General features: G+C 40.6%; 2 protein-coding genes and 2 long non-coding RNA genes across 9 annotated transcripts in view; 3 read left to right on the top strand and 1 right to left on the bottom strand.

The window, feature by feature from the left end:
* ASTN2 (astrotactin 2) overlaps nucleotides 1-20,289 on the top strand; it is a 1,008,266-nt gene extending 987,977 nt beyond the window's left edge. For all 6 annotated transcript variants that reach the window (XM_032164975.2, XM_032164974.2, XM_032164972.2 and 3 more), the window contains 3 exons: nucleotides 3,750-3,850; nucleotides 5,517-5,700; nucleotides 19,426-20,289. In XM_032164975.2, the coding sequence (XP_032020866.1) occupies nucleotides 3,750-3,850; nucleotides 5,517-5,700; nucleotides 19,426-19,663 (523 nt within the window). In that variant the 3' untranslated portion in view covers nucleotides 19,664-20,289. The remainder of the gene's footprint in view (nucleotides 1-3,749; nucleotides 3,851-5,516; nucleotides 5,701-19,425) is intronic.
* Nucleotides 20,290-51,607: 31,318 nt separating this feature from the next.
* On the bottom strand, nucleotides 51,608-298,009 carry PAPPA (pappalysin 1). Its single transcript, XM_032164971.2, is given in 23 exon segments — nucleotides 51,608-55,516; nucleotides 69,412-69,510; nucleotides 74,249-74,320; nucleotides 84,127-84,236; nucleotides 89,148-89,295; nucleotides 98,163-98,334; nucleotides 99,040-99,250; nucleotides 104,663-104,846; nucleotides 107,120-107,288; nucleotides 116,777-116,990; nucleotides 119,408-119,543; nucleotides 120,524-120,637; nucleotides 149,019-149,212; nucleotides 180,317-180,408; nucleotides 185,741-185,869; nucleotides 216,584-217,082; nucleotides 224,641-224,762; nucleotides 232,009-232,201; nucleotides 240,192-240,485; nucleotides 244,635-244,780; nucleotides 264,031-265,093; nucleotides 297,659-297,799; nucleotides 297,802-298,009. Coding segments are annotated over 23 exon segments (4,818 nt in total). The 3' UTR covers nucleotides 51,608-55,408.
* LOC116475589 (uncharacterized) lies at nucleotides 81,037-166,478 on the top strand. Its single transcript, XR_004249929.2, has 8 exons — nucleotides 81,037-81,306; nucleotides 87,957-88,290; nucleotides 132,102-132,279; nucleotides 133,153-133,293; nucleotides 133,519-133,652; nucleotides 162,848-163,064; nucleotides 163,750-164,216; nucleotides 164,523-166,478. It is a non-coding gene; the product is annotated as an uncharacterized LOC116475589 (long non-coding RNA).
* On the top strand, nucleotides 174,731-179,085 carry LOC131384407 (uncharacterized). The gene is made up of 3 exons (XR_009215222.1): nucleotides 174,731-174,761; nucleotides 177,231-177,332; nucleotides 178,966-179,085. It is a non-coding gene; the product is annotated as an uncharacterized LOC131384407 (long non-coding RNA).
* Nucleotides 298,010-517,482: the final 219,473 nt, after the last annotated feature.

The following is a 517,482-nucleotide window of genomic DNA, read 5'->3' as shown; positions in this document are numbered from 1 at the left end:
CTCCCTCCCTCTCCCTCCCTCCCTCTCCCTCCCTCCCTCTCTCTCCCTCTCCCCTCTGTCTCTGTCTCTCTCTGTCCCTGGCTCTCCCTCTTTCACCCTTCTGTTGTATGGATTTGCTTGCGGTATATATTTGTATCTGTTTCTTGGTATCTGTCCCCCCTACTCCTCACTCTCTCTGTCTCTTTCTCCCTCTCTCCTTCATATCAGGGACTGCCACTTTCTCCCCTTCACAAGTAACCCCTCCAGGCCCTGCCTGGTCCCCTAACAGCTTTCAGATGTGCCTCTGGAACAGTTCTACAATTACACTGAGACAGGCAGAAAGCGCATGGCCTTGTGACTTTTGACCTAGCACTGTGAGGTTGACATCTTCCTCCTTCTCCACCCCCCAGCAGGGTTGCCTGAGGCCTCCTCCATCCCGAGGCCCCCACTGGCATGTTTGGTTACTATAATAACAAAAATAGAAGCTACCTTTTAGGGAGCAAAGATTGAACTGGGCCTATTATTATCATTGGATTACTGAGTCTTGACCCCCAACTTTTGGGATATGGATAATTTCACCCTATTTTACAGGTGAGGAGACTGAGGCTCAAAGAAGGTGAAGTGACTTCCCAAAGAATGTTCAGCCAGCAGTTGGAGAAAGCAAGGATTCTACCCAGTTTTTATGACATGAATACCTTAGACCACTTCTTCCCCAGCATGCTGGGGGCTCTCTTATTCATGCTGCTTGGCTAAGCAGCGAGATGACCCTGGGCCCTCTTGGGTGGAGGAAATGGATTGCAGAAGCACCACAGGAGCATAAGTGGCCTATGAAAAAGCTGTATTAAAACATATTCCTACTTTTCGTATTTTGAACTTTCATTCATATATTCTATTCACTACAAGCCTTCCATGTTTCCCTTGGTTGAAATACATCTTCTAACTCCAAGAAAGCGTTTTTTAAAATGTGTTGTCTTGCACAAATAAGTGCTGTATGTATGGTCTTTATAAAAATCCTCCTCTTACAAGCCACTTTCTCATGCATCACTCCATGTAATCCTTGAGACAGCCATGCACTGTCTGAAACTAACCTCATTTTATTGATGGAGAAACTAAAATTAAGAAATGAGAGGTGGTATGCTTTGATTCATTCATTTATATCAGTATTTATCAAGTGCCTACTATGTGCCTAGTACTGTGTTAAATGACATGTTGTCATTTAACATATAGCTGTACCCAAACTGAAGTGTATGCACTGTGAATCATGCATGCTAGCATTTGCATCTTGCCTCTGCCACTTTCTAGATGGGTCCATATGTGGACGATAAGTGCTTACATAATGTTACCTAATGCTGTTCTCACTTCCCACCTTGACACTTGCTTACTCTCACCTCCTCGAATTTATTTATGATCTTGTTCTCAACCCTTCTGCATGGCTTTCCAATGATAACTTACCTCACAGTGCACTTACATTTCACATCTATCCATACTGCACTTGTGAGGTGGGTGGCAGTCTCTCTATCACAGATGTTGGGTGCAGAGAGGTGCAGTGAGCTCAGAGAGGTGAAGCGACTTGCCCAAGTTCACAATGCTAGACAGTAAAACTGGAATATGAACCCACATCTGGCCATCTCCAAGACCGGGCCCCTTCCTCTGTCACCCCCTGCTTCCTTTGTACCAAGAAGTTTTGACTCATGGTACCCTTTATTAAAACAACCTTTGAGGCCTCAGGTCATGGGAAGTCAAAGCTGGAAGGGCCCATGTAGGTAACCCAGATCTGATCCTCTGAGCCTGCAAGTGGGAGCAATAAAATGGCAGCTGAGAGCAAAGAGCGTGGGTTTCAGAGTAAGACAGATGATAGTCTTGGCTCCTTAATTTTCTGAACCTGTGACTTTGGACACATTGCTTAATTTTTTAAATCTTCAGTTTTATCTTCTGAAAGGTATAGATAATGAGGGTGATTATTTTAGCACGTTTTCATAAGATCAGAGAAACTTATGAGATGGCACTGCTTCAACATAGTTAGGGTTCAGCAAGTGTGCCTAATGGAATCACATTTTTACAGAGTTGATTTCTACAGAACTGTGATCAGAAGACAACAGCTTACAGTGGTTGCATGTATGAACTTTAGAATCAGAGAAACCAAGGTTTAAATTGCCAGTCCTAGTAATTACCATGTGGTTCTGGGCAAGCTGCTTCCCCTCTCTGAGCCTCACAAATAAAGAGAGTAATAGTACCTGTCTTTTAGGATTGTGGGGGGGAATTAATTGTATTAATGTAGGTAATTCTTAGTTCAGTGCTTAACACATATTAGGGTCTTAGCACATAATAATTACTTTGTATAACCAACTTATATTTATTAAGTGCAACTATGTATGGCCAATCAGGGCTCACCATTCTGAAACTTGGTAATCATAGTGTTTTTCCTATTTTATAACATGGGATAATTTGAGATGCAGGGCAGGAGGGAACAAAATAGGGCCATTATGACCCCAGTCTCTTCTCCTTAACACAGGGAACCCTCTACCCACTTCACACTACTGCCTCTACCCTTAAAAGCTGGTGAAAAAGGATGACATGATGCAGACAGAACACTCAGATGCTTAACCCTTCTATCAGACTGTTCTTGGCCTCTAAGGCTCACATCATCTAGAAAGTTGTTTCTGCTCCCTTCTTAGACTTTGCTTAACTGCAGAACTTGGAGATCTGGGAATACAAGGGTCACAGAGCTTCCCCAAGATAGGACAGAGGACAGAGGCTGCTCTAGAAAGAATTACGTGCTCTGGATTAGACTTGAATCTACCAGGTCTGTGTTTTACCAGTTCTTCCCTTCTAAGGCCACACAGGCTGTGTCTGCTCCCACCAATATAGCATGGAGCTTCAGATGACATCACAGAAAGGTGGGGGTATGCCTTAATGCCTTATAGCCAGATTAAACCCTAGTCTCCCTGACATGGCCTACAAGGTTCCCACTGACCTTCTACCTCATCTCCCTTTGTTCCAGCCACACTGGCTGCCCATTTCTTCAACTGTCTGGGCTCCTTCTCTCCTCAGGACCTTTGTACTTACTGAGCATTCTACCTAGAATGCTCTTTCCCCAGGTCTTCCTTCCATAAACTGGTTCTTCCTCACTATTCAGGTCTTAGGTCCTGAAGTTTCTTCTTCAGGAAGGCTTTCATGGGCTACATTCCAAAGCCTATACTCCCCATGCTCCTGCATTAGTCTTTTTCGCATTATTCTGGTATATTTTCTTTCACACCTAACCATTATCTGATTTTTTTTTAGTTTTTGATTTTTACTTATTTTTTTGATCTGTGACCTTGACTCTCTTGTTCATCTTTATAACCTTAGCACTTAAAGTACTTCCTGGTGTAGAGTAAATGCTCAATAAATATTTCTTAAATGGTAAATTAATGAATATATAAATGGATATATCCAGCCATAAAGGGTAGCATTGGGGCTCAGACTGCTTGAGTTCAATACCCCCGTTCTGTCCCTCAGTAACTGAGACAGTGGAAAGATACACAATCTAAGTCTCAGTGTCCTCATTGACAAGATGTGGGTGACAATAAATCCCTCCCTTTTAGGCTGAGATGAAGTGCAACGTGCTGAGTAGGCAGTTAGTGCTCAATAAATGCTTTATAATTATCATTCTTTTTTAAAAATCATTTTTCCTGTAGCCTAATGTGCCATGACTCTGTGTTCTTCCCTGCAACTCCCAGGGCCTTCTGTGAAGTCACAGCCTGGTGCTCTGTTTTCTTGCTGTGCTGCAGGTTCACTCTGTATGCTGTGGATACACGAGGGAGGCACTCAGAGCTAAGCACAGTGACCCTGAGGACGGCCTGTCCACTGGTGGATGACAACAAGGCAGAAGGTAGGTAACCCAGTTTTTCAACTCCAAGGTAACTCCCATATTTCTCCTAAGTTCTGCACCCAACAGTCACTAATCATTAAACACACACATGCACACCCCGACACCCTGGCACAGGGAGAAGAAATTGAAGGCACTAAGGGAACAGGAGGAACATGGAGCTAAATTAATCAAAGTCATGAAGGGAAAAATTAAGATTGACTAGCAATATCTTTGGCAATGGAAAGACTTGCCCCCTCTTTTAGAGAGTTGATCTGTGTTCTGACTCACAGGCCAGGAATGGTAGGGGGTCAGAGCCCCATGGCTGTATCTTGTCCCTTGGCCTAGATTTCTCAGGGACCAATCATTTTCTCCCACTTGTCGTTGCTAGAGTAGCAAAGAGATGGCACCTAGAAGACTATTTCATCTTGTGGTGTCCATAGCAGACATCATTAGCAGATCACAGCATGCTGTTCCATCCAGTCCCATGGTGGTCTCAGAATCCTTAGCATAGAGCTACCATCAGTGATTATCAGTCAGTTAGCATGCAAGATTAAACGTTTTTGCCGCTCCTGGTTCATGACATAAACAGCAGGCAAAAAAAAAAAACCTGAAAAAATATAATCAGTCAATCAGATCCATCATATACTTAGTTCTTGAGCATTGTGTAGGTGCAGTTTCTACATCAAGTCTAGCAAAATGTGACAGTGGCTCATAAGTCCTGGTGGTCTACTTAAAGTTGAACAATTACTTCTCAAAAGTCCAAGCAATGCAGTAGAGACATGGTCTCTACGTTTTAGGAATTCACATTATGGGTGGTGAGACAGACATTTCTGCAGATGGCTCAATAATAAACTCAATTATAAATGTTTTATGTGCTACCAAAGGGGAGGGGATTTGAAATATTTTCCTGATAAATTTTTTAAATTATTATTTTAAAATAACACGTCGACTGTAAAAAAAAAAAAAATACAAATAAAAATCATAGTAGAAAATAGTGTAACACAATGGGAGGAGCATAGTGTTCCTCCCATTTTTACTCTAAGTTTCCAGATTCTCCTAGCGTCGACTGTTGTTGGTAATGATTGAGGGCCACATACAGATTTTGACAGGGTTTTTGAAGCTGAAAGAATATGCCTTCTACTCATGATGAATTGAAGTTACTTCGATTAGTAGGACTAACTGAAGCAGTAGGAATAGCCATGAGCAGCAAGCAGAAGAGTTTGGATTATCTTTGAAAGGTGTTTCAAATGGGGACCTATCGGACCTGATCACAGAAATGTGTTGGAAATACAACAAAGGCGAAATAGAAGGAGGGTGTTGAGATTATCCGAGACAGTTTATTTAAGCCAATTGTATGTAAAATCACAGGTACAATAATTATATTGATAATTAAGCTTGTAATTATGAGCACTAACTTTGTGCCAGACCCTGTGTTGAGTGCTTTGTATCCACTCTTTAATTTAGTTTTCCCAATGCACCTCCAGAATAGACATCATTACCTCCAGATGATAGAAAATCAAACACAACCCGTCAATAACATATTCAAGATGAAATTAAGGTTTGTCTGCTCCCAGAGCTTATGCAAGCAAACTGTCTCACCACTGTGCCTTTCTTATTGAAGCCCATGCTTATATCCTTACTTTTTTTCACCACCCAGTGATCTGTTTCTGCCCTTCTGCCCTCTCAGAAATAGCTGACAAGATCTACAATCTGTACAATGGGTACACAAGTGGAAAGGAGCAGCAGATGGCCTACAACACACTGATGGAGGTCTCAGCCTCGATGCTGTTCCGAGTCCAGCACCACTACAACTCTCACTATGAAAAATTTGGCGACTTCGTCTGGAGAAGTGAGGATGAGCTGGGGCCCAGGTATGGGCATATTTGTGTGATCGGAGGGGCATATTCTTTTTGCCTCCAGTTGACTTTTCTGGACCCTTTCCCCATAGGCTGAGACTAGGCTTTATCAAGTAAATAAGGGTGATTATCACCTTAGTCCTGTCAAGGCTAAAGATGGAAAATGGGCAGAGATAATGAAAGAATCTTGGAACTTTAGATTCCTGCACTCCTGGAATGTTGAATGGGGAAAGGGCATTGATGCTCTTTGCATTAATCATTCTCCTTGCTCATCTCCCACCTCGTTTTACAGATAGGAAACTTAGGCTCTTTGAAGGCCTGTGTCCTAACCAAGATCACAGAGGGGAACAGCAGCGGGGCCATGACCCATAATCCAGGGCCTTTCTCAGTCTTCCATAAGAAGTCTGAGTTTTTCTACAGTAAATAGCTATGATTTTGACTAAAGTCCATTAGTGAACGTGACTATATAAATTGATGAATTCAACATGTATGAAGGCTTTATTTTTGTCCTGCATGCCAGTCACTATGCTAGGAACCAGGAATGATTCAAACAGAACTAAGGCACAGTCACTATTTTCTAAAGCTTCATAAAGCAGTGTATGCAATGGTGGCTGCATTTTATGTCTTGCATCTAGCAACATTCATCCATTCAGCATATACTTAACAGCACTTCTTATGTGGTGGCTGCTGACAATGCAATGATAAAAAGGTGGAAATGGTTGCTACCTATACATAGCTTCCTGTTGCATAAACAGGCAGTTATGTAGAGCAGGAATAATAAGTGTCATGATAGCAGAAGAACAGAACTCTTTGGGAACATACATGAGACATAGGCATCTGGTCTAGGTCACCCAATGAAGCTGCACTGGGGCTGAGAGCCTGAGGCCTAAGGTTTGAGTTGGGGTAAGGTAAGTGAGGGTTGTGGGGAGAAAGGATAGCTATTTGGAGCAGAGAGACTACCCGACGGAATGCTCAGAAGACAAAATGTTACATGACAGTGGAAGTTTTCATCTCAACTTTCATTTGCCTACCACTTTTATGACATGCCATCTCACCACCATATATACTTTATTTGGTATTTCTTTCTTAGATTCACTTCTTATTAAAAATGTATTTGAATAGAAAACACAACATCATCTTGTAAAGGGAAAACAAACATCATCTACCCTTAATAGAAAATTAAACCTAACCCTTCAATACAATGAACAAAAGCAACAAAAGTGGAACGAGACAAAAACCAGAAAACAATGTTGTTCAATTCTAGCAGAGCCTGAAGCTGTCCCTTCAAAAGGGAAATTAGTTAGAGAACTGTTACAGACACAGCCCCAAACCAAGATTTTCTTTTCTTTTTTTGACATGGAGTTTCGCTCTTATTGTCCAGGCTGGAGAGCAATGGTGCTATCTCGGCTCACTGCAACCTCTGCCTCCCGACTTCAAGTGATTCTCCTGCCTCAGCCTCCCAAGTGGCTGGGATTATAGACACCCACCACCATGCCCAGCTAATTTTTAAAAAATATTTTTAGTAGAGAGAGCGTTTCACCAAGTTGGCCAGTCTGGTTTCAAACTCCTGACCTCAAGTGATCTGCCCATCTCAGCCTCCCAAAGTGCTAGGATTACAGGTGTGAGCCACCGCCCGGCCCAAGATTTTCTTTTTGAAGTAACCTGAAAGAGGGGAAGAGAATGAAAGAGCTAATCTAACCACTTTTGCAAACGTAATTCATTTTTGTTTAATATTGGGTCTGTGATCGTCTTGAGTACCACCTAAAATCCTTTCTCTACCCTAGAGGAACTTGGCCTACACTTTGGTAAACACTGTGTTTAGAGCAACTGAAGAATTTCTGTGTAGTTGCAGCAAAGTGTGTGACAGCAGGAGTGGTAACAGATAAGAAGGGAGAGGTCAGTGGGAGGCAGATCCTGAATGCCCTTTAAATTAGGTTAAGAAGTTGGGATTATCTCCTTAGGGTAATGGTAAGCTTTTGAAGTGTGTTTCACAAAAAGGAGTAATATTACCAGACCATCAAAGGAGAAAGATCCCTCTGGCTTGAGTATAGGGGTCAAGGTAAGAAAGCGGCAGTGAGGCTCTAGAGGCTGTTGTGATAATAGTCCCAGAAAGACAGCATAGCATTCTAGGCCAGGGTGGCATTGGTGCATTGGAGAGAATCACATGACTTCTTGAAATACTTAGTGGGCAGCACTTCATGCTTTAAAAACTTCGAAATGACCATGTAGGGTATTCATGCCATTTTTTTGGATGATAAGGAAATTGAGGTCGCATGGGGCAAAACGAGCTGCCCAGAGTTGTGCAGAGTTTGACATGGAGGCCAGTTCTGCCTTAAGCTCTTACCTTGAGCCCTTAGAACATTTGCAATGGCCCTCCAAGAATTTGAGGCTCTCGGGGACAGAGATGAGAGCTTGGTCCAGGGATAAAAGGGATCTCTCCCCAGTGCAAGCCAGGCCTTATCAGTTATGTTGGGTCCTGGACTTTAACTGTCTCCCTTGCACATGAAAGGAAGGTTCTTTAGATAAAACCTAAAAGAGGGCCAGACTGGCAGGCAGAAGTGAAGAGCCCCAGATGAAAGCTGCTGTGTGAGTCATCTTGGCTGCCATCTTGCCTGTGGACAGAGGAAGGCATTCCAGTTTTTTGGACTTTCCCACAGGGCTCAGGGAGTTTGTGTGGAAGCTAAACCAGAGCTCCACTTCTGGCTTTGTCTTTACAGCCTCCTGGAATCCTTTATAAGCCTCCAGGACATAAATCTTCTGGAAAGGCTGCCGGGCCTCCCACAGAGGCCAGGCAATCCACTCAGTAATGGTTTGTGATAACCCACTAACCCCTAGTCAGGCAGTCACCAGCCACTGTCTGCGAACCTCCCCACCCTGTCACCCAGCTTCCTCCTCCTCTAGTCTTTCTAGTCTCCTGGAGGATATCTGAGATTGCTCCAACATCCCACACTGATATGTCAGCTGGAATCAAGGAAACTGCCTCCTAATCTATCCTGGTGCTGCTAATAAGCTCACTGTGCAACCCTGGGCTCTGCCGCTTTCTGGCCTTCAGTCTCCTCACCTATATCATGATAAGGATGAACTAGAACAGTGGTATTTTTTTTTTAACCAGTGGCTTTTTTTTTTTCTAAATAAATCTTACATGGAATCACAGCCCACCTCCACAGAGAATTCTCTAAAACTTCCACCCATTTGCTCTGTCGCACCCTCATGGTTTAACTATCTTTCCTGCACTTACTAGATTTAGAATCTTATATTGCTTTCATGTTTACTTACATATTATCTGTCTTCCCTACTACAATGTAAACTATGTATAGTTAGTGATCCCTTATGTCGTATTCACATTTGTAAGTAGGTGCTAAATAATTAATTATTGAGTAATTGAGTAATGAGATGATTAAATGTGTGGACCAGATGACTAAAGATTTGTTCTGGTAGAAACTGGAGTGGGTGGCCTGGAGTCCCACCTGCTGGGTCTCCTCTTCTATGACCCTCCACCCCACCCAATCCCAAGCATCCCTTATGTCTCTCTGAGCCCTCAAGAATCTTTAGCTCACAGTTGGAAACAATTGAATTCCATGAACTCTGAGGTCTTCTAACATTCCAAAAAATGCAATGTCCTTGCAAATATTAAAAGACTTGAAGAGATCTCACTTCATTGATTGATTGATTCACTGATTCATTAATGTGCTGACTATGTGTCAGGCCATGTGCTGGGGGCTAAAAATACAGAGTGAAGATGACAGAGATCCTGCCTTTACAAGGTTCAGCATCTAGTGAGGAAAAGAGTGGTCAGCCAGCAATTGCAGTGGCATTTGGCATGTGAATGGACAAGCGTTTTAGAGCAGTGTTTCTCAAACTTTAACGTGCCTGAGAATCACCTGAGGACTTGTTACATTCCAAATTGACTCAGTAGTCTGGGTTGGGTCTGAGATTCTACATTTACTAAATTCCATGAACTCTGAGGTCTTCTAACATTCCAAAAAATCCAATGTAACAAGCTCTCATAGTGATGTTAATGTTGTTGGCCCCAAAAGCACACTTGGAGTGACAAGGTTCCACATGCAGAAAGCTGGAGCAGCTAATCCAGATCTGGAGCTGAAGGAAGAATCCTTGTGGAAGAAAGAATGTTTCTAAGTTTAGAAACAGAATGAAGGGTCCTCCAGGTGGAAGGCAGAGAGTCTTCTCTTCAGAAGGAATTACCAATGCAAAGATGAGAGAAAGTTGGGTAAGAGAATATACTTCAGTTAAAAATATAAATCTTACTGGAGAAGAGAGTTCGAAGTGAAAGAGGAGAGTTAAAAGTGAAAAGGAAAAGCAAACAAACAAAAACAACAAAGCTGGATTGTTTAGCAAAGGACAGATCATGATGGCTCTTGTGAGTTCTGTTCACAAGTTTGTTCTTTCTCCCAGAAGCCATATAAATGTTTTAAACAGAGGAGCAATTTCGATACATTTGCTCTGCCTTTCAAGGATTAGCAAGTGTGCAGAACATCACAGTGTAAATAAAAGAGGGTAAGATGCTTCTCCAAAGCTAGGAGCCCAGGGGTTCTGTCCTAGCCTTGTCACCTACTTGTTATGTGACCTTGGACACAAGCCATCCCCCTTCTGGACCTTGTTTGTAACATGAAAGGGCTGAACTCCAAAGTCTCTTCCAGCTGGGAAGCCAAGGAACCAGAAAACCCTGAAGGTCATAGAGACCAGAGAACAGACACATTGTTAGTATCATTTCACCTCCAGCCCTGCACGTCTTATTTCTCAGGGACCCAGGTTGACTAGAGGGATAAGAGTTTTTTCCACAAGTACTTTGAGGACTGATCTCATAAGATGAGTTCTATTAGGATTCTCTTGGACTGTGTAATCACTAAACCCCAAAATGTTTTCAAATCTTTCCTAAATCTGTGGTCATATATCCCCATAAGATTTAGTGACAAAAGGACATCTCTTACCTCTGCCTAATAAATCTATCAGACCAGTATCCCCCAGAACCTGGTTCTTATGACCATAGGTTACCGCAAACAGCTGCTTGAAGAAGACGCACTGACACCCAGCTGTCCCCAGCCATAAGGTTCCTATTAGGAGACTTGAAAAACTGAGCTCATAGGTGGCCAGGGACCAGAATTTTCTCGGGTCAGAACATCTTTGACCACTCTTGGGCTTCTCTACACTTTCAGTTATGTTTGAGCATATTGATAGAGAGGACACAGCAAGCTCTTGAGGACATTTTGCTTCAGTGAAATTGATCTATCTGGACCAGGAATGGTGTATTTATGATGTCGGCTCCTCTTGCCTCCATGGCAGACATTATGAATAGATCGCAGAAATCATCACAGGACCTTTCTCAACGTGCCATGGGATTTGAAAAGAGTTACATATCCACCGCTGTGTTCTTAGTGAAAACAAACAAACCTGGGATGTCACTGTACATTCCTCCAAGATCGTGTTAGCTGCTGCTTTGGATATATTGAATTAACTCTCAGAATTTTTAAGATATTGGGAACAAGAGCAGACTTAGGCTTCTAGGGTCATATTCCTATAATCTCAGAGGTACTTTAGGCCTCTAGGGTCATATTCCTATAATCTCAGAGGTACTTTTAACCTTTTTCTGTATATTTTGGCATTTCTAAAATCAGGACGGATTGTGCACAGTGAATGTGTACATTAAGCATTGTATTCCTCTTTTCTTGAATGGCTGTTATTAAAGCATTGGCATATCTTATAAATGAAGGTATCTTCAATTATACCTTCAATTAACAAATAAATACTCATACTAATACCAACTAACTAATACTAACAAAACACACTGACTTTGGACTTTGAATAAGTGTCCCATGGATCTGTTTTCCCCACTGACAGTATATAGCAAGGTTAGTTATTGTCTTGAAGTTCCTATCAGTTCCAACTGAAATAGCTTTGGATTAGTTGAGACTCAGTCATTTCTGCCATCAAAATACACATTTTTGAAAAAGTCTTATGATTTCTTCTGAGTGGATGAAAAGAAAAAGCAAATGCAAACATTTTCAGTGGTCACCTTACAAATCACATTTCAAACCTGGCATTAAAGGTATATAACCAGGGGCAGTATCTGAGCTTCTGACTTTCTGTTGGATAGGAGCAAGCTGAGGCTAAATTTGATGTAGGTTTGTTTTGAAAGTAACACTGATGAACTACTGGAAAGTCATAAAACCATGGCTTCATTGCACAAGTTCATCACACCAGCTTAAAAATATATGTGTATATATCCATAGTTTAAAATGAAAATATCTTTATTTTGTTTTGAAATAATTATTGTTCATTATATAAAATCCAAATGATACAGAAATATATAAAATAATGAAAATTGTGCACCTCTGGGCCACATAATCCCAACCCTACCCCAGACATTACATTGTTAACAGTGTACACATGTATTTCCGTATACAGATATGGATATGCATGGAGATGGGGAAACAGATACAGGCTTAAGAATACGTTCACGTCTACAACCACAGCTCTATCATCTCTACTATGTTTAACAAATACATAAATTATGTTCTGTTATCTGCCTGTTTCTGTTTAACAATATGCTGTACAAGTTTTTACCCACAGATACATATGTAAATGTTTTATCTTTTTGAAGGGCCCTTTAGTCATGCAAATATGTGAATGTATCACACATTAATCTGGTTGTGTGTTAAAAACCAACTAGATTTCTTACAGTTTCTTTGTTTATTATAAACAAATCCACATAAACCTTTTGCCCACTTGCCTGATTTTCTTTAGGTCCACATGATGCTTTTATGCCATTTCATTCCCTTTATTGACCCCATTTCCTTCCTTCCTTCCTCCCTCCCTCCCTCTCTTCCCTCTCTCCCTCCCTTCCTTCCTTCCTTCCTTCCCCAAGATGGAGTCTTGCTCTGCCACCCAGGCTGGAGTGCAGTGGTGCAATCTCAGCTCACTGCAACCTCTGCCTCCCAGATTCAAGCAATTCTTCTGCCTCAGCCCCCCAAGTACCTGGGATTACAGGTGCCCACCACCACACCTGGCCAATTTTTGTATTTTTAGTAGAGATGGGGCTTCACCGTGTTGGCCAGGCTGGTGTCGAACTCCCGACCACGAGTGATCCGCCCACCTCAGCCTCCCAAAGTGCATGATTACAGGCATGAGACACCGCGCCCCACAGTTTGCATTTATTAATTCATTATTCTTGCACAGTAAAGAGCTGGACACCAGAGGAGACCTACACTGTCCAAGAAGCAGGTGGGAAATATTAGTTGAGCACCTATTATTGGCCCAGTTATTTATATTTCATTTAATATCCTGAACAATAGATTTTGAAGATTAAGCAACAGAGAATCATGTGGAGTTATATAAACTGTCCATAGTTGCAAGGTCTAAACACTAAGTGTTGGAGTCCGAATTTAGAATACTATCTTCTGATATTCAACTGGTGTCCTGTAAAACCACATTACATCCCAAGATATGTGCACAACTAAGAAAAAATGTGATATGGATCTCCACAGATAAATAAATGCTTCAGCAGCAAATGGGAAAACATGACTTATGATAGCTGGGAAGATCTGGAAGACTTCCTGAAGATGAAATTTCAGTGTGACTTTGAGTCATGAATAGAACCTCAGCAAAAGTGGTCCTCTCAGCTCAGGAATTCAGTGCTTGACAATTGCGTCACAGCAAATTTTGTTGTGAAGTGAGTGGTCATCAGATGATATTTCTCTGTGGATCAAGGCTCTCATGGCTTTTAGATTAAAAACAAACAACAATGACAAACACCTGCTACAACTCCCACTGTAGTGCACCCCTTTCTAAAACATACTTGATTTAATCACCTGCAGTGATGAGGAACCCGCTGCCACATAGAATAACCCATTCTAAATTTAGAGGACTTTAGCTTTACATTTTTTATTATTTTGAGCCAAATGTGTCTTCTGATAATTTTAGGGTGGCTGTGTCATAATGCTTTGGTGCCTTACAGCAGAGGATTGAAACCCCACCGTATTCTCCTGTCACCCTGGTCAAATCAATGACTGGCTGGAAGCTCATTTTTATCACCTGTAGACTGTAAAATTGGGTTGAGGATTAGAAGTAAAATAATGTTGCATAGGTACAGTTTCTGGCACATAGTGGGTGCTCAATAAATTATAATCATCTCTGACCCTCAGATTGTTGCCCACTTGTCTTTTGTTGCTACAACAATGTAACTACTGGCCTAAATCTTCTCTTCCATGGGCACTCTCCATTCCTGCTTTCAGCTCAGCAGGCTTGCTTTTGAGACACCCCTCAGCATCATGATCTGGCTGCAGTTTACATATGTCCCTCTTACCAGAAGTGTCGGGGGTTCTCCAGATGGAGCCTGACGAGGACACCATGAATGAAGCCATTACTTCCCTTAACCTCTGCCCTCTCCATTTCTGACGCTTATGTTCCCATTTTTTTGCAACCACATCATGTCCTCAATTCTCATTAAGCTTCGGATCAGCTAACACAGAGGCACTTAAGCTCAACTCTGTAAAGCAGGGAGGAGGGAGGGAGGCAAATGGGAATGTTTTCTTCCTGCCTGTCTTATTTTTCTCCATTTCAGGGTCCCCTTAGAAATTGGGTCTCTGTCCTGTCTGATAAGTGAGTCAACAGTTGATTGGGAAATGGTGCTGGGAATAGAATGGTTCTACAGTCCCGGAAAAGTGGCATCTGGGCCCAGCCCCTGACTCTTTCACAAGTGATTCCTGTCTCAGTCTCGCCTGCTGATAAAACAATAAATTAGTATGTGGTGGCCCTCCCTCACCTCTTGCTTCCTATCCCAGTGGGTCTGAGTTCTATCTCCATGAGGAAGATTTCATTTCCGGTATTTGAGAAAAGTGGTCACTCTGACCTATGATTTCCCCTCCAGGGAAAGCTTGAAGCATGCCTGGCCTTTTGATTTATGGATCTCCATTGCCTACAATTTATTAGCCAGCATTTTTGCCTTTGGTCTCTCTTACTCCGACTCTTCCATCTCCTCCCCAGCCTTTGAGCACCGCCAACCCTTCTCTCCATGGCTTCACTTTCTGAATTCTTCTTTGTTTTCTAAATGCAAACACTGGTTCAGTGCTTGTTATGTACAAAGTCTTGTGTCGGTTGCTTGTAGCCATCATTTCGTTTCAACCTAACAACAGCCCTACAAAATAAATCTTTCTATTTTCATTTACACAGGAGAAAACTGAGGCTTAGGGAGGTGAAGTGACTTGCCCTTATGGGCTCTAAATCCTATGTCCTTTTCACGATAATACTCTGCTTTGAATCATTGCTGACATTTACTTAGAGCTAAGCAAATTGTCCATATTATCTCATCCTCCCAACAAAACTGTTATTCTCATTTTATGGATGCTACAACTAAGAGTCAGTGGCATTGAAGAATTTGCTCATGAACCACATAGCTGTAAGTTATAGAGCTGGGATTTAAATCTGAGATTCTAGAGCTGACACTTCATCTTGACTCTGGAATCAGGAACCCTGGTTCTAGCTTTGCCTTTGTTACTAACTCAAGGTGTTCCTTAAAGGCAAAATCATTTTCTCACTCCAAATATGTTTTCCTAATCCATGCAAAAGGAGGCTTTGTCTGTTCCTTTGGAAGAAGGGCATTTGGGCATATTGGAAGAATTGTCTTTTCCAACTTCCTTTTGTATTTATATTTATTGCTTACTTCTGTGACTATCTAATCAGAAAATGTCTCTCCATTGCCCAGAATAAAATCCAAATACTACATCATGGCTTGGAAGAGTCTGCCTGGTCTGATCTCTGCCAAGCTCACTGGTCTCCCACCTATTCTTTGCACTGGTTATTTCAAACAACTAGTAGTTTATGTTCTCTCCAGTCTAACTTGGGATGGGCTATTTCCTCTGCCTTCTCATCTACCTGAAAATGCTGTTTCATTGTTGAAGAACTAGCTCAGGTGTGGTGTCCTCTTGAGAGACTACTCTGAGTCTCCAAACTGATGACTGGTGTCCATCTTTTATATTCCCAGAACAGCATGGGTAGTGTTCCTCAACCCAGTGCTCTGCCCCCGAATTAGAGGCTGTTAATATTTCTGTCTGCCTGTCTCTTGTCACTGACTTATAAAGATACCCAAGGCTTAAACTAGTTCATATCTGTCCTAGTGCCTGGTACACAAAATACACCTAATGATATAATAATGATGATGACAATGAGAGTGATGGTGGTGGTAGTAATGATAATGGTGATAATACTTTCTAGCATGCATCAGGTGCTTACTTTGTGCCAAGTAATTTTCTAAGAGTTTGACATGTACTGACTTAACCCTCACTATAACTTTATGAGGTGAGCCATCTGCTCTTCCCTTTGCATAGATAAGCAAACCAAGAATAAGAAGCTTTTTACCAGTGTAGAGAAAAATCAGACCAACACCTGTAAGTATAACAGTGGGAAACAGTTAACACCTGAGTGTGCACTCCACTTGGTTACTTTTTTTTTTTTTTTTTTTTTTTTTCAGATAGAGTTTCGCTATTGTTGCCCAGGCTGGAGTGCAATGGCACGATCTTGGCTCACTGCAACCTCCACCTCCTGGGTTCAAGCAGTTCTCCAGCTTCAGCCTCCCGAGTAGCTGGGATTACAGGCATATACCACAAGGCTTGGCTAATTTTTGTGTTTTTAGTAGACACAGGATTTCACCATGTTGGCCAGGCTGGTCTCAAATTCCTGACCTCAGGTGATCTGCCCACCTCAGCCTCCCAAAGTTCTGACATTACGGGTGTGAGCCACCGCTCCTGGCCTTCACTTGGTTTAATTCTGTGTTTTGCCTCCTTCCACTCAGTTCTCCTCAAACAAACAGAAATATTTTTAAACAGTTTAGCTCCAAACCTTTTACTTTGCTTCTTGAAATCTTTCAATAATTCTCCCACTTACTCTCAAGACAATAATCATAGATAACATTTATTGACAGTTTATTATGTGTTTGTTAATTTTTTTATTTTAAAAATAACACTTTGTGGTAGATACAGTTATTATTTTCATTTTGTGGGTAAAGTAGGAAAACTGAGGGACAAGTGGTAAAGCACTTCACTCAGTATCGCACAAAGTGAGTGGCTGAGCTGGGATTTGAACCTGAGCAGTCGGTGTTCTGGAGCCTGTGAATGTATCATTATTCCATACAACCACTGCCCTAGCTCCTAGGCTCCAACAGGCTGGCTCTGGCTCCTTCCAGTTTTCACTGTGTTCCCACTTGTACACTGTATTGCAGCTATAAATTCTCAGAACATCTACGCATCTCTTATCTCTATGCTTTTACCTTTACTTTTTTATTTTATTTTATTTTTTTTTTTGAGGTGGAGTTTTGCTCTTGTTGCCCAGGCTGGAGTGCAGTGGCACAACCTTCGTTCACTGTAACCTCTGCCTTACAGTTTCAAATGATTCTCCTGCCTCAACCTCCTGAGTAGCTGGGATTACAGGTGCCCACTACCACGCCCAGCTAATTTTTGTATTTTTAATAGAGACAGGGTTTCACCATGTTGGCCAGGCTGCTGTCGAACTTCTGACCTTGTGATCCACCCGCCTTGGCCTCCTAAAGTGCTGGGATTACAGGCCTGAGCCGCTGTGCCCGACCACCTTTTCCTCTTCATCTAACTCCTATTCATTTAGGAGACTCAACACATGTTTCCCTTCTACTATAATAGGAAGCCTTCTTGGACATCCTTGATCCTACTTAAGTACCTTCCTCTGTCTTCACACAGCTCTCGTGACTTCTTTTATAATTGCTTTTGTCACTCGTATTGTCATCTCCATTTGTCTGTCTTTTCTACCAGAAGTTCTTCCACATAATAAATGCTCAATAAATCAGCAAGAAATGACCTTATCTCCTTCAACTTCACAACAGCCTCATTTTTCAAATGAAGAAACAGATTTAGAGATGTTAAGTAAATGTCCCCAGGACACAGAATTATTAAAGAATGAAGCCAGAACTCAAATGAGAAGGAATGGAAAAGAAACTCCTCAGGCTCCTCTTGGGGGGGCACTTGCCCAAGGGGAAAGAGGACTGTGGATAGAGTGTGGTTATGAAGTGATGAATTCTTGGCACCTCAGGAAATATTCCACCCAAGTGGTGAACTATACAAAGAGGACTTTTTGAAAGGCACCTCATAAATTGTGCCCACAAAATGTATACGCATAAGCTCGGTCCTTTTTCAGCTGCTATGCAGGTGCCTAACACAGTCTCCCATTTGTGGGGTCTGTTGTTGTAAAACTCCTTCCCTCCTGTGGTATCAGAGGGGCGCGGAGAGGACAGCAGGAGAGAGAACCTCTCATGTAGCCTCCTAGGGTGCCTGGGCATCTTGAAGATGCTGGAATGTAGAGAAAAGTGGTTTCCACATGGAGACAGGCACCTTGACACTGAAGCTGACTTGTAATGTGACCTGGGATAAAGACATTCTGTTCCTTCTCTAAGCCTCAGTTTCCAAATTTTTAATGAAAGTGGGTCAGACTAGGTCAGTGGTTCTCAACTTGGGTGATTTTGTCCCCAGAAGATATTTGGCAATGTCTAAAGACAGTTTCACTGGGGCAAGGGTGCTATTGAAAATTCTTCAATGTCTAAAGAATTTTCACAATTCACAACTGGGGAAAGGGTGCTACTGGCAGTAGGTGGGGCCCTGGGATGCTGCTAAAAGTCCTATAGGATTGTTCCCACAACAAAAAAATATACAGCCCAGAATGTTGATAGTGCCACCTTTGAAAAACCCTGGACTAGGGGATTGCAACAATCCTTCCTGGCTTTATTTGTCTATGCAGCCATCAGATCTCTCCCAGCTCCCCTCTCTGGTGATGGATATAGGGCTCTAGATAAGTTCTTAATGACATCCTCCATAGTACAGAATGATTTTTGGTAACGCTAGTCTTCAGCATAACCTTGATCCTGAGGGCACATTCCAGCAATCCTTTATAAGAGTAGCTATCATTTATTGGAAGCTTACTCTGAGCTCTATACCAGGCATTAGGCGTTTCTCTTACTTAACTTGAGAATAAGACCATCATCACTTTTTTAAAGGTGGGAAAAAATGAGACACAGAAAAGTTCTGATGTGGGGACATAAATATATATTTGATGAAAGGGAATCACAAAGGGCAAGATTTCAAAGTTTCCAGACTGGGAGAAAAGAGTGTGAAAGAGTTCATGAAGTGAGAACACAGACAGAAAGGGACTGTGGGTGGTCAGGCCTAGATTTAGATTCTTCCCAACTCCAATGGCCAACTTGATGTTTGCCTTAGTCAAGTAGTGTCACTATTCTGAGCCTTGCTTGAGCTTCTCACCCATTAAAAGGGGGTAGACAATACATTCAGGATAGTTATAAAGGCTAAATAAAAAATTTAAAATATATGTAAAGTATATACCCAGTGTCTAGCATATGGTGTCAATAACTTTTGGTTGTTCTTGTTGCTTTTTAATCATTATAATAATATCTATTTGATTAGAGTCCAAGGCTGGTCACCTTTGAACTCCTAGGGCTCCCATATCCTAGAAGTGAAAATACTAGGTTAAAGGCTATGCCTCTTGTTCATTTTTTAACACATTGCACAATTGAAGAAGATAGGTTCTAGGGTAGTTTTTGAATAAGTGTTTGAAGTACCACACTCCGATCTGGAATAGATAGGAAATGGTTGGGAGAAGAAGTTACCATTTGTTTGTTGACATTTACTACCTCAAAGGCCTAACTCTTGATCTGGGCTTCTTTAATCATGGCTGTCTCATCCTACCTTTCAGGAAGGCCCACCTGATTCTACGGCGACTGGAGAGGGTGAGTAGCCACTGCTCCAGCCTCCTGCGGAGTGCCTACATCCAGAGCCGTGTGGAAACAGTGCCCTATCTTTTCTGCCGCAGCGAGGAGGTCCGGCCTGCAGGCATGGTGTGGTACAGCATCCTCAAGGACACCAAAATCACGTGCGAGGAGAAGATGGTGTCAATGGCCCGGAACACGTACGGGGAGTCCAAGGGCCGGTGAGGGAGGGTATCGCCCTCCGTGAGCACAGAGACTCTCCATGGGAGGGGGAGCAGTATTCTCCTGGATCCTGGGGCCTGGGTGGGCTGGGGGACAGCTGAGGATGGGCCTAGCAGATGAAGCTTGCCAGCAAGGCCAAAGCAAATGGTTTCTCCTGTGGATAGTGGACAGAGACCTTTGTAACCAATGGAATTATTCATTTTTCTCTATCTTTTATTTTTTCAAAGATATTATTTGACTCTATCAAAAGTCTCTCCTTTTTAAACCTTTTCTTATGGATGGCTGTCAATCCCGAGGCAGAAGTTTTCAGGTGGAGACCAAGCGGCCTTTGCTCTTCTTCCTCCTTCCTGCCACACTCTGCTTTCTTCCTGCCATGGACCCCTGGAGGAGACCTATGGAGGGACAGTTTTGACCTGACCCCTAGAGGAGACAGTTTTGACCTCTTCAGCACCAGGAAGGAAGCTCTGGGGATGGTTGCAGTGAGGAAGCATGGGTCTTTAAGGACTTCTCTCTCTTTTTTGCTGGACGTTATTGAGGTTGTGGGACCCTGCCTCTTCCTGCTACCTGTGGATCTGCCCAGAGTCCTTGCAGGCCTGTCCATGCATTAAAAATTCCTATTGTCTCTCTTTCTGCTTGGGTGGTATTTCTTACCAAAGGAATGTGCTTGAGAGACCTCTGTTTATTCACTTATTGAGTATCTACCCTGTGCCAGTCACAGAGCATATGCAACTAAAGATAGAGAAGCTTCCTTCCCTCAGGGAACTTATGGCCCAGTGGAAATTATAGAGAAGGAGTCTGGTCATTTCAAGTTGTGCTAGAGGAAGAATGGAGGTTCTCTGCACTCACTCTTAGAGCATGAGACATACTAGAGGGGTCCTGAAATGCTTCCTTGAAAAACTGATACCTAAACCCAAAGGATGAGGAGAAATAAGCCAGACAGAGAGGTGAAAAAGATGGGATTTGCTTGCCAGGCACGGTGGCTCATGCCTGTAATCCCAGCACTTTGGGAGCCCAGGGCAGGTGGATCACTTGAGGCCAGAAGTTTGAGACCAGCCTGGCCAATATGGTGAAACCCCATCTCTATTAACAATAAAAAAAAAAAAAAAAAAAATAGCAGGGCATGGTGGCACATGCCTGTAATCAATCCCAGCTACTTGGGAGGCCGAGGCACGAGAATTACTTGAACCTGGTAGGCAGAGGTTGCAGTGGACCGACCTGGAGCCACTGGACTCCAGCCTAGGTGACAACTTAAAAAAAAAAAAAAAAAAAAAAAAAGATGGAATTTGCTCCAGGAAGAAGGGATATGAACAAAAGCCCAGAGACAAGAGACAAAATACCTCTTTCAAGGACTGAGAAGTTTCCTTAAGAGTAGGGATCAAAATAGGAAGTGTTAAAAGGTGAGGCTGGGAGCTTGGCAAGGCATTAGAAGCTTTGGGCAAGAAGCTTGACACTGTCTTGAAGCATCCATGACTATTTATGTGACTAAATAGTCAACTAGCTCTTTAAGAAAATCATTCTCACTACAGGGTGAAGGATGGATTGGAGAAGGCCCCAAAGAGAGGGGTGCCATTGTCATTTCCCATGAAGGAGGTGATGGTAGCTTAGGGGGAGACATTCCAACACTGGAATCTCCCTTTATGTATTTTGAAAACAGCTTTATTGAGGTATAATTGAAATCTCCTTTTAAATGGTAATTGCACTGCTTCCAGTGTACCCTTCCCTGGGAGGGTAATGAGTACAAAGAGATGTTATAAATTCTTAACACCCTCATATTAGCTCAAATAAGCTACCTAGCTTGAGCAGATGGGATGCAGGTCAGGTATATCATAATGCAAAGATGACACCTGTTAAGAGAAGAGAGTATAGCACTGTGGGGTTTCAGAAGAGGAAAAGATACTGAATATCAGTAAAACATAAGACATTCAAGATATGCCTATCCTCATTTGTCTAGTGGTGAGGAAAAAAGAAAAAACAATGCCTACTTCTCAATTTGGCGAATGTTGATGAGATTGACAATCCCCTTCCTGATAACCTACATATTGAGGGCATTTTTTTTCCCCAGGACTCCGATCCATTTGGGGAAAATGGGTAACACAAAAGAAAACAAAGCAGAAAGGGATTCTTTCAACCTTGGTGCCTGGGATGCTTCTCAACCTCTCACAATCTAAGCTCTAAGGCACTAGATTACTATTATTGGGTTTATGTTTCTCTAAGTATACAGGTGGAGCTTCTAAATGCCTCTCATGTATACCACTTCCTGGGTATACATGAGCTTTCAGAGAGCTATCAGTTTGCTGGGCCTGGGTCCCAAGTTTTCAGAGAGCTATCAGGTTGCTGTTGCTTTCCATTGTCTTGACCCAACCTGAGGAACAATTTAGCTCAACAGTTGCAGAAAATTACAACCCTCAATGTGCTGGTGTGGTGGTCTGAGCCTGATTAAGTTTGAGTCTGACAACACTGCTATTCACCAGCTATTGCCCTTAAGGGAGTAACTTGACATCAGGTTTCTTATCAACAAAGTGGAGTCAATGCTGGTCCCACCTCAAGGGGTTGTTTCCCAGCTTGAATGATAAAGGAGTTAACATGCATCCAATGCAATGTATAGTGTTTTTATTTTATTTTTTATTTTTTCTCCTCATAGAGATAATATGCATAATACTGTGAGTCTTGGGCAGACATCCAGGAAAATCTGGGTGGGAAAGACCTAGAGAATTCTGATTAAAAGAAAGAATGAATGATTTTCAGCTCTGTCAGCTATGTGAATTGTAACTAGTGTTAAAAACTTAAAGAGAAGTAGTCACCATGGTGGAATTTAATGCAATAACAAGACCCCCAAAGAGAAGTGTGTCATTAAAAAAATGAAACATTCTTGATGTGTAAATGAAGCTACTGGGTATGGTGCCCTGGCCACTGTATGACCAGATTGGTCCATGCACTGCCACAGAACTTGCCAGGGAAGCTCATGTCACAGTATGCTGGCAAGGATGAGACTTCTTATGTAGTCTTCACCACCATATAAAGAAGTTGTGAACACACAGAGGTGTGTGTTAGGGGTGCATAGGAAATCACCCCTAAATGACTTCCTCCTTCTGGATGGTCAAGAATTATCTTCTCTCAGCAGGCTTCATGATAAAGTGTGCACTACAGACAAATGCTGGTAACTACCATTTAAGGGATCCTTATCATACCGATGGCTCCACATACTTATCCCATTTAACCATGGGCAAAACAGTCATGTGCTATTGTGGCGATCATTTTACAATTCAAGAAACTCAGGTTTAGGCAGACTGAATAACCTGCCCCAAATCCTGTAGATAGTAAGTGATGGTATTGAGATACTGAGATCTAAACTTGAGCAGACAAAGTAATTCCAAATGATGAGCACTGTGTATGCACACTACCTGCTAGGGCTACTAAGTGCAGTGCCTCCCTTCTCCATCTTAAGTCAAAAACTAAGTCTAACTTCCAACCAATACCTGAGTACTGATTTCCAGGTTTGGGGTACTAACATGAACAGGATCCAGCTCCTGTCCTTAAGGAACTGCCAGAATTTAGCTAACCAAATACAGTGTGATAAAATCAGACACTCTGGAGTCAAGCCAATCTGGGTTTAAATATTGGCTGTGCAATTTACAGTGAGGCAGGGCTAACCTTTAAGAGAAATTTAGGAGGCAAACTCAACAGATATTGTTAACTAATAAGCTCAGGTTAGCTGGCATTAACTTAACCTTTCTAAGCCTCACTTTTCTCATCTGTGAAAGGGATAAATATACTACTTCAAAGACTGTTGGGGAGATTAAATTAGATGATGTATATAAAGCCATTGGGTACTTGAAAACAAAAGTTCTTAGTAAATAGTTATTATAATGACTTTTTTTTTAAGGGACAGGGTCTCACTCTGTCACCCTAGCTAGAGTGCAGTGCAGTGGTACTAACACAGCTCATTGCAGCCTCAACCTCCCAGGCTCAAGCAATCCTCCCACCTTAGTCCCCCAAGTAGCTGAGACTATAGGCATGCACCACCACACCCAGCTAATTTTTGTAATTTTTTGGTAGTGTAATTTTTCTTCATGTTGCCCAGCCTTGTCTCGAACTCCTGAGCTCAGGCAATTCTCCCACTTCAGCCTCCCAAAGTGCTGGGATTATAGGCGCGAGCCACTGTGCCAGGCCTATAATGACTTCTTTACGTGAGAAAGTGTGGGTGCAATGGACTCTGCCATTGGAAGACAAGTCATCATCAGGAAAGCCTTCATAGTCAAAGGATTTCTAAGAGTTCAGTAAGTAGAGTAGTGGAAAAAGGGCATGAGGGACAGAGAGACTAGCATATTGATGAAAAAGTGTGCCATATTTGAGGGATAGTGAGCAACTGGTGTGGTCAGGGAGATGGAGGATGTGTTTGGAGAAGTTGTCAGAGCCAGACCACATTGACCATTGGAAGGCACTGGACTGAAAGTAGAGGTGTGACATGGGCAGATAAGCATTTTCAAAATCCCCTTCTGGGTGCAGAGTAGGAAAGTGGGGAGGAGACAGTTAGTGGGAAGGAGACTAGATAGGAGACTATAGGTATTGTTTAGGAGGAAGATGAGGAAGCTTGAGCTAGGGCCATTGCAATGATGAGGCTTGATCTGAGAGGTGTCAGGGAAGTTGACTCAATAGTATTTGATAACCAAAGCCTGATGACTTGGGTTTTATCTTTCCCCACTGCTGACTGAGTGTTAGACTGGGCAGAACTAGCTGGGGCATGAAGTGAATGATGAACCACATGGGTTCAACGGACAGTGTGCATGGATGAGGCGTGATTTGCATCATGCAGAAACAGTCATTGGGCCATCAGAGAGCCAAGAATAGAATTTAGCTTTATGTGAAAACCATTCATGGCCCTGAGTGTAATTATGCACAAATGTGCTATGATTTTCAAATGCAGGTGTGGGAACCATAGCAGGGGGCTTACGTAAGTAGTGTAGAATTTTGTGGAAGTGTAAAATACTGGACTTATAGAAATAGTGCTGAGTTCCCTCCTTCTCCTATCCCTCCTCTTCCTCCTCCTCCTCCTCATCCTCCTCCTCCTCCTCATCATCACTATCCTCATCCTCATCACCATCATCATTTAATTGATTGCTTACCATAAGACATATTCTTTACATAAACATCATTTCATATACTTTATAAATTACCATTTCTTTCAAAGGTATGAGAAATGAACCTAAAGGAACTTAAGAAACTCTCTGGTCTCAGGCAGCTAGTATGTGGCAGAACCAAATTTCAATCCAGATCTCACTGGACTCCAGAATTTTAACTACTATACTCTATTGTCTCCTCAGGTAGAGACCTCTGGTCTAGTCTTGCTCCTGAAGTAGAGCTGCTATGTGACCTTGAGCAAGCCGTTCACCCTCTGTAGGACCTGGGTTCTCCATGTGCCCCCACCACACTGGGGGAGATCTATGTGTCATGGATGTGAAAGATTATATCAGATGATGACTCAGGTACAAAGAGCACTTTTAATCTCTCTTTTATCTTTGCTGCCTCCCTTTGAGATTGACGACAGCATGATGACTGTCTCTGGCCAGTCTAGAGAGGGTCACAGCCTCAGCCAGGTTGCGGCAGAGTATGGAGACCTGGAGTTCCCTAACTCTCAGCTTCTTCTGCAACACCACATTCCCAGCCAACTGTACTGCCCTAGAGTCAACCCTAGTCCCTGTCCTGGCCACACAAACCATGGGTTGCTGATGGTTCAGTAGCCCTGGGCAGGTGACGGCCTGTTCATGCCTTAGTTTTTCTCTCTGCTACTTAAAGGAAATAGTCCTCCATAAGGTTTTTCTCAGGATTAAATGGTTCAGTTTACATTAGATACTTATAACAGCACCTGGCGTGTGACATGCAGTTTACAGATGTTAATTGTTGTCATTCTTGTACTCAACTCCCTACTCTCCAGACACACAAAAGTCTCAGAAATGCCTTTCGCTCATCCCTTCTCATCACTTGCATGTGTTCTCCCTCTGGTGGAAGTGGAGTTCCAGCTTGGGCAGATCCACCCTAAATGTCATCCACTGGCTTCTTAAGGCCTTTTGCCTTCTCCCAGAGGAGTTGATAACTCTTCTCTGAGGTCTCACAGTGGGGACTCCCTGCTTTCATTTTAGCCCTGTCCTCACTCAATGCCATTCTTCCCCAAAAGACTATGAGAAACACAAGGGCATGGTCTGGTTAGAATTTCTTCTGAACCCTGGAGCCTTGCCCTGGACCTAGCCCACAGCTAGCACCCATTGAAATTGAGCATGAGGCCTCAAATGAGGAAATCCTGAAGGAAGATCCCCCAGCAGCACTGTGAATGTCCGGGATCCCTTAGGAACAGTGGTCCTTCCAATTTGCGCTGTCAATGCAGCCTACAAGGGGCCCGGAGAGAAGGCCACAGCCAAACAAAACCCACGGGCTTTGTGTGGGGGTATGCTTTTTAATTGGCCTCTGCCCATAAAACTGTCAGACCCTGAAAGGCGTTCACTGTCTGTCTCCCTTTGGAAACTTTGCTCCAAGTGTTTGTACATGTTATAGCCAAAGCCAAGCTGTTCTGTTTTCCTGTTTTACAAGAGTTGGCAGCAGGGGAGGGCAAGGGGCCACAGGTGTGCTCTGCTGGACAGGGAGGTATGTATGCCTGTGTGTGTGTGTGTGTGTGTGTGTGTGTGTGTGTGTGTGTGTGTGTGTGAGAAACAGGGAGACTTGGGAGGTTGTCAGTTTAGGTAGTCACAAGCACCCCAAATGGTAATTCAGAATTCAGATTCTGGACCCAGTCCTGACACTAACAGGCTGCTGGACTCTAGTTTATCCGTAGTCTTGCCCTCGGTGTCTCTTCATAAACAGGTTAGCTGGACAACAACTTCACTGAAGAATCCTTCAGCTTTACTAATTGTTTTTTCAATCTCTCAGGGACTGCAACTGGAAAAGAAGAGGGTAAACAATTATATATATTTGTGGAGGAGGAGGATGTTTACAGAGCAAACTCCTGTAGGAGAAGTGTTACTTATTCTAGAAAAGCTGCTCTGACCATAGCTCCAAATTCAGGACAAGAGTTCCTCCTTTCAGTTCTCACAATCCCCACATATCTGTGATGTTCCTACTTAACCCATTGGGTTTTAATTGTGCCTTTGGATATTTGTTTTCCCCTAATATATGTGAGCTCTTGGATAGGGCTATGTTTTATGTCTCCAGGGCCCATAGGTTAAACCATACAGTAGATACTCAAAAAATGTGTGCTCGTACTACTCCATGCAGTTCCAAAGTCATTTTTGCTCAAGTCTTCTGGAATGGGGCTCATGATCTACACTTTGTAGTTGAGGAAATAGAGGCTGAGATATGGGTTTGTATTCATGCAGGATCTCCAAGCCTGAGTAGACTGTGGGCTTCTTTCTTCTGAGTCCCAGACCAACTCACTTTGGAGTCTACCAAAAGGCTCATTCATGAATTTGCTAAGGAGCCACTGAAGGACTAAAGAGATGGTGGGTATAGGAACTAGAAAAGTCCAATCAAATGTAAGGCCTTAGCACACTCCTCCTTGGTCAGAGAGGCTGATCTCAGGCCGGGCGCGGTGGCTCACGCTTGTAATCCCAGCACTTTGGGAGGCCGAGGCGGGAGGATCACGAGGTCAGGAGATCGAGACCACGGTGAAACCCCGTCTCTACTAAAAATACAAAAAATTAGCGAGGCGTGGTGGCAGGCGCCTGTAGTCCCAGCTACTCGGAGAGGCTGAGGCAGCAGAATGGCGTGAACCCAGGAGGCGGAGGTTGCAGTGAGCCGAGATTGCGCCACTGCACTCCAGCCTGGGTGACAGAGCGAGACTCTGTCTCAAAAAAAAAAAAAAAAAAAAAAAAAGAGAGGCTGATCTCTTGGGGATTCAGATTAGAAGGACAAATTTCAATAACAACCAGAGCAGCAATTGCCCTTTGTTGAACACTTTCCATGGCCAGGGTCTGTGCTAAGCATGTTGGTTGGAGTATCTCATTTACTTGTCACACATACACCATATTATAGCTGTCAACACTCCCATTTTACAGAACAAGTTTTGAGGCTCAGGGAATTTAGGTGATTTGCCTGGAGTCATGCCATTAGGAGAAAACCAGGATGCAGTTCTCGCCTAAAACATGGTCACTCTACAGCAACATTCTCATAACTCCTCCAGAGGCCAATGCTCCCATGTTATAAATATGGAGACTGAGGGTCAGAAAAGGAAAAGTACCCATCCAAGATCATAAACGTGCCAGAACCAAGAGTAGAGTGTTTTTTAATTTTATTTCCAGTGCATTCCTGACCCCGTGGTAACCCCTGGTCCATCTGCTTTTCTGACCTCTGGGCAGTTAGAGAATAATAGGGGGAAAACCTTACCTCTTCTCAGAAATCAAGGCAAGTGCCAAGTTGTGTTAGCCTCCCCAGGCAGTTTTGTAGCACAAATACCAGCCTGGTTGCTGCAGTTCACTAGGTTTTATGATCAGGGATGACGTAGTTTCTTCACTCTCTTGCAAGCTATTCAACTCCACAGTCAACGAACAGCCTTCCTGGGGCAGAACAAGAGGCAAGTCTTAGAGGAGCTGTCTGCAAAGATCATCAAGGCTGGCCTTTTTTATCAGAAAATAAAAGCATGACTCATTGACTGTGTAGCCCTAGGCAAATTTCTTTCCTTCTTTGGATCTTGATCTTCCATGCAATATAATTTGGGGAACTGGGTTCAAACATCCAAATGACCTGGGAGCTTGGGGAAAAATACAGATTCCTGGGCCACACTCATTGAGATTCCAGTTACATCTTGGGACTCTGTGTTTTTGTAACTTTCCCAGGGTGGCTTTGATGCATGCCATATTTGGGAATCACAAATATGGATGATTCCCAAGAGCCTTTCCAGCCAGAGCACACAGAGTCTGTCCATTTACATGGAGAATACACCAAGGCCCAGTCCCCATCTTCAGATGTTGCAATAGTAGGTATGCAGCTGAAGGAATGCACCCCTTTGTTGGAGTCAAGAGAATAGAGTTAAGACAAAAGGAGGTTTGCTTAGGGAGTGTTCATACAAAGGGCTGCTTTTTTGAGAGGGGTGGATAATATGATGAGCTTTCAATCACTGGAGAGTTACAAGTTGACAGGCAACCAAGATGAGATGCAGGTCCCTGTTACAGGGAACAAAACACCTTCAGAAGGAGTTGTTAAGGGAGGAAGAAATTCTGAAGAATAAATATTAATCTTTGGAGTCAGACAAATTGATTTCGACTCTCAGCCTCCTCAAACATGGAAACTTAGCAGACTTGGAGCTCCATTTGTTCACCGAAAAAAAAAAAAAAAGGAATCACTAGATGTATGATGTATCCACCTCACTCAGACATTGTAAGGAAGACACTATAAATAAATCAGAAAGGGCCTGGCATAGAGTGTGACACACAGTAAGTGCTCCATAAAGGTTTGTGGTTTGCTTTTCTTTTTTTTTTTCTTTTGTTCATTCCATTGGCATCACTATTAGTTCCCACAAAACCTAAATCTAAATTTAGGGAGAAAGAGCTTCTCACCCAACCTTATTTTCTGTTACGTAAGATGCTGGGGGTTGCACTGAAAACAAAATCAACAAACAAAAACAGAACAGAGGATGACTATTGGGCAGCAGAGGTTTCTGTGGTTGGCTGAGGACATGGTGCATTGGGTGTGGATGAGAATTTTCTGCCCCTGTTTCTTTTAAGTTTCCAAGTGAAACTTCCAGTTGGGGATCAGCCAAGTTTAGAACCCACTCAGCACATCTGTAATTGGATTAATAGTATTTGGACTTGTTTGATCTAGTCACCTGACGTCAGCATAAAGAGAAGTTCTATGACAGTGACATCCCCCAGTTGGGGATCAGCCAAGTTCAGCCAAGTTCAGAACCCACTCAGCTCTCTGTAATTGGGTTAATAGTATTTGGACTTGTTTAATCTATTCACCTGACATCAGGGGGATGTCACAGTCATAGAACTTCTCTTTATGCTGAGCTAAAATAACACAATATTTTCATGCAGCAGTGACACAGGCAACAGTGGCACTGGCTTCCATAGCCTCCTGCCTTATCACAGTGCAGAATGGAGATTAAGCATTGTCATGCTCTGCCCTATTCATACCCTGTTCATAAGACCTTTTTGTTTTATGCCCTGTACCTAAGCTGCTTCAAGTTCCCTGCCCGTCCCTTGTTTTTTCGGACCTCCATACCTTTTCCCATTCTGCTTCCATAGGTATGTATATCCTTGCCAGCTTTTTTCCTTCTGCCCAACTCTTGCTTTAGTGGACAGTAGCAATTTCTCTGTTGGCTGCTCAGAAACAGTTATTTCTTCTGATCAATGCCTGGTTCTTTTTGGAGGAAAGGAGTAGAGAACCACCTTGGCTTCATTGGGTATGATCTTGGTGGAACTTATATCAAAGTGTAATGTTCTTCCACCGCAGGCTACCTAGGCATAAGACCTGCATGTGGCCAACTAGATTCTTAACTCCCAACACTCTGAATTTTGAGTAGAGTGATAAAGGAACAGCTGGAGTGTGTTTAACTGTAGAGTCTGGGTGATATTTTTTATCTCTTTTTGCTACTAAGACCCTGGAATGGTCTGGCTTCTTCAAGTCTCTTTCTCCAGCCTTCCCTCACAGGTTGAAACCTATGAGCAAAGCCCTCTCAAACACTTGTAGTAACTTTCCTTTGGGCCAAACTATAGCTGCCTCTTGCAGCCTATGAACCATGACATACATATTCAACCATGATCTAATACTGTTTTCTTTGGGACGCCTTCCTTGAACCCTCAGAGGTGGAGCTCATTTAGTTATTCATGACATCGCTATGGAGGACCTAATATATACTTGGTTCTGTACTGGGTTCAGGTAATATGAAGTCTTGGTACCTGCCCTCTCCTCTGAAATTCCCAAGCACCAGGGATTACCTCTGTGTTAGTCCTAACTTAGCATGTTGGAAAGCCTTGTGTTTTGTGACTTATCTCCCCCAGAGTCTGTGGAGTCCGCAATTACAGTGCAATGCTCCATTCACCTCCAGACCTCTACTGCCAAGCATAGTGCCTAGAAAAAAAGTTGATGCAAAATAAATGTGTGTTAAACTCAGTTGACTTACTTTTGGGGACACCCTACAAAGCAGTCTCAGCCTTAAATTCAAAACTGCTTTGAGAACTAACCCAGACACTGTTGTATTTGGGAAAGCAAAGGGGAAAAAATGGTTGGAAAAAAAATTGCAATGGATGTGTACTTTGATTCAATGAGGCATTCTTTTGCTGTTAGCCTGTTTTTAAAAAATCACCTCCTAGCAGTAGCCATGACCCAATAAGCGCTTTGGTGACTGGATGGAAAGATTTCATCTAGGGGTACTAGTAAAAACCCCAGTAAAAGGGATTCCCATTCCCTCTCTCTCTCCACACCCTCCTCCCTTCCCATAAGGAGACTTAATGGACCCTCAGTGCACCTCTGACATGATGGAAACTGCAAAGGGATGGAATTTCCACACTGGACAGAGAACAGAAGAATGTTATTTTTCTCACTGCAACCTTGGAATTGGCACGCTGCCCCTGGGTGGGAAAAGGGGTGTGTGGAGAAAGGAGCTAGAGTAGGGGGGAAGGGCAGCAGTGGCTGAGATGATGGCATGCCAGGCCTCCAGATGTTTGCTCCTTGCAGATGTGTCAGTGACGATTTGACCCACACATCTGGGAGATATCACCACATTTCACATCTGGAGAGTACTTCACAGGTTACAAAGTCCTCTCACTGATGTCTCTAATCAGATTCCCATGGCAGAACAGATACTGTTGTCCCCATTTTATCAATGAGGTTCCTATAACTGTCACGTGGCCTTGCTTAGGCGGTGATAACAATAACAATGATAATGATTGCCAACACTAATAAAGCACTTAGTAGGTACCAGGCACTGGTCAAGCACTCTATAACCCTAGCTCATTTAATCTACATGGCATGTCTTTAAGATGGACATTTTTATCCCCACACAACAATCTAATAATTTGCTTCAGATCACACAGAGAGCCAGTGGCAAAGGTGGAGGATTCAAGCCTAGGCAGTTTTCCTTCAAACTCTATGACCTTAAGCATTATTTACTGCCTGTCTGCCTGTCTGTCAAAGCTGGGAATAGAATCAAGTCTGACCCTTAATTTCATCTTGCTGCTTATAGCGTTAAATAATGATAAAAGTGTGATTCTAGTTAAAAAACATTTATTCATTCATTCACACATGTGCTAGGTGACTACAACATGCCTAGCACTGGTTTGGTCAGTGGAAACACAGAATTGAGAGAGAATAGTCTTCTATTTGGTTCTAAGTGTTACAAGCACAGTGGCCATTCTATCTCCAGCCCCTGAAATTGGGCATGGCACATCTTGGGCACTCAATAAATATGTGTTGAATGAATGGGTTGTACCTGCTTTTGAGAATAAAGACTTATAAGTGGATATATATTCATTTTCTTATATATTATGTAAAATAGTTAGATAATATAGAGTGTTGAGACCTACAGTGTGGTCTGGAGACGGAATAGATGAGCACGAGAATGTAGGAGATTTCCTGGCACTTCCAATAGTTCAGTACACTTAAAATGGAGAGGTATTGTAGGTGGAGTAACTATCCGACAAGTCCAAACAGATAAGCAGGGTTATGTTCTGAAAAGTTGGGCATTATATTTTAGGACAGGGATCAACAAACTTATGTGTTTGTTTGTTTTGTTTGTTTTTTGTTTTGTGTGTGTGTGTTTAGAAATGGGGTTTATCTCTTGCCCAGGCTTGAGCATAAAGTCACAATCACTGCAGCCTCAAACTCCTGGGCTCAGTTGATCCTCCTGCCTCAGCCTTCCAAGTACCTGGGACTAGAGTTGCAAGTAGCTGGGAGTACACTACCATACCTAGCTTAAACTTTGTTCTTTAAAAAGCCATATAATAAATACTTTAGGCTTCGTGGGCCATACTGTTTCTGTCGCAGCTACAGACTTCTGCTTCACAAAAGCAGCCATAGATAGTATATAAATAAATGAGCATAGCTGTGGTCCATCAAAACTTTATTTATGAAAATAGGCAGAGGGCCAGATTTGGTCTGTAGTGCATGGCACCATTGATGCAGCGTGATCAGATTAGGTTTCCTTTCTTCATTCATAAGTATTTACTGAATACCTACTATGTACCATGTATAGTAGCAATTGCTTTATTTTTGTTGTTTACAATCCTGCGAGGCAGAAAAAATCAGTTACAGCGGCCTGGCAAGTACTGTGATGAATGGAAACAAAGGGAGTCATGAGGTCACAGAGAGGGGCCCCTACCTTAAAATTTTGAAGGATGAACACATCTCACCCTTCTTCAAGGAAGAAATATTTGAACTCCAGCCCAAAGGACGAATAAGGCTAGATGATGAAAATGAAAGAATGAAAGAATGTACCAGATATATAAATGCTGAGAAGTGATAGAGAACTTGCAAGGTTAGTGAGCCTGGAAGAAATTCAGCATACCTAGAGCACAGATTGTGAAAGGAAGAATGGCAGGAATGGAGGCTGAATATTATCAGTCATATCAGTGCTATCCAATAAAAACAAAGTGTGAGCTACATGTGTAGTTTAAAATTTTCTGATAGCCACATTTATTTTTTGTTTATTTTCTTCTTCTTTTTTTTTTTTTTTTTTTTTTTTTAAACAGAGTCTTGCTCTGTTGCCCACGCTAGAGTACAATGGCACGATCTTGGCTCACTGTCTCTGGCTCCCTGGTTCAAGTTATTCTTGTGCCTCAGCCTCCCAAGTAGCTGGGACTACAGGCATGCACCACCACACCGGCTAATTTTTGTATTTTTAGTGGGGATGGGGTTTCACCATGTTGCCCAGGCTGGTCTCAAACTCCTGGCCTCAAGTAATCTGCCCATCTTGGCCTCCCAAAGTGCTGGGATTACAGGCATGAGCCACTGCGCTTGGCCCACTAATAGCCACATTAAAACATTTTTTTAATAAACAGGTGAAATTAAAATTAATAATGTATTTTGTTTGATCTAAAATTTTGACATCTTAATGTGATTAATATCAATAATGATTATGAGAAAAACCTCATTACTTTTGAAATCCGTGGTGCATTTTTGACTTGCAACACATGTAAATACAGACCAACCAGTGCTGAATTTCAAGTGCTCAGTAGACACATGTGGCTACTGGATTAAACAGGGCCAGGCCAGATCACATAGGACCAGTAGCCCAGCAACAACATCTGGACTTTAGCATCAGTGCAATGGGATTTTTAGGTATCCTTCTGGTAGCAGGGTAGACCGTAATCTTTCAGCTTGTAGTTTCCTTCTGGCTAATTGCAACGAGGTAGGAAGCTCAAAGAAGAAAAGCAAAATTCAGAATAAAAGATGAAAAGAGAATGACCAGCTTTGGAGGGAAAAGAGAAGGATACTGTTGCTTTACCAGAAAAATTGTGAACGTTGATAATAACGGAACCAAATTCCTAACTGACCAAGATCGATGACAATCGAGAAGTCAGATGTCTTAGTGAGTCTGGTCACACAATGAAGTCTATCTAAACCTGTAAGTCTGGCTAATCATCAGCTCTGTGAATTAACTAGTGACCAGAAACCCTCTCATTCAGAACCTGAGGCTGTCAAAAGAAGAGGACCAGGTCAATCCAGGAAGCCACCTCATTTTCCTTGCTGCCAGTTGCAGATTCAGGTTGTAGAACCCATCTCAGCCTGAGGGGAAGGAGTTTGGCAACCCCTCACCTCTGAGCCTATGAAAGCTGAGACCCATTTCCCAATTGAAGGCTGAGACCCATGTTCTGGGTGGTGGGATTAGTGTTGGTTATACCTACCACATCTCAGGTGCCTAATTGTCCTTCTGTCTGTTCCAATTCCGCACTTCGCCTCAAGGCTTTAAACCTTAGCTTTCTACTTGATTAACCAAACTCTCCTCCATATCTGACTCCATTATCCAAACACATGCAATTTGGATGTGCTAAGAGTTGGAATTACTGATTTTTTTAAAAGTCAAATTTGCTATCTCTAGACACATACTCATCTTGGAAAGCTTTAGCAGTTGGAGGTCTTTGGAGGGCAGCTTCTTTCATGAAAGATGAGAAAGATTGGTAATTGATGTATGATTTTTATGTTAGCAGGCATTTCTAAAGTGCTGAAAAACTTTGTTCTCTTAATTGGTTTAGTTTCAGCCTGGAGTTTATATCACTAATTTGATTAGCATGTGTTTTCTTCATGGATGGTACTTGACTCAGGCTCTGTTCAAATTTATTCATATCTCCCTCAAATAATCACAGAAGACCTACTGTATGTCAGGGGATACAGGCTGAATGAGAGGCAGCTTCTGTGTGTTTCTAAGGAATGAAATAAGTAAACAGACAATTATCATAGTGTGGTTAAGACAATTGTGGAGGAAATAAGAGCTGATGTGGGCCCACAGGGTTTCCAGGCTTGGTCAGGCTCAGAGAAGCCATCTAGGAGTATCATTAGGCATTGTTATGTTTTTGTGTTCATGAACAGATTGCCTCAGTTCAAATTCAGATTTCATCTGTTTACTAGTCATACTACATTAAGAAATTTATTTAAAATTTCTTGCCCCAATTTCCTCATTTTTAAAATGAGAATACTGATATTTATACTGATCTCAATGGGTTTTTACATATATTAAGTAAATGATTATGTGTGAAGTACTGAATTTAACGCCAGGCATATAGTGAGTCTGCAATTAATGTAAGCTATAATAATGATCATTAATGAGCTTATCTAAACTCCAAAATGAAGAACAAAGAGGAGTGAGGTGTGTGTGTATGTATAGATAAAGGCAGATGTTCCAGAACTTAGAACTAAGAGAACATTGCAAGCTAAGGTAACTAAAGGAAGTTTGGTTTGGCTGCAAAAAATGAGGAGTGGGCAGGGAGTGGATGGGGATGGTAGTAAAAGATAAGCCTAGCAAGGCAGGTAGAATCTACCGTGAAGGGTTTAGGTAGGCTAAAACTTTGGGCAACAGTATTTTTGAAGAAGTGAACATGTACCAATTTCAGGCTCTGAAGACAAATTTACAGGTGAATGGGATCCCAACAACTGATGCCTTGTATGTGTTAACATGAGTTCCAGGAGAACTGCAGATGTTTGAGATGAAAGCATTTGGCAGGGAGCTTTGTGGAAAATATTTTTAAATATCAACACAGAGAAATATTTGTAATAACCTGAGGGAAAACCATTCTGCTAGTGGAAGAGAAATATCAAGGTTTGGGTTTAGGTCTTGGATGGCGCATAAAATGTCTGGAAACTAAGTTCTGTCTTTGGTTCCTTGGAAAGAGGTTTTGAAATTGAAATTTGTCCTTGCAAATTTCACCTCCTTGGTCTGTGCTGGTATGGTATGCATGCATGTGTGTGTGTGCGTGCGTGTGTGTGTCTGTGTCTGTACAGATGAATGGGTGAATAGACGCACTATGTCACTGTTTTAAGGATTGAAGAAAATGAGATGTCTGGTCACCTCCCTTTTTACTGTGATCTGTGTTACCTTGACACGTTTTTTATCCTGGAAAGGAATGTGTTCGATATGATCCAAGGGTATGCAGGAGAATGAGCTACTCCTTTCTATGCAAAGCTCAAACAAGCCTCTGGAAAGAACCATAGAGCACCACCCCAGCTCTTAGACAAACTCTTGTGAAAGGACACCACTTCTATGCTCTCTCATACATTTGGAGGAGGAATATAGAGACAATGAGGAGACAATATGGAATCCTGAAATCAAGTGTGCCTGAGGTCTTTTCAGCCAGACTACCCTTCTTTTATTTTTCTAAAATCCCATTTGTTCTTTAAGACTCAGCTCAAGTGCTACCTCCTCTAAGTCTCCTGGGCTCTTCTCCAGCCCCATCTCCTGTGATTATCCACATTTAGACAATGTTCTGACCACACCTAATGGCTTGCAGTTCTCTAAGTGCATTCCTGTGCATCCTCCCACCCAAACTTTTGTCCAGGCTGCCCCCTCTGCCTGGAGAACCCATCTCTCCTTTCTTGATCTGAGTGGCTCCTACTCGTGTTCAAAACTCCACATCAGCAACACATTCTTATCCTCAAGCATGAAGGTCTTTGACATTGGAATTTAAAAATGTATTTACTCATATCTGCACCAACAGACAGATAATTCTCTGAGGGAAGGAGCCATGAGATTTTTTTTATTATTATTCATTTGGGAATCCCTATCGCCTAGGATCGTAGGTATGTGAGTATGTGGATTGTTGAAGGGACTGGCATCTGTGGTTCTCAAAGCGTGGCCCTCTTGATCAGCAGCAATCACATCATATGGAAAGTTTTTAGAAATGCAAATTATTGAGCCCTACACCAGAACTGTTAAATCAGAAACTCTGGAGTGGGACCCAGAAATCTGTGTTTTAACAAGCCTTCTAGAGGACTTTGATGCATGCTAACATTTGAGAACTGCTGGTCTAGAAGAAGGGGTTGACCACTGTGATGAGAAGTCCATAGCTCTGAGAGGTTCTATTGACTTTAGCTTCAACAGAACTGAAAAGTGTCATGAGCTATGGACAAACAGTTCTTAACTTTATTCGGAGGTTAATCCAGGGAATTCTCTGGACAGTCTTCTGTGGATTTAAACCGTGAGAAAGACTCATCCAACTACCCGGGTCTGTCATGGCCTATATCTCCTGCACTCAATTCTCCTATTCCGTGAAAAATATGGTATGGATTTGACTCCTCATGGCTACTTTTTTGGCCCCTAAACACCCTGGGATGTATGTGCATTTTACCTAAATCATATCATCTCTTTTTTTTTCTCAGTCCTTTATATAAACCCTATACTTATGCTATCCTACTACTTCGTATAACTCTATTGATCCCAACTTCCTTTTCTCATTGCCTCGGCACTACCAGATCATTTCTCACCTCCACCACTACTCCTGCTTCCCATTTGGTCCTAGTGAATCCTGTCTCTCCCTTGCAATCTTTATTTCACACAAAGGGATCCACCTCAAAAATGAAAATTGTTCCTAAAACTCTTTTATTAGAAGCTTCCGTGTTTGCTAATCTCCCTTGCAATAGTGTCCAACCACTTTAGCGCTGTAACAGATCCCACTGAAGCTCTGCCCATATTTGTTGCCACTGTAACATCTTCTAGTGTGACTTCCCATAGTCACTGTTCATTTTTCTTTGCCTGAGAGCTTTCTCTGGTGGCCTGAGCCCCCTCTGCCCACCAGCAGGTAAGACAGATGTGCTGGAGGATTAATGCCCCAGGGAAATCCCTCAACCACTGATGGGCATGATTGGATTAAATACCCCAGCTTCCTAACATCTCAGGTGGGATAATTCTGAGGAGTGTGTCTTCTGGCTCACAGAATTCGTCCCCAGGGTGATTAAGCTGCAGCTGATCACAGTAGTAATGTGTTTGATAATACTACCTCTTTTCATGACCTTACCATCTTTGCCCTCTTCTCTTCTGGTACTCATTGGAATCATCATCCAGATAATCTACCTGTACTTGAACCTTTGCCTCAGAGTTGGTGATAGGGTTTAAATCTCACCTTGAATTGTAATAATCCCCATGTGTCAAGGGCTGGGCCAGGTGGAGGTAACTGAATCATGGGGGCAGTTTCCCCCATACTGTTCTCGTGGTAGTGAATAAGTCTCATGAGATCTGATGGTTTTATAAATGGGAGTTCCCCTGCACAAGCTCTCATGCCTGCCACCATCTAAGACATGCCGTTGCTCTTCCTTCACTTTCCACCATGATTGTGAGACCTCCCCAGCCATGAGGGAGTCCATTAAACCTCTTTCCTTTATAAATTACTCAGTCTTGGGTATGTCTTTATTAGTAGCATGAAAACGAACTAATACTGTTGGCTTCTAAAGGAACCGAAACCAAGACATGCATTTACAAAGCTCTTGGCAACTGGTCTCTTTCTAACTCTCTGATATCACCTGGCATCTTTCTTCCCCAGTGTGGTTTCTTGGTTCCCCTTCTTCCAAACTGAGATCCTTGTGGCCTGAACACTTACTATTCCCCAAACAAGCCATGCCCTAATTCACCTGTTTGGTCTTTGCACATGCTGTTTTCTCTGCCTGCAATATTGGCCATTTTATTCTGCAATGGGTTTCCCCATTTGCAACACCTCACACGTTGCACTCCAATGAGCTAGTTGCTTGTCTTTGTATTTGGAAGATTTGGATACTCTGTAAGGAAAATGGCTGTGGATGTCTATCTTGGCCACCACTCTTATCAGTGTTTAGTCCAATGAATTGTGCATAATAATGCTCAATAAACAATTGTTCAAAAATATTTGAGTAAATGAATACTTTCATAAGTTAACAAATGTGTTTTTTGTGGTATAAAGTAGTATATATATGGAAATAACTATTTCTAATATGATTTTAATAAGCTGACACCCAGACGTTGTCTAAGAAACTTGGTCACCATCTCCGCAGCCTCTGGGAAAAATTCTGTTTGGAGTGCCAAAGATTAAAGAGGGAAATAAAAACATTCAGCTAAGCATGTAGCCCAGGCTGGAATATACATGTTCCAGCCTCAGAAAAATATGGAGATAACAAACTTCCCACTCCCAGGGTAGTCTATGGCTCGGCTGCATGTCAAGAAGAAAGAAAACAGAGCATCTCAAAAACTGTGGTCCTTCACTGCCTTCAAATCCCCCTCATTTTGTACCTAGGCATGAAGCCCAGATTTCTAAGACTCCACAGATCTCTGCATTTCATCAAGACCCCTGTGGGGAGAGCCCAGGTACCAGGTAGCAGCAGGGACAAGTTAGGCAGTGATGTCACTCTGTTTTCTACTCAGGGGCTCTGGGCAAGTGGGAAGTTCAAATTCTGAATGAAACCTCTGTTAATTTCCCCATCCGTAAAACAGAGTAGATTAGACCAATTCCTTTTACATCATGCTCTTTGGAACCCCAAAGCTCTGAAGAAAATAGAATCGAGCTACTAGGAATTGGGCTACCCCATCCCCTCTTTGATTAGAGAAGCTCTTTTGAATTGGCATTTCAAATAAATTTTGCACTTGAAGAATGGATTCTGTGGCCCAAATTTCTGAGAATGTTTGACTGATTCAATTACATCTGAGACAGCCTCTCAAGGATATAAAACTCAGTGAAGGAGAAAGTAGATATCAAAATTGGATATAGGGACTGGGCACGGTGGCTCACCCCTGTAATCCCAGCACCTTGAGGGGCCGAGGCAAGTGGACTGCTGAAGGTCAGGAGTTTGAGACCAGCCTGGCCAACATGGCAAAACCTTGTCTCTACTAAAAATACAAAAATTAGCCAGCCATGGTGGCGGGTACCTGTAATCCCAGCTACTCAGGAGGCTGAGGCAGGATAATTGCTTGAACCTGGGAGGCAGAGGTTGTAGTGAGCCAAAATTGTGCCACAGCACAGTGTGGGCAGCAGAGCGAGTCTCTGTCTCAAAAAAAAAAAACAAAAAACATATATATATATATATGGTGGCAGGGGTTCATTGTCAGTACATGGAATATCTTTAGGTAAAGCAAATTAAAAACTAGCCTAGCTCTGTTTGGGGTGGGATGGAGTTCCTCAGGGGATAAATTCCATTGTTTTGGCTGCTTCTTCACTGGCTTCTCCATAGCATCTCTTAGTGTTCCATCATATTGCTCAGTTAGCAACAGGCTCAGACAGCTCATCTCATCTTCATCTTGGTAATCATTATCCCCATTGCTCAAATGAGGAGTCATGAGGCTTAAAGGTTAAGTGGCTTGTCAGTGATCACAGGGCTATAAAGCAGAATAGCAGAACTGGAAACTAGGACTCCTACCTACTCATACTTCCACAATGCCAACACACATCGCTTCCCTGCTCTACCTTTTGTGTTATAAAACTGTTGTATTTTAAGGAATCTTTGCTAACATTTCCCCTGTATACCAGTTTTATAGTACAAAAGGTATTATAGTGGGGCAACTTTTGTGGCTGAACTTCAATGGTGTCTTATTCTCCTTCCACCAATTGCTCTGGAAAAATGTCTTCTTTCTATGGAGAAATTTTGCGGATGACTCTTTTAAAACTTCTTTATATCGAGATATAATATACATACAGAAAAGCATGTGAACTTTTAAGTGCTTGATAATTTTCATAAGTTGAACAGACTTGTGTAAACAGCACCGAAATCAAGAAACAGAACATTACCAGCACCGCATGGTAACACAGTATGTAAGAGGCTATCATCCCAGATCTCACCTAATTCCATTCTGACCCCTTTCCCAAAGCCTTCCTCTCTCATCTTGAGACCTTATGACAAAATCAATGAGGAGTTATCAAGGACGTTGTTAGAATTTCCAAGCCTACAAACCTGATCGCATTAGCTAGATTTCTCTGTTCCAATATTTTATTGTTTAAAACTGAAATATAATGTGAATTTTACTTCCTGCTCAATTTTTCTATAAACTAAAAACTTATGTAAGAAATAGGTTTTTAATTAAATACACAGTCTATTAATTAAAAGAAGGAAAAAAAACATCTAAAATTAATCAGTCAGTCAACTCCTTCACACTGCCACCCAAGGGAACTTTCTCAACCACAAATCTGACCATGTAAATCTCTAAATATCGTTCAGCAGTTCTGCATTGCTGTTAAGATAGAGCCCCAAATCCTTTGTATGGCTTTTAGTGACTTCTCCATCCTCTAGTTGGGCCACTGATACCCTTTCTACTGTCTAAACACATTGGCTTTTTTTTTCAGTTCTTTGAAAGTGTCACACTTTTTCTTACTAAGAAGGATGCACCTGCTGGTTCCATTTGCTTAAACACACTACCTGCTTTTTCTCATTGCCAATTCCTTCTGTCTCTGAAAAGGTCAGTGCCTTGCCAAGTCACAGGGCGGAGAGTACTTGAACTTGGTTTCCCCCATTGCTAACTCATGCTTCTGTACAGCACCGCTATTTCTCACCTTAAACATCATTCCTTTAGAGTTTAAAGCATTTACTCAAAGAAGCAAAGGTTCTTATGGGTTGAAGGTTAGAGAATCTGTGCTTTTGTCCAAACTTTTTATTTCTGGTGTTAAAAGTTAAGAACTGAATAGATTTACTAATACCAGTGCAGCATAATAGAGTGCCCCCTCAAAATTTTTTAAACTGAAACATTATTTTTTTTGGATAGACAAACTCCAAAACTTGCATTATAAATATAAATGAATCAAAATACTGAATATTTCTGCCTACTTTGAAGTGAGAAAGAAATAATTTCCCATTTGACAGATTAATAAAGTCCAGTGAACTCTCCATTATTCTGTGTGTGTGCGTGTGTGTGTGTGTGTGTGTGTGTGTGTGTGTGTGTTTAGTGCTGGAGAAAGGTGGAAGAAGATACTGGGTAAAGATCTTTCATCTTGCAGTAGGAAGCTCTTTTTCTTATTATTATTATACTTTAGGTTTTAGGGTACATGTGCACAATGTGCAGGTTTGTTACATATGTATCCATGTGCCATGTTGTTTTGCTGCACCCATTAACTCGTCATTTAGCATTAGGTATATCTCCTAATGCTGTCCCTCCCCCCTCCCCCCACCCCACAACAGTCCCCGGAGTGTGATGTTCCCCTTCCTGTGTCCATGAGTTCTCACTGTTCAATTCCCACCTATGATTGAGAACATGCGGTGTTTGGTTTTTTATCCTTGCAACAGGTTACTGAGAATGATGGTTTCCAGTTTCATCCATGTCCCTACAAAGGACATGAACTCATCATTTTTTATGGCTGCATAGTATTCTATGGTGTATATGTGCCACATTTTCTTAATCCAGTCTACCGTTGTTGGACATTTGGGTTGGTTCCAAGTCTTTGCTATTGTGAATAGTGCTGCAATAAACATACGTGTGCATCTGTCTTTATAGCAGCATGATTTATAGTCCTTTGGGTATATACCCAGTAATGGGATGGCTGGGTCAAATGATATTTCTCGTTCTAGATCCCTGAGGAATTGCCACACTGACTTCCACAATGGTTGAACTAGTTTACAGTCCCACCAACAGTGTAAAAGTGTTCCTATTTCTCCACATCGTCTCCAACACCTGTTGTTTCCTGACTTTTTAATGATGGCCATTCTAACTGGTGTGAGATGGTATCTCATTGTGGTTTTGATTTGCATTTCTCTGATGGCCAGTGATGATGAGCATTTTTTCATGTGTTTTTTGGCTGCATAAATGTCTTCTTTTGAGACGTGTCTGTTCATGTCCTTTGCCCACTTTTTGATGGGGTTGTTTGTTTTTTTCTTGTAAATTTGTTTGAGTTCATTGTAGATTCTGGATATTAGCCCTTTGTCAGATGAGTAGGTTGCGAAAATTTCCTCCCATTCTGTAGGTTGCCTGTTCACTCTGATGGTAGTTTCTTTTGCTGTGCAGAGGCTCTTTAGTTTAATCAGATCCCATTTGTCAATTTTGGCTTCTGTTGCCATTGCTTTTGGTGTTTTAGACATGAAGTCCTTGCCCATGTCTATGTCCTGAATGGTATTGCCTAGGTTTTCTTCTAGGGTTTTTATGGTTTTAGGTCTAACATGTAAGTCTTTAATCCATCTTGAATTAATTTTCGTATAAGGTGTAAGGAAGGGATCCAGTTTCAGCTTTCTACATATGGCTAGCCAGTTTTCCCGGCACCATTTATTAAATAGGGAATCCTTTCCCCATTTCTTGTTTTTGTCAGATTTGTCAAAGATCAGATAGTTGTAGATATGCAGCATTATTTCTGAGGGCTCTGTTCTGTTCCATTGATCTATGTCTCTGTTGTGGTACCAGTACCATGCTGTTTTGGTTACTGTAGCCTTGTAGTATAGTTTGAAGTCAGGTAGTGTGAGGCCTCCAGCTTTGTTCTTTTGGCTTAGGATTGACTTGGTGATGCGGGCTCTTTTTTGGTTCCATATGAACTTTAAAGTAGTTTTTTTCCAATTCTGAGAAGAAAGTCATTGGTAGCTTGATGGGGATGGCATTGAATCTATAAATTACCTTGGGCAGTATGGCCATTTTCACGATATTGATTCTTCCAACCCATGAGCATGGAATGTTCTTCCATTTGTTTGTATCCTCTTTTATTTCATTGAGCAGTGGTTTGTAGTTCTCCTTGAAGAGGTCCTTCACATCCCTTGTAAGTTGGATTCCTAGGTATTTTATTCTCTTTGAAGCAATTGTTAATGGGAGTTCACTCATGATTTGGCTCTCTGTTTGTCTGTGATTGGAGTACAAGAATGCTTGTGATTTTTGTACATTGATTTTGTATCCTGAGACTTTGCTGAAGTTGCTAATCAGCTTAAGGAGATTTTGGGCTGAGACAATGGGGTTTTCTAGATATACAATCATGTCATCTGCAAACAGGGACAATTTGACTTCCTCTTTTCCTAAATGAATACCCTCTATTTCCTTCTCCTGCCTGATTGCCCTGGCCAGAACTTCCAGCACTATGTTGAATAGGAGTGGTGAGAGAGGGCATCCCTGTCTTGTGCCAGTTTTCAAAGGGAACGCTTCCAGTTTTTGCCCATTCAGTATGGTATTGGCTGTGGGTTTGTCATAGATAGCTCTGATTATTTTGAGATACGTCCCATCAATACCTAGTTTATTGAGAGTTTTTAGCATGAATGGTTGTTGAATTTTGTCAAAGGCCTTTTCTGCATCTATTGAGATAATCATGTGGTTTTTGTCTTTGGTTCTGTTTATATGCCAGATTACATTTATTGATTTGCATATGTTGAACCAGCCTTGCATCCCAGGGATGAAGCCCACTGTATCATGGTGGATAAGCTTTTTGATGTGCTGCTGGATTTGGTTTGCCAGTATTTTATTGAGGATTTTTGCATCAATGTTCATCAAGGATATTGGTCTGAAATTCTCTTTTTTGGTTGTGTCTCTGCCAGGCTTTGGTATCAGGACGATGCTGGCCTCATAAAATGTGTTAGGGAGGATTCCCTCTTTTTCTATCGATTGGAATAGTTTCAGAAGGAATGATACCAGTTGCTCCTTGTACCTCTGGTAGAATTCGGCTGTGAATCCATCAGGTCCTGGACTCTTTTTGGTTGGTAAGGTATTGATTATTGCCACAATTTCAGAGCCTGTTATTGGTCTATTCAGAGATTCAACTTCTTCCTGGTTTAGTCTTGGGAGGGTGTATGTGTTGAGGAATTTATCCATTTCTTCTAGATTTTCTAATTTATTTGCGTAGAGGTGTTTGTAGTATTCTCTGATGGTAGATTGTATTTCTGTGGGATCGGTGGTGATATCCCCTTTATCATTTTTTATTGCATCTATTTGATTCTTCTCTCTTTTCTTCTTTATTAGTCTTGCTAGCGGTCCATCAATTTTGTTGATCTTTTCAAAAAACCAGCTCCTGGATTCATTAATTTTTTGAAGGGTTTTTTGTGACTCTATTTCCTTCAGTTCTGCTCTGATTTTAGTTATTTCTTGCCTTCTGCTAGCTTTCGAATGTGTTTGCTCTTGCTTTTCTAGTTCTTTTAATTGTGATGTTAGGGTGTCAATTTTGGATCTTTCCTGCTTTCTCTTATGGGCATTTAGTGCTATAAATTTCCCTCTACACACTGCTTTGAATATGTCCCAGAGATTCTGATATGTTGTGTCTTTGTTCTCAGTGGTTTCAAAGAACATCTTTATTTCTGCCTTCATTTCATTATGTACCCGGTAGTCATTCAGGAGCAGGTTGCTCAGTTTCCAGGTAGTTTAGTGGTTTTGAGTGAGTTTCTTAATCCTGAGTTCTAGTTTGATTGCACTGTGGTCTGAGAGACAATTTGTTATAATTTCTGTTCTTCTACATTTGCTGAGGAGAGCTTTACTTCCAACTATGTGGTCAATTTTGGAATAGGTGTGGTGTGGTGCTGAAAAAAATGTATATTCTGTTGATTTGGGGTGGAGAGTTCTGTAGATGTCTATTAGGTCCACTTTGTGTAGAGCTGAGTTCAATTCCTGGATATCCTTGTTAACTTTCTGTCTCGTTGATCTGTCTAATGTTGACAGTGGGGTGTTAAAATCTCCCATTATTATTGTGTGGGAGTTTAAGTCCCTTTGTAGGTCACTCAGGACTTGCTTTATGAATCTGGGTGCTCCTGTGTTGGGTGCATATATATTTAGGATAGTTAGCTCTTCTTGTTGAATTGATCCCTTTACCATTATGTAATGGCCTTCTTTGTCTCTTTTGATCTTTGTTGGTTTAAAGTCTATTTTATCAGAGACTAGGATTGCAACCCCTGCCTTTTTTTTGTCTTCCATTTGCTTGATAGATCTTCCTCCATCCCTTTATTTTGAGTCTATGTGTGTCTCTGCACATGAGATGGGTTTCCTGAATACAGCACACTGATGGGTCTTGACTCCTTATCCAGTTTGCCAGTCTATCTTTTAATTGGAGCATTTAGCCCATTTACATTTAAAGTTAATACTGTTATGTGTGAATTTGATCTTGTCATTATGATGTTAGTTGGTTATTTTGCTCGTTAGTTGATGCAGTTTCTTCCTAGCCTCGATGGTCTTTACAATTTGGCATGTTTTTGCAGTGGCTGGTAATGGTTGTTCCTTTCCATGTTTAGTTTTTCCTTCAGGAGCTCTTTTAGGGCAGGCCTGGTGCTGACAAAATCACTCAGCATTTGCTTGTCTGTAAAGTATTTCTCCTTCACTTATGAAGCTTAGTTTGGTTGGATATGAAATTCTAGGTTGAAAATTCTTTTATTTAAGAATGTTGAATATCGGCCCTCACTCTCTTCTGGCTTGTAGAGTTTCTGCCAAGAGATCAGCTGTTAGTCTGATGGCTTCCCTTTGTGGGTAACTTGACCTTTCTCTCTGGCTGCCGTTAACATTTTTTCCTTCATTTCAACTTTGGTGAATCTGACAATTATGTGTCTTGGAGTTGCTCTTCTCAAGGAGTATCTTTGTGGCGTTCTCTGTATGTCCTGAATCGGAACGTTGGCCTGCCTTGCTAGATTGGGAAAGTTCTCCTGGATAATATCTTGCAGAGTGTTTTCCAACTTGGTTCCATTCTCCCCGTCACTTTCAGGTACACCAATCAGACGTAGGTTTGGTCTTTTCACATAGTCTCATATTTCTTGGAGGCTTTGTTCATTTCTTTTTATTCTTTTTTCTCTAAACTTCCCTTCTCGCTTCATTTCATTCATTTCATTTTCCATCACTGATACCCTTTCTTCCAGTTGATCGCATCAGCTACCGAGGCTTCTGCATCTTCACGTAGTTCTCGAAACTTGGCTTTCAGCTCCATCGGCTCCTTTAACCCCTTCTCTGCATTGGTTATTCTAGTTATCCATTCATCTAATTTTTTTTCAAAGTTTTTAACTTCTTTGCCATTGTTTTGAATTTCCTCCCGTAGCTCGGAGTAGTTTGATCATCTGAAGACTTCTTCTCTCAACTTGTCAAAGTCATTCTCCATCCAGCTTTGTTCCGTTGCTGGTGAAGAACTGCGTTCCTTTGGAGGAGGAGAGGTGCTCTGCTTTTTAGAGTTTTCAGTTTTTCTGCTCTATTTTTTCCCCATCTTTGTGGTTTTATCTACTTTTGGTCTTTGATGATGGTGATGTACAGATGGGTTTTTGGTGTGGATGTCCTTTCTGTTTGTTAGTTTTCCTTCTACCAGACAGGACCCTCAGCTGCAGGTCTGTTGGAGTTTGCTAGAGGTCCACTCCAGACCCTGTTTGGCTGGGTGTCAGCAGCGGTGGCTGCAGAACAGCGGATTTTCGTGAGACCACAAATTCAGCTGTCTAATAGTTCCTCTGGAAGTTTTGTCTCAGAGGAGTACCTGGCCGAGTGAGGTGTCAGTCTGTCCCTACTGGGGGGGTGCCTCCCAGTTAGGCTGCTCGGGGGTCAGGGACCCACTTTAGGAGGCAGTCTGCCTGTTCTCAGATCTCCATCTGTGTGCTGGGAGAACCACTACTCTCTTGAAAGCTGTCAGACAGGGACATTTAAGTCTGCAGAGGTTCCTGCTGACTTTTTGTCTGTCTGTGCCCCGCCCCCAGTGGTGGAGCCTACAGAGGCAGGCAGGCCTCCTTGAGCTGTGGTCGGCTACACCCAGTTCAAGCTTCCTGGCTGCTTTGTTTACCTAAGCAAGCCTGGGCAATGGTGGGCGCCCCTCCCCCAGCCTCACTGCAGCCTTGCAGTTTGATCTCAGACTGCTGTGCTAGCAATCAGTGAGACTCCGTGGGCATAGGACCCTCCGAGCCAGGTGCGGGACACAATGTCCTGGTGTGCCATTTTCCAAGCCCGCTGGAAAAGCGCAGTATTAGGGTGGGACTGACCTGATTTTCCAGGTGCTGTCTGTTACCCCTTTCTTTGACTAGGAAAGGGAACTCCCTGACCCCTTCTGCTTCCCGAGTGAGGCAATGCCTCGCCCTGGTTCGGTTTGTGCACAGTGCGCTGCACCGACTGTCCTGCACCCACTGTTTGGCACTCCATAGTGAGATGAACCCCGTACCTCAAATGGAAATGCAGAAATCACCCGTCTTCTGTGTCACTCACACTGGGAGCTGTAGACCGGAGCTGTTCCTATTCGGCCATCTTGGCTTCATCCCAGTAGGAAGCTCTTTACCCCATGACTTTTTGTCTCTTCAGACAAAACCAAGGAATATAAAAAGCCACATTAAAACTCTCATCTTTTAATCTTTCTGTTTGAGAAATATTTGCCTCTTTTCAGGAGCCTATTGTCTAAATGTTGTTTCAGTCTTCACATTGAATAAAACTGTGTAAAATATTTTTCTTTCATCAATTATTTTACTTTGAAAATAACCAGTTATCTGGAAGAATTTAGCAATTACTCTTTTTTCTTTTTTAGTAGTCTACCTCATGTTTCTCCATGAGTTATATTTTTAGAGTGCAAAAAAAGCCACCCCACTATGAGTAGTTCTTGACTTCCCTATCCCTGCCCTTATATATAATTCACATTGATGTTCCCACACAGCCTTTTTGTGAAAAATTCAAAATGTAGTTATCAGCCGATAAACACGTATTTTGACCTGCCTTATGGTAGTACTGCCAGCTAGCAGCTCAGTGGACAGTGCTAATAAATTTACTCCATAAAATGCCTGTGCAAGCTCTTGAATGATTTATGCATTTTGTTTTTATTATCTTATAAAATAAGTAGATATCAGAAAAATTAGTGTATTATTACTCGTCATAAGTAATTCTGGTCTCATACTACTCATAACGAGATAATATAATGTGTTCAGCACTGTTCTAAACACTTGGCATATTTATCTCATTTAATTCTAGCAAAACCTTATGAAATACTTTTATTATTTCCATATCACATATGGGAGAACTAAATCTTAAAGCCATTAAATAATTTTCTAAAAATCTCATAGCTACTACCTGGTGATGATGAATAATGAGATACACGAAACAGATTGAAAGCAGCAACATTTCAGTTTCAGCTGCAGGCTCATTTTCACATATATAAAATTATGTATATATGTGTGTGTGTGTGTGTGTGGAGATATATATGTATATATATATATATGTATATATATATATTATATATATATATGTATATATATATATGCCTGCATATGCATATGTGTGTGGAGATATATATATATGTGTGTGTGTATATATATATATGTATATATGTATATATACATATATATAATGACATTTTAATACCAGAAGAGTAAGAAAGAGTTAATCTTAAAAGATAGAACTCCACAAGAATGAACAATTGACCCCACATTTTGCCTTTGACAAATGAAAACTTAGTTATGAACTAGCTCTGATCCACAGCTTAGCACTTGGGAACCACTGCACTGGTTTGTGTCTTTGGACCATACAAGCGTTTACATCTGGAAGTATACTATTAAAGGCTGTGTGCAAAAGGCAATATATAACCAAGAGTGACATATGCTTTAGCTCCCCAGAACTTTCTTATAACATGTAAGAAAGTTTTTCAGTTTTTGCATATGCAAAATTAGATACTTTCAGGAATTAATTTTTTAGAGGAATAGATATATATTGGATAAAATCTTATGCTATCATTGATTGTCTAATTCCAGGCCCCAGGGCTCTCTCCATGTTAGTGTATATATATGACAGCCCTTTATCATTCCGCAACAGACAAAAACCACACAACAACACACTGAAGCATACAAGCTATTATATATTTTCATAATATAGAACTTTAAAGTATAGTAATCAACAGTGGCAAAATATTTCTGTCTCTGACATTATTATTTGTGAGATCCAACCTGTAATTGAGATCAGAGAAAACAGTATGGGAAAACAAATCCATGAGAACAGGATAAAAATATCATGAACAGCAAAATATGTCTGAGTATTTAAAACTGTATAGAAAAAATAAATTAGATGAACAATTGTGTAAATATAAATTAAAAAGATGACATTCTTAATAAATAAAGTTTACTATTTACATTTTTATATATTGCCAAAAGATTTAACTTAGATCCATAAAAACACATAAACAGAAAAAAAAATAGGAGCAGCAAATTTATGCGCGTGAGGTACAGAAAAGGGATTGGAATTGTGTTTAGTTTTTGGTGTTTAGATTGTTTTCTTTGTGTCTTTTTTCTTTTTCTTTTTTTTTTTCTTTTTTACAATAGGCCAGTAGAATTCTTATGAGAACAGCTTTTAAGCACTTCAATGGAGTGTCATTTTTTTGGTAGCTTCCAGAAGGTGCCAAACAGATTTCAACATCATATTAATTAGAAATACCCATAATAATTATAACAATAATAAAAAGGTATAATATGATACATAAATATGGAAGAGCAGTTTGTAATATGAATACATTTTCTCTAGACGAGATCACAGTTTTATTTTGTAAATATTACATTTAAGTATATATATACACACATATATGTACAACTATATATACATGTGCATATATATGTAAATTTATATTTATATATAATATCTTTATATAGATAGATATCTGCAGACAGGTTATTGATTATAGAGACCCAAGAAAGCAACTCAATAATTGTTCAAAGTTTTCCTCACTGACTGCTGGTGTGTAGTTTAAGAAGCCCCCATTTGTTTGCACTCAGAATGCCTTATCTTCTTTTAATGGAACACTTGATGTGGAATTTTAAGTCTGAGAAGTGAGGTGCCTTCTGAAGAAGAGATTTTAGAGACTCCCTTCCTCTATAAGTTGGAAATGACCGGAAGTCTTAAGTAGACGACAGTTAGCTGACTTTGACATTGTAGGACGTAATCAGCTTTTAACCAAATTGTAGAACTGGTAAAGGGTAAGATCAAGTTTGCCAAAAAAATAAAATATTCTCCAATACAGGTCTCTCTTTTAAGGTGGACTACAATTTAGGAGCTCTGGCTTTATTCCTTGAAATATCAAACAAGCACTCCCTGTCTTTCTGAAAAGGCCGATGGGCCTGTGCGTTCTTGAATAATAACCCATGGACTTTGTGTCAAGCGTTGGCCCTCACAGCCCACCTAAAACCTCAGGGCCTCAAAATCTCCTGCCCTCCCACTGTGAGGTAGGTATATAGTATTATCCCCATTTTGCAGCTAGAGAAACTGATGCAAATGTAGAGGCAATTGAATAACTTGTTCAAGATCACTGAGCAAACTGCTGCCTGGAGTCAAAAATTTTAAGTTCTGTACAATAGGGACATACTTTCTGTTTTGGCTATTATACATTTCTTTTAAAAAGCAAGTGATTGGTAGGAATTTGGCAAAAGTTGAATACAAGAACAGGCTTTTATTCATTTGCTATTTGGTTTTTATGTTTGTTGTTTACTTGGTTTGATTTGTTTCTCAAAACTCACTGGGATTGCCTGTCTGTCATGTAGCAGCTTTTAAAAAAAACTGGACTGTGCAGTGTGGTTCTGAGTGCAGTCTTTATAAAGCCCAGTGCTGTACTGGTAAATATAAACATTTTATAACGTGAAAAGCACAATGACACAATATGTCCCCTTAATATCTGGAAAAACCAGTATAAGCCCTCCCACTCCCTACTACCACTGATTGCCACCAAACAAATAAACAAAATGCCCACCCCACCCAACAACAACACATCAAGGGGGAAAATGTCATATTTCCTGGACCTACCACAATGTACAGAAAATAACAGACAGTGTTATCAAAGCCCACTCTATGTCTTCTAGGGAAATGTTTATGTTTGTGTCTACCTACTGAGTCTGTAGAATAAACAATTTCCTTTAGGAAACATAAAAATAGGTTTTTTATTCTTAGTTTTTAATCATGCATTTTTATTTCCTTTTAATCTCTTTGTCTTCTATTAATCTCTATCTGTACAGCTTTGTCACCATTTTTTTTTTTATTTTCTCACTTGAAGTAGTTCCAGAAAAAAAACACAAAACCTCAAAACTGTTAACTTGACCTTATAATTTCCTTCCTTTCTTCCTTTTTTTTCTTTCTTTCACACAGGTAAGACCTATAACAAATTGACAATTAGAACCAAGTTAAATTGAACCTGGAAGGGAGGTAGCTGAACTCTGTCTCAAAGAATTATTTTCAACAAATAGTATTTAAGCATTGGCCAAGATGGGAATAAGACCAAGAGAACTGTCTAGGCAGTGACTCAATGTGTTGAAGCCAGGAGTGGCAGCTGATACCCTGCATTTTCAAAGCCCTACCATCTATGACCATTAATTTTTCCCTTAACACCCCAATTCACGATCAAAACTCATTTCCCAAGGACTGTATTTCCTTAAAAGGTTGTTGGCACAGAATCTGGGGGTAATGCAAATCCTTTGGGTAGGTAGTTAAGATTGTGGCTTAGAAAAATTTACCTAAATAGGGCTTAGAGAACTGTCCACCTCATCTTTTATATTTTGCTGCTAACAATCTAATATTTCAGATGCAGAACCTTCAGCGTTTTAGGGCCTTTGAGCTGCTGACACACAATAGTGCATCAGAGCTGCCTCTCAGTGCTCCGGTCACCTAAACAGAAGATGACTGAAGGAATGAAATGACGAGTTAATTCCCAGGAAGAAAATGAAACTGGGAACAAATGCATTGCCCAAATTGAGCTGACCTCCTCCACTAAGGTTTGAAAAGACCCTATTAAAGATACTTTCCATGTGGGCACGAGGTTGGCCACCAATCAAGTAGCCTCTTTTGCCTAATATCCTTGGCAAATAGAAATTATTTGTTAGCAACAGGTCTGAATGAAAGAGACTGAGTGGGTCTTGATTCAGAAGAGCTGAATTCACTCTGTGAGTCTGAAGATACAAGTCAGCCTCCAGGAATCTTTGCTTAGCTGGATAGTGTGAGAATAGATGATGATGGGAGTGAAGATAGAAAGAGGATAAGGACTGATTTGAGGGAAGCTGGTAAGGTTCTTTTGTGGCTCCTGAAATTACATCATTAGTAATGTCATCTTTGGGTCTTCAGAGCTTTTTGTATTACCTATGGGTGTAATTAAGCAACTAGGAGGGTTGATACTGTTGTTTCTTAGCTTGTACCTTCTAAGTTAACACCACACAGGCTGATAACTCAGGGCAAGAGAGAGGCCTGGAGAGTTGGCAAGAGTGGGAAGATACTGGAGAGGCATTCAAAATAGGATAGATTCTTCTAATACTATTCTTATTTCTTGCTAATAATTGGTCCTTGTAATTATAGTGAAGTAATGGTCTGGATATAAATGAGATATGGTTTTGTGAGGAAGAAACATAGAGGATTATTCTTAACAACTGTGGCAGCCTTGCCAATATGGAACCCAATTTCAGAGTTTGTGAAATGGTACAAGTCTCATAAACTATCTATCTCAGCACTGCATCCGTATTTGTGGGCACCTGTGCCAAAAGCACCGTGTTATGTTTCTTAATATAATTGGCCAGAGATGGCCAATAGATTCTTCTCAAGTGTTTTTGATCACCAGGTCAGTGCTATTGGGAGTGATATAATATGGTGGTTCCTAAAGTTATTTTTGGTCTTTTTTTTTTTTTTAATAAAAGGGCTATGGTAGATTAACAACACCTGCCTTGGATGCAGGAATTAGGTGGGGCTGCACATGTGCATGATATTTTCTATCCCTACGCTCGGTTTTGTTTCTGTTGGTTGTCTTCACTAGACTTGAGATGACTTGATTTACAGTAATCTCTATGTGATATAACTAGTCTAGACCTTCCCTTCTCCTCAATTCCCAGCTCCAGGTTTCAGAAAGTATGTCACACTCAACCCTTCTCCCCAGTTCATCCTGTATTAATTTCTTCCCATATTAATTCAAAGGGAGTGGACAGGTACCTGGCTGAAAAGAAACAAAGAGATCTCCAAAGTGGTGGGGGCTTCCACGTGCAATTGACTAATTTTCACTTAACTTTTGGAGGCTAGACATGGGAGAGAGAGAAGCACTGCCCAGCCACAGGTATGGAAGGGAGTACTGGTAGCTGGAAAAACCATATAGAAAACACGATGACCATGTTGAGTTGTTGGTGCTGAGGCTGTGAACTCTTTGGCTTCCTTCTGATGGCCCTCTCGAGAATAATCTGTACTGTTCTTATAAAAGATTCTTTCTCCTAGAATATCTCCTCAGAGCAACAGCGAGGTTCTCAGGATCAAAGCCTACTCTAGCCTGAAGGGCTAGGAAGATTAGGATAAGGATAATAATCCAAGAGTCTCGACAATTCCAATAGTCTCTGGATGGCTCCAACATCATAGAAATTTAACACTGTTCCACTTGCTTACAAAATCTAACACTGGCTTAGACATTCTGGACTTTCAGTGAGGGTTCCAGCATCTGATGTCCCTCAACTCCTTTCCAGGGTGAGTGGCCCACTTACTTACATGAAACTTAACTTCTCACCATGTGGACCCATGAGGGTTTTTCTCTTGCAGAAGGGCTAAAAAGTGAGGAGCTATGGAAAAATGTGGGTCACTTTAAGGCAGACTGTTTGGTTGTGTGGAATTTTTCCTAACCTAGTTCTACCATCTTGGATTATTCAATGTATAGGATAGAGCAGCAGGAAAAGTAGCAGCAAATGTGGTCCCAAGGCAAGATTTGGAGGAACAGGTAAGTCCTAGAGGGATATTATGACCTCAAGCCTCAAGCAAGGGGCTGATATAATACCTTGACATTGCAATCCTAAGCCATTCTCGGATTGGCCTCGAACCCTGGAGTTGGGGTAAAATCCCCCATGGCAGCAGAAGAATTGGGGCACGTTGCATACCTTATAATCTTTACCTCTTCCTAGGTCCTAGTTCCCTAGAAGGTAGGTGATCACAGACTATTTTATTTCCAATCCCAAAGGACTGCACAATTGTGCATGTCCTACATACTCTGAGCCTCAGGGTGTGAACTATCTTGACATCTCCACACTTCGTCTTAGCAGTTTCTGCAAATTTCTTTCTCCCAAGGATAGTGTTGGCTAGGAGCTTGGGAAAGAAAAGATTGAGTTTATTCCAGTCTCTCTCTGCTCATCTCCAGAAATGCCCTCACACAGATGTTTGTATGGGTGTGTATGCATGCATGTGTACTAACCACAGATGGGCACACTCTAGATATAGAACATGTTTCTTGCTGTGGTTGTGTGACAAATGGCTAGAATTTTAGGAGGCTCTGGGACTGCACACTGTATATGCAATCCATCTCAGACTTTGGAATGGGAATCCATTTCATCATCCAGCATGGCGAAACTTGGTTCATTCGCCCCACTGTGAGTCCTTCCTGGGTAAAATTAAAGGCAGACCGGTTGGGTGCTAAGGATCCCTGGTGTGGAGAGGCCATTCCGTTGAGCAGCTGACTGTGAAATCAATACCAAAGGGATGCGGGTCCTGGCGTTGGGAATTCTTTGACAAGTCCTTGTCCTTCCTTAGCCATGGCTGTATCCCCGGAGGTCTTTCCGGCTGTGTTCTTGGGCCTGGGGGTCCCGACAAGCACAGTCACCTTGTAGGTCACAGGACATAGGGAATGGGGTGACCTGCAGAAAGAAGAAGTGAATCAGGTGATTTGGTCTGAAGCAGTAATGATCAGAAAGGCAGTGCAGGGCAGGGATACAGTCACTGGATTTGAGGAGCAGAAGGTTCAAGTTCAAGTTATGGCTCTGCTTCTTGCTATCCTGGTGATAACTTTTATCGAGCGCACTACGATCATAATCACAGCAGTTTTCATTTGCAGAGGCACTAGGCATTTGCTATGGGGTAAGGCAATGTACTCAGTGATTTCCAAACAAGAAAACACTTTTGACAACTCTGTAAGACAGATGCTGCAACAATTACCCTTTTATTGATAAGGAAACTGAAGCTCAGAAAGGAATAAGAATTTGCCAAAAGTAATAGTAAGTGTCAAGTCTGGTATTTAAAGTAAAGCTACTTATCTCTGAGCCTCAGGTCCCTATGTAGAGCTGATATAATAAGACCCACTTTGTATTTTGAACTATAGGAGCTGAGTAAAATCATGGGTGGAAAATTGTAGTGCACTATAGCAAAGTTGATTAATAGAACTGTGTAATGGAATATCTGATGTATAAGTGATCAAGTGAAAGGAAGGATGTGGAAGTGTCTTTTGAGAAACATAAGTCTCTGCACATATTGGTCACTTTGATTTTAGTAGGCAATGATGAAAACAAAAAGCATGTCTCAGGGAAGCTAGACCACCTTCTGGGAGGTTTGGAATCCTGAGTAAGGAATAGATCGCATGGAGGTTTTGCACAAAATTTGAAGGACCTGGGAAGCAGATTTTAGCATACGAACAAGTGAGAGGACTGAGTTCAATCCAGTTGCCAGTTCGTTCCTTCATGTGCTCTGTGACCTTGGCCAGCTTTCCTTTCTGCAAACTGATAGGAAGAGCCCAACAGAGCGAGTGTCTTCCCCATCCAGCAGATAATCTATCTTTCCAAAGAGCACAGTGCAGTCCCTGCTTGAGTCCCCGCCTGAACTAACGCAAGTAGATTTCACCTCATTGCATCATGACATTTGCATATAACTTTCCCCAGAGAGTCTCCCATCTGCGCAGATGGATTTAATGACCTCATTTGGCTTCTGCCTGGGCAGGGTCTCCAAGTGGTCACGTAGTCTCAGAGAGAATCTTTGTTTCTATCCCTCTCTCTCCTGTACTTGTGGACTCATTCTCAATGTCTACCTCTTCTTTTTTCTCTGCCACTTTGACCTCTTTCCCTCTCTCCATCCTGAAATTTTGCAATAATTTAAAATGTAGAATGGAACATCAGAAAGATTTAAGTATACGCCCCAGCTCTCTCATCTACTTGAGATGTGACCTTGAACATGTGACAATTTCTCTGAGTCTCAATGAACTCATTCATTTAATGGGAAAAATAAAAGTGTAGACCTCCTGAGGTTGTGATAAGGAATACATGAAATAACTCATGAAAACACCTCACACAGTGCTTGACATATGCTAAGTGCTCAATTATTCTGTCTCTTTCTCTCTCCCGCTCCCTCTCCTTTATTTTTTTGGTCTATCCTCCCACCAATTCTGTGGCCCATAAGGCAGGGACCAGGTCAATCTTGTTTATTCCTGTTTTCACAGGACCTAAGCCACAGAATGAATAAATTTGTATTCATTGCTCCACCTCTCTCTGACTCTTTGTACTTATGGCTACCACAAGTCTTTGTTTCTCTTTTCAATTTAAATTCATAAGTGCCTGATGCTGTGGTAAGCATTTCCACAGTCCCTTTTTCCAAGCAGCACCTCTCTTCTTGCTCACAGCTACTTGCTGTTTTCTGTTTAGGACATTTACTTTCCATCCTCTGTGACTTTGTGAAATACATCTAGGATATTCCATCTAGAATCTAGAATATTTGTCCCTATTCATTTTACCTTGAAGAGAAGCACAGAATATTAGAACTGGAAGTGACAGGGAAACTGAGGGCAAAGCCAAGTAAAAATCCAGCCACTGGGGTAGAGTGTGGACAGTACTATCATGACAGCCAAAAGGTTCAGGTTGAAATCCTTGTTTGCTTCATACTCGCTGAATGATTTTGGGAAAAATCCCTCCACTGTCAGGATCTTAGGTTCTACATCTATGAAAGGAGGATTTTTAAAATACCATATTTCATATTGCATTTTTTGTGAGGATCAAGCAAGAAGAAACATGCAAAAGCCCCAGCACATGGCCTGACACCTTTGAGATGCTCAGTGCCGAATACATATATGCTGAATCAAATTTCTCCCTCACTCATATTTCACCATCTTTCCTGCCTATTGTCCCCCACCTCCCACCTTCCACACTTGAACAATCTCCTTGTCCTTAACTCCCCCATGCTTTATCCATCCCCATCTCCTGCCCTTGCTCTTATTCTGTCATTAGCACGATCCAGTTACCTCTAACGTCTTCTCTAAAATTCTCTCTGTAACACTTTCCCATTGAGCTCAAACACCCATTAGGGATGGTTTCATGTCTGCTTTATCTTTTGTGCTTTCTGCTGCACCTCACTCAAGGGAAACATTCAAAAAATTTTATGTCTTAGAATAAAATCCAAAGTCCTTACCACAAGTTCAAGGCCTTGCATGATCTGATTTCTACATAATTCTCAGATCTTACGTGGTTTCCTTCTCCTCCTCACTCTCAGTGGCTTCTTTATTTATTGGTTCCCCATATACTCTGTTTTCCTACTTTTGTGTCGTTAGCCACTAATGGTCCTCCACTCTGACTGCTCTTCCCTGGCCAGCTCTTTTTCATTGTCCAGGTCTTTTCTCAGGTATCACTACCTCCCTCAGTAGTCTGACCAAAGATATTAGGTTAGTGCAAAAATAATTGTGGTTTTTGCCATTGAAAGTAATGGTAAAAATGGCAATTACTTTTGCACCAAACTAATAGCACCATCGCCTTCATACCGTATCACAGCATCTTATTTTTACACCCTTCTGATACTGAATTACTTCTTTACTTCGAGGTCAGCTCACTCTGGGCAGGGACCATGACTGCTATTGAACTCAGTCTTTATGCATTCGATGAACCATGAATGAATGAACAAATGAATGCATGAATATGCAGGCAGAATACAAGTCAGGGAGTCTCCACTTTTACAGTCAGTTGCTGGGTGACTTTAGACAAGTTACTTCCCTTCTGAGCTTCAGTTTCCCTACCTATAATAAGAGTTGATTTTCATAGCTTCTAACTTCTCATCTGGCTGAAAATCCTTCTCAGTCTGAGAAAGGTAGAAGGCAAAGACCTGGCCAGAAAGGAACTTGAAACATAGAATTTCTTCACAAACCCTGTCTTGAATGCTCCCCTTCCTGCCCTCCCCAGTTGAGTCAGCTTCTCCAAAATTGTTGGCTGGCAAGGCCTTGCCACCAGTTAGCTTCTCAGGCCAGTCTTGGCACTGTGGCTATGCTGGGGTGGTGTCACTTTTTCTTCCTTCCCCAGGCCAGTCTGGGCAGTTTCAGCACTTCCGAAATAAACACTGAAGGAAACTCAATCAGAATATGACAAAGCCTAGGAGGGTTGGTCTCAGGAGGCCTATCCAGAGCCACCTTGTCTCCACTACATGCTTATAAGTAATATGTTGTAGACTTTACACAGAAACTGTATGACTTTCAGCAAGTCCCTGGCATCTTGTGGACTTCAGCCTCCTCATCTATAAGACAAGAGTCTTTATCAAGACCTCGAAGGGCTCTAGTGAGGAGTCAATAAAGTCATGTCAGGTCCAGTCCAGCTCTCAGAGCGCCCAATGTAGAGGAGACACATGGTGTTTTCTTCCCTCCTCTTGCCTCTTTGTGAACTGCCTGCTCAGAGCCTCCTCTGTTACAAGCTTCCTCACTGATTACAGATATAAAGCTGAGAAGAAAAGGGTGGAGATTTTCAGGCATTCCTAGGTCTAACCTGGAAAGGACTTGGGGACACCTGTTCATGCAGGCTCAAGTGGTGAATACCACTGTACACATGCCAATGATTCCAAAGGGCCTTCCACATGCCAGATGATTTCTCTATGCTAGCTCTCTGACTCTGCACCACCTTGGGAGACTATCATTATTAGCTACCCATCTTGCAGATGAGAAAATGGAGGCTTCAGAATGTGTAAAGCAAAACTAACCAGTCTCAGGCCTCAGTACCAGTCAGTGAGTTGATGGTGCAGGATTCCAAACCCCACTTCAAACACTTGAGAGCTTTTCAGCAAGTGAGAGTAAAAAGAAGGCAGGAAAAAAAAGGTATTTTCTTCACAACCTGAAAAGGCTGACTGCTGCTTTGTCTTTTTAATCACCAATAACCTTTATCCTTATTATGTGCCTGGCGCTGAGCTAAACTCAATGTGCATCATTATCTTACTCACTCTGCCCAGCAATGCTAAGAGGTAACTATTCTTACTATCCCCATTTTACATCTTAAAAGAAACTAAGATGTGAAGAGATGAGTCAGTGGGCTGGCAGGTGGCCTGGCACTCCTCAGCACCATGCCCCAGGAGGATGGCAGAGCAGGAGTCAGGGTCCTCTCTTCACAGACAAAGAAACTGAGGCATGGAGAGAAGAATCACATCATGATAAAATCAGAGCTCTGAGCCCAACTGCCAGATTCCCTGACTCCCCAAGCAGCTCCCCACCTTTTCCCCCAGGCGGTCTCCCAAGAAAACCTACCACCCACAGCATGAACACCATGGTGGCCAGTTTACATTTGGGGATTCTCAGCACCGTGTGGCTAGGCTGTCCCATAAATGGCTTGGCCACCCACTCTGGGATTCTGTTAGCAAGTCAGGTCCATGACTAAGGGCCAGGATTCTCTCCTTTTTTTACTTGGGGCTAGAGTTGGTGCTCCGGCACATGGGTTCTCCCTCTGGGTGAGCTGCTGAGGCTAACACCTCCATCTGTGAGTGTGAGTGGCTCAGGAATGCAGCTCAGGCAACTGTACCACAAGGCCCTGGCTGCAGATCCTGTCTAGAGCTGAGAGACATGCAGGGGCTGGATTCTGACTCAGACTCCACAGGGAGGTAACTAGCAGAGCATAGTGGGGGTGCTGGTTGGGGAGGGACAAGAGTCATGTTGTGCTGATGGTCAGAGAGCTTTGACTGTGTCTCCTGCTGGCTGTGGGGAGCCACATCACTGGCAGGTCACTTCACCTGGTTGAGTCTTAGGGTCTTCACAGTGCTGATGGAAAGATTTCATGAGGACCAAGTAGATAAAGGCATGATGCCAAGGATGAGGATTCCCCTGTAAGTTTCTTAAAGGTAGGATGGATACAGTACCTGGCATAAAACATGGAACAATTAATGTAGATGAAGCTTGTTTAAATGAAGATAAAGTGGTCATGTGGATAAATGGAGGATAAAGTGGAAAAATATGGGTAAATTGGAGGAAAACACCGGCCTAGAGGAGAAAAAGACATGTTTGAGTCTTTGCCCTGTTGCTGACTTTCGTGTATGCTATCAGGCAAGTTACTTCCCTTTTCTGGGCTTCAGTTTCTCTATCTGTAAAAAGGAGGTGCTAACAGTCCTACCACACAGAAGTATGAAATGCAAGTAAAGCATTTAGCATAATGCATGGCATAAAATATGGGTTCAATAAATGATGATGCTAGTGGTGATGGTTTTGACAGTGAGGTAATGATGGTGATGGTAATAACGTTGATAATGATGCTGATAAGTTTTTGGGATAGAAGGGCTGGATTCCGTCATAGGACCAAGCTAAAATGAGTGTCTACTTCATCCATAAGGAAAAAGTCAGGGCTACATTCCAAAGCCGGGGGCAAGGGGAGGCAGAGGGTTTAATAACATTCCAGAAGCCAGTAATTTTTGAACATGGAAGAGTTAGTCTAGTGTGCTTAGCCATCTGCTTGTTGTCTCTTACTAATCCTCCAAGTTAAGCATATCTACTCCCTCTTCCAAAAGGCCTTCTGGGATTCCCCAGACTGGCTCAGTGCTTCAAATCCTCCTGAATACCCCCACTGACCTCTGGATAAAGTTCAGTCTCCCTGGCTTGGGTGATAAAAGCCTTGCTTATCCATCTAGGCTCATCTTTTATCCCTTTTCCCCTTGCACCATGCTGTAGGCATACTCAGGGAATTATAATTTCCTTAACACTTTCCCTGGTGTCTGGGCCTTTGCACAGACTGTTCCTCTGGCCAAAGATACCCTTTTCCCTCCCACCCCTATCTCTGGTCCTCCCTTACTCCTTTCATCTGGGAAATACCTTCTGGACCTTTCATGTATTGCCTTTGGTGTTGCCTTCTCTAGGAAACTTCGCTGACCTCCTGACTTGCTGTGTCTCCATGAGTACTTGCTATACTCTAAATGTCTGGCTACTCATCCGTAAGACATGAACTCAGTGCAGCTGTGACCAGGTTCTTGCTCATGGCCTAGTACAGTATCTATCACACAGCAGGTACTACCCTAAATTATTTGTGGGTGTTGAGTACCTACTATTGGGCAGGAAACAATGAGGTACACTGGAAATTTGAATATATCAATAAACAAACAAGAAGCACATTCTTATCCTCATTAATTCTACATTCTAGCATCAAGAGGGGTGGGGGTCATCTGATCATAAATAATAAATATATTTTATAGTGTGTGCCAGAGTGATAAGTATTAGGGAAGAAAGAAAGAAAAAAAACAGAAGGCAAAGCAAATGAGTGTGGGATTGCCAGGGGTGATGTGGGGTGGGTGGTCAGGGTTGGACTCACTGAGAACATGGCACTTGGGCAAAGACTTGAAAGAGGTGAAGGAGTGAGTCATGAGGATGAATAGAAGAGGGTTCTCAGCCAAAGAAATTGCCAGTGCCACAGTGACAAAGGCTGTAAAGTAGAAGGATGCCTGAGCTGAACTAAGGACAGCAAGGGGTCCAGAATGCCAGAGGTGACTAAGAAAAGGCATAGACATTGGGAAGGGGGCAAAGTCAGAGAAGCAATGTGGATGGGCAAAGCACCCACATTTTCCCAAGAGCTTTGTAGGCATTGGGAAAACTTTGGTTTTCACTCCAAGTAAAATGCGAAGGAACTGTATGTCTTTGCACTGAGGTGTGATATGATCGGACTTGATTTAAAAGGACTATTCTGCGAAGTTAGGAGTTCAAGACAAACCCCGTCTCTACTAAAAATACAAAAATTAGCCAGGTGTAGTGTTGTGTGCCTGTAATCCCAGCTACTCAGGAGGCTGAGGGAGGAGAATTGCTTGAACATGGGAGGCAGAGGTTGCAGTGAGCCAAGATTATGCCACTGCACTCCAGCCTGGGCAATAGAGCGAGACTCTGTTTCAAAAAGAAAAGATTATTCTGGCTGCTGGGTCAAGAAGAGACATTGATGTACATCCCCAAGTCAGCTACCCAACACCCAGCCCTTTGTCAATATAGGTTATCACCCACTCTGCTAAGAAGGCTGCTCTCCATGTAATGATATTGATTATGTTTCCATATCTTATAGAACCACTAGCCTTCTTAGACCAATGACCAATGTGCTGCATATTGGGTATTATGTCCTTTCTTAAGAAACCATGTTCTCATTTAGGTAGGGTTTAAGATTTAGCAAATCTGTCATTTATCAAATATTGCAGCCAGCCCTACACATAGTTGCATGAGTTGGGTGCACTATCCTGTGCTGAGATGTGTTTCTGGGATTAACCTCTTCTTATTCCCTGTAGGTCTCAGTCTTAACTAGCCTTCAACTTCCTGCTCAATGACCAACTCATCCAGGAAGCCATGTGAAGAGTCCTTAGACACATTTTTAGAAAGCCTTGTTGAGTTATTAGACAGGAATCTAATTCAAATATCAAAACATAAAAACCCAAAGTGAGTCTGGCCTACCCAAGGTCACAGAGTTAATAAGTCACAGAACCGGGACTATACCCCAACTCCCCAGACATCTATAAGAATCAATCTCTTAGCAGCCATCTGAAACATGACCACAACTACTGTTCCAGGCCACCACACCTTAGAAAGCTTTGGTATGTTGAAAATGTTAAGGTTGTTTCCCTTTACTCCCTCACACCCCAACACATGCTTACTTAGAATGATTCCAATTATAAATTGAATTTTTTTTATCTTGAAGGGAAACCATTGGAGCAACCATTCTGGAAATCTGCTTTGTATTTGAGGCTCCTCAAGGCTCCAACAGGAAAATAATAAACTGACATCCTGAGAGGCTGAGTCCTGCCCCTTCCTGTCTGCCTCACACTGCAGGCAGGTGTCTGGGTGGGAAATTGGACACCCCTGTCAGACAGAGTTTCCTGCACTGTCTTGCTCTTGTCTGCCAGCCGGGCCCAGATCACCCCATAAGGCGGATGTGGGGAACAGCTGGTGTCTGTACAGACAAATAAGGGAGGGAGAATGAAGGGAGCAGACAGTCATCATGCTGGGCCAAGGCATCACGGAGGCCCTAGCCCTGGGAACCAGGAAGAAGTTTAGGTGGAAAACTGGCAAGAAGGAAGTCTGGGAGAAGATGCTGAGTGCTTAACTCTGGGCCTGGAGTTCATACCAAGAACTCCATTCCTGGAGGTCTATGAAGCAAGAATATCACCCACAAGGGGCAGGACAAGATGCTTGGGCAAGACACAAGCCCATTGCAAAAGGATGTTCTAAGGGGTTAGAGGCAGGTGCTGTGCAGCTTGAATTCTCTTGGTTTGCATCTTAGCTTTACCACTTGCTAACTGTGTGAATTTAACCCTTCTAAGCCCCAGTTTTATCATCTACAAAATGAGGATTAAAAAGATAATGCCTAGGGCCGGCCATGGTGGCTCACATCTGTGATTCCAGCACTTTGGGAGGCTGAGGCTGGAGGATCACTGGAGCCCAGGAGTTCAAGACCAGTCTGGGCAATACAGAGACACCGCTTTCTCTACAAAAAATATGAAAATTAGCATGGTGTGGTGGTGTGTGTCTATAGTCCCAGCTATTTGGAAGGCTGAGGTGGAAAGGTCATTTGAGCTTATTAGGAGGTTGAGGCTGAAGTGAGCCACTCCAGACTAGGTGACAGAGTGAGGCTTCATCTCAAAAAGAAAAAAGAACAACATCTACAACAGGGTTATTGTGCTGATGAAATGAAATGACATGTAAAGCAAAGCAATAACTCTTAGCTATTACCATTTGTTCAGATTAGGAAATCCTAAATCCCAAACATAGCTCTGTCACCTTGTACAAATTATTCCATTTCCCTCAACCTCAATGTTCTACTTGGCTGAATTATTCTGGAGTTTAAGTGAGATGACATGCAGAGATCCAGGCCACAGCAAAGCACATATTAAGTGCTCAGTTAACTGAATTCCTGTGATTTAGGAAGGTGCTTGCAACTCACCCAGGGGTGAGTTTCTCTGAGCACTAGCCTGGGTGTGTAAGGGAAGGGATTGTCTCTTGATATGGGACTGGGGCTGAGGGGATAAGTGGGACCTAAACAGGTCCAGCAGGTAAGGGCAGAGGCATGAAAGGAAAGTAACCTCTCTCCTTCCCCGAGAGGCTTCCTACGGTGGAAGATGGAAACAAAAACCAGAACTTTCTTCTGTCCCGTAGATGCCCAGGGGAAACTCCTGTCTGGGCTGCCGGGGATGTCAGGGGTGATGGGAACGCTGGGAGACTTATCTTCCCCGGACCGCATCTCTGCTGCTACTGGGAAAAGCTGCTCTCCTCTTTGCCAAGGTTCTCTGGCAGTCTGGGCTCATGGTGAAATGTCTCCAGCCAGAATGGGGAGGGTCATGCCAAAGTGTGCCAAGGACACAGGCACCCTGCATGCTTTCTTCTTCTGAAACTCAGCACCATGCAGGAGAAAAAGCATAACTTGTGAGTCAGACAGAACTGGGTTCAAACTTGGGCTTCCCCACTCATTTGCCAAGTGAACTTGGGCAAGTCCCATATGTACTCTAAGCCCAGACTGGTTCATCTGTGTGACGGGAATAAGAATAGTGACCTCTCTGTGTTGACAAGAGGATTCAAGAGGATAACAGAGGCCAAGTGTCTGGCAGAGTGTCTGAAATATGCAGTAGTTCACTTAGGGAAGTCTTGTGTTCTTATTTATTTTCTCCATCTATCACCACCTTTAAGCCAGTCTACTGCAGGGAATAGTTAGGGGTGTTCAAGAAAGAGGAGAAAAGTTTCAAGAAGTTGGAGTTCCCTTAAAAGTCAAACTAGGAAATCTAAATTGTAGGAAGTGTGACTATAATTTGAGACACTTTTCTTCTCCAGAAGTCAGACTTCTAGGAATCTTGCATCAGAAAAGCCCCAAACACCTGTCCACACCTGAAATAATGATGGTGAAGTCTTATCTGCCATAAAGAAGGCCCTTAGTCTCTCTAATCCATACTTCATGTACACTTTTAAGAGACCTTTCCCCTTCTACCCCCAACCATTATTCACCTCCACCAGGAAGACTCCTGTTCCCTCTTCAGATCTCCATGTAAATGTCCCTTTCTCAGAGAAGCTTTCTCGGACCTTCATGCTGTTCTCCATAAAATCTCACACTTTCTCATCATTGCCTCTTCCACAAAAGTAATTAAATGCAATAGTTGTGTGGCTCCATGCTTAACAGGCTCCTCTTACAGACTACAAGTTTCACAAGGGCAGAAATACTGTCTGTCCACAACCTGGTCTGGTGCTGAGCACACAGAGATCCTCAATGGAGATTCACCTCACTGGATGAAGGCAGCTTGGCCATCTGCATTCTGCACCCTCAGCCAACAAGAAGAAACAAGAATTTAAAGTGGAAGAAGAGGATTTCTTAACACAAAAAGCCCGACTACATTTATAATTTGGGTAGACAGACAAGGAGGAAAAAAGAGTATGAAATGCATTCAGAGCTAGCAAAGAACTGGTTCTGAGGTTCCTTAGTGAAGAGTCTGTGCTTATCTTGGGGCCTGGGAGTCTGAAATTGCTGCACTGGAACTGAGTATGGGAACAGAGAGCCAAAATGGTGGCTTGGTGTTCAAATATATGTATATGGTAAAGTTACTATAATAATTTGGAATCTGGTCAGGTGCGGTGGCTCATGCCTGTAATCTCAGCACTTTGGGAGGCCGAGGTGGGTGGATCATGAGGTCAGAGAACTTTCCAAAATGGATTCCTCTCTCTACAGAGTGCATTGTGGGAATATGAAGTCATGAGATTGAGGTTCAGGTGCAGATTCCAAATTATTATGTATGTATGTATGTATGTATGTATGTATGTATGTATGTATTTATTTATTTATTTATTTTGAGATGGAGTCTCGTTTTGTCACCCAGGCTGGAGTACAGTGGCACGATATCAGCTCACCGCAACCTCTGCCTCCCAGGTTCAAGTGATTCTCCTGCCTCAGCCTCCCAAGTAGCTGGGATTACAGGTGCCCACCACCACACCTGGCTAATTTTTGTATTTTTAGTAGAGACGGGGTTTCACCATCTTGGCCAGGCTGATCTCATGACTTCATATTCCCACAATGCACTCTGTAGAGAGAGGAATCCATTTTGGAAAGTTCTCTGTCAAAAAATCAGCTTCATATTTTATATTTTAGTACCTAAATTACAATAGATAGGAACGTTATTTTAAACAGAGCTGCTGCTCCTCCAACCGTTGGTGTCAGATGGAGCCATAATTCTGTACAAACTTCTATTTCAAATACAAACTTCACCGTCCATTCACGTTCAAAGGTGGCTGACTCCAATGAAAGAAAATAGATAATATTGTTCACTGTATTCATGTGGAAACAGGTATCGAGAGCCTTAAATATGCTTATATCCCTCCCTTGGCATTCCAATTGTAAGAATCAACTATAAAGGAATAATTAGAGCTATAAAAGTATTTTATGTGCAAAGACGCTCATGAGCATCATTTTAGTTAAAATTACAAGAAAAAAGAAATAATCCAAAAGTTAACAATAAAAGTTGAAGTAAATGGTTATGTAAATTATCATACATCACAACCATATAATAAACAATAATGCAGCAAAAAATACAGCTGAGAAGTTTATACTACTATCATATTTTTTTTTAATTTTGAGACAGGGTCTCACCCTATTGCCTAGGCTGGAGTGCAGTGGTATGATCATGGCTCACTGCAGCCTCTACCTCTCTGAGCTCAAGTGGTCCTTCTGCTTCAGCTTCCCAAGTAGCTAGGACTACAGACCTGTGCCTCCATACCTGGCTACATTATTATTATTATTATTATTATTATTATTATTATTATTATTATTATTATTATTATTTTATTATGTGTAGAGACAAGGGTCTGCCTGTGTTGCTCTGGCTGGTCTCCAACTCCTGGTCCCAAGTGATTCACCCATCTTGGCCTCCCAAAGTGCTGGAATTACAAGCGTGAGCCACTGTGCTCAGTGCAAATAATTCTTGTGTCTAAGATTTCCTGTGCTAAGTAAACAAAACTAAGCAAAACAAGATTGCAAGCTAGAAAGGCAGTGATATATACACAGACAAAAATACCCTCACACTTACTTAACAAAATACACAGAATAAAATACACCAAAATAAAAAGCAGTGGTTTTCTTTGGGTTTTAAGATAAGTGAATTATTTTGTTTTCTTCTTTCTGAATATTCCAATATGCATTATTTCATAATTAGAAAAAAATGATAAAATTGCTTAACAGAAAATGAATTTTATTTTCCTCTACTTAAGCAAAAATTGTACGCCTTCAGTGTCCTATCAAAAATCAAAACCAAACCGAAACCAAAGAAGGGTAGGCATGCTGAAAACTGTTGCCCACATGGGACTGACTGATCCTGGACAATCCCAGAATTTTTATGCCTCAACCAAAAGATTCAGTAAGAGCCATCCGATTAGAATGTGTTCCTTGGGTCTTGTCCCATTTATTCCTGTATTTTGGGTCAGAGATTCTTTCTTGAAGAAACCAACTCTCCTAAGGATGTTGCAAAATAAAGGGACTGGGACTGGAATCCAGGAACCTTGCTCTTTCTATCACTCACTTTGTCACCTGGGACAAATCATTCCTCTTTTATGGGCCTTAGTGCCCCTATTAATAAAATGAAACATTTGGGCCAAGATAGTCATACAGGGCTCTTTAGGCATGACTGACTATGATTCTTTGCTTTTCCTGTCTCAGAAACTCAGTTCCCCCTTTTTTAAAATGACACAGATGAAATGATCTTTCAGCTCAGATTGCAGATGAATATAAAAATAGAAATAGTTTTCCATTAACTCATTCATCACAAGAACACTTCTCAGCCTAGGCTGTCTGGGTTACCACCTCCCTCCCAACCCTTGGCTAGGGATCCTCACTCTGGTCTAAGCGGCAGTCGGAGAAAAATGGAAGTGGCCACTTTTCTGTGAGGGGTTAATGTGCATCTATCGAATGTTTTTCTTTGGTTTACTGTAAACACTTGAATCACTCCTGGGTGTGTCCTGATACAAAGAAAAAAACCATGACCATGACCATCTTCCTCTAATTCTACAGGTATGACAAATAATAAGATAGATGATAAAATGCTCAAAGACTGTAAATGACCTCATCAGGGATGTACTATTTTCTCTTTCCTAGACTTCAGCCCTCCCCCCTAAAAATGTATGTTCTTGCGGGGATTTTACATGCCAGTCTCCTGCTCCAGACACCGTTCTTTTGACCACCTCCTCACGCCTTCCTCTTATCCCTTGAGTTTCAGCGCAGATGCCTCTTGCTCTGCAGTGCCTTCACTGACCCCTTGCCTATTCCCCCAAACACTTCGTCCTTCCTGTCTGAAAGTACATATTGCAGTTTTATTATCTGCTTCCGTACCCGATTCTAAGCTTTGAGAACCACATCTGCAAAAATCAACCAGGGCCCAGCCCCTGATATTAGTTCAACTACTGACCAAAAGAATAAAAAAATAAAATGAAATGAAGTATGTGGACAGTGTTGGCACAGTTAGGACAAGGGTTGTCCAGCCATGTAGGAGTGATCCTGGCCCCACAAGCTGGAGAAGCGGGCAGGAGGCAGCTGCCAAGGAGTGCACACTGGCCTACCTTTTTGGTCTTCACTGTGGAGGTGCAGCAATCCCCGCCGTCATAGTTGCAAAAGGCTCGGTTGTTGATGGCATCACAATAATTGTCTCCCATGAAGGGCTGGAAAGGGAGAGAGAAGCAGGAAATGAGGCCTTGTTAGCATCCTGGAGTGAGTGGGAGCTGATGTCTGCAGTCCTTCAGGTGTCTGTCATCTTTTCACAGCCCTCCACGATTAGCTGGCCAGGCTTCACATCCCCAACACCCCCTTGGATAAGTTATCACCTCTACCATTCATAAAGACTCTTATCTTTCTTTCTACCATTCATAAAGACTCTTACCCAGTTTTTTTCCAACTGGAGTATGGTTATGCTGATGAGACATACTCTTGTGTGCTTGGGTGTGCAAAACCACAAAATAGATGGCTTACATCTTCCTGAAAGAGGACTCATTTTACTCAAAGAAATGACCAGGAAATGTGAGCCTCCTTCTCCCACTTTTTTCAGCAGTATGTAATTAAAAACATAATTTATAATAAAATATATGCAAATATGTTAGGAAGCTGAATGTAAACTGCCCAAGAAGTATTAAGATAAAATATAAGAACTCATAGGAATTTGGCACCATGGTCTGTGTGTGATGGTGGGCTCCCTCTCACAAGGAGGGCAGATGTACTTGAATGTCACACATTTTACATGTTTGTTTTCTTCTTTTGCTCTCCAAACAATAAGTGAGGTAGGTATTGGTTTTCTCACTCTACAGATGAAGATGCGGAAACTCAAAGACAGGGACTTGCCCAAAATCACACTGGCACAGTCAGAGTAAGTGATTTAAATCTAAGTTGGCTCTATGGTTTTTTACTTCATCACTCTCGGCTGTTCTGGCATATACTGATTTATTTCTTTTATTCTATGTGTTTCTCCACCCCAGGACACTCCCAAGATGAAGAAAAGATAATAGAGTCAAGCCATTATTTATCTGAACCCAGAGCCTTTTTAGGGGAAAGTCCAGGAGTCGCTTGGATTACCCAGTCACTTGTATTTCCTCATCCCAACCGCTAGCACATTGTATTCTGTGGTCTGTTTATGTTTCTGTAGCTGGTGCAAGACTGTGAGCTCTTCATGGACGTGGGCAATGTCTAGTTTGTCTTTGCCTCCCAATCACCTCATTTAAGGCTGCACACAACTTTGGCTCTTAGTAATGTTTCTGAAGTGGAATGTAATTGTACTGGCATAGTGGCAAGGGCAGTTGGCAGGGATTGAGAAAACCTGGGTTCTAGTCCTCCCAACCTCAGCCAATGGGGTGGTTACTTCATGGTTTTGGTTAAGTGACCTTATCTCCTCTAGGCCTCAGGACTCCCACTAATGAAATAAAGAGGCCAGATTAGTCCATTGATTTCTCAAAACAGTGAACCTACCCCTCTCCTCACCATCAAATGCAATATTGTATGACACTTCAATATAGAAAGCAGATGAAAGTGAAACCACTCTGATTAAAGTGCTGGTTGGGGTCTCTAAAAGCTCAGTGACTCATTCATGGGAAAGAGACATCATTTGTTTAAGACCTTTGCATCTAAGCATGCCATCTGTGATCCAGTGGTCTCCCCTTCCCATCCTCACTGCTCCAGAAAGAACCAAGCTCCATCCCTTGTGGCATTCCTGGCTTTTGCCTGTCTGTTCCAAATTCTCACTCACAGAAACTTTTCACCCTGAACTCATGATGCCAGATTTCATTTCATCACTCCACTATTAGAGTCTAAAAGATCAGAGCTAGACAGAGCTCTGAGAGCAAGGAAGACCTGAGCTCAGTTGTGTGGGTGTGCATGCATATGGCTGTGGGTTCAGGTGTGACTCTGCTGTGTGACCACCAAAATGAACACATCACATCCACATTAGAGCAGCAGGGTATAAACAACAAACGATAAACCCTTTCTTTTCCTTCCTGCCTCAGGAGATCTGCCTGTGGGCTATGTTCTTTTTTATGTAATAAATGAACAGAATAATGATGGAGACTAACTGTCCCTTCCTTAGAATAAAAGGAACTGGCTTGGTAAAGAAGTAGCTAGGGAAAAAGAGAAAAATTAAATGAAGGTGATACTTTTTTATTTGGGCCCTGAAATAATTCTCCAGTCCCATCACTGGTAACTCTACCCTATATGTTCTTTCCTGCAACCATATCCTTTCATCCACCTATCCATCCATCCATCCATCCATCCATCCATCCATCCATCCATCCATTTATCTTTATTCCCTCCTATGTATTTAATTCCTACAATGTGTTACACATTATGCTAAGGAAAAGGATGCAATAGTGAATCAATGTAGATATAGTTCCTACCCCTCCAGACCTTATACTCTGGTGAAGAGACAGACTTTAATCACATAATCACACATCTAATTAACCAATTTCAACTCTGATAAGAGCTATGGAGAAGAGGGATGTGATTCTATTAAAGAGTAGAAAGATTTGATCTAGACAGGGAGCTCAGTGAAGGTGTCCCTGAGGAAATGACGCTTCAGCTGAGATCATAAAGATGAGTAGGAGTTAATTAGGTGGGGGTGGAGAAGAGAGAATTTCTAGAGACAAGGAACAATATGAAAAAAGCTCTCGTACTTAGAGATTTCCCCTGTCTCTAGTGTATCTCATGTTGCTACTTCTACTAGTAACGCATTCAGACAAACAAACCATCCTTCAAGATCTAGCTCAAATGTTACCTCTCCAAAATGCCACCCCCTAATAGCCTCAGGATGCTCTGTGCTGCCATAGCCTCTTGTATTTGATTTTGTGATAGCTCTTCAGGATTTTAAAATTCTCTCTTTAATTGTGTATCTCCTTCACTATACTGTGAGCATCATCCATTTCTGTATCCTAGATTGCTAGCAAAATGTCTGGTATTTGTGCAAAACTTTGTCAAATATAGATTCCATAAATGTTTATTTAGTGGATGGATGGATGGATGGATGGACGGATGACAGGCAAGAAGATATCACAGATGACTCAAGGAGAGCATAGTTACTATTTTCACTGGACTCACACCAATGTATTCCCAGAACTGGAACAGTATCTGGCATATAAGAGGTTCTCAATGAAGCCTTGGTGAACAATTGAGTGAATGATCACTTTGGACCCAGCATGGTGCAGAAAACAGGGGCTCAGGGGTCCCCAAACCCTTTCTTTATCTTGGATACCTCTGGATACTCAAGGTTAATAGTCCCAGAGTTTGTATGTCTTCTAAGCATAATTTTCAGCTCCAGACAAGGCACTATTAGAACAAAGCTAAAGAGGACAGGAGATGAGGGGCACCTGCAAGGGCAAAGGCGATAAACATCACTGGCAGGGCTCAGAGTCTGACAGGTGAGGGTCTCTTGGGTCTCACTGCTGAGTCCAAGGAGGGATTGAATTCTGCTGTCACACTGGTTGCCCAGACCACCAACTCAGCAGAATGAGTGCCCAGGTAACTCAAGCTTTCTTTTCCCAAAATGTTGGATTGATCCAAAGAGATAGAAGTAAGCAACAGCCACAGGGCCTTGGCTTTGATTTTGGCATTCCTAATTGAAGCCTGGGAGAATGGGGTTCCTAAAGTCAAGTACAATGTCAAGTGCCCTCAGGAAATCCCTCAACAATGCAGGGAAAAAAAGGTGTAACCTAGGGATTGTCTTGTGACACAGATCAGGGAATGGATCATAGGCAGGCAGTAGGAGAAAAGCACCAGCCTGGACGTTAGAAGAGCTGGGCTCATGTTTTGTCTTTGTGGTTATCATGCTGTGCAAACTTGGACATTCCATCCCCTCTCTGGCCCTCATTTTCTACTCTATACACCAAGAAAATAGAGCTAGATCAAATTAAGAGCCTTCCCAGTTTTGGCATTCCATCAAATTTTAGATCCAGCCACTGCCTGGGTCTCTGTTTACCCATTTTAAAAATAAAAGGTTAGTTGAGATTAGGTAAAAGAGTCTTTCTGGTTCTGGCATTCTAAGAGTTTCATCAAATACAACTTTTTCTAGGGCATGGTCTGATCCTTTTCACCTGCGTTTTCCTCAGTGGGCTCTGGATGAACCACAGAGATTTGGCCATCCATCTGGAAGGGATTTGGGGCCGCTTTTTCACTGTCAGCTGGGAAGAGCCACAAGGGGCAGAGTGATGTGCAGAAATGTCTGAGTTCCATGGACAGCCCTCCCTTCAGGACACAGCTGATGTTCCAAGAACCATGCTCCTTGAGTCCTCCCAAGCTTGTCACTGACCCACAGAGCCAGATCTCTATAATTCCAAGCTGTAAGGAATGGCTCAACTGTGAAGTCATTGAATTTAAGGGTTATAAAGGCTCTTTCACTTCAGCTCAATGGTTAGGTCTAAGGCATTCATATTCCTTCTGGGGTTGAGGCATGAGTAAATGACTAAGATGTGGGGCAGAAGCAATAGGTCTGCAAGTAAAGGTCATCAGTAAAATGGAAATTAAAAATAAAACCACCTCACATTACTCTGTAAAAGTTAAATGTAACAATGTTGGTAAATTTCCAACGTTAGCATATTCTAGACGGTAAATCATTATAGCCTCCTGCCCTTCCTTTCTTACACATCCCATATTTTGTAGACCACAGGCTCTGGAGCCACAAAAGCCTGGCTTGGAACCCAGCTCTGTTACCCATTCCCTATGCTTTTTAGTATGTTTCCTTATATCTCTGTGCCTCGATTCCATCATCTGTAAAATGAGCCTGCTAATCCCCGTCCAAGAAGTCTGCTAAATGGATATTTTCAACACTCAGTAGGTATGGCAAAGGATAGCCAACATTAACATAACAATAATAATAACAACAGCAGGATTATTTACAGGGAACTGAAGAGTGCCTTCCCTGTGACTCACCTCACAGCCTTTGACACAGTGAATCAGAGCAGGGTGAGGATACCACTTGAGACCAGCAGTGCAGACAACTCTCTGTGGGAAGAGGGAGAGAGAGGTCAGATGGGCTTGGGATTGGGAGGGACCCACCTCCGTGTTGACATCACATTTAAACACCCCACCTCTTCTGGGACCTTCCAATTCCTGACCTCACCCTGGCTTTTACATGGAGAACTTGCCTGGGTACTTGCAATAACAAGAGCCATAAGATTAAAATAATATTTGTGTTCACCATATGTGTCGTGGTTCTGTATTTCCCTGGCAGGAACAAGGGTTGAGGAGAAGCAGAACTGGGCGGTGAAGACACGATCAGAAAAGCCCTTCAGAAAATTATCGACTAATATTCGACCCATTCATGGAGTTGGGCTAACGTGGGGGGAGGAGGGGTGTGTGTATGTGTGTGTGTGTGCGCGTGCGTGTATGTGTGTATGTGTGCATACATGTGTGTGGCTGCAGCAGGAGGATGGGAGAAAACTGTGGAGCAGCATTTCTCAAAGCATGAGCTGAAGACCACTTTCATCAGCATTGCCATGGGAGTGTGTTAAATTAATGGCAGATTCCTCAGACCTGCTTTGGATATAATGAATTGGACTCTCTGAGACCAGGCCCTGAGACTCTGCATTTTAGCAAGCCTTGCAGATGATTCCAATGCACACTATAGTCTGAGAGCAAATGGGCTATTATGAACCAACCTATGGTTCAAATCCCTGGAAAGGCAGAGAACCCCTCCTGCTGTCACCTGCTGCCATGTCATACGGGTCTGCCCACAGTTCCCTGAGGTTGCCCACAGTGAATTTGTTCTTGCTCTTCACCTTCCCTGAATGCCCTTCCCCATTTTGTCACTTTGAGAATCTTTGAAATGTCTGCTCAAAACTTATGTCTTCTTTGGCACTTTTCCTAGCCCCATCAGGCAGAGCTTATAGGCACTTATTTATAGCTTCCTCTTTAAAAATAATAATTATGATGATAATAATGACGACTAACATATATTGAGTATATTTGTTGTGCTAATTACTGTATGCATTATCTTATTATTTCTTGCCATGATGCTGTGAGGTGGGCATTAATCTTGTGTCATAAGAGAGTAAATTCCCCATGCTCCATAGCTGTTAGGTAGAGAAACCAGGATTTGAAAATAACCAGTTGTTTCAGAAATGATTTAATAAAGCTCATAACATAAAATCCAACATGATGATATTTTTAAAAGTGGGTGAAAGAAGAAAGCTAAATAAGACTAGAAAGATAACATAGTATCAGGAATACAGTTACCATAAAAATTCTAGAAGCTTGGCCAGGCGTGGTGGCTCACGCCTGTAATCCCAGCACTTTGGGAGGCTGAGGCGGGCGGATCACGAGGTCAAAAGATCGAGACTATCCTGGCCAACATGGAGAAACCCCATCTCTACTAAAAATACAGAAATTAGCTGGGTGTGGTGGCATATGCCTGTAGTCCCAGCTACTTGGGAGGCTGAGGCAGGAGAATCGCTTGAACCTGGGAGGCAGAGGTTGCAGTGAGCTGAGATCATACCACTGCGCTCCACCCTGGTGACAGGGCAAGACTCCGTCTCAAAAAAAAAAAAAGAAAAATCCTAGAAGCTCCCTTTTCTATTCTCCATAGATGCCCCAGTTTTCATGCCAGATTACAATTATTTCTATAAAGAATAAAATGAAATAAAATAAAATGGTACATGCTTAGATGTGGAGTGACAGGTAACTATGAACAACCAGCTGTGGAAGTCCACATGATCAGAGGTTGTTCGACTGACTGAGAGGCCAATTGATTAATTTTAATTAAAAAATGAAAAGTCACCTGGGCCAAAATGTGGAAAATCCATGTAAACAGCCTATTCTCTCCCTGAGGGCAGACCTATGTGGTAGCCAAATTGTAATTAGGTTTCTTGGCGAGGTTGTGACAAAGGGAATCAGGTGACCCCAAGACTAGATTGGGTGCCTTTCTTCTCTGCTCCATAGAAGCTCAGGTTCACATTAGATATGCCATGCCTTCAGCAATGCGTGACACAGAAGGGATGCTAAATATTTATTTTATAAAGGAACAGATTCTTCTCAAAATAGAGATGATTTTACCAATGGACAATAATTTCTTTACTTGTCTTCCTGTCTTCTAGAGCATCAGAAGATCATCTAAGGTCAAGCACTAGACTTGTCCTCTAAACAAGTCTAGTTTAGAGGATCAGTTTAGTATATAGGCTGAATGTAGCCACTGTCATCCTTCAAGTAAATCAAAGACCTTGGAGAAAGAGCTTAACTTGGTGATCTTCCAATCAGTCTTGCAATGTGAAATCTACTATCTTGCCTCTTACTGCTTCTATTGAAATTGTCTACCCGTCCCCAATACACGCATAAAGTGGTATATGGGAAAAGTCATGGGATATGATATAGGACAGGTGTGGTTGCAATTCTGATTTGGAATTGCTCTGTATATTTCTACTATGAGGTTTGGTTCTCTCATCCATAAGATGGGTACTGAAAACATCATAGACTTGTTGAGATGGTGCATTCATATAAATGATGTGAAAATGGTAAACCTAGTACCAATTTCTTAAGTTTCTTGAGGGCAGGTCCTGAATTATAGACACTTCTGCATCCTTCCAGGGTGAAGCATGGAGCACAGTGAAGAAATACATGAAGGAATGTGATACAAATACAAATGAGGGAATTTGGGTTGTTTCAGTATTCCTTTCTTCCAGTTAAGCTACATTCTTCCCCCTCTGCCTCCCAGCTATGGGGCTGGGTGAAGAGGAGCACCTGCTTTCATTCCTAACCAGATTTTCCTGTCTCAGTATGAGAGTCTGTTCCCAGTCAAAATTCAGAGATGTTGGAGGGCATTTGGTAAAGGTTCAAGAAGTGGAAAACAGCAGAGTTAGAATCCACTAGGGATTTGGTGCCCATGCCTTCCCCTGTTTATTTGAGAGCTAATTTAATCCATCTGTAGGAGTGTCTTGGTGTGGTTGTACAAGTTTCTGTCAGTTGAGGTTTACCTGACGTGAGTTTGGAAAAAGGACTTTTATACTATCTGCATAAGCCTATTTATCTTTCCAAGGCTTTTGGATTTTCCACTATTACTCAGGGCTGCACGCCCCACCTGTCTCACTACAGGGCCCCTCTGTGTGCTAGAACTGAGAAAGGGGACAGGCAGTGGGAGCTGAAGGATTGGCTAGGATGTTTACAGGAGAAGTTGGGAGATCTCAGATGGGGCCCCTCAAATGTCAGCCTTTTTCCTCTTGATACCAGTGAGACATCTAGCCCAGCCAGAGCTTTTTCAGATAAGGTTTTGTAAGAGGGCTTTCATTTCCTGACTTGTTGGTAGGAAGAATAGACTATCTTTTCTTCCTGGTTGCAATTACCATCATCATCATTGTCATCATCATCAACACCATTGGCACCACCATCATCATCACCACCACCATCATCATCATCATCACCACCACCACCAACGCTACCACCATCATCTGCACCATCTTCTCTTTATCATCATCATCATAGCACCACCACTACCACCAACATCATCACCAGCATGAAAACACCATCACTAACATCACCACCTCCACCAACATCAATACCATCATCACCGTCAGTATCCTCATCCTCATCAGCACAAAATTCTCTATTTAATGAATATTATGCTCTAAGCCCTGGGCTCAGAGCTTTCATCTCATTTAATTCTCACCATAACTATGAGATAGGTACTATTTTTGACTCTGGTTTACACAAGAGAAAACTGGGGCACAGAGAAGTTAAATGACCTGCCCCAAATCGTACACATAGGTAGTGACAGTCAGCAATTAAACCCACATTTATCTGGTTTTAAGGTCTAGGCTTTGAACACCATAATCTCCTTCAAAGTATACCATCCCCTGAAGCTGTAAGTATAAAATAGCTTACTTTTTTGACCGATGGGAAGACCAAAGTTCAGAAAGGTGGAGAGGCCCTTTGAGACAAATGTTGGAGTGGGTAGAGCATCTAAAAGATGAAGGCCCAAGAAGACAGGCCCCAAGCAGAGCCAAAGACATGTGAGAAGGCATCTAAGAGAGCCCCCTCATCCAGAGGCTCAGATCTGACACCCCTCCTGGATGTCTTCTAAGATGAGCCCTTTTTCCCTTAGCTTTTTCCTTGATTTCTGGGAACTGCTATGAGTGAATCATATCAGTTATTATTATTATTATTTGCTTTTTGTTATCAACCACTGAGTTTCTGGCTTCTTTCCAGGGTAAGCTTTTTAAAAGCCGAGGCATTTCCCACTCATATTCCTAGTGTTTGAAGAGTATCTGCTTGGAGGTGCATACTCGATGTTTATTGAATAAGTAAATGAACAAATGGACAATCAAATGAACGAATGTATAAGCATGTCCATAAATGAATGAAAAAAAATCAGTAGATTCTGGCTGCATCTCTTTGTCTATGGGCTTCCCCTCCAGTGCACTTAGTTCTCCATCTCTAGGTCAGTTAGACTGGACTTAACAGTCACTGAGAACCATTCGACCTCTGACCTTTAGACACTCGGCAGGGCTTTCCACAAAGCTACCTTCTTTTCACAAATGGATTTTGCATTTTCTGTCTGCATGTGTTGCATATTTTTAAAAGACATGTATGAGGGTTGCCCTTGCAGGATGGAATGCAGTGCAATTAGCTAGCTAATTCTGTCACAGTCGTTATGTGAATTGGGCAATGACAACCTCTTTGAACCTCAGCTTCTTCATCTGTAACGTGATAATCCTTACCTCACTGGGGAGTGATGAAGACAAAATGAAATGGCATATATAGAATTGCCTAGCAAACCATGTCTACATATTAGAGATAGTCAATAAATGGCAATTTACCTCTCCTTTCCTTAAGTCATTCCCTCCCTCTCTTTCTGCCTCCCATTTTTTTTTTTTTCCAGAAGCTATTATAAAAGCCAAGGTCTCAGCACCTAAAGGAATTATAAGGTTCTGAGGATAGGGAGATGCACTTTCTATTGTGAAACACTCTCAGCATCCCTGGGCAAGGGACGACGTGCAAGCAAATTGGATCTATTTCTTAGGAACTGATGGGAGACAGGCTGCCACCCCAGAATTCTAGATCTCCAGACTGGAATAGTCTATCTCATCCAAAGGTTGCAAGCCAACAGCTTCCAGGCTACACAAACCACAGAAATGTTTGGTTTGGCATACAAGTGTTTAAAAAATTGGAAATTAGTTGCCAAAATTTTAAAAAAAGATATTTCACATTTTAAGAACTCCAGATTTCTTGTACCCAAGAAAAAATGAAAAATGTGGCCACAGGAGGCCCACATTTCCACATTGCTGCACTTGGCTAATGCTGTCCCCCTTTGGAAGCAGAAAAACAACGACTGTGTTTTCCATAGTTTGCCATAGTCCCCACCATTCCCTGCAGTCTCTCTAGCATTGAACCTGAGGGGCATTTCCACCTATTATTGAGTTTGTATCATTTTGTTTATTAGATTAGAGGAAGAGTTCTCTGTACCTCTAATCACTTTCAAAAGTGCATGTACAGGGAAGGGGACTGAGAAAAAGAAGGCTTAGGACACAGAAAAGAAGGTACATTGTGTTTCTCTTTATAGAAGTTGAAAACACACTTCTTATGAAAATGGCTCATGATTTCTAATTATATGAAGTTTATGAATAAGCAAAACCAATTCATAGTGATAGGGACCAAGTCTACAAATAAATTTACAAATAAGCAAAACCAATCCATAGTGATAGAGAACAAAACAGTGGTTACCTTGGTGCTGGAGAAATTGCCTGGCCTGGGGAGGGAGGACTCCCTGAAGATTTGGACAGGCCCACATCCTAATATGAGTAGTGGTTTCATGAGTGTACACAAAACAATTTATAATGCCTTACACTTAAGATAAAGAAGTAAGTTATAGCTCAATAAAAAAGAAGGAGGCTGAGGCAGAAGGATCACTTGAGGACAGGAGTTCAAAACCAGCCTGGGCAACACAGTGAGCCCTCATCTCCACTAAAAAAAAATAAAAATAAAAAATTGAAAAAAAGAAAAATAGAAAAGAACTTCAACAGTATCTGTAAAGTTTTTATTTATTAAGTTGGGTAGTATGTGTATTGGTGTTATATTTTTCTGCAAGTCTTTCTTTCCAAAATATTTACAGTAAATACTACTACTACTAATATGCTTCAGTGTTTATTTTTAATTATTATTATTATTTGAGACGGAGTCTCACTCTGTTGCCCAGGCTGGAATGCAGTGGCATAATCTCAGCTCATTGAAACCTCTGCCTCCCGGGTTCAAGCAATTCTCCTGTCTCAGCTTCCCGAGTAACTGGGATTACAGGTGTGCGCCACCATGCTCAGCTAATTTTTGTATTTTTAGTAGAGACGGGGTTTCACCATCTTGGCCAGGCTGGTCTCGAACTCCTGACCTCAGGTGATTCACCTGCCTTGGCCTCACAAAGTGCTGGGATTACAGGCGTGAGCCACTGCACCCGGCTGCCTCAGTATTTAATATACAAAAGAGTATGGCCTGCTTCACTCATTTCTCCACCTGCCTGGTTCAGGTGGCATTTCAGTTTGTGACTCCTGAGTGAAGCCCAGCTCTCACTTCACAACTGGGTAAACTGTGGCCTAGAGAGGTGACAGGATTTGCTCCAGGACATACAGCAGGAAGGCACCAGAGCTTACACTAGAACCTTGGTCATCTGACTCAGCAATCATAAATATTTAGCAAGTACCTGCTGTGTGCTAGGCACCGAGGGAGGTACTATGGTAACTAATATGACCATGGTCCTGCCTTCACAAAGCTCACTGTCCTGGTGTCCTCATCATGACCTGTGATCTCAATGTTGACATTCCACTCATCTAAGTAGTCATCTTTCTCTTCATTCACGTCAATATATGCAAAGGACTTAAAATAGAGTCTGTCTTGGCTAAGTGTCAGTGGTGGACCACAGCTGGCTGGCATAGGCTCGCAAGAGCCAACAGTGCCTGGATCTTCCCAACTTTGTGCTCAGTGACAGCAACCTGGAAACCTTGAAGTCTGCCACGGTAGGAATATTTATATCTCAGAAATTGGGAAATGCTACAAATCAGAGTCTAATGTTTGTGGAGAGCCAGTTGTTAACTATTTGCCAGCACATCCCTGGTAAGCCATCAGTAAATGTATTGCCTTAATTACTCTACATTTCATAGAAGCTGCAGGGATAGCTGAAGTAAACTATCAGACTGGCCTGGGTCTCTCTTCAACTTCTCTTAGGCAAGTGGCTTCCACATCTGAGATTCCATTACTTCCACTGGAAGCAGGAAGAGACTAATACCCACCTGATAGGGACATATGTGTGTAGTTGTGCGTGTGTGGTAGAGGGTGGAGGTGGAAATAAAGGATAGGAAGTGCCTGACCCAGTGCCCGATCACAGCAAGTGCCCAATAAATGCCAGTTCTTGCCTCTCACTCTCTTACCCCGGGGATAAAAGTGGCAGCAGCTGGAGCAGAGCCTCACCCCCAGCTATCTAAATTGCACTGGTGCTCACAGGCAGACCCTCAGAAAGCAGAGGAGCTATCCAGGGCCTCCTCTGGCCTGGAAATGCCGGCACCAGCAGCTCTATTTCTGTAGCTCTCACTGCACAAGGGGCAAGGGTGCAGCAGAGGCCAGCTTTTCTGCCTTATTCCTGGAAATCATCAATCTCTGCCCTTCGCCCTCCTCCCTTTTTCTACCACATTTTTTTCCTCCTGGATAATGAGGCCTCCAGAGACCAGTGGAGGTCTGAACCTCGTTATGGTTCTCTCGGTAGGCCAGCATCAATAAAGGCAGGCAGACCAGGGAACTGGGTGGGGGATGGGGCAGGCAGGCAGCGGGTGGGCAATGGTGGGGGTGGGGGCAGCTTGCAGGCTTTCAAATCCCTAGATTTATTTCACAGTGAATTATAACTAAACTCTTTAGTGCCCAGGGCTCACAGAGGGAAGGGTGGGAATTTGCCCAGGGGGTAGGAAAAAGGTCTTAAGTGGGAGGCTGGGCCAGGCCAAGAAGATCTCTGATACTGGGGTGAGAGGGAGGTCTCCTGTGTCTGTTCTGTGTGTGAGTCAAACTCACCTGCTTTCAGGTATGTGGGAGTTAGGGTGGGAAAAGGAAGGAGAGCTGGTAGTATTGGAAGAGCTGCCAATCACAAGTCCAGCTTGTCGTTCCAGTTTTGTGCTGCTTGTGTGGACCAGCTGCCTTCCTCTATAGGCCTCAGTTTCCCTATCTGTACAATGAGGAGCCTGTCGTTGATTATCTCTAGCTGCCTTGAGATTCTGACATGTGGGCTCCCTGCATGCCTGGGTATATGAGCATATCAGGGTGCACTGGGGCATTCAGGGGAATGTGTCAGGAATTCTGGTTCAGGAATGGTGGAGGAAACAGATGAAAGAGCTTGAGGTTTGGGAAATAGGGCTGTCTTATGGATATGCAGAGAGTCAGACGCAGAGAGAGAGAGAGAAACAGAGGGGATGATGCAAAGGAGAGTATGGGAGGGAGGAAGACAGAACAAGAGGAAAGGTATATCAGAAGAGGGAGGAAAGAAAAACAGAGTGGAAAAACAGAGATAGGAAAAAAATTAGAGAGAGTAAGATGGAGACAGAAAAAGACAGCAGAAGAGAAAGAGGAAGCAGAAAGGAGGGGAGTAGCATGCCGGGGCGCACAGAAGAGTGGAGGATGTCTGGCCAGGTCTATACGCCCGGAGTGCTGAGTAAGCCCTGGCAATCGTGCCCTCAGTGCATTTGAGAAACAGTACACCCAGTATCGGGTTCTGCCCGGCTATCCAGAGTGTGATCTACAGCAGGCAGGCAGGCAGCAGCTCCCTGGGCTCCATGGCCTCTCAGCACCCCAGGCAGTAGGCTGGTGGAGAGACACAGAGCTGAACCTCGCCCACCCCGCAACCCCGGCCTCCTTCTTTCCGTTTCTCCAGGGTGAAGAGCCAGTGCCCACAGTGACACATAAGGCCTGGGACCTGTGATGTCCTGGGGGAGAAAAGCAGGGCCCACATCTGCTCCAGGGGCCCCAGTTGATTGGGTGACACAAAGGCGAGTGGGAACAGCCAACCTTAAAGTCAAACTGACACTGCCCCGAGGTGGGGGCCTCTGTAGTCATCTGGCTGGAGGCATGCTGGCCTGGCACTGGGGGAAGCACACAGGGCTCAGACTCAGGTTTGGGTTCAAGCCTTGGTTCAGGGCCCATCACCTCACTTCTGAGATTTCAGTGTCCACAACTGGAAAATGCAGACAATGACCCCTCTCTCATACAACTGTACTGAGGCTGAAATGGAGTCTTCGTGCTAAGCACCAGACACATGAACGTGGCAGGTTCTCCACAAACAACCGATGTTACTAGTTTGCTAGACACCTATTAATTGCTTTCCTCAAAACAGGTAAAGCTTGGAGAAAGATACCAGAAACCCAGGCTATGTAAAGTGGAAGGCTACATAGGAGGGCACCAGAGAAGCCACACAACACCATCTTTATGAGTATGGCCTTTCCAGCCAGACAGACTCGGGTCTGAAACCTGGCTCTCTGCTCCCTACCTCTGTTATTGGTGCCTCAGTTTATTCCTAGGCTGACATCAGCATTTAGTAGGACAGTAAATAAAAGGCCCTTCATGTAGGACCTGACAGAGAGAAAGTGTTAAATAGTTAAGGACTAGAGAAATGATTGTGAATAAGTCTTCTCCCCACTCTACCCTACATCCCCACAACACACGGCCACAGGGCAGGTGTGATGATTAGATGAGATAATATGTGTGAAAGAATGAACTCAGGACCGGGACATAGCAAGTGCCCAACAATATCATTTCCCTCCCCCTTAGCTGCAGGTGGGTAGATGTCCCTGGTCACTCACCTCCACCCGTGTGGGGTTCAGCCAGTGGGGGATGTCACGCACGGTCACGTTCATTGGCAGGATGATGGACTCGCTGTTGTGGTCCAGGCACGAGATGGCACACTCTGACCCTGAGGGAAGCACAGCATGAGGCAGCAGCTCAGGCCCCAGACCCTTGACATCTGCAAACTGCCCTCCTGCAGAGTGGGCCCTCCCACTCCCTGGTCCCCACTGGACTCAGCTACCCAACCTGAAGGCAGTGGGAAGGAGAAGGCAAGCCAGGCAGGGCCACCTCTGGTCTCCCTGACTCCATTCACATGCCTCCCATCTGGCTGGTTCCTGCTGCCACCCTCACTGGCTCTGACCCTAGTTTGATCAAGCTCCTCCTCTGCTCAAACACCTTTCCAAGGCTTCCCACATCCAGAACAAAATACGGCCCCCTTTGCTGGGCACTCAATGCCTCCTGCAGTCTGGTCAATCTCCTCTCTCACTAACCACCTTCACTCTTTGGTTGGTTCAACCGGACTGAACTCCACTTGGTTTTCATCGGAGTCCCACAGTTCTCATCTTCTGTGCTTCTTCTCTTGTTCATCCCATCTCCTGAAATGTCCCCCAATCTGCCTTCCCATAACCGAATTCTATCCATTATTCAAGGGCCAGTTCAATTCTTCTAAGAAGTTTGCCCTGATTTCCACAACTGAGAGAGAGTACTCTATCATCAGATGTGCTTGATTCATCTCGGAGTTTAACCCAGTGTCTGACACCCAGGGAGAGCTCAGTGAGCACTGGCCAAGTGAATGATGAGCACATAAATGCAATACCAGCTTCTCTTTCCCCAGGGTTTCATCCCTGTCTTTCCCTGTACCTTAAAGACCCTTCCCACTCCAACGAGTACATTTTTAATGATCTTACAGACCTCAATCCCATGCCACTTGCTCAGAGAAGACCTTCGTGGTTTCCTGACAAGCCAAGCCCCTCCTAGGTGCCCATGACAGAATTGTCACATGACCATTTCCTGTTTGCTTGGTGAGTGTGATATCAATAGCTCTCTTCCCTGCTGGACTGTAACTCTATAGGGCCAGCACTACCCATACTCCCCATTCTATGTCCAGAGCTTGGCACTATGCATGGCAGATTATAGGCACTCAATAAGTATTTGTAAAATGAGTGTAAGAGACAGTGAGTGAATAAGTACATCAATGGATCAGGAAACGAGTGAACTAATGGATAAATGAATGGCATGATGACTGACTGATGAATATGCGTTTAGGTATCTTATGAAGGAAGAAGTAAGTACATAAATGGATAAGTGAATGAGTAAGTTATGGATTAAATGGATAAAGGAATAAAAAAAATCGGGTAATGAGTCAAAGAAGGGGTAAATGACTAACAGAGATAGGGCTACTACATAGAAGCCCTTGGTCCAGGAACTTTTGGGTGAAGACAGTTGACTTCCAGGCTATGGGTTGGCAAGTTGACTGTAATTCAGCTCATTCATTCTCTACCCTGACCTCACACATCCTGAGGTCATCTGAAAAATCAAGCCTAGTCCATGGAAAGTACTCAGTACCCCAAAGAGGCATTTATTCATGTGGGCAAAGAAACAACCTGTCAGAATCTGACTAGGCCTGAAAGAGGCCATTTCTCTGTCTTAGTATCAAAACCACCCTCCAAACACTAGGAGCAAGTCCACTCTTTTCTTTAAATATCCTATTCTATTAGCTATTTTAAAGCTCCCCCTTCCAAATATACATATGTACGTATTAGCTATTTTAGAGGCCCCCTTCCAAATATACATATGTACATGACACCTGTTTCACAGGCTGAAGAGCCAAAAGGCACAAAGCTCAGGGCACAAAGCTGGTGAGAAGAGAGCCACATCTCTAATTCCAGGCCCCACAATCGATACAGTGCAGCCACATGGAGAGAGGAGAGAAGGAGGCAGCCATCGAAACAGGAGAGATGGTGAGAGGCCAGAGGAGAGACAAGAAATGGGGACAACACAAACAGACAAAAACGATAAGTGATGAAAATAAGGAGCAAAAATCCCTAAGCAGTCAGAGAAACTGCTTATGGAGTGTGCTTTATCATGAGACCAGTTCTAAAGGAGTTTTTAGGGAGCAAAGATGAGACAAGGCTGTGATAATAAAATTCTTTTGGAAAAAAAAATGCAGCCTCTGAGAAATAGACAAAGGCTATCTTATCCCAAGAGAGGAAAAAAAAAAAAAAAAAAAAAAAACGGTGGTCAAAACAGGAGACGCTTGCTGTCCTATGCAGTGGTCATGTCTTAATTTCTCTTTCTCCACGTCTCCCCCAGGCTCCCCTCCCCTACGCCAGCTCTGGGGCTTTAAGACCAGGCTACTGTGTTGTGATATATGAGCCGTAATTGGCATCCTTACAGAGTGGTGATCTCACCAGGCCCCCGCGTCTCCTTCCTGGGAGGCGCGGGGAGGGTGGCAGCCCTAGTGGCAGCAGCAGCAACTTTCTGAGGGCTCATAACTGCCACAGAAGCCTCCCCAGGTGGCCTGGGGGAGGCACGCAGCGGGAGCTGGTCTGGGTGACTCCAGAATGTGCCCTCCAGCCCCCAAGCCCGACACATATCTCACCCCTGCTTATAAGGCCAGTGATCAAATCCCTCTCCTTGGCAAAGTGGATCTCCCCAGGGAAGGGCTCAGCCTGGGAGGTGGAAGTCAGGGGCATTTGGTGGAAAGCGAGGATACAGCTGGGGCTGAGGAGTGGATGAGCAAAAACTGCTCTCCTGCCTTGCTTCTCACTCTGACCCTCAGTCTTCCTGTCTCCCTATGTGGCTTTTTCTCTCTGCTCTCCTCCAGTGTCCGTATGCACTCATCATCTGCCCTGGATTATCATATTCATAAGATGGACATCTGGGTGCCAGCCATGGGGACTTGGGGTACAGGAAAGGGGAGTTAATTCAGGTTGCAATATCATATAGATTTCTTTCCCTTTCTGCTTTGACCATGAAAACACTCAGTGGGTAAAGAAATATCACCCTCCCACCCCTTCCCCTCTTTCTCCACTGTTCTGATGGAGAAGACAGACAGGTATTGTACTCATTTGCATACAGTTGAGACATGTGAATAAAATGTGTAAACGCATCTATGAGATTTGTTTGCCTTTTCTGCATCTTTCTGTGTGTCTGATATGTTTTGGGACATAAAATGTGTTTGTGTTTGTTGAAGTATGAGATTTGTATGTACTGCATGTGAGTGCAGTGTATAGGTTTATGTGCTACCTGAGTGTGTATGTGTTTGTGTGAGGCATTTGTGTGGTATTTGGCTGCTGTGTAGATGTTAGGCATGAGCTTACTATATGATGTATGTGTTTGGGGCTGTTTGGTTATGAAGCATTTCAGCATGTGGCATGCATTTATGTATGCACGTGTGAATGTATTTGAATGTGTCAGTGGGTATAGATATGCAGCAAATTTGTTTCTGTAGGTTTTCCCTAAAGGTCACTTAATTAGGCTTTTTCTCACAGAGCCACTCAATGCCAGTTAAGAGTATGAAAGAATATTCACTTGCATATTCTGATTGAGCTGGAGGTTGGGAACCCATCACAGACATACTTGTTCAGGACCACACACACCTATCAGGAATGATGGAAAGGACAAAGTGTTGGCCTTGGGATGGTGCAGCCCAGGCTGCTCACCATGGCAATACTTGTTGCCCAACCTTCTAGAATGCCTGTATTAGCAGGTCCTATAAGATCCCATCTCTCTGCAACCCTCCTGGTCAGCACCTCATGAATTGGTGGCTGTATAAGATCTTAAAGTACCTTCCAAACCATCAGCGAGAGCAGTCATGTACTTTGGTGTTTTCTGACCCACGCAGGAGCCGGTGTCCTGGGCTAAACACAAGAGTGCTGATTCCCACTGTAAGTTACAGTGAAGAACTTCTGCTATCTGAGGGCATGTGTTTTCGTCTTCAAAAAAGGATGGACAGTCCCCATGAACCTTCCCTCTCCAACCACACAGGCCTTGCTTGTGGACATGCAGTGATAACTCTCTGTTTGCTGGATGAAGATCATGTTGGCTCTCTGCACATTCAGATAACCTTCTACACCAGACACCCCTGGTGATTGCTCCATAAATCATATTGGCCAGGAGAAAAGACGTTCAATTCCCTAGGCTTTTCATCATGGCCAATTAGGGAATCAGCCCAAAAGGTCAGCATCACTGCCCTTAAATGAGGTCACACTCCATGCACTCTGAGTACCCCAGAAAGCTGTGGTGCTGGTGATTAACGCATCTGTCCAGACACCTGGTTTCAACAAGGCAAATCCCTGGCATACAATCCCAGCTTGTCTCTTGTCACTGTGTGTATTTCTCGAGCTGGCCTGTCACCATACAAAGAGTATTTTGAAAATGCAGTTTATGCTCATCTTGGATGCAGCTGAGATGCCACGGAAAGAAGTCAGACTTTGGAATAGGATGGGTCTCAGGATTTGGGAGCATGTTCCATTATCCACTCAAGTTTTGATTCCCTCATCTATTAAAGGTTATTGCGAGGATAAGATATAATGCCTTTCAAGTGCTTGATGAAGGGCCTGAACTATATCAGGTACTCATGAATGTTTAGTGTGATGCAAATTTTAAGATTAATAATAAAGGCAGCTGCACCAGACTGCTGTTGCTTCCCTAAATGTGATGTGTGCTTTCATAACTCCTGCTCCTCAGTCACAGAGTTTCTTCTGCCTGCAATAGCACTTCTTCCCTGACAAGCTTTTTCAAATCCCCATGTAAGCATCCCTCCCTTTGGGAGTCTTCTGTGTCCCCCCCAGGCACCTGACAGCTTTTCTGTGTTCTGGTGTTAACTGTGCACACTCACCCACCATTGTGTCACCATATCCCTGTCCCTGACTCTCTTTCTGGGAGGACATGGTCTACACTCATTCATCTCTCTTTCTGTAGTGCCTACGCACGAACTCATGTGACCAGGGTGTTCAATGACCCACCCAGGCATTAGCCCTGCATTGCTGGAAGGAATTGCCCCTCCTACTGCTCCCCTCTCGGGCCATCGTACCTATGGCATAGCCATCAGGGCACTGCAGTTTGAGGTTGCTGTTGAGCTGGTTTGGGACCGAGCACTGGCCTTGCATCTCCTGGCAGACATGGAAGGAGCCGCTCCAGGTGCCATCTTTCCGGCAATGAATGACATTGCTCCCAAGTCCCTGAACAACAGAGAAACAGAGTCAGGACCAAGAGAGACACCAGCCCCAATTGAATAAGCTATTCGGAATAAAACAGAAAATAATTTTTCATCTCTCCAGAGCTCTGAAGTGTTCCAAAACAATTTCTTAACAATGGTTGAAACTCAACCACCCTGAAAGAGAAGTATTGTTAGTGTCTCCATTTTACATATGGGGAAACTGAGGACTCAGACCAGGAAGAAACTTGTTCAAGGCTTTCCAGAATGCCAAACTCCCACGTCTGAGCTTAGTAGTCTTTCAGAAATTTCAATCAGAGCCAATTATAGTTTTGATTTGTGTGTGGGAGATTTTTTTTAAATTGAGAGGGTAGGAGCCCATCAGCTCCTTGACTGACACAGAGAGTAGCAGCATAGGTTAATGAGGAGCACTAGAGTTTGCTTCCTCTTAAATAGTGAGAAAGTATCCTATGTCAGGGCTCTGTCATAAATAATAATCTGGGTCTGGCTGAGAAGTTTTTCTTCCAAGACATTTCTTTTCCTTTTCTTATCTTCCCTTTCTTTCATTCCATTCCATTCTATTCCATTTCATTCCATTCCAACAATAATGGCATGAAGAGGGTGATATGGGGATACTTATATATCTGTGCTTTCCTCCCAATTCTTTAAAATAGGGAATTATAGTTTCTCAATCTTCTGCAAAGCATTAGGCAAATGCAGCTTGAAGACATAATCCCTTCTTGAAGTCCCCTTCCAACCTCCGAATTTCAGAAAGCTAATTCAAGTAAGATTCATTAGTGTCCAATCTGTGCCCCGCTCTGTGGGGTGCAGAAGTGAAGAGAGCCAGTGCCTGCCTCTGCAATCTAGTGGGAATGGCAATCATGTGATCCACCAGCCATGCCAGTGTGACTGTGTTCAGTGAGGCAGGGTAAATATCACACCAGTGCTGTGAGTACACAAGGAAGAGTAACTGATTATGAGGGGACAATCAGGGAAGGCCTCTTAGAGGAGATGATATATGGAAAAGGGTTTTCAAGGATGCGTGGAATTGCAGGCAGAAAAGGAACAGAAGATATTCCTGGAAGATGGAAGGGCGTGTGCAAATGATGAAAAATATAGTGTGTGCTGGAGAGCCTGTTGTGGTTGTAATTCTATGACTCAAGGCATGAAGCAGGGGAAGATGAGCTGGTAACACAGATAAAGCGTGGAGCCTTAAATGCCAACTTAAGTAGTTTAGACTTTACCGAAAAGAAATGGAGAATCACAGGTGGTTTCTGTGCAGGGGGCCCGTATTCTGAAGGATCTAAGAACAAGCTATATATTCTCTACCCCTTTCAGGCTTATAATAAGATGAGAAACTTGACATGAGGCCAGAGGAGCTGGCTGTGCTCCACCAATGCAAAAGTTTATGCAATGGCTTCCTGTGACCTTCAGCTTCCATGCAAACTCCTGTGCTGGCTCCAGAGCCCTCCTAGCCTTAATTCTGCCTAATTCTCCAGTTTCTTCCTCTCCAGAGCACCACCACCAACCTTGAACTTCAGTTTAAATTGCCTGCATTTGTGAAGGCATCGTATGCTGTGCTTTCATGCTCACTGCTCCTTCCGTCTGCTATTGTTTCCTACCCACCCTTGTCTACCTTGCAAACACCTTATCTGGCACAACCCATCCTGCTCTCCTGCCATCTCAATTCTGCATGGGGCCCTACCTGAATGTCTCTGACAGGACATTACCTATTTGTTTATCATCTGTTTTGCAACCAGACAATGAGCTCCTCAAGGCCCAGGCTGGTGCCCTAGTCAACCTTGTAACCTCAGGCTCTTCCACAATGCCTAACAGGTCCAGGCCACTCAGTACATTCATTCATCACTTAATAGATATTTCTGTTCATTCAAAAATTGTTTGTTTACCAAAAGATGGGGTGAATTGGTGGAGAATGATAGAATGTATTTCTTTAAGAAATAAGAAAATAAATGAACACACAGATGAGGAAATAAATGCACAAGTGAGTAAATGAAGAAATGAATGAATGAGGGAATAAATTATGAATGAATGTATGAGAAAATGAATGAACTCCTTAAAAGAACTGATGTAGGCTGAGGCTCCCCATGTGAGAAAACAGCTGCAGAGAGACAGGATTCGGAAGAGAAAGGGGCCCCTTTCCAGGCCTCTCCTGTGCTGGCAGAAGGAGGGTGCAATTGCAATGGAAACCTCTCTGGCTTTGGGAGAAGGGTGGCCCATCCTGAGCATGCAGCTGCAAGGCGGCTTGCAGAGTTCACTCCCAGAGGTTCTGTAGGGGCTCATGGCAAACTTATGCAGCTTCATGTGGCTTCAAAGAGCCCAGACTCTCCCTCTCAGAGCCCCAGGCTCTAGGCCCCATGATTCTCCTGGGCCCTCTGGGGAGTAGGAAATTGACCCCAATTTCCTGGAGCCTTGGCCTGGGCCTGTGATGCATTTGGCTTCCAGCCCCTGAAGGGCTGCAGACCTCAGCACTACTTGGGCCAGGACTGGCTGGAGAGCTTGGTTTGTAACAGAGAATGTATTAGAAGTAGCCAGAGTCTGCTCATGGAGTTTCACACTGGGGAGGCCCCACTGTGAATGAAAGGTGGGAGCATAAAGCACTGGTTTTGTTACCATTGGTTTATCTCTCTCCTGCCCAGTTCATCTGGCACTTTGTGTTGCGAAATTTGCTTTTAAAAATATATAGCATCCTTTTGCTAAGACACCTTAGCCTTCAGAACAAGGCATACTGGTAGGTTGGCACTTCAGGGCTTCTACAATGGTATCCAGATGACATTTCTAGCTCCATCTCTTGCTATGTACGTATCCTTCCTTCTAGACAAGTGAATCACTTTGTTTCTCCTGCAAACTTTTCTTGCTTTCCCACCTCCACATCTTTGCCCTTGCTGTGCCCTCTGCACAGCAAGCAGACTTTCTGGAGCCTCTTTGGATTTTTAAATCCTTCTTTAAGACTAGATGCTAGTGTATTCAGAAATTGCCTGCCACCTGGTGCAGAACTTCATAGTCGATTATTGCTAGTTTGACCAGAGAAGATCTGGCATCATTGAAGTTCCAACCTGGGAAGACCAGAGGGTACTTTCTCTGGGTGTTGTCAGGGAACTGACTGGGTATGTTTGACTCCAAATGTACAATTCTTCATGCTAAGGTGAAATCTCTTATAAGAGGGCTGAACATCTCTCAGCAAAACAGTTTGCCACTCTGTGCTTGTGCATCTGTTTTCACAAGAGCATATTGAGCTCTAACTCCCCTGCTGCTTTAGCTACACAGATCCACAGAGAGCTGAAGGCATATAATAATATTATCAAACACCTATAACATGCCCAGTGCTTTAAAAATCACTTGAACAATACAGTAGAGTAGAAATTATATTATTTTTGCAGACTTGGAAACTGACTGTTAGAAAGCGAAAAAGCGAGTTTTCAAATGATGCTAGTGTCATGGTTAGGAGCCTGGGTGTAAGTCAAACTGCCTGAATTCAAATGCAAGCTTGGCAACTTCCCAGCTGGGTAGATTTGGGGACGTTCTTTAACTTCTCTATGCCTCAAGTTCCCTGACTGCTAAATGGGCATGGAGTCTACTACCTGAGAGAGTGATCATGAGGATCATGTGAGTCCAATTATATAAAGCATTTAAAGCCTAACACACATACTGAGCTCTGTAATTGTCAGATGAGGTTCTTACTCACTTTGCTGTACTGTCTCTAAGAGAAGTTCAGAATCAACCCAACCAACAGTACATTTTAGAAATGACAGCAGCCAGAAAGCGGAGGCAATGTGCCCAAGTCACAAAGGTTGCCAATGTCAGAACCATGTCTCTTGACTCTAAGCTGTTGTACCCTAGTGGGATGAAGGAAAAGAAGAGAAGAGGAAGGAAGAGGGAGAAGCAGTAGACTTCTTCTCCTTAGAAGACATGAAAATAAACAAAATAATAGCAAGAAGAAATGTAGTGGCATCTGAGCAAAACAAAACCAGGCAGCGAGTGCAGGAGCTAGATGGCTAAGCTTTGGAGGCATGCTGACTTAATAACAAGAGTGTCAGTTCCACCATGTCTGGTTGTATAAGACAGGGCAAACCAGTTTACACCAGCTTCCTCATCGTAAAATGGGGCAGTAATGCCAGATGCCATGGGGCTTAAATGAAGCAATCAGTCTAACGTGCTCATCTCAGTGACTGGCATGTAGTAAGTGCTCATTATATTTCAACTGCTGTGAATCATTTGTCTCTGTTCCCAGTCAATGCCCTCACATGCATTTTGTGTCCTCCAAGGTAGGTAAAGGGGTGACATGTTGCCCCACGAGGGAGGATGAGTGGAAAGTGTGAATTGTAAAGTGATGTAGTTTAAGACCTGGCTTTGCTTGTATGATTCAGGGTAAGTTTCTTTCCCTTTCTGGGCTTTAGGTCTCCCATCAGTAAAACAAGCGAGCTACAGTGGGGGTCTCTGAGGTCCTGCCTAGCTCTAACATCACATGGGTCTGTGACTCTTCTGAATTCCTCTAGGACATCCTGGGTGCTTGGCCAAACATTTAACAACCCGGAAATGAAAACCTAGCTGAGGCACTGCACATATGTGAGCTGTACCTCGTCCACGGCAGGGCTCACAAATGGAGAGTGCAGCTTTACACTCCTTGTGGCAGAAAGGCTTTCACAGCCACCTTCCGTGATCTGTGCAATGAGCTGGGTGTGTTGTAGATTCCACTGCACCCTTTCTCTCTTGCTCCTGCTGAGTTGCTGAAATCCATCATTAGGTGCATCACTTTGCCCACAAAGCACCTCTAGCTTTTGTCCTCCCCTGCTGATGCATCTTCCAAAGACCCCGTCCCCATCCCAAGACTGGCCACTCCCTGAATCACCTATAAAGCCCCCACAGGCCTATGTTATCTCATCAACCAGCTAAGGGCCATCTGAGCTGGATTAAATCCTGAGATGAGTAGCTCCTCACCCCCTGGGGATAAAATCTCTGCCCTTCGCTACTGGTCTGGCCTGAAAATGTTTGGGAGCAGTGGAAAGAGCAGAGCTAGAGATCAGAAAGAACATCACCTGCTCTCTTGTCACCATAGGCAAGAACTTACCCTCCCTGGGCCTTCTTTCTGCATCTGTAAAATGGGGATTTTGTTTCTTTTCCAACTGTATGTTGTGAGCTGTCAAAACAGAGCAAGTCTGCAGCAGCAGCTTGGCACACATTTGACACTCAAAAACAAAGACAAAGAAAGCTGTTATTATTAAGGTTCTCTGTCTTGGTTTAAAGAGACGAGAATATCAGAAGTGCTAGAGCTGGACTATCTGATATGGTAGCCACTGTATAAGTATGGCTATTTACCTTCAACTTTGAATTACTTTAACTTAAATAAAAGTTTTTTGTTGCTCATTCACTGCCACCATGTTTCAAGTGCTCCATAGCTACATGCGGCTAGTGGTCATCATTTGCCTGGCACAGATATGGAACATGTTTATCACAGCAGAAAGTTCTACTGGAAAGCACTGGTCTACAGGAACTAGAGGACTATTTATTCTACAGGTTTATTTGAGCAAGGGACCAGGTTTGACTAAAGCTCATGCTGGTCTCTCTACTCCACACCCTGGCCTCATGCAGGATGGGTGCCTCCTTCTCAGTTTTTTTTTTTTGCTGTGTTTTACTTTTAAGTACTGGGATACATGTGCAGAATGTGCAGGTTTGTTACATGGGTATACAGGTGCCATGGTGGTTTGCTGCACCTATCAAACTGTCATCTAGGTTTTAAGCCAAAAAGAGACCATATAGCCAAGACAATCTTAAGCAAAAAGAACACAGCTGGAGGCATTCTGCTACCTGACTTAAAACTACACTACAAGGCTACAGAAACCAAAACAGCATAGTACTGGTACCAAAACAGATATATAGACCAATGGAATAGAACAGAGGCCTCAGATATAACACCACACATGTACAACCATCTGATCTTTGACAAACCTGACAAAAACAAGAAATGGGGAAAGAATTCCCTATTTAATAAATGGTGCTGGGAAAACTGGCTAGCCATATGCAGAAAACAGAAAACTTCTCAGTTTTTAGAGCTAGCCAGCAGAGGGCTAGGTTGCAATCTGTTGTGTTTCTAGGCCCTCCAGGAGCTCACACAGAGCATAAGGGATTCTCGCCACTGGAGTGATCTTAAAGCAGGCTAGTTCATTTATATATTCCCCAGGGTTACCACATACAATTGCATAGGTTGTGCACTGCACAAGGCCAGTGGGTACCCATAGACATGCTCTATTTTCATTACCTCATTTAATCTTCACAAACAAACTATGAGGTACGTAGTATTCTTTCTCCTCATTTTATACACAAGGAAAGTGAAGCTTAAAGAGTTAAGTAACTTGGCCTCTAGTGACTAGGTAATGAAGCTGGGATTTGAACTCAAGCTACTGATCCAGTGTCATACTGGCTCCCAAGGAATGAATAAAGTGAGGTTTTTATTTGCTTTTAGTGGCAGTGGAAGAGAGTGTGTGACTCTCCCCTACAATAGCCCCTGTCCAGTCCCGCCAGGATCTGAAACTTGTTTGGAAAGCAAAGAATCCCTGCTCCATACAAGCTGATTCAAGATGCTCTGGGCCATGCATTTCTGCTGTTTATAGGCAGCAAGAGGGAATCTGAGGTGAATACTAGATTTGGCTCTCAGGCCCTGATCTGTGGGTAGAGGAAATTCATTTTCAGTACAAAGTAGAAATGTCAATTGTATTAGGAGTCCATTTGGCATGCACACCCTCATTCTTTGAGCAGACAAGCAATACCCTGCTCCTTTGCGACTAGCCTCTCCGTTAGTTGCCAAACAGAGCTGCTTGAGTCGTCTGATACATTTACATTTTCCTCTCCTTTAAATACAAACTGGCCATGAAAGTTACTTGGAAGGCCCCAGGCAGGCTGAGTTTCAGTTTGATAACATGACCGCAGCCAGAATATTATTTGGCTCAGCAGTTTGGGTAACTGTTAGCAACAGTTTTATGTAAGGGAGTGAGGGGGAAGCTGATCAGCCTGCAAGAGGCCATGGTAATCTCTAGCCTTTGTTTGTTCCAGTGCTGGCTTCTGCCTCCCTGGCAGTCAAGGGTGGGAATGACTCCCATGAATGCACACAGACACCGAGAGTGTATGAGAGCAGGATTCTCAGGTGGTGCCTACTGGACTCAGCCCATTTACAGTTGGAGACAGGGAAACCTGGATTCTGACTGTGACTTGGCTGATACCAGCTGTGTCACCGTGGGGGGTTGAGTAACCTCTTTGAGTCTTGGTTTTCTCATCTGTAAAAGGAGGAACCTGCCTTTGATGTTCATTGCAGTCCTTCCTCCTGCCCTTAGTTCTTGTGACATTTCCTGAGTACCTACTAGGTGCCCAGGCACTGTCCTAAGTGCTGAAGGCACAGGGAAGGGTGCAGATGCAGTGAAGGACTGTTTCACAGCCTAGTGTGGGGATGTGGAATGAAAGCAGGCAGTGACAATGCAGTGTAGCCAATGTTGTGAAGGGGGAACCTGAGGAGGGGCACGGAGCCCGGCAGTGGAAGGGACATTGAGGAAGGGCTCCTGCAGGAAAGGGTGCCTGGGCTAAATTGTGAAGGAAGATGAGGTGTCAGACAGCTGAAAATGGTACAAGGATAACTCTTTTTAAGGTAGAGAATGCAGAGGTGTGGGGGGAAAATCCATCTTATTGGCATGGGGGAAGGGTCCTAAATGTCACCCTAAGGAGTTGGGACTTTATCCTAAGGGACGGGGGCTCCTGGTTCAGACAGATTGACATAATTGCTCAAATCACTCTGGCTGAAATGTGAAGAATGTACTGGAAAGAGGCACAGGAATGAAAACAGGAAAATGATCAAGAAGCTGCATGGTGGCTCATCAAAGAGCTGATGTTGGCCTGAGTGAGGGTAGTGGAATTGGGGACAAAAGAGGACAGCTTTCAGGAGACGCTGTGGTGGGAGAATGGGTATGACTCAGTAATTGCTTGGATGTGGAGGGAGTGAGGGGGATTCAGAATGGTGATTTGGCAGTGCCTGGTATTTGGAGGCTGATAATAAAGACCAATAAATACTGATTGAAGATGATGCCTGCACTGAAATCTATCCCCACCTGGCTGATGATCCTTGCACACCTGTGAAACACAGAACTTGGGTTATCAACTCTACATGGTTGCTTTGATGGAGATGGAGCTCCTTGTGGACTTAAGGTTTTTTCAGCCTTTTGTTTCTTTTTCCTATTCTTGATTCCCCTACCATCCTTTTGGGCATGTGTAGGATTTGAGGAAAATTCCTTCAGCAGAGGCAGGCAGGAGTGTTGGACTTGTTCTCAGTTACATGTGGATTGAGATAAAATTCAAACCTTGCTCCTTCTGCTCTTCCTTTCTTCCATGGTGTTCTCAAAACTGTACTTCTCATCTAAATATGGTCCCCTTTTTCCTTATGCTTCAGGAGCCAATTGATGTCTAAATATAGTGGCAGTCTTGTGATTTTAAATACTTCAAGGACCAACATGGGTGGTAATGGAGGTAGCAAACTGGCAAAAGAGCCCTGGTCATTCCTGTTTGAGGAACTTAACTTTTATCAACTTCATACATTGGGATTCCATGTATGATTTCCTTCATAAAAGTTCCGATGCTTAAAAAAAATTCAAAGCTAAGAATCTCTGAGCAAATCAAATACGGTATTGCAGGTAGGAAAATGAGGATCAGAGAGATTACAAAAGTAGATAATTAGAGCCCAGTTTCTTAACTTCTGCATTGGTGACACTGCCATTATACAATTTGAGCCTAGTTAGACAGTATCTTGCAGAAAGTGGTTCCTGAAGTACAGGCTAGTTTTTGGGAAGCAGAAAGGAAAGGGACCATGGTATCAATCTCAAGTTCCAGGAGGCTTACCTGGGAGTCATCGCTGTCTTCACACTTGATCCTACACTCACTGTTGAACTGGAAGCCATTAGTGCACTGGTAGAGCCCGTGGAATTTTGGTGGAGGTGGGTCACAGGTCACAGGAACACAAGCTCCCTCTTGCCAGCTGCCATCTTGGGTACACTGAGTCTTGAAGGCCCGTCTTCAAGGAAAGGATCAAACAGGAGACATCTCAAGGACCAAATGGCTAGATTCATGCCCTGCATGCACACCACCAGCTGGGCCCCCATTTCATATTTCGTAGTTTTGATTCCCCACCTGACCTACTGGGTGGTGGTGGGACCCGTGTAGGGATTAAGGATAATTCATCCACAGAACTCCTTTAGCAAGAGCAGGCAGAAATGTTATGCTTCCAGCTACATGTCGATTGAGACAAAACTCATGCCCTGCAGCCCCAGGTTCTCTCCCCTTTTTTTGCAGAGTGTTCTGATGTGTGTTGGAACCATGATGCTATGATTACCCACCATTTACTGAACAACTACTATGTGTAAAGCATTTTGTGAGCACTTTACGTGCACATCTTCATTTGTTCTTCATAACAACCTTATGTGGTAACTGTTATTATCATACCCCTCTTATTACTTAAAAAAAAAGAAAGTGCACAGAAGTAAAGTCATTTGTCTGAGATCACATTGCCATTAGGCAGCCAAGCTGAAACTTAAAGTTTGTTCTGTTTGACCCAAAGCTAATATTATTAACAAATCCTTCTAGCTTCTCACAGAACAGAATGGAATGAACCGCAGGCATTACCTCCAGTGAAGAAATGAGTGCTTCCATCCAGTCAGGCGTTTGAACCTAACTCTTGTCCTCCCAGAGCCCATAAGTTTGCATTTCCAACCCCACTTACTTCTTTGACTTCCGAGAGGATCCAGGCACATGGTATCCAGGCTTGCACTTGTATTTGCAGAAGGAGCCCACCTTGTGCTTATTCTCTCGGCACCGGGCGGTCTGGAGGTCTGCATTGGGCACGGGGGGTGGAGCGAGGCACATGAGCTCACACAGGGCCTCTGGGAAGGACCATAGCCCATCCTCCATGCAGGTCAGGAGGCTGTTGTTGCCTGGAAGACATAGGCAAGCAGGGTTAGAGGAGAGAGGAGTCTCTGATAGCCAAGCTAATGTATAGCCACTTGGATTTTAGCTGACTTGAAGAACCAGGAGATCCCTTATGTGGAATTCCAACCCCTTCTACTTCCAACTGAGGAGCCTAGGGAGATCAAGAGAGCTGCCACAAAGAAGAGGAGATCTAAATGGGGGGAGTGAATTACCCCCATGTCTACAGTGAATTAAAATCCAAGGCTTCTGACTTCTGATCCTGAGCCTCTTCTGCTGCATAGAAAAGACACATTCATAATCGTTGAATCCATCTTTCTTACTTTATAAGTGGGCATCTGAGCACAGAGATGGAGGCACTTGCCTTCTAATACTTGGCAGCAAAAACTCCCACCAGAAACTACAGCAAACTCTGATATCAGTGAGTGTATGACCTCAAGCTGCCACTCTCCCCCTGGGCCCAGCACCCCTGTATCTGTTCTGCCTACCACCTCCCTCAGCTCCCACCACCAACACCTGGAAGTGACAGCATTGTGTTATCAGGAGGCTTGATTTTCTGTTCAGGTCCTGGTGCTCAGTGCAGCTTTGCCAAAGCAATTGAAAGAGCAGCACTTCCCCCGTAGCCCATGCCAGCTCTGACAGAGTGCTGACTGCCGTCGGGAAGCTAGTCTGATGGGGAACGTTGCAAATAAAAGTAAAACACGGGAGTTAGGCTTTTCACTGCCAGCTCGTATATTATCGAGGCACAGCCTGCCTAAAACCTTCCCAAGACAACTAGAGGAGGACCTGAAACTTGTGTTTCCCCACCAAACTCACCTCTTCCTGGTTATTACTGAATGGTGTTGACAACCAGGGCTGGAAACATGTGGGGGGCTCGGAGACTTGCAAGTTGGAGGGGTGCAGTGATAGGGAGAAAACTGACATCTACTGAGCAGTTACTATGTACCGAGTGCTTCTGATATGCAATCTCATTTATTCTCACTATAAACAGTGAATTTAGTATGACAGTCTGTATTTGGAAATGAAGACTCAGAAAGAGGTGACTTGACCAAGTTATCATAGTTGGCAAAAGACAAAACTGAGGTTCAAAACAAATTCTGTCTAACTACAGAGATGATTGTTTTTAATGGGAAGTTGGCTACTACATATGATGAGCAGGGCCCTTATTCACTCTGGAAGAATCAAATCTCAATTTTCCTATCTGTGGAAAGCAAACAATTGCTTCTGCCCTTCAGGGTGCTGAGAAGATGAAATAAAACAACATTTATGAAAAGTGCCCATAAACGTGTTGTCAATGTCTTCGTTTGCTTCTTAACTTCTTTCCTTCTTCCCTCCCTTCCTTTCTTCACTTCCCCACTTCCTCCCACTTTCCTTCTTCTTTTCGTCTTCATTAGTAGCTCTGAAAGAATCTTCACAGAAGTCTTCATTCATTCAACAAACATCTATTTAGTGCTTATTCTGCACCAGATACTTTAATATGTTGAAGGCAAAGCAGTGAACAAAATAAAATAAAATAGAAATAGCTCTGCTCTCTTGATGCTTATAATCTAGTGGGACAGGTAGGAGTACAATAAGTTATCCTAAAAAGTATATTATTTAGTGTGCCAGAAGGTGCCAAGTACTATGAAGAAAAAGCAGGAAAAGGAAGAAAGGGGAGAAAGTACTTTGCAATTTTATGTACGCTTCTCCACTTATCTTATTCCTTCTCATTTTTTTCATTTTTCTTCTTTGTCACTGTGATTCATCTGGTTAGCACAAGGCAGATTGCTGTCTGTAAACCCCATAGGGGATTCCACATTGATAAACTGTAAGACTGACAACTCTACATATTTTAACATCAAGTAAAAAGAGTACAGTGTGCGGAAAGGTGATTCGTTTGGTTTCCATAGACGCATAGAAGCGTCCAGAATACCAGTGTCTACAAACTTCTTTTTGCATTGCCCTTGTAATCGGTGTAGTCATTGCTTTGGGGTGCCCAGCAAAAGCACAAGGTTAGTGGGAAGGGGAGCTGTATAAAAAGTACAGGAAGCACACCCTCTCCAAATTGCCCAAGAGAGATAACATATCTGTGGAAAAGGTGTTGGGACTCTAAAAAAGTACATTGTATTAGCTATGTATATTGTAAATTATGAAGTGAAAGTCATGGTTTTCTGTGACAAGAGAACATAAAGATTCCAAAATGTTGATCAAGAGAGAAAATGCAAACCAGAAATCTGCTTTCTGGAAGAGGGTGAATAGGAGTTAGCAGTGCACCACAGCTAAAGCAGGCACTGGTGATTCAGGACCATGGATATGTCCCCCCACCCCTGCAACAAACTCCAAGAGAGTTTTCAACTTGGCAGTATTTCTGTGCACCAGTTGTAGCCACTACCCTGCATCTACAATGTGACTTTGAAGAAAGTAGGGTATGATACATGATGTGCCCTTCCTTTGTCTTCTTGGCACTGGCCTGTATACTGTGAAAGATGCTTACTGCACTGCCAACTCTGCCTGAGGCTTATTATACTGGTCATGGATGCTTACTCTGTCCATACGCAGGGCGAGTTTAAGGTACCAAGGAGTTAATGCCCCTGGAAGCACCACTAAACTAATGGTGGAGTTGTTGGATTCATGTGCCAGTTTCCAGAGTTGAAATAACTCTGAGGCATGTTCTGCACCGTCTCCCAGAGTTTCCCAGAGGGACTGAGCTCTAGTTGCCCACAGTGGCAACTGGCTTTAGAAGAGAGCCTGTTGACTTTTGGCAGTTCCATGTCTCCTGTCCTCATTCCCCCACCGTATTTCCTGGAGGAACATGACTCAAGACATGAAGTGAAGGCATGTCTGAGCCTGAAGTTCCTGGTAGAGGTTAACATCTCTTCATAGAGGTGTTGATATTAGAGATTAGGTTCCATCAAGTTTTGGGACCCTGTAAGTTCACTTGTTCATCTTTTAATGCAGAAAAATACATCCTGCCCAGCCTGTCTACAAATGTGGCTAAGGAAATTCCAATCTCCAATGAGCATTAAAATAATTGTCAACTTGTAGCAGTGTCAAAGGAGAGGTACTTATTTTTATTACTTCATTTAAAAGATTACCCAGGAGATCAAGTCTCCTTGGGAGTGCCATAAAGATTAAAATTAACATAGAACAGAACTCAAGGAGAGAAATACCAGACCTTCAGTCTGGTATTCTAAGCACTTGCCTCATGGTGTTGGCACTATCTAGATCCTAAGGCAAGGGCTGTATCTTGTATATTCTTTACTCCCAGAGCCTAGCCTACTGCTGAGCACATAGTAGGTCCTCGGTATCCATTTGTTGAATGCATAAAGTATGAATTTACCCATAACCTTGAACAAATCACCTAACTTCTTTGTCCCTAAACCAAAGTTGTCTCTGAGTTCTTGTCCATCTCTAGCATGTTAGAATGTGAAAGAATATTGGCCACTATATTGTTTGGAGGAAACAAAAATGCACTAGCTGGACTGGAATAAGGACAATCACTCAGTCAACTGGCTGCATTAGCCAAGGGCTGGTATGGGGGGATTGCAAGGAGCAGTGGGGTAGACTTGGTAAGGGGTAGACTTTAACAGAAGTTAAGGAGGAAGAAGACAGATTAAGAAGGACAAGAGGTACAAATAGAGGAGAGGGCCAGGTGGGGCAAAAACTGAGGGCAGAAAGGATTTCTAGCTGGTCATTATCATTATTATTTATTGACTGTTTAAAATTAGTGCTTTTACTATTTACAATAGCAAAGACATAGAATCAACCTAAATGCCTATCAATGATAGACTGAATAAAGGAAATGTGGTACATATACACCATGAAATACTATGTGGCCATAAAAAAGAATGAGATCATATCCTTTGCAGGAACATGGATAGAGCTAGAGCCCATCATCCTTAGCAAACTAATGCAGGAACAAAAAAACAAATACCGCATCTTCTCACTTATAAGTGAGAGCTAAATAATGAGAACACATGGACACATACAGGAGAACAACCAACACTGGGGCCTATCACAGGGAAGAGGGGTGGGAGGAGGTACGAGATCAGGAAAAATGGCTAAAGGGTATTAAGGCAGGCTTCATACCTGGGTGATAAAATAATCTGTACAATGAACCTCCATGACACAAATTTACCTATATAACAAACCCGCACATGTACTCCTGAACTTAAAATAAAAGTTTTTTTTTTTTTAAACTATTGTTCTTTTTGCTTAAACTATGTTATGATCAAAGGAAAAACAAAAGGTAGAAAGGAGGAAAGGGAAGCAAGTAAAAGAAGGAAAGTTGAAATTGATCACCTCTTTACCCCCTGGCTTGAGATGAGGGTGAGAGGGCAAATTAGGTGGCAATATCAAGTTCAAGAGAAAGGCAGCAGGACCTTTGCCCAGTCCTTGCTGCCAGTAGATCCAAGCAGAAGCCTCAGCACAGGACTCTGAACACTAGATGACGCTGACAACCAAGTTGCATGAAGTGGCAATTGGTCCTAGTTGATCAATATGGAAATAGAGAGAGATTTCCCTGTATGGTCAAAGGAAAAGCAAAGTCGGAATCACCAACTGTCAAAAGGATGGTCCTCCTAAGGCCTTGTCTCCCCAGACAGCTCACACTTCCCCAACAACAGTTGGCAGTGGAAGGATCTGCATAATTTTGATTAAGTATTATTATTAGCCACAATGAGGGCTGTAATACTCAATGCTAATTTATACACCTCCCTTTCCCAAAAGCCTCTGATTGACAGAAGTGTGATTTCCTAGTCTGGAGTTATTAACACATTCCACATCTAGTCCCAGCATTCTAGGACACCCAGGCCAGCTACTCACTTTTTTCTAAAATTTGACCTCTTCTCTTATTCCCCTCAACATCCCTGGTGCCTAGCTCAGGAAGATGCCAGATGCTTCCTGTCCATATCTGCTCTTCTCTGCCCAGCTGGCCCCTCTTAATGAGTGGCAGCCAGCATTGGAGAATGACAGACCTGGGTTTCAATATGGTCCCCACCACTGATGGTGCAGCCTTGGGCAAGTTCTTTAAACCCTCTGAGGCTTGGTTTCCTCATCTGTGAAATGGGAATAGTAACGCTTACCTCATAAGGCTTACTGGCCCTAATCATACAGAGTGAATTAGTTTCATCAGTCCCAAATGTAACTCTTTTTTCTTTTTCTCTCTTCCTTCTTCCCTCCCTCCTTCACTTTTATCCTCTCTTTTCTTTTTTGCCAGATTTCCAAGGTCTTGGTCACTGTCATAAATCCATACACTCTTTTTTCTTTCTTATCTGCACAGCAGGGCAGTTTACATAAATACAATTGGTAGGAAGAAGTCAGGAGCATAGATAAAACCCATCCCACCCTTAGTGTTTGAGAGCCAGAAAGAGGACCTGGATGCAGCTTCTAGGTTTCCCATAGACAAAGGAAGGCTGAGCTGGGGAAGGCGTTCTTAATACCTTTCAATTGTGCAGGGTGACGGCACTGGAAGGAACATTGACTGCCAAAGGTGGTGCCCTCAGGGCAGGAGAAGGAGGCGGCGTAGACTTGATGGTGGTCTGGGATGCTGCAGTCCACTGGCTCACAGGCCACCTGCTTATTCCACTTGCCCTCTGTACAGGTCACTGTGACGCTGGGTCCCGTCTGAAAGGCAGAGGCGTGCATAGTAAGGAGTGGCAGACTGAGCTCTAGATGTGGAGAAATACCCTTCTTCCCAAGGTGACGGCTCAGAGTCTCACCCAGGCACTATGAGACCAATGCTTAGTGTTTAACGTTAGCTCACTTTTAATGATCCCAATAACTGCATGAATCAGATATTTCAGATCTCAAAGACACAGAGACCGAGACTCAGAGACATTACATGATCAGCCTTAAGTTAACCAGCTGGAAAAAGGAAAAGTCGGACTTGAGTCCAAAGGCTATGCTCTTAACTGCTGTCTATAGTGTCTCCCAGATCACGATTTCCATTTTATTGTTGAGAATCTTGAGGTTTTGAGACCTCACAGGGCATGATGACTTCTTTCACAAAACAGACTGTGAAATACAGTTCAATGGTAGGACATCAAGTGTTGATTTGTGTGTCTTTTATTAGCTCTAGAGGAGTTACTAGGAACCTGTTGTAGTGCTTGGCACACAGTAGGCACTCTCCATGGCTATAGGAGACTTGCATGTTTTTCCTCCATGTTATGAGACCACAGGCAAGTCCCTTTCCTTATATGAGTTCTCCCTTTGGCAAAATGGATGGACTGAACTCACGAATTGCTCAAAGATCCACTCCCTACTCTGAGATTTGGCAGCTCAATAGTCAAGAAAGAAAGGTACAAAGACAAAAAAAGCCTAGAAAAAATTAAAGAGTAAATGGAGATTTGAACCAAACTACAAGATGATGGAGCTGGGTGGAGGGCAAGACCATGCTAAAGAGTCAAGGGATGGACAATCATTGCAGCCTGGTGGCTTTCATTCAAGGAGGAAGCCGCTAAATCCTAGGGACTGGAAATGCCAAATGTTGATCTGGGATTTTAAAAGCAAAGGACATTTTCCCTCTTAAGCACACATCAAAGGGATGTGTGCTTCAGTGAGGTCCCTCACTGCCAAAACAGTCTAATTGTTTCTACAGGAGTTCAGGCCTGCCAAGTCTGACACATGGAAGTAAGTGTCTAAGAAGAGCAAGTCCAGAAGTTCTGTACAAATAGGCATTCCCAGCAATAAGGAATGTGCCCTGTGTGCTTGCAGTTTGAAGGCAAAGTCCACTGGCCAGCCCTGGAAAATGCTGCATTTAGTGACAGAAATCCTCAAATCCCAGGACAACCTGTCCTACTCCCCTAAGCCCCACCTGGGACATTACAGCACCATCTTGCTGAAGCAACATTCTGTCACATCACTCCAAATCATTCACTACCACTAATCTCACACAGGACATGTCCTATCTTCTATGACTCCTTTGATGACTGTCTGAGGGAGGGGGTCTCCCTGCTACCAGTCTTACTGCTGGACTCCAAGCTACACCCACATGGAGTATCTAGAAGAGACTTTGTCAATCAGGATCTGACCATGTCATTTCCTGCAACAGCTCCCTGTTGTCCTAAAGATCAACCCCACACTTCTTGACTAAACCAACAGGCCCTGCACCAGTGGATTCAGCTGACCCTTCCAGCCTCATTGCTTGGGTGAGTACAGAAAAAGAAAACAAACAAACAAAAAAATCTGTGGCATTTTTTTTTTCTCATCAATGTGCTTCCACATACTACCCATGCCTGTGCCTACTGCATATATTTCTTCCTTCTCCCCAACACACACCCCTTTGCTGATCTGTCTAGTTACGTGTTTCCATGTCACTTTTTCCAAGGCACCTTCCTTGAATCTCCCTGTGCCTCCACAACACCCTACACTTCCCTTGACAGCATTTATCACACAGTGGGGTCATCATTAATGAGTTGTCTGACTCTTCCTCCACCACTAGGCACTAAGCTCCTTCAGAGGAAGGACTCGATTTGTCTTAATGGTTTCTTTTTCTTTAGCACTTACTATAGCATCCAATTTCCAGTAAACAGATGCTTTGCAATGAATTAGTGAATGAATGAGCATCTCATTGACAGAGGGCTCACCTCGTCCTAAAGCAGCCCATTCAATTATGTTCTGACTGTAAGATATTCATTCCAAAATACTCAGCCCCATAGTCTTGGAGATTTGCAACCTATACAAAAACATTGGTAAGTATTGTGTGGAACACTACTCTGCACAGGAACCCTTTTTCTTAGAGATTCTAGACTGCTTGTTTGGTTAATTGATTCATTCATGCATTCATTTAATCAATAAATATTTATTGAGCACCTGGGTATTTAGCAGAGAACATGGTCAACACCCAGTAAGCCTTCCGTGGGCTGCAGAGAGGCTCTGAGCTCAGCACCTGCACATACCTGGCTCTTGATCAGCTCATCATCCCGCCGTATCTGGAGCACGTAGCCTGTCTGGCAGCTCACAGTACACTGGGCGCCGTGGTAGCGGTCGCTGCTGGAGCAATTGAGAGAAGCATTCTCCACAGCCAGCTCTGGGCAGTCAGTGTTCTCACATGCGAAGTGCACGCAGCTAGGGAGAAAAGAAAGAAGAGGGGAAGAAGGAGTCTCCTCACAAGACAGCTATGCTCAGTTGGAAGATAAAGGCTAAGAGCCTCTTTCTCCAAGATTTCAGGGGGCTTGAGGCTGAGGACAGAAAGGGGTGCTGGCTAGGGTGAAGATGACTCTAGAGGCAGCAATTAAAGTTTCTCATTAAGAGCACAAGTTATGCAACAGACAAACCAGAGTTCAAATCTTGCCACTTGAAAGCTTTGTATGTTATCAAGATTTAAACCTTGAATAGTCTCAGTTTTTCCATTTGTGAGAAGGGGATCATCATGATTACAGTGAATATTTATTGCATTTTTCTACCAGGCACCAGGTTGAGCAAAAGCCTTTTTGTATTTTATGAGTACCCACTTACAAGGATCATTTTGAGAATTAAATCAGTTTAGAAAAAAATGCATAGCAGAACTCCTGGCATATACTAAGCACTCAGTAAATGGTAGCTAGGCCGGGCGCAGTGGCTCATGCCTGTAATCCCAGCACTTTGGGAGGCTGAGATGGGAGGATCACGAGGTCAAGAGTTTGAGACCAGGCTGACCAACATGGTAAAACCCCATCTCTGCTAAAAAAGAAAATACAAAAATTAGCTGGGCGTGGTGGCAGGCGCCTGTAGTCCCAGCTACTCGGGAGGTTGAGGCAGGAAAATAGCTTGAACCTGGGAGGTGGAGGTTGCAGTGAGCTGAGATTGCACCATTGCACTCCAGCCTGGGCAGCGAGAGTGAAACTCCATCTCTAAATAAATAAATAAATTAATTAATAAAAATAAGTGGTAGCTGATGTTATAAATACACCTATGCTCTATTACCTAGTTGGCAAGGTACATCACATCTCTGAGCTTCAGTATACTCTCAGATTTGGTCAACCTCATATAGCCATGCGACTCAACTGAGGTGATGGAGGTAGAAGTCTTTTATAAACCGTAAGGTAACTTACACATCATTAGTGGAGTCATACAGAGACTATGCCTTGCATCTTGCTGCAACTCTTAATTCTACCTTTCTGCCAGTCTGAATTCCACCCGTTCTTTAGGTCTAAGCATCATGCAAATTTCTATAGGAAGCTTTCTCTTGTGTCCCTCGGCAAGCACCCTCATGGATATTCTACCCTTCTTTCTCTAATGCTGTTGCCTCATGTTTGATGTATTGAAAACTCAGTTCCTCAGTGCCGGTGGAACATATCAGATTGCAGGCTAATCTTTAAGGATGCAAACAGAAACAGCATGAAATCCTCATTCTTGGATGATCATTCCCCTTGTATTATAGTTAGGCAAGCACTCAATAACATTAGTTACTATTTGCTGATTGCTTATACACATGAGCTCACTCCATCCTTACAACAACCCTGTCAGCTAAGTGTTACTCATTTTACAGTTGGATACATTGGGGACTGGCAAGATTAAGTTACTTGTTTAAGTGCCCATCCAGAGGAGTGACTCCAAAGGCCTTGTTGTTAACCTCGTCCCATGTTTCTGGACTAGAACATCCGTGAGGGCAGAGAAAATGCCTATTTCATCTTGGTGTACTTTGCAGTGCCAATAAAAATTCCTTGCAGATGTTTCCTAAATGGCAGGAAACCAATGGTGATGGTGCCTTGCAATAGCTCTTAAACACTTTAAAGAGGTTGATTCTGCCAACACTAAAAGCTTCTAGGGGGCAGTTTTCTCTGACTTTTGCCTCTCTGACTGTGTCTACCCCCAACACCTGGCCTATCATATGCACCGATGGGTAGATTTACATCCAGAACCTCAAGGCTTTTATGTTCTCGTTTTTATCTAGGAGACAGGGAGACATTTTGGCCAAACCAGTGTCAGAAAAGTTTTGCACATTTTTTTGTCGTTGTTTTTATGTTTTTTGTTTTCTCTCAGTTTCACGATACCCAACTGAGGGTTTTAATGGGACCTATTCCTATTCTCTACCCTCTGCTCAAAAGTATAGTGAGAAATAAAGTCTGGAGGCAGGGGGAGCTAAAAGCTTCCAAAGCATATCACAAACCAATTTACTTTTTTAAAGACCCAGAAAGGACAAGCATTTAATTTAGGTCTCCGACCCTCACTGATGGGAGCTTTGCAGTTCTCCAATACTCTCCTTCTGAAATGCAGGGCAACTGGCATTAAGGAACACTTGTTGAGACAACTCCAATTTTCTGCCCTTTTTCTTACTCCTGACAGCCTCAGCATTGTACCATGTGGAGACCTCAAAGAGACTGTAACTGTGGAGTCAACACAAGGGCTTTGACACCAAACAATGCATCTGTTCACATTGTGTAAGCACCAGGGGAAGGAACCACATGGTTCCAATTTAAATATATTTACTCTGTAAGCAGCTAGCTCCCAAGCTGTTCTTCTGACCTGTGCCTAACAGTTTGGGCATTCTTACTCTGCACTCCCACAAGGTACCTGGGCTCTTATGAAGACCTAGAGGGAAAGATGATTTTCTTCAAGTTGCAGAGCCATTAAAGTATAAACAGTGTCTTCCCCAATTATTTTGTGAACATTAAGTTCTTCTTCACAGGAAAATGAAAATCTGAAGTGCTTCATTTTCTGGGGTAGAAGGAGCACAAGGTTTACCAATCAGGGAAATCTGGGCTGCAGCCCCCACTCTGCCATTTATCAGTTGTTTGACTTTGGAAGTTTATATAACATCCTGAAGCTCAGTTTCCTTATCTGTAAAGTGGAAGTAATAAAATAATTTATTTCTTAGGATTGTCAACAGGGTGAAACATCATCCACTGATTCATCTACTCAACAGACCTTCACTGGGGGCTTTACTGAGCACCAGACATTGTTCTATACATTGGGAATATAGTGGACAGAGGGGATAAACAAGATCCTGTGTATTTCAGGAGGGAGGGTGTGTGCCAAAGAAAAGTAATAAACGAGATCATTTCAGATAATGATGCATGCAGTTAGGGCGTTAAACCAAGGTGAAATTATAAAGAGTGACAGTTGGTGGAGAGGGGCAAGTCACTTTGTATAGAGGGATCCATGAGGAAGGGACATCTGAACTACTACCTGGATAAAATGAAGGGATAAGCCATACACAGGTTTGGGGCAGAGGCAGAACCAGGTAGAGGGAAGAGCAGGTACAAATTTCCAGCACAGCATGGAGCTTGGCGTGTTTGTAGACTAGTAAGGCCAATGTATGAGAAATGCTTTGAGGTCGGGTGTGGTGGCTCACACCTGTAATCTCAGCACTTTGGGAGCTGAGGCAGATGGATCACTTGAGGTCAGGAGTTCGAGACCAGCCTGGCCACCATGGTGAATCCCTGTCTCTAGTAAAAATAAAAAAATTAGTTGGCAGTGGTGGTGCACACTTATAATCCCAGCTACTTGGGAGGCTGAGGCACAAGAATCACTTGTACCTGGAGGGCAGAGGTTGCAGTGAGACAAGATTACACCACTGTACTCCAGCCTGGGAAACAGAGTGAGACTGTGTATCAAAATAAATAAATAAATAAATAAATAAATAAATAAATAAATAAATAAATAAATAAATATTCTTTAAAAAATTTAAAAATAGAGAGCGAGAGAGAGAGAGATGCTTTTGGAACTATGAGGCTCCTTGAGAAGATGAGTCTCTCTACTCTGTCTCTTTTTGCTACAAAAGAAAAAATAGTCCTTGGTCCCATGAATCACCTGACCAAAAGATTTCATGGTCAGATCAGTAGGGTTGGCATTGAGTTAATGAAACCAGTTAGTTTTCTTAGTTGCAAGACTTCTCAATAATTTGGATAGCCCATTGAAAATTTCCAGAAGGGGCTAAGGTACACATTATTTTTTAAACTCTGATAACATTTTTTTTTCATGGGACATTTCTTAGGACCACTGCCTTCCAGAATACACTTCAGGGATTGAGGCATCCTGCTTTTTCAGCACATCTGTCTGCACCTGGCCTGCAGGCTTGAAAACAGGAAGAAAAGGGATAAGGGAGGTAACATGTGTCAGGCATTGGCCACTCTGTTTCACCTACATCACCTTATTTGCATTCCACACAGCAACTCCTTGAGGTAGTGATATTATTCCCATTTTCAAGAACAGGAAACTAGGACTAAGAGTTTTAAATTGCTTGCCCAAGGGCACTCAGCTTGGACAGAATTCCAATAGAGATCTGCCAGTCTGTCCCCTAAGTCCCTGCTCTTTTTTCTTTGCTATCCTGTTGGTTAGACAAGGTCGTGTGAACACACTGTCCAAAAATGATAAACATTACCCTAACTGACCCTCTCAAGTAACTCTGTGATACAGCCCTGTCATTTCTGAAACACAAAAACAAAAAAACAAAACAAGGAGAACAAAGAAAAGGCTCTGCTACTTCATTCAAAAAAAGAGGGAAGGATTTAATAATCGTGATGGGCAGTCAATAAAAATAACAAAAGAAGGAAAAAATGAAGACACTTCTCTGAAGGGAGAAAGGTGGCTGATTGGATGGATGAGTGGGAAAGGATGCAGGTAATTCTATAGATCAAATTCTCACATCTGGGCAAAAGTGGAGGTCCCTGGAGTGCAGAGCTAATCACATACTTAAATAACTTTTTTCTTTCCTTCTTATCTATATGTTTAATATATTTACCTTTGGACTCAAGTTCCATATAGAGGTAAAACCTTATCTGATCCAATAGCTAATCCCCCCACTGCTGTCTCCATTGTCAATAAGAATGGACTCCAGTCACGCATAACAGAGGATAGCTGGAGAGTGCTGGAACCCGGATAAAGCCAGAAGTTAAAGGGCTGACAAGGGTTCCTCTCCTGGTTCTGTTCCTTGACTCACAGTGTAACTGCTGTGCCCTGCCACTTAGCTGCAATTATGCCACAGGGAAGCAGAGATAATAACAGAAAGGCTGTTTATAAATCATTCTGGGTTGCTCAGATGGGGACAACAGAAAAGACAAGTGCTCCACACTAGAAAATGGAGGGAAAACTGTTCTTGGCATCAATTCTGCAAGTTCACTTGGGAAGTGAAACAGTGAAAGAGCTACTATACTAGAAACTCATTTTTCTACCCAGAAATGAGGCAACTGGGGGAATGATCCTAAAATGTTCTTTACCCTGGATTTCTAGGAGCCAGTATTGTGGTGTGGTATGGAGGCAAGTTTTGAAGATTAGTTGATGCAAGCTCAGTAGCCTGCAGGGTTCAAGCGAGCTGAGTGGGGTGTGCCGAGGAGAGGGTATGTGCCTGGCCAAAGAGCAGAGCGCTTTGCTCTAGTCCAAGGTTGCCTAGTGGGATGGAGGACCTGATGTTTTCAAAGCTTCTCATTTCTTTAAAGAGTTCCAAGAAGAATTCTGTTTTTTAATATGAACTCTCCTGATATTTAAATGTTGGCAATTAATTAAAGAAGATAACTAATAAAGGCCAAAGAGAGATTGTTTAATGGACTAATGTGGTCTATGGAACACCAGCCTTGAAACTTCTGATGGAGAGGAAAGATAACTGGATTCCTGAGAACTAGATTCCAGTGCTGGTTTTGCCCCCAACTTGTTAGGTGATTTTAGGTGAGTCACTTCTCTTGCTTAGACCTTAGATTTCCCATCTTCAAATGAGCGCACAGAACCAGGAAATCTTTGAGAGCCTTCCCCGCTTTCAGGCTTCATGATTTTATGAGAACAAAACAACAGAGGTCTATAATTTCAGAGCCCTTTGAAATGAGAAAAATAGGAAAAAGTAGTCTTTGGTAATCTCAAGCATTGCCAAGGATATGGAGCAACTGGAACTCTGGTAGATCACTGATGGGGCTGTGAATTGGACAATATTTTGGAGAAGAGTCAGGCAGTATTCGGCATAGTCAAAGACACACACATGCTTAGGCACAGTAGTTCCATTTGTAGTTATATTCCCCAGACTAGTGATTCCCAATCAATGTTCTGAGAGGCACTAATTCCTTTGCGGGTTGAGGAAGTTGAATGAGGTTATGGCAGCGATCTGAGCAATCTGTGGTTTCTGGCCAAGAGCAGCTTCATTCTGTGTTCCAAATCCTACCTATGAATCCCTGTATCATTACCTAATGGGATATTCCACACATGGGGTCTCATCAGGGCACAGACTCTAGAAATACTTGGCTCAGTCTTTGGGCACACCCACCCCCAACCAACAAACAACAGTTTAAGTTTTCCCTGGCTGAAAGAGTTAATCTAGCCATGTGAAGAACTTGTTGCCCCCCAAAGTTGGCCTTCTAAAATTTAGCTCTCAATCAGAACTGCCTCTCTCTGAATGGACCAGCTTGTAGAAATGGGGAACAGTTTGAGATAAAGGAAGAAAGAGAATGTGAAAAAGAGGTGAGAGGAAGAAAGGAAGCATGAAAGGAAAGAAGAAGAATAAATGGAGGGAGGAGAGAAGAAAGTTACTTTTCTAAATACATGGTCCATTCAATTTTATAATAAATTGTTCAATTTCTGTTAAGAACCACAAGGTGGATGAACATGATGTATGTGCATGTGTGTGTGTGTGTGACAAATACTGCAGCCTCAATATCACCACTGAAATTTTTCTCATTAAAGAAGCCTATTAATCACCCCACGCCCCACCACTATCCTCCCCTCCCCACCTTTTCTCCTTTCCACAACTTGGTGTGGGGCTGAGATTTGGCTAGAATTGCACAACTGGACTTCTCCTTTGAAACCTGATCCTGTTTTCTTGGGTCTCTGAATTTATAACAAGTACTGCAAAGAGACTGGAGACCCCTGAAGCTAGAGTAGAACACATTGCCCAAAACTGGTTTTGCTATAGGACTCTTCCCAAGGCAGCACAGTAGTCATCACACTGCTCTCAGGAGGAGAGACAGAAAATGAGGAGGAGAAAGGAGGTAAGAGAAGGAGAGAGAGAGAGAGAGAGAGAGAGAGAGAGGAGAAGGAGAGGTGGGAGAAAAGGGAGAGGAGAGAGAGGGAGAGATGCAGGGAGAAGAGGAAAGGTTGTGGGAGGGAGGAGAGAAAGGGAGGGGAGAAACAGTACTTTTCACTACCTGGGAAACGGCTGAGAGTAAAGTGGGATGTTTCTCCTACAACCAGTTGAAATTTGTGTTATAAAAAGTGATGCTATTTATTTTGGTGTTTTGAGAATGAAGGAAAACATCCCATGGTTCTTTACAGTTGTTGCTTATTTTTCTTTCCTTTTCTCCCTTGTTTGTTTGTTTTAATGCATTTGCATGTTTGCAGAGTCCTGCTTGTTTTGGTAAATGCCTCTTTAGCTCCCCATGAACAGCTGCTGTCCTTTCCCCACTGGGCCACTCAGGAGGAGGTGCTCCTGCCCTGCAGCCTCAGCGCTCAAGACTCAGCCTGTCATAGCCTGATCCAAGCTCAGGGATAAGTCAGCCAAAGACCTCAGAGCTGCAGCTCCATCCCCTTACTCAGAGTTCCTCTGAATAAGTGATCACATGGGTCCAGTTGTGAAAAGTCCTCTTCTCTGCTACTTGTGCCTTCCTGTGGTAGGCAGAGCACGGCTTTCAGGGACAGAGGAAGCAGGATTTTGCCTCTTACTGCCTGGACGGTCATGACTCACTCACTCTGTTTCTCTGAGCCATACCTCGCAGAAGAGGTGCGATAATAAAATAAGATACTGTTTCTATCTATTCAAGAGGTGCAATAATAAAATAAGATAATGTTCCTATCTATTAGGGGCTCAACAAATGTTTGTCCCTTCCTGTCCTCTATCATCTTTCCTAGCTGTTGGGAAACACAGACTTAGAACTGGAAAGAACCTCAGAGAATCCATACAATCCACCGTCATCATTTTAAAGATGGGGAAACTGAGGCCCAGAGAAGGGGAATGACTAATCCAAGGTCACATAATTAGTCAGACATAGGGCAGCATTTTGCCCTCATTCAATGTTCCTCCTACAACCAAAGAACTAACAAATACATATCGATCGATCCTTTTCGGTGGTTAAATATTTCCTACTGTTTACTTAGGGCACAGACACCATTCGTTGAGAATTCAAACAAGTCAGTCTGGGCCTCGGTCAACTTATGAGTGGTCAGAAAAGCTGGTTAAAAATGGGAAAGTGTTGTGGAAAAGGTCTAATGGACTTCCATTGACATGGTTTCCCCAGGCTCTGAGAATTAACTTATTTTTATAGGGTCTGGAGAACAAGAGATAAAAACATCCTCTTAGAGTGAAATAAGACAATGAGTTATATTTAAGAAGCTCTTGCCTCTGAAAGATTGCGACAGACTTTGCACAACAGAAGCTAGAGACAGTGGGTCCTAAACAATGTGGATTTTGCAGCCACCTTTTGTGTCCTCTGTGGTAACAGGGGTGTGGGAAAGGCTGGTGTCCCCCTCTTCTCTTTTTTTTTTTCTTACTCCCAGGTATACAGGGCAAGGCTGAATCAACTTTCAGAGAGCCTCACTCTTGGGTAGCCTACAAAAATCACAACTTTCTCTTCTGGACCTCATGAAACAAATCTGAGAGATGCTGTGCAACTCTGCACACGTTCTTCCCTTTCTGGACCCTGTGATTCTACATGGTAACACAGAAGTTTGGACATGTCAGATGCATGAGATAATCTCTGAAGCTTTTTCCAGCTCTAACTTTAAGAACTTTACACAAAATTCTGTGCAGAGAAGCAGCACCATCATCATCAAAAGATGGTTATAAATATTCTTTTTTAATATGTTATGTTTGCATAATGCCTAACAGTCTGCAGGAAACACTTTTATCTATAGTGCCACATTTAACCCTCACAACCACCCTGTGGAGTAGATTTCATCTGCTTATTCCAAAATAGAAAACTATGACTCAGAAAACTGAAGTGACTTGGCCAAGAACACACATTCAAGAAGTGGTAATGTGGAGGTTCAAACCGAAGTAAGAGTATTCCCAAAGATCGCATTCTTTTCAGGAAACTCCACTCCCTTGTAGCTCCAAACTAGGTGCATTAACAGATGCCAGCCCAAAAGCACTGAGGGAGTGATGTTATGCAGTTGAAAGACGGGCTCTTAGACCACTTGTGAGGTCATAGGAGCTAGGCTTGTGGAAGGCATAGAGATTTCACCTATCCCTGAAACACACGGTGAACTAGGATGATGCAAATACCAGTCTCACTCTATCCCTGTTGGTTAAGAAGGTTATGCCTCCTGCCTGTGCCACGGGAAGCAGAATATTCCAGTATTTCAGAGATAAAAGAGAGCTAATCCTGTTTTTGTTCAGATGAGGACACTGAGGCTCAGAGAAGGGAACTGATGTTTCCAGGGTCACCCTGCAAGCTATTGTGAATTCTGCTGCTGCAAGCCAGGTGAAGGAGGTTCTTTTGTCACCACACAACCCTGTTTCCCTTAATTGCCCCAGGAATTCAGAGACTCATGGGCCTCTCAAGCCCAAAGGCAGAGCCGGCCAGAGGCCAGAGGATGGATGGAGAAGGGAGAAATGCACAGACTTTTTACATCCACACAAATGGCTACCCAGCTTCAAAATCACACTGTCTCCACTCGGCTACAAGTGGCCTAGGGCGAGTCTGCCGCGGGTCCCTTACCTCTGCTCGGCAGGGCTGTAGGTCTCCCCTCTCTGGCAGCTGCTCAGGGTGACAGGGTCAAAGTTGTCGAAGGAGCGGAGGGCCACCCCCGAGATGGCGACCAGGGGCGAACTGAAGCTCACACGTACCGCCTGGCTGTGGTAGAAGGGCTGGCTGAGGTCATGGACCACAGGGATAATCAGGGGATTGTTCCTGCAGCTCAGGACATGGAGGCCTGTCAGGGGAGACAGAGGGGCCGAGGGGCCAGGCTCATTACTCAAGGCCAGTCACGCCCTCCCCAACGGGCCCTTCCCGAAGCCCCCAGACCCTTTCATGTCACTGCACAAAAGCACCATTGGGCGGCCAGTGAGGATTTTGAGTCTGATTGAAAGTTTCTTTGTCTGCCTTTTTTTCTTGGTTCCAAATCTTTCCAATCCCCCTGCCTCCCTGCCCCCTAAGCTTCCCCTTCACCTACTGCCCAAAGTCCCTCTCCCTCCCCCAAATGGCCACCCCTCAGCCAAGCATCCCAGGCCCTCACCTCCCTCCCACATTGCTGTAGGGCTTGTTGGTCTGAGTTGCTGAGTTTCAGGCTGCTTGCCTGGTCAGTTGGAAAAGTGATGGAAATAATTCATAGCAACAGGCACTTCCCAGGGTAAAAAGCCCACTCTCATAAGTAATCTGTGAACCTGGGAGCAGCCCTGAGAAGGAAGGACCTCTTGCTTAGTCTGCAGAAGAGGTTTAGAATCGTGGGCAGGGGTGGTTTTCCAGAGGACCACAGCCCAGGCATGGCTAAAACTGTAGGGAGAATTCAAGCTTGCCTCACTCAAGAGTCCTCAGTTTTTTTTTTTTTTTTTTTTAATGCAGCCAGCAGGTTCCCATTCTCCAAGAAGGAAGGGAGATGGCCAGGGAGAAAAGATACACAAGGGACAGAAGGAAAGGAAGGCTGTGGCAAGATGGAGTTGGCAAAACGGAAGCTGGCTTTTGTGTTGGGTGGACCTGAGTTTAAATGCTGGTGTAGCCCCTTCCTAATAATGGGACTCCAGAAAGCCCCTAAAACTCGGCTTTCACATCCAAAAAGTGGTATAATCCTAACCATGTCCTGGCAGGCTTGCTATGTAAGGAGAAATCTCCCACGTGGAAGACTGAAGCAGGTGCCCTTCTCAGTTCCAGAGGTGAAGCTGCCTCGGAGAATGCTGGGATGCCGTAGACTGAGGAAGATGGTGATGGTGGGGGTGGAGGGGAAAAACAGAAAAGCCTCAGGCATCAGTATGAGGATCCAAAGAGCTCCTGTGGAACCAGACTTTTCCCTACTCTGCTGAAAAATCCTCTCCTCAGAGCCCTGGGCTGTGCAACGACAACTATGAAAATATTTGTTTCTCACTTAGGGAAATTTCCCAGGAATCCTGCTAAGTCCAGAGGGGTTTTCCTTCTCTTCCTTATTCATAGGTTCCCCTTGCCTTTAAAAGGAACTAAATAAATAAGCATAAAAACAAAACAAGAAAACCTTCCCTGCTCCCTTGGCTTTTATCTGACCCTGAAATGACCCCTTGCCTGCTTGCTTCATACAGGTCTTTGAAAGGCGTTCTCTGCAGAATGGTATGGGCACAACTTTGAAGTCCAGGCTTCAGTACTGGCCAAGAATTCCAAACGCTTGGAGTATCCAGGCTGCCCAGAGCTCTCCAGGGTAGACTGGAAGTGTGAAGGTGTCATAGGAAATTCTTGGCGACAACAGGAATTCTTAGGGTCCAATCTTGTGCTAGGCATGGTTACAACAGTGTCAAATAATAGCGCACTCTGACTCTAAGGTGGATATCATTGTCCTTGCTGTGTATATGAAGCAAGTGAGCCTCTAAGTGATGTGCTGTGAGGACAGGAAGATTGCTCACCTTCTCAAGGTGAGTGAGTGGTGGGGACAGGATCCAAACCTCAGCTGTCAGCTCTGGATTCAGGCTCTCTCCTCTGGACCACGGTGCATGTGGGTATTCAAAGGGGTGGTACAAGTGGCAAGTCCAGCCCTTGTCCTCCCCCTTGGCCCTGCACTCAGGGAAGTCCTCCAATGGTAGAACCTGACTCCTCAACTTCCTCCCTACTCCTACAATATTCCTATTCCTATTATCATTGGAAACTTCTCCAGAGGTTGTACTCGGGGTGGAGGGTCATCAACTTGGGGTGGAGGGTCCCCACTTGGGGTGGAGGGTCATCAACACTCCTGGTTATAGGGTAAAAAGCAATAGGCTATGACACTCAAAATCTAACTAGTAATTCCTGACCCGCCATGTGACTTCGGGTCTCTCAGTGCCTCTCTTTGGGTCTCAGATGGTGACATGTACAATGGGGAAATGGCTCTTACTCAGTCTCTCTCCTTCTTGGGGTCTGTGGGGAATAATATGGGATGTCTGAGTTAAATAAAGGTGGCTGGCAGAAGGGAGTGCTTGGCCATTGGCCCCTTATCCCTGTATCTGCCAGATCTAGATTTCTCTGGATGCATAACCACATCTTGATTTGAGGGTAACCAGAATGCCAAATAGAAAAGAAGCAAGAAAGGGGAAAAAGGAAGGAAGAGCTCATTCTAAGCTGATCCTCACAACTAGTTATGGGGCAGACGTGGAAGCAGGTACTGAAAGCAAGCCAAGCCCAAGAGAGCATGCTTACCTAGATCGTGGCTCTGATCTTTGGTATCAAGCAGCTGCACACTGATGGTCTCCTGCTTTTGGTCCCCATAATATGTCCCATCTGTCACCAGGTGGACAATGACAGCTGCGGCAACCATTGGTTGAGAAAAATACGCCTGAAATTGCGAAGACATAGGAGGGTCACATGGGCACTCGGTCGTGTGGTGGGGAGGCAGCCACATTGGGGTGCATTTGAGGAGAAACTTCCTTTTTAAGAACTGGGCTACTACTCATCAGGGGTCCAAGATGGGAAGGAGGAAGCAATGAAACCTAACAGTGAAGAGCACAGGCTCTGAGATCAGAAACCCAATTTTAATCTTTCTCTGCTCCTACTTAGCTGTGTGACACTGGGTGAATGGCTGGGCCACTCTGGGTCTAAGTTCCATTATTTCTAAATGGTGGATTTAAAAAAAATCAAAAAATCAACAGGTACATCATAGGACTGTTGTGAGGTTCTAGTAAGATAATGAGAGTAAAGTGTGTAGCAAAGGTCCCGGTCCACACTAAAACCCACACACACACACACAAAAATGGTACATACTATTATCTTTCACTTCTCCATGTCAACCTCTGCACTCAGTTTTGAGGAGAGAAAGCTAAATAAGATATGGCCCTTGCATTTTTGGGAATTCAAAGTAGGTCAGTGACACACAAGCCAAAATGCAGTAATATCCACAATCCTTAGCCAGAAAGAAAGACCATAGACAGCTCTGTAATACCATGTGACAAGTGCCATCCAACAAGCGACCAAACATGCAGGACAAGAAGGGAGATAATGGTCACTTCTTTTTCTGGTGATCAGTAAAAGGTTCAAGGAGGAAAAGATAATTTTAAAAGATCTTGAACAATGAATAGGAGGTTCCAGGCAGACAAGATGTATCCAAACTCTTTGCTAAAACAAGAGCTCAGTGGGGGCATTCCATGAGCAATTAGGATTCCATTTCAGGAAGCATCACACTGCTAAGTGTTTTGTTCCCTGTTCTTACAATTAACACCCTCAGCAGGTAGACAACCCATCTTCAGAAAGGGTCATGGGAGTCAGTGTTTTCTGTGGCTCGCTGCTGGAGATTCCAAAGCTCTCAGAGCTTCAGCTTACCCGGAGCCAAAAAGTGGTCTGAGCCAGCTGGGAATACGGGTAGCTGATGGTGCAAGGGTACCAGGCGTGCTGGGAAATGCCTTCACTGAGATCTATCACCTTGGTTCGACACACCTGGAAAAATATAAAGAAAAAATAATCATGTTTTAGAGAGTGTCAGAAGTTCAACTAAATTCAATTTTACAAACCTTTACTGTTCACCTATTTTGCTCTTGGCACCACAGGAAAAAACAGGGATGAAAAGACCAGAATCTGGTCCAGGAGCTCATGTTCTAATGTAGAAGAGGTAATCCTCAACACTTTTAAGGATATAATAGATAACATATTTTGATGGTAGAGATGACAGAGATATTCTCACGGAGACAAATCCTGGAGGAGTTGGTATTTGAGTTGGGCCTGGCAGAGTAGGGCAGTGATAAGAGGAAGGGCATTGCAGGCAGAGGGAACAGAAGCAAGGCTCAGAGGAAAGGAGACGCCCAGAATGCTTAGGTTGTGATCAAATGCCTGTTACTACTGAGGCTGAGGGACAGTGGCAGAAAAGGTGGGTTGAACAATTAGATCTCATAGAATCTTGAATGTCAAGTAGACGATTTTAGAACAAATCTGTAAATTGTGCTCCCAGTGATATTATAACAGAGAAAAGACTGAAAACATTAGTATTTGCTTCTCCATCAACAAAGATAATCAGTTCCATCACTTTATACACACACACACACACACACACACACACCCCTACACACACACACACACAAATTCATTCTCAATGATAGACAATACCAAACAGTATTAAAAGAAACAGGAAACATTTTTAGACAAGCAGCATTCGTCAAACTAGGGGTTTCTTGCATATTCAAATGTCACTTCATTTACTGGTTCATTCATTCATTCAAACGATATTTATTGAGTAACTATTGCTTGTCAAACACTCTGGGACAAAATGATAAAAAAGACAGATGCTGAGGAGCTTAGAGCAGGCAATGTGTGCAGATGTTAGTCAAGTAATTACAAATGCATATATAAATATAAACAGAAAACAGTGCAATGAGGGAAAGAGGATAGGAACAGCTGAGCTGTCCTTGAAATTGGTGAGGTCTTTGGTAGAAGGTCATCCCAAATTGGTACTTCTCCTCTGGTCTCTAATGTGGCTCCTCTCTCAAAACTTCCCTGTGAATTTGGGCCTGTCATTTCATGTCTTGTCAGTGCATTCTACTCATCCGAAAAGTACAGCTGACCTGGAGAGCCCTGAGGATCTCATATACTATTGAAAAAAAAGTGATATATCCTCAACAAGATCAAACAAACATAAACACCTAAAACAAGCAAAAACAAAAGTAAAATGGAAAAGTATATACAAGGATTAAGAATATCCATTTCTACAATAAACGTAGTAGAAAAAGATTGGAAATAGTCTATATGTTCTCCTGTTGGTGGAGAATTGTATAAAATATGAAATATTCACATGACAGAATTCTACTATGGCAAAGTAACAGTAAGAGAAATAAACTGGATTCATATACAAGGATGATATAAAAATATTTTAACGCTTGGCTCAGTATGGTCTCTAGCCAAATAAAAAGGAAGCCCTAATGGTAAGCTCATAGACATCAACATGGAGAGATCGCAAAACATAACATTGAGAGGAAAAAAGAAACAAGGTGCAAATGGATAAGTACATCATGACGTCATTTATAAAAATAACACAAAGCTAAACTATATATTGCCCAGCGATTCATGCGAATTAAAAATAGAGTAGAGAACTATACATCAAATTCAGGGTGGTAGTTGCCTCTGTGTATCAAGGAAGGGAAATGACACCGGGAGTCAGGAAAGAAAGGGACCTCAATCTTATTTGTGGTGTGTTATTTTTCTTACAGAAAGAGACATGAAGCAAATATGAAAAAACTTGTACAGCTGTCAATTTCATGTAGTGCATACACCTGTTATACATAGGTGGTTTTGGTTTACATCATTCTATGTAATTTTATAAATTAAAAAAAATCCAAACTGTTAGCTTAGAAAGCCATTGAAAATAGATATAAAACCATCAACATCAGTTTTCGTAACAATGTGTTCAGTACAGTGGGCTCCAATGAACTGGACCAGGTCTGAATTTTCTATGACAGCCCATCCTTCTTACTCTTGGCACCAGAACCATCTTGCTGAGAATCCCATCTATATTCTATGCTATATTCCATCCTGGGAATCCCATCTATAAATTTGTGCAAATTCATATGTCTCTCTTTCCATTACTTCTTGCAATGGTTCTGGCTTCAAGGAGGTCTTGGAAAATGCCAAGTCTCAATTCTCTTTATAATAATGAGACACTAGTCAAAGCACATGGTTGCATTATAATCTGCAGTTGCAAGCATTAATACTTTTATTTTTAAATAAACTTTTTGTTGAAGTAATTTCATGTTTATAGTAAAGTTGCAAATACAATATGGATACTACAGATAACCAAAATGTGGTGTGCAATTGTGAACAAGTTGTCTTGTCTTTTGGCCCTTAGTTTACCTTACACATCTGAATGTTGGGTTAGACAACAGGTTTTCACATGTCTTCCATGGATTCCTTGGATTCCATGAAGAAGTTGGCCAGGGGATCATGATGTAGGGAAGATCTGCTTAGTTTCCACTCTACTATTTCAAACAGAGCATCTGCACTCACCTGTTATATATATCAAGCTGGCTTATAATATTTCATTTAAGAAAAGAGTTTCATTGCTTTAAAAACATCAGAAAGTATTGAAATGTGTTAGCTGCCAAAGTTCCCCTCACTCCAGCCCTAGGAATTGATGGGTTCTAAGAGCACAATATTAATTCTCTGAATATCACTGGTAACTTCTTGAGAAGAAACATGCCATGAATCAACTATCCCATTGCTGATGAATTAGGTGATGGCTTCAGTTATTCAAATCTCTAGAAGCCTCACACTGAGGAGGCTAAGGGTAGAACATAGCCACTTAAATGGGCTGGAAGACGCTTTTAAGTTTATTTATTTTTCTCAAAAACAACTGGGACCGGGTTTAGGTAGATCTGCCAGTGGATTGTGTTACACTTTACAGCAGCGCAAGACTTTGCATAAACTATCTATGGAATTTGAAATCCAGGCCAGCAATTCGACATGTATCATTGCAGAATTCTTTCCCCTTGTGTTCTTAGCTGCCTGTCTCCCAGCAGAGCTTGGTGAAGCACATCTCTGAAGGCTGGATTGGGGGTCTTACCTCTGCATCTGAAGCATTCACGGCTACAGGATTCTCTGACGTGAACAAAGCCCTCTTACTGCTTAAATACTATTTCTTCTTGTCAGTTCTATTAGCACTAGACAAGGTTTTAGAGGAATATACTGGTGTTATTTTATTCTTCTGTTTTTCTATGTCGTTTTGTGTTTGTTTCAAGTTGGCTGCAACCCTGACCAAGGACAGTCAAAGCAGATCAGAGGAGAATGAACAAATCCAGCTGAAACTTTGCCCAAAGCCCTAGTTGATCTGCAAAATCATCTATGTTCCTGGGGAAGTGGAGGGAAGCTGGAGAGGAAGAGAGAGGCAAACCCTTAAAAGCCTCCTGCTTTCATAGACATTGAGTGAATTTGCTCATTCAGCAGCCATTTACTGAGGGCATATGGCATGCCAGGCTTCAGAGAACTGCAAACAAAAGAGCCTTGCCCATGACACAAAGTTGGTCCCTAAGGACACAAGTGTGATCCCCAAGGTGACTGATTTTATGGGCATGCTCTGTTTTCATCCACCTGTGTTTTTTTTTTTTTTTTCACCTTCCAAAAAGATAAAGCCAACTCCATAAAGCATTGCTGAGCAATGTTGACTTTACTGAACGTTTTGGGAGGGGACATGCAGGAGAGTTACATCACACATTCTAGGGGCCTCTTTAGCTCTCCCTACCATCACCCCTAAGCTCTTCTTTGCTCATCATCTCCCCTCCTCCAGTTTCTTCAGTGGCACTGGCTCCAGTGACATTCTCAATCTTTCTCAACCTTTCCCCCCTTCCCAATCTGCACATTTCTTATACCCCATGCAGAGCCATACTGTCTTCCATCCTTCCAGTGATGCCAAGGTTCCTCCCAGCCTTCCAACACTAGAGATGTCAGGAAGTAACACAGTAACCCTTTTTCCCCTCTCTGCCATGCTGGTGTGAACAAGACCTGCTCCCTCCTTTCACATTGCTCCCTGTCTTGTGGAACACCTCAAGAGTGCTCTAGAAACACAAGCAACCTCTAGGCCTTGGGTTTCCCAAGGAAAATGGAAAAGGAGATAAGGAGAGATTCCGTGGAGCTGAAACCTGTTTTTCTGTCCTGCCCAGTCCCATGTTTATTGCAGTATTATTCATGATAGCCAAGATGTGGTAACAACCAACATGTCCATCAACAGAAGAATGGATAAAGAATATGTGATATAGACACACAATGGAATATTACTTGACCTTAAAAAAGGAAATTCTGCAATCTGCAATAAGAGGAATTAACTTTGAGAACATTATGCTAAGTTAAATAAGCCAGACATGGAAAACAAATACTGCATTAGCTCACTTAATATGAAGTATCTAAAATAATCAAATTAATAGAACCAAAGACAAAATGAATGGTGGTTGCTAGGGGATGGGGAAGGGAAAAGTGATCAGTGACTAATCAATAGGCATAAGGTTTCAGTTAAGCAAGATGAATAAGTTCTAGGACTCTGCGGTAAAACATTGTTCCTATAGTGAACAATACTGTACCATACACTTAAAAATTTGTTAAGAGGGTAGATCTCACGGTGTGCTCTTCCCACAATAAAAAAATAAAGAATTCTTACTTTGAATGACTAAAATGTTGACATTCAATGTTGATCCACTAGCCTGAAAGTATTTGACTCTTTGAACCCCTGGTACAGATTTAATGGCGTCCACATTGGCAGAAAACCTGCTTACTTCTTTTCCCATCCTGGGCAATCTAGCAGGACCCTCCAAGCAGCTTCCCCAGCCCTTATTCCAAGAAAACAGTTGGTCCCCGGGGTGGCTTCAGGTCACAGTTTTGTTGTCCTGGGACAACAATAAATAATTACAGTTATTAATGTATAAATACATTAAATATTTTTTACATAAAATAATCAAGTGAAGGGAAAAATAAATTGATATAGCAGTGCTAGGCAAAGAGCAGATGTGGTTGGGCTGACAAGCACCCTCACTTAGGTCCTCTCAGGTTGAAGTAGGGATGACATAGCCTCTTGATTACTTCAAGGACATACAACTCATTTCCATTTATAGAAAGCCTATGTACCATTGGACAGTCCTCTCCAACAGTCAGAGAGAGAGAGAGACTCCTGGATCCGTTTTCTCCTACTGTTTCTTCTAAGTAGCAATGCCTATAAGCTTTCTTATTTTAAAGTTAGATGGGACTAGAATAGGTTATCTGCTGAGACCATTCCCCTTCACAGTGGTCAAGGGAGGGGAGATATCTTGCACAGTAACATACAGCCAATAAGGAGCAACACATTTATGAAAAAGCAAAATTTTCTGTCTCCCAGAAATAGTGCACTTTTCTCACTTATGTTCTGTACCTTATTGATCCTATTTTTGCTGTGTAGAACCATCTCCAGTGACATTTATATCTCTTCCCCCAAGAAATCATGGCAGAAATGACAGACAGCAATTCTAGTGCCTAACGCCATTCTCTTCTCCAAGATACCCAGCTCTGTGTCTTTTATGGAAGATGGGCAGATGACTGCTTCTTATCCTCATCCTAGCACCTGGAGGAATTGAAAAGCAAGTGGCCTCTTTTCCACTTGGCCTTGAGTAGGGGCCGCTCGTTTTAGCAGAATCCCTTAGACTATCCATTATCTGCAGAGAAAATCTGTGTTTCCTTCAAATACCATCCATGGACAGTAGACGACCTGGCTTAATTCCAGCTCTGTCAGCAATTAACTGGACATTTCTCTGACTCTCCGATTCCCCCTCTGCAGTTGTACTGAATGGTTGCACTGAATGACCTTTAAGGGCCCCAGGAGCTTAAGGACACCCACAGTCATAATATCCACCAGGGGTTTCATAGTCACAATATCATTTAACCCTGATAGTCTGGGAGATTAGAGCCACTGCATTTTCTCTGGTGAGAAAATGAGGCTCAAAGGCTTTGAAAAACCCTTTCAAGATCCTAAATCCAGTTGTATATCACAACTAGGAGTTGACTGATCTCTAGAATTCCATGTTCTGCGTACTTAATTACAAAGCAACACAATTGCTACTTGGACTCAACTGAAACCTCTGCTTCCTCTGGTGGAGAAAGGGCACCAACGACCAGTCTTTTTGCTTCTGGTCCTGCCACATTCATTCATAAAAATGCTCCCCATAATTAACTTTCCAAAGGGGAAAAACTAACCATACCACCCTGCTACTTATCCACCCACCATGCTGCCCATGATCCACAGGATGGAATCTTCCCTTGACACAGCTTACAAAGGCTTTCAGGAGCTGGTTTCAGCAGCTTCCACCAATGTCACGGCTCTCTGTGCTCCCTTCCCTGGCATCTATACAGTGGTGCTTCCTTCATGCTGGACAACTCTTTCTCCCACATGTTGTGGACTCCCCCTCCATGATGCTGGAGCCCAGAACCCCCACTCCCACGCCCACCACCGCTGCACTGCCCATTTTGTGAAATACTACACGCATTTCAAAGCCACTCTCAAATATCATCCCTCCTCTGAAAGCCTTTACTCACTCCCCAGGCAGAATTAATTGCTCTTTCTTATGTGTCCGTATAGTTCCTTATTTATACCTCAGTTACAGCACTTGTCAAGTTAGATTACAGTTGTTTAGAGTCCAGCCTCATCTCTTTAAACTCTGAAGATTTCCAAGGTGAGAAGCATGTTTTATTTATACTCAAATAAATCCCAGCAGATTTCCCAGCACACAGGAAATAAAAGGGGCCCAGCAGGCAACAGCAGCAGTAGCAGCAGCAGCAACATGTATCGAGTGCCTATTCTATGCTGGGCACTGTTTTAAGGACTCCGTACGTACTAACTAAATCATGCAGTGCTCACAATGGCTCTGTGAGGTGGGTATTACAATGATACGCATTTTACAGATAACAAAATTGAGGCCTAGTAATTTACCTAGGGTCATACAACTAGTTAGCGGTAGAACCAAACCTGAAATCCAGGCACAAGTTTAGCCCACATTCTTAACCATAGATGTTAACTTCAAGAGAGCCTGCCCACATGTCTCTCAGGGCTGCGATGAGATTTTTAAACAAGAGAATAGATACATTTGTGCTAGCGGGGTCTTAATCCCAGCCACATGGAAGATGGACTTGGGACTTCTTGTTATCTTTCCCTGGGGCTCCTGAAATAGAAGCTGCTTCAACAGACCAAAACAGGCCTTTTCAGGTCTGCCCTGGAGTGGAGTGATACGGTAGAAAGAGCCTGCAATTGCCAGGCAAGGGACCTGCCTCCTAGAACTGACTCAATTGCTCACTTTTTCTGACCTTCACTCTTCCTATTTATGGAAAGACAGAGTAAGATGAATTCATCTCCAAAAGGCTTTTCAGTCCTGACATTCTGCCAGCTTTTGATTTCCAGCTTCTCAGGTGAATGCTGCAGAAAAGAATGTTGACTCTAAAATTAAGTGTAAAACAAGCAAAGAAACAAACAAACAAACAAAACCACACTGTGCAGCAGGTGAACATCCTGTTGACTTCTGAGACTTATGGGTCCCTTTCTCTGAAGCTGAAGGCTAATTTCCAAAACACTTTTTTGGGCAAAGACAATCAGAACAGTAACACAAAAGTTTACTGCAGCCTTTCCAGCAATGCATTTTTTTTTCTCTCTCTCTCTCTCTTTCTTTTCATGTCTGCAATTGCATGCTGCAAAATAGCTGGTGAAATCCTTTGCCCAGAGCTTTGGGATCACTGGATGTCTGAGCTAGGAGGGTCCTCAGAAATTCTTACTCCAACTCTCACATTTGATGGATGGAGAAACATAGCCCGGTGGAGGGAGAAGAGACCGGCTTGAACATATACAGTAAGCTCCTCTGTGACGGGCCAGGATGTCTGGTGGTGACTAGGCATTTCAGGTCTGCAGAAACAGAGGACTCTGTGGCTCCAGGGCCCGGGGACTCTTGTCCACTCAGTGCACTGCCAGCGGCTACATCCAGCACCCTCCTCCAAATCCCCCTCCTTTGCAGAAGACTGCTTTCAATTAGAGGAGTTAACGATGTCTTGCTTTCAAAGGGTTTTTTTAAATCCAGTTTATCTTCCACCCACACACGATGTACACAAAGGCAGGGAGACGGAGGGAGAAGAGGGGGAGTGGGGGCTCTGGTATTTTCCCACACAGGGGACATGCCATGAGGTTTCCATTGAATTTCGATTTTACAGATTTACATGCCCTTTTGTCAATCATGGGAGGGAGGAAGTGCTCATCAAGCCTCTAGCCCAACCTCTCCAATTTCCTTTTTCCACCCAAAGGGACCTGCGAACGAGCCTTATAGAAGAAAATAGGAAAAGGAATGGGGAGGAGGAGTGCGGGGATGGATACTGACAATAACAATACCCATAAATGCACAAGTGTGCAACACACACAGACACACACACACACAGCCAGGCAGTGTTTCTCAATATTTCTCCTTAGGCCACATTTTAACCTCAGGCTTGCAGTTCCAATGCCAGGTTATTTCTCAAGAATTCCAAGGGTGCAAGAAGGACAGAAGTTGGTTTCCTGATATAAACCCCCAAGATCCTTAAGGGTCCTGAGAACTACAGGAGGGAAAGCCTGCTGGGAGACGGCCTATAAGACTACAGCTGTAAAGGGCCTCAGGGAACCTGGACAGAGAATGGCCCAGGTGAAATAAAACCTCCTCCATAAACCAGGCTTTGCTGTTTTTATCAGATGGTGTTCTCCCTCCTCAGCACTCTCCTGGGAGAGTGAGAGAGGGCACCAGCTCTTTTTTTTTTTTTTTTTTTTTTTTTTTTTGAGATGAAGTCTTCCTCTTGTCCCCCGAATATGATGGCATGATCTCAGCTCATTGCAACCTCCGCCTACCAGGTTCAAGTGATTCTCCTGCCTCCGCCCCCCGAGTAGCTGGGATTATAGGCTCCTGCCACCACACCCAGCTAATTTTTGTATTTTTAGTAGAGATGGGGTTTTTACCATGTTGGCCAGGCCTCAGGTGATCCACCCACCTTGGCCTCCCAAAGTGCTGGGATTACAGGCATGAGCCACCGCTCCTGGCCAGCACCAGCTCTTAAAGATGGTCTGCCCAGTATGGGTGTATTATCTGTGTATTATCTCATTTTACCTTCCTAATAATCTTGTGAAATAAGCATCTTTATCCCCAATTGAGATATAAGGACTCTGAGGTTTGGGTAAGCATTGATCAGCCTGCCATGGCTTAGCAGTCAAACTCATGCTCGTCTGACGCAGTCTGTTCTCTTCTTACTCCATGGCTTGACCTCCCAATAACTCTTGGTCCATACCCTTGGTGTAATACACTTGCATTGTTGTTTGTTTGTCCATCTGAATCTCCATGTATGAGCTTCGCAGAATCACAGTGCCTATGCCTGACTTCTCTCTCCTTTTCATCAGTATCTAATGCAGGTTACTGGGCAGGGCTCACCAAATGTCCCCTATGTTAAACTAATATGGCTTTCCCAAGGCTTTATAGGATTGGTGATGCATTAGATCAAGAAATCAAAGTCTATAGGGCCTAGACCAATGTTTAGAAATAATAATAACCATGTAGTGCAGGAAAGGGACCAGGAGAACCAGGACTCATTCCCAGGTGACATCAGTGCTACCATTCTCTCATCCATTGCACAGGACAGGCACCATTAATTACATAATGCATCCCTGAAGGTAGGCCTCTAAATCCATCTCAACAAAACACCACGGGGAGTCACTCTCAATTGCTCAGAACCAGCCTAGAAGATGAACCCTATTTGCAATTCTTGAACTTGGTCATTAGCTCACTGAGGGGAAGAATGAGCTCTTGTCTTTTCTATCTTCAGTATTAAGAGCAGAGGAAGGTCCAGCTTAGATACTAAGTGAATGTATGGCCAGGCGCAGTGGCTCACGCCTGTAATCCCAGCACTTTGGGAGGCCGAGGAGGGTGGATCACGAGGTCAGGAGATCGAGACCATCTTGGCTAACACAGTGAAACCCCGTCTCTACTAAAAATACAAAAAATTAGCTGGGCACGGTGGCAGGGGCCTGTAGTCCCAGCTACTTGGGAGGCTGAGGCAGGAGAATGGAGTGAACCCGGGAGGTGGAGCTTGCAGTGAGCCAAGATAGCGCCACCGCAGTCCGGCCTGGGTGAAAGAGTGAGACTCCGTCTCAAAAAAAAAAAAAAAAAAAAAAAAAAAAAAAAAAAAAAGAATGTATAACAACAATAACACTTTACGTGTCTCATCTCAGTTAATGCATATAATGAACAAACAACTCAAATCTTCCAACTTCAGGTTCAGGGCCTCTCCCACCACCTGCAGAGCACTATAGACCTCTCCTACCTGAGATCTTCTCTTCATTCCTACTCTTATCCCTGCTTCCCTCTTATGCCTCTAATTCCAAACTGACCCAATGAACACAGAAAACTTTAAGGGAAACCGAGGGTTAACAGATACACAACACAGCACACAGGCACACACACACACACACACACCTCCTTTTTACACACTTAATAGCAATGGCAGAAAAAAGAGAGGGGCGAGCCAGGCTTTCTTTTACCGACCATTAGAAACAATTATCACTTTCCCCAGGCCTCCAGAGCAGCTTTCCCCTTTGATGCCTGCCTTAAAGAGATAGAGGGGAAAGGGAGGGGTGGTTTGCCTTTCTTTCAATATGAGGATTTATTATTCGGCATAGACAGACAATCAAGGAAAGAAGCATTTCCTGTGTGCAGGGCCAGAGTGTGAAACAGAGAGATGGCTTCTTCTTCCCTCCCAGAGTTCTAGAAATAGCAGCAGATCTCAGGGCCTCTACCCAGGAGACGCTTTCTGATAAGATAACTTGGCATTGGATGCCCTCCAGCCTTGGGGCTCAGCTCTGGGCTGATTAGCACCTCGTTGCTCCAGGGATCTGTCCCTAACACATTAGGCATTTCACACTCCTTAGGGGTCTCATACCCTTCAGGCCGGCACCTCCCCACAAGTCTGAAACCCTGGGATTTAGGGTGCAAACTCCTGGCCAGACCAAATGATCCTGGAGGAAAAGCCAGGCTTTCAATGGAAAGGGAATATAGAAATCATATAAGACATCATTGCCCTACAGCATACTAACATTTTTACAGATAGGGAAACTAAGTTTCTTAGAAATGATATGGTTCAGAATCATAGAACTGATTCTTAGAGACTACTCATTAAATCGCTCAATTTCATACACACAGGTTCAGGATTTCTGGGGGACAACAGATAGATGTCTCAAGCTTCTTCTAAGGGAAAAGCTTATGTTAGAGGCCTAAGACACCATTCATTAAAGTGGTAAAGCTAACATGTTTTCTTCGCCATCATTTACTGTCCAGCACCTATGTTCCAAACATAGATTCCCCACATTCCCGGGAAGCCAATATTACTATCCTCCTCCTTGTTTGTCCTACAGATAAACAGCCTGGGCTCAGAGGTAATAAATAAGGCGCCAAGGCCACACCTGTCCGAAGTGGATGTTGAAGTCTGTGTTACTTCAAGTCTATCTCCTGTTCCCAGTCCATTCTACAGATGAGAAAACTGAGACCCACACAGTGTACATGCTGATCTTAATGAGAATGATGACAATAACAGTGAGGATGATAAATATCCAAATGCTTCCACCTCCATGGACCCCATCCTTATGTCATTGTGATGGGGAGATTCATCGCCCACCCCACCCCCTTTTTCAAACGGAGAAAGAAAATTTACAATAGCAGTGGAAGTACTTATTAATATAATGACACTACTCACTCATTTATATTGCATGAAATGTTAGTTCTCACACCTCTACCCCATGGGGTTGGCATCAGCTCCCCGTTCCGCAGACAGTACAGCCAGGCATTGGGCCGAGTCCCTTCCCGGATGCCCGTTTTGAGGAGGAGATGGGCAGGGGGCTCGAGCTCCTCCAGCTAGTAAATCCTCTAACAAGGGAGAGTGATTAGTGTCGGATGTGGCGGCCGCCTTTTGTGCTGCTGACAACTGCTGCCATTAAAGGCCTGGCTGGGCTCATTTCACACGGGCCCTCCGCAGGCCTGCTCCCTGTCTCCCTAATTATGCCATTCACTAGTCGCCCAGGCCCGCCTATGAACTCCTGACCCAGCAGTGAAAGACTTGGGATCTCATTACTAATCTCTTAAGCCACCTAGTCCTCCAAAATACATCCATTTAAGTTGGAGGCCAAGGCTTTGGGGTGGGAGGCGGGGAGAGGGAAAGTCTGGCACAGAGACTTCTCATGACATGGCCATTTCCCCTTTCGGGAGACTGTGGCCTGAGCCACAGGGCAGCTGGCATGACTGTCCGGCTCAGCCCAGGGCAGGCCCTGCTGAGGGTCAGCGGCTGGGACTCTAGGAGGCTCTTGGACGGGAAGGGGGAAGACATCTGGGCCCACCTGTTTGTAATTTCAGGGGTGCGGGTGGGGGATGAGGCCTGTGTTTGTTTTAATTATTATTATTGTTGTTGAAAAGGGAGGAAAAAAATGAGCAGAAACTGCTAACATCTGGAGGCTGCTGTCCAGTTTACGTAATCCCTTGCAGCAGAGGAGGAACACGGGATCCCCAGCCAGATGGTCTGTGGGTGACTTCACAGCACATGTGCTACCTCCAAGAGTAAGATGCTGACAGGGTTAAAAGAGTGGGATGCAAAACCTTCCTTGTATTCTTACAGAGTGAGAGGCAGTGGTTTGGGTGCTCCCAGGGATCTGTTTTCTTTTGAAAGAATCTTTTTTTTTTTTTTTTTTTTTGTCCAGCCTAGGCGCAAATGTTTCTATGTCTCTCTCATTCAGTCATTCACTCATTCAACAAACATTTATTTAGCACTTATTTATGTGTTAGGTTCTTCATTCCCATGGTCCACATGAAGAAAATGGACCCCGAAGGAACAAAAGCAATAAAGATAAAAATTCCTTCTCCTCCCATGGGGACGGGAGGTGAAGAACGAAGGAAGCAAACACTCATAGAGAAATGTGGTAGGTTCTGTATTCAAGCTCTGTGAAGGCTGAGGGAGGGGCTTGGAGAAGGGAATTGATGAGGCAATCGATATCTGAAGGCCAGGTCTGAAATGCAAGATCTTAATATCAAATGGGCCCTGGAGAGCAGGAACTGGAGAAAAAAAAAAAATGGCCAGAGAAGGAGAAAAACTCGGCCACAGCTAAGCCATGACAAACCCAGTTTCCCAAATGATGTCAACAGCGGAGGCGTGAAGGATAAGTTTGAGATGCTGAATATTGCTGTGAACACAGTTCTGAGCACGTTATTTAAAAAAATACATTGCTAACTTTCTGTAATTTAAACTTTATTTTTGCATTTGTGCTGAAAGAAATTAATGAAATGTCATGAATTCTAGATCAGAATATAAAACCAGTGTAGACTCTGGATCAGATCAAGAGAGCACTGTTAACTTCAGTCAGGATAAACACTCAAATCTAGACAGGAGCACAGAGCTATTGCCAGCAGTAGAAAATTCTGAGGCATTTCCAGCTCCAGATAAGAATCCTGAAAAATCATGAATTTTATTTCAGAGCCCAGAGGCAATATCAGTTCTAGAGCAGTATGTTGAGCACTGAAACACTTCTACTTTCTGGACCGGACTACGAAAACACCATAATCCTAGAACAGGGCTGGGTAATGCCTTCTGCTCTATAGCCCCAAACCTGAAACTGACTGAGATTTAGACACTGAAGATTAAAAAACAAAAATCTACTTAGCTTTAATCCAAATGCTTTCTCTGCTGGCTCTAGAGTGAAATTCAGAAACACAGCCAACCCTGGAGTAAGGCACTAAAATATGGAAATCTCCATCACTCAGCTCAGAGCTACTAAGACTAAAGGGGGATGTCTTAGGACGCTTCTACACCTCTCCTTGTCCTTTGATTTTAAATCAAAGCCGCTGGGCATTCATGGGTTAATCAGGAAAGCGATGATCACATCCAAGTTCGGTGCCTGGTCACCGAAACCCTTGGTTACGAATAGTTGAACAGTGGTTAATGGCAGTCTTGACCACATTAGCCTATTCAAGAAAGGTCAGAGGAGTGATTTTTTACTTAAAAACATCTGTCTTGAAAGAACAAGACTTTCTCAAGTTCATAAAACTAGAAGTTTCCAGGTTGTTGTTTTTGTTTCCTCCCCTCTTCCCCCTTTCTCCTGTTATCCAGCTTTCCAAATTAAGATCTGTGTGTTCCAGATTGTGTTGAAAATGAAGTACAAGTCACATTACCTGCAGGGAACCCCACTAGATGCCAAGATGATCATGCAGAGTGCATTGTCTCTGAGTCCTGCTTCTCACTGCAGACCTCAGGGTCCTCCCATCCCCTCCTATAGCCTCAATGAGTAAGGGCTGGGAATCACTACATGATTCGCTCTCTTCTTTTTGCTTTTGAAGAGGAGGCAGTACTCTTGTCTAGGTTGCCTCGAGCTTGATTTTTCCTAGGAAGAGTCTCCAAAGGATGCAATGCAGTGATGTATGCAAGGAACAGGTGGACAGCAGTCACTTATGTTTTTAACAGCATCCTGCAGACCTTCTAACTCAAACAAGAACTCCCATTTTTAAAGACAAAAGTGGCATTTCTCCCCGGCCTGCCCCTCCAGGCTTCAGAGGTAGAAACAGTGACTGTAATGTACAAATTGGGGAGCTTTGTCCACCACGGGTGCAATGGACACTGTTGACTTATGTGTCCACCACTCTATCAGCAGAGTTCTCTGAGAAACAAGAACCTTCCAGAGTGATGCTTTTCCCTAGTGGCAGCCTTGGCCAGGGCAACAGACATCTGCACAAATGCAGGGTGTTGAAGCAGCTGTTCTGAGATGCAGTGCCTGGGAATCTGGGATCCACAATGTGAACTTCTCAACAACCCCTGCACCTGCCACTTCCCTGAATCTTCCACTAAGCACCAGAAGACACATGCATTTTAAATCAAAGGAATGTGAGTTGGAATTTCAGCTTCTGCCATTCACTGACAACATGGCCTTGAACCCTTCATAAACTCTAATATCTTCCACTGCAGAATGAGATGATGGTACCTATGTTGTAGGGTTGTGAGGATTCAAAGAGCTCTTGCACATGCAAATATTTAGATACACCCTACTCACTAAAAATAAAAAATTGACATTTTCCTCCTTCATCACTTGCTGCTTCTTTCTTCCTGGCTGTAGAGGGACATGGTTCTGGGTTCAAATTCTAGACTTCCCTGTTCTACCACTGGGCTACCTGTAGATCTTGGGTAAGTGACCTAACCTTTGTGAGTCTTAATTTACACCTCTGTAAATCAGTGAAAATTACAGTACTTACCTCATAGGGTGGTTGACAGGTTTAAATGTACAAAAAACAGTGTAGAGTTCTCTACATAATGTAATCACTCTGACAGCCAAGCCATTCCCATTACTCTACTCATCATTATCAATTTCTGTGATTACTATTATATTATGGTTTTTACTGGTATTTGTTGTTATTGTGTAGTCCTTCCTTTTTCTCTGTCTCTTAATTCTATATTCCTTCTTTCCTTTTACCTCCACCTCTTCTTCCGCCCTTCTTTCTTCCTCTTACTCCTTCACACCCTCCTGTGCTGGGCCTTGTATTGGGAGATCTCTCTGAAGGTGAATCACATTCTCAAGTCAGAAAGGAAGACCCTTAGATTTCCATCCATCTCTGTAGGAAGCCAATCACAGGAAAATTGCTTAGACCCCAATCTTTCCTGCAATAACAAGAAGCAAAGCGTAGAGCTTCCCTTCTGGGGCTCAGCCTCCAGAAGCTGTTTCCTACTTTTTGCCCAAAGCTGTTAGCAGAGGAAAAAAAAAAAAAAACCCATTTATTTATCAGTATTTATCATGAAACTCTATATGCCATGCCCTGTTCTTGATGCTGGAACACACAGCAGTAAGCACACAAAAACAGTTACCAAACAACCCTTCTCATTGTGCAGTGAACATTCCGGGGGTGAGGATGGATTATGGAGGCACAGAGTAGCAGAAAGAACATGAGGTCTGGGTTCAGGATGGGTTTTCAGGACCTCTTCCTCCCCCAATTCACACAGTAGCACTTATCTCCTTTGTAATGTGAAGGGATGAACCAGGGGATTTCAGAAGGCCCTGCCTGCTTTGATCACCTACGGTATTAACAGTAGGCTGTAACCTGGAAACATAAGGGAATCACTTGTAGACACTGATTTATAAATTTAATCCAATCATAAAAGAGGTTACACCCAGCAGCTATTGTTCCCAACAACATCATTTAATGAGTCCATTTTCTGAGTATTGTCCACACAGCAGGCCCTGTGCTGGGCACAGGAAATACCTAAAGGCATAAGATGAGAGCCAAATCCTTAGCTGCTAACTGGTCATTTGGTATGAAAAGCTGTGGACACAAGCAATGCACACTGAAAGTCAGCTTGTGCTCAAGCCTGTCTGATAATTCTAGAATTATTCTGTACATAGAAGAGGGAGGCTGCTCATGGGCTGAGGTTGTCAGGGGAGGGATATGGAAGAGGAGCCACTTGAGCTAAACTTTGTAGGATAATTAAGCCCTAAAAAGGTCGAGGAGCAAATGACGGTGTTTCCAGGCAGGAGAAAAGGAAACCCCAAGACATATCTGGAAATTGCAAGTTCGTCCATACTGCCTGGAACGTGCCCCTTAGGCAATAGGCTGTAAAGCAAAGGTAGAGATTGTGCGTGGCCTTGTCTGCTAAGACTTTTGGAGTTTATAGGCCATGGGGAACAAAATAGAAAGCTTCACAAGTGAGAAATCACAGGTGAGAACAATATTTCTTGTGAATTATGGAGAATATGCTCCAAAAGAAAAAGTCCTCCAGTGAGAATTTATGCAGACTTAAAAAATTTAAGACATTGAATTACAAAAAGATGAGAAAGTCATATCTCACTCCGGGAAAGAGAAATGTCATTTAAAAAATCTTTGGAGAGACCGAGTGTGGTGGCTCACACCTGTAATCCCAGCACTTTGGGAGGCCGAGGCGGGTGGATCACGAGATCAGGGGATCGAGACCATCCTGGCCAACGTAGTGAAACCCTGTCTCTACTAAAAATACAAAAATTAGTTGGATGTGGTGGTGTGTGCCTGTAGTCCCAGCTACTTGGGAGGTTGAGGCAGGACACTTGAAAAACCTGGGAGGTGGAGGTTGCAGTGAGCTGAGATTGCACCACTATACCCCAGCCTGGTGAAAGAGCAAGACTCCATCTCAAAAAAAAAAAAAAAAAAAAAGATTTGATGCAATGACAGAACTGAATGTATTTAGGTAGTACTTACTCTATTCCAAGCACTGTCCTAAGTGCTTTAACTGTGCTATCCCATGGAATTCTCACCATCTCCCCTTAATTATTTAATTTTACAGATGAGAGGACTAAGGCACAGAGAGGCTAATTAATTTGCTCGAGATCTCAATGCAAGTAGCAGCCCTGGCATGTGAAGTACTCTAGACCTGCTCTGTCCAGTAGGGGAGCCCAATGCCCACATAATAGGCTATTTAAATTTAATGAATTAAAATTAAACCAATTAGTTCCTCAGATTCGTGAACCACATTCCTAGGGTTTAATATCATAGGTGGCTAGAGGCTACTGAACAGGACATTCATATGTAGAACATTTTCATCATCATGGAAGGTTCTATTGGACAGATAGTCTGGAGCCTGGCCTGTGAACACTGATACAATTTTGCTCTCTCTGAAACATAAACCCCTGAACGTAGCTCCCTGGTGCATGTCAGTTTATCTCCTCCTTCCCATTGCTTTACATTGATATTCTCTTCCTGGAGCCCTTGCCACCAGTCAGTTGCACTGCAGACATGGGCATTACCCAGGTGGCATCTGCATCTCTGAAAGCAGTATCTCGCCAGTAGACCAGATCTCTCCCAAACCTGTGACTTCCCCAGGGGCCACTCTTCCAGGAAGGAGGGAAATGTAGACATCACCGAAGTGGCCCCTTCCATCAGCTGCACATATGAGTCATGTTCGGAAAAGGATTCTGGGGTGGGCAGCAGCCCCAGGGACAACTTTCTTGGACTGCCCTTTCACAAGGAACCTCTCAGCAGGGACATCTCTCATGGCCTCTCTGGGCCGATTTCTCCCTGGAAAACAAACATGTACAAACGTACCCAGGGTATCCTGGTGCTTGGATCTGGCTGAAGAATTAATCAGGGTTTAAGAAAATCATGGTTGGAGTTTCTTTCTTTTTTTTTTTTTTTCTTTTTGAGACTGAGTCTCACTCTGTCACCTAGGCTGGAGTGCAGTGGCGCGATCTCCGCTCGCTGCAAGCTCCGCCTCCTGGGTTCCCACCATTCTTCTGCCTCAGCCTCCTGAGTAGCTGGGACTACAGGTGCCCGCCACCACACCCAGCTAATTTTTTGTGTTTTTAGTACAGATGAGGTTTTACCGTGTTAGCCAGGATGGTCTCCATCTCCTGACCTCATGATCTGCCCGCCTCCGCCTCCCAAAGTGCTGGGATTACAGGCGTGAGCCACCCCACCTGGCCTGGTTGGAGTTTCTTAAGAGGAGGCAGAAGGCCCTTTCTGGTCTCATTCTACAGGTAACATACCCAGTCTAATTTATCAAAGTAAGGATGGGAAGGAATAGAGAGTGGGGAGGAACAGAGAGTAGGGACGAGGGGACTTGAAAGACAAACAGAAACAAATGAACACACACAGAAATAAAAACAAAATCTTGTGCACAGCCAAACTCTAACTCCCCTCGAAACCCCATCCTTTGGGCCTGGCTTGAGAAAGTTTACTTTCAGACTTAGAGAAATGAGTATGTGGTTTTAGGGACAAAATTCAATACCGCCAAAGCAGCAGGCTCAGCAAGCTGAACTGGCTATTGCTTCCTCAGTGTATTACAGCCCAGGAGAGTGAACGCTGTTTACATTTTTTACATGTTTCTTGGGTACAGAACATGAAACTAAATTACACAGCAAAGGCCATGCTGGCTGAATGCCAGTGACCCCACTTAAAACAAAACAATAACAAAAAAAAAAAAAAGAAAGAAAGAAAAAAGAAAATGAAAGACAAGAACAGAGAAGGGTTTTAAGGGAGCCAGAACAAATGACAGGGATAAAAGAAAGGTTTCTGGTCCTGAAGCTAAAGAGGATGTGGAGAATGAAGGCGATAAGATAGGGGTAGGCCAGGTTTGGAAGACAAAGGAAGACAGAGGCCAAGGAATCTTCCTAGATGGGCCATGGAAGGGGTTGGCAGGGTTTTGTCTAGTCTACATGGAGAACCAATAGAAGCAGCCCCAAACCACAAAGGCTTGCTTATTCTTGGGCTTCAAGTCAAGAGTCAAGTGTCAACTGAAAAATGAAGACTCGCTATTCAAACCAGGATCTCACTGTTCCATGTGGCACCTTTCCTGATCAATCAATACGTGTTGTTTTATTCCTACAAATGCCAAGCCCATCCCTTCATTGCTTTCCTCTCTTACACATTTTCATTCCTTCTCCAGATTCAATTTGCTCAGTGATAACGTGGTTTAGTAGGGATGTGAACTGACAAGAATTAGATGCCTCGCAAGATGTAGCCATGTATTGTACACTTTATATATGTTAGCTCATTGGATCCTCATACCATCTCACAGAATGACAGCAGGATCATGTGAAGATGACAATTGAGGCTCAGAAAACTGAAGTCATTTGCCAGGCATCAGACAGCTGGTAACAAACAGTACCCAAGTCAGGTCTTTCTGGCTTTAAAGCTTATGCTTCCTCTGTGAAACAATATGGCTACACTACAATGTTTTTTAAAGCTTCCCCCAAATGCCCAAGTGGAAAGAAAAATTACTTTCTAGATAACCTGTCACTTTATTCAGGTTCACTCTTCCTCCTCAAAGGTTAACCTCTAAGGTTAACTCCATTTGTCCACATATCACAGCACTTTGCAAGCTTTGTCTTTTCTTATCAAAAGAAGCTATTTTGGTGTCTTCCTTCCTCCATGGCACATAACTTACTGCCTGAGAGCAGTGGTTGCTTTGCTCAACCTCATGTTGAAAATGATGCTTTGGACACAGAAGATTCACAAGATTCTGTTGATTTTGAATCCAAATACCAGAATCATTTTATAACGGATGGGATTGAGAGGTTCAGGGAAGTTGTTTAATCAAAATCAAGTCTTAATGAAGTGAAGAGAGAGACCAAGAGACTCTCAAAGTCTCTCTCTGGTTAAATTTCTATGCCCCAAATACTATTCTGTTCGAAAAAAAAAAAAAAAAAAAAAAGTCCACATGTTGTTCCTAATTGGATTTCTCAGTTGCCAAAACTTCACAGGCAGACAGAAGTGTTTCTTTAAAACTTTGTCGGTTGCTACCAGAAGGAAAACTGCATTTCTAGATCAACTGTCTCATCCTTGACAAGCACCTCCCATGGAGACATTATTACTCCTATTTTACAGATGAAAAACTGGAGTGGGGGCAAAGAGAACTGACTTGCTTAAAGTCTCACAGCTAGTAAGTTGTGGACTCTATAACTGAAAATCAGGTTGAAGTGATCCTAGACCTCATTTTTTATAAAGCTCCAGTCACTCAGAGTTTTTCAGTCCGAATCCTAGGGCCAGTCAGAGTGCCTAGATTTTTGTAGATTTGAACAGATATTGAAAGGGTAAATGACCAAAGGATGAATAGAAGAGAGAGCCAGGAGCAGAATCTAATAGATCTCTTTTCTGGGGCCCCATAAGATTCAGTAGATTTAAAGTCTCCCACAGTCCAAGGTTTCCATGAAAGTTTTGGGGGTGGTTATAGTGACCAACTCAGTGGGCTCCTTTCTGAGGCAGGCTCTGATTTTTACTTTCCTGTAGGGATTTTTGGGTGCCCCACACCATGGGACAGGCTGAACTAGACCATGGTACTTTCTGTTCTGTCTCCTTAGATGACTTGCACACGTGCTCTTGAAAAATTATTCAGAAACCACCAGGAGAAAGCAGATCCCTTGGGTATTTGGGAAAACTGCTTGGAATTGTCTCTGAAATTTCAGCATGTTCCCTTTGCCTTTCCTCCTTCCACCACCATTGGCAAAGGCTCTCTCATTTCACTAATGAGAGGAGATGAGTGCTTTGGTGAAGGCCATAGCAGGCAGGGCAGGCAAGGAAGGGACAGAGAGCCCCTTAGAAGTGACTTCAGCATTGGGTATAGAGTACAGGATTTCTTCCTGCCCTTTACAAATAGCACACTCTAATTAGCATTGCGGAATTGCTTATCAATGCAGAATTTCCAAGTGAGGCTGTTTTAATGCAATACCAGTATCCTGGTATAAGAAAAGAAAATGGAAGAAAGAGTGCCATGGGTGGAGTGATTCATCTCCCTGAGACTCAGTTTCTTCATTTCGAGAGAGGAATATTAAGAATTCTCAGCAGGGTTGCTCTGAAATCTATGCAAAATTATACAGGGCCTGGCATGTAAGAAGTGTTCAACAGTTGCCAATGTTCTTCTTTCAATGATCCAACCATGTTAGCCCCCTGCTGAAAAACTCAGAAAAACTCGCCATTGCCCTCAGGATAACGTCAAGTTCCAAGCATTGGCAGGATTTTCCTAACCATGTTTCCTAGCTCATCTCTCTTGACTTCCCCTTCATTTATTATTTACCTTTTTTTTTTGATATACCCCTCGCAGCCCCCATCATGCGATTCTTTCCTCCCTCTCCTGTCCTCCAGCTTATCCTCTTAGTTGAAACTCAGCAATCACTTCTCCCTGTCCTCCTCTCAGTCCGCCTCTCTGAGCACTTCCTACACTGCATCATAAGTGTATGTGGAAAGATTTCTTATCCTTGTATCCATACAATACCCTAGTTGGTATCTAGTCCCTTGCTGTGGAGACAAGGATGAAGAAGACACAGATGAATGGCTTCTCCCCTCCTGCCTCAGACTTGGCAGCCATCAGAAAATATGCACATCTGGCTGGGCGCAGTGGCTCACACCTGTAATCCCAGCACTTTGGGGGGCCAAGGAAGACGGATCACTTAAGGTTAGAAGTTTGAGACCAGCCTGACCAACATGATGAAACCCCATCTCTACTAATAATACAAAAATTAGCCGGGCGTAACAGCATAGGCTTGTAATCCCAGCTACTTGGGAGGCTTAGGCAGGAGGATCACTTGAACCTGGGAGGTGGAGGCTGCAGTGAGCCGAGATTGTGCCACTGCACTTCTGCCTGGAGGACAGAGTGAGACTTTGCCAAAAAAAAAAAAAAAAGAAGAAAAAAGAAAGAAAATATGCACATCTTACAATTCCCTCTCACTGACATTTTAAGGTTTCCTATGTATAGCACATAGCTTGTGACAAAAGTGTAAATTGAGCAAAGTTTCTTCTTCCTATTTGTGCATTTATTTTTTTCTCCCCATATCCCTGCTATAATTAGGCAGACATTCCAAAATTTAAGAAATAATTTTTACATGCAAGGGTTGGCAGTTTACAACACTTACGTGTCTCTCTTATTTCCATACAAACATTTTAGAAAACTCTCTGGAAAGGGCAATGGGCGAAAGAATGGGGGCCAAAAGATGGAGATCTAAGCAGCAGGCAAAAATTGTAGGGCAGTATTTTGGGTATTAGAGAGAGGGAATGCCCACTTTCCCGGTATTCCTTAAATGCATACCACATATTAAAAGATGCAAAAGACACTAGCTCTTCTAGCTTGTTCTCACGTGTCAGTCATTGGAGCAGGCTTGAGCTGCCTGGTCCTGTAGCTGTATTTCTATTATGAACACAGTGGCCTGCATCTTAGTTCTGCCCCTTATAGAGATGAGCTCTGAGGCAAGTTACTCTGCTCTCTGAGCCTTTGTGTCCTAATCTGTAAAGTGAAAACAGTGATTCCTATTTTTGTAGTAGCTTTAGTAGGATTCAGGAAATTTGGTGGAAAGCGTGGAAGAAGTTGATAAATGCTATTTTTATAATTTGTCCAGGATCTTCTGAAAGTGGGCAAAGGACTTTTCTATCTTACACACTGGCTCTCATCCCTACTGGCTGAGTAAGCTGATAGCAGTGTGGTTTCTTTCTCGGGGAAACTCCCTCTAGATCTTACACTCTCACTCTTGGGTCTTTGGCTACTATTTCTAGTTGAAAACACCCTTCTGATGATATGGTAAGCTTTATGAAGGCAGAAAAAGAACCAGTACTTCTTTGAAGCTTCTCAAAGTGCCTGCTGCAGTTCTGAGTATGCAGCAAACATTTGCTGACGCAACTATGTTTAATTCAACAAAATGTTGACTGAGCTTCTGTTCTGTGTGGGTCCCTAGAGCCAGCTTTGGGGGGAGTGCAAAGAAGGAAACCTGACATGAACAAGACAGGGAATTAACATTTGAACTACCCATCAAGTTAACAAACCAAGCACAGAGTGTTTTCTCTGCATCCTTCATTTCTACCAGGTAGATACCATTCATCTTAATTTCTACCAGGTAGATGTTATCATTCTCATTTTCTACAGGACACTAAGATTCCCAGAAGAGTAACTTACTCAAGGTTTCCATGTCAGAATGGAATTTAAGAGAGCAGAGCCAGATCTGCATGATTTCTACTTCACCTCATTAACAGCCATGCTCTCTCTCTCTCACATTCCTCAGTGCAGGACTCAAATATATTTCTGTTCAATCAAGTGAATAAATAATGTATAAATTGTTATATTACAAGGTATAGTATGGTTTGTATTTTATTTTTATATTTCTTGAGATGGAGTTTCCCTCTCATCACCTAGGCTGGAATGCAATGGCACTGTCTCGGCTCACTGCAACCTCCACCTCCTGGGTTCAAGCGATTCTCCTGCCTCAGCCTCCCAAGTAGCTGGGATTACAGGTGCATGCCACCACAACCGACTAAATTTTGTATTTTTAGTAGAGACGGGGTTTCACCATGTTGGTCAGGCTGGCCTCGAACTCCTGACCTCAGGTGATCCCCCCGCCTCAGCCTCCCAAAGCGCTGGGATTACAGGCGTGAGCCACCGTGCCCAGCCTGGTTTGTATTCTAGTAGAGGCATGAAGTATTATGGATGGGCCAAGGAATAATAATAGCAACTCAAAATGAAGCGGCCAAGGACTAATATACCCAATCGTGGGTTAATGGGACATAAAGTCAGAGAATCAATTACAAAGAAAAGAGGCATACCTAGGTCTCACCTGCCTTCTAGTGCAGGAATCTTCTGTTCAGTCAGCTACCCAGACTGAATGCCTTATGATGGGGAACTTCTTATATCACAAGGCACTCCATCCCACTGTGGATAGTTCTCATTCTTTGAAAAGTTTTCTTTACTTTGGCCCTCAAACTACTGCCCTCGAAATGCTTAGTCTAAGTTTTACCCTCAAAGGACTAACGAAATAAATTGGTTGGTTGACTGAAGGTCTGTAATCCCTTAGGAGAGCACTGTAAATTCCAGATAGTCTTAGTATTTCCATTTCCTCCTCAGGCCACTGCAAAGGAGGGAGGTGCCTGTTTGGATAGGAGGAAACAGACTTTGGTAGAAATGCTGGGGGTCGGGGTAAAAGGAAGGAATATCAACATCTCATTTTGGCATCCTTTTGTGTAAAGCATTAGAGAAATGTGAAACATGGAGACAAAATAGGAACAATACAAGATCTTTGCAAGCACTTAAACCAAACCAGGTTCTGAGGTTCCCAGAAGAGAGATAACTTGATTTTTTTGGTTAATTTGCATTTTCTTCTGTCTCAGGAACTTCTTGATTCCAGCTGGGCCAGGAAGGTGCATGGCCAAAATATCCAAAGAATGTCTCCTATTATAGGATGTTCAACCCAATTTGCACAACCAGGAAGTTTTGATACTTCTGATAAGGTTTGGATATGAGACTCAATGTTCAGGGTTAGCTTTGCCCTAACCAAATTTGGCAATCATGTTTGAAAAGAATGAACGAGAAACACTGGAAACCATTAGATATGGCAGGCTTTTACAATATCAAAACTGAAGTTTTAATCAATATTCTCAAGCCATATAGCACAATGCATGTTGTTTCTTTGCAGTAGTCATAGAGATCCTGCAGACTTATTGTGATAAGAATGTGCCTTTGATAGAATTCTCACTCCTAACTCTTGTACAGTGACTAGGTCAGAGGCTAGGTATTTTAGTTCTTTGGTTTCTTCCACAGGCTCTAGCACAGAACTAGGCACATAACTCCAATAAACATCTGCACGTTTATCATTTTTATTGCATCAGGGAAAGACAGAAAGTGAGACCAAACTGAATTGTAAAGAGGAAACGGGAATGACTAGGTTATTTCATCATTCCCTAAGTTAATGGAGTGTCCTAGGGAACCCCAGGGCATCATGGAACAGGGCCACCTTGTCAGGGAATGGAAACAGCCTGAATTTGAAGGTATGGGCAGTGACTATAAGTTTGCTCAAGGAGAACTGAAGTACCTCATGAGATCTGCAGAGTGATACTCAATGTTGAGATCTATCCATCTAGGAGTCTTTCTGCTTGTTTTGCAGTGAAGTTTTCCAGGAATCCAGCCACTTCCAACTTTTGAATGTGACTGCATGTTCCCAAGGGCCCACTGTCATTCATCTGCCATGAGATTCTTCTAATCCTAGATTCTTCCCTTATGGACTATGTAACTTATAGTGAAGCCACTGTGTTCCTCAGTTTCTCCAAGGTAGACAACAATTCCTACCTTGAAGAATGACAAGGGGATTGGCTGTAATGTGCATACACGTGTCCAGTGCCTGGTGGACCTTGACAACTACTATTTCCTTCCTGCTGTTCTCTTCTGTCTGCTTTGGTACTCCCATGCTCCTACAGAGCCTTTTCATGTGTAAATTTGTGTATGTATGTCTGTGTGTGTATGTGTATGTGTGTGTGTGAGAGAGAGAGAGACAGAGAGAGAGAGAGAGAGAGAGAGAGAAGAGGGAGAGTATGAGCATCTGGGGGGAAAGTGAGAAGCACATGATACAATTCCCATCTTCTACCTAAGCCCAACTTCTAAGAGCCTCCCAGCTCCTCCTCTCAAGCTATCAACATCTTCACTGGAAACCCTGACAGGGTGAAAATTAACAACCAATCTCTTCTAATCACTGTACAAGGTAATGAAGGGCACAATTATACTTCCTCCCCATTCTCTGTTGTTGGAAGGAAGGTACGTTTACACTTCAGGAATAGCCTTTACCTCTAATTATGCTGGCTCCGTGTGTGTGCGTGTGTGTGTCTGTGTGTGTGTGTGAGTGTGTGCCCATGTACATGTATATGCATGTGCCTGTGCCCTTGTGTGTGGTGGTGGTAGGTTGTGTGTGTGTGTGTTTGTGAATGACTTCTAGGTACTTGCTTTCAGATGAGGAATTCAGGAGACTTTTGTTCTGCTGCCCTCTTCCTGGCCCTGCACCCAGCCTGCACACATATTCCCTCCCCTGACCCTGTATTCTCCAGTGAGCTGATCTCATTATGGCAAATTTAGTTACAGCTGAAATCTCCTTGTAACAAAGATTATGTCCAAGCCCAGAGTAATGGAACCTAGTCGATTTCATTAAAATAAAATTGGTTACAATGAATAATTCAATAGGATGATTTTGTTTCCTCATCTCCTCTTTGTAGATCGAAGAGCTAGTATTTATAATGATTTTTTAAATTGGATTTTTGTTTAGGAAGAGATAATCACCAGTAATTCCTGACAGCCCCCCCTTACAAGATTGGAATAATTGCCCCATGAAGCTTCTTTTCAAATGCTAAGACTGGAAATTTCTTTCTCTCCTTTTCTCACATTAGTCGCAATAACATTTGGGTGATTTTTAAGCACAGCTGCTACCTCAACTCTTGCTCATGGGAGGTTCTGAGTGTGTTAATAATTCTCTTGTTTGAAGGTTGTTTTTAAAACATTTCTAAGAACTGGATGCTAGTGTTGAATTTGGAATTCCTGCTTCTCTTGCTGGCCCCAGCCCTGTTGTTTCTGAAGCAGGACATTCTACGTGATAGAGAGGCAATGCGTGAGTGTTTTCTGTCAGTGTCGTTCATTTGCATGTGGCAATGGGATGTGTGTGTGTGTGCGTGTGTATCTACAGTCAATTAAACACACATTTGCTGGGCACCTATCTAGCCTGTGCTTGAACATGAGAGGACAAAGATGAATAAACTGAAACTTGCTCTCAAAGAACCAGCAGCCTAATGGGGGAGCCAGACAGACAAAGAGATACTTCAGAGTTCAATATGATAAATGCAACCACACAGATGATTCCACCAAGTACAGATGTGGCACAGGGGGAGGATGAACCCTAGCCATTCATCTATCCATGCACTCATTCATTCATTCATTCATTCATTCATTCATTCATTCAGCAGGCTGGCACTATACATTGTTAAGCATCAGGAAATGCCATGTTACCATTTGTTTCCACTCTCCTGAGGGCATTCAAAAATAAATGCAAATGAATAAAGCCTTTAGTGATGTAAACATAAACAAAAAGTGAATGAAGAAATCATCAAATACGGGCAACAACTAAAAATGAGGTAGTCCTATTCTGTACCTCACCCAGTGATTCTTCACTGGACCCCAAAGGAAGGTCATATCTTTCTTTCATCTAGAAGCCCGGCCTACCCCACTAAACCTAAATCAAGAAAGCAATATTAGAAAGGAATGCCTGGGAATAGCAGCTCATCTGCAAGGCCAGGAGGCAGGCTGGTCTCTGAAAGGCCACCAGGCCAGGCAGCCAGAAGCACTGAGTCGTGTCTCTGGGAAATTTGAATCTCGGGGAAGGCAGGTGCTTCCTTGGTAGGATAATTGGAAAGGGGGCTCTCGGGACAGTATGGCCATCTCTAGAATCATACAATCACTGGTGGCCCCAAAACTCTCACTCCCTGGACTAAGCTGTCAGTCCCCTGGGAAAGAACTGTGGCACATAAATAGTGCATTAGGGGACTGAGGCATGAGTCACAGCTTCTTAGAATTGGGAAGGCCCTTGGAGATCAACAAGCTCAACTACTCTTTATTTTAAGGATGAGGGAGAAAAATAGGGCCCAGAGAGGTGGGGGAACTAGTCTAAAGCCACATAGCAAATTACTGTAGAATTACTGTTAATTCAGGGAGTACACAGCTTGGCGCCCCCTAAAAAGTGGGACTTCCAACATAAATTCATTCTTACCTCATTGAAATACATGATATATGCAAAATGGAGTTCTTTCTCCAAATATTAGTTATTACAGGCAAGGAAATAGGAGGACAGTCACTACCCTATCATACAGTGTTCCCTGCCCTAACAATTCCAGATCTAATCCTTTACAAATGGTATTCATGAAGGCCTAACAGTACATTTAATAAAAATATACTCAAGTGGCCACAGCCAATGACACTGCCTTAGAGGTGAGTAGCCTTGTGGGGCATAGTGGAGACTTTGAATGTCTGCAAGAAATGTCACACATGCTTAGGATCTTACCTGGGATGCTGCTGGCTGTCCGATGATGACCCAGCCTGGGCATTGCTGGTCTTGATGAGATACTGAAGCATTGGATGCCCATTGATCCAGGAATCCCTGGGGCGTGTAGACACCACAGTCCTTAATGCTGGTTTTTTGTTCAAACTCCTCACATACCCCATCACCATCATGGAAATAGCACCGGCTGGGTTCATCTGCAAAAGATTGACATAGAAAGGGAGAGAATAAATAAATATTTGTTCTTTGGCCTCAGCAATCAGCAGCAGCTGCAGAATCAGACCACCAAAACCATTGGTACTGTCAAGCCCATCATTGTTAGTCACAATGGACTATTACTCAGTCTTTAAAAAAAGAGGGAAATTCTGTCATCTGCAACAACATGGATGAACCATGTTCATGGAGACCACCATGTTATGGGAAACATGGAGGCCACCATGTTAAGGGAAATAATCCAGTCACAGAAGGACAAATGCTGCATGATTCCACTTATAGATGGCATGTAAAGTAGGGAAGCTCATAGAAGTAGAAAGTAAAATGGTGGTTTCCAGGGTCTTGGGGGAGGAGGAAATGGAGAGTTGCTTTTCAGTGAGTATGTGGTTTCAATTTGCAACATGAAAAAGTTACAGGAATCTGCTGTAAAATAGTGTGCCTATAGTTAACAATATTGTACTGTACATTTAAAATATGTAAAGAAGGTAGACCTCGTGTTGTGTGTCTATGCTGTAATAAAAAGTTCACAAACACTTTCACCTTCATTATTCGAAATATTCCTCATAAAAACTTCGTGTGGAAGATATTCTTCTTCCAGATGAGGAAACTGAGATTCCATACATCTTTAATAACTTGCCCAAGATCACACAGTGTGTTAATACCTGATCTGGGTCTCCAACTCAGGCATTCACTTTCCAAGTTCTGAGTGCAATATTTGACACAAAAGAATTTCACAGATGCAAACTGGGGGTTGTTTAACTGCAAAGAGGATTTCAATTTTGCATTAAAACATGAACTGATTTACAAGGGACACTGGCTTCAATTCCAGCTCTGAAACCAAATTGCTCTGTTATTTGAACAAGTCTCCTTGCCGCACTGGGCTCAACCATCAGAGCAGAGAAAGAGGTTACGCTATTGAGACACCAAGAACCCTTCCTGTCTAATGCTATAGGCTTCTAAGGGCTTGTCGGATACCCTAGGAGTTTTAGTTAAAGACCAAGTGAATTCTCAAGCTCCCATGTCATCTAAACCACAGCAAGTGCTTCTGTTTGGAATGATTTAAAGCTGCAGCCGGCTGCAATGATTCTCACTTAGCTGCAAGGACAAGGATAACAGAAGCACAAAGCTAGCAGTAGGATGCCTTCTAAGTAGGTATGACCTATGCATGTTTCTTGATATTTCAACACAGAACAATACAAGGAAAAACCTCAATGTGGCCATCCAAAAGAGATCACCTTGTCCACCTTTTTACTAATTCTAGCATCAGCTCTTCTGTGCTATTTTCCCAACTTTTCTAGGCAAAGCTAAATACCACCTCCTGTGTGGGTGCCTATTTTATAAAGATTTCTATCTTAACACTTATCACACTGTGCTGCTATTAAGTCTACATGTTGCAGGACTTTTGGAAGATTCTGAGCTCCTTGAAATATAGTTGCTAGCCAGTGTCTTAGGGTTACTATATAATTTATCATCCAAACTAGAGCACTTTGAAAATGACAGTGGTGCTATTAAAAATTATGTCTAGACAAAAGGAACATATCCTGGGAAAATCTGAATTTCTCAGGCAAATCAGGATATATGGTCACCCTAAGGCTTCTGCTTGATTTAGAACATTCTTCCACAAAATAATAGAGTGGAGCTCTGGAGAGGGCACTGAATTTAGGGCCAAAGACAAGGGTTTGGTTTCTGTCCCTTACATTAGCTATGTATCTTTGCACAACTGGCTTCACTTACTTCTTGGCCTCTTCCCCCTGTCCCCAATCTGTAATGTAGAAATTATAGTCCCAACCAGGATAACCTCAGGATAAGCATAGAACTCTAATAGGAAATGAACATAAATGTGCTTTGTACATCCTAGAATAATCATTGAGAGAAAAAAAAATACTCTTCTTTTAATGGGTCAATTTGCTTCTAAATGGAGGAATTAAATCAGCTTGTGAAATCAGTGCTCACTTGAAACACATTCAAGCAAATTTCCCCTAGCTAGAAAGAGCCCCTGCCAAGGAGAAACAAGACAGATTTCTACGATGCTACATATCTGAAAAGAAGAGTCATTGGATTCAGGGGCAGCAGAATGCTGAACTTCTTCCAAGCTCCAAAATCCCTTGTTTATTTCTGCCAACAGTTTACCTAGTGAAATACTATCAAAGGACCCCAAATAGGGCCGGGCACAGTGGCTCATGCCTGTAATCCCAGCACTTTGGGGAGAGCCAAGGCAGGCAGATTGCTTGAGCAATCAGATGAGCCTGAGCAACATGAGACCCTGTCTCTCCAACACATACAAAAGTTAGCTGGTCACAGTGGTGCACATCTAGTCCTAGCTACTCAGGAGGCTGAGGTGGGAGGATTTATTGAGCCCAGTAGGTCAGGGCTGCAGTGAGTAGTGATCACACCACTGCACTCCAGCCTGGGTGACAGAGCAAGACCCTGTCTGAAAAAAAAAACAAGCAAAAAAACAAAAAGAAAAAAGAAAAAAGAGAGAAAAAGAAAGAATGAGCAAAAGAAACAGAATAAATCAATTCATTATAAGTGACCAGCAGCATTCACGGCAGTTCAACCATAGAAAGAATACAGGCTCAGTACTTCTCAGTAGCTCCAAGCTCTTATGAATGTGGCCACTCCACATATCGTATAACCTAGGCCCAATCCAAGAGTGACCAGCCATAAATCCAGAGTTTACTCTTCAGAAACCCAATACAGAGAACTGAAAAGAGCAAGGGTTTTGACATCAGGCAGAAGTAGGTACAAATTTGAATTCTGCTTCCTATAAGCACTACAAAGAGGACAAAAATAAAATAACCTAACCTCTCTGAACTTCATTTCCCTCATCTGAAAAAAAAAAAAAAAAAAATGGAGGTAATGATATTTACCCAGCATGGTTGCAGTGATTTCAGATGATTGTGGGTATAATACTGGCCCCTTCATCCATTTTATCTAATGGAAAACTAAGCTCGAGGAGGAAGCCATCTGCTTCCAGGTCACAGAGACAGGTGGTAGCAGAGCAAGAAGTAGAAGACTGGCCTTTTTACACCTAGCAGAGAAATCTTCCCCCTACATGCCATAGCTACAGAATGATGAAAACAACCTCTTGGAAATAAGATCATAGGGGTGCCTAACTCTTGGTATCACTTTCTTCTCCTCCAATATAAAGAAAAATAGGGTAAGATTATGTTCTCTGTAAGGGTAAGATCTAGTCTCTAAAATAACTTAATTTCCTTAACAAAAAACCTCTCACAATGACAGAAATTGGGGTTATATTTTAGTTCTTCTAAACGATAATTTCTTCCTGATTATGTTTAAGACCACAATAAATTTGTCTGCTAGGAATCAGCAGAACCTGAGAATGGAGGAAAGGTAGAAATAGACATAGGTAGGTAAACAGGTATGCAGGCAGGTCGATAAGTAATAGATGATATATAGATAGGTAGAGGAAGAGTTAAAAGACAGAAAAAAAAGATGGAGTTAAAAAGAAAAGGGAGAGAGAGAGAAAAAAAGAGAGAAGATGCAGTTTCTTCCCCAAGATTCTGCTGACAAAGCTATTGTGAATCTCTTTTTAAAATAACATCCTTGGACACAGCTATTCAGTTTCTGTTGCTACTAGTGTCCCGGGGGCCCTTCAGCTACATCTGCCAGCCCGTGTCTAGGGAATTCTCTCTCCCTCTCTACTCCCTCTGCCCCAAGCACAGAAGAGAACAGAGTGAGGAATGGAATACAAATGTGCGGCCGGAAAAAACAAAGACAGCAACAACAAAACACTAAAACAAACTGGTCTTGTTTTCATTACATCAGTTTACTTGGTGCTCCCTAAATACTTTCTGCTAGATGCTGAGCAGGTTTTAGTGAAAAAGAGTCTGAAGTCAATACCAAGGTCAAATAACTTCCATGTAGTAGCCAGGTGGCATTGATAATAATACAGTACGTTTCATTGTGAGGGGTACTATGAAAATTATACACAGACATACACACGCATGTGCACACACACACACTTTTATACACATACACATCCTGAAAACATAATACACTTTCAATAAATATTTGTTGAACGAATGAATGACCAAAATCTGGCATCCCCGATGTATATACTCTCAACCAAATATAGTTTAAAGTCTGTACCCTTTGACTATTTTCTTTAGGCTACATCTTAGGGAGAAGGAAATGGAGCTGTAAGCCAGGTGGTGACTAGCTGATAGTGGGATTGCACTGGGCATTCTGATTTCTCCATCCCACGCCATCTTCCCCTCATATCAGGGAATTCCTCACTTCAGATTCATTCCCTTTCATGTGATGACACATTTAGAAATCTGCTCTATCCAGCTAGGAGACTTGACGTGGGTAGGTGCCATTAGCAAAGTCTGTCTTCCTCAGTTGAGATTTCATATGCCAGAAACTTTCTTTTCCTTTTGGAAGAAATGAGTTCAGCTTCTAGAGCCCGAGGCAGATTGACTTTGTGTAAGTGGACAGACATAGTTGATATTGCCACCAGCTGACTTATTTTCATTTGTCTGGAGCATCAAGGTGAAATGCCATGTCCCTGAGTTCCTGAGGCATGTCTGCAGGACACTACTTAAGATGCACAGAGATCGTTATTCCCATTTGAAAGCTTGGAAAACCAAATCTTAGGAAAATGATATTAGCTTACCTTGAAGCAAAGGCTCAGGTTAGAGCTATTGTTGAGTTCTTATCCTTGAAGTCAGAAACCCTGGATTCAAGCTCTTGATCTATCTCTGATTATTGGTTAATCTTGGACATGGTATTTCACCTCCCTATGCCTCAGTTTCCTCATATATAAAATGAAAACAAAATTACATTTTAGACTTTCTCAACAAGGTTCTGAGGATGATCAAATAGCATAACAGACTGAGATGGGAAAATAATACTGGTCTTAAAGACACAGGGTCTATTCTTAACAGTGATGATAATGAGGTTGGAGTTGGAGAAGAAGTCTTCTTAATTAGAGATTCTACTTTTCTCTACCCAGCCCTAGACCCTAAGGTATCTTGAAGGATAGACATGATCAAAGAGGATGCATGAGCTATTTTCAATATAAATGCCAAGGAAGCAAGTAAACAAACAAAAGAAAAAAGAAACAACCTAAAGAAAAGAATATATTGATTTACATTGGAATGATTTCAACACAATTGGTGGACAATAATTAACTTAGCTGGATTAGAAACTTTGGGAATTTATGATGTCACTAGAATCGCTCAGGTGAATAAGTGACAGAAATAGCTAAAGAAGTTAAAGAAGTCAGAGCTGGAGAAGGGAGGAAGAAATTAAATCATTCGTGTCTTCTCAGTACAAGATATTAGGGATAATTTTCACAAGGAAACTTGCCTTCACATTGACTCTTATCAGTTTCAAAACGTTGAACAGATAGTCATAAGTTATTGGTTACTGTAAAAGCTAACTGAAGTCAATGTGCTCTTCAAACATGGCCTGAGATAATGTGTATTCTCCAGGATACTGGGATAATTTAAGGTATTTTGGCTATAAGTCTTCTACCTGACATACAAATCTTACCATACCCCTCCTTTGATAGATCTCCACTACTTATAGAAGGTCATTTCCTGTCAGACATGGTGGCTCATGCCTGTAATCCCAGCACTTTGGGAGGTTGAGGTAGGTGGATCATCCGAGGTCAGGAGTTCAAGACCAGCCTGGCTAACATGGTGAAACCCTGTGTCTACAAAAAATACAAAAATTAGCCAGGCGTGGTGGTGTGTGCCTGTAATCCCAGCTACACAGGAGGCTGAGGCAGGAGAATCGGTTGAACACGGGAGGAGGTTGCAGTGAGCTGAGATCACACCACTGCACTCCAGCCTGGGCGACAGAGCGAGACTCTGTCTCAAAAAAAAAAAATGAATAAATACATAAAAATAATTTTTAAAAACATCATTTTCCTTAGCTTGGCATACAAGACCATCCAAAAACTGTCTTCTTCATGCACATTCCACACCAACAATTCCGTTTCATTTCTCCATGCCCTTACAAAGCTTGTTTTTCTCTGCCTGAAATGTGCTTTCCATTTTTCACTTCGCTAACTCCCACTGGTTCTTCAAGGTTCATCGAGAGCATCTCCTTTGCAAGTCTTCTCTATTCCTCATCCTTTTTTCCTGACTCCCACCCTAGCTGAGTGTCATTCCTGTGTTCTCACAGTTCCTAGATTTCTTCCAACACAGTTTCCTCACTGTCTATCTGCGGGTCTGTTTCCTTATCAGGCAGACAAGATCTCTGCGAACAGAACTGTGAGTCCTTCACAGTAGTATTTCCAACCCATAACAGTGCTCAGAGTAAAGGGGACACCAAACCAGTGATTGAGGAATATATGACTAGATGAACAACAAATGAAAGGTAACAACGGATTTATCTTTGAGTTCATTTATTACAAGATTATACATAGTCTAAACTAACTAGGTGCTTGTGTACTTTTTCATAATGCTATTACTGACCATATCATGATAGTACTACAAACCAGATTTCATCAAAACAGAGGCACCTTCTTATAGGGTATGTCATACTTTTTCTAAAAGATTTATCAGCTTCACTATAAAATTTCCTCAAACCTTGGGATTGCAGTTTTCAAAATTAAACCCCAAGGGATTGCTTCTCAAACATTTCTGAGATGCCCAGCTAACACAAAGAACCCAGTAATTCATTTTTGATTATTTCAGCAATGAATGAGCAACACATAAGAGCTACCAAAGCTTTCTGGAGATTTTAGGAGTGAGGGCTATTGCAATCCCCAGCTAAAATATCTCCTAATCAGCAGATGAGAACTGGAGAAGTCTATAAATTCATTTAATCAATATACTAACATTTGCTTGTTGTGCTGGTGCTGGAAATACATTTATGAATCAGGACAGGCCCTCCTCCAATCAATACTTCTTGGGAAAATGAGAGAAGGCTTCCTTGACAAAATGATTTGGGGGAAATATCTTAGAGGGTATAAATAATTTGAGCATGCAAAGAGAGGTGTCTGAGTAAAGGATAAACTTTGACCAATACTTGAGCAAGGGAATGCAGTAAATCCTGGAACTAATACAGTGAGAAACTGATCTGAAGATAGATTTAAAAAAAGATTGCAATACTATGTTAAATAAATTGAAATTATCCCTTAGGAATGAGGAGACTGAAAATTTTATTTTTTATTTTTTATTTTTTATTTATTTATTTTTTGAGACCGAGACTTGCTCTGTCGCCCAGGCTGGAATGCAATGGCACGATCTTGGCTCACTGCAACCTCTTCCTCTTGGGTTCTAGCAATTATCCTGCCTCAGCCTCCTGAGTAGCCGGGATTACAGGCACCCGCCACCACATCCAGCTATTTTTTGTAATTTTAGTAGAAACAGGGTTTCACCAGGTTGGTCAGGCTGGTCTGGAACTCCTGACCTCAGGTGATCTACCGCCCCCCACCAGCCTCCCAAAGTGCTGGGATTACAGGTGTGAGCCACCATGCCTGGCCCAGTTTTCAATATATACTTCCGGGAGCAAAATAGTTGGTTACCCTTAAGTAAGTCTCAAAATTACTTTTGGAAATCTCTGATTTCACTTTTTGTAACATTCACTGGTATTGGCTAAATATAACTAGTCTGGGAAGTTACTGAGGTTACTAATCTTCCAGCTCATTGATGAGCCAAAAAGAAAGCCAAACATACACAAAACTACCTGTAGATGAGAAGATGAGAGTTCTTAGTCACTAATTTAGAGCTCAAGGAGAAAGCAAAGATTTTGAATGTGCACTCTTCTGAAATGAACCTTTTTCCAAACAATGAGTGGATTCACCTGTCTAAATTTCTTGCAAATAAAGATAGGACAGCTTTTGAGAAATTAGCATCTATTTCTATTTCTAGCTAATAAAACAGTGATTGGCATTATGATATTCTCTTTTAGTCCAATGATTACTTTTCAAAAAGATCTTTAAAGGCCAGAAAAAAAGTAGAATATTTTAAGTTTAGCTGTTTATTTAGAGATGAGTTCAATAACAACAGTCTTTATGCCACATCAAAATTCTTCCAAACAGCAACAAAAAGAAAAACCCACACACACAACAAAGCGCGATCTTTGTACTTAAACATTAGTTTCTTGGAACAAGGGGAGCAGGAGTGCTTACCCGCTGAAGGTTTACAAAGAGGAAGCTTGGGTGGGGCCGGGAGGTGGCTATATATTGGCATATGTTTCCTCTGGGACAGAAATATCTTGACTTTATATAGCCTATCTTTCAAAGGCTTCGTGTCAAACCCACATTGCTGACCTCATTTAATTCTATTCAAACCAGGGTTTCTTCTTAACCTCCTCAACCAGATCAGCCTGCCCAGAGTACAAAAGACAGGGTAGTGAGGGCTCCTAAGGAACCAAGAATCTGCTAACAAGCTTCAGATGCTGATTAGGTCTACTGAATCTGAGGAGCTTAAGTTGGTTTCTGGTTCCTTCAAAGGTTGGCCACATACCCACATTGGCCAGAAATTCCTCCCTGTGTTTCACTGTGAGAATCAAGCATCCTCCAACAAACTGAAGGCACTGGAAAAGAAGAGCGTCCCTGGAAGTAGTCACATTATCACACTAACTCTACACTCAGGCCCATCAAGGAAGGCACCTGTAGCACAGCCTCATATTCTATCTACTTAGCCCTTACACACTCAAAACTGGCTTTGCATCTTCCTCACCTCAATCCCTTCTCACAAAGCAGCCTATGAATCTATGAATGATTTATCTAAAATATGAATATTTTCATGTTTGAAATACTTTATTTATTTATTTATTTATTTATTTATTTATTTATTTATTTATTTTGAGAGAGAGTTTTGCTCTTGTTGCCCAGGCTGAAGTGCAATGGTGCAATCTTGGCTCACTGCAACCTCCGCAGGTTCAAGTGATTCGCCTGCCTCAGCCTCCTGAGTAGCTGGGATTACAGGAATGCACCAACAAGCCGGCGAATTTTTTGTATTTTGAATAGAGATGGAGATTCTCCACATTGGTCAGGCTGGTCTCGAACTCCCGACCTCAGGTGATCTGCCTGCCTTGGCCTCCCAAAGTGCTGGGATTACAGGCGTGAGCCACTGTGTCTGGCCTGTTTGAAATACTTCATAGACTCCTACAAAATTTTAACTTCCCCAACTAGCTTTCAAGTCTTTTTGTAATCTAGCTGCAACTTTCCTATTTATTCTTAGTTCCAACCACACCTCCACCGTCAAATGCATCCAGTTCTTTCCCAGAACTCACATCTCAGAGCATCTGCCCTTACTTCGTTAGCCTGAAAGGCTGGTCCTGCCTTTGAGTCTTCCATTAAGATTTAATTCTAGCAACTTCAGCTCCATGACATCTCTCACTTTTCCGCATCACTACTTGTTTGGTACAAACCATTTCCCTCTATGTCCTACATCATTAGTGTCCCAAATCAGCAAAATAGAATATAGCCCATCTAAAGATTTAAAAATGTAAAAACTCTTGAGAAATACAAAGTTTTTAAATTAATAAAAACGTAAACCTCCTTTCATTCTGTTATACGTCTCCTAAATACTATTTCTCCTACCCCACATTTCTCTTTCTATGATTCACAGTAAAATTTATTGCGTTATCTAAACTAGTGTTACTCACTTTGTCTCCTACACTTCACCCATCGGTTCTCTCCAGTCTAGCTTCTATACTCACCACTCCACCAAAATCAATCTCATTAACGTCATCATCAACCTCAAAGTTGCTAAAGCTGAGCATAATGTCAAAATCCCCATCTTGCTAGACTGCCTTGAAGCATATAAAGAAGTAGCCCCCTCCTGCTTCTTGCAGGCCTCCCTCTCTTGACTTCCATGACATTATGTCATCCTAGTCGTCTGGGCTTCTCCCCCACAGACTCATTTGAGGGCTTCTCCTTCCCTAACTCTACATGGAATGCTGCCAGACTTCAGGGTTAGATGGGGACCCCTTTTTCTTTTTTATCTACAGTTTCTTATCCTGTCTCAGTTTCTAAATAAAAATTTTAAAACCTCTATGTGCCAATGACTGAAACATTTATAGTCCTAGATATGACCTCTTCTCTGAGTCCCAACTGCCTAAAATTATATCTCTACCAAATATCTACCTATTTAAAGGCATCACAAAATCATCAAAAGACATCAAAAAACATATCTAAAACAAAAATACTGATTTCTCCCTACATTCCCTTTTTCTCCACCTTAGTAAATGACAACACGATCGCTTAACAATGGCCAAACCAAAACCTTCCCGGTCATCTGTCCTACTTTTTTTCAGCTCACCCTTTAACACCACAGAAAGTCCATCAGTATACCTTATAGGATCCTTTTCCCTGGGAAATTTCAAATAGATCTACTTTGTTCTATCATTACCACCCTAGTTCAAGCCAACATCACTACTGCTGCAATTCTCACTTAACCAGCCTATCTGCTTCTCTTTTCTCAACCATTTGTTTCCCAACTATCCCTCCTTCAGAACATAGCTATAGTGCTCTTCTAAAAACATAAACTACGCCATGCCATGCCCCTCATCTAAAACTCCTCAATGGCTTAACATCTCATGTGGAAGAGTTCAAAGTCTGTATCCAGGCCCACAAGCCCCTGATTTATCCCTCCATCTTCTGTTACTCTCCTCCTTGCTCACTACCTTCCATTCATTCATGCATTCATTCATTCATCCAGACAGACATCTATCGACACAACAAGTGTCTATTCCTTAAGTAAGCATCCAAGAACCTGAACTTGATGTTCACATTTTCTGGAATATCTCTTTCTTGGCTTTTCTGATGATCTCTTCATTATTTAGCAGTCATTTCAAATATTCAAATAACAAGCAGTGAATTCACATTCTAATCCTCCATCCCCACTGCAAAGTAGCATACCATATTGTTTTATTTCCTTTACTGTAGTATTCACTATTTTAAATAAATTTTTATTTTATTTAAGGTAAATAAAATAAAAAATAAAAAAAATATTTATTTATTATTGTTCCCTGCTCCCATACAACCAACACAAGTTTAATAGAAGCATGTTTCAAAGTGCATCTTTTCCATCGGGGTCAAGAAAACTACCTGGCTATATTATGTCATGTTTAAAAATGCATGAATAAGTGAATAAATGAATGAATGATTTTGTACAGCTCTTGAATTTTCAGATATTTCTGGCCCTTGTCTTATTGTAATTAATATCCCGAATACTTAGGATAGTGTCAATCTCATAGCAGGTACTCAGTAAATGATGAATTAACAAAGTTATTTTGGAGTTTTAGAATCTCTGTTATCAATGATTCTGAAGATGTCTCAAACCTGATTTCAATCTGCTTTAGCAGAGAGTATTATGTAAAAATTTTTATGAAAATATTAATTATAAAGAGGTCAGAGCATGAATCCAAGCACATATTAGGGGGAAAATCCAATTCTATACAAATTGTCCCACAATATATTTTTTTTCCTATGAGACATCATGCCTCAACATATGTCTTATATATTGTTTTATTTTGTATCCTAACTGAATTTGAAAAGAAATGGAATATCTGGATAGGAAAGGTAGCACATATTAGACTAAAATTTAATAAAGAGATTTGACAGTCTTATGAATTGGAACTTGAAGATGCATTTACATCACCTTAAATTTAGTATAGTAATTTGAATGGCTTAAAAAGATTGTAAGCAAAGATAGTAATCCTTATAAATGACAATGCAGCCAACAGAGCAGAATGTTCAAAGCCCTAAATGACTTTCAGCCAGTTCTCTTTTGGGTTTCAATGATATCTCAAGATATGAAAGAGGGGGTAAAATCCAGTGTCACGTGAATTATATAGCAGCCAAGAGATAGGCCGGCATTCAAACCACAAACAGAAGGAAGAGCAATACCTAAGACCCAAAGGTCTATAAAAGTATGGGCAGGAAATAATGAAATGAAATTTGGCCTGGATAATATAAGCTAATAAACGGAAAAATAATCCAAAACATTGATATGCAGACAGCGTGCAAAAAGTGGCAAAGAAAGAGGGTAATAAAAGATGGCAAACTACAAAGGGAGTTTCAGCAGTTTTAGTGTGATTGTATCTCCATATTAAAAAGAGAGAGAGAGAGAAGGAAGGAAGAAAGAAAGGGAGAGAGAGAAAGAAAAGAGAGAAAATATGAGACAATTTCTCAAACTCTGCAGCCTGCTACAGTAATGGGCAGGGAGTCAAGGGAACTGGAGATTAGAATAGATGCCCTGATCAACCCTATGACTTTGGACAAGTCACTTTCCCTCTCTGGGCTGCAGTTTCCCCTTGTATAGAATAAGAATTAAATCAAGTAGCTTTGTGATCCCTTTTAGCTGTGTCACTCTAAGATATATTTGGTTCTTGACATTTTGCCCTTTGATCACTAAATCAGTTATTCAATTAAGAGGGAAAACATGAAAAAAAAAAAGATGGAGAAACATGATCAGCAAAATGAAGATCAAGAAGGGTGTGGATGATGAACCCATTCTGAAAAACATGCATAGAACTGTAACGAAAAGCAGATGGAATAAGGGGCCAGAAGTTAAAGTGTGTACCTCAACTCTGTTGCTAACTTACTTTCATGGTACCAGTAACATATATCATCATTCTGCATCTGACTCTTTTTGCTTATTAAAAAAATGACAGTACTACTTTTCCTACCCATTTCCAAAGTGGGTGTAAAGATAAAGTAAAATAATGCTATGAAAACTAAAAACTACTCAAACATAAAAACTATAAGCAGTGTTGTTTTCACATTTTACTTTTGCAGATACAATCCAGACCTCATCTCCCCAATTATCAAATGACTTTTCTAATTTTTTGTTTAGGTCTTAGCTCAACCATTACCTTCTCAGTGAGGACTTTTCTAAACACACTATCAAAAAATAGTTTTCACCTTCACTAGAGTGTCTATACCACTAGTCTATTTTATTCCCTTCATAGCATGATCTCACTTCTTCAAATGTTTGCTTGATAATTGTATTCTCTCTAAAACAGAATGGCAACTCCGTGAGAGCAGAAACATGGGCTGTTGTGTGCATTGTTGCAGTCAGATACTAGTACATAGAAGATAATCAGAAATATTTGTTGAACGAATGAACGGTTTAACACTGTAAGGTTCTCTAGACATTCTATATGATTCTAGTTCCTATGCTTCTCTGTATAAAAGTGGCAACTGAAACTTAGAAATATTAAGTAACTCACTGAATGCCGCATAATTGTTAGAGGTCAAGGGTTCTGACTGGCTGATTAAGGCTTATTATACAAATATTGGGAATATTCAATGTGAAATAAAAATTGCTCTGTGAGAAATGCATGTTTGTAAGCATTAAGTAAAGCAATGCATGCAAATGAAAGTCTATATATATATGGCTATATATCTATAGATATATATATGCTATATATATAGCTATATATATTCTATATATATATATATGCATATCTATTCTGCAATCCAGTAAAACAAGCAGCCCGTCATTCTGATAGGGCATGCATAAGATTCCAGCAAAGAAAGAAGCTTGGACAAGTGGATGCTATGTCTACCAATGGGCCAAGGACTCGAGGATGAGTTAGGCACCACATGAAAACCAAGCCAGTTACCCCAATCTGGCATAGCTGGTTGTGACTAAGGTGACCGCAGCATGCTATGTTCTTGGTAGGGCTCCCCTGCAGAAACCAGAGTGTTAAAATGGATCCCTCCCACCCTGAACTCTGACTGGTTTGGTTCACCTCAAAGACCATCCTCCTGCTATATGGTTTAGATAAGTCTAAAAAGATGAGCCATTCAAGCCACAGTGTCTTCTATCTTCAAGCTGGTGAGACACACTGCAGTCCTCTACAGAACAGAAGAGAGACGGTGCACAAGATTGCTCTTGGGTAAGTTTTCTTTCTCTTATGTAATGAATGGGTTATTCTTCAGCCCTTAGAATAAAATACTATAACAACTTAAATCTATATGCTCTGATTTGTATTGCTTAACTAATTTTCTTCTTTAACAAGGTGTGTATATGTCTTTCTCATCTCTCAATAAGAAGAGGGAAAGCAGGGAGAGAAGGAAGAAAGAGGGAGGGAGGGAGGCAGGAAGGAAGGAAGGGAGGGAGGGAGGGAGGGAGGGAGACAGAAATAAATTGGTCCTAAATCTTTTCTCTTTTTCTTTTTTTGACACGGAGTCTTGCTCTGTCACCTGGGCTTGGGTGCAGTGGCGCAATCTCGGCTCACTGCAACCTCCGCCTCTCAAAAGCATGAGACTGCAGATTGAGTCACTGGCTATAGATTCCAAGCTAGAGGCCAGAGAAGTTGTCTCCAGTCCTAGCTGGACCAGTCATGGCTGAAGAGACCAATTCTGGGCCACTGATGTGGTAGGATATGGTCAAAGAATAGGACCCTGGATAGGCACCAATCACTGAGCAATAATCATGTAGGCATGAAGATGCTTAATCTGAAGAAAAGAAGGCTCAGGGAGGACACAGTGGAAAACTCTTCTAACAAAGCACAGTTGGTCTAAAATTGAAAGTGGTTGCCTTAGAAGATACTGAGTTATTCATTCAACTTTTCCCGACAGGAACTTGATGATGATTGATAAGGTGTACTCTGGTCCCTGCCTTCCTCTGCAGGCTTCTCTCTTCTCCAACGCACTCTAGTCTAAGCTCCAAACACAAATTGTCGTTGCCCCAAGTGGACCATGTTCCCTCTCACCTCCCCACCTTTGCAGAAGCTTTCTTGAAATCCCCAGTTCTGCCTTTTCTATGACTAGTCCCCATTTGTCCTTTATTTATAGTTTAACCTCTCGAAAACCTGTCTGGAAACCCACCCCCAGAAGGGCTAATGGCTCCTCACTAGGTCTTCCTATACCATCATCCGCTTCCCCAGTTAAAATTGTACTTAGCGTATTTGTGAAATGAATAACTGGATGACTTTCTCCATGCTGGGCATTGTGCTAAATGTTTCAAATACGTAATGCATTCAATTCTAGAAGAGCTCCGTGTTTGGTACTATTATTATCTCCATTTTACAGACAATGAAATTGAGGTTTCGGCCGGGCGCGGTGGCTCACGCTTGTAATCCCAGCACTTTGGGAGGCCGAGGTGGGCGGATCACGAGGTCAGGAAATCGAGACCACGGTGAAACCCCGTCTCTACTAAAAATACAAAAAATTAGCCGGGCGTGGTCGCGGGCGCCTGTAGTCCCAGCTACTCGGGAGAGGCTGAGGCAGGAGAATGGCGTGAACCCGGTAGGCGGAGCTTGCAGTGAGTCCAGATCACTCCACTGCACTCCAGCCTGGGCGACAGAGCGAGACTCCGTCTCAAAAAAAAAAAAAAAAAAAGAGAAATTGAGGTTTCAAGAGGGTAAGTCATTCCCATGCTGTCCAGTTAATCTATTTTGTATGGATGTGGATATTCCGGAGAATCTGATGAGATGGGCGGATCTGATTCTCTCTGGGATGCCCTACGATTTGGCACTACTTGGGGGCTCAGGGGCCTGATGGAGCTGTGATCACAACCTGGCTCTTCACTAATTAGCTGGTGTCAATGACCAGCACACTTTAGCCCTGAGTCCCAGTTTCCTCTTTGGCAAATTGGCAAAATAATCGCTATCTTCCCAACTGTTATGAGGACAAAAAAATGAGAAGCTGTTGAGAAAGCACATAGCACCACATCCAGCATTTAAAAAACAAATTTTTTAAAGTAAAAGATGAGGAGTTTCCCTTTCCTTAAAGGAAGTAATCTGTCTCTGCTACCTTGTGCCACAGTTAAACTGCACAGGCTCAATAACTTATGTTTTGGTTAAACGTTTTTAATTTTTTTAGAGTGAAATCCGAGTTTTTGTTGGCAAGTGATTGAACACGCTGGGCCCAGCCTCCAGGCCCACAGTCCATTAGGAAATTTACGAGGCGAGATGGGGACCTTCAGCTCAAGTACTCCCTTCAGACGCAGTACTTACAAAGCCATCAATTTCCTTAACAAAGAGCATTGGCTTAAATGCCCCTTAAAGCAGTGTTATTTACACAGCTATCCACTTCCTTTTGAATTCTCTGCCTGGGGGGTGGCAGACCTGCAGTTCTTTCCAGCTACGAGTTAATTAGGCTCTCTCCCCAAATGGAAGCAAGCCGCAGACTGAGATTTGGTATTAAAAAGCAGCTCAATTTGGGGCCATCCGAGAGTCTTATGGGGTGATCCAAATACCACCAAAATCACTGGTTCCACCCACCCATTCTTCTAAAATTCTAAAGCCTTTGGACCTTACCAAAGAGTAATGACCTCTGTCAGTATAGAGCTAGAGAAGGAAAGGCAGCGTTTGAGCCTGTCTCTACTTAGTAAAAGAAGCCTCAAAAAAGTACTGCTGGCTAAGATAGCGCACTTTCTACCTCTTGGTGTATCAGTATAGTAACATTAACATTTTAAAGAAACCCCCACCCCTTTTGTGGAGGAACTAGGATTTGGATACAAGCAGCCCGGTTCTGGGGTCTAAGCATGAAACCACCACCCCAGGCCACCTGACCCAAGATAACCTGCCTGAGATGACAGCTAAGGAGGAAAGTCTCCGATTCAAACAGGGTTGTCTGACTCTAAAGACCAGCAAAGCTCAACTACACTTTCTTGCCTGAAAAATAAAACTGTCCCTTAAGAAATACATCCTTCTTTTACTCATTTATTCTATATTTACTGAACTAAAAATTATTTGTCAGTCCCTGGACTAACTCTTGGGAAACCAGATAAATTAAAGCAGGTCTCAGTGCTCCAAGAACTCAGGTCCTAGTGAGAGGGGAGATATGTAAATGATGACGGCACAGGATTCTGACCTGAGGTACAAGTTACTCTGGGAGCACAGAGAAGGGACCCCCAATGCAATCTTACCCAGATTTAAGAAGGTTTCCCTTAGGAGGCAACACCTGGGCTGTATCTCTCAGAGGAGGAAAGGGTGGTGGAGAGCACATTTCAGCACGGGGACACTGTGAGCAAATGAGATGAGGCCAGCAATAAAGTAGGAGGTATAAAGCACAAGATGGTATTGGAGTATAAAATGCAAATCCCGGCCGAGGCGGGCAGGACACAGGGTCAAGAGATTGAGACCATCCTAGCCAACATGGTGAGACCCCATCTCTACAAAAATACAAAAATTAGCTGGGTGTGGTGGTATGTGCCTGTAGTCCCAGCTACTCGGAAGGTTGAGGCAGGAGAATCACCTGAACCCAGGAGGTGGAGGTTGCAGTGAGCCCAGATAGTGCCACTGCACTCTAGCCTGGCAACAAAGTGAGAATCTGTCAAAAAAAAAAAAAAAAAAGAAAGAAAGAAAGAAAGAAAGAAAGAAAAAGAAAAGAAAAGAAAAGAAAATCCTGGGCTCAGATCATGCAAGGTCTTAAATGCCACAGCAAGGAATTTAAATTTATCTCAAGGGCAGCATGGAGCCATCTGACACTCTCAATTGGAGGGCAACAAAAGGTGTCTGCACTTTAGAAAGCTTGCTCTCACCTATGGGCAGGTAGATTGGGGCAAGCAAAAAAACGAATAAGCAATATGTTCATTTTACAAGCGTCCTCTTATAAAAGCCTAATCAGGAGCTGAAGGGGGCCTCAGGTAGAGTAATGATCATAGGGCGAGAGAGACTGATTTGGACACAGACAAGATAACGTTTTCAAAGTAAAATGGGAAGAATGGCAATTATTTGGATGTGGGAAATGGCAGAGAGGGAAGAGTTATGGATGTTTCCCAAGCTTCTGTTTAAATGTCTGGTTGGCTACTGGCGCCACCAGTTGAGATTAGGAAAAACACTTGCAGCAGGTCTGGAAAGAAAGATGGCAAGCTTTGTGTAAGATGTGTCGAATGTGAGTTCCCGTGGGTCGTCAAAGTAGAGCAATTAGATATACAAGTTCATGGGAAAAAAAAAAAAAAAAAAAAAAAAAAAGTCCCAGACTAAAGATAGAGATTTTGGAGTCATACAAGGAAAGAATGGAGAATGAGAAGTGTGCCTATTATGGAACATTGGAGACTGCTGATACTTAAGGAGTAGGTGAAAGAAGGTCTGTGGAGGGATGGTCAGAAAAGTTAAGAAAAACAGAAGAGGCTAACGCTTCACAGGTACCAGGAGTTCTGAATTTCAAGAAAGAGCCAGATAAGACAAAAGAGAAAAATACTAAAATATCTCTGTTTGAACATGCTATTTAATAGAATCTCATGCATGGCTTCCCTAAAGAATGATTCTCACATTTCTGCTCAATCTCTTCCGGGGACAGGTCACTCTCTACTTGTAAGAACTAGATTATTATTTTTGTTAGCCATAATAATCAATATTTGTTGATCACTTTCTGGAAGACAGGAACTGTCACAAACACAGGCATCCTTGGCCTAGCATGAACCTGGCACATAAGAGGTGCTCAATAAATAAAAGCCTATGTGATGAATGAATAAGTTTATAAATTAATAAAACAATATATCATAACACTCCTATGAAGTCAGGAAAATCACTTCTATTTCTCAGGTGGAAAAAGGTATTTGGGGGAAGAAGCCTGAGGCAGACAAGTGGTCCTTGTGCTTCGGGGCAGGTCAATCAGCTTTTCCTCCCTCCCTGTCCCTTTAGAAGTTCTCTTGGCAAAAAGCACACGGACAAATGGAAAAGGGATTTCAGACTCTCGTGGAGACCATTCCTTGGTAATGAGGCTGAACTCAAATTATACACGTGGTTTTGGACTCCTAAACTGAGGAACCAGCTCCAGCCAGGACCTTTCAGAGTCCTGCCAACGGCGGCTGATAGTTTAATTTAAACTTATGGATAATTTGGGCTGGGTTTCTGACTGCTGTTGAAAGCTAAAATCACCCTGATTTCTCTTTGGGTCAGTTCGCCAAGAGTATTTTGTTGGCCATTGAAGAGCATCCCATTCAGGGAGGTTGATCTTTTTTAAAATACTGCTCTCATCATGCTATGCCTCTGCCCAGAAACTACTGCTTGCTATGGGATGAGAACTGCCCACTCACCCCCTGTGACTTCCCTGGAGTAGCTTCCTTTAGGACTGGTGCACTCACTGTACAGAGAAAAACCCTCTGTCTGGATCTTTATAGTGGCAGAGTGTCAAACCTGGTCTTATCTGAGTCCCACTGTCCAGAAATCTTTCCCAGGCTCACCAACCCCCCAACCAGGGGCTTTCCACTGCTCCCAGGGGGCCTCTAATGCCAATCCCTTCATATCTTTAATGACCACTGTCTTCCGCAGCCCTCCAACAAAGGTTTCTGCTGCTTAACCCTGCATTGCACAGAGCTTTGTATGCAGCAGGTGCTTAATATAGACAAAAACCAGTGTGAGCCTGGTCACATGCATTTTAGGCTGATTGCAGGACCACCATGGCTGCTGCTTGGAGGAGAGAGAAAAGCAACCGTGTGCTTGAGGGCAGAGCGACAGGCACTGGACCTAGGCTATTTTATCTTTCTGTCCAGTAAGTTAAAATGAAAAAAACTCAGTCCTTTAATAATATTATAATTTCTTATTTGCTTTATGTTAACATATCTTTGGTACTTAATCAGTATTGGCCTAGAGAAAGTCGGTGGTTTTTAGTTTCTTCCTCTGTTAAGTATTTAATGATCTGTAAACAAACACTTCAGACAGTGTTTCTTAAAAAGACCCTGGGATCCTTTTGTTATGTGAAGATTTCTTTAGCTCCGTGCATTGTTTCCCCTTCTCATTATCTGTTTGCTGCTAGGCTGTTCAGCCCTTGAGAGTACACACTTTATTAGATAACCTTAATGATGGAGATGTAGCATAAATTAGTAGTTAAGCCTGAGGGCTTAAGAGCCAGAGACTTCCAGGGCTAGAATCCCTTACTGGGAACGTAACATCTCTGCGCCTCCCTTTCCTTACTTATAATGCCTGTATAATGTTAAAACTACCTCATAGCATTAATATGATTAACCAGTGGAATTAATAGAGAAAAAGCTTGAGTGAATTTTATCCAATTAATTTAATTAAATTAATAATTTGAGTCATGTGTACTATTATGACTTTTGTCTGAGATGGTGAGATGGAAAAAGGGTGGAAATATATGCAGTCTATACAGTTGGCCCTCCATATTCATGGGTTCTCCATCTGTGAATTCAAGAGATGCAAAATAAAATTCTATCTGTGCTAAACATGTGTAGACATTTTTTCTTGTCCTTATTCCCTAAACATTACAGTATAGCAACTATTTATGTAGCATTTACATCGTATTAGGTATTAGAAGTAATCTAGAGATGATTTGAAAGTATACAGGAAGGTGTGCGTAGCTTACATGCAAATACTACTCCATTTTATATCAGGGAATTGAGCAGCCACAGATTTTGGTGTTCACAGAGGTCCTGGCAGAAATTGCCCAAGGATAGTGAGGGACGACTGTGTACTTCTCACTGGCTCCTTCTTGTTCTAAAGGTTTCATATTTTGGAGGAGGTCACCTGGTGACTTTAGTTTTGAAGTTGGGCAGATCTTGGTTCAAATCTCAACTCTGTCACTTAATAAGCACCCGCTTTGAATAAGCCATTTCGTCTTCTTGAGCCTCAACTTCTCATGTAAAGTGGGGGATAACGGCCCCTACCTTCCTGTAGCCCTGGGAAAATCAAGAGGATAGTTAAGTGGGGTGTGAGGCAGCTGGCCTGGCATAAGATGTAGCACTCAGGAAGATTTGCTTGTCTGGTGGGTGGTTTCCCAGCTCAGTAAATATTTATTGAATAGAGACCACATTCTTAAAAGTCACTTAAACATTTGGGGGCTCTGTTGTGTCACCCGGAACGTGGTGTTAACAATGCCTGGCAGCCAGGGGTGCTGTGGGTTTGAAATGAGCTACTGCAGCAGGTTCTCCATAAATATCAACACAGTCCCTTCTACTGGTCAGGGGAGGATCCTGGATGCTGCCTGAACCTTTTGGAAGGTCATCTGTTTGGGTTCCTCTGGCCACCCTTTTTAGCCTCAAAGTGTCATTTGCTTCAGTGTCTCAATGATTGGCTCGAGCTGGATGTTGGGACACTAGGGTAGATGGCACGGCTTCTTCCCTTAAGGGTAAGGGACACAGATGTGGAAGTAAAATACATGAGGAGTCAGTGAAATTATAGCTATGCCGGTATAGGCTCAGGAGGGAGATGGATGAAATGATTGTCTAACTCCTCGCTCTCTTTCTCTCTCATCTGGCTTATTCTGCCCAACTGGCTATACTTTTTTACACAGTCATCTCTAGGTATCTTCGAAGCATTGGTCTCAGGACCCCCTCGGATACAAAAATCTGAAGATATTCAAGAACCTTATATAAAGTCCCTTAGTATTTGCATATGACCTATGCACACCCTACTATGTACTTTAAATCAGCTCTAAATTACTCATAAAACTTAATACATTGGAAATACTTTATTGTTTTTCTATTTGCGCTGTTTTTAAATTGTTGTAGTGTTATTTATTTAGTCAGTTAGTTTCAAATATTTTGTATCTGAGATTGATTGAATCTGAGGATGTAGGATCCAAGGATATGACAGTTCAACTGTATACTCATCCACCTCTGCCAGCAGTCAACAACTTTTCAGTAAAGGACCAGAGGGTAAATATTTTGGCTTTGTGGGCCATACAAGATTTCTGTTGGAATGACTCAACTCTGCCTTTGTACTGGCAAATATGTAAACAAAGGAGCATAGTTATGTTTCAGTAAAACTTTGTCTATGAAAACAGGCAGCAGGTTGGGTTGGCCATGGGTGGTGGTTTACTCACACCTGGTCTGTGCAAGCATGCACATGGCTATTATGCCCAGGGCAGGGCTTGGTGGAGAGTGTAGAAGGCACACGCTTGAGTCACCTTCTCCTTCCTTTATGCCATATATAGCAGCCTCACCATAGTCCTCAAGGGCCTGAGAAATCAGAGCCTGCTAGACTTCAGCCTCATCCCTCCTTTGTTCACTACAGTCCAGCCATGCTGACTTCCTTTTCCCTCTTCAAAAGTTCTTCTCTGCCTTGGGAATTGAATAGTCTTAACTTCTTGCAATCCTTGCTCAGTTACCTGTTCCATATCTCCCTAATGAGTCCACATCCTACTCAACCCTCAAGTCTCAGCTTAAATGTCAAATCTTCAAGGAGATCTCCTTGACCCCCTCAATGTAAAGGATGCGTTTTGGTTATATACTTCCAAGTATTTCCATGTAGTGCCATTTTCAACAATGACACTTAAATAATTATTTGTATCATTTTCCTAACCTTCCTGGCCTTGCTTTTTCACTGCTGTTTTCTTTGAAACAAGCACAGTGCCTGGCATACAGCAGGAATAAAAAAATATGAACTAAACAAATGAATGACATCATCCAGCAGCCAATTTGCAGAATCTTCTGCCTGGGTCTGACTGCACATGTTGGGGCAAGCAGCCGATTTTTTCCTGCAGGCTCTAGCAGTGAGGTTTTCACACAATCCTTACTGCCCATCCATCATTTTATTTTAGGCACATTACTTTTCTGTCCAAAAAGAAAAGGAGGATACAATTAGGTCTACATCCCTCACTTGCTTAATATTTCAATTTCCCTCAGGGCACTCCCTTCAAGTAGAGATCACAGCTCATGAATATTAAATGTCTCTTCCAACCCAACATGGACTCCAAGAAACAACTGAGAGCCAGGAGCTAAGAAAAGGCCCTGATACCCAGCCCAGAGCCCTCTACCCTCTCCCAGGCCACCTCAGTCATAACTGCACAGATGTACATCAAGGCACATGTATGTGCAGATGAATTTCTGGTCACTTTAAATATCACAATGAAGTCCTTGTTCTTGGCTACCCAGATTCACCTGCCTTGGACTCTGGCTGCCTTTCAAAGGCACACATCAAAGTTTGGTCTCGATTCCTCACATTCAAGCAAGCACCAAGTCGGTTCCCTGAGCCTGACCCCTTCCTGAGAGTCAGGAAGCTGACCTGGGCTGCGGGCTAGAATTCCTCCTTTCTGGCGTCAGAGGCCGTTCTGTTTCTTTTCATTCCAGCCCTGCCTCTCTGTGGGGTAGGCCTCCCGGGTTTCCAAAGGAGGTGGTAAGCCTTGGTCTGAGGCAGGATGGCAAGCTTGATCCTAACCGGTGCTGACTCAAGGGTGTTTGAATGCATCCATCAGACCTCCCTGTTGAGTACTTCAGATCTTTGGTGCTGCCCGCACGTCAGCCTTCCGCCCCATCACCTCCTTTTCCTGCTCTTTTGTCCCCTCAGTGACCCCCTTTGACCCTTTGGGTGAAAGGAATTCCTTTCTCTTCCCCAAGCCCTGATTTCTTTTAAAATGCACCAGTTTTAAAACAATAACAACCTGGGATTTAATTCCTAAAAATCGGAGCTGAAAGCTCCCTGGGAGCTCATCAAATTCCCTCATTATTTTACAGTGGGGAAACTGAGAACTAGGAGGTTTGGTCATTTTGCAAATGGCACCACTGTAATTTAGCATCAGGATTTGGTTCAGGACCATTTTTGCTGATGATGGGTTGGCTGCCTTTGCATCACTCACAACCGAGATTGGGCAATGAGGAAGGGGAAGAAGAGGTGGCATTAACTGACATCCTTGATTGTCCACTAACTGCTGTGCATTGTGCTAAACACTCTATAGATGTTATCTCATTCTTTTTCTAAACAAAACTATAGGTGTTATAATTACGTCCATTTTTCAGAAGAGGAAACCGAGACTCAGAGGGATTGAGAGATGCCTAAAATGATCCATGTAGTAATTGCAACCAATAGACATTTGAACTCAAGCTCCTCTGTCTCCAACATTGCTATGACAACTTTATTAAGTGCCAAACACATTCTATGCTTAAAAAAAAAACAAAAAAAAAAAAACAAAAACGATTTGGCTACTGTCAATGGAGGGCGATCTGTTAAAAAAATAAAAATACAGCCTAAAATACAGAATGACCCTCCATTGGGGGTATGAGCTTTATGCCATGGAACATTTGTAGGGTGATAATAACTGAAAATTGTTGTTTCATGACTCATGAAAATGGCACAAGGACATGTGCATTCACTTTTGTTTCCTGCTGTGATTCAATGGCACCAAACAGAAACAGTGAAAAAGAGAAACACTCTCTGGCTGTTTCAAGAGTTAGTCTGGAATTGGACATAGGCTTTAGCGCAGACAGACAAACTCTGAAGTCTCCTTCTCTGACCTACCTGGCTATATGATTTTGGATATTCACTTAACCTCTCAACACCTCAATTTTCTGACCAGCAAAATGGTGTAATTATTTTGACTCTACAGAGTTGCTGGGAGGGTGAATGAAAACATTTTTACAAAGAGTTCTTAGCAGAAAAACTGGCACAGTTGGGTATCTAATAAATGGAATAACTTCATGGTTAAAATGTGTAGACTCTGCCTAGATGCTGTGAATCTCAAGTCTGCTATTTCTCTGTGTAACTGTAGGCAAGTTACTAAATCTCTCTGAACCACAGTTTTTTCCTCTACAAAATGGGGATAACATTATTTATCTCATAGGGTTTCTGGGAAGATGGATACAACTTCTGAATTAATCATATTATTCGGTCAGGTGCGGTGGCTCATGCTGGTAATCCCAGCACTTTGGGAGGCCAAGGTGGGCAGATCACCTGAGGTCAGGAGTTTGAGACCAGCCTGTCCAACATGGTGAAACTCTGTCTCTACAAAAAGTAGCTGGGTGTGGTGGCACGTGCCTGTAATCCCAGCTACTCGGGAGGCTGATGCAGGAGAATCACTTGAACCCGGGAGGTGGAGGTTGCAGTGAGTCCAGATCATGCTACTGCACCCCAGCTGGGTGACAGAGTGAGATTCTGTCTCAAAAAATAAAAAATTAAAAGAAAAAATAAAATATTAATTATGACAATAATAGCATCAGTAGCAAACACATCTATAACACTTGTCAGGCAGGTGTCACCATTTTAAATGCTTTACAAATATAAACTTGTTTTTCCTCGCAATAATTCTAAGTAGGAACATACTAACCCATTTTATGAATGAGAAAACTGTGACACAAGCTAAGTGTCAGGGACAGGCTTTCCACCCAGAATCCGTGTTCTTAACAATGATACCCTATGTCATTACTCCAGTGTTAAGAATGCCACCAACCTAGCTGACATATTATCACCTTAATCACTACCACCATGTCGTCGCCTTAATCACTACCACCATGACCCCCACCTATATTCCTCTTTCTTTTTCCTCTTTCATAGGCCTGCCTTCAAGCCAAGGGAAGCTTTATTTCAAAAATGTGTTCTGGGGAAAGTTACTACATTTTCCACTGAGGGAGGTCTGATTGAATACATGCAGTCTGGAGAAGTTTTATTTTGTTTTCTTAATTTTAATTTTTTTAAGGTGAGAGGTGGATCATCTATTATGATTTCACGTTGTTAGAAAGAAAAATAATACTAAATGCAACTCCCAGCAGAGCCCATTCTTCCCCCTCTCCTCCAGCAGATGCTGTTTTCCTTTTCAGTCACTGTTGTTCTAAAGTCTCATCGGAACCTCCACCAAGAAGACGTGGCGATTCATCTTCTTGTTTTCCTTTCTCGCCTTGGCTCAGAGCAGGCCAGAGCAGCCTGACAGAGGGGCCACAAGGCTCGGTGAACCCCTGCCCCTCCCAGCAACTGGTAGGGAGGCAGACTGATTCTTCTCCCCCGCTTGATGTACCTCACAGAGGAGGGGAGGGAGCTGGGGCTGGGGGTTGCTAATTGAGTTACTGGCCCTGGCTCTAGGACAGGGCTGGGGATGCTGTGTCAGGGATCACAAAGTGATGCTAATGGCAGGAGTAGGGGAGAGAAGAGGAGTGGGGAGGGAGGGAGAAAAAGAGACACACAGGGAATGCCTCCACGTCTGGGAAAGACGACGTGGGGGTCCCTTTCACTTTGTTTTCTTAACTATATATCAGTGTCAAGCAGGATTTGAAACCTAAATCCTTTAAATAGCTGTTTGACAAATCGGAGATTCCTCAGTATCAGATGAGGGAAGAAGCTTTAGAGTCCTCAGTCCAGTCTCCCTGATTTCACAAAGGAAGAAACTGAGGCTCTGAGGTGCTAAGCTGCAACCAGGAGGCCTCTAGATCTAAACTGGGACCTGGACCCAACTATGCTGAAGAATACAGGGTGGAAAGTCAAAACGGAGCATGAGGGCTTCTCCACAGCTGCATCTCCTGTAATGCACTAGATTCCATCTCAGAAGGTAGCACATTTCCAGCACCAGCTAAAGATATATTACAAAGTATAACCCCTTTTGGGGACCCTTCACATTTTGTCTGACTAATTTGACTGTTACCTCACCTCCTTCAGTTTTTATCAGCAGCCTGACTGTAGTTTATGACTCAGTGCTTTAGAGACAGAATTCCCAATGCTGTGAACAATGCCTGCAGCCAGTGCCTGTTGGGGAGAGTTATCATTTTACTGATACCACATTTTTTCACTGAAACCTCAGGCCTGGTGTATGTTATATTTTTAAAAGAGGGGAAAAAAAGACAAGATAACTTCCACTTTGCAAGGGGATGAAGCCTGCCTTGCCTGAGAGGTCATGTGGGTGGTGTTCATTTTAACAAGCAACTTATTATGTGCTGGGGGATGAGGGCACCAGGGGTGGGAAATTGAGGATGGGAAGTCCCCAGGGTGTTGCATAATAACACATTGGCACCTTGGGAATATTTCCGGATGTGTGGGCTTCTGAAAAGTGAATGGGAATGTCACCATAAATCTGTCACCCACCCTAATGCTGGTGTTACTAAGCCAGAGAAAAAAAACATCAGCCCTCCTAAATGGAAGTAGGAGAAGGAGAAGAAGGTAGAAGAGGTGGAGGAAGAGAAGGGGAAAAAGGAGAAGAATAAGAGGCAGAAGAAGGAGTGAAGGAAGAAGAGGAAGAGGAGAGGAAAAAGGGGGAAGAGGAAGAGGTGAAGAGAAAAGAAGAACAAAGAATGGTGGAAGGAAGAAAGTCATTCAAATGGACAGGCAGAGTGGCAGAGTAGAAAGAGCCGGGTTCTCTACTCAGACTGGAGACAGGATCACACCTCTGTGTGCTGTGTGACCTGGTGCAAGTTAAGATGTCATAAGAGACCTCGGATCTCACATATGGAAACAAGAGACCACCCGTAGTTCACAGAAAACAAAGATGCGTATGAAGAACCTATCACCTAGTGGGTATCCATAAATGGTGGTTGTTGCTGGTATCCTGTGCCCCCAACATTCCACACAAACACACATAGAGAAAAGTAATAGCTAATGTGCATCAAGCACATCCAACTTTCTAGAAATGGGGTTAAATCTCACATTATCTTATGGCAATAATTTTCAATCAAGATTCTGAGTGACAGTCAACAAAAACCAACTTTGGATAACTTAAGCAAAACAAACAAGCAAAATTTGCTCAAAGAATATTGGATACGTATGGAACACTCTCTGGAGAGCCAGGCTTGCATGCTCTGAAGCTCAATTCCAAGCCCAAGATTAGGTCCCAGAACTAGTTTAGTGAGGGGATCCAGAGCTGGTGCTGTGCGTAGCTATCTCAGCTTTGATACTAGATGCCTTCCCTGGTACTTAGGAGGTTGGTATGGATGTGGCTACTCCCACCATCCTCAGCAAAATGGTGTCTACAGTATCTCTAAGTCTAATCACTACTAGCTTCCAATTCAAAGTCCTGGGTTGGTGTGTCTGACTGGAGGGCAGAGGGAAAGCCTAGGTTGTATATACCCACACTCAAGCTACCCGGAAGATGGGGAGAAGGAGAAGCTTGGATAATCAACTTCTATACTAAGCGTTGGGCTCTTCCTTATTAGAATAATTATCTCCTAAGTCTAGGAAGGAAATTCTGATAGAAAGCATCCAAAAATATTGGTAAATATCTTCTACTGTTAGGTTCTAGGGCTTTTACCATCTTCTACATGAGAACACTGAGGCTTAGCCAAAGTTACACCTCTAAGTCATGGTATGCCTGATCTCCTGGCTGCTATCTTGACCACTGTCTTAACAAATGCAATCATGGGAACAATGTCAACCTCAGCACAGCCTCCCACATTTGTCTCTCTTCTCTGACTCATTAAAGATTGGTCTGCTGGGAGTAAAGATTCACTGTCTATTTTTCAGCTGTTCCTTTCAGAGGAAGATAGTTTTCTAGACTTCAGCTACACGATTTGTCCTTGGAATGTAGTCCCTGGGAGCTGAGATCTCTGGAATGCCTGTATCTCTGTGAGTATCTATAATGAGATTTTAAGTGGCCAGTGAAGGGCATAGCTGAAGGCTTTCCTGTAACACAAACTCCACTCAACATACAGGGGTAACAGAGAGCATTCCCTGGACACTGTCCACACCACTGATGGTTTTGTATTCCATTCCATTAATTTGTGACATGACTTGTTTTGCAATATTTTTTTCATTCACCCTGAAAGCCTGCAAGACCAGGAGCTATCTTTTTTTTTGCAGGTAGCTTACCATCGTGAGCTCTGGAGTCAGGCTCTCTGGGTTTAAATTCCAGCTCCACCACTTAACTGTGTATCCTTAGATCATCACCCCATACCCCAACTTCCTCTTTTGAAAGAGCAGTTCAGTAAAAGAGTTGTTGCGAGAATAAGAGTTTATAAATGTGCTTGGTATATAAGAAGTATTCAGCAAATATCACCATCAGCAGCAGAACACAGAATCTGGTAGAGAATAACAGTCTACAAAATGAATCTAGGAGGATCTCAGTCTCATCCTCTTGGAAACTCCCTCATCTTTTTTATTTTATTTTGAGACAGGATCTCGCTCTGCCACCCAGGCGGGAATGCAATGGCACGATCTCGGCTCACTGAAACCTCCGTCTCCTGGGTTCAAGTGATTCTCCTGCCTCAGCCTCCAGAGTAGCTGGGATTATGGGTGCCCGCCACCACTCCCAGCTACACTGTATATTTAAAATGCAGTTTTTTGTTAATAAGAAATGGTGAACCACATTATAATTTTCACCTACTCTCTGCACCTGGCTCCAGTAAACAAGCATATAAAATATCCCAAATCCATGGAACAAGGGTTGATAAACTTCATAGGTAAAATACCATATGTATTTTACCTATTTTTTATAAATAATATATAAATTTTATAAATTTATTATTTTATAAATAAGGTAAATACACCTTATTTATAAAATAATAAATATTTTAGTTTCTTTGGGTAATAGAATCCCTGCTGTCATCACTCAACTCTTTCATTGTAGCATGAAAGCAGCCATAGTCAATATGCAAATGAGTGTGTGCCTTTGTTCCAATAAATCTTTATTTACAATTCCAGGGAGCAGGCTGGCTATGGCCTATGGACCATAGTTTGCAGACCCCTTCCATGGATGAGGAGCTTCTACCTATTAGAGATGTCCTTATTTTTCCTGATCATTGCATAGCTCTAAATCAACACAGCAGATGAATGTTAAGCCTCAAGCATCTCTTTCAGGGTACCATATCCTACCTTCACCCCACCCTACTTTCTTTCCAGAAGCACATAAGTTACATGCCACATTAGCGCAAGTAAAATAAGCAGATATTTTCAGCATGGTCTGGGACTAGTGTTGGTTGCCATAAGGATGACGACAAAGGTAAGTTTGGCTCAGGTAGAGTTCACAATTAGAAGGAATTCAGTCACCCACCTCAAAAAATCACACAACAGAAGTGCAGGTAAGGCTCTTAAGTTAAGAGTTAAGGCGACTTAACCCAATCATTTAAAAATTTACAGTAGGTAAACTGAGGCCAAGACTAGGGAAGCCACTTGGCCAGCTTTATGTAAGTTCTCAGCACAGCTGGTATTAGAACCTGGTTTTCCTAATTTTAATCCAAAGTTCCTTCCACCACACCACTAGGTTAATATCAAGCTTTTACTACGGACCGGACCATATTCAAATCAACAGAGGAGAGAAAATTTTTTTGGCAATTTGAAACCCAAGGCCCTGCCTAGAAACTCCCACGTCTTTCCTCCTGGGGCATCTTACCATCTTCCAACCATAAATATTTACAGAGCACTTCTATTGTGTTGCTCAACCCCTACTGGGTGCCAAGAAGACAGTAGGTGCTCAACAAATGTGTGCTGAGAACTGAATAAGAGACATGTGGTATATGGTCTTCACCGTCACGGAGCTCACAATCTACTGGGAGAAAGAATGTCTAAATGCATCCCTGTCATGCACTGCAGATGCGAGGATGCAATGCTATCTTTTCCTCTTTAGTCCTAGAAAATTGCCTGTCAGTGAGAAATCTTCCCACGAAGGTTTTCATCCCCTTGTAACTGCCCCTTCTCTCTTCAGATAGAGCACCTCTGTCTTTTGTACTTGCAAATGAATTGTGATTAGTTTTCACCTCCAGCCCAGGGGATTAGCTGGGGGACCTTTGATCTTCAGGTATCGATTTGCATCTTAAAGGAAGTATGATCTCATCTGGGCCAGCTCAAAATTCCACCCCTGCCCCCCCCCAACCCCTGTCTGTTTACCAGCCCGGGGCTGACCAGGGCCTCCCAAGTGGGGCTGAAACAACAAGATCAGCCAGACTCCAAGAGAAGGCAGAGGAAAACAAATTTCCCAAATGACTCGGTGAAGGTGGGAAAAGGACATTTGCTTTCTAAACACAGGCTGGTCTGCTATTCCTCCTTCCTCAGATCAGAGAGACTGCCCAAGAATCTGAGTCTGCAGACGGGACCCTGGTGGTTCCTGGATCACGGCTGGAGGTTGCAAAGCAAAATGAGTTGAGCACGTGCTTGAGAATCAGACAAAATCAGGTTCAAGTCCTGATTCTGTCTTTAATCACTTTTGACCTGTATAACTCTGGACAACTTTTGAAATTTTTCTGGCGTTTGATTTTTTCTTATCTCTGAAGAAGGAATAAAAGCCTTAAAATATCTCCAGTAATACCCATCCTGGACAGTTAGTGTGAAGAAAAGCAGGGATGTTTGTAAGGTAAAGCTTGATCAAAAGAAGTTCCCCGTCATTGGCATCATCTATGAGAGCTTAAGCTCTTGAGGGATTGCTTTGTTTGTTTTTTCACTGCTGTATTTCCTGATATTGAAAACAGTGCCTGGCACGTAGGAGGCACTCAATAAACAGGTGTAATACAAAGGAGTGAATCATCATTTAGTCATAACTATTGTTGGCATTATAACTGACCAACCATTCTGCACCGTTCATTTCTTCATGAAGGCCACAAGAAATGAAAAAGACGTACCAATACAATTGAAGGAAACTTCTTGTCGGCAGAAAAGGGAGCAGCCATCACCATTGATCTTATTCATGTCGTCGCATTGTTCACCTTGGTCTCTGCAGAGCAGATATGGAAGAGAAATTTGCCAATTTAGTCTTAAAACCATGGCTGGACATGGAAAAGTCCCTCCCTGGGCCATGAACCTTCAGTGAGACCTTGCACAAATCCTTTTCTCTGTCTGAGTCTCTGTTTCTTCATCTTCAAAGTGAGATTTCTAAAAGGTATGGGTTTATAAGATACTTTCACATTTGCCTTGCTTTGTGTTTCTGATGACAAAGTAGAATTCCTGATTCCAACTCATTCTCTGAGATCTCAAGTCAGTTAACAAGTCAGATGGGAGTAAGACATGGAAGAACTAATGAACAAATAAATGGTCTTGCTCCCACAGTGTCTAGGAAGTCTCACGGACATTTCCTTGTCTCTGATCTTAAAAAAAAGCATATTTGAAGGAAAATGTAGAGATTCTGTTCCTTCACCACTCCCTGCCTTGATATCCTTCTTATTCCCCCAATATACTTAAAGATAACATTTTTTTTTTTCATTCATGCATTCAAGTTTAGTCATCCTTCCATTGGAAAGTTTTGCTTTCTCCATCAGGTGTGTCATTTCTTGGTGTCAAGAACTCCAAGGGCTGTGAGACTACACTGTTATGAAATACTAATGCCCCCTTTGTTTTTGTTGGAATTATTTCCACTACCTAAGGATGATTTTGCAAAGGTTGGGTTGGGCAGAAAATGAGCAATGATCTTTGAATTGGGCTTAGGTGATGAGAGGGAGGAGCAAAACCTGAACGTCTGGATGGGTTATTGCTTTCTGGAAAACCGTCATCCTTTAAAAAACAAAACACTTGGGTTTAGAACCCCACATCTCAAACTAACTGTATAATCTTGACTAAGTCACTTGACCTCTTGATCTGATATTTCTGTGACGATTTAAATTTAAACTAATTGAAATGAATTATAATTAAAATTCCAATCCTCAGTCATAGTAGCTGCATTTCAAGTATTCAGGAACCACATGTGGCTAGTGGCTACTGTAATGGACAGCACAGAATACATTTCCATCATTGCCGAAATATCCATTTAACAGTGCTCCTGTGGATGCTGGACTTCAGTTTTCTCTGTGCTAAAATGGAGATAATTAGTCCTACGCCTCTGAGTAGTTTAAAGTGGTTGGCACAGTGGGTGACACATAGAAGATGCTCAAGGAATCACAGTACCCATTCCCACTCTGCCTTGGGAGGTCTCTGCAGAGTGTGTGACAGCTGTCCCTCCCTCCCCAGAGACCAGCTGGGACCTGTCACAGCAAGGAAGAGGCCTTAGTCTTTTCCTTTCACCCAGGCAATTAACACTGGGCAATGTTTGTTGCTTTTAAGAGGTGTCAGAGTAGCAGGATAATGCCTTGCAATCAATCCTTAAGATGGCTAGGGCATTGAATTGATCTCCAAGGAGCCACCCAAGTCCTCTCCTGTCTGCACACCTATGAGCAAAGAAAAAGTTTGTATTTCTAGCTGGTCTCAGCATTGTCTGGCAGTGGATCTTGCTTGCTGGAAATTGCTGATGACCTTGTGCTTCTAAGCTAATGCATGGGTTGTTTTGGAAAAAGACTTAAAAAAAAAAAATACCTGGGCTGGTTCCCCAAGCCACAAAGCTTACTTTCAACTTCCCTTCCATCGCCACTCAAACAGTGTTCTACTGGTCTAAACAAAACATTCGGGTCACTACAAATATCTTCTAGGCATGACAGATCTATCATTAGATAAAGAGGTTCTGCGAAACCTTATTTGACCTCTGGGGCTTGAGCGGGTGGCCGTCTTTCTCTGTGTCCATAGACATCTTGCTCCATCTATCACAGCACTTGTCAAACTGACTGCCTTTGCCTGTTACTTGAGAGCCCCTTATAAGAGGCTGTAATTTGCCAAAGGAAGTGACAGAGTCTTCATCATCCTAGCACCCCAGTTTCTGGCACAGTGCCTAGGATATAACAGACAGCATGCAGCCACTCCTTCACTTGTTAGTTTTGCAGAGTTGTCACATCACACAACAATGCAATGGGGAATCCAGACGAGAATCTGGGCCCTCTGTTCACGTATTGGTTCTACATCTTACCAGATGTGGAAGCTTGAGAAAACCTCTGTAATCTCTTTGTGCATTCATTGTTTATCTGTAAAGTATTATAATAAGACCTTTCTCACATGGCTGTTGGGTGGGAGAACTCAAGGAGATAATAATGTAGCACAGTGCTTCGTGCACAGTAGAGACTCAAGAAGTGTGTATAAATATTATTGTCATTATCAAAACGTTCATCCATTGCTTTCACCTTTACCCGATCTATGAAATGTAGAACCTGCTGCTATGGATCATTTAAGACAGCACTCATCCATTAAGGGCCTCACTGATGCTGAGTCTATGCATATTTTTTCGTAAATTATTTTACAGACAGAGCAAATTAACTTGCATCATTCCATGAAAAATCCTATTAGCTAAGATGATATCCCTCCTTTTCCCCAAAGTTTTCCTCCCCCCCCCACCCCCTCCCGCCCCTACTTAGGGAAACATCCATAAGCTAAATTTAGTTTTTTACGAAGTATATAAACAAATATTTGATATCTACAGGTAACTGAACATGTGTTTGATGTTTATGCAAGATACTAATTCTAGGTAAAAATACTAAAAAAAAGAAATGTATTAAATTAAGTATACGATTTAAAATTAATAATAATTATGATACTAATAGTTTTAGATCAGCAAGAATGATATCATTTGCAGTGTTTAACCAATTCATCTATATCTGTTTCCACCATGAGCTCAGATGAGCTGTAGATGAGGCTCCAAATCTGGTGACTTAAAAAAAAAAAAATTGGGCTAAATTAGAAATTCTCAAATCACAATTATGAGTTATCAGCAATGACTGCAAATGTTTTCTAGATAGTCTAGATATGAAGTTCAATCTTGGACCCACAAATGATGGGGTACTTTCTCCATGGAGAGCCCTCTGCTTAGTTGTTCAATGTTCCATCAGACAGCAACTGTATCAAAAGCTGGAATTTGATGCATTAATGTGGGAAAGAACAGTGAGAAGTTTCCCTTTCCCAAATTATACTGCATTGGAAACTGTATCTTCTTGTTCTGTTGCTACATATGAATGTGGATCTTAAATACACACAGCATTGTATGTTAAATAGCTCAAACAAGTAAGGAGCTTTCTATTCTGAGCTTGAGGAGTCAAATTCTTGGCAATCAGCTGATTTGCAACATAATGCAACACTTAAAAACCCTTACACTAATCTCTTCAATCTTAAACATTTTGACAATTCAGATATTAAATTTTAGGTGTAGGACATTTAAGAAATAAATACATGATCCGAAAATATATATATAATATAAATATATGTTCCTGCTTCAGAAAGCCACTTGAGATTATGCAAATAATTACTTGCCTTATCAGTGCCAATATTTTTTTAATGCCATTTCTTATTTTAAAAACTTGAGTTAGTTTCTTTTTTTTTTTTTTTTTTTTTTGAGACAGAGTCTGGCTCTGTCGCCCAGGCTGGAGTGCAGTGGCACCATCTCGGCTCACTGCAAGCTCCGCCTCCTGGGTTCACGTCATTCTCCTGCCTTAGCCTCCCTAGTAGCTGGGACTACAGGCGCCCGCCACCACGCCCTGCTAATTTTTTTGTATTTTTAGTAGAGACAGGGTTTCACTGTGTTGGCCAGGATGGTCTCGAATTCCTGACCTCGTGATCCGCCCACCTCAGCCTCCCAAAGTGCTAGGATAACAGGCTTGAGCCACCGCACCCGGCCGAGTTAGTACCTTTTCGTTAACAGTTAGCAAACTTTAGTTGTGGAGTGGGGAGCAAAGAGGAACAGAATCTGGTACATATTACTATCTTGTTACACAGCAAGTTTAAAAGATAAAATTTACCAATCATCTGATCATGTTTGCAATATTTCTATTGCCTTTAATGGTAAGTCATGTTCAGAAAGAACACTGCTGGAAAATAACTGATGTCTATGTGGATGAGTATTTATATGCCAGCTCTTTTCACTTGCATTACTGCATCATCCTTGCTGTATTCCTAGCTGGTCCTTTCATCCTAAAGCAGAGGTTTCCAGTTTACATTCCATGCCACAGAATCATCAGAAACAAATTAAATTGTTCTTCCCCTCTAGCTTAGTGTCAGTGATGAACAGAAAGAAAGAGTCATCTAGTGTGTCTCTTTCATATATGTACTACTCCTACGAGTTGATTCATGTTCTACACATCAATGGTTTCATCCAACTGTGAAGCAAATTCTTTTTTCATACCACCCCTCCCCTTATAGAAATAGTAATTGCAATTCCATATTGCACAGATATTATGTGACACCCAACAGTGCTATTTAATGAAGGAATTTTGCCAATAGCTTGTTTTGCCTTCTCCACATGTAATGTTTATCATTAAATCTGTCAATAGTTTAAAAAGTCTCTTAGCAATAGTGTGACTTGCAAATAAACACTTTAGCAATGAGGAACATAATTTTAGCAATAAGAGATTTAATTTTGAATGATTATTGGTCTCTTCTCCACCTCTAGAGAAAAAACTCTCTATTTTGTACTAGAAAACTTTTTTTCTTATTCTGGAGGAAAAGCACTTAAAAGTTTATTTACTGAGTTTTAAACAATGCAAAAGTCTTGGTGGCTCCTCACCCCTGTTTGCCAGTTGCGTAGCATCTTGTCCTGAGAACAAGAAAATGAATGGATTGATAATCTGATAAAATCCACACTTACTGATTGGACCCACAAATGATGCTTCATTTGCCTCAGTGTACTCATATTCACATTCAATATTCACTCCAGCGTACTGTTTATTATTTATGGTTTAAACATTGTAGCGAGTTAAAATACTTCGCTGTTTTTATGAGCCTTTGACCCATTTTGTAAATTGTTGTATAATATGATACAATAGAGATAACAAATAAATATGCAGTTTTCATAAATGTGAATGGTAACCAGCAAAGAACGTAAAAGTGTTTTAACCTAGATGAACTGTGTCCTGTTAACTGAATGTGCACTGTGACTGTGACGGAAAAATCTAACGGAATCCTTGTAGCACACATAAAGCAACTGAGAGCAAGAGCAAATGGTAGTAGGTACATAAAGGTAGTTCTGTCTAAATCATATATTGTATTACATAGTTGCAAAATGTATGTGTTCAAAAAAAGAGTCATTGCTTTTCTTCTGAGTTCAGCAAATTGTTTGGAGACCAATCCAGAGACTGCTGGGGACCACTAGTAGCTCACAGCTCATGCACTGAAGAATATGTCATAAGCTCTTCTGTTCAGCACCCTAACCATCTCTTGACCTAACCAGCATCCCTCCTCTTCTTTCTTTAATTAGATCTACTTACTTTTGTATAATGCCATCGCCACAGTACCCACTTCCATGGATGTATGTGACAGCAGGTGACGGCTCACTCTCTTCAGTTCCTGAAATAGTTATGACCCAATACTGGTACACACTGCCAAGATTTAGATCCCTGGAAAATACAAAGAAGACACAATTATACAATTACAATACTGGGCAGACAAGGAGAGAATGGAAAATTGATCCCCTGGAGTACGTTCTATCAGTCTTGCTCATTTTTGAAATCAAATGCACATTTAGTTATCCAATACTTTCTATTCTTCACTATGGTTACCTCAGTTAGCTAAGTATAACGGACTACACTAAAATGTACCGTAATAACTAGCATCAATTGACTGATAACTGTGTACTTACTAGGTGTTGTTTTTTTCTTTAATTTAACCTATACAGCAACCCTGTTGGAAAAGTATCAGATGGCAAATGACTAAAAATGAAGATGTTTGTGAGGAAGCCATCCAGGAAAAATAAATATAAACAAAAGCACAGAGGTGGGAAAGAACCACATCTGATTCTTAGGGCATTATCTGATCATGCTTCCTCATTTTAAGACCTGAGCAGAAACTCTATTACACGTGAGCAAATGCTTTTCTGATGCTGCGTGTACAGTGGCTCTCCGCCTCCCTGCCACTTGCTTCTCCCTATTTCTTTCACTCTCGACAAAATAATAATAATAATAGCAGCATCCATTAATAGAATATAGGGCCTTAGGCTAAACACTTTTCATGAATTTCTTATTTGAGAAACAAAACATCCCTACATGGCTGCTAGTATTTACATGTTGATTTTACAGATGGTGAATCTGAGGCATAGGAAGGTAAAGCAACTTGCTTACAATCATATGCTATTAAGTGATATCCTATATTCTGCCTATCTTATCCCTATTTTAGGTCTGTTTTAATAACCTCACCCCTTGCAAAGTCGGGTCACGTCCTGGGAATCGCCAATTCCAAGGACTGCTTCCTGCCAGATTTCCAACTTGCCTAGACTGCATGTCTCCTCTGACCTAAAGACCTCCTAGTACCTGCTCGGACTTCCTCACAAACACACCACCAAATGAACACGGCTACTGCCAATTATCCTCCAAGGCAAATATATGTTTATGTCAGTTCCACATGACCACATGCCCCTCCCTATTGCCTTTTTGACCATTTTCAAATGAAGATGTTATTCCTGTCTTTCATCTACCTCTGCATCAATTATTTTTAATAATAATTTTTTAATAATAAAAAAGTACCATGGGAAAAAACACAAAACGATAATGAAGAGAATTCCTATCAGATTCCAGCATTGGGGGGGATTTCATAAACAAAAGGATGATGTCAAAAAATCTCAAATTCTCCTGCCCATCTGTTATTTCAGCTGCTGTTAGGACTTGGGCTGTTTGGTTAAGGCCAACAAGATAACAGGTGCAGGGGCGATGGACAGAGAATGTCTTCAGACTCTCAACACAATAATGAACTGGAGTTTATGAGCATTGAAAGACTCTGGGAAAGAACACAACTTTCCTGAGAATGTTGGATGTATTACCCCAAAGGGAGTTTGTTTTAGTAGCACTGGGACTACTAATATTGTGTGTAGACCAAAAATCCCTGGAGATTTAGTGCTCTGCCAATGAAGATGAAATAGGTGGACATACAAATATCTTGAGAGATTTTTATGCATGAATGATGGTTGTTTTGTAAACCTCGAATCCTAATTTGTTGATACAATTATAGGGTTTATGATTTCATTTAGCTTATTGGCTACTTTATCCACATCTAGACTAATGAGCATACACTTCATCTGGTGATAATTCTAAAACTGGAGTGGGGTGGAGAAAAAAGTAACAATCCCAGGGGATACACAAAGGTACATGATAAATATGACATGCATTGTATTATGCGTTCATTTTTTTCTAAAATGCGGAGGCATGTTTTATATTTTTTAAATGGCCACATTGTGATATAAAATAAGAAATTTTCTTCAGACTACATCCCAGTCCACTGGGGCTATCCGGTCATTGTCTAAGCAGATGGAGGTAGTTCTCTGGAAAAGGGTGAATATGAAAAGTACTCCTCTACATTGCATTTTTCACTTCTGGCATGTGTCACGAGTGATTTGTTGCTGATGATATTTAAGGTGGTTGGCTAATATTTGCGAATGTTTTCCTCCTCTCTCCACTTTGTCCTCTCCTCTTATCTCTTCCTCCTCCTTTTCTTCAATAAACATCAACATAGAGACAAGAAAACATGTGTTTCTGTCCTGGCTGCCTCACTTATTAGCCAGGAAGTCATGGGCCGGTATTTTACCTTTCTGAGCCTGTTTCAAATCAGTCATAAACCTGGCTTCACAGCATTTATCTGCAGATGAAGCGTGAGAACATTTATAAAGCACATATGTGCCCAGCCTATGACAAACATTTAATAAATGTTAATCCATTACAATTAACGGTTAATTATCAACATTCTTGTCCACTGAATTTATGCTATGGTCCCCTCACTAGAAGAGATGGAGAGACAAATAAGTAATGTAACCTTGGTGAGGCAAACCCGTGAAGATGGAGCCATCATCTACCATATGTGCCATGGCTTCAATGAAAAGTATCTTTTCTACTACTTCACTTGGCTGGAACACCCCCAGTGCCTGGCAGGTTGCTCTCTTTCCAGGTGACCCATTTCAGCTTCTGAAAATTCTGGATCCCAGAAGGTTTCTCTTTACCCTGGGGCGAAATCTGTGTCCCGTAACTTCTACCCACCGACCTCCTTCTTATCCACTAACATCGTATTTGATTAGTACAGAAACCTTAATAACCTTTCTTCTTCTAGCTGTGTGTGTGTGGTTCATACTTCATTGTTTTCCAGAAGCTTAAGCAGCTCTTTGAGGAAGGTGTTGTTATCCCAAGTTTTCAGATTGAAATATAAAAACCCAAGTCACTCCCTTAAGTTAAAAGGTGGGGACAGTGGGATGGGTACAACAGTTACTAAAAAGATTATGTTTTCCAAGGAGAAATTCCTATGATAAAACTATATTTTACCCAAGTTAAAGTCAGAGTTAATGTTAAATGAGGGCTCTTTTCTCAAGAACCTAGGTAGAATAGATTTCTTTCAGAAGGATAAGCTAGTGGCTTCTGAAGGCTTTGCTGGAGGTTAGAACCTATTTCATTGTTGGTCTAAAAGTAGGACATTTTTGTCAAGTTGTTCCTTTCAGCTGCTCCTAAAACCATCTGGAAAGCCTTATGCTATCACTTGAACTCCTTCCCCTCCTGTGCCTCCTACATTCAGATGGACCCTAAGCCCTCTCAATTCTCCCCACCCAGGAGTTTCCACGTCATCCTTTCTTCAACTCTCCTGAGGCCCATATGTCAATCTTGACGGCCGAAGCAGCCTCTGGCTTAATGTCCTGCTTCGAGCATATCCCGTTTCCAGTCTTGCCAACATCGTCAGAATATTCTTAAAACTAGAGTCACTCTCCAGCTCAAAATCTTTTCATTTAGTGCAGCGACAGGAGCTTGCTACCAAGCTGAAACTTCCAATTTACTCTTTCTTTGGAACTAAAATTTTAGCAGGTCATCTGAGATGTGATTATTTTGGCTACTTCTGATTTCTGTCATCAAATTTTGAATGCCATTTTAAGTTTTTTTCTTTTTAAACTTCAACCATCAGTAGTAGTACATCATAAAGTTTGCATCTGAATATTTTATGTTTGTAGCTAATATATTTAAATGTGATGAAGTTTTCTATTTTGAAGGGTTGTTCTGTAGAATCTGCAATTTTTTTTTAAGGCAGTCTTGCTCTGTCACCCAGGCAGAAGTCACAGCTCTCACTGTAGCCTCAAACTCCCTGGCTCAACCAATCCTCCCACCTCAGCCTCCTGAGTAGCTGAGACTACAGGCATGCACCACCACAGTGGCTAATTTTTAAAATACATTTTGTAGAGATGGGGTCTAATTGGGTTGCCCAGGCTGGTTTAGAACACCTGGGATCCAGTGATCCTCCCCACTCGGCCTCCCAAAGTGTTGGGATTACAGGCATGAGCCACTGTGCCTGGCCCTCATGCATTTTTTTTTTTTAAACAAAACAAAACAAAACACTTTTTTCTACATTTAACCATTATTCTTTAACACATATCACAAATGGCATATGTGCCATAGGGTTGTATTTCTGATAATTAGAAACAAAAATGCTGGCATTTCTGGTTGATATAATCTCAGTATTCTGCCTCAGAAAGTCATACTTATGGTAAGTGTATATTGAATTCAGAGTACAACTTACACTAACATGTAATTACAGGTTGTGAAATCATTATCTAAAATATTAATATATACATTTGGAGGGTAAGCACCTTATGACTTAAGCTTAAATATGCATTTAAAATGCATACATTAAAGTATATTGGTATGTAGTTAATATGATAGGTCAATTAAAACCTATCTGAAATCTGTAGACAAGTCATGTGATTTTGCGGGGGTCTGTTTTCCTGTCTTTTAATTAGGATGTTTGATTCTTGTCCCATACCACTGTGAAGGTCAAATAAGAAACACAAAAGTCATATAGGAGGAAGGGGAGAGAGAGCCTCATTACCCTATGGAAACATCACATTTTGCTTCTTCCAGAAAACTCTCTCTGAGCTCATTAAATACTCAGTATTGATCCTATTGTTTCTATATCATAGCATTCATTTATCATTGTCTATCTCTTCAAATAGTCTCTATAACTAAACTGTGTTATATTTCTTTAAAACTCCATCCTCTGGAATAAAAACAGTAATCACAGAGTTTCTATGTGTTGCCTACTTATTATATGCTAGGCACTACATATCATATTTTGTATGTATAGTCTCAACCAAAAGAACAATCCCTTGAATAATTATCCTCCTTGTGAGATGAGGAAACTAACACTTAGGAAGATTAAGCTACTTGCCGGTAGTCACAATATTTTTGTCATGGAATAGGGATTTGAACCAGTTCTGTCTAACTCCATTCCAAGGCAGTGCTTTCCAAAGACAGAAGCCCCAAGCTTTCTCAAAGTACAGCAGAATAGAAATCAAAAGACTTTGTTTTGGATCACAAAGAGCTTACATACAAAGACCAGTTGAAAGATTTGGAATTTGTGTCTCATGACTTCCAAATCTTTGTTTTTCTATTTTAATTTCATAGTATTTCCCTATGAAAAACTACCGCTGACTCATTGACCATGGACAAGCCATTTCCTCTTTCTGTCCATCCATTTTTTTTTATCTATGAAAGAAGAATCTGGGAAGGATGTGATGATTAGTTCTGCAATCCATGGGTCTAATTTAATGAGGAGTGTTGTGTAGTATCCTTATGTCTTGAGCTTTTCTATAGGCTAAAAACTGCTTCAGCATTTAAAATTCTGCACTGAGAACGTGTGTAGGTCTGGACCTACCACCCAGATTGTCTGAGTTAGAAGACATAAGATGGGACCACCTAGGATGCCTTTGGCTCAGGAAGAGTCCAAGTATTCCAGTCTAGCCTTGAGCTAAGAACTAGAGGGTAATGTCTGGGCACTTTGTATATAACCCTCCAGCCAAGAATGGGAAGGGCAGGAAACAATTCACTTTTTGAGCCTGAGATGATGTGCCAGAGACTATACTTGATATTATTATTGTTTTAATTAGAAAATACTTCACTTATATAGAAAAGTACAGACTATACTATAACAAATGTTCATAGGCTTACTATACAGCTTTGTCAAATTATAACATTGTGCCATATTTTCTTCATATCTTTTGTTTTTGGTGTGAAAGGAATAAATACTGATCAAGTTTAAACCCACCTGTATGCTCCTCCTGTATCTCATTTCCTTCCCATGCACATTTTTATACTTTTTGCATGTATATATTGTTTTACATATTTTAAATTTCATAGATGTTTTAATACTATACTTATTTTGTAGCTGGCTGTTTTTCTTTTTTCCTTAGTATTGTTTGAGATCACACATATTGCTACAAGTAGATCTGGTGTATTTATTTTCACTAACATAAATATTTTACTGTATGAATATATCATACTTTATTTGGCCATTCTTTTCTTGATAGATACCTAGGTTGGTTCTTTTATCATTGCTATTATTGTTATTTAATCACTGTGTTTATTATTTACAATGTTACTTTAAATATTTGTGTTCTTTTCCTCTGTGCACATAGCAAGAGTTTTCTGAGGGAAAAAAAAAGGCTAAAATGGTATCATTAGGTTAAGGTAATTGCATCTTCAACTATTAAATATTGCCAAAGTATTTACCAAAATGATTGTATCAATTAACACATCTACCCAAAGGCTTGCCATTCCCAAAGTGCTGGTCCTTGCCAGCACTTGATTCTGTCAAATATGTAATTTTTTTTGTCAATCTGATGGTTACTAAATGATACTTAATTATTGTTTTATTTTGCCTTTCCCTGATTACTAACAAGCCTGAGTATCTTTTCACATGTTTGTGGATCAAGTAGGTTTCCAGTCATGCATATTGTTTGTTCATCTTTTTGCCTATTTTAAATTAAGTTCTGTTTTTCTATATTAATATATAAGTATATTTACATATACTGGATATTAATTCTTTATAATTAAAGCCATTGTAAATACCATTTCATAGTATATGACTCCTAATTTTTCATTATGTTTATGCTGCTTTGTTGATAAGAGAATTTTGTATCCTTCATGATTTGTGTTTTTCATATGTTGTTGAATAAACATTCCTTTAATCTAAGATCATAAAATAGTCTCTTTTATTTCCTTTCAATAATTTTAAGGTTTTGTTTGTTACCTATATGGTTTCAAGCACCTACAATATAGGTTTTTGTTATTATTATTATTATTATTTTAGATGGAGTTTCATTATTGTTGTCCAGGCTGGAGTGCAGTGGCGCGATCTTGGCTCACTGCAACCTCTGCCTCCCATGTTCAAGCGATTCTTCTGCCTCAGCCTCCCAAGTAGCTGAGATTACAGGCATGTGCCACCATGCCTGGCGAATTTTGTATTTTTAGTAGAGACGGGGTTTTACGACGTTGGCCAGGCTGGTTTCGAACCCCTGACCTCAGGTGATCCACCTGCCTTGGCCTCCCAAAGTATTGGGATTACAGGCGTAAGCCACCATGCCTGGCTCACAGTATAGTTTTTTAAATGATGTGAAATAAGGATTGTTTTCCCCCTAAATATGTATTAAAATTATTTGTCCAGCACTAGTTAATCTCTTTAAGGTAACAGTTAATCCTTTCACTACTGAATTTTAATACTGCCTTTGCCATATATAATTTCAGTACTTTCATAATTTTTTTTTCTGGGTTATCTTGTTTCATTGGTCTATTTTTGCTCTTGTTGCCCAGGCTGGAGTGCAATGGTGCGATCTCGGCTCACCTCAACCTCCACCTCCCGGGTTCAAGCGATTCTCCTGCCTCAGCCTCCCCAGTAGCTGGGATTACAGGCATGTGCCACCACGCCTGGTTAATTTTGTATTTTTAGTAGAGACAGGGTTTCTCCATGTTGGTCAGGCTGGTCTCAAACTCCCGACCTCAGGTGATCTGCCTGCCTTGGCCTCTCAAAGTGCTGGGATTACAGGCATGAGCCATGCCACTCGGCCTCATTGGTCTATTTTTTATCTACTGTTTTATCGGTAGCAGTCTATAGTGATTTCCATAGCAACACAAAAGTCTTGATTTACATTATAAGTTCATTCTATAGTTTTCGTTTTCAAAAGAGCCCCTTGCTCTTCCATGTGAACTTCCATGTGAAGCTTCATCCTTACAAATGCCTGTTGGGATTTTGATTCCAATTTCATTGAATGTATCAGTGTATTTGAGGAGAAAGGACATTTTTATGATACTGTGTCTTCCCCCATTTATGCACACAGTTTATCTTTTTATTTATTTAGGTCTTCTTTTATAGTTTCAGTAAAGTTTTAAAGCTTTCTTCATAAAAATTGTGACGATTTTTTTATTAGCAATGTATGCCTTACTCTAAGCATTTTATAGGTGTCAGTGCTATAGTAAATAGTAGCTTTTTATCTAGCTATTTACACACACACACACACACACACACACACATCCACATAATTATATGTAGGTTTATTTGTATTCTAATAGTTTGGGGATAATAAAAATAATTGAGTTTTATATAAATTTATATTATATTTAGAAGTCCTCATAGACTGCTTTATTCAACCTAGTAATTGTTGATTCCTAGTAATTTTTCTATATTGTTTCCAGTAGATGAAGAATAATGATAGTTTTGTTGTTTCCTTTTTAATCCTCAGACTTTTTTTGTTTTTTGTTTTTTGAGACGGAGTATCACTCTGTCGCCCAGGCTGGAGTGCAGTGGTGCGATCTCGGCTCACTGCAAGTTCCGCCTCCAGTGTTCACACCATTCTCCTGCCTCAGCCTCTCGAGTAGCTGGGACTACAGGTGCCCACCACCATGCCCGGCTAATTTTTTTGTATTTTTAATAGAGACAGGATTTCACTGTCTCTAGCCAGGATGGTCTCGATCTCCTGACCTCATGATCTGCCCGCCTCGGCCTCCCAAAGTGCTGGGATTACAGGCTTGAGCCACCGTGCCCAGTCTTTTGTTTCTATTTTTCGTCTAGCTGCGCTAGGTAGGAGACCAATGGCAAAACTGGGCATTCTGAAGATGACCCTGTAATCAAAAAGATACTTTTTACATTTTACTTATTCCCAGTTTACTATAATTTTTTCATCATGAAGGAATCTGATTTTACAGGGTTTTAAAAACTACATCTAGTAAAAATTCCTGTTTTAAAAATTAATCCACAAATACTGTGAATTACATTAATAGACCACCTAATGTTAAAGTCACCTCTTTAACATTGTATGTGGTTGTTTTTAATACATTGCTGAATTCTGTTGGCAAATATATAAGATTTTTGCTTATTTGTTAGAAATTCCATTGATTGAAAAGTTTTACCTTTTTCATTTGTTTATTTGTTAATGTGCTGCATTGTGGACAGAGCTTATGTTCTATATGATACTGATACTTTGATATTTGTTTAAATTTGTTTTGTGGCCTAGTACATGGTAAAAAAAAACTTTAAAAAATAGTCTACATCTCTATTCTAGAAGGAAATATTCATAATTTAGTTCTGTATCAGGGTTCTATAAATTTTTAGCAGCTCAAATTTTTTTGTGTTGTTCAAAATCTTCTAGATTATTACTATATTTTAGTTTGCTTAATCTATAAATTATTGAGAAAAATGTGTTAAAATATCACAATGTCATGCATTTATCTTTTTTTAGGTAAAAGTCATTGATTTATATATTTTCAGGTCATATTACTTGGTAAATTCAGGTTTTAAATCATAATATCTTCCTTTTATCATTATGTGGTGACTTTTTTTTTTTTTAAATCACAGTAACATATTTGCCAAATGTTTCCTTAGTCTGAAAACAATACTAATTTGTTTGGTTAACATTTACCTGGTAAATATTGTCCCCACCTTTACCTTTAACTTTTCAGCAAAACTTTCTTGAGTTAAATCTGACTAGAGAATCTCTATCTTCATCCAATTGACTTTAATCTGATTAGTATAATGACTTATGTTTCCATTTTTTCCTTGCTTATTTATTCCTTTCCTCCTTTCTTCCCTTCACTTGGATTTATGAAATTTTAAAATTTCCATTATTTGTCTCTTCTTTGTTCATCTTAACTTTGAAAATTGTACTTTCTAATTTTATTTATTTTTTGTTGTTATTGTATTCTGTTTATTCTAAAATACTAATTTGTATACTTCTCACCAAAGTCAAAATTTAGTAAAAAGCCCCTAGGTTGTTTACTGACCCTTATTTTGATACCTTTTTTACTTTTTTCATGTTTTTAATTTTCAGATTCAGTGGGTTTTAATCTGTGGGAATCATGTGCTCCCTGGGTCAAGTCCATGTCCTCCCTCAGAGCAATTTTACGTTAATTTCTAGGTACCCCTGCAACATCACTAACCTGGAATCTTTTTTTTTTTTTTTTTCACTTAATTTTTCAGCTCAGACATTTTCACACCATACTGAGCAGTATAAATTCAAACATCAAGTCTTTGTGAGGTATAAGACAATGGTTATAAATTTCCACTTAGATCCTAGGCAAAGATAGTAAGTCTTAATGACAGTTAAGTCAAATCATGTTGATTGTCATGGTATTAAGGTAGGTAGCTAGACATATCCATACATATATTTTTTCCCTAGTACACCCTTTCACTAAACATGTAGCTTTTCAGGGGTCATTTCAGGGGTCCTGCAAATCTCATTTAAAATCCTTATTTTAAAAGCGTTAGTCCCAATACACTACCTTGCAGAGTTGCAAAGCCACATCTCCTCTCCTGGGGTGAACAAGAATATGCAAGCCACTCAATTGCCAAAACTGATGGCTCTCCCTTATCCAAACTATACCAACAACAAATTTAGATCCAGGGTTTACCTGTTTAGTTCCCAGTTCTATTTTATTTCTTGCATGTCTTGCCCCTGGAAATATCCTTTTCTGTTTTTCTGATCTCAGTCATGCATTTTAAAGGATGCTAGTTATATCTGTAATATTTTATCTAGAATATCCAATGGATGCTTATATTGCAAATGTTTTTGGTTTAGTTACTTTACCAAATTTTCCATACTATTTCTAATATAAACCTGAAAGGCAGAAATTATTTTTTCAGTTGAGATTTAGTGTAGTTCAGTCATCTGCTCAATGTCAGAGATGTAATAATTATAAAGCAAGATTTAAACCATGCTGTTTGACTCTAGAACCCTTTATCTTTCCAAGACATTGAGCTGACTTTTTGGATGAGCACACCCTAGTGAGCCATATAGTAATATCCAGTAAAATACAGACCACAAAAACTATTTGAAGACAAAACAAGCTTCCCTTTATGGTTCTAAAGTATTTTAGGAAGGTGAAACTCAGATTATATTATATAATATATTTTTTAAATGTAGAAAGGTAGAGAACAATAGTTTCAACTCTAACATATCTTTAGAATGGAAGCTGACTTAAAAAAAACTGGGAAGTGACAGTATATAATCTCAATTGCTTTTTTCCCCCCAAAATAAAAATCATCCATGCTTATTATAGCAAATTAGAAGGCTATATGAAAGAATTAAAGTAGACTAATCTCAAATTCCATTACCCTGAGACAGCTACCAGGAACATTTTGGTCAGGATCCTTTCAGTGTCTTTCTCTTTTTTTTTTTTTTTTTTTTTTTTTTGAGACAGAGTCTTGCTCTGTCACACAGGCTGGAGTGCAGTGGTGAAATCTTGGCTGCAAGCTCCACCTCCCAGGTTCACGCCATTCTCCTGCCTCAGCTTCCTGAGTAGCTGGGACTACAGGCGCCCACCACCATGCCCGGCTAATTTTTTGTATTTTTAGTAGAGACGGGGTTTCACTGTATTAGCCAGGATGGTCTCGATCTCCTGACCTTGTGATCCGCCCACCCCAGCCTCCCAAAGTGCTGGGATTACAGGAGTGAGCCACCATGCCTGGCCCTTTCAGTATTTTTCTATGTATAAACACACATACACACATTATTTTGTATAAATATAAGATCACAAATTTGTAATATCACTTCATATTTAGTGTTCATGAAGAAAGACTGACAAGTAAATCCAGATAGTAGCTTAATGCTAGCTGATTGTATTTATGGCTTTGATTATTTTTTAAAATTTCTGAATAAATATATTTGTTTTAGATATGCTTACACTTATCCATCCAAATAGCCTTCACTGGTTTCTGGGATGCAAAGATGAACACAATATGGTCCTGCTTTTAGGATGTTCATTGGATGGCAGGGAAGAGACAACATTAAAATTGAGGCTTTAAAACAGCCTAAAAAAATGTAGAGGCTGTAGGAGCACAGAGGGTTGGTTTCTTACCCTGGATGACGGGGAGGGAGTGTGAGAAAATTTCCCAAGGAGGTACACTGGCTTGACTGGAGAAAGTCAGAAGAAGTCATCAGGAGAAAGAGGAAAGGACTGGCTTTTCCAGCAAATGACATCATCATACTTGTTTGGTGGAAGACCATTTAGGTAGTAGTATAGATAATGAGTTTGGAAGGAAAGTTGAAAAGGCAGTACCTGAAGGCAAAGAGACCAAATATTCCCTATAGGATGGAATAAATTGAGTACCTAGAAAATTTTGGTAGTATGCTAGATATTCTTATATTCTATTTTATTTAACAAGAACTAAAACTTACAAAATGTCTTTCTTTACTGAATGGCCTTGGAGCTGCGATTAGTATTCTCAAAAGAATTTATTTCTTAATATTCACATATTAAAGTTATATACACAGTTTTTTCCACTGAGTGATGACTATGTATGCCTTAATTCCAATTTTGTCTGAGTATTACTCTGAATTTTTAACGAATCCTTTTATTTCTGTTGACTGAGAGGTACTTTGGTCTCACTTTTTATTGGTGGTCGGGGGTGGTTGGTAAGGATCTGAGACAGAAAGTATTGTATGCCCTTGGGAAGAAATATTCTGAAAGATAGTTTAACATACTGACTGTGGATCAAGTATCAGAAAAAAATGGCTACTGTTTTATTAGTTTTTGTTGTGATTGTGACCCAATCAGCTATTTTTCTCTGGACATTACCTTTATTGTTCAATTTTTTTAAAAATGTATGAAGTTCAGTCAAAATGGAAGACCCAAAGATGAAGAAGATGCTGACATTGGTTTCAAACAGTTCAAAGGGCAAAAGAGAGGATAAACCAAGTAGGGTGTGATTGTAACACAAAGTAGAGTTTGGAGAGTGCTAGCAGAGGAAGACCAAATAGTGGTTTAAAGAATGAAAAAGGCTTAGGGAGGCTTCTTTTTGGTAGCTGGGTTATGTTGGTTTCCTTCCACAGGTGTTCTTAGTGTCCCATACTTTATTACAAAAGTGAACACACATTTTGCAATCACATGTTGAACGCCTGACTACCTTGGTGTATGTTAAGTGCTTCAAGGACAGAGAACGTTAGCCCTTCCTTGCTGTATCTCTGTGCCCGGTGCAGTGCCTAGCACAGAATAAGTTCTCAGCAATATCTGTTGAATGAATTAATAGTTTGAGAAAGCACACATATCAAAAAATGTGAATGATAAGTATAGTGCTCTGAGCAGTAGAAAGAGCATAAAAGAAGACAGAGGTAAACTTTTTCTAGATTAAGAACAGTTCATTTAGACTGAAATTCAGAGTAAACCAAAGGAAGTGGAAATGTTTTGCTAAAATGGTTGGGTGGAGTGTGCAGTAGATGGCAGGAGGCTCTGAGGTGAGATGTTGGGGCTTGAACCATCAAGTGACAGAGAATCACTGTTGTAAACGCAAGGAACTGAATGCAATAATTCTCCAAGCCTCCAGCCTATCTCCAGCTGTAGAAGTCAGAACTTAGATGCGCTAACGGTAGTTGAGATACTGAATCTGCATCCAGTCTTTGTATAGCCTGGGATCCCACCACACCCATCTTCCCTCTTTCTGGACCCAGCTACTCAGTAGACTGCAGCCTTTCCACTTCAGGTGCCCCCTTATTAAAGCAAAGCTGTCATGCTGAGGACTCAGTGCCAAGAAAAAAATCTTTGGGAAAATGGCCTTTTGCCTTGTAACATCCATTTTCTTATTTCTCCTGGTGGTCACTGTGAGCTCCAACCCATTGTCTGGATTAAATAAATGAAAAATGAGATGACAGAGATCTGAGACTCCATTGGGCATTTGGATTCCTTCTCAATGGGGCTAGGGTCCATCCCTCTCACACAGGTAATGCAAAACTCTTTCTTTTCCTACTGGCAACGCCATCCTTACTCTGTATAAGGCTCTGAAAGGAGCAATTGTGTACATGTGACTGATTAATTCCAGCAGTCTTTGATATAATTGTCCAAAGATTTGCCCTGGTACTAATTTAAAACACAGTAGCCAATTTAATAAAACTAACAGTTTGCAGCCAAGGCCTTTGTTATTTTGTTTTAATCATCTTTTACCACCAATTGAAATGATTTTCTACTTTCTTGGTGCAATAAAACAAAATAGAAGGGAAAGAATGGAGGGACAATGTGGAAATTATAAAAGATCCAGAGCTTCAAATCCCAGGATAAGGTAACAGCAGTCCTGAGATTTAACTGGTAATTTGTGTCAGACTGAGATTCGAAGGGAAGACATTTAACAGTTTGGAGGAAACTCCACACCTGGATAGCATTAAAGAAGGGAGAGAGGAAAAGATCTACAAAGAACTCTTGTTTTTTCCTGAATGCAACCAAAGGTGATGTGTGACAGCTTCCCCAAACATTCTACTGGTGATGGACATGTCACTTGATTACAGAGCAGGGGCTTGTGACAAGCTGACCAGTCGCCAAGGACTCTGGGAGCCAAAACACCAGATACAGTTGGAGGTAAACAAGGCACGCTACAGAGTGTGAAAATCGAGGCCAAGTCAGGGCCAGGGAGTCCAGCGGAGGGCCCCAGTGACAGCTGGTGATTGAGCGGCACTAACCGAACACAGTTGTGGAGGACCAGGGGCCAGTAAAGAAAGCCATCTCCTTTCTCCTCCCTGTGGCCTCTCTGGGTGGCCAGCAATTTTATTACTGGCAGAGGGCAAACCCAACAGCATTTTCGAATTTGGCACCACATCTAAAACCATTTGGGGACTGGGCTTCTCTTTCTTCTCTCCCCTTACTCTTCCCAGGAGTGGCTTGAGTTCCATGAAAGCCAGCGTGCAGTTAGCAAACTACATTTCCCCTCAATTCTGAAACCCATGTGCACTTGGGGAAAATGTAATCCTTATGTTTCTGATTCATTTACACTTAACTCATCAAAATGCTATTTTGTAAGAGCTATTTGATGTCCACAAAGTCTTCTGAGCCCTTTTGTAAGCCTTGCTTCTTAGAAGCAGGAAGTCACATTTCTGATGGGAGAGAGAACTTGAACCTAAAAAGTTGAGTTTGTTTTGAAATGAAGCCTCTTGGAGGGTCACATGAACCCTGAGCTTAGCCAAATGCGTTCTCTCATTTCCTATACCAACCCCATCACTGGCACCAGCTGCCATGACGTTACTATGTCAGCTCTCTAAGATTTCATTCCCAGCAAACAAGGGAGACTTCTCTATGATCAGAGGGAGCTGAGTTCAAATGTGACTCCCAAGGTCTGGGCAATGTCCAGCACTCTGTTACATAGGGGAAGAAACACCTGGACTGGGAATTAGGAGCGCTAAGTTCAATTCTCTGTTCTGCCATTGAATGGCTGTGTGACTCTGAAGAAATGGCTTCCTCTCTTTCAGCTCAATTCTCTCCTATGTCAAGTGTCAGTCCTGGCATAGATGATCTTCAATGCTCTTTCCAGGTCTGAGAGTTTTTCAGTCTAATTCCTAGACAGTAAGAAGTTCAAGCATCTCAAAATGCTCTGCTTAAAATTTTTGGAGACTGACTTCGTATACACAGAGCTTAGCTCAAGAAGGAAACACAAATATGTAGAAATCAGAGCTGGATGACTTTGAATATCACTTACTCCAAGTTTCTTATTGTGGGATGGATACTAAAGCCCAGATATGGGAAATAAATGGCCGCAAGTCATATGGCAAATAAATGGCAGAGTCCAGCTGTCCTGGCATTTTTGACTAACATCCTTGGATGGAAGTTTCTAAACTTTTCACTTCATAGGATTCTGAAACTGCGGCAAAAACCTAGTTCCCACTCTGACAACAAGAATGTAAAAGCCAGCATCAGAATGGAAGGGGAGCTGGCATTGCTTTGCACAGTGAGGTGGTGTCTGGCTTGTATTAAAGCCCATGAGTGAATGATTAATCCTGGGTAGAAAACAAAGCCTGAGTCTTGTAATGTTATAGGTATTAGTTCTATGGAAGATTAACCCCCGATCCCCCATGGGACCTCTTTAGAACATTGGACTACACTTTGAGAATCAGTGGATGATGAAAACAGGTGGTCTCACAGGTCTTTGTTTGCCTGCTCCCAACACACACACACACGCGCGTGCGTGCAAGTACTCATGCATGCGTGTACATGCACACACACACATGCATGCAAACATGCACATGTATGCCTCAATTGCTCCTGCATCTCTACATAGGAAAGAAATGTTGTGGCTGAAGGTGAACTGCCTGTATGCCTGCCTCTGATTCACAGGCCAGCAACTGGAAGGCACTTTTGAACTCCTCCTTGTTTCATCCCAACCCAAATATGCCTCTATAGCTGCATTCATTGTGTGTTTCAGTGACACCAGTAACACATGCATCTTTCATAACACACTCAACTGCCTCCTCCTTTTGATTAGTTATCCAAGTATTTTATCCTGTTAATATCCCTCAGCCCCATCTGGTGCTCTCCATTTCCACTTGACCACCATAGACAAGTGCCATCATCTATTTCCGTTTTGGCAACATTGCTTTTCCTCCTTTACCATTTATGGTCTATGCCTCCATCCTTACTTCTATCCAGACATACACACACAGCCAAAGAGATGTCCTAAAACCAAATCTAATGAAGAGCTTCTCTTACGTTACAGACACTCAATGGCTCATCACCACTCTCAGGATGAAGTCCAGACCTTACAGCAATGAACTCTGGGACCATCGTGATCTAACCCCTGTCAACCTCTCTGGCCTCTTTGCTCAAACTCTCTTTTTGAAATTTTACCGTCAGCCACCACCCTGAGCAAGCAGTCTTACCTTCCTTCCCTGGCTAAATTTTCTTGCCTTGGCTTAGTTGCTACCTCTTTCAGGAGATTCTCACTGACCTGTGAAGCTGAGTGAGGAGCTCTTAGCCCATGTGCTTCCCTTTACATAACAGCTTTGGCACTGTTAGATATCACTTGTTTATGTGTTTACTTTCACATTAAGTAGACTAAGCTCCTGAAAGGCTAGTATGTCCGTTACTGACTGCTTTATCTTCACTGCCCACCATAGGACCTGTTACACAGACAGTGCTAAATAATTGCCTGTTGAATAAATGAAACACAGAATTACACCTTCTGGCCCAATGCCTTTGCTTTAAGGATAAGAAAGCTGAGGCCCCAAGAGGAGCAGTGACCATGCTGTAAGATTCTCATTTGTCCTTTCAATCCTCTAGTAACTAATCCACCTTAGACGTTAAAAGAAAGACCTTCAATATACCAGATATGATGTGTATTATCATGATTTTCTGACCACTTATTGATGTACCACAGGGTTTACTGATCCATTTATTCATGCATGCATGCATTCATTTATCTGCATTTATTGACCATCTACATGATGTCTGGCCTTGCACAAGAAGCTAAGGATAGAGAATAACATGGCAGATACTGCACAGCCTCCAACTCTAGTATCTCAGTGTCAAGTTAAAATGCCATCCAGGAAAAATGCACCAAAACATTTTGAAATTGTCTCAAAGGAAGAGCTTTGTAAGTCCTAAGTGAGAGGCTGGGTCTAGGTGGAGTCCTGAGAGTCCCACTGTGCCTGGAGGCTTTCTTTAGATCTAGATGGCCAGCCCCCAAACTCAAAGTTCAGACTTACTAACAACGTGACATGTAACCTGCTGCCTCCGTCTTTACTTAATTAGATGCACTGAGTGCAGGTGAGAGCTAAAGGATAATCTGAAGAGAATGTCAGAGCTATGACCTACCCCTTTATTTTATAGACGGGGGTCTTGGGCCCACAGTTGGGGACCCACCTGATCAAGGACACAACAAAATTTCAGGATACCAGTACTAGAATCCAGGTCTCCTGATCCAGGGCCAGCACATGGTGTGTCTTCTCTCTTATTTTTTCTTTAGCTCAGTTACAAAGGTTAAAGTACAATTTATCTTTTCCTTCTTCTAACCCAACACTGAAGCATAGCAACTCCTGGTAGAGTTTACGGGAAACTGCTTGATGTGTGTGTGTCTGTGTGTGTCAGAGTGTTTGCCTTTTACACATACTCTCTATCATGGCCCTGGCCAAGAACAAGTGTAGTGAAAAATCAAACAATAGAAAGAATCATGAACATTTAAATCTTTACAGTTCGCTAGATTGCATCATGTTCTTGCAAGTCTATTATCTTATCAGTTTTTCCCACCACTCCTTGTTAGACTATATGGACAGTCACCCACTTTGTCCAAGGGAAGGAACTTAAGCTTAAACAATGCAAGAAAGCTGTTCCACAGCAAGGCTGGTGCTGTTGTGGGAGTCAGATCTCCTGATTCCAAATTCAGCATCTCTAAAGTGGTGTCTGAGGTTGTGTTTTAACAGACACAACATAAACCCACCAAGACCTGCCCTCATGATTCTCAGCGTCTCCAAGCACAGACTGAATAGATTTTGTCCACTCTTGCCAATGCCCAGTGTGAGATAAATTCCTCCATTCTTCTCACATCTGTAATTGCTCTGACAGCTGTTATTTTCCTTCTCTTTCCTCTTCATTTATTTGTTTTCTTAAAAATCAGGAATTGGAGCAGCACAACCAAGTCTAGTCCATCCTACCTACCCCCAGGGTGAACGGAAAATAACAAAGTAGTAGGTGACACCAGGACACGCATTGCAACCTGATTTCACTAACTCATCATTTTCCAAAGGAGCTTCCTCAGTAATGCTAGTCCTATGATATGTGATAAGAAAACAGGGTACCTTTTTCAAACAATGTCAGAATAGACTACATAAAGCATTCCAGCAACCTCTGGGAGACTCACAATGAAAAGTAGCATGTTCTGTGAAGTTCTGCAGAACAAGACCTCTTGAACAGAGTTGAAACTAGCATTCCTTGCATACACACAGACCTCTTTTTCCCTCTCAGAATTGATATTAATATGTCATGAAACTATTAATCCATAGACATCTATAGAAATATTTGGACATAAAACAATTGCTCTATTTGTTTTTCTGCTGACAGATATAGACACATTTCCTCTAGCAATGTGGTGCAGCTGGATGATTAAGACCCATCATCCCCTTCCCCAAGGTAACAACATTTATTTTCTCTCTCTCTCTTTCTGTATTCTTGGAGACAGGGTCTCACTCTGTTGCCTAAGCTGGAGTGCAGTGGTATGATCATGGCTCACCACTGCAGCCTTGACCTCTCAGGCTCAAGTGATCCTCCTCCCTCACCCTCCTGAGTCACTGGAACCACAGGTACACACCACTACACCTGGCTAAATTATTATTATTATTATTATTATTATTATTATTTTGTCAAGATGGGGTCTTTCTATGCTGTCCAGGCTGGTCTTGAACTCCTTGGCTCAAGCAGTCCTCCCACCTCAGCCTCCCAAATTGTTGGGATTACAGGCATGAGCCACTGCATTTGGCCTTCATTTTCTTTTCTATCTATAACCTTGCTTTTTAAAAAACTTGACTTCAATGTCTAGGCTCTGATCATTTCTGAGGAGAATCATCTCAATTCTAACCAACAGTCTTGCATGCCAGGAAGTTTCTTTCCACTCAAGTTTATTCATGCATGTTTATAAGAGGCACAAGGTTGAAGTGGCTAAGAATCTCACCTCTAACTCTTCCAGAGAGAAGTTTCTTAACGTCCTTAAACATTAGTTTTCTCAGCTGTAAAGTGGAACTAATAATAAAAGCTCAAAGAATTTTTTAAAAGGATTAAATAAGAAAAACTTTTTAAAGCACTTAGCACAATGCCTGGTACATAGCCAATAAATGATGGATATAATTATTACACTTGTATTACACTTGTATAATAACACAAATAGTCCTAGCTTAGAGTCATCAAATCCATTATTTTACCAGCTGGGTGTATGTGGGCCTGTTACATAGTTTATCTGAGAATCTTTTATAGAAGGGGGTAAAAATCTGCTGAGGACATTAAGATATCTGTTTGAGATTATATATTAATGAGAAGTGTGTCAGGTCCATTGTAAAGACCTATTACATTTTTCCTATCATTATATGGAGAACAGGCCTAATGCATTTTGGATAATTCATTCAAATATACATTTAAAACACCTTCTCAAAGCCTTTTAAAATCATTCTAAACCAGGAAGGGTTATGTTAACTACACACAATTTTCCATATAGAGTATTGCTTTCTTTCTATTTGGATGGCATCAGGATTGAGCAGATTACTTTATCTTTAATGATTCATTGAAAGATAAGTGGGATAGAAAATATGGTGGATGAGATAGTAGTAATTTTACGGTTATGGAAAAAGATTCTGTTACTTTGCGGAGAGGTTTCTTACCATGTTGTAAGTAGACATGGGTTGTGTGGCAATAGTTCCGGCTCAGCCATGAGCAATTTCAGTCCTACATGTTTAACAGCCTTCTTAGCATTTCTTCTCTTACGACTCATGGGCATCTCAAACACAATATGTCTAAGACTGAACTCTTGATCTATCCCATGCCCAACAAAACAATAAATTAAAATATATTCCTCTATCTCAGGAAATAACGTTTCCCTCATTCCAGATACTCAAACCAGAAATTGGAGAGTCATTAAACAGCTACTTCTTATTAAACTGCTTGAATCCAATCTATCACCAAGTCCCGTTGGTTCTACCTTTAAAACATACCTCCAATTCATTCACTTTTCTATGCAAATAATCATCATCTTTGGTTTGGACTTCAACAGTCAACCCTGAATGGATTCACTCACCCTTCCTCAATCCTTTCTTCACAGAGTACCAGGGCAGTATTATAAAATCTCAGACCTGATTGCTTTAGTCCCTCTATTTCATAATGAATAAATCTAAACTCAACATGAGCCACAAACTCTTCATAATCTGGCCCCTTCTTTTTTTATTTGTATAAATTAATGGGGTACAAATATAATTTTATTACATGCATAGATGGCAGAGTGAAGTCAGGGTTTGGGGGCTATCTATGGTCTGAATAATGTACATTGTGCCCCTTAAGTAATTTCCCATCATCCACCCCCTTCCATTCCCCCACCCTTCTGAGTGTCCATATTGTCTCACTCCACACTCTATGTCTATGTGTACACATTATTTAGCTCCCACTTCTAAGTGAGAATATGAGGTATTTGTCTCTCTATGTCTGAGATGTTTTACTTAAGATAATAGCCTCCAGTGCCACTCATGCTGCTTCAAACGACAAGATTCCATTCCTTTTAATGGCTGAGTAATATTCCATTGTGTACATGTACCTCGTTTTCTTTATCCCATCATCCATTGATGGATGCTTAGGTTGATTCCATATCTTTGCAATTGTGAACAGTGCTGTGATAAACATATGGGTGCAGGTATCTTTCTGATATAATGATTTATCTTCCTTTGGGTAGATACACAGGAGTGGGATTGCTGGATCAAATAGTAGTTCTATTTGTAGTTCTTTGAAAAATCTCCATGCTCTTTTCCATAGAGGTTATACTAATTTACATTTTCACCAGAAGTGTATAAGAGTTCCCTTTTCTCCACATCCTTGCCAACATCTGTTATTTTTTGTCTTTTTATAATAGTCTGGCCCCTTCTTATATCTTTACTCATCTTCTACAGACTCTCTCTTAATTTAAGGGGGATGTATACTCTATTATAACCTCTTATAATAATACTCTTCAGTTGGTAATTATAATTTTATGTGTGCTATTATTCAGCTCTCCTACCAGATTATAAGATTCAGAGTTACACTCCCAGTACAAAGATTGACATGGAGTAGGCACTCCTATTAAATGCACGAGTGAATAAATGTAGAAACAAACAAATGAATAAATTTATCAATGGAGCTATCTGTTCAATTCTTAACTTCTATGGGTCTCAGTTTGCCCATCTGTAGAAGAGAACCTATAATGGTTCACTTACTACAAAGTTTAGTAGTGCATTAGAGTACTCTATAAAAGTTTATATAAGCAATTTTGGTGGTATTAGCACCAAACAGGAGCCCTTCACCCTTTCAAAATTGAGAAGGCACTTGGAGATAGCACTTCTATGGCTGTTGCTGACCCTGGAGATCAGTTGATTTTGTTAAGCCCTTTTGCTTATCCTCATATTCCCAGAACCCATATTTCATTCTGAGAAATACTTGGCCAAGATTGATGAGAGGGAGTCATAGGTGGATAATGCCTGGTTTCCAGAACCAGAGTGAGATTGTGCTGACTATGTGCTCCCCTGGCCTGAGCTAAAAGCAGTGGTATTCATTCTGGGCTTGGAAAAACAACTCTCTCTACTGATGCTGCTCATCTCTTCTGGTGGGTGGGACATCAGAATGTAGGCAAAACCATGCTGGGCAGGCGTGGGAGAAGGCCCTGCTCAGGAAGGGGTCCAGCCTGAATCATGCATTTCAGCAACAGGTTACTGGAAATCATGCTGGTTTGGCCATATCCACAGTTCCTAAGCCTCCTCCTCCTCCTCGTCTGCTTAAATGTTCAAAAAAACAATAAAAAAATTTTGCTTTCTCCTCTTTTTGGTGTTTATTCTATTGCTTTTGGAAATAAGAAGATCTAATTTTAGTATTCATTTTCTCCATCCATCAAGATACCATCTTGTCCTTTGTTAGTCATTATGACAATGACTGTGCTCTGTATCTTGCCAGGCACACCCTTTGGGGTCAGGCAAAGGGATATAAAACTTGGCTTTAGCCATCTATTAACTGGGGGACCTTAAATCAATGACCTTATCTCTTATAGTCTGAGCTTCTCCATCTAAGAAGTCAGGCATGCTAATACCTAAACATCATTGGTAGACTTATAAAAAAGTACTGAGCATATATGAGGTTTTCACTACATGGTAGTTATTGTTGGCAGTAATGTTAGTGCTACCAGTAGTAAATGCTACAAGTAATACTAGCAATGTGAAGATGGTTAACACAGTAACTAAATTTAAGCCCTGTTGAGAGCAGAAACTGGGCTGATTTTTGCTACCTATTGTATCTTCAGAATATGTCATGGTTCTCTTTTTTTTTTTTTTTTTTTTTTCTCTTCTGATTTTTTTTTTTATGCTTTAGGTTTTAGGGTACATGTGCACAATGTGCAGGTTTGTTACATATGTATCCATGTGCCATGTTGATTTCCTGCACCCATTAGCTCGTCATTTAGCATTAGGTATATCTCCTAATGCTGTCCCCGCCCCCCCCACCCCCCACCCCACAACAGTACCCGGAATGTGATATTCCCCTTCCTGTGTCCATGAGTTCTCATTGTTCAATTCCCACCTATGAGTGAGAACATGCGGTGTTTGGTTTTTTGTCCTTGCGATAGTTTACTGAGAATGATGTTTTCCAGTTTCATCCATGTCCCTACAAAGGACACGAACTCATCATTTTTTATGGCTGCATAGTATTCCATGGTGTATATGTGCCACATTTTCTTAATCCAGTCTATTGTTGTTGGACATTTGGGTTGGTTCCAAGTCTTTGGTTCTCAGCACAGGGATTGTACTAAATCAGCATTTGATAAATATATCAATACATAAAAGAAGAATCAGAGTAACTTCTGCATAAATGCTATTTCCCTCTTAACTTCCTGTTTCACCCTGGATTCTGATAACATTAATGGATATGCAATAGGGCTGACATTGAAATCCCAATTTAACGAATGAGAAATTGAGGTGTGAAGGAGACTAAAGATGAGGCCCATATTGAGGATATGAATAGACAGGTCATAGAACAGGAAATGCAATTATCCAGTAAATGTACTTGAGTAGATGCTTACTTAAGAGCACATAACAGAAATGTCAATGAGAAGTCATATTTTTCCCATCAAAGTGGGCAAAAAAGTGCAAAGAAAAAACACTTTCATTATGCCAAATAATAAGCAGTCGTGATACAAAATAGCAGGTCTTGGCACACACTGCTTGTGGGGTGGAAGCTAGTTCACCTGCCCAGAATGTCATAGTTGTGTCCATTAAAATGAAAAAGGCCCATAGCTTATCACCAGCAATTTCTCAGTATTGACCCTAGCGAAATGCTTGCATGCATGTGCCTGCAAGGTTGTTTGTACGAGAATGCTCACTGCAACATTTGCTTGCAGCAGAAAAATGTATGAAGTGACCTAAATGCCCAGGGGGTATGGCTAAATTACCTGTAGCACATTCATACTATGGGATACTGTACAGCAGCTAAAAAGATTGAAGTTTACCTAAGAATTGAAGTAGATAGATATCCCAAATTAATACAATTTCCATCTCAAAGCTGTACATTTGATCTGTGGTTGAGCATGCCCTTCTGACATGCAGTATGCTTGTTCCTTCCTCCCTTCATTTATTCATTCATTCATTTATCAATCTTGGCTGAACATCCGCTTAGTTTTGACCATTTGAACTGTGGTGAACCTCTTCAATGATCAACCGTTATGCATCCTTCAAGTCTCAGTTTACATGTCATTTCTTCCAAGAAGCCCTCCTTACCTATTCAAGCTGGGTTAGACACCCTTCCCATGTTTTCTCACAGCCCCCCTGCCCCCCGTGCTCCTCACACCATAACATTTTTCATGCTGCAGTATAATATTTTTCATTTAGAACCGTGTGCTCATAAGGCCAGAGATCATGTCTGTATTAATCAGGGCTGTATTCCTAGCACAGAACAGACATTTAATAAATATTTGTTAAATGGGACAAGTATTACTTAACATGGATTATATTAGATTTTCACTAGTTGATGGATGAATGAATAAATTAATACATACAAGAACAAAGGATGGATGACAGGGTGAGAAACGGAAAGAGCTATAAAAAGAAATGAGGCTTAGGAAAAAAAAAGAAAGAAAGAAAGTGGTGACTCAGCTCAAGAGCCATAGAAACAGCATGTAAGAGCTACCTGTGCCTTCACCTGACCCTGATTTGGGCTAAACTTTCCAAATCCTCTGAGGCTTAATATGGCATCATATATCAATGTTATAACTAAGATCTGAAAGCAAGAGACACATCTTCTGAGAGCCCACTTTGTGTTACTGCTGACTTATTCTTCACATGCTCAACAAGTATCTATGGAGTCCCTATTGTGTCATTTAAGTGTCATAAATTTTGTACTTAAGAATATGAACCAGGTGAAGGAAAAACCACAAGCACTGTTAAATATAATACAACACAAACTGTGATCAAGGACGAAGGATCATGTTATAAGAAATTCATATTCCAAACAGGCTGGGATCCCAGGGATGGCAGCTCAGCTAGCTTTCATTATAAGTTACTGGGGGACACTTCTGGTCTCTGTTCAAATGTCATCTCATCAGAGAGTACTTTCCTGACCACCTATCTAAAAATCACTAAATCTTTTCCAACTGGGATATTATATAATAACATGCTTCTTTTTTCTCTCCCAACTACATTGTAATAATCAATGAAAGCAAAAACTTTTTCTTGCTATATTCATTATCACATCCCTAGAGGTTAGAAAGTAGTTAAGCTCATGTTGGGAGTCAACAAATATTTGCTGAGCAAGTGAATTGATGAATGAACTAAAGTTTCTAATTGATGGGTATTCAAAGGATTTGGAGTTCAGAGGCAAAAATTTGGATCTGATTTGTAAAATCTGGGCTCACAAGAATGTCCACCTGGATCATATAAACATCTCCTTTCCTTATGTCTATTCATTTCCCCAAAGAATTATACTGAGAATGCCAAGGAGGTGAGATAAAATAGATATAGATTGTGTTGGAAGCTTTACAGGTCTGAATGTGAGAGAAGAATAGATGACTAAATTGGGATACACAAATAGGCCAGTTGAGAGAGATGACTTTTAAGAATATTTCTAGCTCTAAATTGAGGATCTAAGAAGACAGAGGCATAAACAAACATACTTGTTCAACCAGAGAAGGAATGATCAAGAGCACTAGCTTTGGAGTTGACAGATCTACTTACAGACCACAGCTTTGCCCCTTGATAGCTGTAAACTATAATCCACATTCCTTCTCTGAGTTTCCAGTCCCTATCTATAATCTGGGGATAGGACCACCTACATTGTGGGGTTGTTGGGATGATTAAATCAAATGAGATTATCTATGTAAAGTCCCTAGTTAGTGCTTGACACATAGTACAAGCTTAGTACATTTTGGCTTCTCCATTTCTCTTCAAATGCTAAACTCCTTCTCACTCTTCATTCCAGAACCATTTAAAGAACATTTTCTCAGTGCTTACCTTGTGTCTATAATTGTTCTAGGTGCTTGGAATGCACCAGGAGAAAAACAGGAAAAAAATCTAGCCCTCGGGGAGTTGATATTCTAGTTCTAAGTTTAGACTTCAATTCCTCCAAGTTTGGGTTAGAAACCTCTGACTCTGTGTTTCTGTTTCTTCCATCAGAATATTATTTTACTGCAATGACACTGCTTGCCTGTCCCTCTCTTTTCCCATAGACTGTGAGCACCTTGAGCTTTCAGCACCACTGGATCACCATTTCTTAAAATAGTGCATAGTGCCTAATAGATACCCAGTGAGTATTTGTTGCATGAAGTGATGGATGAAGGAGACAGACCAATAAGTAGAGGGATAACGAGAGTGAGCTGCTGTTCACTGTTCCTGGTTTGCTTTATACTTTGCTTTCTTAGTTTTGTCCAGAGTATTTACTTCTTGGAGAAATCTGAAGATTCCATATAGGCCAAGGAGCACAGTGCTCAGTGTAGAAGCACTTGACAGCCAAGTGGAGAAAAAGATACTTCCCTGCTATTTCTTCCCAGCCAGAAGCATAAAGAACCGCCTGTGTAATTTGTGTTATTGGACACCAAGACATCAAGGGTGGGCCACAGGGACTGATTGTGGACTAGTGGCCTCTGACTTGTAAGGCTGTCTTCCGCTTGCTCTATTTAGAGCTTTGGCCAGATTGGATGCATTTCTCAGCTCTAAAATTCTGCCTTTACATTATTGTAGTAGGAAGTAGTATGGGTAGTGGTTAGGAAGGCGGAATTAGGAATTAGACTTAGGTTTGAGGCCTGTCTATGTCATTACTAGCTGTATGAGGTTAGTTTAACTACTCTCTGAATGTAAGCTTTTTCACCTATCCTCAGAAGTGTTTGTAAGGCGCTTAAAGCAGAGGAAATACTTACTAAATGGTTGTCATTATTATTATGGTCCACATTTCAGTAGGGCATACAGAGCCAGTGAGGTTTCCTCTGGGTACTGATTCTTACAGACAATCCCTATTGAATTCCTTTTCCTACAAAAAAGTATGTGAATCACCTGTTACCCCAGACACCTTCTCTGTGTCTACCCATAGAGAAAGGCTTAATGTGTTGGCCTCTCATTGTACAGATATGGAAACTGAGGTCCAAATAGGTGATGCAGTGTGTCTTTGTGTCATATGATGAGTTTGTAGCAGAGTTGGCACTGCTCCTCTTTCTTCTGATAGTGTCATTTCTCATTGGATAGAGGGGTTTCCACTTAAGGGAGATTGAGATGTTCCACATTTCTTTCTGGTCCTGGCCAAAAGTAATCAGTCTACTAGAAGTTTCCATGGGGTAAGCACAGAAGGCTCTCTCTTCATCACTGTCATACCTTGGGAAACTATCTCCAGTGTAGATAACAGAAAGAATAAATATTTTTGTTGAGAGAAAAAAAATGAAGACAAAGGTCAAAGGGAATCATGTAATGGGTTGAGTCAGGAAAGAAAAAGAAAGCATTTTTTCCCTCTCCTCTTTTTCTCCAAAACAGTCTTTATATAGAACTTGTACAAGAGCCAATTTATTTGATATGGAAAAAATGTGAAAGCGGCAAAATACACATACACACACATACACACACAAAGAGGTATTTGTGGTGGGGTTCAGAACTCAAATTACCAAGAGATAAAGGAGTTGAAATGGTAGGTTGATTTGGAAGGATGTGTTTCTCTTTTTTCAGTCTCAGAGAACATTCAGGTCAGGAAGCCCAGCCCATCCCAGCCCAGATCTCCAATAAACTCCTTGAAACACAAAAGATTCGAAGAGGAAGGCCGATGAAAGCCTCAGTCTAGCCCTTGTGCCTGTCACATAGTAGGGACTAAAGAAATATTTGGAGAGCAAATGAAAGAACAAATTGTGCGTAAGAGTGTCGACCTCAGTACTGATGATTTGGCACAGTACGTGGCACTTCTACAAAGTGGGTAGGAGCTCAGCACTTAAGTTTGAGTGCCTTCAGGAAAGGGACTGGTCTGAGTCATCCTAATACTGTTTCCAGTACAGAATCTGGCATATAGAATGTTCTCAGTATATATTTGTGAATTAAGCAAATAGTTGCATGAGAGAAAGAGAATTTGGAGATTCCTGGGCCTCGGAGATAATTTAGAGCAGTGGCTATTAAACTTTAACTAGCATCCAAATTACCTGAAGAGGCCCTGCACTCAGAGTTTCTGATTCACTAGGCTGGACTGGGGCCTGAGAGCCTGGCCTTTCTCAGTTCCCAGGTGATACTGATGCCATTGGTCTGGGGCCACACTTTGAGAACTTGTTTAAGTGCACTAGTTTTTAAACTTGTTTAAACTTGTTGCAAATTATAATCACCCTATGAGATTTTAAAAGTTCTAATGGTCAGGCCTTATTCTTAACCATTAAATAAATATCTGGGGGGAGAGTGGAGATGGGATACAAGTGAGACCCAGGCAATTTTTAAATGTCCCAGTTTTTAAATGTGCAATCCAAATTGAGAAGAACTGGCCAGGCATGGTGGCTCACGCCTGTAATCCCAGCACTTTGGGAGGCTGAGGCAGGCAGATCACGAGGTCAGGAGTTTTCAGACCAGCCTGGCCAACCTGGTGAGACCCTGCCTCTACTAAAAACACAAAAATTAGCCCAGCATGGTGGTGCGTGCCTGTAATCCCAGCTACTCGGGAGGCTGAGGCAGGAGAATTGCTTATACCTGGGGGGTGGAGGTTGCAGTGAGCCAAGAACGCACCACTGCACTCCAACCTGGGTGAGAGTGCAAGACTCTGTCTTGGAAAGAAAAAAAAAGAGAGAGAGAGAGAAAAGAATTAATCTAGTGCAACCTCCTGCATGCAAAGTTGAGGCATCGGAAGACTAGAAAGGACAAGTGACTCACCTAAGAGGGTAGAGCCAGTTAGTGATTTAGCTGAGATTTTGCTGATTATAGAACTAAGCTAAATCACTAAGGGTTCTTTCATTTCTTCAGATTAGTCTTCACCATTTCACACTTCAACCCATGGCAGCTCTCATAGGCTCATAACTCGAGGCAAAAAAATGAAAGTGGAGTTTAAACTGAGATTTTAAAATATCTATTATTTCTTCCCTCCATTGTTTTATAAAGAAAGTTTAAGTGGAATTATATTTATAGAACTCTACCACTCTAGACAAGTGAGGAGATGGAAGAGACAGGGTTATGGAATATTTTTAAGGCAAGACTATCCTTTAAATTTTAAGTACATTCTCAAACACAAACCAAGTGCTCTTTCTGAGTCCTTAAACAGCTGTTCCTCATCTCTGATTCAAAGAATTAGCAAGAGTTTGCCTGTGATGTGCACATTAATTGCTAGTATGTAAAAGGAAGTGCTGGTAAAGTGTTTGAAAGTGGTTCTGCCCTTTAAAAAGATTAAAAGTTTCCTCTAGAACTTGGTTTCCATTAATGATTGGCTTAGTGAATATTTTCAAGTAGACAGAGTGGAGATTGTCTTATATCATTTTAGAACCAAATAAAGAGCCACAAAAGGCCTATAGAAACCATTGACACCCAAATTAGATGGCGAAGACTCTATCCTTTTTGTAGATTAAAACAGAAGTTGGAATCACATCTTTAATTGAGCACCAGTTGAGTGCACTGGCTTAGGAGTCAGAACGAAATTCCAATCCTTACCTTCACCACTTCCTAACTGTGTGATCTTGGACAAGTGACTTCACATCTCTAAGCCCCAGTTTTCTTCTTTGTAAAATAAGAATAATAGGGCTATGGTTGTGGAGAGGATGGAATGAGTAAAAGATGCAAAGACCTTAGCCCATTTTCTAGTACACAGGAAAAGCACTAATGGCTTCATTATAAGATGGTCTTCCTCCGAAGACAGAAATTCTGAGGATGTTTGGGGAAGAAGTAATAGAGAGGTGGCTTGAGAAGTGAGTGATTTTTTTTTTTTTTTTTTTTTTTTTTTGAGATAGAGTTCACTCTTGTGGCCCAGGCTGGAGTGCAATGGTGTGATCTCAGTTCACTGCAACCTCCGCCTCCTGGATTCAAGCGATTCTCCTGCCTCAGCCTCCCGAGTAGCTGGGATTACAGGCGTACATCACCACACCCAGCTAATTTTTTTGTATTATTAGTAGAGACGGGGTTTCACCATGTTAGCCAGGCTGGTCTTAAACTCCTGACCTCGGGTGACCCGCCTGCCTCGGCCTCCCAAAGTGCTGAGATTACAGGCGCGCGCCACCTCCCTGGCCAAGAAGTGAGTATGAAAGACAAGTACTACTTCACATAAGAGCAGTGAGCATCCAAAAAGAGTTACAGAAACCTAAAGCTGCAAAGGCCCTAAGGATCAAATGGGTTTGAACCACTGTTCTGCCTCAGGAAATAAGACAAAAATAAGCGCTGTTAAAATTGATATTCACTTTCCAGCACAATTTTTGTGCAAATACCTAGGATTTTGCCCAACCCCCAGCCAATCTACTATAACTTCACCCCCAATTCACCCACTGAAAAAGCAATCAAAATGCATAAATTGTCTTCAATTTAATATAAAAAGAAAATCCTTAGCAAATTTCGGTTCTTCTACGTTCATTAGTAATAAATGATTTTCTCACTGCTACTCTCATCCACTCTCCTTCATTTACTATTGGAATGACTAAGATTAAGAAAGGCTTATGAGGCTTAAGGTCACACATCAGATTTGTCACTAAATCCAGGTCTAATTGTTCCTTTCCTATTGCTCTTCCCATGATATCAACTCTGCCATGTTAAGACAAATCTACACCCAATGATGGGTTACAATCCATAGAATGAGTCTTGGCTGTGATGAACCACCTGTCCAGGCCTCTCTGACCCACCTCACGTTCCTCCACAACCCACCCACTTAATAAACTCCCTATTCAGAGAGTGCACTTACATGTCTATGAATTTCCTATTGAGATGTAGGATGGAGGCCGCATCCACCTGGAGAGGAGGGTCCCGGACCACCTTATACTTCAGAGGCTTACACTGTAGACAGAGTGGGGTGTCTGCAGTGGAGGTCAACATGGCAGCATCGATCTCCAGGTGCTCATCCAGCGTGTAGATTTGGATGCCATACACCTCCTCGCCCACGTCCCGGAGTCTGATGGTCAGTGGGACATCACAGAAGACATTCTGAGGACCCAGGGAGATGTTCTTCCCACTGACAGTCAATAGTTTGATGTCATTGACAGCTCCACGAGAGTCCCAGTCAGTGGAGACAAAGGTCACCCAAATGGTCAGAGACTCAGGGACCAAGGGGTAGAGGAATTCCAGCTCGAGGTAGCAGCCTTGAGGCTCAGGGCAGGCTGGAGGAACCGTGTGTGGGTTGACAGCTGAATTTGGGCTCCAGGTGCGGACACTGGACTTACAGGGCTGTTCAACATCAGGATGACCTACGCAGAAGAGATGAGGGAATGAGTTCTTGAGGAAAGAGCTTTATTCTGATCCTTAGAGTTTCCTGTGGACCCCAGGAGAAATTGGCCTGACTAGAACTTAGACAGAGGGGAAAAGGAGAGGAAGGTTCTTGGTGCCTTGGTGAATCTGCTATACACACAGCATCCATCTCATCCCCACCCCTGCAATACAGATTTCAGAGTAATCACCAGACATTCAGTCAAACTGCTTTCATCTCACTACCCAGTCAATGTTCAAACTTTCCTTCCTCATCTTCCACTTAGGAGGCTGTGCCGCCTAAGATGAAAAGAAGTAAAGGGTACATAATGGCTAAACACCCGCTGTGTCGCCTGAACTTCTTTAATTCTTGCAAGGACTTATTTAGGAGGTGAGAAAACTAAGGCTCCCAAATATAGAGTGAATCGATCAGGTTCATACAACTTGAAGTGTAAAAGTCAGCATTGGAACTGAGTTTTGTTTCATTTTGGAATCTGTATTCTTTGTTCTTCTCCCTGTTGGATGCAGGGGACAGTAGAATAAATTAGAATCCTTGTGGTATTACTGCCATTGGTAAAACCTACTTGGACTGACAGAAATCCTAACCCCATCCCAGACCAGCAAAGAATAGGTGAGCATAAATAGCATCCACCCTGCAGACTGAGGACCTGGGAGGAAACTGTCTAGAACCATGAACAACAGAGCTGAAAGGCAGCCTTGGAGCCCTCTTATCTCTGCTCCTCCCCTTCTCTACATGCGGTCATTCCATACCACTGAGCTTCTCCACACTCTGTCTCACTCAGGAAGGGGAGGGTTGGGTGAGGAGCAGGGAGAAGGAAGGAGGGATTCTTCTCCTCTTTCCCTAGGGAGATGATGCCTCATCCCCACTGATCTCAGCCTGCAGCGACTTCTGAATTTTTCTCTGCTGAGATCACATCTAGACTCCCAGAGAGCTCTTCCTTGCACTACTGAGAAAAAGAACCAGGACTCAATGTAGTGATTGGCTCTAATTTGTTTAAGGGAGCCTCATGAGAGAGACAGACCAGATGGTAAGACGAAGGACCTCAAGTTGTCCAACTAGACACCTTAAAAAAAAATTAAGAGACAGAGTCCTGCTCTATTGCCCAGGCTGCAGTGGAATGGTCTGATTATAGCTCATTGCAGGCTCAAATCCCCTTGCCTCAGCCTCCTGAGTAGCTGAATATAGGCATGCGTCCCCATGCCCACCTAGCCACATTCTTTTTTTCTTCAGCATCAGTGGTTGGTTGGGAGGGTAGTGGTGACCCTAGACCTTTCTGAAGCAAATAAGAAAAAAAAAAAAAAAACCTTGCTTAAAAATGCTTGGGTAATGTTACAGGGTAACAGGAATCACTATAATGTCAATACTAGAAAGTTATTTGGAGTGAAAAAACTATGCCAGTGAAGGCTATAAATACCTCTAACCTCCTTGCCTCTGCTTAGCCAAGGAAAGAGAGAAGCCACCAAGTGGAGATGGAGAAGAGAAGAGGAAAAGAGAAGGAGGGGTGAGAAAATACACAGAGGTTTCTTAGATATAATGCATCAGAGCAAGAAAAGATGGATTTAATTACAAGATTTCCTCTATCTCTTCTTGGCTAGTTTCATTCATTATTTGCAGCAACTGCTGGCTCAAAGCAACCTGTAGTTTAGGGGAAGAACACAAGTAGGACTCCCCACCTAGCTGAAGCCTTTCTTCTTGTCTGCTTTCCAACACACTGAGTTCCTGACTCTCTTAACTTTGTGGGATGTTGACACACATGTATCACTTACTCATTCAGTCAACTTCATTGAAGGCAGCACTTTACGGTATATGAAACACATCTCCTAGTTATTAGTTAACTCATCTGACTGTCATCAAAATCCTGTAAGATCGTTGTCATTTTGTCTCTATTAAAGAGCACTGCTTCACTCAATGCCATGTAGCCTTTGCTTAATACAGTGTGCCTAGTCCATAGAATATTCACATAGCGGATGCTAAATAAATATTTGTTAAAGGAAGGACCTTCTATCCTGTTAACATCGAGTTAAAAGTTACAGCATGGAACATTAAGGCATGCTTCCTGATGGTGGGTGCCAGATGAACATTCCACCATGGGCTTTCTCCTGCAACTAGCAAGGGATGAAGTAATCTTCCTCCCTTCCTTGGAGAAAATGACTGTCAGTGGTGGGAAGCCACAGGAGAGCAAAGATGACAAATCTGCCTGGCTCATCCTTCCTCCCTAGTTTCTTGTTAATCAACAGAGGGACCAAATGCTTCCAAAGGACAGGAAGGTGAGTCTGGTCATTATGCTCAAGCAAGTAAACAGGAGTAGAAATCTTAGCAAAGCTTGTGGTTGTCTGGTTATTAGAGACAAACCCTTAGATGTAAAAAAGAGTCCCTAGAGGCACTGAGTGTAACCATAACCAAAACAGCAACCTCATTAATAATGCCAGCCTTCATGAGTTGACCATCCTCAATGTGCAGGCACTGTGCCAAGCACATTACACGCCTCAGGTCTTTTTACGCTGGCACTAAGTCTGTGACGCAGGTCTTATGAAATTCATTTTACAGAAGAGGAAACTGAGACTCAGATGGTTCAGAAATTCCCTGGCAGGGAGTAGAGTATGATATTGTTGGTCCAGGCAGTGTGCCAGGCTTTGAAGGAATGAAATTTGTGTTAAAATATCAGTTATAGGGTTTCTCATTGTGTTACCTACTGTAATGTTACCTACCTCGGGGTTGCTGTAAACCTCAAATAGGATGAGATCATTAATAGATTCCCATAAATATATTAGCTCTGTCCTGGAAAGTAGGGAGGTATTAACAAGGAAAATATTGGTAAGAGGAGGTATTCCAAGCATGAGAACAGTTGGGAGACAGTGTAAGTTAAGGTTACTATGATTTTGAGTGCAATTGTAGAGCAACAAATGCTGAGGCTGGTAAGCTAAGTAGAACCAAGATTGTGAAGTGGCTTGTATACCACATTAAGGAGGAAACTGAGCTTTACACTGAAATAGATGAAAAGCTACTGAGAAATTTTAAGCAAATGAGTGATATCAGAGTCGCCTTTTAGAAAAACCACTGTTGGCCAGGTGAGGTGGCTCACGCCTGTAATCGCAGCACTTTGGGAGGTCGAGGCAGGCAGATCACTTGAGGTCAGGAGTTCGAGACCAGCCTGACCAACATGGTGAAACCCCATCTCTATTAAAAATACAAAATTACCTGGGTGTGGTGGCACATGCCTGTAACCCCAGCTGCTGAGGAGGCTGAGGCAGGAGAATTGCTTGAACCCGTGAGGCTGAGGTTGCAGTGAGCCAAGATTACGCCACTGCACTCCAGCCTGGGGAACAGGAGGAAAAAAAAAAAAAAAAAGAAAGAAAGAAAAGAAAAGAAAAGAAAAACCACTGTTTAGAGACACGGACACTATCCATCTATCCATCCGTCCATCCATCCATCTATCTATCCACCCATTCATTCCATGCATTCAAAGAGTAACTATTCAGTGCCAGGTGTGTGTCCAGTGGTAGGCTAGGCTCCAAGAGAATAAGTTTGCCAACATGATCTCTGTTCTCAGGGAGCTTTTAGTCTTGTGAGACTAGTTAGGAGAGTATCGGACTAATGCAGACAATATATGAACTGCAAGAAAGCATGCAAGGAGATGGCAAGTCAGAATTCCTAAGGAGGAAAAGTGAACACAGCTGGGAGATTGATTGGACATGTAGTTGCAAGGTAAGGACAGGAGCTGAAGAAAAGAAACAAAGAGAGAAGGGAAGGAAGAAGATAAGGAAGGGGGAGGAGGAAGGGTGGAAGGGGAGAAAAGAATAAACAAAGAAGAAAAGAGAACTAAGCGTAAAAGCCCTGTTACTTCATTATTAATAGATATCCTTTTGTATATATGGTGATTAAATGAAAAATTACATGTTTATATAAACTGTCCACTAGAAATAAGGTCATACATGTGTATAGACGTATATATTTATACATAATCATGCTGATCTACATTTACATTTGTGAAGCGCTATACAGGCACCCGTTATGTATCTATGTATATATACACTGCAGCTGTTGACACAAATATAGTTATAAAAACTTGGTGCCAAGCTTTTTTCCAGGTGAATAGTTAAGCACACCTGAAATATTCTGGGCAGAACAATAGAGAAAACACACAAATGAGAAAAAATAAAAACAGTGCTTAAAATAAAAAATGTGCTAATCTCTCATGGAAAACCCAACACTTGCGATCTATTTTATACTTGCATAAGTGATCTTAACTGGGATTTGAGTCAGTCAGATCAAGAAATATATATTTATCTAATTTATAGGCTACAGATAAAACATGGTGTCAAATATCTCAAAAATATTCATGTATGAAATACAGTTTTTGCTCAAGAAGTAGGAGTGCAACCACTGTCTATGAACGAAGGCAAGCCGTTCTATGACTGTATTTACCTTCTTTGAAATGAAACTAATGAAATGCAGTAGATTTCCAATAAAGATTTGTTAAATGAAGAATCTTCTGCTAGTTAATATGGGATTATATGAAAAGAAGTTACAGCTCCATGGAATACTAGAGCTGGAAAGGATATTGTAGTTCAACTTTTCATTCTGTGGATACAATGCCATTTTCAGAGAAGCCATGTGACTCACTCAAGGGCACAGAGTACATCAATAGTAGGGCTGAGACCATGGTCCAATCCTCCTCCTTTCCCTCTCCTGCACTCCCCATGTTTTTTCCCCAACCCTACAGATATGCCTGGCATTGCTCATGAATTTGGGAGTTTTAAGTTAGTTTGGGAAGTCCAAAACCTTAAACATGCAAAGATAAATAGGATGAGAATGAGTTGAGAAATAAATTGCAGAGTTTGGCTCATGGAAAAGTTTATTTCTTCAAGGATATTAAAAGGGTCTGAGCCAAAAGGATCACAGAGACTGTAATAGGATGCTCTAAAAAAAGAACTGTGTCTTTTCCTGGCCCACATGTACTAAATTTACATAGGAGGAAAACCCAGGGCTGCTGGGTTTCCTTGGAGCTCCGAATTGGTTCAGGGAACCAGAGACCTCAGTGCCTCCAGTTGAACTCCATTCTGCATATCGTGCTTTAAGAAGGTCAGGAACAAACTAGGAGCAAACTTCACCAACTAATAGTTGCATTGGATGTAGGTGTGGGGAGATGTCTGGAAATAATTTTATTCAAACAAGTGGTAGAACAAAGCAAGATAATTTTAGCCAGAGACATCTCAGGGGAGAATCTTGCTAATTCTACCTTCCAAGTACCTCTCAACCCCATAAACTTCTCTCCATTCTCACAGCCACCGACCTCACCAGCCCACCATCATTCCTCAGCTGGATTTTGGCAACAGTCACCTTGCTGCTTCCCTTCCTCTAGCAACCAAATCCTCTTGATCTCTTCTTCACACAGCAGTCTGAGCAATCTTTATGACACGCAGGTCTTACCATATATCATGCCCTCATAAGGCACATGGTTTTCTCACTGCCCTTGGTGTGAATCCAAACCCGTCCTCACCTGGCCATTATCCATCTCATCTGTCTTACCTCTGCCACCTCTACCTTGTTTTACATGTTCTGAACCTACTTAAACTCTTATAGCCTTACTGAACTTTTGCTTATGCAGGTTATATCTATTAGTAGCTTCCGTATTATAAACTAAAGCTAAGAAATTTAAAAAATTCAAGAATACATAAGAGTGTGTTCCATTAGCTATCAGAGGACAAATGACATCATATGTCATGTGTCTATCAGATAGCTTCACTGGACTCTTTGGAGAGAATGAGAGTGGAAAAAGCAAATGATGTCTTATGTAATTTTATGAAAATACTTTTGACTTTGAGGATACCCTATAAATGTCTCCAGGAACCCCATAAGTCTCTGAACTAGATTTAGAATACAGCCACTCTGTGAACATATGAAACTTTTTCACATTCTCAGATGCACCTTGTTCACAGTGTTGTGATATTTCATGGGAAGACTGAGTCTCCAGTTCTGCATGAGGTCCCCTTCTTACGGGCCCCCAGCACCACTTGGTACATCTACTACCATAAGCCTGTTCACACTGAATGGCAATTGGCCATTTACTTATCTGACTTCCCTAGCAGACACTCAGCACTGCCTTGCCCATGTGCTCAAGACAGTGCCCAGCATATAGTGCCTGTGTTGGTCACTAGTGAGACAGGCTTACTAGATACAAGCATGCAAAATGTTGTCACATTCTCTGTGACAACCCAAAGTGGGTTTAGTTTGGGTGGAAAAATTACAATTGTAGATTTCAAGAACTTTCTAAAAAACTGGAGCTTGAACAGGCGCCAGGGAATCTCAGTGAGGACGCACATAGAGGGGATTCCTGCACTTGGGGGGAGCCCGGGCCGGATGACCCCAGGCATCCCTCTCAGGTCTGACAGCCTGTGATTCTGTGAGGCTGAACTGAGGGCTTTTCCCAGACATCCCTCTTGCTTTACATTCCAGATGGATTTGTTTAGACTTCCCAAGTTTGACTCTCATTTTTATTTTAAGCTACTTTAAAAAATAAAGTGCAGTGCTGTCGTTTTTCAACTTCACTTTCCTCTCTGATCCTTCCCCCTTGCTTTATTCTATCTCTGGCTTTTTCTTTTCAACCTTCTTTCTAAAAATATAGAGGATAGCGGAGGAGTTCTCACTGGTGTTCAGTGAGAAGACTGATTCCGCTCCCTCTGATGCACTGGTGTAATAGTGTCCTCACCCAGTGACTGCTGGCATGAGCTAACCTGCAGAGGAGCAAGAAGGACTGGGTGGGGGCAGGGTCTATGTGTACATCCCTGAGTACCAGGGAGGGGGAGATGAAAGACTAAGAGGAAAGTATGGAGCCTCTGCCAGCCTGGTTCTGAGGCCAAGTGAAAAAGTGTGACAACAAGCATTTGGCAAAAGGTATTCTTCTCTTAATTTCAATGATGATGTAAGAAAGCACAGAGATCATTGGTTCCTTGGTAAGCCTGAGAGACACCCCTGAGCAGGGAAGAGTCTGATAGTGGGTGGAACCCATAATAGTGGGAATCATAAGGCACTTCCTTTACGTGTCTTACAGGTAAATAGATCCCAAAAAGAGGGTATATAGAAGAAATTAAAAGGAATAGTTGCAACGCATGTGAAAGTGCTCTGTGTAGTCTAAGAAATAACAGAAGAATCAAAGACCACTGATGCCTTGAAGCCCCAAAATATATGTATTGACTCTAAAGTGACTTTGTTTGTAACTACAAGCAGTTGGGGTCTGAAGGATGTATAAATACCCTCAAGACACTGTGTTTGTATCAGGTGTGTGGCCTTGGGCACTTCTTTAATATCTTAGTGTCTTTGTTTCCTCATTTGTAATATGAGAATAACATGTTAGGATAGTGCAGGTGCTCAAAAAGTATTTGTCAAATGGATGAGTGCTTGACTACTAACCTTGCAGGATGATGTTAATCAAATGATACATGAGAAAGACCCATAAAAATCATAAAACTCTGTATACATTGAAAGAGCTGTTCTTTGCACACTCCACCTGTCGATGAGCTTCCAGAAGCCTGGCTTACCTTCTGCTTCACGAGGGCTCCAGTGTCCTGATGGGCCGCAGGGCATTGGGGATGAGGCGTTGGAAGCATACTGCACCAGGATTCTCCCTTCCAGGCAAAGATCACATGCTGATCCCAATTCTCTAGGAGGCCAAGGAAAGAGGGAAAATGCACCGACTTAGGAACAGTTGAATGAGCAACTGATGGGACTAGGCCAGAGTCAATGGGGCAGAGGACACAGCAAATCTGTGTTTCCCCCTTTCCTGCCTACATATGCCAAGGCTTCTGGAAATAACTGTAAGTGAAATGCCTCCCCATTGCCCAGCAAGAACCTCGTTTGAGCCTAAGCGGCTTCTGTTCTGATGATGTATACATTTCTCTGATTTTTAGCAGCACAAAGTCAACAGTCTGAAGACTCACCACCTGCAATAATTTTAATTTTATCAGGCATGTGAAGCTCCACTGAGGATTTGCAATGTAGTTATGAGAAAATCTTTTGCTTCATTTTGTTCTCAAAGTTTACTCCTTTTACAATATTTATCAGGTACCTACTATGTGCCAGATATTATCTTGTGTTTTAGGCATTAAATATGAAGATGGCATGGTTCTTTCATCTGAAAATAAGAGGGCTGGATTAAAAGATGCCTAAAGAACCGTCCAGCCTTGACATTCTGTGGATGGATGAGTCACTCCTCGATTTTACAGTCAAAAGCAGTTTCTCTACCATGCCATCTAATTCATTTTAGCGGCTTTCCAAGGGGCTAGCCAATCCCTCAATGGGACCAGTCCCAGAAGTGGAATATTATGATGGCTTCCCCTACCAACTTGTGTCTTGTGTATCTGGATTCAATCTTCCTTTGGCTATAGAGTCTCTGGGATCCTACTCATTTTCCAGATTTGGCATCTGTTTATGAGGCAGTTGTGGAGAAGGGAGAGGAATGAGCCCTCTTCTCCTGTCTTATTGTGAACCGAAAACTGCAAATGTGAGTGACCTCTGCAGAGGGACTGGAAACAAAATCTTGGGAAGATGTCGAGAAATGTCCCAGCACAACCCATTATTTCTCAAAGCGCAATGGTCCTGATGACATTGATAACTCTTTCATCATTCCTGGAAAAACTTCTGTGCTTTGGCTACCTGAAAGGATGCAATGGAGAAGCCAGGTCTGAAGCCTTATGGCTTTCCCCTCGCAGGGACATTCACTATGCCTCTGGGCTCACACAGTCAGGAACCGTGTGCTTGTGAGCATCACAGTGTGCTGTTTCTCCCCGTTCCTCCTCCACACAGCCGACAGGAGATCATCCCCAAACCTCAAGATAAATAAGTCATGCCCCTGCTTACCTCTTTCAGTGATTTTATCCCCTAATGCCCTATAACGTGGTATTCAATGCTCCTTCATACTATCCTCCGCTTCACTCTAGCTTTGTTCCTCTCCACGATAAGCTCTGTCTACCTATCATGCTGTGTCGTGTTACCCACATCCCCTCTGCAGACTTTTTTCACTTGGCTAATGTTTCTCCTCCAAGTTCACCTTGGACATAATTTCCTCTGTGAAGACATTTTTTTGACATGCAGGAGAGTTTCTCCCAATAGATTTTAAGGTCCTTGAGGACAAAGTCAATATCTAATAACTATCTTTTTATTTCACACGGCACAGCACGCAACTTATTTTATAATGTTGGTCAGTATAAGCAGTTGAATGGATGGATGGCTGGATGGATGGATACCAGTCACTTAGGCATGTGCTAATACTCATGGTTAACCTAGTGCAGACCTTCAAGTTGTAGGTTTTGCATTCTCAGCCTTATCATCGTAAATATGAAACCATATGTAGGTGGAAATTTTGCAAGCACACTAATATTAATATTCAGCGATAAGAGAATCATTAAATAGCCCATGGTTAATATGCTTAATGGAATGGCAAGCAGTTATTGCAGAAATATTTATAAAGATTATGCAACTTCATGGAAAGTGTGTAAGCTATAATATTACATGAAAAAGTCATATCCAAAGCTAAATCTATAGCAATATCTCAATGTTCAAATAACCTTATGAAACAAAATATTATCAGCAGAAATTTCTGGGCAATGGAATATAGGATGATTGATCCCACCCCCTATTATTACTCTTTCTGGTTTTCTAAATTTTCTACATATTTTAAATACATGAGTTACTCTTGGAGTAGCAATAATAACAATTATACAAATATACTCAAATGCAGAAAAGTAGGAGTGGAGAGAGAGACTTCCTTAGCACTGCTAATGAAGGCAGAGTTCCCTTAGGATGACCACAATCCCCGCATAGAGGCTCTGAGTTACATGACTGGCTTTAGACTGACACTGGGGTTACAAATGTTCTGGGATGAATTCGGGAACCATGCTGACCTTGATGGTCATTCATTCTTTCTTTCTATATCCTTTAGATGTTTTATTGTGGGTGATACACATAAAGCCACCTGAGTTTCAGTGAATTCTTGATACATCCCAGGATCCCCAAAATACTTGGATGACTGAACAAATCATCATCCAGCTGAAGCAAATGTATGATGTCCTGTCCTACACATCTAGGAATTGTATGTGTTTCCTACCTTTCACATTCATTTTGTCTTCATGGATACCTATATCTACACATAAACATACACAAACATAGACAATGAAATCATAGACATGCAGGATACCAAAGCTGCGAGAGCTCATCTTTCTTACTTGGGTTTCATGAAAATCAAAGCTTAAAGCTCTAAGTATGTGCTGTCCAATATGGCAGCTATTAGCCATATGTGGCTATTTAAACTTAATTTAATTAAAAATAAATAAAATTTGAAATTTGATTCTTCAGTCACACCAGTCACATTTCAAGCCCCAGTTGGCTAATGGCTATAATCTTAGTGCTGATATAGAATATTTCCATTATTGCAGCAAATCCTGTTGGACAATGTTTCTCCAAGGCATCCATTGTATATAATGAATTAACTTGTCTCCTCTGAAACTAAAATAGTACTTATTATATACCATCTTTGGGAGAAATGAGGAAATAGTTACTCAAATCATTTTCCATGTCTTAAAATTTAGAAGAGGAACCTTGGTTGAGAAAGCCTAGAACATCTTTGGCTTACAGATAAGAAAACTGAGGCCAAAGGCAGAGGGAATGGATAAGGTCACAAAGACTTCAGACCCAGGTTTCTTGGTTTTCTGTCCAGTACTATTTCCAATATACCAGGGCCAATTGTCAGATAACTGAAACAACCCAGTCAACACGTGTTTGCAAGACAGATAAAAATAAAGGAGTTAGGAAAACCAGGGGTGGCCTTGAATTATTTATTCAGTTGCCCATGTGTGAGGACACAGGCTGTGGGAGGATCTGAATATGTTTTTTTAAGGGAAACCCTTGTATTCTCTTAGACCACAGATGTGAGAACAGCAGGAGGACATGAGGATGGCCAGGGGCTAGAGGTTGGCATTGATGGATGTAGTGGAAAACACCAGAGGCTTTGCAGGGAAAGGGAATTTTCAAGTAGCTAAACAGCTCTGGAAAATGTTGCACAAAATGGGAGCTGATATTTCTTGAACATGGAGTGTGTGTGCTTGGCATTTCATAGTTATCTTGCTGAATTCTACACAAAAGCTAGGTGACATGAGCATGATTAGCACATTCTGATGGAAGAAGACCCAGAAGAACAGAGGTGAGATGGCTTTGCTCAAGGTCCCATTGACTGGGAATGATAAAGCTGAGGATGGGAAATGGATGACCTGACATTAAATCTTGTACACTTTCTACTAAGCCAGTTTTCATGAGTATAAATTCCATCTGTGTGGGAGAGCGATATACATTAAAGACAGTTCCATTTCTTTACAACAATTTATTGAACTTGTGGACTGACTTCTTTTAGCCATAGACTATGGTCAACGTAGCTGCTAAACCTAATTAGATATGTTTTGGAAATGTCACTTTTAATTTAACGTATGATAACTATGTTATGAAATCTCAAACTGAACAGAATGGCTATTATATGAGCCTCAAGAACCAACTGACTATAGGTTATTAAAAACATATTGATTGAAGCTGAGGACGCTGTGTAATAGAGACATATCTCATTACACAACAATTAACCCTCCAACAGGTTTCCAACAATCAGGTGGTATTTATTTAATGAACAATAACTGCTTTATGAAATATAAATTAAATACATACACAGGAAGCTTCATTTACGAAACTTCCATTTTTAAGTGGAATGGAGGCCAAGGCTTGACCAAAAGTCTGATACTTCTCATCACCACAGAAAAAGTAAATAAATCTATGGGCTGCTGGAAACCTCTGAAGTGTCACACAAGGTTTCCCAAACCCAGCTCTGTGCTCCCAGTGAGGATGGCTGGGGCAGGGCAAGGGGAATTTCTACAGAGCGTAGGAAGTACATTTCCTTCCCTGATGATCACATTCGCCAGCTGCCAAAGAAGGTTCTAGACTCAGGTACTGATGGTAATGTGAAAAATTAGTGCCCACATTTTATGTGGTACTGTGATCAAATAGGTTTCAAAAATTTTTTCAATTTTATTTTTAATTGACATATAATGATTGTGTATATATTTATGGAGTACAGTGAGATGTTTTGATATATGTTTACAATATGGAGTGATTCAATTGGGCGAATTAACAAATCCATCATCTCTCACACTTTTTTTTGGCAAAAACATTTGAAATATATTCTTTTCACAAGTTTGAAATATACAATGCATTATCATTTATTAGAGTCACCATTCTGTGCAACAGATCACTAAAGCTTATTCCTCCCATCTACCTGAAACTTTATGCCCTTTGATCAACATCCTCCCTCTCCCTACTCACCCCACCTGCCTCTGGTGGTCATCATTCTACTTTCTACCTCTATGAATTCAATTTTTTTAGATTCCACATATATGTGAGATCATGCAGTTATTTGTCTTTCTGTGCCTGGCTTATTTCACTTAGCATAATGTCTTCCAGGTTCATTATTTTGTCGAAAATGACAGAATTTTCCCGCTTTTAAGGCTGAATAGTATTCCATTGTGTCTATACAGATGCTCCTTGACTTACAATGGGGTTAGGACTCACCCAATAAACCTATCTTAAGTTGAAAATACGGTAAGTTGAAAATGCACTTTTGACTTACGATATTTTCAACTTACAATAGGTTTATACCATCTTAATACTCAAAGCAATGCTGAATACATATTACTTTTTTGCCATTGTGAAGACAAAAAAGTGGAAGTCAAATTATCATAAATTGGAGACCATCTGTGTACCACATTTTCTTTACCTGTTCATCTGATGATGGACTCCTAGGTTGCTTCTATATTTTAGCTATTGTGAACAATGTACAGTGAACATGGGAGTGTAGCAATCTCTTTGGCATACTAATTTCAATTTCTTTAAATATATACACAGAATTGGGATTGCTGGATTATATGGCAGTTCTATTTTGAATGTTCTGAGGAACCCCCATACTATTTTCCGTGATGGCTATATTAACCTACATTCCCACCGCCAGTGCACAGGTGTTCCCTTTTCTCCACACCCTGGCTAACACTTCTTATCTTTCCTCTTTTTGGTAATAGCCATTCTAACAGGGGTGTGGTGACACCTTCTTGAGGTTTTAATTTGCTTTTTCCTGATGATTAGTGAGGTTGAGCATTTCTTCCACATAGCTGTCAGCCATTTGTGTGTCTTGAAGTGTCTATTTAGGTCCTTTGCCTAATATGCCTTTGACACACACACAAATGCAGACAAATATACTTGTAAATGAGAATTTCTTGCTTCTTTTTGTGGCTTTTTTTTTTTTCCTTGCGGGGGGCAGTGTAATGCCTTTTCTCCAATTCTAGTTTTGAAACACCTTAATGAAAGCACATACGAGTCTGAGATAACACAATACAAAACAGGAGCTGAAGCCCAGTCCCTGCCACTTTCTATGACCCTCTGGTCACCTTTCAGCCTCTTTCAGCTCCAGTTCTCTTTTTATCTAGCAAATGAGGAAGATGATTTGTTTTGTACAAGGTTACCAGAAAGATTAAAGGAGATTCTGCATGTAAAGTATTTAGTATAGAATCCATCACATAGTAAGCACTTGATAGATCCCAGCAACTACAATAAAGTAATATCGATTAATTATTAGCATGGTTATTATTTTTACCATCATTAATATATCACCATTACTAGATGAAGCATCCCAAAGAAGGACTGAGAGTAGAGGTAATACACTAATCTTCCCTGAATTATGGCAAAATTCCAAAATAGATGCAAATACCTTGGTCTATTTTCATGACCCTTTTAAATCTGGTCCCTAGAGCTTGAGCTCCTCAAGGAGTTTATATGGGGAAAGATTACAGGAGACCATTTGATTCAGGTCTCCACTTTCAAGCCACTGTAGTATCATTAGACCCAGTTTTCAGGGAAGGGAGAATCAGGCTCAGAGACAGAAAGTGACTTGCTCAAGGCCATGTGGTTAATTAATGAACAGTCAGGGCAGCAGAATAGAGATACCTTGTGCCTCAGTTTATCATTCCCTGGTCTTATAAAAATGCTACCTTTAGTTCTACAAAATAAAAAAAAAAAAAACATGTGGCGCAAAAATTGTGTTTATATGTCATATATGTATATGCATTTTTTTTTTTTTTTTGAGACAAAGTCTTGCTCTGTTGCCCAGGCTGGGATGCGGTGGTGCCATCTCGGCTCACCGCAACCTCCGCCTTCCGGGTTCAAGCATTCTCCTGCCTCAGCCTTCCAAGTAGCTGGGATTACAGGCACGCGCCACCACACCTGGCTAATTTTTGTGCTTTAGTAGAGACGGGATTTCACCGTGTTGGTCAGGCTGGTCTCGAACTCCTGACCTCGTGATCTGCCCGCCTTGGCCTCCCAAAGTGCTGGAATTACAGGAGTGAGCCACCGTGCCCGGCCTTGTATATGTATTCTTATATGTAAATATGTACTTATATACACACATGTGACACACACATAAATATATATATCCATATATAAGCATATATAATATGACATAATAAATATAATATATAATATAATATAAATGTTTTTGCCCAGGCAATCACAACTCCTGAGCTCATGGAGACAAGACTAGTACCTCCATCCCAGAGGAGGTCTGTAGCAAAAGAGGTTTCCAAGTTTCTAAAAACAAAGTGAATCTAAGTGCCCATTCACTTAAAAATATTTATTGTTATTTATTGGTTTCTATTAACAATCATTTATTTATTCCCTGATCCCAAATTTACAACACTCTAGGTGGTGGAGATACCTTTTGAACAAGAATAAGAAATGCAGTAAAATCCCTCTCCAAGTCTGCTTCCCTTCCAAGTTTCCTTCTTCTTGGCAGGAGAGAGAGGGATCAACACTACACAGGGCACACTCACCTTTCAAAGAAATGGCCATCTATAGGTGGGAACCACTCCAGTGTCACAGAGTCCGTTGTGTGGCCCACAACTTGGGGGGCGAGGGCAACAGGCACTGGTTTCCTGGAGGGCTGCCAGCCCTGGTAGACCAGGTCCAGGTAACAGTGCATTCTGGCGACTTGATTGGGCGTGAAGGAGTCCGTACAGTCGTCATCTGCAAGCAGGCAGAGGGAGAGATAAGCACCAAGCCGCAAGGCAGGCAGGCATATGAGAGAGTTATGACGGCTCCTGGCGGCCCAAGAGCCAGCACCCAAGTCGTTCCTTGCCAACTCAGGGCTGGCCTCTTCCAGCTCTCAAGAGTTAATGGCCTGTGAACAAATTAGTGTAGTCATCACTTCTGGAGACAGGTGAGAGGAAACAGGAGGGAGGGAAGGGTGGATGGAACTGAAAAAGTATGGCTGAGACTGGGAAGAGAGCAGCCCAGAGGTCACGGCAAAGGACACAGGCAAGATGAGCTATTTCCCCTATTTCCCACGGCCCGCAAATCCACTGGGCACTAAGTCAACAATTCCATTACTCCCTCCCTCCCTCACCCCCTACTCAGTATCTCTCATTCATTCATTCATTCACTTGTTTATCCACTCGTTCATTGATGCACTCACTGGTTCCAACTCATTCCTTCACATTCTTTCATCCACTCATTCATTAGTTTCACTATTAACCACTGTGCTGATATTGCCCTTCAAACAAACCTTCTGAGTGTCTACTACATTTCTTCTCTGTGCCCAAGGGCATGGAAAGATGAAACTTTAAAAGTTCCTGCCCATGATGACGTAGTCTAGTTATGGAGTCAAGACCAGTCCAATGTATGAGTCAAGGTTGTTACAAGGCTACTAAAGTCTGTGATGTCAGCCACTGATAAAGGGAGGAAAACGGCATGGGTGGGGGCAGGGACAGGCAGGTGACCAGGAAGGCTTCTAAAGAAGGAGATAGTTGAGGTTGATCAGATTGCATGGCTAAGATTGGAAAAGAAAGGAGAGGGATTGCAGGAGAAAGAGCTGCATGACTACAGAGGCATGGTGCCCTAGGCAGAGAGCACAGGCCAGGGAGTCAGGCAGACCTGGAAACAAGCCAGGGTAGTGTGCATGCTGAAAATATGAGTAGTAACCTCTCCCACTCCATGCTGCCATTGGTGCACTGTACTTTAGACACGGTAAACCCCTTCCCTTCTCTGGAGTTTTGGAGTGCGCACTACTATTTTCCTTATCGTACAGAAGAGGATATTAAAGCTGACAGAGGGTAAACAACTATTTCAAAATCACAAAGCTAGGGATACATCTGGGATTTGAACCCAGGCAGTCCTGACTTCAAGGCTGTGCTTCTGATCAATATGAGAACTTCTTTTCAAGCATAAATGAGACATTGTATGGCTATAAAACCCTGCAGGTGGTTGATAAATGGGAGTTGAGTCTGAGGCTAAGGGAGCTTGGAACACAATCTCTCAGGTGTCTTTAGATCTAACGACCTTTGATCCTAATCTCTCTTTTCCAGGGTGTGACCTAAGACCTGGTCCTGAGGGAGAATGCTTGCATTTCTCCCTCCAACAGTTGTATTTAACTGCCCTAGGGGCAGGGCAATGCACTGTTTTGGCTTAATTTCCAAAAACACCACTTCCCAGAGGTGTCCACCTGGTCAGGGAGCCTGCAGCTGGGCCCCAGACAGAGGAGTACAGGGCTCTTCCAATCTTAAAATAAACTTGCTACTGGGAACCCTGCAGCATATACTGGTTTCTTCTTATCAAACAAACATTAAATACATTTGGGCAGGTGCTGGACAGTTAGACATGGCTTTGAGAATCCTGCTTAGGGAAGGGGCAGAGGTGTGAGGGAGGTTCTACACAGAAGCTGCCTTAAATCCCCTTAGCAATTTTTGCCAATCTCCTTTCCAGCACCGTAGAGAAGTCTTTAACACATTTGGAGAAGCAGAGGAGCCCAATGTCTCTTAACAAACACAGTATAGTGAATAACCGAGTAAATCTCTCTCAAACCCAGATCCCACCATGTAATTCCTGAATACCAAACATTCTATGGCTCCATATTGCAAGGAAAAAGTCCTCAGTCCGAAAAGTGCCAGATAATTGGACACTTTTTTCTTTGTTGCCATAAACTTTGTACTTCATCTTGAAAACTTTGGAAAAGCCACTGAATAGGTTACATGCAGGAGAAGGGCATGATGGCTAAGGGAAGAAGTATGGCCATGCGACTAGATTAGTGCACACAGAATCTGGAGTCAAATGGACAAGTGATTTTCTGCCCCCAGTGCCTAAGTTACCCCATCTGTGAAGTGAAGACAGTGATGATAACACGATTGCTCATCTCAAAACACAGCAAAGGTGCAGAGATGTGGGGCACTAAAAGCAATGCCTGCCCCATGATAAATGTTAGTAAATGGGAATTGGAAATAGTGTGTGTGTGTGGTGTGTGTGTATGCTTGTGTGTGCTCATGTATGTGTGAGTGTTAGAAAACTGGAAGCAGGAAAAAAATTCAGGATATAAAATACGCATTCTCTTTGATCTAACAATAAGGAATTTATGGATTCAAAAGATAGATACTCTTGGATAAACATGGGTAAAATAGACATATAAAGATGTTTCTTGAAGCATAATTTATAATAGCAAAAATATTAGAAATAGCACATCTGTTCATTCATAGGGAAATGGCTGTGTACTTTAAGGCACAGACATAGAACAGAATACTAATCAGGCATGACCAAAAAATGAGACAACTTTAAGACTCAGTTCCCTCGTGCATAAATTGGGGGCATTTAAATAAACTCCAAACCATGAAGCTGTGAGAATTCAATGAGCAAGGGCACAAAAAGCATTTATCAAGATGAATGGTGCTGAAAAACAGTAGGTTTTTTCCTGTATAAACATCTACTTTACTTGCTTCCTCCCCAACAAAAAAGTGTATTTTTTCTTTTATAACTTAAAAAGGAACCATTTGCACATTTGTTGATAAAAATAAGTTTGAAAAAATGGATAGGTGATGGAACACAGTAGGGAGACAGGAATGTATTTGAACTCTAAAGCTGAACTTGAGGCTGGGTGCAGTGGCTCTCTCCTGTAATCCTTGAACTTTGGGAGGCCAAGGTGGGCAGATCATGAGGTCAGGAGTTCGAGACCAGCCTGACCAACATGGTGAAACCCTGTCTCCACTAAAAATACAAACATTAGCTGGGCATGGTGGTGCACGCCTGTAATCCCAGCTACTCAGGAGGCTGAGGCAGGCAAATCGCTTCAACCTGGGAGGCGGAGGTTGCAGTGAGCTGAGATCACGCCACTGCACTCCAGCCTGGGCGACCGAGTAAGACTCCACCTCAAAAAAAAAAAAAAAAAAAAAAGCTGAAGTCAAAATCTATTCCAAGGTACATTACTTGGAGACTTAGCAGCTATCCAAATCTTGGGAGAGGTACCAAAGGGTTTTCATTTACCACAAAAGATCTGTCTCAATTAGCTAATGTCTAGAGTCAGCCCCACTTGGCTTCCTTCCCCCCAGTGCCTCCCCTCTCGATATCTGTGGCCACTTCCTCTGGTCTCCAGGAGTGGCCAGCTCATCTTGTTCTTCTGTCTGTATCTTGTCCCAAAGCAGAAAGAACTTTGGGACTTCAGCACTGGGAAGCCTATGCCAGTCCCCATACTGTTGATACAGTACCCTGGATTTGCTAACTGAACCTTGCTCACAAGAACCAATGTCCATCTGTGGCCAAAAGGCCACACTGCATGGAGGTTCAGGGCATGAACACCATGCCTTCACTCCACTTAGGACTTTGGGCACAATGCTGACCCCCCGTTAGCCACATTTTCACCCACCATAAAATGAGGAATAAGATGTTACCTGTCTCATAAAGCTGATGAGAGCATTTAACAAGCTAACTAATGTCTAGTGAATGGATAACTAAGTTGCCTTGTGTAAAACTCCCTGTCTTTTTGATGTTTTTAAAAAAATGATAGTAATAATAGTCATAGTAAATGTAGATAATAAATTTATAATAAAAACTTCACTGTAGAGTATCTGGAATATGTCAAAAATGTTACTAAAAATAAACATTACCCTGAACTCATTACCTATAGATAATAAAGTTGATGTCTATGTGTGTATATGTATGTATATATATGTATTTGTATATGGATGTAAATATCTACAGTAAATTTCTGTAATTCTTATCACATACATATGTACAGGTCTTACACTATATATATATATATATATATATATATATATGGCTTTCTGACCCTTTTCACATTAAATAGTCAATGAATAATCCTACCAATCATCATTTATTGAGCACTAATTATGATAGCAAGGACAGTTCTTTTTTGTTTGTTTTTTAACTTTCATTTTAAGTGCAGGAGTACATGTGCAGATTTCTTACATAGGTAAACTTGTATCATGGGAGTTTGTTTTATAGATTACTTCATCATCCAAGTATTAAGGCCAGTACCCGTTAGCAATTTTTCCTGATCCTCTCCCTCCTCCCACTCTCCACACTTCAGTGGACTCCACTGTGTGTTGTTCCCCTCTGTGTCCATGTGTTCTCATCATTTAGCCCCCACTTATAAGAGAGAACATGTGGTGTTTGGTTTTCTATTGTTGTGTTAGTTTGCTAAGGACAATGGCTTCCAGCTCCATCCATGTCCCTGAAAAAGACATAATCTCATTCTTTTTTATGGCTGCGTAGTATTCCATGGTATATATGTACCACATTTTCTTTATCCAGTCTATTATTAATGGGCATTTAAAACAACAACAGTTCTAAGTGCTTCACTTGTACCATTACACCTACAATCAGGCAAGGCAAGCATCCTTATCATCAATGGTATTAATGAAATAACTGAGGCTCAGAGAGGAGAAGTAAACTGCCGAAGATCAAAGCTGGGCACGGAACATTCGACTTTGGTCTCCTCACTCCAAATTTCATGTTCTGAACCACTATGTTACTCCACTTCTGTTCATGTCCTTCAACCGTCTTCTCTGTCATCTTTAGTGGCCCTATAATGTCCTATCACATGAATACCTTGCAGTTCACTTCAGCAATCCATTATCTTTGGGCTTGTAAGCAGTTTCTAATTATTCACACATTTTATTTTCTACACCTGGCATATAGTGAATGCCTAATAAATATTTAGGAAACAAATATCATTAAGAACATTCTTATGGTTAAATCTTTAAGCATACCAATTGACTTATTTGCTTTGGATATATTCCTTAGAAGTGGAATTGCTGGGTCAATCTATGTATGCATATTAAGAAGCCATGACACACAGAAAGATGGGGACAGGACACTTGCTCCTGTAGGCTAGAGAAAGCCTGGCTTCCTGCAGTTTTGAGGACTAGAGTGTCCTCCTCCAGGAACTCTTGTAGCCTATTATCTCCAGAAAGTGGAACTGGGTCTGCTGCTCTTTTATCTGCTGAGTTTTCCAACAGTTACCCAAGAGTTCAACATAACTGTACTCCTCTGGACCTCTGTCCAGCCTGCCTACTGAATTAGGCTTCCTCCAATCACCTGCCTGGTGCCTGCTTGATCTGAGCATTTGGGGCCCTCTCAACCTTCCCCAGAACCAGAAAATGAGGCAGATACTTACTAGTTAGTAACACAGGCTCTGCAGTAAGAAACACTTGAGTTTAGGTTTCACCTTTGCCTTGTTTTATCTTTGTGATGCTGGGCAAGATACTTAAGCTACCTGATCCACATTTTCTGCATCTGTAAAACTTGTGCACCACCTTGGGCTACTTTGGGGATTCAATGAGACAAGCCTATGAAAAGTTTCATACAGTGTCTGGCATATCACACATACTCAAGAATTGCTGCAGGCCTGAGCTAACCAATATGGTAGCCACCAGCCACGTGTGGCTATTCTGATTTAAATTAGTTAAAATAAGATTGATAATTCAGGTTATTAGTCACACTAGTTGTATTTCAATTGTTCAGTTACCACACAGGTAGTAGAGGTAGTGGCTACCATACTGGCCAGCACAGATACAAACTATGAGTGCTGCACCACAAACCTTTACCCTACTAGTGATCAGGCCTGAGGAAGAAGCACCCAGGAAGATAAAGCAACGAGAAGAAGTTGACCCAGCAATGTCTTCACCCAATTGTCTTGATGGAGAGAGCTCCCATGCATGGCTCTCCATAGCCCTGAGAACCCAGTCCTGTTCTGCATTTTGAATTTCATCCAGCTGCTTTTGTCACCTCATCTATCAGAAATCCTAAGGAAAACAAACATTTCAAAGCTCTTGGTCGCCTTGAATATGCTTTTGTGGGTGTAAGTTTGTTATCGTAGCTCAGTGAATTAGTTCTGCTGTTAATGGGTCACTGAGCTGAGGGGTTCCTTTAAAAAAAAAAAAAAAAAACAGTAAATCAATCACCCTTTAGATCTGTACAAAGGGGAACAAAAAAAGACTTCGTTTATGGGGGTCTGGTAGCTAGTGGCAGCTCCTAGCCCCTAAGAGGCCGGCAAACTTCCAAACTTACGTTATTGTTTATTTTCCATGTGCGTTGAGCTGGCCAAGAAAAGGTGCTACAGAGATGGAACGTAAGCAGTGTTGTATGAGGGGATGGGGCACCGGATGTGGGGTGTCAGCTTGGCTGGGAATGGGAGCCCAGTGGGAATCTGCTTTTCAGGAAATACCCAGCACCCTGGTCTTTTTTGAGCACTCAAATCTAAGGCTCTTTATGGTACCAGAGGTGGGTTATTGACACTTCAATTCAGATTTGGACTGCATGAACCTTATACTGGAGAGGCCCCTAGGGGTCATCAGCCCAAATGGACAAGCAGAAAGAACCACTGGGGATCACAGAACCCTTTGGGTTCCAGCAGCAAATTCCTCTCTTCAAATGCAATGAGGCAAAACCTCAACAGAAATGTAAAATAGTCAGAAAGGGGGTGTGTTTTCCCTGGCTCCAGCAGGAATGAGAGCCTAAAGCCCTAATCATATAGCCACCAGAGCAGTTGCCCTGAAGCATCTCTGTGGAATAGAGTGTAAAAGCCACCCAGGTTGCTCAATTTCCCCACTCAACCATCAGCTAGCTCTCTTTAGAAGAAATACAAGAGTAAAAGAGAAAAATACTTGGAGTCAGATATGTGACTTGGTGCAAATGACTTCAGTAAGCTTCAATGCTGTCGTCTGTAGAGTGGGGATAGTTCTGACTCTACATATTTGTCGTGAGAATTAAATGAGAGAGAGCATATTAAAGGCCTTTCTGGACAATATTTTGTTACATGAGTAGAAATATTGCTTTTGATAAGAATAAATTTTATATACCTGTTATAAGAGAATTTATTCATTTTCCTCCTTCCTTCCCTCCAACCCTCCCTCTCTCCTCCCTTTCTTTCTTTACTTCTTCCTTTCCTAACAAACATTTATTAAGCACTGGCCCCTGTGCTGACTTCTGAGAATAGAGTGATGTATTAGATGCAATCTTTGTCTTGATAGAATTTGCTTGTTCTAGTGGGGAAAGAGACACCAAGTTGAGTATGATAACAGAATTTGATGCTGGCCTGCCATGTGCAATTGTGTGCATTGTGACTAACATAAAAACTCTTAGCTGAAGGTGCAGTGGTAAGGGCTATGACAGCCCTGAGGATGGGGTGCCTTGCTCTAATTTGCCAAAGGTGCTAAAAGGGCTCCAAGGCCTTGATGTATCTCGTGCTAAAGGGAAGTGCAGGGCATCCCCTAATGCTCCTAACACTGTTACTAGTGGTACGCAAAAGTATTATGATAAGACATATGCACTTAGGAAAAAAAAATCATATTCAATCTCATGTCATAATTTTCTCTTTGCAAAATCCAAAGCACTCTTACTGTTCTTGCAAAACATAATAACAGAGAATGTGAGAGTTTTACGCTTATCTAAGGGACACATGGGTTAAATAAAAAAGGTTCAACAACCACCAGCTTAGAAAAATGTGCTGCACATTTAGGAAGGATCATGGAGATGCAAGTCCAACAATTCCATTTTCTTGAGAAAAGTGAAACCCGGAAAGAGAATGACTGAAAGACATTAGGTGGATGAGTGGCAGAGCTAGGCCTTCCATCCTTAGAAAAGGTAAGTAGCTTGTTCAAGGCTCCCCTGAGCCAGGATTGGATCCCACATCTGACATCCAGTCCTGTTCACCCTACAGAGTGTAGGGCCCTACCTGCATAGCTCATGAAGTTGTTGTAAGGAGTGTTGAAGAAGCTATGAAAGCCACAGGTGTCATTTCCTGGCCCTGGGTCACCGCAGGACTTGTGTTTAGGGGCTGGGTTGGTATCATTGCAGAGGTCTCCAGTCTCGAAGGAGGGCTCTGTCTCCATGCAGGGGTCACTGCAGGACTGGATTTCTGAGATGCCTCGGAAGACGTGATAGAGGCCCAGGCTGTGACCGATCTCATGGATCATGGTGTGGGTGTGCCCAGGCATGCCATAGAAAGATGGGTTCAAGACAATGCCACCTGTAAGGGGAAATCCAGAGAATCAGGCAAACTAGGTACTGTGCTTCTTGGTGCAAGAACCCCCAAGTCCACCAAGGATAAAGAGATGCTGCCCAAAATAGACACAAGCTTCTCCACCCTAGGACTCCATTGCCCTGAGAGCTGTTACAACCTGTGACATGAATCATGACTTATCCGAGCAGGAACGAATCTCAAAAGTCATTTTGTACAATTCCTTTATTTTTCGTATGAAAACGCTGATGCCTAAAGAGGTGAAGGGACTTACCCAAGGTGATTGCAAATTATCTCAATGGAGAGCAATTCAGAAACTCTGATTTCTGGGCCAGTAAACCTTTCTGCTGCAACCTTTCCCTTACAAAGTAAGGCCTACTCTTATTTCCAAATATTCTACATATTCTTGTCTAGACAAAGCCCTCAGGCTCAGAGATCTTGGTTCTGGTTCTCATTTTGCCTTCACTAACTCTGTGACATCGAGTGGAGTAATTAGCATCTCTGAATCTCGTATCTTCATCCCTGATACTGTAAGAGCATGAACGCTAATGAAGGTTAGCACCATGCCGTATTCGCCATTGTAACAGTTTTCATACTAGCTAATGTCACTTGAGCAGGACTTTTGATCAATGTTCTATGATTAATGACTATCACAGGACTATCACAGAGTATCTCATTAAATGTGTGTTGAATATTTGCTGAATGTTAACTCATCTAAAGAAGTTTGTGAGGTTTAACTAATCTAGTGTGAGCAACTAGAATAGCACCTCCATACATCAAGTACGTCACTTGAGGACAAGCAGCATGATCATCACCTGAGAGCTTAGTAGAAATGCAGAATCTCAGGCCTCACCCCAGACCTACAGAAGCACAATCTGTATTTTAAAATGAGCCTTGAATGACTTCTCTGTATATTCTGGTTTGAGAAGCAATGGTCTATACCACATGCCTCAGAAGACTGAGAATTGCTTGGCTTGGGCAGATAGACAGAACAGATCTCAGCAGAATTTATGGGTAGTATTTGTGCTGTTTCATTTTAGGCATTGGAACGATGCATACAGGCTGGCAGAGAGATAATTAAACTTTAAAATCCGGGAGGTGGAGCTTTCAGTGAGCCAAGCTTGTGCCACTGCACTCCAGCCTGGGTGACAGAGCGAGACTCCGTCTCAAAAAAAAAAAAAAAAAAAAAAATTAAAAATGTTTCAGGGAAGGTTAAAACTAAGGTCTGTGAACCTTGAAAGTAGGTACTTTAGGTGTAGAGCAGCATCTTATAAAAGAACGGTGAGGAGGTAGGGTCTTGTTGATTTGAGCTGGCAAGCCCCACATGGGCATGGGGGGTTTTATCTTAGACTGGACCTCTAGAATGGTGTGCCTGCTCAGTCAAGGGACTCACAGAGTCTATGCAGAGGTCTCTGATTTTGAAGAAGGACTCTGTCTCCATGTTAGGGTCACTGGAGGACTTGATTTCTGAGATCGAATTTCTGAGCAATTTTGAATTGCTTAGAGCTTTCTAACACAAAGACAAAGATGTGTGAGAGGGCATGTGAGTGTGCGGGTGTGCACATGCACTTGGGTATGAGAAGGAGGCAGGCAGAGGCAGGGAGGAAGAGAAATTGAGACAGGAAATCTTTCTCAATTATTTTCTGTCAATCATAACATGAAACATAATCCGCTTCCCACCCAAGGCTTTTTCCAGGGATCATGGTGTAATAGCAGAAAAAGAGGGGAAAAATATGGTTGTAATAAATTGGGTTTGATTGGGGCTACTGCAGAGGAATTACTCATGAGCAGCATCTCTCGGGATGGGGAGAGGGCAGCCTGGAGTCCAGCTGGAGTTAGCTGACATAGGTTGCAATCCTTCTTCTGCTTCACACTGGCCTTGTGACTGTGGAAAATGGACTTTGCATCTCTGGTGAGCTCTAAAATAAGCAGCTACAATAATGCCAATGATTCTCTGTCTCTCCATGAAGCTTCATTATTGAGGTAATGAGAGGACAGGACCATTCCAGGGATGATGATTGGATTGCAGACTTAATGTCTAGGCTAGCCCTATTTGCTTTACCTCATCCCCTCCCAACTCACGCCTTTTCACAGAGTGACAGCACTTGGGCCCCAGTCCTGTTTCATTGCTTCTCTTAAAAGGTGAAATAGCTTGAGCCTGACATCATCCTGAAATACTATAACATGCTATGGATTTATAGCCTCCCTTATTCCTGGCCCTGAGCCAGTCTCTGAAATTTATGGAATTATCAGGAGTAGTTTTTTCTAATAGTAGAAGCCTGCTACTCAATCCTTCTCAGACTCTGATCATGGCCCTTTCAGTTGCTTTTCTAATAGGACAGAATTTCAGAACTGAGAAGGACCCTTAGGGTCTTCCGGCCTCCTAGGACCTCCTTATTTAATATTGAAGGACATTGAGACCTGAGGAAGGAAAGAGAATTGCCTAAGGCCATACTGCTAAGTAAAGTCACAGCTGAGAACAAACACTAATTTTGGCTCTAGTCTAGCATTACTCCCATACATCATACTAGGTATGTGATATAAGCTGATCATCTTCAAGTTTGCCTAAGCTGCATGCTCTCTTCTGCCCAACCCTGATTGTCTGTGTCTGTCTGTCTATCTGCCTATCTATCTACCCATACATCATATGTCTCAGGATTTCTCAACCTCAGCACTATTGACTTTTTAGTCTGCATAATTCTTTGTAGTGGACATTGTGGACATTCAGCAGCATCACTGGCTTCTACCCACTAGATGCCAGTAGCATTCCCCCATTTGTAAGAAGCAAAAATGTCTCTAGATATTGCCAAATGTCTCCTGGGGCATAAAATCCTCCCAGTTGAGAACAAGTAGATATTTATCTTTGTATCTATCTTTATTTATACAACCACACACATGCGCGCGCGTGCGCGCGCACACACACACACAGAGATTAGTCTCATTCTCTAAAAAACAATTGAGAAATGAGAGTCGTCTGGAGGGAACTAAGTCTATGGTTTCATTGAGCAAAACTCCCATTATTTGAATCGCTCATTTCCAAGACAGAATAGCAATGGAGCAGCTGCTGGACTCTGTTTCACCAGGAGATCAGGCAGGCCTGAGGATACATCCAGCACTGTCACTGCTGAGCCCGAACATTCTCAGATAAAGATGTTCACTGAGTCATCACGATTCATTCTTGTAAATAATGGGAACATTCTACCAAAGGGAAAATGATTAAATAAATGGCAGTGCCCTTGTTCAAGGGAATATTATGTGGCTATTACAAATCTTGGCTTTTGAGAGGGAGAAATAACCCACAAGGGTGCTTTTCTTTTATCATTTTAAGTGAAAAAAAAAAAAAATGAGTGGGAAGTTAAGGATAAGACTTCTGCAACATGGAAAAAAAAGTAGATAGCATAATATTAAGTGAAAAAAGAACACAGAATTTCATCTGTGCTATGATTTTAAAAATGTACAGTTAAAAAAAATGCATGTTTACATATAGATGTGTCCTGGAAGAGAGCATGGAAAAAATAAAATTAAAGAACTACAAAGTTTGCTTACAGGGCCTGGTTCAGAAACTGTTGTCATGTCTAACTTTTGGTGATTGGTTTGTACAAACTTAGGTCTTGTTTATGGATATGTATAATTTGAATGTAAGAAGAGTTCCTGTTGGTGTTGGTGGGTGGAACATGGAGGAACACGGAGTTCTTGCAAACTCACTTTTTCTTGCCTCTTTGGTGTCTTTCAAGCCAACCCATGACTGGCTGTGCCAGTACAGTGTGGTTACCAGACTGACAAGATATTTGCAGGAACTAGGAGACAGAGGGTATAAGGAAAAAGCAAACAATGCACAGTGTTGGAAACTTAGATTCCAATTGTGACTGTCACTGTCTTGTGTGTGATGTTGGATAAGCCCCATTTCTTCTCTGGGTCTCATTTCCCCATTGATAAAACATGGTTAATAATATGGTGCTATTTCCTTCAGAAAATTGCTTGGTGGTCAAAATGAGATAAAGGATGCTAAAGAGTTTTGTAAATTAAAAAGTGATAAATAAATCGGTTGTTCACCCTCACGACTACCACCACCACCATCATGATCATAATAATGATCATCGCACTAAATGTATTACTGTCCTACTCTAGTTGCCTCCTGAAGGAGTTTCTAAGACTCACCTAAGTGCATCAGGGCCTCCTTGTCCCATGGCCAAGTTGCTACTCCTGCCAACTCCTCCTCTGAGGATTTTGCAAAGAAAATATTGAGATGTGTTGATCCATCCAATTTAAGAATGTTCTTCAGCTCATTAACATCCAAGTAGGCTCTGAAACAGAAAAAGAACCTTGGCTGTTATCATGCCCCCAAAAAGATACTATTTAAATAATAGGCGCTCTCCAAATAATTTAGAGCTACTATGTGTGCCAGGCATTTTGCTAAGCACTTTATAAATACTACCTTATTGAATTCCCCCAATAATATTATAAGTAAGATGATTCCATTTTACAGATCATAAAATTAAGTCCTCGAGAGTTTAAGAGACTTGCCAAAGTTGTTAGGCTTCTTATGAACACAGAGGTAGGTAGTATCATTATCTCCAGAGGCTTAGAGAACCTTCTTCGTACCTTACTAAGTTCAAGTTGCAACTTAGCAGTGTTTTCCTTTTTCTTAATGCTGTCTCTCCCAAGGAGTTCTCACAGAGCCCAGCCAGTGGCACACATTAATGATGGCTTCCTACTTTTCCCCTCTTAGAATAATAGAAGGGCCTCCCCATGTATGAAAGAGAAAGTCCAAGTTCCCAGGATGGCCTCCAAGACACAACTTACTCCTTAGCCTCATCTCTCTCTCCAACCTGTCTTGAGCACCCCACTGCATACAGATAACATCTCTGCACGCTGTGTGGTGCATTATCCCATTGGCAACTTTATTCATGCTGTTTCCTCTGCTGGGACTCTGATCAGCATTTTGTTCTCTGATGAACAAATCCAAAGTCTGTTCTGGTATCCCTCCTCCAGGAAGACTTCCCTGATGCTCTCCTCACCTGCACCCCTTTTAACATCTCCATACTCATCCACCTCCTACTAGCAGTGCACTTTCTTTCATTTGCTATTTCAATAAATTGCTTCCTCTATTACATAATACACATTTGTGGCCACCTGGGGGAAGGGGAGGTGCCTTATTAATCTCTGTTTACTCAGTTCTCAGCACAAAGCTTGATACCTGGCGAGACCTCAGTAGATTTTGATGGAATTGAATTAAATTGGGGAAAGCCAGAGTAAAAATATTTAGCTCTCAGTCTCAAATTCAATAATTCCTGACCAATGGGGCCTTGGTTTCCTTATCAATACATTGAAATTAGTAACAGCTGCCTGATGCTCCACAGAGCATTTCTGTGGGTGGAAAACCACACATCTACCCTACTGTGAGTAGGATACATCTGAGACCTAGCGTGTCAAGGCCACCCATGTCACAGAAAGCCCCAAGCTCACGAAACCAAACATTCCTGTGACCATAATTTGTACATCTTTTCACAAAAAACATGAGTTGGAGATAGGTGGGCCCAGGAGAGCTTACATCTATGTCTAGGTTGAGCTGACTAATTCCAAGAATAGCCACACAAACTCAGATATTGACCCGAAATCTCGCTGCTGAGCCCTTCTCTTCCCCAAGAACCCACATTCAACTTCTTAGGCTGGAAGCCTCGTGAGGAATTCTAATCAGTCTGCTCTGTCATCAGGGAAGAGAACAAGGAAGGAGACAGCCAACATTTATGAAGCATTTGCTGTATGCCAGACCCTGTGCTAGGTACACATGTCTCATCCCTGTTTGGTAGTTGAAGCAATGCAACAGAGTGGGTGAGATGGCTCATTTTTAAGCTACAGCCCTAGGTTTTGAATCCAGCTTTTCCACTTTATGTCTGGGCCACCCTAGGCAATGTACTTAACTTCCTGCAGCTCAGTTTCTTTATATAAAGAACGAGGGTGATAATAGTACCTACCCCATACAGCTGTTCGGAGGATTAAGGTAGTTAATAAAGAGAGTGTAAGGGGCTTAGAATAATGCCTGGCACATAGAAAGTTTCAGCGCATGTTTAGCTATTCTTATCACTTATCCCCATCATACAGATGAAGGAACAGGGGTTCAGAGATCACACAACTGGCGACAAGGCCAAGTACAAATCCAGATGTGTCCAACTCTTCCCACAACCTCGCCCTCATTTCCAAGCTCACTCAGGCCCAAAGTGAAAAGGGAAACAATGCATGGGAGGAGAATGAAAACACAGAGGAGCCGAGATTTTCTTGGATCAGCCCTTTCCACATAATTTATTATTTTCTAATTGATTTGTTCATTTCCATCAAATGTTCTCTCAGGCAGAGAACACAAATGTTATTAGAGAAAGCCACCTCTGCCCCATAGCTCTGAGATGAGAAAGCTTCAAGAGAAAAAAAGGGTGGGGTAGGGGCAGGGGAGACATTTTAATTGGTTGTTTATTCAGTGGTAATTGCAGAAGCCAATCTTTTCAAGAAGTGGTATTCATCCTAGCCCAAAGCAGAGAAGTGGGATGTGGGAGCCTCTCCCTGGCTTGTACGTGATTTTTTTTTTTTTTCGTACTTTGGGAAGCCTCTATTTCCCTAAGGGGGAAGAATCCACAGAAGCAATCCAGGTCCCTAGCCCCACTGGCCTCTCTCTTCCCCACCTCTCCTAGGGGAACCCACCCAAAGTGGGGGGAAAAAAAAAGCAACAACACAGCCCTGTGGATGAAAGTTTTCCTTTTGCTGCCCGAGGTATTCCCACCAATACAGAGCCAGGCTGAGTGTCTCTCAAATATATCAAGGGGAAAATCTTTGCGACGGGAGTCCATGTGGGTATTTACCTCCCTACCCCTATGCCTTGAAAGGATATTTTTTTCCCTTTTGTCAACAAGATAGAAGAGAAAGCACAGGAGGTCAAACTCAGAAGGAACATTACTGTCTAGGGATAGTGAAGGTGAGAGAAGGAAAATGGCCATGTGACTTCCATTTTGCAATTGTTGGGAAGGCTGGCCCTGTGTATACAATGTAAATTGGTCAAATGTACTTTAAAATGTCAGGATTGGGCATGGTGGCCCATGCTTGTAATCCCAGCACTTTGGGCAGCCAAGGCAGCAGGAATGCTTGAGGCCAGGAGTTTGAGATCAGCTTGGGCAACACAGGGAGATCCCATCTTTACAAAAAATTCAAAAAAGTTAGCTGGGCATGGTGGCACATGCCTGTAGTCCCAGCTACTTCGGAGGCCGAAACAGGAGGATTGCTTGGGCCCAGGAGTTCAAGGCTGCAGTGAGCTATGATTGTACCACTGTACTCCCACTTGCGCAATAGAGCAATAGGCCATCTCTTAAAACAAACCCAAAAACAAATATTACTCACTTCCCAGAAAAATCAATCAAAATCCCAAACTCACTCAGAGTTGGACAGATAGACCTGTATCTATGGGCAAGTTGTCTGTCCAACTCTGTGCATGTATTAATCTGTAGATTAAGCTGTATGTGTATTAATCTATAGCTTAATCTGTGTGACTTAATCTGTGTAGAAGCTTTGCTACTCAGAATTGGACAGATAGACCTATATCTGTGGACAAGTAGGTTTAAGTCTCTGAGTATCAATTAGCTCATGTGGATCCCAACAGGATTAAATAAGACAGCTCAGCACAGTCCCAGCACATAACTAGAAAATGTGAGCCCTCCGTATCCTGGTCTTCTATTTTCTCCTGCTGGGAAAGAACCTAAATTGACAGTCTGCCTCTGGGTGGCTCTCCCAGTCTTAGCTTTCAGTATCTCTTCCTCATTACCCAACATTCTTCCTCCTACAACCTCAACCACTCAAGTTCTCTTGGGTGTTTTATTCTGAGAACCTCTAGTTTTCCCCAATTATGCCCAACCCCTAAGAATGTCCATTAGTTTCCCTTCTCTGCCTTGCAATCTTTCTTCCTGATGATTGGCCCTTTTAAATCTTATGAATCCCGCAAAGTCCAGCTTACATGTGATGCACTCCATGTATCCTCTTATGACCACCCTCATCTGTAGAGTAGGGATGATGATGACCACCTGTCAGGGGCATCATAAGGATTAGAGGCAACACAGGTTAAGTGCCTAGCATGGTGACTGGCACAGAGAAGGCATCACTGATTAGGATAGGCTCCTTTTACTGCATTCTTGTTAGCAAAACGAAAATTATTAACACCACTCAAATCATCATCATCACCTCTATCTGAAAATGAGTCCTCCTTCCTCTGTGCCCCCTACTTTTAATTCCAGTACTTATCAATCTGCTTTGGGTTATATTCACTGTGTGAGCATCTGTCTTTTCCATCAGGTAATGAGCTTCTGGCAGTTGGGATTGGGACCAAATCTTTATTATCTCCGTATCACTTAAAAGTATCCTTCAAGAGAGAACCACCACCGATGGGCAGCTACTGAGCACCTCTCTCTCAAATTGCATAGTTTCAAACAGGATGAGAGAGCCCAGAGCTCAATGAAGGGGAATTACTTGCCCAAGGTCATATATCTAATACAGGGCATAGAAAAGCCTACCAACAAACCTCTCTGCTCTAACCTGTGTATATGTCACTTGTGTATAGCAGCAATTTTGTATCATAAGTTACTTCTTCCTTCAGGTGGACACAGTTCCCTGCATAGTTTAGAGAACAAATCATGGGAAGGATGGCAGCCTCCATTCTCTCCCTCAGCTGGACACCTGGGTGTGGGAACCTGCATTGCCTGAATATCTGACCACTTCTCGCTATACTCTGCTGGTTGTTCTGCAGCTCGGGGTCCGTACATGTTCAGTGAGGTTGTGAAATAGATCAGTGTCTTCCAGATCATGGTCTACAGAAGGCTAAATTTGTAAGAAAATGATGAATATTTAAAGAAAAACATTGCTGAGTCAAATGGGTTTGGGACATGGTCTGTTAAACAAGGTTAAATACATATGTTTTTTAATTGCAAGAATTTTCGGAGCCTCAAATATGCAAAATAAGAGTAAGACAGATAGTGCAGGAAGTGTATCCAAAAATATGTGACCATAATTCCTCCTCCACACCCCTCCCCCTTACACACTTCCACCTTTGCCAAAAACCAAACAACAGTACAAACAACAAAGTTTGGAAAATGTTGGCTAGATTGAAATGTCCCTCCTGATTTAGATACTTTCCCCTGAGCCACCTCTCAAGAGTGGTGTCTCAGTGTCTCTTTTCTTCCTACACAACCCATGCACCTGGATCCCACTGTTGAGATTGCGGGTCCCCTGGAATGTCTGTTTCAGGGGGCCCAGCCCTGATTGCCAAGGCGCCCAGACTTTACCCCTTTGCCAGAACTGCATTTCAAAGCCATGAGTGCAGTTCTGGAGGGAGATCAAAGCTCTCTCAACTCAACTGTCATTAGAATATTTTCTTTATGCATCTCACTCGTTGGTGAGTGCCAACAACATATTTCCTAAATGCACTGGCCTGAGATGGCACAACTCTGTAATAATCTGAATAAGAGGGCTGTCAGGGCCTGTTTTATTGAGAGAGAAGCAAAAGGGAACCACATTCAAAATGCAAAACAACAACAGCAACAACAACAAATCCTTTAAATAAAATCATGGGAAAAAAGTGTGAGAAGGCCTGAGTTTTTTCACCTCTAGAAGCATAATACACTGGCCTTCCTGTTTCAATGGTACAGCTTACAGTGAGCCCAGGTCAAGACTGAGAACTCTCAATTTCTATTCCCACTCAAAGCAGGTCACTCTTCATTGGACCTCCCCTATGCAGAAGTGATAGCTGAGGAGATCTTTAAGCAATGTCACTCCAGAGTCATGCTTCCTGGGCCCTTGATGGGTGCGGCTGGTCACAGAGATGGTACTGGCCATGCATAGATACCCTCAACTGGAGGAGGGTTTGTGTGAGCTGAACACTGGCCGAGAGTGGGCCACTTTTAAGCTAGCTAGAGACTGGGAACAGTTCTTTCAGGTTAGAATAAAAGGCAGCAGAGGGTCATTTTAAGAGAGAGACAGACTGGCATTCAAATCCTCCTTCTTCCACAAAGTGGCTCTGTGATCTTGGACAACTGACCCTGTCACTTTGTATCTCAATTTCCTCACCTATGAAATGGAAATTAGAAAATTCAACCAAGAAAGGAGGATACAAAAATTCAAGGAGGTAATGCACAAGGAAATGCCTAGAAGAGTACCCAACTCATGAAAAACCTTCGAGATGCAGAATTCTCTTTTAAGCTAGTTCATGGATCGAGAGAAAACTGGCCTTAGCTCCCAATGCCTGTTGAGTTCCCGCTCCACCAGCCAACCCTGGTTCCCAACACTGGATTAATGTGTTTACCTTCTTCACAGGAGGTTGTCCTGTTTCTCCATCTCATAGAGCAAATTCTGTAACATTGCCCATTTCCAAATTCTGATCGTAGCTTGTCATTCCCAAGGAGGTTCTCAAGTCCATGAACCACTACTTAATTTTCAGAACACACCAGCCCATTTGAAAATAATTATCAAATATAAAGATCAAAGCCACTCAAGGCAAGTCATTAAAGCAAGATAAACCTCAGAATGTTTATTGCATCCATATCCTTGTTCCAAATAACAAGCTTTCTCCAAGCTGCGACCAGTACAAAAACCTGAATTTTGTTCTTTATCCCAAAGGCCCTAACAATCTGGACTTGATCCTCCTGCTTAGTTTCATTGTCAAAAATGCCTAAATCTGCCTCTCCAGTCTATAAAAAGAGACACAGAAATAAAATGCTGGGAGAGTTTATTAAATTCTTGGAATCTTGAATGATTAGTTTCCAAAATAACAGATTTTGTATGGAAGCTTGACACATAACGTAATAGCATCAATCAAAGACTAATTGAAAATTGATCATTCCTTTATTTAGTTATTGAATGAGTCATTCTTTCCTTACCTCCATTTTTTCCTTTCTTTTTCCCTGCTTTCATTCTTTCCTTCCTTTCTTCCTTCCTAAATTCCTTCCTTTCCATATATCATGTATTCATTCTTTTCTGCTTTCATTCATCAACAACACTTACTGAGATTCTATTCAATACCATGTTTAAGCTAGAAACTTTGCCTACAGATAATGAAAAAAAGCACAATTTTCATTATCAAGGTATTAGAAGTTTTATGAAGAAAGTGAGACGGATAAATGAATGATCACAACATAGTATGATAACATTAATAACACTACCATTTGGAAAAGTTTACTACACACTGGAACTGTTGAAGTATTTTTGTTATATTATATTTTTGAAGCTTTTCAAAAGCCCTAGAGTATCCCCAACTTATAGGTGATGGAACCAAGGCTAAGTGGGCTGACACCACTTTTCCAAGGTCCCTCCACTTGGAAAAGTGTCAGAGGGGGGACACAACCCCTAGTCTGTTGGATGCTACCGACCATATCCTTAGCCATTAGTCTCTTACTTCCTGTTATCATACGTGTTATGATACAGTGGGTGGGTGTTAAATATAATGAGAGCATACAGCAATGACACCCAGCTGAAGGAGGGTCAGAAGCCACTGAGGTTTTCACATAAAGAATAAAACTTGATATTGAACCAAGTGTGGGAAATAGAGAAAATGGCAGAAGCTCCAGAAAGCCCAGAAGCATAGAAGCATGAGAAGAGACACTACAAGCCCTCACTTGCAAGGTTGAGAAAGATGAAGCTGGAGGGGACAGCAATGGCTACATCTGTGCTATAGTTTGGGTATTTGTCCCCTCCAAATATCACGTTGAAATGTGATCCCCAATGTTGGGGGTGGAGCCTAGTGGAAGGTGTTTGGGTCATGGGGGCAGATCCCTTAAGAATGGCTTGGTGTCATTCTCATGGTAGTGAGTTCTTACTCTGCTAATTCTGGTGAGAGTCAGTGGTTAAAAAGACTATCATCTCCCCACTCTCTCTCTTGCTTCTTCTCTTGCCATGTGATCTCTGCATATGCAGGCTCCTCTTCACCTTCCAAGCATGAGGGGAAGCAGTTTGAGTCCCTCACCAGAAGCAGACACTGGTACCAGGCTTCTTGTACTGCCTGTAGAACCAGGAGCCAAATAAATCTCTTTCCTTTGTGAATTACTCAGCCTCAGGGATTCCTTTGAAGCAATACACAACAAACTAAGATAATCAGGAAGGGTCTTGTATACCAGGCAATGGAGAATTGAAGGTGTCCTGGGAGTCCCAAACAGACCCTGGCAGATTATATGTAAGAGGATAAAATGATCTGGTTTACATTTTCTAGGGAGAGTTCTGAAGGAATTTGGGAGATGGAGTAGAGGTGGTGAAAGTGGAGAAGGAGGCGTTGGCAGTGTCTCACAGCAATAGGAGTGTATATAAGAAGTAGTGGTATTCTTACATGGGGAAAAATTTGATGCTGAGTTAGGGTGGGAGTGAGGGAAGCTGAAATGTTGGTCTGGTTTCTGATTTTGTCTCCTGTAGTATTTTTCTTATATCAGTCACAGACACTACACATCAAAGTCCCCTGTATTGCCACTCCAAATGCAGAGATTTATCTGCCAATGGCATGTCCTTTGCTGAGTCTCTTGGAAGGCCAACCCATAGGAAAATCACTGGCCTTCAGCTCCTTATGGATTGGATCATGATGGGACCAGGTAATGGGTGGGATGGAGAATCCTGAGAATTTGGTTCAGAGGAAACCAGGTGCTGTTTCCGAGAGGCAGAGTGTGCCAGTGGCGAGGTGCTTAGACTTTTGGGATATTATTAGACTGATGCACAAGTAATTGTGGTTTTCAACATTACTTTTAAATGGCAAAAACCACAATTACTTCTGCAGCAAACTAATAATAAACACTGAGATGGAAATCAGCAGTTTGTGTAATTTTGATGAATAAATAAAGCATTCAAAAGGGGAAAAAAATCACTCCACCATGTATGAGGTCCCTCATATCATAAAATAAAAGGTACTTGAGTAGCACTCCAAAAGAAAAAATAATATCAGAATAAAGGGCACTACTTTACAATGAATGCATTTTACTAGGAACTACACAGCGGCTATTTTTCTCATTTACCTTTTGGAAAATAATTTTAGAGATTGTTAGGACAGAAAGCAAAGTGTCAGAATACCTGGTTCCTGGCAAGCTCAGCTACACTCACTCGGTTAACATGAATCATCCTCTAGGACACAGCCTAAAAGCTACTCTGACCCCCTATGTCTGAGTCAGGTAGCCATTCTGTGTTCGCTCAGCACCTTGGACTTCTCCATAACAGCAATTATGCAGCTAGCTATTTATCTTGCTGCAGGAAATTCCAAAAGGGCAGAATTACAGGTGTCTTGTGCAATGTTCAATGCTGTACTTCTAGCACCTAGCACTGTGCTTGGCACATAGAAGGCAGACACACACAATCATGCACAAACTATTGGATGAACAGTCACTTCCCTAAGATCTTCTCTTGGGGTACGCCAATCTCTGTTTTGACAGCCTCAGAAACTCTGAGTTCATTTATTTTCAGAGCAGCCATTAAGGCATGAGGAATCTCTTGCTAAGTAAGGAGGTGCACAATTGAATTGTGATGCTGTGTTCAAAAGCAACACAGTAGTAATACAATTATCTCATGTCAGACAATCATTTTTGCAACTGAACTCTACAGTTCAAGGGCCCACAGCTCTCTTCCCACCACCTCACTTCCTTCTTGGAGCATCAAACCAAATTGATAAATAACACAACTGACCACACTGAGCGAATATGCACAACTTACTGACAGCCTTGTGATTTGTCTTATGCTTAAATCACAACTAAGCAAAGAATCACATCTCCTTCACGAGCTGCAGCAGTCACAATGTTTTAGGAACAAGGGTTATTTCAGAAGATTGCATAGTTTGGCTCTAGACTTTAGCCATGTAGGCATATAACTGACGTGAAGACTAACTAAAATATATTAAGTTTGGAAAGGATAAATCAAGAATTATATAATCACCAATATGTGTTAAAATGGCAATGTCTAAATTTCAATCTGGACCATAGCCCCATACAAATCACCTAACCTTAGGCAAAAAACAAATTTATTTAAAATTAAAACAATACAGTCCATACAGTAGATGTAGGTCCCTCTGGATGACCTTGAATAAGTCTAGTAACTTCTCCAAACTTGGGTCTCCCTTGGGGTTAAACAGAGACAACTCTTAGAAAGTCATGTGATGATCAAGGAGTTCAAGTATGGAGAAATGATGCTAGAAAGCATGACATTATATGCCAGGCTGTCAAAAGTAGAAATAAATTCAAATTGATTTTTGGAAAGAGGATGCCACATTTGGAGCCTGGGGAAAATAAAATAGCAGACATGTAGACTGCCCCATTATGGGGTACCATCACAAGGCCACTGTTGGAACTTGAGAAATATGAGTAGGATTTTTTTTTTCAACTTGTCATAGAGCATAATTGCTCCTCATTACCACACTGAACACTTTGTACTCAAGTAGATACAAGGGCTGGTCAATCCTCTGAAGGCAAAGACTTTCTCTTATATTCCTTGGCATCTCCAGTGCCAGTGCATGGCTTTATTTGTACCTTTTAAATATTAAGCCCATCCTCTGTACTCTAGTTCTACTTCCCACAATCCTGGAAACAGGATTCCAATGTCTGATTTGAGAATATCTGTGCATGAACAAATCTCAAATCCTCCCATTTTACAGATGAAGAATTTGAAATAAGAGAAGAAATGTGTCTTACTTCATGCTGGCCACTAAGTTCCTGGAAGAATCTAGTCACTTCCTTCCTCACGCTTGGCCAAACCACTGGCAAACTGTGTTTTTCTACCATGGATTCTCATGGGAAAGAAACCTCCTTTGTATCTCTCTTACTTCATGATTTTGTGGAGTTATAATCACCATTGCTCTCTGTGGCCATAAAAATAGTTCAGTAGTTGGAAGTCAAGTTCAAGGCTAAGAGCAGCAGTTGGCTGTCTAAATTCACACAAGTTTTGAATCAAACACATCAGAAGCTTGATGTGGAGACAGTGCTCCTCCACCCTTCACCACCAGGCCACTAAAACAACCTAAAACATGGAAAAGAGAATGAGAAGGAGAAAGGAGGAAGACAGAAAATGCTCCTCTGAAAAATGGGAAAACACGAGCATATTCTAGTTATGCAGACAAGCCCGTGAGCAAAATACACTGCTATTCACACACTAGTTTTGTGTTTTCAGAAAGTGAGAGTGGAGGTGTGGAGGTTCCCTCTCAGGAGGTGGAAAACTGCCCAGCAGTGAGTTTGAAGGAACAAGCTGAGCTGTAACCAACTTAGGAAAATGTATTTCAATAAAACAAAATGTGCTGCTGTCTGTCAGTTCAACCCTCTCTCGCACGCCCAACAGCTTTGTTTCCTAACCTGGAAGGGCATCTGACCAAGTGCAGAGGCTGTCATGAGTGGTCAGTGTCATCAGTGGATGCAGAAAAGAAAATGAGAGTGCTGAGCATGCCAAACCCAGGGTGGGAAAAAACCAACTGCCTCCTGCTGAGGCCCTTGAAAGGGCACCAGTACTGCCATCCATCCAGGCAGCTGGGAATGGGACAGGGAACACATTTGAGAAAGGGATGAGAGAAGGAGCACCTCAGATCCTGGCATGTTCCTGACTTCTCCCCCCCACCAAAAAAAAAGAGTTCCAACTTTTGTCTGTAAACTTTGAGAATATAGAGTATGCTGGGGCAAGAGTCCCAGGCCAGGAGAGAGCCTTGGTTGGTGTAGTCCTGAGCACATTACGGGTACCCTCCTGGCTTCCCAGCTTCCAGTTCCTTCCCTACTCACTATTCAATGAGCCCCAACTTGGAATCCCAGACGTGCCTTTGCTTTTTTGCTGGAAATGCTTAAACTTAGTGTGGCATGCTGCTTATCTCTTGGGAAAATCAATATATTAGCATTCAGTTTATACAGGACTTTTGGAATTAAAAAAATATTTTAAAAATGAAACCTGTGGGTGATAAAATAAAAGGGCTTTTGGTAGTACAGAGTGGTTGATTAGGTTACTTCTGTCTCTTACTCCCGCACTGAGATTGTAGTGAGGGGGCTCAGGATTGCAAAGGGGCTACGAATTTCGGGATATGCACAATAAGAAGCGAGAAGATCTATCAGAGGAGGGAAATTCCCAAACAACAGCAGCAATAACAACTGCTATTTTCAGACCTCACTATGTGCCAGGTGCTGTCCTAAAAGTTTGACTATGTATTATTTCATCCAATCCTCTAAACCACCCAATGCAGTAGACTGTTACTTTCATTCCTGACTTTACGGAGGAGGTGACTGAGTCTCTGACAAAGGAAGAGACCTGTGCAAGGTTACAGAACTGTTAAATGACTTGACTGTAGTATGTTCTGTCTCCAAAACTTGTATTCTTATTTATTTGCTAGACTGTATTGATCTTCTACTGTTCCTCATAGGTCACTGTTTTGAGCTCCTTATTAACCTCATCTTTAGGGACCTTGAGCCGTTCTTCTTTTAATTCAGTTCACCCCTCTATTCTGCTCTTAAGACCAAAGTTATATGTGTGCAAGTCTCACAGATGGAACTTGTTGAGTAAAGGTGGACTTTGTTCAGAAGAAAAGCATGAAGAAAACCCAGACTGAAACAGAGAAAATCGAACCATATGTGCGAGTATGCCTGAATCTGTATGTCTGTGTATCAACCCTCAAGCAGGCATGAGGGCTGGAGATGGTGGAAACATATACTAACTTCACAAGTCTGGCAGATCTCTCATTATGATCCATCCCAACATTGCCTGGAATGGTTTTGTACAGAAATATGTCCTTTAACACTGCCAGACATTTGGGTCATTTTAAAAATAAGCCAGTGTGTAAATTCAATAACTCAATGAGTTTGATAGAAGTTATAGGGTCTTTATTTAAAAATACCAATTCTGCGGCTAGTCCTTTAAAAAAAAAGTTAATATTTTGAGAATGAAAATAATCTCAGCAAATGCTCTCAATTTGTATATGGCAGTTTCATCCAGGCCTTTTTTTATGAGCCTGTAGGAACACAGTCTCTGTAAAACAATGCTGAAAGGGAGGAGATGGTGTCCACATGTGCACCCAAGAAGGGAGGAGACTTTTCTCCAGCACCTACTATGTGCCAGGCACTGTACCATACCAGGTGTCTCACACAGATGACTCCATTTGAGTGCCATGACATGCCACAGGATAGCTGTTATCACCCAATTATTACAGATGAGAAACCAGAGACTCTTATTGAGCAACGTGCCAACGTCAGACAGCTAGTGCAGAGCGGAGCCAAGATTCAAACCCTGGTCAGTCTCTAGCACGCATAATTTTTCCACTACACCAGACCTGACTCCTGTTATTGCTTTAATGAATATTAGTCACGTTAAATAAACCCTGATATTCTGATTATAAAATTCCAAGCAATTTCTTTTACATGATTACTGGAAAAGAATGAACAGAGTGACTGAAAAAATAACAGTGCCCCCTTTCATCTGTATGCTGGTTAACTCTTCCCAGAACTCTTTCTGGGATATTATTTTATGAGACCCTCATGGCAATTGTGTGATCCAGGCAGTCAGATACTATTATTCCTTCCAAATAGATGTCGAATTGGAGGCTTAGAGAGATTAAGAGGCTTGCCCAAGATTGCATAGCTAACAAACTGCCCAGCCCAGGCTAGAATCTGTTTCACCTGAATTCTTTCATTCTAAACCAGCCTGAGTCTTCAGTATCTCCAGTCTGAAGAAAAAACTGTGGCATCTACCTGCATGAAGCCCCAACCAGACTCATGTCTTTCTTGCATCTTCCCACTTCAATTTATTTACCCCATTATCACTACATGTCTGGCCAGCCCACCAGCTCTTTTCTATTATTACAAAGCCTGCTCATGCTAAAAGTCTATTGCATCCCTTCTCCATCATTAAACCTTTCCTAACCTTTCCAAACCACAGTGATCCTGGCCTTTCTCAGAGCTCATGGGAGCCTTATAGGCTATGTGGTTTACAGGGAAATTAGTCATCTGCCCTCTTGCCTTCTCTTGAATGACTTAACAAAATGTCATTAAACCACAGGATACAAGCACCTTGAAGACAGAGATTATATCTTGGACCCCTACAGCATTTATCACAGTTCTCTGGATACTAAGGTGTCTTAATAGAATATGGATGATGGGTAAGAACATAAACATACTAAACATAACCTTTCCAGGTTTTAAGCTGGTGTCTAAGGTGTCTATAGGAGGCAGTTGAAATAGCATGGGAGTAGGAAGTGAGACCCTGGGTCTCCATTGCAGCTCAGCCCCACTCTCACTGGATGGTTTGTGTCAGTGTCTGCCCCTCCTTGAGGGCTTAGTCTCCCCACCTGCAGCAAGAAAGTACTGGACCCATCTACTCTTCCATTAAGCTCTGAGAGTCCTTCATTCAGATTGAAAAGGAAGAGGAAAGTACGAAGTTTATGCTCCATGAGATCAAATCAGAAATGAAGTAGGAAACCCCACCCAGAGAGGACAAATCATTCAGTGGGCCCTGATTAGAGCAGGGGAAGAGGCTGACGGGGGTTATAGCTGCCAGCAGAGGGGTCGGGGGTGACCTCAAGACTTATCACAGCCCCTTTTGTGAGACTTCCAACAACATTAACTGGAGTCCAAAAGCAACAACAAGAAAAACCTGGCCGCAGGGGATTGTCCTTGTTACATTAAAAAAAAATTATAATAATAAAGAGAAGACAAAGGAAATAATTCCCAAATAATAATAAAGAGAAGACAAAGGAAATGTTTCCTTATGAGACAACAGCGTATAGGGAAAGTGTCTTTTTTTCCACCCATCCCATTTTGTATGAGTAGATATTCATGAACAAAGGTGAGTTCACTTGAGGATGCCAGGGCTTGTGGTTTGGAAGGGTCCAAACAGGAACTTGGTTGGTTTGCTGCAATATCCTCTCTCAGTGAGGTAGCTACAGTCTTCAGTGTCAAATGCCCCTGGATTTCCTGACACTGGAATTTTCTATTAATATCCAGGTTTTCCATTTCATTTATAAAAGGGTGTGTGAAGTGCATTCTACCTGCGTGTAGACATCTCTAATGGCTGCAGATGAAGTCCTGCCTCCCTGGCTATTCTCCACCACTGTAGAGAATGGCCACAGTTCACCTGGAATGTCTTTTTTCTTACTGGCTAGTCTCATAAAAAGGCATTTACTGCTCACATAGACTGCTCCTCCTGGCTGGTACTGTGGACCCTTCATTCACACCAGTGATTGCAGTGGGGTGTTTACTTCTCTGTCTTACCCACTAGGTGGTAAGTTCTGGGAGGGCAGTGATTGGGCTGGCACAGAGAGAGCATTCAACAAATATTTATTGAGAGAAGAAAAAGACAGAAGGAAGGGAAGGTAGGAAGAATGTAGGGAGGAAGGAACAGAGGATTAAGCCTAACATTAAAGTTTTCCATGAGATAAACTGAACTTTTCTCTGCTCATGGTCTGGATCTCAGCCATAATAACCCCTTAAACTCCATGCTCTCTTCTATACATCACTCCTTGCCCTCTCCACTGCCTGGCTTATGCCCTACCCTCTGCATGGGCTGGCTGTCTCTAGGCTCTGGACATTCTCTGCCTGCTCATGCAGATCCACTCTCCACCCTGCTCTGTGTCCTTGGGAGGCTGGCTATCTACGGATTGCATCAACAGGTTCCTTTGTTTTGTGACTTCAGTTGGATCCACCAAATGGGAAGCACTGGCAAGAGACTAGCAGGCAGAGAGAATGACAACATGGAATTTATTCTCCTGGTTCCCTTCTGGTCAGGTGGCTATAGCCTGACTGCTTCCCTTGTTGAGAGCCACAGCTGCTGCCAGGAAACCCCTTCCATACAGTCCCTCTCTCTGGGTCCCACTTTCTCCTCTTGCCCTTACCGGCCAAGGGGGTAAATGGCTCTCCATGGTTGCCCACCCTAGAGTATAGCACAAGGCCTTGTTGGTCGTCCTTAATCCTGCCTACAACATCGTAAACAGCTTCTCCTTGAAAATAGCCCCTCCTTCAATTCTCCTTAATTGTTCTGTTTGAATGTGCCATCTGTTTCCTGCTAGGACCCTGACTGATGCAGTCTGCATCTTTACCTCTCAGCAGGCTGCCTATTCTCAAATGCCTACTCAAATCTTGCCCCCTCCAGCTGATTTGCCTTGTTTTTCCAGTCAAATAAATCTCTGCTTTTTCGGTCTCCTGTCCTACTGTGTGTCTCTAAATTTACAAATCAGAGTTTCTTATGTTTCTATATGACTTTCCCGCTAAAGTGGAAGCCCCTCAATGGTGAGGAACATGTCCAACTCATTGCAACACCCCCAGTGAAGAGCAGAAAGGCTGGTGGGATAGACATGCCCAATAAATGCCTGTTAAAGAGAAGAGAAGCAGTCAATATTTGGTTTTCTGATATGAAATGGAATAAGATATTACTGTGCAGTGCTCAACCCCACGACCACAAGGCCACCGTCTCCACCAGAACTATAATCCCACCTATGGCCTCATTATACATGGTTATCAGTACTGACTTGCATGCTTCTGGTGAAGGGTAGCTCACTCACCCACAGACAAAGCCCTCCCCAAAAAGGACCATTCTGACTGGAGGTGATATCATCTACTACTCAGCTCAAAGCTGCCTCCTGTAATTGCAACACTTTAGTCCCAGCCATGGCTTAGAAGCCATATAGAATAATTCTGCGACTTTCCCACAGGATAGGCCTTCAGAGCTTGAAATGTATGTGTCATGACCATGTAATCATGACCCTCTCTCCCTCCCTATCTCCCTCTCTCTCTCCCTATCTTCCTCCCTCCCTCCTTCCCTTTTTTGTTTAAATTCACAAAGCAAAAATTTATCTGCAACCTTCCACAGGTTTCTGTCTGCACATAGGAGAGCTGATTCGGCCAGAACCCAGAAAACCCCAGCCTCACCAAGAGATGACACGTGACCTGGTGGGCCTCACCCAGGGCACACAGCTTTCCAAGCCAGCAAACAAACAAGCCCTGGTCACAGCGGTCATAGCTGGCACATGGTCGCTCACAGACACTCTGGGCATGCATTCCCGTGACTTAGAAAAGAGGAGGCCTTTGGAACCTGCCAGTGTGGTCTGCTGATTGTGAAGTGTCTGGAACCTGGGGCCCCATGGCCACTCCACACCAGCATGGTGCTCTGCAAAGGCCAGCTGCTCTTCATCCTGTCTCAATGATACACATTTTTTTTTTTTTCCTAGAACTTTAGTAGCACCACTCTCCCTATCCTGTCTTTTAATTTTGCCTCTTATTGTTCCTTAGATTAAAAAATATCCTCCTTCCATGGGAGGTTTGGACCTAGTAGTCTTGAGTTTGAATCCAAGCTATCCATTTATTAGCAGAGTGAGCTTAGGTAAGTCCCTTCATCTTTCTGAATCTTGAAATTTTCAAAGCAAAACAGGGCTAAGCGTACCCACTTTCCTGGCACTTGGCAGGTGCTGCATAAACATTTGTTGCATGAATGAATGAGTGAATGAATGAGCAAATAAATTGATGTAAAAATGAATGAATGACTTCCAATTATGCCCATTCTACCCCACACCCACTCTGAGCAGGAACAGAGGTACCTCTTGGGAGTCTAGTTTAGTGGAGCACACTGATCATAGACTTGCACTTGTGATTTAGCCTAATGATTTTCTTGACCCATGAACTTAGCTAAGTCACTCCACTCTCTAAGTTTCCTCCATTTCCCATCAGTCAAATGTGAATGTTAACCTCTGTGTTGACTCCCTTGCCAAGTTTTGGAAAGGCCCAAGTGAAAGCAGAGATGACAATGCACTGTGACCTAGAAGAGACTGGTCACACACCAAGGCTTCTCCTCACATGAGCTGCTCATGTCTTGGAGCCAAGGTGAGAGTCCAGGGGCCCTCCTGGTGCCGAGAAGCTGAGCTGAGGTGCTTTCTGACTTGCTGCCAGACAGGGCATTCTCCTGCCAGCATCCTCATTCCTTTGCACATAGGTATTTTGTTCATGCACGGGAGGCCCTTGCTCTTTTGAGAGAGACATAAAGAGTCAGCAGAAAACCTGCAGAGGTCGGCAAATGTGCTCGAGCCATCAGCAAGTCCAGGGTCCTGTGTGTTGGACAGAATAGAAAATTTCAGTGTGAATCTGGGAAAAACAAGAAAGTGGATATTGATGGTCTCTCCGGCTTGAATCTAGTTCCTCCAGGTCCCACATTTAATACAGGTTACCCTTGAGTTCACCTTTGGGCTCTACTTTTGGATTACTGGTTATAATTGATAGCAATAGCAGAGGCTAAGTGAGGCATTAGACCGAAGGCCCCCTTTTCTGTCCTCTTTTTAGCAGTAGATGAGAAATTCCCTCTGCCTGGAGTGTCTTCCCTTCTTCCTCCACCCAATTTCTGATGTCAAAATTATACCTATTCTTTTTTCAGGTAAATTTTATTGTGTAAATTTAAGGTAGACATGATGTTACGGGAAACATATAGATAGCAAACAGTTTACTATAGTGAAATAAATTAACATATCCATTATCTTAAGTCACCCATTTTCTTTTGGTTTTGTGCCAAAAGTACTTAAAATCTGGTTATTTAGCATGAATCCCAAATACAGTTCAATCTTATTTCCTATAGTCCTCATGCTATACATTAGCCCTCTAGATTTGCTCTATTATAACAAATGTATTGATCTTGTTGTTTATTAGATCTCTAGATTTGTTCTAACATCCTTCAAATTAGAGCTATTCTTGAAGACCTTGCTCAAATGTCACCTCTCTCAAGAAGGCTTCCCTGATATAGTCAAGCTGCAAATCAACTTTTTCTCTTTGATCATCTAGGGCACTCCCTAAACACAGCACACTACCTTTCATTAGACAAGTAATGACACACATACTATTGAGAATTAATGATGTGCTGTAAGAGAGTGTACTTTATATGTCTTCTCTCTATCAATCCTCAGAGCAACTTGACAAAATAGGTACCATTATTTTCCCCATTTTACAGATGAAGAAACAGCTTCTAAGAAGTTACAAAATGAAGAAGTCACAGAAAGCTGAGACCATGGGGCCAGGTTGTCTAGCCCCATGTGACTCCAGCTCTTTGAGCCTGTCCACCAGAACTTTCTGTGATGACTGAAGTGTTTCATCTTGCTTTGTCAGTATGGTAGCCACTAGTCCCATGTGGCTAGGGTACTTGAAATGTGGCTAATGCAACTCAGGAATTGGATTTTGAGTTTTATTTAACTTCGACTGATTTAAATTTAAGTAGGCACATGTTGCTAGGAACTACCACATTGGATTGTGCAACTCTCACCCACTCTATGTGATACAATACAACAGACATTTGTACTCAGCTCATATCACTCAATTTGAACTCTGGGCTCTTTGAGAAAACAGGGCTCTCAGGCTTCCCTCATGGCTCATTGTAGGCACTCAATAAATATTTTTATAGTAAACTGTATTTGCCTATGGTCTCCACGATGACCCGAGTAAAAGACTTGCCTCAATCGTGAAACTGCTGGTTGAACCAGAAAATCCCCATATCACCCATGGGCCTCAGATGCCTTATCTATAATATGGAGGACATCAAGTTCAACTTTCAACTGGGCATCTTTACCCCAGTAAAGTCTTACCTGTGTGGAGAGTCAGGGTCAAAGCAAGTCTGAGTGACATTGGTGATTTCAGGGTCACAGCACTCTCCACCATCAAAGTTGAACCGTTCATAGTTGCAGTCCATGTCACACACCCCATTCTGCTGCTTCTTCATGAAGGCAGGGTGGCGCAGGTGGCGGCAATCCCCACCGTCATGGCCGGTCAGTGTGTGGTTGCACTCAGGGTCACAGTTCTCATCCCCAATCTTGCTGATGTCACAGTTGGCCAGGATGAGGCGGCGGCGAAGGGAGGAGTTGCTCACCTCCAGCACGTCCAGCTCCCAGGAGATGTTGTAGTCCTTGAAGGCCTCAGCCAGCTGACGGTGCTGGAAGTCCACCTGCTCGCGGGTCACTGTTGGGTTCTTATGATCATCTTCATAGAGGTTGACCACGCGGTAGCGCACCACCTTGGGCTGGCGGAAACTTGGGAGCTGATTGTAGCTGGCGATGACCTCTGTGTTGTCACACAATGTCTGTCCACACAGAGGAGGTTCCAGACTCGTGTCCAGCAGAAAGCCGTGGGCATTGCTGAATTCCACTTTGGGGCTGCTGCCATCCTTCATGGGGGACCAGGCATGCTTCACATTGTCCCAGTTCTCCTGGAGGAGGAGCTGAGGTAGAGCAGTGTGGGCGCCATGGGTTTCCATGTCAGACAGTATCTCCCGCTGAGTCCTGGCCACCTTCCACAGACTGAAGTGCTCGATGTAGCCCCGGTAGTTGTGATTCAGGGCACTGCCCCCTAACATGAGCACTTTGCACTTCTGGGTCAGTGGGCTGAATATGCCACCCACTTGTTCCCCAGAGGTGGCCACCTGGGCACCATTCACATAGAGCTTCATGAACTGCCCATCATAGGTGGCAGCTAGGTATACCCACTGGCCTGGGAGGTAGCTGTGGTGGGCATTGATGGTGGTCACTTGCCGGGCTCGGTCTGTCTTCAAGGAGAAAAAGTAGCGTGGGTCTCTGTTTTCTTGGTCACTGATGGTGTGAATGCCCACGACCCATCCTCGGTCACGTGAGGTATAAGAACATTTGTCATACAGCCCTATGTGGCCCCAAAAGAGAAAGATGAATAAATAAAGGATGGAAAAGGAGGGGGGGTTAAGTTATTTTTCTCTGATAAAATTTGTATCAGGTTATCCTAGACTCATCGCTTTCCAGCTGCTCTGTGGGATCCTAGCAGTTGCTAATGGTGCCTCTGGGACCACCTCAAGGGCAATGCAAGGGCTGGAGGAGCTGAGAGAATGAGTAAGTTGGGTTTGGGGCATTCTCATCACAACTTTAACCCGTGAAGTTTAACTTTTATTGGTTTTGAATATGAAGCATACAAGAAAGATTTTTGTTTGAAGAAAGGGTACTTCATCTAATGAAGATGTTGCAACAACAGCAGCAATAATAATAAAAATCTGAAAACCATTTTCCAAAGCTGTTGGATGGGGAAGAGGACTTTGTAATTAAGAGGGTATTTTAAGTGTAAGATAATATACGAGGTGAAAGGAGAAACAGAGAGAGATGATAATGAACAGAAGATGCTCATTTAGAAGGGAGGTCCCTACCATAGTTACCAGAACTTTGAGTGTATATCTGCATTAGCAGTCATTAAATGATCAGTGGCATTAAATTGTCAGGAAAGTTGGGGTATAAAAGTGAGGGTCAGGAGCTGAAAAGCTGGAACTTCATTCTCTAACAGGAATCTTGCTATTTATCCCCAAAGAAAGAAAACACACTTCAGAGCTAAACTAGAAAGGTTTTCAAAGATCATCACCTCCAAACCCTTTGTTTGACAGGTGAGAGAGCTGAGTCCCAGAGAATGGAAGGCATTTGTTAAGTCACAGAGTCATTGACAGTTCCCCTGCGTCCTGATTTAGCTTTCTTCTTACACTGATGCCTCTCTCTCTCTCTATATATATATACATACATATATGTATATCGATAGATAGATAGATAGATAGATATAGATATACACACACACATATATAATGAGTGCCTTCTTAACATAAATTGGGTATGCCTACATAATAGTTAAAAATAATGAGCAAAATCTCCCAAGCCTCCATGGCAGGCCAGGCATTGTGCTAAGGTCTGTATATGCATTAACTTAATCTATGTAATATCCCTAAGGTGGTGACATTAAGTTTCTCATTTAACTGATGAGAATATGGAAGTTAAAGGAGATAGACAGGTTGAAGGTCAACTGCTTGGTAAGTGGATCCTAGATCCATCAGACCCTTGGATTCACTGTCCTAGGCACTAATTCTATAGCAACTCCCCCTGCCTCACCAAAATCATCAGGCATCTGGGCTATGCCACCTACCTGCGGCATGTCACAAATTTGAGTTCGATATTTGAGGAAGTTCCAAGCCAAGAATCTCTATAGTTACTCTGAGAACCCCAGGAAGTAGGTTAGCAGATTCTCTCTGGATCTAATTATCTTTATGCTCACCAACCCCCATTTCCTAGCCTTTCTGGAATATACCCAGTGTCCTTGGCACAGACAAAGCTGTTGGATGGGGAAGAGGACTTTCTAATTAAGAGTGTATTTTAAGTGTCAGATGATGTATGAGGCCAGGTGGGAGAAGAAAGAGAGGGAGAGGAGAGTGAATAAAAGATGCTCATTTAGAAGGACAGTGACTAGTCTTAGCTGGAGAATTGTTGCGGTCACCATAACTCTGGGAATTCACCTGCCATAAGTGCTCATCAAATGAGCAAGGAGAGCTTCTAGCAAAATCAATAGAGGAGGCTCACAGTCTTCACTCCTCTGTGGGCAGTGGGAGCTTAGAATTGGTGTAAATCTCTTTGTTAGCAGCTGACATGGCCAGCAGTCTTGGCCCAGCATCTATGCCAATCTACACCTCTCCTCCCACTTCCTGCTCAACCGCTTTTCAGGAAATGGCCAGAGTCTCCTTACAAAGTCATCCTGCTCTTACCATCAGGACAACCTTAGTGAAGCACCAAATGCCTCCTCTGGTGTCCTCTGGGTCCTGATTCTCTATCTGGTAAAGGAGAGGGTTAAGTGAGGTTCTGTGTCACATACTAGGTCCAAGTCTGATTTTCTTTATTCTAGATTTCCCAATGACTAGCATGCAAGGTACCTCTTTCAAGAAGTTCTTCCTGACTGCCCTGTGAATAGTGATTATGCTCTTCTTTGAACTCTTTTTATTTTTAGGAAACTTGACACGTACTCTTTGGTTTTGGAGTTGCCTGTGTTCTCACCATTATCCCTTCTCTGCCAAACTGTATTCTTCTCGAGAGCAATGGTTGTGTCTGTGTCATTCCAGTAACCTGTCCAGCACCTTGCTACAGCAGGCATGGGAATGATTCTAAATAGAGCAGGAGACGAGAAAGGGTAGGGATTTTAAGGACAAACAGAATCAAAGGCATTAATTTATGTCTCTGTGACTAAAGTAGAGGGAGAATCAGAGAATAAAGTGTATTCTTGGTAAAGTAGAAAGATCAGGATCTTTGCACTCAGGGTAATTTACTTTGAATTTTGATGACAGCAGTTACTACTTGTACATATGGGGCAAAATCACTTCACCTCTAAGCCTTAATTCCTTCATCTGTATCTCTAAATATATTGTCATACTTGAAAGACATAGTGAATATGACATCCTCCGCATACAACGGCTGTCCAAATGAGAGTTCATTGTTAAGATGCTGGAGGGTTCAGGGGTGATGCAGAGGATGAAAAGGAGGGAGGAAATGATGGGAAACAAAATAGAAAGGCCAGAAAGAGAGGGTACCCTGAAGGCATCTTGCCCGATATATCAAGAAGGAAGGCTCAAAAAAGCCCCGGTCCTCCTCAAACCCACTGGCAAACCCTTCTTAGAAATCATAGATCCCGTCAGCTTAGATGATATCATGAGACTACATATTAAAAGCTGCCTCCCCACTGACTCCTTCAAAAGCCTAAGATCCAACTCCAGATTTGAAGTGAGTTGCCCCAGATCTATCTGTTGCTGCCCGTTATGGAACCAGTTGAGAGCAGAGGTTCCTGGAGCCACGACATTCATGTCCTTCCCCACCTCTTAGCTCACCTTCTCTCTCTCTCCCAGCTAACCCTATCCCTCATGAAAAAAAATGAATGGCCTTCTAATGAGAAAATTAAAATCTAAAACAAGATCCTTTTTCCCTTTCTCTTTCTCTGTCTCTCTCTCTCGGCAGGTTTTTATTTTGCCAGGGGCTCCCAGTCCCTGGTTTTCCTGTTGCCTTTGGAAGGCAGCTAGCCTGGTTAGCAAGGTAAAATGTTTACACATCTGTAGGGTGCTCTCAGTTCAGAACCTTGCTGGGGCTTGGGACCCAGGCTCAGGCCACCTCCGTTTGCAGTTGAGAGAAGGGGGAAGAAGTGAGAAAAGGCAGATTCTGCAAAAGAGCTAAGAAATAAGGGGTGGCTTAGCCATGGGAGGCAGAGAGGAAGGGCAAAGAGAGGTTTTCAGTGGAACCAAAAAAAACACATTAAGGGAAATGAGAACCTTGAAGCAGCGGCTTCACAAGTTCAGAGGGAAATATTTACCTGGAGTATAAGTAGTGAAAGAAAATCACCGAGCTTCAATAAGGTTGGGGGTGTATGGTGGCAATGGGGTTTTATTTCTATATGAAAATAACTTAATCAACAGTAGTCTTATTTTAGGGTCTGAAAGGGAAGCATCGCTGTACCACCAGCTCAGAACCAAAAGTTTGGCACCAGAGATCGGAGCTTGACTTGCCAGGTAACCTTCCCTGGGACAAGTCATACCACCTCCTTTATGCTGAACCTAATTTCCCTTCTCTGTAGAAGGAGGGGTCTGGATAAAAATGATCCCTTGCTAGAATTTAAGAGCTCTTTTGTTCACTGTTAGAATGGTTCCTTGTAAGGAGAAGGTGCTCAAAAATATGTGTTGATTTGAATTAGATGCCTTATGTCATTCCCAACTCTTGCATGCTTAGGTTCTGTCTCCTCTGAGGATCTCTATACAAGACACAAAATGCTGTTCTCTGGAGGACACAAAAGAACCCCCACATCTCCACATTGCCCTTCCTCACAGTTCTCCATAAAGATAGAGGCATAGTACAAAAAAAAAAGGGTGCAAATTTGTCTGAAGTCAGCACCATCTGTGTGGGACTGGAGGATGATCCCGGGGATATAGACCCATGTGGCAAGATGGAAGGCCACACGCAATTCTGCACACAATCTACATATAATTAGCGTATGTCCATCTCAATGCTATAAGCACATAGAACTAGACAATGAAAGCATACAAGAGCCCTTTTACAGTATACTGTCTGGGTACACTGCACAGAGGAAGAGGTTGAGGTGCAGCAGGAAAGGAGCCTGCCATGGTCGTCCTGTTAAGGAATCATTCCTGGAACCCTGGCCAGCTGACCTTTCTAATGCGCCCTATCTTCCTGCAGCTAGGCTGGATGTGAAAAGGGTTCCATAGGCCCCCAGAAGCTTGATGTCTATTTTTTTCATTGCCTCTTTTTCTTCTCATCTACTCATTCAATCTCATCCCAGAAAGGAAGAACATCCACAAAGGAGAAAAGCTCAAAGGCATGGAAAGAGTCTCTCAGAACCTTGGCTAAGGCTGTACAGAGTGTGGGAGAACACTCTGGGCATTAGGGGTATTCTCTAAAGATCATCATGGTAAATACTTCCCCAAGACAAGTCTGTCTGACGACCCCATACCACCCAGGCACCAACAAATCTTCCTCGTGTATATTCATCATACTTCTCCCCATCCTAAAACTGCCTCATCACTGAGTAATTACTCATTCAAGATCTGTGCTTCCCACATATGTGGCTGTTTGCTTCATTTATAAATGCCCAACATCCAACCCGAAATCTGGTATGTTGTAAGTGCTCTGTAGAGTTTGTTATTGAAAGTTAAAAATAAAGAAAGAAAGGGAGCAGGGGGATACTTCCCTATTTCTGCCTTCTCTATAAGAGTATCTTACTCTTTATTGAGAACTTACTATCATTTACTCTACGTTAATTATCTTGCTTCATCTTCACAACAAGTCTATCAGCATTGCTCCCTCTTCAGGGTAGACTGAGGCTCAGAGTAGGGAAATGGTTGCCCAAAGCAACACAGCTCAGAATCCAGGTCTATAGAGTTCCCACACCCAGGCTCTTAGTCATGGTCACTACATTAAGTGCCAAAGGCCAACTGTTTTGTTGTAGGCTATTTAAAGGTATGGCCTCCTCTGGAAATACTTCGGTAAGTTCTGCAGCACCCACACAAGCAAGGTGAATTGAATTGAAAGCCAGGAGACTGCTGTCTTTATCATTCTTCTGTAGGGACCTAAACAATTAACTAAGAATCGATGGTTCTTTATTACCAAAGAGTAATCTATTCCACTGGGCTCACCCCACTTGGCTAGAACCCAAAGTTTGTCCAGGCATAGTTGTCCATCTGGAGTGCTTCCTTGAGCTTGTCCTTCGACATCTGGATTTCCGTTACCAGCCTACCTGCCTGATGGTTTCTGACTCAGGTTTCCTCTAACTTCCAATGTCTATACTGATTTTTCTTCCCAAGCTTGCTGCCATGCTCTTGGCTGCCTCCCATTTTCCTTTTCATTGTGATGGACGAAATTGTGTTCCACCAAATTTCATATGTTAAAGATGTAACCCCCAGTACCTTGGAATTTAACTGTATTTGGAGATACAGTCTTTGAAAAGATAATTAAATTAAAGTGAGGGGATATGGCAGATCCTAATCCAATTTGACTGGTGTTCTTATGAGAGGAGAAAATTAGGACACAAGTAGTACAGAGAAAAGACTATGTGAAGATACAAGGAAAAGATGACCATCTAGAAACCAGCGAGAGAGAGAGAGAGAGAGAGAGAGAGAAAGAGAGAGAGAGAGGTCTTGGAAGAAACAAACCTGGCTGACACCTTGATCTTGGACTTTTGATCTCCAGAATTTTAAGAAAATAAATTTCTGTCATTTAAGCCAGCCAGGCTGGGGTCCTTTGTTATGACTGCCCTAGCAAACCATCATTCAACAAGTTTTCTAGACTCTCCCACTGAAATTTTTCTAAAATCTATCTTATCTCCTAATGCCTGTTCCCAGTTCAGAATTTTTCTCTTGTTACGATGCAATGTCTCAATTTACTCAATTGCTGTTTTGAGTAGAGCAAGGTGTATTAGAAAGATAGCAAAATTGGTGGTGTGTTCATCACATACAGGAAACATTCCTCACTGGGGAGGGGGGTTTTGCGTTTCTGAATCACCTGCTGTGTGTTGGGCATGTGGGCAGCAACTTCCCTCTCAAGGTGTCTCCTAGAATCCTTACAGCGATCTGCTACAATAGGTACTATTTACAGATCAGAAAACTGGAAAGTCAGAGAGGCGAGGTCCCCTGCCTAAAGTCCCACAGCACTAAGGGGTAGGAAAAACTGGAATTCGAGTCTCCTGATTTCAAATTCGAAAGCTCCCCCACAGCTGAGGGGGACTCTAGCTATGCTTTCTTTCTGTGGTCTTGCCTAGGATGTTTTCCTGGGAAGCTTTAAGTCAACATAAAATTATCTCTGATAACATTTGACTTTCTGCCATCACTGTCTGGGGGCAGTGGGGCGGAGATAATTAGCAAAGGATGACAATTTATATGCAATTCGTATTATTGTTTGTTCTCTCATTGGGAGAGTAGATATAGAAGGAGAAAAAACTCTACCAGGACATTTCTGCTGTGAAAAAGTGGTATTTTTAAATAAATAATGATAATAACAAACACTTTCTGAAAGCCTATATTTAGTAGTCTCTTTACTAAGCACAGACTAAGTGGGATTTATTAGTATTCTTTTGACAGATACGGAAACTAAGATGTAGAGAGGTTAATTGATTTTCCCTCCAAGGATCCCAGCGAGGGATTGGGAGAATCACCATTCTAACTCTCATCTCTGTCGCTACAGAGCCAAAGCTCCCCACCAAGATGCTTTCCATGGTGGATTGGTGCTCTCAATCCACCATGAAGGCTCTAATGTCTAGGTCTGCCATGCTGTGCTGGGGTCCCTGGGTGAATAACTCCCTACTCTGGGCTTCCTCACTTCCTTTCCTTAGGATATGAGAGTGTTAGACCACATGGTCACAGAGGTCCCTTCCATCCACATTCTGTGACTCCAAGATCCCAGCGATTCCAGGTATCCCAGCCTTGGTTCCCCCTGTGGGAGATGTAAGGTCATTGCGGGGCAGGGTAAAAGGCAGTTTCAGACCCTTCAATTAAAGGATGCCCACTAGCTGTGGGGTATCTGCCAGGAGAATACAAGCAGAGGTGAGAGGATGAGGGGATGAAAGGGGGAATTTAGGTCAACAATCTGGTTTCTTTCATGAGGCTAAAAAAATTAAAAGCTAAAGGTTGGAGCTGGTCCCTTTTTTGTTTTGTTTTGTTTTGCTTTCCCTTCCATGATTTAATCGCTAGTATCAAAGCCACAGAGGAATGCTTGAGAGAGCAATCCTATGGAAAGCTTTTATGTGTCCAGAGGACAGTGATTAAAACAGACAGATTTGGGTTAAGTATACCCATGGTCCCTGCACTTGGTTCAGTCGGGGGGAAACCCACCAAAATGACCTGGAGGACTCAGCACCATCAGGCATTCAGAGGAAGGCTGGGATGTCACCGAGGAAGGTACCTGGGGGACTGCTCCTCAGCATCCTCATCCCTCCGGGTCCACCCTAGGTCAAAAGATTTGCCTTAGGCTCAGTGGAAGGAGGAGGCTTAAAGGGAGACATACAGGACTGGAGGATTATACCAAGTTATACTGGGTTCTGGCCATCTCTGTGTCTTGTTCAAGAGAGGCAGGAGCATTGAAAGTAACCACATGGAACAATTCTCAAGGTCAGGGTTAGCTCAGGTGTTTCCCATGTGTTGGCCATGCAAGTGTAGGAGGAGGACCAGATTTCCCTTTGCAGGACGGCATGGAGCAGTAGAATGAACACCCTTGATGGCACCTGTGTCTGCTCTCCTGCCTATATTCTTCTTGCTTGCCAGGAACTGTTATCTGAAAGCACCCTGACTAAATGGGTCTGTTCATCTTTTTCAGTAGCTGTGTGACATCAGACAAGTTAATTCACCTCTCTGAACCTTAGTTTTCCCACATGTACACTAGGATGAAGAATCTTATCCTGTATACTTCGCAGATGTCTTCTGAGAGAGAAAAGAGATAAATGTATGCATATTTCCTTGTAAACTATTTAAGGCTATCCAGATGTGAGGCAAGCTTGAGAGTAGTATGCCTGAGGGTTCCTGAAACCCATAAATTTTAATAATACACAGACTTATGTGGTGCATTTGGGATGGCAAACTGCTCTTGAGGGCTCAAGGTGCACCTGTAATTCCCTCTGGCTCTTGTGTCTCCAGCCTTCCTCCTTTGCTCATGTGTAAGCACTCTGCATGGACGTAGAAAGGTTGGGGGATTACAGGCCAGTAAATCTGAGTTCAAATGCTGGCTTTGCCATTTACCAGCTACAGATGGGAAAGTCAGGGCTCCTTTCCCAGTATTAGTCTCCCCATCTGTAAAATGGGGATGATACATCTTTCTCTGACAGTTGTAGTGGGGGGAGCTAATGAGAAAACAAATGTGACAGCACTTGGCACATGGCCACTGGCAACAAAACAAGTGTTACAACACATGGACAGTGGCGTGAGGCTGATCTGTGTATCTCAGCTCTGCTCCCTGTTAGCTGTGTAGCCTTGGGCAAAATCTCTTTATCTCCTTGATAGTTTCCTCATATGTAAACTGATAATAACAAGTACTTAATAAATAGTGCCATTTTGAGGATTTAGTAAGAAAATCCAAGGGCTCATTTGCATAGAATGGGATTGTTGTAGCTACACTTTTTAAAAATGTGTGTTAATAATAAATACCTTTCCGGCCAGGCAAGGTGGCTCACGCCTGTAATCCCTGCACTTTGGGAGGCTGAGGTGGGCGGATCACCTGAGGTCAGGAGTTCAAGACCAGCCTGGCCACATGATGAAACCCTGTTTCTACTAAAAATACAAAAAATTAGCTGGGCATGGTGATGTATGCCTGTAATCCCAGCTACTCAGGAGGCTAAAGCAGAAGAATCACTTGAACCCGGGAGGCAGAGATTGCAGTGAGCCGAGATCGCGCCACTGCATTCCAGCCTGGGCAACAAGAGCGAAACTCTGTCTCAAACAAACAAAAAATAATAAATATCTTTCCTTCTTTTTTTATTTCCCCCACTTTTTGTGCTGTTAAACACACACATAAAGTTTCCTTTCTGACACTGTTCTCTGAAATGAAGATGCATGTTTATTGCTCTTTTTTCACATATTGTTGATGAAATCAGTGCATACAAAATTGGTGCACATCAACGTAAGAAAGGAAGTGGGGAAGGATAAGAAAGAAAGACTAAGGAGAAAGAAGAGGTGGGGGATGGGGTTAAAGAAGTACACTATAACAATATGAACTATTGTTCATCCTTGAAAGTTGCACAGCACAAACCAGATCCTGGTGGACTAAGCAGGGCTGATGTTGGGGCTGTCTTGGAAGAGAGATCTTTCCTTCGGTCATTTTAATGACTTGAAAATCTACAAGCTCCTCTCTCCACTCACTCATCAAGCCTTGGAGACAATGATACCACTTGCCAGAAAATGGTCAAGGACCAGTATATCCTGCTGTCATACCCTGCATGGCAGCCCCAAGACTGACCCTTCACCATTCACTGAATTAGGCAGAGTCAGGGCTGGAAGTTCTCTTACTGGTTATTTAATCATCCCCTTTCACACCTAACCTCATATTTGAATCATCTGTACAACATTTTAACAAATGACTGACCACTCATATTTCCAGGCCAGTACAATGATTGGCAAGTAGAAAGCACCAACTAAGTTGACAAAATGCTTATATGTATGCATGCATTTAAGGGGAAATAAAGAAATGCATGTGAGGGTGTTTGCATGAGTGAAAGCACAGCGGACAGTCTGGTAGTGAAGAGCACAATTTGGGAGTGAATATGGTTGTTTTAAGTTCTGGCTCTGTGATGACCTTGAGGCAGCTCTGGTTGGAAGGATGTAATAAGACACTGTTCATAGAACACTTTTCAAAGTGTGTGGTGTACAATAAGCATCCAAGAAATGGGCATCATGAAGGATGTATGTGAGGAAAGAAAAACCAAATGTACATGGGAAGTATCAGAGAAATGAGACAAAATTGAAGGAGAGAACTGTTTCTAATAAGCTCAGAAACATATTTTACATGTCCCTGCAAAGCCACACGGACATGTCAATTTAATGTCACTAATAAACATATTGGGGAGGGGTCTTTCCTCTCAGTACTCCAGAGATCAAGACATTAATAGCCATTTATACTGTTGGAGAAGTAAAGGAAGCTTCCCTGATATGGTAACTTTCTCCCGGTTTTGCTATAATCAGACCTTGGCTCATCTTGTCAACTCCATTTCTCCAAGTTTTGCTATAATCAGACCTTGGCTCATCTTGTCAACTCCATTTTTATCTCTCTGTGTAACTTTGCTTGTGTGTATGTTCATGCACATATGTTTAAAGTTTAAAAGAATATATCACATATTGCCTAGCATAATGGTGGCACTTAGTAGGTGCTCAACAGACTCTACTGAATGAATGCTCTACGTGTAGTTATGTGGATACTACAGCATTCTATCCACAAGTTCACAGATTAACAGGAGAGAGGGATATTTATCTTTCCAAGCTGAGGCGTGAGATATGATTTCAAATATCAACTCTGCTACCATGGAGCAGAGATTAGAGCAAGTCATAATTTTGGTCTGAGCTTTTCTTCTGTTACTTGGTAAAATGAGCATCCTATTATGCACCAAAAAGGGTATGAAAAAACAAAGCTGGTGCTTAATGCATCATAATTACCATTATTGGAACACTCTTCTAACTGGCCCATGGTCCAGAAGTCTCATCGCTCCCTTATACAGCCTGTGAAGCATCACCAGATTCATCTTCCTAAAATCCTATTTTTCACTATTACCCCAAACAGACAAACCTCTTTCTCTGATGCTCTCAGAATAAAGACCAACATCAATTTTGCATTTCAGAAATTGGTCTCAACCTATCTCTGAATGTGTAGACAGACTCTGGTAAGATTTCCTCAGTTTGGCCCACACTATTTCCTACAGGTGGAAATGTCTCCCTATTGTCCTTGTCCTTTCTCTTTTCTGATCTTCAAGGCAATACCAGTATTATTTCTTCCAGCAGACCTTCAGTCTTCATGAGTCTCCACCATCAGTGTATAAGTGTTGATGAGCACCTGCTATCTGGCACAGATGTAGTCAGTCTTTGACCCAGGCATCTTTCTGTACCAGCCCCAGGACACTTGGGCTGTTTCTTGATAGTTCACACACGTAGTTGTTGAGGGCACAGCCTCTCTTTTCTCCTGACTCTTTCTGAGGTCCTAATACTGTTTTTGGTTGTTTAGTTGTTGATCTAATTTTTTTCATGGCAATGATCACTGTTGACAGTATGACTCATTTCTGAGGTCAACCTCCAATGGTTCTCTGCCCTACTCGACTGTAAGCCCCATGAGAGCAGACAGTACATGTCTATCGCCACCCTGTAGCACTATATAGAGTCTGTATCACCACCCTGTATCACTATATAGAACCCTCCATATAGTGGCTAGGACATAAATCCTCAATAAACACTCGCTGAGTGGATAAATAAATGAAAGATTTAGGTGCCCAAGGCTTGTGAGGAAACCTGATTTGGGTGGAGTTTTGGTTTCAAACAAGCTTTTCTTCTTCTTTTAAATTTGTATTATTTGTATTTGTATTTAATTGACAAAAATTATGTATATTAATACTGTACAACATGATATTATGAAATAAGTATACATTATGGAATGGCTGAACCAAGTTAATTAAGTATGCATTATCTTACATGCTTATTAGAATTTTTGTTGTGAGAACACTTAAAATCTATTCTCTTAGCAATTTTCAAGTGTGCAATAGTAACTATAGTCATCATGTTGTATAATAGATCTCTTGAAGTGATTCCTGCTGTCTAACTAAAATTGTGTATCCAGTTTTCAAATGCTCCTCTTGGTACTGGAGGACGCCCCGATTTAGAGGCAAGAGTGGGGGTTCTTGTTACATCATATAAGCCCCTTCAACGTCCTGGCCCTCGATTTTTCCATCTATATAATGGGAGGTTGACATCAGTGGTCATTAGGTTTGAATGTATAAATAGTGAAAGGAGTAACAGGGAGTTAGGAAAACAACTTAGTTGTGTGTTGGCGAGACTTTAGGCAAGTCACACTCTCTCAGGTGTCCATTTTCTTATTTGTGAAAGAAGATGACTGTGGTAAAATAAATTCTACCAGTTTTCTTGAAAATGCAGAGAAAAAAATTTCCACGTGGGGGGTAATAAGACACGAACTTGTGCTTTAATTTGCCACTATTAATCTTGGGCAAATTTCTTTTCATCCATGGTCACTTCATGACTTTCATAGGCTCCTTCCTCCAAAATTATGCTTTATGATTGCATTGTTATAAAAATAAATGTAATTGAGAGGCTGGATTCCTTACTTTAGATGTATTATTATTATATTATTTTTTCTTCTGATTCTAAAAGAAATTAATCTAAAAGAAATTAATTAATTCTAAAGGAAAGAATTAATCCATTTTTGTAGTTTAACAAAAGTACTGTAGACCTCAGGCACTGTGCCAACTGTGTCTAACAGATGAGTCATCAGCCTTGTTTTCATCTTTGGATCTCGGTTCCTCATCTGCTGAAGAGCATTGGGAGGAGGAGGCACTGAACACCTGTACCCATTCTAAGGAGCCAAGAGGAATGGGGAAGATTCCCACCTGGGCAAGTCAAATGATATAAATTTCATACCTGATGCAGGCCTACAGCAAGTTGTATAAAAACACAGCCCACACGGTGTGGGCTGAGCTCTGAAGAAAAAGCTCCTCTCTCGGATGAGCCTGCCATCACCTCATCTTGGCCCACACAGCCTAGGGTAAGCCTTTCAGGAGAGAGATGGCAAAGGGAGATTAGAAAGGGACAAGGCCAGACAGGCAGATCTCCACTTTGCAGGCCTGGTGACTTCCGGCATTACCCTTCTAGGCAGGGAGAGCAATGACAGCTGATGCTTACCAAGTGATTACTGTGTGCCAGGTATTGTGTGAAACTCTTTGCATAGATAACTCAGGTAACTCTCACAATAATGCAAGCAGGGAAATGTTACTATTATCACCATTTTACAGATGAGAAAACAGACTCAGAGAGTCCAAATAACTCACCTAAGCCTGAGTAACCTGTTGGCCAGGTGACAAAGATGGGGTTCAACCCCAAGCAATCAGACTCCAGAATTCACATTTTAACTTCTAAATATTTCTGCGTAGTCAGGGGAAAGCTGACTACACCAGGACAAGGGGCTGCTTTTAATGATAAATAAAGAGTAATAAAGCGAGTTCTATAGGAGAGGTACAAGCAAATAGAGCTCAGCAGAAAGACTGCTTGATTCTGACAAGAAGGTACAGGGAAGTTTTCCTGGATGAGTCTCAAAAGAGCCGAGCCTTGCATGAGGTACAGGATTTGGGGAAGGAGAAGCTGGGCAAAGACTTTCTAGCACAAGGTGAATCATCAGCAATGGCAAGAGCTCTGAAGTCCACCTAAAGGTCACTCTCGAGATGAGAAAGATATTTGCTTTTGATGGGATTGAGGGTGCACAGAGTAACTGAGGGAAATGAAGTACAATGGCTGTCTGAGGCTAGATCACAAAGGGTTGTGAATGACATGCCAAAAGATCTAAAGTTTCTTCCATAGAAAAGAATGAATCTTTGGTGTTTTTTGAGGCAGTCCATGGGGGTGGGTGGGGATCATTAGCTGGGGATTATATGGTCTTCCTTTTGACAGTCACAGAGCTAACAGAGCCAGGACTAAAGTCTCAGGACTCCTGTCCAGTGCTCATGTGGCAATCTGGAGTCATTTAGCCTTAAGACTCATTAATGAAGAGGGTGAAATGTGAGCACAATTTCAAAGAGAGAGGTCTGATTACTAAATTTCTATTGTTTTGACATCTGTTAGAAAATCACAAATTATAAATAACTCAACTCAAAAAACCCTTTAAAGCTCTAACTGGATAAATATTGTTTAGATGCTCTTTGGGGCTTCATAATTTAAATTTTGTTCCACTAGGTAGAAGGTGATTAGTTCAGCCTTGATCCTGGTCTCTAGCTGACCTTGAGCAAATGTCATCTACCTTCTGTCTCTTGGTTTCCCCATCTATTCAACTGAAGGAGGATGGAGAGTTGATCATCAGATCCCTTTATTTCCCTGAGAGTCTATCTCATAAACTCCTTGAAAGAAAGGGATTTTATCTCCTTTGACTTCATATCCTCAGTGATTAGCTTGAGATCTGATACATGGTAGACTCTGTAAAATATCGTGGAATTCATGGTACAAACTAAATTTTAAACTCAAGACTCCAGGGATCTTTAAGGGACTTTAAATCAAAAGTTTGGAAGTGGTGACCATTTTTTAAACAAAAAAGGCATAAAAACAAGCAGATCAGTAACCAGACAGGTTAGTACTTCCTCTGGCTGTAAAAGATGCTGAGGAACTGAAAGACTATCAAACAGAGAAGATTGATGAGGAGGAGGCCAAGAACACTGTAAGGTCAAGGGGGAAAACAAATGTGAAAAACATAGAGGGAGAAATACGTGTTTTAGGTAATTCAGTTTAATCAGAAGAATCCATGTAAGTCAGTGGTCCTCCATCAGTAGATTTTGCTCACAGGGAACATTTGGCAATGTCTACAGATATTTTTGATCATCACACTGGGGAGGAGGGTGTGGCTACTGTGTCTAGTACATAGAGGCCAGGGATGCTGTCAAACTCCACAACAAGGAATTATGCATTCCAAAATGTTAATAGTGCTGAGGTTGAGCATCCCTGCTGGAAGCAATGAGGGAAAGTTATGGTAGTAAACAATGCTTAGGGAGGAAGGTGAATGTGAGGCTACAGAATTTAGAACCAATCTAGAGAATCTAGGGAGGTTTATGGTGGAGGGGTTAGAATATGCACTCTGAAGATTGCTTCTACCACTGACTTGTGTGGACCTTGGGAAATTCACTTAACATTCCTCATCTTTCATCTGGAAAATTGCAATAATAATAGTACCCGCCTCAGAGGGTCATGGTGAGGATTAAAGAGTTAATGTATGTAAAATTTTATGAACAATGCCCGACACATATTATGCATTAAATATATTAGCTGTTATGCATAGGTAATAGGGAGCTACAGTAGACTCAAGTTCAAGAGAACAGCAATAGCGGCTCCTCAGTCAATGATAACCTTAGAAACAGGCTTAGAGCTGCATGATTATCATGTGACTATTATATCCACCCAATTAATAATCCTTCTTCAATCAGCTTCTGCTTCAGATGACACTGCAGGCGGATGTGTTTGGGTTTGTCTTGCTGTCTGCAAGCAACTCCCTGTCTGGGCTTTGTCTCCTAGATATCCATAATGCCCAGGCCAGCATCTGACTGCCTCTCCAGTTCAAGCTCCCCATGGTTTCAATGAATAAGGGGAAGGAGATAGAGAAAGTCAGACATGAGGACAGACGGAAAGATGGAAAGGCAGGAAACCTTCCGTGAAAGCTGCTGCCAGTGATACACACTGTTCATAGGGATTCCAAGTATAGAATCAGAGGCATGTTTCAGAGGCTTGTTTGAGCTACTGATACTGTTCTTTTGGAACCCTTGTTTGTAAACAGACATTTCTGCTAACACTGGGCTTTGTAAGTGTGGACAGAGTGGTGGGGGCGTTGAAAGTGGGGGTTGGAGAAAAAGGCAGGTTGTGTCCTAGAGCCTTAGACCATGTGTTTGTTGTTGAGAATACAAAGACCTCACTGTATTAAATGAAAATGCTTGTTTTACAAGGGGAGTGGGAATATGATAGGTACATGTCGAAAATGCTTTGGAAACTGAAACAACCCCATACCACAAGGGCGTTCTGCTACATCATACATCCAGAGGCATACACAGAACGTGAAGGCTCAGCATCACTAAACAAGGGCTTTGGGAGGCTGTGGGAAAAGAGAGTCCCAGAAGCTAAGTGACTGGCAGCTCCCTTCTCTGGTCTCACCTAAGCCTGCCTTTTCCCAAAGAAAGGCTTCCATTTCAAACTTTCTGTTGTTTTTCCAGTACCTGCTAACCTAAGGGTAGAAACTGTTATTGATCTAAAATACTACTGTTGATAAAGGAGCCTCTGGTAGTCTAGATCCAGACTCAGAGCACTACCAGGAATATTTATGTGATAGAACTATGCAGGCAGAACACTTTAACTTTTCAAATTACTTTTCAATGAGTGGTCTTCACACTCTACTCTGTGGAAGCATACGGGTCAGTGAAGATGTCTCAGGGGATTTTTTTTTTTTTTTTTTTAAGAACTCAGAGCAGCATAAAAGCAAGAATTGGAACCCCCTAACTCTTCCTTCAGTCCTAGCACAAAGCCTGGTAAATGGAAGATTACATTTGTCGAAGAATGGAAAGATGGATGAACAGATGAATGGATGGATGGATAGATGGATGGATAGCAGAAAAGAAGAAAGAAAAGAAGGGTGGATGAATTAGGGAATGAATGGGGATGAAAAGGGATGGATTGATGGAAGGGTGGATGGAAGGAAAAAAGGAAGAGAGGGAGGGAGTGGGGGGAGGTAAGGGGGTAGGGAGGAAGGAAGAAAGGGAGGGAAGGAGAGTTAATAGATGGGTAATGGATGGAAGAGTAGATTGATGGAAGGGTGGATAGGTGGCTGGATTTGTGGATTCATGGTCAAAGTCCATAGTGAATACTTATGGGCAGGACCACTTCAGGCCACATTTGAAGTGAACTTGCCTATTTAAAAACTCAGAGAAACTCAGAAAGCAGAGTTTGAATAAACAAAGTTGTAGATTATATTTCTAAGAAATAAACTAATTCTTCCTCAGAGGAAAAAAAGGTCCAAATTCTATTTACTCCAACAAGGGTACAGATGAAGGAAAGTGCAATTGCTCAGTCTGATATGACAACTCAACATCAACATTCTCATTTTCACAGATCCCCTACAGTGTTCATATTTTAGAGCTGGGAACAAGCTTCAGGAAATGACCTGGTATGCCCCCTGTTTTTCAGCATGTAAGTCACCATTTCAGGGACATAGATCCCTTTAAGAAACTAAGAAGAACTTTGACTCCAGAAAAATGTGCACAACCTCAAATTTTTACAGAAAATGTCTTCGGGTTTACAAATCAAGTACTTCTGAACCCAAGTGCAAAAACTCCCCTATCCTCTGTTCATCTAAAATAGGAGTGCTATTCTGGTATTTCACTTGGTACTCGTATTCATAAGGAAATAAACGATAATTATATTAACCAAAATACTAAGTCATAACATCAGCAATCGATCATGATGCTGTTGTAACTGAGACCTCACTCTTGGCCTCACGCAATCCATTCTCCACATAGTAGTCAGAGTGATCTTTGGAAACCATAAGCCAGATCCAGTAACTCCATTGTTTGAAGCTCTCTGATAACTTCCTGGCACGCTAGATTAAAAAAAAAAAAAAAAAAAAATCTAGTGCGCCATCTTCCTCCTCTTATATTCTAGGTGAAGATTGCAAGAGGAGCATGGACACATCCCTTACAATTCCACTTAGCTCTTAGCAGCTCTAAGAATAGTTTGGAGAGGTTAGGTGCGGTGGCTCACGCCTGTAATCCCAGCACTTTGGGAGGCCAAGGCGGGCGGATCACCTGAGGTCAGGAGTTCGAGACCAGCCTGGCCAACATGATGAAGCCCCGCCTCTAATAAAAATACAAAAATTAGCTTGGCGTGGTGGCAGGTGCCTGTAACGCCAGCTACTTGGGAGGCTGAGGCAGGAGAATTGCTTGACCTCGGGAGGTGGAGGTTGCAGTGAGCCAAGATTGCGCCACTGCACTCCAGCCTGAGTGACAGAGTGAGACTCCATCTCAAAAAAAAGAATGGGTTTGGAGAGGCTGAAGGACAGCCACAGGGAAGGGACTTAAAGCTAGCATAGATGGTATACTGGTTCACTGGAAAGAAAGAGAGGCAGAGAGATAGGGAAAGATGATAAGCATATACATTTCAATAGGTAACTGGTTAGCTCAGAGAGATCAGGGCCATATCTTACAGTCAATGCCACTCACAATGTGTCTGCCTTTACTGTTTGGTCTTTCTAAGGCCTATGCTATTAATTCTCAAAGCACCTTTTCTTCACAGCACTCACATTCAATCACCTTATCTTATTCCTTATTTGGAGCCACCTCTAATCTGTTCATTCATTTAACATTGTTTACCCAGCCCTCACCGACATGCCTAGTATTGTGCGAAGTAATAGGAATAATGCAGAGGTGAAGACCAAAATGGTCTCTGCTCCAAGCTCAGAGATAATTGGGGAGAAACAGACAGATACCAAGGAAATCACAATAGAGTGTGATAAACGCTATGAGGCGGGAAGATAAGGAGTTGTACTGGCTTGATGCAGATGGTGATGGATATTGAATTGTCCAATAATTTCCTAACACCATGCTCCTAAAAGATACTCTGGGTAAGTATCTACAGCTGAGGCATGAATCCAGAAGTGTTGATTGTTCTCATTTGATTTATGGCTATATGTTTAAAATTACATACATGGCTATACCCCCACACAAGGCAGAGCACACACTCTATATACATACACATTCATTTCATGAACAAGTCCCCAATCCTCCAGGTGGAAAAGATCACTTATGCCTTTGAAATTTCAGAGCGGTTTTTCGCTCTCATGATAAACATGGGTGTTTCATAACATAGTGTTTCTGCTCTGTGCTTCCCCAGGACTCTGTTAATTGCTTAGTTATAGCAGTTACCATGATGTCATCTATCTGTTTACCAGTCTGCTTCCACCACTAGGACTGGGAGTTCCTCAAGGCATGGAAATATGCCTTGTTCTTCTTTTTAATTCTCATCTCCTAACTCAATGTATAATATATAAAAATTGCTTAATAACTACATATGAAATAGCAGGGTGAATGGTTAGAAAGAAGGAAGAAATGAAGGAACATTTACCTTTCCTAATAAACTTTCACTTCCCATTGAATATTAAAGAATGTCTAGGACAGCGGATTGGCACATGAGTTCTTTAAAAAAGTTATTAAACAGCTGTATGATGTTTTCTAATAATCTTACTAATATAAACCCATAGTTATAACTATCACCCCACACTGTAAAGGAAAATAAAGTGACCCAGTGGAAAGAGCATTGATGTGGAAGTCAACAGATCTAAATTTTAGTTTCAATTTTGCTGCCAATTTGCTGCTTAACCTTACTCACTTAGCTTAGCTTAATTTAACAGCTAAACATCCATGGATCTCAGTTTCTCAGTCTGTAAACTGAGCAAATTTGATAAAGCAGTTTCTGTTACTCCAGCTTTAGAATTTGGGAAAGGGAAGGTCAAGATATTGCATTTGTTTTTAGCAGATTTAATCAGCCTCTTGGGGGGCTGTTCTGTAAAGGGGTCATCCTGAGAGCTTAATACTGGCTCTATCAAGGCTTAATCAGCTCTGATGACAGTCACCTAAAAATCAGCCTTGTTATTCCAGAGTCACTGTTCTATTCAAAACCCCATATTCACTCAGCATGGTCACCCCCATAATTCCAAGATTTGCCTGAGAATGCATCAGGACCCTCATCAGAGGATGACAAGGAGGCTCCATTGAGCATATCTGGGGAAGCATGTCCCAGGCACTGATTCTCAAAACAAGAATCCAAAAAAATTTTTGGCAGAGTATCTTTGAAATAAGTATAAAATTGGTCCTCCTTATCTATAGCCTCTGCATCTGTGGAGTCAACCAAATTCAGATTGAAAATATTGCAGAATAAATTAAAATATAATACTTAATAAAAATAATACAAATAATACCACATAACAACTATTTATATAGCATTAACATTGGATTATGTACTATAAATAACCAAGAAATGATTCAAAGTATATGGGAGGATGTGTGTGGGTTATTCACAAACACTATGCCATTTTACATTGGGGACTTGAGCATCTTCAGATTTTGGCATTGAGGGAGTTGGTCCTGGAACCGATCCCCCGTGGACACTGAGGGACAACTGTATATCTCCTAAAGGACTAGTTAAAGGTGGGAAATGCTCTAATGGATGTAAAATGTCTTTCTGTTTGAAAATCACTTGCAAATAAAATATACTTTGCATATCTGAGATTTCTTAGCCAATCTTTTTGAAATCTTATAATGTTCATTCAGATTTTTCCTCTATTTCTTCCTCTATCCCTCCCTCTCTTCCTTCTTTACCTTTCCATTCTACATTCTTCAAATGTTTGCATTAGCCACTGGGGGGCACCACCATTCATTCATTCAGTCATTCATATATTCACTCTCTCATGGAACATTTACTGAGTAATTGCGGTGTTCCAAGCAATGTGTCAGGCCTTGAGGATGAAGAGAGATAAAATTAAACTGGTGTGGATTAGAATTCCAGTTTCACCACCCATTAGCCATGGGTACTTCAGGGAGTCATGCAACTTTATAACCCAGTTTCAGAGTGTTCAAAGTGTAGCATTCAGCATAGTGCCAGCACATAGTAAGTGCTTATTATAAGCTAGCTGCTTTCATTACTGTTATTACTGCTGAGAATGTGTCTTCTCTCCTAGGGGTATATAAACAGTGGATAGAGAATTCCAGATCCTGAGGTCATCACAAGGTCTCACAAGATCAAGGAAAATCAAGGAAAGCAGATAGAAAGCCCCACTAACAGAAAGGAGGGAAATGGGTGAAGACTCAAGCAACAGATATGACTGCCAGGACACTTGCAGCTCAGAAGGACACTGATAAGGGGGAGAGAGGGAAATATGAGAGGCAAGCAAAGCTTAAGATTATGTACTGCCGTGCACACACAAAACAAATGTTTTGCAAACAGGCACAGGGCTGAGAGGCGAAGACCAAGGCCAAAATGTGGCTTGGATTAGAAAGCCCGATGTGAGAGCTGAGAAGGCCCTTAAATACACTATTCCCCTCCCCCTTCTGTTTTGGAAGGCCAGATTTCTTTTCCCTTCTGACTTCTTTGCTCAGGGGTAAATGGAATTAACCACTGTGTAATGTTTCTGACGGTGACGCACATGCTAGGTCATGTGCTTTGGTTACGTAATGCAACATGCCTAAGGTTCCTGAGCTCTTTCTCCCAGAATTATTAGATATTCAACTGGTTCTCTTATCCAGTCATCCATTTATTAAACAAAAATACATATAGCCCTTTTATAGGTCAGATACTGAGCGAGGCAATAGAGAACTTGAGATGGATAAGATCTCAAATATGTACACAATTAAATGTCATAATTCCAGGTATTTTGATAAAAGTGTGCAGAAAGCATAGTGGGAACAGATGAATAAGGTAGGGAACAAGTTACACTTTGGGGAAGTTATGAAGGGCTTCTCAGAAGAGAGAAAACTCTGGCAAAATCCTGTAAAGGCATAAAAATTCTGCAAAATAGTGCACTGGAAATAGAAGATAAGCCAAGTAAAAAAAGTGATAATTAAAAAGCCAGGTGCATTTGGGGGAACTTCAAATAATTCAGATTTTATTGAAGATCTTTTAGCTACAAGTGACAGAGTCAGATTTGCATTCTGGACAGATGTGACTGTTGGATGTTGGTGAGCAGGTTGAAGGGAGTGCAGGGATTGAACTTCAGAGAAGTGGGCATTATAATACTAGGGAAATAGTCACAGAGAGAAAAAGAGGATTTAAGGTACAGAGAAGAGAGGTTGGCTATAAACATTATAAGGAAGCAGGAGAGTCAGGAATTGATGACTGATTGAATATGGTGGATGATGTAATATAGAGTGGGTGACACCAATCAAGATGAGGATGCAAGGAATTTTGGAGTGAAGATGATTGTTTCAGAAGTGTGGAGTTCGTAGAAAGTGCTAACATTTCCAGTAGACAGGTGGATCTGTGAGTCTGGAGCCCAGTGGAGTCTGGACAAATAATGACCATTAGTAGACAGATGGGTAATTAATCTATGGGAAAGGGTGTAAAGTCAGGAGACAAGTGGAGCCAGACCTGGCTTAAGACTTTAAAGTATCTACCAATGGAGGATCTACCAATGTAGAAGTAACATTCTAAGTTTTCTGCTTTGTGACACAAAGCTTTTGGGCAGCCATGCAAGAGTATTTACCAATGGAAGAGTAACATTTTAAGTTGTTATCAGTCAATGGTACTCGTCTTTACCCAGTTTGGTCACTGACTTGGACAAGCCACTTTCCTCATCACCCCTCAGTCCCTCATCTATGAAATAAATGGCTTGGATGAGTCCTTTGGACTTTGACACACCTTGTTTCTTTGGACTTAAATGAAGATTACTTCACAAAACTGAGCATCACATTTATCAACGTTTTATGTTTTCTGCCTGGGTGCCTTGCATCTTAAGATTAGCCTATTAACACAGCCTTCTCTCTTCCTTCATCAGCCTCTGAGCTGAAAGATCTGCAGTCACACTGGGGAAAATAACCCCCTCCACACAAATGCATTTGGCCATATTCTGCCGAGCCACCTTTCATGTTCACAGAGCAACAGGAATGGATATGGGACAGGCATAGGAATAACTTCTTGATTACAAGGATAATAGGTACGGGTTGGACCACTGGCTTCCTAAACACACAAGACTATATCAGGGCTCAGCAACCAGTGGTACGCTGCCCCTACTCACATACTTCGATATCCCAAGTTGTTACTGACCAGCTTTTATATCTTAGTTTCCTCCAAGTGGGTTGGAATCTGAGACCAGACCAGGGTTCTCTACAATCTAAAGTAGAACAGGGGAACCTCTTATATTTTTCCAGGTTCTGTGGACCCTGGGTTTGTGGCAAATAATACTGAAAAACAAACATATTTTCTTTATCTTGTTTGGAGAAAACTCCAAGTGGTCAAAGCAAATAAGCTGGGTATGAGGAGCAGGAAGAGAGAGAAGGGGGAGGGAGTTGAGAGGAAGCAGAATATACTTCAGAGATGACAGTTCCAGGGATCCTCTGAAGGAAAATAGTCTGGAAAATGATGACAGACTCCAGAGTGTTGGTATTTTAATTCACTGAGTTGTCTGATTAAAATGATAAGCAATACTAAAAGGCCAGTGGTCTTTTCCAAAGTCCAGGAATTTGTCTGGAATGGCCTTTATATCCTAAGAAATTACAAAATATGAATATGCTAGCATTCACCCAGTAAGTGATGACTGGGAGTCACTCAGCGTGTTTTCTGGATATTTGTGGGGGCTAGAACTAGTTATATTATTAATAGGATGGATTCCAGCTATCAGGAAGTACCAATATTCCCCAAATAATGTCTTCAGTCAGTCTTAGAAATTCTACCACTGGTACATTGCTTTGTGATACAAAGCTTTCTGGGCAGTCCTAAAAGAGTATCCACCAATGGAGCAGTAACATTCCAAGTTGTTACCAGTCAATGGTACTTAGCAGGAAGGTGTACCATCTTCTTTTTTCCCCAGTGTTGCTGAGGTGTGGAAGCCGAAAATACGTCCACACTTGGCCCCTGAGGGTGACAGGCACAGGCACCACCTAGTGGAGGAAAATACACCAGAAAAGGAAGAAAACTGGAACAATTGCCAACTTCATAGTTTTGTCTGAGGACAGCCTTGATGAGGATTATAGAATCCTAGGAAGTGTCCGTGGAAGTGTCTTTAGTGCAAATCATCCCTACAGTACCACAAAGTTCAGACGTGAAAATTGGTTCTGAGAGGGAGAGTGACTTGTCTAAAGTCACACAGCAAGCTAGTGCTAGAACTGACATCTCCTAGCTCAAAGCGCATTGCTCCTCCTTTTGCGATACACTGTGGCCTTCTCCAGAGAGCCTCAGGCCTGCTCATAGGTCTCTTCTTCAATGCTACTCTCATGATGGCCTCCCTTGACCACTCTTTTCAAATCTCACTCCCCACTCCTCCTGCATCCCCACTCCCACACAGCATTCCTAGACTTACTTCTCAACTTTTTCTTTACAAACATTCACCTGACATTATGGGATATATATGCTTATTCATTTATAGTCTGTCTCTACCTTCTCCCCAACACCCACTGCCCAGAATATAAACTCCCTGAGGGCGGAGATGTTTCTCTCTTTTGTTGACTGCTCTGTCCTCAAGGCCTAAAACTGTACCCAGCACAGAGCAGAAACTCAAAAAATACTTGTTGCATGCTTGGGCAGGAAATAGACAAATTTTACCTGGTCTCTTGTTGTTTGTAAAAAAATCTCAGAAATACAATGAGCATGCACTATTTTTTTTTTAAATGACACAATAATGTGTTTATATTGTTTGCCTTTCAATTTAGTTGTTTAAATTTTTATTTTTTTTATGTTAAGATGACAGCAATAACTCTTTCCTGAGTTGTAAGGGAGGAAAAGGCAATTCCTGGCTTTGCCAAAAGAGATAAGTATGTCTAACTCCTAGAGTTATTGAGATTATTAGAAATAATGCATGGCAATGGCTGGCACACATAATACTGATATGAGTTAACATTTGCTGGGTTACTGCATGGTCTAGATTCCATTACTAAGCATTTTCCACATGGAGGCCCAGTTAATCTTCAAAACAACCCTATGAAGTAACAGCTAGTATTATCTGCACTTTACAGAGGGGAAAAATGAAGCTTGGAGATACTAAGTAACTTGGCCAAGGTCACACAACCAGCAGGTGCAATAGTCAGGGTTTGACCAGGCAGTTTGATTCCTGAGTCCTGTGATCAACCATTGCAAAATACTTCCTCAGTAAACATATGCTCCTGTAGGTCACTGCCCCAGGGCTCTAGAAGGCTCTAGAATTGCTCTCCAGGTAGTTAGGGATGGACAGAAATAAGGAACCAGAAAAACGAGAACTAAGGGTATGTGGACCTGTGAGTATATGAGTATGTGTGTGTGTATTGTCACAATACTTCTGGGCCTGTCACAATCACTAGCAGATCCCATAAAATTCTCATGAACAGGGCCAAAGATGCTAAACGTTTCACAATATGTAGGGCAGTCCCATACAGCAAATAATTTTCTCACTCAAAAGCTTCTTATTGCAGAGCAAGCCTCCACTTGCCCCTTCTCCATGCTCCTCCTAACGCTCCCCTCATCACTTTTATTCCACTCAGGTTCTCCCTGGATAATAATTTTCACTTGAGTTTGCAAGTGTATAGAGAGGAGGGGATGGGGAGCTCCTCAGATCTGAAGCCTGGGCTGTGTCATGACTTTCAGCTCATCTTTGTGCGACCTTGGGGGAGTCCCTAACCCTCTCTAAGCGGTGGTCTCCGTATTTGCAAACCTTTCAGGTCACAGAACACGCAGGGAACTGAGACTTCACTTCCTCCTGTGGCTCTCAAACACTTTTAGTATTTTTAACTTTTTATTATGGAAATCTTCAATCACACACCACAGCATGAACAAAAATGTATTAAAGCTCCAAGGTTTAATCACTTGGTTTCAACAATTGTTATGAGTTTGCTAATCTCTCACCTACCACTAATCCCGGAACCTTTTTTTTTTTTTTTTTTCTGGAGCTTTTTAAACAAACAAACAAAATAGACAAAACATAATTTTACCCACAAGTACTTCAGTATGCATTTCTAACAAATTAGGATCTTTAAAAAAAATCATAAGAACAATATATATCACACCTATCAAGATTAATAACTCCTCAATATCAGTCCGTGTCCATTTAATCTCTTTGTAATGGAGGAACATATTCCTTTAAACATAAGTTTGTAGAATCACACAATTTAAGAGGAATAAGGTGAAGGGAAGGAGAGAGGCAGAGTCCTCCCTTTTACCCTTGTCCCAGAAGTGCCCTACGATTGCGGGGCACAGTTTGAAAGTCCCTATTTCACCCCTGACCCTCCTTTTGCATCCTGAGAACACTGAGGTCCAGAGAGAAGCAGTAAATGGTCAAGGTCATAAAGCAGTAAGTGGCAGGATTTGGCAGACTTATGAAGTCCCAACATCAAAGAACTCCAGTGAGGTCACAGGCATGAAAAGGTTTGCTAACTCCATCACTGTTTATCATCTACAGTGTGAATGATGATAATAAAAGCACCTTTCCAGGAATGATCCTGATTGCACTAATCCCTCACATCTTCTTACCTTCTAGCTCCTCCTAACCATGCTGACCCGTGCACTGTGGTCTGACCTCAGCCAACAGCTTCTCCCGGCATTGTCTCACCTGGTCCCATGACAGCCCATGAGATGGGGACATTGAGAGTAACCATCCCCAAAACCCTCTCCCCTGAGGCCCCAGTGGTTAAGTCAGAGACCACAGGTCACACAGCTTAGAGGAAGCCAAACCAGGACCTGAACTCTGACCTCCTAATTCCCACTTACAGATCTTCAAACAAGCCAAGGAACTTACAAGTCAGTTCTCAGCTGCTGGTGTCAGAATCACAGTTGAGCATTTCCAGTAACTGCATCAAGGCAAGAAGCAGAGCTCTTACTGCAGTAAGAAGAAAGTTAGAAGAACCTTAGGGAAAGGGAACTAAGTTCTAGAGAAGGGGCAACTAGTGAGGAGAGAAACAAATGCCTACCGGATTCCCCAGGCCTCAGCCACAGGTAGCTAAGAGACAAGCTTATATAGAGGGAGTCCTCCTACCTCTAGCACCTGGAGATTTTCTCATTTCCTCATTGGAGACACCTGCAGCCAGTGCTGGTTTTAGAGGGATCTCAAGGTGAGGGGTTTTGAAGTAATAGGAACACACATCTTTCTAAAGGACTAGCCCAGGGCAAAGTGAATGGTGAATGCCTCACAGCTGAGCTTCCCTTTCTTATAATCCTTCCTGTTCAAAGAGCCTTCTCTCTCCAAAACTCTGAGAGCTTCATTTGACATCAGGTGCATCCTGTAAAGGTGGGGACCATCATGGTTCCACACAGGAATGGCACTGGAAAAAATGAAATGTCAGGACCTGTGGCACCCAGGGATTTGGAGAGAACAGAGGAATTCAGGATGGAAGAGGGGTCCTTCAGAGCTGGGGCACCGGAACTTCCCTAAATGCTTAGCTACTACCCAGCTCAGTAAGCAGGGAACATCACTTCCCCTTTGGGCCTCTGCAGAACAAGGGGATGTCAGAATACATCAGTAATTATTTTCACTAGTGGCCCTTCAACATTACCTGAGAAGGCCTTTGGAAACACGTGTTCCCAGGCCAATCTCAGACCCACAACATCAGAATCCTTGGGGTGCAGCCTGGGCAGAAGGATGTTTTAAAAGCTGGTTATTCCAGGTGCATCCAGGAATGGAAAGTGCTGGACTGAAAGATCTCTCAGACCATTTAGAGGGGATCATCTGTGAATACAGTTTAATTTTGTGTGACCCTGGTCCTCAACTTTCCTGTTGCACAGTGAGCTGTGTGACTCAGATGATCACCGAGTTCATGTCCAGGCTGGCCATACACAACCCACACTCCCGAGTTCCGTATCTCTGGACCTCAATTTTGCCTTTCTCTGTGCAGGGAAAAATGGGAGGTGCTTTCCCAGGTTTCATAGCCTTTATCACTTCTATTTGTTCACTGAGTGGCAGCTCAAGGGAAGGTGAGAGTTTGGGGAGCACCTGGGGAAGGAGCAAGAGGCCGACAGGAGATCTGTGTGGCTTCCTTTTCTGGAGGTGCTTGCTCTCTCTGAATGCTAACTTGTTTTCCTGTTTACAGGTCCCAGTGGTTCTGGGCCTCCTTTGGCTCTTATTACTGAGGGGTCATCCTAGCATGTCAAAGAGGAGAAGATCAAAGTGAAAGAAAGGTATTTGAAGGAGTCTAATTGTTCCCCAAGATGTGTTATCTACTCTAGAGAGACACCCCAGCAACTCAAGAGGGGAAGCCTTACAAACAGGCCCCACTTTTTGAAAGCCAAAGTCGGAAACTGGAAAAAGAGATGCAGCTACTTCCTAGATTCAGCTACCCTTGACTGAGTCCCTAATTCAAGTTGACACTGCACTGTGTACTTCTTGCATGTTTATTTCATTGAAGTATCCTGATGTCATTATGCCCATTTTATAGATAAGTAAACCAAGGGATAGATGGATGAAGTGACTTGACTCAAATTACACAGCATGTAAGAGAAATTCCAAGCCTGTCTGTCTGATAATTTGATGTGAAAAGAAAAACAGATCTGCCAGGTTTCGTCCAGGGCTTCAGTTGAGATTTATACCCATTTCTCACCCTCTTCAATCTGTAGGTATATGGTTGACACATAGAGATGCAGAAAGGAATGGAAACGTTCCACAGAAAGATTAAGGAAGAGCATGTGAATCATTTCGTCTCTCTCCAAAAAGACTGCTGACAGAGGAAACAAGGACTTGGGTTCACATCTAAGCTCTGTCCACTGAGAACCTGTGGGACTTTAGACCAAGTCATTTCAACTCTCTGAAACTCAGATTCCTCTTTTGTGAAGTACATGCGATGATACACACTTCTCAGGGTAGTTGTGAGGGCAAAACATGCTGGCACAAGGAAAGTGCCCAGCATCGTCAAGGAAGCACCCAGGTAGAGTTGGATTTCTTCATACCTTCGAGTATTCCCCAGTCCAGAAAGCCAAGACTGAGATATTTGGAAAATCATGTCTAATAAGAATGAAGTTTGTTGAGCACTTACTACATACCAAGTCCAGTTTTAAGTACCTTCCACGTCCAAGTTCTCTTAGCATTTACACAACTCTATGAGATAAGTACTTATGCCATCATCACTCCATACATGAGGAAGGTGAATGAAGTCCAGAGAAGTCAACTAGCTTTCCTGCCCAAGGTCACACAGTTAGTTAGGGGCAGAGATTCCACTTAGGTAACCTGGCTACTAAAACTGAGTTCTAACTATTACAGTATTCTAGATCCTAGGTAGGACTACAGATATTGGAGAAAAGCCTTGTTAATATATGGACTCCTAGCCATATACTTAAACCCAAACTTCATTGTTACAGCAATGCTGAAGTGGAGAAAATGTGGGTACTCTTTTTTGAGGGTTGGGTGGATACTAGGAAGTGGGGGCTGCAGAAGGGAAGGAAAAAAAGATTCTTGGGAATAACCAGCACACTTAATCCAGTTCAACCATTAGAACAAAAGAAAAAAGGCCGGCAAGCAGAGGTGCTGGATGGGATTCAGGTAAATCCTTTTCTCCTTCTGAGCAGGAATTCCGAATCACTAAGGAAAGGGGAGTGGGACAGGGGTGGGAGGAGGGCAGTACTTGTGGGGTCCACATTTCACTTATCTAACAGGTCAGGAGAAACTTTAACAAGATTAACTGCTGCTCAAGGCCTCTGCTCGATGGAGCAAATTGAGTCTTTTGTTTTCCTTTTTCTTTCAAACTGGAGGGGTGTTGAGGGGGCAGTTGGGGATGAGGAACAGGGGTCTGGTTCCTCCTGCCTGGTGTGGTACAAAAGCAAAGGGATGTGTCAGAAACAACCCCTCATCCCCTGACTTGAAAGGGAGCCCAAATTGCTATGCATGAAGGCTGAAGGCTGTGTGTGGGTGGTGGGTCCGTGTGGGGTGAGAGGTGATGGTGTTTATGGGACACATTCTCTCAGCGGTGCAGGGGGCAAGGCCTGGAAGTCAGATGCCAGGGATTAAATCCTAGTTCCTGCCGCTGAGGAGCTGTGTCATCCAGCACACACCCCTCCCCTCTCTGTGTGTCTCTCTCCCCATTCGGCCAAAAGGGAAACTGCCTTGGGTAAACTCTGAGGACCCTTCTCACAGTAGCCTTAAAGGATTCTTCAATCCTAAAGACCATCCACTGGTGGACCCTCCAGAGAATCCTACACATAGGCACTTTCTAACTTTGGCTTTGTTTTCGCCTGCATAAGCCTTTCCTTTTTTTATGTATTAACATATATATTTTTCTCCTTTCCTTTCAGAAAAATAAAAGGCATGTTTTCTGAGCTTCAGAAGCAAACTGCTCCTTCACTCCTTCCCCCTCTCTCCGAGCGCCTGTCTGAACTGGTGTCAGTGAAGTTTGAACCGGGGCAGAAATAGCATCCCGGGCGGATCTGGGAGCATAGCCCGCCTACCAGGAGCGGCAAGGCCTGCCTCTGCCAGACGACAGACCCGGTTAACAGCACCGTAAAATTAGACCTTTACGAAACCCAATTGAATCCTGCAGCAAAGAGTGATGTAAGGCAGCCTGGCCTGACAGCAAGACAGCAACTCTCTGCCTGAAATAGCAGCGCGGTCCCTGCTGAGCGATGACTGCTCTCTCAAGATAGGTGACCAGGGATTCCTAGGAAAGTGGCAACGCCCAGCCAGAGAAAGCCAGCAGAGGTCAGGCAGCAAACTGGGCACCTGAGGTCGCAGCGAGAGGGTGAGCCTTAGCACCGGATCCTTGCTGCCCACCTCGTTCCTGGCTCTCCCAGCCCAAACTTACACGAAGGAGGGAGCTGAAAAAGTACTTCTGCAAAGAACCTCTGTTTGTTTGCTTTTTAATTCAAGGAGAAGCAGGTTCTTTTTAGTCCAACAGCCTGTACCATGTGGAGGATATGCAGAATGAGTCTTTTCTGGCTCAGAGCCAGGTGTTTACACACCGCCAAATCTGGCTCCAACTCAACTAGGGGAGGGAAAAGAAATCCACCAGAATCCTCAGGAGAAAAGCTCCTGGCTTTCTGGTGCTACACGACAGCAGTGCTTACTTATTTATTTATTTTTTTCGTTTTGAGAGGAATGTTATTTCTACACATAAAATGGACCAGGCATTTTATACAAGCAATAGTAACCTAATGCCCCCCATCCAATTAAAGTATTTTACTGCAACAATCTTTGTGTGAGAGAGTGAATGAGTGCTCAAGAGAATGCGTGTGAAGAGAGGCTCCTTGTCTGAATTATAGACATTTATAAAGCAGTCTCCTGTGGAATCCCAGGTGTTATATATATGTATGTATGTGTGTGTATATATATATATATATATAATATATACACATGTATTTATGTAGACACCCTTACATAGTTAAAATGCATTCACTACCCTTTCACTGATGATGTCTGCATAACCCTGTGCTCTCCTCTCTCCAGGGAATGCCTTCCAAATCACTGGTACGACAGGTAAAGACTAGGAAAAACCAGACTTACAGATTAAAAAAAAAATCACCTCCAAGCAGCAGTCTCTTTGCTTTTTCACATGTTTGGAAAGAGAAGTCAACATACTACAGCCCTAAATTATCACCATCGTCATTATTATTATGGATAACGTCCCCTCTGTTCCAAATTAGACCCTCCTCTGGGCAAATAGGGCTTGCGAGTTAAAAGTGAATGAGTTCAGTTTCCTTCTTCTTCCCGGGAAAGAAAAAAAAAAAAAGGAAAAATAGCATGCGATGACGTCAGTTGTGGGTTGTTGGGGGGAATCACTGTATCGCTCTCCTTTGATAGCTGGAAAGCGGGGGCTTTGGGAGACGTATTCTTGGGATAGCAGCAGAGTGTGGGTCTCCTAAAGGGGTCTTCATGTCAACTGGATAGTCAGTGCTACATCTGTGAAAGTCCAAGCCATGGAAAGACAGGAAGAAGCAGAACTGCCCGAAGAGCTCAGAGCTTTCCCTTCTAAGAAAGTGTGTGTGAGGGGGTGGGATCGCAAAACGCCTTCACACGTTTCCTGGCTGCAGTGAAGGGGGAACCCCTACTCTCACTTTAAGACGTCCCAGGACATGGCAAGATTGTTTGTGCAGAAAGGGAATCTCCCAGACAGAAAAGGCAAAACTTTCCTCCTCTCTCCAGCGCCGCCCCCACCTCCGCTCCCCAGTTTTATTAAAGGCATTTCCACAGATTCATTTAGAGGGGGGAAAATGGATGCTGGAGCATTTCTAAGGTTTGCAATCCTCGCAAAGTGTCCCGTTTCACTATAGGCTTTGCCGTGGAACAGCGAAGGGGAGAGAGAGGGAGGCTGAGGAGGGAGAACTCAAATTCATTACGGGCTCTTGAAGTCCCAAATGAGAAAAGCGCCCCGTTTCGCAGCCGCTTCTGGGGAACACTGGCGGGGTATGCGTTAGGAAGGTCTCGTCCCAGCCCCGAGTGACAGGCAATGGTCTTTAAAAGCTAGGACATGGGATGGCGTGGAGGGGGTGAGGGTGAGTCCCAGAGGCAGGCTTCAATCAGTGAGCAACTTTGGGGCACTTCGAGGACTTCTAAGTCCTGGCGATTACAACAACCTTGCCCTTGCCGGCTTTCAGGGGAATGGGGCCTAATGAAGGGGAGCTACCCCCATTAAAACGTCAAAGAAATCAACGGTCCCCAAGTCTCCTTTCACATGCATCTCAATTGGGTCATCCTCCCTTTCATCCCAAACGGAGAGAGTGCATCTGACCATTCGGAGCACGGGTTACGTGCCCTAGGCTCTCCGGGAACCAGCCCTCACTGGCCAAGGGTCCGCGGGGCCGTCAGGAGGGCTCCCCAGGTTCCTTCCAGGCATCGGGCAGCTACGCCTTCCGAGTGTGCCCATTCCACCGATGGGGCAAAGTGAGGCTCTCAGCTCGCCCGGATGTCTCTGCGCCGCTCGCGGGGCAGCGCCAGCACAGACACGCCCGCAAGCCCCCGACCCGCCCGCCACCCGCGCCCAGACACCCGCGCGCCTCTGGGGCCGCAGGGACGGTGCAGCGCCCGCCGGGGCGCCCACACTTACCTGTGATCACTGCCGGAGACCTCTGGCCCCCCTCCGCTCGCAGCCACACTTGCAGCGTGAACGCGTCCCGGGGCAGCTCGAGGTCGGCCCGGAGGCGCAGCTGCTCGCCTCGCCCGCTGAAATAGAGCGCCCGGGGTGGCCCCCTACCTCCTCTGCTGCCCCCGGGGACCCATCGGCTTCCAGGTACCCCCGGCACGGCGGCGGCGGCGGCGAGGCGGCCCGGGCCCCCGGTGGCCAGGTGGCCGGGCCGGCGGCGGGGCCGGGGGTCTTCCGGCCCCGGGTCTCGGCCAGCCCGCAGCCCAGCGCGGCGCTCAGCAGCCCCAGGTGCAGCACCCAACTCCAGAGCCGCATGTCCGACGGTTCCCCCCGCCCCCCCCTCGCCCCTGCCCCGCCGCCCGGAGCTGCCAGCTTTGGGAGCCTCGGCGCCTCGACTTTCTTCGCTTCTTCACCCTTCTTGGGCGAGCCCCCCCTTCCACTTGCTTTTTTCTTTTCTTTCTCGCTTTCCTCCTCAAGGTGTGTGCTCCACTCTCCCCACCTTTGAAAAATACAGCCCAACTCCTCCTGGTTGGCAATTAATTTCTCTCCCCGCTCCTTTATCTGCCTTATTTCCCCCCCTAACAGCTGGTTGCCTTCCTCCTTGTTTTATTTCATTTTATTTTATATGATTTCTCGCTCCAAAAAAAAGCTCCTCTAAGACTGATCCGCTGAATTCCCTCCCCCCAAAAGATGCTCTAATTTATTTATTTTTTGCGTCCTTTATAACACAAGCCACAGCCCCCTTCTCCCCCCCCAGTCCCCCCTCCCCTCCCTCCTTCTTCTCAAAATGAAAGGAAAGAGGGGGAAAAAATCCCTCAGAAGATGAGTAAACAAGCGTATGCTAATCTGCTCCCCAGCGCTCCACCTTCCCAATTGAATGAGTCCCTGTTAAAACTGCGGGGATCATGACTAATCAATCAGTTTGGAGAGGCCGAGCTATCCAGCTTTCCTTCACTTTGCCGTTTGCCTCCTTTCCTTCGCTCCCGCTTCTCCACCCCCTCCTTTTCTCTCTCTCTCTCTCTTTTTTTTTTAAGAAGACAATCTTAAAGTAACAATTTAATGAAATTCTGTACACACCCCCTTACGGTCCTCCCAGCTCTCCTCATTCCTGCTCAAAACACACATTCCTGTTTTTGTTTTGTTTTGCTTGCTTTTTTCCCCTCCCTCACTCCCCCCACTTATTATTATTATTTCTGATGGCAGGAGAAAAATCAGTCTCTTCTCTCAGGATTCCCTTTGCACTTTGCTGGTAAACCTCATCCTTTTCTATAGCACATAAAGAGTCTTGAAACTTGATTCTTAGATTTTTTTTTTTAATTCTCTCTCTCTCTCGCTGTCTCTCCCTCCTTCCCTCTCCCTCTCTTTCTCTTTTTCTCACTCTCTCCCTCACTCTTCTTCCCGCTTCCTCTCTCCTCTCCCTTTACCTCTTTCCCTCTTTTTTTTTTTTTGCTTCCCCTGTCCTTTTCCCTCTCAGAATTTCCTTAAAGTTGTACAATGATGAACCATTCCCCTCTTTTCTGAGCCCCCAGATAAGGCTGGCTTCAGCTAACCCAAATCTTTCCAAAGTTCTTATGGAATCATCAGAAGAAAATAGAAGAAAGGCACTGTCCAGGACATCTGCCTTTCAGAAGCCGTAGTCCTAGTACAACTGGGTCTCTGAATTCCTCCAAATACTCTTTAAAATACTCTATTGGTCATTAGAAATTATTTTAATTTTATAGGAAGAAAATGAGAGAAAAATATTAATTTGCCTAATTTTTTCAAGTTAAGCAATTCAGGTCTTCTGAAATTGTTTAAGTCACAGGTAAGGATCTGACCATTTGCTGCTTTGTAGGTCTGTTTTTGAACTGGGACATACATGTAATATATTTTTTTTCTTATTTTTTCCCCCTCTTTATAGAACTCAAAAGCTCCCCCTTATGGCAAAACAGATCTTCTTTTATTTTGTCCAAGTGTTTAATAAGTCAAAACGTGTTAGCAGTGGTGGATTACAAACTATTAATTACCAATCTATTCCAATAAGGTAGTGATAAAAATATTCTGTGTGAAGTTTGCATGTGAATAGCATGCTGAAAGCCTGCGATGAAATTAACTCCACTAAATTGTAACTTTCTTCTCCAATTGCTCTTATCTTCCGAGCTGCTCCAGATCTTTCTTGAGAGCTGGGAACATTGCTACATGCTTCAGGAAGAGAGAAAACCAGGGAAGAATGTTTGTTGGTGAAAGTATGACGATTTGTCGGATGAGCAAATGACTCAGACATCCCCTCTATGAAAGCTGGAATGCGATACATGCAAAGATTATGGAAGCTTTCTGAAAATGGGAGATCTCAGATTCATACCTTCCTAGTTTAGAAAGAAGTTGCTGTATAGTCTTAGACTAAGAACATTTGAACTCTGTTTCTGTAGTCATAAAATGAAAATAGCACAATAACCTAAATGTGTTTCCAGGGACTGGCTGGAGGAAAGAAAATCTTGGGTGCACAATGTCATGAATAAAGAATTTGCCTAAGCAAATCTTTGAGTTTTTGCAACTCCAAGTCATCTGTAAAAGGTTGCCGTTGGATAAAAAGAGAGCGATGTTGAACAACATAAATTGTATCATTCAAACTCCCCCTTCCTCTCCAGTAGAGGTTGGACCATGACTACTGATTTACTTCAGTTGTGGCAATTAGGCATTTAGAAACTGCATGTCTTCCAGGGGGATTTTAAGTAATTGTATACAATAATTTTGAATATTCCTAGACAACTGGGAATTATTCAATTCTCAGACCAGCAGTGGGAGCACAAGATTTTTACTTCTCATTTCCTACTCGCTCCAACACATATCAGTTCTCTGGCCTTGAGTAAGTCACTTCATTTCTCTTCCCTTCCACTTCCTTACCTTTGAAATGGGAATATCTACTTGGCAAATTTATTTTGAGGACAAGATATGCTCTGGGGTATAATCTTTTGTAAACAATAAAAATGATATATGAATACCATTTGTTCTATTGTTGTCAAAGACAAAGTACTCCTCAGGTTCTTAAAGACAAACAAGAATTGAGGAGGCCAAGTTATTTCTCTCCTCTAGGAGGCAGGAAAACGAAGAGACAACGAAGTTCATGTCTTATGGGTCCTTGAACTCCTTGATCTCAGTCTCCAAATGAATTGGGATCATTTGGCAAGACATTTCACTCATCCACTCATTGAACATACATTTACTATTTGTTTCCATCTGTCTTGGAAGCCATTCTAATTCTTTATGCATATATGTATGTATGTATTTGCTTGTTTTTAATTGAGTGCATAAAATTAGATGAAATTTAATTATTGGTTCATGACCCACCCTAACCCTTGATCTACGACTGACATTCATATATATATGTATATATATAAGACCTTCATATATATACACACACACACACATATGTGTATATATATATATATATATAATGTATCATGTGCTTCTATCCCTTTTTTACTACAACACTTGATCTTTTATGGATGTGTTCCCTCTCTTTTAATCATTTTTGGTAGAAGAGCAATCATTTGAATGTCAGGTGACTCAGGATCTTATTCTGCTTTGTGTAGGATCTTTAGATCTCATTCTGTTCTCGTGTAACATGAAAAAACTGGAATCAAATATTCCTAAGATCACTTCCAGATTTGAAATATAATGTAACCTCTAATTATCGAGTAAGGCAACAATTCCCATCTAGTCATCCAATATTCAGTTAGTTTCCTTCCTTCCAGCCCTCCTCCCCAGGGACTCCCTTAAATTCCTGGGGATTTTTTCCTAAAAGGTACTTTGACTCTGTTTCTTCACTCTTATGATATACTCCTTCAGTGTTCATTTTGCTTGGTAATTACTAAAAGCATTTTTCCAGAAAGGACATAAGATTCTACTGGAAGTTAGAAAAGTAACATCAAAGTAGAGCCCTAAAGATTGAGACTGATTTGAATGTGGGTGAGAGTGGTTAAAAGTACGTTTCAGAGTCACCCTGACCTGGGTTCCTATGACTCTCAGCAAGTTGCTTAATTTCTCTGAGTCTCTGTGACCTTACCATGGAGTTGTCATGAGGATTAGATTAGTGTGTTGCATGACATAGTAGGTGCTCAATAAATAAGTACCCTCTTTTCATTTCCACAGATCTAATTTGTAATGGCCCTTTGAGCTTTTTTTCTCAGCTTTTCTCTGGAGCCAGAGCCCTATGTACTTCTTATATCAAGCCAGATGGATAATTCTCATCTTAGAATTCCTAAAGCAAGCATCGTCTGTCTCACAGAATCTGGAACTCACTGAGATAGGATCTCCCATTGTTCTTAGTGTAGTGTCCTGCTTATATCTTTCCTCCAAGATTAGAACCCTTCAAGGGCGAGGACCTTTAAAGGCAAGAATCTTCAAGGACCAGTTCTGTCACCTGCTCAGAGAATCTTCAACTAACTGCACCGCTCCCCAAGCAGCCTGAAGGGCTCCCTCCTCTGGGCCCTTGTAGAACTTCCTCTGAATTTCTGTCAGCACACCCTCAAAGCAAATTCTCAGGCATAATTATATATTGGCATGCTTCTTTTTTCCATTTGGGTCAGAGACTGTTGCATTCATATTTGTTCTTTCCCAACTGCCTAGCTCAGCGCTGTGCATAAAGATGTTTGTCCACAACCTCTGTTGAATTTAAGTATATATATTTATATATGTTGTATAGCTTCTTTTTTTTCTCCTGTGGTGCCAATAATGGTGCTATGAGTCTATTAGTTTCTTAATAAACAATTAATTTAATTTCTTTGTTTTCTCTGCCTCAGTTTTCCCAGATGATGCATCTGTGAACACCCTGACAGATATAGTTCATCAGTTGCTCAAGTGAAGGTCACTAAAAAGAATGTAGGCTTTGGAGTAGAATAAATTGGGTTCAAATCCTATCTTTGCTAAATAACAATTATAATAACAGCTTATGTTGATTGAGTATGCACTGTGTTCCAAGCAATATGTAAGTGCTTTTTATTGGAACGATCCCATCTAATCCTTATAACAAACTTACAGAAGAGATCTAATAATCATCCCATTTTACAGGAGAAAAAAAACAACACTGAACTGGAGAGACTAAATAAATAATGGAGAGCTCAGCCAATCCAAATCTAGCACTCTGTGTACTAGCTCAAAGTGATAGGAAAAATCACTTAAACTTTTGAATCTCATTTTTCATTTTTATGGATTTCATGGGGTTATCTGGAAGATTAAATAAGACGTGGATATCATGTTGCACAGTGATGAGTACATATGTCAGTGGGTGTTGGATAAACATTAACTTCTTTACTTCCCCCCAACAGTGGTTTAGTTGTTTTAATTTAACATATATACTAGAGTTGACAATTATAATAATCACACCAGCAGTCATAATGACTCCCTCATATTAAGCACCCACTATGTGTTGGACCCTGCACTAAGTTTTTAACTTCACAAGACTAGGAGGTAAGTCTGAACACAATTTATCTGAATTGCCCAGCAGTTTCTGTCTGTCCTTCAGTCTTCTTAAGTCATATGAAAAATAAATTTACCCACAGCCCAGAGTAGTTTTGAGAATCTCCAAGATCCTTCGGAAACAAAAATTAATACAGTGATTTACTAATTGCTGTTCTGAGTTTAGAGCTGCACAGAAAGAGAGCTGGTGATCAGATTGTTTGCCTGAGCTGGAGATAGGGGGTTGGGAGTCAGGGACCTCTGAGGCTAGAAGTGACCTCAGGATGTTTTCCTCTGTATGTTTTTGAAATGTTTGTGTCCAATAGTGGTTGGCTTAGAATCAACTAGAGTTCTCTCTTAACCTTCCTGCAGGTTTAAGACTAGGAAACTAAAATAGAAACGTCTGCATTGCAACCCCGTTCCTTAGACTCATGCCACGGCGCCCTATTTTGTTAGTCTCAGGTGCCCAAGGCATTTTTTATGCATAGAATTTTAATTAAAGATGAGGTCCACTCATTTATATTGCATGCTTTAAAAAAATTGTAGAAAGGCATATTATTTTATAAATTTCATTTATTATTCCTTTAGTAATAATAATTAGCTATGATTTAGTATGACAGACACTATTCTGATTGGTTACATATATTTAATTTTACATTAATTTAATCCTCAAATTATAATCTGTAATGTTTCTTATTTTCCTCAATTTTTCAGATTAAATAAAATGAAGCTGAAAATAATGAGATTTTTAAAAAGTTGGTGAGATTCCATGATACATTTGAACCAAGGCTATCTCTCTCCAAAGTTCACATTCTTGACTGTTTGGCTGGCCTGCCTCTAATCCACCTTTAATCTTGCTATTGTTTTAAATTTTAATCAGGTAAGTATCTCGATAATCTCCTGGAAGAGGAAGCTTTGAGAGAAATCAGAAATGGGCTATGGTGGGCATTCTCTTCATTCAGTACATGTTGCAGTGTTTTGTTGAGCGGAAAATGAAATGTTTGATAACCCCTTCTGCTTAATTCCAGGACAAATGTATCTTGTGGTTTATTTGAGAGGAGGCCTTGAGTCATATAATGGACAATGCTTTCAGATCTGTTTTTTTTTTTTATTTTTTTCCAGAAATTGCAGAATCTCTGTCTAATTGATCACTTTTATATCAACTGAGATTGAAGGCGTGCAATTAATTTTTCTTCAGTGAAGACTTTCTCATGGGAAACTAATTCAGCAATGCTTTGTGATGAGCTCAATCTATAGCAATTGGGAATAACATGACTTGCTGAGCCCCTTCTCTGTGCCATGCATGGACCTAACCTACATCCTCACAGCAACTCAAATAGTAGGTTTTGTTGTCTGTTCGAAAAGATAGGAAACTCAGGTTCAGAAAGAGGCAGCAATTTACCTGGAATCACCTAGCTAGAAGATGTATGTCCAAAGCAGAACTCTAACCTATGTGCTTTGACTTCAGTGGAGTGCAGATATCTTCATAACATTGTTCTTGATGAAACATTAAAACAAATCATTCCTAGAGGATTAGTTTTTATCCCTCTCTCCTGTATTTTAGATTTATGCTCCGGTATTCCTTTCTATGCCACACTTCAAGCTTCTGGAAAATGAGACCTGAGTCTTTTGCCTTTTGCAACCCCTCATGGGGTTTACCCTCTGTGTTTTTTTGTTTTTTGTTTTGTTTATTTGTTTTTTAAGACGGAGTCTTGCTCTTGTCACCCAGGCTGGAATACAGTGGCACGCTCTCAGCTCACTGCAACCTCCGTCTCCCGGGTTCAGGCGATTCTTCTGCCTCGGCCTCCTGAGTTGCTGGGATTACAGGTGACTGCCACCATGCGTGGCTAACTTTTTGTATTTTTAGTACAGACAGGGTTTCACCATGTTGGCCAGGCTGGTCTCGATCTCCTGACCTTAGATGATCCACCCGCCTCGGCCTCCCAAGTGCTATGATTACAGGCGTAAGCCACCGCGCTCGGCCTACCGTCTGTGTTTCATACTGAATAGCAGTTGAGTGAACATTTGGTGAACTCTGTGAAACCTCCATAACCCTTAGCTATGTCTGACTTCCAGAATTTTGCCATGCTTCTCCCACACCTTAGCTTGAGTCCTACAAATTCTTAAAATTCATTTGAAGAAAGTCCTGACTCTTTCAGGAAAGTTTCCTTATGCCTTCCACCCATTGGAATTAATCTCTCCCTCTTCTGAAACTCTCATACCTAATCCCCAAGCCATTGAGCCAGCACTGTCATGCACAGCCTTATGTTGCTACTTAGCTTGTCACGTGGACATAACCATGGCTAGATGGTATATAAGGATGGATGATGTTAGCCATTAGTATCTGACACACCAGCTCATTGTAGTTTTGTGTGTGTGTATGTGTGTGCTTTTTTTTGTTGTTGTTTTGTTTTTTTTTTTAACAGAAAGTCCTTTACAATTTGTTAAATCTAACGCTCTCAATTCACAAATAAAGATCCACAGAGGGGAAAGGACTCTCCCAAAGTCACACATCCAAATCATCCCAAAGTGAGAATTTCCTAACCAATATGCTTTCTACTAAAATGCTGCTTCTGTTATTGCAGATGATGATAATTCATTTGTTCATCAATAATTATTTATTTATCTATTGTCAATTATGCGCCCAACAATATGTTAATGCCTGGCTAGCTGACTAGCATGATTTTTTATTCTTAAAATTATTATTAGTATTGTTACGAACAATGGACATTTATTGGTGTTTTATGGGGTGTTTATACATTACATTATTTAGTCTTTATAAGAACACTAGGAGGCAGGTAATATAATTATCTTCATTTTATACAGAAGAAAAACATCTTTAGACCACTGCATAAATTTGCAACAATCAAAAACCGAGTACAATTGGCTCCAAAGTCCATATTCTTAACCTTTAAGATGAACTATAGCAATGAGAAATTTGAAAGTTCCTTCATGATAACTGGAGATTTACTGTGCAGTGCCTCAAGTCAGTCCTTAACTTCACTGATAAAGGGAACCAACAGTGGCCAGCCCTCCAAACTTAGGTCCATAGGCAACACTATTACAATGAACGCTGAGAGAAAGCATCACATAATCCTGGGAGCATACAGACCCTGGACTGACTTGGACCATGCATAAAAACACTAATTTTATTTTATTATTTTTTCCTTTTTTATTTTTGTAATTTTATAACTTTTATATTCAAAGATAGACGTGCAGGTTTGTTATATAAGTAAATTGTGTGTTGTGGGGTTCGATGTATACATTATTTTGTCACCCAGGTAATAAACCATAGTATCCAATATTTTTGATCCTCACCCTCCTCCCACCATGCACCCTCCAGTAGGCCCTATCGTCTGTGGTTCCTTTCTTTGTGTTCACATGTACTCAATGTTTTTAGCTCCCACTTATAAGTGAGAATTTGCAGTATCTGGTTTTCTATTCCTGTATTAGTTTGCTTAAAATAATGGCCTCCAGCCCCATCTGTGCTGCTACAAAAGACATGACCTCATTTTTTTTTTTTAATGGTAGCATAGTACTCTATGGTGTATATGAACCACATTTTTAAAATTCAGTCTACCATTGATGGGCATTTACATTGATTCCATATCTTTGCTATTGTGAATAGTGAAACCACTCATTTCAAAGAGTAAATAAATAATAATAACTTTAGACAGTGGCCCTAGTTTATGGAGAGTACATTGTGCTCCTCAGAAGAAAGGGAAACTTAAACTTATTTTACACTGTCATGTTGAGAAATGATGAGATCACACTTGGATCTGCTCTTGCAGTGTTCAGTAAGGGCCATGGGAGAGACTAGACTGATTGAAGAACTGTAGTGGGACTCAAGAGTCCAGGCTCTGGTCTCACTTCTGCCACTAAATTCCTGTGTTGCTTTAGACAGATCTTTTATTTTTCTCTTTGAGAACCTGTCAGAACTTTGGAAATGGAAACTGACCTGGTTCCTGGTCTTATGGGCAACAGATAAGCCCTAGTATAGCTGTTCTCTGGGACCACTGTCCTTTCTGTTCTATAGAATCAAAATCCTTTCTGATTGGTTGGTTTTCTATGAACTACACAGTATTAAATGACTCTAAACATTACCCAATTTCCTATACATTATTAAATGACTCTGAATATTACCCCATGTTTATACACAATTTCACATCTTATTTTACAGACTTGGTAATTTCCTTCCTGATTCCAATGATAATCCTGTTAAGACTCCTGGATGATGTGCCCACTAAGAGTCCTTCCCATTCAGTTCTTCCCTGATTCTCATCAGCACTCGAGTCATTCTGTATCACTTCTGAACACAGTTCAGGATGGTAAGCTAGGTCTTGAAGTTCAATGGGCTCTAAGTATAGACGTGGTTCTCTGGACAGCAGCCTTACCCAACCCATCAGGCTTCAACCTACCAAATTATCTCAACACCTTTCTCAGACTGTCTGGTCACTGTCATGCATAAGTTCTCAAAGGCAATATTAACTGATTTTTGTGTCCTGCATCATGATATTCATCATTTAGAGGTGAGAGAGTGAATACTATCAACCCACATAGACAAGTGGAGAAACTATTGCATGGTTATTACCAGCCAAGTTACTCAGCATCTTCATGAGAAGTCGGTTAACAAACTTTTATGGGTAGAAAAGCAGGATTGGAGAGAAATGAAAAGTTCCTATCCCAGGAACAAAAGTTTCTCCCTGCCACACACTGGCCAGGTTTGGATTCTGGCTATATGACCATGTGCAAGAGATTTAACCTGTGAGTCAGTTCACTCACTGATAAAATGAGAGCAGTAATAAGAAGATCTAGTGTTTAGGGTTTCTGTGAGTGTTAAATGAGTTAGTATTTACTAAGTATTCGGGGCTTGTCTGGTACAGAGTTTTCACTCAAGTAATGTAGGCTATTTTCATTTTAATAGTCTTTCTACTGAGCTTTCCCCACTCCTTAGTGGCATGTTCAGATAAAAATGAATGTAGCATTCTTCTACCAACTGAATAAACGTTTATCAATCACCCACTGGGCACCTGGCAACAGGCTAAGTGTCAAGGATTCAAGTATGACCCATGTCTTCATTAACTTACCTGTCCAATAATAACACTATTAACATATACTAAGAATCACTAAGTGTTGGGTGCTGCATTAACATAGTCAATCCTCACAACAAAGTCCTGAGTTCGTGCACTCACTTTACAGAGAAGAAAATTGACCGGAGAGGAAAAACAACTTATCCACATTGTTAAAATATGATAGAACTACAATTCAAACTCAGGCAGTTTGAGTCCTGAACCCACCACTTAACCACCTTGCCATATATTTCATTAGAAAAGCAAAATATTAAATAACAACAACAACAAACTGAGTATGATAGAAACAGGGATTGTGATGGTACGTACTGGGGGACCTCTGAAGAAGAGATTGGGAGAACCCAGGGTAAGCATATAAAAATGAGTCCAGAGGACTTTCGTTTTGTCTATATTTTTGTCTTTTATATCCACAATAAAAGTATATTTATGCATGAATGTTAGTTATTTAAAAAATAGAAAAATACTTAAAGATGAATTAGCAACACAGGCTCTTTATATACCCAGTCCGCTTTAGAGTTTGCAAAAAGACTTTCTCTTTCATTACCTCACTGAAAAATTAGGACCTCCCTGCAAAGGGGTGAAACAGCAGGAATCTTTATTAGCCCCACTTTAGAGATGAGAATTTTGAAGCCCAAAGAGGGGAAGGAGTGTCACATGACTGACCTAGGGTAAAACAGAAAAGAGGTGGTGAGCCTAGGAATTTTTCATGTGCACATTAATTCATGAATTGACTCCATCTTGGCTGGCTAATTCAAGTTCCCATTGCTGCTAGACAGTAAAATTGATGATGATGATGGCGATGATGATGTGCTAATTAAAATTTCTATGGTGCTTGCTAAGACAATGCACACTGCTAAAGTTTAAAGCATCAAATCTTCTCATCACCCATTTGAAATAAGCACAATTCTTAGCCATGCTTTCCTAATGGAGAGCCTGGGGCTTACCAGCAGAAGCTGACTGATTCCTTGGAGGTTATGGTAGGGTTTCAGCCAAAGTCATTTGACTACCGAGACTTTGCTTTTACTACCTTGCACTAACACCTTTCTTGCCAGTCATCAGAAAGGAGAAAATAAACCCACACTACCTCAACCTCAAGGCTAACTCCTGAGAAAACATTTCCAGAGCACCTGAGCAGTTGTCCTGCCCTCAGCTTCCTGCCAGCCACTCTACCCATCTGCACCTCAGTTTCACCATCTGAGAAATGGAAATGACAATGCCTCCTTCACTTCACAGAACTCAATTATAAAAATGATATGATCCAATATACAAAGGAGTCTCTCCACAGAGGCAGCTCCTTCGCTTTGCCTCTTATGTAAATGTCCTCTCTGGCCAAGCAGGATGTGAAGACTAGAGAAGAAGCTCTGTGACTTAGAAACAGACTTGGGAGTACAAAAAGTGTGGATTTAAATTCTGGCTCGGTCACTTAAAAGATACATGTCCCTGGGCAAATTACTTAAGTGCTTACTTGGTCTCTGTTTCCTCATCTGTAAATAGGCTTAAAATTATCCACTTTTCAACACCATTGTGAGACACAAATGGGATAGTGCACTAAAGCCCTTGGCATGGTGCCTGGCACAGAGTACGTGCTTAAAGATGAAGCTGTCTGCGATAGGTGTCTGTATCTCACACCACACCCAGCCCATTTCAAATGCTCAAAACCCACTGAATGATAAACAGAGTTACACAACTTTTACAGGAGCCATTCCAACCACAAATACTTGTTCCAAGAAATTCCATTCTATCCAAATGGATTCATTCATTCTCAGTCTATATTTCTTGAGGGAAAAAGAGAGATGATATTCTATATTTTCATTAGACTTTTTTTTATTATACAATTTTCTTTTTCTTTCCTTCCCCTTTCCCTTCCTGTTTCCCTCCTCTTCCCTTCTTTTCCCTTCCTTTCCCTTCCCTTCCCTTCCTTTCCCTTCCCTTCCCTTCCCCTGCACCTTGTTCCTTCCTTCCCCCTCCCCGTCTCTTACCCTCTATCCCTCCCTCCTTTCCTCCCCTCTCCTCCCCTCCACTCCCCTCTCTTCTCCTCTCCTCTCCTCTCCTCTCCTTCCTTCCTTCCTTCCTTCCTTCCTTCCTTCCTTCCTTCCTTCCTTCCTTCCTTCCTTCCTTCCTTCCTTCCTTCCTTCCTTCCTTCCCTCCAACATACTGTTATAGAAACAGTACATAGGCTCAGAAATAAGGAGAATTGGGTTCTAAAGGAGATCTGGTAAATGGGGCACTTGGAAAATTGATCTAACTATTTCTCCTCCTGCCTACCTGTCTCATGAAAATGACAATTGATCCAGCTTTTACCAAGCACTCACTTTATGCTAGACACAATGCTGTAAACTTTATAACCATTGTACCTTGGCATCACACAACTAATATCTGTCAGATGATAACTCACCTCTGAGTAGCTTGCCCTCTTTACTCACTGAGAAATACCATGTTTGGATTTAAAAATGTTCTGAATGTACTATAAAGCTATATAGAAATTATTATTATTATCATTACTAACAATCTCAATACTCATCAAGGTTATAATGACAACTGGTCCACTCAAGTACAATTAATGCATTTGATTTGATACCTTATGGTCACCATAGTGGTGTAATGCATATATTCTGTGGCCTGCTTGACATGGCTATCATTATTTTTAGAAATGTTACCAATATTTCAATGAACATTCGATTTCACAGATGTTGATTATAAGGCCTTCTTTATAAGTGTCACAGAACTCAGAGCTATGTGTTCCTGATCAACACAATGGAAATTTTGATGTTCTAGTGAACTTTCTCTGATGATTTCCTTATAATATTCTATTATAGTATCATTGTTAAGAGAGATATAGCTGAGATAATAAAACTCGTGGAAATATAGATGCCAAGAAAGGCAGAACTAGAAAGAAATTTGTCTTGTCCAATATATCCCATCCCAGTATTAGAGATGGGAAAAATGCAGGACAGAGTGGGATGTCAATTCACTCTGAGCTTTGCTGGGACAAAATCCAGGTTTCTTGAGTCCTATTATATACGTGCCCAATCTATTCTTTCACAATTTCTGTGGAGAGCACAAGTTCAGCTAAATCTTTTTGATGAAGTATGCTAATGAAACACATTTTAGGCCTAGAAATTTCATTAGGAATTGAATAAGCCGAATAATAATAATAATAATAATAATAATAATAATAATAAATAATGTCATAATCAGGGAATGCCATGACTCCCACAAGTCATGTTCTCCTATTCTGGGTGACTTCAATCCAAGGAACTGTACATCTTTACAATGAAGAAGAAAGGTTGCTACAAAGATTAACATGCCATTTTAAGGTGCTCGTTATTATTGGTTTTCAGTGTCCTTGAGGAGTAACTATTCTGCCCTTCACATTTCCTAAAAACAATTGTCACATTCCCTCAAAAGTTAAGCACTCATATGCCATCTCCCATCCCAGCCAGGTAAATTCTCCATGTAGTTATATACTTTTTGCTGTTGTTATTCTGGATTAATAAGTTCCAAACAACACCTTTATTGCCTGGGGGAAAGAAATGTGACAGCTCCAGATGGTGGCCCATCAAAAGCTGAATATGCTCCTGAATCCTCCTCCTTGATGGCAATAGGGTCCCTGGTGGAAAGGACTGCCACTGGCCAGCAGCTTCCACAGAGGAGAATGCAAGGGCTGGCTACTGCTCCCTGCCCACCAACTGAGACTCTATGGGGACAGTCAAGATTTTAAGGATGAACAGCTCATTCTTACTCTGTGCCTTTGTCCCACAGAAACATAAATGGGACTATCTCTTGCTTGAATAAATGTTTTGTTCATGATATGACATCGGAAAGTTATGCTTTCGATGTCCCCAGATGGCACAGGAAAATGAAAAATCTCACCTCACTTGATTATTCTTCAGATCTCCATGATGACACTAATTATATAGTCTAATTAGCAGGCTCCTGTATGGAGATCATGAGCTAGTTGAAGAAAGGGAGTAAATCTTGAAATTTGCCAAATTTCTTCTTTTGCTCAACGCTAAGTGCTTGGGACCTCTTATAATAAGAAAAAGCCCAAGAATGAATATATGAATTTGCCGATTTTTTTTCCACCATGTGGTCCTGTGGGCAGCTTAATTTCTTAATTTAACAAACACTATACAGAGGTACACATGCAGCCATTTGCAGCCTCAAGGGATAAGTGGTTAATTCTAACACAGATGAGAATTGAGGAGGGCAAAAGTTTGGGAAGATTTCAAAAATGAAGAAGAACAGATTCACTCAGACTAGGAGAAGGATGATGTTTTCAAGCACAGGGAACAGCATGTGCAAAGGCCTTGTGGAACAGTCCAGATAGATAATTTGAGAAGTGCAGTTGCTTTTGCTGGCCAGAGCATAATGTGCACATTGTTCAAAAAAGTTGGACTGGATCCTGAGGCCAGTGATAGGCAATGAATGGTTTTCTATAAGCAACTAATATGATGAGATTTTCATCTATAAAGGATCACTCTGGCTATTGTTTAAAGAAGGGATTATACTGGACGCTGGAAGTGAGAAAACAGGACTAGAGGCTAGATGACAGATGGTGAAGGCTGCGCAAAGAAAATGCCTGAAGATGAATAAAAATCGGTTTAGAAAGTAAAATCAACAGGACTTGGTGATGGTGGAGGCATGAGACAGAAGGACAGGTTGCAAACCTATAATCCCAGCACTTTGGGAGGCTGAGGCTGGCAGATCACCTGAGGTCAGGAGTTCAAGACCAGCCTGGGCAACATGGTGAAACCCCATCTCTACTAAAAATACAAAAATTAGCTGGGCGTGGTGGTGCATGCCTGTAATCCTAGCTACTGTGGGGACTGAGGCAGGAGAATCACTTGAACCTAGGAGATGGAGGTTGCAGTGAGCAGAGATTATGTCACTGCACTCTAGCCTGGGCAATAGAGTGAGACTCCATCAGAAAAAAGAAAGAAAGGAAGGAAGGAAGGAAGGAAGGAAAGAAAGAGAGCGTGAAAGAAAGAAAGAAAGAAAGAAAGAAAGAAAGAAAGAAAGAAAGAAAGAAGAAAGAAAGAAAGAAAGAAAGAAAGGTGGCAAAATCTTGGAAAATAAATTCTGAAACTAGATTGAGTGTCACTGGAGAATGAGAAGGGGACACTCACCACTTATGCTTGCTAGTGATCTAAGTCGAAATATTCTTAATCAGGCAGGGTTGATGGGTAGCCATCTCAATTCCATTGTTGGGGTGAATTATTTTTAGTGCCACTTGGCTTCTAGCTTAACTTCAACACATTCTGTGTTTCTTGGAACAAATTCACTAATCTTATTTAAAACAAGGCACTGTAAAGAAGATGTTCTCAATATATACAAGCCTCTCCCCAGTGTAGAAATTTCCCTTTAAACATCCCTTATCTAGGAAGGTACTGGCTTCCTTAAATTCTTCCTGAGACCAGAATGTCAATACCTTTCAAGATAGTCCTGTGTGAATTTGGGAAAGATTAATGGTGGACATGAACACTGTTAAGTCCATTTTTAGTTTACAAAATGTTGCTTGTATGAAATCCTTTTGGTTCCAGTATCATCTTACCAGGTAAGTTAAGAGATTTTCTCAAGACCATGTCACCAGTAGCCGGTAGTACCAGGTTTGAAAACCCTAAATTGTGCTCTGCTCCTCTGCTCCCACAAGGCTTATGTATCACTGCACTTCAACATTGCATGATCAAATTTTCCTGTTTCAGTGTTGGTTTCCCTCATTTGACTGCAGTCTCCTTGAGAGCAAGAACTCTGTTTGATAACTGTTCATTTCATGCCTGGTTCGTGAAGTGGCTCAAAATACAGGAATTTTACAAATGTTTATTAAAAAACAACAAGAGTATCTTATAATTTGGTCCTTTTTGTTGAAAGAATAAAGTCTAAAGTTTTCTTCCTTGAAACTTCTAATCATAGTTTCATCCTCTAAAGTCATGGAAAAGAAATCTTCATCTTTCACCTGAAAATCCTTCAGTCATGGCATGTTAATCCAGTATTCATCACCCACAGCTTTTACATATGGCTTCCAATTTTCCCTTCCAGTCATAAACTTTGCTCTTCTTGTTCTGCTTTCTAAAATGTTACTAATTAATAGTGGGCACAACAAATAGATTCCCCTACCACAACCAGCTGTTCCCTGATTTAAAAAGCCTTACCCATGTATACAAGCCCTTGATGATTTCAAGAGACCAAAGAAAAATTGTCACGGCATCAGGGATTCAGCACCCGACCTTCAGGCAGTGCCTAAGTAGTGCCAAGCCATGTGCATGAAGAGAAAACCAAGATGAGTCAGTTGCCCAGATGTTTTGTCAGGTCACCAAAGATCTTGTTGGTTGGAGGCCGAGAGGCCAGGGTTTGTGTGGCCATGTGTAGCCACGGCTTCAAAGGGAACGAAAGCCTAATAAAGCAAAGACTGATTCCAGAATTAAAACATGTGGCTGGCAGGAGAAATGAAGAGAGGCAGGAAGATCTGGGCACATGGAGAGGTCCCTTGTAGAGGGTAACTGAGAGGATCTTAGGAGGCCAGGGGTAGGGGACAGTACGGGATCTATCAGAGGTTGGTATTGAGGAACTCTCATGGTCTTGGTTTGCCATTCTTGGAAGGAGGGATACTGTACTATTTAGTGAACACCAACTCTGTGCTACAGATTGTTCAATGTGCTGAGAGTAAGTTGTGCACAAGATAGCCATGGTATATTCTCCTGTGTAGCTCAGAAGTTAGTAGAGACAAGGGACATTAGAATGCCTGTGAGACGTGTTTCAGTAGGGAAGCGCAAGGCACTGAGAGGTCTCAGAGGAGGTTTATCTGATACAGATCTGTGAGTGTGTGCATGCCAGAAAGCTTCCTGGAAGAAGTAGAATCTAAGCTGAATCTTGAAGAGTGAGTAAGTTTAGCCAGGCTTTGTCAGGAGAAGCCTGTTCTCATCAAAGGGAGAGTATTATGAAAGTCTGAAGGTGAAAAATTGAAAGGTTCAACAAATGGAAGTGAGTTCAGTAATAAGGGCAAGGACTTCTGCTTTGCTCCCTATAGAGTCCCCAGTGCTTAGGACAGTGTCAGCAGATTGCATTTATTAAACAAAAATGTGTTGAGTCAATGAAATTTTGAGAAAGGTATCATATTTTCCACCTCAGGGTTACCCCTGTTTTTACTCCCTCATTCTAAGTGCATTTCATCCTCTCTCTTTCCTCTTCTTCTCCAATGGGATGAAAGAATCACTGAGGCCATGCAGTTGGAGGTATACTGGACAGACTGTGGATCAGCTTTGGATCTGAGCTCTCATTCCAGTCGTCCAGGATTGTTTGATGCGACTTTGGGCAGCATATGTCTATGTCCCAGATCTCTGCAAAACATAGGGTTTGGACAAGTCAGAAATTGCCAACTGGTGGTCCAGAGCTGTGCCAATATGCTTATTTGGCTTACATATTATCTTTAAAACACTTGTATTTAGTGCCAACATTGATATTTTTAAGGATATTAATTGCCAACACATAAATATTTGGGTGCATTAGAGCTCCTACAGTCACAGAGGGCATCAATCTTGGCAAACCTCTGTAGCAGCTTCGCCTTTAGATAAAGCCCCAGCCTTTCCAGTTCACTCTCCTGACTGACATCACTCATTTACCTTCCCTGCTTGGCCCTGGTGGGCGTTGAAGTTTGCCACCTCTGCATCAAATGATCTCAAAGGTCCTCTCCGTGTTTAAAATCCTTGGAGGCCAGCCCCTAGTTATGTGACAAAATGAAGAGCAAATATCATCTACTGATTTTTTTTTCCCAGTAGAGCAAACACTTTTCAAATATGCATTTAAAAAGTGATTATCTGGAGACAGTACTCAAGGTGGAGTTGGAATCATGTGGAGAAATTAAATTGTTGTTTGGTTTGACTGTTAAGGCCCTGACTATTCTCCCATTTCACATGACCCCTCAGCAGATAGTTGAGAGTAGTGGGTAGCATGGAAACTGAAGCACAAACACACTTAGGTAGGGGCAAGGAAAGAAAGAGCTCCAAAAGTCCCAGAAGAATCATTCTGTGTCACGTAGCCCTAGCCAGGCATCTAACAACAATCCTACCCCAAACGTGGTCTGAAACCTGCAAGACAATATGGACTTAAAAGAAGTAAGAGGAAAGTAGCAAAAGCAATTCAAGCATCAGAAGTAAAGGCTAGAACGAGAGCTGAGATGAACAATCACAATGCACACAGTAGGCATTTAATAGGATGATGACATATTTGGGGAAAACTGGGTGGTGCCGTCTTTTGCAACAGAGATACACAGATGTCTGTTAAGGGGAGACCAGTATATCATTTAGAACTGGGCTGCCTCTTGATATGATGCCAGGATGAGAGGAACTAATATTTGTGGGCACCTATAGAATACCATACACAATATTTTGTCATCCCTTTATGCATTATAACTCTATAGAATAAAGTGTTCATTTTATAAGTTAAGTTTCCTGTGGCTCAGAGAGGTAAGAGAGTTTCCCAAAATCATGGAGCAGAATTTGCACCCAGGCGACTTGGGCTACCCTTCCTTGTCTTTATTATGTTTGTTTCTGCTGGCATCTCCCATTTTTCAGGTGTTTTGTATTCTGGTGCCATCTCAGCAGGCACCAGGTTTCTGGAGTCCTACTCTACAGCAAGCATCCTCTCTGGTTTATGACTAAAAATGGTCAACTCAGGCCTCTGGCCTGGCTCAATTTGCAGGTCATCCCTTTCCTTCTCTTTAAAAATATCTGGGTTCCTGGTGTCATGCCAAATACAAGGGAGAAGGCCAGAGACACAGAGACGTCTGGCAGATTGTCCCCCTACCTGAGGCCCCATTAGTGTGACCACATACTACAAGAGAGATGGAATTTCCCTGATTCAGCAGAACAAAATGAACAAGAGTTGGCCCAGGCTTGTCTCTTGGTACAGATAAAGATGTGGGATGTATGAAACGATCTCACAAGCTCCCTTGTCATTTTAGTTTTGCCGAGCAATGGAACTTGTCTCTGTTTTATACAGGCCAGAAGAGGAAAAGTCTATCACATTTTAAGCAGGGATATGCAGCTGGGAAGAATCCAGAGAAAGAAGGAATTGAAGACAGTGGCTGCATAATCACTGACAGGCTGGATAGTATCAAGTATACTCCAGGACTCTGAAAAAACTGGATTTCAAATTTGCCTCTTGTTTGTAATTATATACGTAGTTTTACACTTTTTAAAAATTCTTTTTCTTTTTGTGGAGAACGGGGTCTTGCTACATTGCCCAGGCAGGTCTTGAACTCCTGGGCTCAAGCTATCCCCCTGCCTCTGCCTCCCTAAGAGCTGGGATTACAGACGTGAGCCACTGCACCCAGCCAGTGATTTATATATGTATTTTTTATTGTCATAAAATATAAACAACCGGGGCTGGGCACAGTGGCTCACTCCTATAATCCCAGCACTTTGGGAGGTTGAGGCGTGCGGATCACCTGAGGTCGGGAGTTCGAGACAAGACAGACCAACGTGGAGAAACCCCATCTCTACTAAAAATACAAAATTAGCTGGGCATGGTGGCGCATGCCTGTAATCCCAGCTACTCAGGAGGCTGAGGCAGGAGAATCGCTTGAACCTGGAGGTGGAGGTTGAGGTGAGCTGAGACTGCGCCATTGCACTCCAACCTGGGAAACAAGAGTGAAACTCTGTCTCAAAACAAACAAACAAACAAAAAAACCTAGAACTTGACATTTTAATCACTTTTAAGTGTGCAGTACTGTGGCATTAAATATATTGTCATTGTTATGCAACCATTACCACTACCCATCTCCATCTTTTTAATCTTTCCCAACTGAAATTGTATACTCATTAAACGCTAACCTCCCCTTCCCCTGCCCCATAGACCTTGATAACCACCATTCTACTGTCTGCTTCTATGAGTTTGGCTACTCTACGTGTCTCGTATAAATAGAATCGTGCAGTATTTGTTCTTCTGTGACTGGCTTATTTCACTTAGTGTAATATCCTCAAGGTTTATCCATGGTATAGTATGCATCAGAATGTCCTTCCTTTTTAAGGCTAAATAATATTCCATTGTATGTATATACCACATTTTTAAAATCCATTTATCCACCAATGGATACTTGTGTTGCTTCTACATTTTGCAGTTGTGAATAATGCTGTTATAAATATGGGTGCACAGGTACTATAGAAATATTTTAAAAATCATGGCTAATATATATTATTTGAAATCAATGACTAGTAGCTAACATTACATAAACAACTGAGGAGCCTCACTGGATGTATTGTAATGAGGAGAATAATTTCTAGTACAACAACAAAAAAATGGCTGTTGCTAAGGGAATTATGGGAAATTGGTCTTCCCCACTGTGCCAGAATTATTTTCTTAAAAACAAAATATCGCCATGTCACCTCTCTTCTTTAAGTATATCCTCTAATGTACATTAGTTTCAGAATAAAATACAAATTCCTTAACATGGCATTCATGACCTTAGCCAAGCTTCCCAGCCTCATCTGTTATCTGTCCATTTATCCCCAAGCTCCCTGTGAAGCAATCATTCTGTACAAGGAGCCTACCTTGTTCTTTTATGCCTCAGCCTCTGCACTCTCTATTCCTTTCATCTTCATCTTGGAGAGCCCTTCACTGTAGTACTGATGACATGGTATGGTATAGCAGCAATCTCTTCCCATGTTATTTGCCTATGAGCTAGAGGGTGGGGATTTTATGTTACTCATTTCTATAATACTTCTATTAATCATGGAAGGACTTGATGCTTTTTATGTGATTGAATGAGGGAAAGTGCAAATATTGCTCATTAGATAAAACAGGACTCGAACATCTTGATTGAAACCTTATTTGGCTATATAAATCCCTTTTCAAGTGACAAGGAAGGATAAGCCACAAGCACATCTGAAATCTGAAAGATTTTCATTTGAAGACTCAGATGAGAACTGCAGTTCCTACAGGTTTTTTTTCAGCACATGGACAGCAAGAGTACATACTGTAAATCCAGAGTTCAAATTAGAGAGAAACAGGACCAGAGTATGAATTAGAAATGGGATAAATAAGGTTTTGCAGTTACTGAAAAGCTGCAACATAATCTCTTTAGATAGTCTTTCCCATGGGCCTTTTAAAATTTCATACGGCAGGAATCATTTATTTATTATTATTTATTTATTTTATTGAATTAATACTTTTAATTGACAAAATTGTATAAATTTATAATGTACGACATGTTGCTTTGAAATATGTATACATTGTGGAATGGCTAAATTGAGCTAATTAATATATGCTTTACCCCATATAGTTATCAATTTTGTTGTGATAATACTTTAAACCTACTCTCTTAGCAATTTACAAGTGTACAATGCATTGTTATTAACTATAGCGACCATGTCTTACAATAGATCTCTTGAACATATTCTTTCAAACTGAATTTTTGTATCCTTTAACCAACATCTCCCTCAGACCACCTCACTCCAGTCCTTAATAACCATCATTCTACTATTACTTCTATGAGTTCACCTTTTATGATTCCACATTCAAGTGAGATTATGCAGTATTTATGTTTCTTTTTTCTTTTTTTTTTTTTTTTTTTTGAGACGGAGTCTCGCTCTGTCGCCCAGGCTGGAGTGCAGTGGCGCAATCTCGGCTCACTGCAAGCTCCGCCTCCCGGGTTCACGCCATTCTCCTGCTTTAGCCTCTCCGAGTAGCTGGGACTACAGGCGCCCGCCACCACACCTGGCTAATTTTTTGTATTTTTAGTAGAGACGGGGTTTCACCATGGTCTCAATCTCCTGAGCTCGTGATCCGCCCGCCTCGGCCTCCCAAAGTGCTGGGATTACAAGCGTGAGCCACCGCGCCGGCTGCAGTATTTATTTTTCTGTGCCTGATTTATTTCACTTATCATAATGTCCTTCAGATTCATCCATGTTGTTGAAAATAAGCCTGTAAAAAAAAAAATCATTTCGTTTGCAACAACATAGTATGTTATTTTTTATATATACACCACATTTTCTTTATCCGTTCATCCATTGATGGATACTGAAGTTGATTCCACCTCTTGGCAATTGTGAATAATTCTGTAATGAACATGTTAATGTAGTTATCTCTTCGATATACCAATATGATTTCCTTTGGATATGTATCCAGAAGTGGGATAGTTGGATCATATGGTAACTATAGATTTAATTTTCAGAGGAAATGCCATATTTTCTGTAATGACTCTACTGATATACATTTCTACCAACACTGTGCAAGGGGCCCCTAGTCTCCATATCCTCTCTAAGACATGTTATCTTTCCTCTTTTTTATTATGGCCATTCTAATAGGTATGAGGTGACATCTCACTGTGGCTTTAATTTGCATTTCTCTGATGATTAGTGATGTTAAGTTTTTTTTATTGGGTATGTGTATGTCTTTGTTTGAAGAGTGTCTCTTCAAGTGCGTAGCCCATTTTTTATTTGGGTGATGTGTTTTCTTACTACTGAGTTGTTTGAGTTCCTTACATATTTTTGGATATTAACCCCTTATCAAATGTCTGGTTTGCAAATATTTTCTCCCACTCCATAGGTTACTCTGCTGATTGTTTCCTTGTTTGTGAAGATTTTTCAGTTTGGAGCAATCCCATTTTTCTATTTTTGCTTTTGTTGCCTGTGCCTTGGGTTTATATCTAAAAAATCATTGCCCAGACCAATGTCATGGAGCTATTCCCGTTTTCCTCTAGGAATTTCACAGCTTCACGTCTTACATTTAAGTCTTTAACCCATTGTAAGTTGATATTTGTATATGGTGTGAGAAATTCAGTGTTCTGCATTTAAATATCCAGTTGTCCCAATACTATTTATTGAAGAAATCATCCTTTCCCCATTGTGTATTCCTGTCACCTTCGTTGAAAATCAATTGACTGTAAATGCATGTATTTATTTCTGGGGCTGTATTTGGTTCCACTGGTCTGTGTGTCTCTTTTTATGCCAGTACCATGCTGTTTTTATTACTATAGCTTTGTAGTATATTTTGAATTCAGGTAGTATGACGTTTTCAGCTGTGTTCTTTTTGCTCAAGATTGCTTTAGCTATTTATGTTCTCTTGTGGTTCAATATGAATTTTAGAATTTTTTCCTATTTTTGTGAAAAATGTCTTTGGTATTTTGATAATAACTACATTAAATCAATAGAGTTTTTTTGGTAGGATGGACATTTTAATGTTCCTCTGTTCTTCCAATCTATAAACATGAAGTATCTTTTCATTTATTTGTCTTTTTCCATTTCTTTCATCAATATGTTACAGTTTTTAGTGTATAGGTCTTCACTTCCTTTGTTAAATTTATTCCTACGTTTTTTGTTTATTTACTTTTTGCAGTTATTATAAATAAAATTGTTTTCTTGATTTCATTTTTGGATAGTTTACTGTTAGTGTGTAGAAATACTACTGATTTTTGTCTGTTGATTTTACATCCTGCAACTTTACTAAACCAACTTATTAGTTCTAACAATTGTGTGCGTGTGTGTGTGTGTGTATGTAGTTTAGAGTTTTCAATACGTAAGGTCATGTTGCCTGTAAACAGGGACAATTTAACTTCTTTCTTTCCAAACTGGATGCCTTTTATTTCTTCTTCTTTTTTTTTTAGACTTCCGCCTCTTCCACTACTTCTCCTCCTCCGCCTCCTCCTCCCCCTCCTCCTCCTCCTCCACCTTCTTCCTCTTCCTCTTCCTCTTCTTTTTTTCTTGAGACAAGGTCTTGTTCTGTTGCCCAGGCTGGAGTACAGTGGCATGAAATGGGCTCACTGCAACCTCTGCCTCCTAGGTTCAAATGGTTCTCATGCCCTAATAGCTGGGATTACAGACACACTCCACCATGCCTGGCTAATTGTTTTGTATTTTTAGTAGAGATGGGGTTTCACCATGTTGGCCAGCCTGGTCTCGAACTCCTAACCTCAAGTGATCCACACACCTCAGCCTCTCAATGTGCTGGGATTACAGGCATGAGACACCTCAACTTGCATAGATGCCTTTTATTTCTTTCTTTTGCCTAATTGTTCTGACTGGGACTTCCAGTACTGTGTTGAAGAGAAGTGGAGAGAGTAGACATCCTTGTCATATTTCTGATCTTATTGAACATTTTTTGACTTTTTCCGATTGAGTATAATTTTAGCTTTGTATTTTTTACACGTGACCTTTACTGTGTTGAGGTACTTTCCTTCTGTACCTAATTTGTTAGGAGTTTTTATCATGAAAGGATGTTAAATTTCATACAGCAGGAATCATTTATTATTATTTATTTATTTTATTGAATTAGTATTTTTTTACATCAATTGAGATGGTCATATGGTTTTGGTCCAACAGGAATAATTTAAATTAAATTTTGTGATAGCAAACAACTTTAAAGATCATGAAGCAAGTCTTGCTCTCTGGGCCTTGGTTTACTCATTGACAAAATGAGAATGTTGGACCAGAGATTCTGAAATGCTTCAAATTTCTGTCAATTTGGTCATGCTCTCCAAATACAATATCCCAAATCTAAGTACCTCCAAAAGTAATCCTGAACACCTTTTATGGTTAGCATTTTTTTCCCTAGATACAACTTATCTATGATCATACCTATGCATTTAATTTATATTCTCTGGTACTAAAAGAACTCTGTTTTCTCACCACTTTGAGGCCCTGCAGATATTTCTCTCCTGTGAGCTCCCTTCTCGTTGCAAAATATCACCTAGTTTTTTCTATTTTATAATTTACAGGGTCTTTTCTATGTTGGACATGCCCTACTCTATCCTTACCATCTTCAACAGTGGGAAAATGAATGAATTCTGAGACTTCAGTGGAATGAACCTGCTACATCTAAAGCCCAGGTTTCATGTTCCAATGAATGAGGACAGGTCAGGAATATCAGCTGAGATTTCATCCAGGACTAGGAGTAATTTGAATTTTAGGATTTGTTTGGCATAAAAGTAGGATTAAAAGTTCTAAGAGAGAAGAAGCAGTTATAAGAGGTGGAAGGAGATTTGGGACCGCTTTCCTCATGGGATCTTTACAGATAAGTCCTGTCATTTGTTGGTTAATTTTCTGTTACTGTTGTAAAAAAAGTTATTACCCTATTAGTGGCTTTAAATAAACACAAATTTATTATCTCAGAGTCCTGTAGATTATAAGTTTTGTTTGGCTTGGATGGATCTCACACAAAGTCCGGTAGACTCTGAGTAAGGTCTCACAATATCAAGATTTAGGTGTCATCACGACTGTGTTTCTTATTGAGTTTCTTGGGTGAGAATCAACTTCCAGGCTCATTCAGATTGCAGGATATATCCAATTCCGTGTGATTCTAAGACTGGAGTTTCTATTTCTTTGCTGGTTATTAGCCTGGGAGAGTGGCAGGAGATGAGATTGGTAATGGAGGTTACGGCCAGTTTGAGTTTAGCTGGTATTTGGATTCTGTTGTAAGGTCAATGAAAAACAATTAGAGTGCTTATGCAAAGGAGATACATGATTTGATTTGTGTTGATAGACATTACTTGATAATTCTTGTGGAGAATTAATTCTAGTAATACAAAAGTGGAAACAGGAAAACAAAATAGAAATCTATTGAAGCACATCAGGCCAAAGATCACAGTGTCCTGACCAGGGGCATAATAATAGAGTCTAAGATCTAGACCCTTAAGCAGTGCAGCTTCAAGCCTTCTGACTTAATTGGAGAACCTCAGGATCAACTCATACAGTCTTTGAAATTAGATGAAGTCTTAAAGAACATTTCACAAAAGCGCTGCATTTCAAAAAAATAAGACAAAAATCCAGCCTGAAATAACTTGTCCACGCTCACAAAGTAAGTTGATGACAGAGCTGTGATTAGAACTGTGCCTCTTGACACCCGGTACAGTGCTTCTTTTACTGCATTCATATGCTTATAGTTGGTCCTTATCAAGCATTTCACAAGCAAAATACTGCTCACAAAATGCAGAGACCATTTTGACTAAGAAAAGAAGGAAGATATGTTGTTCTTGATGTTGGGGGTTATCTTAGGTAAAATAAGAGCATGGATCAAAGGAAAAGGGGACCTGTTTGCAGGTATCTGAGAGATGAGGCAAAAGGGAAAAGCTTCTTAGAAATAAGAGCATGACTGATTTTCTCTGATGCCACCAGGATGGCCTGGCAAGGCTGGGCCTGGTCTCCCACCAGGTAAAAGTGATGGGTTCCAGGAAAGTCAAAGCTTTTCATGTATTCTTGGCAAAATCACAAGTTAGGATGAGGGCATGAACACACTGTTACCTTACACTCTGCTAATTTAGCATCTACTACAGTTAAGAAAGGGTATATGTGATGCTCATGTATAATAGAAGCCAAAATAAGTAATAAGATCTGCCTTTAGTGGTAACAATGTATTATAACATGATTCAATCTTCTCTGACTTCACTCTTCATCATCTCCTCTATTATTCATATTGATTTAATCTTATGGTATCTGTGTAATGCATATAAGTCACATCTAAGTGTATGTGTGTCCATGATATACTTGTGTACAGTCATTCCTCATTATCCTTGGAGGATTGTTTTCAGCACTTCCCACAGATACCAAAATTTTAAGATACTCAAGTGCCTTATATAAAATGGAGTCGCACTCTCATATAACCTAAGTACATCCTCCTGTATACTTTAAATAATCTCTAAATTACTTATAATAACTAATGAAATGTAAATGCTATGTAAATGATTTTCTCATTTGTGTTTTAAAAATTGTTCCATTTTTCTTAAGCAAAAAGAACAAAGGTGGAGGCATCACATATCTGACTATAAACTATGCTATAAGGCTACAGTAACCAAAACAGCATGGTAGTGATACAAAAATAAACATATACACCAACTGAACAGAATAGAGAAATCAGAAATGAAGCCACACACCTACAGCCATCTGATCTTTGACAAAATTGATGAAAACAAGCAATGGGGAAAGGACTCCCTATTCAATAAATAGTGCTGAAACAGCTGGTTAGCCACAGGCAGAAGAATGAAATTGGGCCCCTACCTTTCACCATAAGAAAAAATAAATACTAACTCAAGATGAATGAAATATTTAAATGTGAGACCTTGAACTGTAAGAATCCTGGAAGAAAACTTAGGAAACACCATTCTGGACATTGGCCTTGAGAAAGGATTTATGACTAAGTCCCCAAAAGCAATTTAAAAAAAGGAAAAAAAAAACAAAAAATTGACAAGTGGGACCTAATTAAAGAGCTTCTGCATAGCAAAAGAAACTATCAACACTATCAATAGAGTAAAAGGAAAACCTACAGAATGATAGAAAATATTTACAAATTAAGCATCTGACAAAGGTTCAATATCCAGAATCTATGAGAAATTTAAACAATTCAACAAGCAAAAATAAATAACCCATTAAAAATAGGTGAAAGACATGAACAGATACTTTTGAAAACAAGACTTATAAGTGTGTAATAAACATATGGAAAAGTGCTACATATCACAATTCATCAGAGAACTGCAAATTAAAACCACAATGCAATTCTATTCAGAATGGCTATTATTGAAAAGCCAAAGAACAATAGATGCTGGTGAGGCTGCAGAGAAAAGGGAAGACTGACATACTGTTGGTGGGAATGTAAATTAGCTCAGCAAGTGTGGAAAGCAATTTGGGAATTTCTCAAAGAACTTAAAACAAACTACCATTGAATCCAGCAAACCCATCACTGGGTGTGTGTGTGTGTATATATATATATATACACACACACACATATATATCATATGATATATCATATATATCATAATTATATGATATATATGATATATCTATCATATCATATGATATATATGATATATCATATATATATATCATAATTCTACCAAAAAGACACATGAATTTATATGTTTATTGCAGCATGTGTCATAATGGCAAAGACATGGAATCAACCTAGGTGCTCATCAATGGTCACTTGGAGAAATAAAATATGGTACATATACACCATGGAATACTACTTAGCCATAAAAATGAATGAAATCATGTCCTTTGCAGCAACATGAATAGAGCTGAAGGCCATTATCGTAAGTGAATTAATGCAGGAGCAGAAAACCACATACAGAAGATTCTCACTTATAACTGGATGCTAAATATTGGGCATTCATGGATATAAAGATGGCAAAAATAGACACTGGAGACTACTAGATAGAGGAGGGAAGGAAGAGGGCAAGATGTGAAAAACTGCTAGGTACTATGCTTACTGTCTGGATGATGGTATTATTCATGTCCCAAACCTCAACATCATGTTACCCATGTAACTAACCTGTACCTATACCTTCTTAGTGTAAAATAACCGTTGAAATTATATATATTTTAAAAGCCTATAAAATAAAATAAAAATGAAGAGACCAGTGTTAGGAGAATAAAATATAAATTATTGTACTTTTTTATTGTTTTGTTTTCCAATATTTTCAACCCATGGTTGGTTGAGTCTGCATATGCAGAACCCTTGTATAAAAAGGGCAGACTGTATATAAATTATGTTTATATGAATTTCTTTTTTCTGTTGTGAGATCCTTGCTTAGTGTGAAGATAATTTAGTCTTATTTATGTCTACCTAATAAAATGAAAGATTTAGCAGATCCATAGACATCTATTTGCATGTATTAACTTATATGAGACGCTTGTGTTTACTTTTTTCTCTTACTGAAGGAGAAGAGAATATGCTGATATCTTAGTGAATGCAGAGGTGGGGACTGGGAGAAGTGTTGGGGATTAAGAACAGGAGAATATAGTGGACAATAGATCACGTGCGTCTGCTTTTTGACAGCACCATAGCTGAATTTTTAAGCAGATTTGTAGGGGGAAAGCTGGAAAGGAAAGGGGTGATACAGGAGAATGGAAACAGGAGGATCACTCTCTGGAGAGAAATGTTGGTAGCAGGAGCTAAATAATCTGTTTCAATGAGATAATTTGTGATACAACTCATAATATATCAGTTAACTACAGCTGTATAATAAATTACACTAAAAAATAGTGGTGTTTTTAACGGAGATAGATAGTAGGAGTAGAAGGATGGTTATGAGAGGCTGGGAAGGGTATTAGGGGGGTTGCGGGTGGTGGGAATGGTTAATGGACACAAAAAAATGGTTAAAATAAATGAATAAGACCTAGCATTCAATAGCCCAACAGGTGACTATTGTCAATAATAGTTTAGTTGTATATTTTTAAATAACTAAAAGAGTATAATTTTAAATAACTAAAATAGTATAATTGGATTGTAACACAAAGGATAAATGCTTGAAGGGATGTATACCCCTTCTATGATATGATTATCACACATTAAATGCCTGTATCAAAACACCTCATGTACTCCATAAATATATATGCCTACTATGTACCCACAAAAATTAAAAATATATATATTTAAAAATATAGTGGTTTGAAAAATTTTAAGTTATTTTTCACAAGTCTATGACTTGAATGGGCAGTTCTGCTAAATCAGGCTGGTTTTGGTTGGGCAGTTATTCCGGTCTTTCTGGGACTCAGGTGATCAGCTGAGTATTGGCAAATCTAAAATTGCCTTGGCTGGGACAACTACATCTGTTTCACATCTCATCCTCTAGCAGTCCTGTCTAGGCGTGTTTTTGAAAGTCCTTTTTCAAGCCTCTGCTTACATCAAGTTTGTTATTACCTCATTGGATAAATCACATGGGCCAAACTCAGATTCAGGGAGTTTACTATCAATGGATATGGATTTAGAGAGGAGTGAGAAATTTTGCAATCAATCTACTACATATAAGCACATTTTCTTCAGGCCATGTCATAAAGATCATGCGGAGTTGAGGAGTGGAGCATTCTCCTCCTTTAGGCCTGGAAAGTAACTTGGGTCTGATGCAATGTGTACTGTAGAAAATACAGCAGGGGTTGGCAACTCTAGGAGCTCTCGACTCACTGTTGAGGTGGGAGTGGGAGCATGTGATGAGTGAGTTACTCCATGAACAAATTCTTTTTGACAAATTGCTTTGGACACGTAGTTGTAATGATAAACAAATCTTTGGAGGTATATTTTGGGGTACCTTGGCATGAATCTTCCTCAGCAGGAGCACAGAATTATCATTCAGCATCTTGAGTGCCATGTTAATGGTTACAACCACCCCAAGTGACTTTCTACAGGAGATGTCAACAAAGAGACCAAAATAGAAGAATAAGAGATAAGTTACTACTGAGTATATGTGGCTGGCAACAATAATTGGAAAGAGATTTTAGCTAGATGGTGCTAAGATCCTATAATCTTGCAGGTGGGAGCCCTTGAAATAACAAAATTTGGGTATTCATGCTATAGACACTTCAGGCTAGTATGAATGACATAGAGGACATGCCAGTTATATTTACATATTTATTTGTTGTTTCCTGCCATGAAAAATAGACTACAACCCAAATTTCTGCCCATTAGGAACATTGTTTCTCTCTTAAATTAGAAAGGTCTCATCAACTTTAAATAAAAAATACCTAATAGTTTTTTATTTACATATTTTTGAAAAAAAGGCACGGAAAAGTAGGAAAATAATGTGCACTGGCATCAGGCAGACCTGAATTACCATTTTAAAATTTTATCTCTTAATGACGTTTAAGATTGACAAATTGCCTAACCTTTCTGTATCTCTTTTCCTCCTCTATGAAATGGGATTGACCACATCTTTGTCACAAGGTTGGGAAACGGATTAACAATAAAACATGTAAAATACCTGACACATCAGAGGTGTTCTAATAAATGTAGTTGTTTCATCATTTATTGCATATCAACTGGAGTTCAGGCATGGTCCTGCATGTTAAAGATGGAAAAGAGCCAATAGTCCCAGCATCCTACCCAGAGATTCAATGATTAAACAAATGAGTAATATGTCTGTCTCCCCTTACAGAGCAATGGATTTCTTGAGATCACAATCAGTGATGAGTTCGTCATCGTAGACCCAGCATCTCGAGCATCTAGCAGAGGGCTTGATGAGGCAATGCTTTTGAAATGAATTTTATTATATATTAGAAGTCTGGTTTTTCTTATCATGATTAATATGAAGTCTCTCTTAGAATAGCTGTTTAGTACATTTTGAAAGTGAATGACTGAGTGATCAAGAGAGAGAATGTAATAAGGAAATGAGAGAGGAAGGAAGGAAGGAAAGAAGGAAGGAAATGATAAAGAAAAGCCTCATCATTCAGTCTTTTCTAACAGAATCCTTGAATAATTGCTCTTGAGAAATATTGCTGCTCACCTCGGATGGAGCTACTTCTGCAGAAGTAAATGGACAGGCAACAAAACATAATTATGGCTTCAGGCAACCCAAGGCAGAATGGGAGCAGGGGAGTGGGGGAGACATCTAATACCCTAGTCCTCTATCTTCTTGGAATAAGATTGCCTTTTGTTAAATAAAAATTATTCCAATAGCTTTAGTGCTAGTAATAACTTTTGGTTACATGGGTGAATTATATAATGATGAAGTCTTGGATTTTAGTGTACTTGTCACCCGAAAAGTGTACATTGTACCCAATAGGTAATTTTTCATCTCTCACTCCCCTCCCATACTCCTCCCTTCTGAGTTTCAGTGTGTATCATACCACTCTGTACATCTTTGAGTACCCTTAGCTTAGCTCCCATTTATAAGTGATAACACATGGTATTTGGCTTTCCATTCCTGAGTTACCTCACTTAGGTAATGGCTTTCCTCAAAACTATACAAACGCATGAAAATTAAATACTCCTGAATGATTTTTGAGTCAATAATGAAGTCAAGATGGAAATTCAAAAAATTTTCAAAATGAATGATTATCAGTGGCACAGGTTATCAAAACCTCTGCGATACAGAAAAAGCAGCACTAAGTGGAAAGTTTATAACACTAAACACCTACATCAAAAAGACAAAAAGTCCTAGGGAAGCTCAGGGACTGAAATAAAAAGATAGAAAGGTCACAAACTGACAACCTAATGTTACACCTCAAGGAACTGGAGAAACAAGAACAAACCAAACCCAAAGCGAGCAGAGGAAGAGAAATAACAAAGATCAGAGCAGAACTAAACTAAATGGAAACCAAGAAAACAATACCAAGGAACAATGAAATTAAAAGTTGATTATTTGAAAAGATAAATGAAATTGATAGACCACTAGCTAGATTAACCAAGAAAAGAAAAGATTGAAATAAGCTTAATCGGGAATGAAAATGCAGACATTACAATTGATACCATAGAAATACAAAATATTATTTGAGACTAGTAAGAAAACTTCTATGCGCACAACTAGGAAAACTAAAGGATGCCGGGCTCAGTGGCTCATGTCTGTAATCCCAGCACACTGGGAAGCCGAGGCAGGTGGATCATGAGGTCAGGAGATCGAGACCATCCTGGCCAACATGGTGAAACACTGTCTCTACTAAAAATACAAAAATTAGCTGGGCATGGTCATGTGGTCCTGTAGTCTCAGCTACTCAGGAGGCTGAGTCAGGAGAATTGCTTGAACCAGGGAGTCGGAGGTTGCAGTGAGCCAAGATCGTGCCTCTGCACTCCATCCTGGGGACAGAGTGAGACTTCATTTCAAACAACAACAACAACAACAACAACAACAAAAACTAGAGGAAATAGATAAATTCCTGGAAACATACAACCCACTAAGCTTGAATCAGGGAGATATAGAAATCCTGAACAGTCCAGGTTTAGTCTTGGGAGGGTGTATGTGTACAGGAATTTATCCACTTCTTCTAGATTTTCTAGTTTATTTGCATAGAGGTGTTTATAGTATTCTCTGATGGTAGTTTGCATTCCTGTGGGATCAGTGGTGATATCCCTTTTATCATTTTTTTATTGTGTCTATTTGATTCTTCTTTTTCTTATCAGTCTGGCTATCTACTTTGTTAATCTTTTTGAAAAACCAGCTCCTGGATTCATTGATTTTTTGAAGGGTTTTTTCATGTCTCTATCTCCTTTAATTCTGCTCTGATCTTATTTATGTCTTGTCTTCTGCTAGTTTTTGAGTTTGTTTGCTCTTGCTTCTCTAGTTCTTGTAATTGTGATGTTAAGGTGTCGATTTTAGATCTTTCCCGCTTTCTCCTGTGGGCATTTAGTACTATAAATTTCCCTCTAAACACTGTTTCAGCTATGTCCCAGAGATTCTGGTACATTGTGTCTTTGTTCTTATTGGTTTCAAAGAACTTATTTATTTGTGCCTTAACTTTGTTATTTACCAAGTAGTCATTCATGAGCAGGTTGTTCAGTTTCCATGTAGTTGTGCAATTTTGAGTGAGTTTCTTAATCCTGAGTTCTAATTTGGTTGCACTGTGGTCTGAGAGACTATTTGTTATAATTTCGGTTCTTTTGCATTTGCTGAGAGGTGTTTTACTTCCAATTAGGTGGTCAGTTTTAGAATAAGTGTGATGTGGTGCTGAGAAGAATGTATATTCTGTTGATTTGGGGTGGAGAGTTCTGTAGATGTCTATTAGGTCTGCTTGGTCCAGAGCTGAGTTCAAGTCCTGAATATCCCTGCTAATTTTCTGTCTTGTTGATCTGTCTAATACTGACAGTGGGGTGTTAAAGTCTCCCACTATTACTGTGTGTGAGTCTAAGTCTCTTTGCATGTCTCTAAGAACTTTCTTTATGAATCTGGGTGCTCTTTCATTGGGTGCATATATATTTAGGATAGTTAGCTCTTCTTGTTGCATTGATCCCTTTATAATTATGTAATGCCCTTCTTTGTCTTTTTTGATCTTTTTTGGTTTAAAGTCTGTTTTGTCAGAGACTAGGATTGCCCTTAGTCATCCAGGACATCAAATCTTTCTGGCCTGTTTTTAATCTTTTCCCCAATATTCACATCTGAACTACTTTTTTGAGGTCAGCATCTTCCTGATACCAAAAACTGGCAGAGACACAACAAAAAAAAAGAAAATTTCAGGCCAATATCCCTGATGATCATTGATGCAAAAATCCTCAGTAAAATACTGGCAAACCGAATCCAGCAGCACATCAAAAAGCTTATCCACCATGATCAAGTCAGCTTCATTCCTGGGATGCAAAGCTGGTTCAACATACCCAAATCAATAAACGTAATCCAACACATAAACAGAACCAATGCCAAAAAAATGATTATCTCAATAGATGCAGAAAAGGCCTTCAATAGAATTCAACACCCCTTCATGCTAAAAGCTCTCAATAAAATAGGTATTGATGGAACATATCTCAAAATAATAAGAGCTATTTATGACAAACCCACAGCCAATATCATACCGCATGGGCAAAAGCTGGAAGCATTCCCTTTGAAAACTGGCACAGGACAAGGATGCCCTCTCTCAACACTCCTATTGGACATAACATTGGAAGTTCTGGCCAGGGCAATCAGACAAAACAAAGAAATAGAGTATTCAAACAGGAAGAGAGGAAGTCAAATTGTCTCTGTTTGCAGATGACATGATTGTATATTTAGAAAATCCCATTGTCTCAGCCCCAAATCTCCTTAAGCTGATAAGCAACTTTAGCAAAGTCTCAGGATACAAACTCAATGTGCATAAATCACAAGCATTCCTATACACCAATAATAAACAAAGAGCCAAATCATGAGTAAACTCCCACTCACAATTGCTACAAAGAGAATAAAATACCTAGGAATACAACTTACAAGGGATGTGAAGAACCTCTTCATGGAGAACTACAAACCACTGCTCAAGGAAATAAGAGAGGATACAAACAAATGGAAAAACATTCCATGCTCATGGATAGGAAGAATCAATATCATGAAAATGGCCATACTGCCCAAAGAAATTTATAGATTCAATGCTATCCCCATCAAGCTACCATTGATTTTCTTCACAGAATTAGAAAAAAATCTACTTTAAATTTCATATGGAACCAAAAAAGGCCCCATATAGCCAACACAATCCTAAGCAAATGAACAAAGCTGGAGGCATCATGCTACCTAACTTCAAATTATACTACAAGGCTGCAGTAACCAAAACAGCATGATACTGGTACCAAAACAGATATATAGACCAATGGAACAGAACAAAGGCCTCAGAAATAATGCCACACCACATATACACCATGGAATACTATGCAGCCATAAAAAAGGATGAGTTCATGTCCTTCACAGTGTCATGGATGAAGCTGGAAATCATCATTCTCAGCAAACTATTACAAGAACAGAAAACCAAACACCGCATGTTCTCATTCGTAAGTGGGAGTTGACTAATGAGAACACATGGACACAGGGAGGGGAACATCATACACCAGGGCCTGTCTGGGAAAGTGGGGCTAGGGGAGGGATAGCATTAGGAGAAATACCTAGTGCAGGTGACAGGTTGATGAGTGCAGCAAACCACCATGGCATGTGTATACCTATGTAACAAAGCTGCACATTCTGCATGTGTACCCCAGAACTTACAGTAAAAAAAAAAAAAAGAAGAAGAAAAGAAAAGAAATAACGCCACACATCTACAACCATCCAATCTTTGACAAATGTGACAAAAACAAGCAATGGGGAAAGGATTCCCTATGTAATAAATGGTGTTGGGAAAACTGGCTAGCCATATGCAGAAAACTGAAACTGGACCCCTTCCTTACACTTTATACAAAAATTAACTCAAGATGGATTAAAGACTTAAAAATAAAACCTAAAACCATAAAAACTCTAGAAGAAAACCTAGGCAATACCATTCAGGACATAGGCATGAGCAAAGACTTCATGACTAAAACACCAAAAGCAATGGCAACAAAAGCCAAAATTGACAAATGGGATCTAATTAAACTAAAGAGCTTCTGCACAGCAAAAGAAAATATCATCAGAGTGAACAGGCAACTTACAGAATGGGGGAAAAATTTTGCAATCTACCCATCTGACAAAGGGCTGATAATCAGAATCTACAAGGAACTTAAACAAATTTACAAGAAAAAAACAATCTATCTCATCAAAAAGTGGGCTAAGGATATGAACAGACACTTCTCAGAAGAAGACAGTTATGTGGCCAACAAACATATGAAAAAAAGCTCATCATCATTGGTCATTAGAGAAATGCAAATCAAAACCACAATGAGATACCATCTCACGCCATTTAGAATGGCAATCATTGGCCGGGCGCAGTGGCTCACGTTTGTAATCCCAGCACTTTGGGAGGCTGAGGTGGGCGGATCACGAGGTCAGGAGATTGAGACCACGGTGAAACCCCGTCTCTACTAAAAATACAAAAAAATTAGCCGGGCGTGGTGGCGGGTGCCTGTAGTCCCAGCTACTCGGAGAGGCTGAGGCAGGAGAATAGCGTGAACCCGGGAGGCAGAGCTTGCAGTGAGCCGAGATTGCGCCACTGCACTCCAGCCTGGGCGACAGAGCGAGACTCTGTCTCAAAAAAAAAAAAAAAAAAAAAAGAATGGCAATCATTAAAAAGTCAGGAAAGAACAGATGCTGGAGAGGATGTGGAGAAATAGGAATGCTTTTACACTGTTGGTGGGAGTGCAAATTAGTTCAACCATTGTGGAAGACAGTGTAGCAATTCCTAAGGGATCTAGAACCAGAAATACCATCTGACCCAGCAATCCCATTACTGGGTATATACCCCAAGGATTAGAAATCATTCTACTATAAAGATGCATACACATGTATGCTTATTGCAGCACTGTTCACAATAGCAAAGAATTGGAAACAACCCAAATGCCCATCAATGATAAACTGGATAAGGAAAATGTGGCACATGTACACCATGGAATACTATGCAGCCATGAAAAAGGATGAGTTCATGTCCTTTGCAGGGACATGAATGAAGCTGGAAATCATTCTCAGCAAACTTACACAGGAACAAAAAATCAAACACCACATGTTCTCACTCATAAGTGGGAGTTGAACAATGAGAACACATGGACACAGGGAGGGGAACATCACCCACCAGGGCCTGTCTGCAGTGGGGGGCTAGGAGAGGGACAGCGTTAGGAGAAATACCTAATGTAGATGACGGGTTGATGGGTGCAGCAAACCACCATGGCACGTGTATACCTATGTAACCAACCTGCATGTTCCGCACATGTATCCCGGAACTTATAGTATAATATAATAATAATAATAATAAAATAAACTCCAAAGCTGACAAAAAAGAAATCCTGAACAGTCCACTAACAAGCAGTGAGATTGAATCAATAATAAAAATGAATCCTCCAACAAATAAGAGCCCAGGAACAGACAGATTTACAGCTGAATTCTACCAGACATTCAAAGAAAAATAAATACCAATCCTACTAAAACTATTCCAAAAGAGGGAGAAGGAGAGAATCCTTCCTAACTCATTCTATGAAGCCAGTATCACCCTGGTACCAAAGCCAGGAAAGGACATAACAAAAAAAGAAAATGAAACACTAATCTACTTGATAAACATGCACACACAAATCCTCAACAAAATACTAGCAAACCAAATCCAATAGCACATTTGAAAGAAAATACACCATGATTGAGTGGATTTCATCCCAGGGATGCAGGGATGGTTCAACATATTCAAGTTAATAAATGTGACTTACCACATAAGCAATTAAAAAAAACCCATATGATAATCTCAACAGATGCAGAAAAAAATTCAATAAAATCTAGCATGCTTCATAATAAAAATCTGAACAAACTAGGCATAGAATGAAACATATCTCAAAATGATATAAAACAGATATCACAAACCCATAGCCAATATCATACTGCACAGGGAAAAGTTGAAAGCATTCTCCACAAGAAGTGGAAAAAGACAAGGATGCCCACTTTCACCACTTCTATTCAACATAGTACTGGAAGTCCTAGCCAGAACAATCAGGCAGAAGAAAGAAATAAAGGGCATCCAAATTGGGAAAAAAAGAGGCAGTCAAACTATCCCTGTTTGCTGTCGATACCATATTGTACCTAGAAAACCCTAAAGTCTCTTCCAAAATACTGCAAGAATTGATAAATTAACTCAGTAAAGTCTCGCGTTACAAAACCGGTGTACACAAATCAGTAGCCCTGCTATACACCAACAACAACCAAGCTGAGAATCAAATCAAGAACTTAATCTCATGTATAATAGCCCTTTCCTTTTCTATTTTTTAACCTTCTGAATGACAGGGAGTACTCCCTCCCCCAATGCTCATGTGTGCTCATCTCATATACCAGACTCTCCCCTAGTCATTTTCTCTCAACAGCAAACACAAGGGTAATTTATCTTCCCCTGTCTGAAGTCCTCCAGAGAGTTCCATCACCCATTCTCCTCACCCCCTGCTACATCCTAACCTCTCACCACCCAACCATTGCTCTCCCTCAGCCCTTGCCCCAACCCCTCAGTTGTCAGACTATGCAGAAATTAATTGATTCAGAGGGGCTATAGTAGATTAAAACATTCCAGTTATACTGCCTCAGTTTTCGAGAAAAACAGGGAGTCTTTAAAAAAATAAAAGAGAGGGAACTAGCATCGAGTGAAGTGGGGTTGGGGAAGAAAAATTAGAGGAAAAGGGGATGATCTGAAAAATTGGATATAGGGTTAATGTATTAGAAATTTGACCTGCATTCTTCTTGGGACAATGTTGCTGCATGAAATAAATACCATCTTGAACTTTCAAAATGATTGCCATATGTTTTGGGGTTGGAAGGTTGCCTATCCCTTCTCTACACTTCTAGCTTCCCTCCTACCCCTACTCTTGTTGATTCACTTAAGGCTTGATTAAGCTTGGTGAAATCCATATCTTTGCCATCACTTTGCTATAGGCTATAGATAAACTGGAGAGGGAAGCCTTGTTGCTGGCCACTGGAGAAGCGGGATTTTCTTCTTGTTGGGTGCCAAAAGGCAAAGAGATTCAAACACTTGCAGCAGTTCTTGCCTGATTGAGGGAGAACACTGGGAAACCACATCAAAGTCCCAAAGCTGCCTCGAAAGAGTAAGGAGAAAAAAATCTCTGGATTGACGACTGGAAGTTGCAGGGAGGCATATTTTAGCAAAATAGGGGTAAAAACAGAAATATTCATAGGAATTAGAAATATCCTAAAATAAAGGAGACTTCCCCAGAAGGTAGAAACTTTCTTTAACTGGGTATGTTTAAGCACACATGTCAAGATACTGTTGAAAGACATTATGAATTGGATGAAGGCTTTACATAAATCTATGGTTTACAAGATTTTATGGCTATGAAAAATTTTCTCTTTGTTTATGTCTGATCAAACTATAGAGGAACCCCGTGTGTACATATAAGGATAAAAGCAGTGATATACATTTTTGGGGAAATTATTTAATATTTTTAGTGTCTTGATTAATATAAAATAAGAGATCTAGAGTCACAGTATCATGACACGGTATTGATAAAGTCCTGAGTGACATAGATTTGTGACTGGATATAACAACATAAAAAAAACTTGCCTGAGAGACTTTGGATACTTTCAAATTAACAGAGATAATTGGAGAAATGGTGAAAAGAGTTGTGCACCAAAAGCCATGAACTTGGCAATCCAAGTTAGCCCACTTGAAATGTCTTGATATTTTATGTACAACTAATTTATTTCTTATATTGCACAATTTAAACATGTGCAGGGTCTCTGAAACATTAGGGGTCCATGGCACATCATTTTCAAACAACTACTCTAGAGATCCATAAGCTCCCATTTATTTCTGATGTTGTACAGTTTTAAGTATCTTGAGTACAGTGAAGATTGAGGGATTTCTTATCCATGCAATAGGCTGCATGAATCCTGTATTTATTTAGGAATGTGGGTTGTGCTCATGGAATTAATTAGTAAATTATTGACTCTGTACTGCATGTGGAAGGAGATAACCTTTCAGCAAACTGAGGCTGAAAAGCAACTCAGTCTAACATAACTGATCAAGGTACATGTTGTTAACAATCGCTATAAGGGATACAGAATAATCTTAAATATGTGTCTTAGTTCAAGATTCCCTGGAGCATATCTTGAGGTAAGAGTTCTAGTGTAGGTAGTTTTTATTGGGAGATAATACAAGAAAACAGCAGTAATGAATTGGAGAAGTATGACAAGGAAAGAAAGGAAACCAATAAAACAAGTTATTAAGTAAATCACTGGTATAGGCATCTAGAGCTCTCATCCTACTGCGGAAGTCTGGGAGCCAGTGTTAAATATGCACTTAAAGTGATCCTACGGGACCCATCATACCCACATTGGGAGGGCTACTTAAAAATAAGAGTAAAAAACATAAAATGACAAGTGTTGGCAAGAAGGTGGCAAAATCAGAACCCTTGTGCACTGTTAGTTGTAACGTAAACATGGTGCAGCTTCCATATAAAGCAGTATGGCTGTTGCTCAGACAATTAAAAACAAAATCACCATATGATCCAGTAATTCTACTTCTAGGCATATACCCCAAAATAATTGAAACAAGGAACTAAAAAAATAATTGTACACTTAATGTTCAGGGTGGCATTATTTACCATAGTCAAAAGGTGGAAGCAACTCATGTGTTCAGTAGCAGATGATTGTATAAACAAAATGGTATATACATAAGACGGAATATTATTCAGCTTTAAAAACAGGAAATTCTGACGCATGCTACCATATGGATGAACCTTGAGGACATTAGGCTAAGTGAAATAAGCCAGTTACAGGAAGACAAACACTGCATGGTTTCACTTACAGGAGGTACCTAGAGTAGTCAAAATTGCGGACAAAAATTAGAATGGTGATTGCCAAGGGCTGGCAGGAGTGGGAAACGGGCAGTTAGTGTTTAATGTACATAGAGTTTAGTTTCAGTTTTGTAAGATGAAAAAGTTCTGGAGTGTGGTTGCGCAACAATGAATATACTAAACACTACTGAACTGTACACTTAAAAATGGTTAAGAGCGTAAATTTTATATTATGTGTATTTTACCACATTAAAAAAAAAAAAAACACCTATGGGAGGAGCAAGGAAGCTGGGTTATTAACACACCAACATCTGTCACTGGTTGAGGGATGCACCCAAAATGTTGATTCTCCCACTTTACTTCTGGTCTGTCTCAGACACAAGTCAAGTGGGCTTTTTGGCCTGAGGAAGCCCACACACAAAGAATTGAGAGAGGGGAAGTCCTGGGAGTTGGAAAATCAGGCTAGTGTGTATGGAAATGGTAAAAATAAAATAAGAAGCACCACATCAGAGAGAAAAAAAACTGGTGTGAAAATCATAGTGGAAAGACCTTGGGCTTTGTGTTCAGACCCAGTTACAGTCTAAAATCTAGAATCATTAAAACTAACTATGCAACCTTGGGACATTTTTCTTTTCACTTCTCTCCACCTTGAAGCCTGCATCTGTAAAATTGGGATGATAGTACCTACAGTAGGCAATTGTCACTTTGGTTTGCCATGCATATGGACTTGTTCCCCATTTGGGAGGCTTCATCGTGTGTCTGGGAGGAAAGCAGAAAAGTCAATATGAGATTTGCATCTTTTCATGTGTCCTGGAAAGAATGGTATAACTCCGAAGTGGCTCATTGGATGCCCCTGCCTTGGACTTTCTAGGTCAAGTGAATGGGTCAGATAAAGATGGAATGAGGGAGAGGGGATTCTCAGTTGGAGCGGAGGTGTCTCAGTGTCAGCATTCATAGTGGGGAGGCCTACAGATGCCTCTTTTTCCTCTGCCCAACAACAACCTGTTGTTTAAGAGAGGCAGAGGTGAATTCTGTTATTGCTGATACAAGTCCCACCTCCTAGGGGTGTTTGGAGATTAAGTGAAATTAGATATGTAGGGCATTTTGCACAGCTTCTGGCAGGGAATGGTATGGAGCCTTTCCTTCCTTGACAACACAGAAACTTTGTAACAGGACTGCGTACTCTCTTATGAATGCAGGCTTCTGGCTTTTCCCCTTTCTTGTCTATCCATCATGCTCACTCCCCCATGTAAACTTCATGCATTCTTCCAGGAAAAACAAAAAGGTAAGCATTCATAGAAATCTGTTCCATGACAATTCTATCCAGAAGAAGGCACAGAATGACGGATGTTTAAAGTTTGGTTGCAGTTCATTGACATCATCTATCATAGTGTTTTTTTGGCTTTTTTTTCTATTTCTTATTGTTGACACTTTCCTCCTGGTGAAATTATAGATAGAGCCCCAATACGTGAATTAAAAGTTAAGTTGTTTCTTTGTTTCCAATTTGCAATATATTCTTTTCCTTTGCCAAGAATGGCCTTCTGCTTTGAATTGCAATAATTTATGTTCTTATCCCACTTTCTTGGTTTTCTTTAACTGAGTAACCATCTTCCCATTCTCACCATTACACATACTGTTAAATTAGGCACATAAAGAACATTCAATGAACATTTATCAAAGGAAATAATCCACTACTGGTAGGGGGCAGTGTTTTCACCTTTAGCTTAATTACCTAGTGATTTTATGTTGTTGAAAGTGTCTACGACAGCAAAAGGAGAAAAGAACTGTTGAGATTATGAGGACACAGTAGCTCTTGGTCTCATAGGAGCAGATAAATAAGAAAAAATATCAGTAAGACTTGAATGATAATGAATAGGATATTCAAGTTAGTTTTGTTCTTTCATTTTAGGAATTGCAAAAATAGCATAGAGAGTTCCAAGGTACCATTTACCTAGTTTCGCTTGATAATAACATTTGATACATAATGATAGTACACAATGATAGTACATTTAACAATTAGAAAATTGATATTGGCAAAACACTCCTAAACTACTGACTTTATTAATATTTCACCAGTTTTTTCTATACACTTTTTTTTTGATGTATGGTTCTATGACATTTTAACACATATATACATTTGTACAGCCACTACTACAATCAGGATATAGAAATGTTCCAACACCCTCAAAAAACTCCCTGATGCTAACTTTTAGTAGCCACACCCTCCCCAAGCCTGACTCTGACAACCATTGACCTGATTAAGGGATGTTCTATCACTAGAATTTTTTCACTGCAAGAATTTTATATGAATGAAAGCATACAATATGTAATCTTTTAAGATTATAAAGACACAGCCTAATGTCTTTAATATTTGTCTAAGCTTTTGGTTGTATCAGTAGTTTGTTCCTTTTTAATGCTAAGTGGTATTATGTTGTATGGATATACTAGTTTGTTTATCCATGTAGTTGAAGGATATTTCAGTTATTTTCAATTTTTTGAACTTGCAAATAAAAGTATGTCTTTGTCAGTTTCAGGTTGCTATAACAAAGTACCAAAGACTAGGTGGCCTAAAAAACAAAAACAAAAAATGGTTTTCACAGTTTTGGACACTGAAGTTTCAAGTAACGGTGCCATCATGACTGGGTTCTAGTGAGGGTCCTCTTCCTAGTTGCAGATTTCCAACTTCTCTGTTTACCTTCACAAGGGAGAAACAGAAAGCTTTGGTGTCATAATTCCCTCATAAGGGCACTAATCCTATTCACAAGGATTCTACCGTCATGACTTAATTACCTCTCAAGGTCCCCACCAGCTAATACCATCACATTAGTGGTTAGGACTTCAGTAAATGAATTTTGGGGGGTGATAAGCATTCAGTCTATAACAGGGTGCTATAAACATTCACGTACAAGTTGTTGTGTTATATCATCATGGCATTTCTCTAGGACAAATGCCCAAAAGTGCTATTTTTGTGTCACATTGTAAGTATATTTTCAAGTTCATAAGAAAGTGCTAAGCTGTTTTCCAGTATGACTTAATATTTTACATTCTCTCCAGCAATATATGAGATAACGATTTGCTTTGCATCAGCACTTGCAATTGCTAGAAATTCTTCCGCCCATATCTTTGCCTTCTTTTAAATATTTTTTTCAGCTTTTAACTTAGATTTGGGGGTACATGTGCAGGTTTGTTACCTGGGTATATTGTGTGATGTTGAGGTTTGGGGTACAAATGATCCCATCACCCAAGTATTGAGCATAGTAACTAAAAGTTTGTTTTTCAACTCTTGCTCCCTTCTCTCCTTCCATCCTCTAGTGGTCCCCAGTGCCCGTTGCCATCTTTACATCCATGAGTACCCAATGTACAGTTCCCACTTATAAGTGGGAGAATATGTGGTATTTTGTTTTTCCGTTCTTACATTAATTCGCTTACAACAATGGCCTCCAGCTGTATCCATGTTGCTGCAAAGGACATGGTTTTTCTTCTTTTTATAGTTGCATAGTATTCCATGGTTTACATGTACCACATTTTCTTTATCTAGTCCTCCATTGGTGGACAGCTAGGATGATTCAATGTCTTTGCTATTGTTAATAGTGCTTATTGCCAGAAAATTTTTGTTTTAGCCATTTTATCAAGTGTGTACTGGTATCTTATTGTGGCTTTAATTTGCATTTTACTAATGGTAAATGAAGTTGAACATATTTTATGTATATATCGTCCCTCTATATACCTTGTATGATAAAGTGTCATTTTTTTTGTTTTTTGTTTGAGATGGAGTCTCGCTCTGTCACCCTGGCTGGAGTGCAGTGGCGCGATCTCAGCTCACTGCAAGCTCTGCCTTCTGGGTTCACGCCATTCTCCTGCCTCAGCCTCCCTAGTAGCTGGGACTACAGGCGCCCACCACCACGCCCAGCTAATTTTTTGTATTTTTAGTAGAGACGGGGTTTCACCATGTTAGCCATGATGGTCTCAATCTCCTGACCTCATGATCCACCTGCCTCGGCCTCCCAAAGTGCTGGGATTACAGGCGTGAACCACCACGCCCAGCCAAGTGCCATTTTTTTTTTAACAGGGTTGATTGTTTACTTACTGTTGAGCTCAGAGCATTCTTTACATGTTCTGGTTACAAATCTTTTACCAGACAAATGATTTGCTTATTTTCTCCTAGTCTGTGGTTGTGTTTTCATTCTCTTAACGATGACTTTAACAGAGCAAAACTTATTACTTTTTTAAGGTCAACTTTAACTTTTTTAATTTTATGGATTATGGTTTTGGTATCATTTCTAAGAATTCTTCACTTTACCTTAGGTCACAAGGAATGTCACCTATGTGTTCTTATAAATGTTCTTATAGTTGCAAAATTTATATTTAACTCCATAATCCATTCTGAGTAAATTTTTGTATCAGGTATAATATTTAGTTCAAAGTTCATTGTTTTTGGTCTATGGATGTCCAGTTGTTCCAAAACAATTTGTTGAAAAGTCTATCTTTTCTTTACTGAAACACTGTGAACTTTTATCTAAAATAAGTTGGGCATATTTGTGTGCGTCTATTTCTGGGTTCTCTGTTCTGTTCTCCTGATATATGCGTCTATCCCTTTATCAGTGCTACACTGTATAGTTTACTGTAATGATATAATAAGTTTTAAAATAAGGTAGCATAATTTATTCAATTATATTCTTTTTCCAAATTATTTTAGCTTTTCTAATACCTCAGCTTTCCATAAAAATTTTAGAATCAATTTGTCTATATACAAAAGTTCCTTCTGGGATTCAATAAGAAATTTATTAAACCAATAGGTCAAAATGGGGAAAACTGACTTTATTAGTCTGTTTTCACACTGCTCATAAAGACATATCCAAAACTGGGCAATTTATAAAAGAAAGAGTTTTATTGAACTTACAGTTCCAGGTGTCTTGGGAGGCCTCACAATCATGGCAGAAAGTGAAAGGTACATCTCACATGGTGGTAGACAAGAGAAGAGAGCTTGTGCAGGGAAACTCCCGTTTTTTAAAACCATCAGATCTTGTGAGACTTATTCACTATCACGGGAACAGCATGGGAAAAATCCACACTCATGATTCAATTATCTTCCACCATGTTCCTGCCACAACACGTGGGAATTATGGGAGTTCTAAGATGATATTTGGGTGGGGACACAGAGCCAAACCATATCACTGACATTTTACTTTGTTGAGATTTCCAATTCATGAACATAGTATGTCTCACTATTGAAGTATTTATTTTTTTCATAAATTTTGTGTAGTTTTCAGGTACTAATAAAGATCCTTTGCATGCTTTATTAGATTTTTTTTTTTTTTTTTTTGAGTAGGAGTCTTGCTCTGTTGCCAGGCTGGAGTGTAGTGGCATGATCTTGGCTCACTGCAACCTCTGACTCCCTGGTTCAAGCGATTCTCCTGCCTCAGCCTCCTGAGTAGCTGGGATTACAGCCATGTGCCAACACACCCAGCTAATTTTTGTATTTTTAGTAGAGACGGAGTTTCACCATGTTGGCCAGGATTGTCTCTATCTCCTGACCTCGTGATCTGCCCACCTCAGCCTCCCAGAGTGCTGAGATTACAGGTGTGAGCCACTGTGCTGGGCTGTTTTATTAGATTTATACCAGAGACTTAAACCTAAAACTTCAGGTTTTTTTTTTTTTTTTGAACTATAATAGGTAGAATTTTGTTTTAAACTTGAGTTTCTAATTGTTCATTTCTAGAAGATAGAAATATTATTGACTTTCTTTTCTTTTTACTTTGTATCCTATAATCTGGCTAAACTTACCTAACAGTCTGGGAGTACTTTTGTAGAGTCATTGGGGCTTCCCATCTAGACTATCTTTAAAATTCTTTTCTTAATGTCCCACTTAGTTAATTTCTTAGAGAAGTGAGAGTTAAGTAGGAACTGATGTCATCACTGTACATATTTTCTTTAAGAAATGAACAACTGAGATTCAGAGTCTTAGGACTGATATAGCAGAAGAAGACAATATCTAAGATTGGAAGAAACATCTAACTATTAGAATACTTTTTATTCATAGTGAATATGAGAAAAAGATGGATAAATTCAGTAATGCCTGGATTCATTAAAAAATGAATAGAAGCAATAAAGTAATCTTTCTAGCTCTTGTGAATTGCCTATTTGTTGGTTTCCGGATTGGGCCATATGAGATGAGCAACTACCACACTACACTTACATATTACGACCTAAAGCCATTGAGGCTTATTGCCCTTAGACAGAATACATTGTATGGCATTGAGTTGTGGTTAACTTTTGACTGTAACTTTACACTTAAAAAGTATGTCTTCTTAGTGTATTATAGAAATTCAGTACACAGCAAATGAGTTCAAAAAGACTTGATTTTAGTCCTTGATTAATGAATTTAAGTAAGTTACTTGATCCCTAAATCTTAGTTTCCTAAGCTGGAAACTTAGAATGGTACAATATGTTTTATTTTATATGTATATTTCATAGATGCTCATAATGTGATGAGATAGGCATCATTGTTTCAGTGTTACAACTTAGGACCCCCTGGCCTAGGGGGTTTACCTTACTCAAGACTATACTACTAATAAGCCCAGTGAGGATGTGTATCTAATGGCTGTTGGACTCTAAAGCCCATGCATTTAACTACTAAACTATAGAAAGTCCAAACTGGCAGAATAGAGAAGTTATTAAAGTACAGCAGGACCACAAAGGAGAGATAAGAGGGACCATGTACTACAAGGCCATATTCTAGCCTTGAAAGAAAGTAGAATTACTTGCCAGGAGTAGCTTATTGATTTTCTGCAATCATATTGTAAACATAATCATTAACAGTGGGACCATATGGAGACACCTTAATGCATTTAAAAAACAGGTATTGTCAATGTATTGTAATTTAATTTTAGTGGTCATAGACAGAACTGGGTTTTTAATTAGCAAGATAGTTTTCTCCAACTATTTACAGAAATTCCCACTGAAGAGAAATGATGAAAGACACATACAAGTATTCAGGGGAACTAGAAAAATGGAAATTTTATTTCCTATCTCAAAGAAGTAGACTTAGGGCTAAATTAAGAGAAATTTCAGCCACAGTTTTGTTTTTTTTCTTCTACCATATTGCAAAAATTAGTAGGAACAAAAAGGAAACATTGAGTGAATAATAGATGCTGCCAACAATCCTCTAAAGTAGACGTTCATTTTGTCTTGATGATAATGCTCAAAGAGCATTGAACTTATTTATGGTTGCACAGCCAGTAAACTAAAGCCTTGGTATCCAAGGCCAGTCTCCCTTGATTGCAAATATTTGCTCCAACCAATACGTCATGCTGCTTTTCAAAGAATAAAAAAAGCTTGTCCTGATTTTGATTCTGAGGAGTGTTTACCAGTATGTTAAAGGAACTATATAGTTTATAAATTGTGTGGCATTATTACCACTGACAAGTCCAATGAGTCATTAGCATCCTTAACTGGGTAGTGTAACTGTTTCTGCCATGGTTGTCTTGTTTGCCTTCCATCCAGTGTTTTGGATTAAATATTCATTCACCATTAAAATATTAATGCAACCCCACTGTTTCTGTAACAAATATTAATTTCTTATGGCATTTCCAGGCAATGCATAAGTTATACATTTTATATTCCACAGGAAACTGCTCATTCTCTGCTACTTTTGTTCCCAGTTCTGGTCACTCCTCTTGGGTGCAGGAGTCTGGAAAAGAGCAAGAGAGGGGAGGTGTTTGATTTGTATATCAAGCCCCTGACCAGTCATGGCTTTCCCACCATTTTGCTGCTGTGTTGTTTCTGGTCCAGGAAATCCTCCCACCAGCAATTCAGGAAGCCTGTGGGATAAAGCCAAGGAAGACCACTGTGATTAAAACCCACTCAGTAGGTTAAACTTTTAGAAATCACTGAGTGTTAGGATTTCAGGATGGATCGTTTCATCCTCTTTCATTATCCCAGCCTCACTCACTTTTCTTCTCTCCAGACAGGAATGCAGTTCTTTTTTTCAGCCTTGATGCTTTTCAGTTATTTCCTTATTAGAAGAACATCATATTCATGTTTTGGGGGAAGGGAAAGCTGACAATTCATAGTTAGAGGGGTTTCCTCTTATAGCCTCAGAAAATTGTCTTTGCAAAATCGATGCTCAGAATTATCCAGTGGTGCTTGTCAAAATGTAGATTCAAAATGCAGATTGGTCCATTGCAAAACTCACTAAATCAGAATCAGGATTTGGGGTGTATTTAAGACCTAGGAGATTACAACACATCCAAAATCTGAAATGCCTCAGGGTATGTATTGAATTAACTAGGCTTTGGTTCGGACAAATTTGGATTCAAATTTTAGCACCACTCCTTATTCACTGTGTGACTCTGGGAAAGTTAACTTTGTAGCTTCCCTATTGATAAATAGGAATAATAATAATACTTCAAAATATGATTGCTACAACTGGATGAGATGCTATATATGAAACATTTAACATAGTACATGATATGTAATAGATGTATAAGAATGGTATTTATTAATGGTATTGATAATATCAAATTCATAGGTAAATAACTTGGCAAATCCCAACCTCCACACAGGAAAATATCATCTAGCCCTGTGTAGCTCCTTCTCCATCAGTGGAGCAGTATCCCTGGGATGTGAGGAACTTACAAGAAGCAATAAGATAATTTCAAAGGGAGAAAAGATACATAGGCCAAATCACTAGAGTCCAAGGCAGCCTAATAGAAGAACCCCAATATGTTGTCTACAAGGCTTATGGTTTTCAGAATTAATTCATATTGTGGCAGCTAAAAGAGTTCCTTCTTGAGAGGCCTTGAAGGAGGCTGATTAATTGGGCAATTTCCCATGACTATTTCAGGTCTTTGAAAGTTGTTTCTTGCCCAGTACCCACCCTTGGCACATCTCAGAAGTGCAGCTCACTGGACTTTGCTGATCTGTCCCAGCACTACTGGGGTTCATCTAGGGGTTTTGAGGGAAAGTCTTGTAATTCTAGAATTTTAGGGCTTTGAGGTCAAATATAACTAGGCAGAAAACTTGATTCTATATTTTACCAGCTGGATATATGGGCAAGTCATTTAACCTTTCAAATTCTTAGTTTCTGAACTTTAAAAATAGTTCATGATATGAGAATTAAGAGAGAAGACGTATGAAAAATGCCAGGTCATACTAGTTATGCTCTCTTCTTACTTTGGCTTGTAATTCTTTTTCTTTGGTCTGTACTTTCAATATTTTTACCTTTCTTGCAAATTTTGCCAAATAATTACTATACTTCATCTTTTACTGTTTCCCTTCACCTCTCCTACCTTAATTTATCAACTTATCTGAGTATAGAGAGAACTCTTTAAGCCAGGAGACCACAAAGCTAAATATTACTTTTAGGTCAGAGCTGTACTGAACAAAACTTTGTAATCACCTGTATGTCTGCTTTATTCAATAGTTGCTACAATCAACACCCCCTCCCTTTCAAATGAATAGATATTAAGAGATTGAACTGCTTTTACGTTCACTCGGAGTTTCCAGTGTGCTGTGGCTGTAAAACCAAACTATTCCAAACTAGGACATGTTAATAGAAATGGAATGCTTAGAGCAAGAGAATCTGGTTTTATCCTGATTCAGGCTGGTCAACCCATGGTGAGAACAGAGTATCCAGTTCTGGGAATTATACTTTGCTACCAGTACAGACAAAGAGTAGTGTGTTAAAGAGGGAATCATGTTGACAGTAAAGTGATGACAAAAACAAGCCAGATAAGAACAAGCAAGAAATTTGAGCTATGAAGGGATAAGATGATGAGGAATGGACTAAGATGTGCTCATGGGTAACAAAAATCTGAAAAGTGGGATTCAGTGTATTCTATGAAACTGCAAATGAATAGAATTAGATCCAATGATTACATTTCACAAAGATGTGTAGGTTTGACTTTGTGAGAAACAACTTTCTTTTTTTTTTTATTATTTTATTTTATTTTTTTAATTATACTTTAGGTTTTAGGGTACATGTGCACAATGTGCAGGTTTGTTACATATGTATCCATGTGCCATGTTGATTTCCTGCACCCATTAGCTCATCATTTAGCATTAGGTATATCTCCTAATGCTGTCCCCCCCCCCCCCCCCCCCCCCCCCCCCACAACAGTACCCGGAATGTGATGTTCCCCTTCCTGTGTCCATGAGTTCTCATTGTTCAATTCCCACCTATGAGTGAGAACATGCGGTGTTTGGTTTTTTGTCCTTGCGATAGTTTACTGAGAAACAACTTTCTAACAACAAAGGAATCCTAAGATGGAATTCACTGGTCTATAAGGTAGTAAGCTCCCATTTCTGCAAATGTTGCTGGGAAGAATGTTATCCATGTCCATATTTTCTTGGAAATGACATTAAACAACTTAAAAAATTTCTGAGGTTCTATGGATGAATCATAGAGATACTGTACAAGCAGGAAAACATTTCTCAAACTGTGTTCCTCAGAACAGGCATGTTTTAATGTAAGGGTTTTACAATCAAGTAAGTTTGAAAAATGCTTATTTGGCTTGGTTAAACACCTTCCTAGAGCACTTATTTAGTTAATGAGTAGTGTGAATCTCCAAAATTGTACAGGCTATATAAAAAGTTTCCAAAAATTGTTTGGTCACAGAACCCTTTCATTTACTATGCAGTTTTTCCTAGCGGAACATCTCATAATACTAGTGTATGGTAAGCACTTGTGTACTCTTGCAGTGGTAGAGTAGGCTTTAGAGTCATAAAGAAACAGGCTTAAATCATGGCTCTTCCATTTACTAGCTATCTATTTTTGGACAAGTTACTTTTATTTCTCTGTTTCCTTTATCTCATGTGCAATACTTACAAGGTCTGAATGATGCATAGCATAATACTTCTACATTGTAAGATTATTACAAATGTTGACCATGACCATCATTATCATCATCATCATCATCATCATCATCAATATTCTGGACAAGATCTGATAGAGGCTCTGCTTCTACAGTAGTCTTTAGAGTCATTTGAGATTTAATGGAATAAAATGTTCATGGCATTAGTTTTTGGGAAGTGAACTTGGCAATATCAATTTAATTTTAAAATATGCATGTGCCCTGACTTCTCCAATCCTTTTCAAGAAAGCTACCTTTGAAAGTTATTTGCATAAACACACTAATGTGCAAGTACACTAGAAAATTGTATATAATATCAAAAGACTAAAAAACTTAATGTCTATCACTAAAGGCTTTTTACCAAAACAAAACAGCAACACAAAACAAGACTTTCCACTGTGGTATTCAATGTGGTCATTAAAAAGAATGATATAGATCTGTTGGTGTTGACATGAAAAAATTTAGTAAGTGATTGAGAACTGTAACATTTTGGAACTTGAAGGGTGCTCAGAGATAGAAGCCTAGCTCTCTTGTTTTACAGATGGGAAGATAACATCCATAATGGTAACTGATATCATGACATCAGAGATGTGATCTAGCTATAGAGTGGCCAGGAAACTCTGTCTGGTATATCTCCACTGCCCTGGTGTATAACAATAGGTCCAAAAGGAGAGAAGCCCTCAAGATTCTTACCACCTCATTTAGCCCTACCAACATCTGTGTAAATCAGCACACAGCAAATCAACAGCCGTATAAATCAGCACATAGAAAGGGGGAAGACAATTTTTCTCACAAGTCCAGGAGCCGCCACCTACTAGAAAGCACTCCTTATTTGTCTCTAGGCTGCCCAAAAGAATCAGACAGGAAGAATGCTGGCTCAGTGACCATCTGGTTTGGGAATGGGAACGGACGGCTCTCATGTTCTGAGAAGCCCATTAACGTTCACTGAATTATTCAGTTTCTTCCTTGCTCCTTCACAGAGTGATCTGTCTTTTATGGATCCATTCAGTGCTTTCCAACTTTCCACTCTTCAAGAAGGAAGTCATGCTTTGCAAACTTTCCTGTATAGCAGAGTGTGGAAGAAAATTCAATGCTCAGACAATCTTTGGTCCCATTTTATCCTATTCCAATACAGCCATTGATTTTGAAAGGTGGCTAGGCTGGGGTGGGAAAGCACTGTTGCTAGAGAATATGCATTCAAGTTCCAACTCTCCCATCATTAACACCACAAACTTGGACATGCTGCTTCACCTCCTGAGTCCAATTTCTCCTTCTCCAATTTTACAGATGAACTGTAATATTACTTTAACTAACATGGGTCTTTAGATAACTAAGTAGAAAGAAATATATGCAAACCTGCTTGTAAACAAAGAAGCACAAAACAAATTTTATATACACAGTACTTATTATTACAACATCGAGGTATTGGAATGAAATCTTTATCATTTGTCTAAATTTGTCTTTAACTTTAGTGAGTTCTGATACATCTAAATAAAATTTGAAAAGCAACAACACATGTAAAATTGACTTCAAAGAATTTTAGATTTGAACAGACTACTGCCCTTAGCATCATGGTCCCGGCAGCTGTATTTACTATCAGAAGTCGAGTTCTGTAGTGGTCTAGAGACAAGAACTCAGTATTGTATCTCTACTGATTTTTTTGGATATCAATGTTTTCCCAAGCTACTGTTCCCTCAATCTCCTGTTCACCTTTGCCTAAGGGAAAAAAAGACACTTAATGGAATGAATATGTCACTTATCACTTATGTTTCAAAATACCCCTCTGAGCTAGAGGGTCATCTGGGAATTTGGCATGTAAGACAAAAAAATGGTTTATATCTTTGGCAGACAAACATGGAATGAATAACAGGGACATAAATGTGATGAAGATTGAAGAGGGAACAGTTGAGCAATTGAGTAACATGACTCATTCTTACCTCATTCATATTTATTAACAATAATAATAGTCTGCAGAAGGGCTCCAATGTGTCATAGCTTTATTTGCATCATCTCATTTAATCTTCCTAATAAACCTATGGTGTGAAGGTTAATTCTTACTTCTAAAGAAGGAGGAAACTGAGGATCAAACATATTGTGCAATTTGCCCAAGAATTCAAGATGAGCAAGAGACAGAGGCTTAACCAGGATTGCCTAAATATGAAGAACTTTTGTATACAACACACAAGTGTTTCTCCTTGGATGGACAGACTTCACATGCCTTCCATGATGGAATTGTGCTTAGCATATAATCAATGTCCACTAGATGTCCTTTGTTTATGTTGAGTTAGCATTGCTGCATATTGGACAAAAAAAGCTGGAGAAAAGTAAGAAACTTCCAAATAAATCACATTGAACGATAAGAGGGTAGAACCATTGCTGGTCTATACATTATAAATCCCTAGTTTTCCTCTTGTCTTGAACATCAATATATTGTGTGACTTTGGGCAAGCACTAAACCTTTCAATGCCTCAGTTTTCCTGCCTGTAAACAGGGACTGTTGTACTTGCCTCACGTATCTATCTGGGTGGTTCCAGAAATCAAATGAGATGTCAGGACAAGCACTTGGCAATAGAAAGACATTGATGCTATCATTGTTCTTTATGACTAAGCATAGGGTTTATGGTATCTCTCTCTGAAAGATAACTGTGATAAACTCACATAAGCAAAGGGCTGGGAGGATTGTATGCAAAGACATGAATGGAGGGGAGTAGGAGGTGTGTGGGTGAGCAAGATGAGTAATATGGGTACTGTGAGGCATGAGAAGTATTACAAGAGTTCATGGGAGGCTGAATTCAATCCAGGATAACAAGTCTGTAGGGTGAACTGGAGGTGAGACAGGTGATACACAGAAGTGGATTTTGGAAGAAGTCAAAGACGGGATTGATTGACTCACTGATTCACTTCTGGCCCTGTCTCCTGGAACCACAAAGCAAGTGTTAACCCCATGGAATATCTTGAGGCAGAAAAAAAGTGCCTTTAGTAGATTTATACTGGGAACTTTTTAAGTATATGGGAATGGGAAGACAGTCAAGAGTAGTAATTACAAAGAGAATTGTCATAAGGACAAAGTGATGTATTAAAAAGTGATGAAAACAGAGCATTGAATATAGCTAGCACTTAATGAATGGTAGTGACGATAGTGATAATGTTCATTAGATGCTTAGGAAATATAAAAAATAGAAATGTATATAACGTAGCCCCTGACTTCAAGAAACTCACAATCAGCAAGACCATTCAGGAAAGACTTGAGAGAGGAAGAAACAAAATGGAACTCTGACAGATTGCTTACAAAATGGTTCTAATACCTCCACTTATTCCTGTATCCACATCTTTTGAAATGCTACTTAACAGCTTCCCCCATTAAGTGGAGTCTTTCTCTCTAACCCTCAAATCTGGGCTAGCCTTGGATTTTGCTTTGCCAGTAGAATGTGCCAGAAGTGACTATGCTAGTTTTGAATGTAGGTCCATGAGGTCTTACATACATTTGCTTTGTTTCCTAGATCCTTGCCAGCTGCCATGAAGACAAGCCCAGGCTAGCTAGATAACGTAAGACACATGGTTGGTCAAGTGACCCATCTCCCAAGTTGACAGCCAATTGCCAAGCAATGAATGAGGCCATCCTAGACTAGCCAGCCCCAATTGACCCACCAGAAGACTACAAACACATGTGTGAGAACAGCTGATGTCTTCACAGCCTGGACAGATAAGAGCTTCCCAGAAAACCTAAAGACTTATGGGCAGTAAGAAATTGTTTTGTTTTAAGCCACAAAGTGTTTGAGTGGTTTGGTATTTAGTCATAGATAACTGATACTGGAATTGTATTTGGTTCCTATATACCATCTTCTCCTATCGTCATCACAGCTGCTCTGTGAGATTTTGCATCATGGACCCCATTTTTCAGATGAGGAAAGACAGATTTAGTGAAGTGAAAAGTAATGTACCCAAGGTCAGGGGACTAGAAGTGGTACAGTCAGGGCTTTACTCAGTCTGCCTGTTCCAAATTCTATGTAGTTTATACTACGTCACACTACCTTGAGTAAGGTGAAAAAAATGACTTGTGGGTTGATCAGGGTGTTTGGCTTTGGGAAAAGGGTTGAATGTAGTGGAGACAGGAGAACAGGCCATCCACGGGTGGGGCTCCATGAAGGCTTGCACTAAAGTCTGAGCAAGAGAACACCAAGAGTGAAAGCAATAAAGGTCAAGCGGGATGATTCTTGTCTAACCTTCTTAAATCATTAAAGAAAGGAAAAGTTGATCACCAAGTAAAAACAGGTCAGGAAACAAGGAGGGATTTCAGGAAGAAAGAATGTCACAGGTGAGGGCTGGAAACATGGTGAATCAACATTCCCATCCAAAAAAGGTGTGACCTTAAGTGGGAAAGAAGAGAAATGGTTTAAAATTGGAATATCATAGCCAAATTTGGGACAGCACAGAATTTCCAGTAGTTTCCCAGCAGCACAACTAACCCCTTGCAAGGAGAATTAAATTTGGAAGAGAAGTCTGGAAAGAGCATTTTATCAGAGCCTAGGAAAATCTGTGTCTTGAACTATACTAGAAATCTTCATGCACCTCTTTCATTGCTCCTTTGTTCAAGATCCTTTCTCCTGCTCTGTAAGTAAGAGAATTCTTCCCAGCTTTCTCCTTGGAATTGATGCTACTGCTGCTCACCTAATAATTATAACCACATGGTAGGATAAACTTTCTTTGCATATAGTAGAATCACACTTCTAATCTCTCTGGGGTCCAGTGGAACATGAGACTAGTCCTGACCAATAAGTTGTAAAGATTAGTATTATGTGTCTTTTCTATGCCAGAATATTTAAGGGATAAACTGAAGATCCACCCACTAGAGGTCTTTTTCCCTCTGGTGCAGAGACAACATTCAAGATAGTGGTTCCATCAACTTGGTTTCCTAAGTCACAGCGCATAGGAGAGTTTCCCTGTCAACCAGTGATGAAAACAACAAATAAACCTTTGTTATTTTAAACCACTGAGAGATGGATGTTGGTTGTTACTGAAACAGACCCTACTTTCTTCTGAATAAGGAACCTTCTTCTCTTTGCTGGTCAGATGAAAATGCATTAAAGTGTGTTCTTTGTAACATAAGTCCTGAGAGGTTATCTATTAAAAGGATTCTATTGTCAATAAACTCTGGGCAGCACTGCCTACCCTAGCCTCATCTTAGAAAATGTAAACACTTTGGAGCAAATTGGAGTATGCTATTCTAGACTCTGTCTTTAGCAAACCTATCTATTCTTTAGGTTTCAAACACCACATGTATGCAGCTTATTTCTAAATACATAACTCCCCACTCTTAGAAGTCCCCACATAGAATGTTATTCTGACATTTCCAGTTCAATATGGAAGATCTCATGATCTTCCTATAACTCAATCTGCTCCCTATTTATTTACCATACTTCTGTAAAGACACTAAGGCATTTTCTATTTTCTTATATGTATATACAGTTCCAAGCTCCCTAAAGTCATAAAATTAGTCCATCACTAGGTATGCCTAAACCAAGCACAAAAAGTGATCCATAATATGTGTTAATAATGATTATTGAAAGGACTGGCACCTGGGAAGCACCTTATAACTGTAAGGATGTTTATTCTATCCTTTGAAATATGACACTCAAGAAAATACACAGGTTTTAGAGTTCAGGAAAGTTTGGTATGCATTTCAGCTCCCCCTTCATATCTTGCAAACTTGGCCTGTTAATTTACCTGAGTTTTTTTTTTTTTTTTTTTTTTTGTAAAATAGAGATAAGAATATTAACACATAACTTTGTAGTGAATATTAAAGTATACTTTACAGTTTCACCAAACATGTGAAAAGTGCTTAAAATTTTAAGTTATCTTGTCTTTCCTTCTGAACAAATAATGATCTTTGCCAACATATAAGTATTGTTGGTACAATTTGAGTTATTAATTTTCTGGAAAGAAAGTACAAGCTCTAGGAAGCTTATCTTTAATGTATCTTAGAAAATCTCACTGTGATCAGGTCTTGACTGTGATTTTGTTTTCTTACTACCTTCTGGTTCTAGCCACATCTTTCTCTCTCTCCTCAATGTGTTGCCTTGTTCTTGGGCATCATTATCAATCATTCAGCTCCACGACCATTCTGGCTATTCCTTAACTGCTGTTGGTCTTTTCACTAACCCATTCTCCACATTGCTCCCAGAGTCATCTTCTAAAATGGCAATTAACTCTCCTCCTGAGAACTTTTGAATGGGACCCCATTGCTCTTAGAATAAAGACCAAGCTCCCTTCATGGCTTGAATTACCAGAAAGGCACTTCAGGATGTGCCTCTCTGACTACTTTAGCCTTATCTCCTATCAGTCTCCGCTTTAAATTCAACATTTCAACTATATCGAACAGATTTGATTATGCAAACAGGCTGTATTTACTTGCATTTGCCAATACTGAGTCCTTTACCAGGCACACAATATTCTAGCCCTTCATCTAGTCAACCTCAATTCATCCCTCAAGGTTTGGCTGAGAAACCTTGAGGAAGGCTTCCCTGTCTAAGAAACCTTCCCTGGCCTCATTCCCATGGCACTCAGCGACACTCCAATATATTGTCTGTGCCCCTGATTAGAACATGTATCAGGTTACTAGTCTGCTTCTCCCACTCGGAATTCCCTGAGGGCAGGCACCATGCTTGAGTAAGAACTCAGTAGAGAGATGTGTTTTGAGTGAATGAATAAATGTGTTCTTTCAGGAGCAGCAGCAGTCACTGGTTCTATTCATTGAATTCGTCACTTAATGCTTTTTGATCATGTGGAAGAATGCACATTCTTGCCCCCTTGTAGATGGGTTAGCTAAGTAATTAGTTCCAGCCAACGAGACATAAGTATTATTTGTGGGTTGAGCATTTAATCGTCACTGTAAGTCCCTCCAGAACTCTTTATTCTTTGACACAGAGACAAGCAACATTAAAGTTGGTGGCTGTTCCATCAGCCTACATCTCATTAGGGACACATTAGTAAGAAATTAATCCTTGCTATTTTAAACAATTGAGCTTCCACGGTTGTCTGTAACTACAACATAACCCATCCTGACCCATACAGAAGGGATGCAGAAAATGTGACTTGGTAGAGTGAAGGAAGTGTAGAAGGAGGGGAAAGTGATGGTGGAAATAAGGTCCCTCTTGTTGTTAAGGCTGAGAACTCTCCTGAGAGGTTAAGCAGCAGCTTCCTCTGGCTCAAGGTGAGCAGCACTTGTGAGGACTCAAGTGCTTGGCAGGTGTTCAGAGGCACATTTATAGGGTGGCTGACATTTATGATCAACATCAGGTTATGGCTGGGTAAAGAAAAAGAGTTTTAAGGTCATGATGTCACCGGAATAAAACTCCCTGCACATAATATGAGTAATCTCTGTGGCTCCCCTCTTTGTGGACCAGTTTGGGGTACAATTTTTATCCCAAGGTTTTGTTCAAAATTTCCGTGTAGCCAGGAAGCAGAGTCAGGCCATGCTGACTATTACTAGTGAGTATACCTGACATATGTACTTAAGAATGCATTCTCTCTTGAGTAGACTGCACTACTGGGAAGTCTTCATAGTTTATTGGGATGTTCTCTTGAGTTCATTCTTGTTGGTGGCATGCAAGCATTGCATGGATCATGGCTTTTATGAGGGAGATATTACTTGCAATCCGTTTTGCAGAGATAAAGTGTGGAGCTCAGAACTTATCTAAATAATTCCAGAAAGAAAATAGAAAATATAAGATTAAAATCAGTATAATATTAAAGATAATCCTTGAAGAGTGCTATCTCTGGGATAGGCACAATGCTAAATGTTTCCCATGAATTTTGTGATTTATTCCTTCCAGTGACCTTATAATGTAAATATTATTTTTTATCCACTTTTACAGATAAAATATCTAAGGCTCAGAAAGATTTAGTGACTTTCCAAAGGTCACACAGTAAAGAAGTGGTTGAGTCAAAATAAAAATTGAGCAATCTGACTTCAGAGCTGTGCTCTAGACTAGTTCATTACACTATGTCCCAAAGGAATAAAGTATGTTAAATCTCTCCTTTATGTTAAGCACAAAGAAGGGAAATGTGCTTAGTCATAAGAAAACTTGTTTTTGGACAGAATCATTAACTCGCTAAAGATTTACAGGTGGTAGAGATTCTTCTCAGGTTCCCCCACCCCCACTGGGTTGCTTCCTTTGGAGTCTCCTAAACTTCATCTCTCGCCTATTAATCTGGAAGGTAGTTAGCCTAATCCTTCTCTTCTAGCCAGTTCCAGATGATTTTTCCAAACTCCAAAAATTATGCCTCTTTGGAAATCCATTCATCATTCATTCATTCAATAAGCATATTGAGATTCTTTGCCACATCAGGGGGATAGAACTAGTTAGATAATGTCATGAGAGAGATGAAGAGGAAATAGAGTAGAATTTTCTGAGGTCCTCCTAAAAACTTACTATCACACACTTTACATATATTGTCTTATTTAATCTTCAGCAATCCAATAAGGTAGGTATTTTTTTTCCATTTTATAGATTAGATAAGCAAGGCTTAGAAAAACTGAATAAGAAGATTTGAAACTCAAGTTTTGCTGGCTTCAAAGTCAATAGTCAATCTACCCTTCTAGTCTAGAAGAGGCTGCTTTCCTTCTGATGTGTCATAGGTAGAACAGTTCCAAATGATGAGACACTGAGCGCCTGATACTGCATCAGAGTCATCTGGGGTTTAGGTGAACAGTGCAATTTCTGGGCCTCACACAAGACTTGATGATTTGGGGTCTATGGGGTTGAGTCCCAGAGATCCGCATTGCAATGAGATTTTTGGATGATGCCCATGAACATCATCATAGGCATCTGATCATGTTTACGTCTTATAAGCACTTTATGAAAGAAAGAGTGTAAAACCTCCTCGGGAAAGAAACAGTGAGTGTAGAGCTGGTGACGTCAGGCTGTGAAGGCAGAAGTGATCAAGACTGATGGCTTGGGCCAGAGAAGGAAGGCAGGATGTGTTTGTGTGTGTACGTATATATGCATGCTTTAATGTGTATGTGTTTACGTGAACACATGCATGTGTGTGTGTGTGTGTGTGTGTGTGTGTGGTGCTGAAAGACACTAGAGAGAAGAAAGAAAAGAGACTCCCATATCTCATTTGATTCAAGTGTTCGCACCCCTTTAAATTTTCCAAGAGGCTATTTGAACCATTCTATTCCCAAACTCTTCTTCATTATTTTTCGTCTCTTCATACTGGTTTATTTTTTTCTCTAGCCTTCATTTTATCTCACTTTACTTATATTACTCCACAGTGCATCTACTATTGTCTCTTCCTTGTATAATGTGAGCTCCATTTGGAGTTATGCTTCTCTGATTTCTCAAGAAAAATTGCGTCCAGAGGATGTTCTATTTAGAGGTAGTGAGTATGTAGGTTAGGTTTCTTAAATCAGATTGCCTGGGTCAAAATTCTGTTTCTATCATCTAGTTATTTAATTGCTTATGGCCTTGAGCCAGTATATATTGTGATATCTATAAACATACACACACACACACACACGCACACACACACACACACACAGGCTTTGTGACTGCCACCCAGGTCGACATATATATTTTAGTACCCATATTTAGTGTTATATATTTTGGGAGATGTTAAGCAATAAGCAGTATAGTCTGGAAATTGTCACCACAGTCATCTAGTTTCAAATCCCACTTCCACTATTCACTAGTTCTATGACCTTGAACAAGCCTTGTAAACTTCCTGAGCCGCCAGTTTTTTCCATAGTTAAAATGGTGACCATAATATCTGAATCTTAAGTCTTGTATATGTGTTAAAATAGATAATGCATGTTTAACATATAACTTAGTATCTTGTATATAGTAGCTATTTAGTAATATTTGACATCTCTGTATAGTACATCTCTATCAGAGATGTTTGAAAGAACATAAGGCCATCTGGGATAACTCTTTGCCAGTGAATGAGTTACCTAAACAACAGCCCTGATAAGAAGGTGACTGATTATTTCATAAATTCCAGAAACAGAAAACTCAATTCCTTGCTAAGCAGTACCTGGTAGCAATTTAACTTTTTCCATGTAGAAATGCAAATCCCTGCCTTAGAAGAGAAAGCTTAGTTTTATTCTACAAGGTCTGTATCTTTTTTTTACTGGGCAATGCTTTCTCATACAGTGTCTGCTTTTCATTTGATGACAAATATTTTAGATTCTTGTTGACTATACTGTGAATCTGCACCTGGGCACTGGAGCATCACCTGCATCATGAACTGAAATATTTAAATCTGCCGTCTAGCCCTAATGCCTGACTTATGTCTTGTTTGAAACTGTTTCATAGTCAAAAGGGCGCTATTATAAAAACCTGTCTCTAATAAGCAGAGGTGCCATTTGAGGTTTTTCTGTGTAGGAACATTATTTTAGGCATTTTACATTTAATTATTTTTCACATATCATCTTATTTAATCCTCCCAAAAAACTTTGAAAAAGATGTTACTATGCCCTTTTAAGTTTAAATTTAAATGTCTTCATTTAAATATGAGGAAACTAAGTCTTGGGGTGAAGAAGGTAGTAACAAATTGTAGAACTAATACATACTCTGAATTTAGGCATGTGTGACTCCAAATTTCATGGGAGGAAATGTTTTCTTACCTCACTTTTTAAAAATCATTGTTTTCTATATCGAGGAACACTCTCCTTTATTGAGTTCAATATGTGGTTAAGATGAATATTCAATTTACTAACTAGAGTCTTAGCTGCTTAATTGGGTATTTTATTGTTTCATTTATAAAATATAATGGAGATACAAAAAAGCACACAGAACAAAGAAAATGAGTTATTGTAAATATAGCAGCTTTGTGACTGCCACTTGGCTTAAGAAATAGAATCTTGCCACTACTCCAATAGCACTACCTTGTGTCCTGTCTCAAATCAACCCCGTATCCCAACCTCTCCTCTAGAAAACTGACATATTTCCTGACTTATTGCTAGTCATCTCCTTCTGTATGAGTCCTTTCTCATGATGCTAATAAAGACATACCTGAAACTAAGTAATTTATAAAGGAAAGAGGTTTAATGGACTCACAATTCCACATGGCTGAGGAGGCCTCACAGTCAAGCAGAAGGCAAAGGGAGAGCAAAGGCACATCTTACATGGCAGCAGACAAAAAAGCTTGTGCAGGGAAACTGCCCTTTTATAAAACCATCAGATCTTGTGAGACTTATTCGCTATCACGAGAACAGCATGAAGTAAAAAACAAAACAAAAACCATTCCCGTGATTCAGTTACTTCCCACCAGGACCCTTCCATGACATGTGGGATTATTTCAACTCAAAGTGAAATGTGGGTGGGGACACAGAGCCAAACCACATCATTCTGCCCCTGGTAACTCCCAAATCTTATGTCTCTTTCACATTTTAAAACACAATCATGCCTTCCCAACAGTCCCCCAAAGTCTTAACTCATTTCAGCATTAACTCAAAAATTCGCAGTCCAAAGTGTCATCTGAGACAAGGCAAGTCCCCTCTGCCTATGAGCCTGTAAAATTGAAAGCAAGTTAGTTACTTCCCAGATAAAATGTGGGTACAAGCATTGGATAAATACATTCGTTTCATTCCAAATGAGAAAAACTGGACAAAATGAAGGGACCACAGGTGCCATGCAAGTCAAAATCCAGTGAGTCAGTAAAATCTTAAAGCTCTGAAATAATCTCCTTTGATTCCATGTTTCACATCCAGGTCATACTGTTGCAAGAGTTGGGCTCCCATGGCCTTGGGTAGCTCTGTCCCTGTGGCTTTGCAGGATACAGCCCCTGGCTGCCTTCACAGGCTGGCATTGAGTGTCTGCAGCTTTTCCAGGTGCATAGTGCAAGCTATCAGTGGACCTACCATTCTGGGGTCTAGAGGATGGTGGCCCTCTTCTCACAGCTCCACAAGGCAGTGCCCCAGTGGGGACTCTGTGTGGGAGCTCCAACACCACATTTTCCTTCCACACTGCCCTAGCAAAGGTTCTCCATGAAGGCCCCACCCCTGCAGCAAACTTCTGCCTCAACATCCAGGCATTTCCATATATCATCTGAAATCTAGGTGGAAGTTCCCAAACCTCAATTCTTGCCTTTTGTGCACCTGCAGGCTCAGCACCATGTGGGAGTTGCCAAGGTTTGGGGTTTGCACCCTCTGAAACCACAGGCTGAGCTGTACCTTGAACCCTTTAGCCATAGCTGGAGGAGCTGGGATTCAGGGCACCAAGTCTCTAGGCTGTACGTAGCAGAGGGCCCTGGGCCCAGCCCAGGATACATTTTTTCCTCCTAGGCCTCTGGGCCTATTATGACAGGCGCTGCTGCTAAGGTCTCTGACATGCCCTGGAAACATTTTCCCCTTTGTCTTGGCAATTAGCATTCAACTCCTCATTATTTATGCAAATTTATGCAGCAGGCTTGAATTTCTCCCCAGAAAATGGGTTTTTCTTTTCTACTGCATCAACAGGCTGCAAATTTTCCAAACTTTTATGCTCTGCTTCCCTTTTAAATGTAAGTTCCAACTTCAGATCATATCTCTCAAGTTCAAAATTCCACAGATCTCTAGGTCGGGGCAAAATGCCACCAGTCTCTGAATAGCAAGAGTGACCTTTATTCCAGTTCCCAAAACGTTCCCCATCTCCATCTGAGACCACCTCAGCCTGGACCTTGTTGTCCATATCATTATCAACATTTTGGTCCAAGTCATTCAGCTAGTTTCTAGGAAGTTCCAAACTTTCCCACATCTTCCTGTCTTCTGAGCTCTCCAAGTCTCTAGGAAGTTTCAAACTTTCCCACGTTTTCCTATCTTCATCTGAGTCCTCTGAACTGCTCTAACCTCTGCCTGTTACCCCATTCCAAAGTCACTTCCACACTTTCAGGTAGTTTTATAGCAGCACTCCACTCTACCAGTACCAATTTACTGTATTAGTTTGTTCTAATGCTGCTAATAAAGACATATCTGAGACTGGGTAATTTATAAAGGAAAGAGGTTTAATGGACTCACAGTTCCACATATCTGGGGAAGCCTCACAATTATGGAAGAAGGTGAAGAAAGAGCAAAGGCACGTCTTACATGGCAGCAGGCAACAGCTTGTTAGGGAAACTGCCCTTTTATAAAACCATTAGATCTCATGAGACTTACTCACTATCACAAGAGCAGCATGGGAAAAACCCAATCCTATGATTCACTTGCCTCCCACTGGCTCCCTCCCACAACACTTAGGGATTATTACAATTCAGGGTGAGATTTGGTTGGGAACACAAAGCCAAGCCACATCACCTTCTGTTTCTTTATAGATTTGTCACCTAAGTATCCATCCCTAGAGACCATGATTTAGGCTTGCTCATTTTTTTTTTTAATGCTGAGTCTGTTAATCTATAGGTTCACCCTCTAACCCTCACTTTTCCTTACTCTTCATCTACAAGAGTACCTAGGACATCTGGGAAGTCTCCCACAGTCTGGATTGTGTTTGTTGCACATTTATAGTACAGGACGTGTTCCCCTGTCCTATTTCTTGCAAAGTGGCAGCTGGATCCAAGGCCTGATGAGACTCAGTTCAATCCCTTTGGTAACATTGGAAGTGGTGATGAGTTCTTCCATCAACAACTGCATTACGACTGCTGGTTTTTCTTGTGATGTTCAGAGCTGTTGATGATCAGTCATTGGATCTATCAATTCACTGGGGAGAGGGAGTTCAAAATACTCTAATTTTATTTTATTTTTTGCATTTATCTACTGGGATATTTTTATAAAAAGTCACATTCCATTACCTACTATTTAGTTAACCAGTGGTACAGTTGCTACAGGAAGGGTAGGATAAATGCTTGAGTCTTTCCCTTTATTCACCAATTTTCAAGGTAATGAATTGGTTTTAATCTCTTATTATGAAGTTGAGTTCTACTTACATTAATTTAAATGTACTTGATGGATTTAATCAGATTTTAATTTTTTTCATTTTTAATTTTTTTTTTGACACAGGGTTTTGCTTTGTTGCTCAGATTGGAGTGCACTGGTGCAATCATGGCTCATTGTAGCCTTAACTTCCCTAGCTCAAGCAATCCTCCCACTTCAGCCTCCAGAGTAACTGAGACTACAGGTGTGTGTCAACACATCCAGCTAATTAAATTTTTATTTTTATTTTTATTTTTGTAGAGATGGTGTCTCACTATGTTCCCCAGGCTGGTCTTGAACTTTTGGGAGAAATTCTCCCACCTCAGCCATCCTAAGTGCTGGGATTTATAGGCATGAGCCAGGCCCAGATTTTTAAATCTTTGAGAAAATAAAGGTCCTTGACAAAATATAGAACTTTCAGGGAGAATTTCAACACCACTCTTATATAGAGCTCTGGCACAAAGTAATTATTTAAAAGTCACACATCTATTTATTGGGAACTTAATGTGCACATGAAACACTTTTTTCTTTAGAAAAATATTCCCTCTTCCCAAAGGAGGTCACCTTCACACTATTAATGAAAAAGCACTTAAGGTAAGAAGAAACAGAATGGGACAGTGCATTATAGAAAAATTAGTAATAGTGTACACTTTTTCTTCTCCATATTTTTCTTTTTCTCCTCTTTCTTCTCTTTTTTCCTTTTGAGTATGGAGTGTTGAAAATGTACTTGAGTTTAACGTAATACAGACTCCAAATTAAAAGACAGAGCAAGAATATCTTCAAAGTCTTCTATGCAACATTAGATTAATGAAGCTCTCCAGTTTTGTGGTTCAAATCAGGGAAGGCAATGAGGAAGTTGATGGGATGGTTGGCTTGTCAAGCAGGCTCTGATATGTCATGCAGGCACAGTGTAGAATCCAAGTCTCCATGAAACCAAGGAAGGATAATGTGGTTCGTATAGAAAGGTTAAATATGGATGTTTCTTTTTTCTTTGGCAATCCTTTCAGTATTTATGCTTTTGGTTTACTCAGTGAAAGAAGCTGAATATAGCAATGTTCTGGGAATTATAAGGGAGTTAAAAGTGAAAGAGATTGTGCTCTGCATCGTACACTCTACCACTTATTTTATGGCTGGATAATTTTTGGGAAATTCCTTAAACACTTTGAGCCCAACGTTTCTTAATTGTTAAATAGAGAAGAAGCATGTCAATCTACTTTGCGAGGTCATTGTGAGCATTCAACAAAGTAATTTCTGTGAGGTGCATGGCACAACACTGAGCACAGACCAAGCACTCCAAATATATTGGTTTCTTTTTTTTTTTTTTTTTTTTGCCTCCTGGCTTTCAACAAATCTTAGAAATGTATTTTTTTTTTTAATGTGAAAAACTTATGGAATTGGAAAAACTCAGGTAAATGAGTACTTATGGCAATTTTCTGGTAATGAGTTATTATACAAAAAACAAACAATTTTTTTTAAAAGAAACCAAAAGGGAAGATGGGAGGATTTTTGTAGAGGGATATAAAAGCGAGAAAAACAGAAGGAAGGGAACAGAGACACAGATACAGAGATGAAATGCTGCAAGCCATACACAGGGATCAGTTTACAACTGGGTGAGCTGTAGTTGAAGGTGGACATAAAGATGTAGGGGTAATTGAAACTGAAAAGCTAGACTCGTGGATGGGTGGAGGCACTGATGTGACCCTGAGAAAGGATGACTAAGCTCTCAGTGGGTAATGACACGTCTGTATCTAAACATAAAACATTAAAAAAATCAAAATAGGTGTTTGGTGACTCAAACCTAGGGAGAGATTCCTCAAACACTGGTGAGAACAAAAACACCAAGGAAGGAAGAATATTTTGGGGAAGATTAATTATGTTTGAATAAAGTTGTTTATTTTCATTGCTATAAAACAGCCTCACGATTCAGCTTTCTTCTGGCAAATGACATCTCCACCAGGAAACACCCATGGATTTCTGTGCCTCACGCTGAGTTCCATCTGTTGCTGTGTTACTCAATGGCAAAAGGCACCCATATTTTCCCTTGCAGAAGATATATTTATTTCTTGGTATGCACAAAGTCAGAAGCATATTTCTTTTGGTTTATTTGATTTCATAAGGGGCCAACCACAGTAAATTCTAAATGTTTAAAATCTGATTAATTCACTCAAAAACTGCTATGCTACAATATTGCCGTTGAGAAGTGATGCAGATGGAAAAGATTCTTATCTTCCTCCTGATAACTGAGAAACCAGTTACAAGAGGATAGATCATTTGTATCTAGAGGAAGGCAATGTCAGGTAGTGAAAGGGGAACTAGGCTAGGAGTTAACACTTTTGTAGTCTTCTATGAGCTCAGTAGCAGCCTGCTTGTGTAATCGTGGCAGTCTCCTGACTGCCTGTGTATTCAAAGGGTCACAGGTTTTAGAGACACATTGGCTCAAGTTAAATTTCTATTTTTATCACTTACTAGGTATACAGCCTTGGGCTGTGCTCTGAGTACCAGTGTGCTCACATGAAGTATTTTAATAGTCATTAACTACCTGTATTGCCAGATATGAGACACTAAATAAAGCACTTATTTGTTGATCAGGCCCACAGATAATGTTCATACAAAATAAGTTTTCCTCTCCCTATAATTTTACTGAGTCTCTTTAATTGCAAATGAAGGCAATACATTCATGCCAGTTCTAGGGAGTTGCATGATTCAAATAAATACATATATTTTTGTATAGATATATATATTTTGTATGAGAAGCTTTATAAATTGTAATAGTATTGCTATTTGAAAATGTTCTTATTTTGGCATCTTGTGCCAAAAATAAAGAAATTATGAGCGGAAAAATAAGGGTGCAAACAATGATAAAGTATTATGTGGCAGATACCATGCTAGGTACATTTATTTATTAGCTGTGTAAGCCAGGGCAATCCCCTGTAATAAGCAATCCCCAAATAAACACTTATGTACAGTGAACACAGTCCAATGTGGCTGGAGCAGCTTTTCTCTACCTGAGTGACATCTTTCATCTCAGACCTCTTCCAGGACCTTAGAGTCCTTCCCTGGATTTTTTTAAACATCCAACTGATAACTAGGGAAGAATTAGTGGATAGAAAGTTCTGAGGTCCAGGGGAGGAAATGGCCTATGTCACAACTGCCCCATTCTTTTGGCTAGATTTAGGTACCAATGCCCTTACTTAGATATAAAGAGCCTGGGCAATAAAAAGTACTTGTGTGCCCAGAAGGAAAATAAAAAAATTTGCAGAGCACAGTTTTACCTCTCTTGTATTATCTCATTTAATCTTCATAAAATTATTACGAGACAGCATATAATAAATACTTTACAAACGAGATAACTGGAGTTTACAGCTGTTAAATAACTTGCCCAAATTCACATAATTAGCAACAGGCAAGCTGGCATCCCTAAAATTACCTTTAATTGCTCAGGTTTTGAATTGGCAGCACAGACAGATGAACTTGGAGGAAGGTGTATCTGCATACTCGGATTGGGTTGACAGAGTGAGAATGACCCTCAAAATATTAAAATAGTTACGGTTTGGAGAATATGCTTTCAATGCTTAGTAACTAACGGCCCCCCAAAAAATTATAAGAAATTATCTTCTCTAGAAAGAAATTTGCAGCCAAATTACAGTTTGTGAGAAATGTTAAGACCCTTTAGGCATTTAAGGACTTACTTAGAGACACAGAATACAAACAGAATATGGAAAAAGTCCTCGTCCCGCAAAGGTTCTGGCTTAGTGGAGAAAACAGGACAAATGCTTGTGCAACACTTAATGAAAATGATGTTATTAGGATAAGAAAGCATACTTGTAGAGTGCTATATAGGCTGATTTATTAAGAAATTGGGTTCTGGGTTAGAATATCAGGGTTTGAATTTTTTGTCTACCGCTTCCTATATGTGTGTCTTTGGGTGAACTGTTTCTGTTCTCTGAGTCCCAGTTTTCTCATTTGCAAAAGGAGAGTTTGTAAACAGGAAAAGAAGTTTATATATGTATATAAGCCAAACCATATATATATGGTTTGGCTTAAAGCAGATGTTGGGAAATGCTTTCTTTCTCCTTTCTTTTTCCTTTCATGTAATAATACTAACAGAAATACTTTTTTTTAAATTACCATTTATTGGCCAGGCACAATGGCTCACGCCTGTAATCCCAGCACTTTGGGAGGCCAAGGTGGGCTGATCACAAGGTCAGGAGATAGAGACCATCCTGGCTAACACGGTGAAACCCCGTCTCTATTAAAAATACAGAAAAAAAAAAAATTAGCCGGGCGTGGTGGCGGGCACCTGTAGTCCCAGCTACTCAGGAGGCTGAGGCAGGAGAATGGCGTGAACCTGGGAGGTGGAGCTTGGAGTGGGCTGAGATCACGCCACTGTACTCCAGCTTGGGTGACAGAGTGAGAGTATGTCTCAAAACAAAACAAAACAAAACAAAAAAACCTACCATTTATTACAAGTCTACTCTGTTCCTACTTGATATACTAGATAGTTATACACATGATGCTATTTAATTCTCAGGAGTCTCTTATTGAAGAGACAAAGTCATGTGCCTAACATCATGTCAAAGTGGTAGAGATGTAGTTGGAACCCTGGTCCTCTAGCCTCAAATCCACAAATACCACGTAGCTTTGTACTTTAGCAGCATGGGCCATCTTTTCCAATCATTAGTTGTATTTTGATTGTCTTTACCATATGTATTTAGGCACTGAGACTCTTTTCTTGCATACTTTCGGTGTTTGAGGATGCATGCCTCCTTTAAACCTTACAGTATTTAGCAAGCAACTTCTTGCTTATAAATTTTTTTCTGTTGGGCCAAAATTTCTCCTCATATAACTTTCATTTATCAGTCATAGTTCTGCAATCTGGGGTTTACAGAGAGCAAGTCTACTTCTGCCTTGAGGCTACCACTTGAACATTTGAATACATTTGTGATGAGCCTTAGGACTTTTCTTCTATGGAAAAATAATCCTGAGGCTTTCAACTTCTCTATAACATCTAGGCCCTTCACCTACCCGTATAGTGACTTCTGGAAAGCTTACACTTTGTCATTTTCTTTCTTAAAGTACTGTGCCCAGAAGCAGAGGTGTTTTCCAGTTAGAGGCCAGAACACTGTGCAGCAGACACTGTCCTGGACTCAGCATCCTCATTCATAAGAGCCTGAGATCCCATTAGCTTTCTTGGCAGCCTTATCCCATCATTGGCTCATGCTTTCCTTCCAGTCATTGTATATGCCTCAGCTGGTGAACTACAGAATGTCAGGGCTAAGAGAAACCTCAAAGATCATTTTTTGACAAAGAGCGAATTGAAGCATAGCCATCCAGTTCAGTGGCTAGAAGAACGATTCATGAATCCTTCTTCCCATCTATCCACCCATCCAACAACTATGTTTTAAGTTCCCTTTGTGTGTCAGTCTCTGTGCTGACTGCTGAGTGTACAGTGGCATACAGAATGGAAATGTTCCCTGCCCTCTTGGAGCTAACAGTCCAGAGAAGAAAACAGACTCTAATCAAGTAATGTCAAATGGAACATATTAAACATCCAGTGATGAAGACTGTAGAAGATCAGAGTGCTGTGAGAAAATATAACGAGGGACTTGATATAGCCCAGAGAGAAGCCCTATGGACCCTCAATTCAAAGGTCTTTTCTTACTGCACAACTCTCCTTTGTCATTTAATTCACCATAAGTAGTAAAATAAAGATAGCTACAAATTCTTTGACACTGTTTCATCTGAGATGCATGTCAATTTTCCTCTTTTGGCTAGATTTAGGTACCAATGCCCTTACCTAGAAACAAGTGATGCTGTGCCCATTCCAAGTCTAGCCTTGAAGAAGTCTGATAGATTTCACCTTGAGTCTTCAACTGCCAAGTAGAAAATATGATTATCCTGCAGGAGAGACCACATAGAAGCACTTGAGACTTAATGGAAAGAGAAAGAGAGGGATCTGAATGAACCCAGTCTTTCAGACTTCCCCACCAAGGTGTCCTCCAGCCCAGCCCAGCCATCAGCTGAATACCACTGAGTGACCCCAAGTGGTGCTACATGGAGTAGAGGAGTTGCCTAGCCAAACTGCTCAAATTTCTGACCTGCAAAATTATGAGCTGTAGTAGAAGTGCTGTTTTTTAAGACTTGAGGGTAGTTTCACATGCGACAATATATAATCAGAACATTGTATTTCCCCCTTTCTCCCTTCCATTTAGAAAGGTAATTTTTTTCTTTTTCTCTTTTTTCTTTTAAATTTCAGCACCCAAAAGCTCACATGATTTGATTCCTAAATATGCATTTTATACCATGGTAGAGGCAGTAGGGGAATAGATATTATTTCGCTATATATATATATATATATATAATTACATATATATGTATATAACATTATTAAGAATACAAGTTTTGGAGACAGACCTTGATTTGGATCCCAGCTCTGCCAGTTATCAACTGAATCATCTTGAGAAAGTTTCTTGACCTCTGAGCCTCCTTTTCATCATTTTTAATGCAGAGATAAAAATGTGTGACTTTGTAAGTTTGTTGTAGGTTATGAAAGATAAAATATATGTGAAAAACTTACTGCAGCTTTCTGGCATATAGTGAGTGTCCAATATTATGACTATTTTAAAAAGCATTATTTTAAACAATGTAATCTTTGTCCTTAAGAATTTTACTGAATCGTGGGAGAGATAGAAAGCATCAGTGCCGTAATGAACTCCATGATGGAGAAAAGTGTAGGATACCATGGGGACATTGAGGAAAGATATTCATTCCAGTCTTGAGGAAAGTGAAGAGGGAAGACTGTCCAGAAGAAATGACATTGAGAATTAGACCTGAAGAACTAGCAGCAGTTAACCATGTTAACGCGAAGGGCTAACTTCACTTTATGAATGTAGGAAATCCGTTATTGTACCGTCTGATCTATTTATTTTTAAAAAGTGAAGGGGTAGACCATGAAGGTAACTATGTGCCAAATGCCAAGGGGAGAAAGGAAGTTGGCCAGTTCAGTAAATGGTAGGTGGCTTTTTATCACTGGAACATGGTATCCGATTTTCCCATGTCTTGTTAAACTCGACCCATTGAATCTTCTGGGACCCTGACTCTAGTCCAGGGTATTAACTATGCTTGCTATACAATCTTCATTTCAGAACAGGTAAGTGTTATTAATTATCCCTCTCTAAATAATTGCTGGAAATTTTGAGCAGAACTAGGCTTGGCCCCTATACTCAGAGCTCAACTGTTAGAATTTCCCCCCTGCCTGGACACACACAGAAAACCTCCGTATAGAATGAGGTCAACAAAAATATTAAAAATCAAGTGTGGAAATAACCCACTATAAAGGACAGCAAACAGAACAGGTAACAACCCCAAGTATATGAGATAACAAAACAGTTTAAATTAAATACGTATAAATTTATAATGTATACATTATTATATGCTATATTATATAATACATACTCTATTTATATACATTATATATATTATATAAACATATATGCTCATATATAAGATTTATACGTTCCAAGAAATAGAGATAGAAACAATTATGAAAATCTACTATAAAAGCAAAATAAATTTTCTAAAAAGAGAGTAAAGTCTGAAAATTAACTTTACGATCTGAAATATATGAAGTCAGTAGACAGTTTTAAACACAACTTAAGAAAGGACTGGTAAAACATAAAATAAAATAGAATACATTTTAGAAAATTGCTCAGAGTAGCACAGCAACCTAAAGATTTTCAAAACAAAGTTATAAGATAAGGAGCCTGCATGATTTGATCCTTCCAAGGGCATAGCTTCTTGACCCAACAAATATGTCCTACTTTTTGCCATTCTTCTCATCTCAAATTGCATTTACTCTCCTCCTAATTCATTCCGTTCTTCCTGCCAAAATGTGGCAGGCTCACCAGCGCTGAGGCGGTGATTCCAGTGCTAGGAAAGACAGGGGAGATTCCAAGAACTACTTGAACAACTCGAGTTATAATGCATGTCCTAAGAAAGCATGCCAGCACGTTTCTGGAATATTCTGAACTGCATAGAGCTATAAATCTTCAACTTCACAATGTTCCCTATTCTGTTCTTATACTTTTAAAAAAGCGGGTTTTTCTTTTTTGGTTCGATTTTTAGCATAGTTAGTAGTTATCTAAGTTGAATATGATCTCAGTAAAGAGTTCTTTCTCTTCCAACCTTCCAGAATCCACAGACAACCTCCACCAGTGAATTAAATATTTGATCATCCTTCAGTTAGTTATTTCTGGAGTCGTTATAAGTCATTTTTACAGGAATTTATGGGCACTTAAACCTAGGTACCGTCTGTAACTGTGTTTTATGGGCAACATAAATGATTCTGGGCCTTTCTCCCCTTTTCTTGTCTGTTTGCATCACAAATAATCATATATCATAATCAGAGATGTCTAGCTCATACTAAATTTTCTTTTCCTGATGCTGTAGGTAGGATATGGACATGCAAATGGGTGATGGCCTGGCGGAAGGGTGGATGACAAGAAGAGGGATTTTGTTATCTCTTGTGGGGGCAAGTACTATTGAGTTGCATAAAAGTCCACATTAACTGGCTTTTTACGGACACTGCTAATGGTTTTATTACAACTGCAAATGTCCCAAGGTAGAAACCATCTCAAAGAGATCAAAACAAGTTGTTAGCTATGGTGCTTGGTGGGGCGGGGGAGGGCACTGTTATGCCCTGAATTTGATCCCTCACCCCCAAATTTATGTATTGAAGTCCTACACTCTCCCCATCCCAGTACTTCAGAATGGAGCTATATATTTGGAAATATGGCCTTTAATGAGGTCACTAAAGTCAATTGTTGGAGGTTTCTAATTCTACATGACTGGTGTTTTTATAAGAAGAGGAGTTGAGGGCACAGACAGCATGAAAACCGAGGAATGACCACCTGAAGACACAGAGAGAAGGGGAACAAGTTCCCGCACACTGTGATCTTGGATTTTTAGCCTCCTGATTTGTGAGAAAATAAATTTCCAGTGTTCAAGCCACCTAGTCAGTGGTGTTTTGTTATGCTGCCTAACAAAAAAAGGCAGAGGCCAGCAACAAACCTCAGGCGGGCTGGGATGGGGCCATAGGGCAAGTGAGGTACTCCCTCTCATGACCACAAGGGCGGCCGCAGGGTCTCGCAACCCAGGACTGACGGCCTTCAGAGGCGCCTCAACCTGGTCCCAGCTCCACCCCAGACAACTGTCAAGAGACCACCTGGCACCAAACACCCACTCAAACTTCACAATGGGGGCATCTGAACTGAGATTATAACTCTCTGGAAGTTCCCTGGAGTTTTTCAAAAAAGGATCTGTGTTTAGCCTGACAATGGCTGCGTTTTCCTATTCATTCATTCAGAAAATTCTAGTGAGTGCCTAGCACATCCAGGGAATTGTGTTAGGTTCTAAAAGGGAGTAGCAATCAAAAGATATAATTAAGCACCCACTATGTGCCAGTTCTATATAAGGCCCTTAAAAAGCAGGTGCTTCTGTAGGTATTTTAAAGTAACTTCTTCAGATAAGGTGCTGAGCTCATGTCTGTGGAAGGGAGGCAGAGTTGAATAGCACATGGGTGTGCCCACCATTGGCTCACAATCTTTCTGTGGAAACAGGTAAGTCAAAAATAACTCTTCTACAAGGCTCTAGTTATAACAGAAAGGCAGATATACCTTGTAGGAGTACGGGAAAGGAAAAAAAACATTTTCACTGAGGGGATTTGAGGAGGACTTATAAAAGATGTGGGTTACCAATTGTCAGAAAACAAAATTAAAACAAGTTTCATTTAAAGATTTGAACTGGCTTTTATTCACAATTCTAGAACTGGGCAGCAATTTTAAAAAATTTAGGGGCTGCAACATAGATCACTATGGACATTCAATGAAAGTGAAGTACAGAGACAGGTAAATTGGTTACAACTTGGCATTTTGCTTTGTTTGAATTTGCTGACCACCTGTCATTGACTAAGGCTTGGCTACTGGGATTGACAGAGACTCAGCCACTTGTGGCAAGTCAGGCTTTGAGCTACTCCTAAGTCAGCTACTCCTAAGTCAGTAGGAGCTTTTGGCTACTTCTAAACCAGCTACCCTTAAGTCAGGCTTTGAGCACCTCCTAAGTCAGCTACTCCTAAATCACGCTTTCAGCTATTCTTAAATCAGCTACTCCTATGTCAGTTTTTCAGCTAGTCAACATTTTGCACATAAAGACTCAAATACACAGAGATATCCTCAAGCCAACATTTAGTTTAATTCAACACAGTACAATTTTGAACCTTCAAGCAGGGCTTCACAGGAGGAGATGAAGAAGGAACCTGGTCTATAAGTACTGAAAAAGCATCTGCCACACCTGCTCAAGTGACGTCAACTGGCAAGGGCTCCTATCCTTAAGGAGATGGCATACAGGAGATAAATATCCTTTTTTTTTTTTTTTTTTCGAGACTGCATCTCGCTTTGTCACCCAGGTTGGAGTGCAGTGGCACAATCTTGCCTCACTGCAGTCTCAACCTTCCAGGGGCAAGTGAATCTCCCACCCCAGCCTCCTGGGTAGCTGGGAGTACAGGTGTATGCCACCACACCTGGCTAATTTTGTATTTTTAGTAGAAACGGGGTTTTGCTGTGTTACCCAGGCTTGTCTTGAACTCCTGACCTCAAGTGATCATCCTGCCTTGGGCTCCCAAAGTACTGGGAATACAGGCGTGAGCCACTGTGCCTGACCCAGAAGGTAAATATTCTTTTTTTAAAAAAAATTTTATTACTATACTTTAGGTTTTAGGGTACATGTGCACAATGTGCAGGTTTGTTACAAGGTAAATATTCTTGAAGATGCTGAGATCTGTGAAAAGCAAGATGCCTCACACAGGAGGTGAGTGCTCCTGGACTTGATGCTTGGCTCATCCAATGAACATCTTTGGATCTTTGTCGTTTCTTCCATAAAACAGGGGGGTTGTGCTAAACCACTGGTTTCCAGACTTCTGGATTTCATAGACTACAACAATTTTTAAAAATTAAGAGTGGGTGCAATATGCTTCTAATTTTCCCAGGTCAGCACATTTAAATATCTACAATATTCTCTGTCATGTTGCTAGTCAGTGGCCTACACCTAGGAGCCACCACTGAGTCTCAGGGTCACCCAGCTCTGAGATTCTCCCCACTGTGAAAGGCGATATGAACTATTTTTGAAGATTCTAAAATTTAAATCATAGCTTGTAAACTGGTGGTCCAGGGGCTAAGTTCAGCCTGTGGCTGTTTTGTTTGGACTGCAATGTGCTTTAAAAGAATTTCAATCAGAAGCCAACATTGGAAAGTGATAAGATTCACATAAAAATCCAGATTTCTCATTTTAAAAAAATGAGTATCTGGCAACATGGCCTGCCAGTGACTGACAGCAACCACTTGTCTTCAAATGTGGGTCCTCTGATCCCACCTTCCTTCCCACCTACACACCATCATCCGGAACACTACTTTCACCTAAGCACCTGCCTGGTCCTCCAAGGCATTTAGGTTTAAGATTCCTAGTTTAAATCATTTGCAATGAGACTTCATATGGGCGCTTTAGTTTCATCAGTGCATTTCAGTTCCTTTATTGACAAAATGGGCATAATGTGAGGATTAAGTGAGTGTTTGGAAGCTATAAAGTGTTGGGCAAGTGCACAGGCATAGCAGTTTATAATTACTGGTGAGTTTGGGTAACTCACACTCCCTGTCACAAGTTTATCGAGCCAAACACTTGGAGTATTGGAACAAATAGGGTGGTTTCTGCCTTCAGGAATTCAGGGTCTACTCAGAGGTAAGAAGCATTGGGCAGTAAGGAGAGGCAAGGTAATACAGTAAAAAAGGGAGAAGTTCAGGTAGCGTTTGCCTCTGAGAAGGTAACTAAGGTAGAAAAGTTGAGAACTTCAAGAGAAAAGGAAGCCATCATCGTGAACATAAGTTATCGTTAACCTTTATTATTATTGACTGAGATTTTTATAATGCTAAGTTATTCTGTACCACTGACATCAAGCAATGTAACAATAACAGGAAGATCCACTTACTGGCCTTTTCTGTACCAGGCATGTGTTAAAGGCTTTATTCAATGTTCACTCCAAACATATTTATTGAGGCCCAAACTTGTGCCTGAAACTGGGAGTACACTGATGAACAAAGCAGGCGAGATCCCTGTCTTCATAAGGTTTAGTGGGAAAGACAGACATTAAACAATTATATACATGAAAAAACGTCTTATTATCAGTGTAGTAAGTACCAGAAGGTAAAGTTCATGGTGTTATCAGGGTATATAGCTGAAGGATTTACCTTAGTCTGGGAAGGTCAAAGAAAACTTCCGGAGGAAGAGGCATTTAGAAGAAAACCTCAGAGGTGTATAGAAGTTAACAAGGCTGCAGAAATATGGAGAGCTGTATAGATAGAAAGAGAAGATTTGTGTACATATATATTAGTTATTTGGGGACTTGAAGGGCCATCTCAGAGATCAGAAAACTGAAGTTCAGGGAGATTGAATTAAGCTATAAATGACAATAATAGGATGGGCTTCCAGGTCATACATCAGAGCTACACTCCCTTCCTAACTCATAACTACTCCTCCTTAGTTTGTCAACCTTTCATTATCTATAATTTATAGCATTTCTTATGAGTAAGGAAGAGAATAGATTAGCTTATGTTACTGTGTCGAAAACATTCTTCCCTCTCTCTTCACCTATTTAAGCCCTACTTGTGCTTCTCGTTCTAGCTCCAGTCATGTATTTAAATGAGTGTTTGATTTATATTTATCCCACTACCAATCTCCCTGAGCCATAAGCTTTGCAAAGACAACGATTAGGTATGCTTCTGCTCAGTGTTTTATTTCTTATGACTAGACCCATGCCTGACATACAGTAGTTGTTCAATAAACATTTGTGGGAGGAAAAAATTCACAGATATGAAGCAGGAAGCATTTGCCAGAATTTTCAAGCAAGGATTTGGACTTGAATTTTCCCCCAGCACAGACAAGAACAAACTGCGTATAATTTCCCACAAACAGAAGATCAATTTTTGCTGTGACAGCACAAGTCCATCCTGGTGGAAGAAAATTAAGTCACATGTTTGCCCCTGGCATAAAGTTGTAGATTTTTGGCAGATGCATTCCACCATTTTGGCTGTCAAAATTGTGTGTGTGTGTGTGTGTGTGTGTGTGTGTCTGTGTGTGTGTGTGTGTGTGTGTATGTATTTCTTTTCCAACAGTCTCCTTCTGTTTCCATGGAAAAATGCCAAAGGAGTGTGGGGGAGGGGAGAATCAAAGAAAGATATTCAATTTTCATTAGAAGTAATCAACAGAATTTCTTTATTCAAGGAAAATGACTTTAGACACAGCAACTGTAATAGTAGCAGTGGAAATAGTGATAATATAATTGCAATAACATAGTCATCATTTAATCCTGTTAACAGACGTTAAAGTCACAAGGAATTTATTGAGCACCTACTGTATGCCAGACCCTATACTAGGCATTTCTTTCTAATAAAATTATCCTATTTAATTCTAATGATTGACTTGTGAAGTATAAAATATCTCAATTTTATAGATGAAATAACTGAGTTAAGTGGGAAAACAAAATATAATGTGATCAAGTTCACTCAGCTTGAAAATGAAAGAGATATAATTTAAACTCAGGACAATATGACACTTTTTCTCTTTATCACACTTTTTCAAAAGATTAGGTGGATCATTCTTAGGCTAGGGGTATAGAGGCATGGGGTATGATTGATTTCCCTGTTGAGTGAATCTCCTAATGATATTTCTGTTTTACGTGGTTGAGCTACAGAGTAAGGTCTAAAATTCTGCTTCCACAATTAGAATAATATTAAAGTATTGAAATCAGACTAATCAAATTATAGGGTCTACTTCTGATTAACCAACCACAAAAATATACTTCATTCACTTATGTGGTAAGTTCAGAAACGAGGGGTTAGGAGTCTAACAGACCTGAGTTCAAATCCCACTTGCATTATTTAACAGCTGCATGTTTTTTTGACTAACAATTCAATTCATTTGAATGTTTTTTTTCCCATAAGGGAGCTTAACGATACTTCTCTCACAATATTACTATGAGGAATAAGAAAATCAATGTATATGTACAATCCTCATCTTCAGGCAGACAATGCTTCTTAGCTCCTCATTATTTTCTCTGTGAATTCTATCTCCAATCACCTGTACCACTTTCCTCAACATCACCCTAGGGCTGTCCCCCAAATCTGCAAACTTTCCTGTTGCTTTCTTTAACACTTTGTCCAACTATGCACTGCATAGTTTCTTTAACCTTTCTTTTCCCATAAATTAATCACAACAGCCTTTTTTTCTCTAAAGTGATTTACTATATTTCTTCCCCTATTGGAGGCAAAGCAGGATGTAAAACTTTGCCACACTCACAGCAGTTAGGGGAGAAGAAAGACATCAGCTCACCAGAAGATATGGATTGCTTAACTGTCCCAACAGAGTGAGAAGGGGTTGAGGTAGAGGCTTTCTGTGACTCATGATGATCTTTCCTTATAGTCCAGCATCAGAAGGAATTCCAGCAGGCCAGTTTCTGGATCAGCATTGGATATCGTAATGCAGAGGAAGGCACCTAATCGTTCATGTCCCTTCTGACATGCTGCCATCAAGTACAGGGTATTTTCTTCCTTACGCTTTGTCAAATGTGGTTTTAATCAGTTGTAACCACAAAAAAATCACAAACTTTAGGATTTTTTTTTTCAGTTTCTATGCCTGAATAGCTTTGCAGGGACCTACAGGAGACTAGTTAGGACCCCTAAGGTATGAAGGAGCAGATAGAAAACAAATGGCCACACGTGCCAGTTCTCAAACAGACAATGTGCCCATCAATGGCAAAAGAGACAGTGTACACATGCCTGCCCAGCTCTTCACTGGGGTTCTAGCCCTTGGATCTCCATTGCCAAACCAGGGCCCAAGGTGCTGCTAGAGTGAGCTTCTGAATATGCAGCTATCAGCTCTCCCCAAATAAACTCCTTTGCTGGTTTCCTGTTGCCTAATGTAAATCTGAGCATTACTGCACTACCCAGAAGTCTCTTAAATATATCAAATTCTTGATTCTTCATGTCTTGATCACTCCTTTCTTGCTTTGTCCAAGTGACTAAGTCCTACCCATTCTTCTAAATCCCACTCTGAATCACCCCTGCTAGGAAACCTTCTCTGATCCTCTAAACCGGATTAACTGCCTTTCCTCAGTATTTTCATAGCCTCCCAAGATTTGCATAGGACATTATTCATAAGCTAATGTATCGTAATTATTTACTTATTTGTCTATGTTATTAGACTATGAAAAGGTTGAGAATAGAAACATTATTTTATTTATTTCTATGTCCCCATAATTAACATGGGGCCTGACTCATATGTGAGGACTTTGTATTACATACATAGCATAAAAACATACAGGCTTGGAGTTGGTTAGATCTTTTTTCATCTTCTTCTTTTTTTTTTCTTTCCCAGGCCTTTTCTCTGAAAAGGAGTTGTTTAGATTTGGATTTAAATCTACTCACTGTCATTTATTCTACAGGTAACTATTGAAAAATGACTTCACTTTGCTGAGCCTTAGTTTGCTCATCTGTAGAACAGGAGTAATAATAAGACCTACCTCACAGCTTTATTTTGAGGACTAAATGAAATAATGTCAGCAAAGTGCTTAGCACAGTTCTTAGCACATGGTGATCCCTGGTATACTTACTATAAATACTCATTTTAGTGTTCTGCAAATATTTCACAGATGAGTGGATAGCATGAACCATGATGGCAAACGGTTCTAACAAATGGACTGATGCCAGAATTTTGCCTTAAACTCCATTGACCTAGGAATAACTCTGAGGCTTTGGGCTGTTCATTAAGACTTTATTAAAATTATTTTAACCTTTGGTGGTTGCCAGAGCCAGACATGCCGGGGAGCTGAGGTTTGCCACAATGAGCTGTGTCCTCCCACGCATCCCAACTCTGGCAGAGCCATAGAGGGGCCTGGGATGATGGCCAAGGGAACATACTCCTCACTCAAACCTGTACACTGACGTGTCTTCTGGAAACTAGAAGAAAGGCTAGCTGTTTGGTTCTTTTGGTGACACTGAGTCTTGTAGCTTAAAAATATCTACACACACCCACCTGACTCCAAAAACCTGGTCTGAACTCAAGTATAAGCCAGTCTGACCTTGTGTTGCCCTACAGAGAAGGCTTCCCTGACATACATTCCCTGCCATGTATGGGGGAGTATCATCAGAGCCACTACAGATGCTATAATCTGGAAAAAGGGATGTCCCAGGTGCTTCTTCTGGAAGCAAGAGCCTAATCTCTCTGCATATTCACTCTTGCAGTGAGAGTAGTGATGTCCTGGACCCATAGTGATAACTCTCAGAGCCAACCTGAGGGTCTAGATTTATTTACTTTTCCACTAAGGGCATCAGATGCTTCTACTTTTTCAAATGGTTTCTTCCTGTCTTTCAATGTCTGTGCCTGCCTCGAAGTAATGTCTCTTTCTGCTTCCCCATCCACAGTTCTGGTGGTCTTCTCTTCATTCATTGTGGGGCACAAAGTCAGTGTTATATGTTCATTAAGATTTAGTAAAATTTGAGTCTCAGGAATAGGTTCTGTGAAGACCCATGGTATTAACATTTGCATGGGCTTCTGACATCCCTTTTTATATTCTAAAGTCTTTTTTCTTCCAGACTCCCAGAAGAGTAGCCGTATTTAGACTCATTTTCAAGGTAAATTTATAGGGTTTAAAGTCTGTGAGGCACGGATCACACTATAAGAAAAGTAAACAGAGACAATAACTGTTGATGGGAGTTGGAAGGGACAATGTGGTGACACAAATTGGGAGGGTTTCCTAGCTCAAGTACCAGTGTCTACGTCTGCTATCCTCCTCTCTTCTTTGAGCAACCATTCAACCATTCCTGCTCTGCTTCAACTCCCACCTTCCCTTCTCTTGATAGTAAGTGCTCTAGAGGAAATGTTATGGAACACAGAGACTCCTCCAAAGTTGGGTTCTCAAAACAATTTGGACTAAAACCAGAATCTCACTCATCAAGCAATGGGTTTAGAGGGTGAATATGTAACTTAAGCTGAACCAACCAGGACTCTTAATTGTACCTTAAAAACGACAACAAACAAACAAACAAAAAAATGAAAGTAGGAGGAAAAGAAATTCTCTTTTCTTTCTTTGGTGTTAAATCAGAGAAGATTTAATCCTGAGAGCTGATAGGGGCTTCATGGAAAAACGATTTTTCCAGTTTTCCCAGTTCAACTACTATCCTTCTCAGTTACATAAGATAAAAACAAACAACTTCCTTTTTGCCTAAGTTAATTCAAGTTGGTTTTCTGTCCTGGCAACAATTACTTGTTTTTTTCATTAATGGTGGAGAGGGACTGGACTGTAAATCGAACGAGGAGAATCTGTGTTCACATAGAGAGCATAGAGAGTTCATGAACAAAAAGAGTAGAATGGGTGGGACTGACAAGGCAAAATACTTAGAAGTTTCACAGGAATCCAAGAACTGGATCAGATAGTGAAAGTTGTCAGAACATCTCAGATAGTGGGGTAGACTGTGAGAAATCTATCCCCTTTTTGTGTCTTACTACAATCCACCTCTGACTGTGTCCTCTTTTCATAGGCACCTGCTTGAATTCATCATGCTGCGGAATTCATCGTGCCGCTTCAATTTTTTCTGCCTTTGCTCATGTAGTGTCTATTTTCAGGGGTCATCTTTATTGGAGAGCATTGTTGGATTCCTCCTGACCCTTCTCTGTTCCTCCTTGGTACCACATGTATGTCTTTTGTTGCGTTTATTTCTTCCATTCTTGTCTTCCATCCTAGACCCTGAAATCTTTCAAGCCAGTGATAGTGCTTTCTTCTTCACGACTTGGGAATTCAGCAGATAACTAAGAATGGAGAAGGAAGTGAGATGGCTCATAAGAGCTACCTTAAGGAGGGAAATCTCATCACAGGTCCTGGTTCCAGTGAGCCTTGTTCATATGCAGCCTCTACTCTAAATCTTGTTAGAATCCAGTCACTGGATTAGTGAAGAAATGGACAGAAGTGAGAGAGGTAAATGAGAGGACAAAGAAAGAAATGCAAGAGGTTTCTGGTACTGTTTTAGTTTCTTAGTTAAAATTTGGGTTTTAACTTATTTTGGACTTTTTGATATACTCTTTCTGGGGAAAAATCAATTTTATTTTGTTTATCTGACTTTTAGGTGTGTTATTATTCTAATTTAAAGAGTTCTTAAAATACTTTGTGTCCAATGATCTCATTTTCTTGAAAAGGAAAATCAGACCCTAAAATGTAAAAGTGACTAATTCCAAGTGACTTTCGTATCCAGTCTGCTTACAAATGCCCCTATGTATTTACTCCATAATAACACATGAGGTGCTTACTCCGTGACCATGACTATTTCAGGCACTGGAAATGGAGCACTGACTATCATAGGGTCAGCACTTATGAGGCAGTCATGTTCTAATGCAGGCAAGTGAACACGGCAAAACAATAAACAAGAAACATCAAGTAGTGAAAAGTGTGACCACAGAAATCAAGGACTGATGTGATAAGGTGTGACAAGCGGGACATCTTGAGATTGGTGACTAATTTCATTCTGTTAAAAAGTTGTTATTAATATGATCCTCATTAACAGTAGTTAACTGCATTCTCAAACCAGACTTTTTCTTTGAACAATGCTAACAGTTTAGTTTTGTATCAATTGTACCGTCTCACTGCTGGGATAATATTTCCCAGTTTAGAAAGTAGTTTTATGGACAGCATCTCACTAAATCCTACCAACCACCCTGAGAAATGTGGGTCAGATAACAATTCTCATTTTCTAGGTGTGTAAATAAAGACTTACAGTGTTTCATTGTCATGCCGACCTTCTGTCACCCACTAAGGACTGAGCTGGGATCAAATCCAGGAGTTTATTATTATTATTATTATTTTATCGTTATCACAATGTAGTGTGAATTCCACATCAGCACTCTAAGTAAGGAGGAAAAAAATATTCTGGAAAGGTTCCATACAGTTATTTGTTTGGTGTGGATGCTGTTTGCATCTGTTTTGAGGTGTTGGGCGGAAAGATACTCCGTTTCACTGAAAGAACAGCAAGTTCTCTCAAGCCAATACTCTGTCCAATCGCCCACTAATAAGGAGCAGGACAGGACTACAGCCTGTTTGACTCTATGTTGTTTGCCAAGTTTGAGTCACTGCCTGCCTCTTTGTGATGTGGTCCTTGGAACTCAGATTTAGATTCTTCACTACGACATCTTGGTCTTTATAACACAATTTTTTTCTCACCACAGTAATAGCAACATGCCCTCCTTAGGATGAGATGATATTTTACTGGCCTTTGTATTTACTGTTTTTACAACCCTTATTACATGTGTTTTGGGGGCCTGTTGACTTGCCCTTCTTCCTCAGGAGACTGTGAGCTCCTTAAGGGAGGAAACTCCCCACATTAATATCTCTACTCCCAATTTCAGCACACAGCAGACACGCAATCCTAGGACAAAGAGTGAGTTTGGTGAAATCCAGCTACACATTAAGTAAGAACATTACTGTAAAGGGTACACAATTCCAAATTGTGTTGCCAAAGGCATCCGTGGAAATTTGTGAGTTTTTTCTTGAAAGAGATTATTAACTAAACATATAGAGTTCTCTTTCTGTAATGATTTAATTTTAGTTCTTGCCAGAATCTAGGGTTAGAATACATTGTGTGAGAAGGTGACAGAAACCAGAATAGGGGGAAATCACAAAATGATCCTTTTTGTGCAGTCATATTCAGTGCCAATGCTGCATTTGACTGGTTAAATATTTATTTTGTCCACCAGTATGTTTCTTCTTTTTTTTTTTTTTTTCCCTACTGAAGACATCACAGGAATCTATAGAAATCATAGCTCTCTGGGATTTTTTTAAGAGTTGAGAATTTGGGGGTGAAAAGTGTACATTATTTCTTTCAGTGAAAAATGCTTTTCTCTGCATCCTTGACAGGCAATTTTCGCATTCAGTGTCAGCCTGTGGAGACTCCCTGGATGACTGTTCCACAGCCTCAATAGCTGGAAGAGCTTCCCATATTGAACAGCAATGCTTCTCCTATAGCTTTCCATTTGTCTTTTCCTGAGTTCTTTATTCCCATGGCAATTCTTCTGAGGTTGAAAGACAAAGCTTATGTCTGTCCTGAATCTTCTCTTCTTCAGTCTAGATAGTCCTGATTCTTGCAGTCATTCCTGTTGTAGATTCTATCAAGAGGAAATATAACAAAGAGACAGAAGCTGGTGTTTTGAGTCAGAATTCCTGAATTAGAATACTGACTTAACTTTATTAATCATGTGAACTTTGGCAAATTATTCCTCTTCTCTGGCCTGTTTCCTTATCCTCAGTTATAAAATAGAATTAGTAATGGCATCTAGATCCTAATATCAAAAGGCTATTGGAGGAGCACATGTACTGCCTATATACGTACATAAAGATTCTTAAAACAGTATCTTGCACATGGCAGGTTCATAAAATGTTAGCTGTCTTTTAAACCTTTATACTTTGAGGCTTTTCTGTTTAGGTAAAATCTGTCTTGTTTTGGGTCCTTTCAAATACATGTTTGGCCTTTGCTTTGTTTGCTAGAACATATCAGAAGCACCAAATCCCAAATGGAATTCTAGAGACAGCTCCATTCTTCATGATTATAGATCATGATGCCTTTTCTGTGAGTCCTGGCACTGATAAAAATCCCTCTGGTCTATTTCTCTTTCTGAGGCCTAAGTCATCTGAATACAATGGACAATCTTACAGGAAAGTCTGAGAATTTCATTGCATCCAGAGGAAAATTCTGTCTCCAAAAGGTTTACAGAGTAGGGTTGGTCATTCTCTTGACTGGGTTGATAAACCTATAAAAGAGAAATTATTTCACAGAACAAACAACAAAAATTCCCAACCTATCTTTGTCTCCATATCACAGAGCAGTTAGTTTTTTCCAACGAATGTCTCTTTCCTCTTTTCTTCTACTCCACATCTTTATCCTTCAGCAGTCCTTTCTACGTCTTCCTTCTGGGTTTTGACCCATGCTTCCTCCTGCTGTAAAGATCTCAGTATATACAGTCTCCTTTTTTCCTTAAGTGCTTTTCTTGCAAAGACCATTCTCCTCTGGCTTTTTTTCCCCAACACATTTGAAATTCTAGTATAATAACATTACCCGTCTTGTTACCTATAAATCCCTTCTTCAACATCCCCTATAAATAGGATGACAATATAACTTATCCAAACTGGGATGCTTTTGACAGTGAAAGAGGAAGTGTTAATACTTAAATCAGTATAACAGATAAACTAGAACTGTATCAGCAAGCTTGGATGGGTGGTTGCTCTATCTAAAAGAGACCTCCTAGTCTCTGTTTGATTAACCTAAAAGTGGCAGTTTTAGCTCAAATCTCAAGACCCTCTTGTGCAGTAAATATCCCATTTGCAAATGAAGAGATAGATGGCAGAGTGGAGAGAGAGAAGGAGAGAACAAGGCAGGAAAGGGGGTGGTCATTCATCTATTAAGCAGAAATTGAACTTAGGTTAATTTTGCAAATCTCATGTCCTTGTCCTATCTTATAGCCTTTCCTTGAAAAAGTGTATCTTTTACAACAATTTTTTATTGTATCCTAATAATGATTTCGACATACTTTTGTGTGTGTGTGTGTGTGTGTGTGTGTGTGAGCAATAAAGCTGTTTATTTCACCTGGGTGCAGGTGGGCTGAGTCCGAAAAGAGAGTCAACGAAGGGAGATAAGGGGGGGGCCATTTTATAGGATTTGGGTAGGTAAAGGAAAATTACAGTCAAAGGGGGTTTGTTCTCTGGCGGGCAGGAGTAGGGGTCACAAGGTGTTCAGTGGGGGTGCTTTTTGAGCCAGGATGAGCCAGGAAAAGGACTTTCACAAGGTAATGTCATCACTTAAAGCAAGGACCAGCCATTTACACTTCTTTTGTGGTGGAATGTCATCAGTTAAGGTTGGGCAGGGCATATTCACTTCTTTTGTGATTCTTCAGTTACTTCAGGCCATCTGGGCATATACGTGCAAGTCACAGGGGATGTGATGGCTTGGCTTGGGCTCAGAGGCCTGACATTCCTGCCTACTTATATTAGTAAGAAAAATAAAATAGTGTTGAAGTCTTGGGGTGGTGAAAATTTTTTGGGGGTGGTATGGAGAGAGGATGGGCGATGTTTCTCAGGGCTGCTTCAAGCAGGATTGGGGCGGCATGGGAACTAGAGTGGGAGAGATTAAGCTGAAGGAAGATTTTGTGGTAAGGGGTGATATTGTGGGGATGTTAGAAGAAACATTTGTCGTATAGAATGATTGGTGATGGCCTGGATACGGTTTTGGATAAATTGAGAAACTAAATGGAATAAGAGAAGGAGAAAAACAGGTATTGAAGGTCTAAGAATTGGGAGGACCTAGGACATCTGATTAGAGAGTGCTTAGGGAGATTCAGCATAGTCCTTCCAGCAAAGATTATTTATTTACTTCAAGAGCTAAGAATAGCAGTTTGGGGATAGCACGAGGAGATATCAGCTGTGATGGCTTGGAGAAACAGTGTAAACCAGCAGTGTAAACAAGAGCAGGGCATGTATGAGTAGTTGAGAACAGTGAATAGGAGTAAGACTTGACAGAAAATAGTAGGGATGACAAGTTTTTTGGGGGCACATTCTAAGTTGGTCTGGTGTCTGGAATGACACTGGGGCCTAATAAAAAGGAGTGTCTATACAGGAGCTTAAATGGGCTGTATCTTGTAGCATTCCGAGGACAGGCCTGAATTCTGAGAAGTGGTAAAAGTATTGTCCAGTCCTTTTTAAGTTGGTGGCTGAGCTTGGTGAGGTGTTTTTAATAGACCATTAGTCTGTCACTGAATACTAAGAGCCTGAAAAAATGCTTGGCTGATTTGACTAATAAAGGCTGGTCTGTTATCAGACTGTATAGAGGTGGGAAGGCTAAAGTGAGGAATTATGTCTGACAGAAGGGAATGACAAGGCTAAACTGAAGAATTATGTCTGATAGAAGGGAAGAAATGACTGCGGTGGCCTTCTCAGACCCTGTAGGAAAGGCCTCTACTTATCCAGTGAAAGTGTCTACCTAGACTAAGAGGTATTTTAGTTATCTGACTCGGGGCATGTTGAGTAAAGCTAATTTGCCAGTCCTGGGTGGGGGCAAATCCTTGAGCTTGATGTGTAGGGAAGGGAGGGGGCCTGAATAATCCATGAGTAGTAGTAGAATAGCAGCTGGAACACTGAGAAGTTATTTCCTTGAGGATAGATTTCCACACTGGAAAGGAAATGAGAGGTTCTAAGAGGCGGGCTAGTGGCTTGTACTATAGCATAGCCTGCCTTTGCTGGCATGTGGCGATTAGGCCTGGTGGAACTGCCATCAATAAACTAAGTGTGATCAGCGTGAGGAACAGGGAAGAAGGAAATGTGGGGAAATGGGGTGAATGTCAGGTGGATCAGAGAGATGTAGTCATGAGGGTCAGGTGTGGTATCTGGAATAATGTGGGAGGCCAGATTGAAGTCCCGGGCAGGAACAATGGTAATTGTGGAGACTTAACAAAGAGTGAGTATAGCTGAAGGAGCCGGGGAGCAGAAAGTATATGCATCAGGTGTGAGTAAGAAAATAGATTTTGAAAATTATGAGAGCTGTAGAGAGTGAGGTGAGCATAGTTTGTGATTTTTAGGGCCTCTAAAAGTATTAAAGCAGTGGCAGCCACTGCATGGAGACATGAGGGCTAGGCTAAAACAGTAAGGTCAAGTTGTTTGGACAGAAAGGCTACAGGGTGCGGTCCTGGCTTTTGTGTAAGAATCCTGACCGCACTAACCATGCCTAGGAAGGAAAGGAGTTGTTGTTTTGTAAGGGATTGAGGTTTGGGAGATTAATTGGACACAATCAGCAGGGAGAGCACGTGTGTCTTTATGAGAATTATGCTGAGATAGGTAACAGATGAGGATGAAATTTGGGCTTGACTGAAGTAATGCGGGCTGTCTGTGAAACCTTGCAGCAGTACAGCCCAGGTAATTTGCGGAGCCTAATGGGTGTCAGGGTCAGTCTAAGTGAAAGCAAAGAGGCTAGGATGAGGGGTGCAGGGGAATAGTGAAAAAAGCATCTTTAAGATCGAGAATGGAATAGTGAGTTGTGGAGGAAGGTATTGAGGACAAAAGAGTGTATGGGTTGGGCACCACAGGATGGATAGGCAAAACAATTTGGTTGATAAGGCGCAGATCCTGAACTAATCTGTAAGACTTGTCCGGTTTTTGGACAGGTAAAATGGGGAAATTGTAAGAAGAGTTATAGGTTTTAGAAACCCATGCTGTAGCAGGCGAGTGATAACAGGCTTTAATCCTTTTAAAGCGTGCTGTGGGATGGGATATTGGCATTGAGCGGGGTAAGGGTGATTAGGTTTTAATGGGATGGTAACGGGCATGTGATCCGTTGCCAGGGAAGGAGTAGAGATGTCCTATACTTGTGGGTTAAGGTGGGGGGATACGAGAGGAAGACACGAAGGAGGCTTTCTGTTGGGGAGAAGGGCGGCAATGAGATGCGGCTGTAGTCCAGGAATAGTCAGGGAAGCAGATAATTTGGTTAAAATATCTCAGCCTAATAAGGGAACTGGGCAGGTGGGGATAACTAAAAAAGAGTGCATAAAAGAGTGTTGTCTAAATTGGTACCAGAGTGGGGGAGTTTTCAGGGGTTTAGAAGCCTGGCCGTCAATACCCACAAGAGTTATGGAGCCAAGGGAACCAGGCCCTTGAAAAGAAGGTAATGTGGTGTGGGTAGCCTCCGTATTGACTAAGGGGATGGACTTACGTTCCACTGTGAGAGTTACCCGAAGCTCGGCGTCCGTGATGATCTACGGGGCTTCCGAGGCGATCTGGCAGCATCAGTCTTCAGCCGCTAAGCTGAGAAGGAGTCAGTCAGAGAGCCTTGGGCCAGAGTTCCAGGGGATCTGGGAGTGGCTGCCAGGTGAGTTGAACAGTCCAATTTCCAGTGGGGTCCCGTACAGATGGGACACGGCTTAGGAGGAATCCTGGGCTGCAGGTATTCCTTGGCCTGGTGGCCTGGTGGTCAGATTTCTGGCACTTGTAGCAAACTCCTGGGGGAGGAGGTTCTGGAGAAACGCCTGGCTGCTGTGGTTCTGGTGTTTGGAAGTTCTTGTGTGCTGGAGATATGGCTGGCGTTTGTCTCACAGTGGAGGCAAGGAATTGCAACTTTTTTCTATTATTGTACACCTTGAAGGCGAGGTTAATTAAATCCTGTTGTGGGGTTTGAGGGCTGGAATTTAATTTTTGAAGTTTTTTCCTAATGTCAGGAGTGGATTGGGTGATAAAATGCATATTAAGAATAAGGCAGCCTTCTGGCCCTTTAGGGTCTAGGGCTGTAAAGTGTCTCAGTGTTGCTGCCAAACGAGTCATGAACTGGGCTGGATTTTTATATTTGATGAAAAAGAGTCTAAACGCTATCTGATTTGGGATAAAGAAAAAGGAGCATTAACCTTGACTATGCCTTTAGCTCTAGCCACCTTTTTAAGAGTAAATTGCTGGGCAGGTGGGGAAGAGCTACTCATGGAATTAAACTGTAAGCTGGACCGGGTGTGAGGAGGGGAGGTGATAGAAGGATTATAGGGTGGAGGAGTGGAGGCTGAGGAAGAAATGGGACTTAGCTCGGCCTGGCGACGAGCAGCCTGGGGAGGAGGGGAAAGGTCAGATGGGTCTGTAGAAAAGGAAGACTGAAAAGACTCAGCGATGCTTGGGGTTGGGACTGAGGGGACAGGCGGGAGGGAAAGAAGGAGGATCTGGGAGGAATCGCATTGGGAACAGAGACTAGGAACAGAAGGAAGTGTGAAAAATGCCTGGACATAAGGCACCTCAGACCATTTGCCCATTTTTTGACAAAAGTTATTTAGGTCTTGTAGGATGGAGAAATCGAAAGTGCCGTTTTCTGGCCACTTAGAGCCATTGTCAAGTTTGTATTGGGGCCAAGCGGTGTTGCAGAAGAAAATAAGGCATTTAGGTTTTAGGTCAGGCATAAGTTGAAGAGGTTTTAAGTTCTTGAGAACACAGGCTAAGGGAGAAGAAAGAGGAATGGAGGGTGGAAGATTGCCCACGGTGAAGGAGGCAAACCTAGAGAGAAGAGAGCATAGAGACACGGAGGGAAGGGGTTTGGAGGTTCTTACCCTCCGGAAAAGCGGGAAAGGGGTTGGGGCACAGAAATAAGGGATTGGGGCACAGAGATATGAGGTTGGGGTGTGGAAATAAGGGATCGGGGCACAGAGATAAGAGGTCGGGGTGCGGAAATAAGCGATTGGGGGTCCTTGCCCCCTAGAAAAGCGGGACTTGCCGCTAAGGGTGAAGGAGAAGGGGTTGAGGGGTAGTTGCCCCTGCCCCAGAAAAGTGGGACTTGCCGCTAAGGGTGAAGGACCAAGGCAGGCATCCCTGCATGGTCTGACACCTCTGAAACGTGGGTGAATAATCAGAGAGGCGTACCTGCAATGATTAAACACCAAGGGAAGGCTGCCTTCCCAGTCCGCGACCGGCGCCGGAGTTTTAGGTCTACGGATAAAACGTGTCTCCTTTGTCTCTACCAGAAAAAGGAATTGAAATTAAGAGAAGGGAGAGATTGAAGAGTGGAAAGGAGAAAGTGGTTGAGGGATAGTGAGAGAGGTTGGAGAAGAGATTAAGAAGAGGCCGCTTACCCGATTTAAAATTGGTGAGATGTTCCTTGGGCTGGTCAGTCTGAGGACCTGAGGTCGTAGGTGGATCTTTCTCATGGAGCAAAGAACAGGAGGACAGGGGATTGATCTCCCAAGGGAGGTCCCCCGATCCGAGTCACGGCACCAAGTTTCACGCGTGTCCATGTGAAGAGACCACCAAACAGGCTTTGTGTGAGCAATAAAGCTGTTTATTTCACCTGGGTGCAGGTGGGCTGAGTCCGAAAAGAGAGTCAGCTCGACATACTTTTTATTCTGGGAAAAGGTTCTCCTCAAGCTTCCCTACCCCCCAACACATCTTGTTTATAAAATTCTGGTTCTTTGATATAGCTACTTCATTTCAACTTGCTTCAGAAAATGGCTGCTGCATTCATATATCTTGGCCAGATACTGAACAGAGGTGGTACTTAGTAAATGTTTTGAAGTCTTTCTGATTGCACAGGTAATCTTATATGTGCCAGAGTCTAGATGCTGGTGGTTGAAACATAAGCTAATAAATTAAGAGCCCAAATAGCATTTTGACAACACAAGCTTGATTTTCTCTTCAGCCACCCTTTTGAAAAATGCCACTATAATCATCGTCATCATTATTGTCACCATCATCTTCTATCCATGCTTTTTTATAATGAAACACATGCATGTTACTATATACTTGGGATTACTCTAGGTTATAGGATTGTTTCTATTGTATGTTTGGAGATGAAACAGTTGGCAATTTCCCAATTTTTTGTTTGTTTAAAATATGTTTGCTTTTCCTCTTCTGGTGGTTGAATTTTACACTAGCAGATTTATTGAACATTCTGCAAAAGTAAGAAACATAGATATATTTGCAACCTTTATTAAAGGCTAAATAGACTTTGAATTTTATTAATGTTTTAAATTTGTGTAATGTTTATCTCTGACCTATGTGAAGGACATAATAGGCTTTGTTTTATTACATCTGGTAATAGCCTAATAAAGGATAACAAAAGGAAAATAAATTTTGCTATGTTGAATGAAGAGACTAGGTTCTAGTCTGGGCTTCAGCACTCAAGAATTGTGGCATCATTTCCTCCTGGGAAGTTTTATCCTTGTTTGGGAAAGTGAAAGAATGTACGATATTCTCGCTTTTCAAAGTATATTTCAAAGAGCTGTAGCACTTTTATAGAAATCTCCATTAGGAGACAGGAGGCTCCTGAAGGATCCTGGGCCTGACTCCTTGTTCATTAAGAGTAGCTTATATCTACTATAGAGATGATATGAGTACATGTAAAATTGTACTACTGTATGTGTGTGTGGTGTGTGTGTGTCTGTGCATGTTGATGGGAGGTGGGCCTGATGGGGGTGTGGAAAGAGAAACTTCACAGCCAAAGAAAAATAATAAAGGAAATTTCTTGGACTAAGTCATTCCTAAGGTCTTATAAGTTAGGACACTTTAGTTCATTTTATGAATAATCTGAATAAGTTCTTTGTGCCTTTATAAACTGGTATGGAGAAGACATTTTGATATATCCAAGGATATGAAGAAAATCAAAGTGAAGCCTGAAGATTATAACCACATTTTATGGTTCTAGGTAAATAAAATGATCCTGGCAAAATAGTATTCTCTTTAGAATATAAACCAAACCTTACAATCTCTATGCAAATTAATTCAAAATTCCAGATACTGGCGAAGGAAAATCTGATTGGTCCAATGTAGGTGAAGTGTCTAGCAGTGAAGCAATCAGTGATGGCCAGGAAGCAGTATCCCTCAGTGGAACTTTCACCATTGTGGTCTGGGTGGACAGTTCTCAAAGAAAAGGGTGATCAAAGATCTCAAAAGAGGTCCATTGCAGGACAAGTACCCCTTCTTAATTACACCAAGAGTCCTAGGTCCTACATGTGATCAATCACAAAAAATCACTCAGTTAACATTTATAGACTGAAAGCGTGATTGTGAAGATTATCAGAGAGAATGTGCTGATTCTCTGTGGCTGAATCAAAATATCTTGAGAATGGCCATACTTTCAAAACATTTCATAATTGCACAATTGCATAATTGACCCTTTGAGCTTTATATGTGACACAGGTTCTATTGCAGACGTGATCCTCAGGAAGCTGACGCTAAGATCACTAGTGTGCTGCAAATCTATTAGGGAGTTTCTCTTACAAGTAGGTTAGAGAAAGAAGCAGAATTGGGCAGAGGGAGAAGTTGGGCAATGATGCTGTCATGACAAGGGTTCAGCTGACCCCACAGATAAATCTGGATTTGGAATGGCCTTTCAGAATTGTCCTGACCTGTGGCTGAAGCCTGAGAATTTATACTCCTGCATAGACCAATAACTGGATGCAGGCTGGGAAGGGGGACTCCCTTGAAAGGATCCTTTGCTTCCATCTTCATCCAAGAGCAATTATTTGTACTTTTAGCAGCTGGGAAAAAAGTCCTTTAGTTCTGAAAGGGGATTCAAGCAGCACCCTACCTATGTCCCAGCATCCTTGTGCGATAGGAAGACACCATCCGGAGGCCTGAATCAGACTTGTGTTGTGAAAGGAGCCAATGGGGCTTGATTGCAAGTATTACAAGGTACTAGATAAACTAACTACATACCTAAAATACTCTGTGTCTTTATTTATTTTGGAGTATGAGGGAAGTATGGAAGTCTGGCCCTGAGTAGAAAATTAAAGAACCCAAATGACAGAGTATAAAGATAAAAAATTTGTACCAAGGTATAATAGTTTGTATTAATTTGGTAGCACTGCTGTACAATGAACTAGGTGGCTTTGACAACAGCAATTTATTCTCTTGTAGTAGAACCCAGAAGTGCAAAATCAAAGTGTCAGCAGAGCTGGTTCATTCTGGAGGCTCTGAGACGTAATCTATTCTATGTCTCTCTCGTAGCTTCTGATGGCTGCTGGGAATCCTTGGTGTTTCTCAGCTTGTAGATGCATCATTCAAATATCTGCTTCTGTCTTTATGTGGACTTCCTCTCTGTGTGTCTCTGTGTCTTCTCCTTTTCTGTCCCTTATAAGGATATTGGTTACTGGATTTAGGTTACTCTAATGATCTAATTTTAACTTGATTATGTCTGCAAAGACTCTTATTATAAGATCACATTCTGATTTACCAAAAGTTAGAATTTCAATGTATCTTTTTTTAGGGGAAACAATTCAACCTATAACACAAGGTAATGTGCAGTTGAGTTCTGCTAATGTTTCCTTGATTCCTCCACTCCACGGTTCACATCTTCCATCATCTCCTCCCACCATCATTGAATGCGACGCAGTCCAAATTTTCATCATCCCATGTGCACTGTTGAAATTGCTTCCCAGATAGCTGTCCTGTCTCTGAATTCTCTTTCTTCTGAAATCTCCAGCATGTTCTTCCTTCAAAGTGCATTATTGTCTACATGATTAAGTCTAAAGTTTACCAAGAGTGTCGAGACTCCAGAGTCCCATTTGAACCTGTGCCTTCAGCTTCATTTCACACAATACTCCTCTGTCCTCCACATGCCATGCTAGACTCTCTCAAGGTACTGTTTTTAAGAGTTTTATTGAGGTATAATTGATAAACTAAGAACTTCACATATATAATATGTGTAGTTTGATGCATTTGGACATATGCAAACACCCATGATACCATTACCAAAATCAAGGTAATAGATATATCTAAGACCTTATAAAGTTTCCTTGTATCCCTTTGTTTTTGTTTGTTTTTGTCTTTGTAGTTGTTGTTTTGGTGGTAAGAACACTTAATGTGAGATTTACTCTCTTAATACGTTTTGAAATGCACAACACGGTATTATTAACTATAGGAAAAATATTTTACAGAAAATCTCTAGAATTCAGTCATCTAGGATAACTGAAACTTTATACCCACTGAAAACAACTCCCTTTTTTTGAAATCTCAAACGAGTCCAGAACATTTCTGCACTCATATCTTCACTCATGTTATCTCATAAGTCATATATTTACATATTTCCCTCACCATTTTTGTATTTCTAAAAGGAACCCAACTTTCAAGATTTATTCCAACTACCATTTTGTTTTAAACCATCCTGTAATTGCTCTTAGCTGATGGCAAGCCTCCTTCCTCTGACTCCTGTGTATTTATGTTATTGGTCTTACTACACTCCATTTTGTGCCAGATTAAGCTTGACTATAGCTCTGTCTTTAGTATGCTGTTTGACGACTGCACGAAAAATGACCATGATGATATATTTGTCTCGATATGCCCACAAACCTTGTCATTCAATGTCTGTTGAATTGATTTTTAAAATTAACATAATCAACAACAAACATCACATTTTGTTATTATCACCAGAATTTTTTGCTTTTTTATTCGTATCTTTGGATAATGAAAACAAAATTTAAGATATTTTTGTAGTGTGATATTTTTTTCTACTAAGAAATGCTTGATACTCCACTCCCTCATCCCCCCTTTTTCTTCTTAGAAGCAATGTGGATTTTATGTCAACACCATTTTAAAGAATGCGGGTGGCTGGGGGTGAGAGAAAGAATTAGAGAATTTTATTGTTTAGATAGGGCAATGCAAGACCATTTCTTAACATGCTTAAATCAAGTTTTCCAAGGACAACTATATTACACACACCCAATAAAAATGATTATTTAAAACTAAATATTCAGAAGTTAGTAGGATGACTGGGGCCAAGTGGATATTTTAGCAAGGTATATGTCAATAAAATGTTTTAGAGGAAATTGATGTGAGGCAATGCCAATTGCAAATACACTTATGACAAATTGAAAGAACATTTTTCTTGGGATGAGAAAGACTTCTCTAATTGACATCATGTAAAAAAATATGTATTTTAAAAACACCAATCTTTAAAAACAAAGGATAATCAAAGGGAAGGAAACAAAACTTCCAAAATCCTTTATCTCAAGACAAAAAAAGTGACATGTCATTATATTAATACCCTTCCTCAATCAAAAATGTATTTTCCACATTATCTGATGCAAGCCACGTACATGTGTGTCTGAACACTACCCTTATTTTCCTGTTTCAAGGCACCATCCTATACAAAACATTCTTAGAATGAAGGCTATCTTGTTAAAGTACGTGACCGAAGCAAGGATGCACAAATCGTTGGCATTTTACTTTAACAAGGTATACTTCACTCTAAGAATGTTTTGAATATCAGCCTATTTTACAAGAATTATTTTATTAAATAATTCTCAAGCAACTACTCTAGGCAAAGCACTGTTTAGGTTGCTGCTGATACCACATTGAAGAATACACATAAAGTTGTCATGTTTCATATGTATATCTTAAAGTATAATAATAATAAAATTTTAAAAAGTTGTCATGTTTACAAAACTTTCAAGTAAAAGCAAAGACTTGTAAAGATTTGTAAAAGACAATACAATTACTCCGATATTTTTTCTCCTCTCTGAATGAGTCCAGGCCTAGAAATATATATATATAAAATAAAAACAAAAAAACGCTTCCTCAGTTGCTGAATGTAAAATTTTGAGGAGTATTTTAACATTCATTCTTTAAAGAGGGAGAAAAGTGAAGGCTTCTTCTCTCTCTCTAAAGAATAAGGCTAAATGAACAATTTACAAGTTTGCAAAATCTCATTTTATTTACCTCAGAGTTTCCTCCATCACTTATCATCTGAGTACCATTAAAAAACACCCTGGGAGCTGAATAATCATAACAATAACATTTGCTGCATTTTATTTTACACACCAAAATCACTCATTTATGCATCTCTAGGTGTGTGTGTGTATGTGTGTGTGTGTTAGATTTAATGAGCAAGATGGCAAACTTTATGGCTACTAGCTATGTATGAAAGCAGAAATATCATGCAAGGGTAAAATCTTAACAGGTATTTTGCCAAAGAGGGGAGCATCATGAAGTTTAAGGAACTGCTGTTTATTGTGCACCTATTATGGTCAGTTACGGTGCTGAGAAATTTTATATACTTTATCTCTATTTTTCAACACTAGCCCTGTAATCTAGAGTTCATTTCTAAAATATACATGAGGAGCAATTCGAAAGATAAATTGAAGTGGCTGCATTCTGATGATCAATCCGTGACTGAGCCAGGATTTGAACACATGTTATTTAATTCTAAACTCAGCATTATTTGTTTTTTCAAAGTTGAAGGGGATCCTTATCACAGGAGATATTCAAGCCGAGATTGGAAGACCACATGTTGAGAATTTCATTACGATGAAAACATCTGTTGAAAAATAAGATAAAATAACCTCAAGTTCTGGTCTAATTCCAAGATTATCTATTGTTGTAATTGTGGAGGGAAAGAAGGAGGGAGGGAGGGAAGGAAGGAAGGAAAAAAGGAAGGAAGGATGGAAGGAAGGAAGGAGAGAAAGAGAAAGAAAGAAAGAAGGAAAGAAAGAAGAAAGAAAGAAAGGGAAACAAAGAGCAAGAAAAGTAAGAAAGAAACCCTTAACAGAATTTGCTACAACTGCTTATACTGTGATTATGAATCAAGATCCCCAATCATCACCTAAGCAAGGATGCACTAATCTTTGGCATGTAACAGCAGTGTTTATTCAGACTTGTAAAACCTTTGATACCCAGTTTCTATCTCTGTGTCTCTTAGCTTTGTTTATTTATAAAGCCAAATTTCTTTATCTAACATACATTTTTTCTTTATGCTATTTTCTTTGTTCCTGCTTACCATCTATCATAGTTATTTATACTTTTCTCTCATTCCTTTTCTACATTCTGACTCTTTAAGCAAAAGAATGGTCATGTGGTTTGGCTCTGTGTCCCCACACAAATCCTATCTCGAATTGTAATCCCCATAATCCCCACGTATCAAGAGGGGGACCTGGTGGGAGATAATTGGATTACGGGGGAAGTTCCCCCATGCTGTTCTTGTAATAGCGAGTGCATTCTCATGAGATCTGATGGTATTATAAGGGGCTTGTCCCCCTTTGCTTGTTCATTCTCTCATGCCTGCCACCATATAAAATGTGCCTTTGCTTCTCTCTCACCTTCCACCATGATTGCAAGTTTCCTGAGGCCTCCCCAGCCATATGGAACTGTGAGGCGATTAAACCTCTTTTCTTTCTAAATTAACCAGTCTTTGGTATGTCTTTATAGCAGTTTGATAATGAACTAATACAGTTGGTGTCTGATTCTTTATCCCAACTTCCTAGCACAATGCTTGACATGGAGAAAGGACGTAACCATTATTTAATAAATGCATAGAGCCAGTAGGTATTAAAAAGGCAAAAAATTTTGTGTACCAGGAGAGTGCCCAAGGCAAAAGAAACAGTGTAAATAAAGGGTTGGATACCTTTGAGTGTGAGATCAGGTCTGGTATGAATAATTAAAAGAGGTTTATAATATGTTTGTAGCAGAGGGTGCTTATGGAAGGCAATGAGCCCAAAGATAGATGGGCCTGAATCTAATAAAAAGAATTGCTTCAAATTCACTTGAGAGCAATGAGGAGCTTCTAAGTGAAGAGTTTTAAGCAGTAAAATAATCCAGTAAAATAAATGATAAAGAAGTATCATGCTGGTTACTATGTAGAGCAGAAGAGACAGAATTGTAAATGCAGAGAGGAATTAGAAGGTCATTGAAATTGAGATGGGTGGTTCAAAAGGCCTAACTTAGGCAGAGTCAAGTGAGGGTGTCATATATGAGGAAGATTGAAGAGGTAGTCTTACTAGAATTCTGGGAATGACAGGGTATGAGGGCTAAGGGACAAAGGTATGCTGAGAATAACTTCCTGGTTTCTGATTAAGTGGTTCACGGGTGATTACACAATTCACTGGGATAGGGACTAGAAGGGAAATAAAATGAGCTCAGTTTCATGCCAAGTTAGAGATTCTGGTGGGAATCTAAGAGCTCTCTAATAGGCAGTGGAATATGTAGTTATGGAACTCATGAAAAAGAAGAGGGTGAGAAATTTCAATGTGAAAATATTCAAAGACCCATTGAAGTTAATTTGGCTTGAGATATTCAAAACGTTTTTTGTGTGTGATATAACTGAATACATGAATGTTACAATAGGTTATCTCTGGACCTCTTGGGACATCCTTGAAAGTTATGTTGGAGTTACCAACTACTTTTGTTGCTCTAAAAAGCCCTGTGGAATAAGGCATTCATTCTTAGCATGTCATAAAGACTAAGTAAATGTAACATTTGTGTATCTAGAATATAATCTTATTAAATAATGTTCAAAGCACAATGTTGGGGAGGAGAAAATAACAATTAAACTCATAATTGGACTCCATAAATGAATAAATCCGTTAACAAAACTTTACGTATTTATTTAAATTATGGTTAAAGTAAGGGTAAAAATATCAAGGATCAACTTCCTGAAAAAATTTGACTAAAACAGGAAAAAAGTTGGAGAACGGAAATTTATAGACCAGGATTGTCTATTTTTCAGAGAGATCAACTCTACCTCCCACACCACCTCAATTGCTCTTAAAAATCTGGAAATAAAACAGTCATAAAATCTGATTGAAAGAAAGAAATATATTCTAAAATGTTGAATACAAAAAAGCCCTAAGAAAGTCTCACAAATTCAATATGGCATACAAGGAGTAAGTACAAAAGGCAAATAGTTTTAGGATGTTAGTCAACGAAGGGAGGAAAGAGGAAATGGGGAATGCGTGTCACACAGAACACCCAAATCAAACAAGATAAAGATAACTGGAGAAAGACTAAGAGGAATTTGTATTGCACAAAACAGATGAAGAGTCCCAAGATTTTGTAACCACTGCAGACGAAAACTTCAGAATCATTTAGGAAATCTATGGTTGTGTTGTCCTTTTCCCCTCTAGCGTCAACAGAAAGTTAGAAAATATTGGCTTCCAAAACTGTGATCTATGCATGCTACAAAAGCAAAAGATATTTGGTGAGCAATGGGTATGGGAAGTTACTTTGACAAGTTGTGTTGATTTGGGCCTCACAGGAGTGAGATTGGAAATGGTAGTTTTTCTTGGCAAACTTGAGTTTTAAACCCTTTGTATCTTGAATGCTGGGAGAGGCAGAGAGATTTCCCAATATGATAAAGTAATGTAAAAGAAACCATATATCTTGGCAGACCCTATGTATTTCATATTCTCCTTGAGGCCAACAAGTTTTAGAGTGCATGCATGCGTGCATGCACATGTACACACAAGCATGCATGTACATGCACACACATACACACACCATGTCCCTTGGCTATTTATATATCATTCTGAACTGTGTTAGTCCCTTCCCTCTGTCCTTCTTCTCATGTCAAGTCCATAAAAGCACTCTTAAGTATGTGATTCTTTGAAATTTGAATTGTGTGGTCAATGGAAAACCACTGTTTTAAATTCCCTGGAAACATGGGTCATGGATACTATATTTAAAGAAATTTTAGTCATCAGGTGGCTGGATTTTTCCACCAGTATTTTCACCTTGTGTTGACCAACTCACATACACACCCCTTGTCCTCCCAACTTTTGTAAGCAAATGCATCACCATTCACATCACTCTGATACACATACGCTGTTCATAATGACATCAGAGGCCCATGATATTTCTTTTTTGAGAGAATTTTCCATTTGGGTTGGAGAAAAGGAAAAGTAAAGAAAGTAGGACAAAATCTAGTCATGCAATGTCTCAACATGGAGAATGTAGGTTGAGAGGAGGTTTTAAAATCATCATTGGGGTGTTAGTGAGGGATGGAGTAGAGGCCGGGTGGCTAGGCTGAATTCTATGAAGACTTTGGATGCCATGCCTAGGATGTGACTATCCCTGATGCTGATTGTTGGATTTCCTCTGGGAACTCCTTCAGTAGCTGGAAATGTGTGGTTTTATTTTCATTTTAAAGCACCAGCAGAATATACATTGTGCCTAAGGGAAGGAACAAACTACATGAGGGAGGACTAAGATGTTTTTCCTGCCCTTGCCAGAGTTCAGCTAACCCAAGACTTCAGCTGCATGTGCTCCTTACACAATCCCAAGGAAAAAGACGTTTATGAATCAAACTCCAGGTCACTCCCTTGTTACCATCAAATAAACTGATCACTCTGGTCTCCGATTCAGGAGGTTTTAAGGTTCTGTCTGTGCCTCAGCTCCTGAATCATCATCACCTTGGGCCCTCATTAGCTCACCTTCCTGTGATCAAATCTATAACCCTTGCTAAATATAACTGTATGGGACTTAGTTTCTATGTTTCAGCTGAAGGCAATAAAGCACAGTGTTTTCTTTAAGTACTCTTGTCTACTCATGCATCTATATATATATATATATATACACATATATACATACACACATACACTTAAGTGTATATATATGTACTTAACTACTTAAGTATATGTATATATATAATAAAGCATGAAATTATTTTAGGATTTATGTTTTCTCTTTCTTCAGAAACACTGTAGTAAAAAAAAACCATAAAATTTTGCCTAGGTTAAAAAGGCACATGTACCTAGTACAATAAACACATACTTAGAAACACAACAAAGTGAACCTTCATTTACTTAAACTTCAACTATGGGAGAATAGGTAAGGAAAGTAATTATTTCTGGCAAGATGTTACACAAATACAAACTTCATGCAAGGGTTAAGAATGGTTTAATGGAAAGAGTTATTTTCATTAGTTTCCTTTGCTGTCACTTGCTAACCATGTGACATGGAACAGATTACTTTCAACCTCTAGAGCACAAGTGGTTCATCCATAAAATGGATGACTTATGATTTCTTGATTATTTTAAGATGTAACCAATGTATCATGTTTCTTTTTATTAACGGCTTTAGTGAGGTATCATTGACATTCAAAAAGCTGTACATATTTAATGTATACAATTTGATACATTAAGTAGATAAATGTACATCCCAGAAATCATCATCACTATCAATGTCATAAACTTATCCATCACCTCCAAAAATCACCTCCCACGTGCTTTTTTTTTTGTGGTTAAAGCACTTAACATGAGATCTATCCACTTGGCAAAATTTTAAGGATACAGTATAGTATTGTTAATCATAAGCCCTATGTTGTACAACAGATCTCCAGAATATATTTATTTTGCATAACTCGACGTTTGTACTTTTTGACCAGTACCTCCACATTTCAACATCTCCTCAGCCCCTTGCAACCATGTCACATGGTTAGCAAGTGATGAGTTTGACTACTTTAGGATCCCACACATTAGTGAGATTATGCAGTATTTCGCTTTCTGTGTCTGGCTTATTTCACTTAGTATAATGTCTTCCAAGTCCTGCTATGTTTTCACAAGTAGCAGGATGTTCTTCTTTTTTTGATGCTGAATGGTATTCCATTATATGCATACACCATATTTTATTTATCATTTACCATCAACGAGTATTTAGGTTGTTTTCATATCTTGGGTACTCCGAATAATGCTGCAATAAACCTCAGTGCAGATAGCTCTTTAAGGTCTAGATTTCAATTCCTTAAGCTATAAACCCAGAAGTGGGATTGCTGAAACGAATGATAATTCTGTTTTTATTTTTCTGAGGAATGACCACATTTTTTCCCATAGTGCTGCACCAATTTACATTCCCACCAACAGTATACAAGGGTTCCCTTTTCTCCACATCCTTGCCAACACTTGTATCATGAGTCTTTTTGATAGTAGTAATTCTAGCAGGTTGTACTTTGTTCTTTTGATAATCATGAGCCCAATAGGTGTGAGGTGATATATTATTGTGGTTTTAATTTGCATTTCCGTGATGATAAGCGATGTTAAATACCGTTTCATATATCTGTGGGCTATTTGTATGTATTCTTTTGAGAAATGTCTGTTCAGGTCATTTTTAGATTTTAAAAATTTGGTCTTTTGGATTTTTACTATTGAGGTGTTGGAGTTCCTCATATATTTTATATATTAACCCATTACCAGATATATGTTCTGCAAATACTTTCTCTTGTTCCACAGATTGAGTTTTCATTTTGTTCATTGTTCCTTTCACTATGTAGAAGCTTTTCAGTTTACTGTCATTTTACTTGTCTCTTTTTGCTTTTGTTGCTTGAGCTTTTGTCATCATATCCAAGAGTCATTGCCTGGTTTAATATCTAAAAGGCTTGTTTTTCTCTTTGTTTTTTATGAGTATTATTGTTTCATGTTTTATGCTTAAGTCTTTAATCCATCTTGAGTGGATTTTTGTATCTGGTGTAAGATAAGAGTCCAATTTCATTCTTTTGAATGTGTATATCCAGTTTTCCCCAATGCTTTTTATTAAAAAAACTCCGTTTTCTTTGTTGCACTCTTGTCACCCTTGTCAAAGATCAGCTGACCTTTCAATGTACCAGTCTTTGACCTCCTTGGTTAAATTTATTTCCAAGTATCATATTTTTTGACTCTATTGTACATGGAATTGTGTTTCAATTTCCTTTTTAGATAAGCTATTGTTATTCTCTAGAAACAAAACCGACTTTTGTATGTTGACTTTTGTATCCTGCAACTTTACCAAATTTGCTTATTGAGTTCTAATAGCTTGTAGGGGAGACTTAAGGGTTTCTTACATATAGGATTATGTCATCTGCAAACACACAGAGGTAAAGTTGAGGTGATATCGGAGAGAGAAAATGAAGATTGTAGTTGGATACAAGGCCAAAGAGACAACTATGCAGAGCCCTGCAGGCCATGGTGTGGACACGGGTTTGCACTCTGAGTAAGAGCAATCACCATTGGAATGTTCTGAGTAAGAAGTGCCACAATTTGACTCATGTTTAAAAAGACTACTTTACATTCCAACATTAATTACAGCATTATTCACAATAGCCAACATATGGAATCAAACTAAGTGTTCATTAATGAATGAATGGATAAAGAAAATGTGGCATATATACAAAATGAAATATTATTTAGCCCCCAAAAAGGAAATTCTGTCATTTGTTACAACATAGATAAACCTGGAGGACAATGCTAAGTAAAATAAGGCAGATACATAAAGACAAATATGGAGTGATCCCACAAGTGGAATATCAAATGGTTGAACTTGTAGAAACTGTGTAGAATGTTTGTTACAGAGGATGGAGGTGGGGGATTAGGCTACATTAGTCAAAGGACACAAAATTTCAGTTAGAAAGGAGAAATAGGTTCAAGTGGTTTATTGTACAACATGCTGACTATGGTTAATGTATTTTTGAAAATTGCTACAAGAATAGATTTCAAGTGTTCTCACCACACAGAAAATAAGTATGTGAGGTAATGCATATGTTAATTGCCTCAATTCAGCCATCCCACATTGTACACATATGTCAAAAAATGTTTTATACAATAAATATATACAATTTTTATTTGTCATTAAAAAGTCTAAAAAATGAACTATGCTAGCTGCTTTGTTGAGAAGATATTAAAAGGAGCAATCAAGGAGTCAAGTTAAACAGACTTGTTAAACATACAGTTAAACAGTCAAGTTAAACAGACAAGTTAAACATAGTTCAGGTGAGAGAATATGGCAGCTTGGACCAAGGAGATAGGAATGGAAGTGGTGAGAAGTGATATTATTCTAGATATATTGTAAAGGTTCAATCAAGAGGATTGATGGATTGGAGAGAGAGAGAGAAAGAGAATGATCACAAGATTACTAGTTTTTTGGTCTTAGGAAATAAAAGGATGGAGTTTTCATCGGCTACAATGTGGAAAATTATGGATAGGGCAGTTTTAGTGCAAGGGTAGTGGGGCAATATTACGAATTCAGTTCTCAAAAGTTAATTTTAAATGCAAAATGAGAGATCTCTATGCAGTTGTTGGGTTGGCAATTGTAGTAAAAGTCTGGCATTCAGGTGCAATATTGCCAGGTGGTAGGTAAAATCTAGGAGTCATCATAAAGATGGAATTTTATTTTATTTTATTTTATTTTATTTTATTTTATTTTATTTTATTTTATTTTATTTTATTTTTGAGGCTGAGTCTTATTCTGTCACAAAGGCTGGAGTGCAGTGGCATGATCTTGGCTCACTGCAACCTCCGCCTCCCAGGTTCAAGCGATTCTCCTGCCTCAGCCTCCCAAGTAGCTGGGATTACAGGTGTGTGCCACCACACCCAGCTAATTTTTGTAATTTTAATAGAGACAGGGTTTCACCATGTTGGCCAGGCTGGTCTCAAACTCCTGACCTCAGGTGATCTGCCTGCATCGGCCTCCCAAAGTGCTGGGATTACAGGCGTGAGCCACCGCACCTGGCCAAGGTGGCATTTTAAAGGCCTGAAATGGGAGGAACTTAACTAGTGAGTATATATCAGGATAAACTATCCCAGAATTGAGTCTTAGACATTCAATGTTTAAAAACGGAAAAGATTAGGAAGAATCTTCAAAGGAGAATAAGGAGTGTCCAGAGAAAAAGAAAGAAAACTAGGTGGATGGAGTGTCCTGGCAAATAATGAACAAAGTGCTTCAAAGAGGAGAGTGATACATGCTATTAAATGCTGCTGATGAGTAAAGTAAAGTGAGTACTGAGAATTGACCATTGAAGTTAGCAACATGGCAATTACTGATTACTTTGATTAGAGTGGTTAGTGTGGGTAAAAGTTTCACTAAAAAGAGTTTAAAAGAGAAGAGGAAGGGAGAAATTGGTAACTAAAGTTTTTTCCATAAAGACAAAGAAAAATAATATGCAGGCCATACAAGGAAAAATGATGTCAATTTTTTTTGTTGTTGTTAATGGGAGAAATAACAATTTTGCATGCTCAATGGAGTGATCCTGAAGAGAGAGAAAATTAATTATTCATGAGAAAAGAGAGGAGAATCACCTGAATAATGTCTTTGACTAGATGAGAGAGAGGGTAGTGTCTACTGATGAGGTGGAAATCTTGGTCTTGGATAGCTAATACATCATAGGTTAGAATGTAGATTATTCTTGTATATACAGGGAGGTAGGTGAGAGGTTGTGGAAATTATTTTCTGATTGATTCCATTTTCTTAAAGAAATAGCAAGAAAAAAAGGGCATCAGCTGAGAATGAGGATGGAGAAAGAGGCGTTGGAGATTTCAGAAAAAAGGGCCAACTCAGATATGGAGGTTTATTAAAATGATTCGGATCCTGTCATTCAAAATGCCCTTCAATGGTTCTGACAGTTAGTTGCATAGATACTTTCAAAGTATTTGAAGAAGGTAATTGTGTACTCCATGAAGTATCTGTTCTCCTTGGTTTCAAACTTCTCAGGCTACTGTTCCATGCAACATGATTTTCAGAATTTTATGATCTTAGTCTTTTTTGAGGACTCTAGATTGTCAATATCCTTCTAAAGTGAGATGTTCGTAAATGAAGTCAATGCTCTGAATGTGTTTTGACTCCATAAATTATTGGACAATGTACTAGTCTAACCAGGTTGCATTGTCTTTGGAAATGTGACTTTGACTTAGGCTTCTTATTCCACAAATCCTTACCCAAATCCACAAAACCATTCCAATCTTATGCAATTGATTTGTTTGAGATTATATACAGGATCTCACACTAACTCTTTTAAAATCCTTCTTTGTTGGTTTCAGATTAGCATTCTAGACTGTAAAGGGCACTCTGAATGTCATTTCAGTATTAGAAAAGAAAATAACAAGTGGTGTTTATTGAGTAAGTGCCAAACGGTAAGCTCTGTAAAGGCATTTGCTAATTGAATTTTCTACACAATCCATGAGAAAGGTGTGGTGCCCATTTTATAGGTGAAGAGACTGAGGTACTGAGTGATCAAGTTACTTGTCGAGTGTCACAAAGTTAACAATGTGACAATCTGGGATTCAAACTCAGAAATTTAATGTCAATGTCTAAGCTCTATCTTATGCTCAGGAGAAACAATCTGTTTGGAGGAAGAGCTGAAAGTGTAACTCAAGTCTCCATTCTGAGAATTCCTCCTGAAAAATCAGTCCCTTTTCTACATCTCCAAGCTCCTCATCCTCCCACTAGATGGTAAGACACTTAATTTTTCTATGTCACCTCTTATGTCTAATTCATAAATGTTTCTACTCTATTATTTATTTCATTTAGCCCTTCCGGGTGTTGTGCTATCTTCAGATTTTGCAAAGTATTTGAATCAAGTGGACAGGCATTGGAGAGATTTGGGACACCTGCTGAAAGTTTAAAAGCTGTCCCATATAAATCAATTTTAGCCACAATAAGCACATTTTATTATCATTTTCTTTTTACGTTTTGATGAAGTTCTTATTTTTCCATGCTGATCATCCATATTGAATTAGAATGGAAATCTCCCTCCCATCTTTTTCTTGTTATACATGTGCATTTTAAATACAATTTCTAAAATAAACAACATGTTTCAAAGCAATCTCTAGTTCCAAAGACTATGACACACTTAATAGGTTCTTCCAACTTTAAGCCTTACATGAAATTCCCAACTGTCCAGTGATTTAACTTGTCAGATTGCTGGAATCAAGTCACTCATACATGTTACCCCTTAATCTCCAACTGAAAGCCATAGCCTTCTCCTTTGCAAAGAATGACACCTCTATTACTTGAGAAATCCAAACTGTCTGCTCACTGTGCACAGCTGCGGCAGCTAAAAGCATCTGGCATGCAACATATGGAATTTAATTTCCTGATATTTACATAGATTGAAACTGGCTTTCCTCTAAACTTCAGACAATCTTTTGCACCAGATCTTAAGACAAAAGTTTTCAGATAATTTTATGCCCACCTCCTATTCTCCCCTGCTGCAATTCCTTCAGTGACCAAGAGGACAATTGGAACATGAAGTCTGCTAGTGCTTCATCATATTGAAAGATTAAAAGAGTCTTCCACTTACTGGCTTTGCTGTGTTGATGGCTTACATTGGTTCTGTTTTCAACTGGAAGACTCTGGGTTTTAAAGTATGTGTTTCCTTGGGATTTTTTTTTTTAATATAAACTTTCCTTTCTAATGGGCATAAATTTACAGAAAAATTGTGAAGATAGTGGAGTTACAATATAGCTCACATCCAGTTTCCCCTATTATTGACTCGTTACATTGACATGATAAATTATTTATCATGATTAATGAACCAGTATTGATACACTATTATTAACTAAAGTCTATACTTTATTCAGACTTCCTTAGGTTTTACCTAATGTCCCTTTTCTGTCTCAGGATCCCATCCAGGGTAACGCATTACATTTAGCCCTCATGTTTCCTTAGGCTTGTCTTCACTGTGCCAGTTTTCCAGACTTTCCTTGGTTTTGGTGACCTTGACAGCTTTGTGGAATGCTGCTCAGGTATTCTGTAGAATGTCCTTCAGTCTTTTTTTTTCTCTCTCTCATGATTAGAGTGGATTTATACATTTTGAGGAGGAAAATCACAGAGATAAATGACCATTTTCCTCAAGTCATATTGAGAGTACTGTCTTAATCTGTTTGTGCTGCTATAACAGAAAGCCATAGACTGGGAAATTTATAAAGAACATAAACTTATTTCTCACAGTTCTGGAGGCAGGCTAGTTCAGGATCAAGGATCCAGCATCTGGTGCATCTGGTGAGGGCCTTCTAGCCATGTCCTCACCTCAAATGGCATGAGGCAGAAGGGCAAGATAGGATGGACTCTGTGACCTCACATGGTAGAAGAGCAAAAGAGGGAGAACCCAATTCCATAAGCCCTTTTCATAGCAGTGTTAATCCATTTATCAGGGTAGAGACTTCATGACCTAAACATCTTCCAAAATTCTATACCTCCCAGCATTGTTGCATTGGGAATTAAATTTTTAACACATACATTTTAGAGGAGGGGACACATTAAAACCATAGTATATATTATATATACTATCAACCTGGTTTGTGTCTATGGATGTTAACCTTGAACACCTGGCTGAGGTACAATTTGTCAAGTTCTTCATAAGAAAAATTACTCTTTATTTTCCCCCTTCCATATCATACTTTTTGGAAGAAGCCACTACAAAAAGAAGAAATGTAGTTTCCACATTTGGGAAGTGGAAATTATTCTCCACTTACTTGAGGGCAGAGTAACTACATAAATTATTTGAAATTCATCTTGGCATTTGTCTTTTCTCCCAATTTACTTATTCAATCATTTATTTGCATCAGTACAGAGTCATGGATATTTATCTTATGTTTAATGTTATATTCCAATGCTGTTTTATTTATTTGGTTGCTCAAATTGTTACAGTTTCGGCCACTGAAAACTCTTTCAATTAGCTTCTGTGTCCTTTTGATATGTCCCATCACAGTGAGATTTGTTTGTCTAGTTTTTTTGCTTGTTTGAATTCTTTCTTTTTGGTACTACAGAATGTTGCAGGCCCATCTTTTATATTTCCTTCCCCAGTCCTAGAATCAGCCAATTTTTTTCTTGAAATTTTGTTATGACTCAGGTAGTCCTAATGAGGAAAGTCTCACTGGGTATATAGTTCTCATGGGTAGTAGAACTTGTACCCAATAGCTAGTTAGAAGCAGCTAGCAGAGATAATGCACATCATTATAATCCCAGCTGCTTAATCTTGAAAATCTCATGCACTTGTGAAGCAAATATTTATAGAAAAGTAATGTGTTCTAAACAATAAGGTAATTAGATGTTGAGGACCTACTAGTTTATAAGAACTATTCCCTATTCTCAGAGAGCTTACAGTCTAATGAAATAAACAAAAAAGCAAGTAACCATAATACACTGAGTAGATGCCAGGGTGGAGATAGGTAATTCTAGGATTAGAGGGGAACATGAAAGACAGTCATGTAACTCAAGCAGAGAAGATGTCCTGGAGATGAACTTGATGAATGCACTGAGGAATTTATATCCATGGTAACTCCTTTGGGCCTTCTGATCTAATAAAAGTTTGTGGTTTCTTCAAATATACGTTCTCATGGATCCTCTCTTGTAATTTGAGTGGTTGCTTTCCTTCAGAAGCTGTAGTCAATTAGAAGAATCTATGTCTTTCCATCATCGCATCATGAATAAAGAGACAGACCCCTGATTTTTTTCTCAGGAAGGAGTTACAGTAATGATGAGAATTGTGCTTTCCTCCTAAGGCACTCTGGGACTAAGAGATACAGAAGCTCTTAAACCTTCATGTGGCTTAGCATGTGAGTGGCTTTTACATTTCAGAATTAAGAACTATAAATTTATTTTTCTCATTTATGGATATCTAAAAGAAATAGTGTTTTAATATATTTTTAAACAGATCATATTTTCCAAAGATGATTGCAACAATTTCTCCCATTCCATGAGTTTCTCTCACAATGAAACTTTGATATTTCTGTGATCAAGTAGTAGGTCTATGTTCTCTCCTCTTATATATAAGTGGATTGTCACTGTGACGGAAGCAACATTGCTAACTTCTGAAGCTAGGTCATAAGAGGCATATTCCCTAGCTTCTACCGCAATTTCTCTTGAGACATTTACTCTTGGCATTCAGATACCATGCCATGAGGAAGCCTGAACAAGGCCATGTGGAGATACCACATGGAGAGCCCATATAGGGGTTAAGGCTGAGGAGCCCATTCAAGATCCTGGCTGACAACCAGCATCAAATGCAAGCCCAATAAGTGAAGGTGTCTCCAGATTTTTCCAGCGCCCAGCTGTCAAGTCACCCCTTGCTTAAAATTCTGCTCAGCTAATGCCCCAGGCATTATAGAGCAGAAACACATTATCTTCTCTATGCCCTGTCCCACAGAATTCATCACTATAATAGGACTTTTGTCTTATGCCATTTTTTGTTGGGAAAACGGGATGGAGGAGGTTGTTATTATCCAATAGTAATAACTGAAATATAAGTAGCCACCTGCTCATCCCTCCAAAACAGTGGCCCCTGATGGGAGAGTCAACCCTGACCTGTAGAAAGCCTAGCACTCTCTATTATAAGCTATCTGATTTCAGGTTATTAACTTGTATTGTTCAATGATTGTTCCTTCTTCTTAGTTATATAGACATACAAGAACAGGAATGTAAGTTTCCTATTCATTTCTGTATCCATAGGGTCTAACACAGTTTCTAAAACTTAGCAGGCAGACATATTTGTTGGAAGGATAGAGGTATGCAAGGAGGCATGGTTGAATGAGTAGGGTTGCTATAGTAGAAAATTATATGTTTTTAGCAGTGTCAAGTGAGAAATAACATTCTTACATTGTTTTCTTACCTGAGAATTTCAGGCTATTTGGCAATCTATTACTGTGTAATAATTTACCCTGAAGCATAGTGGCTTAAAACAACAAACATTTTGTTGATCATGATTCAGTGGGTCAAAGTTTTGGGTTTGGCTTGGATTACATTTTATTTTGTTTCAATTGATATTGACTGGGCTTAGTCTAAAACTGTCTTACTTAAATGGGTAGCAGTTGGTGTTGGCTACTGGTTAGAGGCTCATGTGGGGCTATCAGCCAAGGATCATGGTTGTCCTTCACGTAGGTTACTATATGTATGGTTACTTGGGGCTTACAACATGGTGGCTTTTCTCTTAGGGGAAGCATTTCAAAATATTAAGGTGGAAGCTGCATATATCTTAAAACTTAGCTTTGAAAGTTATACATCAATTGTGAGACATTCTATTGGTCAAATCAAATTAAATGACCAGCTCAGCTTTAATTAAAGAGGAAAGAGCATTACCTATTGACGAGAGAATGACAAGGCCACATTGTAAGACAGCATTTGAGGTGTGAGATGTTGTTGTGGCCAGAAATAATTTGATTGATTTATTAATTATATGTTAATGTATTTGCTTGCAACCTGCCTATTTAGACCAGTACCTTAATTCCCAGAGGTTTTTACTTTCCAGCCATGCACAAACCACTGCCCATTACAGCTAGTCTTTTGAGCATAGCGTTAAACTTCAAGTCAGAGGATAGGAGTTTGGATTTTGTATTTATCATGTAACTGCTATCTCTCTTGATTTATAGCTTAATGTCCCAAAACAATTGACTTAACTTATAAAACCATAGCAATTATCAATGTTTTATTAGGCATCCTGATTGTCTTAAAAATACATGAGTCAATTATTACAAAAACGCTTTGAATGCTCTGATAAATTGTACAGTAATAACAGATCCAGGTTGTTCTATGCCTCCTATATGCTTGGTACTGTGTCATATACAGTGCATATAATCAGCTTTAATCTTCACAACCCGAGGCTTAAGAATTAGTAGTTTCACATTACAGAGAAAAAGTTAAGTAATCAATTCAAACACCTAGTAAATGATGATATTAGACATTTAAATTCAGAATGAATTCCAAAGCTCATATTCCAAAGTAATAAGCACAACCCCTTTCTTTTAGCAATTCACGATCTTAAGTAATATGCATAATATTCTACCATACAGACAACTCCAAATGTATGAACTCGGAGGTGGGCATACCGATTTTGAGTCCCAACTCTGAATTTACCTGTTGTCTATGTCTGGTTCAGGTCAGCAACCCTGAACCTCAGAGATAAGAAAGGCTAAACAGGCGGGTCATATATAATATACCTCACAGTGTTATTTTGTGAAATAAATGAAATAAAGCAATTAACTATCATCATAGTGTCTGAAATAAATTTCCAAAATATACTACTTATTTGATTGACCATATGAAACATCTATTTTTAAAAGTCAAAAACAATAGAATACCAGAAAAGTTAAAAAATAACAGCAATTTCATATTTCCAAGCTAATATTATATGTGTATAATAGAATATCTTAAATATATGTTTTTTATTAGCAGTACTTTAAAAATGATGAGTGTGGTTATATCTTTATAATAATTCGATAAATAATCCAAAATAAAATTGAAATAATTTAATTTATAATACCATCATAAAAGAATAATAAACTTATAAACACATTTAACAAAAGAAATGGAAAGTTTATACTCTAGAAACCATAAAACAGTGTTGAAAAAAATCAAAGATGACTTAAATAAATGTAAATACATCACACATTGATGAATAAAAAGACACTGTTGTTAAGATGGCAAGACTCACCAAATTTGATCTACAGATTAAACACACTGTTCTTATCAAAATCCCAGGTAGCCTTTCTTTTGTTTTTTTTGTTTTGCTTTTTTGTTTGTTTTGTTTTGTTTGTTTTTGTTTGTTTCTGGGTATATATATATATATCTGGAAAAGCCAAAAGAAACTTTAAAAAGAAAAGCAAAGTTGATTTCAGAACTTATTTCAAAGCTATAGTAATCAAGGATTCAAGACAATGTGTTACTGGCATAAGCACTGATATATAGCCCAATGAAACAGAATTTAAAGTACCAAAGAAAACCTCTTGTATTTATGGTCATATGAATTTTGATAGAAGTGTAAGGCAATTTGGTGGAGAAAAGAATAACATTTTCAACAATGATGCTAGTAAAACTGGATATCTACATGGGTAAGAATGATGTTAGACTCCCTTCCTCACACCATACACAAAAATTAACTCAGAATGAATTGTAGACCTAAATGATAGCTCTAAAGCTATAAAACTCTTATAATGAAATACAGGAGTACAACTTCATTGTCTTGGGTTAGGCAAAGTCTTCATAGCTGTGACACCAAAAGCACCCATGACAAGAGAAAAAATATAGATAAATTGGCTTTCATCAAAATAAAGTAAATCTAGTATTTCAAAGGACACCATAAAGAAATTGAAAATACATGCCAAAGAATGAAATAAAGTATTTGCAAATCCATATATCTAATAAAAGATTTGTGTCAATAATATATAAAGAGCTCTTACAACTCAATAGTAAAAGAATAAATAATCTAATTTTAAAAAATGGGCCAAAGATCTCAATAGACATTCCTTCAAAGAAGACATACAGTGACTACATAAAAGGATTGTCAACTTTAACGTTACTAGCCATTGGGGAAATGCAAATCAGAACCATAATTAGTTACCACCACAGCCACCCATGGTGTCACCTGAGATGGCTAAAATAAAAGAGGCAGACAATAATGAGTCTTAACATGGGTGTGTAGAAATTGGAGCCTACATTCATTGCTGGCAGGAATACAAAAATGTTTCACTGACTTTGGAATATAGTCTAGAAGCTCCTGAAGAAGTTAAAGTTTCTGTATGACCCTACAATTTTCTTCCCGATTATATATGGAAGAAAAATGAAAATAAAACAAGGTTATTCAAAGCACTATTGTTCATAGTAGCCATAGTATTGAACATAGTAGCCACTATTGTTCATAGTAGAAACACCCATATGTCCATCAACTAATAAATGAATAAATAAACTGTGGTATATCCACACAATGGAATATTATGCAGTCATAAAAAAGAATAAAGTAGTGATATATACCATAACGTGTATGAACCTTGAAAACATTATGCTAAATGATGAAGCCCATCCCAAAAGACCACATACTGTATTATTTAATTTATATGAAACATCCAGAATAGGCCAATCTGCAGAGACAGTAAATAGTGATTGTCTAGGGCAAGGGGGTTAGGAAGAAATAAGCAGTGACTATTAATAGACACAGCATTTCTTTTAAGAGTGATGGAAGGCCGGGCGCGGTGGCTCACACCTGTAATCCCAGCACTTTGGGAGGCCGAGACGGGCAGATCACGAGGTCAAGAGATCAAGACCATCCTGGCTAACACGGTGAAACCCCGTCTCTACTAAAAAAAAAATACAAAAAATTAGCCGGGTGCAGTGGCGGGCGCCTGTAGTACCAGCTACTCGGGAGGCTGAGGCAGGAGAATGGCGTGAACCCAGGAGGCGGAGCTTGCAGTGAGCCGAGATCGCGCCACTGCACTCCAGCCAGGGTGAAAGAGCGAGACTCCGTCTCAAAAAAAAAAAAAAAAAAAGAGTGATGGAAATGTTCTAAAATTGATTGAGATGATAAATGAACAACTCTATGAATATGTCAAACAGCACTTAATTTTACACCTCAATGGGTAAATTGTGTGGTATATAAATTACATGTATATACAATTGTTCAAAATAGTACTAGCAGACATGTGTATCATTGACAATGTGCCAGATACTCTACTCTTCTAAGTTCTCTATAGATAGGAATTCATTTAATCTTCATTACAATCCTGTTAGGTTGCAATATTTTTATTTTCTCTTTAAAGATAGAGAGAATAAGAGAACAGATAATTAGTTCAAGGTTATTTGAGTAAGGGTGGGGCTGAGATTCCAATCGTGATACAGGATCTGTATGCTTATTTACTATGGTATATCACCTCTTATCAATTACAAAATACGCATGTTACCTCTATCTTTATGCCCTTTTCCCTTCTTAAATTCTGCTTTGGTTGTGCACTTCCTCCAACCAAATGATTTGTGGTGGGAGTTGTTATCTGTGTGAGTGTCAGTGCTATTCTGAACATTTGTCTTAACTGTCCATCTGCATTTCCCCATGCTCCCCAAGTCCAAGTAACTGTAAAACTAAACGTCTCCTTTGAGGCAGGTTGGGCTGTTATTTTTCATTTCTACTCAGGGATCCACTCGTCATTCTAAGACAGGAGGTGCAGGTGAGATAGTCATGTGGTTTAAAAGGAAAGGTGTTCATGTCAGACGATCCAGAGTTAGATCTCATGGCTTCATCTCTGCTAGCAGCATGACCTTAGGTTAGTTACTTTATTTCTCCAGGCTTCAGTTCCCTTATCTTAAATTGGGGATGAAGATAATACTTATGTGATGGCATTGCTGTGAAAATTAACAAGGGTAAAGCTATCAGAGAATGGCCCATGCTCAGAAAACAGGGGTCATCCACCTTATTCACTTACCCCACCAGGGTCCTAGTTTTCCAGCATGGTTAGCAGAGCATACTGAGAGATGAAAGTCCTCCGCAAGCTCGGAAAACTAATTTCCTCCATCCTGGAAAGTTTTCACCTCCCCAAATGACACAGTTAAACCAGATTGAAAACCTAGGACAAAACACTCTATATCTGAGAAGAGAGTGCATGATGGGACTTGGCTTGATCTCCTAGTTTCTCTAGAGAAATTAGAGCAGCTAAGATGTTTAAATTCCCAGCCAGAACCCATGATTTAATTTGGTTTTATAGTTCTAAGGATTGCCTTGTTGTGGTTTCCCTTTATCACATACAGAGCTAGATCTCTCCCCCACCCACCATGAAGAAGGGAGCCAGGCACTGTAAACGTGTGCTGGCACAGCACTTAGTCAGTGAGATTCTTATTATGTGGTCTCCTTAGGCAGTCACATCTGCATGGAGGCTCGGGCATAAGGACCAAATACAGGACATGGGCTGAATAGGGGAAACTTTGTGCTGCCTTGGAAGGAGACTGAGCTCCTGTTTGCATCCTGAGTCCATGACTTTTACTATGAGATTTCAGTCAAGTCTCCTGCCTGACTCTCCATTTAGCCACACGTAGCTTGGAAATACTAATCGACACATCACCATATTGATGTGAGGTTGTGAGAGCTGATGCCTGACGCTGGGCAAGTCTTCAATCAGTGTTATTAGATGTCCACTAGGAAACAGAAGGAAAAGTAGCATGCGTAGAGTTCTGAGCCATCTCTCTTGATCTCATCTTCATCATTCTGGGAAAATGGGATTGAATGAGCAGAAGAAAGTCAGTTCATTTTCCTTTGTCTGAGAAGACTTCTGGTAACATTTCTTGATATGTTCTGTTCATTCTACTTTTGACACTAGAATCCTAGATGGAAGTAAGAGTAGAGATAATTACAGTCCCACCTACTCATTTAACAGCCAGGGAAACAGACTGAGTAAGGGAAATTGACCTCTGAAGAACACACAACAAATGAGTTACAGGGTGTGAATTTGATGTTTGTGTTCTTTTCATTGCATGAAATTGTTTCTGGTAAATCACCTGAGACAAATTCAAAGAGAGGCAAGATTGCAGTGATTGAAAAATCTACTATTTGATCTCATGATAGGGTGACTGTAGTCAATAACAACTTAATTGTACATTTTAAAACAACTTAAGGAATGTAATTGGATTGTTTGTAACTGAAAGGATAAATGCTTGAGGGAATGGATACCCCATTCTCCATGATGTGCTAATTTCACATTACATACCTATATTAAAAAAAAAAATCTCATGTACCCTGTAAATATATACACCTACTGTATACCCACAGAAATTTTAAAAACTAATTTAAAAAATAAAAAAAGAAATGTCCAAGGAAGAAGAGCTGTTATTTGATCAGAGGAGGAAGAAGTATGAAAGTGGAGCAGAAGCAGCCTGCCAAAGGCCTCCGGGGCCTTGCTTAGAGTCTGGGCTTTAGCTTGAAGGCAGTGGGAAGTCATGTTTACTGGAATGCAAATGACTTGAGGGCAGAATTCTAGTTCATGTCACCTTCACGAACACTTCCTGGCATGTAACATCTGGCACATAGTAGAATTTGAGGAGTGGTTGCTTGATAATGCTAGATTTCCAAATCTGAGAACCTGCATGGCTGGAGGAACTTGCAAAATCCCTTTGGAGTTGACGCAAGTTGGAAGAAATTCTAAAAACTTTCAGCAAACATTCACTTTTCTAAGAATTCTTTAACATGAGAAAATAAGCACAGGAAATAACTTCAGAGACGGCTCCTTCAAAAATGTTATGACCCTGTTCACGCACTGAGCTGGTAATTAGTAAACTTCCCCGATAGCTAGTAGATAGTGCACGACCCTGCAAAAGGCTGGTTCCAGGAAGTGAAGTAAGTAGGTGTTTTTTTGTATGTTTTAAAGAAAATATAGTTTAAAAATAAAAAAATGCAATCTACAATAAATAAATAACAAAATAAATAAATAGAAATTAAGAGCCTAAGAGATTCTCCATATGGCATCTGCCTCAGCTTCACCTTCTACCCTGAACATACATGTGTTTCGCTGCTCTTGATCATTGCTACACATGACATTTAGTGACATGCTGACCTCTGGTCATTCTCATTATATTTATAACTTTGTAACAAATTCTTTAGAAAAAGAATTAGAATAATCAGAACTGGGGTTTGAAATGAATTAGTAGCCCTTGGAACTCTGAGGGAGTAATGGGAGTACCAAAGTATGGATGTATCATTTCATCAAATGGGTGATCTGTGATTGAAAAATTTAACTGAGCTGAATTAAGATAGCGTTAGCCAAAAATAGGAAAAGGCCTTGAGCTGGCTTTATGAATAATGGGTTCATAATGGAAGTGGAAACTGCTCAACATTTACTGGACGTTTTCTAAGTATCAGGCACTGAGCTAGATGTCTTGCTTATCATTTGTCTTGTCTATTTGATCATCATACCATCTTTACATCATGAGAGCTATCATCACCACGATTTTGGGTCAGCAACTTGAGCTTCAGAGAGACAAGAATCTGTGGAGACAGGAGTGTATCTGTTTTCCTCACCACTATGTCCACAGAACTAGTAGTATGCCTGGCACATAGGAGGTTTGTTAAATGATTTCCCCACAGTCACAAAACTGAAGAATTATACAATGGGAAATTGAATGGTGATCGACGTGGGTGTATGTGACTCTGTGTGTCTGTGTGTGTAGAAAGCCCTAGCTTAAATGACATCACTCCTTCATTCATAAACTTCCAATAAGTTTCCATTGCACAGGGTGTTATTCCAACTAGCCTTCGTTGATCTCTCCAACTTTATCCCTGCCCCCTGTCTCCTTTTTCTTTTCCATATTCCAGTGTCACTGATTTTGTATCTGTCCCTCCAATATGCTGAACTAGGTTTTGTCTTGCTCTTGCTCTTCTCCATGTCTAAAACAATCTTCTACTCCCTTATTATAGCTAGCTCTTCTCATTTTTCCTGTTACTGTGCAAATGACATTTCTTCAGATAAGCTTAGTCTAACAACCCAATCTGAACTTGTTATCCAGCTACTAGCTGTCACATCATTCCTTTTATTTTTATGCTCTATTTATTCCTCTCTGAAATGAACTTTACTTGTATATTCTTTTTGTTCTTTGTCAGATCTCTATTAGGATATTAGTTTCATAAGAGGGGGACTGTTGCTTCTTTTTTATTCATTTTTGTATTACCAGCACCTAGAATATTATTGACATTTTAGTAGATGCTCAAAAATATCTATAGAATGAACAAATCAGAGAATAAATGAACAAATGGGTGACTGTTGCCCAATGAATGAAGTCCCCAAATACCAAGCCCCAATTCCTCTTGTTTTCTGCATAATGTTCTAATATAGGCTTTCATCACTCTTTTTCTAATCTTATCCTTTTCTGTAATGGACAGCAATTTGCTCACCACATTCTACCTCTACTACCCTTCTCTCAATTACCAGGATCCTGCTATTAAAGTACTTCAGTTATGTCCCAGCAATACTTAACCACTTAAAGTTTCCTAAATGCATCATTCTTTTCTCTCCTAGCCTTTATTCTTGTTGTTCCCTCCTCCTGGACCACCCTGTCCTCTGTTGTCACCCCATGCTTTTCATTGCATAAATCCCACAGAATCCACCGTACTCAGCACAAATATCCCCTTCTATGGGAAACTGCCTCTGATCTTCCCAAATGGTGATCCCTCCCAGTGCTCCTTTAGTGCCTATTCCATATTGTATTGTAGCATTTATCCCACAGTTTAATTATGCTTTCCTGATACCTTCCTCTTGGAAACTGTTAACCCAGGGGAGAAAGAAAGTAAAGTTTTACCACTCTCTGAATCCCAGCTAGAGTCCAAAGTTAAGCATGAAATGGCTACTCGGTGAACAGGTGTGAATGAAGGAAACAGTGAATAAACATAAAAAAAGTAATTAATTCATACAGAAACATATCTGTGAATATTTGACCCAGGTTTTACTGTTTAGTTCCACACCAAGAGTGACCAGTTTTCCTGGTTTGTTTGGGACCAAGAAGTTCTGAAATAAGAGACTTTCAATGCTAAAACCAGGATATTCCTGGGCAAATGAGGATGAGGTCATTGCCCTATACACACCCAATTTTCTTGATATTGATAGTGATAATATGGAGAAATTGATGCAGTGAGGTTTTTAGGTTAGGTAAGATTTCAGGTGAAAGTTATTGGATGGGAGACCAGAATTGCATAGTAGACTAAGATTAGAAGCAGGGGAACTATCACAGTGGCACTTCCTCCCGGAAGTTAAACTTTTGGGGTTATGTGGTGGCATACAGAAGGAGCAAATTAGGGGACAGGTGGGTCTGGGCCTCACTCTAATTCCCTCTCACTATCTTTATGGCATTGGGCAATTCAAATGACCCCTCAGCTTCCTGTCTGTGAAGCACATTTTCCAGTGCCAAATGCACCACTAATACAGGTCCTAATTAAGTGCCTGACACATAGTAATTGCTCAACCAAGCACTAGTCCCTTCAGCAGGCTGTGAACCTTATACAGTGGGAAATTGAACAATGGATACAATGGATCATTGTCTCCAGACCCCGAAGTAGGGTTGTTTCAACATGTAGAGTTAAGCAGTTACTACATTTTTCCAAACTGAACTAGCAAGAAGTTTAGTCTCATGAACCATTGGTTTTGTATATAATAAATATTAGATTCTGTGTAATGTGTGTCTTAACTCTAGTTATGTGTCTTTTTAAAAGTTCCCTTGTCACAGCAGCATGCTTGATGTGGTAAGGTTACAGAGAGAGATCCACAATTTCTCAATAATCACAAAAAATACCAATATCCATATAAAACATGTTGTATCCTTTTGACCGAGCAATTCTATTTCTAGGAATTTGTCCAAAAGGAATAACCAGAGAATGCATGCACAGTGATGTTCATCTCAGTGTTGTTTATTACAGTGAAAAATCACAAGCATCCAAATGCTTAATGACAGAGGGTTGGCTAAGTTAATTACATTTTAGGCATTCACCGAATACCACACAGACATCAAAAAATTGTGTTCCCTAAAGGTATTTAATGACTTGGAAACAAGTTCAAGGCATATTGTTAAATGAAGAAAGCAGATAACAAAACAATATGTTCAATATGATTCTAATTTTGTAAAATAAAAATCATGAAAGAAATAATACTAAACAATACTAGCAGTAGTGTCATTAATGTTTGAGAACATAGGCTGTGGAGTCAGAAACCTTGGATTCAAATTCCAGCCCTACAACTTTTTTGCTATGTGATTTTGGAAATTACTTTACTTTTCTTTGTCTCAGTTTCCTCATTGGCAAAGGGGAGGCAACATTTGTTTCCACACTATAGGATTTTTTGTAAAAATTAAAAAAGCTATATCTATGAAGTGTTAGAAGATTACCTGGCACAAAGTAAGTATTATAGAAGTATTGGCTATTATTTTTTATTTTAAAAGTGAAGTAATTTGTAACAAACAGAAAATGAATCCTCTCTATGCAAATCCATCTAGCAATTAATTGCCTGAGCTGGAATTTGAACCTAAGCCTGTCTGACTCCATAATTTGAACACGTAACCATTAAGTAATTCGGAAAAAGAAATGTTAGCTATGCTTTTCATAGATGTAAGATGATGCATAACTTTTACGCTCTTCTTTGTGATTTTCTAAAAGTTTAAAAATGAATACATATTGCTTTTATAACTAGAAAAAACATTTCAGCTCTAAATTTTAGGTTGTTTAAATGAGGTAAAGCTTCTTATGCTGAATTCTACCTTTATTAATTAATTGTCCAGTTACTTTATTTCTGCACCATTGACAAGGTGAAGAGGCAAGCTTCATGAGAGATGCTTCAAATACTACAAGGTGTCAAATTCTTAGTCACAGAAAACGGGTCACAGGTACCCTATAGTGCTTGTTCCAGAGTGTACCTGTGACCCGTTTTCTGTGACTATGAATTTGACAACCAGCATGTGTTCCAGAATCAGACAGAATTGAGTTGAAATCCCAAAGCTATAAGCCCTTGGACAAATTACTTAGCTACTCTGAGTCTTAGTTTCCTTCTTTATGAAATAGGATAATAACAGTTCCTCATGATGTCTCAAGGAGTTGAACCTCTATGTGAAATGACCATCATTATTCCAGGTAAACAGTAGGTGCTCAACTATTGGTAATCATTAAGGGGATTATGGAATTTTAACTGACACTTAGAGCTACTGAATCACCCTACACTGGCATGACATTGGGGAGTTCTAATTCCTACACTCTAACCTTAAATGGCAGCAATAAAATATAAAACCTCCAACTACTGGTTGGGTGGACCAACATTAGAAAGCCGTCTGTAACTCATTTCCATAGTGAAGGAAAACTTTGCTGTTGCTTCTCACTGTGTATCCTCTCCTTTAAAGAATAACTAAAACACTAAATGCACCTGTTTTTTATAAGATGTTAAAAATACATCAAAGATTGAACTCTGCCTGCCTGTTGCTGATTTGGAAATGGGCTTGAATGCATTCCTTACATCCAGATTGAATTACTATTACTTTTACTCTGCAATACTGCCAGACTTTTAAAACTTTTTTTTCGTAGGACTTGCTTTGGGTCCAGAACATGGTAATAGGTATTAACTCTGGCAATTCTGCTGCTTAGTCTGCTCATCAGCTCCTAAATATCAACATGCATTCTGAATTTCAGCCAGAATTGATTGGAAAATTGGCCTTATAATTCACTAGGGTTCAGATTTGAGATCAGTTAACACCAGACTTCTGGAAACACTGGCTGCCCCCTTGGGCCAATGAGTGGTGAGGTTATTCTCCTTGAAAACAGAGCTGAAAGTCATTCCTTTCTTCCTTGCTCTTTAGTGATTTCAGACTTTGCATCCTGCTGAGAACTGCTCTGAGAGTGGGAGTACACAATGCTTCATGCAGGCTTTACACAGAAGGAGAAATCTGTTCATATAGAGGGGGTGTTCAGACCCATGCCATCAATTCAGATTGTCTGGTTGAGCCACAGAGAGGGGGCAGGATCTACTGAGTGCTAGAGACTGAATTGTGTCCAACCCACCACTCCGAATGTATTTGTTGAAGCCCAGACCCTAATGTGATGATATTTAGTGGTGGGGCTTTTGGGAGATAATTAGATTTAAATGTGGTAATGAAGGTGGGATTCTTGTGATGGAATTAGTATCCTTATAAAAAGAGAAGGACACTACAGGCCTCTTTTTTGTCACTGTGTGAGAATACAATAAGAAGGTGACCATCTGAAAACCAGGAAGCGAGTCCTCACCACACAACGAATCTGTCATCATCTTGATCTTGGACTCTGCAGCCGCCAGAACTGTAAGAAATAAATGTCTGTTGTTTAAACCATTCAATGTATTATATTTTGTTACAGCAGCCTGAGCTAAGAAACTGACACTATGAGTTATGAAAGTCTATAATCCATATTTCCTGAATCTCAGGCTACAGTTATTTTTTCCTACTTTTCCGTATCTCATATATGAAAGTCTTTGCTATCACCCTAAATAGTGGGTAGTTGACAGATTAACTAACCATACCATCACCTAAATGTGGCCTGGATCTCAGCAACCTGTAACAATTAATTTGATTATTCAATGAGTGGACAATGTACATTCACCATCTTTCAAATTGTGGCCTCCCCATGAGTCCCTTTGGTCCTTCGCTGAGCCGTTTTGCCATGTACAGAGAGTATAATGCCTCTTAGAAGTTGCAGGCCCACTTTGGAACACATGTTCCTGTTTCCAGTTGGATTGCCTCCTGAATGTGGAACTATTTAAAAATCAGAATACTGCTTTCCTGGAAGTGAGAGAAACATATGAGAAGATGCATGCTGGCAATGTTTTCTGTAATGTAGGCTGTGACCCATGCTAAAATTAGCCTTTCAAACTCTCTACATATTTTGAACATAATGGCTGCATAGCCTGAGAAGGGCATCTATGTAGAATTGTGGATTGAAATTATGTTAAACTAGGCAGCAGGAGTTTTATTGAAATTGGACTTCTGACATACATTGGGAGATCTTTTAATTACATGATCAATAAGATTTCAAAGAAGGCTTAGAAAGTCATCATCATCACTTGTGAAGTGTAGTAAAATATGATGGAAGCAAAAACTGAGAGTCCTGTGTCAAGAATCCAATAGACAGTCATTAGGTTTTATCTGTGTCAAATTTAAGAACATTTAACACCTGTGCCAGAGAAGTGCACAGGCAGTTATCTGAAACATCCAGCTGCTGCCCAGAACCCAAAAGTCCACTGAAGATCATCTGTAAAGAATACACAGGAGGCAGCCAGTGAAGAGAGCTCAACAACGAACTCATAAAAGCTTGCAAACAAACAGATTTCCACGTTGGCAAGCCAAGTCCCAAATGTTACTTACAGCTGGGTAAATCTGACCTTCCAAGTGTTTGTTCTTCTTTGCCACCCATTTTAAAAACGAGACTCAACCCAAGATTACATGGAAGAAAGTGTAGCATGACAGGTTGGTTAAGAGATCGGGCTGTGGAGTTTGACTGCCTCAGTTGGAATCCCATTCATGTTACTTAGTAACTGTATGACCTTGGGCAAGATGCCTAGCCTGTCTAATCCTTTGTTTCCTCACTTGTAAAATGAAGAATAATAATGGCTGTGCCAATTTCATAGGATGTGGTGAGGATTAAGTGGGTTTATCTAAAGAGCTCAGCACAGTGCCTGGCACATAGCAAGGACTCAATACATATAAGACTATTATTGAAATAGTTTCTTGCTTCTCACCAATAAAATATTCTGTATGTGTAACAACACACCTAATGAATCTGGGCACATGGCAGCAAAGAAAGTGTTCAGGAGGTGAGTAGGAGAAAAGCAAAGATTGCTTAGCTATGCATAATCATGATAGTTGCTATCTCTTATTGGCACTGTATCAGGCACTTTATGAATATTATCTTATTTAATCACCATGAAATATTAAAAGGTAAATACTATTCTCATTTTTTGTACAAGGCAATCAAAACACAGTGAAGTTAAGTAATTTACCCAGACTAAAACATCCAGAAAATAGGCTCAAATGTGAGGCGTTCTGATTCTACATTTGCTCTTCTGAAGCCAACAACAAGGCCAGGCACAGTGGCTTACGCCTGCAATCCTAGCACTTTGGGAGGCCGAGGAAGGAGGATCGCTTGAAACCAGAAGTTCAAGACCAGCCTGGGCAACATAGTGATACCCTCATCTCTGCCAAAAATATATTTTTTTAAAAAATTAGCCAGGTATGGTGGCATACACCTGTGGTCCAAGCTATTCTGGAGGCTGAGGTGGGAGAATGGCTTGAGCTCCGGGGGTCGAGGCTGCAGTGAGCTGTTATGGCACCACTGCACTCCAGCCTGGCGACAGAGAAGAATCCTGTGTAAGAAAAACCACAAAAAAATCTTTACGTTTCCTAAGATTGCTTGGTGCAGTTTTGGCATGACACACAAGGAGTTGTGTCACATCAGATCAGCATAGTTCTGTCTTACACGGTGGAGCATCAGTACACGCAGCTTATACGTTGTAATGGGAATGGAAGAGAGGGAGGCTTCTATATGTCCACTAATTTTCAGAAAGGTAAAATAAGCAGAGCAAACACATAGAAAAAGCTAAGACAAATGGACTTCTGTTCTTTGAAGTTCTCTTTCCCCTGATGAGGCAAATTTACAGGGCTAACCTTCAAAATATATTCAGTTCAGGTGAGTATAGCCCGTATTTATAAACGTAGCACATCATAAGTATTGTGGAGGGGAATCAGCACAGAAAGGTGACTCATACACAAGAAAATCTCATGGAAAAATAAATAAGCAACTGTAAAACTGTATATTAAAGCAAAGTGATTAAGAGCCCAGGCTTGGGAATCCTGGCTTCATTATTCAGCATCTGAACTCAAGCAGATCACTTTACTTTTACATCTGTAAAATGGGTCTATTATGTAATCCCTACAGAACAGGACTGCTAGCATAATGATATGGAATAAAGTGCATAAACAGCTTAGTATTTGCACCTAGAGTCACTCAACAATATTAATTATGATTAAATTAGACCACCTGCCGAGGTCTAGTACTAGTTCCACCACCTACTGACTTTGTATTCTTGAGTAAGTTACTGAATCACTCTGTTTTCTCACATGTGAACTGGGATAAAAATGGTACCTCCCTCAGAGGTTCTTTACAAAGATTAAGTAAGTTAATATTGACAAAGCTTTTGGATAAGTATCTGGCACATAGTAAGGACTCAATGGTAGCTATGACTATTATTGCTGTGATTATTTTTGATAGAAGTAAGCATGAGATGCTATAAGAAAATAAACAGTCACCTAACAGAAGTTGTGATGTGTGAGCAGGAAAAGCTCCCTAGAGGACAGGATGAAAGCATATACCAGGTGTGGGGGAGATAAGCAGGGAAACAGTGAGAGAAATGGGAGATTTAGAAACAGTACATCTTGCATTTCTTTATATTCAGACTTCAGTGGAGGCCTTGCCTCTCACATCTCTTGCTTTTGCTGGTTGGAGTTCATAAGTCCTACAGTTGGTTTGAAGGCAAATTCCAAACTTGAAAAGGAGTGAGGGGGGTATGAGGAGAATGCAGTACTCCCTTTTGAAAAAGGGCTGCAATCATTTAGCCGATTAGTTAACACTGTGGAATGCAGTAAGGTCAGAGACTGGCTCACCTTTCAATGTAACTACAGTCCCAATGAGCAATTTCTAAAATGGCTTGAAGTCATTTATGCCAGTGAATGCATATGCATTAGAGCCTGGTTAAAGATTTAGAGGATAAGCTGTTTAATAGAATTAATTTAATATATCCGGTATAATTCAGTGGAACACATGAGTGCCCTTCAGAGCCTAAAACCAATGGGAGAGAAACAAATCCTTTTACCAGCCATTAAAGAAGGATTAGTTGGCTTCCTAAAGGAGTAAGCCTATGACTTTCATTCCTCTCTAGCTGTATGCACAATGGATGTCTTGATAAATGGCTATAAACAGTTTACCAGAAATTTGGACTCTTTTCTTTTTTCTTTTCTCTTCTCTCCTTCCTTCCTTCCTTCCTTCCTTCCTTCCTTCCTTCCTTCCTTCCTTCCTTCCTTCCTTCCTATTTTTCTCTTTCTTTCTTTGGCCACTTCACATTCATATCATGGTCATACCCGATACCTTTGCCTTATTTCTGAAGTCAGGAGGGAATGCATAAAAGACAAGAGTCCCATACATTCACCAAGATCATCATCCTTTGTGAGACAGGGTGGGTAGAAAAAAGCTATCTTCACCCCTCTCTGCATAGACTGAGTGAAGATCCAAGAAACAGTGGCTACTAGCCTTATTTAAAATATAGCCTGACTTAGTACTGAGGTTGCTGGTGGGAGCTGAGAAGCAAGCCAGCCAAAAGAATCTAATATTTACTGCAGTTCACCAAGACATGGACGTCCCCACATTTTGCAGTTGAAACATGATTTTGTAGGACCAAATGTCTAGTTTTCTGAAGGTGATTCAAAACAAGAGTATATTGTATTTCGCTATGATAAATCAAAGCTTCTTCTTCCATCCCCGTCCAAGTTGTGATGCCAAATTAGGGAGACCTTTTGACTCAGAAAAAAAAAAAAAAATTTGGGAAGATGTTTTAAGATGATGAGAGAGCTTCTATTTATGCAACTCTCAGTGATATAGTTTTTAATATTACTTTTATATAATTTTTTAAGTTGTCAAATTGAAACAGTGCTTTTCCAATCTGGGAAAAATAATTTGGGAGTAAATATTGATTACTCTTATGTGGTATGTTTGTCTATGGCCAGAATGACAATAGAAATATTCTGTGTCACTGAACAGGACATTCAAGGGGAATTTTAGCAAAAAGAAGAAGGTAAAGAAAAAAATATGCATGTTATATTTACATAAAAGGACACATGGCGAAGTTGTTTGGCTTTCAAGGATCATGAAAAGTGTCCAGCATGGTGTGTAGTAGATATGAACCACATAAAAACAAATGTGCTTGAACCAAAATGGTATAGGTATTTTATCTTATATCAATTCATGTTCATAAGTAAATTCCCATTCTACACTATAAGCTCTTAGAAGACAGAAATTATTTTCTTTTTTCTCTCTCTACCCCTCCTCAAGTCAACATGTGAAAACCCTGCGCCAGAAAGAAAGGAAGGCCTGAGCTGATAGCCCAGTTGTGATTGGTGTGGGCAAGTCCTATCACTTCAATATACCTCAGTTTCCCTTAACTGTAAAATGGGGAGAATGATGTTTACCTTAAGGAGCGATTGTAAGGATTCCATGAGAATGTTGTGATGGCGACCTGCATGGAAACTTGCAGCTATATTTTCATTACTTGTACATCCCCAGCCCTTTGCTTTTTTACCAAAGATCCTGTCTCACAAAAAGTGTGTCATTAGTGAGCATGAGCATAACTTTGAGCAGGGATAAGTGGCTCTGACTTCATTGGTGGAAGTTTCTACATTGGTTGCAGCTGCATAGCTGTTTTTATGCAGGTTGTATGCAATTACCTAGCCATTTGCAATGGTTGCGAAGAAAGCCAAGGATCAGTGCTATAGCAAAGCAACCCCTCTTTGCTCCGGCTACTACAGGCCTTTTCCATGCGGTGACAGACACAATCCATCTTGAATCCAAACAGATAAAGAAATAAAGAAGGACAGAGAAAAGCAATAAAAGCAAATAGGGGGCAATAGAGGAATAAAAAGGGATGCAAATAAATGTGTTTTTGAAACACTCTTCTAATTCTTTGGGAAGAACAGACAGCAGTGTTGAGCTAACGACCCAAAAATAGATCTGAGCAAACATTTGCCAATGATCTGGAAAAGAATTTGTTTTTTTTTTTTTCCTGACACTTCCCTAAGTAACAGTAGAACTTTGGATTCTGGGAAGGGAGGGTAGTGCTGAGGCCAGGCAAGGTATTGCCCACCCTTCATAAGGTTCTCTCAGGCACCCCTGCCAAACTTCAGACCTGGCTTGTGACAAGGGAACCTCTGAATGCTGTGGTTTGGATTTTGCTTGTGGCTTAATTTTCATATGTGAGGTCTTCTCATGCCCAAGAAACCAGGCCTTGCCCAATCGAAATCAGACAGAACGGCCACACACATTTGCAAGAATGCATGCCATCTTGTCTTTCTTGATGATTTTCATGGGGCTTTCTTAACAAAAATGGAAGAAACAGGTAGAATAGGAGTTACGGGAGTTCAGTCCTTCTCCTTTCCTTATGTCTAGACCAACATTTTACAAACTGACTACTCTGAGGCATGGTCATTGATATTAACAAGAAAAGTGCTGTTAGGACAAATAAGTTTGAGAAGTGGGTTGAACAAAATGAAAGAGGTCTTTTTCCTGCAGAGCACACTGATAGGCTTATTCTCAGTCCTCCTGTTATTTGTTACATCAGCATCATTGGACACTGTTACCTACACCCTCCTTGAAATACTTTCTCCAATTAACTCCCAAGTTGCTGCCCTCTCTTGATTTCCTCCTACTTCACAGGCCTCAGTTTCTCTGTATCCTCCACTGACTTTGAATTCCTCTTCCACAACCTGAGGAGACTTAGCCTCAGTCTCAGGTCCTCTTCTACTTTAGCACACATATTCATTGAGTAGTCATCTTGGTTAATGGACTATTTATTTATTTATTTATTTTGAGACTGAGTCTCGCTCTATCACCCAGGCTAGAGTGCAGCAGCGGCATGATCTCGGCTCACTGTAACCTCCGCCTTCCAGGTTCAAGCTATTCTCCTGCCTCAGCCTCCCAAGTAGCTGGGACTACAGGTGCCCACCACCATGCCCAGCTAATTTTTTTTGTGTGTGTGTACTTTTTAGTGGAGACGGGGTTTTGCTATCTTGGCCAGGCTGGTCTTGAACTCCTGACCTCAGGCAGCCTGCCTGCCGCGGCCTCCCAAAGTGCTGGGATTACAGGCGTGAGCCACCGTACCCGGCTGGATTACGGGCTTTAAATACCATGTATACGCTGGTGATATCAACATATCTTTTCTGCTTAGTGTGACCTCACCAATTATCTTCAGGTTCATACTTTCAGTTGCATAAGTGACATATATGTAAATATATAAATATATTACATACATATTGAATAAACATTTTACATCTAATATCTCCAAAATGGGACTTCCTCATGGTTTCTACATAGTTTCCCACTTTCAGTGAATGAAATCACTGTTTCCTGTATTCCTCAGGCCAAAAATGCAGGAGTCCTCCTTGATTCCTTGCATTCCCTAACACTCTACATCCAATTCAATCCCATATTTTAACTGCATTACCTTTAAAATATGTCTTGAACCTGTCTGGGTTTTACCCTTAATGTGCTTATTCCAAGCTATCATCATCTTTCACATAGACTACTGTGATCACCTTCTAACCAGTCTCCCTGGGACACACTCACTCTCCACAGTCAATTAACGACACTGTGTGATCTAAAACACAGAAATCTGATCTTGCCACTCTCCTCTTCAAACACCTCCTGAGATTTCCCGTCATACTAAAAGTAAACTGTAAACTTTTCCCCATATCCTAAAAAATTCCGTATAATCGGACCCCTGCTGATCTCTCTGACCTCTTCTGTTACCACTATTCCCCTTACTCACTTGTGTAATGACACATCAGTGTTTGTGCTGCTCAGAATAGGCCAAGGTTGGCCTCAGGACCTTTACACTGGCTGTATGATTGGTCAGTACTGCTCTGCCTCATATCCTCAACTGGCTTTTTGCTAACAGTTCACGGAATCAATAAGTACTTTTCCCTCTTACCCTCAGTTTTCTCCTTCTACATAATGATCAAAAAGGAAATCTGCTATACTTTTATTATATAAGGGAGGTGCTAAATGGACAAGTGTGGCAAAACTCAGGATTTGCAGACTGCAAAAATGTCAGCACATGGAACAGTATTTTGGTCCCATGCAATAGGATTGATTCATATTATCAAAAACCAGATCAAACTAAAGGACACATTAAACATTTAGCACTACAATTAACCATGGCCTTTGTCATTTCAAAGTGAACATGTAATGTATTGTAAATCTTGTTTGAGTCCCATGTGAAAAAGTTCCATTCCTTGGTTAGAGGTTTGAACCAAAGTTGAATCATTTATTTGAGCATAACATTTCAGAGGCTTTTCCAGGTAGTTCATTAGGAAACAGATTTTCTCCTCATGACAACCTTCTGATGTGAGTATCATTATCCTAATTTTACAGATGAAGAAACTGATGATTGGTGAGTGAAACACTTCCCCAAGGAGACAGAGCTAACAAGTGACATAGACGGTTTTTTGAAATCCGCATTTTTAAGAAAAAAATTCACATTGTTTTACATAAGCAAAAATTCAATGTTTGCTCATGAAACAGTTGAGTTATGAACTGTTTATACTTAAAAGAAGATTCCATCAATAGTAAAAATATCTGATTATGTGTGGTATGGTCAAAAGCCATGGGACAATAACATAAACAAAGAAAGGTTTTAGGTTGCATCACTTTTTGTTTCTAAATCTCAGAGTATTTTCATAAGGAAGAATATACAACATTATGGATGGATTTAAAAACATAAACTAGGGAAAATGAGAGCCTTTCTCAAGGAAGCAAATTTTCATTGACAGCTATCTTACATTAGAAAGATTTGCCCACAAAAGTGGTATTCCCATCCCTGGAGGTACATCAACAGAGAATAGGCAATTCACAGTAAGGGATGTTATAGACTAAACTTTGCTGATTCACACAAGCTGGACCAGATAGTCTCATACAAGTTGGACTAGATGTCCTTTAGGGTTCTTTCAACCTTAAGACATGGCTGCTCAGTCAATTCCATCAATATCAATTGTTCTGTGTTTAAGCTTGGTCTCCTCCGAAGGCAGAGTCTGAGGACTGGGTATCAGGCAGTTTAATTGGGTGATGATCCTAAGAAGTAGAGTGAGAATGGAGAGAGAGAAGCAGGAAATGAGGAAAAGCCAGTAAACTGTGGGCTGTTGAATTTATAATTATTGTGGTCCTGCTGACACCCTTGGAGGAATCTTAAAAATTGAGCCGGCCGGGCGCGGTGGCTCACGCTTGTAATCCCAGCACTTTGGGAGGCCGAGGCGGGCTGAGACCATGGTGAAACCATTCTATAAAATACAAAAAATTAGCCGGGGTGGGTGGGGGCCTGTATCCAGTCGAGGAGGGGAAGGCAGAGCGAGGACTTGCAGTGAGCCAAGGTCGCCATTCCAGCCTGGGGGACAGGCGAGATCCGTCTCAAAAAAAAAAAAAAAAAATTGGCCTTGGTCCTTTTCCCAGAAGGTGGGGTTCCTTCATCATTCCACAACGCCAGGTAGGTTATATTAAGCATAGTTCCACATTCAGAGAGGCCATGAGGAGAATTTGAGGATTTGTGGATACCATGGAGTATTTTTTATTTTGAACTGTCCATCACAGCTGCACTAAGGTAAGAGATAGGCTAAGGGTATAAAATGTGGGGCACCAAAAGCATTTGCTACACCTAGTCTTTGTTTTGATTTGCTTTCTAGGCTGGAGTGTTGAGCAATCAGCAAGAGCCACATAAATAAATACTTCTTCCACTATGCTCTTCTATGAGTACAGGGTTAGCCATGGTTCCTGTGATAAGCAGAATAATACCCCCTCCGACCCCCAGTGTGGCCCCTTAATAATTTATGGAACCTGTGAATATTTAGGCTACAGATCAAAGAGAAATTAATGCTGAAGATGAAATTAAGATTGCTGATATTTGGCCTTGAGATGGGAAGGTTATTCTCAATTATCTGTGTAGGTGCAGTATCATCACAAGTGTCTTTATAACTAGAAGATAGAAGCAGAAGAAAAGAATCAGAAAGAGGGAAGCACAAAAAGAACATTGCTGGTGTTGGTGATTGGAGGAAGGCCCAAGAGCCAGGAATGCTGTTTGTTTTGTTTTGTTTTGTTATTTTTTTTTTATTTTGTTTGTTTGTTTTTTGAGACAGAGTCTCACTCTGTTGCCCGGGCTACAGTGCAGTGGTATGATCTGGGCTCACTGCAACCTCCACCTCCTGGGTTCAAGCAATTCTCTGCCTCAGCCTCCCGAGTAGCTGGGATTACAGGAACCCACCACTATGCTCGGCTAATTTTTTGTATTCTTAGTAGAGACGGGGGTTTCACCATCTTGACCAGGCTGGTCTTGAACTCTTGACCTCGTGATCCACCCGCCTCAGCCTCCCAAAGTGCTGGGATTACAGGCATGAGCCACCGCACTTGGCCTGCTGGTCATCTTTAGAACCTGGAAAAGACAAGAATATGGATTGTCTCTTAGAGCTTTCTGAAGGAATGCACCCCTGACAGTACCTTAATTTAGTCCAGTGAGACCTGTTTCAAACTTCTGACCTCCAGAACTGTAATAAATTTGTGTTGTTTAAGCCACTAAATCTGCTAATTTGTTATAACAGCAATAGAAAATTAATGCAGTGCCCCAATTCACAGTACTATACGGCAATCTATGGAATCTAATCCAAAAAGGATTACTGCATTAGTCAACTTTTGGCTAAAATAATGCTGCTGCATGACAAACAACCCTTAAATCTGTGGTTTACAATAATAAAAATATATTTCAGGCTCACAGGTTGCTGAAATTTAGTTGTGGTATATATGTGAATCCGTATATCATCATATGACTGAGCTCTGCTAGGCTTGGCTGTGCTATACTGGGGTCTTGGCTTAGGAATGGGTTCAGGTCAGCTCCACATGTCTTTATTCCATGACCCAGGCTGAAGCAGCAATAACGCTATGGGGCATACTATTCTCCTGGTGGAGGAAAGAAGCTCCAAAAGGCTAACACACACTTGCCATGTCTCCTAAGGCTAATTGACTAAGGCTGACACACACAGTTACTTCTGCCCACATTCTATTGGCCCAAGTCAGTGATAAGAGTCAGCTCAAGTTATTGGAACCAAGAAAAGCACCCTGACCTACAAGAAGAATGTCAAGGTCAGGGTGGGAAGGAAGAATTGTGGACAAATAATACAATCCATCACCAAAGGGCATCTGTACCTGTGAAGATGTGAGCTCACCTGTCTTCTGCAAAGACAGGTCTTGTCATGGTCTGGCCAACATCGTTGGGTCTCCCAGTAAATGATGCAAATCTTTAGAGATCTATTAGGCTGCAGTGCATCTAAACAGACTTTTAGAATCCTAGCTTTAAGAATCACACAAAGAAGTGTAATCCAACTGCCATATTTTAAGAGGAAAAAAAGTGTGCTAAGGGAAGATTTTCCCCAAACAAGACAATAGTAGAACTGATATTAGAACAAAGATCTCTAAAACAGTCAAGGGCTCAACCCACAGTCTCTTTAATTCTGAAATCCTGCTCCGTAGCCCACCCCAACTATGTTACTGCTCCAAGTCCTTTAGAATCTATATACTAACAGTACGACTGAATTGACAAAGATGAGGTTGATTATACCAGCATCAGACTGACAAAGTCCTCATTTTTCTCCTCTAAACCTTAGGTTTGAACAAACCTTTATTTTGGCTGGTGCTAGGGAAATCCCATTCTGCCTCTGCCTGAGGTTCTGTTTGGGTGTTGTAGAGCAGTGATTCACAGGAAAACACCTTCCAAACCCACATGGGTTCCTTCTTCTTCTTTTTTTTCCCCCAATAGAAGTAATTTTTGGACTGATGTGAGATGCCCAGATGGAGAGTGCTGTAGACACCGAGGCTCTCTTCTTGGCCGTGGGTCAGGGAGGGTATCTTCAGGGGCTTTCTCAGCCTTTCTCTCCCCAGGAAGTTTCAATCCTCCAGACAAAGAAGGGTAGGTTTTTCCCTATACCTGAAAAGCTCTTTTGTTATCTTTTTTTTTTCCTCCCAACCATGGAAAGACCCCAGACTAGTTGTTATCTGCTCTAGGAAACCTTCCCTGATTTTCCTGAGCATAGTTAATTGCTCATTTGTCTCTTCTCACTAGCACTTTGTGCAGCCTCTGTCCTATCACTTACCACATTATATTATGGTTTTTTTTTTTTTCCTTTGTACAGCTGCTTCTGTCACCAAATTATGCCCTCTTCCATTGCTGGGACTTCATATTATTCACCAGTATGTCCTGAGCATTTAGTACAATGTCTGCCATACAGTAGGGATTTAGTAGAAACTTCTCTGATTGATGATAGAAATTATTCTATTGTTTATTTTATCTTATTTTAGCTAACACTTCATAACATCATATAATGAAATACCACAATATAATCATTTATTATATGTCCCTGAATGAATGTCTGAATAAATGAAAGAGATGTAACAATTACTGAGTATCTTCTATGGGCTGATCTCTATTTTACACATAACCTCAACACATAGAAGCAGGCACAGGGTCACACACACACATGTTCACATGATGAATGTTTATTTTAGAAAAAAAAAAGGAAAATGGAGGTAAGGATATGATGTGGTGTTAATGTTTGTGCCCCCATGCCCCCAAATTCATATGTTGAAACTTAAATGCTAACCTGACAGTATTTTAAGGTGGGACCTCTGGAGGGTGATTAGTTCATTAGGGCTCTGCCCTCATGCATGGAATTATGCCCTCATAAAAGAAAGCCAAGAGAGCTTGTCCACATCTTCTGCTACGTGAAGACACACAGAAGGCACCATTTACGAGGAATGGGCCCTCACTGGACATCATATCTGCTGGTACCCTGACTTTGTGTCCTGACTTCCCAGATTCCTGAACTGTGAGCAATAAACTTATGATGTTTTTACATTTCCCAGTCTATGGTATTTTGTTATAGCAACCCAAATGGACTAAGGCAGAAATCTTAAATTGATTTTCAATTACTCACTATATTAAAACTCAAAGATAATATTCTTTCATGTTTTGTTGAAAGTCATTCCAGAATTTTTGAAATACATGCATTCTTTTCTTGTAAGAATGTAATTATATCATTGTTGAGATTTATTGTTAAATTTGAATTGGTAATAGCTCTTTGTTATTTGTGTTTTAAGCATGTTGATGTTAGGTCTTTTCCTTAGCAATAAAGTTAAAATTGATATAATCATTAATATCACTCCTTTTCCTTATGATTTCTACCATCGATGTCATATATAAAAATGTTTTGGAATTTCAAGATGTAAAAATATTAATCTCTATTTTCTTGTAGTTTCATTCATTCCAATGTTTTTTTTTCCCTTTTTTTCTGCCTCCCTCCCTTCCTTCCTCCTCTTTTCTTACTTTTTTAGTCAAATCTTAAATCCAAGTGAAATTTTATTATACTCTGAAATTAGGCAAGGATCTACCTTTGTTTTATTTTTTCTAATAGTTTATCAAATTCAGTTTTATATAATTGGGGGAATTTAATAATAGTTTGTGGTAGTTTTAAAAGTTTTAATAATTTGAATTTTCTAAGAGAACAATTACATAACGTGCAAAAAAATTTTTTGTTCTCTTGATTAATAGTTATATATTCTATATCTTCTTTTTGTATGGCAATGGCTGTAACAGTGTTAATGATAATGGTGATAATGGACATCTGTATGTCCTGTGAAATTTTAAGAGAAATTATTCTATTAAAGTTGCAGTACTGAAAGTGATAGCGGTTGTTAGTGTAAGTTAGGTTACTTCAATAATGTTAAATAAATGTTCATATTTCCTAGTCTAAGGTCTATTTTTGTATTAGAGAGCAGATAAGCATGAGCAAACAAAAAGTTAAGACAGATATAGAAACAAAAAATATGGCAGGGATATAGCTTAGATAAGTCCTTTTTTAAAGTTAAAGTACTACTAAGTTGAGTTTTAAAAAGAAGAAAGTTTATTAATATATGGTTCACAAGAGTTATTCCTGAATAAAAGAGACTCAAAAAGACTAAAAATAAATTTTGAACAAAAGCATTTGCTAATGACGCACACACACACACACACACACACACACACACACTCACTCAGCAAATGAACAAGAAACAAGAAAAATAAACAATTTCTTTATTATTAAATAACTCAGTTACTACTATAAGCTATTCTTTTCTTTTGAGACTTTTGGTGAAGTCTCTGTCACCAGGCTGGAGTGCAGTGGGGCAATCTCAGCTCACTGCAACCTCCGCCTCCCAGATTCAAGCAATTCTCTTGCCTCAGCCTCCTGAGTAGCTGGGACTAAAGGCATACACCACCACGCCCGGATAATTTTTGTATTTTTAGTAGAGATGGGATTTCACCATGTTGGTCAGGATGGTCTCCATCTCTTGACCTCATGATCCGCCTGCCTCGGTCTCCCATAGTGCTGGGATTACAGGCATGAGCCACTGTGCCAGGCCCCTAAGCTATTCTTTAAGTTCCTAGGCCTGGCACTTAACAACTTTCCCAAAACATAACTACTCACTGCTCCTTAAACACAATGTAGGACTTCTTACCCCCATTCCCTCCACTTAAAATGTTTTTCCAGTTCTCTTGGTTCTCTTCTTTGTTCATGACACCCAAATGTGTCATTCTTCCATAAGTCTTCTAGAGTCACTATTCACTTTGGCGATTATCCTTTCCTTGGAAGCCCTTTGCTTCTTCCTGCTTGAGTGGTTCTGAAGGAACTCAGAAAGTTCCACTTGTCCCTATGCGTGCTGGTCTTGGGTCTCAGCTCAACATCATTTCTCTCATGGATTACTAAGGCAGCCTCTAACTAGTCCCCGTGTCATTACAATTCTAAATAACTCTTCCCCTGCAGTCTAACTGACTTGTATATGACGAACATAAGATTATACCACTCTTGCTCCCAACCATTTTTTGCTTTTATTAGTTATTGAGAGTAAGTCAAAGTTTCCTAGTGCGGCCTTCAAGGCTCCTTATAATTTTGGTTCTGCTTGTTTTCCCAGTCTCATCACATTGCTTCAGACATGATAATTCCCTTCAGTTCCTCACATTTTCCAAGTCTTCTCTCATCTTTGGATCTTTTTTATATCTTTTCCTCTGACTGAAACATCCTTCTCACTTTTTATTGAACTTCCCTTTGAGGTTTCATCGTAAATGTTGCTTCCCTGATTAAAACCTCTCCACCACCTCCTAGAATGGTTAGGTAAACTTACTGCATACTCTCCTGGTACTGACATAATCCCCTCTTTCTAGAACCATCGAAAAATTATTAGTTACATTTTCAAAGGTGCATCTCCATAGACACCTAGAAGAGATTGAATAAGGTGTTCTTAACTTACATTTTTCTAGGATCTAACATAGCCCCTGGCATATTGAAGTTAATTCAATAAATATTTGGTGAACAAAATAATAAAGCAGTGCTCGGTGAATACCTTAATTAACCTCTTTTCTTAATAATGTAGACAGGGACAAATTAATAAACATTTATTTGGAAGACATCTTTTTAGAGCTGTAGCTTCCAAATAATTTGTGTGAGCCCAGCAGTCAGTCAATGAGTTCTGTTTTATTGGTCTAAAAATAAACAAGGAGTATTACATTGCCAGAAATGATTTCAGCTCACTTCTGGGAGGTTAAGTCTTCATTGGAGGCGTTTTTGTTGCTCAGCTGCAGAATGGAGGTCCCCTCCAGCAATATCCAATTAGCTAAAGGGGTTTAGGGATGATTTTGGCAAACTCAACTCAGCTTTGGGCATGACTTTGTTCCATTCCTTACTGTGCACATCTTGCCATTTCTGAAGCTGTGAGTCAGGCTGATGGCAGCCAAGCAAGTAGCTGAACCAGCACGTCCAAGGAGATCTGAGGTGTCCTTGGCTAGGGTCTTTGATGCTATCCACTAGGGGCAGATGTTCTAGAAGTGATGTCACTCTCTTCCTGTTCTGGTCATAGCTATACAATGGGATTTGTGCAAAGAAGATGTCAAAGAGAATTACAAGTGGCCTAAGAATGCTTTTCTAGGGAATGTTTATGTACGTATGCATGCATGTATTTTTGCCTATTTAGTTACTAGAGATCCAAGGGTTGTGAATTCTAGTTCTTGCTTTGTCATGATTCACTGTATGACCTTGGGCAACTTACACCTCTTCTTTGGGTGAACCTCTGTCCTCCCACCTACACCACAACTGTGTTGGGAAGGTAATCTATCAGGCTCCTTCTAGCAACTTTGTTGTCTTAATTGTCATGGAGAATAGCAATATTTATTGCACTGTGTTTAAGGAACTGATAAATCTTTCTAAATGCATGGCTAGCAACTCAATGGTTCCTTTTAGTCTTTTATTATCAGTGCCTCAAACAGGTCTGCATTCATAAAAATTCAATACTCTTGCCAATATGTAGTGGAATTTAGAAAAGAAATTGGGTTGCCTTCTGCTGGTTGACTATGGCCAGGTTTAAGAAGCGTGGAATTCAGAAACAGAATCCAATAGGCAAAGTGGAGTTTTTAAGGTGGCTAAGTTATGTAATGGAGTTCAAGATCCTAATTTGGAATTAAATTTTTTGTCACTTTAGGTCTTCTGAAAATGAACTATCAAGAATATTATGACACTCCAGACCTCTTCAAAATAAACTTTTCTTAAACACTTACCACTTAAACACTGATGACCTTAGGAAAGCCATCTCCAATCTCTGAACCTGTAATGTGTGGCTTTTGGATCAGGAAGCCTCTAACATTCCCTTTAGATGAACATGAATAATCATGGAAAATTTACAGGTCATAAAGCATAATCTTGTTGAATGCTTTTTCATTTGGACACATTGCAATATCGTCACCATTATCTGTTGCTATTATACTATCCCTGAAATGTCACTATTGGTCTGAACATGGAAATGAACAGAAAATAATAGAACAAAGGCACAGGAACAAACATTGACTGAATGCTTTTCATGAACCAGGCCAAGTGCACTGTGCTCAAATACTTTATCTCCTCTAACCCTCGCAGCAGCACTGTTATGTAGGAATTTTATTGATGAGGAAAGCGATAACTCAAATTATACTTAGGAAGGCTATATTGGATAGGTTTATCCTGGGGAAAAAGATAATTCAAAGGCTTTTGATGAAAGTAACATTTTATTTTCTTGATTTTGTTTTAAATCTTTATTTTTGTTGTTCAGTTTTAAAACGAAAATCTTCAACATTTTTGTCTAGTATTGATTTGGGCAGTTGGTGATATTCAGTATATAAATCTTATTCTAATCTTTTTTTATATGTTCTTAACTTTGAAATGTTAAATGAATTAATCTAATGTAAAAAATAAGCAAGATATTATTTATTTCAGCAACGGTTTTTGACATTGGTGAAAGGAAGTTGAAATTTAGCGAGGAAATATCATGGGCATTTTAATCACTCCTTTGCTTATGCTTTCACCTTACCGCTGCAATGTCTTTATAGTTGGTTAAAGGCAAGTTAGGTTGGTCTTCACAGCCTGGGAGACCTGGGTGTGAGTTGTGCTTGAGCTCCTTCCAATATATAACCTTGGCCTTGCTCCATCAGAATACTGAGCTTCTGTCACCATGTGAATAACCAGGCCAGCTAAAAGGTTGCTGTTAAGATTCAATGATATGTGTTCATTCCTCTTCTATGTGCTATTCTGAAGCTTCTACCAATACTCTTTCCATATTGTCTTTTTCAGTGAAGAGAAATGCATTCAAGATTAGGTCCCTCCTGTCTATCCAGTTTCAGGATTTTATGTTGTTTTGTACACAATTATTTCAGTATAGAAACTGGCTTTATTGCCAAGTGCTTTTTTAAACATGTTTTAACTCTCATATGAGCAAACTGTCCAACTTCAGTTTTTCATAAGATTAAACTTCTTACGATCAAATTTGTCTCTTGCAATGATGTGATGAGTTGCCAAATAATTGAGATTATTTTAAAATGTTTTGTTCATATTCTTGTTTTATAATTAAAATTTACATTCAGTGTGTATGGGTTTTTTTTTTATTTTGACTCTTAATGTAAGGTGGATATTTCTGTCATTTTACATGGTTTCTGAGATTTTATATATAAATTATAAAATGTTTACCAAAAATAAAAAAAAAGATTCAATGATAAAGTGCACTGCACATTCCTCAATACCAGGTCAGAGTTTTCCTCTCAAAATTGTTCCTTGGATTTGAGAATCTGTGATACTCTCTCAATGACTGTATTTTGAATAACAAATTTTGTTTGGGGAAGGTATATTATCTGGAAACATTCTCAGCCAATTCTAGGGTTAGATTCTTACAGAAGTCATCTAATAGAAGCAGAATTTCTTTTTAAAGGCAGTTAAATGTAATAAATATTTCATAACAGCCTCATGTCTGGGGAAAGAAAGAGAAGGAAAGAAGGAAGGAAGGAAGGGAAAGAGAGAGAGAGAAAGAAAGGAAAGAAAGAAAGAAAAAGAAAGGAAGGAAGGAAGGGGGAAGAAGGGAGGAAGAAGGGAGGAAGGAGGGAGAGGAAAGAGAAAAGAAAGAAAGAAAAAAGGAAGGAAGGAAGGAAGAGAGAGCCTTTAGATTCTGTGGCCCTTGTTAGAATTCCAAATGGAAGACATTATGTAAACATTCTGAAGCCTTCCTAATTTTGACTAGTACAGAGCTATTGGTATAAATCTGTATTGCTTTGAATTACACAAAGTTTATATTTTTACACAAAGTTTAAAAATAAATGTAGATTGTCTTTTGAAAAACATATGTTAATTCAAACAAATTGCCAGCTAGGTGTCTCTAGGGACATATCTTAGTCAATATAAAACAGTGATTTTTTATAAGTTTATCAGTAGTTGATATATAAAGTGTTTGAGAATAGCTCATTCTCTTACAGTGTTTAAACATTCTTTCAAATGATATCAAAGTTGTTTATTTATTTGATAAGCAAGTCCTTTTTTCTCAAAATAATATAGTGGCAAACTTCATTCATTTATGTGTCTTCACCGAATATTTTATGTTCACTTTTCTAACATTTAAAATATTAAGAAAATTCATAAAGTTATTTTTATTAAGCTACCTTAGAAGAATAAAAACAGATTTTAAAAAGCTACTGATTCATTTTAAAAATACTTGGTTTCTCATCAATTTTAGAAATTTCTACAGGAAGAACTTTACTGAGGCTGGAGTGGGGGTAGGTAAGAAGAGGTTTGCAAGTTTGGGAAAATCTCTACCAGATGTTTGATTTCTGTTAAACTTTTCTCCACCAGTCATCTGGCAAGATTTTCAAAAGACAGATATCAATCTCTTTCTTACAACTTACACCCTATGTTCTAATATTTCTAAATATTAACACACCATCATAACTCAGTTTTTACTGTCAAGAAAATATCAGTGAGATCGTGTTTACTCCTAATGTGCACACCATCACATAGTGCACTCTTTTCTTTTACAAAATCCCCGTTCTCCTTCGTGACTTTCTCTCCTTTATCCACAAGGATCACATCTCTGCCATACGTCCATGGCTATGTTCCTTGAGTTATTTATTCTCAGACTGTAGGGAAACTACTTCTAAAGTAGAAGTATAGTTCACCCTGTGGTGAGCTATAAAAGAAACAGATTATGAAATTGAGTAGCCCTGGTTTTAAACCAAAGTTCTGGCATTTTCTAGCTATATGATCTTGAACAAGCACTTAATCTCTCTGAGCTTTTGTTTTCATAGCACTTTTGAATGAGTTAAGTGAGAAATATAGAGAAAATCCTTATCTCAGTGCCTAATACCTAGTATTAGGCATAAGGGGCTAAATAAAGGGTAGGTGATCATAATTTTCATCATCATTATCATCTTTGTTATGGGATAGTGTAATGTACTGAGGCTCCTCAGAACTAAACTCACGTCTTTGACTTCCCAAAGTCATAAAAAATGTGGTAAATTTTCTTTTAGCCATTCAGCAAATATTTACTGACCACACTGTTGTGTAATCTCTGGGAAGAAGCAGTGTACATAACATGGGCATTGCCCCTCCACCCCCACCTTACATGCAATTAAACAATTAGTCATAGAAACTAGCATACAGTTATAAATGGAAAGTGGTCAGCCAAGTGAGAGGGAGATGCCAGGTTATTGTGAGAAAAGATGTGTGTGTGTGTGCGTGTGTGTGTGTGTGTTTAGGTGAAGCATGTATTAGAATTAACCAGGTTTGAGTAAGGAAGTGAACATTCCACATGAAAGGAACAGTAAATGTGAAAGCTCAGAGATATAAAGAGACCATAGAAATGTGTCTTTCTTAAAGACACATGGCTTCCTCGTTCACTTTAGCCACATCATCGTTTAAATTTCAAGAAAATTAAGGAGAGATAGGAGAGGTAGATGAACATCAGAAGACACAAGGTATAATAGGCCACCCATAGAAGGAGCTTGGTCTTTATTCAAGAAGCAATGGGCAACCATTTAAGTGTTTAGGCAAGGGAGTAACAAAAATAAACTCATAGATACGTTTTTCTCAGAGGGAAGGGATGGGGACTCACTATATTCCCCAGTCTGGTCTGGAACTCCTGGGCTCAAGAAATCTTTCCATCTCAGCCTCCCGAGTAGCTGGCACTACAGGCCTGGTCCACCATGCCCCAACTCCCCAACTAATATTTTTAAATGCCAACTGACTATTAAAATTGTATTGGAGGGGAGGAAGTATGTTGATAGGAAAACCATCACAAGATTTCTACAGTAGGTTAGAAGAGAAGTGACAATTGGCTTGGAGAAAGAAGGTAACAGAAAAAAATGCACTTTGCCAGTATATCCTTTGACTGTGCTTAGCTAAGATGACCAAGTCATAAATATGTGTGCCCTCTTGCTGCCAGTCTATCTGTGGGGCAGGGGAATCACCACAGAATATTGGAGTTGACATGAAAGAGGTAGTGATCTGTGCTTCACAATTAATTACATCATACTTAATTAAAACGTTCAACCTTATGCATTCATTCTCTTTTTTTAACTTACTACACATTTATAATTATGAGGATCTATGAGAATCCCTAGGTAATGATTCATGTTAAGTGACTGACTGACTTTTCATAACTTAAGCCTTCTCTAATTTATCCTTTTTTAAACTAGAAGGGCATGTTTAGCAGACACACAAAGGAGACAGGCCCACTTGCCACTCTGCCTGTTCTGATGGGCTGGGAACAGGTAGGCTCCAAGACTCAGAAATGACTGTGGTTTTTGCTCTATTCTCTGGATAATCTAACTACCCAGGGGATAGAAGATTTGTGCCAACCAGATTAAAAAAAAATCCTTATTTTTGGTTCTACTGCTACCAGCTTCTTTGATTAATTTTGAAATTATGTCTTCTTTCTTTCAGCCACATTGTTACAAATTTATTATCTAGGCTGATGATATCATCTGGAGAAGGCCCAGGGCTGTGGCCATTCGGCTCCTCTTTCCACATTACATAGGCAGCTTCTTCTCTCCCCTTTCAGGTCATTAATTTTTTAAAAGAGGGCTTGCTTTAAATATCTAGAGTAGTGCTTTCAGCTGTGACACAGAGAAGGTTTCCCCTTTCATAGCCTGCAACACGTGCCTGCTTCTGATTGAAGGCTGCTTGCCCAAGTGGGCATTTGAGATCCCTCAAAGTGTCTCATGAGAAGTCCTTGGTCAAAGTCATGCTAAAGGCACTTGTTAACTTTGTTTTCAAACTGGAAACAAACTGGAGAAGGAGTGGGAGACCTGACCTGGAATTGTATGTAATGGGCTACAGGCCAGGAGATTGGAACAGCTTCTCCACAGATTTATTGTGGGGTGTTAGTTAGTAACTCCTTTATGGCTCAGCATCCTCCTATGTAAAATGAGAATGGCTTCATCCTTCATCTCTAATTTTCAGGAGTGCAGGAAGCATTGGAAGAGGTACCAAGTTTTGTAAAAAGCACTTTGAAGCTCATACATTCTACAAGTATGTATTGAGCACCGAATATATGTCAAATACTGTGCTTAGTATCAGGTATACAGTGGTGAATAAAACAGGCCTACATGCCAACATGCAACTTATAATATAGTTGGATAGGCAGATCACATACAAGTAGGCAAACAATAAGTATATAGTTACAAACTGAAAAATGCTCTGAAGGGGTTGGGCTATAATGATATTGGGAAATGAGAGTCTGTGTAGAGTAGTCCAGGAATGCCTATCGGAGCAGCTAACCTTGAAATTAAGGCTTAAAAGTTGAGAAAGAGGCAGCCGTGAAGGAGGTATGTGTGGTATGTGTGTGTACAAGTGCACACATCAGGGGAAAAGACAGATGTTATGAGCAGAAGAACCAATTTCTTTGGAGTGCATTAAGTATAAAAGAAAGTTTGGTGTATTTCAGGAACCACATACAGATTGATGTGGCTGAAGGCTGATGACAAATGGGTGAAAAGCATTACCCACATAAAATAGTCCTACATTTTGCAAGCTGTTGAGTGAGAATGCTGATATTAAAATGCATCCAAATAATAGATTAAATTTTCCAATCAAATTACCAAATACTGAGGACATGTTGCCAGCTGCTGAGAAAACGAATGAGTTATGGTACCTTGTCCTCAAATAGCTCATAGTGTGCTAAAGGATGGAAAGACACAAGAATAAGCCAATCACTACAAATACAAGAAAAAAATAAATAAAGGTACATATAACGGGTTATGGAGAACAAAAAGGAAGAAGCGACCACAACCTTTTGTGGTGGGTTTGCATATTGAAGCAAAGCTTCTTGGAGGAGGTGAAATTTGAACTTGTCATTGAAGATGGGTCATATTTCCACCAGCAATACTGTCATTTGTAACCACCTGATCATCTGCTTTTTAATTTTCTATTAAGACATCTTATGTAATTAGCTGGAATTTAAGAATGATTATATGGTGTGAGGTCAAGATCACATTCCTACTATTGTTATTGCCCTTCTTGGCTGTGATAGACCAAAATGACAGAATGCCAAAGAGTAAGAGGGGGAAAAGAAGGAAATCCGTCAGGCTATTTCTATGCTATTTGCTCATGTGATCCCTTTAACCTGGAAAAATGTGATTCATCCCATTGCACTTCCTATACATTCTTCAAATTAATAAAAATGCCTAATTCACTTAGTGCCTATTTATCTACCCATTATGTACATACTAACACACTATGCTTTAGGCCCTGTACTGGACACTAGGGATACAGAAGTTAATTAGGATGTCTAGCACATAGTCCAATGCATCATAGACACTCAAAATAATACTTGCTAAATGAGTAAAAGGCATGAGCTAAAGTATATTTTAGACAGAAACAGCATATGCAAAGTCATATAGGCATGTAGCATGTTATAAGAAATGAAAATAATCATGCATAGCTAGAAGAAAGAACATAAAGGAGAGGCCCGTAAAAGAGAAGCCTAGAGTGATAGATGGGGACCGGATCATGGTGGACCTTGAGGAAAAAGTTGAGGATTTCGAACATTGACCTTGCAACTATGGAGCATCCATTGAAGGGTTTTAAACATCTTAAAACAATAACAACAAAATCCAATGAAACAGTAAACAAAAACAACAACAAAAGCAAAAACACTAGAAGGAGGGCATGATCTATATTTTAGCCTGCCTCTGTATGGTGCTTGTACAAAGAAGAGAGAAGTCATTCTTCTTTTCTGAACACATTTTTAACATAGAGTGTGCATAAAAAATTATCTGATTTTGGTTATGAAGGCAAATATTTTATGGTTCTCGATATTTGTACTAATTATTTTCCCTTATCTACTCAAGGCTGATCAAATAAGAATATTTTCAGCTGAGATTTTTAAGTCAGATACTGTATATTTGGATACGCCTTACGGAAGAGAAACACCTTAAATTCAGGTGACCAAATACCTTAATTCACCCGGGACAAATTATCCTATTGTCCCATCCAATTTACAATTTGTTCAAGGTTTTTTTCTTTTTTGTAAAGTATCATTATTAAAAGTTGCATTTTAATTAGGGAGGTGTGTAAGGCCTACACATTATATTCAGACTTTACCATGGCCTCAGCTTGTAGTGTATGAGACATATTGAATGCAGACGACTTCCTTTAACACAGACTTCCTTTTAGAGTTACACCTGAATGACAATCATCCTTAGTCCATTTTGTTATTGTTGTTGTTTTCCGACCCTTTCCACACAAAATAACCAACATTTTCCTTTCAGAGTCAGCACATAAGCAGGACTGTCTAGGAAAACCCACCCTGCCTGTGTCTGGAGGAAGGGTCTAGGAAAACTGTCTAGGAAAACCTACCCTTCCTGTTGAAAAAAATAATTCAACAATGCTGCCCCTGCTGGCCAGCGGTGTACCATGCAATAATTCCATGGCCCCTGCCACAGCCCAGGAAATGGAGGAAATGGCCAGGCAGGTCAGTGAGAAATAAAGAGGTGATGTGTGCATGAAATATGGATGGGAAATAAAGGCTGAGTAGTCCTTCCACAGAAAGTGGTCTGAAGTGCCCTTGCTGTAGTCTTTTTAAAGATCATTTATTGTTTGATGTAAATCTATAATTATATATTGCTTTAATTGTTTGGCAAAGGTTTTTAATTTTGTGATAAAGCCTTCCAGTATTAATAAAATCAAATAGTGAAAGTGCATATTTAAAAAAATAGAAACTAAAGACTGTGATTCTTGAAACCATTTCAAGAGATTTGTAAAGGTTATTTTGAGAAAACGACTAGATGACGGTGCTTGAATATGGGCAGTGGCAGAAGGTACAGTCGAATGCCATTTGGGGGCATCTAGTTGTGTAGCTACAATCTTTTAAAGGAGATCCTATTGTTAGTTAGATAAATTTATATTTAGTGCTGAATTAGAATGAAACTGAGAGATGTACAATTTTGTAGCACTGAAATTTAGCATCATAAATAGAGTTACTTATTTTACAAGTTTTTGTCTTGTAAAAATATTTGTTGAAAGAGCCATCTGGTTAAATTGAGAGAAAAGAGTACTTGTAAAACATATTTGGGCGGAAATATTTACACATTTAAATGTGAAAAAATAGAGTTGATAATTTTTCCTACTTAGCATAAATTTCTCTGAGATTTGCAGGTGTCTTGGCATCTGTAGAGTGTATTTTCTCAATATTAAGGTTTACTAAGTAAAGTCAATTGAGGGTATCAAAAATTTTAAATTTCTTGACCACAATGCAGATCTCTGAGAAAAACTGCAAGCAATTTAGTGGAAATATCAAAACTAAAAGGACCATACTGAGAGCAAAAAGCATTAAAAAAATCAGTTACACTAAATTAGATATAAATATGACTAAGACAGTCATTATATTAGCTAAATATCCACTGATAAAAGTTATCATTTCCTCTGTTCAAATAATCAATACACTAATTTAAAAAGTAATTTCTGTAGGTATATGTGAACTTAAGCTATTTTAAAAAATTAATTTTTGGAAACAGCTTTTATAAAGATGATTTTATAGGTCTGACAGTATAATAAAACCAGTCTGTCAGACAACAAATAAATATTTGAAAAATTATATAATTATTTTAATAGTTTAAGTGCTTTGTGCTCAGAAGTGCCCCTGTGAGCACTGTGAATTATGTGATTATTTCTTATAAAGCCCCTTTTACTTTTCCTTGATCTCTTTGACCAAGCGTACGTTGTATCTTAAGGCAGGACTTTGTTACGGTCTCTCTGCTATCACAATCTTGAATGTAATGAAAGGCGTTTTTCCTCAAATCAATTCTAGAGGCTATCCTCTCACCCCATTCCCGCAGTCACTGGTATTTGGAGACTTGCGGTTGAACAGGATCTCTGGAATGAATATCTCAGTGGATGCCAGGCACAATGGTCCTACATAAATAATTTGCTTTGAGGGTTTCCTAACATCAGAAATGGGTGCTTTTCCAGACTAATTCACCTTTTTAATCTGTCTGTAGAGAGGAGTAATGGTTGCAAACTGCTTAGTTTCATTAGAAAAGCTTTCTCCTGTTTTTAATGGCACAGGGAGTCCAAGAAGGGTCTATTTTTAATTTGTTTTAATAACAACATTTAATAACAACAAAACAAATTGTAAATTGGATGGGACAATAGGATAATTTGTCCCGGGTGAATTAAGGTATTTGGTCACCTGAATTTAAGGTGTTTCTCTTCTGTAAGGTGTATCCAAATATACGATATCTGACTTAAAAATCTCAGCTGAAAATATTCTTATTTGATCAGCCTTGAGTAGATAAGGGAAAATAATTAGTACAAATATCGAGAACCATAAAATATTTGCCTTCATAACCAAAATCAGATAATTTTTTATGCACACTCTATGTTAAAAATGTGTTCAGAAAAGAAGAATGACTTCTCTCTTCTTTGTACGAGCACCATACGGAGGCAGGCTAAAATATAGATCATTCCCTCCTTCTAGTGTTTTTGCTTTTGTTGTTGTTTTTGTTTACTGTTTCATTGGATTTTGTTGTTATTAAATGTTTTACTGATATCCTGGGCTTCAGTTATCCATCATTTTCTAAAAACCACTATAAAATTTAGAGGCTTTGAACACTATTTTATTTGTTCACAGTTCTATGAGTCAGCAATTTTTGCTGAGTGTTTCTTCTGCTGGGTTCATTTTGGGTCACTTACAATGACTGAGGTTAGCTGGCAATTGGATTAGAGCTGGATGATCTCAGTTGGCCTCACCCTCAGGACTGGCAGTTGGCAGACTACTCTCTGGGATGACTCTCAATCAGGTGAACCTGAGCTCCAACAAGTTGTGGTGTCAGGATTTCATCAGAGGGAAGAGTGCAAAGTGAGATGCATAAATACATTTCAAGTCTCTGCCATTGCCACACTTGCTAATATTTTTTGGACCAAAGCAACTCACAATTTGGCCAAGACCAAAATCAAAGTGGAGGCAAGAAACCTCTACTTTTTAAGAGGAAGGGTGGCCAAGACATATTGAAAAGAGTGGACATACAGGGGCTGGGCGCGGTGGCTCACGCCTGTAATCCCAGCACTTTGGGAGGCCGAGGTGGGTGGATCACAAAGTCAGGAGATCGAGACCATCCTGGCTAACACGGTGAAACCCCATCTCTACTAAAAATACAAAAAATTAGCTGGGCGCGGGGGCCTGTAGTCCCAGCTACGCGGGAGGCTGAGGCAGGAGAATGGCGTGAACCCAGAAGGTGGAGCTTGCAGTGAGCCGAGATCGCCTGCACTCCAGCCTGGGCGACAGAGCAAGACTCCGTCTCAAAAAAACAAAACAAAACAAAACAAAAAAACAAAAACAAAACAGTGGACATACAAGGACAGTGGAATTATTGTGATCATCTTGGCAAGCAATTTACCACATTGTCTAATTTTTGCTCACATTTACAACACATTAAGAGTGCAGTCATGGCTAAATGCCTATGTGAAGCACAAATAATACTGTAGTGAGGCACATCTGTGGGTGAATTCTTTAAAGGATCAGTTGACCCCATTACAGTGGGGGTAATAAATAAGCCCTGTCAACTTCACAGTTTATTGTGAGCTAGATTGAAATTGTGAATACAGAAATGCCTTATAAATTACCAAACAGATGAGAAGGATTATCATTAATCAAAATCCAGCACAAACTGTGCTCCTCCCAAGACGTCTCTCTTGATACTCCATCCATCACCAATTTCTTGAGCCTGCAGTTTATTGGCACTTGGAGTCTAAACCACATTTTATTGTCTCCTAATTCTCTCTTTCTTTGTGTAATTATTCCAATGCCACTTTCAATAATTCAGGATACACATGCTCAGTATCATCTAAGTGTCAAGTCTAGCTAATTACTGGAGAGACAGGAATGAATCAGGAATAATCCTTGATTGGGGGGAACTTAAACTCTAAATCCTGATCTTGGCTAGCCAAGTAATCTCAAACATGTTTTATAGAAGTTTAAAATTAGGTGTCCAGACCAGTCATCTGAGGACCGAGCCATGACTCTTGGGCATCTCTCTTGCCCTGAATAATGGTCCCCTTCCTCCTCCCAATTTTCTGGTCCCTATAGACACTATAAGTATATTAGTCAAACTTCCTTATTTACTTTGGTTACTAGTACTCTCAGAACCACAATTCTAAACCACCTTGGCAGATAGGGGCAGAGGCCAGGTCTTACTCATCTTGGTATCGCTAGCACTTGGGACAGGTCACTACTGGCAGATATGTTATATGTGCTGGATAGAAGATAAGTTGATTTGTGTATTGCACTGACACTAAGTCTTCTCTTGACTTAATTGTCTTTTTTCTGGACTTGTATTATGTTTGTTCTGGCTTCTTGTTATAGAAGAACTAAATATTAAAAAAAAATAGCTGTACTAGTACTATCACTACTAAAACTGAAAGCTTCCAGTGGGTATTAGGTTCTGTCACTGGTGATATGCTATCAATGACAGGTATGTATCAGATGGTGAGTTAGACTAAATGTCCTTGACTTTTGTCTTTTGTGAGGATGATATTTGTGATTATTAGCTCCCTTTGTAATGGCCTGACTTCTGTCTCCAGTGTGATTTAATATAGCATTATTAGACTGTATGTGTGTTGTGTGTGTGTCTGTGTGTGTGTGTGTTAATGAGAGCACAGTGGCCTTTCTGATACCTCTACTAAGATCATCACCATTTTTATCTTCACAGGGCCATTTACCCCAAGAATCTTGTAATTGGAAACTTTTTATGAAGAAGCCATGTTTCATTTTAAATGAGACAACCACATAAAATATTACCAAGTGTGTGTCTTGAGTTTGCTTTGGGCACAAAACTATTTTGAAAAGCGTGCAACTAGAAGCAGACTAGTAAAGCAAAATCCTGGACTCTTCAGAATGTACATGTGAGATCTAATTCAGGCTTAACCTTGGTGCAGCTCTGTGACTTTAGACAAATCACTCCCTCTCTCTGGGCCCCAGTTTTATCATCTATTTCTCTAAAACAAGAATATCATCCTAAAAGAGGCAGTATCCCCTCACCATCCAGGAGCCCACATCAAGCCTTCCAGTGGGTGGATGAAGGCAACACGGTTTCCATGGCTTAGATGACCTCATGTCTTCCAAATCATTGATGAAATTGACCAGGATAAGGCTGTGTCAACTCTCCCCCTAATACTACTTCCAGTAATAAATTTGGATACATCTACAGTAATGGGTATGAGCTCAGCTTACTGGACCTGTTTTTCTCAGAATAGCTTTATGGAGAACTGCTGCTCACAGGCAGACGCCTGCTTTTATCACACCATATATCAATGAGTGAATGACTGTGAAATCCCTTCTTACTGTGCCAGCCAAATGGATAAACAGAAAAATATAGTCATCTCACAGCCAAATCACCACTGGTATTTATGATGCTTAAGGGGGAGAGGGATCACATGCTTGCATATTGTTTCAGAATCCATTCATTCAAGCATCTTCTTTCATGCTCCCTCCTTCCAGACATTGTAACTGGGAGATGAGAAGGGAGCACATGGGGAAAAAATAATGCATTTGCTGTGAACCAAGTCCTCAAGGAGTTTATAGACAAGTGGCAAGGATAAGATGTACACAAAAAGAGTTTATTTTATCTTTGGACAAGGTCATTTTCACATCGCTTGCTATTTATTTATTAATTATCATTTGCTCATCTAGAAAACTATGACTCTTTTAAGGCAGGGACAATGAGTTGCTTATTTTCTGTGACTGTCCTAGTCTGTATCAGCTGCCCCTATTTCCCCACAAGAACACTTCTCTTATTGGGTGTTGAGTTGACCACACATCCTCTCAGTGGTCCATGAGGAACAAGAGGGTGAAGACTGATCATGTCTTTTCTAACTTTGTAATCATCGATTTATTCAACAAATAATTATAGAACTCTTATTATGTGTAAGGTATTTTTCTAAGCCTAAGGGGTTCAGCTAATGTTTTATTGGCAGAATCAGTAAATAAATAGTAAAAACATAGAGTAAGTCAGAAGACAGTAGGCATTGGGGAGGAAAGCAAATCAAGGGGAAGACAGGAAGTGTCAGGATCGGGGTGATTGCAATATTACCTTGTGTGGTAAGAGAAGGCCTCATTGCAGAAGGGGCAGGTAAGCAAAACCTTGAAGTAGGTGAAAGATGAGGCAGGTTGGTACTAGAGAAAGATTATCATGGGCAGGAAGGAGAGGCAGGTATGAAACACAGAGGTTCGACTACACCATGCATGTTCGAGGAACAGTAAGGCCGCCAGTGTGGCTGGACAGGTCAGAGCAAACTAAAACATTGCACAGGGCTTTGTAAGCCATTGTAAGTCTTTGGCTTTTACTCTGAATGAGTCTCCAAGTTCTGGTACACTTCTTGGTACTCAATAAATATGTGTGGAATGAATGTTGAATACATATTCCTGATGCAGAAATAGGAACACCAAAATTTCTGGGTCCTATATTCAGTTTACCCAGACACTCAGCATGTTCTGTTTCTGTCTTGGGTGAGTGAGAGGACTGTAGCTAGATGTAGTAGTAAGGCAATCACATGCCTAAACTTTCCACTTTGGGGACTGAACAAAATGGAAAGAGCTGTAACAGAGAAACCAGCCATGCGGACTGGGGTTCAGAGATTGAGAGACAGAATCAGTGACAGAGTCTGTGTGTAAGGGGCCATCTAAGAGATAACACTGGGTGTATGATTTGGAAAAAAAGTGGAAATTATGAATGTAGGATGAAGAGAAGGACATCCCAGGGAAAAAGAATAGTATATGCAAAAGCATAAAGGATAGAGAACATGTTGAATCAACAAGGGATGGGCAAGATTTGCTGAAACAAAGAATAGGTAAAGGAGAAACATAGATGGGGCATCATATAGAGACTGTGGCTCAGAAATAGATCACAGAAACTTTGAGTGCCAAACTTAAATATCAGCAGAGAAAGAGGAATCATGGAAGGTTCTGGAGCAAAGAAGTGGAAAAAACAAGGAATTAAGCCACCAGCTTTGGTTTAGTATGTGAGGGAGAAACCAATCATGGAGTTGCTGTAATGAGGGCTCATCTAGATTTTTGGTTGAAGCAGTGGGAAAGCCATGAGAAGGGTACACAGGAAATATGGAGGAAGGCAAACCCCCATGGCTTAGAAACACATTGTATGTGGCAAGGAATTCTATCAGTTCACATTCTCTGTAGGTTTTCCTTATAATTGTTTATGTTCAAATATTAATCAGCATGACTGCTCAATTTTCTCTGTCTTATTTCCTTAGGTAGGTAATTTAGAATATTTTGAAAACTCCCACATTTTCAAAAATGCACATCAAATGCATGCTGCAGCTCAAGTAGGGGCTTCTTAAATGCAAACTTCCAGCTAGGATAATTCGAACGTGGCGGGGGTTTGAACACTTTGCAGAAAGGTCTGGAGTAGCACAAATGTCAAGGCAGCTAAAAAGTGTTTTCTTGTGTTAAATTACCTTTGATTTGTGTTACACAGAAAAAATGAATGAGGTGCTTTTGAGACGTTTTAATTCAAAAGCAGCAGTGTAGCACAATAGTCAGGAGCAAAGAATCTGACAAAACACAATCTGAGTTCAAATCCCAGCTCTTATATTTAGTGGCTGTGTGACTTTGGGCAAGTTTATTAACCTTTCTGTGCCTCAATTAGGTGAGGAGTAAGCATGACCTCTAAAGCCTTGTGCACACTCATGTAGGTCCACATGAACATGACTAGCCATAATTTGGGTAGTCTATATACATAAACACACATAATTATTACTGACACCACGAAAGCAATATGGTGGGTAGGATACACTTACATTCATGGTGGTGTGAACAGCATTGGCGTGAGCACCTCACCTGCAGTGAACCAGGCCCCAGGCTTGGCCTACCTTGCTATGCAGGAGGACTAAGCAGGACACGCAGCTAGTAAGTGCACAGCTGAGAGTTGAAGCCCAATTAAGCTGTAGCCTCTACACTAAGATACACTTTGAAAGTCACCAGCTACAACTTCCTCATTTCACAGAGGAAAATGGAATTCAAGGATATTAAATGATTTGCCCATAACCCCAGATCTAATCAAGGCAGACCTAAAACTAGTACTAGGTGTGTCTGAATTACGAATAAGGACCTTTTGTATCTTCCTCCCTATATTCTCTCCAAAACAAACTCAAACCTGAACCTCTTCTTCATAGTCCTTTTCCCATTCACTGAAAGCCATGGCATCATTAAAGAATCTACTTTGTTCTCTGCATACCTAGTCATTGTCCTCAACACAGTCTGCAGAGTCTCACCCTTGACTTCAGTGTGAACTTTATGTCCCATCAGTGACAAAATCAAGACCAAGGAAGTGCCCTAGCTGCCCCTTAAGCTACCACCGGATGTGATTCACCAACAATAACATCCTTTCTCCCAGCCGAATGCTACCTCTCACTTTCCACCTGTGGCCTGATTTTCTTGGGTCGGGTTTCCTGGTTAGACAAACATGTGGTATGCAATGTGTGGGATGAACGGAGAAGGGTTAAAATAGCCCAGCCACAAAAGGTTACTTCTAAGCTTAGTCTCCTGAAGTTCCAACCTCCCCATCATTTTTGCTTTTGTATTGAAAAACATGCTGTGTCCAGAAAAATCCCCAGAGAGTAGGTTGCCAGGTTGTGGGAGTAATTACCTTTCCAGAATTAACATGAAGCCAGAAAACACCTTGTTGGGGGCCTGGCATATGATATATTCATCTTAAATTAGAAGCACAGCATTCCAAACTTGGCAAGTGATAGCCATCTTCAACCTGCTCTGGCCAGCCCACACAGAAAGTTTTGTACTTCATTTCAGGCTTTGCATTTATCTTTCAAAATGAAAATCTGTTTATTGATTGCTTCTTAACACAAGAAGCAATTTATACTTATTTTAAGGCATTTAAGTAGTAACAAAGTGTATAAAGTAGAAACTAAAAGTCTATCACCCATAATTTCACCCCAGAAATAACCACAATTAATGGATAGATCTGAGACTTTTTTTTTCTGGGTATATATTTGCATTTTTTTCTTCAGGAAAATAGGCTTTACTCATATATATATATATATATATATATATATATATATATATATATATATAATGTCTTTGTCCTATTTTTGGCTTTGAAGTAGTTTGCACATTTTTTTCTTCTATGTCAGAGTGGAGTTTTTAAGGTAGTAAAATATACGTAACAAAATTTTTATTGTAACAATTTTTAAGTGTGCAATTTACAAACAGTAAGTACATTTGTACAGCCATCACCACCATCCATCTTCAGAACTTTTTCATCTTCCCCAGTTGAAACTCTGTACCCATTAAGTATAACTCCCCATTCTCCCTACTCCCAGTCCCTAGCAAATAACATTGTTCTTTCTGTCTCTATGAATTTCACTACTCCTAGGTACCTCATGTAAATGAAATACTACAATATTTGTTCTTTCAAGTATGGCTTATTTCACTTAGCATAATGTCTTCAAGGTTCATCCATGTGGTGGTATGTGTCAAAAGTTCTTTCCTTTTCATGGATGAGTAATATTCCATTGCATTTACATACCACATTTTGCTTGTTCATTGATCCACTGATGGACATTTGGTTTGCTTTCACATTCTGGCTCTTTTGAATAATGCTGCTGTGGACATGGGTGTACAGACATCTGCTTCAGTGTCTGCTTTAGCTCTTTTGGATATATACCCAGGAGTAGAATTGCTGGATCAAAAGGTAATTCTATTTTCAAATTTTTGAGAAACTGCCATATTGCTTTTCACAGCAGCTTTATTATTTCACATACTCACCAACAATGTGCGAGGGTTCCAATATATCATCTTCCTCACCAACACTTGTTTTCTGCTTTTTTTAAAAAATAGTAGCCTTCAGAATAGACATGAAGTGGTGTTTTATCGGGATTTTTTTCTTGCATTTCCCTAGGAATTAGAGATGTTGAGGGCTTTTCCATGTGCTTACTGGCCATTTGTATACTTTCTTTGGAGAAATGTCTATTCAAGTGTTTTGCCCATTTTTTTGGAAAGTTTTTTTTTAAATTATAGTTTGTTTTACATTCTAGGACACATATGCAGGATGTGTAGGTTTTTACACAGGTAAACGTGTGGCATGATGGTTTGCTGCACCTATCAACTCATCACTTAGGTATTAAGCCCCACATGCATTAGCTATTTATCCTGATGCTCTCCCTTCCCTCACCTCTCCACCCCAGCGACAGGCCCCAGTGTTGTTCCCCTCCTTGTGTCCGTGTGTTCTCTTTGTTCAGTTCCCACTTTTGAGTGAGAACATGCGGTATTTGGTTTCCTATTCCTACATTAGTTTGCTGAGGATAATGGCTTCCAGCTCCATTCATGTCCCTGCAAAGGACATGATCTTGTTACTTTTTATGGCTGCATAGTGTTCCATGGTATATATGTACCACACTTTTTTGTCCAGTCTATCATTGACGTTTTGCCCATTTTTTTAAACCAGCTTACCAGCTTCTTTTTTTGTTGTTGTTGAGTTGTAGGAGTTCTTTATATATTCTAGACACTAATCTCTTATCAGGTGTGTGATTTGCAAATATTTTCTCTCTTTCTATAATTGCTTTTAACTGTTGATACTGTCTTTTGATGTATGAAAGCTTTTAGTTTTAACTTCAATTTATCTAGTTTTTTTTCTGATTGAATTTTAAATAAGATGTCAGGTCTGTGCCTGTGTGGAATTTATACATTCTGGTGGAAGAGACATAAACTTAACAATTAACTACACAAATATTTATTTGTGTGGTAATTAAAGCTATGAATGCACTGACCAAGCTTACCTTACCTATTTGGTGAGAGAAGACCAACTGAGGACCTGAAGGTCTTCTATACAGGAGTTAGTTAGAAAGGGATGAGAGTAGTGTTGGAGACAGGCTTCCAGGATAAACATATGAATCTGTGAAGCCCCTGAAGAAGGTGAAGGGACCAGGAAAGGCTGCCAAATTTGGATGCAACAGAGTGAAATAGACCCAAAACAGATCAGACAGGGTGCTGAAGGCCATGCCTTTATAATCATGGCCAGCTTGTTGCAAGTTACTGAAAAAAATAACCTAACTTTCATGAGAATAACAAAGTGTGCATGGGAAAGGGGTGAGGTGTGTGTGTGTGGGGGGGGGTGGGGGGAGTGGTACCAAGGAATATATTTGCTCATATTAAAAAAAAAGTAGGAGTAACACTAGCCTTGGAAATAATCAGATCCAGGAACTCAAATCATGCTGCCTAGATGCTCCTTAACTCTCATGCCTGTTTTTATCTTTATTTCAGCCACATTCTCTCATCCTGCGGAAGGACTCCTTCTAGGTGTTAGAGGTTGAGGGATTTTGGCTACATATGGCCCCATACATCTTATCTTCCTAGCTATAGATTCCAATGGAAGAAGAGAACTTTCTTTCCTCTACTGAGTACATATAAACCTCTGCATCTTGCTTCTGGCCTAAACTTGATCTTCAGCATCAACATCAAGCAGAGCAGAATGAGATGCAGTGCAATGAATAAACAGTTCTTGGTCACGGGCTTGCCCTTGCAGTCTGGAAAGAAAATCCCACAATTGAGAGAGCCACCATGATTTCCTGAAGTATTTGGTGAAGAACCATTCTCCAAAGGCAAAGTCAGGAGATATGTATTGCTATTATCAGAGCTGAAGAAAAGACACTAGAAGTTTGAAATCTCAGATGTCCACAGCATCATGACACATAGTTAGGATTCCATGCTGTATGGAAGGGGGAACCTACTGAAGAGTTTTCAGCAGAAGAGAGACCCAATAAAACTTGCATGTAAATTATAACCATTGCTGCTGTATGGCATTCTGATTGGAGAGTCAGGTGTAGATGCACAGAGAGCAGTTAGAAGGTTATTATAGTAGTCTAGAAGTGACTGTGGCCTTGTAGGGAAATGGCAAATATTTAGAAAACAAATTCAATAACACTCAGCAATCAGTTGGACTTGGGGTATGAGGAAGGAGAAATGTCTGGTCTGATTCCATCACAAGGCCTTGTATATGCTGTTCCCTTTGCCTAAAAATTCCCTTATCTCCTCTTTTAACCTGGCGAAATGTTGCTCCTTCATCACATCTCAGCTTGAGCATCTCTTCTCCAGGGAAATTGATCCTCTTGCCTTTCCCCTAATGCTGTTTAATTTCCCTTCCCATCACTTATCACAGTTTATAACATTATATTCACTCACTTACACAGTACTTTCTTTAGTATTTTAGCTCCTCTACAAGGATGTATAATCCTTGAAGCAAGAGCTGTTCCCTCCCAAGAAAATGAAAATCTCAGTCATTAAGTACACAAACACAAGCCCAGATTGCTTGGTTTCAAATCTTGGTTCCGCTACTGGCCAGCTGTGTGATCCAAGAAAAGCTACTTGACTTCTCTGTGTCTTCATCTGCTCATCTGTCAAATGGATATATGAGTAGTCCTACTTCATGGAGTTGTTGTGAGGAATCCATTAGGTAATATATCCAAAGCCTTTAGAAGGATGTCATGTTTATAGTAAGCACTAGCACAGTGATAGCTACTTTAATTGTTCTCTTCTTCTTTGTCCCTAGTACCTCTCCCAGTGCCCGCAGCCACACAATACATATTTGAAAAGTAAGTGGAAATCTGTCAAGTGTAAGTTACTGTGTGAATATTGGTGTGATGCACAGAGAAGAGGAAGCACTGGAAGATGATCATGGAAGGGAGAGAAGGCAAGCTTGCAAAATCAGCATTGGCTATTTAAATAGTATCTGCCTACAATGCTGTCAAGGAAAAATGTTGTGGAGCAGTTGGAAATGCGACACTGAAGCTCAAAACAGACGCCTGAGGGGATTGATTAATTTCCCAGAGCTGCCATAATAAGGTACCACAAACTAGGTGGTTTAAAACAATAGGCATTTATTGTATCACAGTTCTGGTGGCCATATTGGCAGGATTGTGCCCCCTGAAGGGCCCTAGGGAAGGATTCTTTCTTGCCATTCCAGCTTCTGGTGGTCCCAAGTGATCATTCGCTGGTGGTAGCATCACCCCAGTGTCTGCCCCTGTCTTCACATGGCCTTCGCTCTGTCTGAGTCCAAATCTCCCTTTTCCTACAAGGATAGCATCCTTGTTACATAAAGGGTCCAACTACTCCAGTGTGACTTCATCTTAACTACTTACATCTGCCACAGTCCTATTTTCAAAAAAGTTCACATTCTGAGGTATTAAGGCGATCAGTGTTTCGGTCTATCTTTTGAGAAGACATAATTTCACCTACAACAGAAGTGATACACATTTGGGGGTTACTGGCATTTGAATGCTATTTTGAGCCAAGGCTATAGAGAAGAGCAGCCTTGTAGCTAAGAGCTCAGGTCCTATCAATCCATACAGACCTGGGATTGACACTCAGTTCCATTACTGATTGGCTTAGATCTTGGTAAAGTTGCCTAACGTTTCAAAGACTTAGTTTCTTAGCCTGTTAAAAAAGGGATAATAAAAGTACTTACCTCCAGGTTTCTTGTAAATATGAACTGAGGAAATGATTGTAAAGTGGTGAGCATAGCACATCTTATAGGGTGAGTCTTCAGTAAATGGTGTCTGTTAGTTAAGATTTTGTATGGAAAGAATCTAACCTGAGAAAGAAGAGCAAGGAATAAATTTTTAACCAAGAGGAAACACCCCATTTTAGATAGAAATGACCCAAGAGAGCAACCAGAATAATGAAAATACTATAAATTATTTTCTGGTGTTTTGGATTTATATATAGTTCAAGAATTTAGCCCTGTGCCTGACCTAAGACAGATAATCAATATGCAGTTGGGTGGCTAGATTGAATGAACATCAGGGACATATTTAGCCACCAGAAGAAGAGTATTAAAGGTACATAGGTAGGGAAAGAGGATTGAAAGTTACCTAGAAATCTAGAAGGCTCTGATGCAGATGAGAAATTATACCTACTCTGTAAATGTGAAACTAGAACTAGGGGATAGAAATTATAGGGAGAATCATTTTTACTTAATACTGAAATTTGCTGAGGTCCCTACTCCTCAATGTTTGCAAACAGAGATGGATAACACCTAGCCAAATCATTTATACAAGGTGTCTTTGTACTGGGGAGATGGTTGGATTAGAGGTCTGATAAATTTATTTCCACCTGTGATTCCAAATTGATGTTAAAGAGACTATAAATAAGAAACATTTATTAGATGAAAGGAACATGATAGACACAATTTAAGAAGAGACATTAAGCAGTATAAAAATTCCTTCCTATCTAATTTAGTTTCTAACTCAGCTCTATTTTCAGAGGCCAAAGCCACCAGCCCTTGAATTCTCATTACACTTATTCTCCCTTATGTTAGATTTTATATGGAGGAGGACCAACAGTTTTTGAGAAGCACCTCTGGATCAAAACAATGATCCGTAAATCCTTAAGTAAAAGCTAGTAATCATATTAGTGTTCTTTAGAAGAAAGAAAGCTAAGCCAGGATAGTAAAACAGAAAGCATTTCCCATCATTTTTGGATAAGGCAGAAGACAAAGTCCAATTTCTTTTGAGTCTGAAGGGGAAGTTTAAAATTTTCAGGACCATGAAGGACAATGCAAGAGTGGCATTGAAGCAATGGGGGAAGAAAACAGCAGGGGGTTCCCTATTTTAAAACCGCTTCTTAAGTGAATTCTAGCTTCATCTTGCCTTCATTCCCCGCTCCATCCTTGGGAATGAAAGATTTAGTCTTCTAGCTGGCTGGAATGCTGCTGGCTGAGAGCTCTACATTGTCAGGCTTCTTCAGGAATTGCCCAAGTGGAGCAGGGCCACCTTGGGAAGATGTTCCCTTCCTTGAGCAACCCTCATCTAGTGATTGATCAATTAATGCATCAAAAGGTCTGACATGCTTCCATCATCCAGGGACGTCTCTGAAGGCCATCTCGGCTTCAGAGCTCCCCATGAAGTTGACTGAAGTTTTTATTGGATTTTGTGTCAGTCAAGTTCTTCAATCATTTTTTAAGATCACTGTATTTATTTGAAAAAATTACCAAATAAGATTTTTTGTCTGTGATTTTGTGTTATTATTATTATCATTAAACAGCTTTACTGAGGTATAATGGAATAAAATAAACTGCACTTATTTATGTATAAAGAGAATGACTTTGGATATATGCATATACCTGTGAAACCATCACTACAATCAAGGTACTAAGGATATCAATCACCTCCAAAAGTTTTCTTCCATTGCAATTTTAAAAGATGTGTTTTATATACCATGTAGATAAAAATGGAAAATTGGACCAAAAAAAACAACTTCTTTTTATGAGAACGTGAAAAAAATATTTTCTAGATGTACCAATTAAAACATGCTTAAAATAATTGCACATTTATCCAATTTAGAAATATGTCCAGTAGCCATTATCATTCTGAATGTTCACTTTTAATTTTTGACATGGATCTACATTGGTATAGAAAACTGCACACTTTCTTTTCTTTGCAAATACGGAACAATTTTATTAGCTATTATTCTCATGTTATACAATAGATCACTGGTCTTGTTCATCCTACATATCTGCCACTTTGTAACCTCTAACCTACGTCTCCCCATTTTCTTTCCACCCCCAGCTCCTGGTGACAACTCTTTTATTCTCCATCTCTGCATATTTTTACTCTTCTTTAAAGATTCCACATATAAGTGAGATTATGCAACTTTTTTTGTGCCTGTCTTATTTCACTTAGCAGAATATCATCCACATCCATCTATTTTGGGACAAATGCTGGGGTCTTCATTTTTAAGGTTGAATAATATTTCATTGTGTATGTGTGTGCATATAAGGCAGATAATCAATATGCAATTGAATGACAAAATTGAATGAATATTGAGGACACACACACACACACATATTTTTATCCATTCATTTGTCAAGGCATACTTAGGTTGTTTCCATATCTTGGCTACTTGTGAATAATGTTGCAATGATCATGAGAGTCCAGATATCTTCATGGAGTGATTATTTCACTTCCTTTTGGTATATGACCAGAAAAGGAACTGCTTTTAAGGAACACATCTTTTAAAATTGCAATGGAAGAAAACTTTTGGAGGTGATTGATATCCTTAGTACCTTGATTGTAGTGATGGTTTCACAGGTATATGCATATATCCAAAGTCATTCTATTTATACATAAATAAGTGCAGTTTATGTCCATTATACCTCAGTAAAGCTGTTTAATGATAATAACACAAAATCACAGAGAAAAAATCTTATTTGGTAATTTTTTCAAATAAATACAGTGATCTTAAAAAATGATTGAAGAAGTTGACTGACACAAAATCCAATAAAAATAGAATGATAGTTCTATTTTTAATTTCTTTTGGAAGCTCCACACTGTTTCCATTATGGCTACACCAATCTACATCTCACCAACAGTGTACAAGTGTTCCCTTTTCTCCACACCAACGTTTTTGCCAACATTTGCTATTTCTTGACTTTTTGATAATAGCCATCCTAAGGAATGTGAGGTGATAACTCATAGTGGGTGTGATTTGCATTTTCTTAGTGACTAAAATGTGGAGCACCTTTTCATATATCTGTGGGCCATTTTTTATGGCTTCTTCTCTATTCAAGTCGTTTGCCCAATTTTTAATTGGGTTGCTTGTTTTTCTACTGTTGAGGTGTGTGAGTGCTTTATACATTTTGGATACTAACCCCTTATCAGAGATATGGTTTATAAACATATTTTTCCCAATCCATAGGCTGCTGTTTCATTTTTTTGATTGTTTCCTTTACTACATAGAAGCTTCTTGGTTTGATGCAGTAATATTTATTTATTTATTGTTATACAGCCTAAGATTTTGGTATAGTATCCAAATATCATTGCCAAGGCCAGTGTCAAGGAACTTTCCCCTCATGTTCTCCTCAAGGAATGTTATGGTCTCAGGTCTTACATTTAACTCTTTTATCTATTTTGAGTTGATTTTTGCATATGGTATAAAAATCCAATTTTACTCTTTTGCATATGGAAATAAAGTTTTCCTAGAGCCATTTATTAAATAAACTATTCTTTCCCAATTGTGTTCTCTTGGTGCCCTTGTCAAAACCTAGTTGACCCTATATGTTCGAATTGATTTCTGGGCTCTGTATTCTGTTCCACTGGTCAATATGTCTGTTTTAATGGCAGTACCCATACAGTTTCAATTACTGTAGTTTTATAAAATAATTTTAAATCAGTAATTATAATGCCCCAATTTTCTTTTGCTTTCTTAGAATTGCTGTGGCAATTTTTTTAGTTCCTAAGAAATTGTGAAATTATTTTTCCTATTTCTGTGACAAATGCCATTGCTATTTTTACAGGGATTGAATCTGTATGTAGCTTTGAATAGTAAGAATATTTTAACAATATTGATTCTTTGAATCTACAAGCATAGGATGTCTTTTCATTTATTTGTATCTTATTTAACTTGCTGCATCAATGTCTTATAGTTTTTATTGTACATATCTTTTATTTGCTTGGTTACATTTATTCCTAGGTATTTATATGCTATCATAAATGTGATTGTTTTATTATTTTTCAGCTAGGTTGTTATTTATGTATTAAAATGCTGCTAATTTTTTGCATGTTGATTTTGTATCCTGCAACTTTACTTAATTCGTTTATTAGTTCTAACAGTTTGTGTGTGTGTGTGTGTACACTCTGGGGTTTTCTACATGTAAAATCATGTCATCTGCAAATAGAAATAATTTTACTTCTTTTTTTTTTTTTTTCTAATTTGGGTGCCTTTTGTTTTATTTTCTTCCTGTTTGATTAGTCTTGCTAATACTTCCAGTACCATGTTGAATAAAAAAGGCAAAAGTAAACATCCTTGCCTTGTGTAGGATTGTAGTAAATATCCTTTCAGTTTTTCTTCATTGATCATAACGTTAGTTGTGAGTTTTTTTAAATAAATGATCTTTATTATGTTGAGAAACTTTACTTTTATACCTAAACTGTTGATGGCTTTTATCAAGAGGGAATGTTGACCTTTGTTGAATGCTTTTTCTGTGTAAAGTGGGAAAATTATGTGGTTTTAAGCTTTCATTCTGTTAATATGATGTATCACATTTATTGATTTGCATATGTTAAACCAGACTTGCATGCCGAGGATAAATTCCGCTTAATCATGATGTATAATCTTTTTGTTATGTTGAATTTGTTAATATTTTATTAAGAATTTCTGCATCAATGATTCTCAGAGAAATTGGCCTGTAATTTTCTTTTATTGTGATATATCTGTCTGGCTTAGATATTAAGGTGATACTTTTCTCATAAAATGTGTTTGGAAGTACTCCCTCTAGTTTTATTTTGTGGAAGAGTTTCAGGAGTATTAGTATGAATGAATTCTTCTTTGAATGTTTGGTAGAATTTAGCTATGAAGCCATCTGCTTCTCGGGTTTTCTTTGTTGACAGGTGTTTTATTACTTCTTTAATCTCTTTATTTGTTATCGTTCTGTTCAAGCTCTCTACCTTTTCCTGATTCAAATCTTGGTAGGTTGTATTTTTCTAGGAATTTATCTATTTCCTCTAGGCTATTTAATTTGTTTGCATGTAATTGTTCATAATAGCCCTTTACGATCCTTTTTATTTCTGAGGCAACTGTTGTAATGTCTCTACTTTCATTGTTGATTTTATTTATTGTTTTTCATTTATCCTTACTTAGTCTAGCTAAGGGTTTGTTGATTTTATTTTTGTTAAAAAAACTCTTAGTTTTATTTGTTTTTCTATGGTATTTCCATTTTCTATTTGATTTATTTCTGTTTTGATCTTTACTATTTCTTTTCTTTTGCGAACTTTGAGTTTAGTTTGCTCCTCTTTTTCCAGTCCCTTGAGGTGTAATGTTAGATTATTTACTTTGAATCTTCCTTCTTCTTATTTTGTTTTGAGACAGGGTCTCATTCTGTTGCCCATGCTGGAGTGCAGTGGCACAATCCTGGCTCACTGAAACCTCCTCTTCTGGGGGTCAAGCAATCCTCCCATCTCAGTCTCTTGAGTAGCTGGGACTACAGGCACGCATCACCATGGCGAGCTGATTTTTGTATTTTTTTTTGTAGAGATGAGGTTTCGCCATGGTGCCCAGGCTGGTCTTGAACTAATGGGCTCAAGTTATCCATCTGCCTACACCTCCCAAAGGGCTGGGATTACTGGTGTGAGCCACCATGCCTGGCCCTCTTTCTTGTTTTTTAATGTAGACATTTATTGCTATCCACTTCCCTCTTAAAACTACTTTTGTTGCATCCCATAGGTTTTGTTTTGCTGTGTTTCCATTACATTTGTCTCCATATATTTTTAGATTTCCCTTGTAATTTCTTGTTTGACCCATTGGTTGTTTCTTTATCCAATCTTGCCTTCCCTTCCATAGATGTTGATTCTGAAAACACAAACTTTCTGTACTCTGATCTCTGTCTTAAAGTCTCCTTCTTAGTAAACCAAACTGTGCTTTCTTTTTTCACATCTTTTCTCCTTTCAGCTATAGTCTGATTTTTCTGGTTGTGTTTACAGCAAAAATGAAAAGATTTTTTTATATTCATCATTTTCACATCCTTACCTTCCATTTTCTCTTGAACACACAACAATTAGACTTCGTTGCTGCTGCTCCATAGAAACTGTTCTTGTCAAGGTCACCATAAATTCCTCTTGTCAAGTTCCATCATCCCCATGTTGGATTGCCTCTCAGCAGCATCTGCCATAGTTAAATACTCTTCTTCCTAAGAATGTGCTTGGTTCCTGGGATATCACACTCGCCTGATTTTCCTTTCCTCACTGGCTGTTTCTTCTCATTGTCTTTTGCTGGGTCACCTTCATCTTTCCAACCTTTAAATGTCTGTGAACTCCAGAACTTCATCCTTGATTTTCTTATTTGTCTTCAATTGCTCCCTAGGTCAAAAATCAGCAAACTTTTTCCATAAAAGACCAGATAGTAAATATTTTAAACTTTAGGGCAATATGGTTTCTGTTGCAACTACTTAACTCTGCCATTGTAGTGCAAAAATTGCCATATAGAATATACAAAAACAAACGTTTTCATGTTCCAACAAAAACAACCAATGGCCATATTTGGACTGATGGTTATAGTTTGTAGATCCCTGTTCTATGTAATCTCATCTGGTTCCACAACTTTAAATGTTATTACTGACTACCGTAAATTCCAGATTGAGATAGTTAAGCTGCTACTTGGCATCGCTCAAAAGTAGTATATACTAAAAGGAACCTTTTGACTTTTGTTGATCTATTCCTCAACCTGTTTCTCTCCCAGTCTTTCTTACTGGCAATGCAAGAGGCATCACCATTTGTGCCTTATTGATACCACCTCATTACCTCTATCCTCCATTGCCAGCCGGGTTCAAGATATGAAATTCATTCATCTGGATTAGTTCAGTAGTATTCAGCAGGCCTTTCTGCTTTCCCTCTAAGCTCCCAAGAGCCTAGTCTTTGTAGAATGTCAAAAATAAATTTGTTTAATATTTCTTTTAAAAAAGAAAATTAGATTTTAACATTGCCTTCTCATTCTGAACAAATTTCAAGCTTCTTCCCAAGACCCAGAAGGTCCCAAATGATCTGGTCTTTCCTCACCTTTGTGGTTTTGTGGTCTGTTTCTTCACGCTTATTCCCTCCCAGCCACACTTGTCTTTTTGCTGTTTTGAGTGTTCAGTTTATACTTGCCATGAGGCCTTTGCTGACCCCTCTATTTGGAAGTATTTTCCCCCAATTTCTAACTTGCCTCATATCCTTAACTAATTTGGGTTTTTGTTTAAATATCATCTCTTCAGAGAAAGATTTTTTGATTCCCTATCTTAACAGATTCCTCCCATCATTACTCAGTTACCTTTTACCTTGCCTTGTCTTTTAAAAACAATACTTATGAGTACCAAAAATTATTTTGTACATTTATTTCTTTATTTGTTATTTCTCTCTACTACAATAACAATTTGAGAGGGCAGAGACCATATGTCATTTGTTTCTTGCTCGATTTATGATGCATATAAAAGTATGTGGAATGTATCAGGAAAACAATAAAAATTTGTTATTGTTTTTCATTTAAGCATGATGTATTTAGAACATACATTTTTCTTTGAATCTTCTGAAATGCCATTATCATTCCTGTAAAGGAATAAACATGGTATAAACCCAGAAGTATCCAGCGGAAAAAAAGAGAAGGTGTAAGTAAACAGATGAGGTATGTCAACAAAATTTAGGAAGATGGGAAGCAGATGGATTAATGAAAACCACATCATCAGTGGTGAGGAAGCAGAAACCCAAATGACTGAAGGAGCATGAAGAAGATCAAAAGAAACAAGATGATTCATGCCACAAAACTTTGCAAAGGCTCAGGAAAGTCACCTGGTATCTTACAAGGTAGGAATGAGGAGACAGTTGAAGAGAGGAGGATTCATTGAAAGTTAATTTTTTAAAAGTTTTATAATTCCAGATTATCTTCTCCTGGCCAGAATGCCAGGTGCTGCTCTTCCCCAAACCAGGCCGAACGAACGTGGGAATCTTACTCTTTGGAGAAGTGAAACTAAAGATGCTCTTGATGTGGGTACCCAGGACAAAGCTGAGGTTGAGATAAGACATGTATTAAAAATAGGAAACTTAAGCAAACATCTACGACCTGAATGGCAAGATTGCTAAGCTCCCTTTTCTACAACTTGACTTCCTTCAAGATGGAAGCTGGTTTATATGCCCAAAGTCAAGGAGAGTGAAAGGTTTCTCTCTAAGAAATTTGACCAGACTAAAACTGTACAGATATTCACATTTGAGAGAATCTCCAATAATATGGTCAAGTCCCTGTTTTAGCATCATTCAATGAGGCCCACCAGTCAGAAAGTCCCACTCACACAACCTGAAATTCAAATTAATTTTTCACTCCCTTAAATCTTGATGAATGAATACTCAAAGACTGGCAGATATTTGAGTAAATCCTCTAACATTAAAGGCAGAAACCAGAGCAAACTAAAAATGGAAGCTCAAAAAATAGAATTTCTGTAAAGACCAGAAAAAAAAAACTAAAAAAAGAGAAAGCTAAACAAATATAGTGTTCTTATAGAAATAAGATAATAGCCAGCATTCAGATAAAAACAAACAAAAGGTAGGATCTTATGAAAGAAGAGTATTCAGAAAATAAGAACAAGCTTTTGAAAATTTAATATATAATAGCAGAATCAAAATTTAAATAGATGGGATAGAAGAAAGATGTGTTAGTTGATTTTATATGCTAATTTAACTGGACCACAGGATACCCAGGTATTTGGTCAGACATTATACTGGATGTTTCTGACAGGGTGTTTTTGAATGAGACTAAAGCAGGATGCCCTCCATAATGGGAGTTGGTCTCAACTAATCTGTTGAAGGCCTGATTAGAACAGAAAATACTGAGCATCCCTGAGTAAAAAAAAATACTTCAAGAGACTGCCTTTAAACTTCGTCTGCATCATCAGCTCTCCCTGGAACTCTCTGGCTGCCACCTTTGGAATGAAACTGGATCATAAACCCTTTTAAGTCTCAAGCATGCTGATCCACATATTAGATTTGGAATATAGAGAAACGGATAGATAGATAGATAGATATAGATAGATAGATAGATAGATAGATAGATAGATAGATAGATACCCTCTCATCCTATTGATTCTCTTTCTCTGAAAATCCCTAATTAAATAAATTTGAAGATACAAAAGAACAAAAATATAAAAATATGAAAAATAGGAGAAAATACATAAAATCAAACTTTTTACACTATAATCTGTTTAATTGTAGTTCCAGAAATAGAAGACAGGTGAAAGGAAGAAAGAAAAATGTCAGAGAAAAGTGACAAATCCCTAATCTAAATAATTTTCATGTTGAAAATGCCCCCTAGGTCTACCACAAATAGATCAGAGGCAGGAAATTATGGAGCATAGATAAAATTCAGCCTGCCATTTATTCTTCTAAATAAAGTTTTATTGAAAAATAGCCACGCCCACTTGTTTAATATTGCCTGCAATTACTTTCACACTACAATGGCAGAGCTGAGTAATTGAGATAGAGAATTTATGGCCTGCAAAGCTTACAATACTTACTATCTGTATCCTTCCAAAAAAGCTTTGCTAACTTCTGCAATAGATCAAAAGATATGCACAATAAGGAACATCATCACAAACTTTCAGGACCCCAGAAACATAAAGGAGAAACCAAAAGTTATAGGAAAAATAAGAAAAGGTATAATAGGGCATAAACAAAGTATAGAAAAAAAGGAATATTATTAGAATTTTTCTATGCATGTAATGCATGTGATACATTAAAACTTCTGATGGAAAATAATTTGCAACTTTAATTTCTATATGGGAATTATCTCTACATGTTAATTTTCAAATGAAAACAGATTTAGACATTCGTGATCTTGAAGAATTTACCTTTTATTCATACATTTTCCAAAAATAATTTGGAAGACATGCTCCAAAAAAACAGACAGTAAACCAAGAAAAAGGAAAACAAGAACTCAAGAAATCTTAGGTTCCAATGTAGGAGAAGAGAGGAAATATAAATCTCTAGGATTGTGAAGAAGAAAAATTTCAGGATAACAAATGATTAAAAGGCTTAGGGAAAAACTAATCCACATAGAATCCAGAAGACAGAAGATGCTGGAAGAGATATATTCAAGTTTTAAAACATTGTAACTCATTGGGTAACTACTAGTTTTGACCACACATTTTTTTTTTTTAATGGAAAAAGCATTATTGAAAGGGGTTCCACTGAAAATAAAGGTGTGATGTTTAATTTTATGTGTCAGCATGACTGGGCTGAGTGATGCTCAGGTAGCTGTTAAAACATGTACAGGTGTGTTTGTGAGGATGTGATATGATTTGGCTCTGTGTCCCCACCCAAATCGCATGTCGAACTGCAATTCCCAGTGTTGGAAGAGGGGACTGGTGGGAGGTGATTGAATCATGGAGACAAACATCCCCCTTGCTGTTCTCAAGGCAATCATTAACACTAATAAAAACTAACAAACAGAAAAAGTATACCAAAACAGAATGTGATCACAGAGCAAAAACTGGTGGTTTGGTGTCTTAGTCCATTTATGCTGCTGTAACAAAACATCCGAGACTGGGTAATTTATAATAAACAGAATTTTACTTCTCACCATTCTGTTTTTTTTTTTTAACTTTTATTTTAGGTTCAAGGGTACATGTGCAGGTTTGTTATATAGGTAAATTGCATGCTGTGGGAGTTTGCTGTACACATTATTTTGTCACCTAGGTAAGAAGCATAGTATCTGATAGGTAGTTTTCCAATCACCACCCTCTTCCCATCCTCCACCCTCAAATAGACCCCAAGTCTTGTTCCCTTCTTTGTGTCCATAGCTACTCAAGGTTTAGCTCCCACTTAAAAGGGAGAATATGCGGTGTTTTGTTTTCTGTTCTTGTATTAGTTTGCTTAGGATAATGGCCTCCAGTTCCGACATTATCTTGTTCTTGCTTATGGCTGCATGGTATTTCATGGGGTGTATCACATTTTCCTTATCCAGTCTACCATTGGTGGGCATTTAGGTTGATTCCATGTCTTTGCTGTTGTGAATAGTGCTGTGATGCACATACGCGTGAATGTGTCTTCATGGTAGAATGATTTATATTCCTTTGGCTATATACCCAACAATGGGATTCCTGGGTCAAATGGTAGTTCTGTTTTAAGTTCTTTGAGAAATTACCAAACTGCTTTCCACAATGGCTGAACTAATTTATAGGTCCGCCAGCAGTGCATAAGCCTTCTCTTTTCTCCACAACCTTGCCAGCATCTGTTGTTTTTTGACATTTTAGTAATAGTCATTTTGACTGGCGTGAGATGATATCTCATTGTGGCTTTGATTTGCATTCCTCCAATGATTAGTGACATTGAGCATTTTTTCATATGCTTGTTGGCTACATGTATGCCTTCTTTTGAAAAGTGTTTGTTCATATTCTTTGCCCACTTTGTAATGAGGTTGCTTGTTTGTCTCTTGTAAATTTGTTTAAGTTCCTTATAAACTATGGCTATTAGACAATTGTCAGATGCATATTTTGCAAAAATTTTCTCCCATTCTCTAGGTTGTCTGTTTACTCTGATGATAGTTTTTTTTTTTTTTTTTTTTTTTTTCTGTTCAGAAGCTCTTTAGTTTAAATACTATTGTCAATTTTTATTTTTGTTGCAATTGCTTTTGGCATCTTTGCCATGAAGTATTTGCCAGGTCTTATGTTCAGAATGGTACTTCTTAGATTATCTTCCAGATAATCTAAGAAGTAACTTAATTTTTAAATAAATTTTAATTTTAAAAATAATTTAAATTTTTAATCCATCTTCTGTTAATTTTTGTATATCGTATAAGAAGAGGTTCCGTTTTAATCTTCTGCATATGGCTAGCCAGTTATCTCAGCACCATTTATTGAATAGGGAGTTCTTTCTCCATTGCCTTTTTTGTCAGTTCTGTCGAAGATCAGATGGTTGTAAGTACGTAGTACTACTTCTGGGCTCTCTATTCTGTTTCATTGGTCTATGTGTCTGTTTTTATACCAGTATCATGCTGTTCGGGTTGCTGTAGCCTTGTAGTTTCATTTGAAGTCCAGTAATGTGATGCCTCCAGCTTTGTTCTTCTTGCTTAAGATTACCTTGGCTATTTGGGCTCCTTTTTGGTTCCATATGAACTTTAAAATAGGTTTTTCTAATTCTATAAGAATCCCATTGGTAGTTTGATAGGAATAGCATTGGGTCTGTAAATCGCTTTGGGCAGTATGGTCATTTTGACAATATTGATTATGAGCACAAAATGTTTTTCCACTTGTTTGTGTCATCTATAATTTCTTTGTCCAGTGTTTTGTAATTCTCATTATAGAGGTCTTTTGCCTCTTTGGCCAGCTATATTCCTAGGTATTTTATTTTTCTGTGGCTTTTGTGAATGGAATTGCATCTTGTCTCTTGGCTTGGATGTTGTTGGTGTATAGGAATGCTACTAATTTTTGTACATTGATTCTGTATCCTGAAGCTTTGCTGAAGTTGTGTATCAGATCAAGTAGCTTTTGGGCAGACATTGCAGGGTTTTCTAGGTATACAATCATATTTTCTGCACACAGGGATAGTTTGACTTCCTCTCTTCATATTTGTATGCCTTTTATTTCTTTCTTTTGCCTGATTGCTCTGGCTAGGACTTCCAGTACTATATTGAATAGAAATGATGAGAGAGGGCATCTTTGCCTTGTTCTGGTTTTCAGAGGGAATACTTCCAGCTTTGGCCCATTCAGTATGTTGCTGGCTGTGGGTTTTTTATAGTTGGCTCTTATTATTTTCAAGTACATTCCTTCAATGCCTGGTTTGTTGACAGTTTTTATCATAAAGCGATGTTGAATTTTATTGGAAGACTTTTCTGCATCTGTTGAGATGATCATATGATTTTTGTTTTTAATATTTCCCACAATTGTGGATGCTGGAAAACCCAAAATATGGCGCCAGCAGGTTCGATTTTCTGGGGAGGGATACATCCTCTGAAGAGGAGAAATATCATGTCCTCATATGGCAGGAAGGTGGAAGGGCAAGGGACCTAACAATGCATGAAGCCCCCCTTTTATAAGCACCTTAATTCTGCTCATGAGGGCCGAGCACTCAAGGCTTAATCACAGCCTAAGAGCTGCATCTCCTAATACTATCACATCAACAACACCTGAAATTTGGTGGGGAAACATTTAAATCATAGCACTCAGCCAAGCACAATATTTACATAGTCAGAACTATACAAGTAATGAATGAAATTTTATCCAACAGAATAAAGAAAGTTTGTGCAGTGGCATAAACTTTATGCCCAGATATTTAATCTGGATATATCCTAGACCTATTCGAGTGGTTTAATTATTTAAACCAGAAATTGTGATATAATTAAACTTGTAAGCTCATGATTGAAAGGTGATGGGTGTGTTTGCAGAAAACATAAATCCTTGTGCTCTGTAAGAACTCAAAAGAAAATGTAACAACAAAGAAATAAAGTATATATTTTTTAAGAAAAGGTAAGAGAGTTAAAAAGTGCCATTCCAAAAATGATAATCCAAGTAACAAAAGGGGATTGCTACTTCTTTTAAAAACGTTTTGGTCTTTTAAAAATACATAATGTAGTTCTTTCATAATTAAAAAAATTGTTTAAAGAAAAATGGAATCGATCTATCAATCAAATGAGACAATTCTGACTTTCCCTGGACCAAGCTGAATTTGGCCAACTCACCCCTGGCAACCTTAAAAAAGAGTTAAATGATATCTACATTAATTAAATGTATCCAGTGCATAGTAAGTCTTCACAAAAACACAGCTAATCTACTCATTATAATAAACAAGGAGTAAAACTTGGTTAATATGATTTAGTTTGATTATAAGAATTAATTAGCTTATAAATATTCTGCTTTCATAAAATAATTTCTAGAGTTCAAGAAATGCAATATTTATTCTACCAGCTTCAATAAAATGATGACTAGACTAACTGTAGACACACCTCCTCAAATTCTCAGTCATCAACTTTCTAGCCATCCATCACTTAATGGGCTGCTGAGAACCCTGCAGGAGTTCAGAAAACAATTGCCAACTGACTGTCTTGCTAGGATGAGCTATGGCACCACTAGAGAGAAGGAAGTAAAATTGATTTATAAGAGGCCAACATTTACAAAACACAATTCCATCGGGTTAGTTACAACTATTTAATTTCCCAAATAAAAATAAAGGGCTTACTAAGTACAAATTACCCTTTCAAAAGAGCAAAACAAAACAACAACAACAAAAATCTTTTCCTATTAGATGATATTGCAATTTTGCTTTATTTTATACCTTTAAAGAATCTGTTTTCTTAAGGTGCTATATTCTGCTTCAGAAATATGTCTCTTCTCTGATGGAATGTATTCTTCCATGAATTAAAGCAATTTTCTTCTGGAACTGGTTGATACCGAAGATATTTATGACTCATCAAAACATGATAGCTTGTGACTCTTGCTCATAGAAACCCATATGTCTGAGAGACATGTTTTTCCAAATATGGGCACAACTTTTTTTTTCTTCTGTTACTGATGAGCCTCACTGTTCATCCCAAAGACCAAAGGCTGTGGGTGACCTTTCTTTCACTCAGGTTTCTAGGAAAAGGGGCCAGGAGGGGTGTTTGCATCCCCACCTATGATAAATGAAACCTGCAACTGAGAATAAACTTTTAATCATTTAAAATGTATTAAAGACTTACTATGTCTAGGTATTCGTAGAGATGAGAATAAAATGGCATAGTCTCTGAACTAATGGAGGTACAAGCACATAAACATATAATTGCATACCTCTGTGAGAAGGACTATGATAAAAGGAGGCAAAAATTATAATGAAACGTCCAAGATGAGAGTCTAAACAGGCCTGATAGCTTCTCTGAGAAAGGAGGAAGAAAGAGCAAGTGGAAGCTCCCTTGAGAAATATCTAGACCAAAAAGGCCTGTGGGAGGCGCACTGCACATTTACTTACTGTTTCCAAGTAAAACCTATCAAATAAATACTATTACTTTTATTCCCATTTTTAAAAGGTGCAAACAGGCATTTAGAGTGAAATGACTTATCCACAATGGTTACTTCCAAAGCATTAAAGTGCTTTTAGGAAAACAGACATAAAATATCTCACAACAATCCCCAAGAAAAAGGTCTCACACAAATCTTTTTTGCTGCGAAAACAAATCCTCTTGCTGTGACCTGAGTTGTTTCTGAAAAGAAATAGAAAATATTTAATTCAGGACAATATTTTAATTAATAGGAATTAAAATATAAATTCTTGTCTGGTTTTAATGAAGACTTATTTTTATTTAATTATTGACTGGTTTAAATGCTTGGAAATATATATATATGGATGCACATAGCTTCTATCCTTGAAAACATCACAGGCTACTGGGGGTAGAGCCTGGAAAAACCATCACGTTTTGTCAATTTTACCTCCATTCCCTTCATTCTATTTCCAATTCAGCAACCATCATTTTTTATCTACACTTTTGTTACAGCTTCATTTCCCATCTTACTTTCAACCTGTTTAGTGTAGCTAAAATGATCTTTTGAAATTTTTGGTTGCATACGTGAGTTTTAAGATGGAAAAGTAAATGTATCTCTAGTTTCTTCTCTCCAATTTCAACAGAATTCAGTGAAAACAAAGAGGAGAAACATGAACCTTATGCTCCTGTCTTTCATTTTGACATTCCCTTCATGCACACACATACACATACTATTCCATATTAGAAGGGATTAGACTATGAGTTGGTGAGTTCTCCTACTACTCTTAGGACTTTTCTCCCACCACCACTAATTTTTTTACAAAACTGATAAAGAAAAAAACTAATGTTATTCAATGAGGATTATAATACAAGGGGAGACAGCGCAGAATTTAGACTAATACCTACAAAAAGAAAAGGTAAAACAAAACTTACAAAGGGAAGGCAATTGAAGAATACCTTTGAAAATCTTGTCAGATGAAATTATATTTGTTAATGAAATATTTGGTTGAATTTATAAAATGTGAACAATTTTTTAAATTATTTAAAGGATCAAAAAACATTTGAGGACACAAGGAAAAACAAAAATGTAAACAAACAAGCAAATAGCAAGGCAGCAAGCAAGATCAGTAATGAAATAAAAGTGAAAAATATAACAGTCATTTAAACCTGCATTAAAAGCACCATCTCTATTGGTGGAAATAAGGTCAGAGCTAGGCAGACTGAAGGAAATTGACCTAAAGAAATACAAAGCAGTTTAAAACCATTAGAAAAGAAAGTGTTTATGAAAGACAGACAAAGGAGATAAAATATACATATAATTGGTGTCGCTGTGACCACAATCAGGAAAAATGAAAGAAAATTAAAACAAATCAAATATTTGAGTATGTCTCCTCTTTTGTATAAAATGTCAAAATATTTCCAATTCTTGGCCAGGGGGTGGGGATGGCTCACACCTGTAATTCCAGCACTTTGGGAGCCTGAAGTGAGCAGATCATCTGATGCCAAGAGTTCAAGACCAGCCTGGCTGACATGGTGAAACCCCGTCTCTACTAAAAAATACAAAAATTAGTGAGGTGTGGTGGCATGTGCCTGTAGTCCCAGATACTTGGGAGGCTGAGGTGGGAGAACTGCTTGAACCTGGGAGGCAGAGGTTGCAGTGAGCTGAGATCATGCCACTGCACTCCAGCCTGGGTGACAGAGTAAGATTCTGTCTCAAAAAAAAAAAAAAAAAAAAAAAAAAGCCAATTTTCGACAAAAATGCCTCAAACCTTTCTGTACTGACTAATTTCTTCATGGTATGCTCCTGTGTACTTTCCAATGGAGCCTTTCTTCCTTTTGCTTCTTACCTTCCATCTCCACTTACCCTCCTTCCTGCCTTTGCATATGATGCTGTTGTATTTACCAGAAATGTTTCCGTACTCTTCGCACTTCCATGAACATTATCTGTGGTGAGGAACATTGTTTGTGGTGGAGAACTTTCTATCTTTTGAGGAAATCTAATTTATTTTCAGAGCACTCCAAGTTATTAATTTAATAATAATTATTATTTTCCCCCACTAGAGAGGAAGGGCACTGAAGAAAATTTGAGGATTTCATGTGTATTTGGAGATATATTTGAGTCTTAGTAAAGCACACATTTTGATGTATTAAAAGAGTGATATAATCAAATGTTTGACTTATTTTATTTTTATATTTTATTTGTCTAGATCACATTTTCAGTGACACCAATTATATTTATGTTTTATTTCTTTTGTCTCTCATAAACATTTTCTTTTCTATTTTTTTAAACTGCTTTTCATTTCTTTTGGTCAATTTTCTCAAGTCTGCCTTGCTCTGACATTATTTTATATACTCAAAACAAGTTGTTGACTAAGTGAAAAAAATTACGATTTAAAAAATAAATGAAATGATAGTAAGTAGCCAGGCAGAATGGGGAAAGAGTGGGAAAGAATTTTGGCTTTAAAAGAAAGGCATGTGAAAAGTCAAGAGAGTCCTGGGAATCTTCCAGGTACTGCAGGGAATTCAATGTGGCTGGGGAGTTAAGACATCTAAGGAATGAGTGTGGTGGACACTGCTGGAGAATTAAGGGCCCAATAATGTAAGTCCTCATAATTCAAATATATGGATTCATGACACTGAGTGTGATGGAAAGCCACTAAGTATTCTAAGAAGAAAATGCCATGATCGTGTTTGTTTTACAGCTCCTCTGCCTTCAAATTAAAGCAGCTCTACTGCCTTTTTGAAGGACTTCTATTGGTCAAAAGTGGGAAGGTTCCTCATATCCCACGTGGAGCTTCTGCAACAAGGACAATCTCTTTCATCTGTTTCACAATTACAAGTTAACCGAGAGTCATTGCCCATTTTGCTTTGATTTCAAATGACAAATATTTTCTCATATGCATTTCAGGAAGTTAATTAAAATGATGTATGACTATACCATTGATAGATTGCTACACCTTAAAGTCAAACTCATAATTTTGAGTTTGGTAAATTTTGTAAACCACTTGGTTACAGCTTGCTTGCCCTCACACTTGAAAAACAGAAAATCTTCTCTTGTGTGCTACCAGAAAATGTTGATCCATGGAGCCAGTGCTCAACTTCGGCTGCATCTGTTGCATCTCATCCGTGTATGTTGCTGCTTAAATGCAGGCTGGGAGGCTCCATAAATTTTTGCTTATCCTTGGCAGAGAATCCACACTGATCTTAGCTGAAACAGTAAGCACTATTTTCCTGGAAGCAATTTAAAATAGACTTGGTATGTTTAAACTCCATCACTTCTGTGATATAGATGACCAATTCGTTGAGGTTAAGAGCATCAATTGACTAATCACAGACTATACCACTTATTAGCTTTATGACTTTGGGCAAGTTATTTAACCTCTCTGATTCTCAGTTTCTCCATCTGCAAAACAGGAATAATAATAACACCATTTTCACAGGGCTGTTGGGAGTACTAAATGAGAAAACTGTTGTAAAAATACTCAAGATAATTTTTGACCCATGTTTAAAAGCTCAGTAAAAGGTAGCCATTACTATTTAAAATAGTATTATTGTTATTTCTGACCTTTTATCAATGTATAACTTAGCATCCTGCACTTAGAGAACATTTTTGTGGAATTTAATTTTCTAGTTCCTAATAAAGCAGAATATATTTTTTATCCCAATCAGTAAAGACAGTACAAAATAGACCACAAACATTTATAATAATAAATGATTATTTAGCTAATATAATTTTTTTACACTTTAGTTTTCTAAGTTTTATATATTTTCAGAGTCAAGTGAAGATTTCTTACATGCATACATTGTGTAGTGGTAAAAAGGGGGGCTTTTAGTGTACCCATCACCCGAATGGTAAACACTGTACCCAGTAGACAAGTTTTCACCCCTCAGCCCTCCTCAGACCCTCCCATCTTTTGTAGCCTCCAGTGTCTAACATTCCACTCTGTGTGTTCATAAAATAATTTTTGACAAGTCAATAGACAAATAATTGATTTTAAAATGTATAAACATAATATTGGTTAAAAATATTTGGGAACATACAATCATAGTCCTCAGGTGAGGTTCTAGAGCTTCCATAGATGTTTTTCTGTGAAATATTAATTTAGTATTTCTCAAAAAATATAAATTCTATGGTCAAATAGTTTCTTTTAGACTGATAGTTTTCTTTAGAAGGACTTATCAACATTCTAAACATCCTGAAATCCAATGTGATTTCCTAAGAGGGGGCTATAATACATAATTTCCCAAACTTTTTGGCCTGGAAACATTTTGGTTTTTGCTTTGTGTTCATTAACGTCTCTTACAATAGGTGTTCTGAGGAAGTCACATTGGGAATTACTACACTAGAAAATAGAAATAGTTGTGCCTATTATTTTTATGAGCAGCTATTGTTAACTTCTGCTAAGTTAAGAAGCCGTAGAGGATACCTAAGAAAAGAAAGAATTTCTTTCCTTTCTCTGATGAAAAAATGAATGTATCAGAACAGAAGCTAGTGAGAGTAATAACTTGGGTCATGGTGGTTATTTGAACTTGGAAGTTGTGATGATTGATTTTGGGTGCAAACTGGACTGGATTAAAGATACCCAGATAGCTGGTAAATAATTAATTATTCTCAGTGCTTCACTAGGCAGTGTGCTGGTCCCTTTTCTGCTGAAAGGGAAACCCAGGTATTTTGGCATTTGACTAGCATAATTGTGTTGCCTTAGGTGTTTCTGTGAAGGTGTTTCTGGAGATGATTGATGTTTGAGTTGGCAGACTGAGTGGGAATGAGCTGCCTTCAATGTGAGCAGTGAGGTAAGCCAATCAACTATAGGCTTGAATGGAAAAAATGGTGAAGAGAAGGTGACATTTTGCTTTCTTTTCCTTCTGCTGAGCATCAGAACTCCAGGTTATTTGGCCTTTGGACCCCAGAACTCACACGAGTGGCCCCCTGAGCTCTCAGGCCTTCAGCCTTAGACTGAGTCACCCCACCAGCATCCTTGGTTCTATGGCTTTCAGGTTTGGACTGAGTGACACTATCAGCTTCCCTGTTTTGAGGCATTTGGATTTGGACTGAGCCATACTCGAGGCCTCCTTGGTTCTCTGGCTTGCAGACAGCCTGTTGTAGGACTTATCAGTCTTCATAGTGGAGTGAGCTAATTTCATTCATAAATTACTTTTCCTTTCTCTCTCTTCCTGTCTGTATGTACATGTATCTGTCTGTCTGTCTGTCTGTCTGTCTATCTATCTATCTATCTATCTATTCTATCAGTTGTTTCTCTCTGAAGAACTCTCATTAAGACAGGAGTCAAATGTCAGTGCTTTGCCTGATGCTGAGAAATTGCTTCTTACGTGAGGTCTTTATTTCTGTAACCATCTCCATAAGATTATGGTGCATTCTATCATTCACGTTGTTAACACTGATGAAGAGATGGCTATGAACCAGCTTTGAACTTACCCAGGACTTTTAGGAATCTGTCTATGCTCCATAAAGTATAGGATGCTACACAGATTGGAAAGACAACATTTATAAAATTTCATTCTGAACAATTCTTGTATTCCAGCTATTCTTATTGTCTTAGTTCAACTACATATAAGCTCTCCTCTAGCCAGATTCTCTTTTTGGCAATTCCTTCATTCTTAAATCTGCTGAATAATTTTCTAGGTTCAGCTCAGCACCCTCCCCTTTGGGGAAACACAGAAAGGCGGCTTCTCTCACCTTAGCTAAGTTTCATGACCTCTTGGATATACCTAGGTTCATCTCTACCAAAATTCCTGTGTCCTAGGCCCTTAGTTCTGTATTGGTGAATACGAAAGTATCAAATCAGATTAATGTGCTTATGCATATTCTTTGAGCAACCACATAAATAGGATTCCAGACCAAATACAACACACTCACACTTGAACTTGCCATACTTTAGGTCAGTATTTTAAAATATTACCAAAACTCAGTGTTTACCAAAAATTTTCCAAAATCTCAGTGTTTACTGCCAACAGTCCTTACTGTCTACTTATAAATTATCAACCTAAATGGTCATCAATGGTAGATGGGATAAAGGAAATGTAATGTATATACACCGTGGAATATTATGCAGCCATAAAGAAGAACAAGATCATGTCTTTTGCAGGAACATGGATAAGGCTGGAGGCTATTTTCCTTAGCAACCTAATGCAGGAACAGAAAATTGGATACTGCATGTTCTCACTTACAAGTGGGAGCTAGATGATGAGAACACATAGACACACAGAGGGGAACATCAGACACTGGGGCCTATCGGATGGTGGGACAAGGGAGAGGATCATAAAAAATAACAGGTACTAGGCTTAATACCGAGTGATGAAATAATCTGTACACCAACACCCAAGTCATGAGTTTACCTATACAAACAACCTGCACATGTATCCCTGAACTTAAAAGTTGAAAAAAAGTTGCACCAACTCTCCAAATTCTGCATTTTTTTTTTATTTGGAGACAGAGTCTCACTCTGTCACCCAGGCTGGAGTTCAGTGGCATGATCTCAGCTCACTGCAACCTTCGCCTCCTGGGTTCAAGCAATCCTCATGCCTCAGCCTCCAGAGCAGCTGGGACTGCAGGTGCCTGTCACCACACCCATCTAACTGCTATTTTTTTTTTTTTTTTTTTTTTTTAGTAGAGATGGGGTTTTACCATGTTGGCCAGGCTGATCTCAAACTCCTGACCTCAGATGATCTGCCCACCTCAGCCTCCCAAAGCGCTGGGATCACAGGCATGAGCCACTGCGACTGGCCAATTCTGCATATCTTTAAGAGAAGTATTTAATCCCCAGGAAGTGACAAAGATTATTAAAGGTTTTACACGATACCCTCTGGGATCTCATTCATTAATTTAGCACATATTTATTGCATGTCTACAATATACCTGACACTGAACTAGGGATATAATGATTAAAAAAATACAAAAACAAAAACACAAGCCTGGTCTTTAGTTTCATGAGAGCTTACAATTTAATGGAGGAGAGCAAATTAAACAGACAATTACAATATAGCATGTTAAGTGCTGAAATAGATGTTAAGACAGGTCCTTGCAAGAGGGTGTGGTTGGGTGCTCCAGATTTTTCAATGAGTGAAAGAAGAGTATTTAGGCAAGGTTTTTCAGTGTAGGTAACTTCTAATCTGAGATATGAAGAATGAGAAGTTAGCCTAGCAAGTTCGGCCAAGCAAGTACAGGACTAGAGATGAGGATGAAGGGGAAGGGGAGCCCACTGACAGAGAAAGAGGGGGCTCAAAGGGTATTGCAGTAAGTGGGAAAATAATGTTTGAAAATATCAAGGGCATAATTTGGTTTGGGAAGCATGGGGGTCGGGCGGAAGAAGAGCAAATGAAGCTGGAGAGCAATGTGAAGGTCATAGCAAAAAGAAAGCTTGGTGCTATTGTGAAATAGAAAACTTGAAATGTTCCCAACAAATAGGATGATAGATACCCAAAAGACTCTGATTTCATCATTGTACATTCTATGCATGTAACAAAATATGCGTGTACCCAATATAAATGTACAAATGTCTTGAATCAATTAAAAAAAGGAAAAGAAAAAGAAAGCTTGGTGCAATAGCAAGGTCCTTAATATGAGTATTCTAAGGACCTATTAGAGTATTTTAAAGCAGAAAATCAATGTGAGTGGGTTTGCATTTTAGAAATTCCCTCAAACCTCTCAAAATGAAAGATGAATGTCCAGTTTTCAAAAGAATGATAATGAACCAAGGAAGATTTGTAAGAGGTTCCCTCCCAAGTCTCGGGTTTTCTGAGAGCTACTTGGTTTTCATCCTCTGGGCAGTTTTTATTCAGTCCCTTTTGAGTGACCAGGCCCACCCACAAATTCAGCTGCACAACCTTGGCTTGTGCAGCTGGGTTTGTAGCATGGAAGAGACACAGTCAGACGCCAACGATATATCTCTGCATGTTTCTCCCTTGTAGAAATCAAAACCCTTAAATCACTAGACATGCTGAAGAAGAGAATGTTGGGACTACATTATTTCATGGACAGAAGAAACATGAACTCTTTACTTGGGTAGTGGCATAACCAGCCTCTCTTGGCCTAGAAGGAATTGCATGGAGCAAGATAGGTGGACACCTGTCTGAATTGAGTGATTGATCCACACAGGGGTCCCGTGACTGGAAAACAAATGCCCTGGATATTAGCTGGCTCTTATCCAAAAGTTCTAAAGCCCTTTCCTATCCAAGGGAAGCCACATTTCTCCCCAGGTACAGCAATTTCCAATTACTTTAAGGGGAGGAAGAAATAGAGGAAATTTCACAAAACGACAGCCAGGCCCCTCTGGGAGGCTTGTCCTGAATGCTCCTCACCTCTGAGCTCCTTGTGTACTGCCCACCCACAGACTCCTTTATGAAGTTCAGCCAGCAAAGCCCCCAGCCCCCAGAGGGAAATGGCCTAATTAAAATCACACTTCACACTGCCAAATTGGATACGCTAGTCTCAGCTCCAAGAATGTCTTGGAAAAGTATCTGGAGTTGAGTGAGTCTTTCCCAGAAGGGATTTTTCTGTTGTTGTAACAAATGGCAAATTCAGCAGATGGAGGGAAGAGGAATCTTGGTTTGAAATTTTCTGCTGGTCCATGGCTCACTTTTCTTGCTTTCTTTCTATGCCCCTGTTTCTTGTCATATGTTATTAGACTTCCATCTCCTCCTTTTACGTGAATCTTGCCAGGATGACAAGATGAAATATTTATCATCAAACACCACATCTGTGTAGCACAGAGATAAAGCATAAGAGAATTAGACACAGCAAAGCTTGTGTTTGATTTCTGATCTTTCTTTTGAAAGCTGGGCAATGTACTTCATTATTGAAATCACATTTTCCCTATATGTGAAATGGGGATAGTAAATGCCCCACACAAGTGTAATGTGGTTGACACATTCTGAGTAGTAGAGAAATGATAGCTATTATTATAATTATCAGATTTATTTGTATTATCAGAGTATTATCAATAGATAACTTGAGCAAGACATTAAAATATTATCAATTATCCTTGAGTGTTTTGCCATTAGCTAACTATTGGATCTTAGAAAAGTAGTTTTGGCTCCATGAGCCTCAATGTTGTCGTCTATAAAAAGAGGAATTTTGAATAGCCAATATGTAAGAACTCTTCCAGCTCTAATGCTCTACAATTCACACTAACCAAGATTGACATTCATTGTTCACTTACTCATTTATTCAAATATTTCAATAAAATTCAATGTTTATTCAGTCCACACTGTGTACTATACACTATATTCAGCAACCTACATAGATTAACTTATGAAGTCCTCATAACAACACAACTTATGATCCAAAAATATCTTCTGTTTCAAAGTTTGCTGAAAGTCTTATTCTCCTCTATTCAATCTATGCTCTTTGGCATAAAGATAATAATTTTAAATCAAAGTTCTTCACTGCATAATAAAAGAGAAAATAATAACTAATATTTATTAAATTAGGTGCCTTTTATGTGCCAGACACTGTGCTCAATTATTGGCACGCTGTGTTGGACACATCTTCTGTTCCATATTGGGTTCTCTTAGTGCTAATCCCTTCTGGATCTCGAAATGCTGGTAGCACCTCAGCAATCACAGCAAATCACATCAATTTTAAAGGGTTATTCACAAGCTTGCCTCTATGGCCATATGGTTAATTTTATGTGTCAACTTGACTGGGCTAAGGGTTGCCCAGATAGCTGGTAAAACATTATTTCTGGGTGTGTCATTGAGGATGTTGTATCTGAATTTATAGACTGAGTAAGGAAGATCAGCCTCACTAATGTGGATGGGCAGCACTAATAGGTTGAGAGCCTGATAGAACATAAAGTTGGAGAAAGGGCGATTTTCTTTTTTTCTTCTACTGGAGCATCCATTTTTATCATGCCCTTGGACATCATTTGTCTGGTTCTTGGGCCCTCGGACTCCAGGACTTATACTAGTGGGGCGCCCCACCTCAACTCACAGATTCTCCAGCCCTTATACTTAGATTGGGAGCTACACCACTGGGAGAACCTACCCATTGTTCTCAGGCCATTGGACTCAGACTGAATTATACTACTAGCTTTCCTGGTTCCCCAGCTTACAGATGGCAGGTGGTAGGATTTATTGGCTTCTATAATCACCTCAGCCAATTTCCATAATAAATATTATACCTATATCCATATTTATGTCTATGTCTATATCTATATTTATATCTATAGCTATATCACCTATATCTATATCTATATCCTATTGGTTATGTTGTTATGTTCTCTTCTCTATGAACCCTAACTAATACAATGGCCAAGATCTGCTTGGGTCTGTCTGGCTTCTCTTGGAGCTGATCAGCAGCTTCCCCAGGAGGATCAGCCCCCTACCCCTTGAATTTCCATGCAAAGCCAAACTCACCAACTACATGCCCTGAATTTCAAGTTTTTCTTTCCACTTTCAGGCACAAATGAAATGCATAGCATGGAGTGTGGGTTGGGGTGGGAAATTAAGTTTTCTTCGCAACTGTCCAAAGGGATAGATAGAGCAGTCCAGAAATATGGAGTATTAACTATGGACAACAAAAGCCAAAAGAATAAATCCCGTCACATGGAATGCTCTGGGATGTAGATTCTTTATACTACTGCCTTGAGATGGCTCATATGACCATGTGGGTCCACCTCTCATGGTACAGCTGTCTCTTTACAGTTCATCATGAAACAGTGAACAGCATAGTAATGTGTCACTTTGAATTTCTGTCTACCTTTCAATGCCTCACTTTCCTTCTCCTACATTCTTGCTACCCTGGGATTGTATCTGCCCAAATTAAGCATTAGCACCTATTTCTTGCAACAAGTTTGTTTTCTGGAGAACCTGGGCTAAGACCATGCAATATTTTTCTACTTCTCACAATAACCCTATGGCACAGGAACTATTGTTATTCTCAATTTACACAGGAGAAGAAAGGTTTAAAAATATAAAATGAATTGGTCAATATCACAAAGTAAAAGCAAAAGGACGAATTAGTACTTCAACTAAAGGCTGTCTTATTTCCACCAACATTCTTAAGCAGTACCCTATAGCTACGGTAAATTAATTTGTAGTAAGAACATGCAATCTGTTAATATTTATTGAATACCTCCTATGAGTCAAATACTCTCTAGGGAGTAGAAAATAAAGGGTAACTAATACAAATACTGTCTAGACCTTGAAGATGCTTAATAGTTTTGAACACAAGTATTAGTTGGGGTAAGCCACATTAGTTGCTATTAGGAATACTATAATCTCAGTGGTTTAGTACAATAAAATTTACTTTTCATTCCAGTCACAGGGTAATGAGAGTAGTCATCAACCTTATAATTTTAATAATGAAATCAAGGATAAGTTCAGGATGGTTAAGATAATGTAGACAAGGTCCAGACCATTAGAAGGACAGAGAGATATTCTCTAAATCTGAGCTGCATTTCTGAAGAATGAGTAGGATTTGGCCAGGTGAAGTGGATAGGTTAAAGCATCTTTTAAATTTTTAAAAATGAATTAATTAATTATTTTGAGACAGAGTCTTGCTCTGTCAGCCGGGCTGCAGTGCACTGGCACAATCATGGCTCAGTGCACCCACACTCAAGTGATCCTCCCACCTCAGCCTCCCAAGCAGCTGGGACTAGAGGTGTGTACCACCATGGCTGGATAATTTCTTATTTAAATTTTTTATAGAGACAAGGTCTCACTATGTTGAGCAGGCTAGTCTCAAACTCCTGGGATTACAAGTGTGAACCACCAGGCCTGGCCTTGGGTTTCTTTAAAAATTTTTTTAAATAGATTTTTAAAGAGCAGTTTTGGATTATAGAAAAATTGAGCAGAATATATGAAAATTCTCATACACTACCTTCATCTTCTCCATACCTCCAGTATCTCCTATTATGAACATCTCGCAATTGTGGGGTACATTTGTTGCAACTGATGAACACATATTGATATATTGTTACTAACTAAAAGTTCATAGTTCACATTAGGGTTCACTCTTTGTGTCACATGTACTACTTTAACAAACCCATGGTACATAACCTGAGTGGTATGCAGATGTCTGCACAATTATAAAGTAATTTACTTTATCCTTTTGCAGCTTTTCCTGCTTCAGTGTATGTAGTATGCATTGCTGACTTACTCTCCCACTGGACAGCTGTGGTGACGAATTTTTACTACTCAGAATCCATTCGTGGCTACCCATTGTTTTGAGAATCAAGTCTCAAATCCTCATCTACCTAGTTTTGAAGGAGTTCTACATTCTGCTGATAGCCCTCACCCTCAAACTTCTTGGGGACCCCTCAGGCAATAACCAACAAATACAAGGTCATAAAACTGAGTCATCTTGCCTCAGTTGACCCTTGATGGGTCAACTCTATGGCACCCATGAAGATTCACCTATTGGACCAGGGTGAAGCTTTGCCTAATGTCTTCTTTTGCTCTATTAACAGAGATCTTTATGTCTTTTCTGCAAAGGAGGGCTTCTACTACTGGGAGATTTTGGAAAGCAAGGGAAATATCCAGGAAAACACACACACACACACACACACACACACACACACACACACACACACGTGTATAAAGACAGCATTTCAGTGTACCATAAACACAAAAATGTCTATCACCCAAGCTTTGTGTAGTATCAACCTGTCATCTCAGCAATGTTCTCCCATTGATATGCCCTTCTGCTCTCCACATTAGAACAAGTACAATCTTTAATTTGCTCCAGCCATTATTTCTCATTACTCATAGAGTCAGAAGCTTAGTCATTGTCCACATTTTGTAATCCAAGGCCAAAACACTGTATTTTGCATATTATATATATATGTATATATTTTGCATATATATATAATTTTTTTCCTGAGCTTGCAGCTGAATCTTCTAGTGGCTCCCAGGGACCATGGAGCAATAATTCGAAGTGGCGTGGTAGAGAGATCCATGGCAGAGGGCCATTTCTCCCTTCCAATAGTTCAACCCAAAGAGAATGGGAGGAGAAAAATAGAGCACCCTGGAGGAAACAATGCTTGAAAATCCCCTTCTCACTTAGTGAGAATGAAAAAGTTCTATTCATGACTTTTACCACCAGGTTTAGGCCTCTGCTGAAAAACAACAAGGAATTTGGAATATCTGCTTAAAATGAGTGTAAATATTTACCCACATATGCTGAAATATTCTTGTGACATTTAGTCTGATGCATACTGCCAGGAGAGAAGGAAGCTCCTGAGCCAAACACAGGAATTTTTTATTTTTAATCTTCCCTGGGAGTAGAGCAAACATTTGCAATGATATAAAATGTATTAAATTCACTAACCCTGGAATTCATAACTGGTTATGCATTGAGTGCTATCATCTTGTTCAGAACTCCAATGTTTGCAAGCTCTACATTTCTTACTCTTCTCATTATTCTTCAAGAACTTGAACAGGGTTATTCATATTATTAGCATTATTATAATTAAACAGGCAAAAAACATATGTACCCATTTGTCTTAATATTGTAACAATCACACTGTGATTATTAATAGTATGATTCTATTTATGAGTGCTTATCACTGGCAAAATATTTTTACATTCATGATCCGGGGCATAGTAGGCACTCAAATGTTTGCTGACTCAATCACTCACTTATCCTTACCATGTGACAGAATCTTTGCTAAGCATTTTACATACATTTTTTTCATTTAGATGAACTACGTAGGGAAAGTATGATTTTTCATTTCAACAGGTGAGAAAACTGAGGTTTGGACTGGACAAATGACTAGAATAGGCACTTGATTAACAACCTTGTGTTAAATGCCCATATCACGTATAAGACCCCATGTTAGGTGCCCAGATTAACTATATATATACACATACACATACACACAAACACACACACACACACACACAATCTACCCATGCCATGGTAATTGTATTGATTACTGAGAGAGGAAGACACATAAGTGGTTAGAAAATAGCACTAGTGTGGTAAGTTCAGGGATAGGGCCACATGGAATGGGAACCTAATTTACTTGGTGCAGTGCGTATGAGGCAAATCAAGCTTGGAAAATGATTAATGAAAGAGGCTGATATCCATCTTAAGACTGAGTATGAGTTGAGTAGAAGTGTGTGTGGCAGTGGTGAGGACAGAAGCCTGTGCTTACAGAGAGCATCTCAGGTAGTGGATGTCCACACCATGTATAAAAAATTGCATAAAGAAAATACCAAGGACCTGTAGAGGCTTGCTCTGTCTGTAACCAAGGGCACACAGAGGGGAGAATGGCCGAAGGAGCTCAGCTGTCAAATTTTGGTAGGTTTCAAATCATGAATGGCTTTGAATGCCATGCTAAGAGATTTGGACCCTACAGCCAGTAAGTGGCAGAGCCTGGGCCTGAATTCCTTAGGTGTACTTAGTTCTCCCTACCACCCCCAGTGACACTTTCCTACTCTGTGTGTGCATGCATGATATGGTTTGGTTGTTTCCCCAAGCAAAATCTCATCTTGAAATTGTAATTTCCTATAATCCTCATAATCTCCACATATCAAGGGAGAGACCAGATGGAGGCAATTGAATCATGAGGGTAGTTTTCCCCATGCCGTTCTCACTGTAGTGAGATCTGATGGTTTTATAAGTGTTTAGTAGTTCCCCCTGCATTCATTCTCCTTCCTGCCACCTTGTGAAGAAGGTGCTTTGTTCCCCTTCCACCATGATTATGTTTTCTGAGGCCTCCACAGCCATGCTGAATTGTGAGTCAATTAAGCCTCTTTCCTTTATAAATTACCCAGTCTCAGGCAGGTCTGTATAGCAGTGCGAAAACAGACCAATACGATGCATGTGTGTGGTTGTGTGTGTGCTTAGGAATCTACATGCACACACACTATTTCTGCATTTTGAGAGCTGTGATAGAACTGGTGATGACTGGATATTCGTCCAAGGGTAGTATAAATCACAGAAATGTTTCTGTTTCAAACACGCTCAGAGGTTTGAACCAGGCTGAGAAAAGTTATGTACAGAAAAACTGGTCGACAATTCCAAAGAACAGAATACTGTTTGTAAGTGGATGAAAACATTTGTAAGTTCCTTGGGGCTACTAAAGTGTTTGGATGTTATGTGTTCTTTGTAAGTTGTGAGTTTTCCTTGTAGACGTTTACCAGAATTTTAAAATGTATTTATATTTTTAAAGCTGATGACGCTTTGGAATATTCCATCAGGTCTGCTGTCCAAACTGAATGACAGACAGAGTTAGTAAGAAGTGAAGACTCACATTCATTCCTTCTGCCTAAAACCTGTACCTCACTTCACATGGCTAATTTCCATTTATTCTTCGGGTCTCAGAGAAGACTGTATTGAATTCCACATCCTAAATAAGTCCTCTAGATAGAAACATTTTTTTAAAAAAATTCTATATTTCCATTTCATGTAGCATCAAAATTATGATTTAAATAACCACTTACATAATTCTCTGCATGTTCATACTCATTTTCTTTCCATTCTACCTAATGCCTGGTCATAGGGAATGTCTGGTTCACTCAGTAAATGTGTTTTGAATAAATTAATGAAAATTAAACAAAAATCAGATAGATCATCATGATAGCCAATCTGGTGTTTAGATTCGTATTCAGCCTGGCGTGGTGGCTCACGCCTATAATCTCAACACTTTGAGAGGCCAAGGTGGGCGGATCACCTGAGGTCAGGAGTTCGAGACTAGCCTGACCAACATGGTGTAACCTTGTGTCTACTAAAAATACAAAAATTAGTTGGGCATGGTGGTGCATGCCTGTAATCCCAGCTACTTGGGAGGCTGAGGTGGAAAATTGCTTGAACCCAGGAGGCAAAGGTTGCAGTCAGCAGACATCATGCCACTGCACTCCAGCCTGGGTGACAGAGTGAGACTCCATCTCAAAATAATAATAAGAATAAAAATAATAAAAAATAAAGACATTAGTATCCAAAGGATTCCACCAGTGTTTTCAAAGAATGAAATTAAACTTGCAGTTTTAAGATGATGGCTTCCATTAATAGTTGTTGATTATCTTCTATGTACCAGGCTCTGTACTAAGCATTCGATGTTTGTTTTCTCATTTAGTCTTCACAACAACCCTATAAGATAGTAATGTTGGCTGAGACAGAGACTTGTGCTCTCCTTCCATAATGGAAAGTTGTTATTGGTAAGCAGCTTCCTTGCCAGGGACTTTTTCCAGCCCCCACTTGCATCTAGGTGGGCAACGTGAATGGTTCTGTTCAACAAAACATGAGCAGAATGGATGTGTGTCACTTCTGGGTCAAGGCACTTGAGTCTCTGGCATTCCATACCCATGTTCTCTCTTCTCTTTCTACAGTAAACTTTGAGATAATGTGTTGAAGGTAGAGGCAACAAAGTGGAAGGAGCCCAGGCCATTGAAAAGTGGCATGGAAAAAGAACTCCTAAAAACAGCCAATTATTATTTGACTAACAAAGAAATTGAGGAACAGAGAAGTTAAGTGACTTTTTCCTAGCTAGTAATCAGAAATCATCAGAAAAAAAAATAATATTTTACTGTGATAAGAATGCTATTCGAATTTCAAGGTTCATCTATTACAACATTGAACATTACTTATCCTAGCTAATATAGGTACATAATAAAGGTACAATTACTGTAACCATTTTACAGAGAAGGAAAGAGAAGCTTAGAGAGGTTAACTACTTCTTTAAGTGTACATAGTGATATGGTTTGATACTTGTTCCCTCCAAATCTCATGTCAAAATATGATTCCCAGTGTTGGGTAGGTGGGCTAGTGGGAGGTGATTGGATTGTGGGGGTGGATCCCTCATGAATGGCTTTGAATCATCCCCTTGGTGATGAGTGAGTTCTCAGTTCATGTGACATCTCGTGTTTAAAAGAGACTGGCACCTCCTCCACCTCTCTCTCTTGCTACCGCTCTTGCCATGTGACTGCCTGCTCTCCTTTCACTTTCTGCCATGATTATGAGCTTCAGGAGGCCCTCACTCGAAGCAGATTCTGATGCCATGCTTCTTGTACAGCCTGCAGAATCATGAGAAAATTCAATATTTTCTTTATATATTACACAGCCTCAGGTATTTCTTTACGGCGATGCAGTATTGGACTAGTATACATAGGTATTAAATAATATATAGGTACAATTTGTAGTGATTCCATAGTTTCATTACTGAGGTGTGTGTAGCAAGGGACTTATGTAGCCATCTGTTTGGAAAAAGGAAGCTTGGGAACCTAAAACTCAGCTTCCATGAAATATTATATGTAATTGAGAAAACTTCAGTTGTTCAACAGCAAAGAATTGGATTGTGGCTAAAGAAGGTGAAGAGAAGCTACAGTAGTCCCACCTCAAGCCAGCCTGTGGCATAATCACTGGTTTTATCTGTTACAATTCATACATACTGATATGGTTTGAATCTGTGTCCCCACAAATCTCATGTTGAATTGTAATCCCAAGTGGTATAAGTAAGGCTTGGTAGGAGGTGATTGGAGCAGAAGGCTAGAATTCTCATGAATCGGTTAGCACCACCCCCTTGGTGCTGTTCTTGTGACAGTGAGTGAGTTATCTGAAATCTGGTTGTTTAAAAGTGTGTAGCACCTCCCTCTCCCTCTTGGTCCTACTCCTGCATATAGGATGCCTGCTCCTGCTTTGCCTTCCACCATGAGTAAAAGCTCCCTGAGGCCTCCTGAGAAGCAGATGCCACCATGCTTTCTGTACAGCCTGGAGAATCATGGGCCAATTAAACCTCTTTTGAAAAATAATTTACCAGTCTCAGGTATTTTTTTATAGCAGTGTAAGAATGAACTAATACAGAATGGGGCACTGCTATAAAGATAACTGAAAATGTGGAAGCAACTTTGGAATTGGGTAATGCGCAGAGGTTGGAAGAATATGGAAGGCTCAGAAGAAGACAGGAAGATGAAAGAAAATTTGGGACTTTCTAGAGACTTGTTAAATGGTTGTGATGAAAATGCTGATAGTGATATGGACAGTGAATCCAGGCTGAAAAAGTTTCAGATGGAAAGGAGGAACTCATTGGGAACTGGACTAACGGTTGCTTTTGTTACACATTAGCAAAGGACTTGGAGGCATTGTGCCCCTGCCCTAAGTATCTGTGGAACCTTGAACTTGAGAATGATTATTTAGGGTATCTGGAGGAAAAACTATCTAAGCAGTAAAGAGTTCAAGAAGTAAGCTGGCTGCTTCTAACAACTTATCTCATATAGATGAGCAAAGAAATGACCTGAAACTGCAATTTATATTTAAAAGTGAAGCAGAGTGTAAAACTTGGGAAAATTTGCAGTCTGGCTATGCAGTAAGAAAAAAAGGAGCCCTTTTTCAGGGGAGGAATTCGAGCCAGCTGCAGAAATTTGCATAAGTAAAAAGGAGCCAAGTGGTAATAGCCAAGACAATGGGAAAAAGGCCTCAAAGGCATTTTGGAGACCTTCACAGCAACCTCTCCCATCACAGACCCAGAGGCTCATGAGGGAAGTATGGTTTCCTGGGCCAGGCCCAGGGCCCCACAGCCCTGCACAGCCTCTGCACACTGCTCCCTGCATCCCAATCACTCCAGCTCCAGCTGTGGCTAAAAAGGTCACAGGTATAGCTCAGGCCATTACTTCAGAGGGTGCAAGCCATAAGCTTTGGCAGCTTCCACGTGGTGTTAAGCCCATGGGTGCACAGAGTGCAAGAGTCGAGGCTTGGGAACACCTGCCTAGATTTCAGAGAATGCATGGAAAAGCCTGGATGTCTAGGCAGAAGCCTGTTGCAGGGGTGGAACCTTTATGGAGAACCTCTACTAGGGCAGTATAAAGTGGAAATGTGGGGTTGGAGCCCCCACATAGAATCCCCACTGGGACACTGCCTAGTGGTGCTGTGAGAAGAGGGCCATGATCCTCCAGACCCCAGCATGATAGATCCACTGACAGCTTGCATGGCGTGCCTGGAGAAGCCGCAGGCACTCAATGTCAACCTATGAGAGAAACCATGGAGGCTGAACCCTGCAAAGCCACAGGGGTGGAGCTGCCCAAGTCCTTGGGAGCCCACCCCTTGCACCAGTGTGCTTGGATGTGAGACATGGAGTCAAAAGAGATTATTTTGGAGCTTTAAGTTTTAATGGCTGCCTTGCTGGGTTTCAGACTTGCATGGGGACTGTAGCCCCTTTCCTTTGGCCTATCTCTCCCTTTTGGAAAGGGTGTATTTACCCAATGCCTATACCTCCAATGTAGCTTAGAAGTAACTCACTTATTTTTGATTTTCCAGGCTCACAGATAGAAAGAACTAGCCTTGTCTCCAATGAGACTTTGGACTTTTGAGCTAATGCTGGAATGAGTTAAGACTTTGGGGGACTATTGGAAAGGCATGACTTTATTTTGCAATGTGAGAAGAACATGGAGTTTGGAAGGGCCAAGGGTGGAATGATATGGTTTGGATCTGTGTCCCCACCAAATCTCATGTCAAATTATAATCCCCAGTGTTGTAGGTGGGTCCTGGTGGGAGGTGATTTGATCATGAAGGCAGAGTTCTCACGAATGGGTTAGCACCAACCCTTTGGTGCTGTTCTCGTGATAAGAGTGTGAGTTATGATATCTGGTTGTTTAAAAGTGTGTTATATTTCCCTCCTCTCTCTTGGTCCTGTTCCTTTCAAGTAAGATGCCTTCTGCTTTACCTTCCCAAATGAGTAAAAACTCCCTGAAGCCTCCCCCAAAACAGATACCACCATGCTTCCTGTACAGTCTGTGAAACTGTGAGCCAATTTTACTTCTTTTCTTTATAAATTACGCAGTATCATGTATTTTTTAAAGCAGTATGAGAACGAACTAATACACATGCCAACTACATTTCATAAATATCCTTAATTCTCACGGTATGAGAAACAGGTGGTATATGCCCATTTTACAGATGACAAATTGGAGTCTGAAAGAAGCTAAGTGACTTGCCTAAGTCTCTGTAGCTAATAAACAAAGAAACTGGAAATCAAGTCAAGTTCTTTCCAACTCTTCGTATCTCAATTGTATTGTGTCTATATTCAAAACAGATTTGACTTCATTAGTTTCAAATTCAGAGGTGCATAGCCAAATCTGTCTTTAATGCCCTTTGAAGTTATACATGGTTTTCAAGCTCGTGACTACTATTATTGGATATCTGCCATGTCCCAGCATTTTCATATACTATCGAATCATTTTGGATCCTGATGAGAATCTAGCCTGGTGAACATTAATTTCTTCATTTGTAAAATGAAGAAAATACGATTAAAGAAAGAAAGCAGATCTTTCCTAAAGCCTGCTCATTAAGTAGGTGGCTCGCATGAAATTTAAGCATGGATTGGCTAAATTCAAGATCAGAGATGTTTTCATTATAATATAGAGATAGGGGACTTAGGAAGATCTCATGGAGTATATAGGGATTGATGTTTGCCAACATGGTCCTCAAACATTGTGCATAAGAATCAGCTGGAAACTTGTTAAAATTCCCACTAATTACTCGGTTCAAATTTACAGATTCTGATTCAATATGTCAAACATGATAACTAGGAATCTGTGTTTCTACCAGATCCCCAGATTAATGTGCTGCAGGTAGATTTCAGTCTTAGACCCTATTGACCACCACCCAGGGCTTCTAGCCTGGACATTTAGTGAGGCTCAACTTTGGAAATCCTTTATTGCTGTTCCCAGTACCGAGGGAGAAAATGACACATCTCCTTCTGGAAGGAGGCAGAGGCTTGGAGCTTCCAGTCCTGAGTATTCTGCACTTGGCTTCCGTTCTCTGTCGATTAGGCCTTTCAAACCAATTACCGTTATATATTGCTGAGATTTATAGTCTTTGGTATTTGAGGTTACAAGACTTCCGTTCTCAGGAAGAAGCTCCATGCCATCACTTCTAATCAGCTCAGCACAATGTCTGATTTCCCCTCTATAAGAGGGCACAATGTTCCATTAGAGTATTAATAGCCAGGCAGAATGGCCTCAATTGCAGTGCTTGGGGAAACATAAAAATTGGCTTTGGGGGTCCAAATTTTTAAAGAACTGTACTCCTTCTTATCAAAATAAAGACAATGACTCAACAAAAATGGCAAAGAAAAAAAAGTCCCTGACTTCCAATAGGTACAGTACAGTACATAGAAAATGAATCTCTCCAAAGTGTGGGCAAGATAGTCTTTCCTGGGCTTACTATGGTAAAGAGAGAATTTGCTCCAAGTTCAAAACACAAATAATATATAGCACAGTCTGTGAACAATTAATTTATTTAATATTTACTAAATGTTATGATTTAATTGGCAAGCAGATGAGTACAAGACAGCTGGGTGTATAACTTCCATAACCATTATTTCATTCATTTATTCATCTACCCATCCATCCATGTCTTCATTTATCCATCCACTATCCACCATTTACTCAAACAATTACTGAGTGCTATTTGCCAATCACTATATTATGATGTTGAAATATTCAAATATTCCATCTTCAGATAATTTACAATCCACTCAAGAAAGGTGTCTAATGCTTCTCCATTGCCTATAGAATTTAGAAAGTCCTAAAACCTTTTACCCTATACTCCTAGCCTACATTTTCAGCCTCATTTCTCAGCCCTTTTATAATATATAAGCTAATCTATGTATCTTTGCACTTTCTGTTTCCTCAAACAAAAAATGTCCTTCCTTCTTACTCATATCTGTGTTTATCCAAACTCCATGCTTTCTTCCAGTGCTGTCAAAAACCTCCCTGCTTCATAGAGTCTATTCTAACTCCCCAGTCAGGTAAAATAATTCCCTTTTTTGAATGACCAAAATGGTACTTAACACTATCAAGTGCAATTACTCTTTGCTCTGTCTCACAGAATTTTTGTTAATGTGTCTTTTCATTTCATGAATCTTGAGCTCTAATTATTGAAAAACAGGCAAGCCTCAATAATCTTTATAACCTTTGTAATGCCTCATCAATATTAAGAGCTCAGAAATTTCAGTGAATTGAAAGGAGGGAATCCTTTAGTAAGGTAGGATTGTCTCCTGGGCAAAGATTAGCTCTTTTGGTCAAACTTCTACCCTAATTCTGAGCTCTGTTCGCAAAAACCACAGAAGTGACAATAGTATTGTTATTAGCCATTTATCGAGAACTTATTCCTGCTAATTACTGATCTAGTTATTTTATATTATTTATTTTATGTATTCTTAATGCCACATTGCTGAAGTAGTTATGGTCACCTCTATTTTAAAGATTAGTGGCTGGGCACAGTGGCTCACGCCTGTAATCTCAGCACTTTGGGAGACCAAGGCAGGTGGATCACTGGAGGTCAGGAGTTTGAGATCAGCCTGGCCAACATGGTGAAACCCCATTTCTACTAAAACACACACACACAAAATTAGCCAGGCATGGTGGCAGGCCCCTGTAATCCCAGCTACTCAGGAGGCTGAGGCAGGAGAATTGCTTGAACTCAGGAGGCAGAGGTTGCAGTGAGCTGAGACTGTGCCACGGCACTCTAGCCTGGGCAACAAGAGTGAAACTCCATCTCCAAAAAAAATAAAAATAAAAATAAAAATAAAAAAATAAAAAAGGCATGTCTGCTGCCTAAAGCGATCCCTAAATTTCCTAAGGTCATACTGATGTGAGTCCAGAGACCTCAGGTATAATGTTCCAGTGCCTATGCTCTTGACCATTAGGAAATCTCTCTTGCCTGCCCTCTCCCTTGTGGTTAAATTTCACAGACTGTAACCTCCACCTAGAAATGCATCCTCTCCTATGAGATCTAGTTCCCGAGGTCATCCTGGTTCTAGAAAAGCACATGGGGAAGAGGGAACTTGCTCTTATTTCCCTGCAAGGGTCTCTAGGATCACAACAGTCTGGCTTTGGGAAATCCATGGATTGCTTTAAGCAGCAGACACTAATCTCTAAAATGAAGGTGGCCACAACTGCCTCAACTAGGTGACATTAACAATATGTGAAGTGAAATATATATATATATAAAATTTATTTATTCATATACATATATATAATAATTAGACCAGCTCTCTGCAAAGCCACAGGGAAACATAAAAATCAAGACAACTGATGGTCGAATAGGAACAGCTCCAGTCTACAGCTCCCAGCGTGAGTGACGCAGAAGATGGGTGATTTCTGCATTTCCAACTGAGGTACCGGGTTCATCTCACTGGGGAGTGCCGGACAGTGAGAGCAGGAGAGTGGGTGCAGCACACCATGCGTGAGCCAAAGCAGGGCAAGGCATCGCCTCACCTGGGAAGCACAAGGGATCAGGGAATTCCCTTTCCTAGTCAAAGAAAGGGGTGACAGACGGCACCTGGAAAATCGGGTCACTCCCACCCTAATACTGCGCTTTTCCAGTGGGCTTAACAAACGGCACACCAGGAGATTATATCCCGCACCTGGCTTGGAGGGTCCTATGCCCACGGAGCCTCGCTCATTGCTAGCACAGCAGTCTGAGATCAAACGGCGAGGTGGCAGTGAGGCTGGGGGAGGGGTGCCCACCAATGCTCAGGCTTGAGTAAGTAAACAAAGCGGCCAGGAAGCTCAAACTGGATGGAGCCCACGACAGCTCAAGGAGGCCTGCCTGCCTCTGTAGGCTCCACCTCTGGGGCAGGGCACAGACAAACAAAAGACAGCAATAACCTCTGCAGACTTAAATGTCCCTGTCTGACAGCTTTGAAGAGAGTAGTGGTTCTCCCAGCATGCAGCTTGAGATCTGAGAATGGGCAGACTGCCTCCTCAAGTGGGTCCCTGAACCCCCAGCAGCCTAACTGGGAGGCACCCCCCAGTAGGGGCGGACTGACACCTCACACGGCCGGGTACTCCTCTGAGACAAAACTTTCAGAGGAATGATCAGGCAGCAGCATTTGCGGTTCACCAATATACGCTGTTCTGCAGCCACTGCTGCTGATACCCAGGCAAACAGGGTCTGGAGTGGACCTCTAGCAAACTCCAACAGACCTGCAGCTGAGGGTCCTGTCTGTTAGAAGGAAAACTAACAAACAGCAAGGACATCCACACCAAAAACCCATCTGTACGTCACCATCATCAAAGACCAAAGGTAGATAAAACCACAAAGATGGGAAAAAAACAGAGCAGAAAAATTGGAAACTCCAAAAATCAGAGTGCCTATCCTCCTCCAAAGGAATGCAGCTCCTCACCAGCAATGGAACAAAGCTGAATGGAGAATGACTTTGACGAGTTGAGAGAAGATGGCTTCAGACGATGAAACTACTCTGAGCTACAGGAGGAAATTTGAACCAAAGGCAAAGAAGTTAAAAGCTTTGAATAAAAATTCGATGAATGGATAACTAGAATAACCAATGCAGAGAAGTCCTTAAAGGACCTGATGGAGTTGAAAACCAAGGCATGAGAGCTATGTGACGAATGTAGAAGCCTCCGTAGCTGATGCGATCAACTGGAAGAAAAGGTATCAGTGATGGAAGATGAAAGGAATGAAATGAAGAGAGAAGAGAAGTTTAGAGAAAAAGAATAAAAAGAAACGAACAAAGCCTACAAGAAATACGGGACTATGTGAAAAGACCAAATCTACTTCTGATTGGTGTACCTGAAAGTGACGGGGAGAATGGAACCAAGTTGGAAAACACTCTGCAGGATATTATCCAGGAGAACTTCCCCAATCTAGCAAGGCAGGACAACATTCAGATTCAGGAAATACAGAGAACGCCACAAAGATACCCCTCGAGAAGAGAAACTCCAAGACACATAATTGTCAGATTCACCAAAGTTGAAATGAAGGAAAAAATGTTAAGGGCAGCCAGAGAGAAAGGTCGGGTTACCCACAAAGGGAAGCCCATAAGACTAACAGCTGATCTCTCAGCAGAAACTCTACAAGCCAGAAGAGAGTGGGGGCCAATATTCAACATTCTCGAAGAAAAGAATTTTCAACCCAGAATTTCATATCCAGCCAAACTAAGCTTCATAAGTGAAGGAGAAATAAAATACTTTACAGACAAGCAAATGCTGAGTGATTTTGTCACCACCAGGCCTGCCCTAAAAGAGCTCCTGAAGGAAGCACTAAACATGGAAAGGAACAACCGGTACCAGCCCCTGCAAAAACATGCCAAAGTGTAAAGACCATCGAGGCTAGGAAGAAACTGCATCAACTAATGAGCAAAATAACCAACTAACATCATAATGACAGGATCAAATTCACACATAACAATATTAACTTTAAATGTAAATGGGCTAAATGCTCCAATTAAAAGACACAGACTGGCAAATCGGATAAGGAGTCAAGACCCATCAGTGTGCTGTATTCAGGAAACCCATCTCATGTGCAGAGACACACATAGACTCAAAATAAAGGGATGGAGGAAGATCTATCAAGCAAATGGAAAACAAAAAAAGGCAGGGGTTGCAATCCTAGTCTCTGATAAAATAGACTTTAAACCAACAAAGATCGAAAGAGACAAAGAAGGCCATTACATAATGGTAAAGGGATCAATTCAACAAGAAGAGCTAACTATCCTAAATATATATGCACCCAACACAGGAGCACCCAGATTCATAAAGCAAGTCCTGAGTGATGTACAAAGGGACTTAAACTCCCACACAATAATAATGGGAGATTTTAACACCCCACTGTCAACATTAGACAGATCAACGAGACAGAAAGTTAACAAGGATATCCAGGAATTGAACTCAGCTCTGCACCAAGCAGACCTAATAGACATCTACAGAACTCTCCACCCCCAAATCAACAGAATATACATTCTTTTCAGCACCACATCACACCTATTCCAAAACTGACCACATAGTGGGAAGTAAAGCACTCCTCAGCAAATGTAAAAGAACAGAAATTAAAACAAACTGTCTCTCAGACCACAGTGCAATCAAACTAGAACTCAGGATTAAGAAACTCAATCAAAACCGCTCAACTACATGGAAACTGAACAACATGCTCCTGAATGACTACTGGGTACATAACGAAATGAAGGCAGAAATAAAGATGTTCTTTGAAACCAATGAAAATAAAGACACAACATACCAGAATCTCTGGGACACATTCAAAGCAATGTGTAGGGGGAAATTTATAGCACTAAATGCCCACAAGAGAAAGCAGGAAAGATCTAAAATTGACACCCTAACATCACAATTAAAAGAACTAGAGAAGCAAGAGCAAACACATTCAAAAGCTAGCAGAAGGCAAGAAATAACTAAGATCAGAGCAGAACTGAAGGAAATAGAGACACAAAAAACCCTTCAAAAAATCAATGAACCCAGGAACTGGTTTTTTGGAAAGATCAACAAAATTGGTAGACTTCTAGCAAGACTAATAAAGAAGAAAAGAGAGAAGAATCAAATAGATGCAATAAAAAATGATAAAGGGGATATCACCACCAATCCCACAGAAATACAAACTACCATCAGAGAATACTATAAACACCTCTACGCAAATAAACTAGAAAATCTAGAAGAAATGGATAAATTCCTCGACACATACACTCTTCCAAGACTAAACAAGGAAGAAGTTGAATCTCTGAATAGACCAATAACAGGCTCTGAAATAGAGGCAATGATTAATAGCTTACCAACCATAAAAAGTCCAGGACCAGATGGATTCACAGCCGAATTCTACCAGAGGTACAAGGAGGAGCTGGTACCATTCCATCTGAAACTATTCCAATCAATAGAAAAAGAGGGAATCCTCCCTAACTCATTTTATGAGGCCAGCATCATCCTGATACCAAAGCCTGGCAGAGACACAACCAAAAAAGAGAATTTTAGACCAATATCCTTGATGAACATTGATGCAAAAATCCTCAATAAAATACTGGCAAACTGAATTCAGCAACACATCAAAAAGATTATCCACCACGATCAAGTGGGCTTCATCCCTGGGATGCAAGGCTGGTTCAACAAACAAAAATCAATAAACATAATCCAGCATATAAACAGAACCAAAGACAAAAACCACATGATTATCTCAATAGATGCAGAAAAGGCCTTTGACAAAATTCAACAACCCTTCATGCTAAAAACTCTCAATAAATTATGTATTGATGGGACATGTCTCAAAATAATAAGAGCTATCTATGACAAACCCACAGCCAATATCATACTGAATGGACAAAAACTGGAAGCATTTCCTTTGAAAACTGGCACAAGACAGGGATGCCCTCTCTCACCACTCCTATTCAACATAGTGTTGGTAGTTCTGGCCAGGGCAATCAGGCAGGAGAAGGAAATAAAGGGCATTCAATTAGGAAAAGAGGAAGTCAAATTGTCCCTTTTTGCAGATGACATGATTGTATATCTAGAAAACCCCATTGTCTCAGCCCAAAATCTCCTTAAGCTGATAAGCAACTTCAGCAAAGTCTTAGGATACAAAATCAATGTGCAAAAATCACAAGCCTTCTTATACACCAATAACAGACAAACAGAGATCCCAATCATGAGTGAACTCCCATTCACAATTGCTTCAAAGAGAATAAAATACCTAGGAATCCAACTTACAAGGGATGTGAAGGACCTCTTCAAGGAGAACTACAAACCACTGCTCAATGAAATAAAAGAGGATACAAACAAATGGAAGAACATTCCATGCTCATGGGTTGGAAGAATCAATATCGTGAAAATGGCCATACTGCCCAGGGTAATTTATGGATTCAATGCCATCCTCATCAAGCTACCAATGACTTTCTTCACAGAATTGGAAAAAACTACTTTAAAGTTCATCTGGAACCAAAAAAGAGCCTGCATTGCCAAGTCAATCCTAAGCCAAAAGAACAAAGCTGCAGGCCTCATGCTACCTGACTTCAAACTATACTACAAGGCTACAGTAACCAAAACAGCATGGTACTGGGACCAAAACAGAGATATAGAACAACGGAACAGAACAGAGCCCTCAGAAATAATGCCACATATCTACAACTATCTGATCTTTGACAAACCTGACAAAAACAAGAAATGGGGAAAGCATTCCCTATTTAATAAATGGTGCTGGGAAAACTGGCTAGCCATATGTAGAAAGCTGAAACTGGATCCCTTCCTTACACCTTATACAAAAATTAATTCAAGATGGATTAAAGACTTACATGTTAGACCTAAAACCATAAAAACCCTAGAAGAAAACCTAGGCAATACCATTCAGGACATAGGCATGGGCAAGGACTTCAGGTCTAAAACACCAAAAGCAATGGCAACAAAAGCCAAAATTGACAAATGGGATCTCATTAAACTAAAGAGCTTTTGCACAGCAAGAGAAACCAACATCAGAGTGAACAGGCAACCTACAGAATAGGAGAAAATTTTTGCAACCTACTCATCTGACAAAGGGCTAATATCCAGAATCTACAATGAACTCAAACAAATTGACAAGAAAAAACAAACAACCCCATTAAAAAGTGGGCGAAGGATATGAACAGACACTTCTCAAAAGAAGACATTTATGCAGCCAAAAAACACATAAAAAAATGCTCATCATCACTGGCCATCAGAGAAATGCAAATCAAAACCATAGTGAGATACCATCTCACACCAGTTAGAATGGCCATCAGTAAAAAGTCAGGAAACAACAGGTGCTGGAGAGGATGTGGAGAAATAGGAACACTTTTACACTGTTGGTGGGACTGTAAACTAGTTCAACCATTGTGGAAGTCAGTGTGGGGATTCCTCAGGGATCTAGAACTAGAAATACCATTTGACCCAGCCATCCCATTACTGGGTATATACCCAAAGGACTATAAATCATGCTGCTATAAAGACACATGCACACATATGTTTATTGCGGCACTATTCACAATAGGAAAGACTTTGAACCAACCCAAATGTCCAACAACGATAGACTGGATTAAGAAAATGTGGCACATATACACCATGGAATACTACGCAGCCATACAAAATGATGAGTTCATGTCCTTTATAGGGACATGGATGAAGCTGGAAACCATCATTCTCAGCAAACTATCCAAGGACAAAAAACCAAACACCACATGTTGTCACTCGTAGGTGGGAATTGAACAATGAGAACACATGGACACCGGAAGGGGAATATCACACACTGGGGACTGTCGTGGGGTTGGGGGAGGGGGAGGGATAGCATTAGGATATATACCTAATGCTAAATGACGAGTTAATGGGTGCAGCACACCAACATGGCACATGTATACATATGTAACAAACCTGCACGTTGTGCACATGTACCCTAAAACTTAAAGTATAATAATAAAAATAATAAAAATCAAGACAACTAAATTAGCAGTTCATGTATTTGTTGATTCAGGCAAATGCTGTCTATGAGTGAAAAAATGTCCACATTATTAAGAAGTCTCAAGGTGGAAAAAAAGACATAGCTACATTAAAAGTGGCTTCTAACGCAATAAGACATACCAAAAAATAATCAGTTTCTTCTACCCTTTTACCGTATACTCCCTTCCCACGCCAATAATTCTTGGCTTTCAGAGTTGTCTTATGTGTTTATTAATCAGTGCAGTCTTCCTGCCCTGAACCACTAGGTTCTACTACCAAGGCCTTTGATAAAGCATTGTCTCTCACCTCTGCATTGAGGATTTGGTACAAAGTTGTTCACACAGGCCTCTTCTTTGGATGTTTTCTTTGTACCAGGCCCAGATCTACACTTACTTATTCTGGTATTCATCCCCCTAATCCTATGTGGTAGCTCATCACCTTCCTGCAAACGGAGGAGGGTATGCCTTCTCTCATTTGGGGAAGTTGCAGCGCAGGGCTGCTTCTTTAGGTCCCTAAGTGATACAGAGCTTAGACAACTTTTTCTACTCTCCCCATCCTTTTTCTCCCCATGCCCCCATATTGTTCTGAGCTTCTTTATTAGCTCTCCATACAGTTGTGGCTCTTAAATTCTAAGAAGAGTTTGTTGGGGTGAGATCAGCCAGAGGGATCAGAAAATGGAGGGAGAATTCTGCCTCTTCACCCTCCCTCCTCTGCTCATCTTTCCAGAATGACTCTGGCCTGATGTGCCTCTTCCCATATGTTACAAGCATGTTTGGTCTGTCTGGTTTCTCCCTAAATTAATGCAGCGCCCCTCTTTCTAAAAGTCTTCTTTATATAATGTAATATATAATTCTTTCTCAGCCAACCCATGGTCTAATCCTTCTTTATAATCCAGTTTTTATCTCTCTTCTCTGCGCATCACTTCCACAAAGTCCTGTGAAATTTGTCTGTGTATTTTCCTGTATTTTTGAGTGCTGCCAGTTTTAAATAGGTTCCTCAGTTCTAAATTTATTCGATGATGCAAACAGGGACTTGAGACAAATAGTGTGGCCTAATAATACATGCTAGACCTTGACTCAGTCATCAGGATTCTCACCGTTTACAAAATGCTTTCACAATCCACATTTCATTAGATCTTCATAGAACCCCTATAGGGTAAAACAGAGCATATATAATTTCCTCATTTTAAAGATTAATAGTATCTAGTTTAAAATATTAACTGAGCAGATGCAAATACTAATGTTGGTACTAGGAAATGAAGATGGAGATATGAATATGCCATAGCTGCTTCTTAGAAACTGACAGGCTAATGAGGGGAGCGTGATTAAAACCATTTCCTCTTTTCTTCCATGTCTGCCTCTTTCTTCCTCTTCTTTCCTTCTTTTCCCTTCCCTTCCATTCTCTCTAACAGGATTTGTGGAATACCCACCATATGTTTGGCTTATGCTAGACATTAAGGAAATATGAGGGAAGCTAAGATTTACGAATCATAAAATTATGCATAGTTAGGCATTTTTATATGTGCTCTGATTTTTAACCTTTAGAAGAACCTTGGTGAGGAGACATTATACCATGGTGTTTTCTCCCCTTTATATAAATTAGGCATGTCTTAAATGGCTTGCTCAAGTTTATACACTTGGGGGCTAGTGTCAGCAATCCAATCCAAATCTGCTTCTAAGGCCCAGATTCTCTGCACCTTAACATGCAGACCAAGCACATAATCATATCCCAGTGCAGCAGGAACAATGGGACAATGGAAGCAAGTATAGGGTTCTGTTGGAGACTGGGAGCAACAAAGCTGGAGGGCAGAGATAATTTATAGAGCAAGAAATTTGCCCCAGAAAAGGCAATAACTCACCCAAGAACATACAGCTATTTTGTGTGTGTTAGAGACAGGATTAGTGTTCTTATCTTCTAGGTCAAGTCCAATCTAAGTGGTAGATCACTAGGCTGCTCACTATCCACCATTTTAATGTTAATTTAATTTTGTTTATTATTTTTTTTTTAGAGGTGGAGTTTCACCATGTTGCCCAGACTGGTCTTGAACTCCTGAGCTCAGGTGATCCACCCCCCTTGGCCTCCCACAGTGCTGGGATTACAGGCATGAGCACCACCCCCAGCCTCTACCATTTTAATTTTATAAGCTATACTTTTAGGGCTTGTTTTTATGTAGCCCCAGGTTATACCATTCCCCTCCTGGAAGACACAGTAGATCCTAGAAATTGGGGTCAAATCCCAAATTTTTCATTTTAGTATTACATGTTTATTTTTCCGCATGAGCATATGTAGGGAGATGCATTTCCCTAGATGATTTGAATATGCTCTGAACCAGTGCAGGGAAAGTGTAGAGCCATTTGGCTCAGATCCTGTCAAATGAAAAAAAAAGAAAAAAAAAAAAAAAAACAAAACAGAGAGAGAGTGAGACTGTGGGAGGCAGAGAGAATGGGTAGCTTTCTGTCCAGTTGTGGCTCTGAAGTTCTAAGAAGAGTTTGTTTGAGTGAGATCAGCAGGAGGGATCACAAAACGAGAATTCTGCTCCCCCACTCTCCCTCCTCTGCTCATCCGTCCAGAACAACTCATGCCTTCTGTGCCTCTTCCCATATGTTACAAGCATGTTTGGTCTAACTGGTTTCTCTCTAAATTAATGCAGGGCTCCTCTTTTTAAAAGTCTTCCTTATATAATGTAGAACCTGGCAGGCTCAAAGAAAAATTAGCTACCCACATCCCCACAGATGAATAAAAATCTGGGCCTTGTTTACTCTTTCTGCAAACAAGCATCAATTAGAAAAAGTCAAAAGGGTTGTGCTTTGCCTTCTAACTTCGGAACATCTATGAGGAATCTACAAGTTCTTCTTGTGAGTGTGGCTAAGAGTTGAGATGTTGTGACAAGGCCACATTGACGTCTATGAGCCTGTCTGGACCATTTTTTCAGGAATAGGAGGAAACTTTATTTTACTGATTGTTTTGGTTTTGTTTCAAAGAACAAAACATTTGAAGAAACTGCTTGATATGTGGTGAGTCTTCTCTTTGTCAAACTGGAAGATACCAGGTTTTAAGTTGTGCTAGAATGATGAAAGTCAAGAAAGTGAAGTCAGGAAACCTAGGCTCTGTACCTAAGTACAGAGTCTGTTTAGCCACTGTCCCTGTCTGTCATTAGAAAAGTATTTCATTAGGTCAGATCAGAGGCGGTCTATGCCTGATCTGTGTGTGCCACTGATACCTCCTATGCTCATGGCAGACATCCTCAATCTATGGAGACCCTTTCTCATGCATTGCAGGAGTATAGCTTCAGGATTCTTCATAACATTTTCCACTAGAGAGTAGCTGTCTGCTAAAATCTATTACTCATCTCCATGATAGATCATCACTTACATCTTTTCTAAATTTTGTTTTTAAATCTGTTACCAGGGAAGAAGTATTTACCCTCATTCTATGAACACATTTTCCTTTGTCCCAGTCCCACCCGACAGGTAGAAACGTATTTTGGTTGCGTCTTTTTCAAGTATGTATGAACTTATCCACAAGCAACTTTCAACAACTACAAAATTTGGAATTAGTGTAGATAAAAAAATCAAATGTTTGGATACTGAGCTAAAAACAATTTGATGTGTTGCGTGTGATCCATCTGAATCCAAATATTCGGTTCCAAACTCACAAGAGACAAGCACTTTCTTCTATTGTTTCTGATCCAGCCATCCAAATGAGCAGGGAACAAGTCCCAAACATGATGCAGCCTTCTTCAGCTTTGTGGATTACTATACATTTTGGCACTAAGATGTATTAAGATTCAGGAGGTGGCAGATAAAAAGATTTTTCTAAACAAGCTTCCATTTCACATACTCAGGTGGGATAGAATTAAATGCAGTGACCTGGAGATGGAGAAGAAGTGGTGCGCAGACAAGCCAAAAGCATTGCATTTGGAGTCAGAGAAGGTGGTGGGATCTGATCTGCACTCTCTTCCTATCTTGTGAGATTTTTGGATCTTTCTCTTCCCTTCTTCAGATGTGCAGCTCTAATTGGTGCTAAGCACCCAGTCCAGTCCCTGTTCTGATTCCATAAATCTGCTGATCAGCTTCAGAAGGGTGGATAGATAATCCTGGTGTTTCTCAGAGCTACTCCTGGTTGCATTTTTACATCTTCAATCACTTGAAATCTGAGAAGGGAAAAAATGTATCAAATATCGTCCTTCTTTTCCCATTTAATATTCTAGGAAATTAACTTTTCATTGGGTACTCAGTGACTCTCAATTGCGTGAGCAGGAGTCTTCAGAATTTTTCACTTTTATTATTATAATACATGTCGGGGTACTTTTGTTGATAAACTTGCAGTGAGGTTTGCCTGTTTTGGGTTTCCTCACTTTACTCTTTCTTGCTAAGCCTCACTATCCAGAATATCCTGTTTCTATTCTTTGCAGATTTTTTTTTTTTTTTTTTTTTTTTACAGAGTCTCATGCTGCTGCCCAGGCCGGAGTGCAGTGGCACAATCTCGGCTCACTGAAACCTCCAACCTTCTGGGTTCAAGCGATTCTCCTGCCTCAGCCTCCTGAGTAGCTGGGATTACAGGCACCTGCCATCATGCCCTGCTAATTTTTTTATTTTTAGTAGAAATGGGTTTTTGCCATGTAGACCAGTCTGGTCTCGAACTCTTGGCCTCAAATGATCTGCCTGCCTCAGCCTCCTAAAGTGCTGGGATTACAGGCATGAACCACTGTGCCCGGCTATTCTTTAGAGAATTTCGATCTCTATCCTATGCATTCTTTAAAGCCCAGCATTTTATTTTCTCTATGAAGCCATTCTAAGCCATCACAGTCAATTTTTTGTAATTTGTTACACACTTGATCATGAACAATCTTGTTGTCTTCATAGTTATTTCACCCTTTTATCGTTTGCCCATTTGTGTATTTGTTGCCTACTTTCCAAATGATTTGAGGAGGCACATGTAATAATAATAATAAATAATTTCATGTTAAATTTTAAGCAATGTGGTAGATATGCTTATGTGCATATTTTTTCACACATAATCTTTAAAACCACACTAGAGAATGTTATTATCATGATTTTGAGTGAAATAACTTAAAGTGGAAGTGATTAAGGTTATACAACTAGCAACTGACAGAGATGACCTTGAAACTTAGTATTGTATGACTCCAAAATGCATGCTTCTGGCCGGGCGCATGGCTCACGGCCACAATCCTAGCACTTTGGGAGTTCGAGGCGGGTGGATCAGTTGAGGACAGGAGTTCGAGACCAGCCTGGACAACATGCGAAACCCTGTGTCTACTAAAAATACAAAAATTAGCTGGGCATGGTGGCGAGGCCTGTAATCCCAGCTACTCAGCAGGCTGAGGTGAGAGAATTGCTTGAACCTGGGGGGCGGAGGTTGCAGTGAGCCAAGATTTTGTCACTGCACTACAGCAAGGGAGACAGAGGGAGTTTCTGTCTCAAAAACAAACAAACAAACAAAAAAACATGTTTCTTCACTTTGGGGTAATTAGCAGAATCTGAGAATGAACTGTATATTACATAGTAAACCAATACTACATGGCTGAACTTGACAATATAACTAGTAATGTAAGAGAATATCCTTTTTCTTAGTGTATACACCCGGATTATTCACAGGTAAAGGGCCATGATATGAGCAGTTAACCATCAATCAGGAGAAAAAAGTGTGTGTGTGTGTGTGTGTGTGTGTGTGAATGTGTGTGAGTGTGTATTGTAGACATACTGAGAGACAGAAACAGACACAGAAACAGATATACAGAGAGAGAGACAAAGAGAGAGGCAGATGTGGCAAAATATTAATGATTGGAGAATCAGGATGAAAGTATATGGGAATTCATATTATTCTTGCAACTTTTTCTGTAGGTTTGAAATCATTTTGAATTAAAATGAAAAACAACAAAAGGGAAAAAAAACAAAAACAAAATGAATGCTGCTTCTACTACCACATTCTTTATTATCTTTTTGCTACAAATCCTTTAATCAGTAGGTGAGAAAAGCCATATATTAAGAGCTAGAAAAGAAGCAAAGAAGTTAGTAAAGGAAAGATAAAAGCATATTTTTAAAAATCTTGGTTGAGTAAGGTTGTAACAGTTGAGTGCCAAAATTAGCATTGAGCTTCCTGTAACCCTAGGCAAGGAGAGAAACATAATGGGTATCTATCTTTTGGCATCTAGTAGAAGAAAGTATAGATAGATACACATGTTACCCTGGGTTCCACTTCTGAGATGAACTTGTCACAAAAGATACTGAGGAATACATTGGAAGATGTTCAGAGTCCAAAAGATATTTTGCAAATATTTGTTTGTTGTATACAGTATTAGTCTGGATGAACACTGAAAGATTAGTGCTAAATCGTAATTCCATAAAGACAATTCTTTGGGGACCTCAAAGAATATGGCCAATGGATACCACTCTCTGCTGATCTGGCTTAACCTAGGGATAAAATGTGGAGAATTTTAAGGTTTGAATAGTCAGCATGTTTTTAATCCAATATTTACTTGAGATGGTAATGCTTTTGTTTTGTTTTTACATAAATAATGAGATGCATGCTCTTTCTTAATTTTTAGTATGAGAAAATTTGCTAATTGCTTTATAGTTATATAAATATATGGTTATTTTGCAAAAGATTGTTTATAAGATTCATTGAGCTATACTTGTAAATAGCAGAGAGTCATATGAAAAACAATATAGTGTGGAAATTGATGGCTTTGGGGTCCTTGGGGGTAGGGTGTGGTCAGTGAAATCTTCCCAGAGGAGGTACATTTGAGCTGATAACTATTAAATAATAAAAAAAAAAAAACCCAAAAACACACACCAAGAGTAGTAAGTTTTACTCTGGAGGTAGGTTCAAGGAACAAAGATAGCTCAAAAAATAAAGTGACCAACTCTGAGTCACAATCAAGGTGACATTTGAAATGAATATTAAAGGATGAGTTTTCCCAGGAGGCAAGGGAGAGAGGTATTCTGAGGAGAGGAAACTGCATCTCCAATGACATGGAAGCATGAAACATGAAAAGCAAATGCACACTACGTAATTTTAAGTTGCTTTGTGTGGCCTGAGCCTGCCCATGTAGTAAAGTGGTCAAAAATCAAGCTAGAGGTCAACAGAGGGAGATAATGAAGGACTGCACATGAAATTCCAAAGAGTTTGAGTTTTGTTCTGGGAAGCATGAGGCCTGTATTTTAGTAAAGCACTACTTCGTGACTGATTGGGAAGAGTGACTGGAGAAGCGTTGGGCTGGAATCAAGGAAACACAGTGAAAAGGCTGCTGTGATCATCCAGCAAAGAGATGATGAACTAGCACTGAGGAGCTAGTGAGAGTGAGATGGAGTAAGAGGAGAAGGTGGGATTGAAAGATATTCAGGCAATAAAATCAATTGATTTTGGTAACTGTGTGGCAACTCTGCAAGTGCTAAGAACTATGGGAGGAAGAAATATATCCGTCCTGGGGTCAAAATATCCCAACAATTTACAAAGTGCCTGACTCATGATAGCAGCCCAAATGACCCATTGTTAAATAAATAAACATTTTTAGCTTGAATGACCGGGAAATAGCGATGTCTCAGCCAGACATTCAACTAATGACACAGAATTGAGGACACTAGCTGATATGCATAGGGCTTCTCTAGGATTAGAATATATTTCTCTAATTATCATAATGATGGAACATTTACTGAGTACTTACAGTGTACTAGGCACTTGGTTAAGCGCTGTACATATGGTATTGCAATTAGCAGTTATGAGTTACGACCATAATAGTTTAGAGGAATTCCTCTCTGGGGAATGAATCATTGCTATAATCGCCATTTTAGAAACAAAGAAACTCAGGCTCTGAAAGATTAGGAAAATCAACCAATGTCACAAAGTTAGTGAGTAGCAGAGCCAGGTTTTGGACACAGATCAGTGAGATTCAAAGCCTATATTCTTTTTTAAAAAATGTTACTTTACTTTACCTTCTGGGATACATGTGCAGAACATGCAGGTTTGTTACATAAGTATACATGTATCATGGTGGTTTGCTGCAGCTATCAACCTGTCATCTAGGTTTTAAGCCCCGCATGCATTAGATATTTGTCCTAATTCAAAGCCTATATTCTTAACCAAGATGAACAGAGATTGAGAGAGAGCAAATTGCTCAAGATCGCATAGTGAGCAAGAGTTTCACAGGGGCTGGATCCATCTCTTTCTCTTATGCCACGTGTTTTGGCTGAGCAGGCTAGTTAGATTCTGATGATGCCTTACTATAGGACTCAGACTGTAGATATGTACCGGCTGTTATAGAGAACATGCAAAAACTGCACTATTTACTGGTGTAGACATCAGTAAGTCCTCTATTTCCTTTTAGTCTCCAGCCAACGAACAGCTTACTGCAGTGACTTTACTACTGAAGATGAAAAGCTGTTAAAAGAAGAAACTGGGCTTACATAGGGAGTACCAGAACACAAGAAGTGATGTTATTCTTACTATAATCTGCTGACAATCAAAGGATTTAGGAGCTCTAAATTATATTAGTAAACAAGAATGTTCACAGAATATTGGCATTTTTCATGCTCTTGGCAAACTGCTGAGATATTAAAGATGCATGTTGGAGTTCATAAACTTTCAATGAAGAAGAAGATTGTTTGAGAGCTATGGCTTGAGAGACTCTGGGAAAATCTTCCTTCAAATATCTGCCATTGTCAAGCAACACAGAGGTGCACTGATAAAGGAAATTTAAGGATTAATAACACCTCAGGGGTGACATTATCTAGGATCTAGCTTTACCTATGACTATCCTTCCTGCCTCTTCTTGAGGGCTTCAGTTTTAAACTCCTTTTTGGGGAGTCCCATTATTTGCTGGGTAGTGTGCTACCTGGCAGAACCAAGGTTTTCATGGTTAGGGTCTGTTAAACAGTAGCTTTAGTTCTGTCCTAAGAGCATCCCCTTGTTCCATAAAAATGATACCTCCTATATTGGAGGACAGCTCTTTATTCCATTATGTCCTTTCTCTACAAGGTTTTAGAATGAAGAGCTGTAGTCACCAATATGATAAGAATGCAGATAAAACCAGTCTTCATTTATTTGACCACATCAGACAAATTTCTAGATGGCTTTTATGGCTGGTATTTTATTTAATCCTAACTAGGACACAGAAACAGAAGTGATAATTATTTCTATATTATATATGAGGATACTATATCTCAGTCAGATGTTAAAAATTTACCTTGTTACTCAATGAGTAAATGATGGTTCTATAACTTGAATTCAAATGGTTTTCATTCCAGAGATTAAGCTTTTTCTGATATACCAAGCAGTCTCTGAAGTTTTACCTTCTTGGGCTTTTTAAAAAGATGTTCATTTCTTCCTTCACACACATTACTTCTAAATAGTTATACATGTAGAAAAGGCAGTTCGGTTATGGAGAAACATGTGCTTGCTGTTAAAGTTTTATATCATGCTTATTTTGAGTCATTTTCTAGGAAAACTCATAATTAGATGAAAATCTAGTCAGTAAACTTTTAAGAACATTATTTTGTGATGGTGTTAATAAACATAATATGGCCAAGTCAAGTTGAAGCTATCCCCTTTAGTTCTTTGTGAATGGGAGTAGAGATTAGACAGTTTTTTGAAGGTCTGTGAGCCCATGATGGGGATTTGATTCCAAGTGTTCTAGGAGATTGACATGAGCTGACTTGACTTTTTAATATATTTCTCATTCCATTAAGTGGAAAACAAACTAAAGGGCCCATGTAGAGGCAGGGAAACAAGTAACGAGGCTAGTGAGGCTATGTTGGTGATGGGGGAGTGAACAGGGCGAGGGACTGGAGTGATGGACTAGGGGGAAGTGAAACTGGGTGATGGACTAGAGTGATGGACAAAGGAGAAATGGACAAAAGAAAGGCTCACTAGGGGAGGTGGACTAGGATGATAGTCTGGGGAAGGTAGACTAGGGGAAAATGAAACAGGGTGAGGGACTAGGGTGATGATGAAGTGGAAATGGACTAAAGAAAGGTGGGCTAGGAGAGATGGGCTGGGATGATAGACTTGGGTGATAGACGATGGTGAAATGGACTATAGAAAGTGGACCAGAAAGAGGTGGACTAGGGAGAGGAGTGGACTGGGAGGAGTGGGCTAGGGTAGTGAATGTGGGTGATGGAGTAAGGGGAGATGCAGTGGTGTAGTGAAGGGGGAAATAATGAGTGGTACTGGGATTTGGGATACACTATTTATTTTTTATTTTTTTAAATTATTTTATTTTATTTATTTATTTTTTGAGACGGAGTCTTGCTCTGTCGCCCACGCTGGAGTGCAGTGGCGAGATCTTGGCTCACTGCAAGCTCCACCTCCCAGGTTCACGCCATTCTCCTGCCTCAGCCTCCCGAGTACCTGGGACTACAGGTGCCCGCCACCATGCCCGGCTAATTTTTTACATTTTTAGTTGAGACGGGGTTTCACCATGTTAGCCATGATGGTCTCTATCTCCTGACCTCGTGATCCACCTGCCTCGGCCTCCCAAAGTGCTGGGATTACAGGCATGAACCACCATGCCCGGCCTGGGATACACTTTTTAAATGAAGGTGGCAAAAATTGCCAAATGATTGGCTGTGGGGTTGTATGGCACTGATTCCACTTCTAAAAATTAATTCTAAGTTGATAATCATGAATCTCCTTCAAGATATAAGAATGTTTATGGTTTAAAATAGCACAATATTAGAAATGTTTTATTAAAAAAATTAGGAGCTAGTTAAGTATGTTGTGGAAAATTCTGGAATGATACAATCCAAAATTGAGCAGACATCTTTTCTGGATTGTGAGTTTTTCTGCAGCTTGCTTCCTTCCTTCCTTCCTTCCTTCCTTCCTTCCTTCCTTCCTTCCTTCCTTCTTTCCTTCCATCCTTCCTTTTCTTTCTCTCTCTCTTTATTTTGATCTTTCCTTTTTTTGTTGATCTGAAATTTTAAAAATGTTTAAAATGAGACTATTTTATTCTGTTAAAAAAAGTCAGTTATGTTTGAAAAGTAAACCTATCCTTATTTGACTGCACTTCCGCACAGCAGGATCAGCCGATTTTCCATTTAAAATGTATCCCCAAAACACAGTTCAGTTGGCCATCCTGTGAAGGACTTCACAAATACTCCTGATAGATTTACTATGTAGTAATATGAGCCCAAACTGTGGCTAACACTGGGATTCATACATGTTTGAAAACTGTCTGGGTACATGTTTATTTATATGCGTAGTTTTGCACTGATTGGAAGTGATGGAATGGGGAAGGTTTTACAGAAGCAGGAAAGTGGAATGGTGAGAACAACCACATGCCTATGATGTGTCTGGCATGACCCAGAGACTGAGGTTATAGGTAATTACACAGGGTCTCTGTGGGGCCCAGAAGTACAAAGATGGCATCTTTGGTATTCAAGAAGAGAAACATGGCACTGAATGGATGCAAATAAACTTCTGCTCACTGTTGGGGAGCACGCAGTCAAACTTTGGCATTTTGAGAGTGTCTGGAAATGCAGAACATCTAGAAATGCCAGTTCTGGGAGCATCCTCACAAGGTCATGTCCTTGGAAGTCTTGAGGCTTCCTCTCCAAATGGATTCATCAACTAACGTGAAAGAGGGGGAAATAGGGAAGTAAATGCAAATGTAAAACATAGTGACTATCATAAAGTATCTGGAGTGAATGGGCTTCATTTGAACTTATGTATGGCATCTATAGTCTTCAAAAAGTTAACAAATTGAGGTTTGGAGTTAAAATCCTTTGTTATGCAAAAGAAAATATAGATTATCATCTTTAATGTAACCCTATTTATATACAAAAGGTAGTATAATGTGGTGGGGTTGAGGCTACAATAGAATACAGAGCCTTAGTTCTCAAATCCTAGAGATGAGAAGACACTAGAAGTTCTCTAATGCCTTCAGTCAATTCCAGTCACCCAAATAGACGGTTCTTAGTTTCTGAATGGCTCCTTTGACGGTACCTATTAACTCCCTTTTTCGTGTATCAGAAAGTCTAATTTCTCTCTTCTCCCAATAATGTTGCTTGAAACCATGGAGAGGGAGGGGCTGTCATGGCTGAGAGGATGAGTGGGGGCTCAAACCCAATCTGTGATGTGTTCACCAACCTATGTGCCCAGGCTTGGTGAAATGATGGTTTATTTTTATTATTATTATTATTTTTATCTGAGGAAGAAATTTAAACAACTAATATTCCCCAAAAGGTGCCTTTTTCTTTTTTAAAAAAATTATTCACTCAAGTCACCACACATGCTCAAGGGCAATGTAGAACACGGGCCAGATCCATTAACTCTGGCCACAACAAAGGCTCATGATGTTCAGTGGGAATTCCCACAATTCTATACTCCCTAGGCTGAAAGGACCCAAGTGCAGAAAACAAACTGAAATTATCAGCAAGCTGTCTCAACTAGGACCTATGCTACACACGTTTTGTTTAGCATCTCATTCAACCCATACAACACCCCTTAAGAGCAAATTCTATTCTACTTTTATAACTTTGAATGCTCGAGCTCATAAAACTGGAGTTCTTGTAACTAGAAGGCAACAGAATCAGGACATCAACTTGTATTCATTCCATATGACTTCTTGAATTTGCTACCAATAGTTCTTTCAGTCTTTACAATCATTGGCTTCTTTTTGTTGGATTTTCCTTTGGTCACTTCACTGGGGTCCAATCTCTGTTTACTGATTCTTCATCAATTAAGTAGAACGTTACCACTCATCTCTGTCTGATTTGGGCACACAATATGCTGCCAAACACTTTCAGCTCTAACAGTACTAGAAAAGATATTATCTCTTAATCACAGCCATCTTTCTCATTGTATCGAATTCATCCTTGTGGCATCTGGCTCTGGATCCAGCTTTAAGTTTTTGACTCCTTCGTTCAATCTCTTCACATATTCTTTTTTTTTTGTTTTGTGACAGAGTCTCACTTTTTCACCCAGACTGGAGTTCAGTGGCGTGATCTCAGCTCACTGCAACCTCCACCTCCTGGGTTCAAGTGATTCTCCTGCCTCAGCCTCCCGAGTAGCTGGGATCACAGGCACTCGCTGCCATACTTGGGTAATTTTTGTATTTTTAGTAGAGACAGCAGGGCTTCACCATGTTGGCCAGGCTGGTCTCGAACTCCTGACCTCAGGTGATCTGCCCACCTTGGCCTCTGAAATTGCTGGGATTACAGGTGTAAGCCACCTTGGCCAGCCTCTTCACATATTCTAAGACATTTTATCAATTGCCCGACATAATTATTTTTTTAAAAAAACATTTTATTTAATAATTCTATTATTTTTTAAGCTCTCTTTTATTCCCTCTATTAGGACATGGCCTTAGATCAAACCAATATTAATTTACCGTCTCATTTCTCTCCAGAAGTGGAATCCTACAAGCATTTTTATTCTACATCTCTTTGGCAGACATGAAAACAAACCATTCTACATGACTACATAGAAATTTTGCTTTCTCTCTACAGCTGGTCTCCAATTGCTTCATGTGCATTTGTTTTCTTCCCCTGACTTGACTCTTTGATGGCAATGTTGTGTACACAGAAGTTACGTCATACATGTGAGTTAGTTGATCTAATTTTTATTTACTCAATGCTCCTAGCTCACTCTTTGCCCTCCCCCTTCCTGGTCACCTGGTTAAATAGGCTCTTGATAAATACTTACTGAATGAAATAATGAACCAGCACCAACTAAATATAAGGTGCTATTGTAACAATTGGCTGGGTCAGTCAGATACTTGGATACCATGTGGAATTCTGTGGCAGCACTGGAATCCCACTGGATATATGGAGGTCTGGCAGAGAGCAAACTGTGGTTGAATTTGGGCACAAGAGGGTGAGGGTGGAAATGGGAAAAATTGAGCAGGAGTCATTATGTCTGGGGATGAAATGGAAGGTCTGAACAGGAAAAATAGCTGAATAGCAGACTGGCTGTTAGGATTGAAAAATCAGGTGTGAAAATCAACTACAATAGTAATAATAATGATAATATTAATGAAGTTACAATATTAAAAGTAGACTGTCCCATAGTTTGTTGTTAATTTATCAATTTCTGAGTATTTTCTTACTAAGAAATACTAATTTCTTAGTATTTTCTGAGATTTACAAATCTTCATTGCAGATATGAAACCTAAAATTCATTTTGGAAAAGAACAAAATGGATCATAAAGTAGATTAAATTCTAATTAATGACATTCATACTGGAGAATTGGGTGAAACATAATGATGCCTTCCAACTTAGTTTTAAATATGTCACAAATAAGATGGATTGATGGAGAGAGATGGGGGAGATCTAGAGAGAGATATGTGATAAGACAATTATATTAATAGTGAAATGTTAGTTA

This window comes from Hylobates moloch, unplaced genomic scaffold (assembly GCF_009828535.3).
Source record: "Hylobates moloch isolate HMO894 unplaced genomic scaffold, HMol_V3 SCAFFOLD_10, whole genome shotgun sequence".
Taxonomy (NCBI): domain Eukaryota; kingdom Metazoa; phylum Chordata; class Mammalia; order Primates; family Hylobatidae; genus Hylobates; species Hylobates moloch.
The sequence above is the reverse complement of the archived record's forward strand: the minus strand, read 5'-3'. Positions and strand labels throughout refer to the sequence as shown.